Here is a 530,538-nt window from a genome sequence, read left to right on the forward strand (position 1 = left end):
TTCTCTCCTTTACCCTCCAATTCGTCTTTCCTGTCACTTCTCATTGTCGGTGTGGGGTAAGTCTGTCAGCAGTGGAGGAAATCCTTCATGAAGACACGCCTCATCAGTGCTGAGACCACAGGTAAGTCTGCCCTCTGAACACAGAGTCAGCTGCCCACATGACTATCCTCAGGTGATTCCTGGGTGATAGCAGTTGGTGAGTCAGGGCCTGATCAACCCTAATGTCCAAATGGACCCACTGCCCCTCAGCCTTTTGCCTGTGTGGAATTGAGTCCCCTGTCTGAGCAGAGTAAATCCAACCTCAGAGTGTCTGGTCACCGCCATGATCACTGGTAATTCTGCCCACAGGACACAAGGTAAACACATCCACAGGCCTCTCTCTATTAGGGACCCGACTTACTTGACTTGGTTCAAGGTGCACTAGTTGGGCTCCCGGACAGTACTACGATTGTGACTTATAATTCCCGGTCCTCTATTTGGAGCCTTTATTACACTGACTTTGAAAACTTCATTCTTGCCATGTCACACCTTCTCCCACTAGGTTTCTCTTTCCAGTTTCAGCCCTCACATTATACACTTCAGTTATACCTGGTCAGAGGGAAAACTCATACTCCTCTGGGGAATTCTCCAGAGCCCCTACCTAGCCACTCTTGCCAGCGTGGGGCAAATCTGTCAGCAGGGGAGTAAATCCTTCATGAAGACACACCTCATCAATGCTGAGGCCATAGGTAAGCCTGCCCTCTAGACACAGTAACCTGCCCACACGACTATCCTCAGGTGATTCCTGGGTAAGCCCCTTTCTAATCACTTCCTGCACCCTTTCCATATTTTCCTTTCTTGACAACCAGGCTGCTTTTAACTGGGGCCGGTCCCTTAACTGGATTGATACTTCGTTCCGGCCTTACATCCTGGTACCGAAGGTCTTATAATCAGTCATCAGCTGTATTGACCAGGTTAAAAAAAGACTAAATGGGGGATGCCAAAATCATCCCCTGAGATTCCCCACTAGGGTGTCTCCTTAACAAGTGGGCCACTTTTAAGGGTGATGATCAGAAGAATAAGCATCTCATTTTCTTTTGTAATGTTGCCTGGTCCCAATACAAACTTGGCGATGGCCAAGTCTGGCCTATAAATGGACATCTGAATTATAACACTATTTTCCAGTTAGACTTGTTTTGTAAAAATGAAGGCAAATGGAGTGAAATACCTTATATTAAGGTGTTTATGGCTCTTTACTAAGAAAGGGACTTTAAAAAGTGTTCTAGGATATGTATTTCCACAATGTCTGGGTCAGATGAATTAAAAGACACCTTCCTTTCAGTCCCAGCAAGACAGGCCTCTGTTCCTAGCATATCAAACAGAACCAACCCATCCTGTCAGCGGAGCAGCCTGTCCCCAAGTTCACTTCCCTGTCATCCCCTGAAGTGCAGCTGCCACCTTATAACCCCTCTGCCACTAGAGAGCCACTGGCACTGGCCCCTGCTTGTAGTCCTACCACTACCAGAAGTGGAACTCATTATCACCCAAACCCTAACAAGTTATCTCTGATGAAGTAGCAAATGGGGAGCCTTATAGAGGTCATGTTCCCTTCTCTATGTTTGACCTGGCCCTCTGTAAAGAAAAATTCTATTGGCTCTCTGAGGATCCTAGCAAATTCACAGAGGGGTTTAATTACTTGACACTGACTTAATGACCTAATTGGAGGGATCTAGAGATTGTTCTTTCCTGCTGCTGCGATGTAGATGAAAAGCAGCGCATAACAGGACCCACTAGAGTCTATGCTGATGAAGTAGCTGGTCGTCATGTTCAACACCCCATTTACTGAGCAGGGGAAGATGCAATCCTAGATCAGAACCCTAACTGGGCCTATCAAACTGGGTCAGATAAAAGGATAAGAGGGAAGGGACTGCCGGTCCCATACGATTACTTGCCTCATAGAGGGGATGAAAATATGCCCTGTTAAGCCTGTTAATTATGATAAAATAAGAGAAGTTACTCAGAAAAAGGATGAAAACCCCACCCTTTTTCAGGGTGATTAACAGCAGCTTTATGAAAGTACACAAATATCAACCCTGAGTCTGCTGAGGGCCCAGCACTTCTGGGGATGCATTTTATCCAGCAGGCAGCCTCAGACAGCAGGAGAAAGTTACAAAAACTAGTCTTGGGACACCTGATCCCCACTGAGCAACTGGTACGAATGGCTTTCAGTGTTTCTAACAACAGAGACAGGGAAGAGGAGAACAAAATGTCACCCATGGAAACAAAAGGCTCATTTGTTAGCAGCAGCTTTAAGCCCTAGGCTACCCAGCCCCCAGACTACAATGGACATCAAAGGGGCAATGCTATTTCTGTGGACAAAAAAGGTCACTGGAAGAGGGAATGCCCACAACTGATTCCGACTATACTGCCTCCAGGACTAGGTCCCCTGTGTGAGAAGGACAGTCATGGGAAGAATGAGTGTCCTAGGCTCTGAAGGGAACCCAGTACCTCTAAACCAATGAATGGTCCAAACACCAAAGAACTGACAGTGCCTGAGGCCTCCTGCTTCCCCCACCAACTATCTGACTGTAAATTACACCAGAGGAGCCTCAAGTAACCCTTGACATGGCAGGTAAGTCCGTTACATTTTTATTAGACGTAGGGCTGCTTACCCTGCTCTGACTTACCTGAACCTCTTTTTCCCACCGGGGTAAATGGGTGGCACAGCCTCAGAAATCTCACTTTTAATCATGCTTTTCTTATAGTTTTGGGGCACCTCATCTCCTTATTAGGGAGGGACATCTTGCTCAATCTAGGAACTACCATTATCCTAGGAGAATTAGCCATAGAAAATAATGAATCCTCATTGTTATACCTGATGACCAATTTAATTTCTCACCCTGAACCAGAAATTAATAATACTGCAGAATTTGTTGTTGTCCAAGTCAAACCCAAGGTATGGGAAACTGAAATACCAAGCAGGGCAACGAACATACCCCCTATCAAGATATCCTTGCCCTGGACGGGTTGCTCAGTTGTTTGGAGCATTGTCCCCAACACCAAAAGGTTGCGGGTTTGATTCCCATTCAGGGCACATACCTAGGTGGCGGGTTTGATCCCCTGTCAGGGTGTGTACAAGAGGCAACTGATCGATCGATGTCTCTCACACTGATGTTTCCCCTCACTCCCCCCTCTCTCCCTTCTCTCTCTAAAATCAATAAACATTTTCTGGGTTAGGATTAAAAAAGCTATCCCTAAAACCAAGGGTACCTTCCCTCTAAAACCTGAAGCCGTAAAAGGGATCAAACCTCTCACTGAAAAATGTTTAAAGCATGGGCTTCTCAGGCCCTGCTGGTCCCCATATAATACCCCCATTCTCCCAGTACAAAACCCAAATGAAGAAGACTGGTTTATGCTGTACATCCTATAGTTCCAAACCCCCACACCATCTTAAATCCCAGGAGAAGCCAAATATTTTACTACATTAGATTTAAAGGATGCTTTTTTCTGTATCTTCCTTCATCCTGATTCCCAATTCCTGTTTACATTCTAATGGACTAACCCTCAAACTAGGAAGATTTGCCATACACACTGACTCTGCTCCCTCAGGGCTTTATGGACAATCCCCATTTGTTTGGAAATGCTTTAGCTGAGGAATTAAGGGAACTCCAATTGACCAGTGGGACTCTCCTATAATATGTTGATGATTTATTAATTTCTAGTACTAACAAAGAGAACTTAGGTAAAAATTCCATTCTGGTATTAAACTTCCTCGCAGAAAGAGGATACAAAGTCTCTCCCAAAAACGCCCCCAAACCCCCCCAACTAGTCCAATACATAGGGTACCTACTTACTCCAGGAGCCTGCACCCTGTCACTCCCAAAGAAAACAGACCATACTGGCCCTTGGAGTCCCACAAAGTAAACAACAGCTTCAAGGGTTTGGGGAAATAGCTGGCTCTGTCACCTGTGGATACCAAGTTTTGGGCTAATTGCTAAACCTCTATATGAGGCTTTAAAGGGAGACGACAAAGGGCCTAGAGACTGGATCCCTGAATGTCACCATGGCTTCAACGAGTTAAAAGTCAGACTAAGCAGTGCACCCGCCTTAGGGCTGTCAAATTTAGAAAAACCATTTACCATATATGTAGCTGAGAGACAAGGAATTGCACTTGGCATCCTCACCCAGAAGATGGGCCTAACTCCAAGACCAGTAGCTTACTTTTCAAAACAATTAGATCCTATAGCAAGGAGCTGACCGCATTGCTTATAAGCCATAGCAGCCACTGCTCTTCAGGTAAGAGAAGCCATTAAACTTACTCTAGGGTAAACTCCCTGCCAAGTACAAGCTGTGTTAGAAACAGAGGGACACCAGTGGTTCACAGGGGGAAGGCTAAATAAATATCAGGCTCTCCTCCTATACTCTCCTAAATTAATCCTAAGGGTTTGCCCAATTCTCAATCCTGCTATCCTCCTACCAACTAACACAGAGACCCAAGTCACACACGAGTGCACAGAAACTATTGAACACATATATTCAAGTAGGCCTGACCTAAAAGATGAATCTTTACCTAACCCTGAAGCAGAACGGCAGTAGTTTTATACAAAATGGAGTCAAAAAGGTGGGGGAATCTTTCTTATCAACAAGGCGGCAGAGCAGACACATAGATGCAGATCTTTGTGAAGACCCTGACTGCCAAACTATCACCCTCAAGGCTGAGCCCAGTGACACCACTGAGAATGTATCAAAGCTGAAATCCAAGACAAGGAGGGCATCACACCTGACCATCAGCATCTGATTTTTGCAGGCAAACAGTTGGAAGATGCCACATTCTCTCAGGCTACAACTTTCAGAAAGAGTTGACCCTGCACTTGGTGCTTCATCTGCAGGGTGGCATCATCAAGCCCTTCCTCCACCAGCTTGCCCAGAAATACAACTGTGACAAGGTGATCTGCTGTAAGTGTTAAGCCCCTGCACCCCTGTGCTGTTAACTGCGCAAGAAGTGCAGCTATACCAACAACCTGCGCCCCAAAAGGAAGGTTAAAAAAGGCCCCTTTACTATCTACTCAGGTTTCAGAGCAGACTTCTGCCTGAACCCTGAGGCTCTGGGGCCTCAATAAAGTTACCCTTTTATTGACTCGGGTGGGGCGGGGAAGGTGGCAAATGCTATTGTCAGTCTTCAGTATACAGTAGAGGCAAAATCCTTGCCCCCTGCTACTTTGGCTCAAAAAACTGAACTCATAACACTCACTATGGCCTTACAATTAGGAAAAAACCTCTGAGTTAATATCTATACTGACTCAAAGTATGGGTTTCTAATATTATACGCTCATGCTACTATGTGGAAAGAAAGGGGACTTTTTAACAGCTAAAAACTCCTTCAATAAAACACAATAAAGAAATATTAGAACTCCTGGCAGCTGTAACACTCCCCAGGAAGTGGCAGTACTACCCTGCTTGGGCCACCAAAAGGAGACATGGACATAATCGAAGGCAATACCTTGGCAGATCGAGCAGCAAAGTTGGCAGCCAGGCCCTCATCAATCACCCTAAAGGCAGCTCTGTTCCTCAAGCTCCCTCAGCCCCCCAAAAGGCCCCTCCTACACCATGGAGGAGGTCTCATGGGCCTTAGAGAATGGGTTCTCTAGAGACCCTACAGGCTGGATATTAAGGGATAATAAACTTTTATTACCACAAAGCTTAAAATAGAAATACATCAAAATGCTCCACGAGGACACCCAAAAGGGGAGGGCTGCTCTTGCCACCCTTGTCTTCCTGCTGTTTGTGACACAAGGACTTCACGAAACTATAAAAGAAGTCATCTGAGGGTAAATACTTTGCTCCCAAAATGATCCCCAGAATCACCTTTCTCCCCCTCCCTTCCTGATGCCAATACAACACAGGGGCACATACCCTGGGGAGGGTCGGCAGATTGACTTCACTCAGATTCTCTCTAAAGCTGGATTTAAATATTTACTAGTATTTGTAGACCCTTTCACCAGATGACTGAGGCATTTCCTATCAGAACAGAAAATGGTACTGAGATAGCCAAGTACTCGCTAAAAGAAATCTTACCTAGGTTCAGACTACCAAGGAGGTTACAGAATTACACAACAGCTAGATCAAGCTTTAGGGATCAACTATCACTTATATTCATCATGGAGACTACAATCCTCGGGTATGGTAGAAAGAGCTAATCAAACCCTAAAAAAGGACTATAGTCAAGCTATGCCAAGAAACTTCAGAGTCCTGGGTATCTATGTAACCCATAGGTCTCATGAGAATGAGAACTGCACCTAAAGGAAAGTTACAAGTGAGCCACACTGAACTCACCTATAGCAGGCCCCTTCTTGGATCTGACCTGCTATTAGATGAGGAAACCCTCCAGCTGTTATCTTATACCATTAATCTAGGACAGGTACTAAAAGCATAACAGGAATATAGAAACAAAATTCTAGACTTCCAGTCAAGGTGGAGGCATAGGTAAATACACCTCACCTCCTCGCACAACTACAGCAAAAATTACAATTAGACTACAAAACAAATATCACCCAAAATTGTCAGGAAATTGAGCTGTATGGAAGTTCAACAACGAAGGATTTAAAGCCACATTCATCCAGAAAAGTAGGAGGGGCGGAGACACAGAGATGCAGAGCAGTGAGAAGACATGAGACACGGAACAGGCAGTCACACATGTGGATAAAGCTTGGGAGGGATATCTTGGGAGCAAGGAGACCCAGTCCCACACAAGGCCCCCCAGCCCAGTGTTCCAGTGCCAGAAAGATAAGTCCCCACGACTTCTGGCTGCAAAACATAGTGGGGTTTGAGTCAGTGGATAAAATTGCTGAAGCCCCGAGCAGTTCCTCTTAAAGAACCCACACACAGACTCACTCACTCCCTTTGAGCTCCAGCACTAGGGTAGCAGCTTGAAAAGCACCACTGGCATAAAGGGAGGAACTGAAGTGTCTGGCATCAAGGTGAGCAGAGGCCATTGTCCCTTCTCTAAACTTTCCCCCCACAGAACCGGCAAGCTGGTGTCATAGCTGAGATTCCATCAACCTGGCTAACACTGTTTGAACCCACCTTGGAAGTCCCCAGAGACATTGCCCCACCCACCTTACAGGACCACCCAAGCTGCTTGTTGCTGGTCTTGGCTCATGCTTCACAACTTCCTAAATCCTCCCAAACAAGCAATGGCTGGCTTTAGTGAGCCCCAGGCCTGACACTAGCAGCAGCCAGCCTAGATTCACAGGTTGGCTTTGCCTGGGAATCTCCAAGCCCAGCACAAGTAGTAGCCATCTCAGATCACTTTATAGTTCAGTCAGAGTGCCCTGCGAAAAACACAGGAGCGGGATGACCTTGGCCTGCACCACCTGGGAAATCCCAGGGCCAGTTCACCCAGTGGATAGCTAGAGACCACGTTGGACCAGCACCACCCTGCTCCTGCACAGCTGATCCTCCACAGAGGGCAGAGGTTGGTGGTCAGTGGTCACAACCAGTCCTTGCAGCTGACTGGCCTAGGTATATCTCTGCCATTGATCTGTCAACAGCAACTAAGGTTCAACTACAAGAGGAGGATGTACTCAGCCTACAAGTAGGGTACCCAGGGTACTCGAGTACCCAGCTTGAGTGATAATGGAGCCTGTGCCACTGGACCCTCTAGGAAACCTACTACATTAGGCCATGCTACCAAGACAGAGAGTCAATACATAGAACCAAACACAGGGAGGCTGCCAAAATGAGGAGACAAAGAAACATGGCACAAATGAATGAACAGATCAAAACTCCAGAAAAGGAATGAAACAGAGATGCAGAGTTCAAAACACTGATTACAAGGATGCTCAAGGAACTTAGTGAGGACCTCAACAGCATAAAAAAGAACCAGTCAGAAAAAAAGGATACACTAACTGAAATAAAGAACAATTTAGAGGGAAACAACAGTAAGTGGATGATGCTGAAAATCAGATGCATGATGTGGAACATAAGGAAGCAAAAAACAACCAATGACAACAACAAGAAGAAAAGATAATTCAAAAAAAAAAAAAAGAGGAGAGTATAAGCACCCTCTGGGACAACTTCAAGAGGTCCAACATTCACAGGGTAAGGGGGCCAGAAGGAGAAGAGAAAGAGCAAGCAATTAGAAATCTATTTGAAAAAATAATGAAAGAAAACTTCCCTAATTTGGTGAAGGAAATAGACATGCAAGTCCAGGAAGCACAGAGAGTCCCAAACAAGATGGATGCAAAGAGGCCCACTCTAAGACACATCATAATTAAAATGTCAAAGTTTAAAGATATAGAGGAAATCTTAAAAGCAGCAAGAGAAGTGGCCGAGATGGAGACGTAGACAGACACGCTGCATCTCCCTCCACAACTAAGAAGGAATACAACTACCTCAAAACTAGAAACAACCAGAAGTTCCAGAAAATCAAACTACATGGAAGTCCAGCAAACAAAGATATAAAGAATACTCATCCAGACAGGTAGGAGGGGCAGAGCAGGGGTGGAGGGGCCGTGGTGTGGTGGTGGCAGCAGTGGCACGCCAGCAGAAAACGCAGTCACATGTTTTCAAAGGTCAGGAGGGACACCTGGGGAGTGTTCCCAGCTCCTCACCAGACATCGCAGCTCACCATCCCAGCACCAGGGAAAATCAAGCCTCATTGCTTCTGACTGTGCAAACCAGTGGGGGTTGGGGTGGAGGCAGAAACTGCTGGTCTCAGCAGAGTCTGCTTGTTTAAAGGGCCCCCACAGTCCTAGAACATCCAGAGACCCACCATCTCTGGGAACGATGGCTAGGGCAGCAGGTAGAGGGGTGCCAGTCTGGTGCAGAAGTGGGAGAGGTGCCTGGAAAAGGGGTGAGCGGTGGGCAGGCAGCATTGTTCCCTCTCAGACCCCTCCCCCACATACAGCGCCACAACGTGGTGAAACAGGTCGCCCTGTACTTACGAATCCCTAAGGCTCCACCCCTTACAACGTAACAGGAGCAACAGCTCTACCTGGGACACGGAGGCAAACAAACACAGGAGCCTGTCAGAATGAGGAGACAGAGAAGTATGGCCCAGAAGGGAAAACGGATCAAGGTTTCAGTGGGAGAACTAAGCGACAAGGAGACAGCCAATCTCATTGATGAAGAGATAGACAACCTAACAGATGCAGAATTCAAAATGATGGTGATAAAGATGCTCACAGGCGTGATAGATATGCTTGAGTATGGCAGACGCATAATAGAAGAAGTAAAGGCTATGCTGAGTGAAACGAAAGAAAATCCACACAAAACCAATGGTGAAGGGAAGAAAACTGGGGTTCAAATCAATGATTTGGAATATAAGGAAGAAAAAAAAACCAGTCAAGCAGTGCAGAATGAGGAAGCAAGAATTCAAAAAAATGAGGAAAACTTCCCAAATTTTGTGAAGGAGATGGACATACAGGTTCGGGAAGCACAGAGGGTCCTGGGCGAGTTAGACTCAGAGGGGACCACACCAAGACACATCATGATAGAAATGCCAAAGGTGAAAGATAAAGACAGAGTCCTGGGGGCAGCAAGAGAGAGGCGGAGAGTTGCCTACGGGGGTGGGGGGCTGCCTATAGGACTATCAGCTGATTTCTCAGAGGACACTTTGCAGGAAGAGACTGGCAAGCAGTATTCAATGTGATGAAAAGCAACCTGCAACCAGGGTTACTCTATCCAGCGAAGCTATCATTTAGAAAGGAAGAGCAGATGAAGTGCTTCCCAGACAAGGTGAAGCTAAAGGAGTTCATCATCATCAAGCCATTATTATATGAAATGTCAAAGGGACTTACTTAAGAAAAAGATCAAACTATGAACACTAAAATGAGAACAAACTCACAACTATCAACAACTGAATCTAAAAAACAAAATCCAACTAAGGAAACCAGAATAGGAACAGAATCATAGATATGGGGATCATTTGGAGGTTTATCAGCTGGGAGGGGGGAGGGAGAGAAATGGGGAAATGGTGCAGGGACTAAGAAGCATAATTGGTTGGTACAAAATAGACAGGGGGAGGGTAAGGATAGTATGGGAACGGGTGAAGCCAAAGAACTTCTATGCACGACCCATGGACATGAACTAAGCGGGGTGGGATTACTGGAGGGAAGAGGGGTACTGGGCAGAGGGGAGCGAAGGGGAAAAAATTGGAACTACTGTAACAACAAAATCAATAAAGTATACTTAAAAAAAAAAGCAGCAAGAGAAAAGAAGAGAGTTACCTATAGAGGGGTTCCCATAAGACTGTCAACCAAGATTACTCTATTCAGCAAAGCTATCATTTAGAATGGAAGGGTAGATAAAGCGCTCTCAGACAAGGTAAAACTATTGGAGTTCATCATCACCAAGCCATTATTATATGAAATGTTACAGGGAATTATATAAGAAAAAAAGAAGATCAAACTATGAACATTAAAATGGCAATAAATTTACAACTATCAGCCCTGGCTATTGTGACTCAATGGACTGAGCCCTGGCCAGTTTATTTCCCAGTCAGGGCACATGCCTGGATTTCAGGCCATGTCCCCATTTGGAGATGCGAGACAGGCATCTCTTTTTCCCTTCCTTCCCTTCTCTATAAAGATAAATAAATAAAACCTTTTTAAAAAATCACAACTATCAACAATTGAATCTAAAAAACAAACTAAGCAAACAACTAGAACAGGAACAGAATCATAGATATGGAGATCATTTGGAGGGTTATCAGTTGGCAAGGGGAAGGGAAAGAATAGGAAAAAAGGTGCAGGGATTAAGAATTACCAATTGGTAGGTACAAAATAGACAGGGGGACTTTAAGAACAGCATAGGAAATGGAGAAGCCAAAGAACTTATATGCATAACCCATGCACATGAACTAAGGGGGGATTGCTGGAGAGAATGGGGGTACTGGTTGGAGGGGGACAAAGGAGAAAAATTGGGACAACTGTAATAGCATAATCAATAAAATACATTTAAAAAAATTATACCTGCTCCCAATAAGGACTACCAACACAAACAAGTTAAACTATGGGCATGGCCTTGGAGGGACAACTGCCCTGAGTCCCAACTACACTCAGATGGAAGGGCCCACTTCAGGTCCTACTAAGCACCCCAACTGCAGTAAAGCTCCATGGATAGCCAGTTGGGTTCACTTATCTTGAATTAAACCTGTTTCATGTGAGTCCCCATTGGAACTGTTACAGAACTCCTGGGCTGCTCCAATTGAAAACAAACCCACGGGCTCTTTAGTTAGGGGCCCGATTGCCCGCCGCCAAAATTATAACTCTCAATACCAGAGTTTGGTGAAAAGAAAAAGAATTGTTTATTTAACAGTTATATAGATTTAGTTATTTGCGGATTTCTGTTGTTAAGTCTTATGTTCTTTAAAACACCTATAAAAACATATCCTTGCCTCCCCACTACCAAACCAGGCTAGTTTTAGAAAAGTTAGAGAAACCGTTTCCCTACTTCCCAAACACAGTTCAGCTTTACCAGCAGCTGTCAATCACTCTTCTGATTGGGGAGGTCCTTTCTGTGCTGTGGTGCCCTCCAGCTCTCAATGCAGAACCGCTTGGATTCTCAGCCTCCTTGTAAACTGTCTCAGCCTCCTTGCAAACTGCCTTCTTCCTGCAAACCGCATGGATCTCCTCTCCTCAAAACCGCATGGTGAGAGCCTCTTAAAGCAGCCTGGAGACCCCTTCTCCAAGCCACATGGAGAACTTAGCTTCTTTATTCCGCATGGAGAAGGCCCCTTCACCAAGCCACACGGGGGGGGGGGGGGGGGGGGGGGGCTAAAATGTCCGCAGCTGCTTATATATCCCTGACTGCGTCCTCTGACGCAGTGGGCGTTGCAAACAGTTCTGACCATTCACAGAACCCTACATAGGCTCTGTGTGCTTTTTCCATACCGTCCCCTGGTTCAAGAATCCTCCCATCTACCTGAGGCTTTGGATGCATTAAAGCCATTTTGCATAAGAAAGACATTAGCCACCAGCCTCAGGCATGTGGAGGCATTCTAAAAGCTGTTTCCTTCTCCCCATCTCCCAGCAGCAAACTCTGGGGATTTTTGGACTCCCCTATTTCTGTAACAGAACCACAACTTGAGACTTATCCCTGTGAATTCATTGAGGACCTGAAGCTCCTCCTCAAGAAACAAAAACCTGTCACAGATAAAGAATGTGGTGACTGGACTTTAGTATAATTGTCTTTCAATTGCCCTGACCAGGGATCGAAACTGCAACCTAGGTATATGTCCTGACCAGGAATCAAACCTGCAATTTTAAGTTACAGGACAACACTCCAACCAATTGAGCCACACCAGCTAGGGCTGTCTTTCTCATATTACTAGTCTGTTGATACACCCAGCCTCCTTCACCAGGAAAAAAGTTTTTCAGTCCCTGTTGAATTTAATCCTTATCAGATAAAGCCCCAGGTCCTCTACTCTGCTCAACTTATTCAAATTCTAACCAACAATGTATATCTTTCTTTCTTTTTTTAATCCTCTCCCAAGGATATGTTTATTGATTAGAGAGAGAGACATCAATGTGATAGAGAAACATCGGTCAATTGCCTCACATATGTGCTCCAACCAGGGATCAAACCTGCAACCTAGGTATGTGCCTTGACTGGGAATTGAACCCACAACCTTTTTGGTATACAGGATGATGCTCCAACCAACTGAGCCATGTGACCAGGGAAACAATGTATATCTTTTTTGTTTTCATGACCCTGCTATACTCAGGACCCCTATGAGGAGGAGAAGGCAAGACCAATTTACTAATAAACTTTTCCAATATCATTGCTACTAGAAATCAAATTTCTGATCATTGGCTCTGCCATAGATAGCCAATCACAACAGCCCTCCCATCTCAGTTTCAACCTACAGCCCTCGACTTGAACCCAGCTCTAGTATCAGGGTCCCCCAAGAATTTTTAAAAGGCCAATTCTTTTTTTAGTAAATCTCCTTCCAATTCTCAGTGGCTTTCCTGGCACTAACCTCACCCTGGTCATTAATCAGACTAGTAGCTAGTCAGAACAGACCCTTAAAGAACCCTGTTGTCGTTATGTCCAACAAATGTTATCAAAAAGCCTGAACTAGAGGATTCTGTCCCATCTCTGCTATATCCAAAGACTTTTTCTAACAGTGTTTCCTGTACCCCTAATCTGACACACTGGTGCCCGCTAGTCTGCATGGGCCAACCAGGAACCTGGGAAACTAATTCTTGAATTGACCCCCAGAACACCTGCAGCTATTGGCAAGGAGAAGCTTATAGTAACTGGAAACTCCTTTACCACATCCTCACAGCATATAGAGCACTCACAGGGCCAAGGGACCCCCTCCTAAAAGGGGGCCCCCTGCCCCCAACTGCAAGGATGACACCTACTGGGGTCCAACCCTATGAGCCTGGTTTTCAAAAACATATTCCCAGTGGCATGCACTTCTTGTGGAGACCTCTTTGTGGAATCCCCAAAATAGACAAACTTATGATGGCAGACCTTATACCAAGTTCCATCAGCCATTAACTGCTCTGGCCTAAATGTGTGTTGACAACACACAGGTTCAAGGCCAGTATACCTTATGTTTTCTTGGCCCTCAAGGGATTTGTCATTGTTCATAATGCTACTTACCCTCAAATTAAAAGTTTCATTGGTTTCACTGTAGCTGGCAGAGGGGCAGCCCTCAGCCTAGCAGCCCCATTGGGAGGACTTGCCTATCATAAAACCAACTTGAAAAATTTAACAATGTAGCTGCACTAGAAAGAAGTACTGGGGATGCCCTCAAAAACTTACAATGGTCTCTAGATTCTCTTGCTAATGTGCAAGATAACACATTAGCTCGATTACCTACTAACAGCAGAGGAAGGGTTATGTGCAGTCATAAACAAAACCTGCTGCACTTACATTAACTCTTCAAGTCAAGTAAAGGAAGCCATCTAAAAAATATATGACCAGGTCCCTGGACTTCATAACTTTGGAAAGAGTAACCCTTCTGCCAGCTCAACCTGCAATTCTGTGAAGTCTGTCCCCCCACCCCCACCCCATTACCTGGTTTTTACTCTTACTTGGACCTCTAGTAGTTATAGCTCTTCTCCTCATCTTTGGACCATGTCTTCTTAACCTTCTTGTCAAATTTGTCACCTTCAGAATACAGTACTTCCATACCAGGATGCTGCTGCTGCAGCGACTCCAGCCTACTTTAGACGAATCAGCTAACAGCCTCTGGGCTCCAGTCTTGGATCCCATTCCCTTGTTTCTCTTAGATCAGGCAGGGAGAGACTTCCATACCCTACACAGGCAGGGACCATGACCCCTGTCAGCAGGAAGCAGTTAATGAAGACATGCCCTTGTCCATTATCACCCCTAAGAGATTTCAGGGATGGAAGTCTCTGAGGGGAACATTAGGCAGGTTGATAAGAAGCTAGGAAAATTCCTCAGCAAGTGGAATGGGGAAACTGAGACAGCTGAACAAACTGGTTGAGCAATTTACAGCCAGATAATAAGTCACAAGGTCTTACCTTCCCTAATTAAGGACACTTAGAAGCAAATGGTTTACACATTGCAGATCATACCAGGACAGACCCACCTCAGTCCTGGTCTCTCTTTAGTGACATTCTTTGCAGGCAAAATTGACCAGAGAATGACCTTGACCCCTCTATACTCTCATTTTGATGAATCGGCACATTGAAGCAACACCTGGAAAGCTGATGGATATTCTATTGTAATACATACTCCCCTAAAATCCCCCCCTTTAGAAAACAAATAAAAAAGCACTCAAGATAAAGGAAGCCAGTGCACTCTCTGTCTAGAACATGCCCATGCCCCCCTTTTCCTCAGGCATGCTGTAAGGACCCCAATGAGGCTTGCAACCAGGATAGCAGCAGGCAGCAGCAGCTTATCCTGGACTATTCCCCTGAACCTGTCTCCAAGGACCCTTCTTTTGTCTAACTTTTCAGTGAGCCAAAATGCAACCCAGTCTAGGCTCACTCCTGTCACTGTGATCTTGCCTCTTCTACCTTAAGCTCTTCCTTTGTTTCACTGTCCCCAGTTTTAATAGACATATTCTCTGTACCACCTGGACTTGTGTTGTGGAATCTTTCCTGCACAAAGTCAAAACCTACATGTTCCAGACCATGGCAGGGCAGACCCACTTCAGTCCCAGTCCCTTTCTGGTGGCAGGGGTACACCACAAACCCCATGCTGTTCAAGGGTCAACTGTATTAGGTAAACCATGGGAAATTCCAAGTATTTGATTCTATATCCTACAAAACAGCACTTCCATACGGTTCAACCAACTACCTCATCTCATTCTCACCACAGCAGCCCCATTAAATAGGTATTATTGTCCCCACTTTACAGATGAGAAAACTAAGACTCAGAAATGAGGATGAACAGTCAATGAATACTGAAACCAAGCTTTAAACCCTGTCAGTCCTTCCTGTATAAACTTTACAAGAATTTATATGAGCCAAGATTTTGGGGACACTCCCAGAAGTAAGTTTTCAAGACTTAAAAAATGCGCTGTCAAATGACAGTTTTACAGTTTATTTTATACATTTGCAATAAAGGGAAAAACATAAGGAAGATTACATGAAATCTGGTGACAGTTTAGGGAGGCGGGAGAAAGCAAAGTGATTAAATGTCTAGGATTGATTAAAAAGTAATGTGGAGAGAGAGATTCGTGGCTACAGGATAGTTAGCATTTAACATTTAGCTTTTACAGTGAATAGTTACGGTACGTGGGCAATAAGGTAACAATGAGGGATTACGAAGTCTCACGTCCTAGTGGTCTTGTGCTCTGGTGCCAGTGGTTGTGCCTCATAGGGGTCTAGAAAAGAAAATTACCCTGACATTTCAAAGATATGTAGTCCTAGATGCATTAGCACAATGGACAGGGCTCCATGATCAGGCCATCCTGAGTGGTTATTTTTGGTCATTGAGTTTGCCAGGCCAGCCAAGTAGCCCCCTGGACTTGTCCCGTCTACTATGTGGCCCCTTTTCTTCACAACCCCACTGTCTGAATAGAAGGTCAGAGTGTTTTCCAGCACACTGCAGTTGCCAGATGGAGTAAATGTATTAAACTTAAAAAATTAAAAACCCCGAGGTGTTTGACTTCCATACAAACCAGAGATTCTTGGAAAGAGCAGAGCCTCAGGAAGACCGCCTCAATCTTCATTTGCCCGCCTGACTTCCAACGCCCAGAGGCAGCCGCTAATTGCCTTCCCTTTTCATTCCTCCCAACGCACGGGGCGCCAAATGCCAACGTCTCTTTTGGAGGAACCTCCGCTCACCCGCAGTGCCCCTCTTGTTTCCCCACAAACCCGCTTGGATCCACGGCGCAGGCCCCTCCCCCACCCTAATCGCTTCTCACCTCCCACCCCCCCCGCCAGCAGCAGCACCACCCACCCAACCAGCCAGCACGGCGCAGGCGCCGCGAGCCAGGTGTCCGGAGCGGTGGCTTGCCCAGGGTCCAACCCCGTGGCGGTTGGTCCGGAGCGAGCCACGTGGCCACAGTATCTATGCATGCGCGTGCGCAGAGTGCCTCAGCGCGCCGGTGACGGTACGACAAGGCGTGGGGAAGTGCGACCTCGCCCTCCGGGCCCGGCCCCCGCCCCTTGGCCTGCCGCTCCGCCCCCGCGGGGCGTCCCGGGCCGCTAGTCCCCTCAGCGGCAGCTGCGCGCGGCCCGGGGTCGCCGTAAGTACTCGCGAGGCCTGCCTGTGGAGCGGCTGTCACGGGAAGGGGCCGGGCCGCGTGAAGGGTGCGGGGCCTGCCCCCGCCGGCCGGGGTGGAGGAAGTGAGAAGCTTGAACCGGGCGGCTCTGAGAGGCCATCATAGGCTTGACAGGCTTCGCTCAAGGCCGGGCGGCGGCTAACAGAGCTCGGGCACAGAGGTTCTCCGGGAAGCAGGTGTTGGGTGTCTTTGGGGTCTCCGAAGGAGACGGAAGAACTCGAATTGCTCCGAGAAGAAAGGCCTCGGAGCCTTACCTGGCAGCTAGTGGTTGGGGTAGCAGACCCCGTCCTCTCCCTCCGCTGGCTACCCGAGTTCGCGCTGGTCTGTGAGAATCGCCCGTCTTGGGTTGTCCCGCGCACTCTTTGTTCTTTCGGAGAAATGAGCACTCGACACGGAGCAGCGTAACCTTCTTGCCCAGCACCGCAAAGCTGGGAGCCAAACCCAGAGCTCAAACGTTGCAGTCTTTGACTAGATGTAAAGTTGTGCTATAGAGAAGCTCCTGTGGACCAGAGAAAGACCTTTGCCATCCAGACTTGAGGCTTACTTACGTTTTGCTTATTCCCATGAAAATTCATAAAGCGTTCTATGTTAGCTACCATCAGACAAACTAAACTCTGAGCTGAACAGACAGCCTTCTCTGGGCACTGTTCACACAGTCTATATTTGGTCCAGCTTCTTTTGAAAGGGTCCCTCCGTTTAGATAAGACAGGTCTTTCTTGCTTAATTTATTAAGAACTCTTTAATCAAAACCACATCACATGAAGATTGGACGTTATTAAGATCTAATATGCTTAAGCCCTAGTTCCCCTATACTCCTAAGCAAGTTGCTTGAACTCCCTACACTTGAGTCATGTATAACATGAAAGCTTTGAAATAGGTCATCTTTCAGGTTTATTCTTCTTGAAAAATGTCTGTGAATTTCATGGCTCACCACTCCCATTTCCCAGCTCTTCACCTTTTAAATCCCTCCTCCATCTCTTGATAGGAATGGGCATTGACAGAAGAAGGTGGAGTACCTTTCACTGAAATAGCCTAGCGTGAAAAAGATGGTAGTCTGAATTATCTCCTCCCTTGGACAAGAAAAATTCCCTCTGAACTACCTTTCTCTCCTTGTGTTAACAGCAGAAACCAAGCAGCAACAGCCGTTGGAGAGAGACTAAGTGTTTCTTGACTTCTACAGTGACAAAGACCTGGAGAAAGTTGGTACTTCTGGCCTACTCTGCCATCCTCCCACCACTCAGTCCAAGACAGCCTAGGCTGGACATTAGTGCCTCCTTCTTCGTTCTCTGTGATCATCCAGATTAGCACTTGACTGTTTATTTTCAAGTCTCACAAACCCAGCCCTCAGATCTTCATGTTCTGATTCTCAGCTGCTCTTGAAGGTGAATGGGATCTTGCTTTTAAAAATCATTTTTGTATGATTTTTGTCTATGTGTAGGTGCATTTAGGTGTTTGTATGTATTTGCCCTTTGGCTTAGGTATACAGCAGACAGTTCAGTCATTTAATAAATATGTGTTGAGAGACTGGCAATAGAGGCAGTGAAAACAGTCAAAGCCTATGCCACCATAGACCTTACTTTCTGGTGGGAAATAAACACAATAAACAAATATTTTCTATCAGAGCATGGTAAATGCTGTGGAACAAAATAAAGCAGGGAAGGGGGATAGAGTGTGCTAGTATATAAGTGTTGGAGTTTCGCTGTTTTATATAGGATGGTCAAGGTGACCTTAGAGCAGAGATCTGAAAGAATGAAGGAGCAAGCCATGTGGATATCTGGGTGAAAAGCATTCCAAGAAGTGGGAACAGCAGGGACAAAGGCCCTGTGAGAATATTCTTGGTATGTTTGGAGAATAACAAAGAGACAGTTGTAGAATCTCAGGGGTAATTTTCCTGTTCACATTTAGGTTTGACTTTTTAGGGAGAGCTTGTGCAAGAGTCCAAGACTAGACTCTGATTTTTTTTTAAACTTTTTATTATGAAAATTTCCAAGTATACACAAAAGTTGAGACTACAAGAAACTCATGTACCCATTACCCAGCATCATCCATAATTGACATTTTGCCATATTTATTTCAAATATCCCACCCCCTCGTTTTTTGTTGGAGTAGTATTTTAAAGCAGATCTCAGATATCAGGCTATTTCATTTCCGAAAACTTCATTTGCTATTTTCTTTTGCATTTTGTTTTTGATGGGTCAGGCAGTACTGTTGGCTGGGGGTCTGCTATGCTCTTTGCCCTGACATTGAGCCTTATGTCCCCATCCTGGTTCAGTTACAAGGCTTAAGTTGGTATCTAAGGAGTAGACCACAGGCCTTGGAACACACAAGGATTTAGAACTGTGATTCTTAAATGTTATGCATTAGAATAACTTGGAGGGCTTGCTAAAACACAGATTACTGGACTTCATCTCTGGAGTAGGGGTCCTCAAATTTGCATTTTTAACAGTTTCCCTGGTGGTACTGGATGCTGCAGATCTGCAAAGCCCACTCAAGAACCACTGGTCTAGAAACCTAAGTTCCAGCAGAACCATATTAGAAAACAAGAATTCCTCTGTTTAAGGTTGGAGTGGGTGAGACAGATATATGCAGAGCCAGGAAGTCCTAGAACAGTGGTTCTTTTTAAAGGACTAGGGATTCATGGTTTTCTGAGCATTTGTTGAGATCATTGTATTTTTAATTTGGGGAGTAGATTCCAAGGTAAGTCCAGGACATTATTTGGCCATAAAAGTTCAAACTTTGTCTACCAGAGGGTATTCAATGTTGTTAAGGACTTTTTAAATTAGGTATGATTGTCAGACAAAGGCTTCTAGTGATGCTGATGTTTAAAAAGAGATAATGACTCAACTTGGGGAGTAATTAGGAGTTAAAAACTCCCCAAAAATCTGATTTCTGATGGAAGTTGGTACGGTGAAAAATGTTCCAAAAGAACTGATGTGATAGAGTAATATAAGCATCTGATCCTGCCACCATTGATTTTGGCTTCAGGGTTGATACAGTGTTATGAACTAGAGCAGGGACTTACTCCAATCAGAACTCTCCAGCTTGAATGGAACCGTAGTGTCTTATGGTTCATTATCTTGAAAGAACTATATGTACAAAGTGGGTGTATATGCATGCAAGTATGTCTCTCTACGAGTGTCTGTACATATGTATAATAAAAATGTATCCATAAACACGTGTACTTGTGTATACACCACCAGCTTTTCAGTGGTGATGAAATCAATTATTATTTACTTTCTACAGGACAGTGACTTGTTGCCACCACAACAGCAGAGCCTGCCACCCCCAACAGATCTCCAGTCAGCCCCTGACATCACTTCCCTCCCTTGCCTCCCTTTGTGGCCTCCTAAATGCGCATCTTGTTGGCCTGGGTCCAGCTGGTGGTATGGAGGGGTGCTGCCTAGCACTGACCTGGGAGTGTGTGTGACCCACTGACCCAATGGTGAGGACTGACTGCCCACCTCTGCAACTGATCATCCAGGGGGTAGATGGGACAAAGTACAGACTTCATCTTTTCCTGGTGTTTTCCCTCCCACCCTTTTGGAAGGTAGAGTGGCTCTTTGAAGTTAAAGGAAGGAGAGGGGGCATAGAAACAGTATTACTTAGTGTATGTATAGGTGAATTTTCTTGATAAGGAAAAGGATAAAAAGGGAGTAATGAGTCAAGAGAGTTTAGATATGCTTTGGAATTGCCTTGGGTCTCTAGATGATCCTAGAAGGGCTAACTTATACTAGAACCTAGATATGCCTGGAAACCAACTTTGACATTGAATTCTTCATCCCTCCCTGCTCTGGCTACCAGATCCTCAATTCTAGCTGACACTTGAGAAGGCCAGAGTTCTCTAGTGTTTTTCTCTATTCCACCAAATCAGAGCTAGACCATGGATATGAACAGATTTAGGAAGAGACTCAGATGCTCCCAAAGGCTGAGGTGAAGGAAATAAAGGGATTAGAGACTCAATTATGCTATCCCAAGGGACCTCCCATTCTTTGTAGGGATCTATTTCCCATGCTATCACCCCAATCCATTCCATGGGGAAACAGATCAGTAAAGGATTCTGTTATTCTCATTACTAGGACATCAAAGGCCAGTTTTGGAATGATGATGATTCAGAGGGAGATAATGAATCAGAGGAATTTCTCTATGGAGTTCAGGTGAGATTACAGCTCGTGAGATCCATATTGGATGATCGAAATGTGCTGCTCTCTGGATACATCAAGTGTGAAAGCAATTATTCTGGACAGAGATACAGTGTTGGTGTGGTCTCAGCATTATATTGTCATAGCTAATATATCCTTGTTCTTGCCTGGGACTCATACCTTTCCTGGCATAAACTACATTCTTTGTATAGGGGGCTACCAATGTGTTCTTATTTGGAAATAATTATTTTCTGACTTTTCACTAACTAGCCAGAGGGGTCATTTCAATCATTAAGATAAATTTTTGTTCAAAATTACCCTGCCAGTGATTGCTTTATGCCATCCCTACCGAAGGTACAATCCTGAGCAAAAATGTTACTCTTCATGCAGAACCAATCTTCAGTCTGTTCTAAGTTCTCATAGAAAGGGCACTTAAGTATTCTGGTCAAGGTCTGAGAGGAGAAGTTGAGACTTAAGGATGTGAACTCCTTAAACAAAGCCTGCAGTTGGTCTACTGAAACTTCTTAGAGTGGTGATGGATGGAGACTGGTCAATGAAATCCCCAGCTAAGGCTACTTCCAAGAACCCCTTCGTATACACAGCTTTTTGCTTATATGTACTGCTCTTCTTTGATTTTCCTATTCCTGGTGTTTCTTCACCTTCTTTTACTTTTCACCTCTCTCTTTACCCCTCTGTCTTCCTCTCCACCCGCTACTGTTTTTGCTGCTGATTCAGGGGAGCTGTGCAGCTGACCTGTATCGACACCCACAGCTTGATGCAGACATTGAAGCCGTGAAGGAGATCTACAGTGAGAACTCTGTATCCATCAGGTGGGACTCCACTTCAGAGGTGGGGGGAGAGCAGGCCACTTATTTCTGAGCTGTTAAAAGGCTGGAGGTTTTTTTTTCTTATGGTATGATGGGGATCTGTGGACATTGATGAATTAATTATGAACTTTGTGATAGTGAGAGTTGCTCAGAGTACTTAAAAGCTTAGCTGACATAAATGACGCATGGACATGGACAACAGGGAGGGATATGATTGTGGGAGAAGGGGTGGGCTAGGTGAGGGGGAGCAATGGGGGAAAAATGGGACAACTGTAATTGAAAAACAAAAATAATTAAAAAATAATTAAAACAAAAAAAACTTAGCTGACAGTAAGGAAGTACAGCCACTTTTCTTAAAAATTCCCTCTTATCCTAGATCCTTTTAGACTGATAGTTTCACCTTTGAGGTAAGAAAGGCTTCTGGCCTGGAGAAAGCCCTGATCATTAGGTGGCTTGAGGCTGTAGCTAAGACCCTACGTACAGAGCTACCTTTTACAATTCCCTGACCCCTGGCCCCAGTCTCAGTTCTCCCTCCACCTCAGTCTCTGTTCCCTTCTTTCTCCCTTAATGAGTCTCACCTGTGGTTGCCTGTATCTCTGTAGAGAATATGGAACTATTGATGACGTGGACATTGACCTCAACATCAACATCAGCTTCCTCGATGTAAGTGGTGCTAGTACCTGTCAACAACATATCTAGCTGAACTTGTGCAATTTTGTCATGTTGGCCAGGAGTCTTGCTCCTGAGTGCTGTATTTGGAGCACATATTCTCCATCCCTGTCTTAGATCATCAGCAAACAGTGGTGTGTACTGCCACGTGCATGTGTGTGTCATATAGGGAAAACTTCAAGTCTTTCTCTTCATTGCTAAACTGGAAACTATTTCCTTTACTCTTTTAGGAGGAAGTCTCTACAGCTTGGAAGGTCCTCCGGACAGAACCTATTGTGTTGAGGCTGCGATTTTCTCTTTCTCAGTACCTTGATGGACCAGGTAAAGGCAGTGACTTTGGGCAAGTGCATTCTCTGTCACAAATCCAGTCCTAAATTAAGTGAGACAGAGAAAAACTAGGAACGAGGACCTTGGGCATAATCTGCAGGCCATTGGTAGGGGCTTTTCAGTCTCCTCTCACTGTGTCTTCATTCCCTGTCACCTAATAGCAATCCCCTCAAATCCTTGGTCAATGAAATTGTTTTCTTTGGTTCCTAGGTATTGTTTATTACTCCCCTTCCCTTCAACTTCATCACAGAAGTTAAGGATATTTGAAATTGGTCAGTCAACTCCCAGAATCTCCCCCTTGCTACAACTGTTTTCCTTCTCCACCACTACTGTTTAGAGTACCTTTGGAATCTGAAGAAGCTACTCCACTGAATTAGGGCTTTGGACTCCCAGGAGGATAGAAACATGTACATACTAGGAGCTTTCTCTTTTCTTTGCAGAACCATCAATTGAGGTTTTCCAGCCATCGAATAAGGAAGGGTTTGGGCTGGGTCTTCAGTTGAAAAAGTAAGAACTTTGATCTTTCTGGTTATGGACATATGTGATGGACAGGCAGATGGAATGTTTTCTTCCAAAAATGTCTTTCTGAGATATGCCCAAGAAAACAAAAAATAAACTTGGGGAGCCAAATTTATGGTTAAGCAGAGGAGCCTGTGGTTCTGGGGTGTCTGGCCTTGAGACATCTTGAAGTTAAGAAGATAGTTTTGCCCTGACTGGTGTGACTCAGTGGGTTGAGCACTGGCCTGCAAACTGAAGGGTCACTGGTTTGATTCCTGGTCAGGGCACATGCCTGGGTTATGGGCTAGGTACCCGGTTGGGGGCTTGCAAGAGGCAACTGATCTATGTCTCTTTCTCCCTGTCTTTCTCCCTTCCCCTCTCTCTAGAAATGAATAAATTAAAAAAAAAAAAAAAGAAGAAGATAGGTTCATTAGTACTTAGTACTTAAAGAAAAGTATAACCCTGTAATTAGAGCCATGCTCTTCACATTTCCTCTTGTAGTTTTCTTACAGTGGGGCCTAAAAGCTCAGATAGTTTCAGTTTATTGAATGCATTGAACACCTTGCTAAGTATTTGGTATACAAAGAAAAATGAGCTACAGGTTCTACCTTGAGTGAATTCCAAAGAGTCCAGTGGATACATGTTCTAATACAAGTGAATACATAAGTTTTAGAAAGAACACAGAGGAGTGACTCAGTCTGGTGGCAGGTGGAGGACTGTGAATGAGTGAATGAATGAATGGGAGAGGATTAATGGTTTTCAAGGATAGATAAAAGTTGCCTATGTAGACAGAATCTAAGAGTGAATAACATTTGCTAGGGCACAGTAACATAAGCAGCGTGTCTATAGGAAGCTTCAGGTAGTTACATTGCTAGTAAAATGCAAAGGAACAGTGGTAGGAACTGAAGCCAGAGAAATAGGAAGGGGTCCAAATCAGAGAGGATCTTGGGCTTTTATATTATAGGCAGTGGGAGCATTGAAGGGTTTTAGGCAAAGAAAGGACATAATTGATTTAGTTCTAAAAACACTATTCTGGTAACATTGTGCAAAATAGATAGGAGGACATTAGACCAGAGACTAGAGCTAGTTTAGAGGGAGGCTTTTGTAGAAGTGCACACATGAGATGATGAGGGCCTGAACCAAAGTGTGGCTATAGGTGAGAATAGAGATGAGAGATGCACTAGAGAGATTTATGTGTTATAAAACCAATAAGACTTGTCTTTTGGCTCTCTGAACAGCACCATGGCAGTGGGAAAGAACAAGAGCCTTATGAAAGATGGCAAAGAGGGAGCCGTGAGGAAAGTTGTTGATCCATTCTCTAAGAAAGATTGGTGTGATGTGAAAGTACCAGTTATGTTCAATATAAGAAATATTGGAAACACACTAGTAACAAGAAGTCAAGGATCCGAAATCACATCTGATGGTCTCAAAAGTCGTGTTTTTGAAATGAGCCTAGCTGATCTGCAGAATAATGAAGTTGCATTTAGAATATTCAAGCTAATTACTGAGGGTGTTCAGGGCAAAAACTGCCTGACTAATTTCCATGGCATGGATCTTACCCATGACAAAATGTTCTCCATGGTCAAAAATGGCAGACCATGATTGAAGCTCATGTTGATGTCAAGACTACCGATGGTTATTTGCTTCACCTATTCTGTGTTTGTTTTACTTAAAAAAATGCAACAATCAGATGCAGGAGATCTTTTATTCTCAGCATCAGCAGGTCCACCAAATTCAGAAGAAGATGGAAATCATGACCCAAGAGGTACAGACAAATGACTTGAAAGAAGTGGTCAATACATTGATTTCAGATAGCATTGGGAAAGATATAGAAAAGGCTTGCCAATCGATTTATCCACTCCATGATACCTGAAGACATGCTTATTGATTTTAGAGAGAGAAGGAGGGAGGGAGAGAGAGAAGAACATCTCTTGGTTACCTCCTTTAATTCGCCCCAACCAGGGATCGAACCTGCAACTTAGGTATGTGCCCTGACCAGGGATCAAACCCACAACCCTTTGGTGCACAGGATACTGCTCCAAACAGCTGAGCCACCTAGCCAAGGCACTTCATGATGTCTTTGTTAGAAGAGTCAAAATGCTGAAGAAACCCAAGTTTGAATTGGGAAAACTCATGGAGCTTCCTGGTGAAGGTGGCAATTCTGAAAAAACTGGGGATGAGACAGGTACTAAAGTTGAACAAGCTGCTGGATATGAGCCCCCAGTGACAGAAATATGTTGGTGATATTTTTAAAAATCAATAAGACTTGAAAATTGGTTTGGATATGTTGTATATGGTCATAAGCCAAGGAAAAGGGGAAAGTTACTCCTAGGTTTCCATCCCAGATGCCTGGGTAAATTGTCGTCGTCGGCAGCCGTCCGTCTCGAGAGACGATGGTGTAGCTTCTTAAGAGTCTATCTGCACCGCCGAGAATGGCTGTGCAGTCCGACTCGGGAGTGACACGGTATCTGTCTCCTCCTGTGTTGAATCGACATCTTGCGATGACGCTGGAGTGTCCTCTCCAGTGAAGCTGAAGCTACAGAGCCTGGGCAGGGTGATATGGAGGGTCTGCTGTTGCCCATGCAGCAGACCCCCCCTCTCTTCGCAGCTGAAGGGTCCAAGGGAAAGACGGAGTCAATACAGCTTGGCTTCAGGTGCGCCGCAGGAGTTGCCGGTGTTGACTACAACGTCAAACCGCCTTAGGGACTCCGGCTCCGGATTTTCTGTCGGGGTTTACTCCCTTAGCCTTTCCCCTGAAGAGGTATGCCGCAAGGCAGCGGAGGTTTTTTGGAGTCAGAGTTTTCCTTCTCTGAGGTAAATTGTAATACTACCAATTTAAACAGGGATTTCAGAAGAAGGACAGATTTGTGGAGTGAGGATAATTCTATTTTAAGCATGTTGTTTAAAGGTAACCTTGGGATATTTAAGTGGACATGCTTAGTAAATAGATATGTAGATTTGGTACTTACAGGAGAGGTTAAGGTTGAAGATATATCAGTGTATGGGTGGAAATTACAACTAGTATAGAATTTGAGATTGCTAAAGGAGAGCATGGTGGAGTGATAAGGTCAAGGGTAAACACCCAGACAAAATACCCAAGAAATTAGCAGGGTAGCCAGAGGAAGAAGAAACACTGAAGGTAGGTCAGAGAAGTTGGAGAAGAATAAGAAGAGAATGATGTTACAGAAATGCAAGATGGAGAGTTTCTACAAGGAGAGCTAGGTGCCAAAGAGGATAAGTAAGAAAAGAATTTGGGAGTTTTTGTTGGATTTAGCATCAAGGTGAGAGCATGTGGTGAAGAGATGAAGGTAGAATATGTTGAGATGTGAGTGGTTGCCACCAAAGTATAAACAGTAAATATGGATTGAGCAATTTGGAAGAGGATAGGAGAGAAGGAGGGAGAGGTAGCTAGACTGAGGAGGAAAAACTTGAAACTTTTTGTAGACTTTGGGAAAGGAATTGACAGGAGAGAGGGATGATTTATGGAGCAAGGCCCCTAAAGAGGCAAGAAGGGGCTGAGATCTAGAGCACCAAGAGAGGAATCAATCCTTAATAGAAGGGTTACCTTGACCCCAGAGAATGGAGGGATCAAGGAAAGGGTGGAAATGAAAATTGATTTGGTAGTAGGGGTGGAAAATTAAGAAAGCTGATATCTGATGGCTAAGGTTTTCTCTATTTAGAAGGAAGAGAAGTTATTGGTTGTAGATAAAGTTAATTGCTTAAAGAAGGTGATAAAGATTAGGATAATAGCTTAGAGCAGTGATTTTCAAACTTTTTCATCTCATGGCACATATAAACTAATTACTAGAATTCTGTGGTACACCAAAAATATTTTTTGCCAATCTGACAAAAAAAAGATAAGTATAATTTTAATTTATTCATACCAGACAGCTATTGTTGTGTTGGCTGTTGTCATTTTTCAATTTGACAATCTAAGGGGAAAGATGTCACCACCCCTGACTAAATAGTCATGTACTACATGTTTTAAAAATTCTTAAAGCTCACTGGTGTGCCGTGGCACACTGGTTGAAAATCCCTGGCTTTGAGTAATGCTAGCGAGAACTGATCAAGGACAAATGAAAGGATTGACAAGACTAGCTGAGGGTCCAGCTCAAGGTGGAAATCATAAATTTAGAGATGTAATTTTTTGCCTAACAATGTCAGTACCACTCATACCCCTTCCTTTTCTTCACTATTTACAAGGCAGAGGGTGATACCTCTGTCCCACTACTTTTGTTTCACTCTCAGTATATAGTCATTCTTGGCAATAAATTCCAAGGTTCACAACTTTTGAAGGTTCACCTCTGAGATCTCACTCTAAAAGCAAAGAATCTCAGAAATTTTTTTAGTACATTAGAGCAGGTAATAGAAATGGGTATTAATGCCCCAGGGCAAAGAGATACTTTAGCACAATACATTTTCATGTGCTAAGGTCATATGTGGTATGGGGGGGTGGGGTGTTCAGACTCATTCCCCCACCGCAACTACCTTTACAGTCCCTGGGTCTGAATTTTAGATTAGTTGCCTTTCATAGTCCTATTTCTTGACCAATTCCCCTTCCTGAGCTTTCCTAAGCCTGTTTTCTTTGATTCCTTAGGATCCTGGGTATGTTCACATCCCAACAATGGAAACATCTCAGCAACGATTTCTTGAAGTCCCAGCAGGAGAAGAGGCACAGTTGGTTCAAAGCAACTGGTACCATCAAGAAGTTCCGAGCCGGCCTCAGCATCTTTTCACCTATCCCCAAGTAAGTGCTCCCCAGGAACTGATCATCTCTAATTCCTTAGTCTTATCTAAGCCCGTTCTTGATTACCTAAATTTATTCTGTCCTTTCCTTGGGTCCTCTGAATTCTGTACCTTTAACTACTAAAAATACCCACATGGCCCAGTACCCTATGTGTCCTGACCCTAATTTTTATACCTTTCTTTTATGTAAAACACGGTTCCTAACTCATGATATATGTTTGGAGAAATTATGCTAATCTCTCCATCTTTTCTTTATTTGGCCCTCGTCCTATTCCCTATCCTAAGGAGGCAGAGTCAGAGAACAGGCACTAACTCCTCGCTTTTATGCAAGGGTACATCGATTTACAGTCAAACCTCGGTTCTTGAACATCTTGATTCTTGAACAGTTCAGTTCTTGACCAAGTTGGTCATGGAAAAAATGTCTCGGTTGTCTAATAAAACTTTGGGTCTTGATTCTCTACCCAACAATCGTTTCATGCTGATACCTGTATGATCAGTCACATGTCTCAGGTGACAAAGGAGATGCAGTTTTTGAACAGATCACTTCTTCAAACAGATGCAGTTTTGTGGAACAAATTACATTCAAGAACTGGGGTTCCACTGTATTATCTAGTTCCATTTCCAGAACTAGATAATAAATCAATGATCTAAAAGCACACACACACCCCACCCCATGCTTTCTGATTGTCCTGAAAGCAAATACAGATCCAGATTTGTAGCTTTCTAGGTACTGTTGTTCACAGACAGTCAGACATCAGGCTCTTTGGAATGAAACTACTTGCCTAGTACAGTGTTTAGCACTTAATCATATGTGTATAAATGCACACATACATTGAGTAAATGAAATGGGCATGCTCTCCAAGGGATTATTCCATACCTGGCCTAGATACTGTAGAGTGACCTAAACTTGGCCTCTGCCTAACCTCCATGTTCCAGTCAGAAAAACACACAGATAATAACATAAAAATCAATTCAGATATGTGATCTACTTACTTGTTTTAACAGTGTTAAGATCCAATAGAACTTTCCGTATATGTTCTTTTGTGGCGTCATTCACTTCCCTCATCCTGACCTAAGATCCAGTTGTCTTCAGGCCTCTTCCAGGGTTCATACTAAATCCCCAGTTTCATCACTTCTCCTTGCTGTCTCTCCAGGTCTCCCAGTTTCCCTATCATACAGGACTCCATGCTGAAAGGCAAACTTGCTGTACCAGACCTTCGGGTTGGGCGCCTCATGAACCGTTCTATCTCCTGCACCATGAAGAACCCCAAAGTGGAGGTGTTTGGCTACCCACCCAGCCCCCAGGCAGGTCTCCTGTGCCCCCAGCACGTGGGCTTCCCTCCCCCAGCACGGACCTCTCTTTTGGTACATGAGCTAGGGAGGGTTTGACTTGGGTATTAGGAGGGTGGGAGTGGAATTGCGAGAATATAGTTCCTCAAAATGGGGCGGGAGTATGGTTTTCCAGGCATCGTAAATCAATCCTGGGCATGAACCGTGAGTGGGGTGGAATGGAACACATTTTTAATAGCTGAAAACTTATCTGAACTATTTGTCTCCTGGCCAGGTAGCTCAGTTGGTTAGAGCATCATCCCAATATCCCCAGTCAGGGTACATACAAGCATCTACTAATGAACGCATAGATACATGGGACAGCAACTCAATGTTTCTCTCTCAAGATAAATAAATAACTATTTGGCAAGCTTCTCTGATAGTAGGCCAAGAAGCAGAGAGTCTGGGGTTGGACATCCCAATGAAATGTCATATATGTTTATTAGATAATGGTTAAGACTTGATAATCAGCTGCTGTACTGATCTAGTCAACCTCCCTTGAAGAAGGTTAAGGATAGGTGAGCCCTTTTCAAGAATCCTTGGCAAAAATGTCTAAAGGTCTCTCCAGCTTTGGAATTACTTAGACTGATTGGAGGTAGGGCTTAACTACTTTAGGAGAATCCTAGGTGATGGGCATGAGTGAGGTCTGTCTAGGTGCCAGCTTCATAGGAAGCTCATAGAATCTGTTTTTTTACACTCTTAATCAGGTCAGTGGTCACTGCAAGAACATCCCCACTCTGGAATATGGATTCCTTGTCCAGGTAAATCAAGTATAAAGTTTCATTCCAAAGCCTTTCCCCAGTAGCCTGACCCATTGATTGCCTAATGTCTCCTAGTTCCCCAGCCAGTTAAATATTTCCTGAGTTGCTCTGTTCCCAGAACTATACTAAGTGTTATGTGGATAGGAGAAAAAAGGCATAGTTCCCGTACTCAAGAAGCTTACAGCATTTGTGGGAAGACTGCTTACAGACTACTTATGATCAAGTGCCAAATGATGCACTACAAGTTTTAAACACTTTGGTGTTGAGATGGGAAAGTAATTGACACTAATTTCCTTATGATCCCCAGCATTGTTGCTCAAGTATTCTTCAGTTTTCCTTGCAGATCTCTTTCGTTGCTCAGCCACTACTGGTCATTTCTTCTTTTTTTAAACCTTTTTATTCCCTGGACATGCTTTCATTTTTGCATCTCTGTTACCTTTGTTCTTGTCATTTCCTCGACTGGATTTCCTCCCTGTATCTGCCTATTGCAGGCTCAGTATCACTTTTTCCATAAAATCTTCTCTATTACTCCAATATGTATATTAATTAATTAGCTGGAAGTATATCTCCTCTTGCTGAGCTATCATGATGCTTTTGGTTTTATATGGCATCTATGTATCACATACCATATGCTGCATTGAATTGTAATTAATTTGTATACATACTGCATCTCCTCTATTGGAGTACAGGGTCTAAGAAGATAATCTTTTATATTATTGCATAATCAAGGAGACCTTTCACTGAGCTGGGTACATAGTAGGCATTCAGTAAATCTGAATGAATAAAAGCCCTTGCATGTCCCTTTACTAGCCCCAAAGAATGTGAAATGGGAACAACTTGATTTATACATAAAGGGTAGCTGGTTGAAAAAGCCATGTTAAAACAATGTTTTAAAAAATACCTTAGGATATTGCTGCATGAGCTCTGGATTTATTCTCTCTTCCCAGCACAGCGTTGTATCTATGGTTGTGACCAGTGGATAGGCCGATTGTTCTAAGTAGTTGAAATGTCTCATCAGGTCCCCCTACCATCTCATCATGGATTCAACACTCACCTGTCCCAGAGGGACAATCTATAATTACTACAATTCATGTTAATAGCTTGATTAATGTTTAATGTTAATAGTTTGATTAATGTAATGTTTAATGTTAATAGTTTGATTAATGTAATGTTTAATGTTAATAATTGATTAATGTTAATGTTTAAAAATACTTTCACAGAAATTCATCTCATTACTCTTAATACCTCTATGAAGTGAATAATGTTCTACTTTATAAATGAAGAAACCAGGGCCTAGGTTAACTGTCTTGTCTCAAGTTAAAATGTGGTATTAAGGTAGTGAAGAGGAGAATCTTAACCCAGATCTTCTACCATGGCTGATCTTGTTTTTACTCTTAATATATAGTCTTAGTTCTAGAGTCAGGCCATTAGTTTAGCTAAGTTCAGGGCCCAGGAAGAGATTCTTTTCTAGGCCCGGGGCTGAGAGGGAGGAGAGTACCTAGAAAAGAAGCTCAAATTAATTTCCATATCTGTGCCTGTACTTCCAAAAGACTGACCAGAATCTTTGTTCTCCCCAGATCATTAAGTATGCAGAGCAGAGAATTCCAACACTGAACGAATACTGTGTGGTGTGTGATGAGCAGCATGTCTTCCAGAATGGGTCCATGCTCAAGGTATAAGCCCTTGTCCTGTGACCCTCTTCCTTTGAGCTTTACCAAGGCTGCTTCACTTCTCATCTCCTTTATTCCTTTCTTTCTGGGTCTATGGTAAAGGTCCAATTCTGTCCTTACTCTGTGAGACTCTAGAAATAGTTATTTTTTCTCAAACAAATGTCAACAGTCCTGTTAGGAAAGATGAGGATATGTGAATATTTTTGAAGATATAATCTCCACCCACCATTTAAAAATAGGGATCAGATATAGACCAAAATGAGTAGATATGATGTTGTCCTTATGGACTCCAAATCTAGGTGAGTAGACAGATATTTTACTACAAGCGTATGGAAGAGATATGAGCAGTGTTGTGATGCTCAGAAGGGGGCGCATCTAACTACATAGAGAGGTCATGGAAGGCTTTATAGAGGAGACAGCATTAATTCTCAAACTTATCAGTAAGGCCTTTTAATTAAGACTTAACTTATTTACAGTTTTCTCTTGACATAAAGGGCCCCAAATTCCTACCTCATTTTAGAGTTGTCTGTGGTCAGGATTGTCCCTCCCTCCCTGCAACCCCTTTTTACTGCACCTCCCCTACCACCACTGTGTGTTTAATATGTCCATTCAGCCAGCCGTCTGCACGCGTGAACTGTGCGTTTTCTCCTTCTACACACTGGGCGTCATGTCTGGAGCTGCAGAGGAGGTGGCCACTGGAGCAGAGGTATGGGAGAGGGAAAAGCTGCTGGGGAACTGGGATCAAGAAAGGCTGGGGAACCTAGCAATTTTATTCCTTGGAACCAAACCGCCAGAAAAGCTTTTTGTATGTAAGGATGATCAAGATAGTATTATTTGTAGTAATAAAAGACAAATGAACAATACAACTGCATCTATAAGATGTCCAGTTAAATCATGGTATGTCCTTACAGTGGAACTACTATACAGCTCAGTTGATTGGGCATCATCCTGCAAATTGAAAGGTCTCTGGAGCAGAGCACATGCCTGGGTTGTGGGTTCGTTCTCCAGTCGGGGTACATACGAAAGGCAGCCCATCGATGTTTCTCTCTCACATCAATATTTCTCTCCCTTTCTTTCTCTCTCCTTTCACCTCTCTCAAAAAATAAAATCTTTTTTTAAAAAAAGAATTATAACATTAAAAAAAACACAACAGTATATATAGTACAATTCTTTTTTTTTAAATTGCCTATCCAATAAAATAAATAAATGGAAGGCAATACATCAAATTTAGCAGCTTACACTGTGAGGAATGAAATTTGGGAGCAGGGGGATGAATTTTATCTTTTCTTATATTACTTTTTAAATCATTGTTACTTGAATTTTTATAATGAGTTTATATTTTCTAATTAAAAAAACATAAACATATTTGCTTTTAAAAAGAAGAGCAGGAAGAAATGCTGAGATTCCAAAAGGTAGACCTATCCTGGATACTATGTGACTTCCAGCACTGAGAAATCATCTAGCACTCTGGCAGTGGCTCAGTTAGAGCGTGTTCTGTAACCGAAAGATAGCAGGTTTGATGCTGGCTAGGGCGCATACCTAGGTTACAGGTTCCTTTCCATGGTCTGGGCATGTGCGATCTCTATGCTGCACACACAAACGGTCCCTGGTCTATGCAGATGGTAGGCAACCAATTGATGCTTCTCTCTCATATGATGTTTCTCTAACTCCCTTCCTCTCTCTCTTTAAAAAGCAGTGAAAAAATGTCCTCAGGTGAGAATTTTTTTAAAATCTAGCTTCTGCTGAACCCTTTCTCCTTTCCCCTAAGGTGGTGGATCTGCTGGTGGCCATGTGTAGGGCAGCTTTGGAGTCCCCTAGAAAGAGCATCATCTTTGAGCCTTATCCCTCTGTGGTGGACCCCACTGATCCCAAGACTCTGGCCTTTAACCCTAAGGTATAATTGCTTGGGAATAAAGTTAGGGCTAAGGAACAGAAAAAGTAGAAGACTGGGAGACTATGGGCTATTATTCTAGTTAAACAGCATCTTGGAATGAGAATCAGAAGAAATGAAACACTTGTTTCTTGGGAACTCTTGAACACTGAGCTTTTACAGTTTTAGTGAATAAATAACTGAGTTTGAAACCCTGGCTGGTGTGGCTCAGTGGATTGAGCGTTGGCCTGCGAACCAAATGTCACTGGTTCGATTCTCAGTCAGGGCACATGACTAGGTTGCACGTCAGGTCCCCAGTTGAGGGCACGAGTGAGAGGCAACCACACAGTGATGTTTCTCTCCCTCTCTTTCTCCTTTCCCCTCTCTCTAAAAATAAAATAAATAAATAAACAAAAAAACAAACAAATAAGTAAATTATTAAAAAAGAAAAACTGAGTTTTTCAGAAGAAGGGGAGATGAGTTAATATTTGTTATGCCATGAAAGGGAAGAATATAGACTTAGTAACCAGACAGACCTGGATTCCACTTGAGAATCGTGTTCCCTAGCTGAATGGTATTAGGCAAGTCAATTAACCTTAATGAACGTCAATTCCCTTATCTGTACAAGGGGATAATTTCTACCTTGTGGATTGTTATAAAATGAAGGATAATATATGTAAAGTATTACATTAGTTAGCGTTCGCCACAGAAACATAACCAATTGGAGATTTTTTTATAAGGAACTGGCTTACATGATAATGAAGGCAAACAAGTCCCAGGATTAGCAGTCAGCAGGCTGGAGACTCAGGAGAGCCAGTTGTTTAAGTTCCAATCCAAAAGCTAGCAGTTTCCAGATCCAAGTTTAAAGACGGGAAAAGACCAGTTTCCCAGCTTCAGGAAGTCAGGCAGCAGGAGCCTTTTACTTGGTCTTTTTGTTCTATTCAGGCCTTCTACTGATTGGATGAGGCCCACACAAATTAGAGGGGGGCCATGTGCTTTACACAATCTTCTGATGGTTAATCTCATCTAAGAAACTCCCTCACAGACACACCCCAAAGTAATGTTTGAGCAAATGTTTGGGCACTCCATGGACCTGTCAAATTGACACAATTAACCATCACAGTGCCTGACTATTACTCATTGCTATATATCACACTCTATACCAGGTTCTCTATATATATTATTTCAAAACATCTATATGAGAGTAGTGGGACTTTTTAATCTTCATTTATTCACAAGGATACTGGGGTTCTAAGAGGTTAAGTAACTTACCCTATTACTCTCAGCTGGTAAAAGAGAACTAGCATGTGATTCCAGAACTGCCCGACGTTAAATCTATTTTCTTTCCATGACATACTACACCATTTCCCTATGGCCTAGACTATTTTTGTACATCTGGTCCTCCTTTTCATCACATCTTACTCTCCTCCACTTTTCTTCATCTGATTCTTCTCTTCCCATTGATTCCTCAACAGAAGAAGAATTATGAACGACTTCAGAAAGCTCTGGATAGTGTGATGTCCATCCGGGAGATGACCCAGGTACTCTACCTTTGCCTGTCCCATACCTGTGCCACTTAAGTGTCATATTATGTTTGGAATTCATGGGAGTGAAGTGAAGATTTAGAGATGCTACTCAGATTCCTGAATGTTTTCTTTAGTCTTCCCTCCTGTTCTGTTTTGTTAGCACTGTCAACCTTTACCTTTGCTGCGAATTCCTTAACAAGTTATTCATATTTAATGTTTTCCCCATAATTCTTAGGAAATTAGAGAAATGAGGGAAAGACTTCTGCCCAGGGTTGGGAGGTTGAAGGGGGAGGGCTTGGAGGTAAGGAACTAGATCCAGGGGCCTGCATCTTCTATCCTTCTAGGGGTGGGGCAGCCACATGGAGCAGTGACCATCCTTTGACTCAAGGCTGTCGCTCACCAGACTTCCCCACCCCTCGTCTGCAGTCTCTGCATGAATAGACATTCATTTGTTCTCATTTACAGGTGGGCCTCTTCTCAGCAAATCCTATGTATTATAGTTCAGATTAGCACATAAGAGACACCAAGGAGGGATGATTTATTTGTCAGAAGGACTCTGCTTTATGTAAAGTTTTCCACAGGATTCCTTAGCTTATTCTTTTTGGACATTGATTTTATTTATTTTTTGATTTACAATCGAGTTTGTAAGGCTGTAGGAATTGCATAAAATGAGGGAGATCCACCTGCATGTTGTTTTGTAAGCATCTTAAGTCAAGTCGTTTTCATATTTATTTATGAGCTTTCCCAGTCTGACTGGGCTCTGTGTGGGTGGGAATCCCAGTTCCTCTTGCCATTGTGTGGCCATTGCTGCCTACTTCACCCTGGACCCCGATAGTCAGCCTATGGAAAGTGGGCGGATTCCCACCGCTCCTGGAAGTTAAACTTATGACTGTTGTCTTACAGGGCTCATATCTGGAAATCAAGAAGCAAATGGACAAGCTGGATCCTCTGGCCCATCCTCTCCTGCAGTGGTATGGATAGAATGGTTCATTCTTCCCTGAGTGGGGCAGGGCATGGTATTAGACATAGAGCCTATACCTTCCCTTAGAGACAGTTTCAGCTTCTTCTTTCCTGAGGTTGTGTATATCATGGTTGCTTTTTCTTGAGGTTTTAATTGACACACCTGACTTGACAAGAACTCGGGTCCTACAGGGAGCCCACAAATTCTGAGATGTCTCAACTTTTCTTTAGGGCTTTCATATTTTCCTATAGTTTTTGAGTGCCCTTTGCATGTAGTAATTAACACTGTTCATTTCAAATAAATTTTTGTGCATCCAGAGAGGTGTATCTCCCCCTTCCACTCCCTTTCCCTGTCTCAAGGTCCACCTTGTTGAGGTAGACTGTCCAGAGCCTTGAAGCACTATTGTTTTTTCCTTCTAGCAAAGATTCTGACCATTCTCTATGCCCTCAACCCCCGCTCTCCCTCCCTGATCTTGATTCCTGTCTTTCTTTCTTTCTTTCTTTCTTTTTCTTTCTTTCTTTCTTTCTTTCTTTCTTTCTTTCCTTTCTTTCCTTTCTTTCTTTCTTTCTTTCTTTCTTTCTTTCTTTCTTTCTTTCTTTCCTTTCTTTCTTTCCTTTCTTTCTTTCCTTTCTTTCTTTCCTTTCTTTCTTTCCTTTCTTTCTTTCCTTCTTTCTTTCTTTCTTTCTTTCTTTCTTTCTTTCTTTCTTTCTTTCTTTCTTTTCTTTCTTTCTTTCTTTTCTTTTCTTCTTTCCTTTCTTCCCTTCCTTCCTTCCTTCCTGGAAGGGAGGGAGGGAGGGAAAAGAGAGGAGAGAAACATTGATTGGTTGCTCCTTGCTCACCCCAAACTGGGAACCTGGCCCGCAACCCAGACATGTGCCCTCACTGGGAATGAAACCAGTGACCTTTTGGTTTGCAGGACTACAACCAACCCACTGAGCTACACCAGCCATAGCTTCAGTTCTGTTTTCTTGATATAGTTTTTCCCTTTCTTCTTAGTCAGCCTTTGACAGCCTTACTTTCTCACTGCAGCATGCTCCCTCTTAGCATGAGGAATGACCAGGCATAGATCCTCCAGGGCGGCATCCCAGTTACATGGGTGAAGGCATAAAAAAAAAAAAAAATCATCCATTCTAGGAGATAGTGCACCTATGCTGAGGCTTCAATTTCTATGCCTTTGTTCTCTCCTGTCCTTTGAGTTCTGCCTACATACAGCCCAGTTTATCCCTAAATCCTCAGGAAGTTTGTTCTAGCTTCTTCTGTTTCTTTCTCCTGCCCAAGCAGTAACTTCCTATCCATTCTTTGCCATCCCTAAGAGCCATCAGGCTTCCTCTGAGCTGAGGTGGGACAGCTCCTGAGCTTAGTTCTGAGTTTCTAAATCTCAAGGTTAAGTGTCATCACCCTAATACAGACCCTTCTTTCTGACTTTTTTAGCTGGCCACTTGTGCTCTTCCTTTTGTTCTCTTTTCTCTCCTTGGATGCAGCAGCTCACCTCCCACCCCTCTCTTGTTTTCATCCGTTATTTAATTAACAGTAACTAGCTTTCCTTTTATATTTTTATGCACAAGAATTACTACCCAAGAGAATATCCAGATAGTGGCCTGAATATTTCACAGAGTTCAGACAACTCTGGAATTCTTGCTTGCCCCAGGGGCACAGCAGGGCAGCTGCTTTGTTCAGGATAGCCTAACCGCACACTGATTTTGTCCTTTTCCATTTTCTCTGTTTTGTCCCAGGATCATCTCCAGCAACAGGTCACACATTGTCAAACTACCTCTCAGCAGGGTAAGTGATCTTTCTCCCTCTGAACTCTAAATTTCTGATGAGAGGCAGGGAGGGGCTCCAAACCAGCCAACCACATCGGTAGACTTGCCTGGTTGCCTCTGTCCATCAGCAATAGCCTTTGGGTCTAAGCATATTTCCGTTATTTGGGGTCAGTTCCCTCCCTGATCTCCATTTCTGCTCTGTTTTTCTGACCCCACCCCCACCCTGGGCAGCAGCTGAAGTTCATGCACACCTCACACCAGTTCCTCCTGCTGAGCAGCCCTCCTGCCAAGGAGGCACGGTTCCGGACCGCCAAGAAGCTCTATGGCAGCACTTTTGCCTTCCAGTGAGGAGTGTGGAGATGGGGGAGGAGGGCAACAAATAATGTGGGGTGATGGGAGAGCAAGTTCACTAGAGACAAATCAAGTTTGTGTTACCTATGTCCATCAACCAGTCAGTCAACAATCTGTTATTAAATGCTATTGTGGTAGGTTCTGTAGAGGATAAAAGATACATATGAATGTTCGCTTCGACAGCACATATACTAAAACTGGAATGATACAGAGAAGATTAGCATGGCCCCTGCTCAAGGATGACACGCAAATTTGTGATGTGTTCCATATTTTAAAAAAAAGAAAGATATATATGAGCCCATCATTCCATAGCTGGAAGGTTGAGGGTTCAATCCCAGTCCGGGTTCATATGATCCCTGGTCCAGGCGTATGTGGGACGCAGCAGATTGACGTTTTCTCTTTCTTGCATCCACTGTTCCCTCCCTTCCTCTCTGAAAAGCAATGAAAAAAATGTCCTCAGGGAGGATTAAAAAAAAAGATACATTACGATAATGGTCTTTACTCTCAGTTGAGAAATTGCATTTACATATAAAAAGATGAAGACACAGATTGGAGGGATTAAATTTTAAAGCTACTTTGAGGAAATCAGCAATTGATGCCAATTGTGGGAGGAGAGAGAAAGAAAGAGCCATATTAAAGGTAATGCAGAGGGATGGTGGTACCTTTTTCTCGAAATAGACTTGAATTCAGGACTGGAAGCCATATTTGGATTCAGTGATAAGTTTGAGTTTGAGAATTTAATTTGAAATATAGGAAAGTATGCCAATGAGAACATTGAATCAGTAGTTGCGGATTTAGGATGGGACTAGCTAAAGCTAGCTAAAGAATGAGACTGGAAATTAAGATATAGGGGTTAGTAACACACATCTTGCATGCCTGTGACTCCGTCTGTGTGCATGTCCGTTGCTAGGTATATGTGTCCATCTTCATGTCCTGTGTGGGTAAGAATGGGTAGGAGTGGCAGTCTTGGAAGTGCTCCTGGGAACCTCATACCTAAGGAGACATGTATTCTACCCTGCCTTACAGTGGGTCCCACATTGAGAACTGGCATTCGATCCTGCGCAATGGGCTGGTGAATGCATCCTACACCAAACTGCAGGTGAGGCTGTGACCCTTTTTTCTTTATCTGCACCTCCCCTTCCTGCCCCACTCAGTTCTGGGGAAGTCTGCTCTTGAGTATTCAGCCGATTTTGCCTCAGCATCCTCAAATCTAGCCTGCCATGTGACTTCTCTAGGGAGGAAGTTGGAACTGTATGTATAGGATGAATGTGGCAATTGTATATTTTACCTTGGGCTGTGTCTTTAGGTGGTTTTGGGAATGGGAATGTAGTTGTAGGCGGGCATATGGATTGCCAATTGCAGCCATTAGATGACTTAACCTATTAGAACTTTTCAATACGTGTGACTGTTCATTCAGAGAGTTGATATAGATTTATATCTTTGCCCTGTGAGACTCCAAGGAACACTTATTATCCTTTCTGCTGGCTACCTATTCTATAGTTCCTTTTTTTGGAATCTGCATATGTACCAAGACCTGGGGACAGGAGCATGGATTCTGAGGGATTGACTCAGTGGATCTGCTATTCCTCACTCTCCAAGGCTTCAGTATCTAGTATTTCATAGACAAAGGGGTTAAACTACAGCCAGTTTTCAGTCAATCAGCTTTTAAAGAGTAGATGCCTATAGAGTTATCTGAATGAGAGAGATAATGGAGGGACAGGGGACTAGATAAGCCTTGTGGCTGCCTAATAAACAGCCATGGGAGGGCCCAGGCTCATATTGCTCATCCTGGTGTTTCCCTGCAAGCTGCATGGAGCAGCCTATGGCAAAGGCATCTACCTGAGCCCCATCTCCAGTATTTCCTTTGGATACTCAGGTAAGAAATACTCTCTGGCCATCTTGACTCTATATTGCACCTGTTTTGTGAATACATGATCTGTGTTGTCTCCTCCTCCTCCAGTATGCATACTTGGTCTATGTCAGCTCTCTTCCCAGTTATGGATATAGTCTTCTCTTTCTCAACTTTCTCTCACTAGAAATTTGAATTCTTCACAAGGTGAGGCCATTTTCCTCCCTTTCTCTCAGGTAATCCTTTTTTCCATGGGGATGGTTCTATTCATTATAGAGGCTTGGCCCTGGGAATTGGTTAGAAAATAACTGGGAGATGAAACTAGGCATTTTGTAGACCACATTTTTGGTGTTGGCAATAGCCCTGTCATTATTAATTGTGTGTGCTCACATGTGCATGTGAGTTTATGTGTGAATACACTTGAAAGCTTGAGTCCTTCCCATTGGCTTACATTTCTGGACACATTGTTCTTCTCCCTGTCAACCATCTTTTAAACTGTGTTTAATTACATGCTATGATATTAGTGCATTGAATGCAAGATAAAGCATTTTATTTCCAAGACAAGGCATGAACGAGGTCCAGATTCTACTCAGGAGTTAAGTCCAACTTTGTCCTGATCAGAAAATGATTCTGACTTAGAATTCTCTTAGTGTTCCAGGTTCATATCTTAATTCCTTTTCTGTCATTTTTGTTCTTATTCTAGTCTCTCTATAAAGGAGAGCCACCATTTAGTTGCACGTTTACCACATGAAGGAGACAGTGCTAGAGTTTTTAGATTATTATTTTGTATCCTCCAGTAATTATAACTCTTACAAAGATTAGAAAACTTAGGTCCAGAGGCTCAGAACTAGGAGTCTCTTACAACAGAATAAACCAAAGTAGAAGTAATATAGGTAAGAACCAAAATCAACCAAATAAAAACAGGTACAATAGATAGTACCCAACAGCCAAAAAGCTGATTCTTTTAAAGAACTAAAAACAAACAAGCAAAAAAACATAAAGCTGGGTAGATTGGTTAAGAAGAAAAAGGACACAATTAGATGAATGAAAAAGGGAACATAATTACAGATATAGCAAAGATTAAAGAGTTAATGGGAGAACTTTGTCAGCTTTATGCCAATCCTTTGAAAACTTTAACAAAATGGATAAATTCCTAGAAAAATATAACTAAAAACTGAGTCAAGAAGAAATAGAAAGCCTAAATAGCCCTAAAACTATAAAAGGCATTGAAATAGTAGTTTAAAATTTTACACACACACACACACACACAAAACCAAAAAAAACCCATCTAGCTCAGATAGTTTTCAAGTCAGCCTTAAACCAAACTTTCAAGGAACAAATTATTACACAATTTTATACAAAATCATCCAGAGAATAGAAAAAGAATTATAAGTCATAAAAGACTGGTATATTTCACATTATTAAAACTAAAACTTGTTTATCAGAAGACATCTTAAGAAAGTAAAAAGACAAGGTACAAAACAGAGAAGATATTTGCAATACATATAACCACAGAAGATTAGAATAAATGTTTTTTAAAAACTTACAAATCAGTAAGAAAAAGACAATAAGAAAAAATCAATAAGAAAGAGTAGGCAGGTGACATTAACAGACATGACACTGAAGAAATGCTCGACTACTATTAATCAAGTAAAATCAAGATCAAAATGACTTACCATTTTAGCACCCATATGGATTAGCAAAAATTAAGAAATCTGATAACAAATTGTACCAGAGGTTGTAGATCATCAGGATCTCTTTTATTGTTTATGGGGATATAAACTGGTACAACCACTTGGTGTTAAATTTGGTGTTAAATTCAAGCTGAGAAATGTTTATCCCAGCGACCCAGCATTTTCATTCCCACATATGTGCACCCAAAGATGTGTACACAAATGTTCAAAGCTATGCTATTACTGTTTGCAACAGGAAATCTTGGAAACAACTCAAATGCTCATCATCAGGAGAATGGACAAATACATTTTAATAATCCTTACAATTGATTATTATTCAGCAATGAAAATAAACAAACAGTGGCATTCAACAACAGGGGAAAATCTTAGTAAAAAAAAAAGGCAAGCCTATCCGTGACTAATGTGGCTCAGTTGGTTGGGCATCATCCTGCAAATCAAAAGGTCTCCAGTTCAATTCCTGGTCAGGGCACAGGGCTGCATTGCCTGTTCAGTCTCTGGTCAGGGTGCGTATGGGAGGCAACCAATCAATGTTTCTCTCCCTCTCTCTCCCTCCTTTCCCCTCTCTCAAAAAATAAATAAGTAGACTTTTGTTAAAAAGGCTAGCCCAGAAAACTAGTATGCACTGCCTTTTTTATATTGTTCAAAAGAAAACAAAATTAAACATTATTTAGGTGCACACGCACGTGTTGATGAGTGAGAGAGAGATAAAACTAAAGAAATTTCAGGATGGTGGTTACCTTTTAAGGGGAGGCAGATAGTTGAGATAGGGTAAGAGCATATAGTTAGATGTAAGTCACCGGTAATGTTTTAGTTCTCGGGTTTAGTTCTTAGGTATTCTTTGTCCTATTAAATAACTGACAGTGTGCATGAACCAAATGTTAGGGCTAATCCACACAGGATAAGTGTCCAATAAATGTTTATTAAATGTGTACATGGATCTCATTCTGTGCGCCTAGGGTCTAAAGTGGAGTGGAGTTGTCATAGTCTTTTTGACTTCTTTGTCTAGGTTCCTCAATTTTTTTCTTTGTTCCAGCCTGAGCTTGCCTCTAATTAAGCTCTTATTATTTTCCAGATAGTGAAATTCTCCCAGTTCTCAGTGCCCACAAGAGTCTTTCTTCCTGTCTATTTTCTTCCTATTCTCTCCCTTTGTCACTGGCCTTTGTTCACCACTAAGTGCCTAAATACCATTAGTTATCAGATGGAGCCAGGAATCTCTACTGACTTATCATCTTTCTTCATCACTTTATTGATTACTTAAAAACATCATATGATAGCATTGTTCTCCAAAGGATTTTACTATTAGAGTCACAGATCATCTTGTCCAGTACCGAACTGTATAGATAAGAAAGCTGAAACTCAGAGAAGTTAAGTGACTTTGGGGTCATAAAGCTGTGAGTAAGCAGAACTAAGACTGGAATCCAGATCTCCTAACTTCTAGGACAATATTCTTATCATTGTATTGGACTGACTCAAATCTCTATGACGGTAGGTAGAATGTGTACAACTATCTAATTTACTGTAGTTACTCTAGTATTTGCTCAACTTTATCTTCTTGTATGTTTCCTTCAACCCTATTCTACTCTGCTTTTCTCTGTTCTTCCTCAAGATAGCCTAGTGACATTGGGTGCCCTCTGGAAGCAGTGTAGAGAGTATCTCTTTGACTAACAGAGCCTCCAGTGACTTGGCCAGAGTATTATACAGGTTAAAATTAGGGCTAATGAGAAAGGAGGTGGTAAACTCCATGTGTTTAGAAACAGAATAAGTATAAACTCCAGACACAAAACATCCAGGGATTATTCTAACCATGATGTTGTCAGGGTCTGGTTTTGGCAACCTGGCCGAAGATCACTGGGGCAGTGTGGATAGGACAGGATTGGGATGGGACAAGTTCTATATTATATCATAATGGCCGTCTCTAAGACCAACCATAGAAATCAGATTGTTCTTTCCTATCCTCTGGGGTAGAACATGAATGAGAATTTCACTCAGAATCTTGCACTGAAATAAATACCCACGCTGAGAAGGTCATGTTTGGATGCAGAGCTAAACCTAGTTCAGGCTAATGGAGAAGGTGGAAACGGGTGGTAAGTGTCTGTAGAAGGAAGAAATTAGCAGTTCGAGTCTTGAAGCTCTCATTGCCCTCAGTTTTGTTCAGGCCATAAACCTATCATGGAACTTGAGTGTGAGTGCATGATAAATTGATATCCTGAGCAGTGAAGAACATCAGTCCAGTGGTTATCATCCCCACAGTTACAACTGGGCTATAAAAAGACCAAAAATTGAAGCAGAGTAAAGTTAGTAATAATAGGAAGTTACAGGAAGGAGTGGTTGATAAAGGCCTTGCTTATGGCCTGTTAATGACAGCATCCTTTCCCTCTCATCCATCTTCCTCTCAGTCTCACACACACACAAGACTGCAATAAGGCTGGGCATGTGCTAAAGCTGAGCATAGAGACTGAAGGCCTAATCACAAGCCAAAAGGAGGTGGGTGTAGGGGCACACAAGCACTGTTTTGTATCTAAATAAGAAAACAGGACTGCCCATTGTGGGGTAAGAATGGTGAAGGATTTATGAATTTAGATAGGGTGGAATCTGGATGGAATTGGCACCGCTTCCTAAAGTGTGGGCAAACTTTCCAAAGGAAGTAGGATTCTTCAAGGTTTTTGCCATTGTAGTTATCTGTGGAATATTTTTTTATCACTTAGCTGCTGTGCTTTCTTCCTTTTCTCTTGAATGACTGGTCACAGTATTTTATGTAACTTTGAGACTAGAGCATATCTGACCTGCTCTACTTGCTTCTTTACTCATTTCACTCAGCCTGGAATTTGATCTAAAGTGTTGATGTCACACTCTTGGGCCCCTCATTCTCATCTCATTTCATGTGTTCCTCCCTCATCTTAGAACTCTTCAGTGATTCCCTGATGCTCTCAGGATGAACTCCAGTTGCCTTCACATAGCCTACAAGGCCTGCTTGACCTGATCCTAGCTCACCCCTTAGACATCATCTCTCACTGTAACAGAACCTCTGGGCTGCGCCGACTGATACAGAACCCACAGGCTGTTTAGTTTGGGGCCCGATTGCCCGCTGCCAGAATTACAACTCTCAGTACTAGAGTTTAGTGAAAAGAAAATGAACTGTTTATTTAATAGTTAAATAGATTTAGATTATTTGCGGATTTCTGCTGTTGAGTCTTATGTTCTTTAAAATACACACAAACACATAGTTCTGCCTCCCCCTACCAAACCAGGCCAACCTTAGAAAAGTCGGAAACACCGTTTCACTACTTCCTAGGCACAGTCCAGCTTTACCAGTAGCTGCCAATCATTCAATTCTGATTGGGGAGGTCCTTTCTGTGCCGTGGTGCCCTCCAGCTTTTAATGCAGAACCATGTGGATTCTCAGCCTCCTTGTAAACTGCCTTCTTCCTGCAAACCGTGTGGATCTCCTCTCCTCAAAACCTCATGGCGAGAGCCTCTTAAAGCAGCCTAGAGAGCTCTCTCAAAATCGCATGGAGAACTCAGCTTCTTTAATCCTCATGGAGAACCTAGCTTCTCAAAACCGCTTGAAGAAAGCCCCTTCACCAAACTGCAGGGAGGGAGCTCGAGAGAGAGAGAGAGAGAGAGAGAGAGAGAACAACCTGGAGAGCCCCCTCCTCCAAACCACATGGAAGGAAAGCGTGAGTGCAAGCGAGAGAGTGAGAAAGCGAGAGAGCGAGCCCGAGCTAAAATGTCTGCAGCTGCTTATATATCCCTGACTGCGTCCTGTGACGTCCTGTGACGCAGTGGGTGTTGCAAACAGTTATGACAATTCACAGAACCCTATGCAGGCTCTTTAGGCTCCTTCCGTACCATCTCACAGTTCAAGACTCCTCCCATCTTCTTGGGCCTTGGACATATCAAAGCCATTTTGCATAACAAAGACACTAGCAACTAGCCAGGCATGCAAAGGCGTCTTAAAAGCTGCTTCCCTTTCCCCATCCCCCAGCCGCAAACTCTGGGGTTTGATTTTGGACACCCCTGTTTCTGTAACATCGCCACTTCTTTGCCATTGACTATGCTCCATACAAACTAAGGCATACTGCTTTTTTCCTCCAAGCCTCCTACATCCTGTTACCTTTGCCCAGAACATTGTCCCCTCTTCATATAACTAGGTCTTTCTAATCCTAGAGTTCTCAGCCTAGCTATCACCAGGAAGCCTTCTTCAAACCCCTAGGCTAGATTCCTTCTCTGCCTCTGGCTTACACAGTACCCTATATTTTCCCCATCACAACACTTACATGCTGTGTTGTAATTACATGTTCTTTGCCTGTACTCTCCACCAGACTAAATTTTGTGAGGAAAGATACCTTGTTTTATTCAATGCTGTATTGACAAGTGTCTAGCTCAGTGCCTGGCACATAGAAGGCACTTGAGTAAATGTTTGATTAAGGAATGGGTGAATGAACTGGGTTTGTTGTTCCGTGACAGGAATGGGAAAAGGACAGCACAGGATGCCCTCCAAGGATGAGCTGGTCCAGAGATATAACAGGATGAATACCATCCCCCAGGTATTACTAGTTGGCCCTGCTCCAGTGAGGCAGTACCCTTCTCCTAGGATCAGTTTTGGCTACAAAGATTGATGGGGAAACAATGGTGGGGGTGATAGGTAGTTTGAAGATCATTTGAAGGAATCAAGTATGTTCTAAAATGAACACACTTCCAGAGTCATAAGTGGCCTCAGTATTAGCGTGAAAGCAGAGACTGAATTTATGAAAAAATGCAGTGATGTGAAAATGTAAAGATGGAAGCTGTGGACTCATCCAGACTGGTTATGGGAAAGTAAAATTTGTGTGTTTGTGTGAAGGGGAAGGGTGCTGGCTGGGAGTGCAGGATATCCTGATCCCTACCCATCACCAGCTAACCAGCCTCTGTAAGGAAAACTGGAATAGTCTACCTGGTTCTGCTTTCTTTCTCTTCCAGACCCGATCCATTCAGTCGAGGTTCCTGCAGAGTCGGAATCTAAACTGTATAGCACTTTGTGAAGGTAGGTAGCTCACCCAGTCCCTGTTTTCCTGGGTCCCCAACCTTTCATTTTGGTGCAACTATGGCACATGATCCAGCCAACAGTGATGTTGAAACCCTCCCCTGCCTGGACTCTGACCTAAGCATTGTATTTGTAACTTCTGGGCCCTTCTTCTCAGTGATTACATCTAAAGACCTCCAGAAGCATGGGAACATCTGGGTGTGCCCTGTGTCCGACCATGTCTGCACACGGTTCTTCTTCGTGTAAGTCCAGGGGAATACCTTGGGGATTACTCTGAGGAGGGAGGGTGGGGGTGTGCTGGTCCATGACTACTGGAGAGTCCATTTCTGTTACCTGAGACTTGCTCCTGGCTGCCTGAGTGCAGCTGGCACTGGGACTTTCCCCTTGGAGGTTGGGAATGCCTATAGATCAGGGTCTGTTTAGAGGATACCACATCAGTTGAATCTCTTCCACCCCAAGGAGAACCCCCAAAATGGTTTTTACTTCTGGGATGGGATAACCAACCTCCAAATACAGTTGTACTGGTTGACATTATTTCTGGTATTGTTCTCCCACTTATGCTCACACTTGCCCTATCTTTGGCAGATATGAGGATGGTCAGGTGGGCGATGCCAACATTAATACTCAGGACCCCAAGATACAGAAGGAAATCATGCGTGTGATCGGAACTCAGGTTTACACAAACTGAGGGGGCCCCAGCCCTCGTACCACCCCTGTTCCCCCAGGATCGACCTGCCCTTTCTAAAGGACTCAGGAGGAGCAGGCAAGGCTGCCCTGAGAAATCATGGGCCATTCCAAGGGGCAGGAAAAGGACAGAAGAGGCGGCCTTCATGGTGGAGATTGACCCAGGAACCACTCCACATTTGGATGGGCCAGACTGACCCCTTATCCCTGATTTTCCCAGTTGACTTTACCCTGTTTGTAAATAAAACAATAAAATGGAAGGTGCTGTGGACTGCATATGATCACTGTTCTGACTGGCCTTGGACAAGCACCTACCCTAAGCCCCCAAATGGGAGTGGGGTTGGGGAGAGTGGAATATCATGAGGGTTGGGACTGTTTAGGTTGGAAGGAGTCAAAGCTCTGTCCATCTAGTGTAGTGTACTACAGACCTGTCAACATTTTAATCAATGGATTAGATAAAGAAGGGAAATTAACAGTTATGCAGATGGCACAAACTGAGATGGATATAGAATCCAATACTACTGATTAACTGTTTCTTAAGATTTAAAAGGACCATGGAAGCAAAGCAGCTCAGATTTCCTACTGCTGGAAATTAAATTACATTAGGACTTCTGCTTTCTTTACAAAAACCTATCCATTCTCCCTTGCTCAGTATCTCAGGTGCCAAGCCGTTACTCTTTCTCCTCCCAACTACTTCTTTGGGATAGGGAGGTGGGGGGAGAACCAGCATGTACAGGTTCTTCATCTCTAACTTTAAATCTATAAAAAGATCCTAAGGAAATGCAGCCTCCCATAATGAAACAAAATCCAGATTTTCCAGGGCCGGCCAGCAAGGTGAGGGAAAACAGCTGTTCCTAGATCTAATTGTTTCAGTGAAATCTAATCCCTTTTGAAATTCCCATTGCCGACTACTGCTGGCCTTTCAGGTTGTGCTCCATGTACAATACCTAAAACACTTAAGTTAGTTGTAAGAGACAGGTTGGACATTGCCAAATAGTTTGAAATATTAATAAAGAAAACAGGAACATAAGCACAGAATTTTTTTTTTTTTTAAACATTTAATCAAGCCTGGCTTTTCAAATAGACACACACAGGTTCCGTTCCAGACCACTGCAGTAAAGCAAGTCGTAATCTGTTTGCTGATTGAGGGTATTGCCTTCAATTTATAAACGCAACATCCATGCAGTAAAGTGAAGTGCAATAAATGAGGTCTGCCTCCCAATAAATTCAATTAAAGAGGTCTGCCTATATAGGTTTTTTTTTTTAATCTTATATCTTCTTGATTTACAAAGCCTGCTAGATCAGCTATTTTCTTTCATTACCTTCACCCTACTTTGGAGATAACCTTCTTTGCCTGGGTTCCTTACCTGCTTGGTAGTTTCTGCCTTGCCTTCACCTGGAAGTACCATTCTTAAGGTCCAGGCCCCTAGGAGCTGTTTCTTTCAATTCTTTACTTGTCCTTGTTCAAGATTACTATATTCTGATCACAAATCTCCTAAGGATCTCTTCCCACTCAAATTTAAGATCTAAAAAAAATCTAGCAGAAATCCTCTTCATTAAGTGAATGACCCCATCAGGGAACCCACCCTAATTGATATTCCTGCCTCCTGGGAGGACTCTCGTAGTTTATCTGTACAGTTTTAGGGATAGCTAACAACTTTTAGTTTCTACTTGGTAGGTGCTAGGCATTATGCTAAGCAATTTAATAATTTGCTAACACTTTGGCTTACTATATGTCTAAGGTCTCAAAGCTGGTTAGTGCAATGCTGGGTTTTTAACCAGATCTGCCCAACTCCAGGACCTGAGCTCTTAAAATCATTCTTTTACTTCCCCTGATGTTCTCAAACTGTTCCCACTGGTGTTCCAGCAACTGAACCTAGGTGCTTGACTACTGAAATGGTGTAACATTTTTGCTCTATTTTCAGAAACTGTCAATAGATTTTTCTCAGTTTTAAGCATTTCTTATAATTTTTCTTTATCGGTGACAGATGAAATAGTAAGTACTAGTAAATGGTGGAAAAAGAAGTAATGAACAGATAGGGTATTCGAGAAAAACTCAAATACCTGAGCTAGTCTTATGGGTGTCATGTTTTTTCTTTAGAACATATGCATGATTTTTTTTTTAATGCCAAAAAATTGTAATGAAATTAAATACAGCAGGTTCTCAAATAACATGTGTTTATAACATTAATGAGATGCCACAGGAACTTAACCCTTGTTTCTATCAATTAGCCCATGGTAAAATTGATCTAGTTGCATGCTATTTCACTTAAAGTCATAGAAAGCTACCGATAACATTAGGTGAGGACTTACCAAACCCCATTTTACAATATTCCATGTAAAAGCAACAGGACTCTGAACTGAGATGTTTGAAAGCCAGAGGCCAAGGCTATTACAAATACTGCATGGAGAAGTTGACAGGGGTCTCCTACCTTTCATATAGTCCTGGGATCAAGCAGCCCTACTTCATTTAGACCTGGACATGCTTAGTTATGGGCAGGAGCAGGGCCAGGAAAAGAACTATTTTCCTCAATTAGTTCCAAGTGAAGGGTAGATGCTGTGATTTCTGGATTGAGAACTCAAACTTTCTTCTTCCCTATCATGGTAATTTTCCATCCATGTAGGGTGTGGCCATGAATCAGTTTGTGGTGAGGATGTAGCCATTCATAGCAGAGGAGCCTCCTACTTGAATCAGCCTTTCATTCTGGCCAGTGGGGAGAAAGGAAGAGTTTGGTGCTGAGTCATAATTGGGTTACTAGCTTCTCACAGGATGGATTCTGAGATGGAGGTTTGGAAGATGTCTCAGCTTAAGAGGCCCAATTAGGAGTGGTGGGAAGGAATTCATGGGTCACAAAATTCCCCCAGAGCCCTCCTCCCAAGAGGGGAATAAAGTACACTTCAATTCATTTGAAGGGCCATTCTCTCTGGAGCATAGGGCTTTATATAAATATTTCAGAACCCCTTGCAACGAGACCACCAACATCCCACCCTAAGTTAAAGTATTGCCTACCAAAATTATTTTATTTAGGAGAGAGACCAAAGTCTCCTTAGTCCTAGCTGTCATTGGGATAAGTGGGCCAGGTTAGCCAGCGAGTAGAAAGGTGGATACTAGAAGCATGGTGGCAAGGAAAAAGCAGACTGATTGAACTGCAGCAAGAGGGCTTCTTGGGGAAGGGGGCACTTGATCCACTGTTCTCTGATGCCTTTCTTGGTCTTCCAAATCTTGATAATTTTTGGGATATAGGATCTGCTTCCATTTGCATCTTGGGGAGCCTGAGCTCTGGCTGCACTTGTAGGGAAAAGAGAGAAAGCACAGGGCCTCCAAAGGAGCAGTTTGGTGGACAGGATTAACCTGCCCTAAGGAGGGTTGTCCTGTGAGCCCTAGCAGTCCTGGCCTAGATGAAGATTGCTGGAGGTTACATAAGCTGACAGGGTCATCTTGGCTGAGGTAGGACTTCTGCTTCTTCCTTCTTGCTTCTAAATGCTGATGGGGCATTTCTTCAAGAGGGGGTACCTAGATACACAGTTGCACGCAGAAAATATTGTTCACTATTCCTTTCCCTTGGAATGGCCTTCCCATACCCATCTCTACCCTAACCAACCTTCCATCTCTTCCTCCATGAAGCCTTCCCTTTCCTAGACAACTTGTGCTCTTTTTATCCTTAACTCCAAAAGGCCAACTTTCTCTTCTGCCCGGAATTTTTCTGGAGGGAACTCTGGAATTAAGATTTTGTGCCACCCTGGTGGGCCTGAAGAGATCTTGGGAGTCTGAAGGAAGGCATAAAATAGATGTAAAAGTCTACTTGGTCTGGCTCTGGAAAGGGCATACATATAAAGTTCAAAGTAATAAGTACTTCTGCTTTAAACCTGACATTCAGAGCTATGTGCTGCCCTAGAAATCTGTATTGTCTTGAGAGAAAAATAACACTGCTGTTTCAGCCAGAGGCCAAGATGTCACATGACAGTAAAGCCTGTAACGAGTGCCAAAGCTCATCTTTAAGCTCCAAGATTGACACACCTACCCCACCAGGGACTCCAAATGGCCTTCAAGAGTTAAACCATTAAACTCCGGATTCTGTGGTTCTGTGGTCCAGAATCCAAACAACACAGCAATCTAGATCTTCATTCACACCCCAGTCCAGTGAACCTAGCAGCTACGCCTACCATTGTCCTACCAGGTTAGTGAGCACTGTGGAAGGGTTGGTTCTAGGGGGAGGAGCCTGGCCTCTAAGACAATCTGTCCTTTCTTAGCTTTCCAGCTTCTTGTAGTCCTGGGGTTACTTGTTGCTGTGTCAACGGACTGAAGGTTCGGGAGGATGGCCAACAGAAAGGCAAACTGAGTTACCTGGATTCAGAAAGATGTCCTAGCACCAGTCACAAGGACAACCTTTCAGGACTAGTCAATTCCCAAAGAAAGAGGATGCCTATTGGGCACTGTGCTCTATTCATTCATACACATCATCTGATTAAAACCCACCCTATGAAGCAGGAATTGTCTTCAGTTTACTTTTAAGGACCTGGACTCTTGCCCATAAGGAGGCAATCCAAATCTCATTTACTTACCATATCCACCTCCTAGTCCAGCACACCTAGGTGAGGTAAACTCGTTTCTGCCAGGTCAAGATGAACCAGCAATCTAAGCCCAAAAGATATTTTATTCATCCCTAAGTTATCCAAGTCGAGAAAGAGCAGGATGATAGTAATAAAGAGCCCTGTTTGGAAGAGAAACTAACGTATAAACCACATATTCCTAAACAAGAATAATAAAGACTATTCTGCCTCTGGAGGGTGGGGGAGGACTGGACTCTTATACATTAAATTACAGGATATAGTCACAGGGCGAGTGGAACTGGAACTAAGATATGGTAGAATCTAAGCTTTCTTCTATACTATGCTGCTTTTCAGCAAAATGACAATCACCTTAAACTCAATATGACAAATTTTCACTATGCATCTAATGTGAGCAAGGATATGGTGGATTTGTCTCTGCCAGTTTAATGGACAGCATTTTTATAACTGTTGGATGATCAACATCTATAACCGAAAGGGCAAGTCTGCTGCCAACTCTCCAGTTTAATAGATGGGCATTTCAATCTTGGAAATATATCTAGATTTAGAACTTTGAAATGCAACATTATACAGCATTCACCAGATCACTACCTCTTTCTGCTCCCCCAATTCCCCCAGTGTTGTCCACCCCTGTACTTAGTTTATCCTTAGCTCAGGGACCAGACAGAGCCATTTATGTCATTCCTCTTCTTCAGGATAGGGAGAAATATAATTCTCCCTGGTGGGGCATGGCCTTTTTCTCTCTCAGCAACTTCATGTGCTCTCACCACTTCAATAAACAAGCATTTACTTCCTATCTTCAACTAAGGGACGTGAATAGGCTCACAAAAGAAATTAAGATTCTATCTCAAACAGAAATGTACTTCTAGGGTCACTTTCTCCTCCCAGCTTATCTGAGCTAAAGGAAAGTATAATGAAGGCCTGTGATTCAGCTTGCAGGCAGGGTGTCTGCCTGAGCAGGTCACACCCATTGATCTCATTTTCCAGGAAAAGCAAAGAACCTAAAATAGTCCTCATGATTTTTAATGAAGAAACTGTATCTGCTCTTAAAACTTGGCTGAATAAAGGCAAAGGTTAGCAGCTGTTTCATTGATAACTGCTGTTATCACTAGTTGTTGGCTAAGTACAGAGAAGTTGGAAAATGCCTTGGAGAAAAATCTAAGAAAAAGAACATTGATTTAAATACACAAGGTTGAAAACACAAGCGCTGATTCCTGCAAAGACCATCCATTCTCACGTCTGACGTGCTATTTCCTGATGGTCAGTTCTGCACTAATAGTAATACCTTCTATACGCTTTCTACTCTCAGGGATTCCAGCCCCTACTCAAGTATTCACATGGCCCCAATTTGCCCTTCCTTGTTCTAGTTCTAAGAACACAAGAACCTCAAGCTCCCGCTTCTTGTACATTCCGCCCTCCCCAGTTCTCCCTACCCCCGGCTCCCGTGCCCCAGAGCCCCAAAGGCGTGCCCGACCTCCAACCATCCCACGACTCTCCATCTCTCCCACATCCTCCTTTCCGGCTCAGTCCCCGAGGTGTGCGCAGGGGCGGGCACCCAGAAGGGCGGGGAGGCGCTGGGGAGCATGCTGCCGGGGACCCATAAATCTGGGCACCGCCCAATGGGCCACGGCATCTGGGGTGGCCTGGACCCGACGGTCAAGAGAAGAGACCTCCTCCAGGGTGCCAATTGCCGACAACAGGTTGCCCAGGCTCGGGGTGGGGGGTCTGGGAGGACGGTCTACGGAGCTCCAAAGGCGGGTCCTGCCGCCTCTCCGCTTCCCCATTGGCCTCTACCGTTCGTCAGAATGGAGTTTTATGTACTGTATCCTTCCGCCATAGAATGTAGTCCTCCTCAAAAGGGCAACGTGCCGGCTCATTCCGGCCTCGAGAATTGACTGCTCCCCGCGAGCACGCAGAGGGGCGGGCCCGGCGAGCCCGGAGCCAGGATTGGGTCGGGGGCGGGGCGGCGGAGGGATTGCGGCGGCCCTGCAGCCGAGATAACCTTGAGGCTGAGACAGCAGACTCTGCACTGAAGCGACGCCCACGGAGACTCCAAATCTCTCTGCAATATCCTGAGGCGGAGCACGCCGGAGGTGAGCGGGGAGCAGAAGCTGGCTGTCCGTACCCACCTGGGCTCCGTCGGCCGGGCTGAAGGGGAACTCCGGAGCCCACTCTGCGGCGGCGCGGCATGCTGGGCATCTTGGACCTGGTCGGGAGAGGGAGAGAGCCGCCCGCGCCCTAGGCCTGTTTCTTCCAAAGTCGGATGGGTCAGCCAGCCCCTCTCCTGCCCCAGACCCCAAACCCTATTCTGATCCCATCTTCGCCTCCTCACATTCCCTCCTGATCTGTTCCCTTCCTCCTCCCTCCCCGCCCCGGCTTTCTGTTCCATTCTTCCTCTCATCTTCAACCTGCCTGTGTCCCCTTCGTTCTGATGCTTTCCGTGTAACCTTTCCATGAAACTCCTCCAGCTTCCAGCCCCCTGTCTTTGCACACTCAGGTCCTTGCACCCTGTGCATGCACACCCCTACTCCATTTATATTCCGGCTGCCGCCCCTCTCCTCCATTCCGGTCACGTCCGCTGCTCCGCATCCTTGGCCTCCGCGCCGCGAGGTCCTTGCCCCTCCTACTCCGGTCCGGTCACGTCCGCCTGCTCCGCCGCCCCCTCTCCCATCCCTGTCCTGTCCCTTCTCTATCACGCCTCCAGTCTCGTCTCGTGCTCTCCTGGAGCCCCAGGCCCGTGGTCCGAAGTGTAATGGGCGGGGCTGGCCTGGGTGCGGCCGGGATGCGGCGTCGGCCCGGGTTACGTAACCCTTGGCCTTCCCCGCCTCAACGGAAGAACCGGGGGCGCCCCAGATTCGATGGGGTGGCCGCGGCGCTGCGCTCGCCTCGAGAGCGTCGCCGGCCTCCATCCCGCAGGGGTGGGCCTGCACGTAGCGGTCGGTGCCTGGGACCCGCCCCGTGCGGGGGACGCCTGGCCTGCAGCTGGTTACCGCGAAACCTCACCTGCGGCCCGACCAGCTGCGCATGCGGCCCGGCGGCGGCGCCTTTGCTGCACGTTGCTTAACAGATGCGCCCGGTAGTAGAACGCGGGATGGGGTAGAGAAGGTGTGGCTTTGGCGCCACGGACCGGGTTCATGAAATAAAACTGTGCTAGGAGCCTTGGGGGTAAGGGACAGAGACTGGGATGCTAGGTGGGTCAGAGCCCACAGAGCTCACAGTCTCATTAGAGAATTAACATAGAAGTTATAACTGGTTAAGTGTGGTGAAGAAGGTACGCCCTTTCTGCTTGGGGAAGAGGGGTGCTGGGAGGCCTCACAAGGTGGCATCACACTGGGTTTGAAGAAGCAGGAAAGCACTTAATGGTCTGAAGGTTATTTAAAGGCCAGGTCATGGAAAGGCACCCTTGGCTTCTCATCCATGTTGTTCAAATCCAAAACATCAATCCTCTCCTGTTAGGAGAGAGCCTGATAGGTGACGTCCAGGCATGATGGATAAAGACATTGGTAAGTTGTCAACAGGCTTTTATGATCAGGTTTAACTCAATATACCGATAAGGATGATGGAGGGAATTCAGCCTCAGGACCTCAGTTTTCCAAGTGCAAACTGGAAGTAACATTTTTCTCATGATTGTTGAAAGGATTGGTTTCTGTATATATGTTGAAGAGTCAGTGCAATGTCTAATCTCTGGTGAAATGTCAAGAAATAACTCCAAATTTATTCTTAGTCACTGAGCAAATTAATATATAATTGAGCATGAGGTCTTATCTTCATGCCATCCCTATACACATACTCATAGCTAATCTTTGGGAGTCTCTAAATACTAGATATCTCCTGGAAACCAGTTCCCTCAGGGATCCTGGTACTGTGTTTGCAAAGTATCTAATAATATTACTTTGAAATTCTCCAGTTGCAGCAGGGATTCTTTGGTCTCCTCTAGACAAAGGAAGGCAAGGGGGAGATTCCGATCTAGTGTTTGGCTATAAGAATAGAAACAAACTTGCAACCCCAAGACTGAAATCTTTATATTCCATCCCCACCTGCCTGGGTTCTTTCTAGGATTTGCTCAGCCCCGTGGCAAGTGTGAAATTAGGATTGAAGGCAGATGGCAGTAGCCCCCTCCTGGCTGTACTGGGGGTGTGGCCACTCCCTAGGGTAACAGGAGGGCTTAGGTCAGGACTCCCACCCTGCAGCATTGTTAGCAAATAATTTGCCTCTGGTTGTTTGAGGATGCTGCTGGGAATACTGTGGGGGCTGTTCTGAGGGGCTGGGTATATTACCCATCACCAGGTCTGTGTGTTGGGGCAGGGGAGGCTCTCTGGGGAAGATGACTCAACCTGTGAAATTAACTGCTTTTGAGAGACTTCTCTTCATTGGGTGAGTGGAAAACTGTATTGTGATCCTGGCAGGTTTAAAAAGTCCCCTCACCCCCAATGAGTTAAATAATGAAGCAGTTAAAAATGTCTCAACTAAGTGAAAAATGGTTGGTCCAGGTCCCCAGGCTCTATACTGCTCTAAGAGCAGAAGTCAAGCAGCAGAGCCCTACACCCAGTCTGTGCACCTGTGTTCCCAAGCCGACTGCGGTGGGCATGGCACCTTCTTGGGATAAGGGCTGTGGTGGACACGAATAACGCCTGAAAGAATGTGCTTGAACTCATTTCTGAGTTAGTTGGACTTGAGCCAAAATATATGGACATTATAGTCTCTGCCTGTCTAGTACAGCTGCCCTCCTTTTAAGCACTGCATTAGAAGTAAAATAATTTTAGTGTTGAACTCTTAGTTTAACCAAGAGCATTAGTGGATCTTTAAGAAATGCGCCACCAGTGATTTGGCTAATTTGGTAGGTGTGATTAAATAGCTAGCACCTCATGGGAGTTATTTCTATGCCTTGAATGTTGTGACATCAACGTGGGGTCACAGGAAAAGCCATTTCATTTCTTAAAGCTGTTTATTTCTTAATGGTAGGCAACGAAAGAAATGAGGAAATGGCTGTGAGCAGGAAGGTAGAAAAAAATGCAACTCTTGCATTATAAATTCACACTATATGGGTTTTAATTTATTTTGCTTCAGCTTTTTATAAAGGCATTCAGGAGGTATTTTGACCAGAACTGAGATCAAGGTAGGGGAAAGTGATTCATTTGACATTGTTATTTCTGAATCACTCTGAGAATCAACTCCCATTTAACAGGCGAGGATCCACATTCAAATCTCAATTAACTGGCACGCCACAAGAATGAGTCACCCGTGTGAGCAGTTTTTTTGCAAACTTGTGGAGGATCTTCTGAGATGTATAAGTGATTTATTGGGTAAAAGGCCTTATAGTGCCTTGAGTCATTACTTTAAGCATTAGATTTTAGTACAGTTAGGAATAGAGCTTAATGAAGACCATTCTTAATGCCACCATATTCTCTGGGGACTTGCATTTTTCACTGAGACCCGGCTTTAGACTAGATAAATGAATAGTCTTATTCTTTGGAGCTTTGTCAAAGAAGTTATTTTGGGAAAGTGAGCCAAAGTGGGTGGTGGATGGTGGTGTGCCTCTTTTGCTGGGCCGTCTGGCCTCCTGATTTGACTGTTCAGCTCAAAGGAGAGGTTGGCTGGGCCACCAAGGAGTGCTGCCCTGCCCCCACAGTGGTTTGTGCCAGTCTGCACGTAGGAGAGCCAGGCTGCAGTACCTCTGGTGGCCTCTGAGACTAACCCCTCCCCCCCAATTCTGACCATAGCAAAGCTCCTGGGGAGCTCTAAGCCTCTCTTTCCTGACATCAGCAAGCTGTGTTTGGAAGGCAGGCAGGAGCTCTGTGGGGAGATAGATGCCTGGACCCCCTGTGATAGGGCAGTGAGGTTACTGGTCATAGCATTTCAGAGTATGGACCAGCAGTCCAAAAAAAATTGTATTTTAGAGAATGGACTCACTAAAGTTACCCATCAAATAGCCAAAAATTTTAAAAGTCTTGATGGTATTAATTGTTTTCAAAGTGGTGGAAAGGCAAGAACTGGCATTCATTACTGGTTAGTTGTAATTGGACATGACCGCTTTGGAGAGCAGTTCAGCAGTATTTGGTAAAATAAAGTATAAGCATACCTTGTGGCCCAGGAATTTCATTTCTGCATGTATAGAAGCTCACACAAGGAGACATGTAATAGGAGAGTAACCTATATTATTGAAAATTTGGGGAAAATTGGTTTAATGAGACGGAATGGTCAACCAGTAAGGGCATGTATAAATAAAGCACCTAGCTGTGCAGTGGACTGGTATAGCAGTTTATATGAATTAACTAGATCTATATATCAGCTGGATGGCTGTTAAATGTGCCGAATGAAAAAGCAAGGTTAATGATATGTGCACAGTATACTACTTAGGGCATTTCAGAGGACAGCAGGGGTTCAGTATGGGTATGGGCACTTACATGAGCTAGCAGGCTACAACATGCATGACAGTGGTCAGTGTTAGTGTTTCTGATGGGGTGCAGAAGGGCAGGAGGGACCTGGAGATGGAGAAAAACTATACAGTTGTACATTTTTTAAGCCTAAAATAATCTGGCCAAATGTTAATGGTCAGTTCTGGGTGGTAGAAATACAGCTGTTAATATTTCTTTAGTTCAGAACAAAACAAAACAAAAGCAAACCTTTGAAGATCACTGTGGAGAGACCAGTCATACTAAGGAAGTCAGTGCTGTTGGTGAACTGGCATTGCCCTCCTCCCATGCCTCCTTTTTCTTCCTCCAGTTGTGAGGCAGGGCGGCTCCACCTTTAAATGCTGAGGGCATAGCCCAGCCTGGTTGTGCCTGACTTGGAAGGGCCCTAAACCAAAGTGTGAATTCATGCCTGGGAGCACTGCCTCATTGTCTTAAGCCTAGTAAGGAAGTACTGTAACACAGCAGCCAAAGCTTCATCCAGACTTCCTCCTTTAGATTGAGCATCTGCCATCAAACAAGGAAATCCTTGTCATCTGTAGTTCTAGCTCTGAATAAATAAAAGCAAGGGCATTTTACTTGAACCTACAGGCAGGTTCATTTTGTTTTGTGTAACCAGGTAAACTAGACTTTGCTTTTTGTGATGGGGCCTGCTGAGGGTAGAGCAGACTTCAGATTCACATCTCTTAGCTAAAAATTGCTTAACATCCAGAACCCACTTCATATGCAGGTACAGTGTTGTCATGACTAACTGCATTGAGGCGCATGCCTGTTCACTCCAGACCCTACTAGGTTCTGTGGCTGGGCCAGCACCCATTTAGATCTTGCTGCCATAGTCAGATGAGGGCTAAATCCTGGGAATTATAGTCCCCTGCTCCATCATATGGGAAGAGAGCTCCTAGGGAGCAGGCTGGCATGAATGCCTTCTCCAGTATATTGTGATGCAAACTTTTTAATGGATAGCTACCTTCGGGAGATTTGGGAATTGAAAGGCCTTCGTGCTGACTTGGAGGCCTCAGTAACAAATTGATGCCCTGGCCAGTTAGCTCAGTTGGTTAGAGCACCATCCTAATACACCAAGGTAGCAAGGTTGATCCTTGGTCAGAGCACATACAAGACTTAACCAATGAATGCATCAATAAGTGGAACAACAAATTGATGTGTGTGTGTGTGTGTGTGTGTGTGTGTGTCTCCCCCCCCCTTCGTATCTCTCTAAAAATCAATAAATAAAATTAAAAAATTAATGTCAGAGCAAGGAAGACAATTGAAGGCATCAGGTGCCAACATTATATCATTATTGGGTTCATCTGTGTGGTGAGGCTGACATCAAAGCAAAATTGGTGCAGATTCCTGGCGGGTTAAAAATTGGCTTATGCACATATAGGTTCATAGGCCAGGCCAGTTTATTAGGGCAGAATGATTTGAGCCTTTGTGAAAGAATTGGTGGAGTGAAGCGTAACTTTTTTGCAGAACAGCTTGCCAACAGTATTGGCTCTTAAGAAGGGGCATGTTGGTTATTTTTTGTATGAGTCCCCCCACCCCCTGCTGGTTTCTAAAGAGTGGCACAAATGATACTAGTTTTAGAGAACTAGGAACAGCTTGAGATGAGAGGGGAAAGGTGGGACTAGGGACACCTGGAGCTGAGCTGTGACTGCCTGCTCCATCCTGTCGGCCTACACTAAGGCCTTCGATGGTGTCTCGTTTCTCACAGAGGAGAAATGGCTCTGAGGAAGATCCTCCTGCAGGGACTCAGGCTCAAGAATGAGGCTCCTGTACCTGGGCTCAGAATTTCCCTGTATCAGTGGATATGCCGAGCTTCCACAGCTGGCTGGAGGTTGGCTCTGCATGTCTGTGCCTCCCAAGGAGGAGGATGCACTAATGAGTCAAGACTGGCACAGGTTGGGCTGCATGTCCTGGCAAGCACTGTCCAGACAGCAGCATGAGGAATGGGAGCTCTTACCAGAGGCCGGCCCTGAGAAACCAGTGCTGAGGCTGCTGTCCCGGGGCTGGGAGAGTCCAGAGAGTGTTCTAGAACTCTAGGTGGTTGGCGGGATTGGCAGCTTGTGCACCAGAGAAGAGGCTCATTAAGGTCCTTAGAGACAGGCAGGAGAGACCAGTTGGTGACCCAGGGATGAGACATAGGGTCTCTCGTTTTGCATACTTTAAGGACATGCTGAGACCCTGTGGACCAACTTGCTGACAAGCAAGCTTTTTTGATTGCTGGTGTGTACTTCCCTCAAATACCAAACAAAATTTTTATTTGTTATTTTTGCATCTAAAAGCCTGGGTGAACAAAAGATCAGAGTTCTTAATCTCAGATTTAACTCAAGATAGTGAATAGGTTAGTGTTTGAGCCCAATATAATTGTACCTGCCTATGGCATCTCCTGGTCCTGAAGGCAAGCCTTCCTCACCATAACATCCTTGTCACAAAGATTTTGCTGTGAAGCCTAAGGACAGACTAAATAGGAGAAGTTTGCCGGATTTGGGCGTGTAACTAACAGGTTTTTGGCACTGAATTTTCTTATGAACTATTTTAACTTTTCTTCTTTTGCTTTGAGGTTCTGAATGCATCAAGGTTAACCCTCTTAAGCCAGTGAAGCTGTCCAGTTGTGACCTAGGCCTAAGATGGGATATCTTACCTTTCACATTTAAACAGTATTACCGAAATGCATAAAGCAGCAGTTGCTTAATAGAACTAGGAGCTTCACATGTGTTTTCATTTCAACAGTTTTACCAGAATGCTTGTAAATATTTTGTTTTTTGGAACAGAAACACATTTTTTTTAAAGGTTTTATTTATTTTTAGAGGGCTGGGAGGGAGAAAGAGAGGGAAAGAAACATTGATGTGTAAGAGAAATATCAACTGGTTGCCTCTTGCACACCTCCAAGTCCCACAACCCTGGCATGTGCCCTGACTGGGAATCAAACCAGTGACCCTGCAGTTCACGGGCCACCACTCAATCCACTGAGCCACACCAGCCAGAGTGGAATTTTTTCTTATTATAAAAGTATTTCATATCAGTAAATTTATTAGTAAAGACAAAAAATTTTGCTGGACTCCTACCACCCAGATAGCATGTTAATATTTTGGTGGCTATCCTCCAGTCCTTTTATATAGGTTTAATTTAGTGTTCCGTCCACTTAAAAAGGCGGGGGAGGGATCAGGTTCTTGTATAGAATAGTGAAATGTTAGTAAACCACACAATTAAAGAGACTTTACAGGGAAAGAGATCTTTGTGTGTTAGGGGAGGGAATGAAGCATTGTAGAGGAGCCAGTAAGAGCTCACTTCTACCTGTGAATTTTCTATTACTGGCTTCTTGGTATTTTATTGGAAGACTTGTGTTTTTCTTTGTAACATAACTGAATCTCTAGGAGCAGCTACCACCTGGATACCTGGTTATTAAGGTAATTTTTCCATTACCCAAAAGAGCTTTAGTTACACTCAGCTTTACCTTGATCCTTGTACAGCTCCTCAGGGAAAACCTTACTCAGCTCCGAGCAGTCTTTGCAAGTGGGGCCAAGGAGCCACCTTGAGCCAAAAAGGCATTATGTCACCGGAAGTCCAAACCCAGAGAACACAAGGTATGACCAGATAATCAGTGACCCCATCCAGGTCTTTGAAAGGAGACAGTAATGTCTCAGGTCTAGTGAAGAGCCAGCTGTTGCTTTTTAAGAAGAGTGGGGTTAGTTACTCCACCCCAGTGATTAAGATTTTATTTTGTTCATGGCACAGTTTTCAGACTGGATGGCTCCCCTTGGAGGGAGGCTCCATGTGCCACCTGGGACCACCTCCTCTCTAATGTGCCCTTAACAGCCAGGCTTACCTAAGCCCAGCTGGGTGTTCTGAAGGTATGAAGCCCTGCTTCAATTGTGAATGCAAGTATAGGGACCCTGGCTGCTCAGGCCATCCTGCCCCTAATTCAGAAGTTTCGCAGATTTGGGCATGGGGGAGTAGAGGTGCAACTTTAATTTTGACAAAGAGGCATTAAGATACATGAAAAGGTATTCAGCAAACACTGGGATACATGCAAGTGCTAGAGGTATAGAACCAAATAGATTATAAAGGAGAGGGTTGATGTTGGGTTTGAGGCCTGGTATGTATGTATCATGGAGTTGGGAAATGCTGTGTGGAATAGTTAACTGGTTTCTTATTTCCCCATTTTAAAAGCTTTAGATCCTGTAGTTGTGGACTTGTAGCCATCAGTTTCCACTAGCTGACAGAAGGTTTGCTCTCAACTGGTCCCAAAGACTTCCTGAAGATGGCAGAGATGAGTTTAGATTCATGCTCTACTAGAGCCACCCAAAGAGGCCACCAAGTCAGGGATAAAGGAAAGGGAGTAAGGGGGAGAGGGGCACAGTATTTAGGCTTGAGGTTTTTAGAAGGAACAGCCCTAGGTCTGAGAACTTGAGGAAAGGGACAGCCTTCTGATGAGGAGTGTCAGGCTTCTGCTCACATCTTTACCTCCCAGTTCTTCAGAGTGCTGGCCAAAAACTTCTCACTTCCTTGTCTCAAATCAGCTAACTGGCTGAGTTTAGTTGTAACTCTGTAATGAAGAAAAGCAAAGGTCAGGACAGTTGTCAGGATTGTAACCTGGGCTGGTTAATTACCTGGAACGGACGGTCTTTGTTACTGGGAGTGGTGTGCTTACTGGACTTAAAAAGGGAATTGGGATGGTGCATCAGAAAATTAGTTGGGAAAAGACTTGACAAGCAACTTTAATCTCCTCATGTTACAGATACAGTTTTGATCATTTAGAACTAGACCAGGGCCATTGTGGTTATCCTTGGTTTTCAAAGAATGAATTTATATGGTGCTTTGGGTTAAGGAAAACCTAGGAGGCTTGCCTGAATGGTGGTTGTCTTCACAACCAGGAACGTCACTTTGGGTTTGGGTGAGGGTTGTTAAGAGGCAGTGTGGGTGCCCCACTTCATAGCAGATATTTGTAGCTTTGAGACAACTTTTCACACAAAGATCTAGATTTGCTTAGATTCTAAACTAGGAGTCAATGCTTTATATCACTGGAAGATGGTTACAATTTTCTTCTTAGGAAGCTCTTTCAGTGCATGTAAAATGATGTTATTTATAAGATTCTCAGAAAAGCTATCAAGGTAGAAACTAGCCCAGTGTGCGGGAGGTCTGCTTACAGTGGGTGCCTGGCAAATATATGCACTGAGTACAAGGTTTTAACTTGCTTGCGGTCCTGTGAGCCCTTTGCCTGACTCAAGGAGCACCCACATAGCCAGAGCGTGCAGGATTCCCTGTGGCTTGTGCACAGACCATGCTTACTGAGTTAATGTGTAAGCAGGAAACAGTCTCCTGGGCCAAGCGGTGTATTAGCAGCCGAGGCTTCTCAGATTGATCATGCTCTTCAATTCCCCTGCACCCAGGACTTCAGAAGCCATGTCGAAGCCCCATAGTGATGTCGGGACTGCCTTCATTCAGACCCAGCAGCTGCATGCAGCCATGGCTGACACATTCCTGGAGCACATGTGCCGCCTAGACATTGACTCCGCACCCATCACAGCCCGGAACACTGGCATTATCTGTACCATCGGTGAGTTAGGGGTGCCCCTCCCCTAAAACAAGCCTTATGTGACAGTGAATTTTTCTCTCCTGAAAAGATTAAATGTAGCAAACCTGGATGCTGAGCAAGATTCTGCACAGGTTCTTATGGGAACTCAGATAATAGAAAGTTGCAATAAAGAATTAGTATGTTTTACATTTTCTGCTAAAGGTGAAATTTAGAGGGCATCTTTATGACAGAGGTGCCACACACACCCTATGCTTGGTTGGAAGTTGCTCTGTCCAGCAGAGGCTCCGTGACCACGGCAGAACAAACTTCTACCCAGGACACTTTAATATGTCTGGGGGGGGGAGGAAGGTGACTGCCTCTCTAGTGGAGACCAGCAGCCAAACCTTCATCCCTCATGCCTTTTATTGAGGAGGATACATGCGAGAGATCCAAGGCTAAACTTCATAAATCGTCAATAGCCATTAGGCATTTAACAGTAACAGATTACGCATACCAGTGCAGGGGTCACAGTGACCAGTCTTTGTCAGGATCCATAAAACATCTTGACCAGGTGCAAGGTTTCATATACTCCTTGCTAGAGATTGTTTATGTTACATTACTGATAAGGAAAGCAGAGCAAGTTCTAAAGCATAATGAGCATAATGAGCATCCTTTGACCCAATTCCCATGGCAACCCTCTAAGTGGTTGTCAGTCATGTTCCACACGCAGCCTTATATTGAGACTTAGAGACAAGCACGGCCAGGATGCCGGCGACTTGTCATGTCAGACCAGGGCTCCAGTTCCTTAAACCACGAGGAGTGGTTGCCGACACATCTTCCCTAGCATGTCTTCGTAGGAGCATCTCCAAGACCTAGGAAAGATCTTTTTGTCATTCTCTGTGCAACCGAGATTCTATGGCTTCAGGGAGAGCAAGAAGGCCAGCCAGGTCTTCTAGGCTTTCCTGCTTGGATGAGAACCTGCAGAATTTGAAGAAAATAGAAGTGTTCCCTTAAATCAAAAAAACAATAATAGCCATATGTGTGGCTTTTTAAAAGAATTTTGAGCTGTTTAGGGGAGGAAAAGTTTATGGAAACATATCAAGAGTTCTTTAAACCTAAGCAAGTTTGAAGTATTAAGACTTATGTCTAAAACATTTTTATTAGGCCCAGCTTCCCGATCAGTGGAGATGTTGAAGGAGATGATTAAGTCTGGAATGAACGTGGCTCGTTTGAACTTCTCTCATGGAACTCACGAGGTGAGCCTCAGCTGGACAGGTTGGCCACTGGCGTGGCTTATGGGAAACAGGGTGGGGATGCAGTGTTTGTTTAGCCACAGTGGAAAAGGCAAGAATGAGTCTGGGAGTTATAGCCAATGGAAAGATTCCTTCACCGGCCTATCCCTACTTTCCTTTCCCCCTCTCCTGTCATCTCGGGTGGCCATGTCTCCTTAAACAAAGAAGGCCTTCTTTGTCATTAGCCATGGTTCTCCCATACACCTATGCTACCATTAGCCTTCACAAAGGAGAGTAGAGGGTTCTACTGGAAACGCCTCTAAGCCATTAGGAATCTTGGCCACAGGGCTTGACACTCCCACCCCAGGATTTCTGTAATAGTTCCTGTTGCAGTGACAAACCAAAAGGTCACCCTGCGGATTGATTCTGGCCTAGTTTAGACCCAAGATTGGCAGGTCCGGGAGAAGGGTTTTCACTATGGCAAGTTAAGAACTGAGTCTAATGCACTAACACTATCTGGCATTTAATACCCCACTTCATCAGCATTGTGTTCCTAGCCTCTTCCTTCCCAGGGGTTCTGGTACATTAAGATAAAACTACATCATAACACTTTACCAGGAGCCTGGTAGGATTCTATTAGTGCTGAGGCTGTTTATATGAGCTGACTTGACCGGTGGACAGAGATCTTACCTAGGGACCAGGTGGCAGCTATTGGGAAGTCCTCCATTCCTGCTTCTGTTCCCAAGTCCATAACAACTCATTTTGAGGAGTATAGGGGCTCCCTGAGGGAGAGGGGCTTTTAAAAACCTTCAGGCTCAATTATAGGCCCTGGGATTTCACACTGGCATCGATAGAGTAGTGAATGAAGCAAACTTTTCCTACTCTTGACTTCTGTGCTTCCTTTTCAGAATACAGAAGATGCTGCCCTGTAAGGGTAGGCAGCGAGGGGTTGCCCTCTGGCATTTGGAAGTTGGTATTAAGTTTAGACTAAAAATAAAGCCTCAGGAAGTGTAATTCAAGAAGTTAATTCCTTCTTTCTGGGAACACGAGACTCCTCGTCCTAGGTTCCCTAACCCATTTTCCATAAACAGCCTATGGCCTGGCAGGTGGCCGGCTTCCAAATGTCATGGGGGTCTGACCAAGTCCAGAGGAACTGCTTAGCAGGTATCTCAGGCAGGTTAAGACATGTCTGCAATGACATTATGTGATTTTCCAAAGGTGGAGGTCCTTAGCAGGAGTCACCAGGGGTTACCACAAGAGTTAGCTTAGCCCAAAGAGAGAGCTAAAGACATCAGTGGAGATGGGTTCACCGTTGACCCCCGTTGCTGAATCAGGGGGTCCAGGGTCTCCTGTGTTCAGAGGAAGGAGCAGAAATAGGTTTTAAGAAGTTGACCTTTAACTAGGCTTTATAGCCTCTTCCGTCCAGTAAAATAACACCACATGCATTGAAATGACAAGGGCAGTGCTATCTGCTGCACCTGCCTGGGAACTTGTTGTTTTTGTTTTGTTTTGTTCTGTTTTTTCCTGCAAGAGGCATTTGGAGATACCATGTGCTATAACTCTTATTCACAGATTTAAAAAAACAAAAACAAAAACCAAATTCCTCTTGTGGGTTTATTTTAGGTTTTTGACCAGGATGAGGTTGTCCCTGGGATCTGGGTTTTGGAAGCTGATCTGAAATTGTTCTGGTATTACATGACATAACGTAAACAAGTTTTAGTTTGACACTGTACCTTTGAGTCGAACAGTAATGGCAAAACGGAAAAAAAGGAAGAGCTTAAGAGAGAAGATTGAAATGAGGATTTGTTGCAAGTGAGAAATAGAAATAGCAAAGAGCAATTAGGTCAGAGAAGCATGTTCTGCCTTTTTTTATTCCACTTCTGCCTTTAATCAGACTCGAAAAAGTCATAATGAAAACAGGCCTGTGTGACCTTTGCAATAGGCCACTGTTTTATTTAGCTTGGGTTACTGTTAGCTTACATAAATAACTTTGAGTTTGAATTGTAGCTGGAATCAATAGAGGAAAAGCTCAGAATTACCAAATCATTCAACATCTGACACTGACTGACAGATCAGTATTATCCAAACATAAGCCTGGACCTTTTACTCCTGGTGTCTGCGTTGTTTTTTTGTTTGTTTGTTTGTTTTTTTGCTGAGTTCTGAGGAAAAGAGGATCGCTGAGGGGACACAGGCTTATTTTATGTTGAGATGTGTTTAATGGTGACTTTAATGGGTTTCAGCAGCAATACTCTGAAAAGTTCCTAAGGTTTGCCCTCGAGTGAGTGCTGTGCTAGAAGTGGGTGGAAGCCGAGGAGGTTGCAACTGGCAGAGAGAGGGGACTTATGTGTGGATGGGGCTGACACCAGACAGTGGTGGAGGGGGTCTAAGCGTCCGCAGGTCTTTCCTGAGCAGTCAGCCCCAGCTCCAGTCCTAGATCCTAGTGTGTAGGAGGATGCTCATCATTTCTCCTCCTTTCCCTCAGTACCATGCAGAGACCATCAAGAACGTGCGCACAGCCACAGAAAGCTTTGCTTCTGATCCCATTCTCTACCGGCCAGTTGCCGTGGCCCTGGACACTAAAGGACCTGAGATCCGAACTGGGCTCATCAAGGGCGTGAGTATCCTGGGTTGAAGTGAGAAGGAAGGTGGAGGAGTTGAGAGCCCAGAGGTGTCCTCAGCTGTCTCTGCCCTGCTGGAAGCCACATTCCTCAGAGTTTAGGTCTATAAGTGAGGAATTTATTCATCACTGTAAAAATGTTGGTTTAATCTACTTGGCTAAGAAACAATACCGAAAAGGAAACTTTTTTTACTGTAAAACACTACTTCCAAATTTCTACCTTTGGGGAGCAATTTGTCTCTTTTCTCCTATCATTAAATAGCACAACTAAAACACTGTAGGTTTTTCTGGGGTTATTTTCTTGAAATATACTAAGTTAGACAATGGGATTATTCCCAAAGGAAAAGGCTTTATTATTACCACTATCTGAGATTTGAGCATTGTTCCCTGCAGGAAAGCGTTTCTGTTCCTGCTAGGAGGGCCTGGCCTCTTAAGTTTGGACTCATGGCTTATTCTCTTGTCTGCAGAGTGGCACCGCGGAGGTGGAGCTGAAGAAAGGGGCCACTCTCAAGATCACTCTGAATGATGCCTACATGGAAAAGTGTGATGAAAACACCCTGTGGCTGGACTACAAGAACATTTGCAAGGTGGTGGAAGTGGGCAGCAAGATCTATGTCGATGATGGACTCATTTCTCTGCAGGTGAAGGAGAAAGGTATGTCTAAAACCAGCTCTAAATTTCCTGGACACAAGGAAGAGAGGAAGCTTATAGCTTGGCTTATAGCAAGATAGTCTGTATTCTCAGGAATTCCCTTCATAATTCTGTATCCTCAAAAACCAACTTTAGTCCTGTTTAGCCATGCTCTGGGGGAGCATATAAGATTTCTTTTTATGCATCCTCACTACTCTGGGCTTTCTGCTTCCTTCCTCTATCCCTCAATGTGATGTATGCAGGAGTCCAGTGTATGGAAATGATAGCTCATATTTAAGTGCCAGGCACTGTTCTAAGCATTTTACATGATAGTTTGTTAAATTTATGAGTGGGTATCATTCATATTTAACAGGCGAGGAAAGTGAGGCACAGAGAGGTTAATTGACCTGCCCAAGGTTGCACAGCTAGTCGAATTGGGATTTGAATTGTGGCGGTATGGCTGCACTGCCTGCAATGTGCTGCTTCCCAGGTCACTGTCCTGGGGACAAAGCAGCAGCTTTCTGCTTCTCCGTGTTGAGGACATGCCTTTGCTGGTCTGCCTCCCCACGTACTCCATTTTACACAGGTGCTGACTTCCTGGTAACAGAGGTGGAGAATGGTGGCTCTCTGGGCAGCAAGAAGGGTGTGAACCTCCCTGGGGCTGCTGTGGATCTGCCTGCTGTGTCAGAAAAGGACGTACAGGATCTGAAGTTCGGGGTAGAGCAGGATGTAGATATGGTGTTCGCATCTTTCATCCGCAAGGCATCTGATGTCCATGAAGTCAGGAAGGTCCTGGGAGAAAAAGGAAAGAACATCAAGATAATCAGCAAAATCGAGAATCATGAGGGGGTTCGGAGGTAAGTGCCCCTCTGTCTGTCCCCCTGCTCCTTTAGCCCAGACCAGCTCTCTAAGAGCCAGATGTGTACCCTGTGAGTACCTGGCTGCCTGTACCTCAGAATGCCTGAGTTTGTTCCAGACCCACTGAACCAGACTATCTAAAGGGGTATCTAAATAGCAATGCCTTCTACTTTGTAGGTGATTAGGATGCCAGCATCTTGACATTGTTCCAGAGACCCAGGCATTGGCCTTAGAGGGACAGGGTCAGGAGCCATTGTGCTGTGCTCCTGCTCAGGATCACTGTCCATGTCTGCTGGAATGTGGGGACCCAGAGGGAAGGCAGCAGGCTCTTAGGAAGAGGCCATGTGGAGCTCAGGGCCTGGTGTTGATGCTGAAGGTTACAGCCTCTGAGTCTTCACTGAAAGCAGCTGGCTCAATGACCAGGCTAGCTCTGGCCTGGTATTGCTTCCCAGAGAGTGCATGTGGTTCTCCTTTAGGCTTAGATTGTCCCAAATCAGCTCATCACCTCCCCAGTGCTCACCAACCAGAGCCAAATGACTATGGCCAGCTTGGTGACATCTGTTCTTTTTTGGCTTCCTACTAGAAACAAAAGTCAGTGCAGCTAAAACCCTAGACCTCCTGTGGATTAGATGTGTGCTTGTGGAGGGTGGAAGGAGCAGCCGGACCCACTGTTATGACCTTGCTGTTCTTGGTTTTGTGTAGATGTCCTTTGTAACAGGCAGCTGCCATTCTGATAAGCCAGCTGACCTTGGCCCCAGGCTAGGCAGAGCCATATGTCCTCTTCCCTTCACAAGTTGGAGGGTGCTGCCACACAGAGCAGCCTGCAGGTGTGTCCTTGGCGGGAGGAGGCCATTGGAACTTTGTGTTGGAAGCTGTATGTGGGCCTTAGGTTTCCTTTCTACGTTGAAAGTGTTGACTGGAGTGGATATGGCAGAGAGACCTCAGCCCTGGGGGCCTCATAAGATGCAGGTGGAGAAGAAGTGAGCTGATGGGACTTGAGAGGGAACCTTGCCTCCTCCCCTGTCCCCAGTGAAGTATCCATACTAGTGTGGAAGGAACCCAGCAGGCTGTTGGGACCCTTTGTCCCACCCCACCACCTCCATGCATCCATAGTGACATCACGAATGGCTGTTCTGCAAGGACAGCTAAGTCAGAGAAGCCCAGGAAAAGTTCCTTTAAATCACCATACTAGAGTAGCTTCTGTTCCACATAATCTGTCTCTTTCCACCTTTCCTGTCAGGTTTGATGAGATCCTAGAAGCTAGTGATGGGATCATGGTGGCTCGTGGTGACCTAGGCATTGAGATTCCTGCAGAGAAGGTCTTCCTTGCTCAAAAGATGATGATCGGGCGGTGCAACCGAGCTGGGAAGCCTGTTATCTGTGCCACGCAGGTGCGTGCCTCTCCTCACTACACACACTGCCCTGGTCTCTTCCATGGACCCTTTCCCACGTCACAAACACATATCCCCTTCCCCCTGTGCACCTACACAAAATCATATTCTGTACACACACACCATCCAGCAAGTCAGCTCGCAGTCTTTCATCTCTGAAGACAGCCCAGGCCACATCTCACTAATGGTCTCTCCTCTCCCAGATGTTGGAGAGTATGATCAAGAAGCCCCGTCCCACCCGGGCAGAGGGAAGCGATGTGGCCAATGCTGTCCTGGATGGAGCTGACTGCATCATGCTGTCTGGGGAGACAGCCAAAGGGGACTACCCCCTGGAGGCTGTGCGCATGCAGCACCTGGTGAGTTGGTAGGGCTTGCCCATCTCTCGAGCTGGGGCGGAGGCAGCACTGGTATACAGCCATACCTTTCAGGCTTCTGCACCCACATTTTTGTTATCTTTTAAATTCCAACGAGAGTGAGGAGGTGTATGCCTGGGTCATGCATGTTTTTTTTGTTTGTTTTTGGGTTTTTTTCTGTTCTACTTTCCCTGCCTACAGCTCCCTTCCTATTCCCTTTTGTTCTGGAGGCATTCTCCTTCATCAGACATAGTCCAGTCACTGGCTCCTTCCCGGGCTCAAGTACTGGGATAACTGTACCTCTTCCTCTAGACAGCCCAGAGGACCTGAGTTCCTCTGCGCTACTCTGGAAAAGCCCAAGGACTCCCGCTCCTAGCCATCCTCTTTGTTTGACTTCCATTTTGACTCCCCACCTGTGCTGCAGACCGGTCCCTCCACCACTGGGGCCTCTGGGTCTTCACTGTCCACACGGAGTTGACTGTGAGCTGGCTTTGCATGGTGCCTGCAGCTGCACCTGCTGTGCTGAGCTGTTACACTCACCCAGACTAAAAAGTGGGCTTTAAGTGACAGGTGACAGGTTCACAAATAGAGAGAGGTGGAAAGGATGGCTGATCCTGGCTGGCCCTAGAGTGAGAGCATGTGGAGGTGTCCTGGAGGTGACTACTTTTTCCCCCAGGAAACTAGGAAGGCTGTTCTGATCTGCCACATGCCACTGCCTGGCTGCTTCTCACGACTTGGCGCTGGGATCCTCCTCCCTGTCTGCCCCAATGCTAGAGCTTACTAAAGAGTTAATGTAGGGATCCCCTATCAGGGTTACTCATGCCTGGGAAAAGGAGTGCTACAAATGAACTTTCCCACAATAGTCCTAGGTCAGTCTTTATAATGTGTAGCTCAGTGACCTTGTGTCTTATCCTGAAACCGTTTTTTCTGTAACCTTCCTATTCCCCTCAGTCAACAAAGGACCCATGCCCTTAGTGTGACGCTTCCTTTCCTGCCTTCCCCCAAATTAAAAACAACCCCCAAGAAAGAACCCCTGAGCTAGATATCTCCCTTTTCTCTTTCATTTTCTGTGTGTCCAATGATTAGGCTTAACTAGCTTCTGGAGAACACTTGTCGTTTGTAATTGAACACCTTTTCAGTGGAGAACCAAGACACCTTGTCTGAAGTTGTCTTCTGGGCTATCCCATCCTCCTTGCACCTCCCCAGTTACCCTGAGCTTTATTTGCAGGACTGCCCTGGTGCTGGGAAAGGACTTTCTCTCCCGGGAGACAGTGGGCCTTGAACCAGTCACCTCTAGAATGGCTGCCAGTATATTTATGGGTTTCTCCACACATCCCCTCTCTAATTGCCTTGCTTAGATGGTGTGGCCTCAGGAGTAGAAGAGTGACCTAATTTACTGAACCATGGAACCATGTAGGGACTTTAATGTGTCTTTGGGCAAATCACAAGCCTCTCAAGGCGTTATCTGTAAAATGAATTAGATGGGATATGTTTAATCTTAGACTTAGCATTAAGTATTCACTGCAGTTATTAAATGTCTGATAAGTCCCTGTGTAGATTGATGTAATCTTTATAACCTCTGTGAGATACAGATGTCACCTCAATTTACAGATGAGGGTTACATGATAATAAAGCCTGAGTTTGGACCCAGATTTGGCTTTAAAGCCAGTGCTCTGTCCTGCAACATAGTGCTTTATCTCTCAGGAGGTAAGGCCGGATCTCCACACCAGGCTTGTTCTGGGGTCAGAGACTTTAGAATCAGGCTTGGCGCTCTCATATCCATGTCCATGTCTTCCAGACTCCAGTCTTTTCCTGTAGTAGATGGACAATGTAGAGCCGCAGGGCTTGGATTACATGGCACCGCTCAAAAGATAAGTTATGGCATCCAGGCCAGGTGGAGCCAGCCTTTCCTTTCCATGTTGCTAGTTAACACTGGCTGACAGCTTCTCTTAACCGTTCACTGCTTTCTCCTCTGTCATCCTGATGCAGTTAATGACCTGTAACTAAGGGCTGGGTGGTACCAGGTATGGTTCAGTTCCTGCTCCTGTTCTGTCCTGTCTTTGGGCTGCATGCATTCCATTCTTCCAGAGAGAAAACCTTTAACCTAATGAATCCTGCCACATGTGTCCTTACACTGTCAAATTAATGGGATGATATTACTGATTCTTCCCTCACCATTTTTCTCTAAAATGCAGGTGGTTGCATTGTAATCCTCTAAAACTTAAATATTCTTTCTAATTCTGGGTGTTATCTGAGCAGGTGGTCTGTAAATAACTCAGTGGCTTTCTCATGACTTCTGATCATTAGATTTTAATCAGAGGTCTTGTTACACTTCCCTGTATGCTTCCACAGGCGTCTGTCTCCACATGGCTGTTCTGTATACCCTCCCAAGATCGCCAGTTCTCACCCTGCTGCTTAGAAAGCAGTTGGGCTGCGTGGCTCTGGCTGTGCATGAGCCCAGCTTCCCAGCACTGCTTGGTGCATTTCCTTTGTTGGCAGTTGGAAAGCTCCATAGCACCCCTGTGCCTGACACCAAGCCAGGTGCTCCGTGTGTGCATGGGAGCTGGGCAAAAAGCCCCGGGGAACCAGACAGCCATGTGAGGAGAGAGGGCCTGTTCCTTCCTGTAAGCTGTGTCAGAAGGCAGTGTGGTCGAGTCCTGCCAGGGCGTGGCTTGGGCTCAGCCTGGGCATGTTTCCATGCTAAGGTGCAGAGTTTGCTGCCACACCCCCACCCCACCTCCTTCAAAAGTTCCTTCAGAATGGAAGGACCAGTGTCCCCTCTGATGGAGGGAAGCAGCAGCAGTTGAGCGAGAAATTTTCCACATACCCCTGAGCAGGCTTGTACCACCCTGCCTCTTTGCATCTTCCTGAAAGACAGATTTAGCCAGTTAACCTAAGGTTACTTTCTCTGATTAATTCCCCATTCTGTCTTTCCATGTTGTTGTCTTCTTTGTGTTTTTTTTCCCCTCCTTCTTCCCTCTTCCTTGCTCCCCTCCCCCTAAACCTTACAGATAGCTCGGGAGGCTGAGGCAGCCATGTTCCACCGCAAGCTGTTTGAAGAACTTGTGCGAGGCTCGAGTCACTCCACAGACCTCATGGAAGCCATGGCCATGGGCAGCGTAGAGGCTTCTTATAAGTGTTTAGCAGCAGCTTTGATAGTTCTGACGGAGTCTGGCAGGTAGGGCCCTAAAGGCAGGTAACTCTGTAGGATCACCAGCGTCTTGCTCCAGCTGCTCTAGAAGACAGCCAGGGTCCTGGGCTCAGAGCCTCTTTTCTCATCTGTAGGAAGCCAGCCAGGGAGCTCAGGGCAGGGCAGAGCCCGAGGGTCTTTCAGCTCGGTAGGTGCAAGTGGTGTCCCAGGCACCTGGTGAAGGAATGGTTCCTGTGAGTCCTGATCTTGCTCAGCTCAGAACCTACAGTGACTGGGCTCCTCTTAGCCTTTGCACTCAGGGACATGCTCCTCACCAGTTGTCTGTGCGACTCTTTCCCCTCCCTCTCCCATTGTGGCACAGCTCTGACAAAGCTCTGTCCCCTTCTCGTTCCTCTGGACGGATGTTGCTCCCCTAGATTGCCCGTGAGGCAGAGGCCGCCATCTACCACTTGCAATTATTTGAGGAACTCCGCCGCCTGGCGCCCATTACCAGCGACCCCACAGAAGCCGCCGCCGTGGGCGCCGTGGAGGCCTCCTTCAAGTGCTGCAGTGGGGCCATAATCGTCCTCACCAAGTCTGGCAGGTAGGAGGCGGCAGCAGCTCCCTGGGAATGCCCTGCTCAGTGGCACCTTTCCTTGGGGATCCTAGGAGCAGTGCATTGAACGATGCTCAGCTCTGAACCAAGGTAAGATCCTGCTGCCTGCCACCTGGACCCTGCAAGAAAGGAGCTCCTTCAGTCCCCCGTCAGGGTCCAGGAATGAGCAGAGCCCATTCCCTAGGCTCAGAGGACTCCAGGCAGCACTCCTAAGGTCTGGGGGCCCATTTGGATCCGAAGCAAGTTTATACCATCTAGATGAACTGGGGACTTTACTGCATAAGTGCAGATAGACAGTTGATTACTTGGTATTTAAAAGCTGGTCCTAAAATAGTAGATCACCAACTTTGATTATTTCAGTTGCTGTGTGCTCTTTAAAAGTTCATTTTGGAAAAACAGTGGTGTTCACTAACATTGCTGTTTGGTTAGTGCATGTCCCTCTCTGTCTTTGAACTCCGAAGACATGTGATTCCTGGCGCAGAAAAGGTCACCGTGTTGTCATACAGGCAAGCTGAGACCTATGTTTGGCCACTGACTTGGGATCCCTTCCTAGTCCTTCACTCCCCCAGTCTCGGGGTGCGCTCTTTGTCCCTGCCGAGGGTTTCTTGGAGGACGTGCCAGACAGCAGTCTCGATGCGCTGAGGGGCAGCAGGGGAGCTGCTTAAAGACTTCAGATCTGCAGATTCCCTTAGCAGAGGGCTGCAGATAAACCGCTCTAACAATTGGGGTTGACCTTTATGAAAAGTTCCAGCCTTGCTATTTGGCTATTTTTAACTCCACTCTTCTGGGATTTCACTCCTAGCCCATCCTGACTTCAGCAATTAGTTCCTTCTGAAAGCCTTGCATAGAGGCCAGGCTGTAAGCAGCGCATTCTCTGCTATAACATGGTTTGAGTTTCCTTTACACCTGTTGAGTGTCCTCATAGCTTGCGTTCTGGGCTCTGTCCCTCCTCCGTACCCCTCCCCGACTCCTGAGACACATCTGCAATTGCAAGTATACAGGCTTCAGAGGGACCCATACCCTCCAAAGGAACCTACACAGGCAGAGCCTCCTTTGCCAGCACTGCCAGCTCCTGGGCTTGCCCTCTGGGTAGCACACGGATTTCTCAGCCTCACTTAGGTATTTAGGTTCGACTCGATCTGTAGAACTCAGTTGCTGGGACTGTTTCAGGGACCTGGGGGACATGTGGGGTGGGAGGAGGGCCCAGCAGTAGGGAAGGTGGCTTGTGTTGTAGATTCCCAGGGGTGTGGTAGGCTCTGTTCCTGTTATTTGCAGATGTCAAGAGTCAGGTGCTAGTCACATGTTACTTGGCTTGTAGGAGTTACTGGCATCAAGAGAAGTGGGTGCTGGCGAGGTTAGGCCAGGCTGCCTCCCTGTGCCAGAATGGAAAAGTCCGGAGGGGGCGTTCTGCCAGCTATGGGCCATGTGGGGAAAGTAGGTGAGATTGACCATGCTAGGTCAGTAGGACCCTGGGGCTCTGGCCTGTGCAGAGGGCTTGAGGGCAAATGGATCACAAGGCTATGGAGATAAGTTATGTGCTGTGGAGGATGCCTGAAAAGAGACTGCCCCAGCCATGGGAGGCAGCTCCTGGCTTCCACAGGGGGGCCCAGGGAGCAGATGTTGAAATGGTCAGAGCCTCAGGCTGGCATATTGAGTTGGTTTAGAGAGTAAGCTGTTGAAGCCCCTGAGGGGTCTTCTGGGAGGCTTCTGGGACACTGTTTAAAGTTCTCTTCTGGCTGTCTTTATCTCGTCTCAGGTCTGCTCACCAGGTGGCCAGGTACCGCCCCCGTGCCCCAATTATTGCTGTTACCCGTAATCACCAGACAGCTCGCCAGGCCCACCTGTACCGTGGCATCTTCCCCGTGGTGTGTAAGGACCCAGTGCTGGAGGCCTGGGCTGAGGATGTGGACCTCCGAGTCAACTTGGCCATGAATGTTGGTACGTGACTGGGAGCAAGTGCTAGAGCCTGGGGTGGGGCTGCTTGCACACTGGGCTCTCTGGTACACTATGGAAAGGGGAACATGCAAAGCTTAGGGTGCAAGGGTCCTGGCTGCTCTTATTGGGAATGTTCTGTCTGTTTCCTCCATTCCCTTCCTTGAAGTCCTGGTCTGAACCCAGGAGAGAAGAGAGGACTTTGAGTTGTGGGGCTGAGGAGTAGTTGTCTCCTCACTCTTCCAGTCCAGGCCCAAAGCCAAAGGATCCTGGATAATCAGAATTGTTCCTTCTTTGGCATCTACTCATTAACTGAGGTTTTTAATAAAATTGGCCAGAGCTTCTGCACTATTGGGTGGTGCGCGCACACAGATTGTGTACTGATGTGGACTTTGTCCCTATATGTAAGTATGGGATGCCATGGCATGAGAGGAAGCAGCTAGTTCTGACCTTAGGCAAGGCTCTCCACCCTCTAGAGTGTAAAATAAATGACGTCCAAAGGTTCCTGCCAACTCTGCCATCTGAGTGATAAGGAAATCTCAGGACTGCTCTCATTCCCTTTGCCTGGGCTGAGAGGCTGGTGCCACCTTGTGGTACCTGCCTCGCTTAGCATTTACTCACCCCCTTCCCTTCTCTCCCTTCAGGCAAGGCCCGAGGCTTCTTCAAGAAGGGAGACGTGGTCATTGTGCTGACCGGCTGGCGTCCTGGCTCTGGCTTCACCAACACCATGCGTGTTGTACCTGTGCCGTGATGGGCCCCAGAGCCCCTTCAGCTCCTGTCCCATCCCTTTCCCCCAACCCATCCATTAGGCCAGCAATGCTTATAGTGCTCACTTAGGGCTGTAGTGTGGCATTGGTGGGCTGGGACACCAGGGAAGAAGATGAATGCCTCTGTAAAACATGGCTATTTTTAAGACCCTGCCCAGGTGAGGTAGCCCAGAGCCAGGTTGCCCATCTTATGACCCCACCAAAGCAACAGAGACAGGGCTACAGGACTGGAGGCTTCAGAGCTTAACATAAAGGGCAACAGCTCCTGCTGCTTCTCCTTCATGCAGTCCATCCAGTTCCTGTAGAAATGTACACTCAGAGAACCCCCAAGCCTGGCCTGGAGCCAGCAGTTAGCCAGCTAGAGAGGGCAGTGGTTCCAGATTCAGCAGACTCTGGCCCTGGCCTTCTTCACTTGCTTCTCCAACCCCATCAGCCTTCCCCACTCCCACCCTGTTGGGCACTTCGGTTCCTGGACTCTACTCAGCTGTCACTGCAGATGAACACTCCACCCTCCACCTTCATTTTCCCCACTCCTGCAGCCGCCTCCAGGCCTGTTGCTATAGAGCCTACCTGTGTGTCAATAAACAGCAGCTGAAGCACCTAGTGCCTCTCTTTTCTAATGGGGGGAGGTAATCCCTGCCCTCTGACTAGGGTGAAAATGGCATGAGCCTCGAGGCTCCTGTTGGGGGCTCCCAAACAGCTCAGGCCACCTATCGTCCTGTCCATCTCCAAGGTGCAGAAGTGCTGGCCAAGCAGCAGCTGACTGTCTTGCACAGGTTACCCTCTTAAGGACTCTGGGGAGGTGTGCCAGCTGTGCAAAAGCTGCAGCTGGGGAAATTTTAATGGCTTATTTAAATCAAAGATGTGAGGACAGTGACAAGGGCCCCTCATGTTCTGGTGGGTAAACTGGGAGTCAAGTGGCCCTTGGCTTGCTCTCCTCTTAGGCCTTCACGTTGTAGAGGCTCTTGCTGGGAGCTGTAGGATGAGACCAGCTTCGGCTTCCATTCCTAGAACAATTTCAGGCCTGGGCTCCATTTGTGCCCTGTTTGCCAATGCCCTCCCTCCATGGTGCAGCTGGGTCAAGGAGGTGGGAAAGTTTTGGAAACTGAACTGGATCTGGCCTGTACCTTTCCCCTCTCTTGACCACTCCCAAGGACTAAACCCTACCTGGTGGGGATAGGAGGGAAGGGACTTGCAGGCCAAAAGAGTTGGGGGATGTGAGTGTGATCCCATTCTCAAGACCCAGTTCGTTGTTCGTCCCACCAGCACCACCAATCTCAGCCCTTCTACTTCTGCAACCTTCCCTACTTGTGATCTGGCCAGCTTCAGTCCTTCCCAGGCTCCTTGAAAAGTTTTTTGCTTGGGTGACCCTGAAGTTTCCAACGCTGAGAGAAGTGCTTGATGGCATTCTGGCTCCCAGTTGGTTGACTGCCACGTTCAGCACGCCTGTGGTGCTCCCCACTCAGGCCCTCACTAATCTGGTGTGGAGAGAATATGAAAGCTACCTTGGAGTTCAGTGTTGGCAGGGTTTGGAGGAGGGCTGGGGTCGGTTGTTGCAGAGAGCACCGAACTCCGAGACTGGGAAGGCTGAAGAGGAAGAACGTGGAGGCGACCCAAGGCCCTCAGTGAGGGGCAGGAGATGCAGACCCAAGAAGGGGTTGGAGGATCTGGGGGGAGCTTGAGTCTGGAGAGGAGGAACGACCGGCCAATGGGCAGGGCCCGTCCCGCGCGGGCAGCCAATGGGCGGGAGGAGGCGGGCAGGGGCGGGCCGGCGAAGGCCAGCGCGCGGTCTGGCAGCTAGGTGCTCTGGTGCTCGCTGGAGGCGTCGCAATGACCGCTCTGAGCAGGGGCGAGGCTACCGAGGCGGGCAGGTAAGCGGCTGCAGCTCTCGTGCCGGGCTCAGGGCCCCAGAGGCTGCCGCGAGGGGCGGGGTGGGGCCCGCTGCGCCTGGTGCTTTCTGCCCTGAGAGCAGGCACTTCCCCGCCGCCGAAATGCAGGCTCAGCTCCAGAGCTGCGCTGCGCCAGCCCTGGTGCTTCGCCGGCTTCGGGGTATTCGGGTCCGGGCTCGTTGTGCGGTCTGTCTGCTCTCCACAAAAGGGGTCTAGACATGGGGATGAGGGAAATCTGGGCAGCATCAGGGTTGCGGAGGGCATCCTCTTTGGGACGCCTCCCGTAGTCCATCACCACCACCCTCTGCCATCATCGCTATTCATTCAAACATACATTCATTCATTCCCCAGCCATGTCAACCTCCAGCCCTGACTGCTCCCCACCCGAAAGCTGGCGCTTCCCTGCTGCCCCCTTGGTGAGGGTGTCAGCCTGTCAGCCCTCCCAACCAGGTCTGCAATTGTAGCGGCCCGCAGATGCCCAGGAGGCAGCGTGGTGCTGTCCTGGCATGACTGGGCCGCACCCCTGCGTCAGGCCCGCCCCAGTCAGGCGGGCTGGGGCCGGTCTCTCAGCCTCGAGATCTGATCCAAAGCCTTCCTGGGAGGAAGAAAAGTTCTTGCAGCTGAGGAAGGGGCAAAGAGGCAGGGGCAGGCGGGAGGTGGTGTTTCGGGTGAATTGTGGCCTCTGTCCTTTGAGGTCTTGGTACCTCGAGGGTTGGCATTATTTGGGGAAGACAGAGCCAGTGGATGAGGCTGTGAGTTTCTGCCCTTGTTCAGGTCCCAGGCACCACAATCTGAGCTCTGGAGGGCAGCCTGGCACCCCTAGCCCTCCAACACTGGGGGCAAAGGCATGAATGTGAGTCTGCCCACTCCACGCAGGTATTTGGAGCTGTGGGAATGCTTCAGGGCTCCCTCTGTCCTGTCCTCAAAGAGGCTGGTGGGGCCCTACCCAGATGCCCTACCCTTTGCTGTCCCCACCCCGTGATTGTTTAAAGGTGCCATCCTTGCAGGGACTGGGATCCTAGAGAAAGAGTACCCTGACCATCTGTGGTGTCCTCGCCCCACGTGCACCTCCAGCTGGCTCTGAAGTTCAGCTCCTTTCAGAGCAAAGACTTCCGGAGTTGCAGGGAGAGGTGCGTAGAGGGTGCCCCTCCCATTCTGCAGTGGGGGTGGGAGCAGTATGCCCCCTCCACAGTTCTCTGATCACACTAGCTGGAGTCCAGTCCATGCCGGCAGACATGCTCAGGTGTGAGGTGGCAGTTTGACAGGGCCAGTAAAGCAGTGAGCATCTGGAGCAAATGGGCAGTCTAGAGGGTGAAGCTGACAGAGGCTGGCACTGAGCTTCCAGGAGAGTTTCTGTTGGAGACAAATCAAAGTTCTCCTACCTGACTTGCCTTTGAGAGAATGTTCTGAATAGCCAAGAGTGGAAAGCCCAGGCCCTATCCATTCCTTGGTGATACTGCTTTAAATTTCAAAAACAAAAACCAAAAAAAAAAGCTTAAACAAGACCTCAAAGCCTTAATGCAGACCAGAAAGACCTGTGTGCCAATTCATCCACCTAGGAGGCCCTCTGAGGTTGAGGTGGATAGTACTCAATATGGCTTTTTGGCAGCCTGCCTCCCTGAAGCTTTTCTACACACCTTCTTGTGTGGCTCCACCCAGTCCTTAACCTGGTTGAGCTGTGGCTTCGGTCCTTGAATGCCACATACCGTATTTATCAGACCAATGTGAAGAGCCTTGTTTAGGGGTCAGAAGTGAGTTATCAGCCTAATGCTGTTCCTGTTCTGCAATGACTTGAAGACAAGTCAGGTCTTCTCCTTGGGCCTGCTTTGCCCCATGTTCCCCTCCAGCTGGCTCTGAAGTCCAGCTCCTTTCAGAGCTCAGCTTTTCAGAGTTTCAGGGAGAGGGGGTAAAGGGTGTCCTCTCTACCCACCAGGTAAGGCAATCGGACTATAGACCCCCTAAAACCCTTCTCCATGCAGTCATTCAGTGATTCTTCTACCTAGCATGTTTCTCCTCAATATCTGAAGGTATTTTATTTCTTTACATCATTTCTTCTTTGCTGTGACTACCTATGGAAAGCCCATTAATTCAAGAACAGTTCAGCATTCCACTTTGGTGTCCAATGTCTGCATCCAGACACCAGAAAGTCATTTGTTTTTTCTCCTTTTCTGAGAAGTGAAAATCATTCTTTGGCATGAAGTCCATCTTGGCCACTATGCTGCTATTCACCTGGGCTGCTATTCACCTGAGCTGCAGGGCATTGATCTGTCACCATCTGTTATCACCAGCCTTTGAAGCTTTGATTAATTTCCCAGCTGTTTACTAAGGTAGGCAAAAAAGGAGAAGGGGAAGGGCAGAAGCCCCTGGGCATGGAGCTTTCTGTGTAATTCAGAAGGAATTGCCTCCCCATGGAGGAACTGCCTGTTACCACACAGATGCCAGCAGGAAGGCATTGTTTCCCAGAAAATAAGCCTCTACAGGGCAAACTGGTTCCTCCTTTCTCCCCACCACAACTGCACATTTTTATTAGTCTAGAAATCCTTGGTCATAATTTAGGACTAGAGTATTTTAATAACTTGTGAAATTTGATCCAAGTCTTTGTCTTAAATTAGTGTTTCCTCAGGTTTAAAATCTACTACAAAATCACATTAGTGTTTCCTCAGGTTTAAAATCTACTACAAAATCACATTGTTAATTTTTTAAATGGACATTTGCTTTTGGCTGGCACTATTTTTAAAAATCTATAAAATAAAAAGCACATAAAGAATTAGTTCAAATCAAACATGAATTGCTTTTCCTCCTAATGTGTTGACAGGCACATCAATGGTATATTAAATAATTGTCAGAGTCCTGCTGGTATTTCATTTTGTTGGTATCCCTTTTTAAAATCTGACTTAGGGTCAGAGCAGCACTGTGGATGGGAAGCCTGAGCAGACAACTGTGACTAGTTGTAAGAATGGTTTTCTCTCTCTTCTATAGAAAAAGATTAAATATTTCTGATATGTGTTAACATAAATCAGATTACTTGAAATAGGCCCATAATCACCAGGGCTACACAAAATGCTATTTTAAAATAAGTTTTGAATTTTGAACTTTGAAGCACTACTCAAAATTTTATTTTAAAATAACCCAGCAGCAACACCTCAGAATTGATATTCATACTGGGCTTCCTTGATTACCAAACAAGTTGAAAAATGTTTATATTTTTAAAAATATAGCTACAAAACCATTTTAACATTTAAAAAATAACAGTAACCTCCTTAAAATCGTCACATATCTAGTCATCATTTAAAGTTCCCCCATCACCTTATAAATGTTTTTGTACCATTTATTTTATTTTACTTTATTTTTAAAGGTTTTATTTCTTTTTAGAGAGAAGGTAAGGGAGGGAGAAAGAAAGGGAGAGAAACATCAATGTGTGGTTGCCTCTTGCATGCCCTTAATTGGGGACCTGGACTGCAAACCCAGGCATGTGCCTTGACTGAGAAACAAACCAGAGACCCTTTAATTCGCAGGCCAGAGCTCAATCCACTGAACCACAAGCCAGGGCCACTTATTTATTTTAATAAGGATACAAATGAGGTTTTACAATTGGTTGACACATCAAACCTATATATCTATTTCTCTATAATCTTTTGTAAGCTATAAGTTCTCCTTCCATTTCTTCCATTGTTGTTGCAATTTATTTGTTGTAGAAACAGGATTAATTGTCCTATGCCATTTCTCCATTGGTTGGTAGTTTAAAATATTCCTCTGATTCCAGTATTTCCTATAAATAGAGAGTTGGATCTAGAAGTTGCTCAGGTTCAAGAGGTATTAAGCACTTGAGGAAGCACATCTGGTTATTTCTCTTTGGAGGATGTTAGCAGACTTTGATGATTATTTCATTTAGACTCATTATTTTATTAGGAATTGTAAAATGATATTGCTCTAATTCTATCAGTTTTTCATCATTTATTACCTTGAATCTATTCATACAAAGAAATGTTTCCTCTTCATATATTTGGTTACCCTGATGTATAGCTAGTACTAGGAAGGCAGAACTTAAAACTTAATCTTTCTTTCTATTTACAATTTTTCAAAATAATGAAATGAGTCCATAGTACTTACCAGAGGTTAGCAATGGGTCATTTTTGTATTATTATAATATCATGGATTTTAACAGATTTGATGTGCTTCAGTCCGTTGTAGACATCATTCTTTTTTTAAAGTATATTTTATTGATTATGCTGTTACTGTTGTTCCAATTTCTTTTCCCTTGTTCCCCTCTGCCCGGTACCCTCTTTCCTTCAAGCAATCCCACCCCCTCTTAGTTCATGTCCATGGGTCATGCATATAAATTCTTTGGCTTCACCCTTTCCTGTATTTTTCTTAATTTCCCCCAATCTATTTTCTACCAACCAATTATGCTTCTTAATACCTGCACCATTTCCCCATTTCTCCCTGTTCCCCCTCCCAGCTGATAACCCTCTAAATGATTCTGCTCCTATTCCGGTTTGCTTAATTGGATTTTGTTTTTATTTTTTAGATTCAGTTGTTGATAGTTGTGAATTTGTTGTCATTTTAATGTTCATAATTTTTATCTTCTTTTTCTTAAGTAAGTCCCTTTAACAGTTCATATAATAATGGCTTGGTGATGATGAGCTCCTTTAGCTTCACCTTGTCTGGGAAGCATTTGATCTGCCCTTCCATTCCAAATGATAGCTTTGCTGAATAGAGTAATCTTGGTTGTAAGTCCTTGCTTTTCATCACATTGAATACTTGTTGCCAGTCCCTTCTTGCCTGCAAAGTTTTTTTTTGAGAAATCAACTGATAGTCTTATAGGCACCCCTTTGTAGGGAACTCTCTGCTTTTCTCTTGCTACTTTTAAAATTCTCTCTTTATCTTTAATCTTTAACATTTTAATTATGATGTGTCTTGGTGTGGTCCTCTTTGGGTCTAGCTTGTTTGGGACTCTCTGTGCTTCTTGGACTTGTATGTCTATTTCCTTCGCCAAATTTGGGAAATTTTCCTTCATTATTTTTTCACATAAGATTTCAACTTCTTGCTCTTCCTCTTCTCCTTCTGGCACCCCTATGATTCAGATGTTGGCACGTTTAAAGTTGTCCCAGAGGTTCCTAAGCCTCTCCTCATTTTTTTCAATTCTTGTTTCTTCATTTTGTACTAGTTGACTGTTTATTTCTTCCTTGTGTTCAAAACCATTAATTTTAACCCTGGTTTCCTTTCCTTCACCATTTGGTTTCATGTGGATTTCCCTTTGTTTCAGTTAGCATACCTTCACTTCTTTCCCCATGCGTTTGCCATACTAAAGCATATCTGTCAAGTCTGTGAGCATCTTTATCACCAGTGTTTGGAATTCTGCGTCTGTTAGGTTGGCTATTTCCTCATCGCTTAGTTCTCCCACTGGAACCTTGATTCGTTCTTTCTTTTGGGCAGTAGTTCTCTGTCTCCTCATCTTGACAGGCTCCTGTGTTTGTTTTCCTGTGTCTTAGGAAGAGTTGTCGCTCCTGTTACATTGTAAGAGGCGGAGTCTTAGGTATTCGTCAGTACAGGGCAACCTGTTTCACCATGTTGTAGCACCTTATGTAGGGGAGGGGTCTGAGAGGGAACAATGTTGCTTGCTCAGCACGTGCCCCTTTTCCAGACACTTCTCCCACTTCCGCATGGGACTGGTGTCTCTCTAGCTGTTGCCCTGGCTGTTGTTCCCAGAGTGGTTGGGTCTGTGGAAGTTCTAGGACCATGGGGGCCCTTTAAACAAGGGGACTCTGCTGAGAGACTGGAAGTTTCTGCCTCCACCCCAACCCCCACTGGTTTGCACAGTCAGAAGCAATGAGGCTTGATTTTTCTTGGTGCTGGGACTGTGAGCTGAGTGGTCTGGTGAGGAGCTGGGAATGCAACACCAGGTGTTTCTCCTGACTTTTTAAAACATTAAACTGTCCTTTCTGATGGCCTGCTGCTGCTCTGCTGCCACCACCACACTGCGTCCTCTCCACCCCAGCTCCGCCCCTCCTACCTGTCTGGATGAGTATTTCTTCTTTATATCTTTGTCTGTTGGACTTCTATGCAGCTTGATTTTCTGGAACTTCTGGTTGTCTCTAGTTTTGAGGTAGTTGTATTCCTTCTTAGTTGTGGAGGGAGACTCAGCGTGTCTGTCTACGCCTCCATCTTGGTTGGAAGTCAGTTTTTAATTTTTAATGTGACTAAAGTTTTCCTTTTATGTGTCCTGGGTTTAATGTTTTGCTTAGACCTTTCCTGGTATTTTAATAATCTCCTCAATTTATTTTAGTTTTTTATTGATTTAGAAAATATTTGGATATTTAATGTACCTGGAGTTTATTTTTGTTACTAGTGTGAGGTAGCCAATATCATTTATTGGTCCATTCATTCTTAGTTATTTGAAATACCTTCTTAATTATATTACTAAATACTCAGATACCCATAGATCATATTCTGGACTTATGTTCTATCCCTCTTTTTTTTTTTTTTTTTAATCCTCACACCAGTGCTGATACCGGGGATTGCTGGCACCCAAAAAGGGACAGAACTGGCAACCTAGGTATGTAGGCTCACTGGAATCCAATCGCAACCCTTCCTTATGACCACGATCCAACCAAACGAGTCACACCAGCCAGGTGTGACTATATATGTCTTCCCTAAACCAGTGAATACTGCGTTATTTTAATTGATCTAGCTTGCCGTTTGTTCTGACATCTGTTAGGGGAAAGCTCTTGCATTTAATTTGGGATAAATCTGCCCTGGCTGGTGTGGCTCAGTTGGCAGGGCGTCATCCTGCAAACCGAAGGTTATGATTGGATTCCCAATTGGGAGCACATGCGTGGGTTGCAGTTTGGCTCCATGCCGGGGTGCCTATGAAAGGCAGCCAGTCTATGCTTCTCGTTCACATGGATCTTTCTGTCCGTCTCCTTCTCCCTCCTTTTCCCTCTCTAAAATCAGGAAGCGTGTCCTCAGGTGAGGATTAAAAAAAGGGATAAATTTGCTTCTTTAAAATTTTGAATCTTCCCACTCAAGAACAGAGTTTATCTCTCCACTTATTCAAGTCTCCTTTTATGTCATTTTAAAAAGTGTGTGGTTTTCTTGTCTTTTTTTTTTTTTTAACGTTTATTCTTGGGTATCATATATGTGTCATTCCCCCAAATATATTTTACAACTGTTTACTGCAAGTCTACAAACTACTGATTTTTATGTTGATCTTGTAACCAAGTAATAATTAACTCTGTAAAAGTTTATTATGTTTCTATTCCAATTACAGCTTTGCCTAGACTATTGCCCAAATATAAGAATATCCTGGACACTTTTTAATGTTTTTTCAATTGATTATATGTCCTCCAGGTAGTTTATCTTACAATCTTTCAAATAGTGAGGCGTCGTTTTAGTATATAAACTGTTCGTTTCTTTTTCTTGTCTTTGTGCAATGGCTAGAACCTCCAGAACAATGTTGAATAATGGTGGCTAGAGCAGACATTCCTCGGGGGTGTTTATTATTTAGACAAGCTGGGGTTCTCCCTAGAGGAAAAGGTCTCAGCAAGCTCCTTAAAACTATTATAGGTCATTGCTCAGGAAGCTGAACCCTTAGCCAGAGCACTGCTTGGGGCAGCAGAGCTGTCCAGAGCCTGCGTCCAGGCACAGAGCAGGGCATGCTTGGGGCCCCTCAAATCCGGGCCCGCTGCCGGGTTTGGTGCTGGGCACCCACCCAAGAGGGCTTCCCGGATGAGGCGTGGGCTCCCTTTGTAGGGAGGCCGAGAGGTACGGGTCCGAGGATGCACCCCCTACAGCGCCTCCAGGCTGCCTCAGTTTTTACTCCCCCATGCCTGAGGACCCCCAGCTTCCGCCTCCAAGTGGGCGGGATCTCTGTCTCCCGTCTCCTTGCTGTGCTGGAATTCTGGGCGTGGCTTCCCTTTCACCGCAGAAAATGGACTTGAGGTTTGAGGGTTAGGACAGCTCAGTCGGCCCCGGGGGTGTATTAGTGTAAAAGGGGGATGCCTGGGGAAGGGTGGACCCGGCAACCAGGCTGAGGGCAAGAACAGTGCCTTCTCCCTCTCGACCCAAAGCACGCCCGTCAGGGAATCAGGAGGGCACAGGCAATTGCTTCTCCTTCTGCTCCAGCGTCTCTGTGGTTTCACTGGGAGGAAAGCTGAATGCAGGGCTGGTGTGTTGCTGAGCTGGTGACTCGAGTTTTCAACTGTGCTCAGCAGCATCCTCACCTGTGGTCACAGACCTGGCCTCATTGTGCATCCCCGGGGTGCAGTCCGGCGCGGAAGGAGGAAGGGGGAGCAAGCCTTTAGCATCTAGTCTGGATTCTGACTGCCTTTCAGTCTCCTCCTCCTGGGCCTCTCAGCAAACTGCACTGCCTTCCCATCCCTCCTTTTTGAAACATTCCTTGGGATTTCACAACAGCTTATACACCTGATTTTCTTTCTACGCCTTGGGCCCCTCTCTCCCAAGCTCCGTGTGGGACTCCTCTTCTTCCTTCACAGAGTCGGTAATTGTTGCGCTTCTTGAGGTCCCAGGCTTCTTTCCCCAGCTCCCCCTCCTCCTGGAGACACTGTTAGCCCTTGGAATACCGCCCCCCTCCCCACTTCACATCCCTGGATTCGATCAACCAGGGATCAAAAATTTTCGGGGGGGGGGCGATCCCAGAAAATTCCACACTGAATCCCCATGAAAGAAGCAATGATATGTATGCATACCCTGCTGTAGCAATACAACACCATTTTATATAAGGGACTTAAACATCCTGGCATTTTGGTATCCACAGGGATGTGTATGGGGGGAGTCTGGAACTAACCCCCTTGTGTAATCTGAAGGACAACTGTACAATTCACCCTTTTAAAATGTGCAATGCAGTGGCTTTTAGTATATTCACAAAGTTATGCAACCATTATCACTAACTCCTAAACAGTTTCATCACCCCAAAAGAAACCCTAAGTCCATCCATCACTTCCCATCTTCCCCTCCCGTCAACCCCTGGCAACTACTAATCTACCTTCTGTCTCTACCGGTTTGCCAATTCTGGATATTTCCTGTACCTGGCATCATAAAATATGTAGTCTTTTGTGACTGGCTTCTTCCACATAGCAGAATGTTTTTAACGTTCATTCATGTTGTACCAGTTATCAGTACTTCGTGTTTTTTTAATGGCTGAATAATATTGCCCTGTATGGATATACCACATTTTGTTTATCCATTCATTAGTTGAGGGATATTGGGGTTTACATTTTTGGGCTATTATAATAATATTTATGATGCTGAGAGCATTCTTGTACAGAATTTTATGTGGACATGTATTCAGTTCTCTTGGGTACAAACCTAGGAATGGAATCTCAGGGTCATACAGTAACTCTGTTTAACCATTTGAGGAACCACCAAACTGTTCTTCTCCTAAGCACTTGCACCAGCAATGTACAAGGGTTCCAATTTCTCTACATACTCACCAACACCTGGTATTGATCATAGTCTCCTAGTGGGTATGGAACAGTATCTTATTGTGGTTTTGATTTGCAGTTCCCCAATGACTAATGATGTTGAGCATCTTTTCATGCGCTTATCGTACTTTGATATCTTCTTTAGAAAAGTGTTTATTCAAACATTTGTCCATTTTAGTTGGATTATTTGTCTTTTTATTGTTCAGCTTCAATAGTCCCTTAAAAAGTTTTAATATGTGGTTAAGAAAAATGCATAACATAAAAACTACCATTTTAACCATTTCTCTGTTCATTGGTACAGTTCATTTGTGTCAAGTATATTTATATTGTTGTGTAATCCACTTCCAGACTTCTTTCTTCTTGCAAATCTGCAACTCTATACCCTTTAAATAACTCTTCATGTTCCCCTCCCAGCCCCTGGCAACCATCATTCTACTTTCTGTTTCTATGAATTTGATACTTCGTATAAATGGTGTCATAGAGTGTTTTTTGGTTTTTTTTTTGTTTTTTTCTGACTGGCTTATTTCACTTAGTATAATATCTTCAAGGTTGGAAGAGTTCTATGTAAATTCTTGATACTAGTCTCTTATTAGATATTTGATTTGCAGTTGCTTCCTCCCTCTGTGGGTTTTCTTTTCACTTTCTTTTTTTTAAACTATATTTTATTGATTATGCTGTTACATTTGTTGCAATTTCTCTTCCCTTTGCTCCTCTCCACCTAGCACATCCCTTCTCTCCAGCAATCCTACCCCCTTAGTTCATGTCCATGGGTCGTGCAATAAGTTCCTCAGCTTTACCCTTTCCTGTACTAGTCTTAACTTCCACCCGTCTATCTTGTACCTACCAATTATGCTTCTTAATCCCTCTACCACTTCTCCCCTTTTTTCCCCTTCCCTCTCCCAGCTGATAACCATCCAAATGCTTCCCATACTAATGATTCTGTTCCTATTCTGGTTGTTTGCTTAGTTTGCTTTAGTTTTTTTTTTTTTTTAAGTTCTGTTGTTGATAGTTGTAAGTTTGTTGTCACTTTCATGTTCATAGCTTTCATCTTCTTTTTCCTAAGTAAGTCCTTTTACCATTTCATATAATAAGGACTTGGTCATGATGTACTCCTTTAGCTTTACCTTGTCTGGGAAGCACTTTATCTGCCCTTTTATTCTAAATGATAGCTTTGCTGGATAGAGTAGTCTTGGTTGTAGGTCCTTGCTTTTCATCACTTTGAATACTTCTTGCCTGCAAAGTTTCTTTTGAGAATACAGCTGATAGTCTTATAGTTACCTCTTTGTAGGTAACTCTCGTCTTTTCTCTTGCTGCTTTTAAGATTCTGTCTTTAACCATTGGCATTTTAATTATGATGTGTCTTGTTGTGGTCCCCTTTGGGTCTAGCTTGTTTGGGACTCTCTGTGCTTCCTGGACTTGTATTTCTATTTCCTTTGCCAAATTAGGGAAGTTTTTCTTCATTATTTTTTCACATAAGTTTTCAGTTTCTCGCTCTTCCTTTTCTCCTTCTGATACTCCTCTGATTCATTTAAAGTTGTCCCAGAGGTTTCTAAGCCTCTCCTTTTTTTTTTTTTTCTCTCCCAATTTTTGTTTCCTCCTTCTGTACTGGTTGACTGTCTATTTCTTCCTTACGTTCCAATTCGTTGATTTGAACCCTGGTTTCCTTTCCTTCACCAATGGTTTCATGTGGGTTTTCCTTTATTTCATATGGCACAGCCTTCACTTCTTCCCTTCTGTGTTTTTTGTACTTAATCTTGTCTGTCAAGTCTGAGCATTATTATCACCAGTGTTCTGAACTCTGAATCTGTTAGTTCTCCCACTGGAACCTCAATATGCTCTCTCTTTTGAGCCATACTTCTCTGTCTCAACTTGACAGCTTTCTGTGTTTGCCTCTGTGTCTTAGGTAGAGCTGTCATACCTGTCTGGATGAGTATTTCTTTATTTGTTCATTTGTTGATCTTCCATGCAGTTTGATTTTCTGGAATTTCTGATTGTATTTTTTAGTTTTGAGGTAGTTGTAATGCCTTCTTTGTTGTGAGGGAGACGCAGTGTGTCTACCTATGTCTCCATCTTGGCTGGAAGTTCTATATCTTTTTTCACTTTCTTGATGATACCAGCAGCATAAAAGTTTCTAAATTTGATGAAGTTCAATTTATCTACTCTTTCTTTTGTTTGTTGTGCTTTTGGTGTCATATTTTCACAGACCATTGTCTAATTGAAGGTCACAAAGATTTGCATCTATGTTTTCTTTTAAGAGTTTAATAGTTTTAGCTCTGACATTTTTAAATTAATTTTTGTATATGGTGTGAGATAGGAGTCCAAATTAATTATTTTGCCTGTGCATAGCCAGTTGTCCCAGCACATATTTTGAAAAGATTTTTTTTTCCCTCATTGAATTGATCTTGCACCCTTGTTGATAGCTTCTCTTTATGTTTCCATTTCCCCATTGGGTAACTTTCTAGCTTCTGTACCACCATGCACCAAATAACTCAGAAACTTATCCCTCCAGTCTGGACCTTCCTTCTGAGCTTTATACCCATACATAGCCTGACACCTGCACTTAAATATTCCTCACACATGTTCAAGACTGAACTCATGATTGTTGCCTTCAAAGACATCCTTTTTCCAATACGTTTTCCCCTGTTTTGGCTCAGGAAAACAGAGCAGTATCCTACTGGATTAAACCAGAAATCAACAGTCATATTTGATATTTTTTTTCCTTGTGCCTCATATCTAACTGATCACCAACTCAGATTGGTTCTATTTAGAAATACATATCCTGAATCCATCTCTAGCACATCATCACCTCCACCAAGTCTGAGACATTTTTTTCTCAGCTGGAATACAGTCTCCTAACTGATATGTCTCCATGGAAAATTTTAAACAAATATAAAAGGATACAGTAGTAGGGTGGACCCCCATGTGTCCATCACCCAGGTACAATAACCACAAACATAAGGTTGTTCCTATTTCATCAATATTCTACTCCCCCTGCTCCACCTCCTTTGGTTGACTTTGCAGCACATATATGTATCAGAGTCATCTCTTTAACATACACAGTTGATAGTGTATTTCTCTGTTTAAATCCCTTCATTGGGTCCCCATTGCTTTTAAGAGAATGATGAAAACCCTTACTGGTGCCCACAGGGCCCTACATGATTTAGCCCTGCCAACCTACCTCTCCAGCCTCATTGCTCATCACTTCACTATTCATTTCTACCCTCCAGACACAAAGGCTCAGTTTGTGTTTCTCATAAATGCCACATACCTCTGGCCAGAGGACCTTTTCATATCATAGTCTCTCTATAATGGCCCCTCTCCAACTCCCTCCAACCACCCCAGACCCCGCCTGATTACCATCCATTGGCTATCAGCACAATTGCTGCTGCTGCTTCACAGAAGTCATCCCAGCTCTCCATGGCTGAGTTAGGACTCCCTGATGGAGGTCCTCCTAGGACACTGTGCTCTTCCTTAATAGAATATATTTAACAGCTATAATTATGTATTGAATTATGTAAATATTTATGTCATGTCTGCCTCTCCTACCAGGCGTTTTGGAGATAGTAGCTTGCCTCATACCTCTGAGTGTACATAACACTTACACAGAGCTAAGCGAATAGCAGGCCTTTAGTAGGAAGAAGGCAGAGAGGCTGGAAGCCCTGGAGGACTGTGTTCCTGCCAGTTTCTTGCAGGACAGGGGTTCTTCTGAACACAAAGGGCCAGTAGCCATCGGCAGGACACCCAATGCCAGGCTCTTGTTTGCTTTTCTCCCAGACGTTTGCTTTCCCTCCTGGGCTGAGAGGTTCTTGCCTTGTTGCAGAGGAGTAACTGTGGCCCAGAAAGAGAGTGGCTTCCCCAAGCCTCCTCAGCAGTGTGAGGTCCTTCCAGGCCCCCCGCCTGTCTTCTTGTCCCCACACTCAGGCTCTTCAGGACCCTGAGGACCCTCCCAACTGCCTGAGCCCTGCAAAGAGCTTGGTGGGTCCACAAGGTCAGGCTGATTCTAAGGGCCTATGGTAGGTCGAGTGGGGTGCATTGGATGGTATCCATGAATGGACAGAGCTGACTTGTCCCCAGAGTAGCCCCACCTCCTGGCAGCCTCGAGTGGGGGTGTCTGAGTGGTTGAGACTGTCTGTGAGCCCTCCCCTCAGCAGGCCCGGCAAAGGGTGGCCACCGGAGCACAGGGGTGCTCTGTTTCTTAATGAATGCAAGTCTGTTTTTAGACCTGAATGACCAGCTTCTTGTCTCAAAACAGCCAGGCCCCAAGTGGCCTGCCAAGAAAAAGGGGTCGGTGACCAGGTCCAGGGGTGCCAGCTCAAACAGATGCTGCTCCCGAAACAGGCAGATCTCTCTCTGCAGAACCAGCTGCCTCTCCATGGTGTGGCCTGGGCTTCCTAGGAAATCCTGGATATTCCCATAAGCAAAGCTCCTGAGTTTCAGCGTTTCAGCTATTTATCCTACCTGTCTCCCTCCTAACTGTTTTCACTCTGCAGGCCAGGAAGCAGGCAGCAATCACTGGCCTCAAGCTTCTGGTGGAGGGAGGAGAAGAGAGGGCGGCATCCTGAGTATGGCTGGGCCTGAGCTGTGGGAGCGCCTCTGGGCTCAAGAGGGGTGGGAGGCAGTCACTGGGTGCGGCCCAGGTGTAGAGAGGGCCCTGCTCCCAGCTGCTCCCTCTGGCTGTAGTCCTACCTAGAGGAAAGATTCAGTTGTGTAGGATATGTATGAAGATTTATAGGTGCAGTTTGGGGCCTAGCGGTGCCTCCGTCTCTACTTTCCATGGGGCACTGTACCTCGAGGCATCCTTCAGGGGACATGATGGACTCAGGGCCAACTCAGCTCTCAGTGGTGCTGGCAGTGGGCGTGAGGCTCAATGAGCAAGGCTGTGAGAACCGGCCCCCTCCCCATGCCTGTGCCATGGCCTCTCAGATCTGCAGCCCTGAAGATCTGCATGTCAAGGAGGAGCAAACAAAAGGAGGAGGCTGGGGGCCACCCAGAGGGTCAGGGGAAACCAGAAGTAAACTTGAGTGGGTTGCTCTTACTCCGGGGTCATATATTTGTGTCCTAAAGCCCTACTGCTGCTGAACAAACACAGAGGGACTTTTCATTGGGAAGCATTTATTTATTCAATAAACAGTTACTGAGCACTTACTGTATGCCTGAAGCTGTGTGAGGTCCTAGGCAAGAGATGAATACGCAGTCCAGTGGGGAGACAGACACATAAAACAGGCAATGCCGCAAAGGAAGACAGCTGAGTGGATTGGGTGTGAACACAGGCAGGAAGGGATCTGTTCTCCCAGCAGATACAAACCGACCAGGCTTCAGGGAGGAGAGCTACTGGTGGATGAAAACAAGATGGACTTCATCTTGGGCAGGATCAGGTTAGTGTAGCAGGGCCCAGGCAGAGTTGGAAGGGGCACCTCATTAGCACACTTCCCAAGTGCATGGTAGCTGTCAGCCTGAGCATTTGCTCCTGGGTTTCATCTTCATGAGGAGCTGCACCTTTCTGGTGTGCTGAGAGAGTCCAGGCCTTGGTGGGAGGTCAAGGAGCAGAGAAAAGGGGAACTGGAATCCTTTAACCAGGACTGGTCCAGTCAGCCAAGCATCTCTGGGCAGCCTGGGCAGCGGGCAGTGTCTTAGCTGCTGCGAGTGAGCGATGGAGCCAAGCTTGATCTCAGCCCTCCCGGCTCCCACTGGATAGAGAACCCAGGGTTTCTGAGATCCCTGTAGGTAGGAGTTCTTGTTAGCACTAGAGCTCAAAGGGGTCCTTGTTCTGGGTGGATCTAGCAACCCCCAGAGAGGGCTGGGCCAGCCCACATCTCCTCCTGAGCAACTAACCCAGTTTGTTTGGTTCTTTGTGTAGAGGAGATAAAAGCCTGGGGGAGAGGGTGTGATTTGAGGAATCCCACTCCCCAGAGGGCCCCTACATAGTCATCTTAGCCCACAAGACCCCCGCTTCTGTGTTCCCCAATCCTCCTGCACTGGGGCTCTTGGGGAGAGCTGCAGCCAGAAAAGCTACAGGAGATGGCAGAAGGCCAGGGCCCATGAGCTCCTCCAGCCCTGTGCCACGGTAGGAAGAGTGCATACTTTCAGCCAGACAGTAGTTTAAATTCAGGATCCACTACTCTCCAGTAATGTAGTCAGGAGCAAGGTGCTGAGCCTCTCTGGGCCTCGGTTTCCTCATTTATATAGTGGGGATGGTGCCACCTCCCTTGCAGAACTAGAGTTGAACTGAGGATGAGAGGAGATCAAGAGCCAGATCTGGTCACCTCCCTCCTCCCCAGGGGCTCCCTCAGCTAATAGGGTTTGACTTAGTTTGAGCATTCAGAGAATCCTCTCCCTTCCTGGCCCTGAAATCTTGTGGGACACATGATACAACCCAGGCTTGGGTGTCAGACACACCTGCCTGGAGTCCTGGCCCTGACAATGACTGTGTGGGCAGTCACTGAACCCAGCTAGGCCTCCATTCTCCACCTGTGAAATGTAAGCAGTATTCCCTGCCTAAATGACATCACATGCGGGCTCTGGTGTGTGGTCTCTGGGCAAACTAACTGTGGGGATTCCTTGTCTGGCTACAAGTGCTGGCACACTGGAAGCAGAGTTCAAAGTTAGTGGTACCCACAGGGGGTGGGCTGTCTTTGCTGTTCCCAGAATGGGGGCTGGGCCCATGGCCCCTGCTCCTCTCTGTGTCCACTACCTTCTCTCTGTCTCAGGGGCACCCAGAGATTCTGCTCCAGCATTGCCTGTTCGCTGCCTCTGGCTGCACTCCTCCACATCTCATATTTCCCAGTTAGGACTCATTAGAACGGGAATCTGATGGGCCTGCTCATCTCGTCACTCTAAAGAGGCTGCTGTTCAGCTTGCGAGGGCTGCGCTTGGGTCTGGAGCACACCTGTGGCTCTGTCGGCTGTGGCCGGGTTCCTTCAGGACAAACTGTGATGCTGGGAAGCAGGGCCTCTGGCACTCCCCATCTCTCTCATTTCACAGATGCCACAAGCAGTAATGGGAAAGCAAGCACCTTCCTGACCCAGGTGTTCTCAGACCAGCTCCTGAGAAGTATGCCCACGGCTATGCCGAGCGCCTCCCATCCCTGAGTCCTTTGCCAGGGTTGCTGAGCTGGACGGCTGGGTCCAGATCCAGCTTGTGGTCCCCAGCGCCCTGAGCCCCACCCCTTACACTCACTACGGAATTCAGTTATGGGATTTCCTCCCCTTTTCTGCTCATCAGAACTGGCAAAGCAGTTAGTTGTCCTAGATATGGAATATCAGCTTAGAAAATGAAAAGTAAGGTGCAGCTTCTGGGCAAGTGTGTAAGTGCAGCTCCTGTGTTAGATATATTAGAATTACTTTTTGCAGAAGGTGATTACCTTTTATCTTCAAGTTTCAGTGTACTAATGATGAGGCTGACTCTATCCACCATTCCAGCTTTCCCTTGGGAGAGGTCTGGCCTGTGTGTCAGGACTGTGGCCCCTCGGGAAGGAAACAGTGTGGCTCGGAGCTGGCCTTGGCCACACAGGGAAGCTGCTGGTCTTCTTACTTCTTTCTTGTCGCAGTTTAGTAAATGTGCTCTGTGACCTTAACAGATGGAGGAAATCTCTATTAACAATGCGATTCCCTGTTTTGCCAAGGATGTTCCTGGGACTCCAGAAGGGCAGGCAGGGTAAAGGCACAGGAAGGTCAGGGCCCTGGGTCCAGAACCCAGGTAGAAGGATTGGCCCTGGAGACCAGAAACCACAAAGAAAGTGGGGGTGAGGCAGGGTTCATCCAGTGGTTTCATAACACTCGCTGTGGGTTGAAAATCACCTGAGAGCCTTTTGAAGCTGAACATACGCCTACTTTATAAAACCCAGAGATTCCAATCCCAAGTGTTTACATATATAAATGAATATTTGTGTCCGTAGGACAGGTACTGGAATGTTCATAGCAGCACTTCTGGAACAGGCAAAAACTGGAAACTACCCAATGGCCTATCAATAGTAAAATGAATAAATCGATTGTAGTAGGTCCATAGAATAGAATTCTAAACACTAGCAAAAATGTACAGTTTAAAACTACATGGAACAATGGGTGAATGTCACAAATACATTGCTGAGTAAAAGCCACATAAAAGAACACATAAGATATGATTCCATTCAAAGAAAGTACCCAAGAAGCAAAGGAACCCCAGTGGTCAACATTCCTTCCAGGACAGATGTCCACTCAGCTCCCTGTCCCTAGATGGCTATTTCCGTGGTCTTTGGATTTGTATTCTCAGACACCTGCTGCTAAGGTGTGTGTTTTCATTTGGAAGAGAGGGTCTCTCCTTGTAGCTCCCTGGGGCACAGGGTCCTGCCTGGGGGCAGGAGAGGGTGGAGCTGGCTCTGGGCCTGGCTTTGAGAAGAGCTGGCAGGACCCACAGGATGCTCTAGTATCTCAGATGTCCACAAGAAGCGCTAGGGAGAGTGTGGGGGTCTCCCTAGAGCAGGAGACACCAAAGGGGACCCACTGTGACCACGAAGGCCCAGCTAGGTCAGGCGGCGAGGCCTGGCCATGCTTTATGCTTCAGCATTGGCCATGGTACTGCTTCTGCCAGAGGCGAGGAGGGGAGAAGGGGAGATATGAAGGAGCCCCCGCAGGGAGGTCTGCCCTGTGGTTAGGAGTGGGCAGGGTAAGCTGGAGGAGTGTTGCCTGGAAGTGTCCCAGCCCAGAGGAATGTAGCCAAGGGAACAGTACAGTGGGGGCAGGAGGGGCCCAGCTTGTGCTTCCCCCAGTAGCCCATCCCATCCTGTCTGGGCAACTTTATCCCTTTCCATTTGCTGCCTGCCTCCTTTGATCAGTCAACCACATGGATTCAGTGCCTGGTAGTGCTGAGCCAGGGCCGCCTGACTACCCCACAGGCCAGGGATCCTAGAGGAAAGGGCCCATTTGTGGGTGACCCATCAGCTCCTGTCCAGCCCCCTCCTCCTTCTACTGTTGGGGGCAGGCATTCCCTATGCCCCTCATTATTACTGTCTTGCTTTCTTTTATCCCCTGCTCCCTCTTGGTGCGTTGTCATCTCCCTTTCTCTGTCCCTCCTTCACTCATTCATTTAGCAAACACAGGGTGCCTGCTGTGTCCCAGGGATACGGAGATGTTTACCACACAACCCTGGGGGAGCTCACAAGTGACGGGGTGGGGAAACAGATGTATAAAAAGACAAGCACAGTCTGTTGTCATAAGTGTTTGGGCAGCAGAACAGAAGAAGGGACAAGGGACTACAGCTCTACTGTGGGAAAACCAGAGAAGGCTTCACAGAGGAGGTGACCTTTGAACTGGAGCTTACAAGATGATCAGGTAGATAAGCATGGGAAGGAATTCGAGGTACAGTGAACATGGAGGTGTGAAGAGCTGCTGTGGTGAGAAAGTAAAGGGGTCCGCAGAACTGCAGGGGAGTCTTGAAAGGGAAGCAGGAGAATCAGGAAAGCCAGCTGAGGAGGCAAGAGGGAACAAAAGGAGGTATGTCAGCAGGAGAGGGGCCAAATTATATCCGGGCCCCAGATGGCTATTTAGCAGTATGGATGCAGGAGAGGGCCAGGTATGTAAGGGCAAGGCTGGGCCAGGTTCAGTTGGGAAGCTGTTGCCAGTACTGTATCCAGAAAGAAGACAATGGTGGCCAGGGCTTGCATGATGCAGCAGGATGGAGAAAGTGGACGGCATTGTGGCTTAAGTAGTGGTAAGGCTCTCGGGGCCTTGGGGATTGATTAGTTGGGCAGTGGGGCGAAGAATGAGTGGGCTCTGCCTCCGGTCACTGTGGAGGACGGAGCTTTTCAGGGACACTGGTGCTCAGAAGTGGGCATGTTGGGGGCATGACACTGAGCTCACTTTGATGGATACGCCTAGATGGCAGGGCAGAGGTATCAGGGTTAGAGGTGTAAATGTGGGAGTGAGTCCCTGGAGGAGGCATTCAGAGCAGAGTGCACGGGTCAGGTGTCCTATGAGGCCAAGTCCATGAGGTCTGTGGGAGGCAGCGTGATTCTCCATCTCTGGGTTCCCTACTCATTGCCTCTTCATCCCTCTCCTACCCTCTCTGTGTCTCCCCTTTCTTGATGGACCTGGATCCCCTCCTGACATCTAGTACTAGCTACCCATCCCTGCCATCTTGGCAGGCGCCATACCAGGCTCATGATATGATAAGCTCAGTAAGTAGTTCCAGAAGGAATGAAGGAATGGGCAGGTGGCCTGAGTTCCCACACTAGCCAACCTTTTCTATCCCTTTAGTGTACAAAATACTGGGCCTCCCCTGCTCCATTACCCTCATGACAATAATATTTCTGTGGCTTTGGTTGAAAAAAAATAAATGCAGATTTGAGAAAACCTGATATTTTTTTCAATTACAGTTTACTTTCAATTATTATTTTGTATTGGTTTTAGGTGTACATACAACATAGAGGTTAAACAATCATATACATGCATTACAAAGTGTTCCCCTGATATTTTAAATACTCACCTGGCACAATACATAGTTATTACAATATTATCAACTGTATTTCCTATGTGGTACTTTACATCCCCATGACAGTTCTGTAACTGCCAGTTGGTACTTCTTAATCCCTTCACCTTTTTCAACCAAGTCCCCCAGTCCCCTTCTCCTCTGCTCTCTCCACCTATGAGTCTGTTTTAATTGTTTATTTTGTTCTTTAGATTCCACATATAAGTGAAATCATATGGTATTTGTCTTCCTCTCTCTGATTTATTTCACTGAGTACATACACTCTAGGCCCATCCATGCTGTCACAAATGGTAAGATTTCATTCTTTTTTAAAAAAATTATATTTTATTGATTATGCTATTAAAATTGTCCCAATTTTCCCCCCTTTGTCCCCTTCACCCAACATACCCCCCTCCCTCAGGCAATCCCCACACCAACGTTCATGTCCATGGGTCATGGGTAGAAGTTCTTTGGCTACCCTATTTTCTATACTGTACTTTATATCCCCATAGCTATTCTGTAACTACCTATTTATACTTCTTAGTCTCCTTACCTCTTCACCCTTTCCCCACATACTCCTCCCATTTGGCAACTATCAAAATCTTCTCTGTATCCATGATTCTGTCTCTGTTCTTCTTGTTTGCTTAGTTTGTTTTTTAGATTCAGCTGTTGATAGATATGTATTTATTGCCATTTTATTGTTCATAGTTTTGATCTTCTTTTCCTTAAATAAGTCCCTTTAATATTTCATATAATAATGGTTTGCTTTTCATGACTTTGATATTTCTTGCCAATTCCTTCTGCCCTGACAGTCTTCTGAGAACTCCCCTGTAGATAATTAACTTCTTTTGCTGCTTTTAAGATTTCCTCTTTATGTTTAACCTTCAGCATTTTAATTGTGATGAGTCTTGGAGTAGGCCTCTTTGCATCCATCTTGTTTGGGATTCTCTGTGCTTCCTGGACTTGCATGTCTACTTCGTTCACCAAATTAGGGAAGTTTTCTTTCATTATTAATTCAAATAGATTTCCAATTTCTTGCTCTTTCTCTTCTCCTTCTGGTACCCCATATGATGTGAATGTTGGAACGCTTGAAGTTGTCCTATAGACTGCTTTCACTAGCCTCATTTTTTTGGATTCTTTTTTCTACTTGTTCTGATTGGTTGCTTTATGCTTCCTTATTTACCAAATCATTGATTTGATTCTTGGCTTCATCCACTCTATTGTTGTTTCCCTGTAAATTGTTCTTTATTTCAATTAACAAATTCTTCGTTTCTGACTGGATCTTTTTTATGCTGTTGAGGTCCTCACTAAGTTCCTTGAGCATCCTGATAACCAGTGTTTTGAACTCTGCATCTGATAGATTGCTCGTCTCCATTTTGTTTAGTTATTTTTCTGGATTTTTTATCTTTTTTTTTTTTCCATTTGGGCCATATTTCTTCGTCTCCTTATATTGGCAACCTCCTTGTGTTTGTTTCTATGTATTAGGTTGAGCTACTATGATTCCTTGTCTTGGAGCATTGTCTAATGTAGTCGGTGTCCTGTAGGGTCCAGTGGCACAGCTGGATACTTGGGGTGCGCCCTGCATCTGGGCTGAGTACACCCTCCTCTTACAGTTGAGACTTGATTGTTGTTGGCAGGTCAACGGGAGGGATTTACCCAGGGCAGTCAACTGCAACAACTGGCTATGACCAGTGACCACCAATGTCTGCCTTCCGTGGAGGATCAGCTGTGCAGGGGCAGGGTGGTGGTACTGCTCCAGTGTGGTCTGTAGCTGTCCCCTGGGTGCACAGGCTCTGGGGTTTTCTGCATGTGGTGCAAGCCAGGGTCATCCCTGACCTGAGTTTTGCCTGGGGCCACCCTACCTGGGCTATAAAGCAATCTGACATGGTTGCTGCTTGTGCTGGGCTTGGAGATTCCCACCCAAAGCTGAATTGTGAATCTAGGCTAGCTGCTGCTAGTGACATTCCTGGGGCAACTTGGCAAGAGGTGCAGGGGCTGGGGGTTCACCAAGATTAGCTGTTGCTTGTTTGGGAGGATTTAGGAAATTGTGAAGTATGAGCCAAAGTTAGCCATTCATAGGGGAAAGTCTCTTAACAGCTTAGATGGGCCCATAAGTTGGATAGAATAGAGTCGAGTCTCAGATAATTTGCAGGGCAGGGCAAACAATGTTAACCAGGTCTTTGGAGTCTCAGATGTGGTACCCACCTGATGGCCCTGTTTCTTTAAATCCAAAGTTGTCAGACTTCCATTCAACTTGATGTGAGGGTTCTGAGCAATGATTGCTCCATAATTTAGTTGTAATTTTGATGTGGTTGTGCAAGGAGGTGAGCTGTGTTTACCTATGCTGCCATCTTGACCAGAAGGAAAATTATTCCATTCTTTTTCATGGTGTAGTAGTATTCCATTGTATGTATGTACCACCTTTTCTTTATTTTATTGTCTATTAATGGGTACTTGGGATAACACTGCAATGAACACAGATGTGCATACACTCTTCTGAATTAGTGTTTTAGGTTTCTTTGGATATATGCCCAGAAGTGGAATCGCTGGGTCATAAGGCAAGTCCATTTTTAATCTTTTGAGGAACCTCTATACTGTTTCCATAGTGACTGTATCAGTCTGCATTACCACCAACAGTACATGAGGGCTCCCTTTTCTCCACATCCTTGTCAACACTCGTTTGTTGATTTATTGAGGATAGCCACTCTTGACAGGTGTGAGGTGATATCTCATTGTATCATTTCTCTGATGATTAGTGACATTGGGTATCTTTTCATATGTCTATTGGCCATCTGCATGTCCTCTTTAAGAAGTGTCTATTCAGGCCCTCTACCCATATTTTAGTTGAATTGTTTGCTTTAAGTAGTATGAATTCTTTATAAATTTTGGATATTACCCCCTTATTGGATGTATCATTGACAAGTATCTTCTCTCATTCAGTAGGTTGTCTTTTGTTTTGTTGATGGTTTCCTTTGCTGTGCAAAACTTTAGTTTGATATGGTCCCATTTAGGTATTTTTTGTGTTACTTGCCCAAGCAGATATAGCAGAAAAAAACTGGTAAGAGAAATGTCAGAGATTTTTTATTTATTCAATGTTTTTATCCTCACCCAAGGACATTTTTTTTTTTTCATTGCTTAGAGAGAGAGAGCGAGAGAGAGCATTGATTGGTTGCTTCCCATACGTACCCCGACCACGGATCAAACCCGAAACCTGGGTATGTGCCCTGACTAGTAATCAAACATTCAAACATTTGGTCCAACCAACTGAGCCATACCAGCCAGGGTGAGATATGTTGGAGATTTTACTGCCTATGTTTTCTTCCAGGAGTTTTATGGTTTTGAGTCTTACATTTAAGACTTTAATTTATTTTGAGTTTATTCTTGGGTATGGTGTAAGAAAGTGGTATAGTTTCATATTTTTTGCTTGTATGTCTGATTTTCCCATTACCATGTATTGATAGATTGTCTTTACCCATTGTATGTTCTTGCCTCCTTTGTCAAATATGAATTGACCGTGTAAGTGTGGGTTTATTTCTGGGCTACCTATTCAATTCCATTGATCTATATGTCTGTTTTTATGCCAGTATTATTCTATTTTGATTACTATAGTCTTGTAGTATAGTTTGATATCAGGTAGCATAGCATCTCCAACTTTGTTCTTGTTTCTCAATATTCCTGAAGCTATTTGGTCTTTTGTGGTTCCATATAAATTTCTGGATCACTTGTTCTAGTTCTGTGAAATATGCTATTGGGCCATGGCCAAGTAGCCCAGTTGGTTAGAGTATCATCCAAGGTTGTGGGTTCAGTCCCCAGTGAGGACACATACAAGGGGCAACCAATGAATAGATGGACGGTAGAGCAATTGGTCAATGTTTCTCTCTTTCTCTCTCCCCAAGACAATGAAGAGAAATATGTTGTTGGTATTTTGATAGGAATTGAGTTGAATTTATAGATGGCTTTGGATAGTATGGACATTTTAATGATGTTAATTCTTCCTATCCATGAACACAGTATATGCTTCCATTTATTTGTATATTTTTCAGTTTCTTCAGTATCTTATAATTTTCTGAGTATAGGTCTTTTACCTTCTTGGAGAACCTCTAATATTATTAACTCCACAGTTTGCATATGGAGGTGGGATGGAGATCGATGGACAGGGGGTGTAATTTACAGCCCACAGAGTAAGAGCAACTTGCTTGAGGAAGTCTCTGCAGGAATGGACAGAGGCTGTCAGCAGTGTTGGGGGGCCAAGGTAGTTCCCCACTCCCAGCTCCCTGCTCTTGAAGCCTCCTTCCTGGTCCTCTGGGTGGAACTCACTTAGTCTCTGGGTGCCCACCCACCTGCCTTGCTCTGCTGGTGAATGCTCAGTGATCACTCAGCCCCAGACCTTCTCATCTGACATTGCTCTCCCTTTGTTTTTACTCATCTAAACAAACACTGTAAGGGTGAAGACTAATTAGTAGAATGTCTGACCTGAAGATAATTTTGAAAGCAGTGCATTTTGACGACAGTGGGGTCTCCATATTAGGACAGCCAGGAGAGCTGGCTCATGAATGGACATGAAGGAATGACTTGTAACCATCCTAATGATCACAAGTAAAGGGGTTGCTTTTAAGTTTAAAGGTATTTGGAAGTTATGTGTTCCCAAATGACACCATTTATTACTGTGATTTCCTTCATGGAGGTGCAGTGGGAATGTTATTCTCATGGTCCGCAGCTCCTCCAGCTTCTGCTCTCTACCTTGCTTACACCGTCTTCTCCCAGTCATTCCTCAAACATGTCACAAGTGCCTGCAGCATTCTGGGGTTCAGGCCCAGGGGTCGCAGTGTGGAGGAGGCAGAGTCCCTGATGTCTAGGGCCTTGGAGATGAACAGCGAGAGCACCCAATTGCAGGATAGCTGTGATCAGGGTGCTGGGAGGGCCCCAGCAGGGCTTCCGCCATGGGCTGTGAAGGGCCGAGGGTAGCCTCTGCTCCCCAAGAAAGTCACAATAAACCTAAAGGTGAGTAGTTTGGAACCCATGCGAAGGCATGATTATCCACAAACAGGTAGATTATGGAATCCATTCAAGATCATAGTTCTCCCCCATGGATAAAGCTCAGCTTCCTTTTCTGTCAGAGCCCTCTGTAACTCTTTCACTCAACAGTGACCTATGTGTCCTCTGAGTTCCTGCAGCCTTGGCAGCTCACATCACACTCTCCAGTGCCTGAGGGACAGTATTCCTGCCTCTGAAACCTGAGCCAAGCTGCATCCCCTACTTGGGGGTCCTGTTTTATCCCCTGGTCTCCAGGCTCAAGTTAGTGCTTGTTCCGTAGAGTGGAGTCCACGCCCTTCTCATCCCTGGCAGCCCAGTGGGCTCAGGGGCTGCCCAGCTCCCGCCCTCTAAGGGCTCAGTGGTTTGACTTGGACATGTGCCATTTTATGGGCCGCTCCTATCAAAGCACTCAAACCAAGTAAGGAACAGGGATATTAAAGAGATGGATGAAATCTATTACACAAAAAGTAAGCATTGGTATAGCAACAATACCAGACAAAACTAAAAGGCAAACAACTAACTATGGGAAATATTTGCAAAAATGATAAGCAAAGGATTAATATTCTTAATAAAGAATTTATCCAAGTCAATAAGAAAAATATGGAGACCCTTATAGACAATTCACCTTTCAGTGGTTAATAAATATTTGGGAAAAAATGTTCAACATATCAATAAGTAGAAATGGAAATAAGAACACTATATTCTCACCTATCAAATTTGCAAAAGGTGAGAAAAAGATAATACCCAGTGTAGGGCTTGGCTGTAAGGCTCTGGGCACCCTGATACAAGTGCTAAGGCCGTGTCAATTGGTAAAGCATGTGGAAAGCATTTTGGAAGTGGGTCTCTAGAGCCTGAGAAATGTTCACTCTCAATCCACTAATTTCACTTCTGAGGCTCTATCTTAGGAATGGACAGTGACATGGAGAATTTCCCATGAAATTAAGAAAGAAAAATAAGACATACATATTATATGCTCTATAATCCCATTCACATAAATTATAAATTTATGCATAAATGTACCTTTGGGTGATTTGGGGGAATATTTTTCTTATGGGAAATTTTGGTCATTATATTTATATAGTTTATGTTTATATATTTTCTATGAACATTAAAAAAATCAAAAGGGCCTTGGCCGGTATGGCACAGTTGGTTGGGCAGCATCCTGCAAACCAAAATGTCGCTGGTTTGATTCTGGGCACGTGCCTGAGTTGCAGGTTCAGTCCCCAGTTGGAGTGCATGCACAAGGCAACTCATCAGTGTCCTCTCTCACACTGATGCTTCTCTCCCTCTCTTTCTCCCTCCCTTCCCCTCTCTCTAGAATCAATAAAAGAAAAAAAAAGGTTTTTTTAATCAAGGGGGCATAAAATCTCTGTGGAATGTGAAATGATGGAACAAAATAAATTCTGAAATTAACTTTAGGAGTCTAAGTGTTACAGAGCAAAAGGGGGTTCTTTCACATGGCACCTTGATGTAAAACCCAGCAAGTAGTATTGAGGAAAACAGGTCTTTATTTATTATATTCCAATCTGGGGAGGGCAGTGAACACTTCAGCTCAGAGCCCTGTTCTCCCACATGACCCAGCACTTCTCTTGCTCCCCAAAAGACTAGAAACCAAAAACATGCCCAGAAGTTCCCCATCCCTTATCTGTCAGCTCTCTCCTTCAGGATCTGGTGTACAATGTCATCAACCTCCATATAACTCTCCAGGAAAATATGTGCCATGTTGCACTGGATCATGGATCTCTTTCCTTCTAAAACTTTATGTTGCTCTCTTTCTACCTCTTTGCAAATCACGTGGATTTTTCCCTCTCGCTACCTCCTTGTAAACTTCATGGATCTCTACTTCTCTGCAAACTTCGTGGATCTCTCTACTCTACTTGCCCAAAATAGCTGCCACCTTCTTTTTATATCCCTGATGTGGCCTGTGATGCAGTGGGTGTGGTAACCGGTTCTGACCATTCACAGAACCTTGTGCAGGCCCTGTGTGCTCTTTCCTCACCATTCCATAGTCAAACTCCCTCCCATCTCCTTGAGGCCTTGGAAGAACCAAAACCGTTCGCATAACTAAGACACTAGCCACCAGCCATAGATATGCAAAGGTATCTTGAAAGCTGTCCCCTTCCCCCATTCCCAAACCACGGGCTCTGGGGATTTTAGGGCCCTGCTCTGTAACAAAAGGGTCCAATCATTAGTACAATCTGTCACTTTGCAAGATTTAGAAAATATATGCTGGTGTGTATATTAAAACCCTCCATAAGGCTGAGGCAGAGCTCACAAGGTCACATGGCTATGACATTGGATATAGCTTGTCTCTTGCTAGGTCTCAGTTTCCTAATCTGTACAAGGGTTTGGTTGGAGGTGCGTCAGACTAAATAATCTCTGAGTGTCCTGGCAGATCTCTGCTGAGCCTGTAAATCTGCTCTTGAAGGAGAGAACTTTGACTTGCCTGAGTCACAGAGCTCAGAGCAACTGCGCGCTGGGATCTGCAGGCTCTTTATCTGGGAGAAACCACTGCACAGGGCCTTGTTACCCATTCTCACCCCTGCACTGTCCTGCCCTGGCTCTGCTTTTTGGTCACCATCTCTTTCTGTCAGTCCTGGGCCCACTCAGTTGAGGGCTAGTCTGACTGCTCAGGCTTTATTATTATTTCAAGCTGGTCTTCCCCGGAAGGGCAGAAAGCAGGGAACCCTGTTATTTGGAGCCATTCAGTGGAGGCATGAACTCAAAGGCCATTGAGGAGCCCCCTCTGCCCAGGAAGAGGGTGTCTCCTCCTTCCGGACCCTTCTGTCTGAAACATTTTTTAGGTGGTTTGGCTCTCAAGCTGAGCTACCCTGATTGTCCAAAGGCAGCCAATGGTGACTTCCTGGTTTGGGCAGCCCCTGCCTTCCTGGCCCACACTTACCTGAAGGCTGTCTGGAATCCACTCCCACACCTCAGCTTTGATAAGGCCTCTTGTGCTCAGTGTCCTTTCCCAGAACCCGAAGGTTTGTGGTAATGCTCCCCGGGCCTTCAGAAACTGGCATTCAGCCTTGAGTGAGTCTCCCTCCCAGTGTGCCTTCTTAAGGGTAGGGCCAGAGGCCTAATTCTGTCTGGCATTCGCATGAGGTAGATTTTCTTCTGGCCCAGTAATAAACTGAACTCAGGCTTCTAGGAAAGACAACTAGTGAGACTCCTTCCTCTGCTGGCTGCCCAGAATACCTGTCTGAGCTGCTGCCTCAGGGCCGTGGTGTCTTCACAGCCTCACCCTGGATAGCAGGCTAGTCTGGGGTGGCGAGCAGAGGCAACTGCCCTGGATACGATGGACCTGCTAGGGAAAGCTGTCCCCATGAAGCCCGCCTTCCCAATGTGGACCTATTTCTTCTTAGCAACCAACAGATGCATGGGAAGGCCGCTTCTCTGAAGAGCCCTGTGTTCTGCACAGAGAAATTCGACAGGGTTCAGACACCCCCGAACTCCAGGTGAGGCCCTGCTAAGTCAGGTATGCATATGGATTGGTGGTGGAAAGCTCTCGGAAGGCGACCTGTTAGAAATGGGACTGTGAGGCTGAGTGAAGATGGTAGGTGGAGCCAAGGTTGCCCAGGGCCTCTTCCTCCCACTCCCAGGCCTGACCCAGAGCACTGGCACCTAGCAGAGTCCAGGCTTCTCAGGTTACCAGCCTCCTCCCCTGCCCACCTGTCCTCAGGCCAACTTGGCTAGGACTAAGGTTTGCGTTTCAGCACCACCCCATTCCCCGCCCTACCCCCCAATCCTTGGTAGCCTCTGCGAGGTCAGGTGAGTCTGCCGCACTCCTCACTGCAGAGCTCCAGGCCACCAGAAGGAGGCCGCGGGGAGGGCAGCCCTGCCGGGATCATGGCCCTTGGTCAGGCCCCGGAGCTGTGAGTCTGGCACCTCCATCTCACCGGCTCCCCAAACTGGTCCTCCTCGTCCCTGTGCCTCCTGCTCATTTGTTCTAGTCTGCTCCTCTGCTTACCCTTGGCCAGAGAAATGGGAAAGGGTTTTTGACACCCAGGGGTAGGTGGCTCCTCAGCATCTCTGGGAGAGCTAAGCTCAGGCTGAGCAAACCTCCTCGGGGGCCACTGCTCACAGCTGTCTGGGAGGAGGGGTCACTGAGACTCCTCTGCCTGGCTCCTCTGAGCATCCAGGAGCATCCTTCCCAGGGTCGAGTTAATTGGCTGCTGGGTTTGTCACTATGCTGTGGCCCCTAGGAAAGAGCCCATCTCCAATCCCTGCCCCAAGCTTCTGGCTTAAAGCCAAGGCAGACTTGGCACTGAGGATGCATGGGTAGGACTCGAGGGTTCCTTGTCCCTGGAACGGAATGTCTCCTTTGCAGTCTGCACTGGCCAGAAGGCTTGAAGGGTGAAGAGATAAAGAAGTACAGTCGAGAAGAGGTAAGTATGTGGAGGCTGACTCCTTGTTGCCCAGCAAGGGAGGGGCCCTGGGCTGCCTGAACTCAGTGACTGCTGGCTCCTTGGCCACTGGTCTCCTGGGTGGGAGTGGTGCATCCCCCTTCCAATTATAGGCTGCCTGTCAGGACCCAGAGTGAGCAGGAGACAAGCTGTGCTTGGAACTCAGCCCTCTGCACCCCCCACTGGCCTCTTACGGGCCTCTTCATGCTCAGTCCCTGGGGGTTCGTGGCATTATTTCCTGGTGGCTAGAGCAGGGCCCCTTTGGTGTGTGATCTCCCAGGACTTCTCAGCCCCAGCCCGTGTGTTTGCAGACACTGCTGAGTAAATACAACCAGCAATACCATAAGCTGTTCAAGGATATCCCCTTGGAGGAGGTGGTCCTCAAAGGTGAGCTGTCTCCCTGGCGTGCCTGGGCAGGTGCCGTAGTGCCCGAGATCCAGCACGGACCTCACAATTTAAAAATGGGAAATGGCTGCCCTTGGGATGTGGTTGGTCCTTTTTCCTTCAAAAGTGTGAGAAGACTAAGCTGCTGTGGGATATGAAGTTGAATTTATAAATGTTTTCTTGAAGAAATGCCAGGGCTTCCAAATCTTATTTCTGTTCTGCTCTTATCAGTGACTATTCTTTCTCTGCTCAGGCCTCTCCCTGCACCTGTGGGACCATTTGCACAATCAGGGTCCTCTCTGCAGGCAGGGTAGGCAGGGCAAGGGCTTCTGCTTGAGGGAGTGAGAATCTAGGCTTGGGGAAGCAGGGCAGGAGCTGCCCCGACCCTTTGGGGCATGGATGGAGAAAGGAAGGCTCTGGCAGACTGCTGGGGTGAGGTGGGGGCAGTCAGGACTCTTGGGGCACTGGGGGATGGGTTGTTTGGGAAGTGGGGGTCTGAGGAAGACAGTTCCTGAGGCTGGATTCTGGACTCTTCGGCTCCTGGGGCTTCCTGGCTGACCTCGCCCATGGTAGTCTTCTCTCCTGTGACTTCCCAGTGTGCTCCTGTGCTCTCCAGAGGGATCTCCTTCTCCAGGGCCGGCTCTACATCTCCCCCAACTGGCTCTGCTTCCATGCCAGCCTCTTCGGCAAGGATATCAAGGTAGTAAAGAGCAGCAAGGTCTGCCGTAGTCCAGTGAGGGCCCAGCCCCAGCCCAGGGAAAAGGTGGCCCCTGCCCTGCGGGCATGCCTTCCGCTTCGCCTGTCCCACTGCCTGCTGGCTGGGTGAGCAGCTGTGGGGCATCCTGCCTGCTGTCAGTGCTGCCCCTTCCCAAACAGGGGCCCCAAATCCACACTCCATGTCTGGCCTGTGTTGGCCTGAACAGTTCTCAGCCAAATTATTCCACCTTTGAAATGCCTTCAGAATCAGAGTGGGATGTCACCTTTAGGGGGAACCATAAATGTGATCAGGAATTAGCTCAGGGAAGTCCATTAGTAGCGTTTAGGTTCAACAGAGCTGCCATACTTGGCCTCCTGGATAAGAGGGTGAAAGCCTGGAGTGGTACGTGCTGCCAAGGCTGGGCACGGTGGGTGATAACTGAGAGGGGAGCCTGCATGAGAAGCGGAAGGTTCAGATACTCTCCCGCATGGAGCCAGGCTTCTCCACGGTGCTGTGCTTGGCTCACTGCGAGCTGGGGCTGGGGCCCTGTGCCGGAAGCAAAGGGACCCTGCTCTTGGGACTGAGTCCTGAGAGAAGCATGCCTCTCCCCTCTCAGGTGGTCATTCCCGTGGTGTCTGTGCAAATGATAAAAAAACACAAGATGGCCCGGCTCCTCCCCAATGGCCTGGCCATCACCACCAACACTAGCCAGAAGGTCGGTGAGTCTCTGAGCCACACTCTCTTGTCCGCCTCCTGTCCCACCTCAGGAGCCCACAGCCTGACTGCAGCATGCTCCCAAGTCTTTACTCACCCCATCCCTTTGTTTTCTTTCCATGTCCCAGTATGTTTTTGTGTCACTGCTCTCCCGGGACAGTGTGTTTGACATGCTGAGGAGGGTCTGCACTCACCTACAGGTATGGAGCTCAGGGGCAGGAGTTAGGCAGAGAGGCTGCTCAGGCCTGGACTGAGGCCTTGGGACAAGGCTGTTGGGGAGGCCGGCCCATTCTTCAGCACAGGGAACAGGGGCAGTGAGAGGGCAGTAACAGGCTCAGGCTCTGTACCAGAGGCAGTCTTTGGACTGTGTGTATTTGTGAGCATGTCTCTTTGAGTTCAGTGGGACCTCATGTGTCCCCATGTATATGCTCTCCCTTGTCCTTCTTCAGTGTACAGACATACAGCAGCAAGAGCTGCTTCCCCGGGTGCCTGTAGCTCCCTCCGGCCTAAGGCGAGGAAGGGGGAGGGGTGGTGGCAGCCTGGGAGAGTAGTTGCTGTGGACTTGCTCCTCTGCTCCAGCAAACTCTGGGAGCTAGGCTCCATCTGATCCAAAATGGAGGTAAAGCTCTCTTAGGGCATGCTAATGCCTCCCTGTGGCTCTTCCGGATGGACAAGTAACACCTATTCCCTTTCCTCCTCAGCCTTCCAGCAAGAAGAGTCTAAGTGTAAGAGAATTTCCAGAGGAACCTGAGTGCGAGTCTCTGGTGAGAGCTGAGGCTGGGAGCAAAGCTGCTGGCTTGAGATTGGCTGTGGCTCGAGGCATCAGGCCTTCCAGGCAGGGGCCCACAATGCAGGACTAAGGCACCAGGCTCAAGAGCCAGCAACCATGCTGTGTCAGGGGTCCCCTAGACCCACTGCACCATGCAGAGCCACCAGGTCCTGGGCAGATCTACTGACTTTGTAAGCAGAACAGATACTTAGGCCCCCAGAACAGTCCAGGTTGAATCCCACACCTTTACAGTCACAGAACCAGGGACCCATCCTTTTTCTTTTAGCAAAGCCAGGAGAGCCTTTAAGGGGACAGAGATGTTTCTGGGGAAGAACTTCAGAGGCTATTAATGTAGAACTCATACAGACTCATTTTAGACTTGCTGAGGTCCCTGCAGTTTCCTTTGGCAGCTGGGGTTCTGGGTAGGCAGAGCTGAGTTTTTAAGAGTAGGGGTGGAGGTAGAAATGGCCCCATGGTGTTTGAAGTCTCCTTCAGTCACTATTAAGCAGTCAGCCAAGCATGCAGTATGCACAATGCCATGCAGGGAGATAGAAGGTGATGTTCCCATTTTTGTTGACGGGGACCTTAAGTGTCCACTGCCAAGATCAGTGACATGCTCAGGCTTAGAGGCCAGATTATGAGTCATGACCTCTCCCACCTGAGACAGGTTGTGCTGGGCCTTCTCGGGCTCAGCTGACCTGAGCACGCATTTGGGTGGGCCCACGTCTTGGTTCCCACTGCAGCTCTCCACCAGCGGTCTTCAAAGACATTGTTCCCTGGAAGAGCAGCTGGTCACAGTGAGGGAGCAGACAGGAGAGACTTCAATGGCTCTGGCAGTGGTGCCCCTCCCCGTACCTGCTCCCACGCTGTGCTCGGCATCTGTGTTGTTAATATCTTGAGAGGGCTTTGCTAAAGCTACTGTGGGCCCCTTAGAGCACGTAAGATCCCGAAGGCCGTGATGGGATAGCTTCTCCTGCTTTCTCTGCAGGAAGTTCTCATCCCTGAGATGAAGTGGAGAAAAGTGTGCCCTGCCTCTAGGTCCCTGTGCCTCCCAGACAGCACCCCTTGCATCCCTCCGGCATCCACAGACTCCCCGGACAGCTTCTTCCCCTCCAGGAAACCTCCAGGGCCTGGTGAGTTCAGGGGGCTTGATCATGGCAGCGGTGTGCAAAGATCAGGCTTCTCCTCCTCCCACTTCTGTGAACAGGGATCATCACAGCCAGTAGGGCTTTTGAGAGCTGTTTCTTTCTTTCTCCAAGTCCGTAGAGAAAACCAGGAGTGTAGCAGCTTCAGAGACTGGCAGGCAGTGGGCATGCCCACACTGAGCTGGGGTCCCGCTTGCCCCAGGAAGATGACTAACTGCTCTCTTACTGCAGGGAATGCTGTCTGTGCACAGGAAGTGCTGGAGGAGGAGCCCAGGAGCAGCGAGGAACTGAGGCTCTGGAATTACCGGCTCCTCAAGGTCTTCTTCGTGCTGTAAGTGACTTTATTGGCGGAGGGGGTAAACCCACCAGCTGTCTGGGTGTTTGGAGCAGGGGTCCTGTGTGTGGGGAGGTCGCTGTCCAGAGTGAGGGAAGATTCTCTGAGTCAACTGGAAGCTCCTGGGTGGGGTCTGGAGGACACCTGGCAGGCCCTTCTGCGGTGAGATGAACTATCTCTAGTTTTTATTTTTACAACCCTGTAATTTAGGGTTAAAGCTGTGCAATGGGAAGGGGCAGGGTATGAAACTGTTGGGAAGAGGACAAGTTGCACAGAATTGGGGAGGGCTGGCAAAATTGGAGAGGGCCATCAGATAGATTAGGGAAAGCAGTTCTGGTGCCCCAAGCTTGTCTGTAGCTGTGCCTCGGGACCAGCAGATAGTGGGCGAGGTGGGCTGTGGCGTGAACAGCCAGCCTCTGGCTGCCTCTCACCTTGCCTCATGGCCTTCCTCTGGCTCAGCTCGCCGGGGCCTACTGCCTTTGAGGGAGAGGGTGCTCTTCCTCTCTCAGAGGAGGTGCAGGACCTAGGTGGCTGGTTAGAGGGGAGATGGGATCTGCTGAAGAACCCGAACCTCCATGGAGATGAGTCTCAGGACCCCACTGTGGCCTTCGGGATGAAAGATGCCCAGGCTGGAATGTGGCTGCAGGGTAAAGGGCTCTGTAATTCTCTCAATGGCCAGAGCAGCTCAGTCCCGTGCCTACTTTTGGTGAGCCTCAACAAATGCCTCTTTTCTAGAAGAGAGATTCAACTCCCCGTGCCCCTTTTCCTCCAGGATCTGCTTCTTGGTCATGTCCTCATCCTACCTGGCATTTCGCATCTCCCGGCTGGAACAGCAGCTATGCTCCCTGAACTGGGACGGCCCGGTCCCTGGGCACAGGTGATGCCCCCTTCTCCTCCCAATGCCTCCGCGACTCAGGGCTACAGCCAGGCTGCTTGTTACCCTCGCGGGGCTGGCTCAGCCCCTGACAAGCTGGCTTGATGGCAGGCAAGGTGGGCAGAGTGTGCAGGGCACACAGATCCCAGCCCCACCCGTGTTATGGGATTAGGAGCGGGAGGCTGCATTGACCTGTCTTCCTACCTTCTAGGCCCTTTCTCTGATCTGGGCACGTCTCCTGTGTGCAGGTAGCAGAGTCTCGGCCTTAGTCCTCACCCCTCCGAGAAGAGCGCCTGGGGTGCTAAGGTTCCATCGGTGGTCCCCTTGGGTTTCTGCTGCTGCTTCTGCTGCTGTGCTGCCTCTGACTCTGAAGGAGAAGATTCCAGATCCCTCCTCTTCCCCCAACTCTTCTCCTTCCTCTAAGGAGTGAACAGAAATACCTGTTTAAAACACTCCTACAATTTTGAACTCAGACAAAAAGCCAGATTTTTAGAACCAGCGGAGGAATTCTGTCCACTGAGCTTCAGCAACTACTTAAGTGAGAAACAATTCACCTTATTCCTCGGAAGCAGTTCTGGCTCACAGGCAGGACACTGGGGCCCACCCCCAAGGGACAGAAGCCGTGCTCCGATACCTGGGATGCAGCTCTGACTGTCACATGGCTCACCAGGGATGGGACAGAGGCCAAGACCCGAACCATGAGTGTGGGCTCTGTTCTCTCCCCACATACTGAGAGTCTCTGCTCTGGGGCCCAAAGGACTTCTCTGTAGGGGTCCAGGCACCAACCCATCAGGCCTAGGGCAGACTGGAAGAAGGCGGAGGCAAATTGTGAAAGGGGAGAGGGGAGGGCTTGTGACCAGGGTACCTTCAAGAAAGGAGTATTTGCCCTGGCCTGTGTGGTTCAGTTAGTTGGAGCATCGTCTCATAAACCAAAATGTTGTGAGTTTGATTTCCGGTCAGGGCACATGCCTATGTTGCAGGTTCAATCCCCAGTTAGGGTACATGTGGGAGGTAACCGACTGATGTTTCTCCCTCACATCAATATTTCTCTCCCTCTCTCTTCCTCCCCTCTGCTCTCACAAAAATCAATAAGCATGTCCTCGGTTGATGATAAAACAAACAAAAAAAATTTATGCTGGGCTGAGGCTCCCTGTTCTGGCCCCTTGTGAGAAGGCTGGCTGAATCTGGGAGGACGCTGCCGGAGCAGACGGAAGTGACAGGGGATGTGAGGGAGAACAGAGGTCTAGCATTCCATATCCTCAGTTGCCACTTCCTGTTGAGACAGGTAGAGCAGGGCCTTTGATCACAGACGGGTACTGGATCTCCCCCTGCTGTGCACAAACATTTCCAAAGTGCCATAGGTGGAAAGCAGGTATGACAAGGGTGGTAGCTTTGATCTGAGGTATTGCTTTGTACTCCCTGCCTGGCTGCCTGGGTATTAGACATGGCCAAGGGCAGCCTGTCGGGGAGGCTTGGCTGGGGACTGGGCGTGATGCTCCTATCACCCGTGGCAGCCCCATGGGCTCTGCTCTCCATGCATAAGGTGGAGGTGTCTGAGTGGGTCTGGTACAGTGCAGGGACCAAGGTGGTCAATCTGATACGTTTGGGGACAAGAGAGGTAGGGGTTGGAAAGCGTAAATACAGTTGCAGCTCTTCTTTAAATATTCCTCCTTCTCTACTCTGAAAAGCTTCTCTGCACCTCAGAACTCCGGCCTGTCTCCCCAGGAGTGCCATCCGTTGAGGTGGTGCCTTGGGAAGTCCTGTACCCCTGCAGAAGCGGGGAAAGTCCCTGGTGATGGGTGAGTGCTGTCAGAAGCAGCCACTGTTTCCCCTTTTCAGACGCCTGAGAGGTTAACTGGGGAGAAGTCCAAATGGAAATTATTTATTACAGAGCCGTGATCGTCTGTCCTGTTTATGACAAACTGAAATGAGGACTGGAGGGACTGACAGTTGGTGACAACTCCCTAAGCTTGGACTGGAGGTCTGTTCCTCCTCTCCCCTTGCCAGGGATCTAGGATTAAGTTTTGAGCCTGGCCTTGTGAGTTGCTTGCACCAAATCTGTACGTCTCAGGTGAAACTCACTGTTCCATTTTCCCTACAGTGCCACACTGGATGAATGAAATACTCATCCTTTTTTAGAAACCAGCCGCCTTCATCAGTCCTTTTCATCATATTTATTTGCCTTGGAGCCTCCCCTCCCTGGTCCTTGCTGAAGGGTGGGGAGAGCAGATCCATTCTCTGAGCCTTGCTAAGTTGTACCAGAGGCCATGAGAGGTGCCAAGTTGTAGGTGGCTATGCCAAGATGCTGATGAACACAGTCTGCAGCCGTGTCCCAGGCTCAGAAGGGGCAAGAGGCATGCTGTAGGGTAGGTGGCTTTGGGGGCCCTCTGAGGGACTAGGGCTTTGAGTGGGATGGGTGTGCCTGCCCCTCTAGAGGGTCCTCCCCCTGTTTCTCCCATTTGTCCCCCAGCCTGGTTCTCTGGGGCCAGTGTATGTTCTGATGTGCTCATTTATAAACTGCGTGTATTTATACAGGTCTGCTTTGTATTGGCCGATGCTCCTCTAATTCCCTGAGAGTTTGGTTCAACTATTTTTGGGTTGTTCCACTATGGCATTAGCCTTTGAAAATATTTTTAAATAAAACAGTTCTGATTTTTCTAGTGTCCTGTAATACAGAAAGTTCATTTTTATCTTTTGACTGCTCACTAAAGGTACTCTCACTGACATATCTGGCACCAGGGAGACTGATAAAGCCCAAGTCATTCCTAGAATCCCAAGTATTCTGCAAGTCTCATAGGACTTTAGCTGAGCTAACTCATACTTCAGGCATATGGCAAAGGGTAAGGCTGGTCACAGCAAACCACCGCAGTCTGTCTCTGTTGGGGGGACATGGAGACACCTTCCCCATTTCTCCTGGGGAGCACTGTTCACGATTTTAATAGTACTGTGCTCTGACTAGGGAATTAAAGTCTAGAACTCTGCACCAGAAAATTCCTGTGATCTTTTCTATGACATCAAGCCTAGATTTGGCAGGTTAAGCTTCAGTTGGGGCCACATCACCTTGTTTTCTCCCTAGATGCCCCCTCTAGTAGGAATTCACTTATTCAGTAAATATTGAGCCCGGACTATGTGCAGGTACCATGCTGGGCCCCACACTGTAGCGATGACCCTGTTAGGCAGTATCTCTGCATCTCCTTGGCACTTGTGTTCCATGTAAATGTAAGTCCCAAGTAAATATGTAAACAAATGAGGTAACTGCAGATGTGGATTAAGCTCCAAGAAGGAAAGAAACAGTGATATGAGGTCAAATAGGAAGATGGCTTTAGATGGGTGGTCAAGAAAGATTCTCTGAAGTGACATTTAAGCTGGTTCCAGCCATGGGTGGAGCTGGAAAAAGAGCATTCCTAGCAAATGGATCAGCACCTGCAAAAGGTAGGAAAGAGTGCTTATGTGTCAGAGAAAGAGACTGTCTACATGTCTCTAGGATACTAATTAAGTGGGACAGTGACATGAAAAGAGGTTGAAGAGGCCAACTCAACAACTGCAACAAACCACCCTACTTAAGAATAGGTAAAGGGCCCTGACTGGTGTGGCTCAGGTGGTTTGGTGTCATTCTACGAAGTGGAAGGTCACTGGTTCCATTCCTAGTCAGGGCACATGCCTGGGTTGTGGGTTCAGCTCCTGTTCGGGGCACATATCAGAGGCAACCAATCAATGTTTCTCTCTCACACCGATGTTTCTCTCCCTCTTTCTCCCTCCCTTCCCCTCTCTCTAAAAATAAATTAATTAAATCTTTGAAATAAAAATAAAAATGGGTAAAGGACTTGAATAGACTTTTTCCCCCTCAAAGAAGACACACAGACGGCAAACAAGCACATGAAAAAGATGTTCAACATCACTAACCATTAGTGAAATGCAAACCAGAGCCACTCTCAGTCAGGCCCCACCTCACACCCATTAGGATGGCTATTGTCAAAGAAACAGAAAACAATCAATGTTGGTAAGGGTGTGGGGAGATTGGAATACATAGTCTGTTGGTAGGAATGTAAAATGGTGTGGCCACTGTGGAAAAGATATGGCAGTTCTTCAGAAAGTTAAAATTAGAATTGTTATATGATCCAGTAATACTTCTGGGCATACACCCAACAGAATTGAAAACAGGATCTCAAAGAGCTATCTGTACATACATGTTCTTAGAAGCATTATCCACAATAGTCAAAAGATAGAAGCAACCCAAGAGTCCATCAACATGTGAGTGGTGAAACAAAATGTGGTGTATGCACACAGAATTATTCAGCCTTAAAATGAAAGGACATTTAGACACATGCCACAACATGGATGAACATTGAGGACATTATACTGAGGGAAATAAGCCAGACACAAAAACAAAAGCTGTGTGATTCTACTTATATGAAGTACTTAGGGTGGTCAAATCCGTGGAGATAGAAAGTAGAATGGTGGTTGCCAAGGGCTGCAGGGAGGGGCATGGAGAGTTATTGTTTAAGGGATATAGAGTTTCAGTTCTGAAAGATGAAAAGAATTCTAGAGGACAAAGGTAGTGATTCTTGCACAGTAATGTGAATATACTTTAAACTATGAAACGATACATTTAAAATGGTTAAGACAGTAAATTTTAAGTGTATTTTACAATTTAAAATTTTATTTTAAAAAGAGGTTGGAGAGGTAGGCAGAAGAAGGGAGTTTGGGTTTTATATAATCCTTGGGTACTGCAGCTCAGATCTGAGTTTGGAGCTGGCAGCATCGGTGGTTGCAGAAACCAAGTGCTCCCCTTTGCTAAAGGAGATAAACCTGTGAATGTAATGTGCAGGAAAATACGGCTGATAATCTACGCATGATAGTATGTACATATACCCCCTTTTCACGATTCCCAGGGACTGGTTCACAGTAGCAGCATCACAGAGAGGACATTTAATTCTATATTTATATTTTTAAGTTGAAATGAGCTAACTTTATTAGGGAGAAACAACTTTGTTAAATTTGGAGCAAAGGAGAGAAGAAAATCCATATACATATATAATGCAGGAGCTTCAGTTCTGCAACACAGGCTGTAGCCAGATGTGAGGAGGGCCAAGAGTTCTAGTGAGAAGGGCGGTCAGGAATGAGGGGAGTTGGGGAAAACTGCATCCTAGGAGCAAGACTCTGCTCCCACCCAGGCAGGCGCCCAGCCATGCCAGCCCTGGCCCTCCTACTTGCCGGTCATGGCTTTAGGACATTTATGGAGCTGGATGAGGTCGTGAATCTGTGCTGCTCCTCTGTCCTAGCTGCTGGGCCGCAGAATCAGGGCGTGCTAGGGCAGAAAATCTTCTCAGAAAAGGCTCTTTGGTTTGCCTTAGGTCAGGACTGAGCCCTAGTCCCTAGGCTGGTCTCCAAGAGGAAGAAATGCCAACTAGGCCACTAGGTGGCAGCAAAGTCCAGCAGGAACTGAGCCCAGGTAGTGAGGGACAGACTTCGTTCTTTTTCAAAGAAGCGCCCTTCTGGCCCCTTTTGGGGTGAAAATTGGCCCAGGCCTGGTCCAGGGCCACCACACTGCCATTTCTTCCCTGTCCCCTGTGGTCCTTTCTCTTCTCTGCTTCTCTCTTCTTTCACAAAGCCTGGAGAAAGGCCCCAGGTGAGTCTGAAAGGAGCACATTCCCAAGACTCTCCGGATCTTCTAAAGGTCTGGCCTGTGGGAAGGAAGAACTGGCAGGGGTGAAGAACAAATGTGTGGCCCTTGGCTGGTGTGGCTCAGTGGACTGAGTGCCAGCCTGCAAACCTAAAGGTCTCTGGTTCAGTTCCTGGTCAGGGCACAGGCCTGGTTGCGGGCCAGGTCCCCACTTGGGGACATGGGAGAGGCAACCAATCAATGTTTCTCAATAAATAAATAAATAAAAACTTTTTTTTTTAAGCGTGTATTTACGTCTGAGGAGATGAAGTTTGCAGGGGGCGGCTGAAAGCTCAGCTTCTCTTCCAACAAGGGCATTGACATCTTGGGCTTTCATCCTCCTTGTCAGTACCATGTCCTTTTACTCAGGGCACAGACTTAGAGAACGCTGGCCCCTGCAGTGTCATTTCAGGAGGCAACAACACAGTTTCTCCTCCTCCTTCATTTAGAGATAAGGGGCTGGACCCCAGAGCAGAGAAGATCCACATCTTACAGTAACACATGCTTTGTCCTCTGATCGCAGAGAGGGAGGGAGGTGGTTAAGCCTCTGAGAGGATAATCCAGAGACACCCGAATCCATTCGTGCGTGCCTGACCTCCACAGAGCCAAGGAGCAGCTGGCGCCCGGCAGGCCCTGCCTGCTGGGCCGCCTGCTCATTGGCAGGGCTCCTTGACTTTCTGGAATGTGTCCCTTCTTGTTTGCCACTCAGTGCCTGGCCCAAAGCCAAACCTGGGCTGCTCGGAATACCAGGCGCCACTCACTTCTCTCCCAGGAACTGAAACAAGGCACTCTCTTCCGCTTGGGAAAGGCCGGGCACTCACAGCCGCCTCATCCCACCAACAGACCCTCCAGGGGTGGAGAGCAAACGCTCTTAGGGAGGGCACAGCTGGAACCCCAGCACAGCCAAGTGTGGCATATTCACGTCTTATCGTCTTATCGTATTGGCACCCTTCTAAATTGGGTCAGAGTGGGCAAAGTGTCATTCACAAGCTGTTCATTAACTTGTTAAATGCAGAAATGTTGGCTTCAGCACCACTTTGGGAAAATGTGACACCCACTGCTCCTAGATTCACTCTAGCGTGAAGGTGTGCTCATTGGTATTGGGTTTCTGATGGAGCTTTTCTTGGCTCTCAGTTCCAAATACCAAATACCAGACTACTCTGAATACACACTCTCTCCAGTATGTAACATTTAAGAGCTTTATTAAGCACTTTTTATGGGCTCTGGAATGTATGCTTCTATACATACTGTGACACTATAATTTTCTGAGCACTTAAGTGAGCACCAGGCCCTATGTGAGGTGCTTTTCATACTCGTCTCATTTGACTCTCAATACAAGAAATTCTCAATACAGCAATATAGTCTGCACACCTATGGAAACCGAGACCCAAAGGCCAGAAATACAATACAGACTCCTCTGAGGAGTTTATTGAGGAGACAAGATAAAGGGAATAGCTATATAACAGTGTAAGACGTATGAGCTCGTGCTAAGTACAAAAGGGAGTGGTAGACACTGACTTAGTGGCAGAAAGGCATGCAGCACATGTGGGTTTCAAAGAATGAGTAAGATTCGGGTAGGAAGAGAGATGTGGGGAGGATCCTCACATGGTATGTGTTTTGGGGGGAAGTTTGGTAAAAGGATGGTGGCGCAGAGGATGGTGCAGAGGCAAACTTGGGAGAAGCAGAGTTCCTGCTGGGGAACAGATATGTAGTGGGCTAAATCCCTCGGGATCTAAATGCCAGGATGAGAAGAAGAGACTTGATTTTTCAGGAATTAGGAGTGTTGGAACTTAGGAGTGAAGGATAAATTTGATGGTTTAGGAATATTGGTTTGCCAGTGGAGTACAAGGGAGATTCAAAGTCCAGCAGAAAACATTTTTCAACCTCAGCACTACCTGACATTTTGGTCTGCAATCTTTGTTATGGGGGGGTTACCCTCTGCCTTTTAGGATACTTAGCCACACACTTGGCCTCTGCTCACCTGATGCCAACAGCACCTCCCACCATTGCCAAATGTCCCCTGAGAGGGGAAGGAGGGGCAGGGATACCCCTGACAGAGAATCACTTGTTTAGATGGCAGGAGATTAGGGCTTGAGCCTCAGAATATTGGCAGGTATTTTCCATAACCAACTGCACCAATCTGTTCACTTTTAGAATAGCTGGCAAAAATAAAAATGGTTTTCTTGTCACAGAAAATCCATCATCAATGCCAAAGAACTTAATGGCATGGACAAGAGGCTTCAGAAGTAGATCATTCTGTGTATTAGAAACCTCTAGAGGATACTCCAAAGCTACAGATAATGTGCTCTAGACAGCTCATTCGCAAGAAAGTGGCTGGTAACAGGATTCTCTCTCTTCCAACCCCACCCCCAAGTCACATATTCCTCAGTGGCCACTGTGAATAAGGAATGCCCAATCTGTCTCAGGCAGAGAAACCACTGATCTGTAATTTTCCTAGGTTTGCATTCACCTATCTACTAAAATTTTGTTCTACCCAGATGTATGTTTGTCTAAATCACTGAAGTACTGCCTGCTGGCAGCCTGCTTATTTTTGTAAATAGTTTTGTTGGAACACAGCCACACCCATTTGTTTACATTTGCTCTCAGGCTGCTCTGGAGTCCAAAGGCAGCGCCGTAGTTAAAACAGAGACCACATAACCCGTAAACCTGTACTATATACTATCTGGTCTTTTAAGCAGTTTGTTGATCCATGGTCTAAAGGGAAAATGCCTGTGTTGTACAAAACTGTGGACTCAGATTTTCATTCTGTTGCTAGGAATGACATATTTCCATTTTTTCCCCCATCTTAATAATTACTAAGTGCCTACTGTGGGCTAGGCACTGAGCTAAGTGCTTGGGATATGTTAATGAACAAAGCAGATAAAGGACTTTGTCTTCATGGGGGTTATCTGTTCTAGTGGGAAGGGGAGGAGATGAGAGGAGCAGTAAACCTAAATCATATGTATGTTAGAAAGTGATAAGTGCTAAGAGAAAAAGAAAAATGTAGAGCAAAAAAAGGAGGAATTGGAAATGCTGATGAGGTATCACAGTTAAAAGAGGATGGTCAGGGAAGGTCTGACTGAGAAGTTAATATTTTACAAAGTGAGAGAATAACTTTGTGGGGCATTCCAGGCAGAATGAATAGCCAACACCAAAGGTCTAAGGTACGAGGATGCCTGGCTTGTTCAGGAACAGAAAAGACACACATGAGGCTGAAGAGAGAAAACAAGGGGCAGAACTAGGGAATGAGATCAAAGAGGTAACAGTGGGCAGCACAGGGTCGTGGGGCATGGGGAGATCAGGTAAGACCACTGTAAGAACTTTGGTTTTTACTCTGAATGAAATAGGAAGCAGGGGACTGAATAATGAACTTGTACTAAACTGATGTAAAAGGATCATCCTTGACTGCTAGGGAGGGAAAGGAGGAGGCAGGAAGGTCAGTGTTAGAATTTTGTGGCAAGGGGGACAATGGTGGCTCTGACTAGGGTGGTAGAAGCAGAGACGGTGGATATGGAAGAATTCTGGATATATTCTAAATGTAAAAACAATAGAATCCCCTGTCAAATTAGAGATGCAGTATAACAGAAAAAGAGTTATAAATGATAACTCCATGTTTTTTTGGCTTGAAAGAATGGATAGAGTTGTGATCTACAGAAATGAAGAAAGCCATGAGTGATGCAGTTTTGGGAAGGAGGATCAGAAAAGTAATATTGGATATGTTAAATTTGAGATGAGTTTTTGACCTCTAAGTAAGGACATCAAGTGAACAATAGACTATAAGGGTTTGACATTTAGGTGAGGTCTGAGACATATAAATTTGGGAACCTGTCGATATACGAATGGTATTTATTTTTTTAATGTTTTAAGTATATTGTATTGATTATGCTGTTACAGTTGTCCCAGTTTCCCACCCCCCTTTGCTGCCCTTCCTTGCTGTACCCCTTTCCCTCCAACAACACCCTCCTTAGTTCATGTCCATGGGTCCCGCATGTAGTTCTTTGGTTTCTCCATTTCCTATACTATTCTTAGCATCCCCTTGTCTATTTTGTTCTTGCCAATTATGCTTCTTAACCCTGCCCCATTTCCCCATTTCTCCCCCTCCCCCCTCCCAGCTGATAAACCTCCAAATGGTCCCCATACCTATGATTCTGTCCCTGTTCTGGTTGTCTGCTTAGTTTGTATTTATTTTTATTTTTACATTCAGTAGTTGATAGTTGTGAGTTTATTGTCATTTTAATGTCCATAGTTTTGACCTTCTTCTTTTTCTTAAATAAGTCCCTTTAATAATGGCTTGGTGATGATGAATTCCTTTAGCTTTTCTTTACTGGGAAGCACTTTATCTGCTCTTCCATTCTAAATAATAGCTTTGCTGGATAGAGTAATCTTGGTTGTAGGTCCTTGCTTTTCATCATCTTCTCATCATCTTTATCTTTAGCCTTTGGCATTTTAATTATCATGTGTCTTTGTGTGATCCTCTTTGGTTCCAACTTGTTTGGGACTCTCTGTGATTCCTGGACTTCTATGTCTATTTCCTTCACCAAATTAAGGAAGTTTTCTTTCATTATATTTTCAAATAAGTTTTCAGCTTCTTGCTTTTCCTCTTCTCCTTCGGCACCCCTATGATTTTGGTACATTTAAAGTTGTCACAACTTCTGGCCAAGACAGAGGCATAGGTAGACATGCTTCACCTCCTCTCACAACCATAAGAAGAATGGCAACTAGCTCAAAGAAAACAACAACAACAACAACAACAACCAGAATAGCTAGAATATCAAACTGGCAGGAAGTCTGACAACCAAAAATTTTAAAAAGAAATATTTAATATTTATCCAGATGGGTAGAAGGGGCAAAGCCAGGGAGCCAGAATGGAGAGGACATAGTGTCGCATGTGGTGGAGGTGAGGCCACAGTGGCTGCGGCTGGTGGAATGAGTAGTCCCACATTCACATGTGGTGGATAAAAGCTGGGAGGGACACCTGGGGAACAATCTCAACCCTTGGCTAGACTGTGCAGTTCATGATTCCAACACCTGGAAAAAAAAGCTTCACAGCTTCTGGTTGTGAAAACTAGTGGTGTTGGGGGCGGTGGAAGAAACTGCCCATCACTCAGGAGAGTTTGTTTAGAGGGCCCCCACAGTCCTAGAATGTATGCAAACCCACCCACTCTGGGAACCATCACCAGGGCAATAGCTATAGAAGTACCAGTTACAAATGGGAAGCGGGTGAAGTAACTGGAAAAGGGGTGGGTGCTGAGAAAATGTCATTGTTCGCTCTCTGACCCCTCCTCCACATACAGCACCACAAAATAGTGAAACAGCTTGCTGTGCACTGATGAATACCTGAGGCTCCACCCCTTACAATGTAACAGGTGTGGCAGTTCTACCTAATACATAGAAGCAAACACAGGGAGGCTCTCAAATTGAGACAAAGAAGTATGGCCCAAATGAAAGAACAGATCAAAACTCCAGAAAAAGAACTAAGTAAAAAGGAGATAGCTAATCGCTCCAAGGCAGAGTTCAAAACCCTGGTGATAACGATGCTCAGAGAAATGACTGAGTATGGTAAATGCATAGGAATAAAGTGAAGGCTACACTAAGTGAAATAAAGAAAAATACACATGAAGCCAATAGTGAAGGGAAGAAAGCTTGGGTTCAAATCAATGAATTGGAACATAAGGAAGAAATAAACAGTCAGCCAGTACAGAATGAAGAAACAAGAATTCATAAAAATGAGGAGAGAATAAGAAGATTCTGGGACATCTCCAAAAATGCCAGAAGGAGAAGAGGAAGAGCAAGAAATTGAAAACTTATTTGAAACAAAACTTCCTTAATTTGGTGAAGGAAATAGACATACAAATCCAGGAAGCAGAGTCCCACACAAATTGGACCCAAAGAGGACCACACCAAGACATATCATAAAATGCTAAAGGCTAAAGATAAAGAGAAAATCTTAAAAGCAGTAACAGAAAAGCAGAGAGTTTTACAAAAAAGTTCCCATAAGGCTGTCAGCTGAGTTTTTAAAAGAAACTGCCAGCAAGAAGGGACTGGCAAGAAGTATTCAAAGTGATGAAAAGCAAGGACATACAATCTATATTACTCTATCCAGCAAAGATATCATTTAGAACGGAAGAGCAGATAAAGTGCTTCCCAGTAAAGAAAAGCTAAAGGAATTCATCATCACCAAGCCATTATTACATGAAATGTTAAAGGAACTTATTTAAGAAAAAGAAGATCAAAACCATGAACATTAAAATGATAACAAACTCACAACTATCAATGACTGAATCTAAAAAGCAAAATCAAAAACAAGCTAAAGAAACAACTAGAACAGGAACAGGATCATAGACATAGAAACCTATGGCGGTTTATCAGCAGGGAGGGGGAAAGGGGAGAGTGGGGGAAAAGGTATAGGGATTAAGAAGCATAATTGGTAGGAACAAAATAGACATGAGGATGTTAAGAATAGTAAAGGAAATGGAGAAGCCAAAGAACTTATATGCACAACCCACAGACATGAACTAAGGGAGGACTGCTGGAGGGAAGTGGGTACTGGGTGGAGTGGGGCAAAGCAGAAAAAATTTGGACAACTGTAACAGCATAAACAATAAAATATACTTTAAAAACATGTACATGAATAAATAACTTCCAATGTGGAAAAAAATAAAGTTGTTCCAGAGGGTTCTAAGTCTCTCTTCATTTTTTTTTTTTTTTTTTTTGCAATCTTGTTTCTTCTTTATATTCTAGTTAAATGTTTCTTTCTTTCTTTTGTTTCAAAGCAGTGATTTGAATCCTGGTTTCCTTCCCTTTACTGTTGTTTTCCTGTATATTTTTCTCTATTTCACTTTATGTACCTTTATTTCTTCCTTTATTTTTTTTGCTATACTTTATGAGTTCTCTGAGCAGCCTTATTGCCTGTGTTTAAACTCTGAATCTGGTAGGTTGGCTATCTCTGTTTAGTTTAGTCCTCTTTCTGGGGTTTTGTTCTATTCTTTCATTTAGGCTACATTTCTTTGCCTCCTCAATTTGGCAGCCTCCCTGTGTTTGTTTCTGTGTATTAGGTAGAGCTGCTTTTACTCCTTGACTTAATAGCATGGCCTGTGTAGCAAAGGCACCTGTAAATTGTGTGGGGTAGGGCCTTAGGTAATTGCCAGGGTAGTGCCACCCACTTCACTGGTTTGTGGTTCTGTTTGTGGTAGGAGGCTCAGAGAGGGGTCAGTGCTGCTGCCTGGCTTCTTGTGATTTTCCCAGCACTTGTCCTGTTTCCAGTCACTTCACCCACTTCCCATATGTGATTGGCACCCTTCCAGCTGCTGTCCTGGGGTTTGAGTATGTTCTAAGACCATGCAGGCCCTTCAAGTGGCAAAAATCCAGCAGTTTCTTCAACTACCCCAACCCCCACTGGTTTTTAGAGTCAGAGGTAATCTTCCCAGTGTTGAAACCCTTGGCTGTGATGTCTGGCCTGGGGCTGGGATTGCTCACCCCCCAGGGTATCCCTCCTGATTTTTATCCACCACATGTGAATGTGGGACTGTCCGTTCTGCTGCCGCTGCCGCCTCTGATTGTCCAAGCCACACCAGTCTCCATGCCATCTCCATGACTCCGCACCTCCTGCCTGTCTGCATAAGTGCAGCTTCTTTAAATCCTTGGTTGTTGGACTTCCATATAGCTTGGTTTTCTGACAGTTCTGGTTGTTATTTGTTTTTGAGACCTGGTTGTAATTCTTTCTATGGTTGCATGAGGAGGTGAAGCATGTCTACCTATGCATCCATCTTGACTGGAAGTCCTGGATGATATTTAAAACATGAGACTGGATAGGTTATCAGGGGACTGAGCATCTGTTGACAGAAGGGAGGATGAAGGCCTGAGCCCTATGGCAGCTGTCAACAAGACATCTGCAAGGAAAGGAGGCCCTCACCAAGGAAACTGGGGAGAGCTTGATGAGGTAGGAGGAAAAACAGAAGAGTTCTGGAAGCTAATTATCAGATATCATGGAGGAGACCGACAAACGCTGCTAATAAATCACATTTCTTTTATCATGACTCAACCAAAGTTCTTTCTCACTTGACTGTAACCTAGAAGTTTCCACCCAGGACAACTCCAAACAATTTAAGTTTAGGGGTCATTCTTTCTTTATTTTTTAGAATATGGCTGGATTTTTTTTTTTTTTTAATTTACTGATTTGAAAGAGAGAGAAGGTAGGGAGAGAGAGAGAGAGAGAAACATTGATTTGTTTTCCCACTTATTTATTCATTCATGGGTTGATTCTTGTATGTGCCCTGACCCAGGATTGAACACACAACCTTGGTGTATCAGGATGACGCTCTAACCAACTGAACTACCTGTCCAGGGCCAGAGGTCATTCTTTCAACACAAAATTACCCAAGCCCCATTTCAAACCCTTGTGGGAAGTCCTGGAACCTTAATTTCTACAAGGGTTTCCAAGGTTGTTTCTGTGTATCCTGGGTCTGACTCTGATGGAACCTGCTTGTCTTCCATCTCCTGGTCCTTTGAGAACTCTCTGACTATCTATATGAAGGAATAAATTGGTCATATGCTTTGATGTCTCAATTCCACTTTTATGCTCCTCTAGGAGATCATTTGAAATGAAGAGGTTTTCTTGCACTGACCAGGTAGCTCAGTTGGTCGGCACGTTGTCCTGATATGCCAAGATTGTGGGTTTGATCCCGAGCCAGGACACACAATAAATGCATAAATAAGTGGAAAAATAAATCAATGTTTCTCTCTCTCTCTCTCCCTTTCTTGCTAAAATCAATATTTTAAAAAAGAGTTTTTGCAGCATGGCTATTCATAACAACATCAGAACTACCCCAAAAGTGCAACAATTGGGAAATGGCTAAAAAAATCATGATCTGTTAACTTGATGTAACCCCATATTATCTTTAAATACAACAAGAAATGGTTAAGTGTGGAAGTTCATAAAAAGCAGAATTAAAATAGTGCTTACACATGGATTACAACTATGTAAAATGTAAAAAAAAGATCTCTAAGAAATCAGCAGATAAGTTTGAAGAGACATCCATGGTCAGAGTTCCTAGTTGCATGAGTTCCTTATTTTCTGTCAGGTTGCTTAAGTTCATCAAACCCTCCCCTACATAGCTTGCTCTTATGCAAGCATAAAATCCTGTGCTGGTTAACATGGCATTTTGATTTCTGCTGCAATGCCATGGAAGGACAATGGGCTGTTTCTCTTTAAATAAATTACTTCTAGATTTGCAATTATTCATTCAACAAATAACCAATGTCTATGTGCCAGGCACTACATTAAGCAGCAGAGATTCAATGGTGAACAAATCAGACATGGGGTGCCTGGGCTCTACGGCTTTTACAATTTAGTGGTGAGAGAGCTACACCACCAAAAATTATTAAGTGATTTGGGCACATGGAAATGATTCATGATTCTAGGAAATTGTTTAAACAAGGAATACAGACTAGTCTGGGGCATCAGGGAGATTTTCCCTGAGGAAGACATTACATAGGAGTTTCCCTGATGAACAGTGTGGGAGAGTCGGGGTGGGGGAAACAGCCAGAGGAAGGCATTAAAGGGGAAAAGAATATGTGCACTAGAGGAACTAAAAGAAGTCTGAAGAGTTGCAGCACAGTAAACCAGGGTAAGAGTGGCCTAGCTTGTAAAGAGGCAAGAGAAGCAGGAAGGGCCCACATTATGCAGAGCTTTACTAAAGGTATTAGAAGAATATAAAATGGATTTGAGGATGAAGAGTGTGAGTACTGGAAGACTGCTCAAGAAGCTAGTATGGCGGTCCAGGTGAGAGACGGTGGTTGTCTGAACTAGAGCGGTGGCATTGGCAATAGAAACCTCCATGGATTTAATAAGATGTAGAATAACATGATTAGCAGATTGATAGATGTCAAGTGTGTGAGAGAGATACTATTCAAGGACGACTCCTAGATTTCTGGCTAGAACTGGGTGAGGCAGTAGAGCCTTTTCCTGAGGCAGGGAATACTGCTAGAGCAGTTTAGATGTGTAGACAATTTGAACTGTAGTATTTGCTGGGTTTTAGTTGCCTATGAAATATACCAGGGACAATGTCTAGGAGGCTTGTAAATGACATTCAGGTTGTTTAAGAGAGTTCAGGAGAGGAAGTACAAACCTTAAGTGCGCGAATCTACTGTTGGCTGGGGAACGAATGGGAGAGAGGGAAGTTTGTACACAATGAGGGGAAGGGGGCTTTTGGGACAAAACCCTGAGAATCCATAGCAAGTGGAGAAGAAACTGGCAAATAAGAAAGAGTGGTTAGAGAAGTACTGGGAAAACTAGGTATAAAGGAAGAGGGGTTAATGTTGTTAGAGGACTAATAGAAGAATCATTAGTGATCTGATAATTTTTTCTAGAATGGTGAGAGTAGAATATGGATTAAAGAGGGGTTGAGAAATGGAAGGGAGGTGAAGAATTGTGACACTTTAGATCTGTCTGAAAAGAAGAGCAAAGCAGTCCTGCTTCCATTTATATTTAAAGATGGGGAGGTTAAATACATCTATACAACTAGGTGCTGATGGAAAGGAGCCAGTAGATTGAGGATGATATTGAGGAGGAGTAGGAGGAGGAGTATGTGAAGGAATTGTTTGCACAGATCCCTGTGCATAGTGGAAGGGATTAGCCTTAGCTTTGAGCATCATTGCAATAAGAGTGAGAAAGGTTCAGAGTTGGGCACTGGTAGAGAGAGGTTTGTAGATTTGGTGTCAGGAAAATTGAAGGAGTTCATGGTAGTTCTTATTTTCTCTCTGAAGTCAGAAAGTGGGGAAAGGTTGCTTTTTGCAAATACATGTTGCATTGTTTGGGTATAAGGCAGGAAAGAAGCCAAGAAGTAATTTTTCTCTTCTCTTTTAACATAAGCTGCAGGACATAAGGTTAAGTTTGTCCATAGTAATGGTAATGTTCTTATTCCTGACAATGAAGTTGGCTATCACTTCCTTTGACACTGTGACACATTAGTTTTTCCCTACATAAGAAAACATCAAGCCCTGGCTGGGTTGCTCAGTTGGTTAGAGCATTGTCCTGATACACCAAGGTTGTGGGTTCTATCCCTGGTCAGGCACATACAAGGATTAACCAGTGAATGCATAGATAAGTGGAACAACAAATCGATGCTCCTCTCTTCCTCTCTCTCCCTTCCTCACTCTCTCTAAAATCAATGAAAAAAATAAATTTTGAAGACTTCATTTAATTGCATTTGGCACTTATTTTTTTCCTTAGTGGAATTTCATTGGCCTCATTTTGGAACTTACGACTAATCTTCCCACTCCTATACAGAATGCTCCAACTTTGCTTAGTTCGATTTATTTAACCCAATCCCTTTAGGCCCTCTTTCTCCCTCTTTTTTTTAATGAGATACCCCAGGCTGCTGTTCTTGTTCTACTTCCTATCTTTCATACAATACACATGGCATCTGAAGGGAAGTACAATGTAGGGCTTTTAAATTGCCTTAGGTCAGTAGATGGATGTCGGATATGACCTAACATATAAAACAAAGCCAGTTTTTATATAAGTTCACTTTTTATATAGGTATCTAGCAGTTAACTAAGATGACAATTTTTCACTATTGGTTTCTGTAATATACCAGCTGAATTTATGAAATGTATAATGCAAGGTGAGATTACACTTACAATGCTCAAGCAAGGAGCTCCTGCAAGCAATTTCTGGGAGAGGGAGAAAGGACTAGGTGAAAAGAGTGTGAGAAGAGGACACTCTGCATTTGAATCTTGGCCTTGTCACTTTTAATCATGTGACCAAAATTAGAATGCCTGAAAAACATGACAATAAAATGAGATTAGAGTCGACACTTGAACAAGCTGGCTTAGGGGCATAGACCGCCCCACCTCCAATTTAAAATCTGGATATAACTTTTGACACCCGCCCCCCCCAAAGCTTAACCACAATTGTTCCTTAGTACCCATATGCAGCAGATTGGTTCCAGGACCCCCAGGAGATACAAATTTGCAGGTGGGAAATACTGTTTGTGATTGGCAGTTGGTTGAATCTGTGGATGAGGAACCCAGGGATATGGAGGGCCAACTACATTTATTGAAAAAATCCATGTACAGTATTCCCTCACTTATCATGGATATTATGTTCTAGACCCCCTGCGATAGGTGAAAATCTGCAAAGTAGGAACCTTACATTTATTTTAGTGTTTGTATATATTTTAAGGCTTTATAAACACTTCCCACACACTTATAAATTGTTCCCAGTCCCTTAGTAACCTTTCCCACTCCCTTATTAACCTTTTCCACACTTTTTAATAAACATTACTTATGTTCTTAAACATATTCTACACTCTTAAACCTATATAACTTTAACAACATGCGTATACAGTACCGCAAAATCCCGCAATATAGCGAAATATCGGTGATAAATAATGAAGTATAATATTTTTAAAAATCCTGCGATACAGTGAGGCTGCAATAAGTGAACCATGATATAGAGAGGGACTACTGTATAACTGGACCTATGTATGCAGTTCAAACCCCTCTTTAAGGCTCATCTGTATATATAATATTATAATTAGTGTGAGAAACACTCACAATAAATCACTGGGCACAGGACTTCAGCAGCAAAGTGAGGCATTTATTCATGAGTTTGCAGAGTCAGGTGCACCGCCAGCCAGGAGCATGTGTGCACAAAGTAGACAAAGAAAACTGGTTTTATACTAACGTGATTAGCAGCCCCTCCCTAATACAATTAGCTCCCCCTCCTCCCTCCTTCTTCCCCGTTTCTCCATTCTGGTTAATCCGGGTTCACAATCTAACTCAACTAACTACTTAACTAAGGGAGTGGTTAACTAAGGGTAATCTAGTTATAGGTCTATCTCCAACTTATTTGCAAAGCTATCTAGTTACATCTTCCCATTTCTCTGTGTTTGGTGATAACAATCTTCCTCCTTTTGATCCCAGAGATATGTGTGAAGAGCTGCAGAATGTCATTTCCTTGCCCCTTTTCCATGATTCATCTGTTTATTATCTCCTACTGGTTTGAGAGTCACTGGCTTGCATTTTTTATCCCTAACAATACCTCCTGTCTCTTTTGGAAAATTGACTACTCAACCCTCTAATTTGTCCCTTCAAAACTCATGAAGATTTCTCCATTCTCTGCCTCATAGCAAGGATTTTCTTCAGCCTCCAGGAGGAGGAGATTATTCTGTTGGTAAATTACTGGCATCTGTTTAGTTAGTGCAGTCTCAATTAATCCCTGAACTAAACCTCTGATGCAGGGAATAATACAGCAGCCTAAAGCAGTAAGGACACCTGCTACTACAATGAGGGAAGGGAGACAAGAGCTGCTGTGATCATTCCTTTCCAATTGCCAAACCAGTTTTCTAACCATCCTGTTACGGGATTGTCGATGCCTGAGTTTTCTGATAGTTCATTTGCTAGAGTGGTCAGTCACTGTAGAGCCTTAGTGATAGTCCCATCAGGAGCTGTATTATTGGGAATAGAAGTGCAACACTGTCCCATGAGTATTACACATATACGTCCTTTTTCTGCTAGCATCATATCCAGTGCCATCCTATTCTCCCAGGTCATTCTACTGGTGGCATCTAACTGTTGAGCTATTTCTTCTATAATATCCCTGGTATAATTAATAAATCGCTGCTGATTACAATAAATGTAGTTTATCCAATCAACATTCTTAATTGTTGACCACCCGAAGAGGACTGACTCAAACCCCGCCACTATTTGATTACTAGCCTTAAACTCATCTGGAACTCATTTAGGGACTCGTGGCATCGATGTAGATGTGAGGATAGAATGATCCACCAGGAGCTGTTGACCTCTTTTACATTACCGTTTTATAGTCAAACTCCCTCCCTTCTCTTTGGGGCCTTGGAAGAACCAAAGCCATTTGTATAATTAAGATACTAGCCACCAGCCATAGCTATACAAAAGCATCTTGGAAGCTGTCCTCTTACCATCCCCACCCCCAACTGCAGGCTCTGAGGAATTTGGGGGGACCTTCCTTTGTAACAATTCCCCCCTCTCAGACTTAAGACCCTTCATAATTTTATAGAGGACAATGGGCAAAGGTCTCGTGCTCCTCTAGCTGCTTCAAGCTGGATACGGCCGTTATCCTACCTACCCTTGGGTCTAGAAATCTCTAATAAAGTGGGAGTGAGGAGGGGAGGGTGGCCTTCCCACATGGAGAAGGATTTTGTAAAGTCCAGGTCAGTTGGCTGTCCCCAGGCAGCAGCATGCTCAGTTTCCAAGGGCAGGCACTGCTGAACAAACTGGCATTCTTGTCGTATTCTGGGGGCAACAGATTTGGCAACAGGGTTAAAAGGCATAATTAAAACTATAACAACTAGATGACAACAGGCAGGAATTAATGTTTAATGTCCTACATTAGGAAAAAAGAAATGGCTTCTTTGGCAGAACGTGTGCAAGGCATGTCACACCTGTTCAAAGCCCTTTTTGTCTGCTAAACTTAGTTTGGGCTGAGGGGATTATTTTAGGATTTCCCCCTTCTCAGAACTTTGGGCCTTTTCTGTCCAAGCTATGGGACAGAAAAAGAGAAACCAGTTGTTGTTGTTTTTTTTAAAATATGTTTTATTGATTATGCTGTTACAGTTGTCTTAATTTCTTTTCCCTCTTCTCCCCTCCACCCAGTGACCCTCCTCCCTTCAGTTGTCCCCCCTCCTTAGTCCATGCCCATTAGCAGTGCATATAGGTCTTTTCAACATCTTCCTATCTACTCCACTCCCTCCTACTATGCTTCTTAATTCCTGTACCACCTCCCTCTCTTTCCCCCTTTCCCCTCCCCCATGACCTCCCCCCTATAGGTATTATAGGTATGTTCCCCATACCTATAATTCTTTTTCTACTCTCGTTGCCTACTTAGTTTTCCTTTGTTTCAGTTCCCTAGCTTCTGTTGTTGGTTGTTGTAATACAGTTTTCATTTTAATGTTTATAGTTTTGATCCTCCTTCTTCTAAACAAGTTCCTTTAACATCTCATATAACAGTGGTTTGGATCTAACAAACTCCTTCAGTTTTACTTTGTCCTAGAAATACTTCCTCTGCCCTTCTATTCTGAATGACAGCTTTGCTGGATAGAGTAGTCGTGGTTGTAGGTTTCTGCTTCTCATTCCTTTGAATATTTCTTGCCAGTCCCTTCTTGCCTGTAAAGTCTCCTTTGAGAAATCCGCTGATAGTCTAACTGGGACCCCTTTGTACATAATTCTCTTCTTCTCTCTTGCTGCTTTTAAGATTCTCTCTTTATCTTTAATTTTTGACATTTTGATGATAATGTGTCTTGGTGTGGTTCTCCCTGGGTCCAGTTTATTTGGAACTCTCTGTGCTTCCTGGACCTGTAAGTCTATTTCCTTCCCCAAGTTAGGGAAGTTCTACTTCATTATTTTTTCATATAATTTTTCAATTTCTAGTTCTTCTTTACCTTCTAGCAATCCTATAATTCAGATATTCGCTCTTATAGTTGTCCCAGAGGTTTCTGAGCTTCTCCTCATTTTCCTCACTTTTTGTGTCCTCTTTCTGCACTGGTTGACTGTTTTTTCCTTCCCTATGTTCCGATTTGTTGATTTGATCCCTGATTTTCCTTCCCTCACCACTTGTTTTGTATGTGTTTTCATTTATTTCAGCAGAACTAGCCTTCATTCCTTCCCCATCTTGATTAAGTCCTGCTGTTATTTCTGTAAGCTGTCTTATAACGAAAGCTCTGAACTGAGCCTCAGAAAGATTATCTATCTCTTCATCCATTAATTCGTGTATTTGCTTTCTAGTCAGTTGTGTGATTGGTATCTCTCACATTACCCCTGCCATCCTGACAGGTTTGTTTACCTTTCCTTTTTAGGCGAGGCTGTCACCCTCCTATGCTATAGGGGGCAGAGCCCCATGCACTTGTTACTACCAGGCAACCCTTCTCACCATGCTGTGGTGCTTTGTGTGGGGGCGGGGGTCCAAGATGGATTCCTATCGTTTACTCTCTGCTGAGACACTGAGAGCCTCCTCCTCCATCCCCATGCCCTCTGGGCCTCACAGTCTGAAGCAATGGGGGTCTGCCTTCCACAGCGTTGGAATCACGAGCTGACGGGTCTGGACTGCAGCCAGGGGTGCTCCTCAGGCGCTTCTTGCCTCCCCTTAAATACAGGTGTCTGTGCTTATCGCAGTCCTGTCGCTCATTGCTGCAGCTGCCATCAGCAGCACAGCTTGATCTGTCCATCCTGGCTTTGCCCCTTCTACCTGTCCGGAGAAGCACCACTTGTTTATAAGTTCATATGTTGGACTTCCATGTAGCTTTATTTTCTGGAACTTCTTGTTATTTCTGGTTTTGCAGTAGTTGTAGTCCTTCTTAGTTGTGGAGGGAGACGGAGTGTGTCAGTCCAGGCCTCCTTCTTGGCCAGAAGTCAGAAACCAGTTTTAAAGTGAAGCCTACAGATTGCCCCACACTTTACCAACCCAACCACTTAGTTCAGACAAATCATTGAGTCTTAGGAGGTGGCAATGCAGATGAGTTTCTTAAGTGAGGTCTATATATACTGTACAAACAATTACTAAGGTAATACGATTATAGGCTTATGCCCTATGCAAACAGAAGGAAGAATATACATGTTAATTCACACAACATAATCCACAAACCGGCCTCTGAATCTGTAAGACTGTAGTGACATTCAACCACAGGGCCTTTGCTGGAATGATATTTAACAGTGGCAATTTGACAGGTCCTCCTTGCCTATAGATTGAACATTTTTGATGATGTTATAAACCTAGTTTTAACTTCTAAATGAAAACAAACTTTTAAAGACAGCTGCACTAGTTTATAGTCTACCACTGGGCATTGTGATTTTCCTCAAATCATGATTTTTCTCCTTAAGATTACCCTCCTTGTTATTAAAGGGACTGTATTAAGTCCAGTTTAATTTAACCTGTTCATTTACATAAACACAACAAGAGCAGCAATTGATCACATATAATCTTTTAAGTCTGCTTTGTTGGAACTCACACAAAGGACCTGCATGTTGACCTTCAGTCTGCCCTTCTGGGCACAGAAGCTGAGACACACCTGCCATCTGGCCTTGCCTGTAAAACCCATGCTTTTTACAAGACCCTCAGGTTTTCCATCGTGCCTTAAGTTTCCTTTGAGCCATTTCTCAGGAAAGCAACTTTCGTTCCTTCCCTAGAAAGACTGTCACGAACTGCACAACCAGTCAGGGTATCAGACTTTCTCCTCCTTGGCTTTCATCAGCCTTGAGAGTCAATTCCTGTTCCTCAGGGCTTTCTGGTAACAACCAGCGCCTAGGCATGCCTTCTTCAGGCATGACATCCCAGCCAAAGCCTCAGTTAACAAAACCACCATTAGCAACTGGTCTTATAAGTTTTATGCAAAGGAACCCTATGTCATTTCTCACTTCTTTAGTATGCCAAGTACTGGAGGGTTCAGGTAGGGAGAAAAATATAAAGGCATGAAGGAAAATCCTTATCCTTCAAAATTGCATTTCCATGCATTTCCTTCCATTATTAAAACCTTACAATTTCTTTTCAAAACCTTTATTAACACCTAACAAACCTTCTTCATTTTCATGCCTTACACTTTCCCTGGTTCCCTTTCTTTCATGTGAAGTTTTAACTTTCCCTGGGAAACCTCAATTTTTCCTTTCAGAGTATGAACAGAGCAATAATTCAAAACACAGATAGCTAGGCCCTCTCTCTCCAGTATGTCCACTGGCCTCTTAGAGAGACATGCCCTTGGCAGAGACATGTTCACTTGCCAGGCTGGAGCACTCATCAGCCCTGAATGACCCTTCCTGGGTCCTGGGTGGCAAAAGGAATTTTTGCCAACTGGTTTACAGACAACCTTTCCTAGGTCTCATTGGTCAAAAACAGATACAGAGAATTCCACAACAGAACAGACCAAAATATGCTTTTATAAAATCAGAATACAAGCAGCTGAGGTTTCCTCTTCCCAGGTTTAAAACTTCCATAACTCTTTTTTTTTTTTTTTTTTTTGCCGGCCCTCCCTGCCCTACCGGCCACTCTTTTCTTTTTATCACTAAAACTTTCCACAGACCTTCTGCAACATTCACAGACTTTCTAAATACCCTTTACTTCTTTAGAATTAACCACAACATGCTTCCAATTCTTGTTCATTTCCACACTGTGAAGGATTATACTCAAACTCAGTATCTGCCAGCTAAATGTTCCTAGATTTGCAGAGATATCCTGCAGCTTTTTGAAGTTCCTGCTACTCCTCCTCTCTTCTAATGTACACTTTCTGAGCTTTCCTGAGGAGTTTTTCAATTGTTCTATCTGGCCCATTCATCTACCTTCTGCAATTTCATATAAATATCAGGCCAGCTTCTCTCACAACGGTAACTTTTAAGAGCCCTTGCCCTACAGCATTCTCTGGATTTAGACCAGAATACTTTCTCGTCTGGTCCCTGAGCTTCTGTAGGAATGCTGATGGAGTTTCATCTCTTTCTTGTTGTATCTCGAATGCCTTGGAGACATTTTGTGCTTGGGGAACAGACTCCTTGATTCCCCTGATAATGAGACTCCTAAAGTCTCTCATCTGAGCCCTATCCTCCAGCCTGTTACTATCCCATTCAGGGTCTATATTTGGAAAGTTCTGTTCGGCTGAGACAATTCCCTGACCAGGAGGATGTTCCCTTTTCCATATCCTCATAGCAGCCCGTCTGATCTTTCCCCTCTCTTCCCCACTGAAGATGTCTAGTATAGACATTAATTCCATCCACGTGTATATGCTGAGTCCAAGGAACTGATCTAATTGCTCTGCCAATCCAAAGGGGTCCTCTACCAAGCACTTCATATTGTGCTTGAAGTTTCTAACTTCAGTGCTTGTTAAAGGAGCATTTGACATAACCAATTTTTCCTGGGCCCATAGAGACTTCTTAAGGGGAAATATCGACTGCTCTGAGGGAATGGGGAAGTTCTTCAGGTCTTGCTTACATGTTCTAATTGTTTTCTTAATCTAGAGTAAGTTCCCATCAGTGCTGTGGGTGTTGTGGGCACAGCTACCAATGGGGCACCTGTTAGGTGTCCCTGACCTGATTCTTCTGTACTGTCTGTCTGTGGTGCTTGTGCCAGTTGGCTGCCAGCTGGCCAGGGCTGTAAGAAGGCAGGAGACAGGACAGAGGGTCCCAGGATTTATCTTCTCTTTCTTTTACAGGGAAGAGACCTGTAGACCTTCTGGTAGGTTGTAACCAGCAGAGAGCATACTCCTTCTCTTCCTTAGAAGCTGATGCCTGATCACTCACATATAAGATCAGGGCTTGACAAACCCAAATTTCATCAGACCCAAATTGGGGCCAGGAAACAGATTGCCCCTTATTGGGTTCTTTGGCCAAAGGAGATAGCAATATTTTACCATTTTCTGTTTTTCTTCTTATTCTGGGTCTGGGGATCTTCTCCTCAATGTTCTAACATTTTCCCTAATCCTTTAGTTTCCCTAGGCCTAGAATTTTTATTTCTCATCCTCAGTCGATTTCTGTGGCTGTGGCTGAATCTGGTTGTGTCCTCAACTCCCCTTACTGGAGATTTCTTTAACATGAACCTGTGAGCTCAACCCCCTGTATTGGAAGTTTCTTGCTCACACCCTGTATACTCAACCCCCATACTGGAAGTTTCTTGTATACAGACCCCATATACTCAACCCCCCTTATTGGAGACTTCTTGTATATGGAAACACCATGAGCTCAACCCCCTATATAGGAGATTTCTTGCCTACAGCCCGTGAACTCACCCCCCCTTATTGGAGGTTTCTTGTCCACGCCTTGGGTGCTCAACCCCCTGTACTGGAGATTGCTTGCACACACACTTGTGAGCTCAACCGTCCATATTGGAAGTTTCTTGCTCACAGCCCTCAGCCACACACACACATTCGATCTCCGAGGAAGCCCAACCACCAAGGTAGTAATTAACTCAATTTTCTTACCTTGGTCCATGCATGAGGTTGCCTGGTTACCATGGTGTTTGCTTTTGTTTCCCCCTTGCGTCGGTTCTACTGCTGTCCCAACAAGAAGTCTCTGGTCTGTTTCCAAACACTATGAGATGGGTGGGCCCTGGGTCAAGTGGGCCACCCAAAAGCGGGTAGGACAGGTCTCCGTGCCTCAGCTACGAGCCCATTCTCACACACAGGTGGAGGCTCCCGGACGAGCCCCCAAATTGTGAGAAATGCTCACAATAAATCACCGGGACACAGGACTTCAGCAGCAAAGCGAGGCATTTATTCACAAGTCTGCAGAGTCGGGCACACCAATAGCCAGGGGCCTGTGCACACGAAGTAGACAAAGAAAACTGGTTTTATACTAATGCGATTGGCTCCCCCTCCCTAACACAATTAGCCCTCCCTCCCCTCTCCTTCCCCGTTTCTCCATTATTGGTTAATCTGGGTTTACAATCTAACGTGATTAACTACTTAACTAAGGGTGTGACTAACTAAGGGTAATCTAGTTATAGGTCTATCTCCAACTTATCTGCAAAGAGATCTAGCTACATCTTCCCATTTCTCTGTGTTTGGTGACAACAATCTTCCTCCTTTTGATCACGGAGATATGTGTGAGGAGCTGTGGAATGTCATTTCCTCACTCCTTTTTTAAAAAGTATATTTTATTGATTATGTTGTTACAGTAGTCCCAATTATTTTCCCCTTTGCTCCCCTCTGCCCAGCACCCCCCTTCCCTCCAGAAATCCTACCCCTCTTAGTTCATGTCCATGGGTTGTGCATATAAGTTCTTTGGCTTCATCCTTTCCTGTATTATTCTTAACTTCCCCTGTCTATTATGTACCAATCAATTATGCTTCTTAATCCCTGCACCATTTCTCCATTTCTCCCCCTCCCCCCGCCCCCCTCCCAGCTGATAACACTCCAAATGATCCTCATACTTATGATTCTGTTCCTTTTCTGGTTTGCTTAGTTGGATTTTGTTTTAATTTATTAGATTCAGTTGTTGAAGTTGAGTTTGTTGTCATTTTAGTGTTCATAGTTTTGATCTTCTTTTTCTTAAGTAAGTCCCTTTGACATTTCATATAATAATGGTTTGGTGATGATGAACTCTAGCTTTACCTTGTCTGGGAAGAACTTCAACTGCCCTTCCATTCTAAATGATGGCCTTGCTGGATAGAGTAGTCCTGGTTGCAGGTTGCCTTTCATCACATGGAATACTGCTTGCCAGTCGCTTCCTGCCTGAAAAGTGTCCTCTGAGATATCAGCTGACAGTCCTTTAGGCAACCCCCCTGTAGGCAACTCTCCGCCTCTCTCTTGCCCCTGGGACTCTCTATCTTTCACCTTTCGCATCTCAATTATGACTTGTCCTGATGTAGTCCCCTATAGGTCCAGCTCACCTGGGACGCTCCGTGCTTCCCGGACCTGTATGTCCATCTCCTTTGCAAAATTTGGGACGTTTTCCTCATTTTTTTGAATTCTTGCTTCCTCATTCTGCACTGGTTGACTGTTTTTTTTTTTTCTTCTTTTCTTTCTACCTTATCTTCCAAATCATTGATTTGAACCCCAGTTTTCTTCCCTTTACCATTGGTTTTTTGTGGATTTTCCTTCGTTTTACCTAACATAGATTTCACTTCTCTTATGCGTTTACCGTACTCAAGCATATCTGTCAAGCCTGTGAGCATCTTTATCACCAGTGTTTTGAATTCTGCATCTATTAGGCTGTCTGTCTCCTCATCTGTGAGGTTGGCTATCTCCTCATCGCTCAGTTCTCCCACTGGAACCTTGATCCATTCCCCCTTTGGGGCCATACTTCTCTGTCTCCTCATTCTGACAGGCTCCTGTGTTTGTTTGCCTCCATGTCCTAGGTAGAGCTGTGGCTCCTGTTATGTTGTAAGGGGCGGAGCCTTAGGGATTCGTCAGCATTCGCCTCTTTTCCAGGCACCTCTTCCACTTCAGCACTGGACTGGTGCCTCTGTAGTTGCTGTCCTGGCTATCGTTCCCAGAGTGGGTGGGTATTCGGACGTTCTAGGACCGTGGGGATTCATTAAACAAGCGGACTCTGCTGAGAGACTGGTAGTTTCTGCCTTTCCCCTAACCCCCACTGGTTTGCACAGTCAGAAACAATGAGGCCTGATTTTCCCTGGTGCTGGGACTGTGAGCTGTGAGGGCTGGTGAGGAGCTTGGAACCCTCCCCAGCTGTGCCTCCTGACTTAAAACGTGTGACTGCGTTTTCTGCCAGCCTGCCACTGCCGCCGCTGCCTCCACCACCACACCGCATCCTCTCCACCCCGGATCTGTCCCTCCTACCTGTCTGGATGAGTATTTCTTCTTTATATCTTTGTTTGCTGGAATTTCATGTAGTTTGATTTTCTGGAACCTCTGGTTGTTTCTAGTTTTGAGGTAGTTGTTTTCCTTCTTAGTTGTAGAGGGAGACACAGCGTTTCTGTCTATGCCTCCATCTTGGCTGGAAGTCTCTCCTCACTTCTTTTCCATGATTCATCTGTTATCTCCTACTGGTTTGAGAGTCACTGGCTTGCTTCTTTATCCCTAACATTAGGAATGGTGAACACATAAATACAGTGTTCAGATGATGTGTTTGTGGAGTTGTGCACCTGAAACCTGTATAATTTTGTTAACCAGTGTCACTCCATAAATTCAATGAAAAGGGAAGAAGAGAAATGGTCTGATTTTTTGAGAAAAAGATATTATAATATACACAAAGTATCTTGCATGTATAGAATGATACAAAGATTACTTGTCATCTACCATAGTTGAATGTTTTCTCTTTGGTACGTATAACAGTATTTATCAGGCTGTATTTACACAGTGTTTATCTGCTACATAAAACCAAATTTTCAAATTTATTGCCAGTCTTAAAATGGAACTGGTAGTATCACAGATGAGGAATAAGTGTATTTTAGTGTCTATCATATGCTTAATGTATGGTATTTACTTGGTTAAACAGACTATCTTTTCTTTGTAGGTAAGGCTACTGAATCTCAATCCTGCCTGAGGCAATAAGTTTATAACCCACAGGGCTTTGATTTGATTAAAATATTCACACTCTTTCCCACACAATAGCTTATAAATTTCTGTAAAAGTCTCCCCTTTTCTATTTTAAATGATGAAAGAAAAAAACTTTCATTATCAGTAAATAATTCGGCGGCGGCGGCAGCTGTCCATCTCGAGAGACGATGGTGTAGCTTCTTAAGAGTCTATCTGCACCGCCGAGAATGGCTGTGCAGTCCGACTCGGGAGTGACACGGTACCTGTCTCCTCCCGTGTTGAATCGACATCTTGCGATGACGCTGGAGTGTCCTCTCCAGTGGAGCTGAAGCTACAGAGCCTGGGCAGGGTGATATGGAGGGTCTGCTGTTGCCCATGCAGCAGACCCCCCCTCTCTTCGCAGCTGAAGGGTCCAAGGGAAAGACGGAGTCAATACAGCTTGGCTTCAGGTGCGCCGCAGGAGTTGCCGGTGTTGACTACAACGTCAAACCGCCTTAGGGACTCTGGCTCCGGATTTTCTGTCGGGGTTTACTCCCTTAGCCTTTCCCCTGAAGAGGTATGCCGCAAGGCAGCGGAGGTTTTTTGGAGTCAGAGTTTTCCTTCTCTGATGTGCCCTGACTGGAAAATCGAACCAGCGACACTTAGCTCGCAGGCCGACGCTCAATCCACTGAGCCAAACCAGCCAGGGCTAGTAAATAATTATGTGACTGAGAAATCCTACTGTGCCATTTTAATGGAATACCTATTATTAGGATATATGGTCAATATGAATATAGTAAAAATTATAGTGCAGTAAAAATAATAAGGTACATGTCAGAAAGATAATCCAATTGTGATTTTTCTAATTGTTTTGATATATTTAGGATTAGTGCTTAGAAACTTCAACAGCTATCTAGCCAAATAGCAGTTATACTTATACTGAATAATTTAGACAATATTAAATAAAAAAACCACTGATGGGGGGAGGGGTAGAAGTGGGGAAAGAAGGGGAATGGTCTAGTCAAGGAACATGTATAAATGACTCATGGACATGAACAACGGGGTTATTGACTGTGGGAGAAGGGGTGGGTGGGGCAGTGGAGAGGAACAGGGAAAAACTGGGACAACTGTGATAGAACAACAATTAAAAAATGAAAAAAAAAAGCCACTGATTCTTTTTGACTACCATTTGAAGCTGGGTTTACATATGTCAGCCTTTCTGAATTCCATATGAAACACAGGTTGGACAAATGTGAGTATACTTATGGATCAATGCAACAAAATATTTGACAGCAGGGTGGTTTAGTGATCAATCCAATTCTGAATAACCTACTTTCCTTTTGCATACTTTGAAGCTTAATTTTGCATACTGTATCCTTTTGACTTTAAGAGAAAAGGGAACACAGACTTCTGACCAAGATGGAGGCCTAGACAGACACTCTGGGTCTCCCTCCACAACTGAGAAGGAATACAACTATCTCAAAACTAGAAACAATAAGAAGTTCCAGAAAATCGAGCTGCATGGAAGTCCAACAAACAAAGATATAAAGAAGAAATACTGATCCAGACAGGTAGGAGGGGCGGAGCTGGGGTGAAGAGGATGCGGTGTGGTGGGGGCGGCAGCGGCGCAGGCGGCCAGCAGAAAGCACAGTCAAACGTTTTAAAAAGTGGGAGGACATGTGGAGAGTGTTCTCAGCTCCTGACCAGACTGTGTAGCTCACAGTCCCAGCGCTGGGGAAAATCAAGCCTCATTACTTTTGACTGTGCAAACCAGTGGGGGTTGGGGCAGAGGAAGAAACTGCTGGTATCTCAGCAGAGTCCCCTTGTTTAAAGGGCCCCCACAGTCCTAGAACATCCGCAGACCCACCCACTCTGGGAACGATGGCCAGGGCAACAGCTAGAGAGGCACCAATCCCATATGAAAATGGGAGAAGTGCCTGGAAAAGGGGCAAGTTCTGATCAAGCAGCATTGCTCCCTCTCTGATCCTTCCCCCACATACAGTGCCACAATGTGGTGAAATGGGTCGCCCTATACTGATGAATACCTAAGACTCCGCCCCTTACATCATAAGAGGAGCAACAGCTCTACCTGGGACACGGAGGCAAACAAACACAGGAGCCTGCCAGAATGAGGAGACAGAGAAGTATGGCCCAAAAGGGGGAACAGAACAAGTTTCCAGTGGGAGAACTAAGTGACAAGGAGATAGCCAACCTAACAGATGCAGAATTCAAAATACTGGTGATAATGATCCTTGTTATAGAGTTGGGGGTCTCCAAAAATCCGCAGAGCCTGTAGGCTGGAGAAAAGGGAACAGCTTTTAAGATTCCCTTACATGACTATGGCTAGTAGCTAGTGTCTTAATATGCAAATGACTTTGGTTCTTCCAAGGCCCCAAGGAGATGGGAGGGGATTTGACTATGAAATAGTGAGGAAAAAGCATACAGAGCCTGCTCAAGGTTCAGTGAATGGTCAGAACTGGTTACCACGCTCACTGCATCACAGGACACAGTCATGAATTTAAAAATAAGGTGGCAACCATTTTTGGAGGAAGAGAGGAGATCCACATGATTTGCAAAGAGGGCAAAGAAGAACTCCATGTTACTTAGAGGAGAACAGCATGTGGCTTTGAAAGGAAAGGGAGAACTCCAAGCAGTTTACAAGGAGGCTGGGAACTCCACGTGGTTCTGCATTAAGAGCTGGAGGGCACCACAACACAGGCAAAACCTCCCCAATCAGGATCAAATGATTGGGAACTGCTGGTAAAACTGAACTGTGTCTGGGAAGTAGGAAGAGTGTATCTCTGAGTTTTCTAAAACTAGCCTGGTTTGGCAGGGGGAGACAGAACGATGTGTTTGTGGGTGTTTTAAAGAAAGTAAGACTTAACAGCAGAAATCCACAAATAATCTAAATCTACATAACCATTAAATAAACAATTCTTTTTCTTTTCATCAAACTCTGGTATTGAGAGTTATGCTTCTGGTGGCAGGCAATCGGGCCCCTAATAACTGAACAACCCGTGGATTCTGTTTCAGTTGGGGCATCTCATGGGTTCTGTTACATGCTCACAGGCTTGACAGATATACTTGAGTATGTTAGATGCATAAGGGAAGAAGTGAAGGCTATGCTAAGTGAAATGAAGGAAAATCCTCACAAAACCAATGGTGAAGGGAAGAAAACCGGGGCTCAAATAAATGATTTGGAACATAAAAAAGAAAAAAACAGTCAACTAGTACAGAATGAGGAAACAAGAATTGAAAAAATGAGGAGAGGCTTAGGGACCTCTGGGATGTTAAATGTGCCAACATCCAAATCAAAGGGGTGCCAGTAGGAGAAGAGGAAGAGCAAGAAATTGAAAGCTTATGTGAAAAAATAATGAAGGAAAACTTCCCAAATTTGGTGAAGGAAAGAAACATACAAGTCCAGGAAGCACAGAAAGTCCCAAACAAGCAAGACCCAAAGAGGACCACACCAAGACACATCATAATTAAAATGCCAAAGGTAAAAGATAAAGAGAGAATCTTAAGAGCAGCAAGAGAAAAGCAGAGAGTTACCTACAAAGGTATGCCTATAAGACTATCAGCTGATTTCTCAAAAGAAACTTTGCAGGCAAGAAGCGACTGGCAAGAATTATTGAATGTGGTGAAAAGCAAGGACCTATGACCAAGATTACTCGATCCAGCAAAGCAATCATTTAGAATGGAGAGTAGATGAAGTGCTTCCCAGACAAGGTAAAGATAAAAGAGTTCATTATCACGAAGCTATTATTATATGAAATGTTAAAGGGGCTTATTTAAGAAAAAGAAGTACAAAACTATGAATACTAATATGACAACAAACTCACAACTATCAACAACTGAATCTAAACAATAAAAAGAAAATCCAACGAAGCAAACAAGAATAGGAACAGAATTACAGGTATGGGGATCATTTTGAGGGTTATCAGCTGGGAGGTGGAAGGGGGAGAAATGGGGAAATGGTGCAGGGATTAAGAAGCATAATGGATATAAAATAGACAGGGGGAAGAAGTTAAGAATGATATAGGAAAGGGTGAAGCCAAAGAACTTATATGCATGGCTCATGGACCTGTACTAAGTGGGGTGGGATTGCTGGGGGAAGGGGGATACTGGGCAGAGGGGAGCAAAGGGGAAAAATTGGAACTACTGTAACAACATAATCAATAAAGTATACTTAAAAAAAAAAAACGTGGTAAATGTGAGACTAAAAACTGAAGTGCAATATGATCTCACCTATAAGTGGAACCTAATGAACAACAGAAACACATGAGCAAAATAGAGCCAGAGGCATGGAAATAAGAAGCAAACTGACAATGGCCAGAGGGGAGTGCGGAGGGGGGTAACAGGGGAGAGAAGGGGAAGGGTCTAGTCAAGGAATAAGTATAAAGGACCCATGGACATGGACAACGGGGTGGGGGCTGACTGTGGGAGCAGTGGGTGGGGCCAGGGCAGTGGAAAATCGGGACATCTGTAAATAAATGAACAATAAAATGAATAAATAAAGCAGAAGGAAATTTGGAAAGGCAAAAAATAAAATATCCCCCCCCCAAAAAAGAGAAAGAGAGAGTGAAAAGAGAACACAATACCAGCAAAATCTTTATCCTACTTTGTATCATGTAACATGAATCAAGCAGGCGCATAACTACAGGTTTTTATAGTTATCTAGTGAAATAGTAGAGGTAAACTCTTAAACACTTACAAATGGCATACTCAATGTTTTGTAGAAGTAGACTAATCTGTGGTACAGTCCAATCATGTTATGCATTTGGAAAAAGAGACCTTAAATTTATCTTTAAAAAGAAAAAAACTTTACTAATTCAGTTCAAAAAATGATATATTTCTGGGACCAATCTCAGGGGTTTAGGAAATATTGCTTTGATATATATTAACTCTTGAGAGAGACAATCTGGCATCTAAACAGATATGTCAATTGATGGTTGTTGGTGCCAGTTCAACACCAAAAGAAATCGTCAATTTGTGGCAGTGAGAAAGAAAACTTTAGGATTTCTGGTCAAGATAGTGGCATAGGTAAACCCAGCTCACCTCCTCACACAACCACATCAAAATTACAACTGAACTACAGAACAATCATCACTCAGAACTGCCAGAAATAGAGCTGAACGGAAGTCCTACAACCATGGAATAAAAGAAGAAACCACATCAAGACTAGTAGAAGGGGCACAGATGCAGAACAGGCTGGTCCCACAGCCACATGTAGTAGATAAAAATGGGGATAACTTCAGGAGTGAGGGGTCCTAGCCCCATACCAGGTCCTCTAGCCCAGGGTTCCAGTGCCAGGAAGGTAAGTTCATAACTTCTTGCTGTAAAAACCAGTGAGGAATTGAGGCTGTGGAAGACAGAAACTGCTGGAATCCTGAGAAGTTCCTCTTAACGGGCATACATGCAGACTTACTTGGACTCTTTCCATCTGAGATCCAGCACAGGTCCAGTAGGTTGAAAGGCATCAGAGACATACAAGAGGACCTGAATAGTCTGGCATCAGGATGAGAGTAGGGGGGCAGCTTTCTCTCAGACAGAAATGCTTGCAGAGGTCATTAATCCTTTTCTGAGTCCTCTCCTCACAGAGCTAGCAGGTGGGTGCCATGTCTGAGACTCCATCAACGCGGCTCACACTATCTGCCCCACCCTGGTAATTCCCTGAGGCCCTACCCAACCCAAATTTTAGGCCCACTCTGGCTATTTCCATACAAATGGCTTGTCTTGACCCATGCTTCAGATTTTCCTAAATTCTCTCAAACAAGCAGCGTCTGGGTTCAGTGAGCCCTGTAGTTCTCGCTAAGTTGCCCTGGGCCCAGCACTAGCAGCAGCTGGCCTTGGTTCACAGCTTGCCCTTGTCTGGGCACCCCCAAGACCAGCATAAGTAGCAGCCATCTGCAGACTGCTTTGTAGTTAATGCCGTGTGACCCTGAACAGAGCATAGGTGGAGGCTGACCTCGTATGTTCCAACAGCAATCAAGGCTCAACTACAGAAGGGTGTCCACAGCCCACAGTGGGCTCACCTTGAGTACCCAGCTTAGGTACTATGGGAGGCTGTGCCCCTGGACCCTACAGGACACCTATTACATTAAGCCACTCTATCAAGCATGGGAGACATAGTAGCTCTACCTAATATATAAAAACTAACACAGGGAAGCTGCCAAAGTGAGGAGAGAAAAGAAACATGGCCCAAATGAAAGAACAGAACTCCAAAAAAGAACTAAACAAGTTGGAGAAAAGCAATCCATCAGATGCAGAGTTCCAAACACTGGTTATAAGCATGCTCAAGGAAATTAGTGAGGACCTCAAAACCATAAAAGAGATCCAGTGAGAAATAAGGGATACATTAATTGAAAATAAAGAACAATTTACAGGGAATCAACAGTAGAGTGGAAGCAAAAACAACCAATTAGAACATCAAGAAAAACGAATCTAAAAAGACGAGGATCATGTGAGGAGCCTCTGGGACAACTTCAAGTGTACCAATATTCACATCATAGGTGTGCTGGATGGAGAAGAGAAAGAACGAGAGAGTGGAAACCTATTTGAAAAAATAATGAAAGAAAAGTTCCCTAACTTGGTGCAGGAAATAGATACACAAGTCCAGGAAGCACAGAGAACCTTGTACCAAATGGACCCAAAGAGGCCCACACCAAGACACATCATAATTAAAATACCAAAGGTTAAAGACAGAGAGAATCTTAAAAGCAGCAAGAGAAAAGTAGTTAGTTATCTATAAGGATGCCTTCATTAAACTGTCAGCTGATTGCTCAAAAGAAACTTTGCAGGCTAGAAGGGATTGGTAAGAAATATTCAAAGTGATAAAAAGGACCTACAACTAAGATTACTCAACCCAGCAAAGCTATCATTTAGACTCAAAGGACAGATAGTTTCCTAGAAAAGAAAAAGCTAAAGTAATTCATCATCACCAAACCAGTATTACGTGAAATGTTAAAGGGCCCTCACGGAGATCAAAATGTGAACAATAAAATGGCAATATTCATAAATACATATCTAGCAACAACTGAATCTAAAGAAAAACAGAAAAAAAAAATAATCAGAACAGAAACAGAATCATAGATACAGAGAACGTTTTGATGGTTGCCAGATGGGAGAGGAAGTTGGGGGCATGGAGGTGAGGGATTAAGAAGTACATATTGGTTGTTACAGAATAGTCATGGGGATGTAAACTACTGCATAGGGAACAGTAGCTAAAGAATGTATATGTAGGACCCATGGTGCGTGGATGGCCTGAAGGAGTGTGTGTGGGGGGTGCAGGTAGAAGGGGACAAAGAAAAATTTGCAACTGTAATAGTATAAATAATAAAATATAATTAAACAAAAAAGAAGAGCCCGAGTTGGTGTGGCTTAGTTGATTGAATGCTGGCCTGAGAATCTAAAGGTTACCAGTTTGATTCCTGGTCAGGGCACATGCATGGGTTGAGGGCCAAGTCTCCCGTTTGGAGCATCCAAGAGGCAACTGATTGATGTTTCTCTCCCTCTTTCTCCTTCCTTTCCCTCTCTAAAAATAAATAAAATCTTTTTTTTTTTTTTTTTTTGTCGTTTAAAGAAGAGAACTTTTATTCAGTGCAAAACAGCTCAATTGTGATACGCATGGCTGTAGTAAAAGCACAGCTGTGAGGGGGGCCTCGGGGCCACGCCCCTCTCTGGGTAGACAGCTCTGCTCTGCTCCATGCCAGTCTGCTCTGCTCTGTTCCAACGAGACATCTTCATGTTTTAGCTCTATCCAGGAAAATGCAGTCTTTGGTGGAAAGTAAATTGTGTTCTGAGTCAGAGGGATGCTGACTTTATACAAAGTTCCCTGGTTCCTAAATGGCCCATCTTCATGCAAATGAGGACTCCAAATTCTGTTTGATTAGTCCAAAAGGCACTGTACTAACTGGTCAGAATAGACCCACTTTGATTAGCTGGGGAAGAAGCTGATAGGGGATATAGCTGCACAGCTCTGATTAGATGGGGGAAGTGTCAGTCCTATTGGTTGAAATAGGATTCCTCTCTAAGGGCTGGTTCAGATGGCAGAAACACAGTGCAGGCAGGCAGTTCAGTGCAGGCTTCTCCCTGAAGTGCAGTTTGTGGGAGGCCTCTGTGTAGAAATGGCTGCTAGGCTGTGTTTTTGTTTTGTTTTGTTTTTTTCAATTTGAGGCCAGTTAAACCACCAGGAGCCTCTCTCAGTAGGCACCTCCTGTCTGAGGGTTTAGTTTGCATTATCAGAAAGACAATGTTTCCCAGAGAGGATTTTAATCAATGGTTATTGAAATATTGCTCTCTTATCATCATCTACATTCATGGCTTTAACAACTTAATGTCACTTCTCTTGCTGTCCCTTCCTTCCTACTTCACTTCTGTGGCTGACTGCCAGTTCCTAATCATTTTCTTTTTTTGGTCTGTCTTCTGTTAGGTCCTTTTATCCAAAATATACCGACTTGAAATGGAAACTTTTGTAGCTTTCTCTTTGACTTTTAGTTTCAGCTTGTGTTCACTCAGGCCTGCTATGTAACCAGTACTTACACTGTGTTTTCTCTCCCTGATTAAAAGGAACTGTGGTCACTGGGTAGTGAGGTTATTTTGGGCCATGACGGCTGGGGGAAGGGTTAGGCTGGGGAGGTAGCTGAAATTAGTTTCATATCTGAAGCTAATCTTTGGTTTTCAAATGTCATAATCATTGCAATCTAATTCTCATTAGGAATGGAATTAATGTGTATATTCAACATATCCCCTAGTTGTTAAATTATTTGAAATAACTCTGAAAAAAAAAATCAGTGAATTAGGAAGAACAGCATTTCTTTTTTACTCTGTTCCACATTTTAAAACTGAATTGTCTGCATTTTGAACTAAGCGAAAAGGTTGAGAAAGGTCACTTTTTCTCCTTTGTATCTCAAAAACAAATCAATTTTTTAGTCTGTAAATTTCACATTATAGTCCTGAAATCACCATGATATAACTAAAAACAATTCTGCCAGATTAAGGGTAGAGAAGAGAGAAAAAAACTATGACTATCAGAAAACAGGAACATTTATCTGAAATAACAGATAACCTTGGGAAGTTTTATCCATGAGTTTTAACACTACAGAACTTTGGATATAAGGAAGGAGCGTGTGCATGGCTAGCTAATACACAAGGTTAAGGAAAGAATTTACAATCCAGAGTAGCAAATCAACTGCTCACTGAGCACAAACTAAGAGGTCTATCCAGACATTTAATTTAATGAAGTTACTCAAGACACCCCCTTTCTTAAAAGTATCTAGGAATCACATGGAGGAAGATGGGTTAATATCATCTTTATCAAGTTTTTGCAAAGGGTATGCTGATACAAAAGCTTTGCATGGTGAATGGAAGACATATCACAGAAGTGAACAATGATTCTAATAATATTTAGATCTTGAATTAGGTTAGGTCTTGATCTGCTTTCAGCCAGTGGACAGTGCAATGTTTCTGGTTCTTTTATAATTTTCTTCTTGTATTCCTCTAGATTTCACATATTCTTAATTTGCTTTACAGATCACTGCTTTTCCTTTGGAATTAGCCAACGTGGCAAAGGGAGACCAAAAAGGAATTAATAAGTGTTAAAATAGTTTGGTTTTAAGGTTTTGGTGTATAACTTCAGGACATTTTCATAGAACATAGTATTCTCAAGTTAGGGTTAAAATGAAACTTCCCATTAGGATAATGCAGAGGAGGACATTCTTTCAGGAAAAAGTAAGAATCTTAAGCTTGCCTCTACCAGGCCTCTTCCCCCAGGCACTGAGATTGCAACCATCCAACAAATGGGGACAGGCAGAAACAAACTTCAAAAGTCATAAATATACAATAGCTAATTTTTAGCAAGTCTGGCAATGAGATCTTTCCATTCTCCCCTCTTCTTTGTGATGTATGTAGGAGTGAGTAGTTGCAATAGTGATTCTGGCTGTTGTCTAAAAAAGTTCTGACACAAGGCCTCAGTGTTACATATCACGTACATCCCACAGTCATAGCTGTTTTGTTGAGCAGGGGCTTTCTCTTCCACAAAGGCCAGTTTGTCTCCTTTTCTGCCTAAGAAAGCCTCCAATTTCTCAGCTACCTGCTTTGCATGGACTGAGTTGCTCCTGCTATGGGAATCATAATGAAAAAAGCTATTATCATCTTGGAGATAAACCAGCAAACTCCAGTGGGTTCCCCCAGCTGCCTGGTTGGAATTATCATTGATGGCTAAAAATACAACTCTCTTGTGGGGGAGGTCCAGGGGCTCAAGGAACATGGCGATCTCTGCTGGGTTGCTAGTGCACTTGATGAACTGGGTGACTTCAGGACTGATGAAGCAGACTTTGTCAGAGCAGTCGTGAAACTGACTGTTGGCAAAGTACTCAAAGGCAAACCCAATAATATGGTCATTGAGCCAGCTTGGAGGATCCAATAGTGAGACATCTGATTGCCGCAGTAGACTGTCCATGTAACTCAAGACTACAGGGTCCATCTTGTACTGACCAGGGATGCTCAGAAATTCCAGAAGCTGAAAGAGAGGCAGAAGACAACATTTACTACTGAATATGACACCTGGCTGTCATAAATACTACCTACTCTCACCGGGTTTTGGTAAACATTAAATACAATTGTAAACTGTTTAACAACAGTGCCTGCCTAAGAGTAAACATTCAGGAAACTGTAGGGATACATGCTTTATGTTAACAATTAGGTAGAATAAAAACTCTGGAAATATTTCATGATGAAACAGTAAGCATGGATTTTTAATTTCCTTTTTAAGTGTAGAGATTGTTTAAATTATAACTAATGTTTCACCAAACTCCATGGCATTAGCCATATATTTGGCCCTTTACTGAATATGCATGATAACGATGGCAAATTATTTTTATATTAAAGATGACTTTTCAAAGAGTCTAAAAAAATGTTAATAATTACCAAGGGAAATAGTTTCCATTTCAACATTAATTTTCAGGAGATAACATAAAATATTGCTTTCTCATTCCATAGTGTAAAGTGACAGTGATTTCAAGAACAGAAAATCGTGAGAGTAATAGAAATGAAATTAATTCCTGATTCTGCCCAGCCAAGAGCATGAATGATATCTTTGCCCATTTCCCTTCTTTAACCTCAAGGGGTAAGATAATGACTATGTAATGCTTATAATGTAAGTTACAACTTCTTTTGTTGTTGATAGGTAGTATGGCACAGGAATCAGGAGACCTGGGTCTAGCCCTGGTACTACCACTGATTTGCTGGTATCATCTTAAGCAAGTCATTTAAGTGATTTGTCCTTGTTTTTGTTATCTGTAAAAATGGCATATATCTGCTTTGTGTGTTTCAGAGAATTTGTAGAAAAAGGCCAAATAATTTTGCTTGACAGTATTAAGAGAGCACAAAATGCTGTACAAATAATATTTGTCATTAATTGGATTTTATTAGTAAGATGACCAGACAATTTGGATAGAGCTTCAAACCAATGAAAGCAAATGAAGTTTAGAAACAAATATGCATTCATACAGGGGTGGGCAAAAGTAGGTTTACAGTTTTTTTACAGTAGGATTATTTATTATTGTATTATATTATTTCCATATGAACAATTGTAAACCTACTTTTGCTGACCCTGTATTATTTTGCCTAAAAAAAGGCATAACTTAGAGTAAGCGCAAGACAAGTTGTACGATAAGATTAACGCACGTGCTCATGATCGCCTGAGCTAAGGTACTAACAAAGACAGTAAGTCTGGTAAGTGTGGTAAGGTAACAATATTTGAGCCTAACAGAGCTCACTGCTGAGCACTGACTTGGTAGCATGGCAATATTTCTAAAAATCACAAAGCAATAAACTGTCACATGCAGATTTAGACTATAGAGCAATGCATATTATAAAAAAATAATACTGCTGTGAAAAACTGGGATAAAATTATGACATCAATTTAATAAATTCTGGCCATTAGGCCAGTTATTTTACCACTTGTTTACACTATTAAAACAATGAAACTCTGTGACACAACCATTTTCATGTAATCAAAACCCTGCAAAAATCTATATAAAAAAATACAGTAAAGTAAATAAACTAAGAAGGACCAAAGAGGGTTTTATTTGCATACAGTATGCCATAATATGAACTGCTTCAAAAACAATACAAGGCTGTTTATGTGTGTGTATCTATCAATATACCGAGATGGCATGGACTAAGATTTTCTCAAAAAGAAAGGACAATTTCGGCAGAGACATAAACTGGAGCCAGGAACAAACTTAATGAGGCACAGAGCCCATTTGTTATGGGTGGACCACAAATTTGGTTCTAAGCTGTTTGGCAGCTAACCAGAGAGCATTAAGTTAAATATTCACAATGTCCATAAGGTAAAAAAAAAAAGATTGCTCAGGAGAGGTAAAAGCTTTAGTTCAGACAGTTTTTAAGAAATTTTCATAAACGACATGATGTATCATAGTGAATAATGTCCTCCAATATTCTTATAATAGATAAAATTGTCTCAGAGGATTGTTTCTTCTAATGATCCTTAATATCCAGCATGATGGCAAAGGAGCAAAAATCAATCTATATGGACAGTAGGTGTTCAGCTTGCTGTTGATCTGACTTAAGAGTATATGAATATGAAAAGGGAACGACTGCATGTGCACCAAGCAAGGCTCCCTCAATCACTCCCCTATGCCGTCAATGAACACTACGTAGTGGTGAGTGCCAGACTGTACGGCCTAGCAAATACCTAGACCTGCTCTCTCTGCTATCAGCTGAAATCAGATCCACATCTTAATAGCCAACCCAACTAGGGATAGGAGGCTACAAGGAGAAGAGTGCCTGCATGGATAGGCATCTCATTTTGGAGGGAGTATCCAGAGCCAGAACCAAGATTTTCTTCAGAAAATAGTTTTTGTCTGTTTGATTTTGAAAACATCCAACACACAGGCACCGGGTCAATCAAGGACCTAATTCTATTCCATACTCTAGGGTTGCAATAATTTAACCCCAACAATTCTAAAGCAAACAGAACTAAACTAGCCTTTGGAAAACCACCCTTGGCTAAGAAAAAGAACTCTAAATTTCACATGTGAAGACTTGAATTTTAGACTCAGTTCTGTTATTCATATAGTTCTGTGTGATCATAAACTACAGTAGTCCCTTGCTATATTGCGGTTCACTTATCGCGGCCTCACTGTATTGTGGGATTTAAAAAAATATTATATTTAATTATTTATTGTGGATTTTTTGCTATTTCGTGGGATTTTGCGGTACTGTATACGTATATTGTTAAAGTTACGTAGGTTCAAGAGTGTAGAATAAATGCAAGGTTCCTACTTCATGGGGGAGGGGGTCTGGAATGTAATATCTGTGATAAGTGAGGGAATACTGTACTTAACTTCTTTACACCTCAGTTTCTTCTTCTGAAAAATGAGAATATTAACACAAACACATAAGCTAATTATCATTGTAAAATGAAGAAAAATAGGTAACTAAAATAAAAAAAGAAACATTAATTCCAAATATCTATTGTATCAGGAAATTTATATCCCAATCACTGATAACTGTAATTTGTTTAATTAAATACATGTTTACCGAGTGTTTCCTGTGTGCCTAGGGGCTGGAAAATCAGAATGAGAATGAAAGTCATAGTTCCTACCTTTATGAGCTTAAGTCTACTATGTTATAATGAACACATAATGGATATATATACCATTTTTAGTCAATAAACACCTACTGAATACCTAATATTAGGTATTGTGGGAGATACAAAGATGCATAAGGTGGCTTCCACACAGTGAGAGGAGAAAACCATAAGGCACAGATAAAATGTATGGAACTTCAGAATAGGGAACAATCATTCCTGGCAAAGAGGGTGAAAGGGAAGGAAAACTCAGACCAGGAAAGACTTCAAGGAGAGAGTGGCATGAAAGTGGGCTCTTGAGAGGCAGGTAGAGTTAGATGCATGAAGAACGGCATTAAGAAGGCAGAGAAGGCCCTGCCTGGTGTGGCTCAGTGGACTGAGTGTTAGCCTGTGAACCTAAGAGTCGCCAGTTCAATTCCCGGTCAGGGCACATGGCTGGGTTGTGGGCCAAGTCCCCAGTTGGGGGTGCAAGAGAGGCAACCACACATTGATGTTTCTCTCCCTCTCTTTCTCCCTCCATTCCCACCACTCTAAAAATAAACAAACAGAATAAAGGCAGAGAAACAAGGAAAGTGCCTTTAACTGTGTAGTACAGTCTGGCTGGAATAAAGTGTGAGTACGAGTAACGGTGAGGGTTAAAGGAGGATCACTAGAAGCTAAGTGGTGAGAGACTGAATTCCAGGTGAGTTTGGAATTTATACCCGAGGAAAAAGTGAACCATGAAAGACTAGGTCAGTGCTTTAGGAAGATTAACGATTCAGCCATGGCATATAGGATTAATTGTTTGGGAGAGAAATTGGGTGTAGAGATCAATTAGGTTTTTATTAGAAGTAAAAATAGGAGGACATGACCTAAACCAGGGGAAAGGATAGTAGGAATGGAGAAGCAAGGAAGGAAAGATATTTTAGACAGAGAATCAATAAGCAATCAGAGAAGGGAAGGTTGGATAGGAAAGAAAAAGTTAAGAAATAATCTAAGGGTTTTTGTTGTGGTGACTGGGAGGACAATGATCTCATTTTCTGCCCCCAGATCTGGAAGGCAAACACAGGACTCTTCTTTTTTTTTTAATTGATTTTTAGAGAGAGGGAGAGGGAGTAACATTGATGTGAGAGAGAAACATCCACTGGTTGCCAGCAGAGGCTCCCTGACTGGGGATGGAACCTGCCACCTTTTGGTGTATGGGATAATGTTCCAACCAGCTAAGCCACTCAGCCAGGGTGATGATCTCATTATTAATGGGGGAGGGAAAAGGAGATGGAAGGGGACCTAGCAAAAGAACTGAGAACCAACCATCTAGAACTAGAACATTCTAGGGATATTTCCTTTCTATAAAGTGAGCACTGTGCCTGGAATATCTGTAGAATAAATGTTTGCTAGAGGAGTGAAACATTTCAAAAAGGGGGTCAAAAAATACAGAGTAGGGGGAAAAACAGAAAAAAGGCCATTTAAGATTTTTGTATTGTAATACCCAATTTTTGTTTAGTTTTTGTCTGTTGCCCTCTGTTGATTAATAGTAAACTCCTTCAGAATTAAAAGAACTACTGTCTTGGTTCTGGTGGATGGTAAGGAATATTGGAGAGCAAACTGGGGAAACAATGATCTCCTCAGAGTTCTATTTGTAAAATCCTATAAAATATATTATAGTTCTATGTTTTGGGCAGGAAGGCTTTGTATTCAGGTTCTAACTTTGCCACTTGCTATCTATATGACCCTGGCAAAATTATTTGTCCTCTTTCTGGGCCTCATTCTTCTTATCTGTAACATGAGGTAGTAATAAAACCTGCCTCACAGGGTTGTTAAGTGAATTTAAAATGAAGGAAATCAGTCTGCACAATGTCTAGTATGCAGCAGGCTCTCGAAAAAGGTTAGTTTCCCTTCCTGTTCCCTATATTTGGGGTGGTAATAATAGACTTTAAAATAATTTCTTGAAAATAAAGCATTGGTTTGTCTGTTTCCATGAAGCCATGAAGTCATATCAAGGATAGATCTGGCCAGGGCATAACTCCATGCTCTTGTGCTTAACCTTTGGCATAAAGAGAGTGAATGCTAAATTCCAGAGAAAATGGTTCTCTCCCCCTCAGACTGAAGCAATGATGTTAATGTGTTGTCAGGATACACTACCTTGTGACTACTGCATTTAGTTTATATCTTCCTACTTCTGTAGCGAAATAAAACTAATATTAAATCCATAGCATAGAATACTTCCCAAACAAAAGTTTATTTTAACAAGACACTTTTTTTCATATTAATCTTAAAATCTTTAAAATGCATACTATTTCAATATTTGTTATAAAAACAGGATAATTAAATACGAAGGCTCTTCCCCTTACAATATAACACGTGCGGCAGCTCTACCTAATACACAGAAGCAAACACAGGGAGGCTGTCAAATTGAGGGGGCCAAATATGGCCCAAATGAAAGAACAGATCAAAACTCCAGAAAAAGAACTAAGCAAAAAGGAGATAGACAACCCATTAGAGCAGAGTTCAAAACACTGGTGATAAGAATGCTCAGAGAAATGAATGAGTATGGCAAATGCATAAGGGGAGAAATGAAGGCCACACTAAATGAAATAAAGAAAAGTCCACATGGACCAATAGTGAAAGGAAGGAAGCTGGGGTTCAAATCAATAAATTGGAACATGAGGAAGAAATTAACAGTCAACCAGTACAGAATGAAGAAACAAAAATTCAAACAAACAAACAAGAAAACGATGAGAGAAAAAGAGGACTCTGGGACATCTCCCAAAGTGCCAACATCCAAATCATAGGGATGCCTGAAGGAGAAGATGAAGAGCAAGAAATTGAAAAGTTAAGTGAAAAAATAATGAAGGAAGACTTCCCTAATTTGGCAAAGGAAATAGATATATAAGTTCAGGAGGCACAGAGAGTCCCAAACAAGTTGGACCCAAAGAGGACCACACAAAGACACCTCATAATTAAAATGCCAAATGCTAAAGATAAAGAGAGAATCTTAATCTTAAAAGCAGCAAAAGAAAAGAAGAGAGTTATCTGCAAAGGTGTTCCTATAAGACTATCAGCTGATTTCTCAAAAGAAACTTTGCAGAAAAGAAGGGACTGACAAGAAATATTCAATGTGATGGAAAGCAAGGATCTACAACCTAAATTACTGTGCCCAGCAAAGCTATTATTTAGAATGAAAGGGCAGATAAAGTGTTTCCCAATAAAGGTAAAGCTAAAGGAGTTAATCATCACCAAGCCCTTATTATATGAAATATTAAAAGGACTTATTTAAGAAAAGGAAGATCAAAACGATGTACAGTAAAATGACAACAAACTCACAACTATTAACAACTGAATCTAAACTCAAAAACAAAAACTAAGCAAATAACTAGAACAGGAACAGAATCACAGATACGAAGATCACATGGAGGGTTATCAGTGGGGATGGAAAAGGGGGAGAATGGGGGAAAAGGTACAGGGATTAAGAAGCATAATTGGTTGGTACAAAATAGACAGGGGGATATTAAGAATAGTAAAGGAAATGGAGAAGCCAAAGAATTTACATGCAGGACCCATGGACATGAACTAAATGGGTGGGGGGATTGCTAGAGGGAAGGGGAGTACTGGGCAGAGGGGGACAAGGGAAAAAAATTGGGACAACTGTAACAACATAATCAATAAAATATACTTCAAAAAAAGTAATAAAAACTTAAAGGGAAAATTTATAACTCAATAGGAGTTACTGTGATTTCCTGCTGATGTAAGGTTCGGTAGAAAAAAACCACTAGGTTGGGAGTCAGAACACTTGAAATTTGGCTCAGATCTTCAATTAACCAGTTGTTTGACTCCAGAGAAGTCATCAAACTTCTAGGTCTCTGGTTCATCACCCGTATACTGGGGTTTGGAGCAGATAAATAGTGATTCTAGCTAGGGAAAATATCAGAATCATATATGGGAATTTTAGAGGGCACATATGATCTATTTCTTGGGTAGGATGTGCGTACCTATATTTTTAACATGTTTCCAAGTGATTTGCCAATTTCAAAATTTGCCATCCTCTTTAAAAAAATCCTAAAAAATTTCTAGTTTTCTTGTCCAAGGGTCAATAAACTATAGCCCACAGACTAAATTTGGCCCACTGCCCATTTTTGTAAATAAAGCCTTAACTGGAACAAAGTCATGCTCATTTGTTTACATATTGGCTATGGCTGCTTTTGAGCTACAAGAACTGTTTAATCTGCTTTGGCTGATGTCGCTCAGTGGATTGAGCAGGGTTGCCGGTTTGATTCCCTGTCAAGGCACATGCCTGGGTTGCAGGCCAGGTCCCCAGTTGGGGTGCGTGAGAGGCAACAGATCGATGTACCTCTCACACATGGATGTTTCTCTCCTTTTTCTTCCTCCCTTCCACTCTCTATAAAAATGTTATAAATAAAATTGTAAAAAAAAAAAAAAAAAAAAGAACCGTTTAATCTGCAAGTCTAAAATATTTACTGTTTGGCCTCTTAAAGAAACACTGTGTCCTATTATAGACCACTCTTATGTAATCTACTGTAAACTTCTAGGTTGAATTAATTTTAAGATCTTTTAATGGTCTAATAAAGCATTAGGGCCATTTATTAAAGTATCTTAAAGGCATTTTCCAGGTAGTAGAATAACTAACATTTAACTAGAGGTGTTACTGTTGGCTGTTTCAATCTGGATTTTTGATGAGAACATTATTAAAAATACTAATTACAGTGGATATAAATAATAAATGTCTAATTTATAGATGCAAAGCTAAATATAAGATCAAAAGTATACATGAAGATCTTGTTTTTAATTTATTATTTTTCCTTTTCTTTTTATTTTCTTTTTGAGGATCTTAATTAACAAGTATTTCATAAGGTGTCGACATAAGAACTGTTCAAACCTGTAGAGAATTTTTATGAGTTTATTTGAGCCAAACTGACAACAATTGCCAGGAAGCAAAATCTCTAGGGATTCAGGAATGCTCTGGAGAATGGCAATTTTGCATCTTATTTTATACATTAGGGGGTTACATGAAATCCATTGGTGATTAGGGAGGCGGGAGAAAGCCAAGGGGGGAATCTCTGGGATTGGATAAAAAGTAAAATGGATAGACACATATTTCTTTTACATTGCTGGGTACAGTATTCCCTTACTTATTGCGGGCATTACGTTCCAGACCCCTCGCGATTGGTGAAAATCCGCAAAGTAGGAACCTTACATTTATTTTAGTATTTATATATATTTTAAGGCTTTATAAACCCCACACACTTATAAACTGTTTCCAGTCCTTATTAACCTTTCCCACTCCCTTAACCTTTTCCACACTTTTATAAACACTACTTATATTCTTAAACATATTCTACACTCTTAAACCTACATAACTTTAACAATATACGTATACAGTTCCGCAAAATCCCACGATATAGTGATAAATCTATGATAAATAATTAAATATAACATTTTAAAAAATCCCATGATACAGTGAGTCTGCCATAAGTGAACAGCGATATAGAGAGGGACTACTGTATTGGATAGTTAATGATTAGCAATAACATAATAACAATAACAATGAGGAATTCTGTGGTCTCTGCTTTGGTGCAGTGACTGTGCCCTGAGGGGTCTGGAAAAAGAAAATTACCTTGACATTCCAAAGGTATATTGTTGTAGGTACAAACAGACAACAGACTCTCTTAAGGTAAAGACTGACCTTTGTCGGGGAAGATACCTAGTTTTAATTTCACATCCTATGTGGTTACTTTTGGTCTCTGAGTTTGTAGGCCCACCACACAGACCTCCTCTGAGCTCATCGTGTTTAGTATATAGCTCCTTTCCTCCCAGAAAGTATGTAGCAATTTTAATACCTTCTGAGAAAATAGGTCTGTGGCTCTTAAATGAAGTAGTGATCCAAGTAAGTTTGACCTTAGATCCCAATTGAAAATATACTATCCTAGAATTGTTACTTTTACTAATTTTCCCTCTAATTATTCAGTAAAAGTTGCATAAAAAAATAAAACAAAATGAAACCAAAAAATAATGGCCTCATTTGGCTATGTTTTTAAAAACATGACAAAGTGCAAAGTGCAGCTCTTCTACACATTGTAAGATTATAAAAAAGTTAGTAGTTTCTGAATGCAGTTCCCTTCCTCACTTCCTTTGGCTTTTGTTTCAAATTGTATCAGACTGCAAATGCTCACTAATGTGGACTGTGCTTCTCTAGCAGGATATATATGGCTATGTGTCAGCAGATATCAATAAACACACCAAAAAAATAAACATGGGCTAATCACAGTGCACCTTCCCAAAGCTTCACTTTCATTAGCTTTTGGGGAAAAGAACTGAGTGATTGTTTTAATCGGTAACATACTTTTTTCCTTTTTTTTCTATCAACGTTTTATTATGAACATCTTATTTTTAAAATTTTAATTAGTAACATCTTTATTGACATAAACATGGACATGTTGTAGCCTAAAATGTAAATCAACATGGACTTTTTAGAATGAAATAGGGAGATTCCCAGAGAACTTCTGCATCAGTGGCAATTTTCTTTGCTTCATGCACTCTACTCTGCTGGCTTGGATACTTCTGTGGAATAGTCTAATTACTGTCCATAGGTGACATACCTGTAACATAAGCCTCTAATTCTTGCAGGCAGACTCCCTAATAATTAATTAAGGCATGAGCATAAGCTTATGCTTTACTAGCTTAAATGTGAATAGAAGCAAATTTATTTATTTGGTCAAAATATATTGGTGTTTTCTTGTCTGCCAATTTTTCCTATAATAATTAGACCAGAAATTGAAGCTAGCACTTTATAATGAAATACAGACAGCATGTGAGAGTTTTCTATTTTCTTCACACCTCACATCCAATCGATAATAAGTCCTGTTGATTCTACAGCCAAAATACAGTGGTACCTTGGTATCATTGTTAATTCTTTCCAGAAGTCGTGACAAGTGCTGAAACCATTAAGTACTGATGAAGCACTTTCTCTTGTGGGGAGGCGTTGTGACTCATACAAATTCTACCAAGTGTGATGAGTCCCAACCAAGCACAAAACACTTTTTTCTCATCAAAATTCGACGAGTACAGGGTTTCACAAGTTCTGAAGCTGATGAGTACTGAGGTATGACTGTATTCTGAATCTGTCCAATGCTTTCCATTTTCATTACTATCACTTTATTGAAATCCATCATTATTTCTTGTCTTGACCTAGCTTAACAGGTCTCTTTACTTCCACTATTAACTTCTTTGGTAAATCTCCACACAACTGTCACAGTAATTGTTAGAAGTTGAGACAGGTCATGTCTGTCCCCTGTTTAATACCTTCTAGTAGCACACTATCACACACACACACACACACAAGCAAATTCCCAGCCCCATCTTTCAAAACCCTGCATGATCACATGGCCTCAGCTACCTCTCCAACCTCCATCCACAGTGCTAGAAGGGAACCCTTTAAGGATGTACATGTGCCAACTGGGAGAAATTTAACCCTTCAAGAAAAACTTACAGATAATTGGCTTTATGAAACCAAAGCCCTTCTAGGAGAAACTAGTATTTCTTCCCCTGTACTTTGAGATGCAAATACCTGGAGTTCAAGAATTCTTATCTGAGTCATCTTTTAAAATGTCAATTTCTGGGAGGTAAACCTTATCAAGAGAAAGACTTTAGCCATCTGAGCAAATCAATTTAACTTACTTCAGCTGCTAAACATTAATTGCTAGACAAGTCTTAAGTTAACCTGCTTTTAGCTTTTAATAAAAAAATATTTAGGTTGGCCAAAAAGTTTGTTTGTTTTTTTCTGTAAGCTGGCTCTAGTAGCACTTAGTTTTCTTAACTTCATTTGAAATAATTTTGTCAGATTGTACTGTGACAGCTGTCTTATCAGTATGCATTTAAACAAAACTTACCAAACTGATGAATTTTTCTGTAGCCATTTTACTACTGAAGATGTAAGAAAATATGCAACATTTTCAGCATATTATGCTTTAGTATTTCAAGAAAGATAAAAATGCAACTGAATCTCAAAAAGAGATTTGTGCAGTGTATGGAGAAGGTGCTGTGACTGAATGTGTCAAAAGTGATCTGTGAAGTTTCATGCTGGAGATTTCTTACTAGACGATGATCCACAGAGGGGTAGACCAGTTGAAGTTGATAGTGATCAAATTGAAACATTAACTGAGATCAATCAATGTTATACCACATGGGAGATAGCGGACATACTCAAAATATCCAAATCAATAAAATTTGGCTCTGGCTGGGTAGCTCAGTTGGTTAAGTGTTGTCCTGATATGCCAAGGTTGCGGTTTTGATTTCCAGTCAGGGCACATGTAAGAAGTAGCCAATGAATGGATAAATAAGTGGAACAACTAATTAATGTTTCTCCTTTCTCTCTCTCCCCCCCAAAAATCAATCAATAAAAATTTTTTAAAAATAGAAAAATATGGAGCTATTGGTGAAAATGAAAAATATGTCTTTTATTTTATGAAAAAAAAACTAAATAGACTTTTTGGTCAACCCAACAGAAAATAAATTTGAAGCTGTTAATAAATCTTATACCTTGTTAGAAGTATGTCTCTTAAAAATGTAAGTATGCTTGACAATAGTTGTAAACTGTGTTTGCCAATCTAATGAATGCTAATTTGGTTGTACTAATACAGAGTTGGGGTTTGGTTCTTTTTCTTTTTCTCCGTACCTTATCGCTCCAGAATTTGGCAATTCTTAATGAGTCAGTCATAGTAATACCTTTGTTTGAATGAATTCAATAAGAATTTGTTCTTTTTATAATAAGACACATAAAACCAGTTTCCAATTGTGGTTTGACTTTGACTGGAATGCCATGTCTGAGAGATACATGCCTGGGTTCTGGATGTCACCATAAAGCTTTAAGGAATTAAGCTTTGAAAGCTAATAAAAGCACATTGGAGAAACAGCCTGGTACCTTGCTTATTCATGCAGTTCATGGCAGTTTTTCCAGGTAGGAACAAAAGTTGCTTTCTTGAGACAAGAAAGAAACCTCAAGGAATTTACCCAAACCTGTAGACTTTGCAGGCAAAGCTTGATGGCAACTGTGCGGCTTGGATTCTTTGACCTGAGGGGCTAATAAAAGCTCAATCTGAAGATTCTTTTGAGATTCCAGCAAAAGCAGATTTAAAAGAGCCTATATGATTGTTATTCTTGTGTTTGTGCAAATAATCAGGCCAAATTAAAACTGGACTTAATGCAGTAAATAAATTGGTCTTAATTTGGCTCTTTAATAAAAATGAGGATGATTCGAGGGAGACAAATCGTGTTTCCCTAGAATCTGTAATGCACAGTTGTGGATATTAGTCTCCAGTCAACTGCCTTCAAAGTTTTGATTTTCCTGAAGTGAATCCTGAATTTTCTAGTTTTCTTCAAACCTCCAAACTAATATTTCATTTTCTCCTAGTCTTTGACTTGGAATCATTAAGAACTAAAAATTTTTTCCCCATAAGACGTGTACATCATAAGAATTAACTTGAGCACCTGATGATATCACCAGAGATGTTCAAACTGCAGACAAGGAAGATCAGACTGTCACTGCTTGCTCTCATCTCAACAAAAGCCTTACATATGGAAGTCTCCTTGACTGACAGTCTTACAGACTCAGAAACTGGTTTATGAATTGCTGTGTTCATTAACCTTTGTGTCTGTTTCCTCTGTTTTCAAAGGCATACCCCTTTTTAAATACCTGATTGCTTGTTTTCACAATATAGGCCTCACTTTGGAAGCCCATCTGCATTGCTGTTTCCTGAAATGAGACTCAGTGGTTTGGCTAAATCGACTTCTTGTCAGGACTACACGGTTAAGTCGGTAAAGCATGGAGTGATCTATTGGCTTTGCTCCTAGAACATAAAATATTATTATTTAAAAGGCAGGACTGAAGCGACCAAAATTCTGCTACCTTGAAACTGCTTTGTGGGGTATTGATTTTAAATGGTTTGTTAGGAAACAAAGGACTCAGAGGGAACCTTTGACCCTCTTTCCTTACCCACAGATTCAGGCAGAAAGGAGCAGCTTCAGAAAGAAGATTATTTTAGAATGTTCTCCTTAGCCTAATTTGAATTAAGTACGGTAAACAAAAGGACTTCAAACAGGTGTGACACACCTTTGTCCAGGGAAGCCTGTCCTCCGACTTAATCTTGAATACTATAAAGTTAGTCTCTCCCTCCATTACCTGGTTCTTACCTCTCATCAGACATTTAGTTGCTTTAATTCTCCAAATGGTGTTGGGAAAATTGGACAGAAACAGCCACCTTCCACTCTTACACTGACCTAAAATATGTCAGTTTCTTCAATTCATTGGTCTCACTTATGTCCTCTAGAAAAAACACAGTGAGTCTAATGTCTCTTCTACAAACCTTCAAACACAAAGATCTAAAAATAATCTGATGTTTACTAGAATCAGATTATGTCCTACTTTCAAGTACAATTTCATCTGCAATTTCATAGGAAAATCACCTACAATGTAGACCAAATGTGCTTTTCATGGCAGCATAAGTAGAAAAATTTTCAGGTAGTTCAAGCCTTTTTGTTTGTTCCAATTTCCCACAATTGGAAGTTTCCTTTTAACGTAGCCTAAATCATTCTTAGCTTTGTATGAAGAGGCATGTTAAAATTACCAAGATTTATACATCCCTTCAAGAGAAGGCAGAGTAGATTTTACTCATACCTGTTATCTTCAGTGCTTGACAAACTGGAGAAGTTTTAATCAATGAATTTTTTCTAGGAAAAAAATGCAGAATTGAAATACACTTTGAAAAACTCCTAAAAACATTAAATTGTTGTATATAGATTTCCCAATTTGGTTATTATTTATAAACTTGAACAGTAGTCCTTTATCATCAATCTTTTATAAATAGAGGAATTCAGCTCTCAAAGTAGAAGAACCACATGGTATGATGATGATGCCTGGTAACTCTACTGCCATAGATTCCATTTTGTCCTGCCTTAGGCCCGGGAGACAGACTAGGTGAACGTTTAGGATTTCTTCTAGACCAAGACTCTTTATTTATTGTTCTGTTACCAGGCATAGGTATCAATGGCTAAGGTGTCACTGACCATAAAAACAACTTTATTCTCAGTCTACCATTACTATTTCAAGGGTTCCATCTATAATTGTGTCACAATTTTTTTTTTCTTACTGTAAACTTGGTGTTAACACCAGCCTTTTCTTAAACTGAGCTTGTTTCACTTAAAATTTTCTGAGAAATTATGTAACTGCAAAATTGAAATGACTGGAGTTGTAAAGACAGTATATGTGGAGGCCATTAGATTTGACGAGAGGTCTGAATAGTAAGATAATATTTAATAAAGAAGTGACAATTGTATTTTAGTATATATAGTAACAGATAAAAGCTGAGAAGTTGTGGATGAGCTAGTTATAATCTGTCAGATTTCATAAATAATCACTGTATTCAGCACATATTAGTTACATGTAAACACACTGAACATATGAAAAAGCCATCATCTTTTATTCTTTTCCTGTCCTGTAGATTTCAAAGCCTGGTAAATTATTTTTTTCACAGATAGTTAAGAGGTCAATTATTACAAAGTCCTAATTAAAGGGTTTGAAACATAGTGGTGGCTCAATAAATATATATATTTTTTTCCTGTTTGTTTTTATGTATTAGGTAGAGCTACTATGTCTCCCAGGCTTGACAGAGTAGTTTAATGAAACAGGTGTCCTGTAGGATACAGTGGCACAACCTCCCCTATCCCCCAATCTGGGTACTCCAAGTGTGTCCTCTATGTGGGCTGAGTACTCAATAAATATTTAAGGAATGAAGTAAAGAAACAATGAATTTGTTTTAATGTAGTGTGCTGATAGGAAAACAGGGTCTGGTGGGACCCAATTATGATATATAGAATTTTCTGTCTTGCAATTTGTCTTTAAATGTTAATTAACACGAATACTTGTGAGTCATCTGACCAAGTCTGAATTATACACTACTAAGTTTAGGCCTAAACATTTCCAGCAACTATTTATTTCAGCTGCTAAAGTGTCAAGTTGCTGCAATAATCAGTAGTGAGAAAATTAGAGCCAAATATGGTCAGAAATCTCCAAGCTATTGTTTTGATGGAATTTAACCTATCACACTACTCTGAGAGAGTATTTATTTGCTGGCTCTTAGGAAAGGCAGGCAGGCCTAAGATTTTTAAACTTATAGATGTTCAAAAATAATAACTGTAATCAGGACAATTTTTAGTATCAGCACTGCGTTTTAGTGCTTTCAAAGCAGATGACTGTGCGAAGGGGTAGCCACTTAATTGGAAGCAAGAGAAAGAAACTTTTAGAGATGTTCTGTTAGTAATAAAAATTTTTATAACCCTCATAAATTTTAAGTATTCTGTTTTAAGAAAGACCCATCCCCTCCAAAATGGGACAGACAGATGAACCTCACCCTCTGCATAAACCTGATTTTTCATCTACATTGAACCATAACATGACACACATGATCTCCAATAATTAGACGGACAGGAAAGTTAATATAGGCCAGTCATGCTGAAGAATGTAGTCTCTTAGAGAATCTGGTTTAGAAAATTAAGCAACTTTACTCATGTTTAGTAGTATTTGGACCCCAGATTGAATATGTTGAATAATATGTTTTAAAAAGCACACAATTTGGGACTAGCTGGGATTTGGGCAGTAAGTTTTATATAGTCTAAATATTCACCAGTTTCCAAAGAGATGAGTTATCTGGGCCTTGAGGAATTTCTTTTTCCTTCTTTTTTTTGCTAATACATTGGAAGGAAAGGAATCTTTACCTTAATAAATTAGAAATGTAGGATCTACAGGTAGGTGTAGATTAAATTTAATCAAGGAAGCCTTAGCAACATTTGGGAACCGATATATGTAGTAAAGCCATTGCTTATCAGAAGTGCTAACATCAGTGCTTGCTTCAACAGCACAATACACTAAAATTGGAACGATGCAGAGAAGATTAACATGGCCCCCGTGCAAGGATGACATGCAAATTCGTGAAGTGTTCCATATTTTTGAGAACGGGGGAAATGGTGCAGGGATTAAGAAGCATACTAGGGGGCTGCAGAATAGACAGGGGGATGTTAAGAATAGTACAGGAAAGGGCAAAGCCAAAGAGCTTATATGCACGACCCAAAGACATGAACTAAGGGGTGATGGGACTGCTGGAGGAAGAGGGGGTGATGGGTGGAGGGGAGCAAAGGGAAAAGAAATTGGGACCACTTTAACAGCATAATCAATAAAATATACTTAAAAAAAAAGAAGTGCTAACATTTTATAATACAAAAGAATGGAACAGATTCTTCATCACGTAAAATGCTAACTGACCTTCACACTGGTGTATGCATCGTATGCTATTTATTTCAATCTATATTTCTTTAGACTAGCCAGTTACATTGGGGAAATAAAGTAATTTAGCAGACTCTTTAGAGATCACTTTATAATAAAATTTAGTTTTAAAAAATCATTTATTTATTTAGCGGTACAGTCTCTTCATTCCTATCTTCTCTTTTGATGATTTAAGCTGTATACACATTAGTGCTAGATTACTTTTTAAACAGAACTCTAATTATATTATCCTACCCCCAAATTTTCATATCTATCCATTATCTGCTAAAGCAAGTACCGATTACAGCCTGGCATTCAATGATTTCAACAAAAATAGCCCCAACCTATTTTTCCCAATTTATTTCCTAGTAGTGCTCCTATCAATACATAGCTAGCTACAGGCTCGGTCCTCTAGCAAGCCTAAATTATTAGGCTACTGTGACCCCTAAAGTATTGGAGGAGAAAAAAATAGCCAGTTTCCCACACTCCAACAGAGAGGTTGGGAAGTGAACACTGCTCTAGTACCTCTCTGAAACACAGATTTGATCTATTATGCTCTTAAAATCATTAGTGAGCTTTTTATAAATCTAGGATCCATGGGCCAGGATGTGGCTAGAATTTAAGGGTTCCACAGACTTAGATTGGGCAATAAAATTTTATTTTTATTTTCAATAATCTCTAGCTGCAATTTGGCATTTTCTTCAATATATGTATGCAATAATCCAGAATAGTACCTTTGTCTTCTGTCACCAATAGAAAATAGGATATTTTCACATCATATTAAAGTTGTTTCAGGTATCTCAGAATATAATTTATACTCATCATTATTTTGGAATTACACAAGTAGACCTGCTGCCAGATATTTAATGCGCAAAGAAGCACATATATAACTACATCACACACTTGTTTTAATATTTTTATTTTTAAAATTATTAAAAGATTTTCTTTGTTTACTTTTAGAGAGAGGGGAAGGGAGGGAGAAAGAGAGGGAGAGAAACATCCACATGTGAGAGAAACATCAATTCGTTGCCTCCTGCTCGCCCTCAGCCAAGGACCTGGACTGCAACCCAAGAATATGTCCTGACTGGGAACCAAACTGGCAGCCTTTCAGTTCACAAGCTGGTGCTCAATCCACTAAGCCACATCAGCCAGGGCTTGTTTTAATATTTTTAAAACTTTGGTTTCATTTCCATGTATTTTATTTTATATATTTAAAAACATTCAGTGATAGGGGCCACAGGCCAGGCTGTGAAAGAAGTCCATGCCATAAAACAAGTTATTTTCTTTTTACCTTTGTTATTTATACTTATTAATTACTTGTAGTATAAAAACTAAATGTTTTAGCATGAGATTCAAGGCTATACTTTTATCATTTTTATCTCTGCCCTACTTCTATTCTCCATGCTATTCTCTAGTCATTCCATACAACAGTGACTCTCTAATCTGGAGGCAGGTTTTGGGATTAACTCTAGTTAGTAGATAGCAGCCCTACACTGGCTGGGCTTTGTCTTTACAGCCCTTCTCTGCCAGTCAAGTGAATTCTTCTTTTAAAGGTTTGTTCTCCTAATACTGTGAAATCCTAGTAGGGCTGTTTCTTAAATATCTTTAAAAAATATGTTTATTGACTTTAGAGGAAGGAAGAGAGAGGGAGAAAAACATTGATGTGAGAGAGAAACGTCAATTTGCTGTCTCCCATACGTGTCCCGACTGGGGATGGAACTTACAACCTTGGTATATGCCCTGACCAGGGATCAAACCTGTTACTTTGGTTTATAGGAGGTGACTTCAACTAACAGAGCCACACTGGCCAGGGCCTTCAATATCTTTATATCTCATTCCTAACTTAAATGATTGATGAAACGTATAATTGGCAAGGTGTAGTAACCTCTAGGGGAGTGAAGTTAGTCTTTGAATTTCATAAATGGCTCAGCTCTGACCTTTTTAGGGATAAAAATGAGGATGTTCTTGAGCTCTAAGGCTGGATCCCCAGCTAATACATCCTGAGTGGAAGGAAAGGGGAGAGGAAAGAGAGCTGAGGGGGACCTGATTAAAATTAAGGGATGGAACTGTGCTGAAGGGAAAGGCAGTAATGGCTTCTTCCATTTCCCAGAGCAGTTATTCTAAACTTCCACCACACTGTTGAAGCCTCCCACTGCATCCCCAACTCTCTCTCATCAAATGACTCCCATCCTAATGTCACATAGCCAACTCCATACTTTCCTGTCCTTCCCTACTTTCCGTACTTTCCTTTTTCTCTAGCTTAGCGGTTCTCAACCCTCAGCATTAAAGTCACCTCAGGAGAGAACACTGATGTATGGACCCCAGAGTTTGTTTAATTCGTTTTGGGTGGAGCAACGTTGATTTTATTTTTTAAAATTGATTTGAGAGAGAGAAACATCGATTTGTTGTTCCACTTACTGATGCATTCATTGGTTGCTTCCTGTATGAGCTCTGACCAGGGATCAAATTCACAAACTTGGCATATGGAGACAATGCTCTAAACCCACTGAGTTACTTGGCCAAGGCCTCATTTTATTTTATTTTTTCAAGCTTCCCAGATGATTCTAATATGCTACAAGGTTGAGTTCCCTTAGTGCTCTTGATCCTATAGATTATAGACACCCTCAACCCATGAATTCCCCACTTCTTGGATCCATGGTACCCTGAGTCTCCCACCTTTAAAGAAAATATACTTGCGGCCCATATTCTCGGTCCTCACCCTTTTCACCCTTTTTACAACGATGCTTCCTTAAAGTGTAGGCTGCACCAGCATAGTTTCCACCAGCTATTCATCTTTTTACTGTTCCGGACCAATACTATCATATGCTTTTGCGCCTGTCACTTTTTCTCATATTTCTTTGACCAGCTACTGCTCACTATCCTTCTAACACAAGTTAAGAGTGACCCAAAGGTCGCCTTGGAAAGGGTTTCCTCATATCCTTCTACACAACTGAGGGCCTCCCTTCTATGCTTAGAGAGTATCCTGTGCTTTATTTCCTATTATAATTTTACTTTACTACCACTGCGAGTTCTCTCATTGTCTTCCACATAACACAGCACTTCAGAAAGCTGAGGCTATTTCATTCGTTTCTTTCTGTAACCCAAGGCATGAAACCACTTCAGTGAAAAGTAGGAGGAATGAATGGAAAGGAAGACTAAGAACCGGAGATCGGGGGCGGGGAAAGGCGGGGAGAGGGGGCGTGTTGTGAGAAGGGGCGGGGGCTAAGGAGGGCCGTGCAGAGAAACGCGCGCCAGAATTGGGAAGAGGGTATGGATACCCTAGATCTGCGTTGGCAGCAAATCGGTCTCCTGCCGGGATGCACTGACCTACAAACCGAAGTGGGCAGGCGGTTTCTTACCTGCCTGGGGCCTCACCACCTCCACCAGCCTTCAGGAACCTCTGGGTTGGCCGGAAAGCGAGGTCTACGGTCGCAAACCCAGAGTTTTCTACTCTAACCTTACGACATTACTCTCCCGTAGACAGAATCTAAGGCAGAGTTCCCAGCTCTGCCGTATGGTGAGGAAAAAAGCTTGGGCGGGGCCGCATGGGGCGGGAGGAATGGGGTGTGGCCGCGCAAGCGCACACTCTGCTCTCTTGCATCGTCACGTGCCGGCAGGCAGACTCTCGCAGGCGGTAGGGGGCGTGGGAGGTAAGTTCGCGCGCGCCTGCTCATCTGCAGCCGGAGTCGTGCGGGGCGGGGCCGCGTGCGCGGGGTCGGAGGCGCGCGGGCCGGAGCCGACTAAGGACCCGGTGCCGGTGGGTGGTGGCTTCTCCGAGTGTAACCAGGACATTGAGAGTTGGTGGCGCAGGCGTCCGGGACAGAGACTGAGGCGGCGACAGCGGTGGAGGCAGCGGTCCAACGCGCTCCCTGGGCGGGGTGCGGCGGGGGATGTGCCTGCCCAGGCCGGGTGGAGTCTCTCTGACAGGGCGGGGGATGCGCAGCAGCCGCTCGCCAGGACCCTGAGGCTGCTGGGCCCACCCTCCCGGAATCTTCCGACCCTTGCTGGCCTTGGCCTCTGCTCTCTCCTCCGGCCTCACCCTGGGGCCGAGGGGGGAGGCGGCTTCCGCCATAGAGTAGGGGCTGTGGTGGCCACCAAGGCGAAGCCCGAGGTAAGACCCGCCCTAGCCGCCCAGCGGCCGCGCCGTCCGGCCCGGTCCACGTCTCAGTCTCGCTTTTGGGCTCCAGCGGGGCAGCTCCACGAGCGGGTCTGCCCTGGAGCAGACTCCAGATCACTGCCCGAGGTCCCCATTAGACCCCTCATCGTATCTCCATTGGCCAGACACCATTCCGGCCCTCCATTCGTCCCAGCGGTTGTCACGGGCCCCCGACCCCCAGCACACCCCCTTAGAACCCTCCTCGGACTTTTAGGAGTCTTCATGGAGCCTCCAGACTCCGTTACATCCTCCCGTGAGCTTACTGGATCACAGTTCCTCCGAGACCCAGTCACCGCTGCCCCTAACCCATTGCGACCCCAGCTCCAAGGCAGATCCATTGCTGTCCTTCCTCTTTCCCAGCAGACCTTCCCCTTCCAGGTCGCTCACCCCCAAACCAACTAGATCTTTACCTGCTTAACTGGGCTTTCAGATGATCTCTTTCGTGATGCTCTTACTTCCCAGGAGATCTGGTGTCAGCCCCTCTTTAGACACCCCGCCCTCTCCCCACTCCTCCCACAGACCTCGTCTTAGCCAGACCTTGTAATCTTTTTTCCAGGTTGTAATCCTTTCTTCGGTTGAAAGGATTTCGCCAGGAAATGGGGAAGGGACATGTGCTTAGCCTAGTGTATCCTCCCTAGTTGGGCTTAAGGAGGACCAGCTGAAACCCACGTCTGAAGGGTTTAATCTGGTGGCCATGGAAGGCGGGGATAGGGAAGCCTGTGGAAGTCCAGGGCAGGGGTGTGTGCTGTTGTAAGGTCACAGCCTGCTTCTCATCTTGTCTTATGTAGAACGAATGAGATCGTCCAGATCTGATCTTTTAGGAATATCTGTAAGGGTTAAATCACATACCACAAATTGGATGTATAATAACTGTGTCTCCATGTAGTAGCATTTGCTTCATCTTGCAGATTTTACAGGTCTTTTTGGACTGGTTTTGAAGGATACTGGGGAGGTTTTTTTTTTTTTTTTTTTTGATGTTTTTGAATTTGCTGGAAAAGTAAGATTTGTAGCTTTCCTTAATTCTTAAAGATTTAATGTCAGTTTAATAAATTTCTGCTCCTTGGTACTGCTGTCTTGCTTTTCCAAGGATCAAGTACGATTTTCATGCAATGTTCATTGGTGTCATTATCAACAGCCTTCTCAGCAGTAGTAAAATATTGAATAAAATGTTTGTTGAAGTTGAACTCCTGAACTGTCAAGAAGAAAATGTAACACCAAATGATCAATGCATAATTTTAACGTTATAGGGATGAAGTATAGAGAGAGGTTTTTGTAGTCAGTACATTAAAAATATTTTTTGTGCAACTGAGGAGGGGAAAAATCAAATTAAAAACTATAGGTAATAAATAGACATAATATAAAAGTCAGCCTTGGCTGGTGTGGCTCAGTGGACTGAGTGCCAGCCTGCAAACAAAAGGGTCACGGGTTCAATTCCCAGTCAGGGCACAGGCCTGGGCTGTGGGCTAGGTCCCTTGTTGGGGGCATGCAGGAAGCAACCACACATTTATGTTTCTCTCCCTCTTTCTCCCTCCTTTTCCCTCTCTCTAAAAATAAATAAATAAAATCTTAAAAAGAAAAGTCAAAGGGGTTAAAAGAATATGCAGTAAAAAGTTTCTCCAAGTACCCATTTTCAGTCTTTAGAGACAACCACCACTTACATATTGGTGTATGCCCTTGCTGTGATATTTCTAGCATATAAGTCTACACATTATTATTCTTAAAACACAGTAAAGCATACTGTACACTGTGTTTATAGGTTTTTATCCCCACTTAATAATAAATCCTAGAGATCATTCAACCACAGTACATATGGTGATGCCTTATTTACTGGCTGGATGGTAGTGTTCCATTTTGGTGGTCTTGAGGTAGTTTGAGTTTTTGCTTCCACAAACAGTGCTGCATGCTTTTCATTTAAATGTATCAGCTTTATATGTATGCTTTAAGTATATTTCAGGATTTGAAAACATTTTCTGATGATTTTTTTATGCTGAAGCTACAAAAAATAAATTTCATTGATCTGCTGAACTTCCATGGAGTGACTAGCTTTGATGGTGATTATATAATATTTATCAGATATGTTATGGAAAGATTAAAAGTAGGGGACTGAATTGCATTTTTAAAAGGTCATTATGGCTGCGGTGAGGAGAGTGGATTTAAGTGTAGATTAAGGCTAAAGTCAGGAATATCAGGAGGGCAATCCAGGCAAATGATGGTAGTGGGTCTGGATTTGGGTACTGACAGACAAGATTTGGGACTAGGGAGAGGTTCATAGAAGACGAGATCTGGGTTCTAGTTTGTACCTTTCACTGAGGTGATGATCCATATGAGGAAGGAGTATTTTTTATTTTGTAAAGAAGAATCCAATTTGTGACATGTTGAGTTTGATTATACCTTTGTCAGATGTAGATGGCCAGTAGGCAGCTGGATTTGAGGCTTGAGGCCTTTATCAAGTTCTGAGTGCATAGTAGTAGATTTTGGGGGAAAAGGGTATAGATGAGAGGAGAAAAGACTGTAGGACATAAACCCAACATTTACAGTACAGGTAAAGTTGAATGTCTGAGCTAGTAAATTATGTGATTAAGTTTTTTAAAAGAATAGTTTTATAGTTTAAGTATCAGTAGTGAGGTTATTATAGTTTTAAGTATCAGTAGTGAGGTTCACTGTCTAATGTGACTTTTTAACATCTTTTCCCCCCTTTGTTAACATTAGTGGTTTATAATTCATGAGGGAAACTTAGATTTTTGTCTCTTAATTTAGAAATTCATTTTAAAGTAGATTTTTTTTTACATTTGATTTCTTAAGTTTTATTTTTCAATTACAGTTGACATTCAGTATTATTTTATATTAGTTTCTGCTGTACGGCATAGTGGTTAGACAATCGTATCATTTACAAAGTGATCCCCCCGATAAGTCTAGTATCCACCTGGCGCCACACAGAGTTATTACAATATTATTGACATTATTCCCTATGCTGTATTTCACATCTCCTTGACCATTTTGTAACTACCCATTTGTACTTAATCCCTTCACCCTTTTCACTAATCCCTCCAGCCTTTCTCCCTTCTGGCAACTGTCAGTTCTCTATCTATGAGACTTGCTTTGTTTTGTTTGTTTATTTTGCTTTTTATATTCTGCTTAAAAGTGACATCATTTGGTGTTTGTCTTTCTCTGCCTGACTTATTTCACTCCTCTAGATCTATCCATACTGTCACAAATGGTAAGGTTTCATTCTTTTTTATGATGAGGTAATATTCCATTGTGTATATGTACTGCCACTTATTTATCCACATCTTGGCTATGGTAAATAATGCTGCAGTGAACATAGGAGTGCATATATCTTTTCAAAGTAGTGTCTGGGGTTTCTTTGAATATATATGTCTAGAAGTGAAATTGCTGGGTCATAAGGCAGTTTCATTTAAAAATTTTTTGAGGACTCTCCATCCTGTTTCACATCATGGCTGTGCCACTCTGCATTCCCACCAATAGTGCAGGAGGGTTCCCTTTTCTCCACATCCTCGCCAGCATTTGTTTGTTGATTTCTTGATGATAGCCATTCTGATGGGTGTGACGTTACATTTTCATTATAGTTTTAATTTGCATTTCTCTGAAGATTAGTAACGTAGAGCATCTTTTCATTAAACTTAGTTTTTTTTTTTTTTAGTAAAAGTAAAATCTCACTAGGAATTAGTAATATAAACTCCATCTTTCCTGATCATTTGGATTATACTGTTATAGAAGTTTGTTTAGTCTTCACAGAGAAGTGCGGGAGGTTTGAAATGTGGTTTATTAAGAATATTAAGTTTTTAGTTTGCATAATTTTTAGTTATGTTAATTTAAAATAAATATTAGTCAAAGAGTTTTTTGTCATGTTTTAAAACCATAACACCAACTTAATGTATATATTCTTAAGTCTGGAACTGCTGTTCAGGACTCTTGCCTCTACTCTAGACCTCTATAATCACTGCTAATGGACATCTCCACTTGGACTCACAGTTAAACAGCACTTCAAACATGTACAATATAAAACTCTTGTTTGCCTTTTTTTGCCCCCAGAAAGGTGAGTAAGGGAGACAAACTGCAACAAAATTTTTTCTTTTGATTTCCTATCCTGATGAACAGCACCATTTTTTCCTCATGAAGCCTTCAGGGACCTGGAAATTGTCTTTCACTACCAATATCACCTAGGTCCTGTGCCTTCTCCCTCATGATATTTCATACCATTCCTAATTGCTGTAATTGTTGTCTCTACTTAATTTTAACCCAAAATATCTGGTGGACTTTTGTAAAGCTTTCTAAGTGGTTGTCTTGCCTTCTGTCTTCTGACAGTTGTTATGCCATATTCTTCAATTCACCTCATTGCTACCAGAGGAAGTAACTCTATTCTAAAATGCTCATTTAGTTGGGCTTTTTCAGTTGCAAAGAAGAGACTGGTTACCTTAAGTAGTGGAGTGCTTATTGAAATGAAACCCAGGAAACAAGGGAACCCAGGAAAAGTTAAACAATTTGGTCTCAAGAAGAACAGGAGCTTAATAAGCAAAACTAGAAGCAGGGAAAGACAGATTTGACTCTGCTCTATTTACTGTTTACTTTGCTACCCTTTCTACTTCTTTTTGGCCTGTTTTCTTCTCTCGGCTCCAATTCCGCCCCCTGCCCCCCAATCCCATAGCTCCCATTTATTCCTAATTTCTGCCTTCTTATAACCACTGTATCTCTTCCATGCTAGCATCTTGCCTCCTAACTGCTTTTTTTTTTAACTTGAGCTCCTGTTGTTAACTTCTTTCTTCCTAGGATTTTCTGGGTTGAATTTCCAAGAAACAATCTCTTTGACTCAGCTTTTCTCATAGACTGCTACCAAGCCTGTGTACTTTGGTCATGTGACCACTCACCATTTAGTGTTGGCCGTGTGTTTATTTGCACATATGGGAGTGGAGCAAGATCATAATGGTGAAAAGCATGGGGCAGTGTACAGGCTAATTTCTCACAAAATGGGATTGCAAGCATGGCAGGCACCATAATTGAAATTTATAGTAGAAATACAAATCTAATCATGTCCTTTTGGCTGCTGAAAGATCTTCAGTGTTTTCTCATTGCTTTCAGGATAAAGTTTAGACTGTAGCATGGCGTGTATATGAGATCCTTAATGATCTGGACTTTCCTTCCTTGCTGTCTTCCTTAAATTCTTTGGTTCACTTTTAATGAATGTAGGCTTCCTCTTCTTTCTTTTCATTCTCTGTTCTCTTTCCTGTCTTTCCCTTCCCCCTTTCTTTGCTTGTTTAGCTCCTGTCTGAACTTTAGGACTCACTGTATCTTCAGTAAGCTCTTCCATGTTAAGTTAGGTGCCACTCCTGTGTGCTCCTGTACACAGTGCTTTACTTCTGTCATAGCTCTAATAAAATTCCTGGTTACTCGATTTTCTTCATTGTCTTTAACTTTTTTGGTATCAGTATAATATAATTAAGCAAATTTTTAGACTGAGGATTTAAAAAATATATAAGATTTTTATAAATTATACATAAAAGTACACAGATCATAAATGTACAGCTCAGTGAATTTTTACCAAGTGAGCACACCAATGTAACCAACACCCACATCAAGATACAGAATAGCCCTGACCAATGTGGCTCAGTGGGTTGGGTGTCGTCTCGCAAAATGAAAGGTTACTGGTTTGATTCCTGGTCAGGGCACATGCCTGGGTTGGGTTGCAGGTTCAGTCCCTTGTCAGGGCACGTATGGCAGGCAGTCAATCGATGTTTTCCTCTTATATCGATGTTTCTCTCCCTCTCTTTCTCCCTCCCCCTCTCTCTAAAATTAAAAATAAAAAAAAGATACAGAATATTACAACTCTACAGGCCACCTCATAACCTCTTCTAGACATTAAACCAGTTCAAAGATGATTTAATTTTAAATGAGAAAACTCTTTAACATAAAGATTTCTCTACATATTTTATGTGTACCCTTTGACATACAAGAGACATAGGTATTGCAATTTTGCTCCTATGGAAAGAACCTACATAATTTCCATTATGTTATAGAAATGTAATTTTGGTATACTTTTATGCAGTAGACAAATTAAAAAATATACTAACATCCTAATAATTCAATTGTGGGATATTTGTTATTTAAGTAGATTTTCTTATTAGTTTAGTATTTTAGAGTGTCAGAAAAGAATGTGATCAAAGAATATTTTCTGAAGATAGCCTATTCATTTTGACTGGAGAATATGCTTGAGATGAGTAAACATGTAAAACATGGTTGATCTTTCGTTTTTTTTTTTTTTAAGATTTTATTTTACTTATTTATTTTTAGAGAGAGAGGAAGGGAGGGAGAAAGAGAGGAAGAGAAACATCAATGTGTGGTTGCTTCTTGTGCGCCCCCAACTGGGGACCTGGCATGCAACCCAGGCATGTGCATCTGACTGGGAATCGAAGCTGGGACACTTTGGTTCGCAGATGCGTGCTCAGTCCACTGAGTCACACCAGCCAGGGGGTCTTTGTGTTTTAATTTGAATTACATTGCTAGTGTATTTTGGCAGTGGGATCATCCAGTGGGAAACTGGAGTATAATTTTATGTGTCCAGTGAGGAAAGGACTAAATGTCCTATGTCATAGATATACAGCTGGCTTGCTGAGAATTGCTCTTTTTGCAACTAGCAATAATTTTAGATTGTACTTTTTCTTAGTTTTGATTTATTAAATTTAAATTAAAAATTTTCAATTACAGTTTACTTTCACTATTATTTTGTATTGGTGTCAGGTATGTAGCATAGTGGTTAAATAACTTTGTATTTTCAAAGTGTTCCCACTTGGCAACCTACGTAGTTATGGCAATATTATTGATTTTATTATGCTGTACTTGACAGTTTTGACTTTTCAACTTTAAGATTATATAGCTCTTTGATTATGGATGTACTTTTGAAATATAGTTTTTCCTTAGATGGATTTTGCTGTGCGTAAATATTGATATTATTAAGGCCAATTAATTGGAAAGCATATGGACTTTCAAACCTGGATTTCCAATAGACCATGATCCAATTTCCAGCCTCATTACTTGTGAGCTGTCATTTGTGGGCAAGTCACTTTTATTTACCTCACAAGATAATGATTAAAGCACTTTCTGCAAAGCACTAAGCACATAGTTGTTATTCAATAAGTATCCCTTTTCCTCCTTGAATATGTCTTATTTCTTGATATGTTTAAGTATGAGATCAAGAACTTAGAGTTTCATTATGTGATATTTAGAATAAATGACTAATCAAAGTTTATTGCTAACAGAAGTAACTCTTAGAAGGATCACAGCTAGCTAGCTGTCTTTCTAGTGTAACCACATTTTTCAATTCAAAAAATTTCAAAGAAATGCTTTTTTCAGTGTCTTAGTATATAATATTAATGGATGTCAGAATGTATTTTGATTCATTGTGAGATATTATAACAAAATGTTCTGTTTACCAGTGACAAACATTCCTTAAATCATTGATAGATTGTAATGCTATTGCTGTTTGTAGTGTGTAAGTATTTGTTTGAAATCTGTTTACTTATATTGATCAGGTGATAGTGGGCTGAGTAATCTCTGGATTTTTTTATGTAAGGTTGAAAGGTCTTCAGATGACTGTGTGGATATGTGTTTATAAATGATTTTTAACTCCTATTTTTTCTCACATACTTTGCACCTCTGCTTTCTTTTAATTCTCTTTCTGTCACCCCCCTGCAGTTTTATAATTAAAAAACTTAGAAAATGTTGGAAAGTTGAACGAATAGAACAAATAATATTGCTATATTTGCCATCTAGGTTCAGAAGTTAACAGTATGCCATCCATATCTTTATGGATCTCTAGGTATATGTTTTTGATATACTTGCACTGAACCTTTTTAAACATTTTTATTTATTATTTTTATAAGAGATTTTATTTTTAGAGAGAGGGGAAGGGAGAGAGAAAAAGAGGGAGAGAAACATCGATGTGAGAGAAACATTGATCTATAGCCTCTCACATATCACCAACCGGGGACCTGGCCCGAAACCTAGGCATGTGCTTTGACCTGGAATCAAACACGCAACCATTCCCATTTCGGGTGACGCCCAATCGAGCCTCGCTGACCAGGGTGAACCTGTTTTTTTAATCCCTTCACTTTTTTCACCCAGCCCCCATGAAATTAACCTCAGAATACTTTAGCATATGATGCCTAAGAAAATAGATACTCTCTGTATCACCACAGTGCCATTACTAATACCAAAGAAAAAAACAATAATTCCATAATAACCTTTCATGTTTACTCTATATTTAAATATTCCCAATTGTACCACAAAACGATTTTTTAAAACCAGAATTCAGTCAAGATTTGGCATTACATTTGATTATATTTTTAGTTTCTTTTAATCAAGTAAAAGTTCCTTTCTCCACTCCCCTTTTTTATGATACTGAAATTTGTTTTGCAAGGCCAGATCTTGTACAATACAATGATCTGTTTTCTAAGAGTTATCTGATTGTTTCTTTGTGATTTGCTTAACTTGGTCCTTTGTTCTCTGTATGTCCTGTAAAATGGAGGTTACATTTTAAAGGCTTGATTAGATCCATGTTAAAAAGTTTTGGCAAGAATACTTCATAGGTGATGTTATATTTCAGTGTTATATATTATGGGAGATACATAGTGTCACTATTATGATTTCAGTTTTACGAGGTTTAAAGTGGTGTTTGTTATGTCTTACATTGTAAAAGCATATATTTTCTTCCTGTGATCATCAAGTACAGTAATCTATTGGGGTGATACTTTTTTTACCATACCTTGGTACCATTCCATTCTTCAATATGTTTTACCTAATAGTTTTAGCATCCTTTGTTGAGCCTTAGACAAATCAGTTATTTAACTAAAGGTTGAAAACTGGTGATTTTTCTAACTCTGTAATTTATTTACATTTATTAGCTGTAGTTTTTCAGTTAATAAGACCTTTACGTATAACCGTCATCAACTGGAAGTGAACTACAGTTTCTCCGAAAATGGCAAAATAAGTAAATGCTTAATTCTTTTCCACCTAATTTTCAGAGTGAGGAGTTGGTCTAAGAGTCATCTACAATGGTGACAAGTGAGTTTTTTATGGTCTCAAATTTTTATTGGTCTCAGATTTTTATTTGTTGTATAATATTACAAGTTGTTATAGACATTGTTCTTTTTTTTTTACTTTTTCTTTTTTTAGACATTGTTCTTTTTGATGTTCAAATTGTTTGAAATTGGACATTGGGAACCCCTTCAAGCTGTCTCCTGAGTTCTTTTTGCATAAACCCATTATTAGTATTTGAGTGATTTCCTTATTTTTGCATACAAGATAATCTTGGCTCACCATGACTTTGCTGCCTAAGACTGGAATCAGCAATTTCTCCATTGAGCTCTGTCTCCTTATGGTTTTTAGAAACCAATATCTGGATGCTAAGTGTGCTCTTTGTTATGGGGCTGTCATTGCTTTTAGGCCTGTTAAGGAGGGAAGAAAAGCATAAGGTCATACTGATAATTTTACATCAAATTCAACATTGCAGGTTTCTTTCTTTATCTTTTATAAGTTACTTTAGTTTTAATCTACTTTACATTGAAAATCTTAGTTTTTATTAACATTGGTATATGTAATTTTTGTTTACCTAAAGTAGTTTCAAAATAAACTACTCAGTAAAGTTTGAGACTTTTTTTTTTTCATGTGTCTTTGGAATGTATGCCACTAAAGATATACTTATTGTTAGTACTGTATTCAGAAGTTATTTAAATATCCTGACCGGCATGGTTCAGTTGGTGGAGTATCCTCCTACAAAGCAAAAGGTTGCTGGTTTGATTCCTCTTCAGGGCATGTGCCTGGATTGCTTTTAGGCCCCTGGTTGGGGCACGTATGAGAGGTAACCAATCGATCTTTCTCTTCCCCTTTTTCTCCCTCCTGTCCCCTCTCTTGAAAAATAAATAAAATCTTTAAAAAAAGTTAATTAATCATTTTTTCAGTGTAATTTTTTGCAATTTGATTGTAGTTAGGTCCATTTATTTTTCATTTTAGGGTTTGCTTCCCCTGTTTTTTGATTTAATGTTGCCCTTTGAATATATAAACCACATTGTTTAAAAGGACAAACCAGATGAAAAGCTATATGTAGAAACCTCATTTTCACTCTCATCCCTTCTACTGTTTTCTCCTTACTTCCCTATAAGTAAACATTTTATAAGTTTCTGATCAATCATTCCAGTATTTTTCTTTCTTTAAAAATAAGATGTATGTTTATGTGTGTATTCTTTCATACACCAAAGGTAACATACTATATATGCTTTTCTATACCTCTTCTCTCTCTCTCTGTTTCTTTCTCTCTCTTTTTCACTTAACAGTGTATTCTGGGTAGTACTCCATATTGGTTTATAGAGCTCTTGGTACACACAGATTTTTCTCATTCTTTTTTATGGAGGCATAATATCTGTTGTGTTGATATAACATAATTTTACTAATAGTCTGAATCTGATGTATATTTATGCTCAATCTTTTGAACTGTATTACATGTGGAATAAATTAATTAAAAAATAAAGTTTCTTCTTCAAGTAATTTAGAATGAGGTGATTTGTTCCAGAGAGACTTATAGTCTGAGGGGACTTCGTTGTTGTGTTTTTTGATGTTGTTATTGTTGGTAAAAGAATGTCAGGAGAAACAAGATGTATTTTGAGACATAGGCAACTTTTTTTGCCCCTAAATATTAGGTTATTGATATCAACAAATATTAATGTGTTAATTCTTTCATGTACCAGGGTCAGAGGGTCAGAACGCAATTTACCTGCAGTCTTTCCACAAGTCTTTCCTTGAATTACAGTATTCCCTCACTTATCGCGGATATTATGTTCTAGTTCCCCCTGCGATAGGTGAAAATCTGTGAAGTAGGAACCTTACACTTATTTTAGTATTTCTATATATTTTAAGGCTTTATAAACCCTTCCCACACACTTATAAACCGTTCCCAGTCCCTTATTAACCTTTCCCACTCCCTTATTAACCTTTTTCACACTTTTATAAACACTACTTATGTTCTTAAACATATTCTAACTCTTAAACCTATGTAACTTTAACAATGTATGTATTCAGTACCGCAAAATCCTCAATATAGTGAAAAATCCGCGATAAATAATATAATATTTTTAAAAATCCCACAATACAGTGAGTCCGCGATAAGTGAACCGCGATATAGAGAGGGACTACTATATTGGAAATAAAAGCTTAATGACCTGGGTGTTGTCATGTAAGGATAATTCAAGTTCTGTTCTCACTTCTTTTCCCTACCTTTCCCTCTCCTTAACTTTAGCTTTTCTTTTTCATCTCTACTGCCTTAACTCTCTCAGATTGTATAGGATTCTAGACATTCACTGGACAGCTCCTTAGAATCTAGTAAGGCAGATAAGATGTGTAGTATGAGTGTTATGAGTAAGAGATCAGGAATGCTATAAAGGGAGAGGGAAGGATACCTGTCGGGATACAAGGAATTTGAGCTCTGGGCTTGTGAAACGGAAATTAGAGGTTAGGGAACCCAACCATTGAGATCTGAATTGTCTTTTACTGTAGTGATTGAAAGGAATTTGTTTCTGTAAGAATGAAGTCCGCTCAGAAGGCTATTAAGGTGCGGAGAGCAGGAAAAAAGTTTATTGGGGGATCAGCAAGCAGGGAGGGAGCCTTGCCATGGGCAGTCAGGACTCTGAGCTTAGCAAGTGGGGTGATCAGGACTCTGTTGTGGGTGATCAGGACTCCGCCTTTCTAGGGGAGAAGGGGCTTTTATAGAGAGAGAGCAGAGACGGGGACTTTTTGCCTTGTTAGGGGTCTGGCCTTCTGGCAGCTGCGGCTGTGACGGGCTGATCAAAGTAGAACGTGATTTTGTTTATTTTCAATTTGAAGCACCGTTATCTCCCAGGCAGCTGCAGATGGGGAGTGGGGTGGGGCATGGGAACTGGGGATGTCAGTCTAGCCTTTTTGTTTTAATAAAAAGAGCTGAGGGGTGGGGAGTTTTTGGGGGGGCAGGGTGGTTTTGTGTGCCAGAGACCGGATGGGAGAGGGGTTCATTGAATCTCTCTTCTATAATGACTTCCTGCTGAGTTAGGGCAATGGGAGGGGTTGAGTGCCGGCTTGGGGTCGGGTTTGCCACGGGTTGATATCTGAAAGAGTATGTTATGGACGGTAGAGGCTGTCATGGATTGGACCGGGTTTTTTTGAATAAAGTTAACTAACTGTTTGAGGAAGCAAGAGCCAAGGTTGAGGAATAATAGGAGAAGCAGTGGGGTTATGAGAGGCACTAGGATCACTTTGAAGGGAGAGTAGAAGTATGAGAGGAAGGTTGCGAACCAGGATTTTCCATATGCCTGTTCCCTAGTTTGGGCAATAATGTTAATGTATTTTTTAAGTTTTTGTAAATTTTTTCTATTGTGCCTGTATTGTTAATGTCAAAACAGCAAGTTTTGTTTAGCATGGCGCAGGTTTCGCCTGCTTCAGCTGTGAGGATGTCTAGGGCCCTCCTGTTTTGGAGAACTATGTCTGCTAGGCTGTTTATGGATTCCTGCTGTTTTTCTAAGGGCTTGGAGGCTGGCATTCCAAGTTTCTTGAAGGGATAAAGAGAGATTTAGTACTGATTTCTGTAATTGGGGTATTCCTGTGAACCAGAAGAAACCTCTATATATGGAACGCCCTATTCCTGGTTGTTCAAGGGTAGGGTTGCTGTATGCATGTCTGCCAAACTCAGACCACTGCCGGTCTCATTTGTGTCGGAGGTGGGACAAGAGGGAGGTCTTGAGGAAGGAGCCGAGGTTGGGGATTGCCTTGGAAGTGGCCATTAGCTCGTTCTGTCTTCCCTGATGACTGGGGTCGGTATGGGATGTGGAGCCGCCACTTGATGTTTGGTTCCTGAGGCACTTGCTGGGATATTTGTGAAAGAAAGGGAAGGCCATTATCTGTCTGAAGAGAGGAGGGTTTGGGCAATGGGGTAGGACTAGAAAGGAATGGATGAATGCCTGATGCTCAGTCAGACAGGTTAGGGGAGGGGTACTTGGGGGATGGGTCGCTTTGCCATCTATTCCTACAACCGATATGGCAGAGGGAGTTAGGAGCCCTGAAAATTTGGGCAGGACAGAATACATGGCTTCCATATTAAGGATAAAAGAGACAAGCTTACCTGCCACCAATATGTTTACCTTGGGTTTTGCAGCTGTGTTGATGAGAGGTGGGGCTACTGAACCCAGGCCCGTCAGGCCCGGTGAAAAGTCCGAGGAGGTCTGGGACTGAGAGGCCTGTGTCCAGCTCCACTGCAGGGGTAGGCAGTCCAGTCCCCCAGTTAGAAGCCGTTGGACAGTTACGCTTCCAGTGACCTATCTTTTGACAGAGAGGGCAGGGACCTGGAGGAGGTAAGTGGGGGTTTGGACAGAGCTTTGCCCAATGTCCCTCCTGACCACACCGGAAACAGGAGCCTGGAGGCTGTCTGATGGTGGAGGCTTTGCCCTTATGCTCATTTTGTTCCTTGGAGGAGTTTTCCAGGGCATTAGCTAGCAGAAGATACCGCTTATCTTCCCATTCCTTTCACTCCTTTTCCCTCTCCTTTTCTTTTTGTTCCTGTTTGTCTTGCTGGTTGTTGAACACTCAGAAGGTGACCTGAATAAGTTCGCTTTGGGGAGGTCTTGGGGCCGCCTCTAATTTTTGGAGCTTTTTTTGAATGTCTGGGGCCGATTGAGTAATGAAGTGGGTGTGTAAAAAGAGGTGTCCCTCAGGCGAAGTGGGGTCTAGATTGGTGTATTTTTGGATGGATTCTGTGAGTCTTGTTAAGAAGGCAGCTGGATTTTCACTAGGACTCTGGGTGACTGCGAGAGTTTTGTCATAGTTGACAGCTTTAAAGCCCGATTTGCGCATCCCAGCAAGGAGACACGCAAGAAAGTGGGACATTTTGTGAAGGTCAGGGGAATTTATCTGATAATCCCAATGAGAGGGGGTTGTGGGGACTGCTGCCGACCCAACGGGATAGTCAGCGTCTGCAGGTCTTTCGGTATGTAACTCATCAGCATAAGTTGTGGCAGCCTTCCAGATACAATTTTTCTCTTTGGAGGTTGTGGTAGAAATAAGGATGGTGGTAACGTCCTGGTAAGTAAGGTCATAGGACTAGGTTAAGTATCTGAACTCTGATGAACGAGTGGGGTCCTTGGAGAAAGAACCGAGACGCTGCTCAGTTTGGGAAAGATCAGCTAAATTGAAGGGGATGTGTACTTGTGTGACGTTGTCTCTACCAGCAACCTTGTGGAGGGGATAGAGACCAGAAGGGCGAGGCTGATTGGAGGGGGAGGGAGCCGGGGAAGAGGCAGTACGGATGGGTCTGCGGGATTGGGCGTGGGGAGGAGGAGGTCCGGGGTCTTGGGGGGCTGGAGACTGTGGGGAGTCAGGTGGCTGGGGTTCTGAAGGGGGCGAGGGGGCATCCGGTGCAGGGTCATAGAGAGGTGGGTGGTCAGTGGGATTGAAGGTGTCCGAAGAAGGAGGAGGAGTTAAAGGGAGTGCAGAGGGTCGAGAGGAAGGCTGTTTTTCCCGGGCAAGGAGAATTTGGTGGGTAGTGAGCTGTTCGCAGAGAGAGTGTTTGCTCCGAAGGGTCCAGAAAGCCTGAGCATAGGGAATTTCTGACCACTTGCCCAACTGTCGGAGAAAGCTGTCGAGGTCTGTGAGAACTCTGAAGTCAAGTGTGCCATTTTCGGGCCACCGACTCTGGTTATGCAGAGGATATTGGGGCCACGCGACAGTGGACAGAAAGACGGGCCTTGACTTCTCCATTTAGTTGGAGAGGTCTGAGATTACAGACTAAACACCCAAGAGGGGTATCTTTGGGTGGGAGAGACTGACTGATTCCCATGGCGGTGGTTAGGGTTAATGTGAGTCTGAGAAAGAAGAGAAGAGTGAATCCAAGCTAATGTTCCTGGCTCTGCAATCTGTTGAGATGAGTGTCCCTGTTTTGACTAGAGAGTGGAGAAGCTAAGGCCTAGAGGAGAGGCACTGAGCCGTTCTGGGTGTCCCCAGGAGTCGTCAGGCCTGGGAGAGTGGGTCCAGATTGACCGGAGAAGTCAGGTGACTCCGGGAGTGGTTCTGACTGAACGCTCAGATTTAGGGCCGCACTGCCCAGAGCGGTCTCATATAGACCAGGAAACTGAGTCACCAGAGGAGACAAAGGCAAGGATTCACCTGCGAATCAGATGACTGGTGTTGACTGAGAGTAAATGGCGGTTGGGGAAGGCGTCGGAGGAAAAAGGAGGCAGATGGGGTTAGCAATCCAGAGTGGAAGCTTGAGCTGCCCACTCATGGAGATCTGAGAGACTCCGGGTCCAAGGATTGGGGCGGGCTCGGGGCTGAGTCTGACTGGGGAGTCCCTGTCAAGCTGGTGTCCCAGTCCTGGGTTTTGGCACCAAAATGTAAGAATGGATTCGTTCAGAAGGCCATTAAGACGTGGTGAGCAGCAAAAAAGTTTATTGGGGGAATCAGCAAGAGGGGGTGGGGAGACTTGCCATGGGCGGTCAGGACTCCAGCTTAGCAAGCGAGGTGATCAGGACTCCGCCTTTCTAGGGGAGAAGGGGTTTCTTTTATAGGGGAGAGCATAGAGGGGGATTTTTTGTGAACCTTGTTAAAGGTCTGGTCTTCTGGCAGCTGCGGGTGCGACGGGCTGATCAAAGTAGAACACGGTTTTGTTTATTTTTTTGTTTGAAGCACCCTGTTATCTTCCAGGCAGTTGCAGGCAGGGGACTTCCAGCCCTGAAACATCGTTTTCTTCTAGGCAGCTGCAGGCGGAGGGTGGGGGATGGGGATGGGGGGTGGTATTGGAACCGGGGATGTCAGTTTCATTTATTGAACAAAATATTTGGTTGTTTACCATGAGCAACTTGTTTTGGTGGGCACTTTGGAAAATACAGCATATGTGTAATTATAGTAACAAAAAAAATGCATACTAGGTACCAAGCTATATAGGTTATCGCATTAAATTATCATAGCAGTCATATGCAGTTTTTACGTCTCCTTTTTACTCATATATATATGTGAGAGAGAATTAAAAATGTGCAGTTTAAAGAAAATTGTCAGGGCACATGCCTGGGTTGCAGGCCAGGTTCCTGCTTGGGGGCGTATGAGAGGTAACCACACATTGATGTTTCCTTTCCTCTTTCTCTCTCCTTCCCCGCTCTCTAAAAATAAATAAAATCTTAAAAAAAAATAAAAGAAAATTATGGTTATTTATGTTGTCCAGGCCAACAAACCAGAATTGCTTCCCCCTTACCTCTGCATCCCCTTGCCCTTGTCAGCATATCCCCCTCTGTGGAGGTAGCTATATTCTTGACCTCTGACTATCATTTTCTTTGCTTCATAATTTTAAATTCCTTATTATATATTTTTAAACAATATAATTTTTCTTCTTTTTGAGTTTCATGTAAATATTTTGTGTGATTTCAAAAATTTAATTCAGCATTTGTGGAGTTCCAGATTGTTATAGTTAGCCATAATAGTTCATTAGATTTCATTTTGGTAAAGTATTTCATTGTGTGATTATATTACAGTTTACTCATTCTAGTTTTGATGGACATTTGAATTGATTTCAATTTCTTGCTGTTATACAATTAGGTAGTGAGTGATCTTGTACTTGTTTCATGTTTGGAAGTATGCAAATGTTTCTCTAGGATTCCTAGGAATGGAATTGCTGGGCTGCAAGGTATGCATATATTAAATTTGATAATAGCAAAGTGTTTTTCAAAATTATTTCAATTTATATTTCTGCCAACACAATGTATAACAGTTCCTATTGCTATGCTTTCTCAGTATTCGGTATTGTCAGGACTAATTGTTGCCAATATGAAGGTATGTATCTCACGATTTTAATTTGCATTTCCATGATTACTAGTGAAATTGAGCATCTTTTCACAGTCATTAAATTTTTTCTTAATACTCTGTCTGTTCAACTTGGTTGTCCAGTTTTTTTCCTTCGGGGTGTTCTGTACTTTTCTTACTGATTTTTAGAAATTCTATATGTGTTTTGGATACTGGTCGTTCAGTTATACCTGTTACAAGTATCTTCTGTTTTAGGATTATTTCACTTTCTATGGTGCCTATTGACTAACAGAATTTCTCAGTTTTAATGTAGTTTTTGGAATCTTTTTAAAGAAACCCTTTCTTACGGTGAGATAAAGAGACATTCTCTTTATTTTCTAAGAGCTTTTAAGTTTTAACCTTTCACAAATTTGGTCTTTACCTGACATAGATCTTGTGGATAGTGTGAGGTCCAGTTTCATCCTGCCTCATTTCAGATGGGTACTTCAGTGTCCCAGTATCGATTTTGAAAAGTTCATCTTTTGTTCTGATCTGCAATGCCACATATATTTAGTATTCTTATTTGTGTAGTTCTTGCTCCTTTGGTCCAGTTGGTCTGTTTGTTTATTCCTTTACTAGTACCACCGTCTGCTTCAAGTTTTGCAAGTTATGATATATGATAAGGGAAGTCTTTTCACTTTGTGTTGCTCTTTAAGAGAGTCTTTGCTGTTTTTGCCCTATTGCACTTTCACGTACATATTTTAGAATTACTGTGTCAGATTCTACAGAAAGAACCCAAATAATCCAATGTAAAAAGGCAGTATTTGGGATTTTTCTTGAGATTTAGTTGATTCTAGATTAATTTGGGGAGAACTGACATTTTTCCAACATTGAGTGTTCCAATCTATGAACATGAATATCTTTCCATTTCTGTAATGATTCATTATGTCTCATTTTTTTCAGTAGAGGTTTTGTTCTTATTTGTTAGATTTATCATTGAGCACTTCATAGTTTATGAGGCAGTTGTAAGTAGTGATATCTTTAAAAGATTATTTTCTAATTGTTGCTCATATATAGAGACATAAAAGTTACCAACTTACATTGTTAAATTATAGAATTATTAAGAGGTTATTTGTATTTTTCCTGTTTTTGTATTCATAATTATGTCATATTCAGATAACAGTTTTGTTTCTTGTTTCTAATTCTTATACCTTTTATTATTTTTTCTTGTTTTGTCTATGCTACCTGGTATCTGCAGTATAATGTTGATAGAAGTAGATTGGGGTCATCCTTGTCTTGTTTTTGATCTCAAAGGAAAATGTTCAGCACTTTTCCATTAAGTAATCTTTAGGTTTTTGTAGATAGTTTTTATTGATTAAAGAAGTTTCCTTCCATTCCTAGTTTGTTGATTCTTTTAGAGACATTAACAAACATTGAGTTTTTATGGCTTTCTTAAATGTTTGATTATATTAATTGACCTTCTGATTATTATCAGATTTATCTTTGCTTTTCTGGTATATTCCTAACTTGATTATATTATACTTAAGTATATTATACTTGTGTTATATTGCTGGAGTTTATTTGCTATATTTGGTTTGGAATTTTTGCATTCAAGTTCAGGAATAAGATTAGTTTATGATTTTTCTTTCTTGTATGGCCCCTGCCAGATTTTTTGGTTTCAGAGTTATGCCAGCCTTATAAAGAGAGTTGGGAAGAATTTATTTAAGATTGGATTATTTATTTCTTGAGTATTTGGGAAAACTTGCTGGTGGTAAAGGCAGCGTGGCTTTGTGGGGAAGATATTTTTATTAGAGTCATTACTTTTTTAAAAAATAGAGCCATTCAGGTTTTCTGTGTCTTGAGTAAGTTTTGCTAAGTTATATAGTACTTTTTAGGACTCCTTTCAATTTCATCTAAATTAAAAAATTCTCTCAATCATTGTAACATTTTGCATCATTGGTAGTTTTTGCCCCCTTTTTTATTCCTAGTACTTTTTCTTTTTCTCCTTATCTTGACAGAGGTTTGCCAATTTATAGTTTTTACAAAGACCCAACTTCTGACTTTTTTGGCACTTCCTATTGTATATTTTCTTTTTATTTCTCATTTCTTTTATTTCTTTTTACCAAGGTATATTTTGCTATTCTTTTTCTATCTTCTTGAAGAGACAGTTTCCTAATGTTTGTTTTTTTTCCGTTATACCCATTTAGAGTGATACATTTTCCTATAAAGTATTGCTTTAGCTGCATCTCACAAGTTTTGAAATGTATTTTTGTTCCACTTTAGTTCAAAATATTTAAAAAAATATTTAATTATTTTTTAAAATAATTTATATGTTTATTTATTTATTTTTAGAGAGAGGGGAAAGGAGAAAGAGAGGGAGAGAAACATCACTGTGTGGTTGCCTCTCACTCGCGCCCCCACTGGTGACCTGATGTGCAACCTAGTCATGTGCCCTGACTGGGAATTGAACCAGTGACACTTGGCTGGCAGGCAGTACAAAATATTTTTAATTTACGTATTTGTCACGTGGATTATTTGGAACTATATTTTTAAATTTACATCTGTATGAGCATTTTCTATTATGTTAATTATTTATTGTGGCATTACAAGTTAAACCCAAAACTTAGTGGGTCATTGTTTACAATTTTTGTGGGTCTGGAGTTCAGGAGTGGTTCAGCGTGGCAGTTCTGCTTCGGTTCCTTTACATATGGATTTTTCCATGGAGCACTTTAAATGCTGTTACGGTATGACCACTAGAATTCCTGAGGGAGAAAGCGCCAGGTAGAAACCATGCTGCTATTTGCTGTTTATGACCTACTCTCAGAAATCACTCAGCCTCATTTCGTTGCATTGTTTTGGTCTAGACCAGCAATTTTTAATACGTGTGCTTCAAGAATTTTTAAAACATGCAATACCTGACTATTTAGAAAGTAGATTGTCAAATGAAAAAAATGACAACAACCAATATAACAATAGCCATCCAGTGTGAATGAATCAAAATTATACCTTTTTTTTTGTGTGTGATATCAGCTAAAATGTGTTTTTTTGGTGTGCCACAGAATTTTACTAATTAGTATCTGTGTGCATAAGACAAAAAGTTTGAAAAAATCACTGGTCTAGATAGTTATAAAGGCCCATCCAAGTTCAAGGGAGAGAGAACTTAGGGAAAAGTATCAGTGTCACATTGTAGAAAGGTGTGTGGAATGGTATATAGATTGGTGTGAAAGATACCATTTGTTATTTTTAGTTATCTTTTTGTTACTGGTTTCAGTTTGTTTTCAAAGAAAATGATGATATGACTTTAGTGTTCTTTTTTTGTTTTTCGGGATCTCTGATTTACATATGTATTAGATTTTTTTATTACATGTTTCTTAACCTTGTTTTTGATTATTTTTGTTCACTATAGGTGATTTTTTAAGATGTTTTTTAAATTCACAAATTTCTCTTCAACTATTCCACTTTATTTTAAATTTTAATCATTGTGTTTTACAATTTTACAAATTCTTTCCAGTTCATTTTCAAATCTTCCACGTAATTTTTTTGGTTCTTGTCCCTTTCAGATATTTTAAGGCTTGTTTATTTCTTTAACATTGGTAAACAGTTATTTTATATTTTGTGTATGATCATTTCCTATATCTGAAATTTTTGCCTATTTATTTCTATCCTTTCATGGTGCTTTGTTTTCTTCTGGCTTGTTCTAAGTAATGCCTTTTCTTGGGACATTATTTGTTACATTTGCACACGTATCTTCTAGATGTCTATAACCTGTTTTTTTTTTTTTTTTAAATCCTTACCTGAGGACACGTTTTCACTGCTTTTAGAGAAAGGGAAGGAAGAGGAGAGAGAGAGAGAAAAAAAAAATGTGACAGAGAAACATTAATTGGTTGCCTCCCTTATGCCCCAAAGCAGGATTAAACCTGCAGCCTAGGTATGTGCCCTGACCAAGGGTGGGGGTGAGGGGGTTGTCGAACCAGCATCCCTTCAGTCCGGGAGAGGGAGAGGGAGAGGGAGAAGGAGAGGGAGAGGGAGAGGGAGGGAAGAGTAGGGTAGAGTAGTAGTAGCGGAGGTTGTGGTGTGTGTGTGTCTTGTGGCCTGTAACTGCCTGTTTTCATAAGGTCAGAAGTTAAGAATGGTTTTTACGTTCTTTTAAATATATTTTTAGGGATTTTATTTATTTTTAGAAAGAGGGGAAGGGAGGGAGAAAGGGAGAGAAACATCAATGTGTGGTTGCCTCTTGCGCACCCCTAACTGGGGACCTGGCCTCCAACCCAGGCATGTGCCCTGACTGGGAATTGAATCTGCAACCCTTTGGTTTGCAGGCTGGTACTCAATCCACTGAGCCACACTAGCCAATTGGAGAATAGGGATAATATTTTGTGACATGAAACTCAAGTTTTAGTACCCATAAATAGTTTTATTGGAATATTTATTTGTTTCTGTATTATCTGTGGCTCTTTTCATGCTACAGTGACAGAGTTGAGTGGTTACAACAGAGATCATATAGCCTCCAAACTCTGAAGTATTTTTGTCTGGCCCTTTATAGAAAAAGTAGTAACTTGTCAGGATTTCCCTTTTTTTCTTGACAGCTCAGTGCCAAAGTTAACTTTCCTCACAGTTCTCAGGGGATAGGTTAAAATGGATCACATTTGCTTTGATTCATTTCATGGGTTCCAGTTGTATGGTATAGGGTTTCCTGTGAGACTTACTACCTAGGGTGGGCCCTTGGCTTGGCTTTTATCTATATGAGACTGAAAATCAAAGCCCACGTTGGGCTTTGGTCAGGGGCTAATTAGATTTCGGCACTCTGCTTACTTAGAATTCCTGTCTGCTCTTGTGTCTTACCTTTCCTTACTGTCATGTCAGCCCTTTGATACTTTTAAGAATATATATTTTCTATTTTATTTAGTTTTAAAAATTTCAATGGGTATTTTGTTCTAATTGGCCATATTATTAGAGATTGATACTCTTTTTTGAATATGAAGCTATTAAGACACACACAGAGTAGCTTGTTTCTAAGTTATATTATTGGTAAGTAGCATACAGAGACTTTGACTTTAGGGAGCTTACTTATGATCTAGAAATGTGAGCAATTAGGATTGCACACTTTTTTCCATGTTTACAGTACAGTCTTAAGGATTCCTGCTGCTCTGTTCATATAGAAGTATTTCAGTTACAGAGGACAAGAAAGGCATAAAATATTCAAAAGCTATTTGGCAGGGAAAACACATCATATATAGATACTTAAGAACTAAAAAAACATTGAAAAAGAAGTGGCAAATTTGGTTGACTGTATAAAGGACAGTAAAATTCAGTAAATTTGCCATGTTAACTATATAAATCACATATGAGAGTATACCTTTATGGTTCACCTATTTTGTAGCAATCATTGTTTTTTATATACAGTATCACATTTAATATAGCAACTGTGAGTTAGGAAATGATGGTGATTTCTTATAATAAATATGCAAACATTTAGGTTAGATGGTTTATTTTTTGTCTAGGATTACACAGCTAGTAAGTGTTAAAAGTAGGATCTGAACCCCTGTATGACTATAAAGCCCATGTTTTTCCCATAAAATTGTGTTGCCAAAAACAAACAAACAACAAAAAAACACACACACAAAACAAAAACTTCTCTAAATGGTTAATGGGGATTTTATGAAAATACCTGGTTAACATTTCTATACTCGTATAAGAATCCCTCAGGTTTTTCATTTAAGGGTTAGTCTTATTTTAGACAATTCAAATAAGTGTTTGGTTTTTAAGATCACATGGAATAGAGGCAGCAGTGAAACAGAGGAGCATTGTAGTTTGTTATGTTGACAGCATGAAAAGCTTTTCTGTAAATTAAAAGTAAGCCAACCTGGTGATATTGAGGATAGGAACAGACAACCTAGCTCATATATATCGGTAGTTTCTGTGAATGTCACTGTCATATAAAAATTGACATTTGTTGCAATTTTTCAAAGTCTTAGGAAGAGGATAAATTATATTCAGTATACTTTGCTTAAAAAAAAAACAGTTTGAAATATGCTGTAGAAATAATTTCATCCAGAGTGTTTGAAAGCAACTTCTAATGCTTAAAGAGCTGAAATTCCAGTTCATTGGAAAACTTGGATTTCTAGAATAACTTCTAAAAGTTTTGAATAGCTGAAATTCCTCTAGTAAGTAAATGTGTGCTAATTAGTAATATGTGACTTGCTATCTGATTCTGTGCAGTAAAATAATGATTACTATGCTGTAAAATAATGATTAATTTGTACTTTTATTTTACATAAAACTGCTTTTCATGAATACTCAGGCTTTATAAGTTATTATCATTTTTATCTCACAGTTTAACAAAACAGAGGTAAGATTATTTATAATTCTACTTGAAGCCATTGGCATAATATAGTTTTAGACATACATTGAATGACGGCACCTTTTTAGAAGGATTAAAACCCAAAGAAACTTTCAAGATTGAATTTTTCTGTAAGTGGTCTGGCAACACTTATGTAGATAAGATCAAGATCTTGAAGGAATAAAAATGATTCATTTGCCATATTTTGCTCTTTAGGCAGTAAGGCAATATTTGATGAACATTTTGAAGCATAACTTAGCTGTTCTGATTCTAATGAAAACAGAATTTTAGGCTTTATTCTTGAATAAATTGCTAATGGATGCTCTGTTCTCTGATCATACACCTAGCTTTGGAAGGCTATTGCTTTGCAAAAATGTGCGTTATTGGTCAGAGAAAAGAGGCTGGATAATTGAATAAATGGACACAAATTTAAGTAGAGAAATCAACTCTTAGCTTATGTTTTGTTGATGGTAGTCAGCGAAGCTGGACTCTCTTGGTATATTTTCACTTTAATAATCTTTGTAGAGTTAACATTTGAATTTTCCTAACTCATGGGACAGTTGCAACAATCAGAAAAAAACCAGCCTTCTGGTGTGAGCAATAAGATAAATAATTGATAGAAACCAGCTGGTAAAGGAGTGTGAAAGGGGGAAGAAGGTGTCAGAATGGTAAGTGACAAATAAGTCAGGTTACAAATTTAAAAGTGTGTTGGAAAATAGACCTCTGACATAGTGGTGAATAGAGAAAAGAACAGAGATGATTACAGTTGTGGGGGATGGAAGATAAAGGAACTTGAGTATATTTGAATCTCTGGTGGAAAAACAAAGCCATGTATATATGACACTTAGGTTCAGAGGACATTGTATTTCTTAGACAGTGGCTGGAAACTATAGTTTGTATCCGGTGGACACCATTATAGTACAGTATCAACTAAGATATATTAGGAATTGTGTACTGAAGACTGGTGTATAGCTCTATTAGTTTGCTAAGGCTGCCATAACAAAATAATACAGACTGGGTGGCTTAAACAACAGAAATTAATTTTTTCACAGTTCTGGAGGTTGAAAGTTCAAGATAAAGGTATTGGTAGGTTTGGATTCTTCTTGGCCTTCTCCTTGGCTGTGTCCTCACATGGCCTTTTCTCTGTACCTTTGCAACCCTGGTATTTCTTCCTCTTTTTGTAAGGATACCAGGCCTGTTGAATTAGGATCTTCACCCTTGTGACCTCATTTAAGCATGATTATTTTTTTAATGGTTCTGTGTCCAAATACATTGAGGGTTAGGGCTTCAACATGTGATTTTTGGGGGAACACAGTTTGGTCTATAATAGCAGTAGTGTAAACCCAAATAACTGAACAGAATAGAAGCCAAATTTTGTCTAGAGAAAGGCATAGTGGAAAAGAATATAAAGAAGAAAAGACAAGTATGAGATAGCTTTAGTAGTTTATGACAAAATAGTAATCTTAGATAAGTTCTTTTCATATTCTGAAGTGATGGATGCTGTTGAATGTTGTATTCATCAGGGTGTTAGACTCCACACTAGATTTTTTGTGGCTTTTTGTGGGAGAAAGGGAGTCTAGGAATCAGCTAAGTAATGAAAAGAAAGGATGCAATAGAAATACCATAATCATTGTAGGGATGGAGTTATTGGTAAACTAGCAATCAGCAAATAGTACTTGTTCCTCTCCTGGTCATTCACTATGTAGTGATTTAAAATTCCTTATAGGTGTGAAAATATTTGTACAGATAGAGATCTGCATCCAATGTTAATTTATGCCAGGGATGTTTATTCTTAAAGGCTCAGAAAACATTTCATGGTATTCTTCAAATTCTGAAGCTTGCCTAGAAAAAGCCAACTTAAAAAATTAATGTAGATTCTTCTAACAAAAATGAAGATATTCAGATTAGGTGTACACCCCCCCCCCTTCCATTCTGTTCCCTTCACAGTCGTGGTGTTTTTTATATTATTACCTTCCTAGTGCTGCCCTTTTCAGTTTGGTACGTATCTCTTCAGATATTATCTATGCATTTACTTATATATACATATATATGCATTAAAATGGATGCAGTACTATTAAAGACTTGCCCTGGCTGGTTTAGCTCAGTGGATTGAGCGTCGGCCTGCGAGCTAAGTGTCGCTGGTTCGATCTTCCAGTCAGGGTACATCAGAGAAGGAAAACTCTGACTCCAAAAAACCTCCGCTGCCTTGCGGCATACCTCTTCAGGGGAAAGGCTAAGGGAGTAAACCCCGACAGAAAATCCGGAGCCGGAGTCCCTAAGGCGGTTTGACGTTGTAGTCAACACCGGCAACTCCTGCGGCGCACCTGAAGCCAAGCTGTATCGACTCCGTCTTTCCCTTGGACCCTTCAGCTGCGAAGAGAGGGGGGGTCTGCTGCATGGGCAACAGCAGACCCTCCATATCACCCTGCCCAGGCTCTGTAGCTTCAGCTCCACTGGAGAGGACACTCCAGCGTCATCGCAAGATGTCAATTCAACACGGGAGGAGACAGATGCCATGTCACTCCCGAGTCGGACTGCACAGCCATTCTCGGCGGTGCAGATAGACACTTAAGAAGCTACACCATCGTCTCTCGAGACGGACGGCTGCCGACGACGACGACGACGACTATTAAAGACACCCTGGCTGGTTTGGCTCAGTGGATTGAGCGTCGGCCTGCGAGCTAAGTGTCGCTGGTTCGATCTTCCAGTCAGGGCACATCAGAGAAGGAAAACTCTGACTCCAAAAAACCTCCGCTGCCTTGCGGCATACCTCTTCAGGGGAAAGGCTAAGGGAGTAAACCCCGACAGAAAATCCGGAGCTGGAGTCCCTAAGGCGGTTCGACGTTGTAGTCAACACCGGCAACTCCTGCGGCGCACCTGAACCCAAGCTGTATCGACTCCGTCTTTCCCTTGGACCCTTCAGCTGCGAAGAGAGGGGGGGGTCTGCTGCATGGGCAACAGCAGACCCTCCATATCACCCTGCCCAGGCTCCGTAGCTTCAGCTTCACTAGAGAGGACACTCCAGCGTCATCGCAAGATGTCGATTCAACACGGGAGGAGACAGATACCGTGTCACTCCCGAGTCGGACTGCACAGCCATTCTCGGCGGTGCAGATAGACTCTTAAGAAGCTACACCATTGTCTCGAGACGGACGGCTGCCGACGATGACATATATATGCACTTGTAGAACATACATCACCCTCTTAAAATAACAAACTTGTCTTTTTTTAATATTCATTTTCAAATAAAAGATCTAAAGAACCATTTAGTATTACATTTTTGAAAGTTAAGGTATAATTTACATATAGTTAAATGCCTAAATCTTAGAGGGTACAGGTTGATGACTGTATAAAAATGTAAAAATGTTATTTTTAATGAATAGATTTTAAAAAATATAAATCTTTCTTAAATGTTGCTACATTTAAATATTTAACTTATTTATTTTTAGAGAGAAAAGGGAGGGAGAAAGAGAAACATCAATGTGTGGTTGCCTCTCATACACCCCTAACTGGGGACCTGGCCCACAATGCAGGCATGTATCCTTATTGGGAATCGAACTGGCAACTGCGACCCTTTGGTTTTGCAGGCCAGCACTCAATCCACTGAGCCCCACCAGCCAGGGCTAATTAATATATATTTTTTAAAAAGCAGTTTTGGGTTTACAGAAAAGTTAAGCAGCAAGTATATAGAGACATATACTCTCTTTACCCCACCCCTCCAGTTTTCTCTGTTACTAACATCTTGCATTAGTGTGGTCTATTTGTTACAAAGGATGAGCCAATATCGATACATTATTAATTTTTTGTGTGGTACTTTTGTGGGACTTGACAAATGTATAAAGACATGATTCCGCCATTATAGTGTCCTATTGACTAATTTCACTTTCTTAAAATCTCCTGTGTTCATCCTTCTGCCCCTCCTCTGAACCCCTGACAAAACTGATCTTTTTACTGTCTTCATATTTTTGCCTTTTCCAAAATATATAATTGTGAAAAAAATAGTATGAAGCCTTTTCGGATTGGATTCTTTCACTTAGTAGTGTACATTTAAGGTTCTTCCATGTATTTTCAAGGCTTGATGCTCATTTTCCTTGTCCCTGACTAATGATTATACTGTATGAATACCATAGTTTGTTTATCCATTCACCTTTTGCAGAACATCCTGTTTGCTTTCAAGTTCTGGCAGTATAAAGATGTTATGAACATTGGTGTATGGATTTTTGTGTAGATGTAAGTTGTTACCTCATTTGGGTAAATATCAAGGAGTGAGATTGCTGGACTGTGTTTAGTTTTGTAAAAAACTGCCAAATTATCTTCCAAAGAGGTTGAATTATTTTGTATTCCCACCAGCATTGAATGAGAATTCCTGTTGGCCCTAGATCAGTGGTTCTCAACCTTCCTAATGCTGCGACCCTTTAATACAGTTCCTCATGTTGTGGTGACCCCCAGCCGTAACTAAAGCATAGTGATTAATCACAAAAACAATATGTAATTATATATGTGTTTTCTGATGGTCTTAGCGACCCCTGTGAAAGGGTCGATCGACCCCCAAAGAGGTCGCGACCCACAGGTTGAGAACCGCTGCTCTAGATCCTCATCAGCATTTGGTGTTGACATTGTTTTGGATTTTTGCCATTTTAATAGCTGTGTAAGTAACATCTCACTGTTGTTTTAATTTTCAGTTCTCTAATGACATGATATTGAGCACCTTTTCATATGCTTATTTGTGATCTGTATATCTTCTTTGGTGAGGTGCCCAGATCTTTTTTCTCATTTTCCCCATTTTAATGGGGTAGTTTGTTTCCTTATTGTTAAGTTTTAAGAATTCTTTTTATATTTTTAATACCAGTTCTTACTCAGATGTTTTGTTAAGACTTTCTTCCAGTTTGGCTTGTCTTTTCATTTTATTAAGTGTCTTTTTAAAAGCAGAATTTGAATTTAATGAAGTCCAAGTTAATTTTTTTTTCATGGCTTTTACTTTTGGTGTTGTATTTGAAAATTTATTACCAAACCCAAAGTTGTCTATAGATTTTCCCTTATTCTGTCTTCTAGGAGTTTTATAGTTTTTGTTTTCCATTTAGGCCTGTGATCCATTTTGAGTTAATTTTTGTGAAAGGTGCAAGGTATGTGTGTGTATTATTTTTTTCCCCCGTGTAGATGTTCAGTTGTTGCAGCACCATTTGTTGAAAAGACTGTCCTTTCTCCATTGAAATCGCCTTTACTCCTTTGTCAAAGATTCGTTGACTGTATTCGTGTGGGTCTATTTTTGGGCTTTCTTTTCTGTTTTGTTGATCTGTTTGTGTATTCTTTAGGCAATACTGGCTCTCTTGATTACTGTGGCTTTATAATAAGTCTTGAAGTCCTGTAGTTTGGTTCTTCAACCTTGTTTTTCTTCTTCAGTTTATGTTGTCTGTTCTGGGTCTTTTGCCTTTCCAAATAAGCTTTATAAACTGTATATTAGTATGCACAAAATCATTTGTGGGGTTTTAATTGGGAGTGTATTGAATCTGTAGAAGAACTTTGGAAAAGTTTGCATTTTAGTATTATTGAGTCTTCCTATTCTCAGACATGGTATGTGTTTCTACTTATTGAGATTGTCTTTAGTATTTTTCTGCAAAGTTTTGTAGTTTTCAGTCTAGAGGTCTTTTATTTCACATCATTTTGCTAACTTTATTGCTGTGTTGTTATTTGATTTTATTTTAAGTGGTATTTTTAAAATTTTCATTTTTCAAATTATGTCATGTTAGTAGTAGTTAGAATTTTTGATTTGTGTATATTGACCTTGTGTTTTAGTAATTTGCCTATACCTTTGCATCCACTGTGTTTAAGGTCATATTTCTGAGAATAAGATAGTTTTAATTCTTCCTTTCCAATTGTTATGCCTTCAGTTCCTTTCCTCTTGCTTCATGGCACTGGCTATTACCTCCTGTACAGTATTGAGAAGAAGTGGTGAGTGGATGTCCTTCTTCCGAATATTTTCTGGTATTGTTCATTTTTTCCCGCAGATCCAGACTTTTATTTGAATTATATTTCAGTCTGAAGAAATTCCTTTAGTGTTTCTTGTATTGTGTATCTGCTGGTGATGAGTTCTCTCAGTATGTTTGCTGAAAAATATTTTTTATTTTAACCTTCATGTTTGGGTTTTTGTAAGTTATTTTTTTCTTTATTTTTATTGTTGACACCATCACAGATGTCCCCCATTTCCTCCCCACCCCCCTTTGCCCACCTCTGCAAGGGTTGTAATTCTAGGTTGGCAGTGTTTTTTTTCTTTCAGCAATTAAAATATCGACTGTATTGTCTTCTGGCTTCTATTCTTGATGAAAGTCAGCTGTCATTCTTGTTACCCTGAATATAATGTATCCGTTCTCTTTGGATACTTTTAAGAGTTTTTATGTATTACTTTAAGCAGTTTTACTATGATATACCTAGGTACAGTTTTTTTCTTTATATTTATTTTGTTTATAGTTTGCTGAGTTTTTTTAAAATCTGTGAGTTTATATCAAATTTGGAAAATTATGCTAATATCTCTTCAAATATTCTGTTCCATTCAATTTTTCTTTCTTTCTAGACTGATATTTCCTTACACAGGTCTCTGACTCGCTAATTCTGAACTTCTTTAATTTTTTTTCTTTGTGCTTTAATTTGAATAATTTCTATTGATCCTTTGAATTCATTGATGTTTTCTGTATCTTGTATGTTGTTAAGTTTATTCAGTGAACCTTTTCATTTCAGATACTGTAATTTTTAGTTTGAGAATTTCTTTCTGAGTTCTTTTTTTGAGTTTCCATTTCTTTAAAAAATGTATTAAATTCATATTTTTCTCAAAATTTTATTTATAAGATTTATTATAAAGTCTTCACTAATTCCCACATCTGGGTCATGTGTTGGGTTTATTTTGATATTTTTCTCTTGCCTACTAGGGTCACATTTTTATGATTCTTAGAATACTTTATAATTTTTATTGTATGTGAATATTATATATAAAAAGAACAGTGAGAATGAAGTTTATTACTGCTTCCTCCTGTAAAAAGGCATGCTAACTCCTGGGACATACCAAAAGGGTTAGGGGCTAATGTCTTTGTTATGATATGGTATTAAATCATAACTGGCTGGGTTACAGCTATAGTTAGTTTTGGTTTCCCATATTTTGAGGATGGATTCAGTCTCCACCCTATAATAGAGCTTGGGATTTAAGTACAGCTAGATCATAGAGAGTTTTTTATAGCCATGCACTTGGCTTTTCAGTCTCCAGAAGATCCCACTGTGCTTCCCTAGTCTACCCCTAGATTTAGGCACACTGCTGCAAACACTATGAAAACTCCATAGGGAAGAATTTTTAGGTTGTATTGATTAGCTTTACTTCTGGAGCTCCTCTGGATTTTAGTCCATCATATTGGTTGATAGAGTTATTTGCCCCTTTGCTCCCCATGGTCTTAGAGTTAAAAGTGATTACTCTACCTAAGGAGAGTTTGTCCTTCTGTGGATTATAGTTTATTTAGACTTGTGTTCTCAGCTCTCTAATGGGTTTAAAAATTGATTTTGTAGTTTGTCCAGGTTTTTCTTGTTTTTATAGTGAGTGACTCTCTTGACCTTCTATACTGTAAATGGAAGGAGAATCTTTAACATGATATTATTTTATTAGTTGAATTAAAAATTAGTTAAAAATTGTATTAGTTTCTTCATTTGTATAGATTGAAAAGGTGGTGTTCTATGAATTCTTTAATGGTAGTAACAAATTTTCTGGCATGCCAAAGTGATCTATACTTTGCTTTCCTTCTCATTTCCAGTGAAGGTGTTATATGAGGGGGGTGCACCCCCCCAAAATAACCAACAGAATTATTTTCTGGAGGGCAGGTCCGTTGTAGTACAGGCTTCCGTTGCTAGGTGAGTGTTCTGGGGAACCATCTGTATCAGTGTACCAGTTGGCGTTGTTGTGAGTGGCTGCGTTTGGTTTCAGGTAATTTTTTTTTTTTTTTGTAGACTCTTTCAGTGCATTTTCCCATTTCATAATGGGTGATTTACAAGCGCACCTGCCCACACCATGCTGAGTGTTCAGCAGTTTTTGACTAAAAACAGCACGACCCCTATACCCCACCTTCCCTATATACCGGATCTTGCCCCAAGCAAGGGATTTTTTTTTTTCCCCTTGGATGAAGAAAGTCTTCAAAGGGAAACGTTTTCCTGATGTGGAAGAGGTGAAACAAAAATGACAGAAATCACTGGAAGGCATCAAAATTGATGACTTCAAAAGCTGTTTTGAGCAGTGAAAAAAGTCTTGTTAGCTGTATTGTGTTAAATGGAGAGAAACCTGAAGGTGACTGAAGTTTAAACATGTAAGAATAAATGCACAATTTTTAGTAAATAAATTCCGTGTTTGGGTCCCCCCCCTTGTAAATTATATGGAGCATGATTAATTTTTTATTATTATAGCACAGGAATGCCTGGTCAAATCTAATTATCCATCGTTTTTTTTTTTTCTTTCTGGATTTTAGCTTTTATGAATAAAATGCAGGTGCTGTGAGGATAAGTTTTTTGATAATGGCTGATTTTCTATTGCAAGGGCAGAGTCGAGCAGTTGGTAAAGAGACTGTATGATGTGCAAAGCCTAATGTATTTACTGTCTGGCCCTTTACAGAAAATGTTGGCCGACCCCCTGCACTAGACCATGATTATTTAAGTGCCAGTATTGAAAGGTAAATAACCTGTTGTAGGTCATACAGCCACCTCTGCGTTAGCTATCTTTTTTTCATAAGTTTATGGACAGTTTTAATTTTAGCAGACTGTGGTACCAAATTTACATATTACTTATCATTGTTGACATTTCCTGTTGGTTTCTTTTTGTTAGCAAACACCTTAATCTCATCTGTAAAAGTTATCCAAATACTTGATTACTGCTGTTTTTTTTTAAAACTCCGCAGGGGGCTTTTGCTCTGAAATCATTGCTGGGGTGAATCCTTGTTAAACAGCTAATCCCAGCTGTAGTTTTTTTTTTTTTTTTTTTTTTAATTAAAGTGTGGCCTGCCTAACCAGAATTTTTTCTGTTAGTTCTTATGAGACTATTATTGACGTTTTAACTTAGATTCCCTTGAGATATGAACAAAAGTGATAGGTTGGCTCTATGAGTAAATTTACTAGGACAGGGGTTATGCTTAGATCTAGTGGCTGTTGCCAGACGCATTCCTTGGTTATGGTGTTTTGTTGTTTTGTTGGCCCTGATAATTGCATTGGTTTCATCCTAGTTGCAGGAGCTGCTTAAATGATCTTTTAAGTATCTGAAGCAAGTTGTTGGTCTTTGTATAGGTTTTATGATATTTAGAGGTAAATACTTGGATTATTTTTTTTAAAGATTTTATTTATTTATTTTAGAGATGGAAAGGGAGGGAAAGAAACATAGATGTGTGAGAGATACATTGATTTGGTTGCCTCTTGCACACACCCAACTGGGGTCCCTGTTGCAACCCAGGCACCTGCCTTGACTGGGAGTTGAACCAGTGATCTTTTGGTTTGCAGGGTGGTGCTCAGTCCACTGAGCCACACTAGCCAGGGGGCATTATTTTAAATTCAATAAATAATGGAAAGTCACACTTGATGGGTAGTAGTTAGCAGTGTCTTAGTTTTAACTTCTAGGAACAAATGGTTTGCTATATTTCTGCAGTGTCCTAAATATTCATATTATTAGAGAATGAAACTATGAAAATAGATTACTAACCATGAATGATTTATAATAGGAAAGGTAAGATAATCTGCTTATAAGTAGGTAATGGAATATTCTGTTATTATTATTATTATTATTATTATTATTATTATTATATTAATAAAACTTGCCAACATGTAATGGGCTGCTTACTATGTGCCAGACACTGTTTTAAATTCTTTTTGTATGTTAACTTATTTATTCCTCACACTAACCCCATGAGTAAATTGAAGTACATGCCTGTAGTCAGCCAGCTACAATCAAATCAAGCACAGAAATGGTCACAAATTATTTCCATGGTAAAAATCTACAGGTGATTTTATGTCCTTATCTGACTACATTTGCCACTTCTTGAAATACTTCTCTTTCATGACCCTTCAGGCTGTTTATCCTCTTCTTCAGTTTCTTCATCTGAAAATGGTGACAATAGTGCTTACCTCCCAAAGTTGTTCTAAGATATAATGACTTCAATGAATAGTCTGTCATATAATAAGTATTCTAAGGGTTAATGATTATTACTATTACTACTACTACCACTCTTAATATTATGTGCTTTTAAGTTATCAGCTGTTCTAATTTTTACTCTCCTTTCTTCCTCTCCTGGACAACTAAACATTGGCAACCCACAGGACTTGGCCATAGTTCTGTCTGCAGTCTCTGTGAGTTCAACTGGTCTGATTGCTTAAAATGCCAGCCACATGTGGATGATTACCAGATGTGCATTATCTCTAGCCTTTTCCTCATTTGGTTTCCAGACTGTATATCCAGTTGTTTACATGATATTTCTATTTGCATATTCTGTAGGAATTTTAGACTTAGTTTTTAAAGTATATTTTATTGATTATGTTGTTACAGTAGTCCCAATTTTTTTTCCCTTTGGTCCCCTCTGCCCAGTACCTCCCTTCCCTCCAGCAATCCCACCTCCCTTAGTTCATGTCCATAGGTTGTGCATATAAGTTCTTTGGCTTCACTCTTTCCTACACTATTCTTAACTCCCTGCTGTCTATTTTGTACCAACCAATTATGCTTCTTAATCCCTGCACCATTTCCCCATTTCTCCCCCTCCCCCTTTCAGCTGATTATCCTCCAAATCATCCCTATACCTATGATTCTGCTCCTATTCTGGTTTGCTTAGTTGGATTTAGTTTTTAGTTTTTAGATTCAGTTGTTGATAGTTGTGTTTGTTGTCATTTTAATGTTCATAATTTTGACCTTATTTTTCTTAAGTAAGTCCCTTTGACATTTCATATAATAATGGCTTGGTAATGATGAACTCCTTTAGCTTTACCTTGTCTGGGAAGCACTTCATTTGCCCTTCCATTCTAACTGATAGTTTTGCTGGATAGAGTAATCTTGGTTGTAGCTTCTTGCTTTTCATCACATTGAATACTTCTTGCCAGTCCCTTCTTGCCTGCAGAGTTTCTTTTGAGAAGTCAGCTGATAGTCTTATAGGTACCCCATTGGTAGGTAACTCTCTGTTTTTCTCTTGCGACTTTTAAGATTCTCTCTTTATTGCGAACCTTTGGCATTTTAATTATGATGTGTCTTGGTATGGTCCTTTTTGGGTCTACCTTGTTTGGGACTTTCTGTGCTTCCTGGACTTGTGTGTGCATTTCCTTTGCCAATTTGGAAAGTTTTCCTTCATTATTTTTCATTGAAGCTTTCAATTTCTTACTCTTTCTCTTCTCCTTCTGGCACTCCTATGATTTGGATGTTGGTACGTTTAAAGTTGTCCCTGAGGTTCCTAAGCCTCTCCTTGTTTTTTTCAATTCTTGTTTCCTCATTCTGTAACAGAACCAACGGGCTGCTCCGATTGAAACAGAACTCACAGGCTGTTTAGTTATTAGGGGCCCGATTGCCCGCCGCCAGAAGCATAACTCTCAATTCCAGAGTTTAGTGAAAAGAAAAAGAATTGTTTATTTAATGGTTATATAGATTTAGATTATTTGCAGATTTCTGCCATTAAGTCTTATTTTCTTTAAAACACCCACAAACACATAGTTCTGCCTCCCCCAGCTTTTAATGCAGAACCACGTGGAGTTCCCAGCCTCCTTGTAAATTGCATGGAGTTCTTCCTTTCCTTTCCAAAACCGCATAGGTGTTCCCCCTTTTCAAAGTTGCATGGTGTTCCTTAAAAAAATGTCTGCCGCTTATTTTTGAATCCCTTGCTGCGTCCTGTGACGCAGTGGGCATGGTAAACAGTTTTGACCATTCACAGAACCTTAGAGAGCCTCTTTGTGCTCTTTCCGTACCATCCCGTGGTCCAAAAACCCCTCCCATCTCCTTGGAGCCTTGGAAGCGTCAAAGCCATTTGTGTAACAAAGACACTAGCCACTAGCCACAGCCATGTGAAGGCATCTTAAAAGCTGTTTCCTTTCCCCATCCCCCAACCTGCAGGCTCTGGGGATTTTTGGAGAACCCCACTCTGTAACAATTCTGTACTGGTTGAGAGTTTTTTTTCTTCCTTATGTCCCAAATCATTGATTTGAATCCGGTTTCCTTCCCTTCACTATTGGTTTTGTGTCGATTTTCCTTCATTTCTTATAGCATAATTTTCACTTCTTCCCTTATGCATTTGCTGTACTTAAGCATATCTGTCAATCCTGTGAGCATCTTTATCACTAGTGTTTTGAATTCTGCGTCCGTTAGGTTGGCTATCTCTCATTTGTTACGTTGGCTATCTCCTCATCACTTAGTTCTCCCACTGGAACCTTGATCCGTTTCCTCTTTTGGACCATACTTCTCTGTCTCCTCATCTTGACAGGTTCATGTGTTTGTTTGCCTGTGTGTCTTAGGTAGAGCTGTTGCACCTGTTACATTGTAAGGGACGGAGCCTTAGGTGTTGTCAGTACCGGTGGCCATTTCACCACATTGTGTCTCTGTATGTGGGGGAGGGGTCTGAGAGGGAACAATGCTGCTTGCTCAGTGCTTCCCCCTTTTCCAGGCACTTCTCCCACTTACCTATAGACCTGGCAGCTCTCTAGCTGTTGCCCTGGCTGTTGTTCCCAGAGTGGGTGGGCCTGTGGATATTCTACGACTGTAGGGGCCCTTTAAACAAGCGGACTTTGCTGAGAGACTGGCAGTTTCTTCCTCCGCCTCAACCCCCACTGGTTTTCATAGTCAGAAACAATGAGGCTTTTATTTTCCCCAGTGCTGGGACCATGAGCAGCTCTGTGGTCTGGTCTGGTGCTGGGAGTGCTCCCCAGGTGTCCCTCCTACTTTTTAAAACGTGTGACTGTGCTTTCCAGCGGCCTGCCGCTGCCCTGCTACTGCTGCCACCACACGGTGTCCTCTCCACCCCAGCTCTGTCCCTCCTACCTGTCCAGATGAGTATTTCTTCTTTATATCTTTCTTTGTTGGACTTCCATGCAGCTCGATTTTCTGGAACTTCTGGTTGTCTCTAGTTTTGAGATAGTTGTATTCCCTCTTAGTTGTGGAGGGAGATGCAGTGTGTCTATATACGCCTCCATCTTGGCCGGAAGTCGCCTAGACTTACTTTGATTAAAGGCATACTAAGTCATATTTCCTCCTCCCTCCCAAATAACAGCAAAAACAACACCTACAAATAACTTAAGCAAACCTGTTTTTCCACTTACCATGTTAGTAAATAGAACCAATGTTTACCCAGTTGTTTTTAGTCAACCTGGGTGTTGTGTTTGTTTCTACATCTAATCTAAATTGGCTGTATGGAACAAGTTTACTAGAGTGTTTCAGTGAGTTCAGAAAACACACCCAATCTGCCTGCTTCTTTCTGTTTCCATTGCTATTGCTCTATCCAACAACCAGTCTTTGCCTGGATTACTGTAACAACCTCCTAATTGGTCTTCCTGCTTCTTCTCCTCCTCCCTCCTTCTAATCCATTCTCTTTCAAGTAATTGGAGTAGTATCTTAAAAATATAAATCAGGTTATATTATTTCCTGTATGCCAAAACAAAACAAAATACCCAGAGGATTTCTATTACATTTAGAATAAAATCCCAGATAATAAGGTAGTACAGAGTCCAACCTTTTCCTATCTCTGACCTCATCTTTTACCATATTCCCCTTTGAATACTTTGCTTCAGACACAGTACCCTCCTTTTTGTTCGTCCTTTTGGCATTTTGTACTACCTATTCCTCTTATCTTGATGTATTTCATCCATATATAGCAGTTTGTTCCTTTATGCCCTATAAGCTTCTCACTGCTTCCCAAAGGCTTCCCTGAGTGTTACTGATAACTAAAATAAGCATACCTAAGCTGTCTAGTACAATGATAGACAAGCTGCTACCCACAGGCCAAATCTGGCAGGTGGCCTGTTTTTGTACTGTCTGAGAGCTAAAAATGATTTTTAGATTTTTAAAACATTTTTTAGAAGAGTAAAAGGAAACATCCCCCCCAAAACAAACAAACAAACAAAAAACCCCTAAATATGTGACTGAGGCTTTATGTGACCCACAAAACCTAAAATATTTACTGTCTGGATCTTTACGGGCAGAGGACTTATGGATATCCAAAAATACTTTGTTCATTTGTTTCTTTGGTATTTTTTGTTCTCAGAATGCTTAATTGTTGGTGTTTTGGAATGTTGGTTAAGATCTCTGCATTGAAGGAATTGAGCAACAACAGTTAATAAAAGGAACATTAGAATCATTGTTCAAAGGGTAGAAAGGTACGACAAATAAAAAAAATGTAGTAGGGACAAAGACTAAAGAATCTGTGGGACTTCTCCCAAAGTAGACAAGAACAGATGGCCTGCTAAAAAGGGTCTACTGCTCACATGACTCTGAAAGCCTCTCAGAATCATTCAGGGGGAGGATTCAAATCAGAGTTTAAAGTATACCTTTGAAACTGTTCAGGTGATTAAGAGTATGCATACCTGAAATACGACTGTGTTCCTGAAATGTATCATTTTGTGGAAGCATGTGTTCCCTAGGCAACGTAGTAGAGTGAAAGATATTCCTATGCCATGCTTCTGACTAAGGGCTGAATTCTTGTTGCACAAGCTTAAGAATATGAAAAGTGATGTTGAGTCTCACAGCATTTTGATGTATACTTTATAGTCATTGAGTATATCTTGTCAGCAAGACCTCCAAAATATGCATTTATGGAGCTGATAAATAGATCAACACATAGATGAATTTCCCTAGGCTTTATTCTTACTAAAAAGCAAAGGAAGAGGTGCCCAGATGAAGGGTAGCTAGAAAAAAGCTGAAGGAGTAAAAACTTATGAATAGGTAAGTTAAGAAATAGAAGTCTCTGTTTGTTTCCATTTTTCCTGCTGAGTACGATATATGTCTCTATCACTTTCCCTACTCTCATGTCTACTTCACCAGCCTGATAAGTGGTTCACCACAAATTATACAGTTGCTTATGAATCTCCTTTGTATTATTGATTCTATTGATACTAGGGATTGTGAGGCACAACCCTTTGTAATAAGGGTTTCACATATTCAGCAAACCTTTTTTTTTTTAATCCTCACTTGAGGATTGCTTTTTTTTTTTTAAATCTTTACCCAAGGTCATTGCTTTGAGAGAGACAGACAGACAGACAGACAGACAGACAATCAGTGTAAGAGAGAAACATCGATTGGTTGCCTTCTTGTATGTGCCCCGACTGGGGATTGAACTCACAACCTGGGTATGTGCCCTGACCAGGAATCGGACCTGTGAACCTTTGCTCTATGGGACAGTACTCCAGCCAACTGAGCCACACTGTCTAGGGTGTTCAGCAAATATTTTTGAGTTTCTGTTAGGTACAGATATTGTGTAGCAGATACAAAGACTTTTCTACTAGGCAACAAGCTGTAGACTAGTATGGGAGACCACCAAATATACACTAAGCAATTAGATATGTAATTTTGGAATTTAGTGGCAAGGCAAAGCTCAAACATTGCTACTGCAAAGAAGCCTTTCTTAGGGCCCCAGTGTACCTCCTGGTCTCCCTTATTACTTAACAGTCCCTATGATAGAGAAAACATAAAGTGAGGTATAGTGGGGTCAGACTTGATCTTTACTTTCTAGAAGCTTTTGATTTCATAGTGAATATGACGTTTACCTTATCAAATTTACTATAAGGCAGTTTATGAAAGGCAAAGTAAATAGTAGTTAAGAACCCAAAGTCTAGGTCTAGACCACTGAAGTCCTGGCTATGACATTTACTGATCTGTGACCTTAGACAGGTGGCAACCTCCACATGTGCTTCAGTTTCTTGATTTGTAAAATGGGGATGATCATAGTACCCATTTAATTAGTATCGTTATGAGGATTAAATGATCTAAGCCCATAGTAAATGCTATATGAGTGTTTCTTGCTATTCTTTTTTTTTTTTTAAGAATTTATTTGTTTTCAGAGAGAGAGGAAGGGAGGGAGAAAGAGAGGGTGAGAAACGTCAGTATGTGGTTGCCTTTCATGTACCTCCAACTGGGTACCTGGCCTGCAACCCAAGCATGTGCCCCGACTGGGAATCGAACCAGCAACCCTTCAGTTCACAGGCTGACATTCAATCCACTGAGCGACACCAGCCAGGGCACTATTCTTTTTTAATTAATATCATGTTTCTCATTTTTGCTGAGGGTAGTATATTGGTTAAGAAATTGGGATCTGGTTCTGAACCCCAGATCACCGACATAGTAGTTATATTATTTTGGAATCATCAAATAACTTCTCTGGAATTGGTTTCTTCATCTGTAAGAGAGAATAATAGCACACATTTCTTATTAAATGAGGTAATATAAAGCACACAGCACAGTGTCTTAACTGTATATGCTCAATAAAGATATTTTTCTTAAACCTATAAATGAAATAAAATTTACAGAATTTTAGAAAGGGGAAGTACCATTCACTTACTACATCTATTTAGAGTATGGAAGCCAAGGGAGAAAGCTCTTTGAAGTACAATTTCCTTTTCATGAATACTGTACAAGGGTGTTTGATAGTTTTGTAGGCATATATCATTGAGATAGCAAAAGGAACCTCAGAATAAATGACCTAGGAAAAATCATTTATGGTTTTCTAATTAAAACAGAATTTTTGTATTTTCATTAAAAATTCTAAGGAATTGTAGTATTCTTAGCTTTTCAGTCAGATAATCCATTGTATTATAATTATGAGTAAATATTAGGCGGGTTCTACAGAGTAGAAAATTTGCTAAATAAAACAATATAAACATTTTTTTATAGCCTGTTAGAATGAGTAAACATGTTGAAGCGTCTGGAATTTTCTTAATGAAATGGATAATATCACAGACGCTTCATAAGCATTCTATCCATATTATTTTGGTATATTAAGAAAAAAATTATTTTAAAAACAGTGGAAATACAGCTTGAAGAGGGGGAGATTTTAAGTTGCTTTAAGAGTCATATTTTGGTTATAGTCTACATCAGCGGTTCTCAACCTGTGGGTCACGACTCCTTTGGGGGTCGAACGACCCTTTCACAGAGGTCACCTAAAGACCATCGGAAAACACATATATAATTACATATTTTTGTGATTAATCACTATGCTTTAATTATGTTCAATTTGTAGCAATGAAAATACATCCTGCATATCTGATATTTACATTACGATTCATAACAATAGCAAAATTACAGTTATGAAGTAGCAATGAAAATAATTTTATGGTTGGGGGTCACCACAACATGAGGAACTGTATTAAAGTGTCGCGGCATTAGGAAGGTTGAGAACCACTAGTCTACATGGTAGACTGTGTCCCAGTAGAATGACAAAAGGTCAGTTCATTTTGAAATAGTTAAAATAATGTATATTTAAAACATAAATCTTTGGAATAATATTTAAACTAGATATTAATTTTTGTACTTGGTTAAAGTGTAATTTTATGATTAAATTGTAATTTTGAGGCACTAACTTTTTTTTCAATTATAGTTTACATTGAATATTATTCTGTATTAGTTTCAGATGTATAGTATAGTGGTTAAAAAATGATATACTTTACAGAGTGGTCCCCTGAATATTTCAAGCATCTTCCTGGCCCCATACATAGTAACCACAATACTATTGACTATATTCCCCATACTATAATCCATATCTTTCTGACTGTTCTGTAACGACCAATTTGTGTATCTTAATCCCTTTGCCCCTTCCACCCAGTCCCCTTACCCTCTTCCGCTTTGATATATTCTTATGCAGTAATAATTGAAATATTAGATTGATAACATTTGTTACATGAATACCATTTTAACATCAAATAACAAATCTCATCAGTTATACTAAAGTTTTTCCTTTTTGTGAGGTATACAGTTAAATGTACAAGTCTTCATTGTTCACAATTTAAAATTATATGTATATATCTGCTTATCCACCTCTCAGATCAAGATATATAATGTTTATGAAACTGCATATGACTCCCTTTTGTGCTCTGCCTCCACACCTTCTCTAAAGGGAACCATGCGTATGAAGTTTATAAATCGTAGATTTATTTGTCTGTGACCTTCATATAAATGGGATGATGTCATATGTATCATTTTGCATCTGGCTTTTATCATTCAACCTTATGTTTATAAAATTCATATTGTTGGATCAGCAGTTTTTAAGAAATTTTTATTTATTTATTTATTTATTTAGAGGAGGAGAGAGGGAGAGAAATATTGATTGGTTGCCTCTTGCATTCACCCAACTGGGGACTTGACCTGCAACCCAGGCATGTGCCCTGACCGGGAATTGAACTGGCAACGTTTGGTTTGTGGACGATGCCCAACCCACTGAACCACACCAGTCAGGGCAGTTTGTTGTTTTTTTAATGCTGTATTATTGTATTCCATTTATTAATTTTATTGTTGATGGACATTTTGTTTTCTGATTTTGGCTGTTTTATGAATGACATGGCAGTGAACATTTTTGCATGTATATTTTAGTGGACATGAGCCATTTTGCTGGAGGTTTGGTAGTATTTCATTGTAATTTTGACTTGCATTTCTCCGATGACTAATGCTATTGTATTAGTTAACTATTACTGCTTAATGGACAGCCAGAAAATTGCCAGTGATGTACAGTTGTATTTATTTGTTGGTTATGATTTTGTGGGTCAGCTGGACAGCCGTTCTCTGTATATCTCATCTACTGGGACTAGGAGGCTAGATGAGGCATGTTCTCATGGTGGCGACACAGTGCAAGTAGGCATACCTAGCTGGCCAAGCATATTTCAAGACCTTGTTTACATCATGTCTACTGACCTCCCATTCTTCAAACTAAGTCATGTGGCTTAGCCATATTCAAGGAATGAGAAGTATACTTCTCTAATAGATATGAGGGTAGGTACTGAATATTTTTGAATAATCTAATCTATAATAGTTGTTTAGATACCCTATTTTCTTAAGAGCCACTCTTCCATATATATTCATTGGGATGCTTGCTGTATCAGTGACATTAATTACTTCCATATAAAGAACTTTGATTACTTGCTCATTATCAAATTATTGTCGAAAGTAGCTCTTACAGGAAGTCAAATAATGAAAATAGATGACCAAGTCAGTAGGGAAAGGAAAAAAGGCTGTGGATACTCCTCTGGTGAAAAAGATAAGTTTTTTACTTTTTAGTCGGGAAGTCAGACAGTAGACAAAAAACAAATAATATAATTCTAGGTAGTGCATCAAGTTCTTGAGACAGACTCATAGAGAGCAGGATGACAGCTAAGAGGGGTGGAGGGATTGAGCAAAAAGGGAAAAGGACTCATGGACGTGGACAACAGTGTGGTGATTGCAGCGGCGGGGGGAGGTGAGTATACGGGGATTACATAGCAATAAAAAATACAATAAAGAAATTATAAATAAATAAATGGCAAAAATAGGATTAGGAGAATAGAGTCATGAAAGAGGGTTATTTTAGATAGGGTAGTAAAGAAAAGCCTCTCTAAGCAGTTGGCATTTTGAACAGAGACCTCAGTGATATGAAAGAAGGTCCAGGCAGAGGGAGCAGGAAGTGTAAAGGTCCTGAAGTAGGATTAAGCTTAAACAACAGATAAAAGACCAGTTAGGCTGGAGTGGAGTGAGGGAAAGATGAAGTTAGGCTACAGTAAGAGGTTTCAATTTATTTGTTTTATGGAGAGCCACTGAAGGTTGTGGCATGATTTAATTTACCTTTAAAACTGACTCTGCTTGTAGTGGAGCCATGATAGAAGCAAGGATATTAACATTTTTTTACTAATTCGGATGAGAGAATAGTGGTAGAGAATGGGAATAGTAAAAAAAAAGAAAAGAAAAAAGGTTAGATTCAGAATATATTTTAAGGGTAGACCAATATTATTTACTGATGGATTGACTATAAGAAGAATTTCCTTACAGAACTTCTTACAGGGGAGGGGATGGGAAAATTTTATAGTAAAGCATTCATTAGTCATGGTAGATTAATTGCTGTAACTACACAACTCCCAGATATCAATGACTGTGCACAATAAAATATTATTATTTACATCATAGTCCAATCTAAGTGAATGGAGGTGGGTAATGAGTAGGTGCCCTGCTCTATGTGGTCATTTTGGGCCCAGGATCCTTCCATCTAGTGGCTCTGTATTCCTTAGGACCTTAGTGCTTTCTGCTGGATCTTCTCCATAGTTACAACAGGCAAGGAAAAGCAGTCCCCTTTTAGGGGCTCTTATTGGCTCAGCCTGAAGGGGATGTTCATCACCCCTGCCCATATATTAGCTTAGGACTTCGTCACATGGCAACATGTAACTAAGTGCAAGGAAGTTTGGGAAATATAGTCTATCTATGTACCTAGAAGAGGAGGAAATCGGGTTGTAAGAATATTTGGGGACTTTTGAAAAACAATCATTACAAAACATATAGTTTGTAGAGTTTAAAAAATAATTATTTACATATGTAAGTTGCATATACTTAAAATTTTTTTTTTTTTTTATCCTCACCTGAGGACATTTTTTTATTGCCTTTTAGAGAGAGAGGAAGGGAGAGAAACATTGATGCGATAGAGAAGTACCAGTTGGTTGCCGTCTGTATGCACCTGAACTGGGGACTGAACACACAATCTAGGTATGTGCCCTGACTGGGAATTGAACCTGCAACCTTTTGGTTATGGGACGACACTCCAAATAACTGAGCCACACTGGCCAGGGCCATAAGTTGCATATATAATTATATATGTGATTACACATTATTATGGTAATAACTGTATTTGTAGAATGTTTAAACTGTTAAGTACTAAAATAATGAAGAAACATGGATATTAGTTCTTGAACACCACTTCCTCAGAGTTGTTTTCTAAAGTTCAAAATGTTTAATAGCTCTCTTCCCATGAAATTTACAGCTGTACTCAAATTACTGTTGTTTTCCACAGATGGACTCTGCCTTGATAGTAGAATGTTCTTTTAATATGTACTGGTGAGGCCTTTGCTTTGAGTGATTTTTTTTTTTTCCTGTGGTAAAGCTAGATTTTTAGTTTTTTTAGACATACATTTCCCAGATTCTATCCTTCCACTCTTCTTGTTGCTGAATGATAATGTATGATTCTGCTTACTAACAATGATCAGATTCCTATGTTAAAGCAAGTATAAAGAAAAATGATACAGTTTTTTCTTCTTGAAAAATAACCTTAAAAACGTGATAAAAAAGTAAAAGTGCCCTGGCTGGTGTGGCTCAGTAGATTGAGCACTGGCCTGTGAACCGAAAGGTTGCTGGTTCGATTTCCTGTCAGGCACAGGCCTGAGTTGAGGGCCAGGTCCCCAGTTGGAAGCGTGAGAGGCAACCAATTGAAGTTTCTCTTGCACACTGATGTTTCTCTCCCTCTCTTTCTCTCACTCTTCTCCTCTTTCTGAAAATAAATAAAATCTTTTGGGGTAAACAAAAGTAAAAGCAACAGTATATTTTTTGAAAATTAAGAATCTTTAGTTGTTTCATCCTTTTAACTGAATTTCTGATTTAAAGAAAACTGTAATTTCTAATTTCATTTTCTTTCTTCACCATAGTTTTCCTCTATAATTAGTCTCTTCTAACTTAGTCCAGTGAATAACATCATAAGCTGACCTATTCTGAACCACACCCTACTGACCACAGCAACTGTCTACCACATTGTTTCCCTCTGTTAGCATATACTTTTGAAATAACTACTTTGGGATGGAGAATAAAAAGAATATTATTTTTCTTTAGAAAAGATACAGCAATGCCTAATTACTATATGAGTACTAGTAATGTGCTAATTCTTTGTTATGCATAGTTGTTTTCACATTTATTCCTACATTATTATCGAATCTCATTTTCTCTGTTGATTTGAAATGCCATCTTCATAATAAGTTTCATAATTTTTTTTGCTCTTTAAGCCTTAATATTCTGACTGGAAAGGTTTTTTTCCTCTCTTAGGGAATTGCTATTCAACTCAAATGAGGTATTGTACTTCAAACTTATTTTTGGTGAAAACAATAAAAGGAAATTTTAAAGATTTCCCAAAAGCCTAATATTTTTGTCGATATATACCATTTTGTGTTTTGTGGTGTTTTATTTGGCATTATATTGCACATCCTTCCCATATTTCTTCATGGCTGGCATTACAAGTATCCTTCATTATCCACTCTGTTTAATTCTTTAGTTCAAATAGTGAATTTGGATGTCAAGGAGGTACTACCTTATTTGAATCTGATTTTTCAAGTTTGGATAACAAATAGCATGATAGTGAAGGAAGTATGCAAAAGTTTATTCAAACATATTTGTTTCCTGAGTTTAGAGTGAGATTTTTAGATATCAGGAATTTGGATAACAAAGGATACCTATATTCTCAAAGGGTATGGGACTGAAATGCTACCTGTTGTAATGGGTTCTTTGGATCGCAGAGGACTGAAACCAAACTCACAGTGGATCATGGTATAAAAGGGAATTGATTGATACGTTTAACAAGGAAGTTCAGTGGTTGAGTATATTTGAGGAACAGCTGGTTTCAGTGACTCAAACAGTTTTGATAAGGTTTTGCCAGGTGTTCTTTCTCTTTTTCTACAGAGGAACGTTTTTAATGCATTCAGAGAAGATTGTTGCCAAAGTTTACAGTAGTCCCCCCTTATCCATGGGGCATATGTTTCAGGACCCCCAGCTGATGCCTAAAACCACGAATAGTACTGAACTCTGTTTGTACTATGTTTTTTCTCATTATTACATACCTGTGATAAAGTTTAATTTGTAAGTTAGACACAGTAAGAGAGTAACAATAACTAATAATAAAATAGAAAAGTTATAAAATACTGTAATTAAAGTTAATTGAATGTGGTCTCTTGCAAAATCATATTGTACTGTACTCACCCTTCTTGTGATGATGTGAGATGATACACTGCCTAGTGATGAGATGAAGTGAGTGAATGATGTAGGCATTGTGACATTAACGTTTGGCTATTATTGGTCTTATGTCAAAAAAACTATCATTTGCTTTGGGTGATCCCAGATAATTGAGCCATGACGAGCTATTAAGTGAGTAGTGGTTGAGTAACTTATATAGCGGGAATACACTGGATAGAAGGATGATTCATGACCTGGGCCAGAGTAGGATGGTATAAACTTCCGTCACACTATTTAGAATGGCACACAATTTCAAACTTCAGAATTATTTATTTCTGGAATTTTCCATTTAATAGGTGTGGACAATGGTTGACTGCATAACTAAAACCCCAGAAAATGAAACTGTGTATTGGGGAGTTGGAGAGGGCAAATGTACATGTTTTTGATCAGCAGCCATACTAGGGAAAAAAAAAAATTTCCTATTCTAATAGTTGCAGCAAAGTTCCAGTATAGTGAACGCCACCATTGCTAGGGTGAATGGAATCAACTAACTGGGCCAGGGTCACAACTAATATGACCCTTTTACCCTAACTGTGGGGATCAGTTTAATGTATTTAAATTGTGTCAGATGATAAGGGAGGAGAAACAGTTCTTCTATGGAAAACACAGATGGTAGAGATTACCTGCTGGGCAGACTAAATTGATAACTATCCATGTACCTGTGCTATATAGTGTGTCATATGGTAACTTATTTCTTCCATCACCTTTTCTTTAATTGAAATATGACTAAATGGTTTTTTCTTTCTGCACCTTTGGCTTTGACATACCACATGTAAAAGGGGGTCCTAGATCATATCTAGTGATGAAGATCAGCTGACATGCAATCTTGTCTTATCTTACCTGAAAAGCTGTTTCTCAACCTATCATTTTTTTTCCAGAAGAAGAAATAGTGAAAGGCACCTGTCTCCTTTTTAAAAAAAATCTTCATCCAAGGACTTTTTTTTTTCATTGCTTTTTAGGAAGAGAGGGGTTGGAGCAGAGAGAGAGTAAAACCAATGTGAGAGAGTAACTCAGTTGGTAGCCTTCTCATATGTGCCCTGACTGGGAATCGAACCTGCAATCTGGGTATGTGCTCTGACTGGGAATCGAACCCAGGACCCTTGGTCTGCAGGACAACACTCCAACCAATTGAGCCATACTGGTCAGGGCTTGTTACTTTTGACCTGAATTTCATTTAGTCTTGCTTATCAAAAACCTTGGCTCATCAATTAGACCATATTTTCCCTTAAGTTTTCAGTATCTGCTTCTGTGCTTGATTTTATTTATAGTTGTAAAGGTATGTTCCCAAGCCCCTAACATTTTACTCATACTTCTCTTTCATTTATAGAATATTTGCTCAGTATCTGCTAGTCTACTTACTTGTCAGTCTATCACTTCCTCCTTAATTTATAGTCTTTTTCTGTTTCCTGCTTTTCAGGGTCACCAGTGATAGCCACAGACCATTGTCTCAGGCCTAAACCTAGAATTATAGTATGTAAGAGTTAAACGGGACATAAGGGATATTTTAACTCAATTTTCTTTTTCTATGTTGCTTGGTGTTATTTTGAATTATACTGACTTTCTTTTGGCTAGAACTTACATGGTATTTTTTTTTTCTTTCAGATTCTGTTTCCTTATATTACAGATGTGTGTCTATTGAAAGCAGCATATAGTTGGATTTTAAAAACCTGGTCTTGACAATATTTGTCTTTTAACTAGAGCATTTACATTTAATACAGTAACATAATATTTTGTTTGCTTTCCATTTGTTCTATCTGTTCTAACCTTCCCCTTTTTATTTTGAATTGATTATTTTTTATCATTCCATTTTTTCACTCTATTTAGTTGGGAAGTTATACTTTTCTGTTTTTTAGAATAGGGGTTAACAGACTTTTTAAAAAAGCTACATAGTAAATATTTTTGGCTCTGTGAGCCATTTGGTCTCTGTCACAACTACTCAGTTCTACCATTGTAGTACAAAAGTATCCATAGATAATAGGTAACTATAAATTATAGATAAATCACTAGGTAGAATTATCCAGAGAGGAGAATAATGGGTTGAGACCAGAAACTGGGACAATATTTTTATTTTTAAAGCGAGGTATTAGAAAATGAGTAGTAAGAGTGAATCAGAAAGAGTAAATTGTCAGGATTATTACAAGAAAAATAACTGTCATATGAGGGCAGTTTCAAGAATGAGAAGATGGCCACTTCAGTTAAATGCTATAGTGTGGTGTGTTAGGACAAGGATTGAGAAGATGCTTTTGGATTTGGCAACTTTGTGGTAATTGATGACATTGTCAAAGAACATGGGCAGTGGCTTGCTATGTGGAAAAAGGGTGTAAGGGAGTGTAGAGAATAGACCATTGATTCACAAATACTGTGCTCTGGATCAGCAACAACAACAGAATTGCCTAGATTTCCCAACCTCAGAAACATTATTGGACCTAGAAATGTGTATTTTAAAAACATTTCCCAGATGATTATGATAAATACTTGTGGCTTGCCATTAAGTTGTATTTATGAGTGATATTTTGAGGTAACCTTTTTTCCCCAAATACAAATCAATAATTGATAAACCATGGAAGAGAAAACCAAATGGATATAAATGGGGCTCATAAAAGATAAACATTTTTATGTTTCAGAAAGGGAATAGAATGCAAAGCATTGAGTGGGGCTATGGCTGGGAGCCTGTAGATAAAAGCAGCTGAGGTTTTGTCTTCTTTGTGGTAAATGGGACTGGTTATTGCAGTTGGTTTCATTGTTGAAAACCATGGGCTAGGATAGGTAGAGCTCCTCTGTTTAAAAAGATATTCTGAGTTTAGTTGTAGGACTGTCATATTGTACACCTTAGAGATCAGACTGTAGTTTTGCAGTACATTAGGCACAGCTTGTTTGACTGGAAGGAGGAGCTTTGCTGCTGACTGGTGCCAGAGGTCAGTTTATATGAAGCTATATACCCAGGGACTCAGGAGAACACAAATGTAGTTTTACAGCTAGGGAACCTACCAGCTCAGAGCATATTTTTACTGTTACTTTGGGACAGATCTCCTGATCTGAATGGACTAACTAAGAAAAATATTTTTGAGAAAACTGGGAAAATCAAACAGTGACTAGGAATATTAAAAATTGTTAATTTTTGAAGGTGTGATTAATGATGTTGTGGTTGTTTTTAAAAAGTAGTAAATAGTGGGTTCTCAGTAAATGTATGAAAGACAAAAAATTCTCTATGAAAAAATGCACCTGTAAAGCTGAATTCTCAAATTAATTCATCTAATGCCGAGAAAGATACAAAATAAAATCGACAATCAGAAGAGCAGTTTACTCTAGATGACATTAAAATACTAGTTTGGAAAATATCAAATTATATATTTAGGATTTTCAAAGAGGTGAGTGAATAAGTAATATTTCTTAAAAGTTATGAAATTAGGGAGAAAAAAGATCAGTTGGATATGAAAATGACAGAAACCTTAGAAGTGAAAAATAATATAATTTTAAAAAGTAACATTCTGTTCATGAATGGGAAGCCAGTCAGATGTCAGTTTTTTTCCAATATTAATCTATAATATTAATGCATTATCAAACTGCCAAACTGTTATATCATGACAGTTGATATGTTGCTCTTAAAATTCTTATGGCAGAGTATAAATAGTGAAAGTAACATTAAAGAAGAATAAATAGAGGTGACTTGCCCTCTAGATTTCAGAACTTATTATCGTCGTCGGCAGCCGTCCGTCTCGAGAGACGATGGTGTAGCTTCTTAAGAGTCTATCTGCACCGCCGAGAATGGCTGTGCAGTCCGACTCGGGAGTGACATGGTATCTGTCTCCTCCCGTGTTGAATCGACATCTTGCGATGACGCTGAAGCTACAGAGCCTGGGCAGGGTGATATGGAGGGTCTGCTGTTGCCCATGCAGCAGACCCCCCTCTCTTCGCAGCTGAAGGGTCCAAGGGAAAGACGGAGTCAATACAGCTTGGCTTCAGGTGCGCCGCAGGAGTTGCCGGTGTTGACTACAACGTCGAACCGCCTTAGGGACTCCGGCTCCGGATTTTCTGTCGGGGTTTACTCCCTTAGCCTTTCCCCTGAAGAGGTATGCCGCAAGGCAGCGGAGGTTTTTTGGAGTCAGAGTTTTCCTCCTCTGATGTGCCCTGACTGGAAGATCGAACCAGCGACACTTAGCTCGCAGGCCGACGCTCAATCCACTGAGCTAAATCAGAGGACACAGTCAGGGATATATAGGCAGCTGCGGACATTTTAGCTCAGACTCTCTCGCTCTCTGACTCGGGCTCTCACTCGCGCTCTCGCTCTGGCTCGCGCGCTCTCTCTCTCGCACGCTCGCTCTCGGGGTCTCGCTCTCGCTCTCGTGTGCTCCCTCCATGTGGCTTGGAGAAGGGGTCTCCAGGCTGCGTTAAGAGGCTCTCGCCATGCGGTTTTGAGAAGGAAAGGAGATCCGCGCAGTTTGCAGGAAGAAGACAGTTTGCAAGGAGGCTGAGAATCCAGGCAGTCCTGCATTGAGAGCTGGAGGGCACCACAGCACAGAAAGGACCTCCCCAATCAGAATTGAATGATTGGCAGCTGCTGGTAAAGCTGAACTGTGTTTGGAAAGTAGGGAAACGGTTTCTCTGACTTTCCTAAAACTAGCCTGGTTTGGAAGGGGGAGAGGCAAGGATATGTGTTTGTGGGTGTTTTAAAGAGCATAAGACTTAACAACAGAAATCCGCAAATAACTAAATCTCGTTGGCAGCCGTCCGTCTCGAGAGACGATGGTGTAGCTTCTTAAGAGTCTATCTGCACCGCCGAGAATGGCTGTGCAGTCCGACTCGGGAGTGACACGGTATCTGTCTCCTCCCGTGTTGAATTGACATCTTGCGATGACGCTGGAGTGTCCTCTCCAGTGAAGCTGAAGCTACAGAGCCTGGGCAGGGTGATATGGAGGGTCTGCTGTTGCCCATGCAGCAGACCCCCCCTCTCTTCGCAGCTGAAGGGTCCAAGGGAAAGACGGAGTCGATACAGCTTGGCTTCAGGTGCGCCGCAGGAGTTGCCGGTGATGACTACAACGTCAAACCGCCTTAGGGACTCCGGCTCCGGATTTTCTGTCAGGGTTTACTCCCTTAGCCTTTCCCCTGAAGAGGTATGCCGCAAGGCAGCGGAGGTTTTTTGGAGTTAGAGTTTTCCTTCTCTGATGTGCCCTGACTGGAAGATCGAACAAGCAACACTTAGCTCGCAGGCCGACGCTCAATCCACTGAGCCAAACCAGCCAGGGGGGAGAACTTATTATAGAGCTATAATAATTAAGATAAGCTCAGGGATGGACACGTAGACTCAGTGGATCAGAACATAGAGCCCAAAACAGATTGATATTTTTGTAGAATTTGCCTCATGACAAAGATGGCACATTAATATAAATCAGTGGGGAAATGTTAGGCTCTTCGTTGTGCTGGTCCAGTTACTAATCTGAATTGAGGTGAAAATAAGAGCCTTGTCTCACAGCATACATAAAAATAAATTTTATATGGATAAAAGATTAAATGAGAAAAGCAAAACATAGTACTTTTATAAGAAAATACAGGATAATAACTACATTCTTAGGATAAGGAAGGAGTTTTAAAAACAATACTAGAAGATCATATTATGTAGGCTTTAGAATCAGACTGCCTAATCCAAATCTCAGCTTGATCACATTTTATTTATGATATTGAGCACATTTTGTAATCTTTCTGTTTTCTCATTTGTAAAATGAGGATGTCAGTGATAAAAACAACACTTAGAGGAATTGTGAGGATTAAATTAAATAATCCATGTGAAATGCTTTAAAAAATGACTAGTACAAACAAGCATACAGTAAGAATTAAGTATAATTGTTAATGTTTATTAAAAAAAATCATACCTGTATTTTCTTAATGATAGATTTGACTATTAAAAATAAAAACTTTTCTACAGCAAAAGATAGTGAAACAAAATAGGCGATATTTGTCACATATGCAACTGAAAAGTGATTAATATTCAGGTTATATGAAAAACTCATTCAGGCTAGTAAGGAAAAGACAACTCAAAAAAGGGGAGATGAAAAACCAACATATCCCACTGGCAAGTGATAGGATAAGTATTATCCATCTACACTAGTAACCAGGGAAATGTGAGTTAAAATAATGAGATAGCTTTTTTCACTTATTATCGTGACATAAACTCATGTCTGACAATACTATTATTAGTAAGGAGGGAAGAACGTTGAGTTCTTGTATACTGGTTGTGAAATACATTTTGGAGAGCATTTTTTAAATATTTAGTAAGGTTGAAGATGCTTAAAACCCAGCAGTTCTGCTTTTAGGTATGAAGCCCAGAGAAATACTAGCAAAGGCACATGAAGAGACATGTATGAGAAGCCCTGGCTGCAGTGGCTTAGTGGATTGAGCATCGGTTGGCCTGCGAACCAAGTGTCACTGGTTCGGTTCCAAGTCAGGGCACATGACTAGGTTGCATGGCAGGTCCCCAGGTGGGGGCGTGAGTGAGAGGCAACCACACAGTGATGTTTCTCTCCCTCTTTCTTTTTTCCCCTCTCTCTAAAAACAAACAAACAAACAAACAAAAGAGACACGTATGAGAATTGCAGCATTGTTTTAATAGTGTAATATTGGAAACCTTCTAAATGTTCACCAGAAGGAGTGATAAATAGTGGCATAATCACATAATGGGATTAAAAAACTATTTTTTTTAAGAGAAGTTTTAGGTTCACAACGTAATTGAACTGAATGTACAGGGATTTCTCATACATCTCCTGTCTGCCTGTACACATGCATAGCCTCCCCCATTATGAACATCCCCCACCAGAGTGGAACTTTGTTACAGTTAATGAACCTACATATAATGGTTTATTATTTGACACTTAATGGACTTCACATGCATTAGCATTTATAAATACAAAAGACATTATTAAGTTATAGTTAGACACAGACTATATAGTATGACACCATTTTTTAAACCTATAAACCAAAACAGTACTGTCTATAATTTATGGAGACCTGCATATGTTTTCAAATATAAAAATATGTTTGGTCATAATACCAACCTTAGAATAGTGGTTACTTCTGCAGATCAATGGAAGGAACTATAACTGTATCTTTAATAGTATCTGGAGCAATTATAGCAGTTTTCAAACTTGCTGAATTTGGGTGGTAGATATATGATTGTTTTTAATATATTCTATAATACTTTCTGCATTTGAAATCATCTAAGAAAAAGATAAAAAACAAAGTTTCTTTATGAGAGGACTTTTGATAAAATGTGGTAGTATGAGATAGAAATAACTGAAGGTACTTTAAAAAAATAACGTAACCTTTATATGTTAAAAGATGAAATCTGTCAAAAGAGAAAGATTGATAACACATGAAAGTGGTTTTTGATGGGACAAGTTACTGATGGTGCTATTAAATGGATTTTATGAGTTCTGGAAAGGATGTGGCACATGTTTTCTCGGTAGACAGGAATGGAATAATGGATGAAATGAAAAGATGAATGCATTTTGATTTGGAGAAGTCATTTAAGGGAAGTCACTGTTTTCTTAGGTATAAAAGTTGAATTCATTTTTCTAGAGGTGTGATATGAGAAAATTGGAAGGATATGCAGAATACTTGTAAGAAATGAAATAAGGTTAGATTTAAAAAAGTAGCATTAAAAGAAAAGGGAAAGTTGAATAAAATTTGTAATGGTATCTAGTTGTGTGCTTTCGTCAGTTTTGTTTGGCAAGCCACGGGCAGGGTGTTTTTGTTGCCCCCTTCCTCTCTCAACCTTTGGGGAGGCAAAGAGTCAAGAGTATAGAAGTCCTAGAAAGTATTTCTCTTCTATAGCAGGTTTTTGTCATCTCTTGGTTAATTAAAATAGTTTAATTTCTCTCTGATGTCACCTTGCTGTTTTTAATTTCACAAAATTTTTGCTCCATCAATGGCATTTCTTATTTTTTAAAAAAGTTTTTATTTATTTACTTTTTTAGAGAGAAGGGAAGGGAGGGAGAAAGAGAGGGAGAAAAATATCAATGTGTGAGTGATACATTGATTGGTTCCTCTTGCATGCCCCCAACTGGGAACCTGGCTGGCAACCCAGTTATGTGCCCTGACTGGGAATCAAACGGTGCCTTTTTGGTTAGTAGGCTGGCACTCAATCCACTGAGCTACATCAGTCAGGGAGGGATTTTTCTTTCTTTCTTTTTTTTTTTTTTGTGCTATTCCTAAGAGCTTTTTAGTACAGGGTGATTAGATTAATGTGATTATTCTGTCCATCTTAATCAGTCATCATATGTAAAGAAAGAACCTGATTCTAATCTCAGGTATTTTAGAAACATTCGAAATAGTAGAAGACAAAATAATTTTTATTTGTACTCCTTGGATTGGGAATTAATAAAACATTGAAACAACTTTCGGCAAGTAGCTGTTTTAGAAAGTGACTACATTTGGATAATAAAATGTGATATTATGTAGTCTCCGTGAGACCATTTCAAGACTGTTCCTTCTGAACACTTCTGTTGCTAGATGGGATGCTGCCCAATTCATGAATCACTTAACAAAGCCAATTAAATCTTTTTTAAAAAAGACTTTCAATACTGAGATTTAGGATTTTATGTTCTACAAAATGTAGTCAACACAATTTTTAAGCCTTTCTTTCTTGAGCATCAGAAAGCAGTGATTGTGTAATATGACTTCTAAGTGTTTCACATCTTTTATATTACAGTTCTTTTGCCACGAAAATGATTTCCACAGTCTTGAACATGTACTATTCATGCTGATGGGACAAGATCCAATATGAATATAAATGATGGAGGAAGACGACGCTTTGAGGATAATGAACATACATTACATATATATCCTGGGACAATTTCAGAAGGAACAATCTACTGTCCAATTCCTGCCAGAAAAAACTCCACAGCTGCTGAGGTGATTGACTCTCTTATAAACAGACTTCATCTTGACAAAACAAAATGTTATGTTCTAGCAGAGGTAAAAGAATTTGGTGGAGAAGAATGGATACTCAATCCAACAGACTGTCCAGTTCAACGAATGATGCTGTGGCCTCGAATGGCTCTGGAAAATCGCCTAAGTGGAGAGGACTACCGCTTTCTTCTGAGAGAAAAAAACCTTGATGGATCAATCCATTATGGTAATCTTCAGTCATGGCTACGGGTAACAGAAGAACGTCGCAGGATGATGGAACGGGGTTTTCTTCCACAGCCTCAACAGAAAGACTTTGATGATTTATGTAGCTTACCTGATTTGAATGAGAAAACTCTCTTAGAAAACCTACGAAATCGCTTTAAGCATGAAAAAATTTATACTTATGTTGGCAGTATTCTAACAGTTATTAACCCATTCAAGTTTCTTCCTATTTATAACCCCAAATATGTAAAAATGTATGATAACCACCAGTTGGGAAAACTTGAGCCCCACATTTATGCTGTGGCTGATGTAGCTTATCATACCATGCTTCAGCGCAAAAAGAATCAGTGCATTGTGATTTCGGGAGAGAGTGGTTCCGGGAAGACTCAAAGCACAAACTTTCTTATTCATCACCTTACTGCTCTCAGTCAGAAAGGATTTGCCAGTGGAGTGGAACAAATTATTCTTGGAGCTGGACCAGTACTAGAGGTGTGTAGAAATACTTTTCTTCTAAATATGTCTTTAAAACATTTTTAAAAATGTCTGGTAAATGTAAGAAAATGAAATGAAACTAAATAGAAGTATATACAGTATGTCATAAGTTACCAAGGAAAACTGGAAGATGGAACAGCGAAAAAGACAGTATGGAAGATTGAAGAGTGTGATAGTGGCAATATTTTTTATAAGGGTGTCTTTAGGTCATAGTGCTGCAAAATAAAGAGACGATTGGAGTATATATATCCCTCTGTAAAAGGATATAGATAGGGGCAAAATTCCTGTTTGTAATAGGGTTGTGGAAGTAAGTGGTTGGGGAAGACATTCCTGTTAATATATTTGTATCTTGACAGCCTTAACATCTGTGCCTAGCATTGAAATTCTAAGGGTTCACTTTTGAAAATATAGAGAATATGGAAAGTTTATTTTATTTTATTTTTTAGTTATGTAATGTTTTAGAAGTAATACTATCAAGGGTAGAGAGGAAACAAAATACATTTTTTGTTTTAGGACTGAAAGGAAAAGGTAATATTACTTAGTTGATTTTTTTTAAAAAGTACATTTTATTGATTATGTTGTTACAGCAGTTCCAATTTATTTCCCCTTTGCTCCCCTCTGCTCAGTACCTCCCTTCCCTCCAGCAGTCCCACCCCCTTTAGTTCATGTCCATGGGTCGTGCATATAAATTCTTTGGCCTCACCCTTTCCTATATTATTCTTAACTTCCCCCTGTCTATTTTGTACCAACCGATTATGCTTCTTATTCCCTGCACCATTTCCCCATTTCCCCCCCACCCCCCTCCCAGCTGATAAGCCTCCAAATGATCTCCATACCTGTGATTCTGTTCCTATTCTGGTTTGCTTAGTTGGATTTTGTTTTTATTTTTTAGATTCAGTTGTTGATAGTTGTGAGTTTGTTGTCATTTTGGTGTTCATAGTTTTGATCTTTTTTTTAAGTAAGTCCCTTTGACGTTTCATATAATAATGGCTTTGTGATGATGAACTCCTTTAGCGCTTTACCTTGTCTGGGAAGCACTTCATCTGCCCTTCCATTCTGAATGATAACATTGCTGGATAGAGTAGTCCTGGTTGCAGGTTGCCTTTCATCACAGTGAATACTGCTTGCCAGTCCCTTCCTGCAAAGTGTCCTCTGAGAAATCAGCTGATAGTCCCATAGGCACCCCCCCTGTAGGCAACTCTACGCCTCTCTCTTGCTGCCCTCAGGACTCTCTCCTTATCTTTCACCTTTGGCATCTCAATCATGATGCGTCCTGGTGTGGTCCCCTCTGGGTCCAGCTCTCCCGGGACCCTCCATGCTTCCCAGACCTGTATGTCCATCTCCTTCGCCAGATTTGGGAAGTTTTCCTCACTTTTTTCAATTCTTGCTTCCTCGTTCTGCACTGGTTGACTGTTTTTTTCTTCCTTATGTTCCAAATCGCTGATTTGAACCTCTGTTTCCTTCCCTTCACCATTGGTTTTGTGTGGATTTTCCTTTGTTTCACTTAGCATAACCTTCTCTTCTTCTCTTATGCGTTTGCCATACTCAAGCATATCTGTCAAGCCTGTGAGCATCTTTATCACCAGTGTTTTGAATTCTGTGTCTGTTAGGTTGTCTGTCACCTCATCTGTGAGGTTGGCTGTCTCCTCGTCGCTTAGTTCTCCCACTGGAACCTTGACCTGTTCCCCCTTTTGGGCCATACCTCTCTGTCTCCTCATTCTGATAGGCTCCTGTGTTTGCTTGCCTCTGCATCCCAGGTAGAGTTGTCGCTCCTGTTACGTTGTAAGGGGCTTTGGGATTCGTCAGTGAAGGGCGACCTGTTTCACCACATTGTGGCGCTGTATGTGTGTGTGTGGGGATCTGAGAGGGAACAATGCCGCCTGCCTAGCACTCACCCCTTTTCCAGGCACCTCTCCCACTTCCGCACGAGCCTGGCGCCCCTCTAGCTGCTGTCCTGGCCGTTGTTCCCAGAGTGGGTGGGTCTGTGGACGTTCTAGGACCATGGGGGCCTTTAAACAAGCGGACTCCACTGAGAAACCAACAGTTTCTGTCTCCGCCCCAACCCCCACTGGTCTGCACAGTCAGAAACAATGTGGCCTGATTTTCCCCGGTGCTGGGACCATGAGCTGTTAGGTCCAGTGAGGAGCTGGGAATGCTCCCCAGGTGTCCCTCCTGACTTTAAAACGTGTGACTGCGCTTTCTGCTGGCCTGTTGCTGCCATTGCTGCTGCAGCCACCACACCACGTCCTCTCCACTCCGGCTCCACCCCTCCTACCTGTCTGGAGGAGTATTTCTTCTTTATATCTATCTTTGTTTGCTGGACTTCCATGCAATTTGATTTTATGGAACTTCTGGTTGTTTCTAGTTTTGAGGTAGTTGTATCCCTTCTTAGTTGTGGAGGGAGAAGCAGTGTGTCTGTCTACGCATCTTTATGGATTGTGCTTTAGGTGTTTTATTTAAGAAAACTTGCCTATGCAAAGGTTTTTGTCGTATTTTTTCCCATTTGCATTTAGGTCTGTGGTCCATTTTGAGTTCATTTTTGTGTATGGTACAAAATATAAACCCAGTGTTTACCTATGAGTATTCATTTGTTTAAAGACTATTATTTATTTTAAAACTTTTTTTTCACTTTATTGCCTTTGTGTCTCTTGTCAAAAAAATCATTTGTCCAAGTATATGTGGTTTATTTCTGCATTCTTACTTCTGTCCCATTGATCCGTTTGTCTGCCTTTACATCAGTGCCACAGTATTTTTTAAAAATATATTTTATTAATTACACTATTACAGTTCTCCCAATTTTTCTCCTTTTGCCCACTTCTGCCCAGTATGCCCATTTCCTCCAGCAGTCCCCTCCCCACCCCCTTAGTTCATGTCCATTGGTTGTGAATATAAGTTCTTTGGCTTCTCCATTTTCTATACGGTTCTTAATATCCCCTGTCTATTTTGTACCTTTCAATTTGTACTTCTAAATTCCTGCATAGTTTCCCCCGGTCTCCCCTTTTCCCCTCCCAGTTGATAACCCTCCAAATGGTCTCCATATCTATGATTCTGTTTCTTTTCTGCATGTTTGCTTAGTTTTTTAGATTCAGTTGTTGATAGTTGTGAATTTATTGCCATTTTAATGTTCATAATTTTTTATCTTTTTCTTATATAATACCTGTTAACATTTCATATAATAATGGCTTGGTGACGATGAACTACTCTTAACTTTACCTTGTCTGGGAAGCACTTTATCTGCCTTCCCATTCTAAATGATAGCTTTGTTGGACAGAGTAATCTTAGTTGTAGGTTCTTGCTTTTCTTCACTTTGAATACTTCTTGCCAGCCCCTTCTTGCCTACAAAATTTCTTCTGAGAAATCAGCTGACAGTCTTATAGGCACCCCTTTGTAGGTAACTCTGCTTTTCTCTTGCTGCTTTTAAGATTTTCTCTTTATCTCTCACCTTTGACATTTTAATTATGATGTGTCTTGGTGTGGTTCTCTTTCGGTCTATCTTGCTTGGGACGCTTTTTTAAAAAATATATTTATTTTTAGAGACTGGGGAAGGGGAGATGAAGAGAGGGATAGAAACATGTGTGGTTGCCTCTCCCACACCCCCAACTGGGGACGTGACTCACCACCCAGGCATGTGCCCTGACTGGGAATCAAACCGGCGACCCTTTGGTTCACAGGCTGGTGCTCAATCCACTGAGCCACACAAGCCAGGGCTTGTTTGGTACTCTTTGTGCTTCCTAGACTTGTGTATCTTTTTCTTTCGCTAAAATTTGGGAAGTTTTCCTTCATTATTTTTTCACATAAGTTTTCAATTTCTTGCTCTTTCTCTCCTTCTGGCACCCCTGTGATTTGAATGTTGGTATGTTTGAAGTTGTCCCAGAGGTTCCTAAGCCTCTCTTTGTTTTTTTTTCAATTCTTGTTTCTTCATTCTGTAGTGGGTGACTGTTTATGTTCCAAATTGTTGATCTGAACCCCGGCTTCCTTCCCTTCACCATTGGTTTCGTGTGGATTTTCCTTCGTTTCACTTAGTATAGCCTTTACTTCTTCCTTTATGCCCTTGCTGTACTGAAGCATGTCTGTCAAGTCTGTGAGCATGGTCATCACCAATGTTTTGAACTCTTCATCTGTTAAGTTGGCCATCTCCTCGTTGCTTAGTTCTCTCACTGAAACCTTGCTCTGCTCCCTCTTTTGGGCCATACTTCTCTGTCTCCTCAACTTGACAGCCTCCTGTGTTTGTCTCTGTGTCTTAGATAGAGCTGTCGCACCTGTTACGTTGTAAGGGGTAGAGCCTTAGGTATTTGTCAGTACAGGGCAACCCGTTTCACCACATTGTGGCATTGTATGGGGGGAGGGATTTGAGAGGGAACAATGCTACTTGCTCAGCATTCATCCCTTTTCCAGTCACTTCTCCCACTTCCCATCTGGGACTGGCGCCCCCCTAGCTGTTATCGTGGTTGTGGTTCTCAGAGTGGGTGGGTTTGCGAACGTTCTAGGACTGGGGTCCTGCTAAAGAAACAGACTCTGCTGAGAGTCCAGCAGTTTCTCCCACCACCCCAATCTTCACTGGTTTTCACAGCCAGAAGCAATGAGGCTTTATTTTCCCAGTGTTGGAACCAAGAGCTGCGTGGTCTGTCTGGGGCTAGGATCGCTCCTCAGGTGTCCCTCCGGGCTTTTATAATGTGTGATTGTGCTTTCTACTAGAGGCCACATCCACTCCCTTGCTGCTGCCACCACTCATACCACTTCCTCTCTGACCCTGTTCCGCCCTTCCTGTCTGGATGAGTATTTCTTCTTCTATATCTTTGTTTGTTGGACTTCCATGCAGTTCGATTTTCTGGTAGTTCTGGTTGTTTTTAGTTTTGAAGTAGTTGTATTCCTTCTTATGGTTGTGGATGGAGATGTAGCATGTCTACCTACCCTTCCATCTTGGCCAGAAATCAAGTTTTATACTTTTAATGCTTGCATTTAGGTCTTTGATTTATTTTGAATAATTTTATATGGCATGAGGTAGGAGTCCAGCTCCATTATTTTGCATGTTGATAATCATATGTTGAAAAAAGTTTTTTTTTCCCATGGAATTGTCTTGGATTTCTTGTTGAAATCAGCTGACTATTAATGCAAGGGTTTATTTCTTAATATCAGTTTTAACCCATTGATCTGTATGTAAATTTTATATTTGGGCTAGTCCTATCTGGTTTTGATTACTATAGTTTTGTAGTAATTTTTAAAACCAGGAAGTATGAATCCTTCAAATTTCTTCTTCCTCAAGATTGTTTTGGGCATTTTGAGTACCTTGACTTTACATGTTATTTTTAGAATTGGTTTGTTATTTTCTTCAAAAAATGGTAGCTTAAATTTGATAGTTGTTATCTTAAATCAGTATATCTGAACAATATTAAGTCTTCTATCCCATGAACCCAAGATATCTTTTCGTTTGTGTAGGTATTCTTCGGTTTCATCCAGAAATATTAAAAAATTTTTAGTGTACAGGTATTGCACCTCTTTATTAAATTATTCCTAAGTATTGTAATTATTTTTGGATTCTACCATATATGGAATTGTTTTTCTTAATTTCATTTTCTGTTTGTTCATTGCTACTATATAGAATATAGATTTTTTTTTGTATATTGCTTTTGTATGCGGCTACTTTGTTGAATTTATTTATTAGATCTAATGGTTTATTTTTGATTCCTTCACATTTTCTGTGTATAAAGTCATGTCATCTATCAATTTAGATAGTTTCACTTCTTTTTATAAAATCTGGATTGTTTTTTTTCTTTTGTTTCCAAATTGCCTAATATCCAGAGCTTTTTAATATATAATTTCACTGTCTTTTATCATTAATGGGTCTGTTGAGAAATTAAGTTTATTCTTTTTGAGGATTCTTTGTATGGCTTGTGTTGCTTCTTCTTGTTGCTTATAAGATTTATTTTCATCTTTCAGCAGTTTGATCATGATCTATCTATAAGTACTGATCTTTCTTAGTTTATTTACCTGGAGTTATTGAGTTTTTTTGGATGTATAGATTAATGTTTTTCATGAAATTTGTCAAGTTTTTGGCTATTCTTTGTTGAAATATTTATTTCACCCTGTTAGCTCTATCCTCTCCTTTTGGTGTTTCCATTATATATGTATGTTGATATGTTTGGAAGTGGTTGCACAAGTCTCTGAAGCTCTGTTTACTTTAATTTACTTTTTCTGTTCTTTATTTTGGATCAACTCAGTTAATCATTCTTTAAGTTTGCTGATTCCTCTACTTGGGCATGTCCTTAATTAGAATCCCTCTAAAGAATTTTTCATTTTAGTTAATGTACACCAACATTTTTATAATTTTTGTAATTTCTACCTCTTTACTGATTTCTGTTGTGAAGATCTCTTTATCATACTGTCCTTTAGTTGTCAGAAAATATTTAAAATAGCTGATAAAAAGTGTTTGCCAAGATAGTTTAACATTTTGTAAGGGACAGTTTTTATTTATTGCTCTTTTTATTTTTCTGTGTCCATACTTTCTTTCTTCTTTGCATTTATTTTTTAATTTTTTAATTCTATTTTTTAGTGAAAATTGGGCATTTTTATTAATACATTGTGGCTGTTCTGGAAATAAGATTTTTCCTCCTTCCAGGTTTTGTGGTGATTGTTTTGTTATTGCTGTTTGGTTGTTCTTTGAAATAATTCTGCAAAGTCTGTAATCCTTTCTTGTGTGTGGCCTTCAAATATTCTATTCGGCTTAGTGGTCAAATAATAATTGCACCTGTAAAGGTTCTGAACCAATAAGGTTCCCAGTCCTGTGTACTTGTTGGGCTAACCCTCAACACTCAACCAGGCAGGTGTCAACTCTTCCTTACCTTTTCTTCCTGTTTACATAGATTGTGAAAGTCAACCAGAGGTCTTACCTCTTTGTGAGCATGCACACATTCATGGGCACAAGCAGTCCTAAACATGGGCAATACCTACATTTTCAGGAATATTTCAGATCTTTTCAAAGCTCCTTTTGTACACGTTATTCATCAGCTTTTCCTTTCAAGTCATGTTTTTGCCCCATCTTTAGATACTTGCAGTGTTTAAACAACTACTTCTGATTGTTTTTCACAAACACACATGAAGGAAAAGGCTTTTCTCAGTGAGTGGTTTCCAAATCAGGTCAAATAAAGAGCCCTTTGGAAAAGATTTTCCAGGGAGATGCCATATAGATCAAATTATGACAGTGATGTGTGAGGCAGGGCTTTGGCTTAACTGGTCTGCTCCGTTCAATGACTTTAAGGCTGCTTTTTAAAACAACTGTAATTGTAGGGTGTTGGTTTTTCTCTCCACTGTGGAGCTAGCAAGAGGGAGATGGTAATAAGGTTAAGTTAAAATGCCATAATGCCTGTTTTTCTTACCAAGATTCAGTTATTTTCCATAATTAAATGTTCCCCTACAAAGGATTATTGCAAGCTTGTGGTTAATTTCCAGAGTCATAAAAAAGTTGATATTGACAATTTGGTGTAGTCCTATTTTTTTTTTATGTATAGGAAAGGATTTTCAGAGATCGTTACCATTTTCTCTGACCTCACTATCAATGATCTTTTTAAGAGATTTATGTATTAAAAACTATTTTATAGATTTACTCATGTGGCTACCATTTCTGCTGTTCTCCGTTCCCTATACTGATAAATATTTGAATATATCATTTTCCTTCTGTATGAAGGACTTCCTTTAATGTTTCCTTTAGTATGGGTTGGCTTATGATGAATATTTTCAGATCTGTATATCTGAAATTGTCATTTTTTTGGCCTTCATTTACTAATGATTTACTTTGTAAAATAGATATTAAAAGAAATAACCTTATAGAAAAATTCCGTGAATTTTAAAACATTAATTTGAATAATCATTTATATATAGTCTGGGTATAGAATAGGTTTGTTACCCCATGATACTCCCTCACGTTATTCCTTATCTTTATACCTTCTGCCTTCCCATATATTCCCATTTTTTATGGGAACTACTTGGTTTTTCCTTACTTGCTGTTGATTTTGGTTTTTAAAATGTCATGTAAATGAAATCATACAGTATTTAAAGTTTTGAGACAGGCTTCTCTCATACAGCAGTATGTCTTGGAGATTCAGCTAATTAAATGTGTGCGTTCAACAGTGGAATTTTCTTCTAAATTTCGATTTTTATTAATTTTGTTGAGATATAACTTAAAATATAGCTATTTAAAATGTATAGTTCAATATATGTATTTTATTCTCACCTGAGGACATGTTTATTGAGTTTTGGAGATAGGGGAAGGGAGGGGGAGAGAGAGGGAGAGAAACATCAATGTGAGAGAGAAATATTTGTTTGGTTGCCTGTTGTACGTGCTCCAACGGGATCAAACCCACAACCTAGGCATGTGCCCTGCCTGGGAATCAAACCCATGACCTACCAGTTTACGGGATGATCCTCCAACCAACTGAGCCACAAATGCCAGCTTAAAATATATAGTTCATTAAATTTTTGATAAATATGTATACCCATATGTAACCACATTCATACAGTCAAGCTATTTTTATTACCCCTTGTGTGCCCCCTTTGTAGACATTTTTCAATCCCAAACCCATTTCCCAACAACTTCTGATCTGCTTCATGTCGTTCTTGTTTTGCTGTTTCTAGAATTTCATATTGTAATATGTACTCTTGCATCTGATTTCTTCCTGTGGCATAATGTTTCATACTCAATGTAGATGTCTGTACCAGTAGTTCATGTTTATTGCTGGGTAAATATTTCATTGCATGGTGTATACCTTAGGTAATAATTTAAGAACTCTGTGTATTTTTATTCTTTTAAAAATAGTACTATAGTTTAATTTTAAGTAGGTGTAATAAACTATAGTACCTTATGTAATGAAACTTCATTTCATTTATACTGTTCTAAAATTTTAATTATTTTGATGTAATTATTTTTACCTAGCTCCTTTTTCTTTCTGTTTAGCAAGATTTAAAGAATACATATATTAATATATTAAGAAAATTTGTTGGCCCTAGAACATGAAATTTAAATCTAAATTTTAATGAGCATTAAGTTTTTATTTTTATTTTATTTGTTTTTGTGTCCCAGGCTTCTTTATTTAAGATCAAAGGGATAAGTGATGTGGGGATTAAAATCAGGAGTATGATTGAACTTCACCTTCTCTCCAACCAGTTCCCTAAACTCCCTGCCCCCACACCCTTTGTGTTACCAATTCTGTAGTGAAGAAAGAACTTAAATCCCAAAGCCCTGGAACAATTCTCAGGGTTCTTTCCCTAGCTCTCGCCTGTCCTGGGAAGGCAGGCACATCAGTTTGAATACATGAGGGAGCCTAGAGTGGTGATAGGCACAGAGGGAAAGCCCTCACCGTCAGGGAAAGGGACTGAGGAGTACAGTATAGTGCCGTGAGGGCCCACATAAGCCTGGGGTACCAAAATGGGGTCCTGGTGCCAGAGGAAAGGATACTGGTCTCCCTGAGAAAGGAGTTCCCGAAGTCTCCAAATCTTCTTGTTGAGAGTAGTCACTGCTTGTGATCATTTGTCTTTCTGGCAACGGTTGCAACACCACACTTGGGCCACATCCTTCTCCAGACCGAGCAGCTGGGAGATGTGACTAATCTGCTGCAGGGTGGGCTTTGGGCACTGCAGGAACATGTTCTCCCGGGGGCCCATCACTCGGTTCTCAATACTCACTCTCTTTCGGGCCGCACAGGGGTCTCTGCTTTGCATATCTACTGCGGATTCTTTGTTGTCAGCTAACTTCACTCACTTCTGCAGAAGGGTCCGCAGTTTACCCATGTTCAGACTGAGCTGCAGAGCCTCAAAGCTGCAGATGGTCGTTTGGCTAAACATTTTCCCAAAGAGAACACACAGAGTGAGCCCCACATCGGCCTGGGTATATCCCAGGGTGATCCTCTTCTGCTGTAGGAGCTTGGCAAATTGCTAGAGGTCTTTCTGCAGAGCTCTCCCATGCTTCTCCTCCTGGTGGGGGGTGGGGTGGGCTCCAGCTTCCCCTTCCAGGTGGGGCAGCGCAGGGCTCAGGGGAGGCCCCCTTGGAGTTGTTCTCCACCCCCAGCTCCCGCCTCGACCTTGGGCTGGGGATCGGTTTCCAGGCCGCCTTGGGGCACTAGCCCCGCTCCACCCCGAGATCCACATAAGTCATCACCCCACAGAACTCATACGAAGGGGGAAAAAGGGGAATCCCCCACATCTCCGCCCCAGGGCCAAGTCCCAGCTCTATTCCCAGTCTGCCAGGAGGTCCCTGAAAGCTCAGCCAGGTATGAGGGTCAACCAGCCTGGCTCCGGCCCTTCTGCCCCATTGCCTCCACCCCACGGTGGGGGCGAGAAGGCACAGTCGAAAGCCAGGTGTCCTGCCATGGTAAGGATGGCGCCCCAAACTGGGGGCCTGATGAAAGGAGGGCTCTCCAAGGCACTCACTGCTCAACACTGAGCATTAAGTTTTTAAAATTTAGTTTTATTCTACTGAATAGGATAAAATGCTGCTTATTTGGTTTAATTTCAATTATTAGTTGCTTTCTTTTACTTTTCCTGAACTATGGTGAGTCTGAAGGGATTAAGTGAATTGCTTTTATGCTATCTCTGAGCTGACCTAAGCAGGATTTTCCATTTTTTGAAAATGAAATGAATGATAACTTTATTTTGACAGGCTTTTGGAAATGCAAAGACAGCTCATAATAACAATTCAAGTCGTTTTGGCAAGTTTATTCAAGTAAATTACCAAGAAACAGGCACTGTACTTGGGTAAGTAGCAATGTCAGGCTTTGGAGCATGTTTATATTTTTATTATTGCCTCTACAAACCATAGATTGTTCACTTTTTTATGAGAATAGTGACATTGATGTCTGCATTAGATTTTTTTCTTTTCAACTTTTTCTGGTGGGGGGTAGTTTAAATGTTTTAAAAATTCTCAGAATAGTATAACCTGAATGCACCTTTAACTGGGATTTATTGTTAACAACTTGCTGCATTTGCTTTATTTTTATATTATACGTACATTTTAAAAATTGTTTTTGAGTAAGTTGGGCATATAACAGGAACCTGTAACTACTATATTTCCTAAAGCAACTACAACCACATTTACCTACATAGCACTGTTATTATACTCAAGAAATGTAATTTTGTTGTTATACTCTACTATTGTACAGTCTATAATCAGAGTCTGCTGGTTGTGCCAGTAGTATTTTTAATAACTTTTATTTTTAATTAATAGACTTTATTTTTAGAGCAGTTTTACGTTCATGACAAAAATGAGTAGAAGGTACAGAGTTCCCATATAATGCTTTGCCATATTCCCAGTTTCCCCTATTAATGTTTCGCATTAATGTGCTCCATTTATGTTGTATATTCTGTAGGCTTTGACAAATGTATAAGGATATATATTCACTATAGTATCATATGGAATAGTGTCACTTCCCTAAAAATCTTCTATGTTTCACCTATTTATCCCCTTTTCACTCACTAATCTTTGGTAACCACTGTTTTTTTACTGTTTCCATAGTTTTGCTTTTTCCAGAATGCCATGCGGTTGAGATCATACAGTATATAACCTCAACGGATTGGATTATTTTTCTTCGCTATATGTATTGAAGGCTCCTCTATGTCTTTCATAACTTGATTTTATTGGGTTAATGTTAAATATGTATATTAATTTGGGGATAATTGATATCTTTGTGGTTTTTAGAAATGTTAAGTTTTTTCTATTTTTTGAGGGGTGGAATATTGATTTTAAAAATTATTTTATAATTTATTTTTTAAATTATATCTTATTGATTATGCTATTATAGTTGTTCTAATATTTCCCCCTTTCCCCTGCTCCACCCAGCACCCCCCACTTCCTTAGGCAATTCCCACATCATTGTTCATATCCATGGATCATGCGTGTAAGTTCTTGGGCTACTCCTTTTTCTATACTGTTCTTTACATCCCCATGGCTATTCTATAGCTACCTATTTGTACTTCTTAATTCCTTCACATCATCTCACACCCCCCTCTCATCAGGTAACCATCAAAACATTCTCTTTACCCATAATCTGCCTCTGTTCTTCTTGTTTGCTTAGTTTGTTTTTAAGGTTCAGTTGTTGATAGATTTTTTTATTGTTTCTAGTTTTGATCTTCTTTTTCTTAAATAACTCCCTTTAATTTTTCATATAATAAAGACTTGGTGATGATGAACTACTTTAGTTTTTTCTTGTTCTGGAGGCTGTTTATCTGCCCTTGGATTCTAAATGATGTCTTTGCTGGGTAGAACAATCTTGGCTGCCACAGCCTCCGCCACCACTGCTGCCACACTGCGTTCTTTTTGCCCTGGCTTTGCCCTGCTACCTGTCTGGATGAGTATTACTTTTTTATATCTTTGTTTGATTTCCATGTGTTTTGATCTTCTGGTAGTTCTGGTTGTTTTTAATTTTGAGGTAGTTGTATTTCTTCTTATGGTTGTAGAGCATGGCGAAGCGTGTCTACCTATGCCTCCATTTTGGCCAGAAGTCCTAAGCTGACAGTCTTATGGGAACTCCCCTGTAGGTAACTGACTGCTTTTCTTTCAGTGCTTTTAAGATTCTCTCTTTATCTTTAACCTTTGGCATTTTAATTATGATGTGTCTTGGAGTGGTCCTCTTTGGGTCCAACTTGTTTGGGACTCTCTGTGTTTCCTGGACTTCTTTCATTATTTTTTCAAATAGATTTCCAATTTCTTGCTCTTTCTGTTCTCCTTCTGGTACCCCTATGATGTGAATGTTGGAACACTTAAAGTTGGCTCCTTAACACTATCCCCACTTTTTTTGGATTCTTTTTTTCTTGTTATTGGTTTCTGCTTTCTTATGTTCCAAATCATTAGATTCTTGGCTTCATCCACTCCACCGCTGTTTCCCTGTAAATTGCTCTTTTTTTCAATTAATGCAAGTTTCATTTCTCCCTGTCTCTTTTTTTTTATGCTCTTGAGGTCCTCACTAAGTTCCTTGAGCATCCTTATAACCAGTGTTTTGAACTCTTCATCTGATAGATTGCTTACCACCATTTTGTTCAGTTATTTTTCTGGAGTTTTGTTCTGATCTTTCATTTGGGCCATGTTTTTTTTTTTTTTAGCTCTCCTCATTTTGACATCCTCCCTGTGTTTTATTTCTATGTTTCCGACCCTCCTACCAGTCTGGATGGATGTGGTTTCTCTAATTTTGTAGTCATTGGACTTCCATCAACTATTTCTAATGGTTCTGAGTGGTGGTTGTCTTATTGTTCAGTTGCAAGTTTGATATGGATGTGCGAAGAGGCGATCCGTGTTTACCTGTGTCACCATCTGACTGGAAGTTCAATTTTTTGTATTTTTTGTTCCATTTATTTCTGACTTTTATTTTAATGTTTCATTACTAAAAGTGTGATTTTTCTTTTTCATTGTATCTTCAAACTACATGTTGTTTGTATATATGAAGGGTATTGGTTTATAAATTAATTTTATATCTTGTCCTACTGAATTATTTTGTTGCATGAGTTTAAAGAACTTGTTTCTCTTACCTTTTTTAGGTATATAATAATATCTGCAAAAATAGATATGTTTACTTTTTTTTCTGTTCTAATATCTGGTGGTTTTCTACCCTGATTCCATACCTCCCATACTGTGATAATATTGTTTCAGACTTTTATATGTATATCTTTATTTTTCTCCACTAAGTAAAATTCTGGATGTAGGACATTTTATCATGTTAATGAGTTAAGGATCAATTTAAAATTTTTTGAGTGCCTTTGTCAGTAATGTTTGTTTTATTTTATCAAAGGCCTTTTGGCATATATGGAGATTAGCAGTGATCTTCATTTTGAGATATATTAATATTATTGTTGTTCTCCTAATATTGAATTGTTTTGTATTCCTGGGAATATAATTTTATTTAGTCATTACAAAGATACACATACATGCATACATACATATGTATGTGATTACACACACAGACATTTATATGCAAAAGCATTTACATTGTTGTGGTGTCTTTGCTAGTTATGTATGATTTTTGCATGTATATTAATAAGTGGAATTGATATGTATTTATATGCTATTTTAATTATGCTTAAGTCTTATTACTTTATTTTTATATGTGTGTGTGTATGTATGTATATATGTACTTATATGAGCTTATTTGAGCCAAACTAGCAACATATACTGGGGAGTGAGATCTCAAATGCTTCTGCACTTAGATTTAAACATTTTGACCAAAAGTATGTGTATTTTGACACCCCACTCCCGCTTTATCCCCAAGAAAACAAAAAGAAAAACAAGGATAAATCCTTTTTTCTGATTTGCAGAATGTTGGTTTCTAAAGGTACAATTGGTACTTTTACTTGTAAAAGCAGGATGCAGTCAAGGCAGGCTGGTCCTTCCTAGTATTTATGATTGTGCTTCAGGAGAGTTTGTTAGTAGGTAAAAGTGTGTATATTGCTTTTTAACTTACAAAGTACCGTTATATATATTTATTGATTCTTGAGACAGTTTTTTAGGAATGGCAGATGTGTGTATTTCCATTTTATGAATGAAATTCAGACTTGTCTATGTTAAGTGACTACCTAAAAAGTAGTCATTAAACAAACATTTATGAAGTTCATTTTGAGTACCAGGCACTGTGCTAAGTTTGGGGATATAAAAACATGTAGACATGTTCTCTGCCATTAAAGTTCTCATAGTCTCTTTGGGAAGGTAGATATTTATATAAGGTAATTAAAGGAAATGAGATAAATACAATGATTGTATGTGTCTGGAGGACTTCACAAGAAAAGGTGATTTTTTTAATCTTGGATCTTAAATATTTGCCAGTCAGCCCTGGCTGGTATGGTTCAGTGGATTGAGCACTGGCCTGCAGTCCTAAAGGTTGCTGGTTTGATTCCCAGTCAGAGCCAGGTCCCCAGTTAGGGGAGTGAGAGAGGCAACCAGTTGCTGTTTCTCTCTCACACATCGTGTTTCTCTCCATCTCTTTCTCCCTTCCTTAACTTCTCTCTCAAAATAAATACAATCTTTGCTGAGCAGAAAAAGAGGGAAATCACATTATTGGTTGAGGAACTGGCATTAACAAATGAATAGTATACCAGACCTTGGTATACTTTTAGGAGGTTAGTTCCGTGGCTAATATTTATGGGCATGGTGGCCAGTTGGTTTCATACTGTAAAAAAAGCTCTAATGCTTATAATTTAAGCTCTGAAACTGGGAAGCAAATTTTTAAAATTTTTTAATAAAAAATTTCAAATATACAAAAAAGTAAAGAGAATAAATAGTACAAGGAAGTCCCACTCAGATTCAACAGTTATCAAATTTTTCTCTTATTTCCTTCATCCCTTTTCTCTCTATGCTGATGTATTTACAATCCCAGATGGGCATAACATTAATTCACCCCTACATACTTTAGTGTAAGAAGCAAATGAAAGTAGAAGAATAACATTATTAGATCTTATTAATAGGTAGATAGCTCTCATTAACTCATGGATTGAAGGGGTGGTAAGAGAGATGTCCAGGAGTATGTTATTGCCATGTAGGGTAAGTGTTAAGAATTTAATACATTTAGTTTATGTTAGGTCCCTTTCTCCCATTTTAGACTAATAAGAGCCTGTTTCAGTAGGTTTGACTAGGAGTGATAATGATAATGATAATTTAAAAGTGATAAATTTTAATTACTGGTGGTACTAGTAGTAATCAATTTGCAAAGAAGGCACATTTGAGTTTTATTTTAATGAATGAATGGAATCTACTGGACAGAGTGGGAATAGTTTATAGAATTAGAAGTGGAAGGAACACCATGAACAATATATGCAGGAGTAAATATCATGCTTAAGGGAATAGCATATCTTTGGGTGTGACTGAAATACAGAGCATGCAGTGGGAGGGAACTGAGGAACAGAAGAGCTTAGGTCAGATTTTGACCCTAAAGAGGATTGTGGTACGTAATTCAGTTCAGTAGTCTAAATCTTTTAAATTTAAGAACCCCTTTTTCTTGTTAGATCTTAACTGATTGCTCCAATTTGGGTTAAGAGGTATTGGAAGACTTGAAGCATACAGACTGTATGAAGAGAATAGCATCGGAAATACAATTCATGTTTAAGTTCCTCATATTTTCAGGATAAATTCTATTCTTCTGGCACATGGTATATTGGTTCTTCTTGATTTAGTCCACTTGCCTATTTCATTCTCTAGCCATGTTAACTATCTTTTCTGAAGTTGATGGGTACCTTACTTCTTTTATGCCCTTACATAAAGGCAGTTGTCCTTGCCTTATTCTGGTCAATCTTTTAGATTTCAGAGTCATGTAGTCACTTACTAGATATATTTAATGAATATTTACTATGTGCTGTGTATTCATACTCTGTGGGAATTCTTCCTTACATTTTTTTCCTTCTTGGATTGAATGTTATGTATCTCTCTAGGTACACATAATTATTATACTTTAATCACTCTTCAATAAACCCAGTCAACTCAGTATGATAGCTGCTAGTTTACTTACCTCCTCCACTAGTTTGTAAGCCTCTTGAGAACAGATAATATATCACTTATTTCCATGTTTGAATAATACTTAGCACAGTGCACAATTAATGAATACTTAGTAAATCAGTAAATAATAAATATATTGATTCCAGAACGTGACAATAGCCTGAATATGTAAAGAAAGTATATCTTTGAGTCTTATTTAGTAGTCTGGCCAAAGTCTATTATCTGAAAGAATGTTCAATGTAGTATATATGAGCCTGGAAAGAAAGCTAAGTCTGTGTCATAGGAAGTTCTTGTGTGCTATGTTTTGAACTTCTGACTTTATATTGCTTTATTGAAAGCAAGAAAAAACCAAAATAAACAAAAAAAAGATTTATGAGGTTAGAAATCTAACATGGGTAACACTATAACAATGTCGATAACAAAATAATGGTAAATGTACTGAAATGATCTGGATAGCCTTCTTTATACTTTTTCATCTTCTCTGAAAAAATATTTATCTACCTTATATTAATTATAGTAACCAATTTTATTTTTCTTCTAGTGCCTATGTTGAAAAATATCTACTGGAGAAGTCCAGACTCGTTTATCAAGAGCATAATGAACGGTACATATATTCATTTGTATAATTACATCAACTTAACATTTATATAACGCAGGTTGGCTTTTAGGATCTTTGTATATTATGACCTTTAATTCAGTTTATACATAGCATAACTTTACATATGGTTACTGTTTCTTTCATGGGCAGAACATTGAACTTTTTCTGAGGCTGTTAAGAGGTTTTTTTTAATGGGTATATAGAACTGTTGCCCTTCCTAAATTCTCTAAAGCTATCAGAACAGGAAAATAGTGGTAACTTTGTTCTGTTTATAGCATTGTGTGTTTGTACCATTTTCTATGTCTTAATTTTCTTTCTCTAATTTGAGAAAAGTTTTTAATAAAGCTCTTAATTTCATTATAATATTTGAGGTGTATGGGACTTCAGTAATGAAGGAACCAAATATTGGAGATATTATTTGCTTCATGTTACAAAGAGACAAAATTAAGAGTCAGAGTTTGAAGTTAAATAGACCTACACATTCAGATATTAGATACACCTTTGGCATCTAACTTAATTTCTCTGCTTCTTACCTATTTATTTTCATTTTACAAATAGAAACTCTCCTAGAGTCATTTAGGGGATTGACCGAAATCAGATTTATAAAATGTTATATATAACAAAAGTTCAGTAATTAATAGCTAACATTATAATAATGAATTACATGAAAGGTTAGGACTAGAACAAAGACTTTTCTGTTACTTTTTTTGAGAAGATCTGAATTAGAGGTGTTTCAAAATGAAGGGAAGAGAGTTTCAGAAAGAATAGCTTCATAAAGACTTGTAGAGCTAACAGATACTGCTATTTATTTGAAGGTTATTAGTAACTTTTTCTAACACATTTTAATGGAGCGGTAGGGATATAAGCCTGGTTTCCTATTTTTGAAGAATCAATCGTAGGTGGAGATACAGAGCTTATAAACTGATCCTCTGTTATTTTACTGGAGTTGATTTGTAGATGTATGCATAATCCATTATATGTGTTGCTGGATTTGGCTTGGTAGTGTTTTGTTGAAGATTTTTGTGTGTGTCTATATTCATAAAGGACATTGCTGTAAGATTTAAAAAAAAACTTTTGATAGCTCTTCTGGTTTTGGTATCAGGATACTACTGGATCATAAAACAAGATGGGAAGAGTTTGTGAAGGATTGGATTAATTTTTCTTATTTGGTGAAATTTACCAATAAAGCCATCTGGTTCTGGGTTTTTAATTTGTGGGAAGCTTTGATCACTAGTCTCTGTAGATTTTCAGTTTTTACTTTAGTCACATTTGGTAGTCTTTATCTTTCTAGAAATTTCATCTAGGTTATTTAATTTTTTGGCAGAAATACTGTCTATAGTATTCCCTTACAAATTTTAAAAAATTTCAATTAAGTTTTTAGTAATGTCCCCACTTTCATTCCTGAATTTGAGATATACCCTTATCTTAGCTTGTTCAGGCTGATGTAACAAAATAGCACAGACTGTGTAGCTTATAAACAACAAAAATGTATTTCTCACTTCTGGAGATTGGGAAGTCTAAGGTCAAGGTGCCAGCATGGTTGGTGAGAGCCCTTTTCCTTGGTCCTCATGTGGTAGAAGGGGATAGGGAGCTCTTCTGGATCTCTTTTTATAAAAGCACTAATCCCATTCATGTGGGCTCCACCTTCATGACCTAATCACCTCCCAAAGCTCCACTTCCATCTCCTAATCCATCATTTTTTGAAGTTACAATTTTGCCATAGGAATTTGAGGGGTATACCTTCAGACCATCGTAACCAACACACTCTTTCCAAAGGACCAAGCTTTGGTTTCATCGATTTTTATTTCTCTTGCTTTCTCTTTTTTTCCTGTTTTCAATTTTATTTCTGCTCTCATGCTTATTACTTCTTTCTGCTTGCTCTGGCTTAAGTTTGCTCCTTTTCCCCCCCTAGTTTCTTAAAGTAGATGGTCAGGTTATAGATTTAAGATTTTTAAATATGGGTTTACAGCTATGAAGTCCCACTGAACACTGTTTCTCATGTTTTAGTATGTTGCATTTTTGTTTTCAAGCATCTCAATGTATTTTTTATTCATATGTGATTTCTTCTTTGACCCATTGGTTTTTAGGAGTGTGCTGTTGAATTTCCACATATTTCTGAATTTTGGAAATTTTTGTTATTGATTTGTAAGATGGTCAGATAATATACTTTGTATGATTTCAGACCCTTTATATTTATTGAGACTTGTTGTTTTATAGTCTGATATTTTCTGTTCTGGAGAATATTCCATAGGTGCTTAAGAAAATGTGTATCCTGCTATTTTTGGAGTATCCTGTAGATCTCTGTTAGGTCTAGGTGAAATGTAGTATTTCCAACTCTTTTTTTTTTTTTTCCTAGTTGATCTTCTGTTTAGTCGTTCTGTTCATTATTGAAACGTGTGTGTGTGTGTGTGTGTAATATCTCAGTACTGCTATTGAATTGATTATTTCTTCCTTCATGTAATTATATTTTTAAAAAATATCCATTCTGCCAGTTATTTTCCTTGGGACTGGAGTGTTTAGTCCACTTACCTCATATATTTGATGTAATTACTAGATAGGATTTAAGAATCTTATTCGGCTATTTGTATATGTATTATGGTTTTGTTTCTCTGTTCTCCTATTACTGCCTCCTTTTGTATGAAATACATGTTTTCTAGTGTGCCTTTTAAATTCCATTGTTTTTGTTTTTATTTTTGTTTTATTATACAGTTGACCATTGAACAACATGGGTAGAACTATGTGTCTGTACTTATAAGCCCATTTTTTCAATAAATACATACGGTACTGTAAAATGTATTTTCTCTCCCTATGATTTAATAACATTTGCTTTTCTTTAGCTTACTTTATTGTAAGAATACAGTATACAACACACATAACATACAAAATATGTCTTAATTGACTTTACGTTATTGGTAAGACTTCAGGTTAACAGTAGGCTCTCAGTAGTTAAGTCATGGGAGAGTCAAAAGTTTTAGTGGATTTTCAACTATGCAGTGCGTTGGCATCCGTACTACCCCATGTTGTTCAAAGTCAGCTATATATTTTTTGAGTAATTTTTCTTAATGGCTGCTTTGGCAATTACAGTTAACATTTTAACAATCTGGCCTGGATTAATTACAACTTAATTTTGCTAGTATACACATAACTTTGCTGCTATGTAGCTCTGTTCTTTCCCCCTTTCTTTGTTCTATTATTGTCATGAAAATTATATTTTTATAATAGGCCCATCAATACAGATTTATAATTATTGTTTTGTGCAGACGTTACTAAGGTTTAATGAGGAAAAAAGTGTTACAAACAAAAAATAAATATATGCTTTTATGTTTACCTATGTGTTACCTTTACTAGTGCTGTTTATTTTTTATGTTTAATTGAATATTGTTTAGTCTCTTTTTATTTCAGGCAGAAAAACTCCCATGAAGCATTTCTTTTTTAAAAAAAATTATTTATTTATTTGTTTATTTATTTTTAGAGAGAGGGGAAAGGAGAAAGAGAGGGAGAGAAGCATCACTGTGTGGTTGCCTTTCACTCACACCCCCAACGGGGGATCTGACGTGCAACCTAGTCATGTGCCCTGACTGGGAATCGAACCAGCGACACTTGATTTGCAGGCCAACGCTCAATACACTGAGCCACAGCAGCCAGGCCATGAAGCATTTCTTGTGGGGACCATCTGATAGCTTGAAGTCTCTTAGGTTTTGTTTATTTGGGAATGACCTAATTTCTTTTATTTTTTTAAAATTTATTTATATTAAATTTATTGGTGATATTGGTTAATAAGTTATATAGGTTTAAAGTATATAATTCTTTGATACATGATCTGTATAATGGATTGTGTGCCCACCATCAAAAGTCAAGTCTCCTTTTGTCATCCTGTATGATCCCTGCTACCTCTTAATATCCCCTTCTCCCTTTTCCTCTAGTAACCACCATACTTTGTGTCTATGAGTTTTTGTTTGTCTTGTTTGTTCCTTTGTTGCTTTTAATTTTATATCTCACATATTAGTAAAATTACATGGTTCTTGGCTTTTTCTGCCTGCCTGACTTTGCTTAGTGTGATAGTCTCTAGATCCATTCATGTTGTTATAAATGGCAGTATTTCATCTTTTCTTAATGGCTGAGTAGTATTCCATTGTATGTATGTATCACATCTTTTTTTATCCCATCAACTATTGAGGGGCACTTTGGTTTGTTTTGCTGGGCATGTAATTCTTGATTGTTAGGTTTTTATTTTTATTTTTCCTTCTCAGTTCTTTGAATTTATCTTTCTGGCATGGAGTCCACTGAGAAATCAGTTGGTAACATTATATTCAGATTTCTTCAGGCAATTCTCCAATGGTTCCTTAAAAAATTTTTGTCTTTTGTAGCAGATCAACCTAATATATAGAAACAGACATAGAGAGGCAACCAAAATGAGGAGAAAAAGAAACATCCCAAATGAAAGAACAAGAGAAAACTCCATAAAAAGAACTAAATGAAATGGAGGCAAGCACTCAACCAGATGCAGAGTTTGAAACACTGGTTGTAAGGACGGTCAAAGAACTTAGGGGAAGAAGTGATGAACTTAGTAAGAACTTGAACAAAGAGAGAGTAAGCATAAAAAAGTAGATAGAAACCATAAAAAAGAATCAGTCAGAAATGGAAAATATAATAACTGAAATAAGGAATATACTAGAAGGAAACAATATTAGATTAGATGAAGCAGGGGATCAAATCAGCAATTTGGAAAACAAGGTAATGGAAAACACCCAATTGGAACAACAAAAAGAAAACGATAAAAAAATGAGGATAGTTTAAGGGACATCTTGGACCTCTGGAACAACATCAAGTGTTACAAAATTTGCATCATAGGGATACCAGAAGGAGAAGAGAGAGAGCAATGGATTGAGAATTTATTATAAGTAGTAATGATGGAAACTTTCCTAATCTTGTGAAGGAAGTAAACACACAAGTCCAGGAAACACAGAGAGTCCCAAACAAGATGAATCCAGAATCCCACACCAAAACACTTCATAATTAAAATGCCAAAAGTAAAAGACAAAGAGAGAATCTTAAGAGCAGCTAGAGAAAAGCAGTTATTTACCTAAAAGGGAGCTCCCATAGAATGTCAGCTGATTTCTCAACAGAAGTTGCAGGTCAGAAGGGATTTGCATGAAATATGCAAAGTGATGAAGAGCAGGGACCTACAACCAAGATTACTCTACCCAGTAGAGTCATTTAAAATTGAAGGAGTAAAAAAAGTTGAAGAAGAGATAAAGAGCATTCCAGACAAGAAAAAGCTAAGGAGTTTATCACCATTAAACCAATATTAAAAGAAAAGTTAAATGGACTTCTTTAAGAGGAAGAAGGAAATAAAAATATAAACATGAATAATAAAATGGTAATAACTGCATAACTATTAATGATCACTATAAAAATGAGTGAATTAAATCCCATAATCTAAAGACATAACGTAGCTGAATGGATAAGAAAATAAGACCCATACATATGCTGTCTACAAGAGTCCCATTTTAGATTGAAGGACACACACAGACTGAAAGAAAAGGGATGGAAAAAAAGTATTCATGCAAATAGAAATACAAAAAGCTGGGGTAGCAATATTTATACCAGACAAAATGGACTTTAAAACAAAGGCTATAATGAGGCAAGGACATTACATGATAAAAAGATCAATCCAACAAAAGGATTTAACCCTTGTAAACATTTACCCACTCAACATAAGAGGACCTAAATATATAAAGCAAATATTGACAGACATTAAGGGAGAGATCCACTGTAATACAGTCATATAGTATGGTATATTAACACCCCATTGATATCATTGGATAGATCTTCCATGTGAAATCAACAAGGAAACCATGGTCTTAAATGACACGTTAGACTGGAAGGATTTAATTGATATTTTAGATTTGAATCATATCAAGTATATTCTCCAACCATAATGGTATGAAACTAAAAATCAATTACATGAAAATAATTGAAAAGCACAGAAGCACATGGAGGCTAAATCACATGTTACTAAAGAATGGGTTCAATGAGATCAAGGAAGAAATCAAAAGATACCTTGAGACAAATGAAAATGAAAATACAAGCCAAAATCTGTGGGACACAAAAAAGTAGTCCTAAGGGAAATGCCTACCTCAAGAAAAAGAAATCTCAAATAAACAGTCTAATTTTATACCTAATGGAACTAGAAAATGAATAACAATGTTCAGAAGTGAGTAGAAGGAAGGAAATAATAAAGATCAGAGTGGAAATAAGTGAAATAGAGTCTTAAAAGATAATACAAAAGATCGATGAAACCAAGAGCTGGTTCTTTGCAAGATAAACAAGACTGATAAAGCTTTAACCAGACTCATCAAACGGAAAAGAGACAGGATCCAAACAAATAAAGTCAGAAATGAAAGGGAAGAATTGACAATGACCACAGAAATACAAAGGATTATTAAAAAATACTGTGAACAATTATATACTAACCAGACAATTTGGGAGATATGGCTACATTTCTAGAGAGACAGTTTTCTATGACAAAATCAAGAAGAAACAAAACCTGAACACACTAGTTACTACCAATCAAATAACTCCAAACAAACAAAAGTTTTGGACTGGATGACTTCACAAGTGAATTTTACCAAACATTCAAAGAAGAATGAACTGCAATTCTCCTCAAGTGATCACAGGAAATTCAAGAGGAGGGAATTACCCTGATGATTCCCTAAGTCAGTTTATGCGTCCAGCATTACCCTGATTCCAAACCAGATGATGTTACCCAAAAAAACCCAAAAAACAAACCAAAACCCCACAAAACTATAGGCTAATATCTCTGATGAACATAGATGCAAAAATTCTCAACCAAATATTAGCAGACTTAATTCAGCAATACTTTGAAGAGATTATACATCATGATCAAGTGGGATTTTTTCCTGGCATGCAAGATTGGTTTACTATCTACAAATTAGTTAACATGATAAACCATATAAATGAAATGAAGGCTAAAAATCATATGGTTATATCAGTAGATGTAGAAAAAGTATTAGATAAAATCCAGCATCCATTTATGGAAGACAAAAAAAACTTCTCTAAGCAAAAGGGGGAATAGAGGGAACATACTTCACCATTGTAAAGGCCATGTATGACAAACCCATAGCTTACTCATACTCACTTTTGAAAACCAGAAGGTTCTCCTTAAGATAAGGAAACAGACAGGGATGTCCACTTTCACCACTTTTATTCAACATAGTACTGCCACAGCGACCAGACAAGGAAAAAATATAAAATGCATTCAAACTGGAAAGGAGGAAGTAAAACTGAAGTTATTTCCAGATGACACGACACTATACATAGAGAACTCTAAAGACTCCACCAATAGACTACAAGTCAAGATGGAGGCATAGGTAGACATGTTTTGGCTACTCGCGTAACCATAGAAAGAATTAAAACTAGATCTCAAAAACAAATAACATCCAGAACTATCAGAAAATTGAGCTATGTGGAAGTCTTGACAACCAAGAATTTAAAGAAGCCATATTTATTCACATGGGTAGGAGGGGTGGAGTGGCAGAGATGGAGCAGAGAGGCAGTGTGGCAGGGAAAGGTGGTGGCGGAACGGAGGGTCCCACATTCACCTGCGGTGGATAAAAATTGGAAGGGATACCTTGGGAGCAAGGGATCCCAAATCAGGCCAGACCACACAGCCCAGAGTTCCAGTGCTGGGATATAAAGCCTCATTACTCTGGCTGTAAAAACAAGTGGGGGTAGGGATGACAAAAGAAACTGCTGGATGTTTGCCACTTAAAGGGACCACATGGGCTTAGAATGTATCAAACCCCACAGCAGCAGCTGGAAGGGCGAAAATTACATATGGGAGGTGGGTGAGGTGACTGGAAGTGGGGCAAGTGACAGACAAACCTGTGAAGTGGATGGCCCTGCCCTGGCTATTACCTCAGGCTCTGCCCACACAATTTAGAGGTCCCTTTTCTACATAGGCCATGCTACTAAGACAGGGAGTAAAAGCAACACTACCTAACACAGAAACAAACATAGGGTGGCTGCTAAATTGAGGAGGCAAGGAAATAATGGCCTAAATGAAAGAACAAAACAAAATCCCAGATAAACTAAATGAAACGGAGATAGCCCATCAGATGAAGAGTTCAAAACACTGGTGATCAGGATGCTCAGAGAACTCACTGAGTATGGCCACAAAATAAAAGAAGAAATGAAGGCTACACTAAGTGAAATAAAGAAAAAAATATACAGGGAACCAACAGTGAAGGGAAGGAAACCGGGATTCAAATCAGTGATTTGGAACAAAAGGAAGAAATAAACATTTAACCAGAACAGAAAGAAGAAACAAGAATTAAGAAAAACGAGGAGAGACTTCAGAACTTCTGAGACAACTTTAAATATACCAACATCCAAGTCATAGGGATGCCAGAAGGAGAAGAGGGAGAGCAAGAAATTGAAAACATAAAAAAATAACGAAACTAAACTTCCCTAATTTGGCAAAGGAAATAACACATACAAGTCCAGAAAGCACAGAGAGTCCCAAACAACCTAGACCCAAAGAGGACCATCCAATTTTTCCCCCCCTTTCCTCCCCTCTGCCCAGTACCCTACTTAGCTCCAGCAATAGCATGCTCCTTAGTTCATGTCCATGGGTCGTGCATATAAGTTCTTTGGCTTCACCCTTCCCTATATTATTCTTAATTTCCCCCTAAATTGTACCAACCAGTTATGCTTCTTAATCCCTGCACCATATCCCCATTTCTCCCCCTCCCCCCTCCCAGCTGATAACCCTCCAAATGATCCCCATACCTATGATTCTGGTTCCTATACTGCTTTGCATAGTTGGATTTTGTTTTTATTTTTTAGATTCTGTTGCTGATAGTTGTGAGTTTGTTGTCATTTTAGTGTTCATAGTTTTGATCTTTTTCTTAAGTAAGTCCCTTTGACATTTCATATAATAATGGCTTGGTGATGATGAATTCCTTTAGCTTTACCTTGTCTGGGAAGCACTTCATCTGCCCTTCCATTCCAAATGATAGCTTTGCTGGATAGAGTAATTCTGGTTGCAGGTTGCCTTTCATCACATTGAATACTGCTTGCCAGTCCCTTCCTGCCTGCAAAGTGTCCTCTGAGAAATCAGCTGATAGTCCTATAGGCAGCCCCCTGTAGGCAACTCTCCACCTCTCTCTTGCTGTCTCCAGAACTCTCTCTTTATCTTTCACCTTTGGCATCTCAATCATGATGCGTCCTGGTGTGGTCCCTTTGGGTCCAGCTCTCCCGGGACCCTCTGTGCTTCCCGGACCTCTATGTCCATCTCCTTTGCCAAATTTGTGCAGTTTTCCTAATTTTTTTCAATTTTTGCTTCCTCATTCTGCACTGGTTGTTTTTTTCTTCCTTATGTTCCAAATCATTGATTTGAACCCTGGTTTCCTTCCCTTCACCATTGGTATTGTGTGGATTTTCCTTTGTTTCACTTAGCATAGCCTTTACTTCTTCTCTTATGCGTTTGCCGTACTCAAGCATGTCTGTCAAGCCTGTAAGAATGTTTATCACCAGTGTTTTGAATTCTGAGTCTGTTAGGTTGTCTATCACCTCATCTGTGAGGTTGGCTCTCTCCTTGTCGTTTAGTTCTCGCACTGGAGCCTTGATCTGTTCCCCCTTTTGGGCCATACTTCTCTGTCTCCTCATCTTGACAGGCTCCTATGTTTGTTTGCCTCCACGTCCCAGGTAGAGCTGTGGCTCCTATTACGTTGTAAGGGGCGGAGCCTTAGGGATTTGTCAGTGCAGGGCGACCTGTTTCACCACATTGTGGTGCTGTATGTGGGGGCTGGGGGGTCTGAGAGGGAACAATGCTGCCTGCCCAGCACTCGCCCCTTTTCCAGGCACCTCTCCCACTTCCGTGCTGGACTGGCGCCCCTCTAGCTGCTGCCCTGGCCGTCGTTCCCAGAGTGGGTGGGTCTGCGGACGTTCTAGGACCATGGGGGCCCTTTAAACAAGCGGACTCTGCTGAGAAACCGACAGTTTCTGTCTCTGCCCCAACCCCCACTGGTCTGCACAGTCAGAAGCAATGAGGCTTGATTTTCCCTGGTGCTGGAACCATGAGCTGTGAGGTCCGGTGAGGAACTGTGAAAGCACCCCAGGTGTCCCTTTTGATTTTTTAAAATGTATGACTGGGCTTTCCGTTGCCCTGCCGCTGCCACCTCTGCCGCCGCCACCACACCGCGTCTTCTCTGCCCCGGCACCTCCCCTCCTACCTGTCTGGATGAGTATTTCTTTATATCTTTGTTTGCTGGACTTCCATGCAGTTTGTTTTTCTGGAACTTCTGGTTGTTTCTAGCTTTGAGATAGTTGTATTCTTTCCTAGTTGTGGAGGGAGACACAGCATGTCTGTCTACACCTCTATCTTGGCTGGAAGCCAAAGATAGAGAATCTTAAAAGCACCAAGGGAAAAGCAGGGCGTTATCTGCAAAGGAGTTCCCGTAAGACTATAAGCTAATTTCTCAAAAGAAATTTTGCAGGAAAGAAGGGGCTGGCAAAAAGTATTCAAAGTGATGAAAAGCAAGAACCTATCCAGCAAAGCTATCATTTAGAATAGAAGGGCAGTTAAGGTGCTTCCCAGACAAGGTAAAGCTAAAGAAGATCATCATCACAAGCCCTTAATTATGTGCAATGTTAAAGGGACTTATTTAAGAAAAAGAAGATCAAAACTCAATATTAAAAATGACAACAAACTTGCAACTATCAACAACTAATCTAACAAGTAAAAACAAAAGCAAACTAAGCAAACAACCACTGCAGGAACAGAATCATAGGTCTGGGGATCATTTGGAGGGTTATCAGCAGGGAGGGGAGAAGGGAGAATAGGGGGAAAGGTACAGGTATTAAGAAGCATAATTGGTAGGCACAAAATAGACATGTGGGTATTAAGAATACTCAGGGAAATGGAGAAGCCAAAGAACTTATATGCACGACCCATGGACATGAACTAAGGGGGGGGGAATTGCGGAGGGAAGAGGGAAGGGCCATACAGGGCAGAGGGAACTAAACGGGAAAAATTCAGACAACTGTAATAGCGTAATCAATAAAATATGCTTAAAAAAGAGAAGAAGAAATAAAGACTTCACTAATAAATAATTAAAATGATAAATTGAATTTAGTAATGTAGCTGGATTCAAAATTAATATTGAGAAATTGATTGTATTTGTCTGTATATACCTATAATGTACTATCAGTAAGAGAAATTAAGAAAACCCATTTACAGTTGCATCAAAAATTAGGAAAAAATGTATACGAGGAGGTAAAAAATGTGTACTTGAACAATTATAAGACTTTGAAAAAAATAATGAAGATATTACAAATAAATGGAAGCATATACTGTTCAAATGGTTAGGAAGAATGAACATTGTTGGTGTCCATAATGCCCAAAGCATTCTGTAGATTTAATGCAATCCCTATAAAAATACCCATGGCAAAATTTCTCAGAACTAGGGCAAATGATTCTAAAATTTATGTGGAACCACCAAAGTTTCCCAATAACCACAGCACTCTTAAGAAAATAAGAACAAAGTTGGAGGTGTTAAATATTACCTCATATCGAACTATACTACAATTGTATGGTAATTAAAACAACATGTTACTGGCATGAAAACAGACACATAGATCAATGGAAGAGAATAAAGAGACCAGAAAGAAACCTATGTTTATGTTTATGTCATCAATTACCATTGACAAAAGAGGCCAGAATTTACAATGGTGTAGATAATGCATTTAATAAATGGTGTTGGGAAAACTTTACAGATACATGCGAAAGAATGAAACTGGATCACCTTGTTACAACATACACTGGAATAAACTCAAAGTGAATTAAAAACTTAAATGCAAAACTCAAAACCATGTAACTCCTAGTAGAAAACATAGGCAGTAAAGTCTTTGACATCTCTTACTAATATTTTTTTGGATATGTCTCCTTGGGTAAAGGAAACAAAAGAAAAAAATAAACATTGGGACTACCTCAAACTAAAGAGTTTTTGCACACTGAAAGAAACCATGAACAAAATGAAAATATATCCTACTGAATGGGAGATCATATTCACCAATGATATTATACATGTGAAAAGAGGTTAATGTGTAAAAATACATAAGGAATCATAGAACCGAATATGAACAAACAAACAATCTGATTAAAAATGGTCAGGGGACCTGAATAGGCATGTTTTATAAATAAGACCTGCACACCCTGGCTGGTGTGGCCCAGTGCTTGAGCAGTGGCCTGCAAACCAAAGGGTCACTTGTTCGATTCTCAGTCAGGGCCAGGTCCCCAGTTGGGGGCACATGAGAGGCAACCACACTTTGATGGTCTCTCCTTCCCTTTTTCCCTCCCTCCCCCTCTCTCTACAAATAAATAAAGTCTTTTAAATTTGTAAAAATAAGCAAATAAATAAGACATGCAGATGGCCAATAGACATTTCAAAAGATGCCCACTGTCACTAATCATCAGAGAAATGCAAATTACAACCACAATGATTTATCACCTTACACCTGTCAATAGCTATATCAATAAAGCAACAGAGAAAAAGTGTTGCCAAGATGTGGAGAAAAGGATACCCTGAAGCATTGTTGGTAGGATTGTAAATTGGTCCAGCCACTATGTAAAACAGTATGGAGATTCTTCAAAAATAAAAAATATACCCACCATATGACTCAGCAGTTTCACTTCTGTGTATTTATCTGATGAAATCCAAAACACTAATTTGAAAAGATATATGCACCCCTATGTTTATTGCAGCATTATTTACAATAACCAAGACTTGAAAGCAACCTAAGTGCGCATCAATAGATGATTTGATACATAAGAGGTGGTACATACATACAATGGAATATTACTCAGCCATAAAAAGAATGAAATATTACCTTTTGTGACTGAGCACATGGATGGTCCTAGAGGGTATTATGCTTAGTGAAATAAGGCAGAGACAGAAAGATAAATGCCATATGCTTTCACTTATATGTGGAATCTAAAGAACCAAATAAATGAACAAAAAAAGGAAACAGACTTCTAGATACAGAGAACAAACTGGTGGTTTCCCGATGGAAGTGGGGATGGGGGTTGAATGAAAAGGGTGAAGGAATTAAAGCGTACAAATTGGTAGTTACAGTATAGTCTTCAGGGTGTAAAGTATGGCAAAGGGAATATGTTTAATAATACTGTAATAGCTATGAATGGTGCCAGGTAGGTACTAGACTTACTGTGGGGATTACTTCGTGAATTATATAAATATCTAATCACTGTTCTGTACACTTCAAACTAACATGAAATAATATTGAATGTCAACTGTTATTAAAATATTACAAAAATTTTAAAAAGATTATTTTATAAATTTATTTTTACGGAGAAGTGAAGGGAGGTAGAAAGAGCGGGAGAGAAACTTCAGTGTTTGAGAGAAACATCAATTGGTTGCTTCTTGCATGCCCCCATCCGAGGACCTTGCCTGCGCCCTAGGCATGTGCGCTGACCAGGAACTGAACCAGTGACCTTTTGTTTTGCAGGATGACGCTTGATCCACTGAACCACACCAGTCAAGGGGGGGGGGGGGGAAGAAAAGTTTGTTTTTGTCTTTCAGCAGTCTTGGTTGGTCCAGGATTGGATCTCTTTGACAGCCCCTCCTCCCCAAATACGTTGAGTTTCTTTGTTTTTTTTTTTTTTTTGATTTGCAGGTTATGGTTATACACCAAATTTGAGGAGTTTTTAGCCAATTTTTCAAATATTTTTTCTACATCTTTTCTTTTCCTTTTTTGACTCCCATTGTACATATCTTGGTACCCCACATTATGCAAGTGTTATTGTCCACCTAATGGTGTCCTATAGATCTCTGAGACTGCATTCAGTTTTCTTCGTTCATTTATCTTTATTTTTCTTAGACTGGTCTCAATTGACTTTAAGTTCACTTAGTCTTTCATCTATATGTTTGGATCTGATGTTGACCTCTTCTAGCTTAAAAAAAATTTATATTTTCAACTTTAAAGTTTGTTTTTTGATAAGTCCTATATATTGTCTATTTGATGAGACATCATTCTCATATATTCCTGTAGTTCTTTTAAATATAATTCCTTTTACATCTTTGGACATATTTAAAACATTGATTAAAAGTGTTGTCTAAAGTTAACACCTGGATTTCCTCAGGAATGGTTACTACAGATTATTTTTCTTTTTCATTTGTATGTGCCATATAAGTATACCTCGTATAACACGGTACTTCTGTAACACGGCTTTGCTCTAACACAGTTAGAGAATTGGGGAAACTCCCCATGTAACACGGTATTTCTATAATATGATTGTTGGAAAAATACTGTATATGGCCAGAGTCAATTTAAAGTGAAAATCTAATCGAGCCAGCAGAAAACAGGATGGATGCAGAACTTGCTAAGTCTTTAGGAGGGGAAGGTTTTGACGATGTGACTGTGAAAGATATCCAAGAATTGCTGGTAGAAGAAACTGATGAAGCAATTTTGGTGGAAATGACGTCTGGAATGTGCCAAGATAACTTAGGGGACGATAGCATTGATGAAAATGAAGAAGTTAAACAGTTTACTCTAAAAAGCCTAGACTTAGCTGACCAGTTAGTCATATTTCTTAAATGAAGCTCCTTGCAATGAAAGGAGTGCAAGATTTAAGAGAAAACTTCAAAAGTGCTTAGGATCGTATAATGAAATTTATAAAGATCTCTCAGCTAAAAGCAAGCAATCTAAAACAACACATTTTTTTTTTTGCAAAAAGTAGAGCATAGAAATCAAGATAATGCTGAAGAAAGTTCAGAGGATGAGGATATCTTGTTAAAAAGAAAACGCATTCGGTTAATGGAGCTTGGTAGTGATGAAGAAAACATTGCTTAATTCATATTAATATGTAATACTCGTGATGAAAATTGCTTTAATAAAGATATTTCTCTTAATTATAAAAATATAATAGTATGTTTTTTTAATTTTTGGAACCTAACTCCCCCTTTTGTACTAGTTCTTAATTTGGTATAACATGGATTTGCATAATACAGCATTTGTTAGGAACCTAACAACTGTGTTATATGGGGGTTACCTGTACTTTGTTTCTTTTCATGCCTCATAAATTTTTTTTTTTTTAATTGGAGATTGAGATTTTCCTGCTCCCCGGATTTGTCATTGTTGTTTTTGTTCTTGTTTATTTCTTGATTTTTTCTGAGCTAACTTTGTGAAGTCTGTATTCTTTTTTGAGTATGGGCATTGAATTACTCGTATATCTCCTTGGTTAGGTAATGGATTAAACAGAGATTTCCTTAAATGTTTGGAAATAGTAAGTTTGACTAATGGCTCTGTGTGTGTATTGGACCATGCCTTTTACATTCAGATAGGCATTTTATTTTTTAATTTTTAATTTTTAAAAAGATTTTATTTTCAGAGATAGTAGAAGGGAGAGAGAAAGGGAGAGAGAGGAACATCAATGTGTGAGAGGAACATTAATTGGTTGCCTCTCACATGCCCGCAAATGGGGACCTGTCCTGCAATCCAGTCATGTACCCTGACAGGGAAGTGAACCGACAACCTTTCCATTCGCAGTCCGACACTCAATCCACTGAGCCACACCAGCCAGGGCTCAGGTAGGCATATTATAATTCTTCCTCCACCTTTACTTTCTGCTTGTGCAGACCTTCAAGGTTAGCCAGAAGTGAGAGCTTAGTACCTTTTCTGGTCTATGTGAAGCTGGCATGTGGCCTCAGGCATGTGCACATGGCCATTTAGATTCTCAGGGATAAATTGGAGCTTTTCAAAGGCTTTGTGGAGATTCTCAGAGTTTTCCTTAAGTTTTTCCTTTAAGTGTTGTTTGCCCCAACGTCTATCTACTGTTTCAGACAGTGATATGCTAAAATATTGCCTGCTGCAAATGCTCTTGAGGGAAAGATTTTCACAATGGGCTTACTTTGGATCAGGTCAAATAAAGACAATTCTAAACATGGCTTCTACCAGACAGTTCAAATAATGATGTTTCTCGTGGAACGAGGCTTTAATGAGTTCCGACCCAGTTTTGCCCTTTTTTGAGGCTGCCGGGGTTCTGCTGTTGACTAGGATTGTAAACTGTTTGTTTTGAAGGCTTCCATGGATCTGGTGATCAGCTGATGGAACAGGACAAGTTAAAAGGTCACAGAGTTTACTGTTTTTTTTGTTTTTTTTTTTTTTTTTAATTTAATTTTTTATATTCAGATGTATTTCTTGTGTAAACACTCCCTGGATTGCTGTAAACTTTTGGTTAATTTCTAGAGTCCTAAAAAGCTGATTTTGACAAACTTACTAGTGTGTCTTCGTGTGGTTCTCTTTGGGTCTAGCTTGTTTAGGACTCTCTGCTTCCTGGACTTACCTATTTCCTTCGCTAAAATTTGGGAAGTTTTCCTTCATTATTTTTTCACATAAGTTTTTAATTTCTTGCTCTTTCTCTTCTCCTTCTGGCACCCCTGTGATTCGAATGTTGGTACATTTTGTTGTCTCAGAGGTTTTTAAGCCTCTCCTTGTTTTTTTCAATTCTTGTTTCTTTATTCTGTACTGATTGTTTATTTTTTCCTTAGTTCCAATTCTTGACTTGAACCCCGGCTTCCTTCCCTTCACCACTGATTTTGTGTGAACTTTCCTTTGTTTCACTTAGCATAGCCTTCATTTTTTCCCTTAACGCGTCTGCTGTACTCAAGCATGTCTGTCAAGTCTAAGCATTGTTATCACCAGTGTTTTGAACTTTGCATATGTTAGGTTGGCTATCTCCTTGTTGCTTAGTTCTCCCACTGAAAGTTTGATCTGTTCCCTCTGTTGGGTCATACTCCTCTGTCTCCTCAACTTGACAGGCTCTTGTGTTTGCCTCTGCGTCTTAGGTAGAGCTGTCACACCTGTTATGTTGTAAGTGGCGGAGCCTTAGGTTTTCGTCAATGCAGGCCTACCCGTTTCACCACGTTGTGGCACTGTATGTGGGGGAGGGGTCTGAGAGGGAACAATGCTACTTTCTTAGCACTCATACCTTTTCCAGATACTTCTCTCACTTCCCGTATGGGAATGGCACTCCTCTAGTTGTTGCCCTGGTTGTGCTTCCCAGAGTGGGTGGGTTTGCGGACATTCTCGGACCATTGGGGCCCTCTAAACAAATGAACTCTGCTGAGAGAACAGCATTTTCTTCCACCGCCCGAACCCCCACTGTTTTTCACAGTCGGAAGCAATGAGGCTTTATTTTTTCCTGGCACTGGAACCATGAGCTGTGTAGTTTGGTCTGGTGCTGAGAGTGCTCCCCAGGTGTCTCTACTTTTAAAAACGTGTGATGCACTTTTCGCCGGCCTGCCACTGCTGCCGCTATCACACTGCATCCTCTGCCACGGATCCACCCCTCCTGCCTGTCTGGATGAGTATTTCTTCTTTATATCTTTGTTGTACTTTCACTCAGTTTGATTTTTCAGTAGTTCCAGTTGTTTTTTTAGTTTTTAGGTAGTTGTATTTCTTCTTATGGTTGTGGAGGGAGTCAAAGAGTGTCTACCTATGCCTCCATCTTGGTCAGAAGTCCTCAGAGGTTCTGACTTTGCCATATTGCTGCCTTAATTCCCGTGTTTTGAATTCAGCATCCAAAACATTTTATTTAAACATTGAATTTAACCTTTATGTTAAAAAGTGAAGTAAAGCTGAAATAATTCAATAATTTGTTTGCTTTTTTTTTCCAGTTCAATGATAACCATAGATCATGCTTATTGTAAAGCCATACTTTTTTGTTTCCAACAGGAACTATCATGTATTCTATTACCTTCTGGCAGGAGCAAGTGAAGAAGAGAGGTTAGCATTCCATCTTAAACAACCAGAAGAATATCATTACCTTAATCAGGTAAGTGTGAATGAAAAGTATTTTTTAATGTAGGGCATTATTAAATTTTAGCCCTTAATAACAGCTTTTGTTTTAGTACTTTGTTTTCCAAATCTGATGATGGATATTAACTAGCAATTCCAAACATACAATCTAAAAATTTGTGTGATTCAATTCTCAAATTAAAAAATTATTATTACCGTCATGAGTTTTAAAAGATTAGTTGTATGTGTGCCTTTTGCTTTTTGTGAGACTCTTGAAGAGAATAATAAGCTGTTTATTGGTATCTCCATGTTAGAAAAATGGTTCACATTCTCTTAAGTGATTTATCTTTTACAGACCATGCATGTTAAGTGTTACTAATGCTTAATGCTTGCCCCTTGCAAGGGATTACTTAAAATGCCATTTGCATGTTGAAGTCTAATACATATACCTCTTTGCATGATACTGTGATACTGAGAGTATGATTATTTTTATAATTTAGGAATGATCCTTATAAAACTATATGAAATACATTAAAGGAAATAACTTAGAAAATTTTGTATCTTCCTTTGAAACTCATGTTATACTCCTAAACTTCCATAATAAGTAGTAATTATCACAACTTTTCACTACAGTGGTTTCTCTGAGTTTGTTATTCCTCATATTAGCAAAAATTCTAGGACCAATATTAATGGAATTGTATGACAATACCTCATTTAAATAACAAATTGTCTCTTCTTATTCTTTTAATTTTTGAAACAATATGTAATATGTATGGAAAGCCAGTCCTTTCTGGTAATTAAAAAAAAATACTTAAAAGTTTTTGTAAGCAGATTGACACTTTGATGATGGCTGAAAGATTATAAACAAAATAACTTTATATTAATATATTAAAAATTTAAAAATTATCCAAAATATCACTTTAGGATATAATAGAAGGCATTTGTACTATGTAGAATTAAGTAGATTTTTTCACAAAAAAACGTTGATGTGGCTTCTAAGTGTTTTCCCTCTCCTGTTTAAACTATTTGCATTATATTTGGATGATTAAATTTTTTTTTTAAGAAAATAGTCATTGCCCATAAATGAGCTCGTAGTTATTAGTATAATAGAGAATTTTGGACTTCACTGTTCTACTTCCAGATCTTTTTTGTAATCAGTGGCCACGCCATACATACTTTTGCCAAAAGGTATTCATATATTCACATATCCATAGCATATGTGACTCAGCAGTTAATAAGAATCTTAAGAGTCACTGGACAATAGTAAGTATGGATTGATTAAAATAATGTATGCTCTCCCAGAATTGGAACGTTTACCTAGTTGTTTCTTGTTTTATGCTGCTATACAAAATAACTTTCTTTGAGCAGCAGTAACACCTGAACACACTATCTAAGAGATGATTAGAGAAGTGTAATAACCATTATTTCTACCTAACCAATCTGCCTTACTTTCAGATAACAAAGAAACCTCTCAGACAGAGCTGGGATGATTATTGCTATGACTCTGAGCCGGTCAGTACAAGTACCTAAAAACCATGTGTTCCTGTTAAGGGACCCTTATCTTACTCATTTGCATCTATTTTGTGACTTAGAAAGTCAGCTAACATACAAACAATCTAGGAATGAAGATAGATCAATGTTTAATTTCTTTCAGCTGATTTTTGTGTTTGTGTGTGTGTAGTGTATATATACACATATAGATAGTTTGTTGATTAAAAACAGCTAATTTAATACAGTTTATTAATATAGTTTGTTTATTAAAAAACAGTTAATTGAATTTTGGGGATTTTTTTTTCCTGCTAAGACTTAGTCTATATTATTTATTTTGACAAATAATAAATTGATTGCATTCCTGATTTCAACATTGATGTGGATCCATATGAGCTACAGAGTTTTCTTTCCCCTTGACATTTATTTTTTTAAATTATTTTTTAGTGGTTTCATTACTCACATGAGTAGTATTTATTGTTTATTTTTAAAAGTTAAATTCTTCCTGTTTTATGTGTCAGTTAATAGTCTCTTTACATAGTGAATGCATGTGTGATTTTTCTTATTTTTTCAATAGCAAGAGGTTATATTTATACTTTGTTTTATATTATTTTATATTTTAAATTGAATTATTTAAAGGCATATATAATTATAAAATAGTTAGGTAAATTTAGCTTTATTTGCTATATTCTTAGAAGAACAGTATATAATCATAAAAAGCACAAGAAATCTTTTTTCTTCCCTTTAGTTTGCAGTCAGGTCAGATGTAAAAGTTTGACAACACACACTCATCTATATCTGTTAAATAACTAATGAACTAATTTATTAACCATTCTTTCTGGAAACATAAAATGTCTTAGTTCTGGTGTTAAGTAACCTTAACTTTAATTTTTATTGCATGTGATAACAAACTCCACTAATTAAAAACTAGCCTGTTTCAGAGTTGAAAACGATCAGTAATTATGAACATTAATTTCTTCCCTCAAGACAAAGTTTAATTACATTATGATTTTATAATAAAACAAGTAATTTATGGTTTTAGATTTAACATTTTGGAAAATAAGTTTTAGACATTTAAATTTATAGGTTCTGATAAATTTTAGTAGAAAAGTTTTAGGCTGTTTTGCCACACTTCAGCAGCTTTCATCTTTCACTTACTATACCGAGTGAGTATGCCTTATTGGCCCTGGCTGGTTTGGCTCAGTGGATTGAGCGTCGGCCTGCGAGCTAAGTGTCGCTGGTTCGATCTTCCAGTCAGGGCACATCAGAGAAGGAAAACTCTGACTCCAAAAAACCTCCGCTGCCTTGCGGCATACCTCTTCAGGGGAAAGGCTAAGGGAGTAAACCCCGACAGAAAATCCGGAGCCGGAGTCCCTAAGGCGGTTCGACGTTGTAGTCAACACCGGCAACTCCTGCGGCGCACCTGAAGCCAAGCTGTATTGACTCCGTCTTTCCCTTGGACCCTTCAGCTGCGAAGAGAGGGGGGGTCTGCTGCATGGGCAACAGCAGACCCTCCATATCACCCTGCCCAGGCTCTGTAGCTTCAGCTTCACTGGAGAGGACACTCCAGCGTCATCACAAGATGTCGATTCAACACGGGAGGAGACAGATACCGTGTCACTCCCGAGTCGGACTGCACAGCCATTCTCGGCGGTGCAGATAGACTCTTAAGAAGCTACACCATCGTCTCTCGAGACGGACGGCTGCTGACGACGACGACGATTTTCCAAATCCATTCTAAAAAATAGTAACAGCATTACAGATGTCTTAATTTAACTATACCCTTCGCTTTCTGTCCCTCATACCCATATTAAATGCCTACTACATGCCGTGCTTATTGTGGGCAATTGTAAATGAGAAAGGGTTGTCATCATCCCATACAAAGGGAAAAAGGCTGATAGCATGAAAGAATAATTTGATGTTTGTGGTGTGTGTGCAATGGCATGTTATCAAGTAAGACTAGAGCTTGAGCTGAGTTGGACAAGAGGAATCATCCATCTTCTTTCAGTTTAAAATGTTTTAACAGTTGTGGTTTAGTTCTCTGCCTTATTCTTTGAAGATGCCAGATCGCTGTTTTCTCCATGGCCTGAAGCAGCCAATATTTACATCTTGGCACCTGAAGGCTTTTCCCAGAACCCTGGCCTTTGTGCTCTTCAGGCCTAGGAATTAACAGCTCACTCCCTGTTGCTCCAGCAGTCTTCAACTAGTTACTGATGGGACATGGGTATATAAATGCTTCAGCTCCCTCATTTCTGATGCCAGAAACTTTAGTCTCCCCCCCCCCTTCGCCCCCACCCCCATGGCTCTGGTGCTTTTCAAACTGCTGCTCTGGTGCTGGAGTGAGTGCGTCTGAGTAAGTCTCTGTACAGGCCCTTTAAGAGGAACTGCCTGGGACTCCAGAAGCCCACCGCTGGTTTTTACAGCAAGCAGTAATGGAGACTTCTGTTCCTGGCCCTGGTACCCTGGGAGGGAGAATCTCCACAAATGAGATACTTCTCCTGATTTTTAAATGCCACTTGTAGAGTGGGACCAATCCATTCCTCGTCTCCGCCACTTCTACCATTCTCCATTCTCCATGTGACTTTTTTCTTTAATTCTCTAGTTGTAGGACTTCCATTCAGCGAGATATCAGGTAGTTCTGAATGATGGTTGTTCTATAGTTTAGTTGTAATTTTGATGTGATTGTGGGAGGAGGTGAGTGCTGTGTTTACCTATGCCTCTGTCATCTTGCCTGGAAGTCCTGTACATTTGGAGTTAAGGAGGGAACTCAGTGCTTGATACTTTTTAAAAAATAAATGAGCATGTTATTTCTCAAAAAGGAATATTTTATTCAATTCAGTTCTTATTCAGTAGTTCAGAGATTATATATTTATCTAAATAATTACCTACTTTTTTCTTGGCCCTGACTTGATGCTGGAGATATGCAGTGAATACAAAAATTCATTTGTTTTCTGAGTGTTTGATACAACATTTTGTAGGATGATAGGCATTACAAAAGTAAATACAAATGATGAATCTTTTAACAATGTAAATGTAATGGACTCTGAGAGCAAAGAGTAAGGGGATTTAAAGACTGATGTATATGGTGTTAATGTTTCACTTTTTTTGGAATTGTAACATAAAAGTTAACTCAAAAAAATATTATTTGCCCTGGCCTGTGTGGCTCAGTTGGAGTGTTGTCCTATAAACCTAAAAGCAGTGGTTCGATTCTCAGTCAGGGCACACGCCAAGGTTGTGGGTTCAGACCCTGGTTGGGGCACATATGAGAACCAATCAGTCGATGTTTCTCTCTCACATTGATGTTTCTCTCCCTGTCTTTCTCTCCCTTATCCTCTCTCTAAAATCAAAAAACGTGTCCTCGGGTAAGGATAAAAATAAATAAATAAAAACAAAATTCTAGCTAATAAAAAAAGTAATATGTTTTTATCTGATAGTATACCGTTTTTTTGTGCTGATTGATTACTATGTTACATTATTTGGAGCTATTTATATTATATCTACTATTGATATAACAGCATTTTGTATCAAATCTTTGCTCCACTTCTCAACTAAATTACTGCCTATTCTAAAATTTATTTTTGTCTCATAATTTAGTTTAGTGCCTTACATATGTGTAAGTATTTATTAAATATTTGTTGTATAAATAGCACTTGTTTGTGCAATTGATCTATCTTAAATGCTTTGGGTCTCTAAAACTCCTCAGAACCTCTCAAAATCAAAATTGGTGTCATATGTTACTTTTGAGGTTTTTGCCTTGGAGATTATAAAAGGGAGAAGAAAAGTAACTTAATGGTATTTTGGTAAGTATGTGTTTAGTTTGCGTAAAATAAGAAGTCTCATGAATTTGACTATGTCTAAATATTTCACCAGCTCTAATTTTTATGCACAGTGTACTTGTGAGAAACGCTCACAATAAAACACCAGGACACAGAACTTAAGCAGTAGACAAGGCATTGTTTCCTCACAGGTCTGCAGAGCTGGACACACAGCCATATCAGGGACATGCGCGTGTCCAAAAGCAGACAAGCAAACTGGTTTTATAGTAACGCGAGTAGCGCACCCTCCCCCTCTCCCTCCCCCTTCTCCTCCGTTTTTCTATGCTGGATGCTCCGGAGTTCCAATCTAACACAATTAACTAAATTAACTGAGGGTAGTAATTAACTAAGTGTAATCTGATTATAGGTCTTTCTTCAGCTCTCCCTTGAAATTTCCCTAACTTGTTTGCTGGGCTGTCTAGCTATATTTTCCTATCCCCCTGTGTTTGGTGATGAATATCTTCCCCCTTTGATCTCAGAGGCATTTGTGCTGAGCTGTGGAATGTCCCTTCCTGACTTGTAAGTGCACTAATACTATTGACTCTGACTCAGAGACCCCTTGATTAGTCACCAGTTTTTTTGGTTCCTTACATACTTATCTAAAATTACTTTATTTCTGAGTAGCTTGTTAGTTTTCAGTAGGTAATCTTGATCTCCTCCCGCCCTCCCCTTTTTTTTTCTTAAGCAGGACTGCTTCACCGCTGAGGGTGAAGATTTGAAGCATGACTTTGAACGTTTACAACTGGCCATGGAAATGGTGGGATTTCTTCCCAAGACACGAAGACAGTGAGTTTATTTATTGTATTTTTATACCCTCATTAGAGTACAAATTATGATGTGTGATTCAAACATTCCTCTCTTGGTTCTTTGAAACAGTTTTATTATATTTCTGATTTAGTGCCTCTTCCATTTGCTTAGAAAATTGGCTTAGAAAATTAATTTTTCTAAAAGATTTGTTTTGAATTGCTTTTTTTGTTCTAAATTCCTTGAGATACTTTGAGAATCAATTGAAAGCAGGAGCTCTTCTTTCTGTAAAATTTACTTCCATAAACATTTGCATATAATTATGAGTCTCTCATGTCCCTGAAGCCTCTTTATGGACCTTACTGAAACACTGTTGGCTTCATAAAACTTTTTTTTACCTTCTTGTTTTCTATACCATTTGTATTAATCTTATGAAAGCATGCATGCTATAAGTAAAACATAATTTTCTATGCATTTCTTCTGTAAACATATGTCTTACTATTGTATTAAACGTATTTTGTTAACTACTAAATATAAACAAAATAGAAATGTAAAAACGTTGAGATAAGATGAAGTAAATTATATTTAAAGTAGAGCAACCTATTTAAAATTAAAGACACAAAAAACCTTGATTTTCCCCAGAAAAAAATTGTAATGTAAAATTGTTTTTTGAGAAGGAAATTAGTGTAGATAAATATGTTACATCTGTTTATATTGTTAACTTTTATTAACTTTTAATCTCATAGTACGAATAGAAAAGTATCAGCTTTACCTTTTTTGTTTGTTTGTGATTACATTATTGGAGTGAATATTAAGTTAGCAGATAATTTGCCAGAATCTTTCTATGAAAGATAAAACTAAATAATATATAAATATACAAACCCACTTAATTAGGCATAAACTGCAGTTCCCTTGAAAGTTACTAAATAAATGAGAGTACCCTGTCAGTTATACCATGCTGTGTTACTTAATATTCTTTTCTCACGATACTGCATTTACCTTATCTGATACCTGACTGACATGTGGACTGAATGTCAATCTATGTACTAAATAATAGTGAAACTTAATTTCATTTTTAAAGATAAGATAGAAGTACAATATTTACTTCTCAGACTCTAAGGGATGTCTTTTACACTCTAATGTGACAGTATCTCATATTGGAAACCACTGAAAAGATTGTATTCTTAGTAGCCTGACATTCAGTTTGTCCTTTCTCTATTGCTCAGATATTATCTTCAGATATTTCCTAACACACATTTTGCATTTTAACTAGGCTGATGGTGTTCTCTAAAACATTATGTTGTATTCTGACTGTTCACTCTTTTATACATTCTATGAAGGATTGATCTTCATCTCTTTTTCACTCATTCAAATACTTTTTTATTTTGGGTGTAGAGGGCATATCACGTGTGCTCCTATTCTTTGTTGTGACTGTGATTGTATCTGCTAATAAATCACAGCATTCTTTTCTATTGCACTCAGATCCACCCCAAAATTCCTCTTAATACCACCTTTCAGGCAGCCTAAAATTTGGCATTTGAATTGAAACCTGTTTGCTTTAGAATACTGTTCATGTACTGTGTTTTTAATGAAGTTTTCTTTAACTCTATGTCATTTCTGCCTTCTGTATTTTAAGATATCCTACCCTGTAATATGGTTATTTATTGTTATCTCCTAATGCAAGATTATAAGTTTTTTGAGAACAGAAATTATTTATATTTATTAATCTTTTTACATTGAATTATAGTATATTGATTTGCTTATATGATATTTCTTATTGCTGGAGTCTATCCATTGTATATTTGTGTGTGAGAAAACATTAATGTGCTGATTTTGAACCCAAAATTCTGAAATGTAACCAGCAACCATAGAAAACACTGCTAAAAATAGTTTTTTAATCCTCACCCAAGGATATGTTTATTGATTTTTAGAGAGAGAAGGGGAGGGAGGGAGGGACACACACACGCACACACACACAAAACATCAATCGGTTGCCTTCCCTATGCACCCTGACTGGGGATCTGCAACCTTTTGGTGCATGGGATGACACTCCAACCAACTGAACCACATAGCGTGCTAAAAATAATTTTTAAAAAATGGCTCAGGATTTTGTGTTTCTATGTCTTTTGGCTTCTATTACTTTTTATAATGTTTAAGTTGATACTGTTTCCTCTTTAACTTAACCCAGACTAACTTTATGATTTATTCCTTCATAATTGGCTTGTATTTTGTCTGACTCACTGTGAAATTTTTAATTATTTGAGTAATTAGACCTATAAATTAGATGTTGATTCAGGACCTCTGAAATTATAGCTATTAGGTCTCTAAATCAGTATCTTTGCTTCATTTAAAATACTTCCTAATTTTAGGAGAACACAGAGTAAAAATTTCATAAGTAGAATAAATTTATCATGTGGAAATAGCTGGTCAAGGCATAAAGATATGTATTTATATGAATTTCCAGGAATGGCTTTTATTTCATTTTATTCTAAAAAATATTTATGTTTAGAGAGAGGGGAAGAGAGGGAGAAAGATAGGGAGAGAAACATCAATGTGTGGTTGCCTCTTGCATGCCAGGGGCCTGGCCCACAACCCAGGCATGTGCCTTGACTGGTAATTGAACTGGTGGCCCTTTGGTTTGCAGGCCAGTGGTCAATCCAGGGCTGTGATCAGTTTTAGATGTTCAGTTGTTAAATGCCTTTGAGATATCAGATAAGTTACGGAATAGTATGCTTTTCTTAGTTACATGGAAGCCCTTGGTAACTTCTGTGAGACATTTTAAATGTCAGAATGTGATAGTAAAATAAGGAAAGACAAAGTGAAGACAAGGAGTGTAAGTTAATGCTTGTAAGAAGTGGACATGAGATTATTTTGATAGATGGTTCTTGTGGGTTCAGGTGAGAGATAGGAAAAAGTTGTAATGATGTTTCTGAGTAAAGTGGATTTCATGGAACCAGGAGCAGGAGTGGAGGAATTGGTTGTTGACTAGAAGAGGCACATGAATTCCTTAGAGATAGGAGGAAAGGGGAAAAGGGAGTGTCTGGATATAGATGTTTCATATTAGATAATATACTCCAATGGCCTCAAGTTGTTTTTTAAAAACATTTACCAAGGCCTACCATAATATGATGTACAAAAGCTTTTCTTAGCTATAACTACTAATAAAAAATCACTGAGGCTACTTGGTTAACACATACAGATTCCAAGGCCTTAAAGATTCTGATTTAGTAGATTTGAAATAGACAGTGTAAGGAAAGGGTGTTCTAGTCAGGATGAAAAGCATTTAGAAAGGCATGGACTTTTGAAACACTGCAGCAGATTCAGATACTAGCAAGAAATGTCCTTCAAACAACTTTTCTGACAAGTGATAGGTACAATACTGAAATTAAGGTTTTGTAAAGCACTTTGCACAGTGCCTGTCATAGTAAACAATAAGTAAATTTTAGTTATAATTATTATTCCCATATTATTTTCTGAATACTGCTACACATTTGTACTAGTTAATTTGCTTGATTAGAACTTTTGGGATGAAATAAACTTAGAGAATGCACACAAGCAAGTTGTAATTTGTTGTTTTATTTTTGCAGGATTTTCTCTCTTCTCTCAGCAATACTACATTTGGGTAATATCTGTTATAAAAAGAAGACATACCGGGATGACTCCATAGATATCTGTAATCCTGAAGTTCTGCCTGTTGTCTCAGAATTATTACAAGTGAGTGATTACATTCTCAACTGTCATTTCAAATCCTGGGTATCTTTTCAGTTTTTACTTTTTGTAACTTTTGTAGGGATAAATCGGTTAATGCTTTTTATTAATAGGTGAAAAATTTGCTATTGCATGTATCACAATTGTGGGGGTTCCTGACCCCGCAGTCCCCCCATCACGGATGAAGAAATTGACCCAGGGGCGAATGACCTGGGGAGGAAGAAGAGAGGGCTCCTAGGGTTGGGTCACTCCCGATCTTCTCAACAGAGCTTTTATTGAGTTAGCTACATGCAGAAATGCTTGACTTCCGAAAGTAGCCCTCCACCCAACCATAAAGAGGATTATCAATGAGGAGCATAGATCAATACATTGTAAGACTTTCTGGCGGCAGAGCACATCGCAAAAGATTAGATTATACTCCTTGAGTTAAGCATTCTGTTGATAGTAAACATCCTGCTGATACAGATCTTAAGCTGGATAAAGCAGGACAGGCTTCAAAAGACACATCAAATTCCTATTCCCCCTAGCACGTGACCAGTGGTGTGGTATTTGGAGCATGCCACCAGATGCTTCCCGTTTTCAGTTAAGTTATAGTCCCATTTTTGGGCCTGGCTTGCGCAGTGGCTACAATTCCCTATATGTACCACACAAAACGGTCTCCTACAACAATCTTTAGAAGATTTGAGTTTTCTCCCCTGCCTCCCCTTGCCCCAGATATCCATAACTCCTCAACTTGCTGGATAGGATGAATATTTCACTCTAGACCATATAATGCTCTAGGCCTTTGTTATTTTTTCTTCTATATTTAAGATTTCTTCTCATGCTAAGATTTTGGTTAGATTATTTTATTTGAAGATGGAGTATCTGGATGGGTGGGAATAAATGGATACTAATTTTTCTTTCTTTAGCTAGTTTTATAGGAACCAAAGGTCATTATCTCCTACTATGCTTCTTTCCATAGCGTTTTTTTTTTTTTTTTTTTAAGATTTTATTTATTTATTTATTTATTTTAGAGAGAGGGCGGGGGAGGGAGAAAGAAATGGAGAGAAACACCAATGAGTGGTTGCCTCTTGCACACCCCCAACTGGGGACCTGGCCCGCAGCCCAGGCATGTGCCCTGACTGGAAATTGAACCTGTGACCCTTTGGTTCTCAGGCCTGTGCTCAATCCACTGAGCCACACCAGCAAGGGCCATATCAAGTTTCTTATTACCTTATTCTTTCTTTCTGGAGTGATGATATCTCATGTCTTCCCAGCTAACTTCTCATCTTGCCAAATTTATCTTAAAAGGAGTATCATTTTTTTTTTTTTTTATATGCCCTCTTCTCGAATAAGGAAATATATGTGTAAGGAAGTATATATGTGTGTACTAACCTGGGTATATTCATATACTGACAAATATTTTTGTGTAACTGTCTATAAAATGATGAAGTCATGCTGATGTTTCTAACTAATCCATCATCACATGTATCATTCCAGCCTTCTCCCCTTACTTATATGTAAACTCCCACTCTAACAATGACGAGCCTGTCTTTGTTCCATCATCTTCTATTCATTCAGTTAATTATTCAATTCTTGTATATGTGTATAACAGTATTAGAATTGTTAATCCGTACCTCAGTGGGAAGAATCTTTATCAGATAGAGTGCTTATGCGTAGTTCCTTTTGTCTTGAATTTATATTATAGACTTCCATCATTTTCAGAATTAGTTAGGTCATTACCTTTTCTTCTCACCCACTTCCTTGAGCATTGTCGTTTTTTTCAGCTATTTGTTGTACAGTTGGAATCTCTTGCCATGGTCTGAATTCTTTTCTAGGCTCCCGACATTTTAAATAATTTTCTAAAACTTTGTATATGTTAAGATTCACTCTTTGTGCTCTGTGGGTTCTGTCAAAGACATAATGTCATATATCCTCTGTTATACAGTATCATACAAAATAGTTTCCCTGCCCTAAAAATCCCCTTCACCTATTTGACCTCTTTCCCCAAATGCGTGGCAACCACTCATCTTTTTACTAACTGTAGATTTGCCTTTTCTAGAATGTAACGTAATTGGAATCATACAGTGTGTAGCCTTTTCAGACTGACTGGTTTCACTTAGCAATATGCTCATTTAAGATTCATCCATGTCTCATGTCTTGATAGCTCATTTCTCTTTATTACTGGGTAATATTCCATTGCATGGATACTATAGTTTGCTTATCCATTCACCTGTTAAATTATATCTTCATTGTTTCCAGTTTTTTTGCAATTTTGAATGGCTTGTTTTTTTCTTTAAAAATATTACTCATCTTTCAGATATTGGTTCATGTGCCAGTTCATGATGCTTAACCTTATCAAATGCTCTAAACCAGCGGTTCTCAACCTGTGGGTTGTGACCCCTTTGGGGGTCGAATGACCGTTTCACAGGGGTCTCCTAAGACCATCAGAAAACACATATATAATTACATATTATTTTTGTGATTAATCACTATGCTTTAATTATATTTAATTTGTAACAATGAAAATACATCCTGCATATCTGATATTTGCATTACGATTCATAACAGTAGCAAAATTACAGTTATGAAGTAGCAACGAAAATAATTTTATGATAGGGGGTCACCACAACATGAGGAACTGTATTAAAGGGTCGTGGCATTAGGAAGGTTGAGAACCACTGGTCTAAACTGACTCCATCAGTTTCTACTTAGCATAGTTTAGTTGTGGTTTTGTAGAGAAAGCTAATTGTTCACTAGTTTGTGTCCATTATAAGGCAGAGGTGCTCCTTGAGAGCAATGGATGTCTCTTTCTTGCTTATCTAACCATTTTACGTTAGAGTGATTATTCTTTTGTACATACCCGGGTGTTGCTTATTAACACTAACGGAATGAGTTAGCCTGCCAGAAGGAGAATGGAGGAATACCTTAAATTGGAACTAGACTCACTCACTGGGAAGTTATACTAGGATGTTGAGTATCTAAAGGTGGTAATTTTGAAAGGCATGAAGGTCTGAGAACAAATAGTATTTCAATGAGGCATTTCAGGGGATACTTCTGTCAAACATTTGGAATTATGGTAATATATGGATTGTGGCTGGTGGTCTTACTTATAAGTGTAGGCATTCAACAAGTACCAAGGCTTCTGGTTCTAGTGCAGTATTCCTTCTTTGTTGAGAGACTGGTTAGAACAATTCAGGCAATTCAAAGAGGAACCTTGGGTATTAGTAAGAAAGGAGAAATTCAATCCCAAAAATGTTTACCAGTGTCAAGGTTAGGTTAACAGCAAATGTGATTTGATAGCAAATCTCACTTTAGAACCCAAGCTTTTAAAATTCTTTCTTGTTATATATAGTTTGAACTAGTTCTAGGAATATAGGTTTGGTAATAAATAGAAGTTATCTTCAAAGTTGAAGAGCTAGAGAAGATACGATAGGACCTACCATGGTATCCTGTCTATAGTTAGTTCTTAGCAATTATTTTTAAAAATGATCTTCTCCTGTTGGTTACAGTTGATAACAATTATAGTCTTAAGATTTTTGTTGAGGTAAAATTAAAAGGTAGGCACAGTAACTGATTTAATCAAAATATAAACTCTTTAGTTAAGATTTAACTTAATTTCCTTCCTTCTCAAGTGATTCACTTCAATGATAAATATAGATTTAGTTTATAAGAACAAATATTTTAAAAATAATGGTTTAGTTTTATTTATTTTTCAAATTACTTTTTGTAGTTACCTCAGGCAACAGTGAATGTTTTGAATTTCCTGTTTACTAAATTCTTTTTGGGATAGATAATTGTGAAATTACTGAAAGGCAAACATGTTCCAATAGATTAACTGTGGGTAACTGTGGACCATGTTTTTGTTGTGAGATATTAGAACTATCACCATTACCAAAAACTGTTCAGTTTTTAGGAAACTTATGTTTTTTTAAAATATATTTTAATAACTGTTGAAATAATATAAATAATGTATTTTATTTTATTTTTTAATTCTCACCTGAGAACAAGCTTATTGATTTTTAGGGACGGGGAAGGGAGGGAGAGAAATATCAACATGTGAAACATCAATTGTTTGCCTTGTAAGCGCCCTGACTGGGGATCAAACCTGTGACCTAAGCGTGTGCCCTCAGAAGAAATTGAACCCGTGACCTTTCAGTTTATGGGATGACACTCCAACCAAGTGTGCCACACCAGCTAGGGCTAAATAATGGTTTTAATAGATGTATCAGTTTCTCAATTAGGTGATTATGAGAAATATATATTGTACTTTAAGCCCATTGCTAATTATTCTGTATTATATTAATTTAAAAGTTATATATGTACAACCAAGGATATTTGGAAAATTATATAAGTATATCATGAATTCAGTAATATTTCCTTTAGGATGTTTATCAGATTAGTTGCGTTTTGTGCAATTGTGCATAGCGTGTGGATAGATCTGTGTGTGATCATTATCAGGTTTTAGTGCCAACTTTAAGCCAACACCTTAAAGTGAATTGGGTAGTTCTTTATCCTTTTACAATTTTTTTTTGCATTTAAGAAAATAATCTGGATCTAGAGGGTATTATGCTAAATAAGTAAAATAAGTCAGTCAGAGAAAGACAAGTGCGATATGATTTTACTTATCATGTGTAAGCTAAATAATATTAAGTGAACAAACAAAGCAGAAGGAGACTCATAGTTAGAACAGACTGATAGTTGCCAGAGGGGATGGGGATGGGAGTGAGGGGACTGGGTGAAAAGAGGAAAGGATTGAGAAGTACAGTTGGGTAGTTACAAAATAGTCATTGGGATGTAAATACAGCATAGGGAATATGTAGTCAATAATATTCTAATAACTATGTATGGTGCCAGTTGGGTACTGGAAATATCAAGGGGAACAGTTTGTAAAGTATATGATTGTCTTACCACTATGGTGTACGGTGTATACCTGAAACTGATACTGGGTGTAAACTGTAATTGACAAAATTGTTAAGAAATTAGAAACAGATACATAAAAAAGAATTGTTAGCCCTTGCCAGTTTGGCTCAGTTGGTTGGAATGTCATCCCATACACCAAAAGATTGGAGGTTTGATTCCCTGGTCAGGGCACATACAGGTAACCCCCCCCGTATAGCACGGTTGTTAAGTTCCTAACAAATGCCGTATTATACTAATCCATGTTATACGAAACAAAGAACTAGTATAAAAAGGGGGATTAGGGTCCAAAAAAAAAAAAATACTATTTTTTTTAATAATTAAGAGAAGTATCTTTATTAAAGCAGTTTTCATCACAAGTATTGCATATTAATATGAATTAAGTAATGTGTTCTTCGTCCTCACTGCCAAGCTCCATTAACCGAATGCGTTTTCTTTTTGATAGGATATCCTCATCCTCTGAACTTTCTTCAGCATTATCTTGATTTCTATGCTCTACTTTTTGCAAAAAATCTGTTATTTTAGACTGCTTGCTTTTACTGAGAGATCTTTATAAATTTCATTATACAATCCTAAGCACTTTTGAAGTTCTTTCTTAAACTTTGTGCTCCTTTCAGTGCAAGGAGCTTCATTTAAGAAATATGACTAACTGTTTGGCTAAGTCTAGGCCTTTCTGTACTCGTTTTAGAGTAACCTGATATGACGTAGGTGCTTGAATGAAAAATTTTGAATGAGTTATCTTTTGCTCTTAAAGGCTTTTTATCACATTCAGTATTGGATGGGGATTTCCCTAATTTTGTGTTATACAGGAGGTTTTCCCAATTCTCTAACCGTTATAGAGCGAAACTGTGTTATAGAAGTACTGTGTTATATGGTGGCAGGGGGGGGGGTGTTTCCCCAATTCTCTAACCATGTTAGAGCAAAACTATGTCAATAGAAGTACCGTGTTATACTGGGGATACCTGTACCTAGATTATGGGCTCAATCCCCTATGGGAGGCAAGCAGTCTGTGTTTCTCTTTCACATTGATGTTTCTTTTTCACACATTGATGTCTCTCTCTCTCCCTCTCTCTCTCTTCCCCACCCCTTCTCTCTCTTGAATCAATAAATATATATAGTAAAAAAGAATCATTAACAGGGAATATTATGTTCCATAAAGATTGGAGAGAGAGTCCTGTGACCAACCGTATTTGATGCTTTTTCAGTTCATTTTCTGTTAACTAATTTTTTAGGATTTTCAAGTTTGGCTTGAGTTGATATTGATAATTTGTGTTTTGATAGGAAGTCATGTGTTGATTAAATGTTTAAAATTATTATTTTTCTGTTCTTTGTAAATATGTTAATATTAAATTCTTTATTATGGTGTTAGCTTTTTGTTATTTTCAAATAATGGGCCTTTAGATTTATTAGTTCTGCCACTTTATGTATTAATTTCTGTTTTTAACATATTTTCTTTTTTCTCTGTTAAATTATGAAACATTTTCAGCACATAATACATAGAGAAAACAATATATTTAACACCTGTATACTTAACAGCCCCACACAAGTAATAAAATATTGCATATAATTGAAACCTGTTGTGTGCTCTACTCCTATCAGAAGTCAATACTATTATGAATTTGGTGTTTTTCGTTCCCGTTCTTGTTTTTATATTTATAGAATAGATAGATGCTTCTATAAAGAATATATAGTTTCTTCTGCATGTTTTCAGGTATAAATGTCATACTGTATGTATCATTCTAAAACTTGACTTTTTCATTCTATATTATGTTTTTGAGATTTTTCAATGCCGATTTATATATTCTAGATTCTTCTTTTTAGCTGCTGTTTAAAATTTCATTATATGAATACAACATAACAACTCATCTGTTTTTGTAGTGATTGAGGTTGTTTGTAATTTTCCGTTTATAGATAGTCCTATGATAGGCATTCTTGAACATGTCTTCTTGTTAACATGTGTGAGAATTATTTTAGGGCAGTGATTTTCAACCTTTTTCATCTCATGGCACACAAACCAATTCCTAAAATTATGCAGCACACCAAAATATATATTCTTTGTTAATCTAACAAAAAAGAAACAGGCATAATTTTGATTCATTCTACAGATGGCTATTGTGTTAGTTGTTTTCATTTTTTTATTTGATAATCTACGGGAAAAGAGATAAGTACCGCTGACTAAACAGTCAGATATTGCATGCTTGAAAAATTCTTGTGGCATACTGGTTGAAAAATCACTGTTCTAGGGTATAGTTTAAGAAGTAGACTTTTGGGTTCAGTATATATAATGTTAGGGTTTACTGATACTGACAAATGACTCTACAGTGGTTTTGCCAGTTCATACAAGTGTATGAAAGTAACCTTTGCTCCATATTGTTGTCAGCTTACATTTGTTCTTACAGAAAAATTTTCTGACTGTACTGCATTGAGCATTTATTTTTAAAAATAATTGCTTAAATATAGCAATACAACTCACAATATAATAGTAGTTTTTTATTACATATGTGTTTTCTTAGTTTTATTATTTTTGTGTAATCTGCTATTACTATTTTTGTTTATCAAAATATTTTAAATATATCTGAAAGGCTAAGGATTTATTTTTAATCTTCAACTATACATTTTTAGTTTTACAGCATTTTGTGAAAGTAATGTGCCTCAATTTTTTTTATTTTTTTGGATTTCTGGATTGGGCAAAAGAAGGTATATTTTTTAAATTGCATAATCATATTTAAAAAAATAGATCTGTCATGAATTGCTAGTGTCAGGGACTACCCTGACTAGGACCCCCACTCTCTTGTTTTCATTTTCTTTTGGTAGTCTAATCTTCTTTGACATATTTGATACTACCTACATAAAATTTTATGAAAATTTCATAGTATATATGGATGCTTTTATAAAATACCCTTGTTTTACTATTTCATGCTCACCAGTGTGGCAAAAATCAAAAGTCTGAGAATACCAGCTATAGTCAGGGTTTGAAGAAATAGGAAACTCTTAGTGATGCTGCTGGGAGCACTGATTGGCAAAAGCTGTGTACAGGAGTTTGGCAGAATTCCTATAAAGCTGAAAATGTGTACACTATAACCTGGTAATTCCACTTCTACATATGAGACTTCAGAGAAACTGTTGAAATCATATGCAGGAATATTTACTGCAGTTTATTTTCAGATAGTGCAAAATTGTAAATTGTGTTAGTGCCTAAAAGCAGAATGGATCACACACTGTGAATTAATATACTAGGATGCTATATAATAGTTAAAATGAGTATGCTTGATCCAAGTTATCAGCATAGATCTCAGAAACATATAGGGCCCTCCCTGGTTGGTGTGGCTCAGTGGAATGAGTGTCAGCCTGTGAACCAAAGGGTCACTGGTTTGATTCCCAGTCAGGGCACATGCCTGCCTGGGTTGCAGGCCAGGTCCACAGCTGGGGGGGGGCATGAGAGACAACCATACATTGATGTTTCTGTCCCTCTCTTTCTTCCTCCCTTCCCCCCTCTAAAAATAAATAAAAAAAATATTTTTAAAAAAGGAATATGATACCATACTGATAAGAGTTAAATATACTTGACAGTGTGGTATTTATGAATACATCTAATATATATGTATATGTATAAATACATGAACTGAAATGATACATACCAAATGTATGTGTCACTCTAGAGAATGAGACCAGAGGAAGCATTAACTTTATCTTAAAGTTTAACATCTGTAAATAAAAATAAACATCTGAAACATTAATTAGTACTCATTGCAGTTTTCCTGGAATTTAAGAAGTATTGTCACTGTTCAGTTTTTTTCTCCAGGTTGTGGGATGTTTGATCATCTTAATGTGTTTTTTGTACTATTCTTTATTTCCCATATTCTGCACAATGAAACATGGTTTTTATTATAACCAGAGAAAAAACTTTAATTTCAAAAGACCCATCTGTATTCTTTACCCTTTAGTTTCTTTTTCGGGGGGGGAGAGTGGATTGTGTGGGACACTTACATTCTACTTTGGCCAATAGTTATAATTCCCGGTGTATTGTCTTTGTTTTTTCTCTATTGTATATTTGCTAATCTAATTTTTTCTCTATATGGCTTTTCAGTAAATAATTCAAGCCATTGTCATATATCATATATTGAATTTACTTTCCTGCTGTGTAGGTTAAAGAAGAGATGCTGTTTGAAGCATTAGTTACAAGAAAGACGGTGACAGTGGGAGAGAGGCTGATTTTACCATACAAGCTGTCAGAGGTATGAATAGATTTTCTTTGAATCAAAGTACTCTGAACATTTTTAGAAATTTGGGTTTGTGTTAGTTCTCTTAACAGAATGAAAATAACAAGAAAGAGTGTTGACTGAAATACTTCTGGGCTTTTGAAATTTGATTGTGAACTTCCCATCAACTTGGAAACTTAAAGTTGAATGTGATTTTAAGCAATAGGCTTACTTTTTTCCCCAAAGATTTTAATCTGTTTACCATTTTTAAGTTTCATATTATTAATATGGAGTAAATAGATGATAGATAGAATTATAATGAGCACTGTTTGACCCAATCAATTATTTCTTCTTCAGGCAATTTCTTTTCTCTTGGCATATCATATTCACCTGGTTTACTTTTTCAGTTTTTTTTTGTTTGCTCTCTTTCCTTCTGACCTTTGATAAATGGTGTACCCTACGACAGTCTTTGTCTTTTCCTCTTACTTTCTTTATCTAGATTACTGTACCCAGTCCCATGATTTAAATATCATCTGTATAGGAAGGCTTCCAGGTGAGATTCTTTTGCTATAATGAGCCATTATTCTTACTGTACTAATCAGGTATATAGAAGTAGGAATCTGAATCTTTTATAGTGTAATTTTATTAAAGTGATAAGAAATCAAGCTATAACAACTATAAAAATAGGACAGCAATATGAGATTAGAAGATACAAGGTGCGGAAATAGTGAATGAAATGTAGAGAAGAATGCTTTATGGGTTAACAGTGATTTATTTGGGTCTCTCCCCAACTGTACCGACAAGTCTACATTTCTTCATTATGTCATGTATCTTATGTCATATTTGGTAGTCTCCAACTTTGAGAGCTCCTTTCTAAATAACAGAAAAAAACAAAACCTTTTTTACATAAATGGTCACTTTTTTTATTTTAACAACTTTTTTCATATAAAACATTTATATTTATTTAATTTTAACTTTAACTTTCTAAGACTTTTTATAGCCTCTGCTTTATTAATTTACATTTGTTTAGTGTATTTGTTTAGAAATATTTGAAAACCTTTGTGCTCAGAAATGTGCTAAGCATTAGGTATAAAATGTGGATTTTAGTATTTCATCTGAAGAGAAATGGAAAGCTCTTAAAATGTTTGAAGCAAAAAAGGCACGTGAAGAGTCATTTGGAAGAGAGTGTGTTTGTTTTCTATGGCTGAGTAACAGACATAGGCACTTAATACAATACATATGTATTATCTGACAGTTTCCATGGACCATTAAGTCTGGACACAGGTTAGCTAGGTCCTCTGCTCAAGGTTTTACCAGGCTGAAGTCAAGTTGTCTAGTTTACTTTCCATTTCCTGTCATGTTGTCCTGTGAAAACATGGCAGTTTCCTTCTTCTAGGCCAGCAGGAGAATCTCTGATGAAAGAAATCAGTGTTTTTAAAGAGCTTTCTCTTACGTCAGCTCTACCCAAGATAATTGTCCTGTGATAACTAAAAATATCAGCTGATTTCGGGCCATATTTAAATCTTTAAAATCCCTTCCCTTTTGTCATATAAGACAGGTAAGGGAGTGAAATCCATCATATTTACAGTCTTGCCCACACTTAAGTTCTGTACATGTGATATAGAATAGGTACCACAGGAAATGGGAATCTTGAGGATCATCTTATGATTTGAAAACAGAGGGCAAGAGTGACCGTGGAGACTCTAGTAGTACTGAAGAGAAAGATATTTGCTGCGTTGTCTAGAATGGTGAGATATTGGTAGAGAGAAATGAATATATTTAAAATGAAAGAAATTTGGATGGTAAAATCAATAAAAGATGGCAGTGATTTGCTTAATGGGAAGCAAGGAGGAAGAAGTAATGTCAAGGATGAATCCTAATTTTCTGGATCATACAACTGTAATTATATTGGTACTATTCAGTGAGATAGGAAGCACTAAATGAGATCTTATTTGGGTGGGAAAATATAAATTAGTATTTGGGCTTTTTGAGATGAAGGTGTGATAGACATGACTGCATTTCAGAGAGCAGGGGCTGAAAGTACATAATATTGGGAGTTATGGGGTAAATAGGTATTGGTATACTTTGTCTAAATCTGGATTCTGTCTGACTATTTTTTAAGAAAATGGTACTTAATTATAAACCATAAATAGGTGGATTTTAGTTTTTAATATGAAGGTCTGTCTTAACTAAAAATATTCAACCCATTTATATTGTGATAACCAATATGTTTTCTTATTCATTGTTTTGTTTTGTTTTTGTATCTTATGCTTGTTCATTTAGTTTTAAAATGTTTTACTTTTGCTGAATATGATCAGATTATCTTTAGTCCCTTTGCCCATTCTAGGAAAAATAGAATGGTAATTCTTTCTATATATTCTACTAAGATTTTATTGATATTTTAAAGTTCCTTTGTTATAATTTGCCTAAGTATAGAATTCTAGGGTTACATTTCTTTCTCTCAGAAGTTGTAAACATTTTAAAATTATTTTCAAGTTGATAATGTTCAAGAGTGAAAAATTGATACCTGTTTTCTCTTTGGTAATTGTTTAGGTAGTTTTTTTGTCCAGAAATTTGAAGCTTACATTTTTTTTTTTTACTGAAATTTAGAAATTCAGTTCTCATCCATGTGGAGGGTTGTAGTATTATCTCCATTTTGCAAAAGTATAAGCTGTAGCCTAAGAGTTTAAGTAATTTGACTAAGGTCACACAGAGTAAGGAGGGAAACTGGGATCGTAAGATAGTCAAGTTGTTAATCATTACTCCCTACTTCTTATAAACTGCATAACTGATTATAAATATGTACCTGAATATACAAGGTTCAGAATAAGTCCCTTGGTGATAAGTATATAAATTCTTGTATCCTAAGTGCTAAGACAAGATTCTCTTAAGATATATGCACCCCCCCTTAGGTTGTAGTACTTTTTAAATGTTGAATTTTCTTCAGTAGAATTTATGTTTTAAAACAATTTCAGATTTACAGAAAAATTTAGCAGAGAGTACACAGTTTCCATAAACTGGGAAAAATTTGAAATGAGGGAAAAATAAATAGCATAACTGCATACTGAAAGAATTGTTACTCTCTGTAGGGATGGAGAATTTCTAGAGGTTATAATTGATGACAAGCTGCAGACAACCAGGAATGTAATTATGGTGGTATTACAATAATGTTTCTAAGAGTAATGTTTCTAAGAGTCTGACTAGAATTCTGCAGATAGCCGATATTTTTTTGCTAACAGATACATTGCTTTGCCTATAATAGTCTTCCCCACTTTACCTGGCAAGGTTCATTTGTTTGCAAACTTCCTATTATATCTTCTTTACCAGGTGAAAATATATACCCTAGTTTTCAGTGAAACTATTTTGAACTGAGTGACCTACATTTTCCCTTATCTTTCAATTCAGTTTTAGCCTAGATTGTTTGAGTTGGACTAAGTTAATGAGTGTGTATGGGAAACTTTAATTATAGGCTATTTATATTGAGAGAAAAATTAATTTCTAATTCGTGATAGTAAGTTTTCTATCTTGAATGAGAGCAAAGCATACTGTTATAATATTTTAGTCAGATTATTGCCAATTTTACTTGTACTCCTAATCCTTTTCTTTTTTTTTTCAGGCTGTGACAGTGAGGAACTCCATGGCTAAGTCTTTATATAGTGCCCTGTTTGACTGGATAGTTTTTCGGATTAATCACGCACTTCTGAATAGTAAAGATTTGGAGCAAAATACCAAGGTAAACATACATAGATTATATATTTTTCCAGGAAACTTTTAATAAAGTGGTTAATACATTAAACTTAAAAAGACAGAATTATATAAAAGTCATAAGTAGGAATCATCTTTTATCTGTATTCTCAGCTGTTTCCCTCCTTATTTCTGTTTTTATTACCTTGCTCAGGGGAATTGTTAATCTATGTCTTTTCAGACCTTTTTTCTTATGTACTTAAATTTCTATAGATGTACATATAGAGTTGCTTTAAACATAAAAATACAATTATGCTACTGTGGAGGTAAGAAACGTCCAAACCTGTTGAGAATTTTTATGAGTTTATTTGAGCCAAACTGACAACACATGCTGGGAGCAGCAAGATTTCAAATGCGGAGAATAACAGCTTTGTAGTTTCTTGTATGCATTTGAAATTAGGAGGGAAATAAGAAAGATTTTCCATGAAGGTGGGAGGAAGCAATAGGATAGTTAAGATTATGTGCTTTCTTGAGGGTTAACGCCCCCTTTGAGGGGTATTATTACTTCTGGTATTTCAAAGGTGTATTAACCCAGATGTACAAGAACAATGGAGAGACTGGCTTAAAGCTTTTTACTGAAGAAGTTCTAGGCCTAGGGCATGGCTACTCAACCATGAGCTGCCCAGTTAGGAATTTTTGAGCAGATCACCTTGTGAGGTTACTTTCCATAGAACCCCTTTTCATCCACACTATCTGTATTGTTTCAACAACTTGTAAGGTTTTTTTTTACCTAGTATGTCTTGAAATATATCTCTACCTTATTATTTTTCTCATTATTATACTTTTAGAATATAATGTTTTATATTCAGTTGTTTTAAAAATTGAATTTATTGAGGTGATTGTTAATAAAATTATATAGGTTTAAAGTGTACAATTCAGTAATACATCATCTGTGAATTTTATTGTGTGTTCACCACCCCTAGTAGTGTCTCCTTCATCACCATTTATCCTTCCTTTACCCTCTTTTACTGCTCCTCACCCCCCTCCCCCTCCGGTAATCACCATACTGTTGTCTGTGTCTATGAGGTGTTTGTTTGTTTGTTTGTGTGTTTGTGGGTATGTTTGTTTTTTTCTTAATTCCCTTTATTATTTTCAGCCAACTCCACAATATCTCTTCCTTCAAACAGCTGTCAAACAGCCGTCAGTCTGGTTTCTTTATCTATGTGTGCCTCATTATTTTTAACAACTGTAATATATATTTTGGGTGTGTACCATAAATTCACCCATTGAAAATATATTCAATTTGTGCCCTGGCTGGTATGGCTCAGTAGACCAAGGGCTGACCTGGAAACCGAAGGGTCTCTGGTTTGATTCCCAGTCAGGGCACACGCTTGGGTTGCAGGCCAGGACCCCAGTTGGGGGTGCGTGAGAGACAACCACACACTGATGTTTCTCTCCCTTTCTTTCTCCCTCCCTTCCCATCTCTAAAAATTAAAATTAAAATAAAAAAAAAAGTATGTTCCATTTGTGTTATTGTTATAATGATAATGTAACAAATACTGTTCAAGTACATTTCTCTAGGACAAAAATTCTTAAAATAGATTGAAGGATTTAAGGATATATGTTTTAAAATTTTGGATGCTGCTAAATTGGCTTTGCAAAAAACACTATATACTTCTATTAGTAGTGTATGAAAGTACCTACTTCCCTACACCTTTACTGACTTTGGATGTTAACAGAATTTTAATCTGGTAATCTGATTAAGGAGAAGCCCATTTTGTTGCCAGTGTTTTTGTTTTTGTTTTTGTTCTTAATCCTCACCTGCGGAAATGCTTATTGATTTTTGGAGAGAGGGGAAGGGAGGAAGAGAGAGAGGATGAGAAACATTGATGTGAGAGAGAAACATTAGTTGTTTACCCCTCTCTTGTGCCCTGACTGGGAACAGAGCCATAACCCAGGTATGTGCCTTTACTGTGAATTGAATCTGTGACTGTTTGGTTTATGGGACAAATGCTCCAACCAACTGAGCCATATTAGTTAGGGCCAATTTCTTTTTTTTTTTTTTTTTAATTAAAATTAAAATTTTAACTTCAAGAAAGCATGTATTCTGATATTCAGTTTTGTTTTTAGCTTGCACAAGGCCGATTATACATTCTTCTGAGCTTGGTTTTTAAAGCAGACTTCTACTGGGATATGGAAGTCAAAGTAGGAGAAATTGCATGATGCACTTGGTATAATTAGGCATAGACAGGAGTGATCTAGTTTTACTCAAGTAACTTTTGTTTTTCTCATAGCCTGTTATTTCCATTCCCTTGTCTCTTGGAGTTCAGGGATTTCTGAGATTGAGATAACAGGCTACTAACCCTGCTTTGTACCTTTATGTAGAATAATCAATGAATCATATGTGTTAAGTTTTTGGATTTTCTAAATAATTAGAATAAAAATGAAAAGATGAAGACAATGAAAACTAAAATGCTTTTTATTTAAGGTATAGTTTGGTTCAACATTACCCCCCAACCCCAGATTTATTCTTCACTGCTGTAAAAGAACTTTGAGCATTTTGTTTCTTATATTATAGATATTATTCATTAAATAAATTTGAGCATTATTTTTTAACTATTATTCTTTTCCTGTTTTACAGACTTTGTCCATTGGTGTTCTTGATATTTTTGGGTTTGAAGATTATGAAAATAACAGCTTTGAACAGTTCTGTATTAATTTTGCTAATGAGCGTTTACAGCACTACTTTAATCAACATATCTTTAAATTGGAACAGGTGAGTACCTAAACGTGTGCATGCTTGCCCCCTGGCACTCCTTCAACCCCCACCTTCACACACACATAAATTTTTGAGTCATAGTCATTATAAGCATTTTAAGTCTTGGGTTTCAGTATAGATACTGTAGTCTTCATATTAGTATAAGCAGATGAGAGGTCATAGGTTTTGAGCTATATCACACAGGGTTGTTTTTTTAATAGGCCCCAAGTAGATTTAATAATATGTGCTTGTTTGATTGCACCTTTGAATGAAAAATGGGTGGGTTTGTTTTGGGTTTCTTTTGTTATTAATTTTTAATTGATGACATAGGCTTAATCACTGTTTATAGTGTTATGTATTGCTTGTTTGATTGCTTTGACCTCTTAGTTCCAGAATGGGATAGATTAGCTTATTAATGGAATCTTGAATCAACTCAGAGTGTGGCTACAGTAAACAGACAGTATAGAGAGATCAAAATGGGTAACTAGATATTTCCTGTGAGAAGCTCAGACTGATTTAGTGTAGGAAGAGTGAGACATCAGTTTCCATGAGAATTCTTAGGTTAAATATATAGTCAAAGAAAATGTGATATCTTTCTCAAAAGCCAAGTTTGAAGTCAGTAACAAGTTGAGATTGTAATGCAGTATTTCAGTTTGTGTGTGAGGACATAAGCAGAAGCAGGGTTACATTTGACCCAAGGGAAATGGTGAACAAATGAAATGAACAGAAAGACAACAACAGGTTTACAAAACAAAAACGAAAAGGTCTTCCCTATCATTGTGAGATGTTCCCTCTGCCCTACCTCTGTTTTCCTTAAAGGGTTGCAAGAACTGATTAACAGTAGCAAAAGCAGCATTGGTCTCGTCATCTTAGGCAGGTACTATTATTTTTATTCTAGTTTTACAGATGACATCTAAAGCAAGTATTCAAATCTAATAATCTCATTCTATAATTTCAATTTTCATCAAAAGTTGAACTGGGATTGGTCTCTTGACTTAGTCCAGTGTTTTTTTTTAACTAAATTATGCCAAATTAGTATTTTTATCTCTTGAAAATGGATATGTGTTGGATGGGTAAAGGAATGCATTTTGTTGACAGAATGCATTTTGTTGACAGTGTTTCGTATTTTACAAAGGAAAACATCACCTGTTCTGTGGATCATTAAACATAAAACTGGTTAAATTGCTTTTGAAGAAGAAACATTTTCTATTATTGTGAACTGAAATTATTCTTACCTTTTCTAGAAATCTAGATTAGACATGGAAGAGCCACAATAAATGCCATACCTAAAAACATTATAAAAATAAAACCATTAAAAAAATGTTTTCATAACTACTTGGGTGTGGTTGATTCTCATTGATTTGCTACTCTGAATATTATAATTTTAGGCAATGTAGTGAAGTGAATCAGAAAACTTAGATTCTAACGCATATCTCTTTTTTCTTTCACATCTTAGTTTTCTGTAGTTTGTGATATAGTGCATATGGTTTTGATGTACTTGTCTGGGAAGTTTAGAAACTTTACACCTGTTTGTCATCATAGCTATTGTATTCTTTCTCTCATGTTTTTCTATTAAAGTGGATTTGCTGGGAATAAGAAATTTAAGTCATTTTAAATATTGCGTTATTATTTATTTATCAATGGTACCTGGTATGGGATGGGTACCCAGTGATTATCTATTAAATTCAATAGAATACAAAATCAGTTTAGTAGATAATAATTTTTGAAAATGGGGCTAGAAGCAGAAAACTAACAAAGATTTTTTTGGCAGAAAATATCTTGAAGATATTGTTGAAGTTCACCTCTACATTTTGTTCAAAAGTAGTACCTAGGCACATAAGATGTAATAATTGCGATGTAGGATAGTAAGTGCTGTAATTAGATATAAGGTAAAGGGTGAAGTTGATTAGGACTTCCTGACAGTCTGCAAAAATTTCCAAAGAGTAATTCTGGAATATAATTTTGAAAGAAGGTTGAGTTTACCAGATTGTTAGTGGGGAAAGATATTTAAAACAAAGGTAACATTATCCTTAAAACTGTGACACATAAAATGGCACAACACTTTTGATGAAATGAAAATAGTTCAGTATACCGAAAATATAGGATATAAAATGTAGAATGCAGGCAGGAAGAAAGATAAGTTTCATGAAATAGCTTCAAGTCAGATAGTTGTGGGCCTTATATATCATGAGAAGAAGATCAGGATTTTTCTTTTAAAGAATGAGGCTGCATTTGAATTATATTTAGCAGAGGATTTGAACTGGAACTGTGGAAGATGGACTGAAGAGAAATGAACTAGAGGGAAGGACATAATCTGTGAGCCAGATGAAGTAGTGTGGGTGAGTGATTGAGTCCTGAATCAGGGTTTTGGTAGAGAAAAGGTGGAATAAGAGGCAGAACAAAAGAAGATTCTGTGATTTGAAAATATATTTCTTGTTCTTTTTTTTTAATAATGCAGTCTTCTTATTTCCTTTATGTGCTTAGAATTATCTTTCAGGTCATTGATTCATCAGTAAGTGGAATAATAATGGTGTCAGGCACTGTCCTATGCATTGAATATAGAAAATTTAGAGTGCAGGGATCTTATTCAAGGAGTTTATAATCTAGTGAGTTTTTCTTCTGTCTGTTTCACTTCTGGGGATGTCAGGCTAGGACATTTTGACCAAACTTGCCTTGAAGAACACCTGAAAAAACTGAACAAAATATATTTGATGATGTTGGAGTATCTTCAAATAAGTAAAGTTTATAGCTCTTAGATCTGTAAGAAGGAAACTTAGAGAGATGAGCCCAGCGTTTGTGAACTTTTCTATTCTGGTAGAGGGCTATTGATTCTGAAAGTCAAGCTTGAGAATCTGAGAAGCTGAACAGGGTTTCCTCCAGATTCAAGAGGAAGGAGGAGCCTGCTAGTAACCTCTACAAGGTTTAGGTTGAGACCCCATTAGTTAAAACAACTTTATGTTTATGAGTTGACTTATGAAATAATATGAAAAAAACTCTTCAAAACTAACATATAAGCAGTACAAAATTCAAATCTATAACTTAAATTGAATATATAATTTAAAAATTTTCCATAAAAATTATTGTAAGCCAAGATGGCTTCACTGGTGAATTCAATCAACATGAAAGAAGAAATAATACCAGTTTGACATAAATTATTATGTGAAATAGAGAAAAAGGAACAATTCTCCATGATCTCAGGGAACGAGGATAACATTGATAGTCAAATCTGTCAAGGATATTAGAGGAGGAAATTAAAATCAATTTCACTCATAAACAGATTCAAAAAATTTAAATAAATATTAGCAAACTAAATTCAGCAATATATATAAAAGGGTAGTACATCAGAACCAAGTGGAGGTTTTTCCCAGTGTGAGTTAACATCTCACCTTCAATCAATTTAATTCATCTATTAACAAAGTGAAAAAACAAAATAAAAACCTCATGGTGATTTCAATAGAAGTATAAAATACATTTGATAAAATTACATATACATTCATGTTAAAAAAAAAAAAAGAAAACTTTCGGCAAACTAGGAATAGAAGGGAACATCTTGATAAAGAGCATTCACAAAAAATTTACAAGTAATGTCATAGTTAATTGAAACAGACTGAGTGCTTTCCCCCTAAGATTGAGAACAAGGCAAAGATGTTTCCTAAGAGTTTTTCTCATGAACATAGGCATCTGAGGACATCCAAATGGGCAGTGAACATGGAGAAGATTTCTTATTTATTAGTCATTAGGGAAGCAAATATTAAAACCATAATGAGATACTCCTAGGCATTCACCAGAATGACTAAAATGAAAAAGACTCATAGTACAAGTAGGGTTAGGGGAATACTGTACACGAGGAAGTCCCATACACTGATGGTGGGTGCATAAATTGGTACAACCACTTTCGAAAGTTGTTAGGAGATATCTCCTGAGGTTATACATGTGTAGATTGTATGCCTGTGTTTTCACTCTCAGAATGCATATAAGTGCACACCAAAAGTTTTGTGCAGAAATGTTCTAAATGGCATTATTTTTAATGGCAAAAAATTGGAAATAACTGTAATATCTGTTGATAGTACAGTGGGGGATAAATTTCACTTAAATATTGTACAGCACTGGTTTTCAAAGTTTTTACTTCCCCTACCCCTACTGGTAGCATCAGCATCACCAAGGAGCTTGTCAGAAATGGAAATATTGGATCCCCCCTATACCTACTTACTCAGAAATTCTGGGCATGGGGCCTAGCAGTCTGTATTTTAATAACACCGTCATGTGATTCTGTTGCACATTAAAGTTTGAGAACTAATGCTCTGTAGCATATTTTGGCATATTTTTACTGTAAAGGACCAGCTGAATAAGTCTTAAGTTGAGACAGCAGCCATAGATAATGTATAAATGAACAAATGTAGTGTTCAACAACCTCTGCTCTGCAGCAGTTAAAATGAATGTTACATCCTGTAACATGGATGTATCTATGAAACATAATGTTGAGTAAAAAAAAGCCAGATTTTAAAAATATGTATTGTATGACTTTATTCACATTATATTTTTAAAGAGATGAATCTTGTCATTGATATCAGAAGTTAGGATAATAGTTAACATGGGGCAAGATTCATCATGATTGGGGAGAGGGGATAAGTTGGAACTTGGGACCACTAGTAATGTCTGTAAAAGTCCACATGTTTGTATGACCTAGTGCACTTGTTAGCCATGCTATGAAAAAGAAGAAACAGGAAAATTTTTTCTTAGCACCACTTGGAGGTGACCATTACATAGCAGTACTTACTTGTGAAAATAAAAAGTTTTAAAATACTTCTTAAAATTTTCAGTTACAGTTGACATATAGTACTATATTAATTTCAGGTGTACAACATAGTGATTAGACATTTTTTATATGTAATTCATCTTTTTCTGGCAAACAATATGAAAACTATATTGCTCACTATATTTATACACACTCTTTTTTTGCTTTATACAAGTTGTAAACATATTTAAGTGGGTAAAATTTTGACTTAACACATATTCCAGAACTCTGACATACTTTTTTATTTTAATTTTATTTTGTTAAATTTATTTAAGATTTTGTTTATTTTTAGAGAGAAGGGGAGAAAGGAAGAGAAACATCAATTTTCAAGAGATACATTGATCAGTTGCCTCTTGCACACCCCCAACTGGGGACCTGGCCTGCAACCCAGGCATGTGCCCTGACTGGGAATTGAGCTGGCGACCTTTTGGTTTGCCGGCCAGCACTCAATCCACTGAGCCACACCAGTCAGAGCTATTTTGTTAAATTTTATTTTATTGTTTATGCTATTACAGTTGTCCCAATTTACCCTTCTTTGTGCCCCTTCATCCAGGCCCCCTGCAGGCAATCGCTACACCACTGTACATGTCCATGTGTCCTGCATATATGTAGTTTGGCTATTCTATTCCCTATGCTCTGCCTTGGATCTCATGACTATTCCTATAACTACCAATTTGTACTTCTTAATTCCTTCACCTTTTTCATCCATCCCCTTGAACCCCCTCCATCTGGCAGCCATCAAGACCTCTGTATCTATAGTTCTGTTTTTGTTCTGCTTATTTATTTTCATTTTTAAATTCAGTTGTTGATAGATATGTATTTATTGCAATTTTATTGTTCTTATTTTTGATTTTCTTAAAGAAGACTCTTAAACATTTCATATAATACTGCTTTAGTGGTGGTGAACTCCTTTTGCTTTTTCTTGTCTGGGAAGCTCTTTATCCTCACCTGAGGATATATTTATTAATTCCAGAGAAAGAGGAGGACGGGAGAAGAGAGAGAGAGGAAGAAACATTGATGTGAGAGAAACATCAATCAGTTGCCTCTCATATGTGCCCTGACTGGGGACTGAACTTGCAATGTAGGCATGTGCACTGACTGGGAATTGAACCTGTGACCTTTCACTTTATGGGATGATGCTCCAACAAACTGAGCCACACTGGTCAGGGACTGGCATACTTTTCGAGTTAGGACAAAAGCAAGGTTGTGAAACTTTCATTAGACTTTCATCATACAGCAAACTAAATTAGTATATCTGCTTTTAAATTAACATCTGCCACGGTTTTAAGACTTAATTTTAGGTTACGGCTAAAGTTATTTTTATATGAAGTTTTATGAAAGAACAGAATCTAACTACATATATATTGTTCATATATTGACCACTTAGAAACTTAAAAAATGAAAAGAAAATTTATAATCAGGAAAGTGCCACTTGTGAGGGAAAAAAGCTACCAATAAGGTATTTTCCAATACTTTAAATATAAGTGGATTTTATAATAACTGGGTTTCATGATACCTTGTTTTATTACTTAATGCTTATCTTCTAATTTTTTAAAAATTATTTATTTATTGTTTTTCTATTACAGTTGTCCCACTTTCTCTCCCATTTCTCCCCCGGACCAAGCCCACCACTTCTCCCACAGTCAATCCCCATCTCATTGTACATGTCCATGGGTTATTTACATTAGTTCCTTTACCTAAGCCCTTCCCCTACTTACCCCCCTCCTCTCCCTCCCTCTTCCCTGGTGACTATTAGTCTGTTCCTTGTTTATGTGCCTCTGGTTCAATTTTGCATGTTTGTTTGTGTTGTTCATTAGTTTCCTGTATTAGGTGATATCATATGGTATTTGTCTCTCATTGCCTGGCTTATTTCACTAAGCATAATTCTCTCTAGTTCCATCCATGTTATTGCAAATGGCAGGAGTTCCTTTTTTCTTGCTGCTGCATAGGATTCCGTTGTGTAAATGTACCACAGCTTTTTGATTCACTCATCTACAGTTGGGCACTTAGGCTATTTCCAGCACTTGGATATTTTAAATAGAGCTGCTGTGAATATAGAGGTGCATAAGTTCTTTTTAATTGGGGTTTCAGAATTCTTCAGGTATGATCCTAGCAGTGGAATCACTGGTTCAAAAGGCAGTTCCATTTTTAGTTTTTTGAGGAAGTTCTATACTGTTTTCCACAGTGGCTGCATCAGTCTGCATTCCCTCCAACAGTGCACTAGGGTTCCCTTTTCTCCACATCCTTGCTAGCATTGCTGTTTGTTGATTTGTTGATGGCCATTATGACTGGTGTAAAGTGGTATCTCATTGTGGTTTTTATTTGCATCTCTATGATGGCTAGTGATGTTGAGTGTTCTTTCATATGCCTATGGAACCTCTGTATGTCCCCTTTGGAGAAGTATTTGTTCAGATCCTTTGCCCATTTTTAAATTGAGCTGTCTTTCTTCTTGGTGTTGAGTCATATAAGTTCTTTATTTATTTTGGAGATCAATCCCTTGTCTGAGATATCATTGGCAAATATGTTTTCCCATGTGATTGGTTCCCTTTTCATCTTGCTGATGTTTTCTTTTGCTGAGCAGAAACTCTTTAGTTTGATATAGTCCCATTTGTTTATTCTTTCCTTTATTTCCCTTGCCTTAGGATATATATTGGCGAAATATTGCTACTGTGTATATCTGAAATTTTCCTCCTATGTTTTCCTCTAGGACTTTCATAATGTCACAGCCTACATTTAAGTTTTTGATCCATCTTGAATTTATTCTGATGTATGGTGTAAGTTGGTGGTCTAGTTTCATTTTTTTGCATGCCCCTGTCCAGTTCTCCCAACACCATTTGTTGAAGAGGCTTTTCTTACTCCATTTTATATTCCTTCCCCCTTTGTCCAATATTAGTTGACCATATAGACCTGGGTTTATTTCTGGGCTCTCTGTTCTGCTCCATTGATCTATATGTCCGTTCTTATGCCAGTACCAGACTTTTGATTACAGTGGCCTTGTAGTATAGTTTGATATCAGGTATTGTGATTCCTCCTACTGTATTCTTCTGTCTCAAGACTGCTGTGGCTGTTCGAGGTCTTTTTTGGTTCCATATAAATTTTTGAAGTATTTGTTCTAGGTCTGTGAAATATGTCATTGGTATTTTAATAGGGATTGTGTTGAATCTGTAAATTGCTTTGGGTAGTATGGACATTTTAATGATGTTGATTCTTCCCACCCATGAACATGTTGTATGCTTCCATTTACTTGTATCTTCCTTAATTTCTTTCTTCAGTGTTACGTAGTTTTCTGAGTACAGGTCTTTTACCTCCTTGGTTAAGTTTATTCCTAGGTACTTTATTTTCCTTGTTGCTATAGTAAATGGGATTTTTTTCTAGTTTTTTTTCCCTGATATTGTTGGTGTACAGAAATGCCTTCAATTTCTGAATATGGACTTTGTACCCTGCTACTTTGCCAAATCCACTTATTAGGTTGAGTAGTTTTTTTGTGGAGTCTCTAGGGTTTTCTATGTACACTATCATGTCATCTGCAAATAATGACAGTTTTACTTCTTCTTTTCCATTTTGGATGCCTTTTATTGATTTTTTTCTTGTCTGATTGCTGTGGCTTGAACTTCCAAGGTTATGTTGAACAGGAGTGGAGAGAGTGGACATCCTTGTCTTGTTCCTGATCTCAGTGGTAATGCTCTCAGGTTTTGCCTATTGAATATGATGTTGGCTTCAGATTTCTCGTATATGACCTTTATTATGTTGAGGGATGCTCCTTCTATTCCCATTTTGCTGAGTCTTTCATCATAAATGGGCATTGTACTTTATGAAATGCTTTTTCAGCATCTTGATATGATTGTGTGATTTTTGTCTTTCATTTTGTTTTTTTGGTTTATTACGTTTATTGATTTGTGAACATTAAACCATCCTTGTATCCCTGGAATGAATTGCCCTTGATGGTGGTGTATGATCTTTTTAATGTGTTGCTGGATCAGGTTTACCAATATTTTGTTGAGGATTTTAGCATCTATGTTCATCAGCGATATTGGTTTGAACTTTGTTGTGTCTTGACCTGGTTTTGGGATTAGGATAATACTGACTTCATAGAAAGAGTTTGGGAGTCTTCCCTCTGCTTGGATTTTTTGGAATAGTTTGAGAAGGGTATGCGTTAGTTCTTCACTAAATGTTTTGTAAAATTCAACTTTGAAGCCATCCATGTCCAGGTGTTTTGTGTGCTGGGAGTTTTTTGATTACTGCTTCAATTTCACTCTTTGTTATTGGTCTGTTCAGGCTTTCTGCTTCTTCTTGATTCAGTCTTGGAAGATTATATGTTTCTAGAAATTTGTCCATTTCATCTAGATTTTCAAGTTTCTTGCCGTATAGTTGTTCATAGTAATTTCTTACAGTCCTTTGTATTTCTGTGCTATCTGTTGTGATTTCTCCTCTTTTGTTTCTGATTTTGTTTATTTGGGTCCTCTCTTTTTTTCTTGATGAGCCTGGCTAAAGGCTTGTCGCTTTTGTTTATTTTTCCAAAGAACCAGCTACTAGTTTTATCGATCTTTTGAAGTGTTTGTTTAATCTCTATTTCATTTAATTCTGCTCTGATCTTGATGATTTCCTTCCTTCTGCTCGCTCTGGGCTTTGTTGTTGTTCTTCTAGTTCTTGTAGCTGTCAGGTTAGATTTTTTATTTGAGATTCTTCTATCCTTTTTAGGTAGGCCTGTATTGATATGAACTTTCCTCTCAAGACTGCTTTTGCTGTGTCCCACAGGTTTTGGGATGTTGTGAGTTCATTATTTGTTTCCAGAAACTTCTTGATTTTTTACTTGATGTCATTATTAACCCATTCAATATGTAATAACATGTTATTCATTCTCCATGAGTTTGTCTTTGAGTTTTTTTCTTGAGGTTGATTTCCAGTTTTAAGGCTTTGTGATCTGAGAAGATGCTTGATATAATTTCAACTTTCTTGAATTTGTTGAGACTTGTTTTGTTTCCTACTGTGTGGTCTATCTTTGAAAATGTTCCATGTGCACTTGAAAAGGATGTATATTTTGCTTCTTTGTGGTGAAAAATTCTATATATATCTTCTAAGTCCATTTGATCTAGAGTGTTGTTCAAACCTTCAATATCCTTGGTGTTTCTTTGCTTTGACGATCTGTCCATTGTTGACAGTGGAGTGTTTAAAGCCCTGTACTGTGAATGTGTTGCTGTTGATGTTTTTCTTGTAGTCTTCCAAGATTTTTCTTATATATTTGGGTGCTCCTATGTTGGGCGCATATGTGTTTACCAGGGTTATATCTTCTTGATGGATTATTCCCCTAAGTATTGTGAAATGTCCTTCTTTGTCTCTTTTTATGGCCTTTGTTGTGAAATCTGTTTTGTCTGATATAAGTATTGGTACCCCAGCTTGTTTTTTCGTGTCCATTTGCTTAAAACACTTTTTTTCAATCCCTTCACTTTCATTTTGTGTATATCTTTTGTTTTGAGGTAGGTCTCTTGTAGGCAGCATATATGTGGATCATGTTTTTGTATCCATTCCGCTACCCTGTGTCTTTTGATTGGAGCATTTAATCCATTTACATTTTAGGTTATTGACAGATATTTATTCATTTTCCTTTGTACCTGTGTTCCTGTCCCTCTCTCTTTTTCTTCTCTTTCTTAAAGCATTCCCTTTAGCATGTCTTCCATACTGGTTTGGTGGAGATATATTCTTTTAGTCTTCCTTTGTCTGGGAAACTCCTTATTTTACTTTTCATTTTGAAAGAGAGCCTTGCTGTGTAGAGTAGTCTTGGTTGTAGGTCTTTGTTTTTCATTGCTTGAAATATTTTTTGCCATTCCCTTTTGGCTTATAGTGTTTATGTTGAGAAATCAGTTGATAGCCTTATTGGAGCTCCCTTGTATGTTATTTGCTTTTTTTCTCTTGCTGTCTTTAGGATTCTCTCTCTGTTTTTGAATGTTGCCATTTTGATTATGATGTGCTTTGGAGTGGGCCTTGTTGCGTTCATCTTCATTGGGACCCTCTGTGCTTTCTGTACTTGTGAGACTTTTTCTTTCCTCATGTTTGGCAAGTTTTCTCTCGTTACCTTTCAATTAGGTTTTCTCTCCCTTGCTCCTTCTCTTCTCCTTTTAGTATCCCTATGATACGGATATTGTTGCATTTCAAATTGTCCTGAAGCTCTCTTAAACCCTCTTCATTCTTTTTCAGTATTTTTTCATTTTGTTGTATTTTCTGGGAATATTTTTCTACATTGTCCTCTAGCTCACTGATCTGGTCCTCTGCTTCATTTCGCTTCTTATTGATTGCTTCTACTGTGTTCTTCAGTTCAGGAATTGAATTCTTCATTTCTTCCTGGTTCTTACTGATAGTTTCTATCTCCTTTTTCATGTTGCTGTAGTTCTTACTAAGATCCTTGTGGCTTCCCTGGAGTTCTTTGTAGTTCCCCTGGAGTTTGTTGTAGTTTTCTCTGAGTTTGTTGAGTTCATTGTGGTTTCTCATTACCATTGTTCTGAATTCCATGTCTGATAGTTTGTTTGGCTCTGTTTCATCTATCCTTTCTCTAGGAATTCCTCCTTTCCTTTTGTTGGGGTGTTATTTCTCCTTCTCTCCATCTTTGGTGGCTCTTCTAGTTGCTTCTGTTCTTAGATTGACCTGCTTTTATTTCCTGCCTTTGTTGTGTGACCTTCTTGTATACAGTTGTTGCGGATGCCACTTGGAGGGGAGTAGTCTGCTTAAGAGATTTCTCCCGTAGCACTGGGGATGATTCTGTACTGGGATCTAGTCCACTGCTCTCCCAGATCTTTCTCCAGAGCAAGCACCCAGAATTTTTTACAAAGTGCCTCTAGTTCACTTCACCCTCCTTTGGCCTCAGCCAGGGGCAAGTGTGCTCCCTTGTGCAGGCCAGGGGCGGGGTGACCTGTTGTGCACTGTGGCGGGTGGGTTGCATTTACTAGGGGCCAGCAGTGGGCAGACTGGTTGTGCGCTGGAGCTGGCAAACCAGAGGCACCTTTGCATGCTGGCCAGCTGCCTGGTTCCTTGCCTGGGTGCACGGTACGGGGGCGCCTCTGCGTGCAGGCTGCTGGTCTGGTTTTGGGCCTGGGCAGGCAGACCTGGGCACTTCTGTGTGCAAGCTTGCACAACCCTGGGGGCGGGTTGGGGTATTGGTGAGTGCACTTCTGCGCCTGTGTTCCTCAAGAATCTTTCCCCACCTCTAGCCTTTCCTCCCTTATCCGCAAAAAACAATCAGAAGAGAAAAAAATAACAAAAACAAAAACACAGACAGACGAAAGAACGCTGTTTTTTGCCTCTCAGAGCCAGACGCCACCTGGCCCACTCCTGGTCTGCCGGCAGGCAGAACCTCGCTCTCCACCCCGACTCCTCTCACGGGAAATCTAGGGACACTAAAAAAATCTTTGCTTACTTCCAGCTGCAGCTCAGGGAGCCAAGCCAGCCAGAAATCCCATCTCACCCCTTTCTCCTCTGCTGTACACAGCGGACAGGTCACTCCCAGACGGTCTTCTCTGAGCCAGCAGCGCCGAGGCTCAACTCCTGCCAGTATCCAGATATTAACTGAGGTGCTTTGTCTACAATTAGCCTAAGCTATAAACAGGTCTCAGGAGCAAGCAAGCGCAGCCTCCCCTCACTCCTCTGCCATCTTCGATCTCCTTATCTATTAATTTTAAAGTAACAAATTACTTCAAAATGAAGCCAAGATGTTTAGAATTTTATAATTTCATTATTTTATGAATTTCAAACCCCCAAGAAAACTCAGGTTATGAATTACAAAACAGGCAGCCTTCAGATTATATTTTGTTTGACAGGCAGAATGGATTTTAATTTCTTGAAATAGAATACAGTACCTTCATGTAGTACTTACTTGCTCTAGTTGGCCAGCTTCCCACATCATCTGCTAGGCATGTGAGATTGGTAGCCCATTTTTAATATCATACACCCGACATTTAACTGTAAAAATTAGTTGCATTCAGAAGGCAGAATTCAAATATTATAAACTTTATTCTCAATGTTACTAGTTATTTCTAATTGGAGAAAAATAGGTCCATCCAAAAAGGTGTCATTTTCATTATACTTTCTGACATATCAAATTATCAGACACATTTATATATATATGAGTACTGTCTTCTTAGAAAAAATACTGTTAGGAATAACCTGAAAATCTGAGCTAGATAAATCATTCACACCAAAAAGTATTGTGTACTGATGTTTACTATGCAGCCTTGGCTCCCATAGAGTGACTTTCAACTTTATTCATACATATAAATACAAAAATTCTCAAATACTTAAGGAAAGATGACATTAAAAGGCTAACAAAATTACAAGTTAAAAAAGGTTTTCTTTTAATCCTAGAAAATGAAGCAAAAATAGAAAGATCTTAGAAGACATTGGAAAAGAGGAAGAATTTGAAGTAAATTTGACCTTGCCCCCCTTTACATTGCTACTCCTTCAACTTGTACAAGTTAAAGAATAAGAGAGGTCACAGACTGTATCTTAGTGGGAAAAGCTGCAAGGAGAGCAAAGCAGCTGAGCAGTGAAAGAGAAAACAGAACAAAGAATATGAAAATTTATAGTTACGAAAATAATCAAGAAATGATGGTATAAATTCGATTCCGAAGTTTAAGAAACAGCAAGTAGTTAACATTTGGTTTAGATGTCAGTTTGTTGGGTCTTTTAAGATTATACACAAATAAGATGCTAACCTGTAATTCTTTACAGGTTTAAATCTGAGAGGCAATACCTACTTACCTTTGAATTTGTCTCATTTCTTTCTTTTTTTAATCCTTATCTGAGGACCTGCTTATTGATTTTAGAGAAGCGGGGGTTGGGTTGGGGCAAACATCACTGTACTTTGCAAACTCTTCTGGAGTCTACATAGCTCCTGTATTGGGATTTGTTAAAAATGGCAGAAAGTCTTCCATATGGCTTTGCATATATTTAGCATTTTGACTACTTAAAGCAACTACATCAGAGGGTATTCCTGTTTTTTTCAGTTGATCTTCGATATCTCTATATATACAGTGACCATCAGGTGGAACTTGTTTAATTTCCATCTGTCTAGCTGCCAGTATTTGAGCAAGATTTTCACTTTCTCAGTATCAGCTTCAACTATCTTTTCTTTCTCCTCCTTTTCCAATGCAGCATTTTTGTTCCATTTCTTATGCTCTTGATAGCCGAGGTGGCTGATTCTCAAGAACCAAGTTTGAAATGTTAACACCATCAGAATCTCATTTACTATTTTTAGAAGTCAGTTTAAACTGCTCCAGCTCCTCTCTATGTTTCCGTTCCATTTCTGCTTCCAATCTAGCAACATCTTCAGTAAGTTGCTTCCTCCTCTTTTTGTCATTCTTGGAAACAGCATTCTCACTCCTTTTCTTGGCGATGTCTTCTTGCCAGCTGCTCTTCATCAACCCCTTCCACCAAGACTAGACGTTTACATAACTTATGAAGTGATCATCCTGATTAATCTAGTAGCCATTTATCACTATATGTTGTCATTACAATACTATTGACTTCATTCCCTATGCTGTATTTTATATCCCCATTGCTATTTTTATAACTGATAATTTACACATCCTAATCCCTTCCCATTTTTTATCCATTTCCCTCCCCACTCCACCCCCAACCCCAGTCTGGAAATCATCAAAATGTTTTCTGTATCTATGAGTTTGTTTCTGTTTTGTTTGTTCATTTATTTTTTAAGATTCCACATATAAGCAAAACCATATCATGTTTGTCTTTCTCTGTCTGATTTTAACTTAGCATAATACATTCTAGGTTATCTGTGTTGTTGCAAACGGCAAGATTTTATTCTTTTTTAAAGCTGAGTCATATTCCATCTTCTTTATTCATTGGTCTATCAATGGATACTTAGGTTGCTTCTATATCTTGACTATTGTAAATAATGTTACAATGAATATAGGGATGTCTTTTTGAGTTAGTGTTTTGGGTTTCTTAGGATAAATACCCAGAAGTGGAATTGCCAGGTCCTTCTTTGTTTCTTGTTATAGCCTTTGTTTAAAAGTTTGTTTTGTCTGATGTAAATATTGCTAACCCAGCTTTTTTGTTTGTTTTCCTATGCATGAAATATCTTTTTCCATCTCTTTACTTTCAGTCTTTGTGTGTCTTACAATCTGAAGTGGATCTCCTGTAGGCAGCATATGTATGGGTCTTGTGTTTTTATCTGTTTGGCCACCCTTTGTCTTTTGATTGGACTGTTTAATTCATTTTCATTTAATTATTGATAGGTATGCAGTTATTGCCATTTTATTATTCATATTCTTTATTTTTTGTAATACTTGTTTGGTGGTGATGAACTCTTTTAGCTTTTTCTTGTCTAGGAAGCTCTTTATTTGTCCTTTGATTCTAAATGATAGCCTTGCTGACTAGAGTAATGTTGGTTGTAGGTCCTTACTTTTCTTCACCTTGAATGTTTCATGCTAATCCTTTCTGGCTTACCATTTCTATTGAGAAATTAATTACCAGTCTTATGGGAGCTCCTTTGTAGATCACCAATTGCTTTTCTCTTGCTGCTTTTAAGATTTTGTCTTAAACCTTTGATATTTTAATCATGAGGTGGCTTGCTGTGGGCCTCTTTGGCTTCATCTTGGTTGGGACTGGGCTCATCCTGGACTTGTATGTCTATTTCCTTCAATCTAGGAAAGTTTTCCATTATTATTCAAATAGATTTCCTTTAAAAAAATTTTTTTTTATTGATTCTAGAGAGAGAGGAAGGGAAAGAAATAGGGAGAGAAGCACCAATATGTGAGAGAAACATTAATCGGTTGCCTCTTGCACCCCTACAACTGGGGACCTGGACTGCAACCTAGGCACATAGCCTGACTGGGAATTGAACTGGTGGCCTTTTGGTTCACAGGCCAGCGCTCAATCCATTGAGCCACCCCAGTCAGGGCTGGGGTTTGTGAACTTTGAAGAGATTTTAGGTAAGTCCACAGTGCTAGCAGAGGCAGGCTGTCAGAATGGAAAAGCACTAGAAAAGGCTTGGGTGGGCTTGTAAGTTGTGTGGGAAGGGTTCTCAGAGATCATCAGGAAGGGCGTTAGCCAAATTGTGGATACTCAGACTTGGAGCTGGCCTGAACGTGAAGGCAGGCTGGGTAGAGGGAGCACTCAACAGAGGAACAGTGGTGTCTACCAGCACTTCTGTCTGGTAGAAAGCTGCTCCTCCAGACCTTGCGTTGAAGCCAGACAATTCAGTTTCTCTCTAACACGTTTTGAGTCGCTTCTCCAGTGCTGGAGCTCAGAGCTTGTGAATCTGTCAGGGAGTAAATCTGTGTGCAAGCCCTTTAACAGGAATGCCTGTGACTTCAGAAGCCCTTCGTCTCACTCAGCCACAACCCCTCGTGGTTTTTTACAGTCAGGAGTTATAGGGACTTCTCTTCCTGAAACTCTGAGCTGGGAATCGTGGTGTGAGGCTGGGATGCCTTCTTCCTCAGAGGCATATCTGCAGCCAAGAGATTTCTGCTGATTTTTACCTGCCACATGTGAGTGTGGGACCAGCCTGGTGTGTGTTTCTGCCCTTCTTACTGGTCTTGACATGGCTTCATCTGTATACCTTTGGCTATACAACTTCCGTTCATCTAGTCAAAAGATGGTTCTCAATGAGAACCATCAGTCATTTTGTAGTTTAGTTGTAATTTTTATGTGGGAGAGGGAGAAGGTGAAAGCACTGCATATACCTACTCTGCCACCTTGACTGGAAGTCTTGTGAAAATTTTAATTAAAAGGAAAAAGTTAAGCATTTTCCTTTTCCAATTAGAATAATTATAATTTATATTAGGGTCATTTTTCTTTACAGAAATGTAATAATACAGAGAGAATGATAAAATGATAGTCATCGTTTCACAAAACCACCATGTTTCCAGAGAAGTGTGCAAGTGTTACAAGTGAATACTAAAACCATCATGTGAACATGTTTTCATGGTGCCAGGATATCCCTGCAATATAGAAACTCATCTTCTTAGATTCTCAGGGGCATCTTTCTGGAAAACAGTTAAAAAGTAAAAGCATCACAGTGATGAATAAAAGAATGTTTTTCAGTACAGAGAAGTAATAAAGAATAATGAGGGCTTTATAAGAGGGTTTTGAATGCATTGCGCAAGGTCTCAGCTTTGAGTTTTTAAATTGTGGAGTTAGAAACTTTGTTTTTTTGGAAAATATTCTAAGGATTTTATTTTGCTCAAAGTTAAGTATAATTGAATTCTATATGATTTATATCAAGGACCACTGGAGGTGATAGTTTTCCACTTTCCCCAGACATTGTTTTATTAAACCTATTATTGACAATGCAACAAATACTTGGTCTGTTTTGATGATTTAGAGTTGCATGGGAGAAATAAGGCTTCTTCATTTTATCTTTTTCTTTAATGCAGTCATCAGATAGGGTGGCTAAATTAACAAATTCAACCCTAAATTTTGATCTGAGTGGTATCCTAAATAGGATTCTAACCAAAAAATTTGGTTGCGTGTACTTTTTAAAGGAAATGGACACACACTGTATCAGGATTTTATACAAGTGAAATTACAGTCTTTGTGTATTTCAGTGATTTTAAAAAGTTCAGACTTTTTTAAAGCCTGTTAAAATCTTTTTCAGTGCTTATTATCATATACCTATTATTTTCTGCAAGATGAATAAATTGTTTATTTGTTATTTCCTAGGAAGAATATAGAACTGAAGGTATCAGCTGGCACAATATAGATTATATTGATAATACCTGTTGTATAAATCTTATTAGCAAGAAACCAACAGGACTGCTCCATCTTTTAGATGAAGAGAGCAAGTGAGTATGATTCTTTTCAATTTTGTCAGAGGCCATTTGGGCTTTTTATGTCTTAAGTCCTAAGCTTTCTTCTTACGTTATCAAATAAGGAGCCAGAGTTTTTCTTTTATGCATGTTATATGTGTGTGTTGTATTTGTGTTTCTAGGAAAATTGGATCGACTGCACTAACTCATTAAAATTTTTTTTCCCAGATCTCTTCTACAAAGTTAACCTTGATGTTAAATTTGTTGGCATTTATTTATTTTGTTTGTGTATTCTTCTCTTCTTGAATTGAGTTTATATTTGAGATGTGTTTGCTGTTTTCATGTTCACTGAAAACATATCATGATAGAGTAATGAGGCTGCCATAACTGTGCAGGTAGTAATGTTACCCAGCAAAGCAGGGCTCGTTCAAGTGGCAGTTGGTGTATGCCCCAACAATTAGCATGAGAAAAACAGGTCTTTATTTACAATATTCCAACCGCAGCGGGGAGGGCTAGGAGCACTTCAGCTCAGAGCCCTGTCCAACCCCCCCCCCTGCCCCCCCGCGGAGACCCAGCACTTCCCTTATCTGTCAGTTCTCTCCTTCAGGATCTGGGGTACATTGTTGTCAGCCTCCGTATAATAGTCCAGAAAAGCATGTGCCATGTTAAACTGGATCATGGCGAAGTCCAAGAAAGGCACAAGTCCTAAGAGAGTGTCTTTTCCATATGTCCCAAGTTCCAAGAGTCCAGATAGAGTCTGGGACTGCAAGGCAGACTCCGTGGTGGAGTAGAAGTCAGCTGGTACAGACATGATCAAAGAGCAGCATGCCTGCTTTCCTACTAGCTCAGGCCACATGGCCAAATCCTGACTACAAGCTGTATAGCTGCTTCTTCCTTCTCAGCACAGACCAGCTTCACTACACACTGCATAGCTCTTTGTTCTCTACAGGCAGCATGACTGAATCCCCTTCTGGCTCATGGCTCCTTCTCTTCTGTACTCGGCCCACATGGCCCTCTTCTACAAAGCTTCCTAGCTGCTGTATCATGGCTCTCTTCCTCCACAGCAGACCTCCTAGCCAGACTCTCGTCAACACCCTTTCAGACCTCCTGGCTTCTCTCCTTTTATCCTCATGGCTCTCCCTAATTTTAAATGCTGACCCAGAGCACCATATGTCATTGTTATGAGAAGTATCTTAAGACTATCATTCGCCCTTTTACCTTGGGGGAGCATAGCTTCCCTTCAGAAGAGGCCAGTATCTTAAACCTATCATCCACCCTTTTGCCCTGGGCTCCAGCTCAGCTATTCTCTTTACCAACTTGCTGTAGATATGCAGAGTACCTTAAAAGCTGTACTATCTTCTTTCACCATCCTCTCAACCATGAGCTGTGGGGACTTTGGGGAGCTCTCCTCTGCTCTGTTACGGTAAGTGGCAACATTTGCTAAATATTTACCCATCCCTTGTTAATTCTATTCAATAACCAAACTTATCTCTGAGCTTCAGAAATAAAGCTTCACATAACATCCACCAGAGTATTCTCAGTTCTCTATAAAGTATTACTTATAGTTATATTATCCTAAGGGAAAGGACATTTAAAATTGGAGAAACCGAAGTGAAGGAGAGTGTATGGATTTTCTGTGACTTTTTAGATATTCAATTAAATTACCCGATACCTAACTTAATATTATACCACTTTAAATTAGGACATAAAATATTGGGGATTTGCTATCATAGATAGCACTTTCATACATCATGTTTGTGTAGGACAGTCTAAAATTTATGACTGGGTTCTAGACTTCTGGTGAAGATGGAGGTGTTGGCAAACATGGCTTGCTTCCTCGCATAACCACATCAAAATTACAACTAAACTACAGGACAGCCATCACTCAGAACCATCAGATATCGAGTTTAATGGAAGTCTGAACACTATGGAATTAAAGAAACTACATCCAGACATGCAGAAGGGGTGGAGATGCGAAATGGGCTGGTCCCACATCCACATGTGGATAAAATAGTGGGAGGACTATCTTGGGAGCAAGGGGTCCCAACCCCACAACAGGCTCCCCAGCCCTGACTTCAGTGCCAAGAAGACAGTCCCCATAACTTCTGGTTGCAAAATCCAGTGGGGATTGAGTCAGTGGAAGAAACGTCTGGAGTTCCAAGCAGTTCCTCTTAAAGAACCCACACACAGACTTACCCATACCCACTCCCCCTGAGCTTCAGCACCACAGTAGCAGCTTGAAAGGCAACAGTGACATAGGGAGGAACTGAAGTGTCTGGCATCAAGGTGAGAGTTGGGGGACCGCATTCTACCAGACAGAAAAGAGGCCATTGTCTCTTTTCTGAATCCTCCCCCAGCAGAGCCACAGAGCTGGCAGGTGTGTGCCATATCTGACACTCCATCAATTTGGCTAACACTGTTTGCCCTGCCCTGGAGATTCCCTGAGGCTTCATACCACCCAACTTCTGGGCCCACACAAGCTGTTAACAGTGGCTTTTCCATATGAATGGCTGGTCTCAGCTCATGCTTCACAATTTCCTGAATCCTTTCAAACAAGCAGCAGTTGGCCTCAGTGAGCTCCCAGGGCCGTGCCCCCCCCCTCACTCTACTTCTTGCTAAGTGGCCCTAGGCCCAGCACTAGTAGGAGCCAGCCTAGGCTTACAACTTGGCTTTGCTTAGGAACCACCAAGCCCAGCACAAGTAGCAGCCATATGCAGATTGCTTTATCGCTCATGCAGGATTGCCCTAGGCAGAACACAGGTGGGGGCTCACCTTTGCCAATACCCCCTGGTAAACAGCAAAGTTTGTGTACTTAGTAGATAGCTGCAGACCACGTTGGAGCACCACCACCCTGCCCCTACACAGATGATCCTCCATGGAGGGCAGAGGTTGGTGGTCAGTGGTCCATTCCAGTTCTTTCAGCTGACTATCTTGGGTAAATCCCTCTCATTGACCAGACAACAGCAATCAATCCTCAATTACAAAAGGAGGTTGTACTCAGTCCAGGCAAAGGGCACATCTTGAGTATCAAGCTTGGGTGATAGGGGAGGCTGTGCCATTGGACCTTACAGGACACCTATTACATTAGGCCTGCTACCAAGACAGGGAATCGTAGAAGCTCTACCTCATACATAGAAACAGTCACAGGGGGCAGCCAAATTGAGGAGAAAAAGAAACATGGCCCAGATGAAAAGAACAGAACAAAACTCAGAAAAGGAATTAAACAAAATTGAGATGAAGAACCTATCAGAAGCAGAGTTCAAAACACTGGTTATAAGGATGCTCAAGGAACTTCGGACTCAACAGTGTAAAAAAGATTCAGCCATAAACAAAGGATTCACTAATTGAAATAAAGAACAATTTACAGGGAAACAAAAGTAGAGTGGATGAAACCAAGAACCAGATCAATTATTTGGAATATACAGAAGCAAAAAACAGGACTTCTGGCCAAGATGGAGGCCTAGACAGACACACTGGGTCTCCCTCCACAACTAAGAAGGAATACAACTATCTCAAAACTAGAGACAAGCAGAAATTCCAGAAAATCAAGCTACATGGAAGTCCAGCAAACAAAGATAGAAGAAATACTTATCCAGACAGGTGAGAGGGTGGAGCCAGGGTGAAAAGGGCACAATGTGGTGGCAGCAGCTGCAGGTCAGCAGAAAGCGCAGTCACACATTTTAAAAAGTGGGGAGGGACACCTGGGGAGTGTCCCCAGCTCCTGACCAGACTGTGCAGCTCACAGTCCCAGCAACACGGAAATCAAGCCTCATAGCTTCTGACTGTGCAAACCAGTGCAGGTCGGGGCGGAGGAAGAAACTGCCAGTCTCTCAGCAGAGTCTGCTTGTTTAAAGGGTCCCCACAGCCCTAGAACATCCACAGACCCACCCATTCTGGGAACGATAGCCAGGGCAACAGCTAGAGAGGCATGCCAGTCCTATATGGAAATGGGTGAAGTGCCTGGAAAAGGGGCAAGTGCTGAGCAAGTGAAATTGTTCCCTTTCTGACCCCTCCCCCACATATAGCACCACAGCATAGTGAAATGGGTCACCCTGTACTGATGAATACCTAAAGCTCCACCCCTTACAATGTAATAGGGGTGACAGCTCTACCTCAGACACAGAGGCAAACAAACACAGGAGCCTGTCAAGATGAGGATACACAGAAGTATGGCCGAAAAGGGGGAATGGATCAAGGTTCCAGTGGGAGAACTAAGCGACAAGGAGATAGACAACCTAACAGACACAGAATTTAAAACACTCGTGATAAAGATGCTCACAGGCTTGACAGATATGCTTGGGTACGGCAAACACATAAGGGAAGAAGTGAAGACTACGCTAAGTGAAACAAAGGAAAATCTACACAAAACCAATGGTGAAGGGAAGGAAACTGAGGTTCAAGTCAATGATTTGGAACATAAGGAAGAAAAATCACTCAACCAGTACAGAATGAGGGAAAAAATGAGGAGAGGCTTAGGAACCTCTGGACAACTTTAAACGTACCAACATCCAAACCATAGGGGTGCCAGAAGGAGAAGAGGAAGAGCGAGAAATGAAAAGCTTATGTGAAAAAATAATGAAGGAAAACTTCCCAAATTTGGTGAAGGAAATAGACATATATAAGTCCAGGAAGCACAGAGTCCCAAACAAGCTAGATCCAAAGAGGAACACACCAAGAAACATCATAATTAAAATGCCAAAGGTGAAAGATAAAGAGAGAATCTTAAAAGCAGCAAGAGAAAAGCAGAGAGTTACCTACAAAGGGCTGCCTATAGGACTATCAGCTAATTTCTCAAAAGAAACTTTGCAGGCAAGAAGAGACTGGCAAGAAGTATTCAATGTGATGAAAAGCAAAGACTACAACCAAGACTACTCTGTCCAGCAAAGCTGTCATTCAGAATGGAAGGGCAGATCAAGTGCTTCCCAGACAAGGTAAAGCTAAAAGAGTTCCTTATCACCAAGCCATTATTGTATGAAATGTTAAAGGGGCTTATTTAAGAAAAAGAAGTAAATCAAAACTATGAACAGTAAAATGACAACAAGTGAATAACTGTCATCAAATGAATCTAAAAAATAAAATAAAAAACCAAACTAAGCAAACAACTAGAACCAGAACAGAATCATAGATATGAAGATCATATGGAGGGTTGTCAGTGGGGAAGGGGGATAGGGAGTATGGGGGAAAAGGTGCAGGGATCAAGAAGCATAAATGGTAGACACAAAATGAACAGGGGGACATTAAGAATACTATAGGAAATGCAGAAGCCAAAGAACTTATATGTATAACCCATGGACATGAACTAAGGGAGGGGGTTGCTGGAGGGAAGTGAGGTACTGAGCATAGAGGGGCAAAGTGTAAAAAGTTGGGAAAACTGTAATAGCATAATCAGTAAAATATACTTTAAAAAAAAGATGCTAGTTAACATCTGTAAAATCTCTTCACAGCTTCACACATCAAAAACCATCACAAAATGTTGAGATAATTTAATTAATTTACGAATCAGCTGTTCTCTTTAGTGGGATTTAATCTATTAAATTAATAATTTTACATAATTCAAAGTGAAAGTACAATTTATTTACTTTTCTTTTGAGATAGAATTGCTATTTTTATAAATAGCGTGACACAGTTTATAAATTGAATGTAAAGACATGAGAAAACGTAAGTTTTAATCTTTATGATTTTAGCTATTGTAATGAACCAGATAGCTGCAAATAGTTTTTCATGTGCACAAAACTTTACACAGATGTGAAACAGAAAACTCTCAATTGATAAGAGATTGGCAGAGTAAATTGGATGGTTTACAAGGGTCCTCAGGCCTGACATATAGTATGGGAATTACAGAAAATGGAATTCAAATCATTATGGAGTAGGAGTTGAGAGCTTTGAAAGATATTTATATCAGTATTAGATAATGATAGTGATTAAAAGACTTATAATCTCAAAAAAAAAGGGCAGATCATTCATTAGTGACAGCGAGCTGTCAGCCTTGCCTGCTCATAAGAATTACCTGGGTCACCTATAAGTACAGTATTCCCTCACTTATCGCGGGTATTACATTCTAGACGGCCCCCCCACCCCCCGTGATAGGTGAAAATCCGCAAAGTAGGAACCTTACATTTATTTCAATATTTATATATATTTTAAGGCTTTATAAACCCTTCCCACACACTTATAAACCGTTCCCAGTCCATTATTAACCTTTCCCACTCCCTTATTAACCTTTTCCACACTTTTATAAACACTACTTATATTCTTAAACATATTCTAACTCTTAAACCTATGTAACTTTAACAACATACGTATACAGTACCGCAAAATTCCGCGATATAGCGAAAAGTCCACGATAAATAATTAAAATATTAAAAAAATCCCGCGATACAGTTAGGCCGCGATAAGTGAACCACGATACAGAGAGGGACTACTGTAATACTGATGTGGCATCACCTAGCTTCAATTCTATAGAACCACAGGAGGTGGGATCCAGGCATTGGTAATTTTGAAAGTTCCAGGGTTACTTTATACAATATATGCATAGAAATTCTAAGTCTCCCCTTGCAGATAGCTTTTGGGGGAATTCTAGATGAAGAGCTTTGGTATGGGCAATAATGTCTGATTTGTTTCTGTTCCAAGCTGTTTTGCTTCATAACGTAATATGTATCCACAAATGTTCCTTTAATACGGTACATGTGGAGAGCTTTCCATCTTTCCCTCTTTGGAATACAAACTGTTCTCATGTCTGTCCTTTTTTCTTTGAATATTTCTTTCCTTCATTTAACAGTAGGAGAAAAAGAAATGACATGCTTTTTGATTATCAGAGGATTAGAAAGTAAATACACCCTTACCTAGACAAAATGAGGTGAGCATCTTTACTGAAGAGAAGCGTTCTGTTGTGGAGTTGTGTTACTGGTACAGTAGTCCCTCTCTATATTGCGGTTCACTTATCGCAGCCTCATTGTATTGTGGGATTTTAAAAAACATTCAGCTGGAACACAATTGAGATCTTGATGTCATCTCCAGGCAGGGAAAGCCAGGAGAGTAAAGGTTACCGTGAAGATGATGTGCTTGTTTTCCCAGTTTTGCCCCCTGCCAGGCACTGGAGGCCTTCTCTCCTGGTGACCGTCTGCACCTGGCTGTTAATTGCTCGGCCATTGTGTTCAGCTATCTGTCTCAGTTTCCCTATTTCACTTGCCAAGGAATTTTCCTAGCTTCTTACTGTCCTATCTCAGTAGTAAGGCATAGGTTTGCAGCGGTTGGGGTGGTCTAGGCTTAGGAGCTTAGATTCCATCTGTGTGTGTCTTGGTGATCCTTAAATTTTCCTGAGTAGGGGAGGCATATGATTCGTCGTCGTCGGCAGCCGTCCGTCTCGAGAGACGATGGTGTAGCTTCCCAAGAGTCCATCTGCACCGCCGAGAATGGCTGTGCAGTCCGACTCGGGAGTGGCATGGTATCTGTCTCCTCCCGTGTTGAATCGACATCTTGCGATGACGCTGAAGCTACAGAGCCTGGGCAGGGTAATATGGAGGGTCTGCTGTTGCCCATGCAGCAGACCCCCCCTCTCTTCGCAGCTGAAGGGTCCAAGGGAAAGACGGAGTCAATACAGCTTGGCTTCAGGTGCGCCGCAGGAGTTGCCGGTGTTGACTACAACGTCAAACCGCCTTAGGGACTCCGGCTCCGGATTTTCTGTCAGGGTTTACTCCCTTAGCCTTTCCCCTGAAGAGGTATGCCGCAAGGCAGTGGAGGTTTTTTGGAGTCAGAGTTTTCCTTCTCTGATGTACCCTGACTGGAAGATCGAACCAGCGACACTTAGCTCGCAGGCCGACGCTCAATCCACTGAGCTAAACCAGCCAGGGCCAGCATAGGGAATATATATATAGTCAATAATATTGTAATAACTATGTGTGGTGCCAGGTGGGTACTGAAAATATCGGAGAGAACAGTTTTAAAGTACTTGATTATTTAACCACTATGCTGTAGACCTGAAATGAATACAAAATAATATGAAATTTAAATTATAACTAAAAGATAAAATTACAAAATGGGACAACTGTAACAGCATAATCAATAAAATATACTTAAAAATAGAAAGATAAAATTAAAAAACAAAAACATGTTTTTGACAGAAATGTTATAAACTCCAAGTTCCACAAGGCTCCTTAATAATGATGTTTAAAAAGAGAACTGTCAATCTATATTAAAGCGCTGTCAACCAACAAAAAATAAAGGAGAAGGGTCATACTCTAGCAATCAATCTTTCCAATCTTACTTCATCTTGGTTTCCAACCATCAGAAATCAACCACCAGATAAATTTCTTTGTCCTTATTATACGTCTACAGGGGTCTCCTACAGGTGATAAAAATATAGGTTGTCAGGCACCTCAGTGTGGTCTTCTGTGAATAGGCTGCCCTTTAAAAAAAAATTATTTATTTATTTTTAGGGAGAGGGGAAGGGACGGAGGCAGAGAGGGAGAGAAACATTGATGTGCAAGAGAAACGTTGCTCAGCTGCCTCTTGCACACCCCCAACTGGAGACCTGGTCCGCCACAGCCCAGGCATGTGCCCTGACTGGGAATCGAACTGGCAACCTTTTGGTTATCAGGCTGGCATTCAATCCACTGAGGAACATCAGCCAGGGACAGGCTGGCTTTTTATAGCATCAGCTCATTGGGGCTCCTGATACTGATGCTCTTCTCTTGGTCTGCCCAACTAAACAGCTCAACATCACCCTTGTCCAGGGAGAGACTCCTGTGTCATAGCTCTTTGGTGTCTCCTTTTCCTACTCCTCACACATGAGGAGGCTGTCGCTGGCATTGGGGAGCTAAAAATTTCTCATGGGAAAGTTGTTTTCTGACACCCTCAAAAACCAGCACCATGATAAGTCTTACATTGAAACAAATCAAGATAAATATTTGAGATCTAGGAAGTAGGAGAATGGCAGTGGACAACTGTCCCAATGGTAGAGGTATTGGGATCTAGGCATAACCAGCGTCTGTGGCAACAGTGGAGGCTTTCAACTATCGGTCTGAAACTGGACTGGGGAAGAATCTAAGAGCATTAACTACATCTGTAACATTTGATATCTGAAGTTGAGATTGAAGTAGAATATATGTTGACCTTTGGGAATGGAAGCTCTGTAGGAATCAGAACATAAACAGCAGCGATTATGAGAAAGGATTTGGAAATTTGGGAGGAAATTCTGGATCCTCTTATTAGGAGATTGAGTTTCACTTTCTGAGAGAAACAACTGACCAAAGGGATCAGAAACAGGATAGAAAGGGAAAAAGAAAGATCCTGTCTAAATTCTGATGAGAGCATTATCTTAGTAAACACCTAATAGGAATAGCCTCTTTTTAAGGTCAAATGCTACTGCAAGAGTGGCAGAATACAGAAGTTTAGTTGACAAAAAATAAGCAATGCCAAAGAGCAGTCATTAGGTACCAGCCAGAAAACGAAGACCGAGCCACATGAAAGCAACTAAGCTCTGACAGCTCAACCAGATCCCTTTTTGACCTCAAGAGGTGAATGGAGGAAATAGACAGTGGTTGTAAATATCTTAAGACTAGGGCTCTGTTTCAGTGAGACAGTTGATTTATCGAATCCCCATTATTAACTTGAGCACAGTACATACATTATAGTATTTAATCCCAATAACTCTATGGGCTAGGTATTAATATCATTTTCAAAGAAGAAACAGATTCAGAGAGGTCGCGTAAACTATTGAGTGTTATTCAACTAGTAAACAATAGAGCTAATATTTCAATCAAAGCCTATAAGACAGGAAACTGAATTCTAGAAGTAAAGAGAACACATAGAGCAGCTCTCTCAGATTACAAAGAAAGCAAGCCATGGGCAATCAACAGATATCTAGATAAAAGTCTCTCCCCCTCCCTTTTAAAAAAATCCTAAATCAGTGTGGCTCAGTTAGTTAGGCATTGTCCCACAAAGCGAAAGGTCACCACTTTGATTCTTGGTCAGGGCACATGCCTGGGTTGCAAGTTCAGTCCCCCGGTTAAGGTACAACCTACTGATGTTTCTTTCACACATAGATGTTTCTTTCTCTCCCCACTTCCCCTCTCTCTAAAATACATACATACATACATAAATACATAAATAAAATCCTAGAGTCCTTCTTAGAATTGGCAAGAAATATGATGCGGCCTCCATGGAAGGCTCATAAATAGTATACCTCAAGAGGCTGAAGGCATCTAAAGACAAGATTTTTGTTCCATTTCATGCTACACAACCATGGCCTGACTCCCTGATTTGATCAGCAGGAACCTGTAACACCAATGCTGAAACCAGACAAAAGTGAAGTAAGCAAGGTTCATTTTGTTCTCTCTCCATTTTTTTTTTTTTTCACTGTGTGGTTGCCTCTCACTCGCACCCCCAACTGGGGACCTGACGTGCAACCTAGTCATGTGCCCTGACTGGGAATCGAACCAGCGACACTTGGCTCGCAGGCCGATGCTCAATCCACTGACCCACAGCAGTCAGGGCGGAGGCATATGATTAAAGCACTATTATTGTAGGGAGATTTATTTTGAATCTTGATGTGGTGACTTGAAGTGAGATTAGAATCACTGGAACTATTATTCAGTCTGTTGCTCTAGTGTTTAACAGCCTAAAAGTGTTGCTCATTCTAGAGTGGCTTTAGAGTTCTGAAATGGAATGGAAGAGCTAGATGGTGATGTTTTGCAGAAGTGATAGTATTTGAATGCAAAAGCAGGCCAAGATGACTAAGAAAATGGCAATGCTGGTAAAATAAAGTAGATAACATTTGTGTCATCCGTATAGGATACCAGCTACGGTTAGATGTTTGGTTAGTGTTATTTAATTCTAATAGCACTGTGATACCTAATTGTACCCATTTTATGGACTAGAAAACCATTCTTAAAGAAGGTTACCTACCTAGCTTGCCCAAGGTTACAGACAGCTGAGAAGCTATATAACAACTATGACTGACACCAAAGGCCACTTTCCTTTCTGATTCCAATACATAATTAACCATTTTGTTGTAATTTTGGAATCATTTTTACACATTAGATTTCATATTCAGCATCTTGACTCATGTCACATTACTTCTCATTATTTCATTCAGCTGCTATTAAGTGAAATTATTCTCTGAAAGATACTTGCTCTCTCCTTTCTCAGTAATATTTTATTTTCAACTCCTACCCAGCCTTTAACATCTAGCTCATACTTTACTCCCATAACCCCTGTGAACCTTTCTGTTATTTCTAATGACTAGTGATGTTTTTGTCTTCTGAACTTTTATATTCCTGTATTTGCTGTTATGTAATTACTTTGTAATAACTATTATTTGATTACTGGATATGAAATGCTCATCAGTGAATACAACCCCATTGATATTTGAAATACTAGCTATAATATAATAAATATATAGTAGCTGATATAGGTAAGAAAATTTCTACTTAATTTATATATGAAGAAATAAAACAACAATGACTATGAATTTAAAGGACTTACTCAAATTGAGTCATCATTTCCTTTTTTGGAAGTTCTTGTCCTCAAACAATATGTCTTTAGGTGTTTATTATTCTATGGGTTTTAGAGTAGTACAGCATATGCAACTTAAGCTAAATTCCTACAGACCTGAATTAATTTCTCAGTTCTTCTTTCAAAGTATGAGTTTGGGCAAATGACAACTTTGACCCCTCATCTATAAAATAGGGACACTTAATTCTTGTTGCACTCACATTTTAGTTTGTTACGAGAATTATATAAGTGAAAACTCTGTAATTTGCTAACTGCAGCATCTTATTTTAGTGTTTTTGCCTGTGTTTTTTATTCAGCTTTCCACAGGCTACAAATCAAACACTGCTAGACAAATTTAAGCATCAACATGAAGATAATTCTTACATTGAATTTCCAGCTGTGATGGAGCCTGCTTTCACCATAAAGCATTATGCCGGGAAAGTAAAATATGGAGTAAAGGTCAGTAAATTCCATATTGCTTATGCTGTTTTGTTCTTAATTATACCACACTATCTGTCCTCTTTGTAGATGTGGAGGTTTTTCATCAGTAACAATTAGAGACATCATTAAAAGGAGCTACTACTAAAATTCATATTCCACCCTGTAATATATTATTATCTTAGGTGATGTTTCTGTTGATTTCTTCATACAGGTAAACCTGATGTCAGTCCATTATAGTTGCCTTTTTAGATGTAAAAGAATGATATCGCATCAGTATGTCTTAAACCCACTAGTTGATTTGTGTAGTTTGTTGAATTTTTGTCTTCTCTACATCCATGAGGCCTGATAGAGGCTTCATGTCTTCATGCACCATTAGGTATTTGTGAACATTGGCTCCTAATAAATATATTGAAACTTTTTAACTCCTATGGAAGGAAATTTCATAATTTTGCCCATTTCTTATTTGTAATCAGTGGGCTTTAACCTTTCAACCACTTGATGTTTAAGCCTGCCATTTAAGACACTTCCCCAGCCAAGGCAAATGCAATATGAAGTCTAGTGGAGCAATATGCTTTCTCCTAGGTCTTGAGGTGAGAGTCAGAATTAAGATCAGGAACTGTTTATTAAACACAGAGCGTGTGTCAGACCCTGTGCTTGGTGTTTGAAATGATCCAGTGATAAAATAGACAAATAGGTTCCTGGCTCTCCATATACATACGTTTATACATATATACATACCTACCTGTGTGTATATGTGTATAATACAGATAAATGGGACTATGTGCTACAAATAAATGAATGGGTTCTATGAGAGAAACTAGTGAAATATTGTAGATCCATGAGGACCTTTCCTAGAAACTCAAATTTTGAGAGATGACCTTAAGTAAATGATGAATATTGTAGGACATATTAACATATTTTAATATGTTAAAATAATTGAAAAGAGGCCAGTGTTACTAGATTATAGTGAGAATGGATCTAGTGGCATAAAATGAATTCAGAGAATAGGAAACAAGTTAATTCTTCAAGTTTCTAGATGAAGTTAAATGAGTTTGGCTTTTGTTGAAATTGTTATGGGGAGCCATGAAAATATTTTAAAACCGAGGATGTAACTGTTTTTAAAAGATTGCTTTGATTACTGTGAGGAGAAAGAAAAACAGAGGATGGGAATGGAAGCTGGGAAATCAAAATTAGGTAACTTTTTAAAACTGCTGAGGTGGAATGGTAAGGTAAATTGAACCACAAGCATGGTGGCAGTAGAGTTGGAGGAGGTCCAGATGATTATGAGATATATTTTAGAGGAATAATCAGTAGACCTTATTGATGGATTTTAAGTAAGAAAGTGACTTTTGGCTGTAGCTGATGGGTGAACTTGAGATGGCATTTTTTTTTTTTTCAGATGGAAAAGATAGGAAGGAACAGAGTTTAGAACAAACATTTAGAGATACAGAGAGTAGAATGGTGGTTACCAGGGGCTAGAGGGTGGGGGAATTGAGATTTTGGGCAAAGGATTCAAACTTGCAGTTAGAAGATGTGTATGTGCTGGACATGTAAAAAAGAGCATTATGATTATAGTTAACATTTCTAATATAGTTTTCAAAGTTCTTAGAGACTAGAGCTTAAGGTTCTCACCACAAAAAGGAAATGATAACTATATGATTTAATAAAGATGTTAATTAACACTACTACAGTAGTAATCATATAGCAACATTTAAATGTATCAAGTCAACATGTTCTACACCTCATACAATGTTATATGTCAGTAATACCTCGGTTTAAAAAAAGTTTAAAACGTGGTTTAAAACAAATAAAATAGCTTGAGCTATAAAACCATATAGTGAGCCATATAGTGTATAAATTTAAAGTGTATGGATTTCTTGCATGCCTCTTCTCTGCTCATTATCCACTGCTGAGAGGTAACCACTATTCTTTTTGTCCTTAGTTTTACTTGTTATTAAATTTTAGATAAATGGAAGAATACAGTATATACATTTGTGCTTGTGATTATCCATCCATATTATCACATAGGTTGAAAGTAAAAGGATGGGAAAAAGATACACTGTGCCAACTCTAACTTAAAGAGATGATGTATTTACATTATTAGACAAAGCAGACTATAAGGCAAGAAGTATTATTAGAGATAAAGTGGCACATTTCATAACAATAAAAGGGGCTAGTTCAATAGGAATACATAATCATAGAAGTTGTGTTACCTAATGACTTCATTTCAATATGTATAAACCAAAAGGAGAGCAAAAGCAGATCAAGACAAGTCCTTCATCACAGTTGCAGATTTTAAGACGTATCTCTTGGTATCTAACAAAATAAGCGGGCATGAAATCAAAAACAAAAATTTGAACAGCATTCTCAAAACAACTGACCTAATTAGCATATTGTAAGTAGACAGTCTTTGGGTGTTAAGAAATTAAGCAAAATTCTTCTATATAACCATGAGTCAAGCAAGAAATCACAATAAAATCATAATATTTTAAATTGAACATTAATGAAAATACAAATTATGAAAACTTATAGGATGTATTTAAAACAGTGATTTCTGATTTTAAACATATATTAGAAAGAGAGTATGATTGAAAATAATTATTTAAGCTTCCATCTCAAGGGACTAGGTAAAGAATAGCAAAGGTCCCAGGAATTCCAACTGGGTTTTTATCTGAAGAAACCCAAAACACTAATTTAAAAAGACATATGCACCCCTATGTTTATTGGAACATTATATATAAGAGCCAAGATATGGAAGCAACCTAAGTGTCCAGTGATAGACAAATGGATAAAGAAGATGTGGTGTATATATGAGGTCTGTCCAGAAGGTATTCAGCCATATAATATGAAAAACAGACAGTTATTGAAAAAGATAAAAGAAAAATTGTGCATAGGACAGTGATACCTCAGTCCTTTTCAAAGTAGGCACCTTGGGATCTCACACAATTCTCCTAGTCACCATCAGCTGCCCCGTCATATATTCTTGAATCTCATCAATGGTCTGAAATCTTCCCTTTCAAAGGTGATTTTAATTTTGAGAGAAGCCGGAAGGGTGCCAAGTCTGGGCTGTAGGGAGGCTAAGTCACCTGGGTTATATGATGGTTCACCAAAAAACTCTTCATGAGATATGATGCATGAGAGGGCACATTGTCATGTTGAAGCTGCCAAATCACCAGTTGCCCATAGTTGCAACCTTCTGAATCATTCGAATAACATGCTCACTCAACTGCATCTACCGACCCCACTGACTAGTACAGTGAAGTTGTCATTGTTCCTGAATGTGTATTCCAGTCCACTCTCCTTGGCTGCCAGGTTACATCGATGCTGTGCAAACCGTTCTTGTTATATTAACAATAGTTGGACTTTTTTGAGGCAGACCTCATATGTACAATGGAATATATGACTCAGCAATACAAAAAGAATGAAGTCTTTTATCTTCAACAAGGAATGGACCTAGAGGGTATAATGCTAAGTGAAGTCGGTCAGCCAGAGAAAGAGTTATAGGATGGGATGGTCTTGGGGTAGGGCAGATTGATGTTTCAATTCTTACACTGATACTTACTATGTTTGACCTTTGGCAAGGTTCTGTACTTCTCTGTTAACTTAGTGAAGTGTGGCTTTTAATTGATACTACTTTATTGAGTAATTGATATAATTGAATAGGTTATATATAGTGCTTAAAATAGTGCCTGATATCTTGTCTGCCCTAGGTAGGTATTAGCTAATGATGATCATGGTAGCAGCAGTGGCAGTAATTTGGACTAGAAAATTCTTATTTCATTCACTAACTTTTATAATTTATACCGGGTGGGGCAAAAGTGGGTTTTACAGTTGTGAGTTTGTGAAACACAGTTTATTCTTGTTTTATTATTTAATTATTTTCTATATGAACAATTGTAAACCTGCTTTTTTTGTTTAAGTATGTTTTATTGATTATGTTGTTACAGTAGTCTCAATTTCTTTTTCCTTTGTACCCCTCTTCCCTCCAGCAATGCCATCCCCCTTGTTTCATGTCCATGGGTCATGCACATAAGTTTTTTGGCTTCACCCTTTCCTGTATTATTTTTAACTTCCCTCTATTCTGTACCAACCAATCATGCTTCTTAATCCCTGCACCATTTCCCCATTTCTCTCCCTTCCCCCTCCCAGCTGATAACTCTCCAAATGATTCCCACACCTATGATTCTGTTCCTGTTCTGATTGTTTGCTTAGTTGTATTTTGTTTTTATTTTTTAGAGTCTGTTGTTGATAGTTGTGAGTTTATTGTCATTTTAATGTTTATAGTGTTGATCATCTTTTTCTTAAAAAGTCCCTTTAACATTTCATATAATAATGGCTTGGTGCTGATGAACTCCTTTAGTCTGGGAAGCACTTGATCTGCCTTTCCATTCTAAATGATAGCTTTGCTGGATAGAGTAATCTTGGTTGTATGTCCTTGCTTTTCATCCCATTGAATACTTCTTGCCAGTCCCTTCTTGCCTGCAAAGTTTCTTTTGAGAAATTAGCTGATAGTCTTATAGGCACCCCCTTGTAGGTAACTCTGCTTTTCTCTTGCTGCTTTTAAGATTCTCTCTTTTTATCTTTCACCTTCGGCATTTTAATAATGATGTGTCTTGGTGTGATCCTCTTTGGGTCTAGCTTGTTTGGGACTCTGTGCTTCCTGGACTTGTATGTCTATTTCCTTCGCCAAATTTGGGGAATTTTTCTTTATTATTTTTTCACGTAAACTTTCCATTTCTTGCTCTTCCTCTTCTCCTTCTGGCACCCCTATGGTTTGGATGTTGGTACGTTTAAAGTTCTGCCAGAGGTTCCTAAGCCTCTCCTCATTTTTTTCAGTCGTGTTTCCTCACTTTGTACCGATTGTTTTTTTCTTCCTTTTGTTCCAAATCATTGATTTGAACCCCAGTTTTTTTTCTCTTCACCATTGGTTTTTGTGTGGGTTTTCCTTTGTTTCATTTAGTACAGCCTTTACTTCTTCCCTTATGCGTTTTCCATACTTAAGCAAATCTGTCAAGTCTGTGAACATCTTTATCGCCAGTGTTTTGAACTCTACATCTGTTAGGTTGGCTATCTCCTCATTTGTTAAATTGGCTATCTCCTCATCACTTAGTTCTCCCACTGGAACCTTGATCCATTCCCTCTTTTGGGCCAAACTTCTCTGTCTCCTCATCTTGACAGGCTTCTGTGTTTGTTTGCCTCTGTCTTAGGTAGAGCTGTCGCACCTGTCCGGATGAGTATTTCTTCTTTTTATCTTTGTTTGCTGGACTTCCATGCAAATCGATTTTCTGGAACTTTTGGTTGTCTCTAGTTTTGAGGTAATTATATTCCTTCTTAGTTGTGGAGGGAGATGCAGCATGTCTGTCTAGGCCTTCATCTTGGGCAGAAGTCTGTAAACCTGCTTTTGCCCCACCCTGTACTTTTACTCAAAGGATATTTAGGGACAAGCCAAGGACCAAGACGTCTGGCTTGTTTCCCCCTTTTTCCTGTTTTCAAGGGAACAAAGAGGAATTAGGAAAGTAAAGTCCTAAAGGTAATAAGATCAGTCTAACTGCCTCTGGACATGAGGGTGGATGACATCGTCCTAGGCTTGCTCCTCATAGAATTCCAAGTTAGAGCTCTTTTATAAAGCTGCACAAATTTAAAGTGATGATGTGCTCACCAAGTTTCAGTCCTTCCATTTGGGTGTGGTTGTAGTCAAATGCCCAGACTATACCTGTTAGTCTTTGACCTTCCAATAAGCTTCTTGCCCTCCTATCTTTTTGTGGGGTTAATCCATTTTCTTGTGTTATATCCCCTCCAGCCTCCATTCATTCTTCGGCAAGGGTTTTTACTGATTATTTCCAGTTCTTGAGTAATCTTAATAGTTTTTAAAAATCTGTATACTGATGATATTCATGTGTATGTTCTGAAATCTCTGCAGGACTCCAGACACATATATCCATCTGCCTGCTTGATGTCTATAGTGATTATGAGTGGTTGTTTTTGAACCTCTTCTACTCACTGTGTGATAGGGGCTGAGAGAGTTAACCTCTGTGTAACTCAGTTTCCTCATCTATAAACTAGTCATAATATCTACCTCAAGTTGTTAGGAGAATGAAATGAGCGTTAATGAGCTAATACAGGTATACTACTTTGAAGAGTGCCAACATACATAGTAACATCTTCATAAATGCTAGTTGCTGTTATGATATCCTTACCATCTCAAACTTAACTTGGACAGAATTAATGTCTTAATCCTCATTTTCTATGTCCAAACCTTCTCTTTTCTCTAGTCTTCTCCATATCAGTATATGGCTCTCCACTTACCTAGTTTCTCAAACCCCACATACAGATGTTAACCTGATTCCCTCATTCTCTCTCCATGCCCTAATCTACCAACAAGTCCTTTGCCTTACTTCCAAACATATAAATATGATCACTATTTTCCCTTTCTAGCCTTACTTCCAGCATAGTCTCAGTCACTGTCATCTCTTATCTGGAATACTGAAATAGCTGGTCTCTTTTTCTTTTCTCTCCATGGCAACCAATGGTGTTTATAAAAACACCAGTTAGCTCATGTCATTACCCTTCCAGTGGCTTTCCTTTACACTTGAATAAAATCGAGAATCCTAACCCAGGCTTATGTAGTCTACCTAGCCTATTTATTTGTCTAATCTTCCACTATACTTACCATTGCCCAGAATGCTCCAGCCCTTGCTCTTAAGTCTTTTCTCTTGTTTAGTTAACCACCACCTATAGGTAGAAGGTGTTCCCTTTGCTTGGAATGCTGTTCCTGACCTTATATCTGGCTCCTTTTTGTTATTCAGCTTTCTTGTCATTTTATATGCTACTCTTTCAGAAAGGCTCTTCCTGACCAGTGTTTTAACAGGCTGCAATAAAATTGTGGAATATTCTTTCTAATTCAAATGTAATATAGAATCTAATAGTTTTAGGATTGGGTGGGACTTTATAGAAGATATCTGGTCCAGTTAGCTACCTCAAACAGAAATCACTTCGATAGTCCTTATTCATCCACTATTCAAACATGTATCCCACTATCTTCTTGGTTTAATAATTTTTCCAGAAATAACACTGATACTTTTTTCATGTAGGATTTTCGGGAAAAAAATACAGATCATATGCGCCCTGACATTGTAGCTCTTCTGAGAAGTAGCAAGAATGCATTTATTTCTGGGATGATTGGAATTGATCCTGTAGCTGTTTTCCGATGGGCGGTTCTCCGAGCTTTTTTCAGAGCCATTGTTGCTTTCAGGGAAGCTGGGAAAAGACACATTCAGAGAAAAACTGGTAAGCAGTAGTATTAGTATTCTTCTATGTTTCATCTTTAAATTTTTTTACCCCTCTAAGGAGTAGAGACATAATAATTTTATTGTGTTCTGTTTTCTTATTATACCCTACCATCATGTTTCAGGTGTAATTTGTTCTAGTGAACTTTATGTGATTGAATTAAATAGATATATGGTGTATGTGTGTATATATGGGTTGGTACTCTTTATTAATGAATACTGAGAGGAATAACAAGTGTAAAGCACCTGGTATTTAGTAGATAGTAAGACTTTGGTATGATCTTGAAACAAAAAGTGAAATGTAATTGACATTTAATTATATAGAATTTAATGTTGATATCTTTTTCTGCTTCTTTTGTGATAGTTTTTCTAAAAATGAAATAATTGAATGTGTACCATAACTCAGGAGATAGAAAAATTAGGATGGAGGTAGAGTAGTATGATGAAGATAACCTGACTTCAGTAATCAGCCAAGTGTCAGCTCTTCTCTTGACTGATTTTGCAACTATATTATTAGTTTTTCTTGAAGTGTTAATACTGCCTTCAAAATTATGAGGGTAAAAATATATGTGAAGTATCAGTTTGGGAAGTATTAATTTTTTCCCCTCTTACTCTTAACTTAGCTTGTTGGATTTTACTTTAAAATTTAGAAATAATTAGAGCAGGTTACTTTTTCTGTGTGCCTCTCCCTTAAATTATAAAATACTGCATTTCACATTCTGTGGGAGGACATCTTCATAAGCAATTGTTACCTACTGCAATCACACTGTTGCTTCCTATATGTAGTTCTAGCCTTAGATCATTGCTGCGTAGTGAACATTTTCTGCCCAGAGAAGATGCAGTAGAAGTGTGCTAGGGTACACCTGCGTTTTTAGGACTCTGAGACTTATATGGCTTTTTGGCATATGCACTAGCAGTAAACTTTAAATTCAGCTTTGATATATTTCAAGTGAATAACTTTATTTAGGAGGTTTTATTTCTAAAATGAGAGACAAAAGCTAATTAAATTTAATTTGTCTTTCAGATTTTAATGAGTGCAAACTGGCCTTTGTAGATAAGGGAGAATAGCTTTTGAACAATTTTTTGAAAGTAAAAGGAATATTTTAAACTTCCTTTGCCTTTAGCAGAGCTGTTTCTAAGAAACGATCTTTGAAAAAGCTTTAAGGAGACATTTTTATCTTTTAATTTAATAAATATTTTGATAAGTATCCAGTTAAGATGTAACTAAGCAAAAAATCTTTTCTTGTATTTGCTATAAAGATTATTTGCATTGTATGCTCCTTTGGCATTTAAAATATTTGTGGAAGCTGGTTCTATGTGTATAATAATTTATATAAAAACATTCAATGTTAATAATGATCAACAAATTGAACCTGTATTATCTCTGCTTTAATAATTTCTGGATTCTTCTTCTTTTCTAATCTAGTTTTTCTTCCTGGCCCACCTAGAGGTTTTATAAAATAAACTATTTTTGGAAAGTCTTTTTATTATGGGATATAGCATGAATACAGAACCATTCATAAAACAAAAATGTATAGCTCAGTGGATGATCACAAAGTGAAAACACTCTTGTAACTACCACCTAGGTTAAGAAAAAGAATATCACGAACACCCTAGAAACCCCCCTTGGATAAAATTTTTAGATTTTACTTTTTATGAAGGGAAAGGAAAACTAGTTTATTTGCATTTTGAGGCAGTGGTTTAGCAGATATGTTACTGAGAATAATTGTGTTAACTATATATTAGTGTCGGTGCCAACATTTAGCATTTTTGCTCCCTCCATACCACTTACCACCTATTATTTTCTGATAGTATTGGGATAAAACAGTACAATAAAGTTAGAAATTATAGCATTGTAAATATAAATAGAATAACTGAAAATGGATTAAGTAGTAGGTGCAAAACTTTTATAATGACTGTAAATAGTATGCAAACATGTCAAAGTAAAACAAATTAGGCATTATTTAAGGAGAAGCAGAATATATAGAATGCAGAAGACAAGTTCAGATCTTGAATGAGAATAAGAGGTCTAAGATCATACTTCTAATGAGAAGATGCAGACTGCAAAAATACAGTACCACTTCTTTTGAGACTGTCTTTATAAAAACATTTCAGTGGACTCTTTAACTTGTCAACAAATATTCTCACAGTGATAAAAAATGTCCTGGATTTTGTTAAGAAATTCCCTGACACTTTTTTTTCCCCATGAAGCCAACTGAGCGCAAATGAGAATATCAGCTTAAAATATCTACTTTTAACTGTTATGTTTTTGTAGACTTTCAAATTAAAGAAAACAGTGCCATTTTAAGACCCTTAAAATTAAGTTAATTAATTTTTTTAAAGAATACATTTATTACAATTGTGTCATATGTATTATGGTCATCAGGAAACCACAAAATGTTCTTAGTGGCATCATATGTAGGCAGCCTGAGGGAAGTCTACATATCGGCTTTGCTGGGTGGTAGAATGAGAAATGGTAATGATTTATCTGGTCAGCAGTGAGGTACTGGAGAACAGATATTCCAGTGGTATCATCTACCTTGCCACTGACTTAATCCTCCTGAATAAGAAAAGCCTGAATTAGAGCATACAGGGTAGATCATAACTTGACATGAATTACAGAATGTAGAAGTGAGTACAATAATGCTTTGTTTGGTTCTTTTGGAATTACTATACACATATAGCCAAAAAGAATTTTAGTTATTCTAAAAAAGACTAGAGAGAGATGCAAAATTAAGCTGTGGCAAGACAAGATAATTTAAAATGTCATTCAGTTTCTTCATCTACAGGAAGAGAAGCTAAACTCATTCATATAGTGCCTACAGATAGAGTTTTAATTATTCCCACTTAACCTGTTTTCCACACCCCATTCATTGGACTGCATGGCTCCAATATGCTCTCATTTGTTTTTGCAAGTGGGAGAAGGGTTCCAGTGACCATCTGTTTGCAGAAATGACCAGATCCTAAAACTGATTTGGATATCACCAGGGGTCTAGGATTTCTATGCAGGACTTGGTCCACAATTCTGCTCAATACTGAAGACAGTTAAATGGATTTTAACAACAACAACAAAACCCTGGCCCTTATTTATAAATCGCTCTTGCATCAGGCACTGTAGTGTGGTAGCTAAAGAGTAAAGGTTTTATTTTGAACATCAGTGAATGGTGGAGTAGGACCTCTGAAAATCCTCTCTTTGGTAAAAGCAACAAGAACACTTGGTAAAAAGTGTCAGACTTCAGGAAATTCATCCAAGGCTTGCAGTAATTTGGAAAGTGTTTATACCAAAAAAAGCTGAGTATTGGTAAAGATGGGGCGATTTGTAGTGTTTTAATTTGCACTATTTCTTCTCTGATTCCATTGTAGCCTTGAAACCAACACCCTGAAGCACAATGAAAAACAACAGGGTGGCAACCACGAGGGAGAGTAGAAGGGTGTTGGAGCTCCTTCAAAGTCCCATTCCCAGAGAATTTTCATTATTAAATCTATTGGGTTTTCCCTGGAAGACCCCACTTGCAAAACTGTCTTTAACCTGACTCAGTTCTTGTCCAGAGTGAATATAGCCTTTTACCTAGGGGAGTCATCCAAAAACAATCAGAAGCAATTGTCGAATATTGCACCTGCCTGGTGCAGTGGATAATAGTTGAAGCAAAAGCTAACCAAAATGCTTAAAAGGAAAAATTAGAGAATGAGGTCTCCATAATGGTTTTGAAAAGTTCCCACATATGCATGGGAATCTTAGATAGCTGTGCACATGCATAGGGCTGTGTACATGTTCAGGGCTATGTGCATGCTCAGGAAAGACCTGAGAAGATCATGGTTTTTAACCCCTGGATAACCTTAAGACACTCTACAAGCTGGAGGTGAAAGACAAGGCAGAGTTGTAAACAGCCTAGCTGAGTATTAAAGTTGGACCCAACACATCATACACAAGTGACCCTTCACAAAGACTGGAGATTTATTGGTTTCAGGCATGTAAAGATATCTGTCTGTTATCATTAGCTGACCACTGTGCTAATTGGGCAGAGATTTTCATTGTCACATGTGGCAAAGAATGCAAACTCTACAGAATTAGTTCAGGTAAGTCCTGAAAAAATAGCAGCAACAGCATATCCTGGGGAGAAGGGAGAATCTGATTTCCAGATTTGCCATGTATGGTGTTCTACACTAAATTATAAGACATAAAAAGAAACAAGAATATATGACCCATACATGGGACAAAGGAATCAATAGAAGCTGTCCTTGAGGAAAGCCAGACATTGAATTTACTAGACAAGCCATTAAGCTATTTTAAATATGTTCAAAGACTTAAGGCAACAATATCTGAAGAACTAAAGCAGAGTTTGAGTATAATGTCTCACCAAATAGAGACTATCAAATATATATGTATATGTATACATGTATATTGAAGTGGGAGGAAGAGTACAGTGACATAAAAAAATTTACTGTAAAAGAGTTCAGCAGAAGATATGAAGACAATTTAGAATTTGTAAACTTGAAGACTGATCAGTTGAGATTATCAAGTGTAAGGAATAGAAAGAAAAAGAAAAAAAAATGCAGAAAAATGAACAGAGCTTCTACACCAATGGGACACCTTAAAGCATACCAACTTCTGGGAGTCCGGAGAGAAAGGAGAGAAGGGCAGAAATAATATTTATTTCCAGAAATAATAGCCAAAAGTCCTCAAATTTTATGAGAAAATTAACTTAACACATTTAAGAAGCTCAACAAACTACAAGAGATCCAAATGTAGATACATACATCATAATTAAACTGCCTAGACGTAGAGAATATTAAAAGCTTCCTACAAAGCAAAGCTAAGTAAAAGTGAATTTATTGATGAATTTTATCTAATACTTAAAAAGGAATTTATAATCTTTTATAAACTCTTCCTAAAATGAAATATGAAGGAATGCTTTTAATCTTATTCAGTGGGGCCATTCAGTATTGCCTGGATACCAAACAAGACATCATAGAAATGAAAATCAGAAGCCAATATTTCTTACAAAAAATCCTCAACAAAATTCTAGAACACTGAATCCAGCAATATATAAAAACTATTATACATTACACCCTATGATCTAGGGGAATTTACTCAGGAATGCATGTTGGTTTAACTTATCAAAATCAAATTGATGTAATACACTGCATTAATGGAATAAAAGAAAAATCATGCCATCTTTTCAGTAGACACCGAGAAAGCACTTAATTAAAGCCAACACCTTTGCATGTTTTTCATTATTAAAAGCACTGAACAAATAAGGAATGGAAGGAGGCTTCCTCAACCTGGTATGGGGTCTATGTTAAACCCAAAGTGTATATCATACTTGATGGTGAATAGCTGAATGCTTTTCTGCTTTGATCAGAATCAAGACAAGGTTGTTTGGTTTCACTGCTTCTATTCAGCATTGTCCTGGAGGTTCTGATAATAGCAGTTAGGCAGGAAAAAGAAATAAAAGACATCCAGATCAGAAAAGAAGAAACCATTTTGTTTGCATAAGACATATTGTGTATAGAATATGCTAAAGAATCTACAAAACATCTATGAGAGCTAATAAATGAGGTATCAAGGTTGCAGGACAAAGGATCAATGTGGAAGATCTGTTGTATTTTTACACACTAGCAGTGAACAACCTGAAAATGAAATTAAGTTTGTGTTTCAATTACAGGACCACCAACAAATATAAAATTCTTATTAATAAAATTAATGAAAGAGTTGCAAGACTTGTTCACTGAAAACTGTAAAACATTACTGAGAAACTTAAAAGAATACCTACATGAATGGAAAGATATTCTGTGTTCAGGTAGTGGAAGGCTTTATATAGGTAAGATGGCAATACTTGATCTGTCATAACCTCAGCTATCTTTATGCAGAAATTGATAAGCTATTCCTAAAATTGATGCAGAAAGGATCCATAAATATAGGAAGAACAAAAGTTGGAAGACTCACACGTCCCAGTTTGGGTTAGTCAATGATTCTTTGATATGACACCCAAAGCATAAGGAACTAAAAAAAAAAAAAAAAAAAGGATAAATTAGACTTAGCTAGAATTAAAATTTTTAAAAAAGATATGTTTATTGATTTTAGAGAGAGAGAAATGGAGAGAGGGAAAACACTGATTGGTTGCCTCACATACACTCCCGGATTGGGGATTGAACCTACAACCTAGGTATCTGCTCTGACTGGGAATCGAATCCCCAGCCTTTTGGTGTACAGAACGATGCTCCAACCAACTGAGCCACAGTGGCCAGGGCTAGACTTCTTTGAAATTTAAAAACTTCTGTTTTGTGCCTTAAAGGACACTTAAGAAAGTGAGAGGACAACCCACAAATGTTAGAAAATATTTGTAAATCATATATCTGATAAAGAACTAGTATATAAAGAAATTTTTAAAAATGAAAAATAAAAAAGGAAAGACAAAAACAAAAGAAAAAAATGAAAAAGGAAAATAACATGTCTAGGATATATACATAATTCTTACAATCCAGTAATAAAAACTAATAACCCAATTAAAAAGTGGGCAAGGAATCTGAAAAGATACATAAATAATAGTCAATGAACATGAAAGGATGCTTGCCATTATTTGTCATAAGGGAAATACAAATTGAAAGCACAATAAGATAACACTTTACATCTACTGGGATAACTACAATAAAAAAGATAGATAATAACAGATGTTGGTAAGTATGTGGTGAATTTGGAAACCTCGTGTGCTCCTGGTTAAAATGTAAATGATACAGCCATTTTGTAAAACAGCCTGGTAGTTATAATTTACCCAGAAATTTTCACTCTTTAAAAACAGGTGTTCAAACAAAAACTTATATATGATGTTCTTAGCAACATTGTTCATAATAGTCAAAAGGTGGCAATAACCCAAATGCCCATGAAGTGGTGAATGAATAATCAAAATGTGGTATATTCATACAGTGGAATGTTATTCTGCCTTCTGAAGGAATGAATCACTAGTCACGCTACAACATGGATGAACTTTGAAAGCATTTTGCTATGTGAAATATCTAGAATAGGCAAATTTACAGAGACAGAATGTCAATTAGTGTTTGTCTATGGCTGTAATACGCAGGCTGGGAGATGACCAGGGGAGTGATAGAGTATGAGGTTCTCTTTGGTATGATGAAGATATTCTAAAATTGATTGTGGAGATGGTTAAACTGCTTTGGGAATGATCCTAAAAACCACTGAATTGTAGACGTTGAATTGGTGAATTGTATGGTTTGAGAATTATATTTCAATGAAGCTATTATACATAAACATACATACACAGATGTCTATAGAGACCCCAGTTGGAAACACCAAAATATCTATCAGTGGAAGAATGGATAATGAAGTTGTGTTATATTCCTACCAAGTAACATTAGTCAGCAATAGAAGGGAAACAAACCTACTGATAGTCATAATTAATGAGTCACAAAAAATACTGAGCAAAAAGCCAGACGTGGAAGAATACATACTGCGTTGTTTTATTTAGTTTAATAGGGAAAGAAATACATTGTGTAATGATATTGGTTGGCCAAAAAGTTCATTTGGGTTTTTCCGTAAGATGACTCTAGTAGTTCTTAGTTGTCACTAACTTCACTCAAAACAATTTTGTTAGATTGTGTTGACAGCTGTCATATCAGTGTGTATTTTAAAATCTTATCAAAATTGGTGTATTTTAATATTGAAGGTGGAAGAAAATATGCAACATTTTCAGCATATTATGCTTTCTTATTTCAAGAACGGTAAAAATTAAAAAAATATTTATGCTGTGTAGAGAGAAGGTGCTGTGATTGATTGAACGTGTCAAAAGTGTTTTGCGAAGTTTCATGATGGAGATTTCTCTCTGGACAATGCTCCATGGTCAGGTAGACCAGTTAAAGTTGATAGTGATCAAATGGAGACATTAATTGAGGACAATCAATATTATACCACATGGGAGGTAGCCAATATACCCAAAATACCCAAATTAATAAAGTTGTTGGTGAAAATGAAAAATGCGCCTGTTATGGAAAAAACTAAATGGACTTTTCGGTCAATCCAATGTAAACCATAATTCGATAACCTCTGGGAAGGGCATGGGTGGTATGGAGATAAAATAACTTCCTGAAATGATAAACATGTTTTATATTTTGATTGAAGATTACATAGGTATAAACATTTGTTTAAGCTCATGAAACTGATTGTTGGATTTTTACCGTATGTGAAATATACCTTTAAGAAATGGTCCCAGTGCCTGGGAGATGGCATTATAGAACCTGTTACAAAATTAAAGATAAAGTTGCAGGTTTGAATGATATAATGGATCTTGGATTAAGCCTCTGTTTTGTGGTTTAGAGGCTTCAAAAGGTTTAAGCCACTGGAAAGATAATTGAAAATTTTTTCCTGTTTTTGCCTAGAGAAAGAACCTTAGCAATATGTATTATGCCTTAGATAAGTTTTTTGTTGTTGTTGTTACCTTTAAAAAAACCAGTGCCTCACATCTTCACCATGCATAGGTATGAGGTCTAAATTCATGCTGTGTGTTTGGTGCATAATCTCAAATTAAGAAATTGTCAGGCCTCCAGGTGACTGCTTTTGGCTCCCAGCCACTGAGGCAGCTCAGCAGCCACTCTCTTTTTGGGGTCCTCGCTGCTCTTCTATGTCTACCGGCAGAGAGGTAGGGCCGTGGCAGGGCTGTGACAGGTACAAGAGGAGGTTTCTCAGCCTGGGTCTTCTAGCCAGCTGCTGAGCGGGGCAGCCCAGGAGGGTGTCAAGTCTGTGGTACAGCTGCTCTAGAGGCTTGAGGTTTGCACATAGGATTATTCTGCTACCATCCTGTCTTGGCATGCTGATCTTGCCAGAAAGGGAGAAAATATTTTAAACTGAGTAGATCAAGGGGTTGCAACATATCTCAGTAGAAAAGAGACCACGTGCAATATCATATCTAGCAAAAATACTGACTCTTCTGAACTTAACCAGCAAAATACAGATTTGACTTCACCAGACTGCATCTAAAGCTAATTAATTTCCTGAGCAGCTGATGACATTAGAAATAAAGAAACCACCATCTTAGCTGATATCATAAATGTGAAAAAGCAGGACATAGCACATCAGTGGAGGTCTCGCATCTGGTTGCAACTCATCTGTTCCTAGGCTTTCATTCCAGTTTGTTTGGAAATTTAAAAAATAAAAGAGAGGGGGGCAAAGGGGGAAAATTGGGATGGTTATAATAGCATAAAAAAATATTTTTTTAAAAAAAAAGAAAAAGTCAGAACCTGTTGATGAGCTGCTGTTTGATTTTCTTTTTTTAAATTATTTGTTTGTTTATTTATTTATTTTTAGAGAGAGGGGAAAGGAGAAAGAGAGGGAGAGAAACATCACTGTGTGGTTGCCTCTCACTCGCGCCCCCAACTGGAGACCTGACGTGCAACCTAGTCATGTGCCCTGACTGGGAATCGAACCAGTGACACTTGGTTCGTAGGCCGATGATTTTCTTAATAGTTCACAGAAGGAGCCTACTGGAGGGTGGAAACCTAAAGGAAGTGGTGGGAGGGCAAGACACTTGTCCTTCATGTTCTTGGACAAATATCAGTGCTATGAACACCAGCATAACTACCATTAAAACCATTAGAGAAAAGCCATGAAGCCTCTAATAATTTAGATTCCGGTCATGAAGCCCAAGAGGGTTCTTTAAAGAAAACTGTATCATCAAATGCTTCCTGCACTAATCACAACCCAGTATCTATTGGAGACAGTATTCCCTCACTTACCACGGGTTTTATGTTCTAGACCCCCACCCTGCTATAGGTGAAAATCCGCGAAGTAGGGACCTTACATTTATTTTAGTATTTATATATATTTTAAGGCTTTATAAACCCTTCCCACACACTTATAAACCGTTCCCAGTCCCTTATTAACCTTTCCCACTCCCTTATTAACCTTTTCCACATTTATAACCACTGCTTATGTTCTTAAACATATTCTACTCTCTTAAACCTACATAACTTTAACAACATATGTATACAGTACCACAAAATCCCACGATATAGCGAAAAATCCGCGATAAATAATTAAATATAATGTTTTTAAAAATCCAGTGATAAAGTGAGGCTGCGATAAGTGAACTGCGATAGAGAGAGGGACTACTGTAATTAGTCAGGGACACTGATCTCTTTTCCCTTAGATTGTCAAATAAAAAATGACAGCAATCAACACAACAATAACCATATGGTGTGAATGAAGAACAATTATATATTTTTTTCCAGATCAGCAAAGTATACATACATATATATTTTAATAATTAGTTTGTGTGTGCTGTGAGATTGAAAAGGTTGAAAATCTCTGCGTTAAGCAACAGCAGTCAGTCTGAGTTAGAAAGTTGATGCCATCAGCTGAGAGAGACTCTTATCCAGAAGCAGATCATGGTGGAGAGTCTCAGCATAGTAACAAACTCTGGTTTTCCAGCTGGAATGCCGTGATTAGCAGATGAAATCTGCCACTGGAAGTGGTAGTAATGCGTCTTCTGTTAATAATCTGGAGTTGATAATGGCAAAGGCACACATCCGTGAAATGTTTGTTTTGTTCCAATGACACAGAAAATAATATGGCAAGAATGCATGGAAAAGTTGTCAGAGCTACTAGTTTAATTGATCAATTTAGTATCTATCTGGGAATTTTTCTCTGAAGATGCTATGTAACATGAGTTTTTGTAATTATAGGTATGGCTTTGCTTTACCTCTGGGTCCTGATTGTTCTGTTGACTTATACACTAGAAGTGCACCATGACCAACCACATTTCAAATGAACTGAACCCAATTGTTTCAATGATTCGTTGTCTTTTTCTAGACTTGGAGTCAGCAAAAGGGTTAATTGCCTAAAATTGCTGAGGAGGGTACACAAGATTATTTTATCACTAACAAAAGAAAAGAAAAATACCAAAACTAGACCAGGAACTAGCATAAGCAAACACTGAATAAACCTCCTTTAAGAGTTTATAAGGTTTCTTTAGAAAATAACCCCTACTGAAAACATACTTACAAACTATCCGAGAAAACCAAACTACTTTGACAGGAGGCTGGTACACACAGCAAACAAAAGGAATATCACTTTAAGGTTTGGAAGAAGTTATTATAGTCTGTAAAATAATGTTCAAAATAGTTAGATTTAGAAGCAGGCATAGAAAGCAGAATGAAAGAACAAAATGGAAGTTAAAAACTAAGGCATGATGGTGAGACATAAAACAGTCACAGATAAGAAAATTACCCATATCCAAGTGGCATTGCCACAATTTATTAGATAAAATAGAAAATAGAGTTCAGTGGCTATGGTAATGTTGAATTATTTCTTAAAACTAGATAATTTAGTATATCTAATACTCTGAACTTTTATATAAAACACTTTAATCATACTTTTGACTATCAGATTATCAGGTTACTATTGAAGGGCCTGAAAGTGAGGTGATAACTTTTTAAAATTACAAGTTGGATGAAGTATAAGTAGAACCAACCAAGTGTTTTTTTCTCAAATGGTCCCCTCAACTGATATCTCCCCTTTCCCCTAACTAACCAAGTGCAGACTCGCCTGCGTCTAGGCATTCTTTCTGCAAGCAGCCTATCAAGGGGCAGGGAGAGATTATTGATAATAATGAGAATAGAATATTTTTACTGGAGTGTGTAATGATAATAGTTGTCTCTTTTTGAGACATTGAACATTTGCAACTATGGCCCTCCAAATTGGGTAAATGAGATCGTACCTTAATGGCTTAAATATTTTTATTATTGGATGTGAAAGGATTTTCAAAATCATTTTTAAAAGCCTGGTATTTATATATGTGTTATTATCTGATATTATGGTATCATAAAATTTCCTCTCCTTAGCTAAAGTGTGGATGCATGTGTTCTGGATATAGAAATTTATTTTAAGGAATTATATATAGTTAGACTAAACCATGCTCTGCAAACCTCTTTGAATACTTTGTGTCTGTTTAACTTCTTAAAAGGTTCTTCCTTGAAAACTATTCATGGATAGTATTTCATTCTTAATTACATAATAAATATGACCAGTGGAACTTTAGTTCATTGTTTAATTTGCCTCTATCTGTTGTTAGCTATTCACTTTTGTTTTTTTAAGGCAAATGTACATAAATTTGAGCTTAATGTCCTAACTCTAGAAATGTTCTCTGAGTAAATGATACTTAAGTTCCCCCAAATCTAGAAGACCTGTATTCTCTTTTAAATCCATTTATTGCTAATGTTTAGGTGCTAAAGCTCCTCCTGCCCACTTACTGCTTGAGTAATTCATTCTTTCTGTAGCACTAATATGGGGCGTTGGTCCTTGCTTGAAAGTGCTTTCTTCCCTTTCCCACCAGTAATTGATTCTGCCTCTGGTGAGGTACAGATTTCTCAGCTTGTTTTTAGATTTATAAATACAGAAGTACTGCTGGGTCTTCCTGCTCTATGGTTCTTTCTTCCTACTCTTTCAACATTGACACACTTGTTGGAATTCCTACAAGTGTTGTTAATTGCAAGATTTGTTACAGAATTGTTTAACTTTTGGTAAATTGTTTTGGGTAAATTTCTCTTGGTGGTTCATCAGTGTTTCTTGCATTGTTGCCAACTATATGCTAATAGTATTTCAGACCTGATGAAAACAAGTCCATTAAAAAAAAAACAAACCAAAACACTAAACCTTACCAATTGTTTTTGAAATTTCCATAGTATTTTAAATTAGAAATTTTTAGTATGGTGTTAACTCACAACACTTTGAGTACTGAAAAGCATATTTTGAATACCTAACAAGGACCTTTATCTTTCCTGTTACTGTTGTGTGATTTCCTCAAATTAATTGAAAAAATCATTCACCTTTAACCTTCATCATTTGATATATTTTTATATACTCTTAAGATAGTTGGCAGCATTGTCCTTGATTCTCTGTTGGTTTGGGCTTATATAATGTCTTTTTCTTTTCTCCATTTTTTTGTTTTTCTTTTCCTTCCTAAGGACATGATGATACAGCGCCATGTGCAATTTTGAAAAGTATGGATAGTTTTAGCTTTCTCCAACATCCAGTCCACCAGAGGAGCTTAGAGATTCTGCAGAGGTGCAAGGAAGAGAAGTACAGTAAGGCCGCAAATCCTGATAAACTCTGTGTCATCACATACCCATTTGGAAATGGAAACCAGGAGCTTTCTACACCAGGGTGGGACATAAATTATGTAGGCAATGTGACCTCCAGAATCCATTTAACCAACTGGTCTTAGGGTATTTTCACTGAAACTTCTTTTTTTTTTTTTCTCCTAAAAAAGTTGATACTCCTGTTTTTTTAACTTGAATGACTATTTGTCTCTTATCTTTGAATTGTTAATCACACTTGGTTACAGACTCTTGAGTTGGTTTTCATTTTTGGCGTAAAAGTAGCTGAATGATGGATAAAAAATGAATAATGATTTTCTTTACTGCTGACTTTTTTAAAAAGCTTTGTTGAAATTTAATTGAGGTGAAGTAAACTGCATGCAAAAACAGAGTTTGATAAGTTTTTACATATATATATGCACCTGTAAAAATCATCACAATCAAGATGATTAATGTATCCAATACTGCCTAAAGTTTCCTCTGCCCCTTTCTAATTCCAGTTGATTTTTATGCTTGCTTATGCTTCAATTTCAATATCAGCAGTGTTGCTTTTATATATCATTTGTAAATCATTTAGTTGGATTGCACTTCTATCAGACTTTCCTATGTCTGGTTTAGAGCAAAGCTATCACAATGTTTTTGGCTTGAAGAATGACAGAAGCTTAGTGGGTGTTCTTTTTATTTTTTACATAAAATAGGTGTAAAAAGATGCCCTTGGTCTCCATTTCCTCCTTTTCTATTTGTTATACTCATTCTGCATGAAAACACGGTTTTGGCTTGTTATAGGATTGTAGTTATTTGGCTATTGATATAGGGAGAATAAAGGGATACTACAGAATATTTGAAGCTTAACTCAGAAATTTGCATATAATGGACCTAAATTACGTACATATTCTGTTCTCAGCTTTTTACAATTCACTGCACGTATACTTTGCTAATTTCTCAGTTCTGTGATTGAAATTCCATGAAATTTTAGTATCCAATTATTAACGAGTGGAATTCCTAAAAGCAAATGTTATGATTTTGTTTGTTTGTTTAGTTCTTAGTTTTGCTGTTTTGGCATAAGAAAATATGTACTGCATTAAGTATTATTTAAAATGCTTTATTATTATAGAAAGAACAAAGGTAAGTATTTCATTTTTAAAAAGCCATCCTTAAGTGTTACTCTTTTTATTGCTTTTATTTCTAAAAGGTGTACAAGTCCTTATTCCATTTATCTATCTTCCTTTTAAAAATATTTTAATCCATGGGATAGTGTTTAAAACAGTCTGCAGTTCTTTTTGAGGAGCTTTAATCAATTGTTTTTAACTTTAAAATATGTAGTTGCAAGTGGTATGTTTGCTTTGTTGATTTTCATGTCTCTTAGCCTGACAACCCTAGGCTTAATTGTATTCCAGCTTAGTATATATGGGTCCAGAAAATGAAGGCACTGATATCAGAATAGGCTGCATGAGAAAATTGTACATTTATCTATTTTCACATGCAAATATATTTTTATATTTGTGGAAGTTGGAGCCTTTTCATTGTTTTTTTATTTTTTAATTTTTTTATAAGTATATTTTATTGATTATATTGTTACAATAGTTCCAATTTTTCCCCTTTGCTCCCCTCCGCCCAGCACCTGCCCTTCCCCCAACAACCCCCCCTCCTCAAGTCCATGCCCATGGGTCATACATACAAAACTCTCCTGCCTCACCCTTTCATATATTCTTCTTCTTCTTTTTATTTTTAAATAATTATTTAATTAATTATTTTAACAATAAAAAATAACAATCCCTCCCTCTCAGACTTAAGACCCTTTATAATCTTATAAAGGACAATGGGCGAAGGTCTCGAGCTCCTCTAGCTGCTTCAAGCTGGACATGGTCATCGTCCTACCTACTCTTGGGTCCAGAAATCCCTAATAAGAGTGGGGGTGTGGAGGCAGGGATGGCTTTCCCACATGGGGAAGGATCATGCAGACTCCAGGTCGGTTGGCTGTCCCCGGACAACGGCATGCTTGATTTAACAGGCTGGCATCCTTGTTGTATTCTGGAGGCAACAGATTTGGCAACAGGGTTAAAAGATATCGTTCAATCCATAACCAGTAGATGACAAAAGGCAGGTATTAATTTTTCAGTGTCCCACATTAGGGAAAAGAAGGGCTTCTTTGGAGGAAGGTGTGCCAGGTACATCTCACCTGTCCAGAACCCTTTTGCCCATTATACTTAGTTTGGGCTGAGGGAAATAGTTCAGGTTTCCCCTCTCTCAGACCTCTGGGCTCCTTCTGTCCAAGTCATTAGGACAGAAAAGAGAAACCAGTTTTAAAGTGAAGCCCACAGACCACCCCATTCTTCACCAACCTAGCCACTTAGTTCAGCCAAAGCATTGAGTCTCAGGATGCAGCGATGCAGACAGGATTAAGTGAGGCCTATACGTACAGACAATCACTCAGGTAATGAGATCGTAGGCTTATGCCCTTTGAAAACAGAAAACACATGTTAATTTATGTAACATAACCCACATACAAGTCTCTAAATCTGTAGGACTGTCTTATCGGAAAGACATCCAGTTGCAAGGCATTTGACATTCTTCTTGCCTATAAATTAAACATCTTTGATAATACTACCGACATAGTTTAATTTTCAAATCAAAACAGACTTTAAATGAAGATAAACTTTAAAGACGGTTAGCTGCACTTCTGTATAGTCTACCACTGAACATTGTGATTTCCCTTGAATCACGATTTTTCTCCCTAAGATTACCCTCCTTGTCATTAAAGGGACTGCATTAAGTCCATTTTTAATTTATCCTGTTCATTTGCATAAACACAACAAGAGCAGCAAGTGATCATGTATGACCTTTAGTACTGCTTTGCTGGAACTTACTCAAGGAACATTTAGGGTGACCTTCAGTCTGCCCTTCAGGGCACAGAAGCAGAACCACATATCTGACATTCAGCCTTGCCTGTAAACACCTGTCTTTTCCAAGTCCTTCTGGTTTTCCATTGTGCCTTAAGGTCCCTTCTAGCCATCTTTCAGGAAAACAACCTTCATTCCTTCCCTGGAAAGATTGCCATGGACCACACATCCAACTAAGGTACCAGGCCTTTTATCTCGTGGGCTTTTATTACCTTTGAAAGTCAATCCCAGTTCCTCAGTGCTTTTTGGTAACAACCAGAGCCCAAGCATGACATTCCAGTCAAAAGTTTTAGTCAAAAAAACCTCTATTAACAACTGGTCTTATTAGTTTTATGCAAAGAAACTTATGTCATTACTTACTTGTTTAGAATGCCAAACTCCGGAGGGATCGGTTAGGGAGAAAAATACACAGTGTGAAGGAAAATCCTTGTCCTTCTAATATTCACTGAACTTGCATTTCCATTCTTTATATTTTTATTTTTTCCCCCACTAAAAATTTTTTTGTTTTTCCATTACAGTTGTCTCACTTTTTCCCCCTTCTTGCTTCCCTGCACCCTGCCCCTGCTTCTCCCACATTCAGTCCCCACCCAGTTGTCCATGTCCACGGGCCATTTATACATGTTCTTTGACTAGACCCTTCCTCTTCTTACCTCCTTCTCTCCCTCCCATCTCCCCCTTTGTTACTGTTAGTTTATTCCTTGTTTACATATCTCTGGTTCAGTTTTGTTCATTTGTTTGTGTTGTTCATTAGTTTCCCGTAATAGGTGATAGCATAAGGTATTTTTCTTTCATTGCCTGGCTTATTTTGCTAAGCATAATTCTCTCTAGTTCCATCCATGTTGTTGCAAATGGTAGAAGTTCCTTCTTTCTTTCAGTACTTATTCATTGTCATTTCCCCCCTTTGTACTCGTGTTCCTCTCTCTCTCTCTCTGTTTCTTCATCTTCTTAAAGCAGACCCTTTAGCATCTCTTGCAATGCTAGTTTGGTGGAGATGTATTCTTTTAGCCTTCTTTTGTCTTGGAAACTCCTTATTTCATCTTCCATTTTGAATGAGAGCCTTGCTGGGTAGAGTATTCTTGGTTATAGGCCTTTGTTTTTCATTGCTTGGAATATTTTTTGCCATTCCCTTCTGGCTTGTAGTGTTTCTGCTGAGAAATCTGATAATAGCCTTATTGGAGCTCCCTTGTATGTTATTAGTTGTTTCTCTCTTGTTGCTTTTAGGATTCTCTCTTTGTCTTTGAATGTTGCCATTTTAATTATGATGTGTCTTGAAGTGGGCCTGTTGGGGTTCATCTTCATTGGGACGCTTTGTGCTTCCTGGACTTGCGTGACTCTTTCTCTCCTCATGTGAGGGAAGTTTTCTGTCATTAGTTTTTCAAAGAGGTTTTCTATCTCTTGCTCTTCTTCTTCTTCTTCTTCTGGAATTCCTATGATACAGATATTATTACGTTTCATGTTGTCCTGCAGATGTCTTAGAACCTCTTCAGTCTTGTTCAGTCTTTTTCATTTTGTTGCACTGTCTGGGAGTTTTTGTCTACATTGTCCTCCAGCTCGCTGATCCGATCTTCTGCTTCCTCTAGCCTGCTTTTAATTCCTTCTATTGTGTTCTTCAATTCAGAGATCATATTCTTCTTTTCCTTCTGGCTCTTATTGATAACTTCTATGTCCTTTTTCATGCTGGTGTAATTCTCAGTAAGTTCTTTGTAGATTTTCTGGAGTTTCTTGTAGTTTCCCTGGAGTTCTTTGTAGTTTCCGCTGAGCTCATTGAGCTTCTCCATAATCCATGCTTTCAATTCCATATCTGATAGTTGGCTCCCCTCTTATTTCATTTAGCACTCTTTCTGGGGATTCTACCTTTCCTTTTGATGGGGCGTTGTTTCTCTGTCTCCCCATTTTTGTGACTCCTATTGTTTGTTGGTGCTTCTTAGAATGATCTGCACTTCCTGGATCTGCCCTTGGTGGTGTCAGATCCTGTACCAGTCTGGGCCTAGGCAGCCTGTTGGAGACTTCCAGGGATCTACTGCCTTTGTCTGACTTCTTTAGTTTTTAATCTATTCAATATGTGATTAGCTGTCAGGCTTAAGGACTGTGGGTGTGGCAGCTTAATTCCTGTAGGCAGGGCTTTTGCTTCCCCTCATGCTGACACCACTTGGAGTGGGGCGGGGGGCGGGGGGTGACCTCAGGCTGACGCCACTTGTGGGGGGGGGGATGGTCTGCCTGCAGTACTGGGGATGAGTCAGCACTGGGACCTGGTTGGCTGCCTCCCCAGTTCTCCCCTCAAAGCCATCACACCAAACTCTCCCCAAGCGTCTCCAGTCCTCTCTGCCTTCCTGCCGCTCGAACCCAGGGTAACTGGGGGCCAAAATATTTTCGTATGTGATCCGCTTAAGAGCTCTTTTTCTCCCGCTGTTTCTCTCCGGCTAGCAAGAAACCCTGTGGCTTTTCACTTTTCACAGCTGGATACTATTTTACTTTCCACTCTGTTGCTGTAGGCTGGGAAGCTCAGCTGGGGGTTTAGACCCTGCCCTTCTCAGGGGGAACCCTCGGCTGCTGAGCTGTTTCTCAGTCCCTTCAGCTGCCACCCATGGGAGCCGAGCCAGGCCTCTCGTGTCTCTGGACTTCCTACGAGTCACGTTGTGATGTAGCAGCCTTTTCTGTCTCTCCGTGGTTATAAGACTTCTCTCCAGCTAGTGTTTGGTTGGTTATTCGAGATAATTTCTCCAAAATTAAGTTGTAAATCCAGACTACTTCTGGGAGGAGGTTAGTGTAGCTTCCACTTACTCTTCCGCCATCTTGTTTCTCCCTTTTCATTATTTTTGATAGTTTATTCCATTTTCCATTATATTACTACCAATAATTAAAATGTTATATAAAATTATAAATTCAAGTTCAGGAGATTGCTTTTAAAAAAATATCAGAGGACTACTAGCTTTAGGTAATGGTAAATTGGTGAGGTGAATCCTCAGGTAAAAATGATAAAACCTGGAAAAGAAATTAAAAAATAACTATTTGAAAAAGATCCAAAAGACTAGAAGACCAAAGAAGACTAAAAAGAAGCAGAAACCAGAGAACAGTCATTCTTTAAGTAAAGTAGTGGGTAAGAATTTTGAATGTATGCCTTTTTGCACAAAGTGTGTCCCAGCTCCCATAGCTTCAGAGACAGAAACCATAACTATATTGTCTTCAAGTGTCAGAGGCCAAAGCTGAAGATTAGTAAGCAGCCTGGAATTTAGGAGGAAAATCCTGGAACTGAGAGAGCTGCCAAAAAGTTTGAGGAGAAAATATAAACATTTATGCCAATAAATTCAACCTAGATTAAATGGACAAATTCATCCAATTTCAGCAAGTCATCTAAATAGACCAAGGAAAAATAGAAAATCTGATTAGTCCCATATCTGTTAATATTAGGTTCATAAGTAAAGTCTTCATACAGAAACACAGAAGAGTTCAGACCCAGATTGCTTCAGTAGTGAATTTTATTTAAGAAACGTTTAAGAAAGGAATAATACCAGTTCTCAACTCTTTCAGAAAATAAGGAATTAAGGAACACTATACGTATCATATCAATAGACCAGTAGTATTACTCAGATACCAAAATCACAAAAACGTTATGGGAACTAAACTATAGCCCAACGTACCTTACAATAATAGATGTAAAAATCCTGAATAAGAGCACACTGAATTGAGAAATATATTAAGGGATGATACATGATAACTAAGTAAGATTTATTCCAGGAATGAAAGGTTGGTTTGGTAATAGAAAATCTTATCAGTATAACTTGCCATATTAATCATCTTTAAAAAAGAAGAATGTTTATCTCAGTAGATAGATAAAAAGAGTTTGTCATAATTCTTTACCCATTCCTATTTTAAAACTTCTAGCAGTCTAGGAATAAAAGGCAATTTTTCAACTTTATAATAAAGACTACACATGAAAATCCTAGAGCTGACTTTGTACTTAATGGTGAAAGATAGAATACTTCTTCCCTGACACTGAGAATGAGGCAAAGATGTCTCATTTTGCCACTCAATTTAACAGTGTGCTAAAGGTCATAGACAGTGCAATAAAGTAACAAAAAGAAAGAACAAGTACATAGAATGAAAAAGAAGTTGTAGATAGCATGATCATCTATATAGAAAGTACTAGTGAGTTTAAAAAATGCTTTTTGATCTAAAAAGTGAATTTTAACAATCTTATAGGATACCAGGTAAATATATGAAATTAAATTTTAATATACTAGCCATGAATACATGGAAAGTGAAATTTATAAATTCCATTTGGACATCTGTGGCAGCCAGCCTCCTAGATGTATCCCAGTTATCACCATTTTCTGGTATTCACGATCTCATGTAATCTCCTCCTGTATTTCGCTCATGTTGGTCTGTGTGACCCATAGGACATGGCAGAAGAGATAGTATGTCACTTCTAAAATTAAGTTATAAAAGACTGCAGTTTCCATCTTAGGTCATTTCTTTCTTCCTAGCTCTCTGTTCACTGTCTCTAAGAGAAGCAAAGTGCTCTTTGTGAGTAGCCCTATTAAAAATCCCACTGAAACCTCCAGTCAGCAGACACTGAGGCCTGCCACCAACTACATGAATGACCTTAGAAATTGACCCTTCAGTTCTGTTCCAGTCTTGAGATGACTGCAGCCTTGGTCAGTAGCTTGAATACAATCTCATGACAGACCTCGTCAGAACCACCTGGCTAAGCAGCTCTTGAAATCTGTTTGTCTGGAAACTCTGATATGATAACTGTTTGTTGTTTTAAAGTGCTAGGTTTTAGAGCAATTTAATATGCAATGGACAATACTGTAACATACCAAAACATGAAATACTTAGGGATAAGTTTAACAAAATATGTGTTATACCAGTGTACAAGTGAGAAAAAATAGAAAGTACCTAAGTAGATTAAGATAGATACATGTTTTTGTTTTTCTGAGATGCCAGTTCTCCTCTGAATGGGTCTGTATATTGAATGTGTAATCCCAGTCAATATCAGTGCAGATTTTGGGGTATAAATTCATAAGCTGATAACAAAAATATATATAGAAATATAGAATAGCTAGAATGGGAAAAATAATTTTGAAAGAACAGAGCTGGAGAACTTACTGTATGATTTAAAGACTAAAATAGTGAGGGCATTGTTGTCAGTGTAAGGATTAGAAAATCAATTGAACCAAATAAAGAGTCCAGGAGTAGATACACACATACATGGACAGTTGATTTTCCCAAAGGTGCTGAGATAATTTAGTGGGGTAAAGTATATAGTCTTCTAACCAAATGGCACCGGAACAACTGGATATCCACATAATGACAAGAGAACTTTGACTTTTATATAATACTTAAAAATTAACTTAAAATTGGCCATACAGCTCTTTGTAAAGAGTAAAACTATCAAATTTGTAGAAGAAAACCTGAGAGAAGATATTTGCTATCTTAAGACAGGCAAAGATTTGTTAGCTGGGACATAACGAGCATGAACTATAAAAGGAAAAAGTTGATTAATTGGAGTTCACGTAAATTGAAAACTTTTGCTTTTAAAAGATATTGCTAAGAAAAGAAAAAGTATAGCACAACTGGTAAACAATATTTGTAATAATTTATAGTACTGAAAACTGATAGTGTACTTGAAAAAAATATTTAAAAAATCCTGCAGTAGTAAGACAGAGTTAAGAATGGCCAAAGAGACAGAGGCAAATACACACAGGAGACTTCTGGCCAACATGGAGGCCTAGACTGACACACTCCGTCTCACTCCACAACTAAGAAGGAATACAACTACCGCAAAACCAGAAATAACCAGAAGTTCCAGAAAATAAATGGAAGTCCAACCTATGAAGTTATAAAGAAGTGGTGCTCGTCCGAATGGGTAGGAAGGTTGAAGCAAGGGTGGAGAGGTCAAGTTGTGCTGGCAGCAGCAGCAGCTGCAACGGCGGCAGGATGGCGGTAAGCAACTGACACCCGTATTTAGGGGAAGGAGAGAAGCGCCTGGGGAGCACCCGTGGCTTACAGACCAGACCCGTCAGCTTGTGATTCCAACGCCGGGGAAGGCAGACCCTCATTGCCTTGAACTGTGAGGCCTGGAGGGAGTGGTGACGGAAGAGGCTCCTGGTCTCAGCGGAGTGAACGGCAGGGATCCATCTTGGACCCCACCCCCACAGAGAACGTCACAGTGTGGTGAGAAAGGTCACCTGGTTGTGACGAGTACACGGGGCTCCGTCCCCTATAGTGTAGGAGGTGTTAGAGCTCCACCCAGGAAGCAAAGGTAAACACAGAACTGTCAGGATGGCACAGATCATGATAGAGATCCTGGTGATGCAGCTGATAGGAAATCTTTCTGAGGCTCAGTTCAGAGCTTTGGTTATAAGAATGCTTACAGTCCTAATAGCAGATCTTAAACAAGATGTGGAAGGAATGAAGGCTAGTTCTGCTGAAATGAACAAAAACACATACGAAACTAGTGGTGAGGGCAAGAAAACCAGGGATCAAATCAACAAATCAGAACCCAGGGAAGGAACAAACAGTCACCCAGTGCAGAAGGAGGAAACGAGAAGTGAGGAAATGAGGAGAGGCTCAGAAACCTAGGGGACAGCTGTAAGCGGGCCAATGTTCGAATCATAGGGTTGCCAGAAGGCGAAGAAGAACAGTTAGAAATTGAAAAATTATTTGAAAAAATAATGAAGCAGAACTTCCCTAACTTGGGGAAGGAAATAGACTTACAGGTCCAGGAAGCACAGAAAATTCAAAAAAACCTGGACCCAGGGAGAACCACACCAAGACACATTGTAATCAAAATGTCAAAAATTAAGGAAAAGGAGAGAACCTTAAAAGCAGCAAGAGAGAAGAGAATCATATACAAAGGGGTCCCAGCTGATTTCTCAAAAGAAACTCTGCAGGCAAGAAGGGACTGGCAAGAAATATTCAAAGGAATGAAAAGCAAAAACCTACAGCCATGACTACTCTATCCAGCGAAGCTGTCATTCAGAATAGAAGGGCAGAGAAAGTGCTTCCAGGACAAAGTAAAACTGAAGAAGTTCATCAGATCAAAACTACTGTTATATGCAATGTTAAAGGGACTTGTGTAGGAGAAGGAGGATCAAAACTATGAACATTAAAATGAAAACTGTATCACAACAACCAACAACAGAAGCTAGGGAACCGAAACAAAGGCAAACTAAGTAGGCAACAGGAGTGGGAAAAGAATTATAGGTATGGGGAACATTATAGGGGGAGGTCAGCGGGGTGGGGCAAGGAGGGAAAGGGAGGGAGATGGTACAGGATTTAAGAAGCATAGTAGGAGGGAGTAGAGTAGATAGGAAGGTGTTGAGAAGAACTATATGCACTACCAATGGGCATGGACTAAAGAGGGTACACAGCTGGAGGGAGAGGAGTCACTGTGTGGAGGGGAACAAAGGGAAAAGAAATTGGGACAACTGTAACAGCATAACCAATAAAACATTTAAAAAAAAAGAATGACCAAAGATTTGAATATACATTTTCAAAAAGAGGATATGTGAGTGTTCTGTAGACTCATGAAAGATTATCGGCTTCATTAGTCATTCAGAAAGTGAAAATTATAGTAACAGTGAGGTCACATTAACAACCTGTGTCATGACTAAAATTTAAGAAATTGATGAAACTGACAGTGAGGAATTGGAGCAACTGGTACGCCTATATATACTTTGCTAGCAATGTAAAATAGTACAATTATTTTGGAAAACAATTTGTTTATTTTTTTATAGAGGTAAGCATATATTTTCCATTTGGTCTACTAGTTTCAGTTTTAGATATGGATAAATACACATGAATGTTTACCTTACAGATCACCAAAATAATACAGAAATAGCATCTTTTTCTGTTAAAGTCTCATAAGAAACCTTTATCAAATGAGAACTAAGAAGAGAAAAAAATAAGTTTAAGGAATGAAATAAATGGGAAACATGAAATAAAATACAAATACTATTTAAAATTAATAAAAATAGATTAACCTCACCGATTAAAGTCTCAAAATAGATTTTTCAAAATATTTGCTTAAATATCTGTAAGATTCTTTAAATGATGAAAATAAAAGAATGGACAAAGATAATACCAGGCAAAGATGAACAATAGCCATAAGTAAATATATTAATTTGAACATATCTTTACCAGTACAAATTATGAAAAGATTTAGGGGAGAAAGAAGCTGAACTAACTTACTAGAAAGTTTTGGTATCTGATAAAACTTAGTAGTAAGGTCTAATTTGTTTGATTCATGGGTAGAAAACAAGGTGAAAAGAAGTACTAGGTAACACAATCTGTTATGGGAGTAGAATGACAACAATCAAGGCATTAGAATGTTCTTATGCTTTTCGGGAAAAGAAAAGAATTTAGATGAGAATTCATAAATATGTTAAAAATTCAAGGATTATCAAAGAGGAAGGTGTATATAACTTACAAAAGAAAGAAATCAGAATGTAAAGGAAACACTTCAGTAGAAATCTAGACAGAACTACAATAAATAGGGTAGATACGAAGCATAAAATAGAAAGGCAGAAAGAGTTCCAAATATATCAGTAATACCAGTAAATTAAAATGTACCAAACCAAACAGTTAAAAAACAGATTATGCAGTTACAAAATATAAAATAAAATTTAAGAAGCAAACCTAAAACATGAACACAGTATTAAAATATTAGAATAAAATTGTATCAGAAAATTTATTCTTGCTCTTGTACTTTTTTCCTAGCTCTTTTAGGCAACTCTTGTTAAGATTTCCCTTATAAATAAACAAAGAAACAAATGAACGAAGATTTCTGTCGCTATAAATTTGTTTTGCCTTCTCTAAAAATTTTACTGAAATGGATTCATATAATATGTATGCTTTGGTATTTTAGTTATGCAACATAATGATAAATATATTCATCTATGTTGTTTCTTATATCAGGAATTTATCCCATTGTGTGTATATGTATATGTAATTGATGTTAAAGTCATTACACAGAGGGAAATAAGGAAGTCATAATATGCATAAAAGAACCACCCTAAAAGAAACACCCTATTTTGTTTGCAGAGGAGATACTCCCAAGGAAGAGAAGAAAGTTCCCTGTGAGCATTTTACAGTGTAGAAGAATTTAAGAACATAAATTCCATAAAGCAAGCATACATTTGAGGACGTAAAATACCAGTATGATATTGAAAATAGGTATTGAGCTACCAAAACAAGCAGAGGTATAAAGCTACACCTGTATGAGGTCAGGAAGTAGAGGAAAGATCTGAAAATTGAGTTACTAATACTGAAGAAAGTCCTGATGTGATTGTTTCAATATGCAGAAGAATAGAATGGATATAGAGGATAGAAAATGATCATTTGTCATAGAGAAATTGGGGTCCATGACTTAGGAACTTAATAAATACAATTCTTTTTCATTGAATTGCCTTAGCACCTTTGTCAAAATTCAGTTGCTCATAAATGTAAAGGCTCATTTCTGTACTCTTTTTTTCCTTTTTTTGATCTATTTGTCTGTCATTATTATGCTGGTGTACCCATATTGTCTCAGTTACTGTTTCTTTGTAGTAAGTTTTGAACTTTGAGAGTGTGAGTCCTTCAGCCATGTTCCTCTTTTTCAGTGTTGTTTTGGCTATTGTGGGTCTTTTGCATATACATATTAATTATAGGACCAGTCTATTCATTTCTCCAAAAATAAGGCAGCTGGAATTTTAATAGAGATTGTATATACCTGTAGATCAGTTTGGGAAGCATTGTTATCTTAACATTTAAGTTTTCCAGTTCATGAGCATGGATGACATTCCCTTTATTTAGATTAAAAATTTTTTAATAATGTTTGTAGTTTTCAGTATAGATATTTTATGCTGTTAAATTTATTTCTTTTATATTGATGTTATTAATGGAAGTGTTTTCTTAATTTCATTTCCTGATTGTTTATTGCTATTGTATAGAAATATAATTGATTTTTTTAAATTTATTTTTTATTGTTTTTCTATTACAGTTGTCCCACTTTTTCCCCCATTGCTAACCCCCCATGATTTTTGAATATTCATCTTGTATCTTGTAATTTTACTGAACTCATTTATTAGTCCTAATAGTTTTTTTGTGGGATACTTAAGATTTTCTACCATTAAAGATTGTTATCTGAAATAGGTATACTTCCACTTCTTCCTTCCAATGTGTCTTTCCTGCAATAAATTTATGTGTGTGTGTATGTTGTGAAAATTGATACTCATATATTGAGCCTCAATGTTTATTTAATGATTTGAAGAAAATTATAACTAAAAATATTGGTCATTTTTAAGGAAGCAGTTTGTCATCTTTGATTTTCCATGTTTCATATGTATGATCTCTAAAATCTATAGTCATTTACTGAAAAATGATATGGAGGAGTCATTAGGAATTTTTTGAATGTTAAAGTAGGTAATGAGCTTTTATACTTCTAGACTTTCAGCCTAGTTACCCTTGTATTTACTGATAATGTTTAAAAGAGAGAAGAAATAATTTATTATTGAATTTACTAATTAGGTGCATTATTGATTAAGTTATATTTGTAAGTAACAGTCATGAACCTTGGTTCATATTATTATTTAGGTGTTTCTGACATGTTCAGCAAATATTTACTATCAAAGTACATTAATTTTATTTGGCTTGAAAAAATAATTATTTCATGTTTAGTTTTTCTTAGCACTGATTTGAAAATTTTTGCTCTTTATGTGCTAGGTATAACCCGGAAAAATCCCAGAACACCTCTTTCTGATCTCCAGGGCATGAATACTTTAAATGAAAAAAACCAAGAGTAAGTATGTTTGGTTTATGTTTTCAAGGAGGTATAAAAGAAATAATAAGTTCTTATAAATAATTCTGTGGCTTAAAAAATATAAAGAAAAACAGGTCTGGTCTACCTTATATTTCTTAAAGCTTTTATAAATGATATAATAAGTTAATAAGGTTAGAGTTAACAAAACTATTAGTACTAAATTATCTAAGATTGCCTCTGGTAAACACTTTAACATGAGCACATATGTTTTAATTTCTGAGACCCTTCTAGCATTTTATGTCTTATGAAAAATTCAAGGGTTATTCTGCTGCTCTCTGTGGGGAATCTTATTGGTAAGTAATAATTGAGTAGTTTGATTTACATCAGCCATTTAATACCTTTTCTTGCTCAGTGTCATAATCAGGGTTTACCTTTTAATCAATTTTAATGAATTCCTGAGTAAAATTTGAAAATAAAGTAACAAGTATAAATAATTTTCTCAGTTTGTAGATAATGTACTTTGTTCTTTACACATGCTTTTTTATAAACATGATACTTTATGTGAGCAAAAGAGCTTTTTTTTTTTAGTGTCTAGAATCTGGTTTCTATGTTTTAATCATCATCAAGTGCATTGAAGTTCTTAGTACTTTGGTAATAAGGATGATCTGTCACTAAAATTAAAGTATAACATTATTGATCATTTTTTCCAACTTACATTACTATATTTTTCTAATGTCTGTTGTCACTTCCCTGCTCAATACCTCCTTTATAACTATTTGCTGCTTGTTGAAAGATATCTATGTTCACTAGTCTCACATGCAAGAGCTGTCACAGCCCAAGTATCCAGTCTCAACTCTATTTATCATAAATGCCAATAAATTGCACTACTGTCTTTATAGTTTATGCATTTTCTTAACAGTGATACTTGATAATGATGAAATTCACCCTATATTTTTGTTAAATTTTACCCAAGAACAAATTAGATCATTAATCTGGTGACCCGTGTGTACCTTCACTTCAGTCTGTTGAAAGGCAAACTTTGTAGTATTGGTTCCAGACTACTGCAGTAAAGCAAATATCACAATAAAGTGAGTCACATAAATTTTCTGGTCCCCCGGTGCATATGACAGTTGTGTTAACACTATGCTTAGTCTATTAAGTGTGCAACAGCAGTATGTCTAAAAAAGAAAATAAAACAGTGCATAGACCTTAAGTTAAAATTACTTTATTGCTAAAACATGCTAAGCAGCATTTGAGCCTTCAGCAAGTCATAATCTTTTTGCTGGTGGAGGGACTTACCTTCAATTTGTAAAAAAATGTAATGTTTGCAAAGTACAGTAAAGTGAAGCACAATAAAATGAGGTATGCCTGTGTTTTCACCCTGGTCATTAGAGATTCTTAAGTTAAGGAACCTATATTTTTGATTTGGATTTAAAAAAAAAAAGAGGATACAATGACTTACCCCATTTCCCAAAGCAATTTAATGGTTATAATTCTCTTAATTCCTAGCTTGTGTTTTTTTATACTTTAGGTTTTGGATACCTGACCGGATTTATATGGACTTCTCATTTTTTAATATAGTTGGGATAGTCTAATACAAGTATTTTGGTTTAAGATTGATTGGGTTGGTCTGGATTCATAGGATACCCTTCTCTATAGAGAACTTGATCACATCAGCTTGATTCTTTTTCTTTGTATACAATAAAGAAAGATCTATGTGACATTCATGTAATGCTATCTGGAAGAGGCCAGATAGCAGCCTTAACGAGCGGATTCTTCCAGATGTATTTATTGTGTTGGTGAATTTATTTTATACATATTTTAGAGAAGATTGGTGACAGGAGGAAGAGGATAGTGTATTAGATACGTATATGACCACCAGATCAGCCATGAAATCATTAGCTTATGTCTTCTTCCTTTATTTATTTTTTTTTATGCTTTATTGTTTATGCTATTACGGGGAGAGAAATTCACAAATAAAGAATTAAAAGAATATGAGTATGAAGAGAGAAGTGTAGAGAGTTGACTCCAGAAAGAAAAATAGTTATAGGTTAGTTCACGTAGGACAGTTATGATGAGAAATTATTTAATGCTTTTAGACAGGGGACTGATATTTTAGAAGACTCTCTCTGGTTGATTTATGTAGAATGATTTGGAGAGGCACTAGACTGGATACAGGGAAACTAATAGTTCTGGCAAGAGATGGACTGTGTGCTGGTGGTGGGTATATATTGATGTGAACTTACATGAAGAAGCAAAATTAAGAGAAACTATGTCTCTCACCTTATTTTATGAGGATTCATAATTTATGAAAAGTGTACATCGGATCTTCTCTATATTGTGCAAATAATTTTTATATGTATGCAATAAATACATATCTGTGATCTGAATTGTATGAGGACTAAGTTTTCATAGAGAACAAAGACATTGTGTGTGCCATCAATCTTTTTTTTTTAAGTATATTTTATTGATTATGTTGTTAGAGTAGTTTCAATTTTTTTCCCCTTTGCTCCCCGCCGCCCAGTACCTACCTTCCCTCCAGCAATCCCACCCCCCTTAGTTTATGTCCATGGATTGTGCATATAAGTTCTTTGGCTTCACCCTTCCCTATATTATTCTTAATTTTCCCCTGTCTATTTTGTACCAACCAATTATGCTTCTTAATCCCTGCACCATATCCCCATTTCCCCCTCTCCCCCCTCCCAGCTGATAACCCTCCAAATGATCCCATACCTATAATTCTGTTCCTATTCTGGTTTGCTTAGTTAGGTTTTCTTTTTATTTTTTAGATTCAGTTGTTGATAGTTGTGAATTTGTTGTCATTTTAATATTCATAGTTTTGATCTTTTTCTTAAGTAAGTCCCTTTGACATTTCATATAATAATGGCTTGGTGATGATGAACTCCTTTAGCTTTACCTTGTCTGGGAAGCACTTCATCTGCCCTTCCATTCCAAATGATGGCTTTGCTGGATAGAGTAATCCTGGTTGCAGATTGCCTTTCATCACATTGAATACTGTTTGCCAGTCCCTTCCTTCATGCAAAGTGTCCTTTGAGAAATCAGCTGATAGTCCTATAGGCACCCCCCTATAGCAACTCTCCGCCTCTCTCTTGCTGCCCCCAGGACTCTGTCTTTATCTTTCACTTTTGGCATCTCAATCATGATGTGTCCTGGTGTGGTCCCCTCTGGATCCAGCTCACCCGGGACCCTCCGTTCTTCCTGGACATCTATGTTCATTTTGCAAAATTTGGGAAGTTTTCCTCGTTTTTTTCATTTCTTGCTTCCTCATTCTGCACTGGTTGACTTTTTTTCTTTCTTATGTTCCAAATCATTGATTTGAACCCCGGTTTCCTTCCCCTCATCATTGGTTTTGTGTGGATTTTCCTTCGTTTCACTTAGCATAGCCTTCACTTCTTCTCTTATGTGTTTGCCATCACCAGTGTTTTGAATTCTGTGTCTGTTAGGTTGTCTGTCTCCTCATCTGTTAGGTTGGCTATCTCCTCGTCCCTTCGGTCTCCCACTGGAACCTTGATTTGTTCCCTCTTTTGAGCCATATTTCTCTGTCTCCTTATTCTGACAGGCTCCTGCGTTTGTTTGCCTCTGTGTCTTAGGTAGAGCTGTCGCTCCTGTTACATTGTAAGGGGCAGAGCCTTAGGGGTGCGTCAGTGCAGGCCGACCTGTTTCACCACTTTGTGGCACTGTATGTGGGGGAGGGGTCCGAGAGGGGACAATGCCGCCGGGCCAGCACTCGCCCCTTTTCCAGGCACCTCTCCCACTTCCGCACTGGACTGGCGCCCCTCTAGCTGCTGCCTTGGCCATTGTTCCCAGAGTGGGTGGGTCTGCAGACATTCTAGGACTGTGGGGGCCCTTTAAACAAGTGGACTCTGCTGAGAGACCGGCAGTTTCTGCCTCCACCTCAACCCCCGCTGGTCTGCATAGTCAGATGCAATGAGGCTTGATTTTCCCTGGTGCTGGGACCGTGGGCTGCGAGGTCCGGTGAGGAGCTGGGAATACTCCCCAGGTGTCCCTCCTGACTTTTTAAAACATGTGACTGCGCTTTCTGCCGGTCTGTTGCTGCTGCCGGTACCACACCACATCCTCTCTGCCCCGGCTCCGCCCCTCCTACCTGTCTTGTTGAGTATTTCTTATTTCTATCTTTATTTGCTGGACTTCCATGCGGTTTGATTTTCTGGAACTTCTGGTTGTTTCTAGTTTAGAGGTAGTTGTATTCCTTCTTAGTTGTGGAGGGAGACGCAGCATGTCTGTCTAGGCCTCCAACTTGGCCAGAAATCTGTACTCAGTCTTTTAGTACATGTCCATCACAAAGTCTTTTTTCCTACTCTTTGTTCTTGTAAACTTATGACTATTATTTAGCATTTTAGTGACATTTCAGCTTGGGGCTGAGACAGACAATTGAGTTCAGTATGACCTGGAGGCTTATCACAGGTTTTCCTTAAGTAGAAACCCAGTAGTTTATTGAAGGATGCTATCCTAGAGAGCAAGGATGGGAATATGAGAGTGAAAAGGGAAGGGCAGGAAACCCATTTAAGAATACATTAATGAGAAGACATACATATGGGCCAACAGACATGTGTAAAGAGGCTCCAGATCACTAATCAGTAGAGAAATGGCAAATTAATATGACAATGAGATATTACCTCACACGTGTCAGAATGGCTTTCATCAACAAATCAGTAAACAACAAGTGCTGGTGAGGATGTAGGGAAAAGTGAAGCCTAGTGCACTGTTGGGGGGAATGCAGACTGGTGCAGCCACTGTGGAAAATAGATGGAGGGGTCTCAAAAAATTAAAAATGGAACTGCCTTATGACCCAGCAATTCCACTTCTGGGCATATAGCTGAAGAAACCTAAAACACTAATTCAAAAGAATACATGCACCCCTGTGTTCATTGCAGCATTATTTACAGTAGTCAATATATGTAAGTAACCCAAGTGCCTATCAGTATCATTGGATAAAGAGGAGATGGTACAAATATACAATGGAATATTACTTCGCAATAAAAATGAATGAAATCTTACCATTTGCCAACAGCATGGATAGACTAGAGAGTATTAGGCTAAGCGAAATAAGTCAGTCAGAGAAAGACAAATATTGTATGACCTCACTTATATGTAGAATCTAAACAACAATATAAGCAAACAAACAAAACAGAAACAGACTCATAGTTATAAGTAACAGACTGATGGATGCCAGAAGTGGGGGTGGTTGGGAGGATGGGTGAGAAAGATAAAGGGAATAAGAAGTGCAAATTGTTTGATAGAAAATTGTCACAAGGATGTTAAGCACAGCATAGGGGATATAGTCAGTAATATTTTAATAATATGGATGGTGCCAGGCGGGTACTGGAAATATCAGGGGAACACCTATTAAGTATATGATTGTCTAACCACTATGCTGTACACTTGAAACGGATACAAAATTATATTGAATGTAAACTGTAATTGAAAAAAAAAAAGATAGAAAAGCTTAGGCTTTCCTGGAGTTTTCAGAGATGCTGTGTGATCTGCCTAAGAGGAAAATAATGCTGGAACTAATAAAAAAATTTAAAAAGAATGCATTAATGAGTTGACCACTGGTTACTCAGCCCTGTGGGACCAACTGAATCAACTGATTTGTGTCTCAGGAACATCTGTTTGCCTTGGAGTAGAAGGGAGTAAGGTTTTATCCATTGCTGTAAGGGTTGCTTGTCCCACACAGATATATGCATTTGTAAGTGCAGAGCAGAAACCTACTCAAATAAGAGGCAAGTACCTGGAGTCTGAAACCAGGTTCTATTGTAGCATCTCTTTGAATTGGACAAAATGTATGTGTTTAACCCATCATAGTACTGTTTGCAACAGCACTAGATAGAATAAGAGGTAAGACTAAGCATTTTAAATGGTACATTATGAAATGTTCAGTATACCTGTTATGGGAAGTGCCTGTTGTCTTTCTACATTAATGAAGAGACTACACAAAACATGTATGTTAGGAAGCATAGCAGCAAAGTAAACCTACTGCCCAGGACCAGAGCATTATTAATACTGCTGAGCCACCTTTATATTACTTTCTGATCATTCCGCTCTCTCCCGTCCCACAGGTAACTGCTTACCAGAATTTTATATTTCTCATTACTGTACTCTAAAAAATTAGTTTTACAATAAATGTATGTTTTTTTAAGCAGTAGATAGTTTAGCTTTACTTGATATTTTGAGTTTTATAGAAATACTAATATATAATATGTAGTCTTCTGTGACTTTTTGCCCCCTCAACAGTTGCCTCTCACATGTACCTAGACCGGGGACCAAACCCACAACCTAGGTATGTGTTTGGACTGGGAATCAAACCAGCTTCAGCCAAATGAGCCACACCTGGTAGGGCCTAGATGCAGTCTTTAAAACAATGGTTTATGAGGATGCTCAAGGACCTTAGCGGAAGAATCGATGATCTCAGTGAGAACTTAGAGATAGTAAGCATTAGAAAGGTCATAGAAACCATATAAAAGAACCTGGCTATTTAAAAAGTATTATAGAATATTATAGTTTAAATAAAGAACTAATGGGAAAATAACTTTTGAGTATGTGTTTTTATTTTTCAAAGCAGGAAGTTCAAATAACAGTACAAAGGAAAAAAAATTTCATTGAATCTCATGTACTCGTCACTCAGTTTCCCTTCAGTGACATATAGTAGTAGTAAATTATCAAAACCAGGAAATTTACATTAGTCCATTAATATTAACTAAACTACAGTTTTCACCATTAAAATATCTGCATATGTATGTAAGTGTAGTTTTTTGCAATCAAGATACAGAACTCTTTCATTATTACAAAAGAATTCATTCATGCTCTTTATTTGCATTCACTCTGTCCCTGTTTGTCCCTGTCCTGTCCTCTAACAACCACTAGTGTGTTCGTTTTTATAGTTTTGTTATTTTGAGAATATTATATAAATAGAATCATGTGGTATAAAACTGTTAGAGAGCACAAACTTTTCCTCTGCCTTCTTAGGTTCAGTGGTTGCAGTGGGTGCTATGAGTTAAACCATTGACAGACTTACAAGATCAAAAGCATACGATTTTTATTAATATTTTACTTGCATGAGTATTCTCAGAAAAGTGAAACTTGAAGCAACTGTACTTGGGGGCTTACCTTATTTTACAAAGGAAAAGTTACTTAGGCTTCAAGAGATGATTAGAAAGTGGGCAAGTGACTACAAAATATATGGGGAGGCTAATGGAAGTTGCTTTGGTAAGGTTTGTTTATGCAAATTCATCTCAATTTTTATGTCAAGTGAGAAGAGTTGCTTTCCTTTTTTGTGCAAGGGAGATAGGGACGTCTTCACAAAGGGAAATTTATGCGCTGCTTTTGGAGGGTTAAAAGGAAGGCAGAGAACTAATTTCCCGTTAAGTTTTGATTCCTCACTTCCCTTCAGCTCATATTTTGGGGTTACATATACTAAACTCCTCAATTACTTTGAGATTATTTTTACTAAACACAATTCTTAGCCTATCATGTTATTAAATATGTTAATAGTTCATTCCTTTTTATTTCTAAGTAAATTTTCATATTTTTATTTATTTATTTTAATTTTCTTATTTTTAAATATGGTTGTCCTATTATTTTTGAGTTATATAATCTGATAAGTGAACTATATCTGGAATATAGTTCACTTATTAGATATATGATTTGAAATTATTTTCTCTTAATCTGGGAGTCAGGTGTTTTGAAGTGCTAAAGTTTTAAATTTTTTAAAAATCTATTTTTACTTTTTGCTATACATTTTCATCATATTTAAGAAATAATTGTCTAAGCCCATGTCACAAAGGTTATGTTTTTCCCTAAGAATTTTATAGTTTTTGCTTTTAAATTTAGATCTGTGATCCATTTTGAGCTGGTATTTGTATCTGTTATGAGCTAGAAGTCCAACCTCATCCTTTTGCATGTGGAGGTCCTGTTATTTCAGCATTACTTGTTGAAAATACTCTTCTTTCCCCATTGAATTGTTGACACCTTTTCAAAACACGGTTGACCATAACTGATAGTTTATTTCTGGATCCTCAGTTCTTTTCCACTGATCTATATATATTTCCTTATGCCAGTACCATGTTGTCTTGACTATTGTAGCCTTGTAATGTGTTTTCACATCATGAACTATGATTCTTCCAGCTCTTTTTGTTTGTTTCTTTGTTTGTTTTTGTTTCCCAGCATCATTTTGCCTATTCTGGGTTCTTTTCATTTCCATACACATTTTAGGATCAGCTTGTCAATTTCTTAAGAAAAGAAAGCTGAGGTTTTGATAGATTTTATGTTGAATCTGTAGATTGACTTGGGGAGTATTATTAGCAAAGCTGAAATAGAGTAAGCCAGGAAAGAAGAATAGGAAATCATGTTGGAGAGGGAGAAGACCATGTTACATATATCCTTTAGGTAATGTAAGAATTTTGGGCTTTTAATGGGATGCGAAGGAAGGTATAGGAGGATTTTGAGCAAAAACACTGACCTGATTCGGCTTGTATATTAAGTGATGGGGCTGACTTCCTAATATATCTCAGACTCATTAACGTTTCTGCCCCTGGAACTTCATTTTTTTCTTCTCTCTACAAGGAATCCTCTTCCCCCAGGTGACTGCTTGATTCTTTTTTGTTTGTTTGTTTTCTTGTTTGTTTGTTTTCTTAGTCTGCTTCACACCTCTGTTTACATGGAACCTATTGATGACTACCCTATTAAAAAGTCTAACATTCTGACATTTTTTATCCTTCTGCACTGTTTAAAATTTTTCCTTAATGCTTTTTATCTATTGTATAGTATATTTTCTTATATGTTTAATATTTGTCTCTTTCTACCTGAATTTAAACCTTGTGAGAGTAGAGCTTTTAGTTTGTTAATTGGTATGTGCCCACTGCTAGAAAAATAATTGGCACTTGTCGATGCTCAGTAAATATTTTTGAATGAATGAATGAGTATATTTTACTGCATTTTTATTAGTTTCACATTTTTCATTTTCAGGAGTTTTTTAATCAATAATTTTATCTTCTCAATGATTACTTTTTATAGCATCTTGTTCTTAATTTACATATGAAATATTTTCTCTCTTCTCCCTCAAGATATAAATGACAGCTTTTAAAAAGTTTTCTGCCCTGGCTGGTATGGCTTAGTGGATTGAGCACCAGCCTGTGAACCAAAGGGTCACTGGTTCAATTCCCATTCAGGGCATATACCTGGGTTGCAGGCCAGGTCCCTAGGTGGGGGCGCATAAGAGGCAGCCACACATTGATGTTTCTCTCCCTCTTTCACCCTCCCTTCCCCTCTCTCTAAAAATAAAGTCTTTAAACAAAAAGTTTTCTCTGATTAAGTTTTTTTTGTTTGTTTGTTTGTTTTTGTTTTTTTTTACTTCAAGGTTATTTATGTCATGATTGTTTTGGTCTTTATGTTTCATGCTACGAACTTCCTTCAGATGTCTACTGAACCTTGGTCAACTGTTCATACTTAGAATTCAGACACTGAAAAGCTAATTGGAATCTCGGATTAACTGGGTGTGTTGTCAGTCTGTAACATACCAATGTCTTTGGGTGTTTCCTCTTGGGTTGATCCAATTTCACACAAAAGTTTATTCTAATTTTTGCCTGGAGAATATACAGTTGACTCTTGCACAGCACAGCACCCTGTGTAGTCAAAATTCTGTTTGTAACTTAACTTTTTAAAAACTTAACTAGTGTTGACCGGAAATAGGGAGAGACAGACTCCAGTCAGGAGGCTCCCTCCCCTGCCTCGGTTCTTGTTTTGCCTGCAAGAGAATAATTCAGTTCTGGAGCCTTTGGGCAGTACTGCAAAGTAAATAGGGATGCTTCTTAATTTTCCCCACAGCTAGTTTAAGGTTTTCTACCGTGAAAGCAATTTCTATTATCTGCTTTCCGTGTTTCACAAATGTGTTGTTGTTGTCTATTAGTACATTCTCATGTTTATTCCTTTAAAACTTATTAATTATTTTATGAGTTTCTGGAGGAATCCAAATATGTGTGCAATCTTTACCTGGCAAGCCCCCTATTAACTTTTTATATTGTAATCACTGATAATTTTATCTGTTTCGTTCATTCCTGTATTTTCAGTGCCTAGAATAGTGCTCATCCCATAGAAGGAACTTAGTAACTTAAGTGGATATATGTGTAATAGTGAGCCCTTCCAGGAGGTAATTAAATATTCCACAGAATGGGATGGCCTATTAGGATTGGAAATGCATTCAGTAGTATTTGGAAGTTATAAAATCTAATGGACAAAAGCCTTTACATTATAATATAATACATTATATTATTAACTGATTGTTAAATGGTTAACAATATATTTAAAGACATTAGTATATGATATGCTAATCTACATGCACACATGTGTAAATGTACCAGAATCCATAGAAATTTATTTTGTTTCGAATGAGTAAAAGGTTATTCCAAATTGATTGATAATCCCTCGGGTGAAACTATTTGCTGCTGGTTCAATGTTTTTTCTAAACTTTTAGTGTTTAAAGTTTTACTTTTTAAAGCAGTTTAGAGAGTGTTGCAGATGTCTCAATTAACTAAAGCAAATCATACTATATTTAATTTTTACAGTGATACATTTGACATCACCTGGAATGGCAGAAGTGGGATTCGTCAGGGCAGACTGTCAACTAGCACCTCCTTGCTTGACAAAGATGGGATATTCGCTAATTCAGCTAGCAGCAAACTCTTGGAAAGAGCCCATGGAATTCTCACGTTAGTATTAATCAGTAATGTGGGTTGCTTTTTATGACAGATTTAAAATCCTGGATGAAAAAGAGGGAGTGATGGTGATATTATTTCATGAGTAAAATTTTGACTGAAAGAAGATTTAAAAATACTCAGTATTTAGAGGTCTGACTCTCGTGCATTATTAAGCTCGTAGATTTTGTTTGTTTTCATCTCACCAAAAGAATCATGTTTGAATATACTCATTATTGCTGTTTAATGGACCCTACATCCAGAGAGAGAAGAACTGTTAGCTTTTTTTAGTATTCCCAGGCTTTAACTGCAATTGTCCTTCAGTTCTGAGAGTTCTAACAAAATGGGCAGGAAAATTTCCTATGAACTGCTGAATGGGACCATATATACTGATATTTAACACTTATCCAAGCCTGCCATTTCTCATTGCATGGTGGATCAGTAAAAAGTGCTTAGTTAACCTATATCAACATATTTCAAACACTTCTAAAGCATATTTTTGGACCACTAGCTAGGGGTGTGACTGAATTGGATTTCTTAGTCCATAAGTTATTGCTTAACAGTGTCATAAGCTCAGTTTATATAAATTTTGCTATATTCTAGAATTGTGAATTAACTCATTTAATTCTCACAACAACTCTTAAGAAGTTGGTGGTATTAACATCCTCATTTTACATTATCATATAATGAGACCAAGGCCTACGGAGGTTAAAATCATATCTTAGTAAGTGTGAGAGCTTAAATTCAAGCCCAGGTCTTTTGACTTCCCAACTCATGTTCATAAGTATTAGCTTTTATTCCCTTTCTGTAGCCATAATTTAAAAAAGATCTTGATGTAAGTATGATTTTGAGTTATGAATAAGAAAAAATAGAGCAGAAGAGAATTTTTAATTTCCGAAAGTGAAAACTCATAAGTTTTAGTGAGAAGTGCATTTTAAAATTCATGAAATTAAGTATCTATTTAAAGTCTTGGAGTGACAGAAACAAAACTTCTGTAGTCATAAGAAATTAGAGCCCTGTTAATATCCAAAAGAAAATGAAACTTCAGCTTTGAATGTACAACATTATGTTATTGATCTTCAGGCGTAAGTCTTATTATACCTATATTACAGAGCAGACATCTCTTTTCTTCTCTTTTTCTTGTTTATCCTTTCTTCCTAAAGGTGCCTGTTTAGTTGAATCAGGCTGTGTTTTCATATAGATGATCCGTATCTTGCAAATAGGTATATAATCTATTGTTTCAGTAGAGACCTTGAAATCATTCATCTCTACAATAGTTTTTTGCTAATGTATAATTTTTCTCTTTAGGAGAAACAAAAACTTCAAATTGAAGCCTGGCCTTCCAAAGGTGGGTATTATACAGAATCTTTTTTCCATTGGTGTCCTACTTCATAATTATTTTTTATTACTCATGCAAAAATCTTTACAAATCAAAGATAAGAAGTACCTTATTCATAACCAAAATAAGGATTATGTGCATTCAGTTAATTCCAGTTTAGAAGTGAGACTGGAAGTAAAATGGCCAAGGTTAATGGTTCAGGTAGATATTTATCTGTGATGTATCCTATTTTCTAGTGTTTGAAAAGTTATGAATAACATATAAATTTCTGTTGAGTAATCGCTTTTTTACATGAAATCTTTTTATTTTTCCATGAGGCAGATTAAGATCAGATTCTGAATTTTACTTGATTTTTAAATAATTTCTAACTAGTGCTTATCTAATTCTTATTATCATTAGCACTGATTAGTCAGGTTTTTCTGTAAAGGTCCAAATAAGCTTATAGGCCTGCGGTCTGTGTTGTAACTACTCTCTTAGCTCTGCTACTGTAGCACAAATGCAGCTGTAGATAATACGTAATTGAACGACTATGATAGTAGTCCAATAAAAATTTATTTATGGACACTGAGGTTTGAATTTCATATAATTTTTCACATGCCACTAAATATTATTTTAATTTTTTCATTTATATAAACCACATAAAAATAGTGGGCAGGATTTGGCCCTCAGGCTATAATCTGCCTACTCTGATCTACATTGTTAAGACAGAGATGGCATTCCAAAAATATTGAACTTACTAAAGAAAGGTCTTACTATTTTGTCCTCTTCTACCCTTCCAAAGAAGCAATTCTGCTTCTTGTAAGCTTGTTAATGAATGTAATTTCAAAATTTCAGAAGAACTGGAAAAAGAATTGTTTATTCTTATGATTCCCTAGTTCAAGGAAAAAGAAAATGGATCTTTCTTTATTATTCTTTCTATTTCAGTTATCTTAGGTTTCCAAAGAAAATTTAATGTGCTGCTGATGTGGTTTCAGGTAGTGATAGATATTATTTTAATCTACAAACCACAGAGACAATTTATGTAAGTAGTTTATAATGATATTCTTATCATGAAAATATTTTATGTAGAGAAAAAGAGAGAAGGAGACCATATTTGTTCTTAAACAACTTTATTCATTTGTCTTTAGTTTTCCTTCACTCTCTTTAGTCTTTTAGCGTTTTGAATGCCACCTCTGGGCTTACCTATTTGCACTGTTCTTTTCACTCTGCTCAATTGCATAACTTCTCTTTAAACTTCATGTGATAGCCAACATGAATGTGTTGGATACCTCTGCAGTAAATAATTCCATTCAGTCATCAATTAGAGGAATCCCTTTATTTCTCTCTCTTTTTTTTTTTAAATTATTTATTTATTTATTTTTAGAGAGAGGAGAAAGAAGAAAGAGAGGGAGAGAAACATCACTGAGGTTGCCTCTCACTCGTGCCCCCAACTGGGGACCTGACGTGCAGCCTAGTCATGTGCCCTGACTGGGAATTGAACCAGCGACACTTGGCTCACAGGCCGACACTCAGTCCACTGAGCCACAGCAGCCAGGGCTCTATTTCTCTCTCTTTTTAAATTAAATTAATTTTTTTGTTTATTATAGTATTTTATTGATCCAAATGCATATATTTGATATTTGAGAGTCAACATAGCTTATGAAAGTATAGACTTTGGAGTCAAACTGATCTACATTCAAATTATGGATGTTGCTTGCTCTATGGTTTTTGGAGTACTCTTAACTTGTCTTAACCTCTGTCTCCTCATCTGTAATGCAGGGGATAACATATGTTAGGATTAGAGATACATGTTTGGTATGTGAATGGTTAGTAGTCAATAAAAAGTATTTATCTTATGTTTTCCATTAGAACATTTAGAACTGAATTCGTGGCTTATCTATATACATACATCTATGGATAATATATGGCTTCTTTCAGAACTATATTCTTCATCTTACTTTCATACACTTATTTAAATATACCTCATTTTTTCTAATTATACTTAATAAGTGGTTTGCTTGTTTCTTTTCAGTTTATTTCAGATCAAGGCAAGACAAGTATGAGTAAAAATTAAAGTGGCAGATCTTATATCTTCATTAACTGTGGTCATTTGCTGAACAAGATATTTCTGTTGCATAGTTAATTTTATATATGTTGTGGGAAGAAGCATCAGAAGTATAGATAACCTGAGCTTTATTTTTTCTTTTGCTTTATGGTGAAATCTGCAGCCTCTTTCATATCTTGCTAACTGAAGCATTGTTGCATGCGTTGGTACAACTTTTATAGCTACTGGAAATAAGATTCAATCACCTGTATTTAGGGTCCCTCTAGCATCTTGTTTTATTGAGATAGGTAGGATTTAGAATGCTTTGTTTTTAATGCAATCCTGACCAATTAAATATAAGCAAATATTTAACAAATACAACCTTCAACAGCCCTTAGCCCCCTGTTAATAAAGTTCTCTTTTGATAGTACTTTTCTTTTTCTCTTTAGAATTTATTCCCACTCATAACCTTGAAGCTGTCACTTTTATTAAATCTTTTCTAACATAACTTATCTTTTAATTTCCAGTTTTTTACTGACAGTTGCCCTGTTGTACATTTCTGCTTTGACACCCTGCTCATATCTCATACTTGATGCCCAGAGTGATTTTCATGTGTCACTTCCCTACTAAATCTTTAGTAACTCAGGCTCAAGACATGAAGTTAATTTTAGTCCTCTTTACCATGAGCAGTATGTTGCAGTATCCTCTTTTTAAAAAATAAAAAATTTAAAAATCAGTACACAATATTATTTTAGTTTCAGGTATACAACATAGTGATTTGACATTTATATACCTTACGAAATGGTCACCCTGGTAAGTTTAGGACTCATCTGACACCATACATAGTTATTACAATATTATTGACTATATTGCCTATGCTGCACTTGACATTCCTGTGACTTTTTATAACTGGTATTTTGTATATCTTACTCCCTTCTTTTTCATCCATTCCCCCATCCACCTATTGGCAACCATCAAAATGTTCTGTGTATCTAGAATTTGTTTCTGTTTTGTTTATTCATTTATTTTATTTTTAAAGATTTTACATATACGTGAAAGAATATTTGTCTTTCTCTGTCTAGACTCATTTCACTTAGCATAATACCCTCCAGCTCCATCCAAGTTGTCGCATATGGCAAGATTTCATTCTTCTTTATGGCTGAGTAATGTTCTATTGTATATATGCACAACCTCTTTTTCATGTATCTGTTGATGGGCACTTGGGTTGCTTCCATATGTTGGCTCTTGTAAATAATGCTTAATCTTTGTTTCTATAACAGCTTGAACATCAAGCAGTAAATAGTAGTTTTTAAAAAATGAGCTTATTAATTCAGCTGAATAAACTAAACAGTGAAAATGAAATTAAGACAGGAATAAAGTAGATAATGAACAGAAGACCTAAGAAAGAAATTAACTTTGTTTTTCTTTTCTGGTTAGACCTGTGTTGTGCAGTCCAGTTCATGGTTTTGTCACATCGTGCTGGGCTGTTGTAACTGCCATGTAACTGGATTCATCTCTCTCTAGCCCTCGTAGCCTCCAGTCCTCCACCTTGTTCCCTTTTGCCTTGTCTCTCCCTTTCGCCTCGCCCTATTCTATCTTCTTCATAAGTCTTAATAACCTTCAAGTTATTGTTTATTTTTTAATGTCTTTGTAGCCTGTTTCTTTGTACTTGAATGCACTGTATTCCTAGTACATACTTAGAACAGAGCCTGATCTGTAGTAATCACTCTGAATATTTGTTGATTGATCTGATCATGGCGGTTTTATGGGCAGAAGTCTGGTCTCCAATTGCTGAAGAAACATTGCCTAAAAGTCATTAGTTGCTAACTATTCTCATTCATCAAAACTAATATTTATTGAATACCTACTCTGTACCACACACTGTTTTAGGCATTAGGAGTATGCAGATGAACAGTCTAGTCAGAGTCCTTGCTTTCCTTTAGTTATTTTCTAGAGGGAAAAAAATGCAAGTAAGCAAATAAATGAAAAGATAATTATATGATATTTTATGCAAAGAGGAATATGAAATGACATGTTGACTTAGAGGGGAGCTACTACAGCCCAGGCTGGTGTAGCTCAGTTGGTAGGGTGTCATCCCACAAACTGAAAGGTCTATGGGTTGATTGCTGGTCAGGGCACATGCCTGGGTTGCAGGTTCGGTCCACAGTCAGGGCATGTATGGAAGGCAGCCAATCCATGTTTCTCTCCCCCTCTTCTACATCCCTTTCCCTCTCTCTAAAATCAAAAATTAAAAAAAAAATTTTTAAATTAGAGATAGGCTACTTTTTTGGTAGTTAAGCAAGAACTTCATGAGAAAGTTTTAGGTATTTAAGCTATGAGTTGAATGCCAAGAAAAATCAAGCCATGTAAAGATCTTGCTATAAGTATTTTAAGGAAATGAAAAAATTAGAAAGAATTTTATGTAATAATACAGGTAGGTGGTGCTTTTAAAAAATACTTTTCTACTTAAACTCCTTGAAGGAAAGAACTTTTAAAAGAAATAGTTATTTGTATTTTCCACTGCCCATGTGATGCTTTTCACATAGTGACAAATGTATATTAATTAATTTTACTATCACTTCAGATATGGTTTACAAAATGAAACCATTATTTCCAAGGTCTTTTTCTTAGAATTATCTTAAAAGTTTGGTATAATCATTTTAGACTTCAGAGCCAATTTGTTTTTACTGATGGATAAACTATAGAATTATTCTAATTAGTTTTGACCAATATATAAAATTATTTTTCTTAATATACGATGAATTTTCTTGTAAGAATTAAAAAATACTAATATAATTAAAGTAAAAACCCTCCAAAATTCAACATACACACACCATTTTACATGTATGTTGTTATTTTATGTGGTTTTTTTTTGTCAATAGTATTTGCAAATATTTATCCATGTCAGGAAATACAGGTTTACAATGGCTTTTTCAAATTGATTTTATTAGGATGACACTGGTAAATAAAATTACATAGGCTTCAGGTGTACAGTTCTATAATACCTCCATTATGTATTGACCCCAGTCAGGTCTCCTTCCATCACCATTTATCCTTTCATATCCTGTTCTGCCTTCCCCCACCCTCTTTCCCTCTGGTTATGGTGGTTTTGTGAGCAATGTAGTACTTGGCTATGTGGATGAAACATACTTTATGAAAAGAATTCCATATTAATGCATATGTCTGTTCATAATTTAAAAATTATTTTTTGAAGTATATTGTCAGAATTAGCATGCAGATCTTATTTGACAGTTTCCTTAAATATCTAAAAGCAACATTGCTAAAAAAAAATAAAAATAGAAAATAAAAGTGACATTGCTTATTAGGAAGGTTATACTGATTTACATCCTTAAGAATAGTGTGTAATATATTTTATACACACACACACACATTTCCCCACATCCTCATGAGAATGTTAGGTTTTGTCAGCCTTTATTGTGTTTGCCAATCTGATGTGCAGAAAATCTCTTTAAAAGAAAGTAAGTTTCTTTGTGTACAAGTGAGATTGAACGGTTTCCATTATGTTGTCATTTATATTTGTGAATTGCATATTCAGGTCTCATTTATTATCAATCCTATTTTAAAGGATTTCTTACAGTTCTTATATACAGATAATGAGTCATTGTCATTGTTAGAAATATTTTTTCTTAGTTGCACTAATTTATACATGTACTGTACTTACTGTTACTTGAAAGTTTTTATTTTTCAATGTTTATATTGTCAAAATTAATATTTTTAGACAAACTTATTATGCCTTTAACTCAATCTTGTGTTTCTTATACAATAAAACTTTCACTACTTTTTAAATAATAAGTTGTATATCTGTATAGATATATTTTTTATTGACAAACTCACACCCAATCATTGACTAAAAACACTCCCACAAGAACTTCCATCCCACAAGAACTTCCATTAAAGGTGGTGGCATAGGTAAACAGGGTTTACCTCCTCGCACAACCACATCAAAATTACAACTGAACTATAAAATAACCATCATTCAGAACTGCTGGAAATTTCATAGTCCTACAACTATGAAATTAAAGAAGAAACCACAGTGAGACTGGTAGGAGGGGTGGAGATGTAGAGTGGGCTGGTCCCACACTCATGTGTGGTGGATAAAAATTGAGAGGTGTATCTTAGGAGCAAGGAGTCCCAGCCCTACAACAGGCCCCCCAGCCCAGGGTTCCAGTGAAAGGAAATAAGTCTCCATAACTTCTGACTGTAAAAACCAACTGAGCTTGAGGCTGTGGAAGACAGAAACTGCCGGTCTCCCTGGCAGTTTCTCTTAAAGGGGCTGCTCACAGACTTACTCGGTCTCTCTTCTGAGCTCCAGTGCTTTAGCAACAGAGAGACATCAGAGACATGTAGGAAGAAACTGAAGTGTCTGGCATCACGATGAGAGGTAGGGGGCAGTTTTCTCTTAGAAGGAAGTGCTGGCAGAGGCCATTGTTCCTTTTATGAGCCTTCCCCCAACAGAGCCACAGAGCAGGCTGGCGGGCACCATATCTGAGACTCCATCACCCTGGCTCACAGTATTTACCCCACTGCGGTGATTCCCTGAGTGCCTTCCCCCACCCAAATTTCAGGCCCACCCAAACTGTTTCCAGTGGCTTTTCCATATGAATGGCTTGTCTTGGCCCGTGCTTCAGATATTCGTAAATTCTCTCAAACACACAGCATCTGGCATCAACATGCCCTACACTTCTGTCTAAGATGCCCCAGGCCCAGCACTAGCAGCATCCTGCCTTCGTTCACAGCTTGGCCTTTCCTAGGCACTTCCAAGCCCAGCACAAGTAGCAGCCATCTCCAAATTGCTTTGTAGCTAATGCTATGTGACTCTGGACAGAACACAGGTGGTGGCTGACCTTGTATTTGCCAACAGCAATCAAAGTTCAACTGCAAGACGAGGGTGTGCACAGCCCACACAGTGGGCACACCTTAAAAGTTCAGCTTGGGTAATAGGGGAGGCTGTGCCACTGGACCTTACAGGACTCCTATACATTAAGCAACTCTATCAAGCCTGGGAGATGTAGCAGCTGTACCTGACACATAGAAACAAACACAGGGAGGCTGCCAAAATGAGGAGACAAAGAAACATGGCCCAAATGAAAGAAGAGAACAAAACTTCAGAAAAAAGAACTAAACAAAATGGAGACAAGCAACCTATCAGATGATGCAGAGTTCAAAACACTAGATAAAACTTAGTGAGGATTTCTATAGCATAAAAAAGATCCAGTCAGAAATGAAGGAGACACTAATTGAAATAAAGAGCAATTTACAGGGAAACAGCAGTAGAGTGAATGAAGCCCAGAATCAAATCAGTGACTTGGAACATAAGGAAGCCAAAAACAACCAATCAGAATGGCAAGAAGAAAAAAGAATCCAAAAAAATGAAGAGGGTGTAAGAAGCCTCTGGGACAACTTCAAGTGCTCCAATATTTGCATCATAGGAGTGCCAGAAGGTGAAGAGAAAGACCAAGAAATTGGAAACCTACTTGAAAATATAATGATAGAAAACTTCCCTAATTTGGTGAAGGAAATAGACATGCAGGTCTGGGAAGCACAGAGTCCCAAACAAGATGGATCCAAAGAGGCCCACACCAAGACATCATAATTAAAATGCCAAAGGTTAAATACAAAGAGAGAATCTTAGAAGCAGCAAGAAGAAAGCAGTTAGTTACCTACAAGGGAGCTTCCATAAGACTGTCAGCTGAGTTCTCAAAAGAAACTGCAGGCTAGAAGGGATTGGCCAGAAATGTTCAAAGTGATGTAAAGCAAGGACTTACAAGAGATTACTCTACTCACCAAGCTATCATGTAGAATCTAAGGACAGATAAAGAGCTTTCCAGACCAGAAAAAGCTGAAGGTGTTTGTCATCACCAAACCAGTATTATATGAAATATTAAATGATTTTCTTTAAGAAGATCAAAATATGAACAATAAAATGGCAATAAATACATACCTATTAACAATGGAACTTAAAGAACAAAATAAAAAACAGAACAGAAACAGAATCATAAATAGATTGTTTTGAAAGTTGCCAGATGGGAGGTGGTCCAGGGATGGGTAAAAAAGGTGAAAGGGTTAAGAAATACAAATTGATAGTTACAGAATAGTAATAGGGACGTAAACTACAGCATAGAGAATAGAATAGCCAAACTACATATATGCAGGACTCATCCATATGGACAATGGTGTGGGGAGTGTGTGACAGAGCAGGGGTTGTGTGAGGGCAAAGGAAATTTTGGAAAAACTAATAGCATAAACAATAAAATACAATTTAAAAATCTCCCACATCTTTAATATTTTATATTCTTTAGTTGCTTTATGTGTAACTTTGATCTTATTATTAAGATTAATAATTAGCACATCAGGATGAGGGCTGATAGGGACTGTATTTTTCTTTTTTCTGTGTTCATGGCATATCTGATGTAGCCCTGGGATTGAATTTAATTTGCCTCTGTGAATTAGGATTCAGTTACAGATAACAGTAGTTACTGTAGATGGCATTACAAAATCATTAGAAGTGTTAGAGTTTCAAAAAATGGGATAACTGTAACAGAACAACAATGTAAAAAAGGAAGGGGGAAAAAAAAAGAAGTTTTAGTTTCAGAGTATTAAAATAACAGTGCAAAACTGACCAGGGCTGTAATCAGAAAGTTGCAGGTGCTGCTTCCAGGTTAGTGCAGGAGTCAGGAGAAGCTGCTGCAGCTCTTGGCTCCAGGGCTAGGGTACCTTTAGTAGAGCAGCAGTGACAGCACAGATGCCCTGCATTCTGCCTCTCAGCACCCAGAAGAGTAGTACCTGAATAGAAAACTGAAGTACTCCCATGGACATGCTTGCCAGCAGAAACAGAAGCTACTAGCCAAAGCCTCTGCTTTATTATACCTTCCCAGTTTCATGTGTGGGTATTTGATTGATAAACATATCACTTCCAGAACCTGAGGTACAGGAGTTTGGGAAAAGTAGTTTTCTTTTTAGCTGGAGAGTTTCTGCAGGAAAGCAGAAAGAGGGTAGAATGGGTGTTGAATATCAATCTCTCATATTTACCACACTCTTTATACATAGAAAATAATGAAAACTGGCTTAAAATTTTGTTTTTCCTATTCTTAGTTTAATTTATGTGAAGAATTTGATTTTTCTCCTCTTCTTTTCAGCACTTGCTAGATGTAAATTCTTTAAAGCACCTGACGAGACTGACCCTGCAGGATCGCATTACCAAGTCCCTTCTTCATTTGCACAAGAAGAAGAAACCTCCCAGCATCAGTGCTCAGTTTCAGGTTATTTCCTATTTTACTTTGAACAAAGAGAAATCAGTTTTGTTCAGACTGACATTGAAAGGTCAAAATGATTGGCAAGATACCTGAATGGGTTAAGATTCATGTGACTAAGAAGCCACACTGTAATAGTCATTTTGCTTTTCATAAATAAACTTATTTCTGTGTATACCACTCATTTTTGCATATTTTGACAACATTGTTTATATTTATAAATCGTTACCAATTCGGAATGGAAGAAAATGCTCATTATGTTACTTTGTATCGCAGGCCTCATTAAACAAGCTGATGGAGACACTTGATCAAGCAGAACCATATTTTGTAAAATGCATTCGCTCTAATGCAGAAAAGGTAAAAATGTCCTGTAAATGAGAGCTTCTCAGCTTACTTCAAATAAAGCTTTAAATTCTTCTTAAGGGGAGTAAGTGGACAAGAAGAGTTATCTATAATCTTTCTTAAGGAAAACAATATTCTATATTTTCTGTGGATATTTTTCTTGTTTTTATACTTACCTGCCTCTAAGTTATTTATATGGTCTTGATTTAGTATCTACTAGAATTTGAGAAGCAAGTACCTCTTGAAATTCCATCATCAAAAAATTTTATTCAACTTTTGTTACCCTGAGATTAATTCCTCTTGCATTTATATACACTATCTCGCTTAAAGAACTTGCTTGACGTTTTTCATGTTTAGAGATTCTTATCTTTATAAAATAGGGAAGATACTGTGGATATTCTTGATTCCTTTCTGTTTCCTATGACAATTCCCCTAATTAGAGGTTTGCAGAATATATCTAATAAGTGTAAACATTTGTCATCTTTCTTTATGTTCACTGTAGGAAAGAATAGTTCCCAGGCTGAACAGGTAAAATGTGTAGGAATTACGTTCAGCTTTCTTAATTCTTAAGAAGCAGTTTCCAACTCTGCTATTTATAAGCTTTGTGACTTTAGACAAGTTAACCTTTCTGTGGCTTAAATATTTTCATTCATGTAAGACTGTACTGTATTTATAGGATTTCACATTGTTTTGTGAGTATATGTGAGCTAATACCTCTAACATACTTAGAATGTTCCTAGCCCATACTAAGTGGTTAATAAATGTAGCTATTCTTTTACAGTGACTAAAAAGGAAACCATTTTATTTATAGTTAAATAGAAGTTTGAGTCCCTATTATGAATTGAGACCTTGCTATACAAAAAGTTCAATTAATAAAGTATTTGAGAGTACAGTATTAATAATAAATAAATAACAGCTATTATTATTATTTAACATAAGTTGCCTATTGACATTTTTTCCTTGACAGGTGGTATGCCCTATCTGTTTGGAGGAAAATGTTTGAGATTACCTTAGGAAATCATTGAAAATAGTATTTAGAGTAAATAGGGAGAAATATCAGAAGCTCCAAATCTTGTTTTGAATGTCTGAAAATATGCCTACTGAGATACCGAGGAAGAGTGGGCATTGTGACTTGTGAGGAATGACTACCTCCCATTAGCTTCTTCCCTATCAATGCATATACAGTGAAATCATCAGTTGTCAAGGATTAGAGGAAGTTTTTGTTTTTTAGTGTGTCCTGTGAGTGTCATCAGCAGAAAATATTTAGGGAATAAATTACTCTTAACCCTGTACTAGTTATTAGAAGAAGAATCTGGCTGCTCTCAGTTAACTAAGGCAACTGGTAAAGTGGGGCAGGTGGTTTCTGAGTGGGATTATAGATAAAATTATAATTAAAAACAAAAATGGATACTCTTGACCATATATATAAGTAGGCTACGCTTGTTACATATTTTATAGTGACTACTCTATGGCCTGCCCTGGCTGGTTTAGCTCAGTGGATTGAGCGTCGGCCTGCGAGCTAAGTGTCGCTGGTTCGATCTTCCAGTCAGGGCACATCAGAGAAGGAAAACTCTGACTCCAAAAAACCTCCGCTGCCTTGCGGCATACCTCTTCAGGGGAAAGGCTAAGGGAGTAAACCCCGACAGAAAATCCGGAGCCGGAGTCCCTAAGGCGGTTTGACGTTGTAGTCAACACCGGCAACTCCTGCGGCGCACCTGAAGCCAAGCTGTATTGACTCCGTCTTTCCCTTGGACCCTTCAGCTGCGAAGAGAGGGGGGGTCTGCTGCATGGGCAACAGCAGACCCTCCATATCACCCTGCCCAGGCTCTGTAGCTTCAGCTTCACTGGAGAGGACACTCCAGCGTCATTGCAAGATGTCGATTCAACACGGGAGGAGACAGATACCGTGTCACTCCCGAGTCGGACTGCACAGCCATTCTTGGTGGTGCAGATAGACTCTTAAGAAGCTACATCTCTCGAGACGGACGGCTGCCGACGACGACTCTGTGGCCTTCTTTTTGGGCAGCTGCATTCCTTGTGAGCTTTGAAGATCCCCTCTCTGTATAACTGGAGAAGCCTGAAAACCTGGTTTCTCTTTTTTCCCTAGGGTGAGGCAGTCAGAACTTTTCTGAAGCTACCAGCTGGGGAAGTAAGATTGTCCTGTCACCTCTGCTGTATCAATCAGACAACCTTCAGTCAATTCCTAGACAGTTAAAAGTTAATTATACTTACAAGAGAGACATTAATTTGGAAATCTGTATCTTCTTGGTTAATGTTTTTTTCCCTTTTTTTTTTTTTTTTTGTCCTATTGGCTTTGTTTTAGCTGCCATTAAGGTTCAATGATGCCTTGGTACTTAGACAGCTTCGGTATACTGGGATGCTGGAGACAGTTCGAATTCGCCAATCAGGATACAGCTGCAAATACTCTTTCCAGGTTATACTTCTATAGTCATCTTTAAATATATATGCACAGCAAGCAAATTATTCCTGTCTTTATTTTCTTTTGGGGGCTCACTTTTAATTTCTCTTAATTCTTCCTTTTCATTCCATCTTTTGTATGCAGAATAGAATGATATCAATCTCATTAAGTTTGTGTTGTAATAGTACCTAGTATTTGGCTATCCTTGCTTGATCTGCATGTTTCCTAATACTAAATTTACTCATAGCAATTCTTCACATTAATTTTTTCAGTAATTGAAATAGTTCATTCGTAACTTTCTGGTCCAAAAGAAACAATTCCATTTGGCTTTTGCTAAAATTTTCTCAGCAGAATTTTATTTTATAGGAAGCTGCCAGCAAGGCTCATAGTTATTCTCATTAGCTCCTGCTACTATGGGTATAAAAATTATACTGAAGCTTTTCAGCAGCTGAACAAGTCTTTTGACACTGTTACTAAGAAAGGAAGCTTCATTCTCAGTTATATCCTGTAATGACTGCCACCTTTGCATATTTTTTCTGCTAAGAATTTCTGATTCTTGTTAAATAAGTTTTTCTGTGGTTTATAATAGAGCTTTCTCAAAAGCTATGATTAGTTTCTGCCCTGCTTTTCTGCTCTCATTCCCCTTTGATAACAAAATATTATGTAGAACTCAGTATCACCCCCCACCCTTTGTAAATTAACCTTTTGTAATATTTTAAGTTAACAAGTACTTCCTTGGTTTCACCCTATTTAAAAGAATGAGAAGAGGATTAATAAAAGGATAGTTAGCTAGCTAACATTTAGGATCTTGTTTATATGTCATTCTCTTGTGACTTTATAAAATTTTCTTTTCATTTTTCAGGATTTTGTGAGCCACTTCCATGTACTTCTTCCTCGAAATATGATTCCATCCAAATTTAACATTCAGGATTTCTTCAGGAAAATTAATATTAATCCAGACAATTATCAAGTTGGAAAATCCATGGTAAATGTATATATAGCCCTTGTCAAAACTGAATGTATTTTTGTATCTAAATAATAATGACAATCTTTGCCTATGAGAATGTTTTATAAAAACATAGCACACCAGATGACATAAGAAAAAATAATATAATCAGTATTAAAGAGTTTCTGGCCAATTCTCTAGTTCTACCTAAAATTTTAACTGCCTAAAAACCTTCTCTTCCTAGTATTCTACTATAATCTCCAACTCTACTTGCCCAAAGTCACCTTTTCCTGATTTCCTGTCTATCCTTAATTTGTCACCTACTCTTTCTGTCACCCTTCTTCTAGTTTCTTAGGCTAAAAACTGTAATCATATTTGACTTACCCTTCACTTTAATCCTTTTACAAAGTTCTGGATTATTTTTTTCCTTACAAATGATTCTCACATCACACCTCTCCCTTTATCTGCATTGCTACTGTTTCCATATTCTATTTCTTTACCTCTCACTTATATTTCTCTTACAGTAAACAGATTTCTCATCTAGTTCCAGTCTATTTGTCATTCTGTTTAACTCACTATACCCACTGTATCAAAATCATCATCTCTTAATATACTTCTTTTCTTATGTTGGTTTCCTGCTCAGTAATAATCCTCTGGTAACCTTCTCATTAAATTCAAACATCTTTCTCTTTTTCAAGAACCTCCATATTGTGATTTTAAACTATTTAGTATCTTGATTATGAAGATTAAGTGTTTCATTGACTCCTGTATGTGGCTTTACATTATTTCCAGCTCCTCGTTTTGCTCAGGTGGGGTCCTCTGTCTCTTGCTGTTACTAGTTTACTGTTTTCCTCTTTGGATATCTAATAACTGTGTGCTCTTTTAGAAAATATTTTACTTTTGACAAAAATGGTAGGTGATGGATATTGTAATTAGTTTGATTGTGGTAATCATTTCACAGTGTATACATACATCAAAACATCATGTTATATACCTTAAGTTTATACAGTTTTTAATATATACCTGCTCTTAAAGGTGAGTGCAAGTCCTATTTCCAAAGGGACCATGTCTAAGTTATCTTTGTATCCTCCTAAATTTGTACAGATATTTTTAATGGAATGAAGGAGTAAATAAACTAATTAATAGCTTTAAGCATTAGGAAGCCTTTGATACATACTGGGTTTCAGAAAGACTTATCATTTGTTTATTCATATTGTGATCAGACTTGAAGATATGTGGTTCTCTACATTTTTCCCCCCTACTCCAACATCCTTGAAAAATATGACATACTACCAGTAGTACATTGTCTTATGATGGTGGTGAATTTCCCGAAGGAATAATGTATCATAATCTCTGGTACTGGGAATTTTATATACATGTGCACCTTAGCATATCCCCTTCTGTATTCTAATGTCTTCTTTCCATTTTGAGAATGACTACTGGGATAAATTGAAAGAAATATTTATTAGTTCTGCTTTGACATATCTAACTCTGTATTTGTTCTTTTCTAAAAATGCTTACCATAGAAGGGATGGTTAATGAAATAAATTTCTCATTTCTTTATTTTATAAAATTAATTTATATTTATTGATTTAGAGAGAGAGAGAAAGATTGCTTTTTTGTTTCACTTATTTTTGCATTCATTGGTTGCTTCTTGTATGTGCCCTGACGGGGATTAAACGCTCAACCTTGACATATTGGAATGATACTTTAACCAACTGAGCTACCCAGCCAGGGCTTATTTCTTCTTAAATTATATTTCTCATCTTTCTTCCTTCTGGTAGGTGTTCCTAAAGGAGCAGGAACGACAGCACCTACAAGATCTGCTTCACCAAGAGGTGCTCCGCAGAATCATATTGTTACAACGATGGTTTAGGGTCTTGCTGTGCAGGCAGCATTTCCTCCACCTGAGACAGGCATCAATTATCATCCAGGTAGGAGGCAAAGGATTCCCTTCATAAAATTGGCTAGTTTATTTGGGCTTTTTTTCTTTTTTTTGTAACCAGAACTATTTTACTATGAAATAGGAATGTAAACTTCTTCAGAGATGTGAATGTGTCCTACTCGTTTTTGAAATGTTGATAGCACCGGAGAGATTACCTGGCATATAATAATAAACTATTAATAAATATTAATGGAGTTGAATTTAACTTAAATTTATAGTTATAATGGCTTGTGAGGTATGATTAGGGACAAAGGAGTTATGTGCCTTAAGTTTTTGTTGACATGGTTCTATTTAATAGTTTTCTGAGTGATATTTGAGAGTTATACTTACATTGCTATTATAGACTCATCTTGGTTTATAGGTACCTTATTTCATATTTATCTGTTTTATTTTCTCTGTCATCGATTTATATGATAACTATTTCCATAGGACCTTTTGTGTTTATACAAGACAATATTTAATATCTTAATTTCTGAAATGTATGTATGTTGACCTTAAGCCCAATTTGTATTGGGAAATTATAGTATGAGAATAATTTGTGGGGCGTGAAAGCATCAAAAAATATAAATTATCAAGTTCTATAATTAACTTTATTGAGGTTATATTATCTAAAATAGTTGTTTTAACCAAGCATATCTGGGAAAGGAAAAAAATTTTAATCGCCTAGTATTTAGATGTTTAGCCAGTTACGCTTTAATTAAGACATAAGAAATTTATTCTTTTTTCCTTTTTCTATGAAAAAGTGATGTAAGATATTACAACAGTTTCTATTACTACTTTGTCTTTCTCACAGCGATTCTGGAGGAATTACCTAAATAAGAAGCAAACTATCAGAGATGCGGCTGTGCAAAAGGATGCTTCAGTTATAGCTAGTGCAGCGACTCTTCTCCAAGCTTCCTGGCGTGCTCACTTAGAGAGGCAGCGGTATTTGGAGCTCCGGACTGCAGCCATCATCATCCAGCAGAGGTGGAGGGAGCACTATCGGCAGAAGCACAGGGCTGCTATTTGTATACAGGCAAAATGGAAAGGCTACAGGGAAAGTAAGAGGTATCAAGAACAAAGGAACAAAATTATCCATTTGCAATCAATATGTAGAGGATTCAGAGCAAGACAGAGGTAATCTTTGTTGTTACAATAATTCTTTTCTCTGCTCAAGGATGTTGTTTATACCTCTGCTTTTAACACTTACCTAACTTGTATTAGAACTGGTTACATGCAATTTGTCTTCTCAACTAAACTGTGATATTCCTAGCAATTTTAACCTACATTCTGTGGTGTTTAATAGAAGCTAAATAAGTGTTTATTGAATTAAATTGGATTGAAAACCTACGTAGTCTTTGGTTATAATTGCTAAGAGTTAACTTTTACATTAGGTTGAATCTTTAAAAACTTGGCAATATTCAACTGTTTTTACTTTTAGAAATTTTAATTTTATTTTTAAGGTTTACCTTAAAATAATAAGGATATTATTAAATGAGAGCTTTACTTCTGATTTAATTTATTTTTGAGTAGAATGTCCAAGTAGGAATAATTCACTTAATGAAATATAATCTTACTCATGGAAATAGAATTATGAAATGTGAATCTAAGTTAGTTTGCGAAATACTTAGGTATTATAAAAAGAAAATTTTGAGACTTTACATTCTTTTTCTTAAATTCTCAGTAAATGTATTCTCTCCAGTGGTGATGACTTATCTCTAACATACTTAAATTTTTTTTTTCTATAGATTTAAAGCTTTAAAAGAACAAAGACTAAAAGAAACAGAACTAGAACTTGGATTGATGAATATTGAGCCCTATGGAGCTCTGGAAATTCAGGGTTCTGACCCTTCAGAATGGGAGGATTGTTCCTTTGAAAACAGAGTAAAAGCAATAGAAGAATGTAAATCTATAATAGAGAGTAATCAAAATAGTTTAGTGGACCGCTGGAAGGAACCCCCAAACAAGCGACAGGAGAGAGCCAGAAGCCAAAGTGGTGTGGACTTGAAGGAAAATGTAGCTGTAAGAGAGAGACCCAAGTCCTTGGAGGATCTCCACCAGAAAAAAGTAGGTCGCGCCAAAAGAGAAAGTCGGAGAATGAGAGAACTAGAACAAGCTATATTTAGCTTAGAATTGTTGAAAGTTCGTTCCCTTGGTGGTGTGTCTCCTTCAGAAGAACGCAGATGGTCTACAGAATTGATGCCTGAGGGCCTTCAGTCCCTTCAGGGTACACCTGATAGTGAAAGCTCTCAAGGAAGCTTGGAACTTCTGACCTGTGAGGATAGCCAGAAGAGTAAACTAGAGACCGTAATTTTAGATGAAGGAAACTTGGAGTTTCTATCACCTAAAATACCTAGCAGTCAAAAATTTGATTCACAGGACAATGCCCTTAGTGCCTCAAGTGAGACTAATTGTACATTGACTCAAAAGGGGGCACCCTCTGACTCAATGCATTTGAAGAATGGGACTCTAAAGGAAAAATTGGTTTGCAGTTCTGCATCTATTACCTGTAAGCCACATCTGAGAGATCCCTTTATTTCCAGTAGTCTGCCTACATTTTTTTATATTCCCCAACAAGACCCACTGAAAACAAGTTTCCAACTAGACTCAAGTATACAGAGAAACAAACTAATGGAAAGTGAAGAAACACTTCCAGCTCTTACTTTGGATACCAGCAGGGAATCGAGAAGGTATCACTTCTCAGCAGAAAATCAAGTTGTTGCTTCTTGGAATACAGATTCTTCTAACACTGTGCTTAAGAAGTTGGAAAAGCTGAATACTGAGAAGGAAAGAAGGCAAAAGCAATTGCAGCAGCAGAATGAAAAAGAGATGATGGAACAGATTCGCCAGCAAACAGATATTTTAGAGAGGGAGAGGAAAGCTTTCAATACAATTGAAAAACCAAGAATTGGGGAGTCTTTCCCGGTATCATCTTTCCATCAATCAAAGCAAAAAATAGAGAGGCCATCCTCTCTTCTCATCTTGAATACCCCAAATAAGGAGGAATCCCGTGTACTAGGGCCTCCATCAGTAATTGTAAAAGATGCGGCTTCTGCTCCAAAAGACAGTTCCTCTGCTCACTTACCCCTGCAGGATCGACCTGTCTTCCTGTTCTTTGAAAGAAAAGGAGGCCCATGTCAATTTAGTACTGTCAATGAGTTATCCAAGACAGACAGAATGTGCACCCAACTGAATGTAGCCTGTAAACTCTCTAATAATCATGTTTCAAAAAAAGAACACTTTAGACCAAATCAGGCTTATGGGCACAAATCTAATGACCCTCCCAGAGATGGAGCTACCAGGGCCATTTTCTTCACACCAAAGGAAACTATGAGTATTCCCCTGTAAGTGAAATATTTATTTATTTATTTTTTGTATAAATGGGAAACTTTTTGGAGAATTTTACAAGCATATAGAGGGTTCAGTTCCAGACCACTGCAGCAAAGCAAGTATCACAATAAAGTGATTCATAATCTTTTTACTGGTGGAAGGTCTTGCCTTTACTTTTTAAAAATTGCCTGTATTAAGGTGCCTTGATCAGCCTCAAGTCTTTATATGGGTGCTACTTAAATTAGCCATGTGCTCTGTGTAAAAAATTTCCCTCATTGTTGATTCCACCAGCCACTTGAAATTGGATATAATTATACCCTAAGAACCCTTGACTAAGCACAAATAGCAGTTTTTGGTTCCTTTTCATCAAGTGAGAAAGCATTTTTGAAGGGCAGTACAGTGCCAGTAAACATAGGAGGCTTTCAGCAAATGCTGGCTGCCCTAGAGCTGTTAGGTGTAGCAGTCCAGGCTTACTAGTTTCATGCTTTAAAGTTAATGTACTTTGTTATAGCCGATTGCTTATTTTTGTTCTTTATTAAGTTATTTATACTTTTTTTGTGGTAAAAAACATAATTTAACATTTTAACTATTTTAAGTGTACAGCATAGTAGTGTTATTTCTATGCATATTGTTGTGCAACAGATCTCTAGAACTTTCTCATCTTGCAAAAATAAACTCAATTACCCTTTTTCCTTACCTCAGATCCCTAATAACCATTCTCCTTTCTGTTTCTGGGAGTTTGACTATATTAGATAAGATAACCTCATATACGTGTAAAATCTTTATATTTTTAAGTTTTTTTAAGCTAGTGATAGCCACAATAAAAGCATTTTTAAGTAGTACATAAAAACAAATTTGATAAAATTTAAGATCTGTATTAAGTCTTTGTATATAGTGGATTCTTTCAGTTCTTATTTTTAAATGAAAGGGAAGGGCTATATTTTAGGGCCAAAATATTAAAAATCATATTAACTATAAAATAACTTCTTTTTCTTATACCCTAAGTTTTTAATCTTTCAGTTTTTAAAATTGCATACAGATATTATAGAAACACTTTGTAAATGTAGGGAAGACATCATTCATAATTTATTTTTCCACTAAGGATTTCTATACAGTATTATGAAACGTAGCTAAACTAAAGGACAGACTGAGGTCCTATTTGTGCCCAATAGCCCAGAGATGGCCCAGAAGTTCAAAGACTGTATAGCATATAAGCACCACCAGAGTATTAAAAACAAATTATTTCTTGTCATTCTGATTGTTTAGTGAGGTGAGGTGAGGTGTGTGTGTGTGTGTCTGTCTGTGTCTGTAGAGTTGTTGGATCTAAGAGTCTGCTTTGTAGAAGTCTTACTTGTACATTTCAAAAACATAAATCCTTGTGAATTGCTTTTTTAAATCAATTTTTCAAGATAAACAATCAAGTCTTCTTGATTTAGTTTGCTTTACCTTATTGAGATCTGTTTATCTTCAAAATGATTATATATTAGATTGTTTATGTGAAAGCTTAAGTAAAATTCATACTTCAAATCTTCTCTCATTCTGTAAGTAATACTAGAAACCTTAGCGTTTTATAGAATTATATATGTTGGTGTTCCTAAATTTGTCTAGTCCTGTTCTTACATGTTAGAGATGAGCTCATTGGCTCCCCTAGAGATGAAATGACTTGTTTAAGGTCAATTAAATAGCTGAGACTAGAACCTGAATTTCATCATTAGGAATCAGCATTGGGTTTCATGATTAGGAAGTATCACCAGATTAGTGTTCTTTCTATGCCATAGTGGTGAAAAGTAAATAGTTGTCTTCATATGGTTCATGAAAGAGAACAAAAAGAAATGAAGAAATTTAAAGAAAATACTGTGAGTTTAAAAGTTAGGGTGGTCAGGTGCTATCAAAGGTCCTACTAATTGTTTCTCTCTTTGGAAAACAAATCAAAGGTCATTAGGCTCAACTATGGCAAGAGAGATTATAATGACCAAAAAAGAATCTTTCAGGACAAGGCTTGATCATATGCTAGTCAAAAGGGGAGATCTCTGAAATGCTGTCAGCTAGGAAAGATTGTCATCTCTTTAGGTTTGTTTAGGATTATTACATAAGGCGAAGGATGCGGTAACCTCTTACAGTCCCTAGTCCTTTATTTATAAAATTAAATAGAAGAATTTGAGTGGTAGAGCAATTAGTCTGCCAGTTTGTATTCTAAGTTAGTGTCTACTTTAAACCGAGCATTATGTTAGAAGGTAAGATATGATTCTCAATGATCTTATAGCCCTGCTAAGGAGAGATTAGCAATATGTTGATGATAAGTTTTAAGACTTGTGGCACTGAGTTAACATAGATCATTGGAGACATGAAAATTCAGTCTCTATGCAGATTTTTCTCACACACTGACATCCATTTCTACATAGAATGTAATGATAAAGCAGTCACATCATGTGGTCATTCAAGCAATATTAAATTTTCATAACACTGTGCTATCTGTTTGGTTTGGGGCACACTTTTAGCTTGATAACAACTTATCTACTGCTATTGTTGATTTTATTCTGTACAATCTCAAGTTTTCAAACAAAGACAGTAGATGAAAGCTACAGAGAGATTTCCTAAAGAAAATTTGCTAACCAGTAGGAATCATCTCAATATAAAGTAATGAGGTCCTTTTTTAAATTTCAAGACTGTTTTGCTTAATAGAAGACTATTGGATTCTCATGTACTTTACATTATTAAAACCATTCAATGTGTTAGTTTAGTTAAAATATATAAAGTCTTGTCTCACATACCTATATATATAGTTAGAAAATGTGGAGTATTTAAAAATAAATAAATAAAAAATAAAGTAATGAGGTCCTTATTGCTGGGTACTTAACAGGGACTTTATAATGATTAGAGTCAAAGGCCCATACTAGGTCTAATTCTAAGGATTCGGGGATTTGTTATTTTCCCTTTCTCCTCATTAAATCTATATCATTTCATGAATTAATTCTGCCGCTACTATAATATTAAACATATGTTGTCATAGTGGAATATGACCAGTGGTTACCAGGGAAGGGCCTCTAGTAATTCATTCATACATGTAAATTCTTGCTAATAGTATCACTTAGTTAAGCAGAAAATTTTGGGGGTGTATTATTTTAGGAATTGAGTAAGTACTGGGTATATGTGTGGAATTTGCTGGAATTCTTTGACCTAGCCTGTTAAACTTTATTTTATGCTATACTTTGGGACTGCTGCCATGGGATATCTGCTGGAATTGAAATGTAATCCTGATTTTTTTATCCGAAGCATCAAGAAAGAATCCTTAAACAGTGGGAATCCTCAGCTCCATAAACGAGATGAACCAACTTGGAAACCTGTAAAATTAATTGGGCCAGGCCAAGGAGAGGTAAGTGTGGAATTTTGTTTATCTATACTCTATGCAAAATAGATGCATATTATTTTTGTAGATATAGCATCTCGTCTACCCATCATCATTCCCAAGAGTTTATAGAGAAAGAAGCCATGAGTTAAGTCTGTTATACTTAGGGAGGTATACTTCAGGCAGGGAATGATGCCTACAAACCAGATTGGACTTAAAAAAAGAAGTTGCTAAGAAAAAAGGCAATTTACGCGAGCAATGTTTTTGACTTATTATGGCAGTGAAAGATGACTTTCTTGGTTATGTAGATTTGGCTTCCATTCTCATTCTTTGTCCAGAGTAATGTGTATGGACTGCTTTTGGTTATCTGTCACTTCTAGTGGAAAGGTCATGGTGGGGTGGAGGGATGTTACAAGAAATCCATGAGCTCTCTGATGTCTTTCATTGGCATCATCTCCCCCCTCCCAAAACCAAAAAAACAAAACATTGTTGTGTTATTTGTTTTATCATTTGGTCAAGCAGGTTGCCAGACCGGCCCATAAAAAGAAAGCTCGAATGGCGCGGACGCGCTCCGATTTCTTGACTAGAGGTACTTTTGCTGATGGGGAGGGGGATACAGAGGAAGATGATTACGATGACATTGAGCCCCTTCTCTCCCTTGACCAACCTTCTCACTCTGAGCGAGGGCCAGCACCCAGCCTGGGTCAGGCCTCTCACAGTGACTCCGAAATGGTAATTTTACAACAATATAAGAAAACTAGGCAACAAGCCAATCTGTTGGGAATAGTCTTTGCTAATCTAAAGCTAACCTTCACACCTTCTTCCCCATAGAATGGTTTGTACATGGGAAACCTCAGTGAACACAGCAAATAAGCTAAACTTTAATAAGACTAAGTAAAGGGTTCTTTAATAGTGCATGTCAAATAATAAATGAGGCAACATTAAGGTTAACTTGGCACTAATGTAGAAATTTTCTGTATTATATCTTGAAAGATCTAGAGCAGGGACCCCCAAATATTTTTCTAGTAAAGGTCCAGATGGTAAACATTTTAGACTTTGTGGATCATACAGTCTCTTTTGCAGCTACTTAGTTTGCCACCATAGAGTGAAAACAGCCATAGACAATAAGTTAACAAATGGGCATGGCTATGTTCCAATAAAGTTATTTACAGAAACAGGCAATGGGCTCTATTTGACCTGTTGGCTATAGTTTTCTGACCCCTCCCCGATCTAGTGACTAGGGTATGTGTTAAACACCCAGTAGCTTTTGATTGAAGTGGTTTTCTTTTTTTTTTCTTTTTCATTTTTGCCTTTAAACTTGCTTTCCCATTCCTAATTTTTTAGCAATAGAAAATAAACAGGAATTTTTAAAAATTTAATGAGCAATGCCAAAAATACATTATACCTATAATAGAAGTCCCAAGGAAATGTGGCATGAAACAGTGAAGTAACAACTAGACCAACCTGGCCAAGTAGAAGGTTTTATATATCATGTAAGTTTGTATTAATCACAGATTATAATGTTTGAGTTAGGTTTGAATAAAACCACTATTTTGACTAAGAACATAACTTTATCTTCACATCTCAACAAAAATTAGATGTACATGTGGTTTGATAAGTATGAATGTATTTGTGGATATAAAATATTTCATTTTGGAACTGTCCCAGAAAATACACAATATCAGGACCTGTATGTCTGCTTTGTACTAAAACATTATCACTGATAAAATGGAGCGATAGGCAGATTATTTCCATGCATATCCTTAATTAAATTGAATCTCATTCTTTTTTATAGAGGAAAATTTTAGGGTGGCCTTCTTTTGACTTATTAAATATTTTATCTTTGAACTGTTTTAAGCTATTGATTGTGCCAGAGATCTAGTTAATTAAAATTTCTAGCCCTGGTTGCTGTGGCTCAGTGGCTTGAGCATCGGCCTGCGAGTCAAGGGTCGCTGGTTCGATTCCCAGTCAGGGCACATTACTAGGTTGCACGTCAGGTCCCCAGTTAGGGGCACGAGTGAGAGGCAACCACACAGGGGAAAAAAAAAATTTCTGCTAATTTCCAGAATACTCTCATTTTCTTTTATCTTTTGTTTGAGATAGACCCAGTTTTTAAATGACAGTATTGACATTCTAAGAAAGAAAAAACAACATCACAGAAAAATGCACTACCAATTCTCTAATTAGACAAATGAGTCATTTCCCAGAGCCAAACTGTAGGATTATAAAAGTTGGAACAGTCTGTATATTCATTAATAGAGCCAATGCCCTCTCTTCAGATAAGATAAAACAACTTCATTCTGGAGATGCCCTGTTTTTGAGTTAAAAGAACAACACATACCCTTATATGATTATTAAAGATGAAATTATGTAATGAATGAAACTAATTTTAATGAAAAGTACTATTTAGATATATATTTTTAGTGTGAATAGGGAGCATACCGAATTTATTCTCTAAAACATAAATAAATGTTTCACTTGTGGAAGAACTTAGCATTTGTAATTGCTGCTTTGTTCCTGAGCATTTCCTTTGTTACAAACTTAGTCCTTTTGGTGGTAGAATTCTTTCTCACTGAGAACTTTGCTGAGATGAACCAGGCAGCTGGGCTCTCTGCTTGGAGCATTCAGCCCCTTTAGGGGGTTCTAGCTGGTAGCCTCTGCCTAAGATTCTGTTCACCTGCTTGACAGTCACTGCATGCCAGTAGTTATAGAACACCTGCGCAGTGTGTTAGTCACCTCTCCAGCTTTCTCACTGCCCTTCTGTTTCATCATTAGCTATTTTAAGAACAGGTGGTGGTGGTGGTTTCTGGTGGATACTTGCATGGAGAAGCTTTGCTTTCTAGAATATGCTGATACTTAGTGGGATTGGGGGTGGGAATGGTAGGGATAGTTTTAAAGTGTGTTTGTGTTTACCTTGAAAATATGCCATGTTCTAATGTTATCTGATACTGTGAAGATGAAGAACAACTGTTTTTAAGTGAAATCTACTGAATTCTCACTATTGAGATATCTTCATAATTTTAAATGAGCTTGATTTTCTGGATACATAGATTTTTAAAAACAGGACAGTTTTGTGGGATTTTTTTTTTTCCTGGACATAGTGATCCTGTCACTAACTTTTGCTAAGCCAAAGTTGGATGAAGCCCTTTGACCCTTCCAATTGTGATATATCTGATGAGATGAAGACAGTTACAAATGAATTATGTAAAGGGAGCTTGATAAGCATTACCTCCTAAGTTGATGAATTGTTCATCAGTTTTTAACCAGCTATGGAGGAGTAGAGACAGGAGTAGTAGTTTCTCACCCTAAGATTTTGGTGTTTTGTTTTGTCTTTCTAATTGCCTGCTTTTAACTCTGCCATTTGAATAACTGTTTAGACTCTGTTTGCTGCTCTCACTCAGTTCTTATACTCACTGTGTTGACTTTTACCTAAGAAGAAGGACACATTCTGCTATGCAGTATTTTAAAGGTGGCTTTTATATGGTATTTTAGTCTCTCAATCTTCTGAATGATGAGTTAGTAAAATCATTTCTATCCCTTATTTGTAGGATTGGTATAGATAACATTACAGTTTTCTCTGTATACTTTCTTCTACCACTCCCCAGAGTTAAACCAATTATTTCTATGGGTATGATTCCCAAATAGCTCTGCAGAATTTGTCTTCTTTATCCTCTATATGATAAAACTAAATTTCTTACCCCCCCAAAAAAAACTGCTGTCATTTTATATTCCTGTTTCTATTTGTTATTCTCTGAGATTCTTCTCCAATACTTATCAGTGTTGAATTTTCCTTCATCTCTTCATCCCTCTGTCCACTCCACAGAATAACTGCCAGAAAAACCTGTTGATTAAGCAAGACTAAGTTTATTAGCTTATTTTATAGTAAGTAAAAATCCACCTTGACTAGGTCTTAATTTCTCAGAAAGGGGAAGTAAAGAGAGGATGTTTACAGGGTTTTAGGACACAGACTAGTGATTTTTGAGGTGAATCTTGAAAGTTGGAAAACTGGTTGTTAGTGAACAAAGTCTATGACAGGAGAGCTTTAGATGGGTGGCCATCAGACAGCAGCCACGCCGTTGAATACACTTAGTACTTATGTGTGTATTTTATTCTCCCCAGAGAGTTAGAGATAGTTTATAGCATTGTGATTCTGGTTTTTGAAGATTTCATAGACTTTTCTCTATGAAACTATCTGGGATTGGTACGTTTTTGTGACATAATTTCTTCATCTCTATTCTAGTGAAATTAGTCTTTTAAGCTTTCTATCTAGGGTCCAATTTTGGTAAATAGTTTTTTCTTATGAAATTACCATTTCATCTAACTTTTCAGATTTATTTGCATAAAACTTTGGAAAGTAAGTAATCTCTTATGATTTTTAACAATTCTTTGTTTCAATGGATATATCCCTTTTGTTGTTTCTTATTTTGTAGATTTGTGTTTTCTCCTTTTTATAAGCTAGCAAGTCATTTGGTTTGTTATCCCCCCCCATCCCACCCCCGCCATTCTCTTCTGATTCTACTTTTACTTTTACCTTTGTTATTTATCTCTGTGTGCTTTCTTCTGGTTTACATTTCTTTTATAACTTTTGAATTGGGGGTTGGAATAATTTATTTATTTTTATTGACACAAGCTTTTAAGGTTACAGATTCTCTGATCACTGCTTCAGATGTATCTTATTTATTCCAATGTGTAAAGTTTTTCTTTAGAAAATTAATTTTAGTTTATATTACTTTTATTTTTATCGAGAACTTCTGTAATGAATTATTTTTTTAGTTTTCAGAGGAAGAGCCATTTGGTTTTTATTTATTAGCTTCTGGTTTATTACATTGTAATCAAAGAGTATTTGTAATGTTTCTGTTTGATCAAATTATCAGTATTATTTTTTAGTTAATACATATATGATCAGTTTTTGTGACTGTACCATGTGCATTTGATAAGAAGGTGTATATTCTAGTTAGAGTGTAAAATTTCAATACATATTCATAATCTCTACCTTATTGGTTATGTAGTTTGTCTTGTATATTTTTATTATTATTTTTTGTACACTAGATCTATCTAATACACAGAATGTTGTGTTAAAGTCTCCTATTAGACATTTTTAATTGTGGCTTTTAGTGTTTAAAAAATGTCTTTTGTGCCCTAGTTGTGGGGCTCATTTGGTTGGAACATCATCCCGTAAACTGAAAGGTATAGGTTCAGTTTGCAGTTAGGGCTCATGCCTAGGTTCTGGGTTCAGTCTGGTCAGGACACGTGCGTGAGACAACCAGTCAATGTTTCTCTCTCACATTGATGTTTCTTTCCTTCTCTCCCTTCCTCTCTCTCTAAAATCAATAAGCATATCCTTGGGTGAGGATATTAAAAAAAATGTCTTGTCATATTCAATGTGAATTGAATTCTACTCAATAGTAATATCACAGCCTCTGTTTTCTTATTATTTCTGTTTTCTCAGAATACTTTTGGTTATCCTCTTATTTTTAGCCATTTTGGATTCTTTTGTTTTAGATGTGTGTTTTCTTTACAGAGTAGTTTGGTCCTGCTTTGTGAGCCAAATTAAAAATTTCTTTTCTTGATAGATAAGTTAAATCTATTCATATTTATTAATAAAACTGATAGATTCAATTTCAACTCTTAAACTTTTAAATTTTAACAACTCAAGATGGTTTCCATTAATAAGGCCATAGTGAAGCAGGGTAAGGAAAAGATATAACTACAGAAAAAGGAAATATTGGGAAATGACTGGAATAGGTAACAAGAAATTTCTCCTTCAAATTGGATTGTCTTTAAAGGGGGCATCTTGTAAACAAATGAAACAGGAATTGCCATTTGAAATTCAGGTCCCAGTTTGATAGCCATGTGAATTGTGTATAATTTAGACTGTTAATGGTGAATGATTTATTATTCTTTGGTCCTTTGGTTTTTCTTATATTTCTGTGTACTTGCTCTTTTAAATCCTTTATTGTATTGTATAACAAGAATCTATAATAGCAAGTTAAGCCATAAAAGTAAGGAGGTATGAAAGACTGTACTTAGCATTCCATATTTATCAGATTCTGGATCTTTTTTCCGTGTCTTTAGATAGTTTTGACTTTCTTACCTTTCCACCTGGTTTTCTTTGTTAAACTTAGAAAACATGAGCTGGCAGGTCCTATTTAGTATTTTCATTGACTCAAGTTCTCTTCCTTCAGATTGCTCTAGACATTTAATAGAGTTTTTAATAGGTTCTTTTATGTCAATAAATCTGAATAATATTAATGTATTTTTGTATGTTTTAATAGGTGTAATTCTCAAAAAAATTTATAACCTGAGTTTTAATCACAGTGCTATGATTTAGTTACTTGATTTTAAAGTCTTTCACATATGTAATTATTACAGACATCACAGCGATTTTCTTCAGTTGATGAAGAAACGAAACTTCATAAGACTATGTCTCAAGGAGAGATTACGAAGTTGGCAGTGAGACAGAAGGCTTCAGATTCGGATATAAGGTATAAAGTAAACACTGAGAGTTAATAGGGATAATATAATTTTAATTCCTAATTGGCTATAGTTAAATACTGAGACTCTTTTCAAAAGCATAATTGATAGAGCAGTTAATTTCTATTTTCAACATTTCTATTACATGTGTGATAGGCATGTAATAGTTCAGATGTATAAAATGAGCTTATCTTTATAAGTATGATTTGAGCAAAGTCTTTAAATCTTTATATGACTTGTGATGTTTTGGTTCTTATAAAAGAAGAGATTAGACCAGATGAGATTGAAAATCTATCTTTGGACTTAGATTTTATTCTAACTGTTTTGCAACTGGAACTAGAAGACTCTTTTGGGAAATAATTCTGTTCTCCTTAAGAGAGTATGTGGAATTTTTATTTGTCAAATATATTTGGAATGTGGATAAAAGGGAACCTTAGTGCACTGACAAGGAATGCAGATTGGTACAACCAATATAGAAAACAGTGTGGAGGTTCCTCAGAAAATTAAAAATGGAATTATCTTATGTGATTTCACTTCTGAAGAAACCTGAAACACTAATTCAAAAGAATATATGCACCCCGGTGGCCATTGCAGCATTATTTATAAGAGCCAAGATATGGAAGCAGCCCAACTGCCTATCAGTACATGAGTGGATAAAAAAACTATGGTACATTTACACAATGAAATACTACTTGGCCGTCAAAAGAATGAAATCTTAACCATTTGTGACAGCGTGAATGGATCTAGAGGGTATTATGCGAAGTGAAATAAGTCAGTCAAAAAAAGACAAATACCATATGATTTCACTTATATGTGGAATCTAATGAACAAAATAAACAAACAAAATAGAAACAGAGTCATAAATATGGAGAATGGACTGATAGCTATCAGAGGGGAGGAGTGGTTGGGGGTTGAGTGAAAAGAGTGAAGGTCTTAAGCAGTACAAATTGTTATTTACAGAATAGCCACAGAGATGTGGATTACAGCATAGGCAGCATAGGGAATATTGTCAATAATATTGAGATAAATAAATGTGAGGCCAGGTGGGTGCTTGGGGCAGCAGGCAGATCACTCTGTAGAGTATGATTTTCTGGCCAGTTTGCTGTACAGAATGGTATTGGGTGTGGCCTGTGGTTGAAAAATAAAAAAATTAAAGAGAAAAATAAAAACAGCAAGTTCACAATTAAAATCCCCCATAATTTTATAGTATTTTAATTGAGGATGAATAAATCATTGCAGGTACAGAAGAAATAGATGAAATCTATCTATTTCAAGAAAAATATTTATTACCAAAACTGACTCTGGAAAATATTTAAGGAACAGTTAAACAGACTAAATAAGTAAATAAATAAATATTTTTGTTCCTTACTGTGTTATATAAGGCAGTTGAGCCCTCACTGAACACTTGAAATCTGTCTGATTCATAACCCTATTAAAGACTACCTCCTTAATAATTGCAGAGGCATAATCCAAGATAACTCAAATCCAGAGCAGCTTATTTTGGAGATCAAATTTTGGTAAACTAGAAAGAACAGATAGCTAGAGATAGCAGATTAAGTATATAAATTTAATTTGCACTTTCTCCTCCAAAATTGCCAAAATGACAAAACCTGTGCAGAACAATAGCAGCAAAACAACAGAAGGCAACAATAATAAAACAGGTATTCAAAAAACAAGTTTTAAATATCTTGATGGGGAAAAGTTGAATCCTAAACCAACTGGGTAAAGCTGAGAAAGAAGCATCAGATTGACTGATCTTCCCCTACCTTAGCAGAAAATAGGAGATTTATTCCCTGGAAAGGATGAAAACAAGATCTCTGCACTTGGAGGTTACCAGATATATTTGAAGACTGGGGGGTACATATTTGGCATAGGGGATTTAATGACTGTTGACATAATGAATGTTAAGATTGCCCAGCCTTTTCCCTCCATTTAGCTTACACATTTCATGTACCACCTAAGCAGATGGTTCAAAGAGTGTTGGGGTCATTTTATCCAACCCTTTAGGAAAAACCTAGAGATATTGGTACAAGGGGCTCCCCCTCCCTACAAAATGGACCAACCAGCTAACCCTATAAAAAGACCACAGTTTGGAAGCCCCACCAAACAGCTTCATTTTTTTTTTTTTTTTTTAACCCTATTTTTGTCACATATTTGAGGAAACATATGAAAGAAACTAAAACTAATGGATAAAATACAACTTGAGAGAAATAAACTATGTGGAGCAGGGGGTGGAATTCAAGATAGGCAAGTACGACTATCAACAGGCCTGCATAAATGAATACAGCTATTCAATACATCCATGAAACCAACCAGAGTGCATGAAAGAGAAACATTCATAATAAAAAAGAGCTTTTGAAAGTTAAAAATAATATCATAAAGAAACAATTTAGAAGTGTTAGGAAGTTGAGGCCATATCTCAGAAAGCGCTGAGCAAATAGACAAAGAGATGAAAGAGACAAGAAAAATTTTAAAAATTAGAGGAGCTATCTATTCAGTAGATCCAGTGAGCCACTGATTGGAGCTTTTAAAAGATAAAACAAAGAAAATGGAAGGGATGAAATCATTAATAAAATAATTCAAATAACTTTTACAATACTGAAGGACATGAATTTCTAGATAAAGGGCCTACTGAGGGCCCAGCATGAATGTAGGCCCATGCCAAAAGCCATGTCGTTATAAAACAACAGCAACAAAAGGTATCTCCATTTTGATGGTGATAGTAGCTTTTCAAATGACAGTTGTAAAGCAAGCACTGAAGGAAACTACACCAGATTGGAGTAGATTAGAAGGCTCTGGGAGAGATTTCAAGAACATGAAACTTGTTGGAGTACCTACTATGTTGTAACATGTTGAGAGGAGATGTTATATAAATGGGGAAACCCTTGGCAGTGAATTGAATGTAGAAAAGTAAGCAAGTGTAAAACAAAACATTTATTAACTGTAGGAAAATGAAGATTATGCAGTGAACTACGTTTCTCCATTGTGAATATTATTTACATAATAAAAATAGTGAATATTACTAAAAGAAAATACTGTATATTTATCTACCTAAATTACAAGATGATTCTATTGGGGGCATGTCTGTGTTTGTGGAGGGTGTAGAACAGAAGTGGCGAAACATGCTTAATTATAATTTGTGGTCACAAGTATGATAGAAATGTAAGTATAGTAAATATTAAAAGAAATCAGTTAAATTAATTAAAAAGGATTCTCTCTAAGAAGCAGAAAAAGAATGAGAATGGCAGAAGGGTGCTGTCATTTGTAATAAGCCTTGTAGAAAATTCCTCTTTATACTATATGGATGTAAAAGTTTAGTAAGAAGCTTAAAATAAAAAAAGGAACAAAGGAAAAAAAGATCATAGGCTTCAAAACCAGGTAGACCTCATTTTAACTTCCAGTTCCATTAGCCCTCTGAGCCTCATTTGCTCAAATATAAAGTAAGGACAATCCCTATTTATCGTAGTACGTTTGACCCTTGAACAACATGGGTTTGAACTACTTGGGTCCACTTACACGCATAGTTTTTGCAATAAATATACACAATACTGTAGATGTATTTTCTCTTTCTTAACAATTTTCTTAATATTTTCTTTCCTCTAGCTTACCTTATTGTAAGAATATAGTATATAGTACATATAACATACAAAATATGTATTAATTGACTGTTTATGTTATCAGTAAAGCTTCAAGTCAGCAGTGGGCTATTGGTAGTTAAGTTTTGGGGGAGTCAAAAGTTATATGTTGATTTTCAACTGTGCATAGGATCAGTGCCCCTAATGCCTATATTGTTCAAGGTCAGCTGTAGTTGTGAAAATTAGGTATATCATATATAAGGTATATTAACTGGCTTCTAATAGATGGTCAAAGTTTTTTTTGTATTGACTCAGTGAACATACGAAGGAACAAACTAATATACAGATAAGTCTCCTGGTATGGGGTTAGGACACCTGATGTGTGGTCAGTAAATGTGAGCTGTTGTTATTATCTCAAGGTGTTGCCTCGACTGACATGGTAAGAGAGTATATTAAGTGCTAAGAATGAGGCAATATAGCATAGTAAGTGAGATTTTCAGCTTTCACTCACTGGCTGTGGATCCTTGGGAAAGGTACCTAATAATTAAGCCTCCAGTTTTTCACCCATAAAATTCTTATAAAGTAAAAGTAATCCTACACAAGCATTTAGTACTGTGCCTGGAACAAGATAACAACTCAAGTAAGTGGTGGCTTTTGTTAATTAATAATATGAATGGCTCATGAATATAGAGTAAAAAACCTTTGTTCATAATGGTAAGTGAGAATATTTAAAATTCTGTCTCCATCATGGTTACAAGATATGAAAATAGGCATGCTATGGTCAAAGACCGGGAGGAAATTACCCCCCGAATGTAAGCTAATATGTTTTAGAGTGATGGGATATCAGTGATTGCTTTAAAAGCATTTTTTTCTTGTTAAGTTGTCTATACACTTAAGTCCAAGCTAGAAGGAGGACAGGAATGAAGAGATATCAGTTTAAGACTTAGAAAACCTGAGTTGGAATCCTAGTTCCATTGCTTTGTGAAGTTTATTTTAGGGAATTATTTAATTTCTCTGGGTCTTATTACTTCTGTATTCAAGATGAGGAAACTGTTTACCTTTCCGATGAAATTTAAATGTGAAATTGAAAGTTAAATATGATTAAACTTATGTGTGGATGTTAAGTGAACTAATATGTACATGAAAAGTCTTTATAATATAGCTTAAAGTGGTGTACAGATATTATCATGTGGATGTGCTGATTTCCTTTTTTACCTTTATTTTGTTTTCTAAATAGACCTCAGAGAGCTAGGATGAGATTCTGGGCCAAAGGGAAACAAGGGGAGAAGAAGACTACCAGAGTGAAACCTGCTGCTCAGTCAGAGGTTTCAGCACCCTTTGCTGGCTCAGATATAATTCCAGCTCATCAGGTTCCAGATGGTAAGAATGGACAAAGGGTGGAGATTGTATTTGTAATTCCTGTTAACTCCTTCTGAAAGTGTGCTATTGCTCTAGTACTTGTAATGGCAATTCTGTTGGCTAGATATTCTAATGAGCTAGGCCCAGGATTATTAAATCCCCCCCTTAACTAAAAGATGATAATTATAAAAATACATTATACCTATAATAGAAGTCCCAAGGAAATGTGGCATGAAACAGTGAAGTAACAACTACTTCAAGAATGGTTGTGAATCTTTAGTGAGCCTCAGGTTCCTAAAGTGTTAAAATTTAGCCATCATGCACTCACAGATAAATATGTATTATTAGTAAAAATAAGAAGATAGCAGCTAATACACTTGAGTGCTTACTACATACAAAGCATTGTACTAAGCATGTATGCATTAACTCAGTTGATTTAACTTTTTGAGGTACATTGTTATTCCCAATTTATAGATGAGAAAACAGACACGGAAGAGTTATTTGCTTATAAACATATAGTAAATGGCAGAGCTGAGATTTGAATCCAAGCAGTCTAGCTCCAGAGTCCACATTCTTAATCACCCATGCTACATATTAAGTATCTACCATATGCCAGTGCCTGGGACTTTATCATGGTAGCTGTTATTTTAACTTTTTGGGCATTGCTAATAACACATTTGAAAGTACCCAACAATTAGTTCATCTATTGAGAAAACTTTTTTCTAAATGCTAAAATCACTAACTCTCCAAGGATTTCAGTAATCCCTCTATTAGATTGTCGCATTCTTCCCAAGCCTTCTGATTAGGCATGCTTTTAATTACTATGTAAAGGAGTCAGGTGTCTTCCATAGTGATATACATCAGAGGTGTGTATATAGTAATGAGTGTGTGAAATACCAGTGGGTGGGTGATAAAATGGAAAGAGGTCCTAGGAAGAAAGCTATCTCTTGAAGAAAGATAGAGCAGACCCATTGCAATAAGTAAACAAAACTTCTCATGTCTATGATACAATAAAGGGCCCAGGAGAAAAGATTATCAGGTTTGACAGAAGTGGATGGGTCAGAGACACCTGTGTGTCAGAAGAAAATAATGGTAGAAGTATAGTTTGAGCCTTGTTTTTGTGTCTAGTGGATTTGCTCCTATTAGTTGGCATACTGATAAGGATAAAATCAATAATGAATTAAGTGAATAATACAAATTTAGTTTGGAGGATTTGGAGTTCCTTACCATTACATTAATAATAGGATGAGTTTCTTATGTCTTATCTGGTTTACAATAATCATTCTAATTTTCTCACTTTTCTCAGTTATATTCTGCATTGCTAATTCCCCAGAAGGAAGGTTAAAGCTTTTTAATTGGAGCATATATTATTAGCAGTCTTCATTGTGTATTTGCTTCAAAAGGATATGTATATAAAAGTTAAGGTTGTAGCTTTTTAATTATTTTTGGGTAGAAATTTATTAAGGTAGCCCTTGTTTTTTTTTTTTTTTTTTGCCTTTTTTAAATTGTTGTTATTTTACAGTTGTCCCAATGTTCTCTTCCATTGCTCTCCCCTGCCCCGCCCACCCCCTCTGCTCCCCCTGTCAGTCCCCACCCTGTCGTCCATGTTCGTGGGTCATTTATACATGTTCTGTGTTTAATGAAGAAATAAGATTATAAGCAGTGTCTTTAGTAATTATTTCTTTTATTATAAGAAAGACATTAACTTTACTAAATGAGATACTTAAATATCCAGGTTTATAATGGAGTTAAAATGAGTTGATAGCAATTTGAATATACTTGTATCCTATGCCTTCATAGTTTTTATTCTGGTGCCATAAATGAGATTGGGTTAGCCTAACTTCTGCCTGAGGTGGAATTAAGCATTTAAGGGAGGCTGCCTTTTTCTCTTTCTTCTTTTTTTTTTTTTTTTTCCAGTATCAGAATTAGCTTTTAGATGGGATGAGAATATACCATTGGAGAGAGGGTAAGGTGAATGCATGTGGGGGAAACAAAGAGATATGTGAAATAAGAAGTGGCAGATATTCTCATGAAGCCCCAGTAGGGTTTTAGCAAATCCAGTATAGTTCTAGATTGTAATGGACTACATGAAATCCAATTTCTTGGGTGTATATAATCATAGAGAAAATTTGTTGTGCTTTCTAATAATATACACAAAGCCAGTTCATTCCAGGAATTCTCTGGGAAATGCAATTATTTGGAAGATACATAAGAAAATCCTAAATACAAAAGAGAAAGAAGCAGAAGTGAGCCAGTTGTTACCTGGCTCCCTAAACAGGTTGCCAAACTAAGTCCAGATATTATTACTGAAGCATTTATGGCTTTATCCACTAGCAAGGAAATAATGATAATTATGAAACTTCACTGGTTTGATAATTATATATTTTTATAATTAAGACCATAGAAGTTGTTAAATAATATCAGTCAGCTTGGAGTTTCCAATTACACAGAACACTAGGAATTACTAGGAAAGCTTCTTCCAGAAGATTTCTCACTTTTGCTCTGGAGTAAGTTCAGAGCAAGAGCTAGATTGCCTCTTAAAATTTATAATTGATAATTATATAATTTTATATAGCTGGATGTTCTTTCAAACAGTTGTAGTAAAACCTTGACTTGGTTAACATGCTAGTGTGATTTTCTAGTCTTTATTTTCTTTGGGACGGAGGTCTCTGAGATCCAAGCTTCAGATCTACAAGACACTGTCATCTAGGTTTCCAGTATCAGACCTTAGAAAGACATGACAGTATTTTCCATTGAAAAGTGGTAATTCAAATGTGCAGTCTGGATTTATTGTTTAACTCCCTGGCCTCAAACATTAATATTATTTTCTTTTCAGATGTTTTTTATAGTGATTTACTAAAGGAATTTATACTTAAAAAGAGGGATTTGGAGATTTCAATATTTTTACTAAATGCCGTTTATTTTTGGCTACTCTATCTTGAATTGTAGAATTAGCTCACTATCATCCAACACCTCCTTTGAGCCCAGAATTGCCTGGTAGTTGCCGGAAGGAGTTCAAAGAGTACAAAGAACCCTCTCCAAAGGCAAAACGCAAGCGAAGTGTGAAGATCAGCAGCGTGGCTTTGGAGTCAGTGCACTGGCAGAATGACTCTGTCCAGATCATAGCAAGTGCCAGTGATTTAAAAAGCATGGATGAATTTCTTCTGAAAAAGGTACATCTTGAGTGCTGACTTCAGCCCATGAGCAGCTTTAACTATGGAAAATTTTATATATCAGGATATGGCCTCTAGATATCAAGGTGACATATGCTTCATTAAATTAGATGGTCTGTTCTTTGCCAGGAAGATGCAAGTAATATGATCCGCATTAGTCAGTTTGGGTAAACAGAATTTAATGTTTTAGGCTTTACTCTAGACTTCCATTTTACTGTAACTGCCATGTTATATATTTCATATGTGAAGGTGAGGCTTATCATTCTACACTTGGAGTTTTTCTGGTAGCCCTGTAGAATCATAAATGTTAGAAGGGACATTAGAAATCACCTAGTAGTAATAAAACTGACTATTTAGTTGGGCCCCTTAATAGTAGTGGCTTGCACTTTCAGGGCAGTCATTGTTGAAGCACCAATATGTATCCACTATTGCATTCGCTTTTCATTTACTTGATTCTCTACAAAAACTCTTTCTGTGATCCTCAGATGAATGACCTAGATAATGAAGACAGCAAGAAAGACACACTAGTGGATGTTGTATTTAAAAAAGCCTTGAAAGAATTCCGGCAGAATATCTTCAGCTTTTATTCATCTGCGTTGGCGGTAAGTTGGGCAGTGTTAGAATATATTTGGTAGTACAACATACAACAAATTTGTCAGTACTATGGAAGATAATAGAGAAGCGATGTTCAACTCGAAATTTCTCCAGTTTCTTGGTTTTGTTTTATGTACAGGAAGGGAAAAGCATACTGACTGACTTCAGATTAATAGCTTCCTCAAATTTCCTTGAGTAGTTTACTTTTCCCCATTCTGGGTATATTTTCATCTTCTTAAAGAGATACTGAATTTGGATATTCTGAATATTATTCTGTTTCACCCAGTGGCTCCTTACTATTTTGACTTCTCACAATCCTTTAGGTCTACCTTCTAATTCTTAGCCCTGGCTGGTTTAGCTCAGTGGATTGAGCGTCGGCCTGCGAGCTAAGTGTCGCTGGTTCGATCTTCCAGTCAGGGTACATCAGAGAAGGAAAACTCTGACTCCAAAAAACCTCCGCTGCCTTGCGGCATACCTCTTCAGGGGAAAGGCTAAGGGAGTAAACCCCGACAGAAAATCCGGAGCCGGAGTCCCTAAGGCGGTTTGACGTTGTAGTCAACACCGGCAACTCCTGCGGCGCACCTGAAGCCAAGCTGTATTGACTCCGTCTTTCCCTTGGACCCTTCAGCTGCGAAGAGAGGGGGGGCCTGCTGCATGGGCAACAGCAGACCCTCCATATTACCCTGCCCAGGCTCTGTAGCTTCAGCGTCATCACAAGATGTCGATTCAACACGAGAGGAGACAGATACCATGTCACTCCCGAGTCGGACTGCACAGCCATTCTCGGCGGTGCAGATAGACTCTTAAGAAGCTACACCATCGTCTCTCGAGACGGATGGCTGCCGACGACGACCTTCTAATTCTTATGTGTGTGGAATTATCACACAGTTTTTTTCCACTGGAATTAGAGTAGTTTTGTTCACTGATTTCTACCTATCAGTTTATATCACTTTCAAATTTATACTTTCATATGATATTGGTTCTGTCCTAAAAAAATTATTTTTGATGCTAAAGTAAATAATAATCAATGCCAGGCTTATGGGAGAAATCCAGGGATTTTTCAAATTATTACATTGTTTAAGCTGTTAGGTATTTTACTAAAATTTAGCAGGTTTTGCTCAGCAGGTATTTCACATAGAGTGGGAGTTTACATCTAGAAATAACCACATGACCTCATGAGCATGCCCATTAGAAAGTATATCAGGTTCCTAATCTTTATTCTGAATACTACCCAATGCAAATTGAATCAGTCTTCTATATTTAAAGAATTTCTTCATAAAACCTTAAATTCCTTCTTCTGTGATTATTAGGTGGATGATGGGAAAAGCATACGGTATAAAGACCTCTATGCACTATTTGAACAGATTCTGGAAAAGACCATGAGGCTTGAACAGCGTGATTGGAGAGAATCACCAGTCAGAGTTTGGGTTAACACTTTCAAAGTGTTTTTAGATGAATATATGAATGAATTCAAGACTTTGGATTGTTTACCCTCAAAGGTAAATATGATACATTTTGATTTCTAAAAGGATTCAGTTATGACCTCTGCTTAAGAGTCTGTTTGAGACAGCTGGTGTTTGAGAAAAGCATTACAGTGAACATGTCACCTCAGCATTACTTGAGATTTAACAAACTCCATTCTGTCTTAGAAGTTCATCAGACCATATTTTATAAACCTTCTGCAATTAATGCATTCTTCACTCAGGTAAAATATAATATTGTGCCCTCAAGATTATACCCTCAGCTTTGATAGAGGTCAGTACATGAATTTTCTTTTGTAAAACAGTGGTTGAAGATGTGATTCATTGTATCATCTAGTGACCTTTATGTGAGAACCCACAAATTATATTTCTCTTTGAATTAGGTTTTAGGAAAATGTATGTTTCTGGAAATCTATATATCAGTAATAATAACCTCTATTTTATTAAGTGCTAGGAATTGGACTAGGTACTTGATATTTTATGTAATTCTTGCATCAGCCCTATTAAATAGCTATTATGAAATCTATGTTACAGAAAGGGTAGTGGGCTTAGACAAAGTTATCAGTGTGGTTTTCTTTTTAAGTACCCCAGCTGAAATACTTATCTAATTATTAGGTATTAGGAATATTATTAATCCTTTTTGTTGATTATGTTTCATTTAATTTTAAGTTTATATGTGTTTAGATTTACAAACCACCTTAAATCTTTTTTTTAAAGATTGTACTTATTTATTTTTAGAGAGAGGGGAAGGGAGGGAGAAAGAGAGGAAGAGAAACATCAATCTGTGGTTGGCTCTTGCACACCCCCAACTGGGGACCTGGCCTGCAACCTAGGCATGTGCCCTGACTGGGAATTGAACTGGAGACCCTTTAGTTCACAGGCCTGCACTCAGTCCACTGAGCCACACCAGCCATGGCTTAAATCATTTTTGAAGTAGTCAGATACAGATAAATACTTAAAAGTTCTTCTGTTCTATATCTAGGTTAAGGTCTTTATGTTATGCAGAAGATTCTTACTAAGTTTATACTGCCTTTTTTAATAATTTTAAAAGGTTAGCCTTGCAATGTTCTATACTATGGTTATCAGGAAATATATGTAAAAGAACTTTTTTATGTCCCAAATCATAGCTTTTCATTTTTATTTTATTTTTTTAATCCTCACCCAAAGAAATGCTTATTGATTCTTTAGAGAAAGAGGGAGGGAAGGGAGAGACAGAGAGAGAGATGAAGGAGAGACATTGATCGGTTGCCTCTCATATGTGCCCCAACCAGGGATTGAACCTGCAACCTTTTGGTGTATGGGACAGTGCTCAAGCAACTGAGCCACCTGGCCAGAGCGATAGCTTTTTATCTTTAGCTCTAGGATAGAGAGTTTTCTAGAGCCAAAATAGGGAAAGTGCAGTCTTAAATATTAGTAACCATTTAATTAGTAAAGTAAAATTATCATTTAAGTTAGTATGGTGTGGTTTCGGGACAGAACTGAGGTTTAAAAAGACAACGGTCTCTAAAGTATCCTTTCATCATGTTGCCTTTGTGAGCGCTGCTTCACCAAATCTCAGAATTTCTCACATTTGCTTACTCTGTTGCCTTGTGAGCAAAAATCTTAGCATTTGCAAAGAAGTAAGAAACTTTATTTTGGTCTTTTTTATATCACACTTTTTGTATTTATTTCCCACCAGGTGCAAAAAACAGAAAGAAAGAAAAGAAGGAAAAAAGAGACTGATTTAGTAAGTCATAATCTTTATGTTATAAAAAATAACTTTTAGCCTAGCAGTCTGAAGAATATCATACAGTATTTATGTGGTTATGTTTATGGAATAAGTTTATCAATTGCCTAGAGTGTAGTTACTTAATGGCTTTAAAACTTTTTTGAAATGACCAATATGACTTTGTCTTTTGTGATTTGCCTTGTTATCAATGATGGTTTCCTAAAATGGCTGACTTTTGACCTACAAAACTGTGTGATAATAAATAGTTGTTGTTTTAAGCTACTAAATTTTTGGTAATTTGTTACAGTAACAATGGAACACATATAATATCTGGGCATAGAAATCTCCCTTATAGCTGTATTGATATTCATTCCTGGGCCATTGGATTGTTTGTAATCTTCTGCTGTCACAAACAATAATGGCAGTCATTGAGAGCAGGGGCGGGGGAGAGAGAAGAGAGAGAGAGAGAAAGAGGAGGGGGATTCCTAGAATTGGAATTATTGGGTAATAGGTAAAATGCATCTGTCCTTTAGATAAATACTGCTTCATTTCCCCATAGCGGTAATCTCATTTTTCCATTTCTACAATAATATATGAATGTGGGTTGTTAAATTTTGCCAGTTTAATAGGTAAGGAATATTGTATCTCCCTGTTTTGAGTTTTACTTTGCTTTTCTTTTATTATCGATGATTTTATCTCTTTTTATGCTCAAGTACCATTTGCATTTTTTCCCCATGGCCTGTATGTTTATATTCATTGCCCATTTTTCTATTAGGGTATTTGGTCTCTTTCTCAATTTCTAGGAATTTCACATATGAGGCAGATTACCTTTTGTCTGTGATATAAGTTGCAAATATGTTTTCCCATTCTGTCAGTTTTCTTTTGATATTATTTGCTGTTTAAAAGATTTTTACTTTTACGAAATTATACTCACTAATCTTTTCTTTCATAGCTTCTGAATTTGCAATTTTACAGTAAACTTTCCCCCACCCAAAGGTTAAAAAGAAATTCTCAATATTTTTCTTCTAATACTGTAATGGTCACATTTTTTTACATTTAAATTCTGATCTTTGTGAAGTATATCCTGATGTATATTAGAGATATGAATCTAATTTTGCCTCTTACCAAATACAACATCATTTATTTAAAAGTTCATCTTTACCAGTCTATTTTGAGTAGTCACCCTTTTTATATTCTAAATTCACCTTTATGCTTGGATATTTTATATCCTGTTCCATTAGCTGATCTGAATATTCATGAGTTAATTCCACACTACTTTAATTATTGAACTTATGTGTGATAATTGGCAGAGCTAAGTCCTCCCTAATTATTTTCTTTTAGAACTTTTCTGGCTATTCTTACTTGTTTTTCCTTATGAACTTTGAATTCACTTGTCTAGTTTGATTAGGCAAAATTCTAAGTACTTTTTCTTAACTTCCCTTATAAGTTAATATAGAACGGATATCTTTATAATTTTGAATCTTTTCATCTTTTTAAGTCTATTTTTGTGTCCATTAGGAAAGGTTTTAAAGTTTCTTACATACAGGTTTTTGCTGTTTCATGTTATGTGGGGTTCCTGGACCAGCAGGATCTACAACTTGGATGAAATGATCCAGAGACCATCTGCCTGAGGAGAGAAGGGGTAGCACCTCTTAGAGGAGAATGCTCCTGAACCCTCTCTGGTGTCCAGTTTTATTTCGTAGCGTGCATGCAAGGAATCTTGAATAATAGGGTGCAGCTTCAAGGCCAAGCAGGATGTGGGTAAATTATCTAAAAAGCTTTGAACATACTATGTGAAGGTCAGCTTGGCGCCAGATGGTTGTTATCTTTTCATTTCTGCTCTGTTCTTGCTCAGAAGTCTGTGACTTTCCAAGACTGTTTTCAGCCTGCATTCTTTGCCTCTGTTTTCAGGGCATTGTGCAGGGGTCACAATCTTCCGAACCAGTGCCACCCGTCCCCTGCATCTCCACCTTTTTTGTTTCTTGCGTGTACCACTGTTGTACGGCCAGTGAACCTGCTACCTGTTTTTCTTTTATGTGGTCACACTGAAATAATTTGCACAGGCATTACAACACACAGAGAACAATTATTAAAATGCACCCAACTGCCCCCATTACCCAAGTTTGTAAATTTAATCTTTTAAGCCATGTTTGAGGATTGAGCCACTGCAGGTCCTCCTACAGAGTTTGAAAAACTTCCTGCCTGGTTACCCATTCAATGTCCTGAAGCTGCCCCTGGAGCTGAAACTGCAGCTGCTCTACTTGCCCCTCAAAGTTTGAGGAAAAGGCTCCTTGCAGATTGTGCTGGACCTCCTCCCAGGGGTGCTGGCTTACATTTCATTTAAGCGGGGTGGGTGACACACTCTGCTTTCTGGATTATTTTCAGTCCCTGTGTTTCAAAGAATGGTCTCGGCTTCCTGGTGGAGCCTTTTTAAGCTTTCGCAGGTCACCGCAGGGATTTTACCTGGATCACGGCTCCTCTCCTGCCTCTGGTTGCATTCTTGTTGGCGTCGTTCCACCACTTCCAGTTGTCTCTCTCGTCTGCTCACTTCCTCGATCTCTCAGGCTGTTGGTCCAGGAGGGTATTCCCACTGAAACGGAGGTGTTTGATCAGCTATGATATGGCTTCAACCCATTTCGCTGGCAGTCACAGAGGACCTATAGAAGTGGAGACACAAGCATGCCCTCTATTCCAAGTTAATAAATGAACTGGTCCTTCCCAATTTCCTTCTCCCTGAGGATCCCAGTCCAGTACCTGGAATCGAGGCTCCCGGTCCTCTGGTCCATGGTGGCAAAAGTCCTGCTCAATGGCCAAGGTGAGGGAACTATCACAGTGTAAAAAATTATATGTATATGCTGCCAGCATAGTAAGGCTTTTAGGGGAGGATTCCATACTCCCCCTTTTTTGTTTCTTAAGGAGATTTTTTTAAATATGCTGTATTGATTATGCTGTTACAGTTGTACCAATTTCTTTTCCCTTTGTTCCCCTCAACCCAGTGACCCCCCCTCCACCGTGACCCCCCTCCTTCCAGCTGTGTACCCCCCTTAGTCCATGCCCATTGGTTGAGCATATAGTTCTTCTCAACATCTTCCTATCTACTCCACTCCCTCCTACTATGCTTCTTAATTCCTGTACCATCTCCCTCCCTTTCCCCCCTTCCCCTTCCCTGCTGACCTCCCCCTAAAATTTTCCCCATACCTATAATTCTTTTCCCTCTCTTGTTGCCTACTTAGTTTGCCTTTGTTTCAATTCCCTAGCTTCTGTTGTTGGTTGTTGTGATACAGTTTTCGTTTTAATGTTCATAGTTCTGATCCTCTTTCTCCTAAATAAGTCCCTTTAACATTTCATATAACAGTGGTTTGGATCTGATGAACTCCTTCAGTTTTACTTTGTCCTGGAAGCACTTTCTCTGCCCTTCTATTCTGAATGACAGCTTCGCTGGATAGAGTAATCGTGGTTGTAGGTTTTTGCTTTTCATTCCTTTGAATATTTTTTGCCAGTCCCTTCTTGCCTGCAGAGTTTCTTTAGAGAAATCAGCTGATAGTCTTATTGGGACCCCTTTGTATGTAATTCTCTTCTTCTCTCTTGCTGCTTTTAAGGTTCTCTCTTTATCCTTAATTTTTGACATTTTGATTATAATGTGTCTTGGTGTGGTTCTCCCTAGGTCCAGGTTTTTCTGGAACTCTCTTTGCTACCTGGACATATAAGTCTATTTCCTTCCCTAAGTTAGGGAAGTTCTGCTTCATTATTTTTTCACATAATTTTTCCATTTCTAGTTCTTCTTCTTCACCTTCTGGAAACCCTATGATTCGGATGTTGGCCCACTTATAGCTGTCCCATAGGTTTCTGAGCCTCTCCTGATTTCCCTCACTTTTTGTTTTCCTCTTTCTGCACTGGGTGACTGTTTGTTCCTTCCCTATGTTCTGATTTGTTGATTTGATCCCTGGTTTTCTTGCCCTCACCATTAGTTTCATATGTGTTTTTGTTCAGTTCAGCAGGACTAGCCTTCATTCCTTCCCCGTCTTGTTTAAGATCTGCTGTTAGGTCTGTAAGCATTTGTATAACCAAAGCTCTGAACTGTGCCTTAGAAAGATTTTCTATCTGCTGCTTCGTTAGATTAGATATTTGCTGGCTGATCAGCTGTGACACCGGGATCCTCTATCATGATCTGTGCTATCCTGACAGTTTTGTGTTTACCTTTTCTTCCTGGGCAGGGCTGTCACACCTAAGAAGATTTTTAAATGTGTGATGGGCCCACTCAACAATGGCCTGGCCTGTAGGATTGTAAAGGATACCTGTTTTATGCTTTATGTCCCATCTTTGTAGAAATTCTTGGGTGAACCAGGCAACGTAGCCTGTTCCATTGACAGTCTTAATTTGCTGAGGACGTCCGAGGTAGCTAAAAGCCTCGAGCCAGTGGACCTGAATATGCTTTGCCGACTTTCCTGCCAAGGCGGAAGTGTGGAGAGCCCCAGGATAGGTGTCCACAGAAATGTGAATGTATTTTAATCTCCCCAAAGGAGGGTAATGCATGACATCTGTTTGCCAAATCTGACATGGGGTCAGCCTTAGGGGTTGACTCCTATACTGGGGGAAGCCCTACCAACAGCCTGGCATTCTGCACATTCTCTGATTGTTTGCTTTGTTTTAGGGCGTGGGAGACTGTACTCAGGGTGGAGTGCATGGCTATTCTGGTGATAGAATTGATGTGAGGCAACTGCACTCCCACTGTATGTGCCTACGTTTTCCACACCAGAAGCATTTCGTTTCTCCTTTTAAGGCAGGGGCAAGTAAAGCCACCTTGTATTTTTCTGTTCCTACATTTTGGCATGCCTTTAGATATTATCCTACGGTCATAACCGAGGGCTTTATGGGTGCCATAGCTGCCTTGCAGTCCTCACTGGCATTGTCATAAGCTAGCTGGACCATCAAAGTCTTCGCTGTCTCCTCACTTTCAACTTGTCTTTGAATAGCTTACTGTAATCTGTGAAATTCATATAGGTCTTTGTCGCCCCTGGCATATATTAACAAAGGAGCTGGAATTAGCTTTGTTAACTTTTGGGACTAATAGCCAAGCTTTTTGCACTGCCTCAGAACACTGATCAAATAACCAAGGATGTTTTCTGTGCCTTGATTTGGGGTTGACCATATTGTCCAATACCTATTAGCATCTCCATGCCTATGGGAACCTGCCTGTCTAAGTTCTCTAAGGTTTGCTTACTATGGCACTTGGTGTACTCTGTAAACTAGATGCTGTACTGTGCCAGTGTAAGCGTAGTTTCAGTCAGAGTCTTCCAGTCCCAGGGCAACATGCAACAGTCGCCCTCAATTGAATTAAGAATCTCTGTTTTCAGGGCATTGTGCAGGAGTCACAATCTTCTGAACCAGCGCCAACTGTCCCTTACAATGTTACATCTATTTCAGGGTGTTTCATCTCAGCAGAGAGAATCACTATAGTTAATAGTATGGTGTATATTTCATACTTTTTCTCAGTTTATACAAACTGTTTAATCTGGTGGGTCTCAAAGTATGATCTTCAGGGCTTTCTGGGACACTTTCAGGGATTTTGCAGGATCAAAACTGTTTTCACAATAATAGTAATATCATTATTTTTCATTCTCACTGAGTTGATGCAAAAACAGTCATGGGTAAAACTGCTAACAACTTAAGAGTAAATTAAGTCAGTTGCAATAGCTGCAGATGATATTTGTCTCAAAAAAAAAAAGAAACACTTGTAGAATTGAATTGTAAACTGATATAGCCTTTTTTAAAAATGACAAAATCCATATGACAAAATTTACTATTTTAATAATTTAAAGTATACAATTTGGTGTGGTTTAGTATATAATTATTTACTGCGTAAGGAGATTCCATTCAATCACGAACTGCATATACAATGGTGGTGGTCCATAAGATTAAAATGAAGCTGACAATTTTTGATTGCTTAGTGAAGTCAGAGCTTTCATAATGTCAGAACACAACTCTTTCTTTGCTCATGTGTTTCCGGTGATGCTGGCGTAAACAAACCTGTGCTGCCAGTTGTATAAAAGTATAGTACATACAATTGTACACAGTACCTAATACAGTATTCCCTCACTTATCGCAGGTATTAAGTTCTAGACGCCCCCACAATAGGTGGAAATATGCGAAGTAGAAACCTCACATTTATTTTAGTATTTATATATATATTTTAAGACTTTATAAACCCTTCCCACACACTTATAAACCGTTCCCAGTCCCTTATTAACCTTTTCCTCATTTTTATAAACACTACTTATGTTCTTAAACATATTCTACACTCTTAAGCCTATGTTACTTTAACAACATATGTATACAGTACCACAAAAATCCCACGATAAAGTGAAAAATCCATGATAAATAATTAAATATAATATTTTAAAAAATCCCGTGATATAGTGAGGCCACAACAAGTAATCTGCGATATAGAAAGGGACTACTGTATATTGATAATAATAATAAGTTACTTTAAAATAACAATAAATAATATAGTATAGTAAATATTTTTTATTATTTTAGAGTATGCACTCTACTCATACAAAAAAAGTTGGCTGTAAAACAGTATGCTGTGCCTCATATACTCGTTTACTATGTGTCTTGATTGCATCATTTTCTCTTGTGCTTGATTTAATCTCGTGTTGTTTTATAAATTTGATGTATCCTAAGTGTACAGGCTTTATAAAGCCTACAGTAGTGTACAGTAATGTCCTAGGCCTTCACAGCCACTCAGTACTCACTCACTGATTCACCTAGAGCATTTTCCAGTCCAGCAAGCTCCATTCATGGTAAGTGCCCTATACAGGTGTACCATTTTTTAATTTTTATTTCTTTTAATCCTCATCTGAGGATATGTTTATTGATTTTTTTTTTTTTTAGAGAGAGAGGAGGAGGATGGGGAGAAAGAGAATAAAGCATTTATGAGAGAGAGAGAAACATTGATCAGTTGCCTCCCATACATGCCCCAACTGAGGATTGAACCCACAGCTTTTGGGGACCAACTGAGCCACCTGGCCAAGGCATTATACTATTTCTTATCTTTTATACTATATTATTACAATACCTTTTGTGTATTTATATATGTTTAAATATGTAACTATTTGACATTGTTACAATTGAATGTAGTATTTAGTACAGTAACATGCTGTATAGATTTGTAGCCTAGGATCAGTAAATTATATCATATAGCCTATGCATAGAGTAGGCTGTTCCATTTAGGTTTGCATAAGTGCATTCTATGACGTTCGTACAATGATGAAATCACCTAATAATGCATTTCTCAGAACATATCCCCATCTTAAGCAGCACATGACATACTCATTATGTTGTGTAACTATTACCACTAAGAAATCACTCCCCATTCTGTCTTCCCCCAGCGCTCACAACCATTAATCTACTTTCTCTCTCTGTGGATTTGCCTATTATGGACATTTCATATTGATTAAAAACATCATACAGTATTGGACTTTTGTGTCCATCTTTTTTCACTTAGTGTATGTAATGTTTTCAATATTCATGCATATTATAGCATGCATGGTACTTTATTCCTTTTTATAGACAAATTATATTTTTGTATAGATTGTACTACACTTTATCCATTCTTTAATTTATGGACTTTCAGATTTTTCCACTTTTCAGCTGGTATGCGTAATGCTACTAGGAACATCTGTGTATAACTTTTTATGTCAACATGTGTCTCTAGTCACTTTTTTTTCGTTTTTTCTTTTTTAATAGAAATCACTTTTACTTTATTAACAAACTGTACTTATTTAGACTTAGGTGCTTGGCAGACATTTTCTGAAAATGAACTAAGTGACCCTGTCACTTCAAAGAAAACACCTGACAATATTATCAGTGGTAAAGTTTGACCTTTCAAGCAAAAATTAGAATTGTGGAAAATTTTACTTGCCACTGTGAGTATGACAACTTTCCAGTAAAGAATTTACTAACGTAATTGCTGATAATATGAAGAAATATGATTTTTTGATAGTGTATAATAAAAGGTTTTAACATTTGGGAGGATTGTACAACTCTGTGAACCAGAATTTTCCAAATCACCAGTGCCAAATACCATAAAATCATGTATAGGTAAAATGTCCATGTAAAGTGCAGCATAGACCAAAATGTTTTTTAAAAGAGCTTTTTTGAGGTAAATTTAATTACAGTGTAATTTATTCGTTTTAAGTGTATAGTTCAGTGATTTTCAGTAAATTCACATAGTTGTAACCCTTACCTCAATCCAATTTTAGAACATTTACATTAACCCAAGAGGATTTTTTTTATGCCAATTTGTAGTGATTGCCCTTTACCATTCCCAATTCCAGGCAATTACTAATTTACTTTTTATTTTTATATAGTATTTTCTGGACATTGCTCATAAAGGGAATCATACATATGTGGCTTCTTACCATGATGTTTTGAGGTTCATTCAGGTTGTGTAAATCATTTGTTGGTTTTCAGTGCTGAAATACTATTCTTGGTATGGATATATACCACATTTAATTTATCCTTTTATCATTTTATGGGTACTTGGGTTGTTTCCACTTTTGGGGTATTATGAATAATGCTGCTATGAATATTTGTATACAGGTTTTTGTGTGAATATATGTGTTCAGTTCTCTTGGGTATAAAGCTAAGAGTAGAATTTCTAGACTTCCGGCCAAGATGGAGGCATAGACAGACATGCTGCATCTCCCTCCACAACTAAGAAGGAATACAACTACCTCAAAACTAGAAACAACCAGAAGTTCCAAAAAATCAAACTATGTGGAAGTCCAGCAAACAAAGATAGAAATAAGAAATACTCATCCAGACAGGTAGAAGGGGCGGAGCCAGGGCGGAGAGGATGCGGTGTAGTGGCAGCGGCGGCGGCAGCAGCAGCAGCGGCAGGCTGGCAGAAAGGGCAGTCACATGTTTTAAAAAGTAAAGAGGGACACCTGGGGAGCATTCCCAGCTCCTCACCAGACTTTGCAGCCCACAGTCCCAGCACCAGGGAAAATCAAGCCTCATTGCCTCTGACTGTGCAGACCAGTGGGTGTTGAGGTGGAGGCAGAAGCTGCCGGTCTCAGCAGAGTCTGCTTGTTTAAAGGGCCCCCACGGTCCTAGAACGTCTGCAGATCCACCCACTCTGGGAACGACGGCCAGGACAGCAGCTAGAGGGGCACCAGTCCGGTGCGGAAATGGGAGAGGTGCCTGGAAAAGGGGCGGGTGCTAGGCAGGCAGTGTTGTTCCCTCTTTGACCCCTCCCCCACATACAGCGCCACAACATGGTGAAACAGGTTGCCTTGTACTGATGAATCCCTAAGACTCCGCCCTTTACAATGTAACAGGAGCAACAGCTCTACCTGTGATGTGGAGGCAAACAAACACAGGAGCCTGTCAGAATGAGGAGAGAGAGAACTATGGCCCAAAAAGGGAAACAGATCAAGGTTCCAGTGGGAGAACTAAGTGACGAGGAGATACCCAACCTAACAGATGAGGAGATAGACAACCTAACAGACACAGAATTCAAAACACTGGTGATAAAGATGCTCACAGGCTTGACAGATATTCTTGAGTAAGGCAAATGCATAAGAGAAGAAGTGAAGGCTATGCTAAGTGAAATGAAGGAAAATCCACACAAAACCAATGGTGAAGAGAAGGAAACCAGGGTTCCAATCAATGATTTGGAACATAAGAAAGAAAAAAACAGTCATCCAGTGCAGAATGAGGAAGCAAGAATTGAAAAAAATGAGGAAACCTCCCAAATTTTGTGAAGGATGGACATACAAGTCCGGGAAGCACGGAGGGTCCCGGTCGAGCTGGACCCAGAGGAGACCACACCAAGACACATCATGACTGAGATGCCAAAGGTGAAAGATAAAGAGTTCTGGGGGCCCCAAAAGAGAGGCGGAGAGTTGCCTACGTGGGGGTGCCTATAGGACTATCAGCTGATTTCTCAGAGGACGATTTACAGGCAGGAAGGGACTGGCAAGCAGTATTCAATGTGATGAAAAGCAGCCTACAACCAAGATTACTCTATCCAGCAAAGCTATCACTTAGAATGGAAGGGCAGATGAAGTGCTTCCCAGACAAGGTGAAGCTAAAGGAGTTCGTCATCACCAAGCTGTTATTACATGAAATGTCAAACGGACTTATTTAAGAAAAAGAAGATCAAAACTATGAACACTAAAATGACAACAAACTCACAACTATCAACAACCGAATTAAAAAATAAAAACAAAATCCAACTAAGCAAACCAGAATAGGAACAGAATCATAGGTATGGGGATCATTTGGAGGGTTATCAGCTGGGGGGGGAGGGGGAGAAACGGGGACATGGTGCAGGGACTAAGAAGCATAACTGGTTGGTACAAAATAGTCAGGGGGGTGTTAAGAATAATATAGGAAAGGGTGAAGCCAAAGAACTTATATGCAGGACCCATGGGTATCAACTAAGGGGGGTGTGGGATTTCTGGAGGGAAGTGGGAGTACTGGGCAGAGGGGAGCAAAGGGAAAAAAATTAGAACTACTGTAACAACATCATCAATAAAATATACTTAAAAAAAAAAAGTAGAATTTCTAGGTCACATGGTAACTGTGTTGAATATTTTCAAAAATTGCCAAACTGTTTTCCAAGTGAACACACCATTTTATAGTCCCAGCTGCAATATCTGAGGGTTCCAGGTTCTCCACATCCTTGGTAACAGTTGTTATTGTCTTTTTAAATAATGGCCATTCTAGTGGATATGAAGCAGTATCTCATCATGGTTTTAATTTTTATTTCCCTGATGCCTAACGATTTTGAGCATTTTTTCATGTGCCTGTTGGCCATTTGTAATTCTTTAATGACCTGTTTATACAATATTTTGCCTATTTTTGAATTGAGCCATCTTCTTATTGAATTGTAATAGTTCTTTATATATTCTAGGTAGATGTCCTTAATCAGATGTATGATTCGCAAATATTTCCCTCCAAGTCTGTGGCTTATCTTTTTATTTTCTTAATGGTACTTTGATTTAAAAGCTGTAAATTTTAATTAAGCGCAGAAAAATGCATTTTAATGTCACAGAGCATGAAGAGTTCATTGATGTGGTTTTAGATACTATTTTTTAATTAACCTTTGAGTTGTAATTTGTAGAGTTTTGATGTAGTATCATCTCAAAAGACAATTAAATTATTCTTCTGTTTTTTTTCAATTTCATATCTATGTGACCCTGAATTTTCTTCATATCTTTCAAACCAAACTGCACCTGCAAACAGGTTGAATGAAGAAGGGGCTATGAGAATCCAGGTGTCTTTTATTAAGCCAGACATTATAGAGATCTACAAAAAGTTAAAACAATACCCCTTGTTATTATTTTTGTTTTAAAGACATAGTTGTTTTTCATAAAAAGTGTTGTTACCACATAATGTTTAGTGTTAATTTTAGATAAATTGGGTAAATACTTAAAATTTTTTCAGTTTTAATTTCTAAAATAGTAAATATCAGTAAGTATAACTCATAAAGAGAAGTTTTTTAGTTATTAATTTTCAAAAGTGTATAAGGTTTGAGGTTGAAAATAAAAATTTGATAACCGCTTTTAATTTAACATCTGATTAGACTTACATAAGATAGCTCTTTATGTCTTTGTAGCATTGTTTTCTGGTTTTCATATAACTTGGTCTTGTTTCTCTACTAAATTGTTAGCTTTTTGAAAGCAGGGAACACATATTTTACTTTCATTTTATTTCTTAGAAGATCATAATTTTCCTTCTGAAATAAGCGCTCAAAAGGACTTAACAAGGAATTGAAGGATTTTCCATTGGCTGACCGAGTTAGAGCAACATTTCCTGTGGGCTTTAATATAAATAGCTATATTTTTTCATTCAGGTGGAAGAGCACAATGGTCACATATTTAAGGCCACTCAATATAGTATTCCTACATACTGTGAGTACTGTTCTTCTTTGATATGGATAATGGACCGAGCCTCTGTTTGCAAATGTAAGTATAAGAGATCTTTGAGAATTTTTTAAAACTCCTTAATGTTTCTATTTCTATAAGTTTTCTTATGTCTTAACATAAAGGAAAAAGTAATACTTACTAATCCTTTAACCTCATCTCTCACTACTTTCTTTCACCTACTCTTGGTAGCCAAAACAGATATTTTGATGTTCTTTGGTCACTGTATTTGCAGCTCATTCTATCTGAAATACTTCTCTTCCAGATGTTAGTAGGACTTATTATTGCAGTTCATTCATGTCTCTATTTAAACGTTACTTCTTAGAGAACTCTTTTCTTTCTTTCCTACCCAAAATGCCACCCTTTCACCCTAATTTTTTGTCCTCCCTACTCAGCTTTAAAAATCTTTACAGCACTTATTACCACTCAAGATTATATTGTTCCTTGTAATTTAGTTTGTCCCACTAGAATGTATGCTGTATAAGGTTGGGAAACTTATCCATCTTTTCTATGTCACTAGTGCCTAAATCAGTTCTGGCACATTGTAAGTTTTAATAAATATTTATTGGGTAAATGGACCAATAGTTGGATGGATTAACTAATGAATTCTTAGATTACAACCAAAAAGGTACCTTTTCCTACTCTAATCCTTTCGTCAGAGTCATATCAATCCTAGAATGTGAGTAGAGACTTTCTGTAGGTCAACTTGGTTCTGGCTTACAGAGGAACTTTTTCCATTCCTATCATTCCATGGATCTCCTCTCGTGCTGTCAGTAATTCTGTGAGGGTTTATTTACTAGTAGGCTAGAATTGAATGAATGAAACATTAGGAAGTGCTGGGCCTAGTATGGCAACAAGGATCAAAGTCTGTTCATTGTAGCCAAGTCACCATTATTGCTGGATATGTTCACTTATTCAATTGTTTTTCTTTTATTATCAGTTTAAAAAGTTATAGTGACTGTTTAATGTTAGTCTGATTCCTCTTGGTTTGGTATAATTTTCTCTGTGATTTGGTACTCTAAATGTAAAGAATCTGCTTTTTAATTATTTGGCTGGGCTTGGTTTGATTTCTTATAGAATTACTAACTTTCTTTGTGACTGTATTGGTGATTTCACCAATACAATGAAGGCCTTCTCTACTTGATCTTGGCCATGAAAACTGTACAAGTTATACTATAGAACGTCAAGGATACTCAGTTGTTTATATGCAGGCACCAGAGCTTGTATAGCAACATGATATAGGCCAAGTGTGTACTCAATATCGTCATCTTAGTGTATCTCTTCCCAGCTGCCTAGATACCCTGTTATCTCCTGCTCTGAACCTTTTTGTTATCTTATCCTCCCAAATACATTATGTTTTGACTCTTTAGAGCTCTATTCTGGACCTTCTAATAAATAATAAGGCCTTTCTTGACCTTAATGTGCTAACTTGTTTTTATTTCAGTAAGAGTCTTTGGCAGTAATGCCTTCCTTGCCCATTGGAATAATTCCTAATAGGTATTTCTGGCATTTTAGAAGATTGTATAGCAGGTATATGAGGAGAACATGAACATTAATTGTGAATCAAACCACAAATACAGATAAATATTCTACTGGAATATAGGAGGGAGTGGGGAGGAGGGTTGGACAGTTTTGAAAATATTAAAAAATTTATAAACATTGGTTATAAATTTTAGGCATTTTTTTAAACTTTATATTTCCAAATAGAATGGGATAAATAAGTAAATTAAATTTATAAAGAATGGGTTTTTTCTTTCTAACATTGTAATATATAAACACACACACACACACACACACACACGCGCGCGCGCGCGCGCGCTATTATAGCAGTCTCAGATTTTAAAGAAAAAAATTTATATCCAAAATTAGAAACTTAAATTTCTTGTCGTTGATGTGTCAACTTCTAAAAATTTTGCATTTTAATCTGTTTTTCAGTATGCAAGTATGCTTGCCATAAGAAATGCTGTTTGAAAACAACGGCCAAGTGTTCTAAAAAGGTAAGAAGTTACTACCTATGAGTAATAATTAATAATTAAACTCATAAGTTTTTTTTGTATGTGCTGCATGGAAAGAAATCAAGGCCTTTTCTGGTAGCTTTATAGAGCAGTGGTTTTCCAACATTTGACCACAAATCATAATAAGGAATACATTTTATGTCATGATCCAGTATACTCATATGGAGAGACATTATATGTACATTTCTCTGTATAACTGAATTGATTTTCATGGAACTGTATTTACCTTTACCTACATGGAAGTCACTAAACCAATTCCCCAACAATTTATTAAAATACTACTTTTCAAGGTTTTCTGCTTCATTAAATACTCGTAACTCTTCCTAGGAATTTTCTATAAACTGGTAGGTTACAATTAAATATTTTAATCTAAACATCAAGATTCACTGCATAGTTGGTGTTTTTACATACTTCTACTTGTATACACAGAGACCTAAAAGATACTACATATACTTTGGTATCTCATGCTTCAGGAATGCAACCGTTTTTGAAGGATTTCAGGCTTTTATTGACGGAAAGTCACATTTCTTTTACTTATTAGTTACATACAGATGATTGTAACAATACTATGGAAATCTTAACTATAATATAAATGTGTGTGCATGTTGTTCATAGCCTATGTATAGAATTGACATCTGTTCCAAATTTGTAAAAAAATCATGGCAAAGTACAAAGGAAATTTTGATTCAAGGCTTAAAATACAATGTAAGTGGCACATTTGCTTCCAGCTAAGATGGAGTAGTTTGTGGCAGACTAATGCCCATGCGGAGAACAACTGAAAAGGTCTGTTGCAGAGCGTCAGAGAACTGGTCAGGTAAACTGAACTTCAGGAGCCTAGATCCTAAAGATGAGTTATGGAGTGGAAAATCTGTATCTATGAGGTGTTTTTCTTCTTGTAGGCATAGAGCCACATTTAAGAATCAGAGAAATCAGCCAAGTTTTTAGGAATTTCATAGAGCTGTAAGACAAAATTTGGAGTCTGGGCTTGCCAGTACTTGAAGGACCAGGAGAAGTGAGCCTTAAAATCAGAGGTTTTCCCCTCAAGATATTTTTTCTAAATTAAGCTGCACTGGGCAAAAGGCTAAGAAGCTAAATAGAAAAGCAAATTAGAGTTCTGTTATAGTCTCACAGGACTAAGGAGATAAAATTTGAAGTTGTATGATCTACCTTCAAAGAGGGAGCCTAGTCAATACTCTAAAACTCAATGACACCTTTGAAAAGCTATACTCTAGGAAAAGGGGGTAAATCATTGACAGACTGAACTTTATAAAAAATGGAAACAAGCTTTTTAAAAAAGTCCTCAACCAAGGCCATTATTTTATTGCTTTTAGAGAGAGGGGAAGGGAGAGAGAGAGAGAGAGAGAGAGAGAGAGAGAGAGAGAGAGAGAGAGAGAGAGAGAGAGAAACAGAGAGAGAGAGAAACATTGACTGGTTGTCTTCTTGCATACAGCTTGACATGGGATCAAACTCACAACCTAGTATGTGCCAGGACTAGGAACTGAACCTGTGACTTTTTGGTCTACAGGATGACGCCCCAACCAACTGAGCCACACCAGCCAGGGCAAGGCTGTTCTTAATTGAATTAAGATGATCTATTCCTTATTCTACCTACCTACCAGAGAAAATAGAATGAATTTTCTCAAAATAGGGATAACATCATCCAGAGCCTTTGCAATTGTTTCTTATGTAATACAAGAAAAAAACAAAACAAATAGACAATATCAGTAGATTCATAGTAGATCCAATTAATGAATTGTCAGACTACTTTAACATTTTTAAGTGTATTTTATTGATTATATTTTACAGTAGTCCCAATTTCTTTTTCCCTTTGCTCCCCTCTGCCCAATACCTCTCTTCGCTCCAGCAATCCCACCCCCCTTAGTTCATGTCCATGGGTCCTGCATATAAGTTCTTTGGCTTCACCCTTTCCTATATTATTCTTAACTTCCCCCTGTGTATTTTGTACCAACCAATTATGCTTCTTAATCCCTGCACCATTTCTCCATTTCTTCCCCTTCCCCTTCCCAGCTGATAACCATCCAAACCATGCTCATACCTATGATTTTGTTCCTATTCTGGTTTGCTTAGCTGTATTTTGTTTTTATTTTTTTAGATTCAGTTGTGGATAGTTGTATTTGTTGTCATTTTAATGTTCATAGTTTTGATCTTCTTTTTCTTAAATAAGTCCCTTTAACATTTCGTGTAATAATGGCTTGGTGATGATGAACTCCGTTAGCTTTACCTTGTCTGGGAAGCACTTCATCTGCCCTTCCATTCTAAATTATTGCTTTGCTGGATAGAGTAATCTTGGTTGTATGTCTTTGCTTTTCATCACATTGAATACTGCTTTCCAGTACCTTCTTGCCTGCAAAGTTTCTTTTGAGAAATCACCTGATAGTCTTATAGGCACCCCTTTGTAGGGAACTCTCTGCTTTTCTCTTGCTGCTTTTAAGATTCTCTCTTTATATTTCACCTTTGGCATTTTAATTGTGGTGTGTCTTGTTGTGGTCCTCTTAGGGTCTAGCTTGTTTGGGATTCTCTGTTTCCTGGACTTGTATGTCTATTTCCTTCTCCAAATTTGGAAATTTTCCTTAATTATTTTTTCACATAAACTTTCCATTTCTTGCTTTTCCTCTTCTCCTTCTGGCATTCCTGTAATTCAGATGTTGGTATGTTTAAAGTTGTCTCAGAGGTTCCTAAGCCTCTCCTCATTTTTTCAATTCTTGTTTCCTCATTCTGTATTGGTTGACTATTTTTGTCTTCCTTATGTTCCAAATCATTTATTTGAACCCTGATTTCCTTCCGTTCACCATTGGTTTTCTGTGGATTTTCCTTTGTTTCATTTAGCATAGCCTTCACTTTTTCCCTTATGTGATTGTCATACTTAAGCATATCTGTCAACCCTGTGAGCATCTTTATCACCAGTGTTTTGAACTCTACGTCTGTTAGGTTGGCTATCGCCTCATCTGTTAGGTTGGCTGTCCCCTCACCTGTTAGGTTGGCTATCTCCTCGTCGCTTAGTTCTCCCACTGGAACCTTGATCCATTTCACCTTTTGGTCCATACCTCTCTGTCTCCTCATCTTGACAGGCTCTTGTGTTTGTTTACCTCTGTGTCTTAGGTAGAGCTGTCGCACCTGATATGTTGTAAGGGGTGGAGCCTTAGATATTCGTCAGAACAAGGTGACCCGTTTCACCACGTTGTGATGCTGTATGTGGGTGAGGGGTCTGAGAGGGAACAGTGTTGCTCGCTCAACACTTGCCCCTTTTCCAGGAACTTCTACCAATTCCATATGGGACTGGCACCTTTCCAGCAGTTGCCCTGTCCATCAGTCCCAGAGTAGGTGGGTCTGCAGACGTTCTAGGACTGTCGGGGCTTTTAAACAAGTGGACTCTACTGAGGGACCTGCAGTTTCTTCTTCTCTAACCCCTACTGGTTTGTACAGTCAAAAGCAATGAGGCTTGTATTTTCCCTGGTGCTGGGACTATAAGCTGTGTGGTCTGGTCTGGTGCTGGGGGCACTCACCAATTGTCCCTCCCTACTTTTTAAAATGTGTGACTGCGCTTTCCGCTGGCCTGCCGCTGCTGCAGCTGCCACTGCCACCACACTGTGTCCTCTCCACCCCGGCTCCGCCCCTCCTACCTGTTTGGATGAGTATTTCTTTCTTATATCTTTGTTTGTTGCACTTCCATTTTCTGGAACTTCTGGTTGTCTCTAGTTTTGAGGTAGTTGTATTTCTTCTTAGTTGTGGAGGGAGACACCACGTGTCTGTCTAGGTCTCTATCTTGGCCAAAAGTCCGAAAAACTTTTTTGATTAGTATGTAAAAAGATAAAAACTTTATTGTTTATCAGAAAATTTAAAAAATGATTCATATAGGTGTGTATTAATTGAAATGAAAACTCTAAAAATAAAAAATGCAACCGAAATTATAAAACTCAAAGGAGAGGTTTAAAAGCATATTGGCCTTAAGGGAAGAAAAGATGACTAAATTGATAGGTCTGTAGAAATATCCAAGCATGGAGAGCAAAAAGAATTGGTAATGTAGAAATAAAAATGAAAGACATATGGGAACAGATGAAAGGTTCTTAAGTGTGTGTGATTGGAGTTTAAGGAAAAAAAAGACAATGTGTAACACACATCACAGGTTCATGAACCATTTTTAACCTAAAATGAGATTAATATAAAGAAAACCATACCAGATGCATAGTGTTCCAAGTGAAAGAAAAGAGAAAACTTCTTAAAAGCAATCAGGGGGGAAAAACATAAACATTACCCAATGAAAAGACTGACAATTGTCTTCTCAATAAAATAATAGAAGCCAAAACAATGACTTGGCATGTTTTTAAGTGTTATGAGAAAATAAAGTTCTGGCACACAAAAGCCCCGTACTGGATGGCTTCATAGGCGAATTTTACAAAACATTTAGGGAAGAACTATTTCCTGTCCTCCTCAAACTATTCCAAAAACTACAAGAAGAGGGAAGTCTCCCAAACTCTTTCTATGAGTCCAGTATTATCCTAATTCCAAAACCTGGTCAAGACACAGCAAAGAAAGAAATGCACAGCCAGTATAGCTGATGAACATAGATGCTAAAATCCTCAACAAAATATTGGCAAACTGAATCCAGCAATACATAAAAATGATTGTATACCAATATCAAGTGGGATTCATCCCAGGGATGTAGGGGTGGTATAATATTCACAAATCAGTAGACTTAATATACCACATAAACAAAACGACAAAAATCACATAATCACATCAATAGATACTGAAAAATCATTTGATAAACTACAGCACCCATTTATGATAAAAATGCTGAGCAAAGTGGGAATAGAGAGAGCATACCTGAACATAATAAAGGCCATATATAAGAAACCTACAGCCAACAACATACTCAAAGGGAAAAAACTGAAAGCTTTACCCCTAAGGTCAGAAAACAAGACAAGGATGTCCACTTTTTCCACTTCTACTCGACATAGTTTTGGAAGTTATAGCCACAGCGATCAGACAAGAAAAAGTAAGAAAAGGAATCCAAATTGGGAAGGAGGAAGTAAAACTGTCATTTTTTGCAGGTGACATGATAGTGTACACAGAAAACCCTGCCCTGTCCAATGTGGGTCAGTGGATTAAGCGCTGGCCTGTGAACCAAGGGTCACTGGTTTGATTCTCAGTCAGGGCACATGCCTCGGTTGCGGGCCAGGTCCCCAGTTGTGGGGTGCGTGAGAGGCAACCACACATTAATGTTTCTCTCCCTCTCTCTCACTCCCTTCCCCTCTTTCTAAAAATAAATAAATAAATCTTTAAAAAAGAAAACCCTATAGGCTCCACCATAAAAACACCTTGATCTAGTAAGTGAATTTGGCAAAATAGCGGGATACCAAGTCAATATTCAGAGATCGAAGGCATTTCTGTACACAGCAATGAAATAATCAGAGATAGAAACTAGGAAAAAAATCCCATTTGCTATAGCAACAAGAAAATTAAGGTACCTAGGAATAAACTTAACCGAAGAGGTAAAAGACCTGTACTCAGAAAGCTACAGAACACTGAAGAAAGAAATTAAGGAAGTTACAAATAAATGGAAGCATATATCGCGTTCATGGACTGGAAGAATTAACATCGTTAAAATGTCCATACTACCCAAAGCAATTTATTAATTCAATCCCTATTAAAATACCAGCGACCTATTTCACAGATCTAAAACAAATATTTCAAAAATTTATATAGAACCAAAAACAACCCTGAATACCCACAGCAATCTTGAGAAAGAAAAACAAAGTAGGAGGAATCACAATACCTGATATCAAACTATATAAGCCACTGTAGTCAAAATAGTCTTGTATTGGCATAAGAACAGACATACAAATCAATGGAACAGAATAGAGAGCCCAGAAATAAACCCAGGTCTCTATGGTCAATTAATATTTGTCAAAGGGGGCAGGAGCATATAATGGAGTAAAAGTAGCCTCTTCAACAAATGGTTTTGGGAGAACTGGACAGGGACATGCAAAAAAATGAAACTAGACTACCAACTTACACCATACACCAGAACCCACTCAAGATGGATAAAGGACTTAAATCTAAGCGTGACACCATGAAAGTCCTAGAGGGAAACATAGACAGTAAAATTTCATATATCCCGTGCAATAATATTTTCAGTGATATATATCCTAGGGCAAGGGAAATAAAGGAAAAAAATAAACAAATGGGTCTACATCAAACTAAAAACTTTATGCTCAGCTAAGGAGAACATCCAGATGAAAAGGGAACAAACCACCTGGGAAAACATATTTGCCAATGATACTTTGGACAGGGGTTTCATCTCCAAAATATGTGAAGAACTTATACAACTCAACACTAGGAAGACAAACAATCTAATTAAAAAATGGGCAAAGGACCTGAATAGACACTTCTCCAAGGAGGACATACAGATGGCCTATAGACATATGAAAGGATGCTCAATATCACTAGCCATCAGAGATGCAAATAAAAACCACAATTAGATACCACCCCATACCAATCAGAATGGCCATCATTAACAAATCAACAAACAAGTGCTGGCAAGGATGTGGAGAAAAGTTGGTAGGAATGTAGACTGGTGTGCAGCCACTGTGGAAAACAGTATGTAATTTACTGAAAAAACTAAAAATGGAACTCCCTTTGATCCAGCAATTCCACTGCTGGGATTATACCTCAAGAGTCCTGAAACACCCAAGAGAACCTATGCACCCCTTTGTTCATAGCAGTGCTCTTTATAATAGTCAAGTGTTGGAAATAGTTTCAGTGCCCATCACTGGATGAGGGTATCAAAAAACTGTGGTACATTTACACAGTGGAATACTACGAAGCAGAAAGAAAGAAGGAATTCTTACCTTTTGCGACAGCGTGGATGCAACTGGAGAGTATTATGCTTGGTGAACTAAGCCAGGCAGCGAAAGAAATACCATATGATCTCACCTAATACATGAACCTAATTAACAACACAAACAAATGAGCAAAATAGAATTAGAGGCACAGAAACAAGGAACAGATTGACTGGGAACAGAGGGGAGGGAGGACGGGGAAAAGGGGGTGAAGAAAGGGAAGGGTCTTGTCAAGAAACTAGTATAAATGACCCATGGACATGGACAACAGGGTGGGGGTGCAGTGCAGTAGACAGCAATGGTGGAAAAATTAGGACAACTGTAATAGCACAACAATAAAAAAAGATATTTTAAAAAATTTAAGAAAATAAAGCTAACCAAGCCCTGGCTGCTGTGGCTCAGTGGACTGAGTGTCGGCCTGCAAGCCAAGTATCGCTGATTCGATTCCCAGTCAGGGCACATTACTAGGTTGCAATTCAGGTCCCCAGTTGGGGGCGCGAGTGAGAGGCAACCACACAGTAAAAAAAAAAGAAAGAAAGAAAATAAAGCTAACTCAAAATTCTGTACCTAGTGACAGTAGTCTTCAAAAGTGAAAATGATGTGAAGACATTTCCAAGTGAACAAAAACTCAGAATTTGTCACCAGCAAACTGGCACTAAAGGAAAAAGGAAATACTTAAGGAGGTTCTCTAGGTAAAGGAAAATTATGTCAGCTGGAAACAGAAATACAGGAAGGAATGAAGAGCAATGGAAGTAGTAGATTATATGTGTAAATATAAATGAATTTTACTAAAAATACAATATCTTGTGGGGCTTAAAATATATGGAGAATTAAAGTGCCTGAAAACAACTTAAAGTGTTTTGGGTAAATGGACTTAAACTATTCCAGGGTCTTGGGTTATCTGGAAAGTGGTAAAAGTCCTAAAAATATATTAAGCTTAAATGTTATAGGTATTTTTTGTAGTCTTTTAATTAAATACCTTAAGAATAGCAAATGAATATACAGCTTAAAAACTAATAAAGATGATAAAATGGGAAAACAGAAGGTACTCAATTAATTTAAAAGAAGGCCAGAAATGAGAGGAGCAGAAATATAGAGCAGATCAGAGAAAGAAAAAAATAGTGGATTGGCATAGATGAATCCAAATATGTTGGTGATTACATTAAATATTAATAGACCAAGGAGACTTGTCATTAAGATGGTGGAGTAGGTAAATGGTATGCTCGCCTTCTCCCATGACCACATCAAAATTACAACTAAATTATAGAACAACTATTATTGAGAACTGCCTGAAGTCTAGCTGAACAGAATTCCCCTATCTAAGGATATAAAGCAGAAGCCGTGTCAAGATTGGTAGGAATAAGCAGGTCTTATACCCATCGTGTAGCAGTTTGGAAACAAGAGGGATATCTTAGCTGTAGAGGTCACACACTCAGCTCCTCAGCCAGGGCTCCAGTGCTGGGAATAGGAGTCACTATAACTTCTGGCTGTGAAAACCAGGGGGGATTGAGGCTGAGTAAGATGGAGATCTAGGCATTGCTGGACTTAAAGGGACCATGCACAGACTTACTCACCAACTCACTTATTTTGAGCTCCAGCACAGGGAAGCAACTTAAAAAGTGCCAGGGAAACTTGAGAGAGGAACTGAATTGACTAGCTTCAGGGTGAGGGTTAGTGGGACATCTCTTTAGGATTAAGTGTTGACAGGCACCATTGTCCCTTTGCAGAGTCCTTCTCCCATCCAGGTGCTGGCAGGTGCCAATCTGAATGCTCCATTAACCTGGCTAACACCATTCACTCCACCCTGGTGATGCCCTGTACCCCAACTACTGAACTTTGACAACTACTAGAACCTCTTTTAGCTGTGGATTCACAAAAATAGCCTGTCTGACCAGCACTGTAGGCTTCCTTAAAATCTCTCAAAAGTTCACAGGCCCCAAAGAAGCAGCATCTGGCCTCAGTGTGCCCCATACCTGTTTCTAAACAGTTCCAAGTCTGTTTAAATACACTATTGGCAGCCTGCCTCAGTTTGCAACTTAGTCTCTCAAATGCATCTCCAAGCTAAGCACAAGTGGCAACCAAACGCAGATCACTTTGTAGCTTGTACCAGGAGACCTTGGGCTGGGCACAGGCAGTGGCTGATTTTGGCCTGCCCCAGAGCCCTCCGAAGAGGCCCCTGAACCAACATACTCCGTGGCTAGCTTCAGAGCAGACAACAGCACTGTCCAACCAACTCTACAGACAATACTCTCAAAGGGTGAACTGGTCAGCCCCACTGAAGTTAATCCCATTCTGTGGGGCTAGCCCCTCCACAATAGCTCTTTTACTGTAGTCACAGCCATTCTTCACAGCCACTCAGCCTGAGGTTCAGTCCATCCCACTGACATCACAACCATAATCAAGGCTCAAACTATAAAAGGTGGGCACACACAAACCACACAAGGGACATCCCAGCTAAGGTGGCCAGGGAGACTGCATCACTAAGACCCAAAAGACACTGCCAAGACTGAGAGACATAGCAGATCTACCTAATACATAGAAACAAATAGGGTAAGGCAGCCAAAATGAGTAGATAAAGAAACGTATCCCAAATGAAAGAACAGGACAAGAAAAATAAAAAGTACTGAATGAAATGGAGCAAGCAGTGTACTAGATACAGAGTTCAAAACACTGGTTATAAGTATGTTCAGTGAGCACAGGGGAAGAGTACATGAACTCAAAGAGAACAACAGAGAGATAAGAAACATAAAAATGGATAGAAAACAAACTCAGAAATGAAGAATATAATAACTAAAGTGAAGACTACATTAGAGGGAATCAACATTAGATTACATGAAGGAGAGGATTGAATTAGTGATTTAGAAGATGAGGTAGCAGAAAACACCAAAGAAGAACAGCAAAAAGAAAAAAAGTGTTTTAAAATGAGGATAGTTAAGGGTCCCATGGGACAATAGATCCAACATTTATGTCATAGTTTTTCCAGAAGGAGAAGAGAGAGAGCAAGGAAGTGAGAACCTATTTGAAGAAATAATAATGGAAAACTTTACTATGCTGGTGAAGGAAATAGACATTAAAGTCCAGGAAGTGCAGAGAGTCCCAAACAAGGTGAACCCAAGAGTCCTAAACCAAGACACCTCATAGTTAAAATGCCAAAGATTATAGACAAAGAGAATCTTAAAAGCAGCAAGGGAAAGTAGTTACCTACAACGGAGCTTACATAAGACTGTCAGCTAATTTCTCAACAAAAACTTTGCAGGACATAAGGGATTGGCATGCAGTATTCAAAAGGGTGAAAAGCAAGGACCTCACAACCAAGCGAGGCTGTCATTTAGTATCAAAGGAGAGAGATAAGAGCTTTCCAGACATGAAAAAAACTAAAGGAATTCATTATCACCAAATCATTATTACTAGAAATGTTAAAGGGACTTCTTTAAGAAGAATTTTTAAAAAAGAATATTAAAATGATAATAACTATACCTATTAGTAGTCACTTTAAATGTACACTGTAAACGGATTAAGTGCTCCAATCAGAAGACAAAGGGCAGCTGAATGGATAAGAAAACAAGACTGAAGCATATTGTCTACAGGAGACCCATTGAAGATCCAAAGGGACACAGAGACTGAAAGTAAAGGGATGGAGAAAGATATTTCATGCAAATAGAAATGGAAAAAATAGCTGGGATAACTGTTGGTACTGGCAGGCAGCTGTGGCTTCCCACCCTTCTGTTCCAAGATGTGGTTGGTGGACAGTATCTCATCTTTGGGTTCCACATATTCACAAGGTCAGGCAGGGGCTTCTTAGGGTAGATCTTACCACTTAGGTCCCAGGGAAACACTTCTAAGAGGGAAATTCATAGCCATACAGGCCTACCTTAGGAAACAAAAGTCTCAAACAGTTTAACCTTATAAAGAAACTAGAAAAGAACAAACAAACTCCAAAGTGAGTAGAAAGGAGTGAAATAATAAAGGTCAGAGTGGAAATCAACAAAAAAGCATCTATTAAGATAATAGAATAGATCAATGAAACCAAGAGCTGCTTTTTGAAAAGATCAACAAAATTGGTAATTCCTTACTCAGATTTATCAAGGGAAAAAAGAGATGACTCAAATAAATAAAATCAGGTAAAAGAAGAGACAGCACAGAAATACAAAGGATCATATGAATATACTACAAACAATTACATGCCAACAAAATGGACAACCAGGAAGAAATTGATAAATTGCTAGAAATGAACAGCCTTTCTAGAACAGAAACTCTGAGAAGACTTATTGCAAATAACGAAGTAAAATCAGTAATCAAAAAAAAAACAAAAAAAAAAAAACAAATCCCAACAAACAGAAGTCCTTGGCTGGGTGACTTCACAGGTAAATGTTGCCAAACATGCAAAGAAGATTTACACCTCTCTCTCTCAAACCGTTCCAAAAGCTTGGAAGAGGAGGGAGGCTCCAAGCTCATATTATGAAGTCAGCATTACCCTGATTCCAAAACCAAAGATATTACAAAAAAAAAAAGAAAACAACAGGTCAATATCCCTGATGAATATGGATGCAGAAAGCTGAAGAAAATATTAACATACTGAATTCAGCAGTACATTATAAAGATCATACACCATGATCAAATGGAACTTATTCCTAGGATGCAAGCTTGGTTCAGTATCTATAAATCAATTAATGTGTTACACCATGTAAATAAAATGAAAGATAAAAATCATGTTGTATAAATAGGTGCAAGAAAAGCATTTGACAGAATGCAAGAAAGAAATTCAACCAGGGAGGTATAAGACCTTGAAGAAAGAAATTGAAGAAGATACGAATAAATGGAAGGATATATATCATGCTCATAGATAGGAAGAATTGACATCATTAAAATGTCGAAAAGATCCAGTCAAGATGGTGGCATAGGGAGACATGGCTCTCCTCTTCATACAACTACATCAAAATTAAAAGGAAAATATAGAACAGCAATCAGCCAGAACTGTCAGAGATCAAGTTGAATGGAAGTCTGACAGTTCTGGAATTAAGGAAACCACATCCATCAAGCTGGGTTGGAGGGGCACAGGTGCAGAACGGTCCGGTCTCTCACCCACGTTTGGTAGATAAAAATTTGGGAAGTATATCTCAGGAGCCAGGAGTCCCAGCCCACACCAGGCTCCCACAGCTTCTGGCTGCAAAAATCAATGGGATTGAATCAGTGGAAGAAACTTCTGGAGCCCCGAGCAGTTCCTCTTAAAGAACCCACACAGACTCACCTACTCAGACTCACTGCCTCTGAACTCCAGCCCCAGGGTAGCAGCTTGGAAGGCACCAGTTGCATACAGGGAGAAACTGAAGTGTCTGGCATCAAAACGAGCAGAGGCCATCGTCCTTTTCTAAACCCTCCCCTCCCACAGAAGTGGTAAGCTGGTGTCATATCTGAGACTCCATCAACCTGGCTAATACTGCTTGACCTGCCTTGAAGATACCCAGAGACTCCACCCCACTAAGGCTGCTATTCTATAGGAATGGCTGGTCTTGGCTCAAGCTTCACAACATCCTAAATCCTATCAAACAAGCCTCAGTGAGCTTCAGGCCCATTAATAGCAGCAGCCAGCTTAGATTCACAGCTTGCCTTCACCTGGGAATATCCAAGCCCAGCACAAGTAGCAGCCATCTCAGATCGCTTTACAGCTCAGGCAGAGTGCCCTGGGCAAAACATAGGTGGGGGCTGACCTTGCCCTGCACCGCCCAGGAAATGCCAGAGCCTGCACACCTAGTGAACAGCTGCAGATCATGTAAGATCACCACCACCCTGCCCCTGCACAGCTGATCCTCCACAGAGGGCAGAAGTTGGTAAACAGTAGTCACAACCAGTCCTTGCTTCTGACCAGCCTGGATAAATCCTTCCCATTGACCTACCAACAGCAACCAAGGCTCAACTACAAGAGGAGGGTGTACTCAGACCACACAAAGGGTGCACCTTGAGTACCCATCTTGGGTGATAGGGGAGGCTGTGCCACTGGACCCTACAGGATACCTACTACATTCGTCCATACTGCCAAGACATGGAGTCAAAGTAGCTCTACCTAGTACACAGAAACAAAGACAAGGAAGCTGCCAAATTGAGGAGGCAAAGAAGTATCGCCCAGATAAAAGAACAGAACAAAAATCCCAGAAAAAGAACTAGATGAAACAGGGCTAGTCAACCTCTCAGATGCAGAGTTCAAAACCCTGGTGATCAGGGTCTTCAGATAAATGATTGCATATGGCAACAAAATAAAGGAAAAAGTGAAGGTTATACAAAGTGAAATAAAAGAAAAATATACAGGGAACCAACAGTGATGGGAAGGAAGCTGGGGTTCAAATCAATGATTTGGAACATAAGGAAAAAATAAACATTCAACCAGTACAGAATGAAGAAACAAGAATTCAAAAAATGGGGAGAGAATAAGAAGACTCTGGGACATCTCCAAAAGTGCCAATATCTAAATCACAGGGGTGCCAGGAGGAGAAGAGGAAGAGGAAGAAATTGAAAACTTATTTGAAAAAATAATGAAGGGAAACTTTTCTAATTTGACTAATGAAATAGACATACAAGCCCAGGAAGCACAGCTAGTCCCAAACAAGTTGGACCCAAAGAGGACCATACCCAGACACATCATAAAATGCCAAAGGTTCAAGATAAAGAGAAAATATTAAAAGCAGCAAGAGAAAAGCAGCGTTACCTACAAAGGGTGCCTATAAGACTATTAGCTAATTTCTCAAAAGAAACTTTGCAGGCAAGAAGGGACTGACAAGAAGTATTCAATGTGATGAAAAGCAAAGACTACAACCAAGACTACTCTATCCAGCAAAGCCATCACTTAGAATGGAAGGGCAGATAGAATGCTTCCCAGACAAGATAAACCTAAAGGAGATTGTCATCACCAAGTCATTATTATATGAAATGTTAAAGGGAGTTACTTAAGAAAAAGAAGAAGATCAAAACTATGAACATTAAAATGACAACAAACTCACAACTATCAACAACTAAACATAAAAATAAAAATAAAAACAAACTAAGCATACAACCAGAACAGGAACAGAATCATAGGTATGGGGATCATTTGGAGGATTATCAGCAGGAAGGGGGAAGGGGAGAATGGGAGAAATGGTACAGGGATCAAGAAGCATAATTGGTAGGAACAAAATAGACAGTGGGATGTTTAGGTAGTATAGGAAAGGGTGAAGCCAAAGAACTTACCTGCATGATCCATGGACACGAACTAAGGGGGTGGGTATTGCTGGAGGGAAGGTGGGTACTGGGCAGAGAGGGGCAAAGGGGGAAAATTGGTACAACTGTAAGAGTAATCAATAAAATATACTTAGAAGTGCCAGTGTTACCTAAAGCAATCTATAGACTCAGTGTAACTCCTATCAAAAATACTAATGGCATATTTCACAGAACTAGGACAAATAATCCTAAAGTTTGTGTGGAACCACAAAAGACCCTGTATAGTCAAAAAGATCTTAAGAAACAAATGAAAGTTGGAGGTATTATGCTACCTGATAACAAACTATACACAAGGCTATAGTAATTATAAAAGAGTGGTAATGGCATAAAAGCAGACACATAGATCAATGGAACAGAACAGAGCGCCCAGATATAGACCCATAGCTAAATTGTCAATGAATATTTGAGAAAGGAAGCAAGAACATACAATGGGATAAAGACATTCTATTCAATAAATAATGCTGGGAAAATGGGACAGATACATGCAAAAAAATCAAACTAGATCACCTTCTTACACCAGATACAAGAATAACCTCATAATGAATTAAAGACTCAAAACTAAAATCCTAGAAGAAAATGTAGGCAGTAAAATCTCAGACAGTTGTCATAGCAGTATTTTATATATATATATATAGCTCCTAAGGCAAGGGAAACAAAAGAAAACATACAAATGGGACTTTATCAAACTATTGTAAAAAGTTTTTCATAGCAAAGGAAAACATCAACAAAACAAAAAGACAGCTTACCGATTGGGAGAAGATATGTGCCAATGATATGTCCAATAAAGGGTTAGTTACCAATAATTTTAAAGAACTTACACAGCTCAACACCAAAAAACCAAACAATCCAATTTAAAAATGGGCAAAGGACCTGAATAGGCACTTTTCCATAGAGGACATACTGATGGCTAATAGGAAAAGATGTTCAATGTCACTAATCATCAGTGAAATGTAAATTAAAAACCACAGTGAGATATCACTTCACTCCTTTTAGAATAATTCTCATCATGAAATGAACAAACAAGTGATGACGAGGATGTGGAACACAAGGAACCCTTGTGAACTGTTGTTTAGAATGCAGTTTGGTGTAGCCACTGTGGAAAGCAATGTAGAGTTACCTCAAAAAATTAAACATGAAACTGCCTTATGTCCCGGCAATTCAGTTTCTGGGGATTTATCTGAAGAAACCTGAAACACTAACTCAGAAGAGTATATGCACCCCTATGTTGATTGCAGTGTTATTTATAATAGCCTAGACTTGGAAGCAGCCCAAGTGTCCATTATTAGATGAGTGGATAAAAAAGTTGTGTACTTTCACACAATGGAATACTACTTGGCCATAAAAAAGAAGGAAATCTCACCTTTTGCAACAGCATGATGGACCTGGAGAGTATTATGCTAAGTGAAATAATCCAGTTCAAGAAATACATATGATTTCACTCATGTGTGGAATCTAATGAACAAAATGAACTCACAAGCAAAATAGACAGATTCATAGAGAGTAGGCTGACAACCATTAGGAATGGGGTTAGGGACCTGTGTGAAGGTGGGGTATAAAAGGTGTGAGCAAAAAAGGAAATAAAAAAGATAAAATTCATGGACACAAGTAGTGTTATGATTGCCAGGGGTTGAGGGGGGAAGGGAGATGGAGGAGACTATAGGCGGGTAAATGATTATAGAAGGAGACCTGACTTGGGGTGGTGTACACATAATACAGTGTTCAGATGATGTGTTATGGAGTTGTATACCTGAAACCTGTATTATTTTGTTAATCAGTGTCACCCTAGTAAATCCAATACAAAGGAAAAAATGAAATAAGAAATAAATCAGCTTTTTCAAAGACTGAAAAACAAAAAGAAAATATTGAGAGTATTTTTTTAGCATAATAGTATCTATCTAAAAATCAGCATAAATATAACTACACAATCCTCATATGTTTGGAAATTAAGCAGCATACTTCTGAATTGATATAAATGGACAGATATTTTCAGTTCAATGATAATGAAATTATGACATAGCAGAAGTGTGGCTATAGCTAAAGTTGTGATTAGAGGAATGTTTATAGTCTTAAATCATATGTTAGAAAAGATAAAAGGATAGAAAGTAGAAAAAAAAAAAAATCCAGCAACAGTAAAGGGTAGATAATGAAGAGAAATAAACAGACTGAAAAGTTTTTGTGCAAGAGATAAAAATGTACAAAGACACATTTTAGCTCTTTGAAAAGCCGAAAACAAACTCTTAGCAAGTGATAAATTTTTTCACAAATAGGAGGTGTCATTATTCAAGAATAAAAATTGTTTATGTCACTGCAGGTACTGCATATGTATTATAAGTAAAATAAAAGACTATTACAAATACCTTGTTAGCAGTAATTATTTGACTATTTAGATTAATTGAGCAAATTTCCACAAAAACACAGCTTAGCTAAACTAAGCTAAAAACTAGAACATCTGAAGAGTCATTTATTAAAGTAGAATCTATAATTGAAAATCTTCCAACCGAGAACTCTCTAACCCATGTGGTTTTCCCTTTTAATATATCCTATTATTTAAAGAAGAATCAACACTAATCTTTTATATACTCTACCAGAAAATGGCAAAAGAGTGAATACTTTGTGACTTTTTAAATTTTTTACCAAATTGACTTAAGAAGATAGTGAAGGCAAGCATGATAATTATATTAAAATAAAGGAACATTGCAAGGCAGTATATGAGGTCTGTCCAGAAGGTATCCAGGCATGTAATGTGAAAAAGACATTTATTGAAGAATATACACGATACAAGAACTATTGTACACAGGACAATGATGCCTCAGTCTCCTTCAAAGTAGGCATCTTGGGACCTCACACAGTTCTCCCAGTTTCCATCAGCTGCCCCATTGTATTTTCCTGAATCTCATTGCTGGTCTGAAATCTCTTCCCTTTCAAAGGTGATTTTAGTTTTGGGGAAAGACAGAAGTCGCAGGGCACCAAATCAGGGCTGTAGTGGGGCTGAGTCACCTGGGTGATTTGATGTTTTGCCAAAAAACTCTGCAGGAGACTTGATGCATTAGCGGGTGCATTGTTGTGATGAAGCTGCCAATCACCAGTTGCCCACAGCTGTAGCCTTCTGAATCTTCCAAATAGTTACCCAGCCCAGTCCTTCCTGATCTAGCGGTTTCATTTCTGTAATTCCACAATACCCAATGAATTTGTTGTTTCTGTTTTACTTATCTCCACACACTAAAACTATTAGTCTCAGCATTAGTCTTAGGGTTAATGACTATCTCTTATTTGATTTTGTTTCTGTGTTACTACCTGGCACATAAGTGACAAATGTATTAACATAATGCTGTAAGGGGAAATTAGGATAAATTCATGTAATATCTTAAATGTTAGACTAAGGAATGTTTGCATCTTTTATTTAATATATACTGATTAGCAACTGAAGGTTTTAGAGGATAATAAAGTAGGTTTTATACACTACTGTATATTAAGTAAAGAGAAAATGGATGTGGGGAAATTGATCAAGAAGCTGTTGGAATAATCCAAGTGGTCAGTGATACAGGTTTGAACTAGGGTGATGGCATTGAGAATGGGAAAGAAAAAATAGAATGTATTGCTTGACTAAAAGAGCTTGGCACTGATTGGGTGCAGATAGGAGGAGAGAGTGGGGTGCTCAGCATTGAATTAGGAAAGGAGAGTGGTACAGGAGAAGGAAAGGACAAAAAAGAAATTTACAAGAAAGGTTTTTGTCTCAGATAATACCTGGCATTTTTCTTCTCTGAGAATTCAAATAATTTTAAGGATAAGCTATCATTTTACAGTCAAATAAACTATAGTTAGTAAGGTATGATAGGAGATACAGTATTAAGGTAAATTTTTAAAACGATCTAGACCACTAATCTTGGGGCAATCTGTGTGTGCCTCTGTTTTTATCCTGTGACATCAGTGTTTAGTTGAACTTCTCTAAAGTTTACATAAGCATAGAAACATTCTTATACTTCAGAAATTACTGACAATTCTAACTCATATCAAATCAGTAGATTTTCTAAAGGTAGCTGTTAAATGTTTAGAATACATTAAAATCACTTCTCTCTTGCTTACATCTCACCTTTACATGAAAAGATTTTTAACAGGAAGGGAAACCACAGTCTGTTGCCACTATCTTCATTCTTTACCCCATCATATTTTGGGGGTATTCCTAGTGGGAGAGGATGGAAAATAACATTTATACTGTCAGCTTTAACCATGATTTCTTTTTCTCCTAACTCTCATAATTATGCTCATAAAACTTAAGTGAAATAAGTAGTAGCTCCTCTTTAAAAATTGGTTAAACGTGTTTAAAGATGTTTGAACATATTTGGAAACAAAAATTATCTTCCATTTAGTATGATCCAGAGCTGTCATCACGACAATTTGGGGTTGAACTGTCCCGTTTGACTAGTGAAGATCGAACTGTTCCTTTAGTGGTGGAAAAGCTCATAAACTACATTGAAATGCATGGACTGTACACAGAAGGTATTTACCGAAAGTCTGGTTCAACTAATAAAATCAAGGAGCTTCGACAAGGTCTAGATACAGGTAAGATGGTGCCCTCCAAAGCAAGACCAAATACTTTTATTTAAATAGGCCACTTTGTACTCTTCAAAGTTTCATTACATGTTGATCATGTTGTTGTAGCCAGAAAAATGTAGTTTTTTTCTATGGTACTCTTTATCATTTTGTGGCTTTCTAAAGAGACTTTTGTTTTTATGGGGTCAATTCAACAAACATATTGAGTGTGTCATTGATACAAGGCATTATTAGGTACTTCAGACAAATCTCATTTAATCTTTTAAACAATCTGATAAGATCATGATATCTGTAATTTGCAAAGAAAAGTTTAGGCTCAGGGAATTTAAATAACGAGCTGTTGATGCCGCAGGACACTGAGTTAATGTTTTTATAATAATCTTCACAGCAGTCATATGAATTAAGGACTATTATCTCTATTTACAGATAAAGAAACATATTTTAAAGGATCTTCCCCAAAGATTCATCACCAATAAGTGACCAAGCTAGAATTTAACTGCAGGTCTTCTGAATTAATAATTTAAACTATTGCCTGTTGATCTCTATTATTCTGATTCCAAGTGCTGTTTCCAAGGCATCTTCCTGCCATCCTACATTGAATGACATAATTATTTAAAGTGATAATTAGTGCGTTGAACATGTATCTGTATACAGCTGTAGCCACAGCCCTGTAATATATCCACGAGTTTGACTTGTATTATTGTCAACTTGTACTCTTTACCACTATTGGGAAGGAATAGGTCTTTTTATTTTTTTAAGATTTTATTATTTTTAGAGAGAGAAGAGGGAGGAAGAAAGAGAGGGAGAGAAACATTGAAGTGAGAAACATCGATTGGTTGCCTCTCATACATGCCCTGATTGGGACCAAACTCACAATTTAGGCATGTGCCATAACCGTGAATCAAACTGGTGACCTTTTGCTTTGCAGAATGACACCCAGTCGAGCCACACAGAGTGGAATAGGTCTTTTTGAATCACACTTCTCTACAAAGCCAGTCTCTGAATAGCCAAGAACCTAACCACATACTTTTCCTTTCTATTTTTTTTTTTTTAATGAACAAATCAGTAAGAAATGAATTGGAATGACAATAATAATAGAAGTATCTAGTAAAACTCAAGCAGAAGGTTCTGCCTACAGAAACTGGGTCTACTCCAGTTTAAAGGCAGTTGCCATCTTGTTTCTTGTAACTTTGAGTCTGTACAAGTGAAAAATCATTCTATATCCTACCATTCATTTCATCAATAAACCTCATCTGTATTATCTCCACAGGGAGTTTATAAGTGAAACAGAATAAAGGTGTTTCATTTACATTTCTGAAGCTCAATCATTACCCTTCTTTCATCTCTAAGAATGACTTAAAATCAGCTTTACTTTAGAAGATGTTATCTGGGCCTTTTTCCCATTTGTCATCTAAAGCATTGTCACTCAAAGTGTGGTTCAGGACTAATCCACAGCAAGGTAAGTATAGAAGTTGAGAGCAAGCATTTAGAAACTGTTAGACCTGGCTGCTGTGGCTCAGTGGATTGAGCGTCGGCCTGCGAGCCAAGTGTCTCTGGTTCGCTTCCCAGTCAGGGCACATGACTAGGTTGCACGTTGGGTCCCCAGTTGGGGGCACGAGTGAGAGGCAACCACACAGTGATGTTTCTTTCCCTCTCTATCTCCTTTCCCCTCTCTCTAAAAATAAAATAAATAAACAAACATAAATAAATAATTTAAAAAAAACTGTAAGAGCAGTTTAACAGTACTTTCACATGAAAACATGGATCAAGTCTACAACAGATTTGGAAAATAACAAAAACAAAAACTGTTCCTTTACTACAGTTAGAAACTGTTCAAAAGCACAGGATTAGATTGTAGAAGATATTAAGTCAGTCTGATTAAGAACATGAACCCTTCTTTTGATGATGATAGTTTCTAAAGTGAATCATTTGAATCCCTTTGCATGTTTTGTCATCGTTATCTAACTCTTGTCTATAAATAGATGCTGAGAATGTAAATCTAGATGACTATAACATACACGTCATTGCAAGTGTATTCAAACAATGGCTTCGTGATTTGCCGAACCCACTCATGACCTTTGAGCTCTATGAGGAATTTCTTCGAGCTATGGGTAAGCATGGCTTCCTGGGTTTGAGGGAGGGCCTACACTTGGGAAAGGAATGCCATTTTCATTATCAATTATTTAGCTATCCTCTACTGATTTAATTCATACAGATCAAATAGTAAATTTCTGATAATTAATATAAAACTTTCAGTAAATGTTGACTTTTTTAGAGACTCATTAAAAATGTCAGTGTTCTGAAAGTTTTCTAAGTAAGTCACTTACTTAGTTGCTTCTTAAATAGGATATTTAAGGGTTGGCTTATGATTATTTAAATTGTGGATCTAGGCAAGAATTCTGTGTAAAGCTGGCTGTCTATTTTTTGCCAGGCCTAACAGGTAATGGAGTTTAGTTTTTCGGTGCTACAGTATTCCCTCACTTATCACAGGTATTATGTTCTCGACCCCCCTGCGATAGGTGAAAATCTGTGAAATAGGAACCTTACATTTATTTTAGTATTTCTATATATTTTAAGGCTTTATAAACCCTTCCCACACACTTATAAACCATTCCCAGTCCCTTATTAACCTTTCCCACTCCCTTATTAACCTTTTCCACACTTTTATAAACACTACTTATGTTCTTAAACATATTCTACACTCTTAAACGTACATAACTTTAACAACATACATATACAGTACTGTAAAATCCCACGATATAGCAAAAAATCCACGATAAATAATTAATATTTTTAAAAATCCCACAATACGGTGAGTCTGCGATAAGTGAACTGTGATTAAGAGAGGGACTACTGTACAGATGTGTAGATTATGGATGAAGGCCTAGAAGTATTTAGGCCTTGAGGCAAGCTTCTCAAAGTCCCATAAGACTGATTTATAAATTATATGGCAGTTGATTAATTTTAATGGGGGATCAGTTAGCCACCAAATGCTTGAAAAACTAGGGTATCTCTTTCTCCTTGCTGTAATCAAGGATTACTGTAATATAGGTTAAAACTCAGGAGATTGCTTAGTGAACATAGAACTCAAGCAGTGAAGAGATTATTGGTAACTGTGAGTTATCTGCCACACAGGTACAGTTGCGTCTCCCAAAACTCTAGAGCAAGTCTCCCCTGCTACCTAAGTATCTGTCCAGGAGGAATATGTAGAATATAAGAAGGGATAGTCAGTCTTATTTGCTGCTCTTACTGTTTTTAGGTCTTCAGGAGAGGAAAGAGACAATCCGTGGTGTATACTCTGTGATTGACCAGCTCTCCCGAACTCATCTCAATACACTGGAACGCCTCATCTTTCATTTAGTCAGGTAACTTAAAGAAACAAGGGAATCTTTAACATTTTCCCTTGGATTCTTTTAAGTAAATGAAGATCTCTTCCACTTGGAAAACTGGACAGATATTTTTTTCCCTGTGTATAAAGTCAGTGCCTCAAATTGGTAGTTAACGATTCCTTGGAGCAGAAATCCTCTGAGTAGTTGTACTGTATGACAGCTACTTCTCTGCCCTATTTGAGCCAAGTAACAACTTCAGCCTCAGGGTGGCACTGTGTAGCCTAACCTATTATTTAAATAGTGAACTAGAATTTTTGTATATCTTTAGACATAACCTAATTCATAGGAAGTGGGTTCAGATTGTGCTTAGGAATTGACTGACCAAAGAGACTTCAGTAGTCTCTCTTCCCTGAGTGTAAGTATCATCAGTAGTGGGAAGAACACCATGTTTCTTTTTGGGTAAATATGTCTGAAAATGCATTAAAGTCTCCACTCTGCATGCTTCAAACATGTTCTTTTAGTGATGTTGACCATGGATCATAGATTGCCCTTGATAAGCTATGTACTGGCCTACATTGCTTCAAGGAAAGAACAGAACAGAGTGAGAGTGTATTTCCCAAAGGCAAAGGAACAGCTTTGGGAAAAGCCTGCAGTATCTCCCTTCAAATGTTACAAATATCCCTCAGTACTATGCATTTGATGCTATATATCTTTTTCTCGTCTCTTCATCTCTTCTGCCTACTTTCCTACTGTTTTCCTTTTTTATCCTTGTTTCACTTGTGGGTTTTTTTGTTTGTTTTTTTGTTTCTTAGGATTGCTCTGCAGGAAAACACTAATCGAATGTCTGCTAATGCTTTGGCCATTGTGTTTGCACCCTGCATTCTCCGCTGCCCCGACACTATTGACCCACTACAAAGCGTGCAGGACATCAGTAAGACTACCACGTAAGGCCAGTCACTATCACCTCTACAAGACCCCAGGGATTTCTGAGTCATTATAGTCACTTTATCAAGATATTAAACATAGTGAATGATTTTAAAAGCTTAGATTATTTTTAAAAAGTTGCTGGACACTTTGAGGTTTTTTATGCTGGAGATGAAAAAAAATTCTTTAGAATCTATTCAACAGAGCATTATTTGTTTTGAGGAAACTTATTTTTTAAATTTGGCTTTTCTAAATATATTCTAAAATTCCAACTTATCAAATTACATACACTTTATCTTTCTTTAGTAGTCTAACTGTATCCCTTTGTTCTTAGTACTTAATATCCCTATAATTCACCTTGGCCTTTTTTTCGTGAACATATGCGTTCCTTCTGCAGTGGCGGTTCTTAACTTTGACTGCAAAAGGAGCTTTAAAAAAATACTGGTGTGTGTGTCCCATCCCCAAAAACTTTATAGTCTGATTTAATTGTTCTGGTGTATGGCCTGGGCATTGGGACTTAAAACTACTCCTCAGATGGGCACTAAAGTGCAGCTGAAGTTCTGAACCATCATTCTAAAATGTCTCTGAGCTCATAAAATAAGGGATGTTGATTTTTCTTTCATCCTCCTACCATCTATCACACTGAGTGGAAAAACTCTGTGTGTGTGCTACAATTTACTTGATTTACTTCAATCCTTAACAGTTTTCTCTCTTTCCTCCTGTTTCAGCTGTGTGGAGCTGATTGTTGTGGAACAAATGAATAAATACAAGGCTCGTCTCAAAGACATCAGTAGCCTGGAATTTGCTGAGAATAAGGCAAAAACCAGGTTGTCACTAATTCGTAGATCAATGGTAAGATGCACAACATGGAATCACGGGAAAATGGGAGCTTTCCTGCGATTTAAGTGTGCATTTATGGTGGAGAGAGAGATTATTCTCTGAACCTTTTTCACATGGAACAAGTAAAAATAAAAATCATCAAATCTTAGGGCACTATGGATGCCTTGTTTGATATTTTAGCTCTCTTTATTTGTATATACAGAATATATGTGCAGTTAAATGTGTAGAATTTAAGTGTTAGTGGTTTAATAATCTGCCCTGTTTTCTTTTCCTGTCCTTTCTATGAAAACTTAACCCATCTTAACTTTTTTCTCTACTTTCTTCCACCGTCTGTTCCTACCCTCAACCATGTCCCTTTTGGTGGTCCTGCTGATACTCCTAGGATGTAGAGAACTTAAGCAATTGCAGAAATATTGTTCCTAAGGACATGGAGTTCCATCTATGAGTCTACTATTATCAAATAAAGATTTTTTAAGGGTTTATTGTTAGGTTTTGAGAAAAATTTATTTCCTCCATTTGCCCACTTTTCTGTTTAATATTTTTCTTTGTAACCAGGGACCAATATACAGATAATTCCAGTTCTCACTGACCAATAATCACTAGGATCTGGGTAAACTGGAAAACTCCTGTGAATTAAAAGTTTAATTATTGCCCATTTGCTACCCTTCCCCTTAATTGTAAAACAAAATTTGTCTTGATGAACTCCCACTCAGATTCCCAGTAAATCTCTAGAGAAGCAGGGGCCCAGCAACATTTCCTACATATCTTCATAGCTAATATTTGTTTAATAATAAAATAACTTTGTTCTTCATTCACTATTGAAACTTCCTGGCACAGAACAAGTGCTCACCAAATGTCTGTTGATTTAAATTAGCAAAGATCTTTTCTAAAAACAAATATAAACACAGACTTTTACCAGGCAGTAGAGATTTTAAATAAAATCCATCACGGAACACTATCTAAATCTTTTCCCCAGAAAATGAAAAAATAAACCCATTTGAAAGTGAAACTCTTTATGTAGTATCAATTTTCAGGAACTCGGTTATGAGAGGCCCAATTTAGCAGTGCTCATCCAGGGAGGAAGGGAAGAGACCTTTTACTAAAAGGCTACTTTTCTTTCTTTTTTTTTAAATTGTATTTTTTTCCATTACCATTTATCCCCCTTATACCCCCTGCCACCCTGCAATTACCACACTGTGTCTATCTCCCTGAGTCCTTTAGTCCTTTTTCCTTTTTGTCTGATCCTTCTACTCCCTAACACCCCCACCTCAGCCCCCAATTTTCAAATCAGGTAGACCAGCTGTGCTTTTTTTTGCTGATGCTGCAGAATAAGTCCATTGAAAGATAAACCTTCTCTTTTAATGGGGCAATGACATGTACATTCTAACCTTCTGCTTTCCTTTTCATGTCCTTCCTAATCCAGAAACCTGTACTAATTGCAGTTAGATTTATGAGCATTACCCGCAATTCAGTCTCGGTATGTATTAATATTGCAATATGTCACAGCCACTTTACATTATTGTCTCTCATCCATCTAGGAGTTGTTCTCCTTTGTCTGTCATCCATGCTTGTTCATCCTCTGTGTGCAGCCTCAGTTTAGGTCCTCCTTCCAGACCAGCCTTCACTTGCTTTTCTCTTCCTCTCTTTCTTTAGAACCTTCGTTTTCCTTCCTCTGAATCATGCACTTGAACAATCTCCATTTACAATATACTCATTTTTTTCTCTTTGTCAGATAAACCTCTTTGTAGTTTCTTCTTTGGTTGGATCATTAAAAGGTGAATGTTGAAAGCATTGAGTTACCAAAATAATGTCTGCTTTCTGAACTTTGTTCTCATAAGTCTCCCTCACTTTATTCCTTGAAATACCTATTGCTACTTCCAACTTCCTCCCATCATTAGTAATGCTTATATGTCCATTCATATCTGTGATTTTGGTGGTGTATTTCCAAGAAGTGTGGCTTTTATCTACTTAGTGTTTTTCAGACAAAACAGCAAATAGTAGTGAGCAAATTGATGGACTGGTTCTAGACTTAAATATCACAGTACAAATGGCACTTATATCAGGAATTCATTTGCTATGCAAAAAAGAAATGGAGAGTTGGAAAGCTAAGAACACTGATTTATAGGGAAACTGATCTCAGAGACTTACTATGTGTACCCAGTTCTTTGAGGATCTCAACTTGCTGGCATATAAATACATATCAGTTTTACTTTTTATCTAGTAGCTGCCCTCTAACTCTACCATGCCAAACTCTCTTTTCCTATCCTAACAACATCTTGTCACTATTCAATAATATTCAGATTCTCTAGTTCCATTCTAGTAGTTAAGACTTAGTTCTTTTCATATTATAACTTCAGCCACAGCCTTGATATAGTAATCTTATCACTTTATCCCAGGACAGACTGACCTTAATCTGGGGCTGACAATTTTGAGTGTGGGCGAGTAGGCTTTTTTTTGTCACTCACTTCTGCTGTCTCTTTTTCTTATGCTTTTTCTTCTTCTAGGGTGTTAAAGCTGGGAGGAGTGATAGGGGAGACAGAATTCTGCATGATATTCCAGTGTTGAGGTGGCAGTCCTCTTTCTTGGTTGTCGAACAATAAATTCTACCTCATTGTCCACAGGCTAAATGAAGATGGATGGTAGCTCCAGTTTACTCTGCTGACAGTGAGCTCAATCCTATCACATTTCCATAGGCATTGGCTGTCCCTTGCAAGATTTGATAACATCAGGCTGAATGTGACTAATGATATTCACACTATGTGGCTCTGCTATGTTTTGTTGTTTTTGTTTTTGTAAGACTATCCAATCAAATCTGTTTCCCATGGCCAATTCTAGGACCTGCAAGCACATTGGGGAAAAGGTTACATTTTTTTAATACCTGTTGGGAATCAATGACTCAGGGTGGGCAATAGTCTTTGCCTACCTGTCTACCTGACACTTCCTCACCACACTCTCTCTCCATTTCTCTTTTCCCCTGTGCATATATTGGGGGCAAATCAGTAAGTCTTTTGCCTATATAGATAACCAAACAGGGAATGAAATATCAGTGTACCTTTCTTTTAAATGACCTCAAACTTTGGTTTTTATCCTCTGGAATCACATAGGACAACTGCTTTCTTCCCCCCAAAGAAGGGATGGAATATCCTCTTTTCATAAACTCTCTGTTCCCCTCAAAGTCCAATAAACCCCCTCTTTCTTTTCAGCCTTTTTAGATTTACATTGAGGGAAGGTATTACAATATTGATGATAGGGCTGGTTCAATAAACCAGTGTCTCTCAATAAGCCGTAAGAGAAGAGACTGATCCCAACTACTGTTGGCTCCTTGAAGCTAGAAGAAGAGGTGCTTAAGCCACAATTTTGAAACAAGAGGAGAAATCCCAGTTAATGTCCTGTTGCATATGCATTTAGCTTTAGAAAAGATTTTAGGCCCAGTCTTAAGAAAAAGATTGTGTCTAGGACATATTTGGTATTCAGTAAGCTTCTATAGAATTGAATGTAGAAGAGATAGCAGTTAGTTTTAAGGATATCCACTTAGAATAGATTGACTGCTAAGCAAAGCCCATAATCTTCATGTAGTCATAGATTTTAAAACATTCTATTTCAAATATAATAATGACTTTTCTGAAATGCAGAGTGAACTGTGTTTATAAAAAATATGTTTTATTATTGCCACTGTGAAAAGTCAATTGAGTTGGGTGTTGAAAGTGGAGTAGTAATTTAACAAATGGAGGAAGGAAAGAGAGGGGGAGACAATTTAAGAGGATCTGTGGATAATAACTACCTTGTATAGCTAAAGCAGGTGTGGAAGTGGCAGAAGAATTTGGAAAGGGGGGTGTGCAAAATTAAGACTGTTGAATTTTCTACTTGGAAACATTTGGGAGCTATAGAAAAGTTTTTAAATAAGGGAATATCACCATCAAAGTGTCTTTTAGAAGATAACTGGTAGCATTCTGAAGAGTAATGATTAGAGACAGGCAGGACTGACAGCTACATAACATTTAGGAGGTGTTTGACTTGTAAATAATCATATTTGCCATCACTAAAATAGGTTGACTCCTGATCATTTCATTTTGAAATGATTTTGAAAAATAGATGAACCATGAACAACATGGATTTGAACTTATATGTTCATTTTTTTTCAATAAATATTCACTCAGCCCTCCATCTCACCAGGCTGGGAGTCCATGGATATGGAGGGCTGATCACATGCATTGTTCTATGCCATTTTATACAAGGAACTCGAGCATCCATTGATTTGGGGCAGGAGGTTCAGGAACCAGCCCCCCGTGGATACTAAGGGGAAACTGTGTAAAGTTTGAGGGGAGTCAAAAGTTCTATCTGGATTTTTGACTGAGTGGGTGGTTGGTGCCCCTAACTCCCATGTTTTTCAAGGGTAAACTGTATTTGTTTCTTCTCCCACGTGGAAAGAGGTAATTAAATTTATGGTACACAATCTTAACTAGGCTATTCTCAGACTAAGACTGCAGAATATGATATATTTACAGTCCATCCAGTTATACTTTTTCTATAACAAAATCTTTTTTGTTACTTAATTATGCTATAATTCCTAGCATAAATATTGATTTAAAACTATTTAGTTAATATAATATGAAGAATATAATTTCAGATAAAGTTCACTAATGGATAAAACTCTTACAAGTTATCCTTTTAAAAAATGGAGTATTTTTTTAAATCTAGTTGAGCAACGGTTCTAAGAAAGGATTTAGAAACAACATTCTAAATTTTTAAAATAGTATCAGTTGCTATTTTTACTTAGTTTGGAATTTTAAAATTGCTTTAAGCTTTTTCAGAATTTTCGTGTTGTGCTTATAGTGCTTGGCAGTATTTGTTAATTTTGTACACTCTAAACTTCTTAAAGAACTTCCTGCATGTCTTGTTAGAAATTTGCATACCTTCATTTCTCAATGTGGATAAGTGGATCTGTGGGGTTAAGCTTTGAAATTTACACTAAAAGAAGCAAGAAATGCCCCCTCCAAAAGTTAAGTATTAATAATTTGAAAGCCAACAATCAATTGAAAATATCAGCCCTCGGACTTCTGGCCAAGATGGAGACCTAGACAGACATGCTGGGTCTCCCTCCACAACTAAGAAGGACTACAACTACCTCAGAACTAGAGATAACCAGAAGTTCCAGAAAATCAAGCTGCATGGAAGTCTTAACAAACAAAGATATAAAGAAGAAATATTCATTCGGACAGATAGGAGGGGTGGAACCAGGGTAGAGAGGACATGGTGTTGTGGTGGCAGCAGTGGCGGCAGCGGCAGGCTGGTGGAAAGCTCAGTTACAGGTTTTAAAAAGTTGGCAGGGACACCTGGGGAGCGTTCACAGCTCTTCACCAGACCGCACAGCTCATGGTGCAAGCGGTGGGGAAAATCAAACCTCATTGCTTCTGAATGTATAGACCAGTGGGGATTGGGGTGGAGGAAGAAACTGTGGCTCTCTGAGCAGAGTCTGCTTGTTTAAAGGGCCCCCATGGTCCTAGAACATCCACAGACCCACCCACTCTGGGAACGATGACCAGGGCAACAGCTAGAGAGGTGCTAGACCCATACAGAAGTGGGAGAAGTGCCTGGAAAAGGGGCAAGTGCTAAGCAAGCAGCATTGTTCCCTCTCAGACCCCTCCCCCACATACAGCACCACAATGTGAAACTGGTCACCCTGTACTGACGAATCCCTAAGGCTCCGCCCCTTACAACGTAACAGGAGTGACAGCTGTATCTAAGACACAGAGGCAAACAAACACAGCAGCCTGTCAAGATGAGGAGACAGAGAGGTATGGGCCAAAAGAAGGAACAGATCAAGGTTCCAGGGGGAGAGCTAAGCGATGAGGAGATAGCCAACCTAACACGCAGAATTCAAAACACTGGTGATAAAGATGATCACAGGCTTGACAGATATGCTTAAGTATGGTAAATGCATAAGGGAAGAAGTGAAGGCTATGCTAAGTGAAACAAAGGAAAATCCACAGAAAACCAATGGTGAAGGGAAGGAAACCAGGGTTAAAATAAGTGATTTGGAATATAAGGAAGAAAAAACTAGTCAACAAGTACAGAATGAGGAAACAAGAATTGAAAAAAATGAGGAGAGGCTTAGGAACCTCGGGGACAACTTTAAACGTGCCAACATCCGAATCATAGGGCTGCCAGAAGGAGATTAGGAAGAGCAAGAAATTGAAAACTTAGGTGAAAAAATAATGAAGGAAAACTTCCCAAATTTGGTTAAGGAAATAGACATACAAGTCCAGGAAGCACAGAGAGTCCCCACACAAGCTAGACCCAAAGAGGACCACACCAAGACATATCATAATTAAAATGCCAAAGGTGAAAGATAAAGAGAGAATCTTAAAAGTAGCAAGAGAAAAGCAGAGAGTTCCCTACAAAGGGGTGCCTAATAGACTCTCAGCTGATTTCTCAAAAGAAACTTTTCAGGCAAGAAGGGCCTGGCAAGAAGTATTCAATGTGATGAAAAGAAAGAGCCTACAATCAAGATTACTCTATCCAGCAAAGCTATGATGAAGTGCTTCCCAGACAAGGTAAAGCTAAAAGAGTTCATCATCACCAAGCCATTATTATATGAAATGTTAAAGGGACTTATTTAAGAAAAAGATAAAAACTATAAACATTAAAATGACAACAAATGACTATCAACAACTGAATCTAAAAAATAAAAGCAAACTCCAACTAAGCAAACCAGAATAGGAACAGAGTCATAGGTATGGGGATCATTTGGAGGGTTATCAACTGGGAGGGGGAAGGAGGAGAAACGGGGAGATGGTTCAGGGATTAAGAAGCATAATCGGTTGGTACAAAATAGACAGGGGGAAGTTAAGAATAATACAGGAAAGGGTGAATCCAAAGAACTTACATGCATGACCCTTGGACATGAACTAAAGGGGGTGGGATTGCTGGAGGGAAGGGGGTTACTGGGCAGAGAGGAGTGAAGGGGAAAAAATTGGGACTACTGGAACAACATAATCAATAAAATATACTTAAAAAAGAAAAAAAATAACAGCCCTAAGGAGCTCCAGAAGAAAGAGATATTTTAAGTGTGGCCTTAGACTTAATTGACTCTAGCAATGGATCCTGCCACTTACTTTTTTTTTTAAGGAGATTTAAAATAATCCCCACTGAAGAATATGTTCATTGATTTTTGAGAGAGAGGAAAGAAGAAAGAGAAAGAGAAGAATCAGTTGGTTGCTTTTCATATGCACCCTAACCGGGGATTGAACCTGCAAACTTTTTTCTATTTTTCTTTTTTTAATGTATGGGATGACCCTCCTACCAACTGATCCACACGACCAGGGATGCCATTTTCTTATATACATATATATTAGTGCATGATGTCCAAGTCTAATGGTCACATTAAGGTGACCTGACACAATAAGAATCAGATTCGGAGAATGAAGATTTTTTTAGAATATAGAGGCATTCTTAACCATTCTGGTACTGACCAGCAGGTATTTTTATAGTGCTATCTTTTTGAAAAAGATATAATTAACATATAACATTGTATTAGTTTAAGGTGTATGACATGATTTGATACATGTATATATTGTAAAATGATTACCACAATAAGTTTAGTTAACATCCATCACTTCATATAGTTGCAATTTTTTCTTGTGATGAGAACTGGTAGTGTTTATCTTTGATAACACTGCAGCCAGAAGACTCCTACTGTTTTTCCCTACCTATCCTTCCAGAGATCATTATGGTATTCAAAAGGCATTATTTGAAGCCGTGCATGCAGAATCATGCAAGGGCCAGTGCTGAGGAGGAGTAGGCACAGGATCTTTTGGGGAGAACAGGCAAAAGGAGAACAATATTTGGGTTCTTTTTTTAAAAAGAAACACTTTTTTCAAAGCCTTGGAATCTTCTTTCAGATGAGGGCAAACAGGAAGAGAAATTATATAGGGAATGCTTGTGTGGATGAGAGAGGAAGAACTATAATAATGTCTGGCAAAGGAACTTGACTCTTTTCAGGAGGCCTGCTAATTAGGCCTGGGGAAGTAAAGGCAGAAGGAAGGAAGAGACAATAATATAAGGATTACTGTGGTTTTGAGATGATAGGATTATATATAAGGGAAGAGAAGGTGAAGAGTTCACAAATGGTACAGTGATCCAGAGGGGTCATGTATTTAAAGAATAAAAAGTTTGGAGTACTAGACAATAGTGAATTAAATTGGCCCCCTATGTAATTTCTGCTGCTAGAAGTTTACCTACAGGTCTACCATTTATATTCTAAAAATGTCTCAGTTCATTCATATCTCCTTTTTAAAAAAATTCAGATTTGAAGCTTCATACTAGCTTTATTTTTTCATACTTAGTGTTTTAAGGAAAGTAGTCTAACTTCTTGCAGAACATGAAGGATAAACTTTTACATTTGTCAATTTCTAAACATTTCTTTTTCATATAATATACATTGTCTTTTAAAATTAGCCATTTGATAAATATAAGATCTCATATTTCTACATAAAAGGTGCATTCACACACTAGTTTCATGTTTGTTGTAGAAAATTTTGAATAATAAGGTAAAGTGTAAAAGGCAAGAAGAAAATACCATTGTCTATTAATATTTTCAGATATTTATATTTTCCTTGGAATTTTTCCTTATGCATGTTATTTATTTATTTGCTTATTTATTTATTTATTTAAATTCTTAACTGAGGATATGCTTTGAGAGAGAAAGAGAGGGAGGGAAATATCAATGTGAGAGAGAAACATCAATTTGTTGCTTTCCCTACATACCCCAAATGAGGATCGAATCTGCAACACCTTGGTACCTGGGATGATACTCCAACCAATTGTGCTACCCAGCCAAGGCCTTATGTATGTTTAATGAAGTTATGATAGTACTGTAGTATTCATAGTTCTATATTTCTTTTATTATTTTTGGAAGATTTTTAGAGATAAAACATGAACTCAATTTAGTATCATAAATCCATTTAACATTTTTAAACTTTTACAATTTTACTAAGTAAAAGTGAGATCACTTTCAATATGTTTCTTAAAGGTACTGCGTCTTAGACACATCTTTTTTTCTTTCCATATTCTCATTCCTTTTTTTTTTCTTTTTCAATAAAAAATGGCCATGTTTCTTGTACCATGCTGGGTGCTAGAGGTATAGGAATGGTAAGATATCTGCCTTAGATAAATCAATAGTCTGTAAACAAAGATGTAAATCATTGTGGTTTAGTTTATTAATCTCATCTTATCTGTGCAAAAGCTATAGGAGTATAGAGAGCAGGGTGACTAGTACTACCTGAGAAAATTCAATAAACTTCAATGGCTAGAATACAAGATTTTTTGGTAAGAATGAAGGAAGGAAAGATTGATAGTAAAGTTTTAATTTCTTAAATTTCAGGACTAGTAGTTTGGGTCTGATCCTTTTAGGCCTTGAGAGGCTCTCAGGGAATAATACTTCCAAACTTTTTCCCATCACCAAAGTCTTCCAGACCTTTAGGGAAAAACAATGGGTTTAGTCAAGTGGTAGCTTCCAGAATGTAACTATTAGGTGTACATGGGATAGTTTAAGGTCAGTAGCTGTTTTCACAATAATTCTACTTAACAAAACACCCTAAAACTCATTGGCTTAATGCAGTAATCATGTATCACTTGTACATCTGTGAGGTGGCTGGGGTTCAGCTGATTTAGGATAAGGTGCAGGTTGGGTCCAGCTCTGTTCTGAACATCTCTTATTACTCTTGAACCAGTGAACTATCTGGGACATAATTTTCTCATGGCAGTATCTACAGCACATGAATTGTTAAGCTCAACTGTGCATACTCGTGTTCCCATAATGTCTGCTAATATCCAGCTGGCCATAAGCAAATCACATGACCAAACCCCAAGTCAAGGAGTGGAGAATATACTTAACCTACCTCAAGGCTATGGCAAGGATATAGATTTATAATTCTATTACAGAAGATGGAGAAGTAGAACCAGTAATTTAGTTTGTCATAATCTTTGATGTATCTGACAATGCCAGGAAGATAGCTTAGGAAAATTGTTATTTGCAAAGAAAGCGGAGTGTTTCTTCCTCATAGATCCCCTAAAACATCTTAGTTCTTTCTCCCATCTTAGGTGCCTGCTCAGCCTCTGCTCATGATCCAGTGCTGAGTTTTCTTCTCCCTCATAAAGTGTTAGCCTTGTAGATTAAAAGACCCTCAGTTCTTTTATTAAAAGGGATCAGTTGGTAGCTCCTTTAAAGATGACATTAAGAGATTCAGACTCATTCCTGTTAAAATGCACTTATGGAGCTGTGTGGTGTCTCAAGTGAGGGAAGTGGTCCGTAAAGTTTTGATCTGGTTAGTCACATAATTTGGATGCTCTTTGTGCCTACACCCAAAATCAACAATTTTTAGTTTCTTAAATGTTAGTCACAATATAGACTGTAAAGCTACAATGTATCAATTAACATTTCATATTCTGTGACATTAAAACCTATTGATTATTTTAGACTTTGAATCGATTTTTTGTTTTTACTCATATGGCCTTATAATGTTTCGGGAAATATTGGTTCACTGAGTTATGCAGATCTTTCAAATGTTTCATTATACAGTATCAAAAATCACATTTGTTTAATATTACCACTAATTTCTTCAGAAAATCTTTAGCACTTAGAAGTTGTCAAACTCACAGAGTAGTTATAAGTTTTACAGAATTCTAATATTTGTTTGAAAGCTTGAAATTTTGCCATTGACAACAAGTATGGTCATAAATTTATTTCATTTGAAATGATGAACTCCATACACTTTTAAAGACGGTGCCTACTGCATACCCAAGTCTGAGTAATCATACTTTGTCGATTATTATAAGTAGCATTTCATGAATAAAGCAGTTAATTCAGTTTACATTTCTAATAATTACACACATAATTTTTCTCAAGATAACCAATCAATATGTGACAAAGTTCCATTATGTATAAAACTTCTAACTCAAAAATAGTAAACTCAGGGCTTAAGAATAAAATTAATTTATACTGCTTGACAGGAGACAGGAAATGAAATTTACTTCTTTTAACTATGCATGATAGCAAATAATACAATGATTACTAGTGTAGTTTTTTACCACCGCCTTGATTTATGCAAAGATGCCTGTTGGCATCTTTGTACAGTTAGTGCAATGTCAAGTGAAAGGGCATCTAGCATAGCATCTTGGTGTCATTATAAAAATAATTTTGACATCTCTCTGGGCTTGGAGACACCCCCAAATTTCTTCAAGTGGTCCATGGACTACACTTTGAGAACCACTGCTCTACAGTACACACAACACTGCTGACTCACTGCATTGCACAGAAATACTTGGTGGGGATAATTCCTTTTCATGTGTCAGTAAGAAATACAAATGACAGAAGTGTCTAAAGTGTTTACTAATCCTCATTATCTGGTGAATCATAACTACAAGTACTCGGATTTTTGAACAAGCCTGGTTACCTAATTATAACATGCAAAACAGCCAGTTTTCTAGATTTCTCCTTACCAGGAAAGCAGACACCTCAGGAAGTGGTCTGATAATTCAATTTCTTGCTTCCTATTTTTGTGTTAACAGAAGAAACTCGTAGTGATAGTCCATCTTGGTCTAAAATGCTGTTTTGGGCTATGGTTTCTTCATTTAGGAGTCTGTTATTTGTACTTTAGCTAGCTATATACATTCTTATCTAGATGGTGTACAGTGTCTCCTTTTTACATATTCAACCCATGGACAAACCCCCATTACATATACTTTTCTTGGACCTTCATAAAGGATCATGACTCCCTGGTGAGGGTAATAGATATCTTTCCCTATATGGTCATCAGGGTTTTTTTTTTAAGGGTTGTGCAATCCACTCCATAATCATTACCACGAGTATCTCTCCGAGTTCATCTACCTAACTCTTTGGGCTTAATTTGACTCAGTCATTGTATTCAAATTCTTTGTTTCCCATCCACTGTGCCTTGCTGTTCCTTGCTGCATTTTTTTTCTCCATCATGGTGGACCTTAGAGCATTTTCTGAGAAATCAAAACTCTCCTTATAGGTTTCTTATTTTAACATTTTGATGTACCTTCTACATGTTTCTATTATTACCCCTTTAAGCCCTAAAAGAAAATGAAAATGTTGGGCTGAACTGAGGATTACCTCAAAGAAGCTATCTTCACTTAGATTCTCCACATTAAAGCATTTGGTTCGTAATATTTTTGTTACAGTAGGGAAGCTTACTACAGACCGGTCTTACAGGATAATAGAGAGGTCTGTTATGGATTGGTCTCGTGGAAATCTGACCCAATCAAATAATTAAGGATCTCTGTTTCAGAATATCATTGTTAGAAAAAGTAGATCGTAGAATAATATACAGACCTCCTCAAACAAAGGATGGCAAGTCTATATGATTAGATGGCTGAATCTGTGGGTTTTAGAAAGCAAGTTCTGAAAGGAGGAATAGAGGGATCAGACAGTACTTTGTATTGTGTGGTGAGAGTACTAAGGAAGAAGTACTTGCTGCTGCTGGCCGTACTAGGAGAGGCTTTAGAAGAGGTGACGTGTGCTCAATCTGAAGGAATGAGTCTGAAGTAACCAGATAGAGAAAGGCATGGTACAAGCATACAATATTTAATTCTGGAAAAAAAACTATGTAATTAAGATTTCTAGGAACTTGGATATGTAATTGCAGAAGGGAGGCCTTAAGTTAAAACAAAAATAGGCTTCGTTCTGAAGCGTACTGAGACATAAGCATTTGCGGGGCCATGAGAGAGTGAGCCAGGATTCACAAGATCTGTTATCTGTTAAGGTGAAATATGAATTTTATTTTTTTAACAGAATTTTTTCATTTTTAGGGAATAATTGGTATCTGAAAAAGATTATTTAAAGTTCATGTGCTTAAATAGCATAATTGTTAATTTTTAAAATTAGTTTTATATATGTGTGTGAGTGTATATGTGAGAGTGTGTGTGTGTGTGAGTGTATATGTGTGTGTGTGTGTAATTCTGTATTACCAAATGAAAAATATATATACCTTTTTTAGCTGCCCATAGAATAATCTCAAAATCAGGTCACAACACTTTAATGATACTGATGATATTGTACAATAGTTCTTAATCTGGGTATTGACTATCCAGATGTTTATTATTTTTGAAACTACTTACATGTATATTATCTTTAAGTATAAAATATTTCATAACAGTCCTGGTTGGTGTGGCTCAGGTAGTTGGAGCATTGTCTTGTAGCCGAAAGGTTATGGGTTTGATTCCTGGTCAGAGCATGTACCTAGATTGTGGGTTCCATCCCCAGTCCCAACACATAAGATCTAGGGGAAAACTTAGGCCAAAACCTCAAAGGCAAAGAGAAAATTGAAACTGAAAGTATTGAGTAACTTTAAAATTACAATAAAAACACTATGTATTTGAGTCTGTGGGATATATAGCTACAGTAGTTTTCAGAGAAACAAGAAAAATGAAAATAAACATCTAAAGAAGTTAAAAATAGGACAAAATAAACAAGAGCAGTAGGAAGGAAATAGAGTAAGAGCAGGAAATAAATTAGAAAACAAAAAAATGGTAAAAGCAATTTAAAAAGCTGATTTATAAAAAATAATTAACTAACTAAAATAGAATAGGTACAAATTCACAAGTAAGAAATAAGGAGTTATGATAGAGAACAGTGAAGATTAAGAGCCATAAAAGACTTCTGTTGTTTTAGTTCTCTGTTGCTATGCAACAAATTATCCAAAAACCTAATGACTTAAACAACAATACACATTTATGATCTCTTATGTACACTTGTGTGGGTTGGGAATTCAGGAGCAGCTTATTTGTGTGGTTTGGGCTATGCTCTCATGAGCTTGTGGTCAGAATCCCAGGGCTGCATTTAATCTGAAGGTTTGACTGGGGCTGTAGCATTTGCCTGTTTTTAAATTTATTTTTTAGTTTTTTAAATTATACTTTATTGTTTATGCTATTACAGTTGTCCTACTTTTTCCCCCTTTGCCCCCCGCCACCCACTACCCCCCACCCCCTTAGGCATCCCCACACTATTGTTCGTGTTTGTGGGTCATGTGTACACATTCTTTGGCTGATCCATTTTCTGTACTGTACTTTACATCCCCATGGCTATTCTGTAATTACCTGTTTGTTACTTCTTAATCCCCTCACCTCTTTACTCAACCCCTACATCCCCCTCCCATTCTGGCAACCATCAGAATGCTCTCTGTATCCATGATTCTGTCTCTGTTCTTGTTTGCTTATTTTAAAAAAACACCTAAAAAACAAACTAAGCATTTGGTTTCAAGATGTCTTAATCATATTGCTAGCTTATTGGTGCTTGCTGTTGGTAGAACGCCTTAGTTCTTTGTCACATGTGCCTCTCCATAGGGCTACTTGAGTGTCCAAATTACATTTTCCAGAGCAAATGATCCAAGAAAGAGCTAGGTAGACGCCCACAATGTCTTTTATACCCTAACCTCAAGTTACACTCTGCAATTTCTACAATAATACACAGATCAGCCCTATTCAATGTGGAGGGAACTAAAGAAGGATGTGAATACCAAGAGATGACAATGATCACGAACCATCTCGGAGGATAGCAACTGCAGCTGTATTCAACTGTGAAATAAGTTTGAAAATGGAAAGTTTTCTAGGAAAGTATAATTTACCAAAACTACCTCTAGAAGAAAAGCTGTCAACAGGCCAATTACTAAAGAAGAGATAAAGTTATCTAATAAGAGTTTCCTTCTATAAAAACACCAGACATAAACAGTTTCACAGAGGAATTTTATCAGCCCTTCAAGAAAAGAGAGTAGGAAGGAAGGTCTTTTTTATAAAGAGTATATCATTGATACTCTTTCTCACCCCCCTCAAAAAAGTGATTAAAAATACCACAAAACATTACAGTCAGCAGAATACAGGATGGGCTGTGGACTAGCCTTTCATGTTTAAATCCCAGCTGCAGTTTACTAACAACTGTGACATGGGCTGGTCATTTAAATATCTCCATGCCTCACTTTTCTCATCTATAAATTGGGCTTAGTAGTACCACACTGACAAGATTAAGTGAGTTAACTTTTTTATTGTTTATTTTTACCATTAAGAACAAGCCTTTAATAAGGGAAAGGAAAGCTTTCAATTTGGAAAGGAAAGGTAGAGATTATAAAGAACTGGTGGTTTCAGCTTTCAGAACCATTGAGAGAATACCCAGTAACTCCTTTTAAGATTTCCACAGAAGTCTCCCCCCACCTCCTATGAGATAATATTTTTTAAGTCATAAGAACAGCATTTGATTTATGTGTGTGTGCGTGTGTATACATATATATCTATAAAATACGATATAAATTCAGAGCTATATTATCTATGAATATTAATCCAAAATCACTGTTTTATAAGTGCAATTCTTTTAGAGCTCTAAAACATGTTTTTCTACCCCACCCCAGTTTTATTGAGGTATAATTGACATATAACATTATGTAAGTTTTAGGTATACAACATATGCTTTGATATATATGTATATTGTGAAATAATCACAGTAAGGTTACTTAACATCCATCCCCTCATATAGTTACCTTTTTTTTTTAGTGGTGAGAACATTTAAGATCTACTCCTTTCACAACTTTACAGTATTCACTATTTTGAACTATGTAGTCAGTGTTTTTTACATTACATCCCCAGAATTTAGTTCCTCTTTAACTGGAAATTTGTACTTTTTGACCACTATTACCTATTTTCTCTGCCTCCCAGCCCCTAGCAACCACCAATCTACTCTATGTTTCTCTGAGTTTAGTTAAAAACACTTATTTTTTAAAGAAGGGATCTCACCTTCTCCCATTTTGAAAGGGTAAAATCGAGTGCTAATTTCTTTCTATACAACTGAAAATAGTTTCTAGAGTCATGATAATGTCTCAACTGCTCCATGATCTTGGCTTTGGGTCAGAGCTGTGTTATCTTTGTTGTCTTTGGTAGTAGTAAGCCACCTTTTCCTAGTACAGTAGTCCCTCTACATTGCGGTTCACTTTATTGCGGCCTCACTGTATTGCGGGATTTTTTAAAATATTATATTTAATTATTTATCATGGATTTTTCACTATATTGCGGGATTTTGCAGTACTGTATATGTATGTTGTTAAAGTTACGTAGGTTTAAGAGTAGAATATGTTTAAGAACGTAAGTAGTATTTACAAAAGTGTGGAAAAGGTTAATAAGAGAGTGGGAAAGGTTAATAAGGAACTGGGAATGGTTTATAAGTGTGTGGGAAGGGTTTATAAAGCCTTAAAATATATATAAATGCTAAAATAAATGTGAGGTTCCTACTTCGCGCATTTTCACCTATCGCAGGGGCGGGGCGGTCTAGAACATAAAACCCGCGGTAAGTGAGGGAATACTGTAACTTTGTTAATGTGAGGGATTGGAAAATTGGAATATTGTGTATACTATTAAATCATGAATTAGTGGGACTTTAAACCTAATACTGGCAGCATTTTAAAATAATTGTATGATATCCTGATTTTACAAATAATTTGTCTCTAAAGTTTAAGCGGGAAAATCACTGGAGTAACTATTCAGAAAAGGGTTACCAGTATGGCTCGCTAAGTTTTTCAGTACTTGCATTAAGAGTTGGGTACACGTTGTTCATAAAGTGTGTGATCAGTTAAAACCAGTAAAACTCCTAATATGATAGAAAAATGTACTGTAATCTTGGAATAGAGGAGGTTTTTTCCTATTATATAAAATCAGTTTTTTAAAGGTTGTTAGGCTTATTAGCATATGATAAAAATGATCAAAAGCAAGGCAAAAGTGAAGTGACACACCATAAGAAATATTTATAACTCATATCACTAAGTCTGTGGTTTTTCCTAATTAATAACTAGAAGCCCCTATAAATAAGTAGGAGGAAGACCAGCTACCTAGTGAAAAATGAACAAAGGATACTAAAAATTACTTCTCAAAGTGTTAACTGCTGACTCTTTACAAGGGCATCCAAGGGGTTAAATTTATTTGTATTATATAGCCAAGAAAATATTTACCTTTTTCACTTTGTTCACTTTGTGCACTGACAGAAAAACAGTTATGGCTAAAACCAGTGAAAGAATGTACAGTGATCTGAAAAACTCAGTTTTTTGAGGGGGGACCCTAATTCATGCTTATTATTATTAATGCAAAAGTACAAAAAAGTAGAGAGAATGAAGGATTTTATTCCTCTCAGGAAACTAGTGTTAATGATTGAATGTATTTGCAGATTTTTTTTAAAAAAAGAATTACGGTACACAAGTTAATGTCCAGTTTTTAATTCAATATTAGCATTTTTTTCATATTTCTGAAAGCTCTTAGTAATCAACCTCAGAAATTATTTTCTTTAACCTTGTAAGAGAACTCTGGGCTGTAGGGATTTCAGGTTTTCCTTCATCTTTGTTTGATGCTGTCTTAAAAGAGCTCAGACCTATAGAGCATGTTTGATTTTCTTCAGCTCTGTTAAGTAATTCTTAGCTAAACCATGGTAAAGTACTCTGGCAGCTAGGGAGGTGATGGTATGAACACTGAACAAAGGCAACTTTTTAATTAAATATTGGGAAGTGTATACTAGGAATAAGCTCAGATTTTTCCAGCTCCTGAGGCTTTTATATCACATTAAGTATGTTATTCATTTGGCTTCATTGAAATAGTCAAAATCAAATGGAATGAGAAGATGTCCTGGCATTTGTAATGTGATTCTGACTCATCACAGTGGACTTTTAACACTGTGTTAATACGAACTCTGAACTCTGTTGTCTGCTCCATTCCACAGTGCCTTCTTCTGAGCCATCCTTTGTTAAATTTGCAGATTGATCTTGTGTTTTGAGGGCCTTTTTCTTAGTATTTTCTTTACTTCTTCCTCTCAGAACTAAAAGTGGAATACCAGTCTGTAATCCCCTTGTTCCTCATCCCATTGTGTATTTTAGAACACATGCATTTGGAACAATTAGCCTGAATGCCCTTAGAACTTGCCCTCCACTTCCACCTCAGCACCTAAGCTGGATCAGCAGTTTTTGTTTTCCTTCTTTCCTCCCCAAATCAACTGAGAAATCTGTCAGTTTATTGTCTCATGCTATTCAAAAGATAATAGTATATTTGCATAATAGCTAACTTTGAAAAGCTTCAAAATACCTTTTTTATTGTGAAATACAACACGTATAGAAAAGCACAGCAATTACATAACCATCTAAATTAATTGTAAACTGAACATCCTCACATTGATCACAGTCAAGAACCACCAGACCATGGCCATTGCTCCAAGAGGCACGCCTCTTTTTCCTTCCAGTTACAATCCTTTCCCCCAGAAGTGAACAGTAACTTGAGTTTTACGTTAGTTAGAAAATAGAGTGCTATTTTCTTTGCTGTTTTCCCACTAGAATATGTATTCCTGAGTACTATAGTTTATTATGTTTTTGAGTTCTGTATAAATGGAATCATATACATGTATTATTTATATCTGAGTTATTTCAGTCTTACTGTGCATAAGACTTAACCCATACTGTTTAGTTGTAGTTCACTTTTGTTTTTGTATAGTATTCCAGTGTATACGTTTGCTACAATTTAACCATTTTCGTGTTGGTGGACTTTGGCTTGTGTTTGGGGGAATTGCGAATATTGCTACTATGAACATTCTAATACATGTATTTTTTATGGACATGTGTATGTATTTTGTTGGGGATATATAGGAGTGGAATTACTGGGTCACAGGATATATATATCATCAACTTTAGTACCTAAAGTTGTGCTATACTAGTAGTTTATGAGAGTTACCAATTGCTCCACCTCCTCCTTAGCTCTCATATTGCCAGATTTCTTAATTTTAGCCACTCTAATGGTATGTGATTGTGGTTTTAATATTTGTTTCTGTGCTTTGTCTCTAATGTTCTTAAGTATCTTTCATAAGGATATTGACCATTGAGATACCCCCCTTTTTTACTGTTGTTCAAATTACAGTGTCCCAATTCCCCCACCCCTGCTTCCACTGCTCTCCTCTGCGCTGCCCACCCACTCGCTCCCACAGTCAGTCCCCACCATGTTGTCCATGGCCATGGGTCCTTTGTACTTGTTCCTTGACTAGACCCTGAGGTATCCTTTTTTGAAGCACCTGCTGAAAACCCTGCCCATTTTTCTAATTGGCTTGTCTTTCTCTTTCTGATCTGTAGTTCTTTATGGGTTCTGGATGCAAGCCTTTGTTGGTTACTTGTGTTGCAAATGTCTTCTTCCACTTAAAGGTGTCATTTGATGAACCAGGAGTTCTTAATTTTAATGTAGTCTAAATTTTATCAGCCTTTTCCTTTAGGCTAGTACATTTTGAGTCATGTATAAGACACTTTTTACTACCTGATTTTATGAAGCTAATGTTTCTAAAATGTTTTATTGTTTTGTCTTTCATACTTAGGTATACAGACCACCTGGAGACAATTTTTGTATGTGGCTTAATGTAGGGAGTGGTCTTTATATATGCACACAGATACCCAGTTTTTCCAGCACTATTTATTAAAAAAGGGTTCTTCCCATACTTCCCAAAAATTCTTTTTTTGTAAATCAAGACTATATGCATGGATCTGTTTCTAGACTCTCTATTTTGACTATTCTTTGTACCAACACCACTATTTAATTACTAGAGCTTTCTGTGAAAATATCTTCTAGAACAAGTCATCATACCTGCTTCAATTGTGTTTTGACTATTCTCGGCTCTTTAAAATGCCATATAACTTATGGAATTAGCCCAGGCCGGTGTGGCTCGGTTGGTTGGAGCGTCATCCCATATACCAAAAGGTTCAGGCTTCAGTTCCCAGTTGGGCACATACCTAGGTTGCAGGTTCAGCCTCTGGTCAGGGCACGTATGGGATATTTCTCTCTCTCTGTCTCTCTCTCTCTCTCTGTCTCTCTCTCTCTCTCTCTTGCTCTCATGTGGCTCAGTCGGTTGGACATCGGTGCACAGAGTGAAAGTTCATGGTTTGATTCCCAGTCAGAGCACATGCCTGCGTTTTTGGGATCAGTTCCCAGATGGGATCATACCACAGACAACCAATTGATGTTTCTCTCTCATGTCGATGTTTCTCTCCCTCTCTTTCTCTCTAAAAAATAATAAATAATTAAAATCTAAAATGAATAAACATTTTTAAAAATTACAGAATCACAAAACTGTTGAAATTTACAAAAATTCTCTTGGAATTTTTATTGAGTTTGTATTGAATTTATAGATCACTTTAGGGTGCATTGACATTTTTACAATATTGATTGTTCCCATCCATGAACATAATACCTCTCTCCATTTATGTAGATCATTAATTCCTCCCAAAGTCTTTTATGTGTAAAGATCTCACACATCTTTAGTTTGAATTATTACCAGGATTTTAATATTTTAATGCAATTAGAAATGTTATTTAAAAATTGTTATATTCTGTTTGTTGCTCATTAAATAAAATACATTTGATTTTGGTGTTCTTCACCTTGAATCCAGCAACTTTGCTGAAATCACTTCTAATAATTTTTCTGATTCCTTTGGATTTCCTGTTTCTGGTCATGCTGTACATGAGGAATAATAATTTCACTTGTTCTTTTGTTGTCCTTATGCCTTTTATTTCTTTTTTTGTGTGTTAGCTAGAACCTCCAGTACAGTGTTGGAAGGAAGTGGTGATGGTGATAGGGATTATATTATTCTTTGCATCACCCAGTCTCAGAGGGAAAGCTTTTAACCTTTTACCCTAAATATGATGTTTGCTATATAATTTTTGTAGATGCTTTATGAGATTTAAGTATGTTTGCTTCTATTCCTGCTTTCCTAAGGGTTTTTATGATTAATTGTTGAATGTTATGAAATGCCTTTACTGCATGCCCTGAGGTATTCATGAGACTTGTTTTATTGTTATGACATATTATACCAAGTGATTTTCTAATGTTAAACCATCATTATACTACTGCAGTAAATCCAACTTAGTCATGAGGTAATATCCTTCTTATGTGTTGCTTATAAGTTGTTTAGGATTTTTTGCACCTGTGTTTACATACTTGTTATGCCTTAATGTCAATATTATGCTGGCCTCTAAAAATGAGTTAGGGAATAGTCTTTTTTTAATTCTGTGAAAGAATTTGTGTGATTTGTATATTTCTTCTTGTTTCCTAGTGAAAGCATTCCTAGAGTTCTCTCTGGAAGGTTTGCATTTATGGATTCAATTTCTGTGATTATTCACTTTTTTGTATTTGTTTTTTGACAGTATCAATTATTTGTATTTTTGTAGAAATTTCTCCACTTTGTACAAAATTTCAGATTTATTGACATAAAGTTGTTCATAGTAGCCTCTTGTTCTTTTTATGTCTACAAGGTTTGTAGTGATGTTCCCTTTTTCATTTCTGCTTTGGTTATTTGTGAATTCTCTTTATCTTCATAAGTCTGGCCAGAGTTTTAACTTTTTTATGAGTTTTTTTCAAAGAAACATGTTTTGGGTTTGATTCTCTCTTTTCTAATGTTTTTTTTTTTTTATTCCATCCATATTTCTTTTTCTTTCCTTGGCTTTATCGTGTTGTCTTTTTATTTAGTTTCCTGAAAAAAAAGCTTACTTTAATTTTTAACCTTTTCTACTAATACATATAAAGCTATAACTTTAAGGTAGGCAGAATTAAACTGTATTCCACAAATGATATTGTTGTTTAGTTCAAAATATTTTCTAATTTCCATTGTGATTTCTTTAGCCATGGGTGTGTTAGAAGTCTATTTCCTAATTTCTGGACATATAGGTGTTTTCAGTTTTTTCTTTGTAATTGCACTGGCAGTTAACTTATTTTAAATTACTTTAAAGGTCAGATAAAGTATTTAAAACTAAGAAATGTATTGTCTTTGCTGTGTGTGCTTTAAATTAAAAAGTGTTAGATACTGAATTCTGTGTTTCTATTATTATCAGTTATTTTTAAGTTGTTCAGTTTCATAGCTTTACTGATTTGTGTGTTCACACTTGTTTTTTCCGTGCTGATTATAGCTTTGTCTGTTTGAGTATATTTGTCATTATTTTACTTTAAATTTCTGAAACCATTTTTTTACATACTTATAAATTTGGAAGTGTTATATCTTCTTCATATTTTGAACTTTTATCATTGTGAAATATCCCTCTTCATCACAGTTTAAACACATCTTAAAGTTTACTTTGTCTAGAATTAATATAGCTATACTAGTTTTCTTTTGATTAGACATGGTATATCTTTTATTCCCACCCTTATACTCTCTTATGTTTTATATGCATCCCTTATAGACTTCATATAGTATGACAAAAAGCTCTTCTTTTTAAAAAAACTATTGATTTTAGAGAGAGAGAGAGAAACATGGATTTGTTGTTCCGTGTGTTTGTGTATTCATTGGTTGATTCTTGTATGTGCCTTGAGCCGGGATTAAACCCACAACCTTGATGTATTGGGACAACGCTCTAACCAATGAGTTAACTGGCTGGGGCCATAGCTTTTATTAAAAATGCAGTCTGATGGACTTCCGGCCAAGATGGAGGCCTAGACTGACACGCTCTGTCTCCCTCCACAACTAAGAAGGCTACAACTTCCGCAAAACTAGAAATAACCAGAAGTTCCAGAAAATAAAGCTACATGGAAGTCCAACGTATGAAGTTATAAACAAGTGGTCCTCATCTGGACTGGTAGGAGGGGTGAAGCTGCAGCGGAGAGATCAAGCTGTGCTGGCGGCTTGCAGTGATGAACGGTGGGACCCAGTAAGCACAGACACCCGTATTTAAGGGGAGGAGAGTAGCGCCCGGGGACCACACCTGGCTGAAAACTAAACCCATCAGCTCGAGGTTCCAATGCTGGGGAAGTCAGACCCCCATTGCCTTGGACTGTGAGGCCCAGAGGGTGTGGGGATGGAGGAGGAGGCTCCCGGTCTCTCAGCCGAGAGTGAAAGCAGGAATCCATCTTGGACCCCTGCCCCCACACAAAGTACCACAGTGTGATGAGAAGGGTTGCCTGGTAGTGATGAGTGCACGGGGCTCCGCCCCCTGTAGCGTAGGAGGTGTGACAGCCCCGCCCAAGACGGAAAGGTAAACAAACCTGTCGGGATGGCAGGAATAATGTTAGAGATACCAATCACGCAGCTACCAGAAAGCAAATACATGAATTAACCAATGAACAAATAGATAATCTTTCTAAGGCTCAGTTCAGAGCTATAGTCATAAGGCAGCTTACAGAACTGACAAAAGATCTTGAACAAGATGGGGAAGGAATGAAGGCTAGTCCTGCTGAAATGAACAAAAACACATACGAAACTAGTGGTGAGGGCAAGAAAACCAGGGATCAAATCAACAAACCAAAACATAAGGAAGGAACAAACAGTCAACCAGTGCAGAAAGAGGAAACGAGAAGTGAGGAAAATGAGGAGAGGCTCAGAAACCTATGGGACAGCTATAAGTGGGCCAACATCCGAATCATAGGGTTGCCAGAAGGTGAAGAAGAACTAGAAATGGAAAAATTATGTGAAAAATAATGAAGCAGAACTTCCCTAACTTGGGGAAGGAAATAGACTTACAGGTCCAGGAAGCACAGAGAGTTCCAAAACAACTGGACCCAGGGAGAACCGCACCAAGACACATAATCAAAACGTCAAAAATTAAGGATAAAGAGAGAATCTTAAAAGCAGCAAGAGAGAAGAAGAGAATTTCATACAGAGGCGTCCCAATAAGACTGTCAGCTGATTTCTCAAAAGAAACTCTGCAGGCAAGAAGGGACTGGCAAGAAATATTCAAAGGAATGAAAAGCAAAAACCTACAACCACAAATACTCTATCCAGCGAAGCTGTCATTCATAATAAAAGGGCAGAGAAAGTGCTTCCAGGACAAAGTAAAACTGAAGGAGTTCATCAGATCCAAACCACTGTTATATGAAATGTTAAAGGGACTTGTTTAGGAGGAAGAGGATCAAAACTATGAACATTAAAATGAAAACTGTATCACAACAACCAACAACAGAAGCCAGGGAATTGAAACAAAGGCAAACTAAGTAGGCAACGATAGTGGGAAAAGAATTATAGGTATGGGGAACATTATGGGGGGAGGTCAGCAAGGAGTTGGAAGAGGGGAAAGGGAGGGAGATAGTACAGGAGTTAAGAAACAGGAGAGTGGAGTAGACAGGAAGATGTTGAGAACTGTATGCACAACCAATGGGCATGGACTAAGGGGGGGGGGACAAACGGGAGGGAGGGGGGTAACTGGTTGGAGGAGAGCACAGGGAAAGGAAATTGGGACAACTGTAACAGTATAATCAATAAAACATTTTTAAAAAATGCAGTCTGACAATCATCAGATTTTTAACTAGAGCATTTAATCTATTTACATTTAATATAATCACTGATGTATTTGGAGTTCAGTCTATTTTATTATTTATGATACATGTACCTTTTATTTCTTGCCTTTCTATTCTTTTTACTGTTTTTGTTCTTTTTTGACTTTTTTACACTTTTTCTTTTGTTACTTTAGAAGTTTTTACACTTACTATTCTTTTAGTAGTAACCTAAAAGTTACAATAAAAATCTATTACTAATCAATGCCTGTTGATTGGTACTTTCATCTTTTCCAAAATAATGTGAGAACTTTAATATGCTTTAACTATTATATGATTCCCCCTGGCTGGTTTGGCTCAGTGGATTGAGCGTCGACCTGCGAGCTAAGTGTCGCTGGTTCGATCTTCCAGTCAGGGCACATCAGAGAAGGAAAACTCTGACTCCAAAAAACCTCCGCTGCCTTGCGGCATACCTCTTCAGGGGAAAGGCTAAGGGAGTAAACCCCGACAGAAAATCCGGAGCCGGAGTCCCTAAGGCGGTTTGACGTTGTAGTCAACACCGGCAACTCCTGCGGCGCACTTGAAGCCAAGCTGTATTGACTCCGTCTTTCCCTTGGACCCTTCAGCTGCGAAGAGAGGGGGGGTCTGCTGCATGGGCAACAGCAGACCCTCCATATCACCCTGCCCAGGCTCTGTAGCTTCATTCACTGGAGAGGACACTCCAGCTTCATCGCAAGATGTCGATTCAACATGGGAGGAGACAGATACCGTGTCACTCCTGAGTCGGACTGCACAGCCATTCTCGGCGGTGCAGATAGACTCTTAAGAAGCTACACCATCGTCTCTCGAGACGGACGGCTGCCGACGACGACGACGACGGATTATATGATATAGTTGCTTTTCTGTTGTATTTTTAATTAACATTTGTTTCATGTTTTCTGTAGTCAGTATTCATTTAGACTTACATATTTACTGTTTTATTCTTCACTTCTTGCTCCCTAACTTTTCTTTTTGGATCATTTTCTATTTGTCCTTTAGTATTTCCTTTAGTGCAGGTCTGTTGGTGACAGATTCTCTTGGACTGTCTGAAAATATCTTCATTGCAACTTCATTCCTGAAGGTTGTTTTGCTATGTATAAAATTCTAAGTTGGCCATTACTTTTTTCTTTCATCACTTTGAAAATACCATCTGTTGTTTTCTGACTCCCATTGTTCCTAATGAAAAGATACTTCTTTGTTGCAGGTACATGTTTTTTTCCTTATTGCTTTTAAGTTTTTCTCTTGCCTTTGATTTTTAGCAACTGAGTCCATATATGGACTTTAAAAAATTTTATCTTTCAGATTGAAGGGTTTGTTTTCTTTTCTTTTTTAAAATCCTCATTTGAGAATATGTTTATTGACTTTAGTGAAAAAGGAAGGGAATGAGAAAGAAAAAAAAATGATGTGAGAAACATCAATTGGTTGCCTCTTGTTCATGTCCTGACCAGGGAAAAAACCTGCAACTTAGTTACGTGCTCTGACCAGGAATCAAACCTGCAACCTTGTGGTGTACAGGATAATCCTCTAACCAACTAATTCACCTGGCCAGGTCTTGAAGGCTTTCTTTAATCAGTAGGTTAATATTTTTTCATTGGTTTTGAAAAATGCTGTGCTATTATCTCTAATGTTTCTTCTGTAATTGCTCTCCTCTATTGTGTCTTGTCTTCTACCTTCTTTCCTGAATATTTTTAGAATTTGTTTTGTTTTGTTTCCCCTACTTGATTCTTTACATTTTCTATTGACCTAACTTCTGGCCCACTAGTTCAACAATGTCTTTTTTTGTTGTTGTTGTTAAGTATGTTTTATTGATTATATTGATACAATAGTTCCAATTTTTCCCCTTTGCTCCCCTCCACCCAGCATCCCCCCTCCCCCAGCAATCCCCCCCCCAGGTCCATGCCCATGGTTTGTACATACAAGCTCTCCTGCTTCACACTTTCATATATTCTTCTTCTTTTTTTAAAATAAATAAATGATTAATTTATTATTTTAACAATAGAAAATAACAATCCCTCCCTCTCAGATATTAAGACCCTTTATAATCTTATAAAGGACAATGGGCGAAGGTCTCAAGCTCCTCTAGCTGCTTCAAGCTGGACATGGTCATCGTCCTACCTACCCTTGGGTCCAGAAATCCATAATAAGAATGGGGGTGTGGAGGGGAGGGTGGCCTTCCCACATGGGGAAGGATCATGCAGACTCCAGGTCAGTTGGCTGTCCCCGGACAATGGCGTTCTTGGTTTAATAGGCTGGCATCCTTGTTGTATTCCAGCCACTTAGTTCAGCCAAACCGTTGAGTCTCAGGAGGCAGCGCTGCAGACAGAATTAAGTGAGGCCTATACGTACAGACAATCACTCAGGTAATGAGATCATAGGCTTATGCCCTCTGGTTCAATTTTGCTCATTTGTTTGTGTTGTTCGTTAGTTTCCTGTAATAGGTGACAGCATAAGGTATTTTTCTTTCGTTGCCTGGCTTATTTCGCTAAGCATAATTCTCTCTAGTTCCATCCATGTTGTTGCAAATGGTAGAAGTTCCTTCTTTCTTTCTGCTACATAATACTCCATTGTGTAAATGTACCACAGTTTTTTGATCCACTCATCTACAGACAGGCACTTAGGTTGTTTCTAGCACTTGGCTGTTGTAAATAGTGCTGCTATGAACATAGGAGTGCATAGGTTCTTTTGAATTGGTGTTTCAGGATTTTTTGGATATCATCCTAGCAATGGAATTGCTGGTTCAAAAGGCAGTTCCATTTTTAGTTTTTTGAGGAAATCCCAAACTGTTTTCCGTAGTGGCTGTACCAGTCTGCATTCCCACCAGCAGTGCACCAGGGTTCCCATTTCTCCGCATCCTCTCCAGCACAAGTTGTCGATTTGTTGATGATGGCCATTCTGACTGGTGTGAGGTGGTATCTCATTGTGGTTTTTATTTGCATCTCTCTGATGGCTAATGATGTTGAGCATTCTTTCATATGTCTATGGGCCCTCTGTATGTCCTTTTTGGAGAAGTGTTTGTTCAAGTCCTTTGATCATATTTTAATTGCGTTGTCTGTCTTCTTGGTGTTGAGTCATATGAGTTCTTTATATATTTTGGAGATCAATCCCTTGTCTGAGATATCATTGGCAAATATATTTTCCCATATGGTTGGTTTCCTTTTCATCTTGCTGATGTTTTCTTTAGCTGAGCAGAAACTTTTTAGTTTGATGTAGTCCCATTTGTTTATTCTTTCCTTTATTTCCCTTGCCTTAGGAGATATATCAGTGAAAATGTTGCTACGTGGGATATCTGAAAATTTCCTGCCTATTTTTTCCTCTAGGACTTTTATGGTGCCATGGCTTACATTTAAGTCTTTGATCCATTTTGAGTTTATTCTGGTGTATGGTGTAAGTTGGTGATCTAGTTTCATTTTTTTGTATGTCCCTGTCCAGTTCTCCCAACACCATTTGTTGAAGAGGCTCTTCTCACTCCATTTTATGTTCCTTCCCCCTTTATCAAATATTAGTTGACCATATAGACGTGGTTTTATTTCTGGGCTCTCTATTCTGTTCCATTGATCTGTAGGTCTGTTCTTATGCCAGTACCAGACTGTTTTGATTACTGTGGCCTTGTAGTATAGTTTGAGATCAGGTATTGTGATTCCTCCTACTGTGTTCTTCTTCCTCAAAATTGCTGTGGCTATTCGGGCTCTTTTTTGGTTCCATATAAATTTTTGAAGTATTTGTTCTAGGTCTGTGAAAAATGTCATTGGTATTTTAATAGGGATTGCATTGAATCTATAAATTGCTTTGGATAGTATGGACATTTTAATGATGTTGATTCTTCCCATCCATGAGCATGGTATATGCTTCCATTTATTTGTATCTTCCTTAATTTCTTTCTTCAGTGTTATGTAGTTTTCTGAGTACAGGTCTTTTACCTCCTTGGTTAAGTTTATTCCTAAGTACTTTATTTTTCTTGTTGCTATGGTAAATGGAATTTTTCTCTCAGTTTCTATCTCTGAGATTTTATTGTTGGTGTACAGAAATGCCTTCGATTTCTGAATATTGACTTTGTACTCTGCTATTTTGCCAAATTCACTTATTATCTTGAGTAGTTTATTAGTGGGGTCTATAGGATTTTCTGTGTATACTATCATGTCATCTGCAAATAATGACAGTTTTACTCCCTCTTTTCCAATTCGGATGCTTTTTATTTCCCTTTCTTGTCTGATAGCTGTGGCTAGGACTTCCAAGACTATGTTGAATAGGAATGGAGAGAGTGGACATCCTTGTCTTGTTCCTGACCTCCGGGGGAACGCTCTCAGTTTTTGCCTATTGAGTATGATGTTGGCTTCAGGTTTCTCGTATATGACCTTTATTATGTTGAGGTATGCTCCCTCTATTCCCATTTTGCTGAGTGTTTTCATCATAAATGGGTGTTGTACTTTATCAAATGCTTTTTCTGCATCTTTTGATATGATCGTGTGGTTTTTGTCTTTCATTTTGTTTATGTGTTGTATTACGTTTATTGATTTGCGAATATTAAACCATCCTTGTATCCCTGGGATGAGTCCCACTTGATCGTGGTGTATGATCTTTGTAATATGTTGCTGGATCCAGTTTGCCAATATTTTGTTGAGGATTTTAGCATCTATGTTCATCAGTGATATTGGCCTGTAGTTTTTTTTCTTTGTTGTGTCTTGACCTGGTTTTGGAATTAGGGTAATACTGGCTTCATAGAACAAGTTGGGGAGTCTGCCCTCTTCTTGGATCTTTTGGAATAGTCTGAGGAGGATAGGAGTTAGTTCTTTCCTAAATGTTTTGTAGAATTCACCCGTGAAGCCATCTGGTCCAGGGCTTTTGTGTGCTGGGAGTTTTTTGATTACTGCTTCAATTTCACTAGTTGTTATTGGTCTATTCAGGCTTTCTGCTTCTTCTTGATTCAGTTTTGGAAGACTATATGTTTCCATGAATTTGTCCATTTCCTCTAGGTTGTCAAATTTCTTGCCATACAGTTGTTCATAATAATTTCTTACAATTCTTTGTATTTCTGTGGTATCAGTTGTGATTTCTCCCCTTTCGTTTCTGATTTTATTTAATTGGGTCCTCTCTCTTTTTTTCTTGATGGGCCTGGTTAAAGGCTTGTCAGTTTTGTTTATCTTTTCAAAGAATCAGCTCATGCTTATGTTGATCTTTTGAATTGTTAGTTTAGTCTCTATGTCATTTAATTCTGCTCTGATCTTGATGATTTCCTTCCTTCTACTTGATCTGGGCTTTGCTTGTTGTTCTTCCTCTAGTTCTTGTAGCTGTAGGGTTAAATTTTTTATTAGAGATTCTTCTGTCCTTTTTTAGGTAAGCCTGTATTGCTATGAACTTTCCTCTCAGGACTGCTTTCGCTGTATCCCATAGGTTTTGGGTTGTTACTGTGTTCATTATCATTAGTTTCCAGAAACTTTTTGATTTCTTCCTTGATGTTGTTGTTAACCCATTCATTATTTAATAGCATGTTATTCATTCTCCATGAATTTGAATGTTTTTGAGTTTTTTCCTTGAGGTTGATTTCCAATTTTAAGCCATTGTGATCTGAGAAGATGCTTGATATAATTTTAATTTTCTTGAATTTGTTGAGGCTTGTTTTGTGTCCTACCATGTGGTCTATCTTTGAAAATGTTCCATGTGCACTTGAGAAGTATGTATATCTTGCTTCTTTGGGGTGAAAAGTTCTATATATATCGACTAAGTCCATTTGATCTAGAGTGTTGTTCAATGCCTCAATATTTTTGGTATTTCTTTGCTTCGAAGATCTGTCCATTGTTGACAATGGGGTGTTAAAGTCCCCTACTATGAGTGTATTGCTGTCTATATCTTTCTTGGAGTCTTTCAAAATTTTCCTTACACATTTGGGTGCGCCTAAGTTGGGTGCATATATATTTATAAGGGTTATATCTTCTTGATGGATTTTTCCCTTAAGTATTATGAAATGTCCTTCTTTGTCTCTTTTTATGGCCTTTGCTGTGAAATCTGTTTTGTCTAAGTATTACTTTCAGTCTGTGTAGGTATTTTGTTCTGAGATGGGTTTCTTGTAGACAGCATATACGTGGGTCATTCTTTCTAATCCATTCAGCTACCCTATGTCTTTTGATTGGAGCATTTAATCCATTTACATTTAAGGTTATTACCGATACGTACTTATTCATTGTCATTTTCCCCCTTTGTACTCGTGTTCCTCTCTGTCTCTCTCTGTTTCTTCATCTTCTTAAAGCAGACCCTTTAGCATCTCTTACAATGCTGGTTTGGTGGAGATGTATTCTTTTAGCCTTCTTTTGTCTTGGAAACTCCTTATTTCACCTTCCATTTTGAATGAGAGTCTTGCTGGGTAGAGTATTCTTGGTTGTAGGCCTTTGTTTTTCATTGCTTGGAATATTTTTTGCCATTCCCTTCTGGCTTGTAGTGTTTCTGCTGAGAAATCTGATGATAGCCTTATTGGAGCTCCCTTGTATTTTATTAGTTGTTTCTCTCTTGCTGCTTTTAGGATTCTCTTTTTGTCTTTGAATGTTGCCATTTTAATTATGATGTGTCTTGAAGTGGGCCTGTTGGGGTTCATCTTCATTGGGACGCTTTGTGCTTCCTGGACTTGCGTGACTCTTTCTCTCCTCATGTTAGGGAAGTTTTCTGTCATTAGTTTTTCAAAGAGGTTTTCTATCCCTTGCTCTTCTTCTTCTCCTTCTGGAATTCCTATGATATAGATATTATTACGTTTCATGTTATCCTGCAGATGTCTTAGAACCTCTTCCGTCTTGTTCACTCTTTTTTCATTTTGTTGTACTGTCTGGGAGTTTTTGTGTATGTTGTCCTCCAGCTCGCTGATCCGATCTTCTGCTTCCTCTAGCCTGCTTTTAATTCCTTCTACTGTGTTCTTCAATTCAGAGATCATATTCTTCATTTCCTCCTGGCTCTTATTGATAGCTTCTATGTCCTTTGTCATGCTGGTGTAATTCTCAGTAAGTTCCTTGTAGTTTTTCTGGAGTTCCTTGTAGTTTCCGCTGAGCTCATTGAGCTTCTCCATAATCCATGTTTTGAATTCCATGTCTGATAGTTGGCTCCCCTCTATTTCATTTAGTACTCTTTCTGGGGATTCTACCTTTCCTTTCGATGGGGGGTTGTTTCTCTGTCTCCTCATTTTTGTGACTCCTATTGTTTGTCGGTGCTTTTTAGAATGATCTGCACTTCCTGGATCTGCCTCTTGATGGCATCAGATCATGTACCAGTCTGGGCCTAGGCAGCCTGTTGGAGACTTCCACGGATCTACTGCCTTTGTCTGACTTCTTTAGTTGTTAATCTATTCAATCTGTGATTAACCCATCCGGTTTAAGGACCGTGGGTGTGGAAGCTTAATTCCTGTAGGCAGGGCTTTTGCTTCCCCTCAGGTTGATACCACTTGGAGGGGAATGGTCTGCCTGCAGCAGTGGGGATGAGTCAGCACTGGGACCTGGTCGGCTGCTCCCCCAGTTTTCCCCACAAAGCCACCGCGCCAAACTATCCCCAAGTGTCTCCAGTCCTCTCTGCCTTTCCTCTGCTTGAGCCCAGGGTAAGTGGGGGCCAAAATATTTTCGTTTGTGATCCGCTTAAGAGCTCTTTTTCTCCCGCTGTTTCTCTCCGGCTAGCAAGAAACCCTGTGGTTTTTCGCTTTTCACAGCTGGATACTATTTTACTTTCCACTTTGTTGCTATAGGCTGGGAAGCCCAGCTGAGGGTTTAGACCCTGCCCTTCTCAGGGTAACCCCCGGCTGCTGAGCTGTTTCTTAGTCCCTTCAGCTGCCACCCGTGGTAGCCCAGCCAGCCCTTCCGCGTCTCCACACTCCCTACCGGTCACGTTGTGATGTAGTGTCCTTTTCTGTCTCTCCATGGTTATAAGACTTCTTTCCCGCAAGTGTTTGGTTGGTTATTCCAGATGATTTCTCCAAAATTAAGTTGTAAATCCAGACTAGTCCTGGGAGGAGGTTGGTGTAGCGTCCACTTACTCCTCCGCCATCTTGGATCCTCCACTGGTGAATTTTTAAACTACTAAACAGGTGAGGCAAACAGGTGTCCAAGTTCTCCACTTATCTTCGTGTCAATAAGACTGTGAAAGAATTTTGGCTCAGTGTCACCAGTTCCCGCGGACCGGGAGGGTCGCAACTGAAGCTTCTGGCCTCCTTGTCGCTGGCCCCGCGTCAGCCTGTAAATGCAATAGCAGGCGCCGGCCCCGAGAACCAGGCCCGCCCTCAACAATGTCTTTCTATCTCCTTCAGAATGGTTATTTTAAGCCTTTCTTAATAGCCACAATGTCTGGAGTCCTTGAGGGTTTCTATTTTCTGTTGTTTTTACTGGTTTTCATTTACATTGTCTTGTCTCCTTTTGTGCTTGGTTACCTTTGATTGTGTATCAGACACAGTATTTGAAAAATTATTTGTAAAAATATTTTGAGGCCTGAGATGATGTTACTTTCCTCCAAGGAGTATTTTTCATTTTTTCTGCTGTGTGCTTGGTCACTAGCAATCTGGGATTACTTTGATCTAATTTTAGGGATTACAACTTTCTGGACTATTCAAATGACTTGAAGCTAGGCTGCCGTGTCTGCAAGGACTATTATAACTTCAGTTTACCCTTAGGTGTTGGATAGAACCCTTGGAGATCCTAGCATCAGTCATAGAAGTTTTACTAAGCAGCAGCCCACACCCTTTTGTGTGGGTCTGGACTCCCACTTTTATTCTCTACCCCGGGGGTTAGCAAACTTTCTTTAAAGGATAAGAGAGTGAATGTTTTAGGCTTTGTAGACCATGCAGTCTTGGTTGCAACCATTAATGCTACTGTTGCCCTGCAAAAGACCCATAGATAATGCATGAATTAATGAGCATGAATGTATTCCAATAAAACTATATTTACAAAATCAGGCATATAGCCAGTTTTGGCTCATGAGCCATATAGTCTACTGACCCCTGATGTAGTCTGTCAGAAGCTCTGTTCAGACTCTCAGCAACCTCTTACATTTAGGTTAACCCTCAATTCTGAGCTAGTCTCTCCTTGGCCTCTGCCTTGTCAGATTTCTAGTGTCTTTAAGAATATGTTGGTGTTTTTGTGTTTGGTACAGTTGTTCTCAGCAGTGGGTTTAATATGAAATACCTAGCCTGTATCATCAGAAGCTAAAGTTATATGTAAAATAACCAATTTAGAAGCAATAAGATTTTCCCCCTCTGATCTCAAGAAAGTTTCTTGAGTTGTTCTCAGAGAATATCTCTCACTAGCACCTTGTGATATATGACTTTTTTTTTTTAATGAAACCAAGTTTCAGGACGTGTTTCTATAATCTTTCTAGAGAGCTTGTGCCCTTGAAAGGTAAAGACCAGTGTTGTCCATCAGAACTTTGTGTGATGATGGAAATGTTTTGTATCTGCACTGTTCAATATGGTAACTGCTAGCCTCCTGTAGTGACTATTGCAAACTTGAAATATGGCTGGTGTGAATGCAGAACTAAATTTTTACTTATTTAATTTTAATTGATATAAATTTAAATAGCCATGTGTGGATGCAGTTTGGAGTGGATACAGTCTGGAGTGGATGCAGTTTAGATTAAAAGAAGAATCTCATCCCAGTACACAGTGTGTCCTTACACTCCCATCCACTGAAGTACCTATTTCCCAGTGATCTTGCAAGAAATAATTAGCCTAAATATATTTGCTGGATGGTATCTCACTAAATATCTTAGGCTTCACATAATGTTTCCATTTTTTCTACCATTCATCTGGTATGATAAAGGACACTTGTTATCCTGAATGGGCCAAGTAAAACTGATGGAGTCACACAGTATACTTAATAAAATGTATTTTTCTTTACAGGGAAAGGGGCGTCTTCATCAAGGAAACTGTCCAAGTCCGTCCTCTCCTGTTGCAGTTGGGTTGCCCTCAGTGTCTGATGTCCCAGAAGAGGCAGCCATGGAGACAGACATGACGGAGCAGCAGCGAGCAGCCATGCAGCAGGAGGAGAGAGTGCTAGCTGAGCAGATTGAGAGCCTGCAAAAGGAGAAGTGAGTGTATTAAACATCTCCTGTGTGTCAGGCGGTACAGGGGATGTGGAGATGATGAAGGCGTGTTGTCACCTCAGGGAAGGAAGCTCCATGAGCAGGGAGACCTGTAGCTGCTACAGTGATGATTCTACACAGGTTGACTGGGTCAGGGTGTGTCAAGGAAATTGTGGCCAAGATTCCTAATAGGTCAGAGACCAGCTACATTGAACAGATCTGTCTTAAAAAGGAGTAATGAGGATTCCCAGGCCAAGACAAAGTCTCTTCTGAGAATGGGCATTATTCAGAACTCTGTGAAGGAAGGATATTATCTGAAGGTCAGTATAGCCTTGAGGCCAGCACCTACATGGTCAGAGTAAGGCAACAGCTCTAATGGGTACTGGGATACTGGGTAGGGAAATTGGTTGTAACTTAGGAGATGGACAAATAAGCAGCTTTGTAACCTTTACCATAATTGGAGCAAAGGTAGATAACGGTCATCTTGGGGATAATATGAGCATCCCATGGTTCTCCCTGAAAGTGCTGTATACTGATTCTGATTGACAATGATGACTCTTAAATTTTAAGGGTGTTTTTGTTCCTGAGTTCTGGGATCCCAGATCTGAGAGATTGATTCATGCGGGGATATGAGTCTGTTAAAGTACATTTTGCCTGTCAGGATTGGTTCTAGAATTTAGGCAAGCTAAAAAAAGCAGCTGGAGCTTAGCTGTGCAGAACATGATACGGCAACAGTGGTGCACATTGACTAAGTTATTTGATACAAGAATAATCTGAAAAGAGGACCTAACTCAGTTCTGATGAAAATAGTATTGGAGGATGAATAGGAATTTGTAGGAAGGGGGAAATCTTTCTAGAGAAAGGAAAAGTCATGAACAGTCTCAGGTATGAATACACATGCTTATGACAGTGGTAATTGCAACAGTGAACTTCTTGTGAGATTGTCCAAGCTAGGTTGTGGGAGTGAAGCTTAAAGTGCTTTGAAAGGGAGGAGACAACAATGAGTAAGAACTGGAAGGACAAGAAAGTTGTGGGCAAGTAGAGTATTGGATTCAGAGCTGGTATATTTCCAGGTAATGACAAACCATGGGATCTGCCCATTGGAGAAAGTTACCTATATAAAGTGGAGGGAAGGTTGTTAGATGTTGCAGACATAAAGGAACTTTGGTACTGAGGTATTGAGGGTGGGCTGTTACAAAGATATTGATTGAAATAGATTAGGGTGATGTCAGGCAGTAGTGAGAAAAGCAAGATTAAGATTCAAGTACCAAAGACTTAAGGATGTGAGGGGCATGACTGAAGTATCTGGGTGATTGATAAAAATGAGTAGAAAATACGGTAAGTGCAGATGGCATAAGTTTCAAGGACAGAAAGATGAGTGTTTTACTTCATACAGAGGTCTCTCTGTGGTCAAGGCAGAGAGTATAGTCCATATCCAGTTAGTAAAGTTTCATGGAGAATAGTTGAAGAGCTGGAAGGAATCTTAGAGATTATCTAATTTAATCTCTTTATTTTGTGGATGAGGAAACTGAAGTCCATAGAGAGGAAAGTTTCTTCATGTGGCATTATGAGTGAGTTTAGAGTGGATTTAGAACACTGATCTGATTATTAGGCCAGAGTTCATTTTACCAAAATGCCTTACAGCTGCGGCATCTTTCCCCCACCTCACCCTCGGCCCTATTGTAGGTCCAACCTTTGTTGTCATTTTGTCCTTTAGTACATGCAGCTTTAGGCTTCACCGTTACCACAGCGTATAGATCCTTATTGCTACCCTGAATGGGACCACTAAGAAATGTGACTGTTTTTGCTATTAAACTCCTGACATTGATGGAAGGTCTTTTTTCCAGTTGTCTTCCACTTATTATCAAATACTGATGGATTTCTTGATTGTATCTTACAGGGAGGAGCTAACATTTGAGATGCTTGTACTGGAACCCCGTGCCTCTGATGATGAAACTCTTGAGTCTGAGGCCTCCATTGGGACTGGTGATAGCTCAGAAAACTTGAATATTGAGTCTGAAGGTGCTATCTCTGAGAAATCAGGTAAATGAACACATTAGTGTGAAGGATTAAGGATTCCAAAACTAAGACAGAATCCCTTTCCAGAATGCTTTGACCTTACATGAAAAGGTGACAAAGGAGCTGAAAATACTGATCTTCTGAAGCTTTCATATAAATTGTTTATTAGATGAAGCCTTCAACGTAACACAGCTTTTTGGTAATTTAATGTTTTCTCCTGCATTCACTTTACCACAGAGAAAAGTCAATAATCACAGCAATATTATTTAAGTATATTTTATTGATTATGCTGTTACACTTGTCCCAATTTCTTTTCCCTTTGTGCCTCTCTCCCCAGTACCTCCCTTCCCTCCAGCAGTCCTACCCCTCTTAGTTCATGTCCAAGGGTCGTGCATGTAAGTTCTTTGGCTTCATTCTTTCCTATAGTATCCTTAACTTGCCCGTCTATTTTCTACCAACCAATTATGCTTCTTAATCCCTGTACCATATCCGCATTTCTCCCCCTTCCCCTTCCCAGCTGATAACCCTCCAAATGATCCCCATACCTATGATTCTGTTCCTGTTCTGGTTGTTTGCTTAGTTTGTTTTTATTTTTATTTTTATTTTAGGTTCTGTTGTTGATAGTTGTGTTTGTTGTCATTTTAATGTTTATAGTTTTGATCTTCTTTTTCTTAAGAAAGTCCCTTTAATATTTCATATAATAATGGCTTGGTGAAGATGAACTCCTTTAGCTTTACCTTGTCTGGGAAGCACTTTATCTGCCTTTTTATTCTAAATGATAACTTTGCTGGATAGAGTAATCTTGGTTGTAGGCTCTTGCTTTTCATAGCATTGAATTCTTCTTGCCAGCCCCTTCTTGCCTACAAAGTTTCTTTTGAGAAATCAGCTAATAGTCTTATAGGCACCCCTTTGTAGGTAACTCTCTGCTTTTCTCTTCCTGCTTTTAAGATTCTCTCTTATCTTTAGCCTTTGGTATTTTAATTATGGTGTGTCTTGGTGTGGTTCTCTTTGGGTCTAGCTTGTGTGGGGACTCTCTGTGCTTCCTGGACTTGTATGTCTATTTCCTTCACCAAATTTGGGGAGTTTTCTTCATTATTTTCTCACATAAGCTTTCAATTTCTTGCTCTTCCTCTTCTCCTTCTGGCACCTCTATGATTCGGACGTTGGTACATTTAAAGTTGTCCCAGAGGTTCCTAAGCCTCTCCTTGTTTTTTTCAATTCTTCTTTCTTCATTCTATATTGGTTGACTGTTTATTTCTTCCTTATGTTCCAGATTACTAATTTGAAGCCTGGTTTCCTTCCCTTCACTATTGGTTTTGTGTGGATTTTCCCTCATTTCACTTAGCATAGCCTTCACTTCTTCCCTTATGCGTTTGCCGTACTTAAGCATATCTGTTAAGTCTGTGAACATCTTTATCACCAGTGTTTTGAACTCTTCATATGTTAGGTTGGTTTTCTCGTCCATTAGGTTGGCTATCTCCTCGTTGCTTAGTTCTCCCACTGGAACCTTGATCTGTTCCCACTCTTGGGCCATACTTCTCTGTCTCCTCAACTTGACAGGCTCCTATGTTTGCCTTTGCGTCTTAGATAGAGCTGTCACACCTGTTACGTTGTAAGGGGCAGAGCCTTAGGTATTCGTCAGTACAGGGCGACCCATTTCACCACATTGTGGCACTATATGTGGGGGAGGTGTCTAAGAGGGAACAATACCCCTTGCTCCACACTTGCCCCTTTTCCAGGCACTTCTACCACTTTTGTATGGAACTGGCACCTCTTTAGCTGTTGTCCTGGCTGTCATGCCCAGAGTGGGTGGGTCTGCGTACATTCTAGGACCATGGGGGCCCTCTAAACAAGTGGACTCTACCGAGAGACTGGCAGTTTCTTCCTCCGCCCCAACACCCACTGGTTTTCACAGAAGCAATGAGGCTCTGTTTTCCCCTGAGCTGGAACTGTGAGCTGAGCGGTGTGGTGTGGTGCTGGGAGCACTCCCCATGTGTCCCTCCCTCCTTTTTTTAATGTGTGACTGTACTTTCCGCCAGCCAACCACAGCCACTGTCATTGCTGCTGCCACACTGTACCCTCTCTGCCCCGGTTCCGCCCCTCAAACCTGTCTGGATGAGTACTTCTTCTTTATATCTTTGTTTATTGGACTTCCATGCAGCTCGATTTTCTGGAACTTCGGGTTGTCTCTAGTTTTGAGGTAGCTGTATTCCTTCTTAGCTGTGGAGAGACACAGCATGTCTACGTATGCATCCATCTTGGCCGGAAGTCCCAATATAGCATTCCCTCACTTATCACGGGTATTACGTTCTAGACCCCCCTGCAAAGTAGGAACCTTACATTTATTCTACACTCTTAAACCTACGTAACTTTAACAACATACGTATAGAGTACCGCAAAATCCCGCACTAGAGCTAAAAATCCGTGATAAATAATTAAATATAATATTTTTAAAATCCCGTGATACAGTGAGGCCACAATAAGTGAACCACAATATAGAGAGGGACTACTGTAATCGGAACAGTATTGCTTGCTGACCCATGATCCATTATCTAAGGATGGGTAGTTATTTAGATGATAGTGACTGTCGTAGGCCACTCCTAATGGCATAGCCAAATTCTAGACTTCCTTGGGGTTGACTCTGAAATAATATGTAGAAATGGATGGTGAGCTCTTTTTGAGTTTGTGTGTGCACCTCCAAATCCTAGCTCACCTCATTTCACGTGTGAATAGTGATACCTATTCATTAAATAATGATTTGCTTTAGAGGAAACTGTCATTTACAGCTTTGGTCTCTTTTCTGCATTAGAGAGAAGCTTAACCCTTATCTCCTTGAAGGCAGTTGGCAAGTCTGAACCTTCTGGCAAGTTGAGAAAGCAGCTAAAAAAGCAGCACGACTCTTTGGATTCGGTGGACTCTTCGGTCTCTTCTTTATATTCATCTAACACTGCAAGTTCTCATGGGACCAGAAAACGATTTCAGATTTATTCTAAATCTCCATTTTACCGAGCTGCCTCAGCTGGTGAGGCCCTGGGAATGGAGGGGCCATTGGGCCAGACCAGGTCCCTGGAAGACAAGCCTCAGTTCATCAGCAGAGGAACCTTCAACCCTGAAAAGGGCAAACAAAAATTAAAGAGTGTGAAAAACTCACCTCAGAAAACCAAAGAGACCCCAGAGGGGACAGTGTTGTCTGGCCGCAGGAAAACTGTGGACCCGGACTGCAGCTCCAGCCAACAACTAGCTCTCTTTGGAAATAATGAGTTCATGGTCTGAACTGGTGGATGTGTGTCCCTTCATGGCTGCAGAGTGGTAAACACCTCTCATCTTTGGGGCCTCTTCTCATCACCTCATCCACAATAAATAGTCCATCCTAAATGAGGTCCTACCTCTTGCCCAAGCATATGACTGAGACCTTGTGTGATGGATTCCTGGGTCTCTTGCTGAAGTGGAAAGGCCTCTCTGAAGCCTGCCGGGGATGGAGCCAACTGTGCCTTGGCTGCTGTCTTAGACTAGAACTTTCACTAACAAAGCCACCTGGCTCGGGCCTGGGGATTTGGGCCAGCTGTGGAGGCCTTTGTAGTTGTCTCTCCTCCACTCTCTTTTTCCTTTCCAGAGGTGGGTATGGAGCACATTGTGGGCCTGAGGGATCCATTGATTTCTGACATATGAAGAAAACATATAAATCTTTCTTAACCATGAAAGCAAAAGCTTTTGGGTTTATATTGGGATAGTTAGGAGCTGGGGTAGAATATACTTTTTTTCCAAGAATTTATAAACAAAAAGCCTAAGCCCTCTATTTTAAGATTTTTGAAAAACACTCATGTTATATTCTGGGGAAAGTAAAAAAGCAGTTGCTTCCATCAGAGCATGTCTCAGACCTCTGGTTACACAATGAAGAAGAGAGTACATGTTTTGGATTTTTGATGATGTTTGATGTAATAATAATCATTGCTGGTTTAACTCCTAGTTAGTTTCTGCCAAATATATTGCATGGGCTGAAGTTTTAGTAGCCATACTGTTCTCATATTTCCTGGTCCTAGGGTCAAGTTTCTTTATTGTTTTTAAATGTCCCATACAGTGACCCCTAAACATGAGGGTTTCACCCTAACCCACCCAGGCTCTTCTCTTTGTATAGATAAAACTGAAGATCACATATCTAGCTGCTGGTAGATTTCAGCCACAAACTCAAGACAAATGAATTGACCATTTAATCACTTATCCCAAAACATTCACACACAATACTGCATGAATAAGTGTTACAGAAAGCTGCCAAAAAATAAAAGTTTTTCAGATGATCCATCCAACTTTTATCTTCTTTTCCTCAGACCGTCAGTATTAAATAGATTTTTTTTAATATCAAGGACTACTTGAAGCTACTTTTGTTAATATCCTGGTTACTAAAGTTTAATGTAAATATATATGTATAATATGCATATTTCTTTTTAACCTTATGCTTCCTTCCTCTCATGGAATTTCTTCCCCCGGATTAGGGATCATTGGACAGGGAGGTGAGAGCCACACATCCCTGGGTTGAGGAATAAGTCAGACTGTCTTTCACCACTGGGTGTCTCCATACACCTGAGTTATAGCATTTTAAACTTCTTAGTGTCCATGGCATTAGAAATTCGTTTTTGCTATTTATAATATATGGAAAATGAAATATGATACCCTTTCTTGAGATAAGTATGTGAAAATGTTTATTTTTATTTTTAAAGTTACTAAATGCATCTTGTCTTAACTATCACATGCACTGTTCTAAAAGAGCATGAATTTTGGTTATTCATGCTTCTTCATTTGGAAATATTAAGATTTATGTTGAGGCAGAGTCTCTCTTGTTACACAATACTGCACCTCGTGCTGCTGCCTAAGTGGTTGTCGTCAAGCCCCAGCGCTGAGACTGAGAACATTGTTCTGAGTGGCAGCTAAAGGTAGCAGGAGTCTTACCTGTCCCTGGTTTGGGTTCTGAAATGGGTAGGGAAAGGAATCTTTATAAATCTCCAGAATGATGATAGTGAGCAAATGTTCATTTTAAATCCTGCGCACATCTGCCATCTTGTCCATGCTGTCCTGAAGACTATAAATGTAAAGCCTTTAAAAATCCAAATTTTGAAAAATCTAATGGAAAACCTAGTCCTTCAGCATGGTTGTGGCAAAGTGGGATTGCTGCTGCTGCAGGGGCCCTGCTTTCCGCACATCTGTTTCGGTGTCTTCGGTGTTCCTGGGAGAGCGGTGCTCTGCTGTGCACGGTGCCGCTCTCCACCTGCCCGGCATCACTCAGCACCACCCGGAAAGGAGGGCACTCCTGTGGGCTCATTTCCTTTGGCCCAGAGGAACAGCATATGTTCTTCTAAATCTTGGTGGGTTTCTTGTTGTTTGCAAAATAAGTTTTTGGCAGTTAAAAAACTTATAGAGGACACTTTATAGAACTTGGCAATGGATGTTAAGAGACTTTATAATTTTTCTCAGGGACCTGAAACCTGAATTTGGATAAAATTAAATAAAAAAATAATTGTTTTTCAGCTACTAGATTTGTGGATTTCTAGTCATTTAACAAGCTGCCAGAATGGAGGGTGATGGGGAGGAGAGATCCACGCAATGGCAGGAATGGAGAGCAAGTTTGGGACCCCCCACCCCCTTTGAAGGAAGGAAAGCCATTTTCTCATAGGATACTAGGTATTGTTGACCTGAGAAAGAGATGACGCCATAACTCTTAAAAACTTAAAAAACTGTCAGAATCAAGTGCTGCATCTCCTTCCATTTGATCTTTAACTGATTCTCTCCCTGGTTCAAGTTATGTCACCACAAAGTGATGCTGTATGCATTGCAATCACTTATGATTAAGCTATTAATATTAATATATGTCACGTATGTATTTTCATTTCTTCTTTGCCTGTTTTCTTTGATCTCAGAAAATGCCTGCATAGCAGCAACCAGGCAGCCCCATACTTGGAGCTCATGCTCCAAAATGGAGCACATTCTGTTCCTATCATACCTTCCCAGCTCCAGACAAAGCCTGGATTTCAGTTCTCCCCATTAAAGCCAAAACACATCCCTTATCATGAAAAATGTAATGGCAGCAGAGAAGTCTGAGATCACATTGGGTATCACAAAATACAGCAAATGACTTCAACAGCAAATTCAGGAAGGTGACATGCTTAGTTTGTGAAGTATTTTGTACTTACTCCCTGCCAGTTTATTTTGCCACTCTGGGCTTCTGAAAACACAAAGGGAGATTCCGCATTCCCTGGAGGAGCCTTGCAGAGGCCTAGGGACCTGAGGTCAGGGAATGGGATGCCAGAGCCCCGCCTTCTCACTCTTAAGAAGCCAGCGACAGTTCTCCACTAACCTCTGCTGGGAGGTTAGTGGTAACTTCTCTGTTCTATCATGATGGGGTTGTTTTCATTGTCAGAGACAGAGGATCCCAGAAACTTGCTGAAAAGAGGTCCAGCAAGATGCCACATGCCCACATCAGTAACTGTGGGCCTTGGTTTTTTAAACTATAAGTTATGTTTCACAAGCACTTTGGTGAACTAGAGAGAAGAAAGTGTTCAGAATGTGTTCAAAGCTAAGAGTTTTAATTTTAAAAAAGAAACACACTCCAGACTGCTTTCCTCATCCTCTTCCCTCCTTTTTTTCCCTTGATGGGGAGCTGGACATGGGGCATGCATCATTCTGTGTCGACAAATGTGTTATATCACTCATAATTTTGTGACAACTCTCCAGCACTGTCCCCCAACTCCGTGCTAGCCTTGGTGGTAAAACTTCTTGGTATTTGTGGGAGTCCTCTGTACTTCTATGCCCTTAAAATATTTTTAACCACTTTTCTATGGAACCACTCCCACATTTGATTTGGTGTTAAACAGTGATAGTGGAATGATGAGTTTGGACATGATCTGTTCAGTTTTATTGGTCTTTTGTTGAAACTGTTTTCAAAAAGCTCTACCAAGGGGCTTGCCACCTTGCTATCTGTCCATACATCATACCTATTTATCAGCCCTCTTAGGCCATATTAAAGTTGCACCTTTTGAACCACGTAATTGTATTTACTAGGGCGAAGGTGTGTACTACAGATTAGTATTATATTATTTTAATGGATTTAAGTAATTTATAAATATGCTGAGTGTAAATTTTTAAATGACTGTGTATTGTAAAAGGACATATCCTGTGAAATATAATATTTTACTGTTTTAAACAGAGTAATTCTATAAGAATGATTTATCTCACCCATAGAACTGATTACATTCCTGATACAATCAACAGGCACTTTGTAATTTCATTCTGGTTTTTTGGGGGGGCCATAGGGGAGCAAAACATCTGTATAAAGTCCAGTTTGTGTCACTCAAAATATGCACTGTATGGCTACACAAGCAGCTTGAACAAATCACTCCAATGGCTCATTAAAGAACAAAAGCTTCCAGAAGCAGCAATACGTGTGTTTCGTTTTCTGACCATCCTGGCTCCCATCCCAATGCACTCCAACCTGATCCCAAGGAACAACAATGATTTTTATTAGTTAAATTGATTTTTTTTTTTTTTAAGGAAAAGACTTAACCCACAATTGACAAAGTGCAGAAGTAGTGGTTATTGGAACTCAACTGAATTCAAGTAAAGGTGAGATGAAAGCTGTGAGTTTTCTGTAATGGATGCTAGCTGCTAGCTGTCAAGGACTTCACTGGATGAGTTTAGGGCTAGCTGGGCAAGGAAAGCAATAAACCTATTTTAGGATCCTAACCAAAAGGCCGTGAAGACAGAAGAATTCGAACCTTGTTTGCCATTTTTGTTCTGCTACTATGTCTCGTGACCTTGGGAAAGTAATTTGCCCTTTCTGGATGTTAGTTTTCCTGTCTGGAAATGAGTTATCATCCCCAGGTGTACATCTCTGGAAAACTCCTACTGACTCAGGTCTGCCTGGAACTGACTCTTCCCCCTTAAACCTGATTTGATGTCTTGTGTTCTCAACAGCTCCCAGTATTCATTGCATCAAAAAAGTTTGATGTAAGACTTTCAAGGCAAGAACCATGACTCACAGTCTTGCTGACTCTTATATCCCCAGCACCTAACAAAAGGTGCCAGCACTTAAATATTGGATGAGGATGTTGAGCGAGATCAGGGGTTCCCAAATGCCAACCCAAGTCTAAGGTAAAATGGAAAAAAAAATTGTGCATTTTTCCCTGACAGTATATTCAATTTTTAAAGTATATTTTATTGATTACGTTGTTACAGGAGTCCGAATTTCTTTTCCTTTTGCTCCCCTCTTCCCAGTACGCCTCTTCCCTCCAGCAATCACACCCCTTTTAGTTCATGTCCATGGGTCACGCATATAAGATCTTTGGCTTCACCCTTTCTTATATTATTAACTTCCCCCTGTCTATTTTGTACAAACCAATTATGCTTCTTAATCCCTGCACCATTTCCCCATTTCTCCCCCTTCCCCCTCCCAGCTGGTAACCCTCCAAATGATCCCCATACCTATGAATCTGTTCCTATTCTGGTTTGCTTAGTTGGATTTTGTTTTATTTTTTTGATTCAGTTGTTGATAGTTGTGAGTTTGTTGTCATTTTAGTGTTCATAGTTTTGATATTTTTCTTAAATAGGTCCCTTTAACATTTCATATAATAATGGCTTGGTGATGATGAATTCCTTTAGCTTTACCTTGTCTGGGAGGCACTTCATCTGCCCTTCCATTCTAAATGATAGCTTTGCTGGATAGAGTAATCTTGGTTGTAGGTCCTTGCTTTTCATCACATTGAATACTTCTTGCCAGTCCCTTCTTGCCTGCAAAGTTTCTTTTGGGAAATCAGCTGATAGTCTTATAGGTACCCCTTTGTAGGTAACTCTCTTCTTTTGCTGCTTTTAAGATTTTTTTTTTTTTAATTTTTTGGTTTTTCAATAACAGTTGTCCCATTTTTCCCCCATTGCTCCCGCCCACCCAGCCCACCCCTTCTCCCACAATCATAGCCCTCCCCGTTGTCCATGTCCATGAGTCATTTATACACGTTCCTTGACCAAACCCTTCCCTTACTTATCCTCCTTCTCTCCCTCCCCCCTCCCGCCTATTGACTGTTATGCTCCTTCTTAGCATTTTAATTATAACGTGTCTTGGTGTGGTCCTCTTTGGGTCTAGCTTGTTTGGGACTCTCTGTGCTTCTTGAACTGGTATGTTTCTTTCTTTTGCCAAATTTGGGAAGTTTTCCTTCATTATTTTTTCACATAATCTTTCAATTTCTTGCTTTATCTCTTCTTCTGGCACCCCTGTGATTTGTATGTTGGCACGGTTAAAGTTGACCCAGAGGTTCCTAAGCCTCTCCTCATTTTTTTAAATTCTTGTTTCCTCATTCAGTAGTGGTTGGCTGTTTATTTCTTCCTTCTATTCCAAATCATTTATTTGAACCCCAGTTTCCTTCCCTTCACCATTGGTTTTATGTGGGTTTTCCTTCATTTCATTTAGCATGGCCTTCACTTCTTCCCTTGTGTGTTTACTGTACTTAAGCATATCTGTCAAGCCTGTGAGCATCTTTATCACCAATGTTTTGAACTACACGTCTGTCAGGTTGGCTATCTCCTCCTCTGTTAGGTTGGCTATGTCCTCATCACTTAGTTCTCCCACTGGAACCTTGATCCATTCCCTCTTTTAGGCCACACTTCTCTGTCTCCTCATCTTGACAGGCTCCTGTGTTTGTTTGCCTCTGTGTCTTAGGTAGAACTGTCGCTCCTGTTGTTAGGGGTGGATCCTTAGGTATTCGTCAGTACAGGGTGACCCATTTCACCATGTTGTGGCACTGTATGTGGGGGAGGGGTCAGAAAGGGAACAATGCTGCTTGCTCAACACTCGCCCCTTTTCCAGGCACTTCTCTCACTTCCCTATGGGACTGGCACCTCTCTGGCTGTTGCCCTGACTGTGGTTCCCAGAATGGGTGGGTCTGTGGATGTTCTAGGACTATGGGGGCCCTTTCAACAAGCGGCCTCTGCTGAGAGACCGGCAGTTTCTTCCTCCGACCCAACGCCCACTGGTTTGCACAGTCAGAAGCAATGAGGCTTTATTTTCCCTGGCACTGGGACCGTGAGCTATGCGGTCTGGTCTGGTGCTGGGAACACTCCCCTGGTGTCCCTCCTGACTTTTTAAAACATGTGACTACTTTTCGCCAGCCTGCTGCTGCTGCTGCTGGTGCTGTCACCACACGGCATCCTCTCTGCCCCAGCTCCGCCCCTCCTACCTGTCTGGATGAGTATTTCTTCCTTATATCTTTGTTTGTTGGACTCCCATGCAGCTCGATTTTCTGGAACTTCTGGTTATCTCTAGTTTTGAGGTAGTTGTATTCCTTCTGAGTTGTGGAGGGAGATGCAGCATGTCTGTCTAGGCCTCCATCTTGGCTGGAAGTCTATTGATTCTAATTTTAAACTTCAGGTTATCCTGGTCATTTCTTTTTAAAGGTTTTTATATACATTTTGCATTAAATTACATCAAAATAAGAATATAGTGAATTGTTTCTTTAAATTTTCTAAATTTGACAAATAAGACCTAGAAATGCCATTTTTAAAAATGATTTCTGTAATTACTTAATTTATAACAAACCCTTCTATGAAGACTAGAGATACAAGTTATAAAGAGACCAGCACTTTGATTTTTTTTTTTTTAATTGTTCTTTCTTGTATATTGGGCAGCAGTACAATGTCTTAGACCAGGGCCGTAACTATGAGAGGAGATGAGACACATGTGACATCTGTTTAATTTTGTAGGCATCTCGGACGCCTAGTCGAGGAGTGTGTCACTTCTCAATTTAGCGTTGCTATTTATTTATTCAAAAAATACTTAGCACCCACAGGCACTATTTGGGGTATATTGGTGAACAAAACAAAACTCCCTGCCCCTGTGCTGTTTACATTGTAGTGGGGAAAATGATGTCTACCACATGGAGATTAGTCCTCCCTAAGATACGGGTTCCACTCTCAGGCTATGTTTGTTAGTTTGCAGGGTGTTTCCTGGCATCTTTCAGTCTTTCTCTGCCCTTTCAACCTTTAAGTACTCCTTTAAGGGTGAAGGAGAAGCATCTCACAAATCTGAAAACTGCAATTGAAAAGAAAAGGCCCAGATAGGCTCCCAAAGACTACCTCTGGGTACGTCATAACCAAACACATTTCTGACACTGAGGGCAAAAAAAGAGCTTTCATAATATCCTCTCTCCTAGCAAGGGCCCTAAATGCAATGAAAGAGCTGTTATCTGTTAAGTTTGGCTGAGTGAGAGGAGAAATGACAGAACAGGCAATGAATTTAAAAGATTTATTTGGCCAGCTGCAAACAGGTGGGCTGTGACCAAAGTGGTGTCAACACCGAGTAGAAGCAAGGTAGGGGTTGTAAAGGGGTCCAGGAGCTGGCAGGACCCTTTGCAGATGGCTGTGGGGGAATCGACTGGACTCTACAGAGTGGAGTTGGTGGGACTCACTGTAGGTGGTCCAATGGGGGGGGGGTTGGTTCTGAGAACAGAGAAGTTGCTAAATTCTTGTCAGCAGATAAAGATATCTTCGAAGGACGTAGGCAGTCACTGGCATCAGCAGTTACTGTGGGGGCAGCAGAATTATTGAGGGCTTGCTAAAATTAGACCTGAATTCCCAGAACCCAGGTCTTATGCCTAAGATTCCTGCCCTTTGTTTTATTGTTTCTGGGGAGTTGGGTCTAACTTCTGTTTTCTGGAACTACTTCGAGCTGAGGTTAAGATGTAGAGCTGTCCCTTTATTTCTTCTTGAGGTACGGATTGATAGAGAAGGGTATGGAGTAGGAGCATGTCACTGACAGCTTGATTTATGGCAGCCTGCACTGTCCTGTAGATAAAAACTTATTAGAAGGTGTAGGAGACAGGGACCTACTAAGAGAAAAAAGCAGATTATTATTATTGGGGTTATTAAGGGTATTAGCATGGCTCAGAGGGAAGAGGAGAAATAGGAGAAGAAGGTCCTAAGCCAGCAGGGGTTACTGGCAGCATTTATTTTCGCATGTTTTATGATGTCAATGTTTTCTTTTAAAAGTTATAAAGTTTCTACAACTGGCCCACTAGTGTTGACATAAAAACATCATGTCTCATTTAACAGAGCACATGTTCCACCTGCCTCAGTAGCATGTGTAGGGCTTGCCAGTCTTGTAGGGCTACATTGGCCAGACTACGTAAGGATCTCTGTTGGTACTTACACAAACCCTCTGTAACATAACATACTATTTATTTAAAGTGGTAATAAAAGGCATGTGACATCAATATAGGCTGACAAAACTTCATTTCTTAGCATTGAGAGACATGAATTTTTTCAAAGTTAAGTATTTGAGTTAACACACAATGACACATAATTATTTTACTAAACAGAACCTTGACTCTTAGGCAGGTATAGGAAAAACTTTTTCCCATTTATCATATTGAAAAGAACTAACCAAATTTTGTATTAGCTTGTTTATATAATATCCTGCCAAGATTTTTATAAACTTTCTTTAATTCTTACAGCCTTTCTGTAATATACACAGTCCCTCTTAGTTTTTAGTTTATTCAGAAATAAAAGTTTCTCTTGCCCATTGGCAGATACACACACAGTGCTCAGGAATGAGCTGTTTTATTATCTTGTAATCTTGACAACTGCAAGGAGGCTGGAGAAGAAGGGGAGAGATCAGGCTTGGGTGACGCTCAGCCACTTCAGTTTTAAAAGTATCCTTTTTTTTTCTTTGCACATTGAGGGAGGGGGAGTTGTTGCTTCTAGGGGCAGTGAAACAAAAGAAAGACAGGGTGGGAAAAGTAATAGGAGAGAGCCTAGGTATGCTGCTTTGACTCCTTAGAAAAATTACAGATAGGAAAGGAATGAGCTAAGGAGGGGTTGCCTTCATTTACCCAAAAGTTAGAAAAAGTGGTCCTAGAAGCAGGATTAGGGGTTAGCCCAGGTCTTTAAGTCTGATAATAACCAGGTCGTGGTGGGTAGTGACAACGGAATGTCAGTGTCCCATACTTCTGGGTTAACTCACTGAGACGAAATAATGGAGGGAAGAGAGTGAGTGGGTTGTTGGGACAGGGTAAGGAGAAAAATGCCTTGCGAGCTCTGAGGAGAGGGAAGGAGTGTCTGGGCTCTAAGCTTGACTAGAATGTCTCGCCCAAGTGTTGGCGCTGGACAGCAAGGCAGGACTGGGAACGAGCGGGCGAAAACACGTTCACCTAAGGAGCACGGAGAGGGGAGTAGCGGACAGTCGCAGGACTATGCCATCAACTCCAGTGATCGAGACTGGGGAACTGGTAAGTGGCCTGGCATATTCAGGAAGAGCAGAATAAGTGGCTCCCATATCAATAAGAAAAGGTACTGGCTTACCTGCTACTAAGAGATTTACCTGTCCTGGAGATAGGCACAGGGGCCAATGTGGTCTCTGGGCACCTTTAGTCCTCTGCAGCAAGGCCTAGGAGTTCAGGGAGGTAGAAGCCCGAGGCTCGGTCTGATTGGGTAACTGATGTCCCCTTGCTTCGAGGGGCCTGGGGACAGTCACCCTTCCAATGCCCCTGCTCTTTACACAGCAGGCAGGGTGAGCGAACAAACACGGGGGCGTCCAGCATGCTCCCTGGTTCTGACCCAGACTGAGGAGACCAAAAACCAACTCCGTTTTGCTCCATGGCTGGCTCACTGGCATGATGCAAGCATTTGACGTGGCCGTTCCTCATAAGAAAGTGTGCCTGAGCCAGGGATATTTCTAGTAGGGTTTCCCAGCCTTGCCTGAGTCATCAGTGTGGCAAGGGATCACAGAAGTGTTGGTGGAGAGACTCTGGAGGACAAGTGAAAGTGACAGCTAACTCAACTTTACGAAGAGAAACAGCGATTCAGTGGCCCTGAGCATTCTGTCTGCCTGGATAGCAATAACAGTCGCTGCCCTTGCATGCACAAAGGAGGCTGCCTGTCCGGAAATAAAAGAAAACCAACAAATAGATGGGACTGGTAGGAGAAAATGGACAGGTAGGGTAGAGCCAGGTAAGGTCATAGGAAATAGTTAAATACTGGAATTCTTTGAGAAAGCGAGTGGGGTCAGAGGAATAAGATCCAAGATGCTGTTTGATTTAGGAGTGATCAGACAGAGAGAAAGGTACATGAACCCCAGTGGGTCCCCCCTCAGCTCCAGCCACCTCTTGGAGGGGAAGGACAGGTTATGGTCAGGGTCAAAGCTGCCAAAGAGAGGGGGTGTGAGGTGGCTCTGACTTGGAGGTAGAGTCCTTCACAACATGGGGCTCATCATTGGCAGTGGCCTCCCCTGCTGGGCTGGGCAGAGGCAGAGGAGCATAGGGAGGGGGAGGGAGTTAGAGGGATTGAAGGGATGCTCAGGTGGCACGTCGGGGCAGGTTGAGGTCTTCCCTGCTTTCCGTGGGGAGAAGGGAGACAGTCTTCTGACCCTGAGACAGGGGAGGGAGAGGGATCCTCCTAGCTCAAGGGGCAGCTGTAGCCTGTTCCGGGTCTGCTGGGGCTGTGTATGGAGGGGGGTGCAGAGAGGAGGCAATCCTCCACAGGATCTGAAGGGGTCTCAGGAGTCAAAGGGGAAGCAATCAGAGATGAAGTAGGGGGCTTAGGAAGAGGCGAATGCAAGAGCAGAATTTGATAAGTGAAGCATGATTGACAGGGAAGGCGGTGCCTGCGCAGCTCAGACAAAAGGCCTGTACATATGGAACCTCACTCCATGTGCCTAGAAGGTGACAGTAATTGTCAAGGTCAGTCAGAATTGAGGGATCAAGAGTCCCATTTGCGGGCCAAACACACCCGTTATCTAATTTGTACTGTGCCCAAGCCCTATTACGGAAGAATATTAGTTGCTTAGGCCTGAGTTCTTTGTTGATGTCTTTAAATTTCTGAGGAGACATTTGAGGAGAGTATCTCACAGAGGCTTAGACAGATCGTTCCCCATGATTAATAGGGATTGAGGAGATCTTCTCCCAGCTGCAGGAAACTCACTGGGGGCATCCCACCTGAGAGGTCCTTAAGCTGTGTCAGTTGGAGGGCTGGGCAGCAGAGGAGGGAGGCAGTTCCCAAAGGTCCAGGACCCAGTAGCAACTCTCACCCAGCACTGGGATTTTCAGACAGAGGTGTCCTGAGACAGTGAAATGATGTGGAATGGAAAGAGAGTGCTGTTGGGAGAAGGCCACATGGCTGAATCCTGACTACAAACTGGATAACCTACTTCTTCTCCCATGGCTGCTACAACCTGCTGCTCCATCATGCTTCTCTGACGTGCTCCTTGCATTGTGCTTCTTCTCATGGCGGATGGGGGCCCTTCTGCATTCTTTGATATGGCCATCCCCCTCTACATTCTTTCAAATCACATGGTCCCCACAATTTTAAATGCTGACCCTGAGCACCACACCTCATTGTTATGAAAAGTATCTTAAGCTGTATCATTCAACCCTTTACTCAGGTGGCCACACTGCTTCCCTTTAGGAAAGGCTGAGCTAGTTCCTTGTCATTGATATGCAAAGTATCTCAAACCATATCATCTGCCCTTTTACTGGCCTTTTACCTGGGCCAGCTATTATCAACTACCAGCCTACCACAGATTGGCAAAGTATCTTAAAAGCTGTACTATATCTCCTCCCCTCATCCCCAAAACCATGGGTTGTGGGGAATTTGGGAATCACCCTGCCCCCTGTTTTAGAGGGGGTGGTATTGACACCGGTTGACCACAGACAATCCAGCTTATGTCCCTCCTTTAAGTCTCCAGGCCTTCCTCCTGGAGATCCAAAACAATCTCTTGCCCAACGTACAACTGCTGTGCTCACACACCGCAGACATACACCTGCAAACTTCATCAGGCTGCCTTTGCAGTCTTACATTCTCAAAAGCTAGGCTGTGGGATAAATGTGCATATGTGGCCACATTTCAACCATTTTCTTGCTGAAGTTCCTTTGCTCAGGCTTTCTATGAATAGGTCTTTAAACCTTATGGATAAAACTTAATAGGGAATTAGATAGTGTAATGGCATAGACATTAAACGACCCAATAACTGAGGCAAGTCTGATGCTTTTAGAAGATGAAGAGTCTCATACAGCATTTTGAGTGCTTAGTTGGGAAGGGCTTAAACTGGACAGGATTTGCCATACTTTTTCCTCTTTGGGCACCAACCTAGCTATTGTCATTTTCAAAGCAGAGCGTTCTGAACCATTCTTCCTCCATCAGGACACGATATCTCTGTTGGCAAGGAGAATCTGTACACAGGATCCAGGGCAGGGGAACCTCAGATTTCACAGCTTTCTCACATGACCTTTTCCTACTTTTTTCTTCTTTGAAGACAGAAAATGCAACAGACCGCTCAGTGGATTCCAGGAGTAGAGGGGGCATGGGGAGGAGACAGAGCCTGAGTTGAGCTAGTTAAGTAGAGTCACAGCAAGGTTGGAGTCCTTTCTAAGCCTCCAGTTTTTTCATTTACAAATGGAGGTGATCAGTCCCTCCCTGAGAGTTAATGTGAGCATTAAATAACAATGCATAATCAATGCTCACTTCATTGTCTGGCATATAAAGTGCCTGATAATATGTTAACTTTTTATTATTATTTCCTAGTCTTCTGGATCTGTCTTTGAAAGGGATATGAGGTTCGTCCAAGCTTCATCCTTCATAAGGAATTAAGAAATGATGGAGATTTCCCTTCACAAAAAGTGCCTGTACCTGTCTTGTGTTGAGATGGGTGGGGCTCACCTTTGTTTATGGAGGGAGGGGCGAGGAAGGACAAGGAAGAGAGAGAGAGAAGCCATGGGAGGGTGGGGTGCCATCTGGAGGGAAGCGGGGCAGTTGAATCCCGTGGGAGATTTTTTCACGGGGTTGGAATTCATTGTACCTGGACTCTGACTGGGAGTGGGAACCTTCCTCTGTGAGTGCCTCAAAGGGGGAGGTCTGGCCACATTCATTTTCTGCTTTTGAGGTTTCACTTTCTCATTGAAGTCTAAGATAAAACAGTAACATGCACATATCTTAAGTACACAGCTTAAGTAATTTTTACAAATGAATAAATTTGTGAAATTTTAACAGGGTGCAGTATGTGGGTCCACCCAAAGAGTATTTTTCCCACAAACTTTTGATTGGGGAAAGGAGAAAGTGGACCATCCGCACTTAAAAGTACTCTGTGTTACAGTGACAAGTTGATGGCTAATTGATAGCTGTGCTGCCAGTCTGGGGGAAAGGTGGTCCTGACTTTAATGGCACATCCTGGTTTGTGACTAGCCAGGGGAGGCAGAGGCCGGTGAGTCACTGAGAATGCTTGCCCTGACTAAAGATGGCAGCCAAAAGAAGGTAAAAGATACGGGAGAACGGGCAAAAGCAGCACATCGTAGGAGGGGCGGTATATAAGGTCACGTAGGAAGTTCTGAGTTGGCATTTAAAAGAAGGGCAGGCAGAGGGAGAGCCGAGCCATGAGGAAGGAGCCATGAGGTAGGGGGATTCGGCCAAAAGGTTTGAGAGAGGAAGGAGCAAGCAGCTGTGTAGTTTGTAATCAGGAGTCCGCCCTGCGGCCTGCTGTAGAGAAATAGAAAGGAATCCCACCATGTGGTCAGTAGTGAGGAAGGCAGCCATGCAGGCTGAGGAAAAGGCGTAAGGAGAGAGCCAATGGAGCTGTGCAGGGATCCAGTAAAGCTGACAAAGCTGTGCAGGAAGCTGCCGACCCAAGCACGGATGTGTGGGAGATGCCTGGATTGTTGAACTACGACCAGGAATGTGGACTTTTGCTTCTCTGAAGGACGTACGGATAAGCCACTCTCTTGGGACGTTCCTCCCAGGACTCCAGCATGATCCAGTATAACACGACACATGTTTTCCTGAATCACTATATGGAGGCTGAGGACAGCATACCCCAGATCCTGAAGGAGAGAGCTTCTGGGAGAGGGTGACGACTCTGAAACCCACCCACGAGTGTACCTTCCAGAGGGAATGGAGAACTCTTGGTGCAGCTGGATTAAGGACAGATAAGGGATGGGGAACTTCTGGGCATGGTTTTGGCTTATAGCCTGGTGGGAACAAGGGAAGTGCTGGGTCTCATGGGAGCACAGAGCTCTAAGCAGAAGTGCTCCCAGCATCCCTGAGGTTGAAATCCTGTAAATAAAAACCTGTTTCCTTCAACACTAATTGTTGGGTCATGTATCAGGGTGGCACGCGGACGAGCCACCTCCCAGATCAATATAAAGATCATCTCTTAACACACCAGAAGGCTCCCATGAGCGCCTTCCCAATCATCCCATCTCCCACTCAAGGGCACTACCATTCCAGCTTCTACCACAGCCAGTCAGCCTTGCCTGTTCTGGAACTTTGTATAAGTGGAACTTGTTATGATTTCTTTTGTTCAACTCTTATGTCTGTGAAATTTATTGGTGTTGTCACATGTATTGGTTCATTCTTTTTTATTTCTGTTTTCTATTATGTGACTCTTCTACAGTTTGTTAATCCATTCTACTGTCAATGTACATTTTGGGCTATTATGAATAAAGCTGCCATAAATATTCTTATATTTTGGTGGACAGTTCTGCTAGCTACAGGTGGAATTTCTGAGTCACAGGGCAGGCAAATGTTTCACTTCAGTAGGTTGTTTTCCAAAGTGGCTGTACCCATTTTATTTCCACCTGCATTAGTTTTTGAACATATCACAGAGGAGCTTCTCCATTGGAGTGTTCCCTATGGTCTTGTGGAAAAATAGGAGCTCCATGCGTTCAGAAGTGATTAACCTCAGAGATGGGAGGAGTAAGAGTAATTTCCCAAACCTGAACAGGAGAGAGGACACCATTAGTTCTATCATCAGCATCTGAGCCCAAGCGCTAGGGCACTGGCCTCCTAGGAAAGGAGGGAGAAGGAGAGGAGGGGGCAAGAGGGATTCAGGGTGAGTAAGGAGGAATTCTGGGGACAGGCCCCCTTCACTGCACGGGTTACCCTTCCCTGCCCCTGACCAATGTGGCCCCCTCCAATATATTTGGTTGAGGAGAGCAATGAAAATAGTTTATTATGTGTAAAGATTATAAAGTGAGAAGCTCTTTATATTAATGATATGTACAATTATTATGATAATTAATACTATATATTTGAAAGGAATGTAAGTTCCCTTTGGTAAGCCACCTGGGATGGTGAAAATGTTCTGAAGTAGAATCCTATGTGGCTGAGATACTCATCCAGAAAACAAGTAATTGTAGTTTTAAATAAGAACCATTTGCCAAGCAGGGGTCCCTGGTGCAGAGATGGTGGGAGGTGAAAGCCCCAAGGGACAGATGAGGGGATTGGACCTTCCGTGGGTAGGAGCCCTTGTCAGTGCCTGTGTCAAGAAGGCCACTCCCAAGTGAGACCACAGGACACTCGGCTTCCTCAGGGGGTCTGTGGGAAGCCTGCCCCACCTCCCAGCCATCTGTGATTGCTTCTTCCTGTGAGTGCAAGGGTGTGGCCTCGGGTGGTCATCCCCCTCCCTGTGCCTTCCCTGCTTCTGTGTTTCTGAATTAAGGAGGGTCAGGAAGAAGTTTTCATGATGCAGGAATTGACCCACTGGTGGGTTGCAACCAGTCTTTAAAAAAAAACCACACAAATAGCAGAGTAAATGACACAGAGTAAGGGCAGGTATGATTTGGTGAAACTTTGTTTCACTGTCAGTGTATAGCTTGGGTTATGGTGAAAATTGTATTTGTTCCTGGGTATTGCAGTTTTTAAAAACTGCAGTGTGGTTCCTGTGCGAGCAGCAGCTCTTGGAGAATCCCAAATCACTCTCCCAGTGCTCAGTTCTACCTGCAGTTGGTACTGAACTGCCATAGAAATGACATAGGAAATCTCAGCCAGAATTCTGAAATTTGATAGAAAACCAATATGCCCGGACATTTCTGGAAGCTGATCCCAATAGAAACTGGGCCTAGGAGGGCTCCTGCTGTCTCCTCTCTGACTGCCATTCTCAGGCTGCTAAGTCATGTCTTGGAACAGTGTTCTTCCTGTGCACGGGAGCAACAGAATGCTTCCTGTGCGACATGGCATATGCCTAGAATACATTGATTCTTCTCCAAGGGAAATTACCTCTTCTCATGACCATTTGTCAGAGTGGAAGTGATTCGAGGGTGTCCACATTAGCTTACTTCTTTGAGAGAACTGTTGGGAGTCCCAAGAGAATGCAGATAATATGGACTGAAATGGCCAGTAGATTCCAGGAGGCCAAGTGCTCCAGCCTTGTGGAGGCGCCACCATATGTATCTGCTGGTGGTGCTGGGCCAGGCTGGGCAGGCCCAGGGCTCCTGCTCTGACGCTCCCCCAGCCACACTCTCAGCCTGTAGCTACTGTCCCCAGACCCAGCCGGGGCTAAGCTCCTATCCATGTACATGGCTATGCAAGGGCATGCCAGGAGATGTCCCTCCACCTCCATCAGAACTTGTCATGCTCCCTCAAAACTACCTTTGCCTCCTGACTTCCCTTTCTGTTTCGTGACTACCCCCTCTCCCAATAGCTTCTCTTCCCTTACGTCCCCAGGAGCCAGGGCTGACTCATTCTGACTTCTGGAGGCACTTGCATCTGCCGCTTCCTTTCCACTCTCAGGAGCGCCTCTATGGGCTCCCCTGGGGGACAGCAGCGTCCCCTGCACTTGCTGCCACGTGACTCTGTGAGCTCACACCTGCAGTGTCTCCCCTCCGCCTACCATCAGATATGGCCTGGCTGGCCTTCCAAGTCTTGAACAGGTTGATCCCAGGGTGCTGTTTTCGCCTAATCTCCCACCTTCTCATGGGAAGCAATCTGTTGCACCTTCCAAACCGGGCTTGTTTGCCTCTCTCTCTCCCTTTGTAAATGATGATTTCTCTTCTTTTAGACCCTAGCCTGCCTTCTAAGCCCAGTCCTGCCTCCACAAAGTCCCTGTCAGTCCTGCTGTACATCCTCACCCCCAGTGGCTCTCTGCCTCCTTCAAGTCCATACAGCCCCCCAATACCTGACTGGGTCGGTTCTCGTCTTCAGTGTGGTCACCGTGCCTGACATCCCTGGAAGGCAGCACCTTTGTCTTACTCACACTTAGGTCACCACTCGTGGGGCCTTGCACTGTGCTTGGCACAGAGTAGACATTGGAGATGTGCTGGCTGAACCAAGACCCTTGTCCTGTCTAATTAGTGCTGCCTTGAGGTGGAGCCAGGCAGGGGGACAGGGAGTGAAGAGGTGAAGGGAGAGGTTGACAGGGCTGCAGGTGCTTGGGTCACCTCATGGGTTGGTGGGGGTGGTGGGCCTCGCAGTGCTGGCTCAGCATCACCTGGGACTGGTCCTGCAAGGCCTCCACGTGCTCAGGATCCTTCAGGCCCCGAGTTTCTGGAGAGGAGCAGCAGCAGTGAGTTCCTGCCCTGGCCTGCCCTGCTCCTTAGTCAGCCAGGCCCTCGGGAGGGGTGCACTCAGCCCTGCACCACTCTCCTCCTTCCCCCCCAGGGAAGAAGTCTGCACACATCTGGGTCTATGTGGGTTGTTGGAGGGAAAGTGAGAGACAGAAGCAAGTCACTGGAATGCCCGTTCTTCCTTCCCAACTGCTCCTCTAGTTGGACAAAGACTCAGCTACCTGGTTTGAAGAGGACCAGGGCCTTCATGCAGGCAAACTCCGTGGGGTCCACCGCCAGCGCCCGGAACCGTGAGATAGTTTCCTGCAGGAAGTGCGTCTCCGTGCTAGCAAGCGCCATCCGGGCCTGGGAGCTGCCAGCAGCCACAGCCTCAGGCGGCGCCAGCAGGGGGCAGCTCCCCAGAGGCAGAGACCACTGTACTGCTCCGAGGAAGAAGAGCTCACCCCAGGCCTCCTCCAGCAGGATCACCTGTGCTCCGAGGGGGAGGGAGTGGAATGGCTTATCTACAGCATCTTGGCCCAGGCTGCACCTCTGCCACAGTCTCAGGTGCCCTAGGACTGGAGGGCTAGTCCTGGGTGCCCAGGATGTTCTCCGGGCCTCCTGACATTACCAGAGGCCCAGAGCTCTGGGATTTGGTACCATCTGCCTTGGCTGCCTGGGTTCCATCCAGAGCCTCACCTGGAACATTTAGGAAAGTATAGAGCTGTGGGAAGTCGGGAAGCCTTGGGGACACTCCCCACGAGCACCTTAAGTTGAGTGTACTCAGGAGGCGCGGCCTGACTTCTGATCCAAACCCTGGCTCAGGGCTCAGACACTCAGTTTGCCTCTCTGCTGGTTTATCATGACAAGTTGGTCTGCTTGCCCACGGGAAGCCCAGGGAGCATCCCAAAGTTGAAAAGGTTGGGCTGAAACTCAATCCCTGAAGTCAGAGGCCTTTGTGCTCCATGGGAGCCCAGAGCCACCCACTCATGCTCCTTGGGGTGTGCTGACCACCCTGTCACACACAGTGTCTGTAGGACATGAGGTTTTGTAAGGAGGAGAGTAGACCTGGGGACCATAGGTACTGTCTTCAGATCCCTGGTCTCTGTGGGCCGTCATCATCCCCCAGGTGCTCACCCCAGCCATAACGTCTGCCCAGAGTTGTGACAATGCTCACAGTCATATCCCTGAGACATGTACCCCTGGCTGTGACTGACTCAGAGGCATGTGCATCTCCAACTATCACCATCCCCAAGGCACGTGTACCTGCAGCCATCACCTGCACAAGGAGGTACGAGTCCCAGCCTGGCGGACTCATGGGGGCTGCCTGATGGGTGTACCTGATCCCGGAAGGGTAGGCTGGAGAACACAGGCAGGTTCTTGGCCCACTTAACAGCCATGAAGAGCAGGCGAGCCGATGCCTCATGGATGCTGTCCAGACCACAGGGGGAGGAAGATGTATATGGAGATGAGGGGAACTCAGGGTCATTGCTGGTGACGTCGATGTTCTCATCACCTGTTGGAGGAGGAGGCTGTGAGGTAAGCTGCTGCTCTTCAGCAGGAGGCAAGGGCTGCTCAGGGCCCTGAGTGGGGATAGAGGCCACCCTCCCACTTACTATCCTCTGGCTCCAGCTTAGCACACGTTTCAGCCGTGATCAGGCTCGCCAGGAAGTGGTGATGGCCCGGAGGGGCCAGGGCCCCAGGCCCCTGGGCTCTGGCTGCAGACACAGGGGTGGGGCCCCGTGGGCTGGGCCCTGCCGGCGCTGGGGGAGCCACCACTGGCTCCAGCCGGGGCTCCCTGTTTGACTCCATGCTGTCCGGGTGTCCCTGGGCTATGCTGCGTGGCTGACGCTCATTCTGTACAGCTGGAGAGGCGGGAAGGGTCAGGACACCCCACCGGCCCTGCGCCCCCATCTCTCGGCCATGCCTCCTCAGGTCGATGACCCCACTCACCGTCCTGGTTCATGCCCGCCTGCAAACATTTCCTCAGCCGGCAGGCTTGGCACTGGTTCCGGTGGGCCTTGTCCACTGGGCACATCCCTGCCCCTACTTGGCACCTGCAGGCAGAGCAGAGCCGCTGGCGTCAGTGTGCTGCTCAGGCGCTGGACCGTGGGCTTGGCATGTGTTCACTTCGCCCACTTCTTCCCTGAACACCCCTACCCTCCTGGGGCTCTCCTAGCGGGGTCCAGCCCCCCACCTGTAGATAAGCCTCCGCCTCACGCTCCTCTTGAAGAAGCCGCTGCAGCCGTTGCAGGCGTAGACACCGTAGTGCTTCCCGCTGCTGCTGTCCCCACACACGCGGCACTGCAGCGGGCAGCCCGCACCTGGGGGGCAGGGCGGGTGGGGCCGGGGCAGGCTTGCACTGCCACCCACTTCAGGGACCCTCTCGACCCTTCTTTCCCTTTCCCCTGTCATACTATTGCTGCCCGCCACATCTGCCCAGCTTCTGCCCCCGCGCCTCCCTCTGTGGCCAGTTTTCAACAAGCGTGCAGGCTCTGCCTCCACGTCCCACCTGCCGTTCCCCCTCTCTGTGGGCGGCTTCAAGCTCCATTATCCCACAAAAACGTTCCTGACAACCTTGCTGGGACCTCTGCTGACAAACCCTTAGGGTGCTTCTCTCTTCTTCACATTAGCTCAGTTGTCCCCTTTTGGCTTTGCTGGCCCCATGTTTCTAGGATTCTGGGTTTGCCAGCAGGTTCCCATGGCGCTGGGCCTGAGTTGCTTTGGCTCTTTTCATGGTGCACATTTTGCTCCCCAAGGGCCGAGATCTTACCTCCAAAAAGGCCATACCTGTCTGCTCCTCCCCTGGGCCCCAGCTGCCGGGAGACTCCTTCCTGGAGGCAGCCACAGCCATGCTGGAGCTCGTCGGAGCGAAAGCCCAGGTTCGGGCAGGGCCCTGGCAGCCTCCTGGGACACTGAGCTGCTCCCTCTCTCTACTCTGGCCCTCTGTTCGTGCCTCTGTCCCCTTTCTCTCTCAGCTTCTCCCTTTCCCTGGCCCTGGAGATCTCCCTGTCTTCGGCTCTCTCCCCAGGTCTCCACTTTCTGTCTTCCTGCCTGCTCTCTCCTCCGTCTGACTCAGGAGCTGCCCCAGCTTCCCCTCACAGCAGCCGTTCTGGCTCAAGGAGATTTCTTCCAGGGCAGCGCTGGGTGCAGCTTATGATCCTCTTAATCTTTACTGTGTCCACAGAGGATCAGCCGGCCACACCTGCAGCATTACCGCCGAGGTTCCCCTGGAGCCGCTCGGTCGTCCCCCCCCCCCCCCCGCTGGCCCCCACACCCCCGGGCTGCAGTGTCCCCGGGCGCCTTCCGCACGGTGCCCTCAAGCTGTTTGTTGTCCAACGCCAAGTCTTGAAGGGAGATGTAGACTCCACTTCCTGCCGGACTTTAATCTTCTTTTTTTGGTAAATAATTTATTTATTTATTTGTTTGTTTGTTTATTTATTTATTTTTAGAGAGAGGGGAAAGGAGAAAGAGAGGGAGAGAAACATCACTGTGTGGTTGCCTCTCACTCGTGCCCCCAACTGGGGACCTGACGTGTGCCCTGACTGGGGATGGAACCAGCGACACTTGGCTCCCAGGCCGACGCTCAATCCACCGAGCCACAGCAGCCAGGGCCTCGAACTTTAATCTTTTGAGGTGCTCCGTATGCTTCTGGGGACAAGCGTGCGGCGGAGGCGTGTGTGCCTGTGTGCGGCCCTGTGCATGTGGTGTTCACTGTGGGTCCTGTGTAGGTCCAGCTCTTTGCCCCAGTGGTTCTCCCCCAGCCCCTTGATAAGGGACTGCTGAGGGCCTGGGACTTGAGGATCCTGCCCCCCTGAAAGGCTAGCACTCCTCAGAAACCCAGCACAGAGCACCCATCACACATGCGAATGGGCCCAATGTAGGGTCTGCGGATGGCTTGGAAGCAGGAGGCCTGGGGTGCAATGTGGAGGAAGAGTCACCTTCAGGCCTGCAAGGCAGCAGAAGAGGAGCTGACCGATGATTTTCTTACCTACCTGGAGCGCGAGGCCTGCAGGAGAAGAAGGGGTGAAGAAGACATAGCCCCTGAGTCTGGCTACAGGCTCTCAGGCGGCTTCCCCTTCTTTCCTTGACTTGGCCTCACAGTCCCAGGCAGGCTGGCCCCTCAGCTCTCTCCATACCCAGTCTTCCCAGCTCAGACCCAGAGCCCAGTAATGGTTAGGAGAGGAGAAGGCAGAAGGAGTTTGCCTCCTTGGCCCAAGCACCAGGCCCCAGGGAAAGGGTGGAGAGAGCAGAGACAGACCCAGGTTTAAATCCCTGCTCCCTCACAGGCCAGCCATCATCCCTGAGCAAGTGATTTGGCCTGTCTGTGAAAGGGGTAACAGAAGTGCCCATCTTGTAGTATAAAAAATGATGGATGCTGTTGTTATTATTATTACTTCTCAAGGTTATTGAGAGGATCACAGAGAAATCCTTAGTAAACAACCTTTTCTTTCCCTGCCCCTGCCTTTTCCCCGCTGCTACCTCTTGCCAGGCCAGGGCAGAAAGCCCCATGTTGGTCTGAGAGGGTCGTGGCATTAAGGGGACAGATGGGGTGGGGCAGGGCCCTGTGTAAGTGGCATTAACCCTCATTGTGACAGAGAAGCACTATTGGGGATTTGGAAAGTCAGCTTGAGGGACTTTGCAGGGTAATCTGCTCTCTGGGGCCTCAGAAGATCGAGGCCACTGGGCTGAGGCCTCTTACCCAACCTCCTCTGCCTCTGTCATCACCCCTCCACCTGCTCCTGCCAAGCAGCCCCTCGGGACCCTCCACTGAAACATGTCCAGCTCCATCTCACTCCCAGGCCCAGGCCAAGGGCATTTCCCTTGAACTTGGTTGACAAATCCTTCCTTCCCAAAGCTCCTCTGTCCCTCTTCTTCCTCCCTGCTTGGAAATTGTCACCTCCCCAGTGTGCCCCTAAGGGTGGCCCCAGCAGACCTTTTCCCTCCCTCCTTGGATGATCTGGCACACATTCCCAGCTTCCACGCTAACTTCACCCCACACTCCTGCCTGGGGCTCTGCCCCAAGCTTCCAGCCACAGATGCACCCCGGAGTCTGGGGTGGACACCAGCTCCACAGGCCCTAACAACGCCTCCGCCCTTGTCTGCACAGAGACGGGCCCTGAGGCCCAGGACTGGGCCCCTTGGTGCATGTGTGTGCCAGGAGGAAAGCGGTGAAGGCTAAGCTGAGGGCCTCTGATCCTGGAGCTCTGGGCCTGGGAAGAGCTCCTGGCAAAGGAGCTGAGAGGAGAAATCAGGACCATGTGGGCCAAGGGAGGACAGGAAGGGGAGGAGACAACCTGGCCAAGTGTACTATGCACGCATTTGTATCACTAATAAAAAGAGCAGGAAAGCACTCAAGAAGAGTTCTTACACAAATACTTGCAGTATCATGTTCAAAACTCACAGCAACCCTCTAAAGAATTTATCCTCATCAGCCTCAACTCACAGATGAGGAAACTGAGTTTCAGAGAGGTGAGGTTTCAAGGCCACACAGCTACTGAGTGGTGGAAGGAACTGGGGATGCAGACCAGGTGCAAACATGTCTGATCCCCAAGTTCTTGCTTTCCACCGAGGTGCCGTCCAAGGAGACTCAGACGTCTCTGGCTTTAGCAGCAGGAGTCTGGCTCCCTTGGTGAGTGGTTCTGAAGACGGGGGTGGGGGGTGGGGGTGGGGAACCTGGTGGCGGGGGAGCCCCGCTGAGAAGGGAAGGAGGCAGAGTTAAGGGCTTTGTAGGAAGGGCGACATTAAGGAAAGAACTTTTTCTATCAAAGGGGATATTTTTAATATATTCAAGAAGAGGAATTCCTTTTAAAATTGGGAGACAAAGGAAAAGGAGTCAGAGAGAGTGCGGATAAAGCTGGTGGTGGATCGACTACCCGCTACCTGAGCAAGCCTGAAGGGTGGCGGAGTACTGGGAGGGGGCTGGCCTAGGCCTAGAGAGGGGCATTTTGTGTTTTTAAGACTCTTGCTAATTTGAAATAAATGTGACCAATGCTAATAATAGGAAATATTTATTAAGAAATTATGTGCCGAACACAGTTCTAAGCGTCTATATGTGTGAACTCATTTAACCTTCACCCAGGACTATCTTTCTGGCTGTGTGAGCTTGGGCGAGTTATTCTGCCTCTCTGTTTCAGTTTAATCATCTCTAAACTGGGTCAACTAGTGCCCCCTTGGGGTTGTGCTGGGATTAAAGGAGAAGACACTAAAGGCATTGCCCCAGTCCCAGATGAGAAGGAGGAGGCAGGCAGAAGCAGGTCAGATGGCAGAGGCTGGGGGTGACCTCTTTGGGGAAGGGACTCAGGCAGGGGCTCTGGAACAAGCTCTGAGGCCCAGTTGAGTGTGGTCAGGAATCAGATTTTCCCAGAAATCCTCAGTAGGGAGGCAAATATTGGGGGAAGATGAACACTAGGACTGCTCTCTGGCTTCGTTCCTCCCAGCGAGTGCGTGGGACAGGCCACAGGGAAGGAGTTGAAGGCATGGGGAGGGTCCTCCAGGAGGAGAAGGAGGGGATTCATTTCCCAGGCTGGTCTTTTCTCTGCTGCTCTCCATCTAACATGCCTAATACCCTCCCATCCTCCAGGCCTGTTCAGGGCTCACCTCTTCCAGGCTGCCTGCCCCGACTCCTCAGTTCACCTGCGCTCCCTCTAGAGGCCCATTCAGGGCCAGATCTTGTCCTTAATATTGAATCTCACTCCATGTCAACTTTCACTCCTCAGTCCAGATGGATGATTCCAGGGACTGGGTTCAGAGTTTCAGGTCACCTTGACATGTGGATAACAAGGCACATCATGGATAGGAACCTGTTTTTAACTTGTCTGTATTTTCTAGATATTCTACAGTAGGCATGTATGACATTAGATTGGGAAAAAAAAAAATCCATCGACAGTAAAGATACCTGAGTGTTTGACCTGCCTGGGCTCACTGTTTATTCTGACTTCATTCTCTTGACCCATCTCTCACTCTGGTCCCTGTTGAGGTCTTTGGTCCCCCTGGCCCTTGGTCCTTTGGTAGGTGAGGCCCAGCCAAGGCCGAGATTATGCGGCAGGAAAGGATGATGGTCCAGCAGGACTGGGGCAGGGGAGAGTCTCCCGATTTGCGGCCACCAGCTGCTGGGGCAGACGCCAAGGATTACTCAGCCCAAAGCTTTGAATCTGCTGACGAAGCTGCCAGAGGCCACCTTATCACTAATACTATTATTCTCCCAGGGGACAGGTCAGCAACTTCCTTCTGACTTCCTGGAGGTCTAGGGTGCGGTGGGGGGCTGGAGGCTGGGGGCTGGGGTCCATGACAAAGGCCACAGGACTGACTTCCCTTTGGACACTAAAGACCCTGGCAGGTAAACCCCAGTGTGCCCAGCCTCTCTTGGGCCAGTCACACGCTAGGCCCCAGGCCGCAGGTCTGAGAGATGATCTGGGTTCTGCCAAGGGAGGAGCGTTGGCTGGGCTTGTGGTCCATGGTGCCCATACCAGCAGCTGTGGGCTTCCGGTTGGGGCAAGCTTTGTTCACAGCATTCATTCCTGGAAACATGTCTTCTGGGGTTACTCTCCCCCCCCCCCCAACAGTCAACACTATCTCTGAGAGGACAGCTAGTGGTGGGTGGTCGGGCTGTGGGGCTCAGGGCCCAGCAAGACCACTTCCAGGAAACGGTTTCACGGAAACTCACAAAGATTTAATTATGGGGCTGTTTCCCTGCAGCAATTCAGGAAAACCCCGTTTGTAGACAACTGGCTCGATCAAGTATGCCTGCTGTGCAGTGCCGCGCAGCCTTTGCAGGTGTTGGGGTGCTATAGTTGTCCACATGGCAACAGACCTGAAGTGCTTCAGTGTCAAAGGCAGGAACAGAACAGCATGGACAGTGTCATTTTAAGTGTCTTGGGGGATCTCTGGCCAAAGAGATCTCCTTGGCAGGACCTAAATGATTCAATAGTTTCTTTCTCTAGAGCAATGAGTGGAAGGTTCAGTATTTCATGAGGCAGACACCAGCAGGAAAGTTTTTCAACAAAGCCTCTTTATTTTCTTTTCAAGATGACATTTAGAAACAATCAGAACCCCCTCCTACCCACCCACCCCCGCCCCCCTGCCACACACACACACAGTTTTCCCAGCCCTTGTCTAGTGAAGTCCTTCTAGAATGGTTTTAAAAAGTCTGAGCAGAACTGCAGAGGCTTCTGGCCCTGTCCTAGGAGGAGCAGACAGAAGGCAGTCTGTCCAGGGCGTGTCTCACCTGCTACACGTCCAGGGTGGTCCCCTCCCACCTTTGCGTCAGGATGACTGAGGGAACAGTATCTGTTTTAACTCGTCCTTCCTCCGGGGCTCTGACAAGTGGCTTCTCCATCCTTCAGCAGAGCTATTCTATTATTAGGACCCCACCAGCAGAAATTGTTACCACAAACAAGTTTTGTGTTTTGTTTGAATGTTGAATAATTAATATGTGTTACAATTATAATCAGGATAAAATAAAGTTCTTTTCAACTTTAAAAAAGAAAATGGAGACCCTGACCACCTTCCGCTACCGTTATGCTGTCAACCGCGCTGCTCCGCCGCCTTGGCCTGGGTCGGCTCGTGCGCCAAGCCCGCGCCTATGCCGAGGCTGCTGCCGCCCCGGCCCCAGCCGTGAACCCGGGACAAATGTCTTTTACCTTCGCATCACCCACGCAGGTCTTCTTCAGTGGTGCCAACGTCAGGCAAGTGGACGTGCCCACCCAGACGGGAGCCTTCGGTATCCTGGCAGCCCACGTGCCTACCCTGCAGGTCCTGCGGCCGGGACTGGTTGTTGTCCACGCTGAGGATGGCACCACCTCCAAGTACTTTGTGAGCAGTGGCTCTGTCACAGTAAATGCTGATTCATCAGTTCAGTTACTGGCCGAAGAGGCCGTGACGCTGGACATGCTGGACCTGGCGGCCGCCAAGGCAAACTTGGAGAAGGCACAGTCGGAGCTGTCAGGAGCTGCAGATGAAGCCGCAAGGGCCGAGATCCAAATCCGCATCGAGGCCAACGAAGCCCTGGTGAAGGCTCTGGAGTAGGCAGTGCGTGCCCCTTGTGAGCATCAGCAGGGAAACCTCGGTCCAGAGTAGGATGGGTTGGAACCTGCTCCCATGGGTCCAGTATGAGTGGGTGAGGGCAACTCCTCTGGGAGGGAGGCATGCTAGCCAACAGGGCCACCAGGGGGCAGTGAAGTGCCAGTTTCTCCTACAGCAGCCTCTGGGCCCAGGCCTGGTAGGTGGGGGGTGAGTTCAGAGACCCTGCTCTGTCCTTGTGGAATCTGTCACTTGGGGGGCTGCCTTCCTGCTTCTAAAGATACCACCAACCTGACTTGCTGCCCACCACTCTTGTCCATGTAGAGATCTCTGCTCTGCACCACCTTCTCCAGACAATCTGCCTTTTGGCCTGCACCCCATTAAACACCAGGGACCCCCCCCCCAAAAAAAAAAAAAAAAGAAAATGGCTAATTGGAAATAACTGTTACCGACAATAATAATAGGAAATCTTTATGAAGGAACTGTTCAGGGTTTATCAGTGTAAAAATAAAAAGCTTCTCATGCTCTCCCTAAGACTCCCGTGCAGGAGGGAGGGCGGGGGGGGGGGTGCGGGGGCTGGTCCTGGAGACACTCTTTCTATGCCAGGTCTGGACCCTTCAGTGCCAGACCCTGGGAAGCTCTGGAGTAGGGGGAGGGGAGTGGGTGCCCAGTAGGGGTTGTGCTCCTTGAAACCAGTGCAGAGTATGATAAAAGCGCAACAGGTACAACCATACCAGTGTGTTCCAGTTGACGGACCCTCCCAGTTGTAATACGTATTATCTAGAAGTGAAACAGCCCAAGGCATGGGCTTTCAGCTTGGGCAGTACTGACATTTCAAGCCAGACAATTCTTTGTTGTGGGAACGTCCTGTGTGTTGTAGGATGTTTAGCAGCATCCCTGGCCCTGTATACACTGGATATCAGCAGTGTCCCCTTCTCCTCAATTGTGACAACCAAAAATGAATCCAGATGTGGATTCATTTGTGCTGAGGAGCACAAATTGTCCTTGGTTTGGAACAGCTGGCCTAAGCCCTGTTATTTTTTGCTTTCCTGGAGACAGCTCACCAAGTCTGTGTATAGGGGTGCAGGGGCACAGCCCAGGAGCCATCTGGGAGGAGCCCCAGGCCACCAGGCTGGTAACAGGACCTCAGGCTTCATGTGTGTGCAGACTCAGGAACTGGCTGGAAGGATGCTCAAAGTGCCAATAGAGGTTTCTCTGCAGGAGAATTTTGCCATTTTATTTTCTTCTTTATATTTCTGTTTTTTGAATGTTTAATAATCGTCGGCAGCCGTCCGTCTCGAGAGACGATGGTGTAGCTTCTTAAGAGTCTATCTGCACCGCCGAGAATGGCTGTGCAGTCCGACTCGGGAGTGACATGGTATCTGTCTCCTCCTGTGTTGAATCGACATCTTGTGATGACGCTGAAGCTACAGAGCCTGGGCAGGGTAATATGGAGGGTCTGCTGTTGCCCATGCAGCAGACCCCCCCTCTCTTCGCAGCTGAAGGGTCCAAGGGAAAGACGGAGTCGATACAGCTTGGGTTCAGGTGCGCCGCAGGAGTTGCCGGTGTTGACTACAACGTCAAACCGCCTTAGGGACTCCGGCTCCGGATTTTCTGTCGGGGTTTACTCCCTTAGCCTTTCCCCTGAAGAGGTATGCCGCAAGGCAGCGGAGGTTTTTTGGAGTCAGAGTTTTCCTTCTCTGATGTACCCTGACTGGAAGATCGAACCAGCGACACTTAGCTCGCAGGCCGACGCTCAATCCACTGAGCTAAACCAGCCAGGGCAAAATGTTTAATAATGAACATACATTATCATAATTATTAATCAAAATAAGGCTTTTTGTGTTTTTAAGACTCTTGTTAATTTGAAATAAATGTGACCAACGCTAATAATAGGAAATATTTATTAAGAAATTGTTACGTGCCAGACACAGTTCTAAGTGTCTATATGTGTGAACTCATTTACTCTTCACCCAGCAGTGTCAGACAGAGGCCTAATCATTGTTATTCCCCTTTTACAGAGACTGACTGGCTCAGGGACTTGACCAAGGTCACACAGCTAGTAGGTGACAAAGGTGTAATCACACCCAGGCAGATAAGCAGGTTATTTTAGGAGAATGTATCTGCTCAAGAGTAGGGGGAAAAATGGGAATATCCTATTTATAAAATCACCTTTATACATTTAATAAAGCAAATCTCGTCCAGACACATTCTGTCTGCAGTTAAGTTGAATGGATAAAGCAGACATCTGGGCTATGGAAAGTCGCTTTGAACTGGCATTTCTGTCCTCAGTTTTTCTATGAGACGCAGATTCGGAGACTCAAATTCCAATGAGTCACAGAGAAAGTGAGAGGACTGACTACTCTGTAGGCACCTTCTTTGCTTCCTGTGTCTGCTGTTAATGGGACGGCTCTGGGGCTGCACCACCTTTGACTGGGAGTTGCTTTTATTTTTTATTACTATTTTTTAAATATGCTTTATTGATTATGCTATTACAGTTGTCCCAATTTTTTCCCCCTGCTCCCCTCCACCCAGTGACCCCCCTCCCTCCAGTTGTCTCTCCCACCCCTTAGTCCATGCCCATTGGTTGTGCATATAGTTCTTCTCAACATCTTCCTGTCTACTCCGCTCCCTCCTACTATTCTTCTTAATTCCTGTACCATCTCCCTCCCTTTCCCCCTTCCCACTCCCTGCTGACCCTCTCCAATATATTTCCCATACCTGTAGTTCTTTTTCCACTCTCGTTGTCTGTTTAGTTTGCCTTTGTTTTGATTCCTTAGCTTCTGTTGTTGGTTCTTGTGATGCAGTTTTCATTTTGATGTTCATAGTTTTGATCCTCCTTCTTCTAAACCAGTCCCTTTAACATTTCATATAACAGTGGTTTGAATCTAATGAACTCCTTCAGTTTTACTTTGTTCTGGAAGCACTTTCTCTGTCCTTCTATTCTGAATGACAGCTTCGCTGGATAGAGTATTCATGGCTGTAGGTTTTTGTTTTCCATTCCTTTGAATGTTTCTTGCCAGTGCCTTCTTGCCTGCAGAGTTTCTTTTGAGAAATCAGCTGATAGTCTTATTGGGACCCCTTTGTATGTAATTCTCTTCTCTCTTGCTGCTTTTAAGATCCTCTCTTTATCCTTAATTTTTGACATTTTGATTATAATGTGTCTTGGTGTGGTTCTCCCTAGGTCCAGGTTTTTTGGAACTCTCTGTGCTTCCTGGACCTATAAGTCTATTTCCTTCCCCAAGTTAGAGAAGTTCTGCATTATTATTTTTTCACATAATTTTTCCATTTCTAGTTCTTCTTCTTCACCTTCTGGCAACCCTATGATTCGGATGTTGGCCCGCTTATAGCTGTCCAATAAGTTTCTGAGCCTCTCCTCATTTTCCTCATTTCTCATTTCCTCTTTCTGCACTGGGTGACTGTTTGTTCCTTCCCTATGTTCCAATTTGTTGATTTGATCCCTGGTTTTCTTGCTCTCACCACTAGTTTTGTATGAGTTTTTGTTCATTTCAGCAGGACTAGCCTTCATTCCTTCCCTGTCTTGTTTAAGATCTGCTGTTAGATCTGTAAGCACTTTTATAAGCAAAGCTCTGAACTGTGCCTCAGAAAGATTTTCTTTCTGCTGCTTCATTAGATTAGAAATTTGCTATCTGGTCAGCTGCATCACTGGGATCTCTATCATGATCTGTGCCATCCTGACAGTTTTGTGTTTACCTTTGCTTCCTGGGTGGGGCTGTCACACCTCTTACATTATTGGGGGGGAGGGGAGCCCTGTGCACTCATCAGGGTGTTCTCTGCAGGGGTGGGGGTCCAAGATGAATTCCTGTCATTCAATCTCTACTGAGAGACTGAGAGTCTCCTCCTCCGTCCCTACCCCCACCTGGCCTCACAGTCCAAGGCAATAGGGGTCTGCCTTCCCCAGCTTTGGAATCGCAAGCTGATGGGTCTGGTCTGCAGCTGGGGGTGCTCCCCAGGTGCTTCTCGCCTCCTCTTAAATACGGGTGTCTGTACTTACCGCTGTCCTCCTGCCGTCACTACTGCTGCCACGGACAACACAGCCTGACCTCTCCGCCCCGGCTTTGCCCCTCCTACCTGTCCGGATGAGCCCACTTCTTTATAACTTCATATGTTGGACTTCCATTTATTTTCTGGAACTTCTGGTTATTGCTGGTTTTGCGGTAGTTGTATTTCTTCTTAGTTGTGGAGGGATACGCAGCATGTCTGTCTACGCCTCCATCTTGGCCGGAAGTCTAAATCCTAACATTCTTTATTAGCTATATTTATTACTTTAGGGGAAATTCTGAATTAGAATCCAGAGATGAAGAATATGTCCTTCCAAATGACATTGTAGAAAATGCATGTGCTCAGAGCCATTCTCCCTAAGATGCAATGGTACAGGAGGGCCCCAGGTGGGCCGGCCGCTGCCCATCTTTCAGGTGGGCTGCGCTCCTGTCGCTGTTGCATGCTCTGGCCACGGAGGTCTCCTGGAACCCTTCCTCCGGATACACAGCCTTCTCAGGTGCTGCTCCTGCTTCCTTGTTACTCCCAGTCAGGTTTGGAAGACCTTCTCTTTAATGGAATTTCTTACAAACTCCACACCATGATATGCCAAGATGTTGCTTTTAGTCACCATACATTGGAAATAGCTAAATATATTTTTGAAACCTAATAAATTATGGCACATTTCTAAGATGGCTATTTTTCTGCCATTGAAACAGGTTATATGAAAAAAAATGCCATGATGAAACAGTAAGGTACAAAATACTACAAACACTATGGCATTTGTAAATAAAAAAAAAACTTCTAAGTCAGAAGCGTTCTGGTTGGTTTAAAATGAATATATTTAATTTTACTATTATAGTTAATATAATATAGTGATTAATATAAATTTGTGTTACTATTTTACTGATCTTTATATTTTTATACTTTTTTTTTTCAGCATGAACACTGCTCTATCATTTATTTATTTAGTTGGAAGTCTGTTTTCAAAGGTAACTTCTAACTAAGTCTGTGGTCTATCATTTTATTCCCAGATATAATCTTAAGGTGAGACTCTCAAATAAGACATTGAAATTTAACAAACTTCTGGTTCGATTCCCAGTCAGGGCACATGACTAGGTTGCACATCAGGTCCACAATTGGGGACGTGTGAGAGGCAACCACACAGTGATGTTTCTCTCCCTCTCTTTCTCCTTCCCCCCTCACTAAAAACAAACAAACAAACAAATAAATTCTTAAAAAAAAGAAATTTAACAAACTTTCTGGAAGTCTTAAGTTATTTCAAAAATAAAATGTTTAAAAACCAATGTAGGTATTTAAAAACAAATACTCTGTGCTTCATTTTAGGATTATAATAACTAGTTTTCAGGAGTCTTTAGATCTAAAGCATGGCCATGATAATTAAATGCAGGTTTTTTTCATTTAATAATATATTGTATTTAACCCAATGTATCCAAAATGGCATTTTAACATGTAATCAATATTTTAGTATTAATGAGATATTTACTTTTTTGTACTAAGTCTTAAAAATGTAGTGTGTTTTTACACAAACTCCTTTCCATTCACACTGGGCACACATCAGCCGTGGCCAGTGGCTACCACGTCAGCACAGCTTTAGAGTATAAACATCTATCTCTTGAAGTACCTGTGATTTAACTTGAAATAATAACAACAATTTATGGAACATGTACTCTGTGCTAGATACTATGTTATGCACTTCACCATATAATCGCATTTAATCTTTATAATACCTTGCAATGGGGTTATTTTTTAATTCTCATCTTACAGATGAAGAGACTAAAGTTTAAAAAATTACAAAATCCTGTACCAATAAGGGACAGAGGCAGGATTTGAACCCAGGTCATGTGACTATATTGAACAGCATTTAAAAACAAATGAGTATTTAAGACTCAGTAGAATATACTTAAATATTAAGTGAACAGATATTTTATATTTTAAAATACTTTGATTAAAAAAAAAGACAGTCTGTTGTATTCTTACCATTGTGTGTGTTTTTCTTACTCATTTTACTGTTTAAGGTATAAAGAAATCTTTCTCTGGCCATGATAAAAACCTTCTGCTGATTTACAAATGGGCTAACATCTGTACATGTCTGTAACATCTTGTTTATTCATTCATTTATCTATTTATATTGAAGTTATTGTGGTGACATTGGTTAATAAAACTATATAGGTCTCAGGGGTACAATTCTATAATACATCATCTGTATATTGTATTGTGTGTTCACCACCCCAAGTCATTTCTCTTTCTATCACCGTTTATCGCCTCTTTACCCTCTTCTACCTTCCCCCACCCCGTTTCCCTCTGGTAATCGCCATACTGTTGTCTGTGGGTTTTTTGTTTGTTTGTTTTTTGCTTATTCCCTTCACTTTTTTCACCCAGCCCCACTACCCACCCCACTGTGACAGCTATGAGTCTGTTTCTATTTTGTTTGTTATTTATTTTGTTCATTAGATTCCACATATGAGTGAATTCATATGGGATTTGTCTTTCTCTGACTGGCTTATTTCACTTAGCATAATGTTCTCCAGGTCCATCCATACTGTCTGTCACAAAGGGTAAAATTTTCTTCTTTTTTTATAGCTGAGTTGTATTCTATTGTATAAGTGTACCATAGCTTTTTAATCCACTCATCTTCTTGATGATGGCCATTTTGGCTGGTTCCAGATTTTGGCAGCCATAACTAACTCTGAAATGAAAATAGGGGTGCATATATTCTTTCAAATTAGTGCTTAGAGTTTTTTTCGGATAAATTCCCAGAAGTGGAATCACTGGGTCATAATACAGTTCCATTTTTAATTTTTTGAGGACCCTCCATACTGCTTTCCACAGTGGCTGTACCAGTCTGCCTGCCCAACAGTGCATGAGGGTTCCCTTTTCTCCACACCCTTGCCAGCACTAGAATATTGATTTATCGATGGTAGCCATTCTGACAGGTGTGAACTGATACTTCATTTTGGTTTTAATTTGCATTTCTCTGGTGATCAATGATCTGAGCATCTTCTTATGTCTGTTAGACATTTGCATGTCTTCTTTGGAGGAGAACCTATTCAGGTCCTTTGCCCATTTTTAAATTGAATTGTTTGTTTTTTTGGTGTTGAGTTTTATAAGTTCCTTATAAATTTTGAATATTAACCCTTATCAGATGTATTGGCAAATATGTTCTCCTTTTCAGTGGGTTGCCTTTTCATTTTGTTGGTGGTTTCTCCTGCTGTGCAAAAACTTTTTAATTTAATGTAGTCCCATTTGTTTATTTTAATTTTTTTTTGTTCCCCTTGCCCTAGGAGATATATCAGAAAAAATGTTGCTGCGAGCTATGTCTGAGATTTTACTGCCTATGGTTTCTTCTAGGGTTTTCATGGTTTTGAGTATAACATTTAGGTCTTCAATCTACTAAGTGAGTTTTCAGTTATTGATAGCTCATAGAGTACCCCAGATGAAAGGATTTGGAGAAAACGCATCTCGATCTCCTAACTTCATAACTGACTGAACCACAGTAAGGAGAACAAAAGACAAGATTTACAAAAGATCGTTGGATGGTTGCCCACTGAAACAGCTCAGGCTCCCAGTTCAAAATTCCTAAGACAAACACAAATGATTCTTTACATTAAGCTATAACTTGGTAAAATTAATGTAAAATTGAATTAATGTTATTGAACATACATTTTTTTATCTTTCTCAGTGCATCAAGAATGTTGTTATATGGTAGGCAATAAAACACGTCCTTAAGCTAACATGGTCTCATGATAGTATAGTACACAGGATGTGTAACTTACACCACAGTGAGAGGAGATTAGAAATTCATATACAGTAACTAAAGACATCCATAAAATATTTTTAACCTTTATTACAATACAGTTTTTTTGCTTTCAGATGGGGACAGCTGGAGCCATGTCCAAGGATGCAAATGCCAGATCCACCATACACGCAACACATGAACTGCTTTGGCAGCATCGCTTGGCTGCCAGTTTCCCATCAACTGTGTCGATAATGCAAACTCGAACTATCATTAGATATAATGAGTTGCTCAGGAGGCGTGGTCTACCTGGTGCTGGAGAGGGAGTTGAGAGAAGACAGGGCTTACAGACAAGGGTGAAATTGAAGAGTCGGTGACATCACTCATGCCATTTGCTTTCTCAACCCCTTCTACTCTCCTGTCCTTCATATGCTCTTCTCCAATTTTTTCATGCAAGATTTCTCTCTATTTATAAGAGTGGCCATCTGCTGTGCCAAATAAGAACGCGTTTATCTTCTGAGTCACCTTGAGTATTAACTCCAGTGTACAGGCCTAGTCTGTAAAATGGGGATAATAATATTTTCTGGCACATAATAAACATTCAACAAATGTAGTTGCTCTTGAAGGGGAAAAACCGTGAGTATAGACATTTAGAATACACTAAGGAATTGATTTAATTTGTTATTACAATGGTATTGTGGCATATTTAATTAAAAAAAAAGAATGCTTATCTGTAAGAGGTATATCCTGAAGTATTTACCAGAGAATGGAAGGAGAAGGTGTATGAACTGAGAATAACTAAAGTCAGTAGATGTTGATCTGGCAGATGGGTATGTGGGATTTCATTGAACTATTATCTTTAATTTTTTTTATGGTTTAAATTTCATATTACAACCAGTTAATTTAAAATATACACACAAACAAACAGGCAACATAAAAAACGAAACAAAAAAGATGGTTGATGACTTTGGATATACTTTCTAATCTAAGTCGTTCCCTTTTTTCCCTTTGCTTTAACTTCCCCTGCCCCATCTCAAATGTCTACACTGACATTTTTATCTTGATATTTAGTTTTTGAGGACCTAAGGCGCAAGGGGTGATGCAGCAGAGGGAAATCCCAAGTCCTGGCTTTGAGTTGGGTTCGGTACTACGTACAGCAGCGACCCCTGCTGGAGAGAGAAAAAGGCGGAGCCCTGGGGTGAGATTTCTCTCTGAGTGGTAAGTGCCTGGTTTTCTCTACCTGCCTTTTTTTCTCATGGTGTTACTTTGAGGATTTAGTTATTGTTATAACTTGTTTCTCAGCTTTACTGAGATATAATGGGATATAGTGAGATATATTGAGATATAGTGTGTAAGTTTAAGGTGTACAACATTTTTTTTAAAGTATATTTTATTGATTATGTTGTTACAGTTGTCCCAATTTCTTTCCCCTCTGCCCACTACCCTCCTTCCCTTCAGCAATCCCATCCCCCTTAGTTCATGTCCATGGGTCGTGCATATAAGTTCTTTGGCCTCACCCTTTCCTATATTATTCTTAACTTCCCCCTGTCTATTTTGTACCAATTATGCTTCTTAATCCCTGTACCATTTCCCCATTTCCCTCCTTTCCCCTCCCAGCTGATAACCATCCAAGTGATCCCCATACCTATGATTCTGTTCCTATTCTGGTTTGCTTAGTTGGATTTTGTTTTTATTTTTTAGATTCAGTTGTTGATAGTTGTGAGTTTGTTGTCATTTTGGTGTTCATAGTTTTGATCTTTTTTTTCTTAAATAAGTCCCTTTAACATTTCATATAATAATGGCTTGGTGATGATGAACTCTTTTAGCTTTACTTTGTCTGGGAAGCACTTCATTTGCCCTTCCATTCTAAATGATAGCTTTGCTGGATAGAGTAATCTTCATTGTAGGTCCTTGCTTTTCATCACATTGAATATTTCTTGCCCGTCCCTTCTTGCTTGCAAAGTTTCTTTTGAGAAGTCAGCTGAGAGTCTATTAGGCAGCCCTTTGTAGGTATGTCTCTGCTTTTGTCTTGCTGCTTTTAAGATTCTCTCTTTATCTTTCACCTTTGGCATTGTAATTATGATGTGCCTTGGTGTGGTCCTCTTTGGGTTTAGCTTGTTTGGGACTCTCTGTGCTTCCTGGACTTGTATGTCTATTTCCTTCACCAAATTTGGGAAGTTCTCCTTAATTATTTTTTCACATAAGTTTTCAATTTCTTGCTTTTTCTCTTCTCCTTCTGGCACCCCTATGATTTGGCTGTTGGCATGTTTAAAGTTGTCTCCGAGGTTCCTAAGCCTCTCCTTGTTTTTTTCAATTATTTTTTCCTCATTCTGTACTGGTCGACTGTTTTTTCTTCCTTATATTCCAAATCATTAATTTGAACCCTGGTTTTCTTCCCTTCACCATTGGTTTGTGTGGATTTTCCTTCATTTCACTTAGCATAGCCTTCACTTCTTCCCTTATGCGTTTGTCATATTCAAGCATATCTGTCAAGCCTGTGAGCATCTTTATCACCAGTATTTTGAATTCTGCATCTGTTAGGTTGTCTATCTCCTCCTCTGTTAGGTTGGCCATGTCCTCATCACTTTCTTCTCCCACTGGAATCTTGATCCATTCCCCCTTTTGTGCCATACTTTCGTCTCATCTTGACAGGTTCCTGTGTTTGTTTGCCTCTGTGTCTTAGGTAGAGCTGTCACTTCTGTTACATTGTAAGGGGCAGAGCCTTAGGTATTCATCATTACAGGGCAACCCGTTTTACCATGTTGTGGCACTATATGTGGGTGAGGGGTCTGAGAGGGAACAATGCCACTTGCTCAGCACTTGCCCCCTTTCCAGGCACTTCTCCCACTTTTGTATGGGACAGGCGCCTCTCTAGCTGTTGCCCTGGCCATTGTTCCCAGAGTGGGTGGGTCTGTGGTTGTTCTAGGACCATGGGGGCCCTTTCAACAAGTGGACTCTGCTGAGAGACTGGCAATTTCTTCCTCTGCCGAACCCCCACTTGTTTGCACAGTCAGAAGGAATGAGGCTTCATTTTCCCTGGCGCTGGAACTGCGAGCTGTGTGGTCTGGTCTGGTGCTGGGAACACTCCCCAGGTGTCCCTCCTGACTTTTTAAAACATGTGACTGTATTTTCTGCCAGTCTGCTACTGCCGCCACTGCCACTGCAACCCTACCACATCCTCTCTGCCCCGGCTCCACCCCTCCTACCTGTCTGGATGAGTATTTCTTTTTTGTATCTTTGTTTGTTGGACTTCCATACAGCTCGATTTTCTGGAACTTCTGGTTGTTTCTAGTTTTGAGGTAGTTGTATTCCTTCTTAGTTGTGGAGGGAGATGCAGTGTGTCTGTCTACGCCTCCATCTTGGCCGGAAGTCCAACGTGTTGTTTTGATACACTTATTATATCACAGTAAATTGCCATCAGAATGTTAGCTAACACCTCCATTATGTCACGTAATTATCATTTTGTTTTTGTCTTTGTAGTGAGAGCTTTTAAGATCTACTCTTTTAGCAATTTTTAAGTATATAGCACAATATTATTAACTATAATCACCATACTGTGAATTAGATCCCCAGAATTTATTCACCTTATAACTGTAGGTTTGTACCCTTTGACCAGCATCTCACCTCCCTACTTCTCTCTCCTCCCACCGCCCCCCAACTCCCACCCCAGTTTCTGGGATCCACCATGGGACTCTGTTCCTCTGAGTTTGGCTGTTCTAGATCCATGTACGTGACATCATATAGTACCTGTCTTCCTCTGACTCACTTCACTTTGCACACCTTCCTCTCTGTACTTCCCTCTGAATGGCCGTTCTGCCTTCCTCCAGCCCAGTTGCGCTCACACTTCAAGACCCAGGGTCAGTGTTTCTTCTCAGACCACACATTCTGTCATTTCTTTCCACATCTCAGGCACAGTCAGAAACTGTCTTACTCATCCAGTTGTTTGGGTATTATTGCCTGTCTCTTTTACTGGAAGGTAGGCTTTATGAGACTAGAAATCTTATCTATCTTATGTAAGAGATTGACACATAGAAGGAGCCTAAGAATTATTTCTTGAACAACTAGCTAAATGAGTAGAAAGCTCCCTCAGTTTCCCAGCAGAATTTGCTTCTCTTTTCTCTTGCTTTACGCTCTGCTCTTTCTTCTACTAGAATCATCTCTCTGCTTCAGAGCGCTCTGCTCATGTGCCAGTGCTTGGCACAGGGTCTGACGTGGAGCAGGCCCCTACCAATTACTGCTGCCCGCATGCCCATGGCTGATGTCACTGATCCTCTCATAGGTGGTTTACTTGCAACTGGAAACAAATCAACTTAGAGATTATCTGGAAAGAGAGATGTAAAGACAAAGAGTTGCTGATAATTGTGATAGAAAGTGTTTTAATAAAAGGCCAGAACATAAAAATGGTCAAATAATTAACTACTTCAGAATGCAATGATATTTCCCTAGGAATCTTTTCTAAGGGTCTTTCTTTGGTTCCCACAATGGTGTTTCCACATTGGTTTAGCAGCGAAGCAGCCCCTGGTTTATTTATTTTTTTATTTTTTATTTTTTTTGTCTTTTTTTTTTAAATTTTTTTTTTACTTTTGGTTTTTCAATTACAGTTGTCTCCTTTTCCCCCAATTTCTCTCCCCCACCCAACCCACCCCCTCTCCTGCAATCATATCCCTCCCCGTTGTCCATGTCCGTGAGTCATTTATACGGGTTCTTTGACTAAACCCTTCCCTTACTTATCCCCCTTCTCTCCCTCTCCCCTCCCCCCTATTGACTGCTATTCTGCTCTTTGTTCTATTTAGTTCCTTTGTTTGTGTTGTTCTTTAGTTTCCTGTATTAGGTGATATCATATGGTATTTTTCTTTCTTTGCCTGGCTTATTTCACTAAGCATAATTCTCTCTAGTTCCATCTATGTTGTCGCAAAAGGCAGGAGTTCCTTCTTTCTTTCTGCTACATAGTATTCCATTGTGTAAATGTACCACAGTTTTTTGATCCACTCACCTACAGATGGGCACTTAGGTTGTTTCCAGCACTTAGCTATTGTAAACAGCGCTGCAATGAACATAGGGGTGCATAAGTTCTTTTGAATTGGTGTTTCAAGATTCTTCGGGTATAATCCTAGTAGTGGAGTTGCTGGTTCAAAAGGAAGTTCCATTTTTAATCTTTTGAGGTAATTCCATACTGTTCTCCATAGTGGCTCCACCAGTCTGCATTCCCACCAACAGTGCAGTAGGGTTCCCATTTCTCCACATCCTCGCCAGCACTTGTTGTTTGTTGATTTGTTGATGATGGCCATTCTGACTGGTGTAAAATGGTATCTCATTGTGGTTTTTATTTGCATCTCCCTGATGGCTAATGATGTTGAGCATTTTTTCATGTGTCTATGGACCTTCTGTATGTCCTCTTCAGAGAAGTGTTTGTTCAGGTCCTTTGCCCATTTTTCAATTGGGTTGTTTGTTTTCTTGATGTTGAGTTGTATCAGCTCTTTATATATTTTGGAAATCAGTCCCCTGTCTGTGATGTCATTGGCAAATATGTTTTCCCATATGGTTGGTTTCCTTTTCATCTTGCTGATGTTTTCTTTTGCTGAGCAGAAACTCTTTAGTTTGATGTAGTCCCATTTATTTATTTTTTCCTTTATTTCTCTTGCTTTAGGAGATGTATCCGTGAAGAAATTGTTACGTGAGATATCTGATATTTTCTTGCCTATGTTTTCCTCTAGGACTTTTATGGTGTCACGGCTTACATTTAAGTCTTTGATCCTTCTTGAGTTTATTCTCGTGTGTGGTGTAAGTTGGTGGTCTAGTTTCATTTTTTTGCAGGTCCCTATCCAGTTCTCCCAGCACCATTTGTTAAAGAGGCTCTTCTCACTCCATTTTATGTTCCTTCCTCCTTTATCAAATATTAGTTGACCATAGAGGCCTGGGTTTATTTCTGGACTCTCTATTCTGTTCCACTGATCTATATGTCTGTTCTTATGCCAGTACCAGACTGTTTTGATTACAGTGGCTTTGTAGTATTGTTTGATATCTGGTGTTGTGATTCCTTCTGCTGTGTTCTTCTGTCTCAAGATTGCTTTTGCTATTCGGGGTCTTTTTTGGTTCCATATGCAGCCCCTGGTTTAAAACAATGAGTCTCAAGGGGGTGCTGAATAAAGGGGCTGGCAAAGGTGGGCCCTTCTTTTGCTTCAACCAGAACACCTCTGCATTTGTCTGTTTTATAATTGGTAGGATCTTGTTTGAAGAAAGGTCTCCTCTTCCTAAAAAGTGACGAGAAAATTTCAGGAGCCTCATCTAAGACTTACTTGTTGAATGTGTGACTTTGCATGAGTATCTTAACCTCTCTGGGCTTTTACAGTGAAGAAATAGTGAAGTTAAAAACCCTATTCATGTGAAGGCAGGGGACTGCAATAGAACATTTCTCAAATTCTTTTTCAGATCTAAGACCCATAATTGTACCAATAGGTATCAATATAAAATTAGAGATCTTTATTTACTTGCAATAACCAGCAGGGCCAAAGAGGAAGTTGTTACTCCATGAGAAAGGCTTTGCCTGCTCCATGGAATGTTTCACTCCCCAAATTCTAGCAGAAGAGATTTGGGGCTTTTTAAATTTTGTAAGTAGTGGAAAAGAAAACAATATCATTAGCACTCACAACTTTGGGCAGATGATTTAAACTTTTAGTGATGAATCCTGGTAAAGTTACTCAGTGTTTAATGCAGTTTTGTTTTTTTTCTACTGAAGAACCAAAGAGGAGCTTATGTGATGGAGCAATGAGACCCACTGTCTACACAGAGGTGGTGCCTTCACCTATGCAAACACCTGCTAGATTTATTATATTGTAATATATTTTAATAAATATATGGTATTCTATAAAGAGGATTTCCTATGTCCCCGTAAGAACTATTGAGATGATTTGTCAAAATGGCTAGAAAGAAAATTTGATTAGAATTCAGGTTTTCTGTATTGTAGAGGTGCTTGCTTCAATAGCCAGGCTACCAGGACTTGGGGCATTGAGCAGGAGGGACACTTACTGAGCTGAGACTGGGAGTGATTGCTAGGTTCTTGCTGGGAAACCTACCACAGCTGAGGGTTTGTCATACAAGGATGAAAGTCTGCAGTCATGCAGGCCCTGGAATCTTGATGATGTTATACTCTATTGGTAGGAAAAGAAAGTGTGAAAGCAACAGTATTTGGAAACACAGCTTGGTTCGAGAGGACACGTCCCACTCAGCAGACATTTGGAATAGGGCAGGATGAAGCAGCGGAGACTGCAGTGTTGACTTCTTGATTCCAAGAGAGATGGGGAGGCTGGTGTGGAGCTGAGGAGGTCTCACAGGGGAGGCTACCTGAGAGCACCTGGAAGAAAGTCAGAGCGACAGTGCAGTGTGGGTGCCCTGAGCCTGGGAGCCAGAGAGCTTTCTGGACACACACCCGCCTGTTGTTTCTCCCAGAGTGTGGTCACCACCAGAATAAGTGACCTGTCCGTTCCTGAGTCCATGTGGGACCAGCCTACCAGTGCCTGCTCCTGCGGCAGACAAGTGGCATCTGTCCTTCCTGGGCCAGGGGTCAGGGCCTTGGCACCAGAACAAGATGTTTTCATCCACCCAATGCCTCACCCTACTAGTTATTCCAGTGTTGCTCTCACTGACTCGTTTTCAGGCAACTGTTAAAGGAAAATAATTGTTTCATTGACCCCCAGTGTTGAATAAACTAATTTAATATTCATTGATAATATTACAAAAATAAAACTAAGCAGAGGGGCTATAGTTGCTATGGAAATATATAATCAAAATGAAATTGCTGATTAGAAAGAAACACTATTTCTAAACATTAAAAACAACAACATTGATAAGATAAATATTGTTCTGCTGAAACTCAATTGCCACTCCCTACACAGATATAGGGAGCAGCTGAATGGTGCAAATCCTGTTGGGTTTGCATGTAATGACAAGTAACTTACCACTGTTGCCTACCCACACTACCAAAGATCTTTATCTCAAACAGCAAATCCGTGACATAATTTGGCCTTTGCTTGGTAGTAACACATCTTTTATTACTAAATTTGACTTCATTCTTCTCATAGAAGCTCAGCTCATGACAATGAAAGTAGTACTGCCTGCTACCAGTGCTGGAAGCAACGGTGGTTATCGTGCCATGAAGGGTGTCAGCTAGAAAATGGAGTGTAAATGTTCATGTCTGTGAGAAACGCTCACAATAAAAACCAGGACACAGGACTTGAGCAGTAAAGCGAGGCCTTTATTCACCAGTCTGCAGAGCCCGGCGCACCCTCACAGCCAGGAGAATGTGCGCCCCAAATAGACAAAGGAACCTGGTTTTATAGCCTTGGCTTCCCCACCCTGAAATTGCCACCCCAAAGTGAGAGCGATTAGCTTCCCCGCCCTAAGGCAACTAGTTTCCCCTCCCCTCTCCTTCTTCCCCGTTTCTCCATGACCGGATACTCCAGAGTTACAATCTAACGCGTCGGAGATTCTTTAATAACATTTGCCCTTAAAACACTTTAATTACATTTGCCCTTTGTTACCAATGACTTTTTACTGGTTTGGGAGTCACTATGTCCTTGTTTCCAACATGTCTAATGTAACAAGCTTATTGTTGTTAACATTAAAAGACATTATGAAAACCTATTATAAAAGTGCTCCTGAAAAACACTTTTATTAAAGTTTATCCCTAGGATGAATTCCCAGGCATGGGATTATTAAGTGAAAGTGTTACAGAAACAGGGGAGTCCAAAAATCCCCAGAGTTTGCAGCTGGGGGATGGGGAGAAGGAAGCAGCTTTTAGAATGCCTCCACATGCCTGAGGCTATGGCTAGTGTCTTTCTTATGCAAAATGGCTTTAATGCATCCAAAGCTTCAGGTAGATGGGAGGATTCTTGAACCAGGGGATGGTATGGAAAGCACACAGAGCCTACGTGGGGTTCTGTGAATGGTCAGAACTGTTTGCAATGCCCACTGCGTCAGAGGACGCAGTCAGGGATATATAAGCAGCTGCGGACATTTTAGCTCGCTTTCGCGCGCTCTCTCTCTCTCTCTCTCTCTCTCTCTCTCTCGCTCTCGCTCTCGCTCTCGCTCTCGCTCTCGCTCTCGCTCTCTCGCTCTCTCGCTCTCTGGCTCTCGCTCTCGCTCTCGCTCTCGCTCTCTCTGGCTCTCGCTCTCGCTCTCTCTGGCGCGCTCGCGCGCTCGCTCTGGAGCTCTCGCTCTCTTGCTCTCTCATGTGCTCCCTCCACGTGGCTTGGTGAAGGGGCCTTCTCCATGTGGCTTGGAGAAGGGGTCTCCAGGCTGCTTTAAGAGGCTCTCGCCATGCGGTTTTGAGAAGGAGAGCAGATCCATTCGGTTTGCAGGAAGAAGGCAGTTTGCAAGGAGGCTGAGAATCCAGGTGGTTCTGCATTGAGAGCTGGAGGGCACCACAGCACAGAAAGGACCTCCCCAATCAGATTGAATGATTGGCAGCTGATGGTAAACCTGAACTGTGTTTGGAAAGTAGGGAAACGGTTTCTCTGACTTTCCTAAAACTAGCCTGGTTTGGTAGTGGGGAGGCAAGGATATGTGTTTGTGGGTGTGTTAAAGAGCGTAAGACTTAACAACAGAAATCCGCAAATAACTAAATCTATATAACTGTTAAATAAACAATTCTTTTTCTTTTCACTAAACTCTGGTATTGAGAGTTATAATTTTGGCGGCGGGCAATCGGGCCCCTAACTAAAGAGCCCGTGGGTTTGTTTTCAACTGGAGCAGCCCAGGGGTTCTGTAACAAAAGGATATATTTAGCTTTATGACTCTTGTTACATTGTGCTAAGTGGATTTTCATAAATCAGCGTTTTCCCTGAAATGGTATTTCTCAGCTTGCCTCTATTGCTAATGGTTTGACTCAGGAAAATAGGTGCTCTGAGCACAGTTAATGCAACTGCAGTTCATGTGGGGCTCCTGGCTTCATTCAAATGCATCATCCCTCTGCCCTATGCCTGGCAGGCTCTCTTCTCTCTCCTGTGAAACCAAAATCCTTTCCGGCGCCCAAGGCATCTGACTCATACCTCCCATTCTCCCTGCTTCCTGTTCTTTCAGTACAGAACACTCTGTGCTGGCTCCAGTCCTGGCTGGGCTCAAGCACATTCCTCAGCCTGAACCACCCTTATTCAGACCTGCCGCCCTCCCAGCCCGCCCCCCACGCCATCTCCACATTCCCCATTCATCTTCCCAGCTTTGCTGTTTTTCATAACATCTATCACCACCTGACAAAGCGCACAGTAGGTGCTTATTTATGCCTTTATTTTTTGTCTCCCAGTAGAATGTACGCTACACTCGGTACACTGGTTCATATTCGGCGAAACGAGTGTCAGGCACAGAGGAGGCGCTCCATGAGTAGTATTTGTGGAATGAGTGAGTGAATGATTGTCCTGACTGGAGAGGCGTAACAGCAGGTGATGGGAAGTGAATCCCAAGGGAGAATGCCCGAGCTCTGAGACACACGGACTCAGAGGCCAGGAGCAGGCTGAGGGGCTGCTGTTCTCCCTCTCCTCCCATGCGGGAGGCCTATGGTTGGCCTTGACCAACAGAATGCAGACAAGTGGAGTCGGACTAACATACAGGCCTTCAGAGAACTGGCAGCTTCCCTCCTTCTTTCTCTTCGTGTTCTTCCTCCTACAGTCGCGGCGTTAGGGAAGCCCCAGCTCCCAGGAGAGACCACGCGTAGACGCCCTGGGGAGGCAGAGAGGCCCCGAGACCACACGGGCAGAAGCCAGGATTCCAGCAACAGTGAGAACTGAGGTCCCGGATACAGGACGCTGGGCAGACAGGGCAGCCGCCTCAGCTGCAGCATCAGCTGTGATTGAAGAAGCCGTCTTGTACCGTTGGCCCCAGTGGATGTCACATGGAGAAGAAGCCAGCCGTGCCCAGTGTGCCCTGACTGAATTTCTGACCCACAGAATCATAACGAATAATAGGATGGTGGCTGTTATAAGCCACTAATTTGGGGGGCGGGGAGAGGGTAGTTTGTTATACAGTAATAGGTAAGACAAATGGGTCATTACTTGAGAGTACATTGGGTGTGAGAGGGGCATGCATCTGGGCTCACGAGAGCCACAAGGTAGAGATGACAGTAAGCATCAGGGAAGCTCATCCAGGGCTCAGTTGGGGCTAGGGCCAAGAGCTGTATTGTCAGGGTCAGAGAGTAGAGGCTGATATTGATATCGAGTTCAAGCAAATTTGACCCTTTGAGTTCCTCTTGCATCTGGGACAGCCATCAAACAAGACCAACTCTGGGCTCAGAAAGACACATTTATGGAATTAACATATAAAAACAGCGCACCTTGAAGCATTTTTTCTGGAGACAATGGTGTGTGTGTGTGTGTGTGTGTATGTGTGCGCGCGTGCATGTGTGTGTGTAAATATAGAAGAACTGCCCCTTGTCCCTGGCTTTCCACCTACAGCCAGACAATCTTTGTGAAGCCACAACAACATCTGTTCTAATGCGTAGCACATGCTCAGGGAGTAAATTCTGGCTTGAGTTAAGTTTTAAAGGAACTGTTGCTTTGCACGTGGGTTTATTCTTTTGGACAGTCAGTGCTTTGAAGAAGAGCAGACACAAGCTTTAAAACTAGAGACGTGGGTTTGAACTCCTCAGCCACTTATGACCTGTATGATCACAAGTACGTTTCCTAGTGTAGCTGAGAAGTGGCTCTTCTGGCTAGAAAACCGGGAGAATGGTGCCCAGCTGTGCAGGCGGCTGTAGCATGAAAGGAGATGTCCATGGTGCTGCACAGAGGACTCAATGCCACGTGAGTTCCTTGCCTGTTGAGTCCTAAATAAATCTGCAGAGTGCTGCCCATCCAGCCATCAGAAAATGAAGAGGCAAATATGACGTCCATTTATTTGCCATTTATTTCAGAAGCCTGGCTGCATCCTCTCAGTCTGACCTCTTTTGGTAGGGAGGGGGAGGGGTCTCCTTATCTGCAAATGTTTTAGTTTGCACAGCATTTTGTAAAGTCTGCTGGATTTATGTGTCCCAAAGGGTGCTTGGCACATGGTATGTGCTCACTAAATATTTGTTGAATAAAGGGGATTTATGACTAAACCCATTTCAGGGGTAGCTCCCTGACAGGCTGGTCACAGGTGAGATGACAGCGCAGTGTTTGGACTCCATTGCTCCTGTCTAGAAACCTGTGCCCTCCAAGGGTGCAGTGATCAGATGGCATTGCTTCTCTCACCCAGTGTGCCCGGGCAGCTGTGTGCCCAGCAGCTGGTGATGGAGCCTGATCCAAACAAGCCTTTCTTGCTTTTGCAGCTAAGATGGCCCCGGAACCCTTTTTGGCCAGCGAGACCTAAGCAGAAGTTTGTTGGCTAGGGGAAAGGGTCCTAGCAGCATGTTTGCTTTCTTAGTAAGTGGAGACCAATGTAGCTGCAATTGCCCTTCCTCCCTCATGCCCTGAAGCCAAGGTAAGCGATGGAGTGGGAGAAGCTGTTTTGCAACCAGGAGGAAGAGAACTGCTGAGGAACTGGCCGGGAGACTGTTAAGTTGCTGAACTTACACCAGGATCTGCTTTCCTCTTGGCTTCTCATTAGAAGAAAAACAAATTCCTAAGTCAGTGTAGTCAGATTTTCTGTTTTTAAAAAAAGACTTTATTTATTTTTAGAGAGAGGGCAAGGGAGGGAGACAGAGAGGGAGAGAAACATCAGTGTGTGGTTGCCTCTGGTGGGCCCCCAACTGGGGACCCAGCCCATGACCCAGGTATGTGCTCTGACTGGGAATTGAACCAGTGACCCTTTGGTTCGCAAGCTCGCGCTCAATCCACTGAGCCACACCAGCCAGGGCAGATTTTCTTTTAAGTGTGGCCAAATGAAGGCTTGAATGACACCGATTATCTGGTTAAAAAAATTAAATCATGCATGACATGGGTATGAAGATGTCAAACAGCTTCAGAGTCTCTGTTTCATTGACTGAAGGGCTAAACTGGTAGATTTAAGTCTAAGAATCTCAACTTTATAGAAGACTATTTAATAAAGAATCTCAGCAATCATTTGCTCCACTTCCCAATACAAGAAAACCTGATGCTTTCTTGAAAGGTTCATTTAAGTGCCTCATTTTCAAAGAATCAGCTTCACCTGGGAGATTGTAAGACATGCAGAATCTCAGGTCATGTTCCAGAGTCACCGAATCAGAAAGCAAAGTTTAACAAGACCCAGGTGATTCACACACCCTTCCCAGTCGTTCTCAGCCCTAGAATTTCCTGCTAATTCCAGAGTACCAACACCTAGTTTCCACCCTCATGAGCCGAAGACTAGAATATCTGGGGGAATGCAGGGGGAGCGGTTTCCCAACATTACTTTTAAAAAAGTTTCAGTCGATTTCAATCCACAATGAAGCTGAATGAAAATCTAAGGTAGACCTGCCACTTAATGGTTGTATCCTTGGTCAAGTTACTTATTCTTTTTGAACTTCAATTTATTTATCCATAAAATGGCCACAAAATGAAATGCTTATTTTTTAAGAGCTGTGAAGATTAAACTAAATCATGTCAAGGACCTAGGTGATACCTGGCACATAGCAGGCACTCCATAAATTACTGATGCTAAGGGTGACCTGGGGCATGAGCTGGCTGCACGGACGCTGTGCTCGCCACTGTGGGAGGCGCTCATGTGTCCAGGTGGTGGACACACGGCTGCACGGGGCACAGTGGGGAGAGAAGCAGAGGTGTCTGATCCCTGCACCCTTAGCACAGGTGCGTTGATGAGCACTCCAGGGGATGCTCATTATTAGAGA

General features: G+C 40.1%; 7 protein-coding genes, 2 non-coding genes and 3 pseudogenes across 23 annotated transcripts; 8 read left to right on the plus strand and 4 right to left on the minus strand.

Moving 5' to 3' along the window:
* Positions 1 to 16,525: 16,525 nt before the first annotated feature.
* Positions 16,526 to 47,655, plus strand: PARP6 (poly(ADP-ribose) polymerase family member 6). 8 transcript variants are annotated; one of them, XM_090270058.1, is made up of 24 exons: positions 16,532 to 16,657; positions 17,816 to 18,075; positions 19,937 to 20,135; positions 20,770 to 20,847; positions 21,568 to 21,662; positions 22,262 to 22,322; positions 22,559 to 22,649; positions 23,096 to 23,162; positions 27,751 to 27,900; positions 29,054 to 29,264; positions 29,936 to 29,989; positions 31,567 to 31,662; positions 32,273 to 32,365; positions 33,428 to 33,553; positions 35,005 to 35,070; positions 35,959 to 36,026; positions 37,750 to 37,798; positions 38,011 to 38,123; positions 39,157 to 39,229; positions 39,937 to 40,006; positions 46,140 to 46,219; positions 46,632 to 46,695; positions 46,853 to 46,937; positions 47,281 to 47,655. In XM_090270058.1, the coding sequence occupies exons 3-24, from the start codon at positions 20,133 to 20,135 to the stop codon at positions 47,381 to 47,383; spliced, it is 1,896 nt and encodes a 631-aa protein (XP_090126184.1). In that variant the 5' UTR covers positions 16,532 to 16,657; positions 17,816 to 18,075; positions 19,937 to 20,132; the 3' UTR covers positions 47,384 to 47,655. The 8 variants fall into 8 exon arrangements, with proteins under 8 accessions (XP_090126191.1, XP_090126190.1, XP_090126184.1 ...); XM_090270061.1 differs by having other exon boundaries at positions 38,014 to 38,123; XM_090270060.1 differs by having other exon boundaries at positions 17,819 to 18,075.
* On the plus strand, positions 24,396 to 24,759 carry LOC150015717 (small ribosomal subunit protein eS1 pseudogene; annotated as a pseudogene).
* LOC150015718 (U6 spliceosomal RNA) lies at positions 38,298 to 38,404 on the plus strand. The gene has a single exon (XR_016510132.1). It is a non-coding gene; the product is annotated as a U6 spliceosomal RNA (small nuclear RNA).
* Positions 47,656 to 53,927: 6,272 nt separating the features above from the next.
* PKM (pyruvate kinase M1/2) lies at positions 53,928 to 77,998 on the plus strand. Of its 4 annotated transcripts, none has more exons than XM_090270067.1 (11): positions 53,928 to 54,041; positions 63,749 to 63,915; positions 65,038 to 65,129; positions 67,588 to 67,719; positions 68,190 to 68,376; positions 68,939 to 69,209; positions 70,451 to 70,601; positions 70,805 to 70,957; positions 74,522 to 74,688; positions 76,457 to 76,638; positions 77,277 to 77,998. In XM_090270067.1, the coding sequence occupies exons 2-11, from the start codon at positions 63,762 to 63,764 to the stop codon at positions 77,381 to 77,383; spliced, it is 1,596 nt and encodes a 531-aa protein (XP_090126193.1). In that variant the 5' UTR covers positions 53,928 to 54,041; positions 63,749 to 63,761; the 3' UTR covers positions 77,384 to 77,998. The 4 variants fall into 4 exon arrangements, with proteins under 4 accessions (XP_090126193.1, XP_090126192.1, XP_090126195.1 ...); XM_090270066.1 differs by lacking the exon at positions 74,522 to 74,688 and adding an exon at positions 73,966 to 74,132 and having other exon boundaries at positions 53,929 to 54,041; XM_090270069.1 differs by lacking the exon at positions 53,928 to 54,041 and adding an exon at positions 54,175 to 54,215.
* Positions 77,999 to 79,177: 1,179 nt separating this feature from the next.
* GRAMD2A (GRAM domain containing 2A) lies at positions 79,178 to 117,291 on the plus strand. Of its 3 annotated transcripts, XR_016509758.1 has the most exons (12): positions 79,178 to 79,270; positions 107,571 to 107,663; positions 108,536 to 108,593; positions 108,923 to 108,998; positions 109,592 to 109,695; positions 110,309 to 110,407; positions 110,535 to 110,606; positions 111,108 to 111,170; positions 112,164 to 112,308; positions 112,552 to 112,651; positions 113,427 to 115,327; positions 115,420 to 117,291. XR_016509758.1 is itself a non-coding variant. In XM_090270070.1 (11 exons), the coding sequence occupies exons 1-11, from the start codon at positions 79,230 to 79,232 to the stop codon at positions 113,533 to 113,535; spliced, it is 960 nt and encodes a 319-aa protein (XP_090126196.1). In that variant the 5' UTR covers positions 79,178 to 79,229; the 3' UTR covers positions 113,536 to 117,291. The 3 variants fall into 3 exon arrangements, 2 of the variants coding, with proteins under 2 accessions (XP_090126196.1, XP_090126197.1); XM_090270070.1 differs by having other exon boundaries at positions 113,427 to 117,291; XM_090270071.1 differs by lacking the exons at positions 79,178 to 79,270; positions 107,571 to 107,663 and adding an exon at positions 108,009 to 108,080 and having other exon boundaries at positions 113,427 to 117,291.
* A 34,125-nt stretch (positions 117,292 to 151,416) lies between these two features.
* On the minus strand, positions 151,417 to 172,551 carry SENP8 (SUMO peptidase family member, NEDD8 specific). Of its 2 annotated transcripts, XM_090271812.1 has the most exons (3): positions 172,402 to 172,551; positions 166,403 to 166,455; positions 151,417 to 152,640 (listed from the first exon to the last, which is right to left on the minus strand). In XM_090271812.1, the coding sequence occupies exon 3, from the start codon at positions 152,602 to 152,604 to the stop codon at positions 151,966 to 151,968; it is 639 nt and encodes a 212-aa protein (XP_090127938.1). In that variant the 5' UTR covers positions 152,605 to 152,640; positions 166,403 to 166,455; positions 172,402 to 172,551; the 3' UTR covers positions 151,417 to 151,965. The 2 variants fall into 2 exon arrangements, with proteins under 2 accessions (XP_090127938.1, XP_090127937.1); XM_090271811.1 differs by lacking the exon at positions 166,403 to 166,455.
* Positions 168,624 to 168,731, plus strand: LOC150015722 (U6 spliceosomal RNA). The gene has a single exon (XR_016510151.1). It is a non-coding gene; the product is annotated as a U6 spliceosomal RNA (small nuclear RNA).
* A 185-nt stretch (positions 172,552 to 172,736) lies between the features above and the next one.
* Positions 172,737 to 482,280, plus strand: MYO9A (myosin IXA). The gene is made up of 43 exons (XM_090270072.1): positions 172,737 to 173,153; positions 227,991 to 228,901; positions 239,553 to 239,647; positions 245,902 to 245,964; positions 263,737 to 263,836; positions 265,255 to 265,311; positions 269,791 to 269,888; positions 273,434 to 273,560; positions 282,599 to 282,688; positions 286,269 to 286,385; positions 288,978 to 289,112; positions 306,562 to 306,683; positions 318,458 to 318,599; positions 325,673 to 325,868; positions 338,840 to 338,959; positions 352,579 to 352,654; positions 363,217 to 363,360; positions 364,654 to 364,693; positions 373,865 to 373,987; positions 374,255 to 374,335; positions 376,644 to 376,754; positions 377,602 to 377,724; positions 379,470 to 379,619; positions 380,424 to 380,746; positions 381,358 to 382,953; positions 386,213 to 386,312; positions 386,808 to 387,017; positions 392,658 to 392,770; positions 397,572 to 397,714; positions 400,643 to 400,866; positions 401,352 to 401,468; positions 402,771 to 402,959; positions 404,620 to 404,667; positions 416,516 to 416,627; positions 418,521 to 418,582; positions 437,079 to 437,271; positions 439,245 to 439,373; positions 440,522 to 440,627; positions 441,404 to 441,535; positions 442,244 to 442,367; positions 476,512 to 476,699; positions 478,594 to 478,736; positions 481,522 to 482,280. The coding sequence occupies exons 2-43, from the start codon at positions 228,062 to 228,064 to the stop codon at positions 481,983 to 481,985; spliced, it is 7,866 nt and encodes a 2,621-aa protein (XP_090126198.1). The 5' UTR covers positions 172,737 to 173,153; positions 227,991 to 228,061; the 3' UTR covers positions 481,986 to 482,280.
* LOC150015724 (POU domain, class 5, transcription factor 1 pseudogene) lies at positions 238,196 to 239,263 on the minus strand (annotated as a pseudogene).
* LOC150015725 (deubiquitinase OTUD6B pseudogene) lies at positions 302,664 to 305,483 on the minus strand (annotated as a pseudogene).
* A 15,030-nt stretch (positions 482,281 to 497,310) lies between the features above and the next one.
* NR2E3 (nuclear receptor subfamily 2 group E member 3) lies at positions 497,311 to 502,844 on the minus strand. Of its 2 annotated transcripts, XM_090271814.1 has the most exons (9): positions 502,781 to 502,844; positions 502,188 to 502,314; positions 501,944 to 502,047; positions 501,607 to 501,855; positions 501,270 to 501,506; positions 501,005 to 501,021; positions 500,233 to 500,509; positions 499,886 to 499,991; positions 497,311 to 497,443 (listed from the first exon to the last, which is right to left on the minus strand). In XM_090271814.1, exons 1-9 carry the CDS (start codon positions 502,842 to 502,844, stop codon positions 497,311 to 497,313), a joined length of 1,314 nt encoding a protein of 437 aa, XP_090127940.1. The 2 variants fall into 2 exon arrangements, with proteins under 2 accessions (XP_090127940.1, XP_090127939.1); XM_090271813.1 differs by lacking the exon at positions 501,005 to 501,021 and having other exon boundaries at positions 500,233 to 500,479; positions 501,331 to 501,506.
* A 5,645-nt stretch (positions 502,845 to 508,489) lies between these two features.
* LOC150015727 (ATP synthase F(1) complex subunit delta, mitochondrial) lies at positions 508,490 to 509,409 on the plus strand. Its single transcript, XM_090271815.1, has one exon. The coding sequence runs from the start codon at positions 508,511 to 508,513 to the stop codon at positions 509,015 to 509,017; it is 507 nt and encodes a 168-aa protein (XP_090127941.1). The 5' UTR covers positions 508,490 to 508,510; the 3' UTR covers positions 509,018 to 509,409.
* The last annotated feature ends 21,129 nt before the right edge of the window (positions 509,410 to 530,538 follow it).

Source organism: Furipterus horrens, unplaced genomic scaffold (assembly GCF_987537825.1).
Source record: "Furipterus horrens unplaced genomic scaffold, mFurHor1.1.pri manual_scaffold_3, whole genome shotgun sequence".
Lineage (NCBI taxonomy): Eukaryota > Metazoa > Chordata > Mammalia > Chiroptera > Furipteridae > Furipterus > Furipterus horrens.

Excerpts from the sequence above, each read along its gene's own strand:
- NR2E3 (XM_090271814.1), bottom strand. The coding sequence starts at position 502,844 with ATGGCTGTGGCTGCCTCCAGGAAGGAGTCTCCCGGCAGCTGGGGCCCA. Across the intron at positions 502,315-502,780 it reads CCCAGGGGAGGAGCAGACAG|GTGCGGGCTGCCCGCTGCAG; the intron begins GTATGGCCTTTT and ends CCTGCCCCCCAG. Across the intron at positions 497,444-499,885 it reads CACCCCCACCAACCCATGAG|GTTTGGGAAATTACTCTTAC; the intron begins GTGACCCAAGCA and ends TCTCCTGTTCAG.
- PKM (XM_090270067.1), top strand. The coding sequence starts at position 63,762 with ATGTCGAAGCCCCATAGTGATGTCGGGACTGCCTTCATTCAGACCCAG. Across the intron at positions 67,720-68,189 it reads GAACTGGGCTCATCAAGGGC|AGTGGCACCGCGGAGGTGGA; the intron begins GTGAGTATCCTG and ends TCTTGTCTGCAG. Across the intron at positions 76,639-77,276 it reads CAACTTGGCCATGAATGTTG|GCAAGGCCCGAGGCTTCTTC; the intron begins GTACGTGACTGG and ends CTCTCCCTTCAG.
- PARP6 (XM_090270058.1), top strand. Across the intron at positions 21,663-22,261 it reads GAGAACTCTGTATCCATCAG|AGAATATGGAACTATTGATG; the intron begins GTGGGACTCCAC and ends GTATCTCTGTAG. Across the intron at positions 37,799-38,010 it reads TCAAACTACCTCTCAGCAGG|CAGCTGAAGTTCATGCACAC; the intron begins GTAAGTGATCTT and ends CACCCTGGGCAG.
- SENP8 (XM_090271811.1), bottom strand. The coding sequence starts at position 152,604 with ATGGACCCTGTAGTCTTGAGTTACATGGACAGTCTACTGCGGCAATCA.
- MYO9A (XM_090270072.1), top strand. The coding sequence starts at position 228,062 with ATGAATATAAATGATGGAGGAAGACGACGCTTTGAGGATAATGAACAT. Across the intron at positions 228,902-239,552 it reads GAGCTGGACCAGTACTAGAG|GCTTTTGGAAATGCAAAGAC; the intron begins GTGTGTAGAAAT and ends TTATTTTGACAG. Across the intron at positions 386,313-386,807 it reads TTGGGCCAGGCCAAGGAGAG|GTTGCCAGACCGGCCCATAA; the intron begins GTAAGTGTGGAA and ends TTGGTCAAGCAG.
- GRAMD2A (XM_090270070.1), top strand. The coding sequence starts at position 79,230 with ATGACCGCTCTGAGCAGGGGCGAGGCTACCGAGGCGGGCAG. Across the intron at positions 108,594-108,922 it reads AGAAGTACAGTCGAGAAGAG|ACACTGCTGAGTAAATACAA; the intron begins GTAAGTATGTGG and ends GTGTGTTTGCAG. Across the intron at positions 108,999-109,591 it reads GGAGGAGGTGGTCCTCAAAG|TGTGCTCCTGTGCTCTCCAG; the intron begins GTGAGCTGTCTC and ends GTGACTTCCCAG.
- LOC150015727 (XM_090271815.1), top strand. The coding sequence starts at position 508,511 with ATGCTGTCAACCGCGCTGCTCCGCCGCCTTGGCCTGGGTCGGCTCGTG.